Below are 569,575 nucleotides of genomic sequence, written 5' to 3'. Positions count from 1 at the left end.
ACCTGCTTCTGGTCTCCAACCGCTGGCTGTAGGACAGTAAAACGGTAAACTTTCTCAACATAGTACTTAGTCTACACCTGCTTCTGGTCTCCATCCGCTGGCTGTAGGACAGTAAAACGGTAAACTTTCTCAACATAGTACTTAGTCTACACCTGCTTCTGGTCTCCATCCGCTGGCTGTAGGACAGTAAAACGGTAAACTTTCTCAACATAGTACTTAGTCTACACTTGCTTCTGGTCTCCATCCGCTGGCTGTAGGACAGTATAATGGCCAACTTTCTCAACATAGTACTTAGTCTACATCTCCTTCTGGTCTACATCCCCTGGCTGTAGGACAGTAAAACAGTAAACTTTCTCAACATGGTACTTAGTCTACACCTGCTTCTGGTCTCCATCCGCTGGCTGTAGGACAGTATAATGGTAACCTTTTACAACATGGTACTCAGGCTCGTTTTACTGAATAGGCACGTGCCTAGGGCGCTAGGCAATTGGCATATTTGGGGGGCGCAAAAAATGAAAAAACACATTGCCGTGGTTGTATCTGCACGCATAATCATCAAACGGACTTTTTATAGAATGTCGAGCTGATAAGTGAATTTGATCTATTTCTCGCGAAACAGGACAGTAAAACGGTAAACTTTCTCAACAAAGTACTTAGTCTACACCTCCTTCTGGTCTCCATCCGCTGGCTGTAGGACAGTAAAACGGTAAACTTTCTCAACATAGTACTTAGTCTACACCTGCTTCTGGTCTCCATTCGCTGGCTGTAGGACAGTAAAACGGTAAACTTTCTCAACATAGTACTTAGTCTACACCTGCTTCTGGTCTCCATCCACTGGCAGTAGGACAGTAAAACGGTAAACTTTCTCAACATAGTACTTAGTCTACACCTACTTCTGGTCTCCATCCGCTGGCAGTAGGACAGTAAAACGGTAAACTTTCTCAACATAGTACTTAGTCTACACCTGCTTCTGGTCTCCATCCACTGGCAGTAGGACAGTAAAACGGTAAACTTTCTCAACATAGTACTTAGTCTACTCCTGCTTCTGGTCTCCATCCACTGGCAGTAGGACAGTATAACGGTACAGAGTCACTCCCTTGGTATATCAATCCTTAAGTCCAATGTTCACCTGAAAATGCTAATGCTTGAGTTAACCAGCAGTCAACTGACTGTGTTAATTCACAATTCTCAAAATGATTATTACCATTTTAATTTATTTTAATTTTGAAAGGTATTGAAAAAAACTTTATAACACGTAATTTCTCAATTAAAATTTTAGTGTATTTACAACTATTATATTTTCCATGACAATCTATTAAAGCAAAACAACACAGTTTCTAATTCCAAATTTGTCACTAATTTCTCGCACATAAAACACATCTAATTGAATAACATGTATAACTTCTAAAATGTAAATAAATATATACATTTTGAACATAAAATATATTTTGGGGACCTATATACACAATCTAAAACTTTAAACACATACAAATTGCACATTTTGTAGCATATGATCTATTACTAAAACTGAACTAAAGCTATTTGAGATTGTATATTTAGAAGATTTTTGCACACAGTGGTTTGTTCATTTTATAAACTATGTTCTCTTCATCTTCTAAATGTTTAAGCTTTAAGGAAAAGATAATAAAATGTATTAATCTGGTAAATAACTACAGTAATAACATTGGTTTTGTTGAATTACGTGATTTATTCTTATGAACAATAAACCTTATTTAATATCCAAATATTTATAGTATTAGAGCGAATAAGTCATATTATATGTAGTTGAATAGAACTGTCTATCTCATAAATCAGTTTCATATATATGTCCTAAGTAATATGAATTTTCATAACTAACAATTAATAAAGAGTAAAAACCCTTCTCCATAGTTCTGTTTAATTATTAAAAACATTTTTATCACATGTACAAGATATTTTATTGAAGGGCAGTCTGTAATCTTTCCTTTTTTGTACTTAGTATCATAACTTATTAAAAGATTTTTTATCAATTTTCCTTCATGTACACACAAGTTAAAACATAGGTTAACAATGTCATGTAACTACACATCTGCAATATTTAATTCAAATAAACCTGTGCAAAGCACTAAAATATATCAAAATTAAAATGTTTATGCAAAAAGTAATAATGTACTGTAGTTTATGGCAAAGAAAAATTTATAAGCACTTTGCAAATATAATGACAAGATTTTTGAGCAATATAATAATGTTGTATAAGACAATTTTCTGTTCTGTTACTCACAACCACATGTATTATAATTACATTTATTTATCTCATACATGGATTCAAAATCACTAAGGTCACAAAGACGCTCATTATTACACAAAAACAATAATTTAATTTATAAGCATGTAAGAGACTACAAAAAATATGAAAGTTGTGTACAACCAAATAATCTCACATATTGGCTCTTATACTTTTCACTGACATCAACAATGTCAATGTAAATATAACTAATGCTATTATGTGCTATGTAATTTTTAAAATGTTGACATTTTAGCAGAATACTGAAACATATGTTATTCTCGAATATTGTGACATATTTGCATGAATGACAATACTAGACCTATAGAGATTCTCACAACTTATGCAATATTCACTTCAAAAACTTAAAAGCTATACAATAATGTACTCACTTTGAAAACACTAAATTAACACATAATAAGTTATATTGTTACATAACTTCAAAGACTGTTTAACTACTTCAGTTATTATTTCTGATGCAGTAAGTATTGATTAATAAGAATATAAAGAAGAACACTACGAATGCTGTACCATTTTTAATAATTTAAAAATTATATATTATTTTGAAATACATCACAACAGCAAATATATTTAAAAAAATTCTAAAATACCTTTAAACATGATAAATTAAATACCACTATTTTAAATTATGACTGTTTCAAGACTAAAAAAACACTAATTTGAAAATCATAAGTTTATCACAAAAATTTACTGAATTTGGTTTATGTAGAAAAAACCACTGCACTAAAGAAAGTTTGGCTATAATAAAAGTAAAGTAAAGAATTGAACTAAGCCTTCTATATGCTTAACCACCAACGGACAGGTAAGTGGGCTGCTTGCTAGGACAGTTAGCAACAGGTACACTCAACGTTGTCTGATTCGGCCATCTTGTGATAACCACTGTACTCGTTATACTGCACCATTGGCAACAGTAAACTACCCCCTCAGATTTGAAAAAACTATTTTTGTAGTAAAACACAAAAATAATTGTTTAGTAAGCAAACTGTACTGTGCTTCCCAAAAAATCTTGGGTTAAATTATAATAATTTCAAGTTGGACAATTTTAAACATACATCTATCTACATATACTGGGTATCCCAGATTAATCGTGTTTTATGTTTTACAGCTGACTGTAGTAACTAAGAGGGATAATACTAAATGAGTTCTTACTACACTAATCCATAGTATTTTAATACTTATATTTTCACTTAAGTCAATTACAGGGTGTTGAATAAAACCCCCTCATAAGGTAATAACATAAGTAAGATAATTGAGAATTTGAAATTTAAACATAAGTAAAGTTGTAGATCCATATCAAAGTATTAAATGAGTTTCCAACTATCTGGGCGTAACATTTAAAAACGTTGTTTATATCACAATAGAAAATAATTTATTGTTTAACAAGTCAATTTATTAAGCTGAACAAAATATTTTTACTTACATCTTAATTCATTACTTTGAACTGAAAGTGAAAGAAGCTGACAAAGAAAAGACCATTTTAAATTGATCATACATAATTAATTATTCAGGCATTTATTTACAATTAGAATTTTCAATAATTTGATATAAAAGTTTGTGTTTTTGGAACACTTTTAATTTAGTAGAAGCGACCATTTAAAAAAAAATAGTTTAGGGTAGATTTAGTGGAGAATCTCTTTACATCAAAGCTCTCGATAAGTTTACAGCTAAAGACAGTGGAGTGGTAAGGGGCACTTGGTACAACTGTTCATGTTTAGTTGTTGTAATTATACATTTGTCCATTATGAGTAAAAAAAATATTGTTCCTGAAACATTACTAGTTTAACAAACTTTTTTTTGAATACATGCTTCAAACTGAAATTTATACTTTTGACGATTTTCGTCCGAATTCACCAGAAAATAATTAAGATGTGAAATATCATACCACCTAGTATTAGCTATATGTTACTTGTGTTGTAGTTAGTATTTTTTTAAATTGTTATTTAGTATTTAGTGTTATTATTTCTTGACGAGCCTTATAACATTGTAATGTTCTATTGGGCTAATAAATCATTTCATTTCATTAGAGGTTTGCTGAACAATAGTGGATTTGTCGAGTGTCGATAGTAATGTTCATTCAGCCCACAGTGTGATGAGCCACTGGGCTTGTAGTTAATCGAAACTCTTAAGACCCAACAATAGGGCCACGCCATATAACTTTGATTGTTACCGTTCAAATATTTACTACCTAAATATGAACACCAATACCTATATTCCGATGGCAGTCCGACTGTTCAATTTTTCCATGCCTCAATTTATAGCATTGAATAAGTTATAAGTTGTGTGATTGATACAATTAAATATATCACCTAATTTACAGAATAGATCAATAAAAAAAATGCTGACTCTATGCAGATGCTTTCTCAGGTGCCCATGTCATGACCCTAAAACTGAGAAGACAGATGATTTAAAAGGGCTAAATGAGTGATGATTGCCCACTTAATCCCTCTGAAGCTACTGATCAGCACATCAAGTTCCATTGTAATTGATTGGTATAACCTGCAGATCTAACCCTACATGGCTGAGTGGCTGATTCTCGTCATAAATGTAGTTCAGAAAGTGAGTACTTACCAATACATTTAGAACTCCCTGCCTTGATCGTCCTTAAAACTACCATGTGGCAAGGTAGCTTTTTGCTATTATTTCTCTAACCTTGCAAAATCCTGCACACTATCAATGACAGCGTACAATTTCTCCCAGGCTATTCTCTAAGCCGTACAAACTTTGCAGTTGTACAGTGCAAGTCCCTCATAGCAGTTGCCCAAGCATCCAAGCTTGTCTCTTCAAAAGCAATAAAGACCAGACTCGCATTCTTAATGAGGCCACTTCAAAGCTCCATTAGACTCTCCACTTTGTATCTCTTCCTATCAATGACAGGACCTAACAACCGCAGAGATCAAGTTGTCGTTAGATTATATCTAACTGGACAGTTGTATTGTGCATCCTATTTCTATCATTATTAGACTCTAGTTGTGCCCTGAGGGTTTCATTATATGACACCCTCCTATAGAAGACTCTTTCGAGTCCCAGTTCTCAGACTTTCAAGCAAAAGGTGAGTATGATCACCTGCCAATTATGTATCCGATTGACCACACCTTTTGTTGTCAACCTCGGAGATCTCCCTCCTATTAACTCTTCTTATTTTCTATTGGAAAATATAGGAGCATTAATAACATTCTTACTTAAATTCCAGTTTAAAGTTTCTTGGAATTTATATCCAGTCAGATCTTAAGTGGCATTCTCACGTAGACCTCATGGCATATCAAGTGTCTAGAGATATATTTTTAGTTAGATCTTTAAATGGTATTGTCTTGATGATGTATTCCATATGTACTATGTTTACATTCATAGTTATTTAATGTAAGGAATAACTTTGTGGGGTAGTACACAAGTTGTTCAAAATTGCACAAAATTATTCATATTGCAAAAAGGGCTTTTAGAATAATTGCAAGTGTGCCCATTGTAGACCCTTTTTTTAAACACTGCCATCTCTATGTATGTTTTAAATATTTTGTTACACATTAAATATAATTTATATAGTTGTATGCATATAAGTGACTTTCATAACTATTGCACAGAAATTACACTATTCTGTTTGGCAATGACCTTCAGGATACTCGTAGAATCCTTCTCTGCTAGAGGACCGTTGACCCTGAGGGAGACCCTGATGGATCTTATGAAGTCTCTGTAAATGTCAATAGACTCAGAGTCCATTAACTCGCCCTCTAAATTAACACCACCAATTGCCATGTCTTCATCAGTGGTGATTGACCGAGATGAGCAAGCAGACACATCCAAAACCAGATTGCTGAACACAACTGCCTGCTGTTGTAATTCCAGATCTAGATCTCTTCGGTTGTTTTTTAGAATCTATAAAAACCCACGAGTTCTGGAGAAAAAACAAGTCTACCTGGCGAGAGCCCCGGATGACCAGGTAAGACTACGTGTATTTACGCTTGGGGTGCTCCTAATTCCCAAGGGCTCCGTTCTCTACGCCTCCTGCACCACGCATCCCTTAGGCACAGGTCACTTCACACCGTGGGATTGCAGGGTCCCAGTATGTGTGTGGTGCAACTCCAGACAGACCAGCCAAGACCAGTCATGCCCGAACTGGCACCACTACTGCGAGCTACCGAAGACCAACCACCTTCACAGAGTGCATCTTCGGGCACTAGATCCTGGAGTTCAGTGATGGCAGCACACCTCAGGCAGGCCGCTTATAAAGCGGGATCAAACCAGCTATGAGTTCAGATCTCCCCGTTGGTCTTGAGTGACACTAAAGACTGTGTCACCCCTACGGAGGTACTTTTCCAGTCCTATGGGGTCATCCACACTAGGTCAGCCCATCCCCTAGGCCCCAAAGTTTGAATTGCTCTGTGACCATGTGACGGCAATGATGGGTATCATATCACTTTGAACACTCGATGAATCCACTACAGTAGTAAAATAGTAAGAGCTGTTATTAAACAACTATCCAAATAATAAATAAAAATTGTTTTTTGTATTGAAATACCACATAATAGCCCACAGGTGAAAAACAAATACATATTTCTATTAACTAAAGATGTCATTAAAAAAAAAAAAAAACTGTTGGTGATAGAAAATTAAGAAAGGTACTTTTGATCAATAAACTTAAAAAAAAATTTTTTCTGATTGATCTATGTGAAGTTTAACACATTGACTTCCAACGGCACACTCTATTACGTTTGGCTGTGCGAAATAGTTGACTTGTGACTATGTCTGGGAATGAACTTTAAGTTGGATAAAATTAAACATATCATGCCAACTAAAGATATGATATTTATTTACAAATAATAAAGCTTCAATGTAATTAAAAATATATTATACGAGTAAAGTTTAATAAAACCAGATTTTGTACACGAGTGGCCCAAATATCAAAGTATTACTCTTATTCTAAAACTAAGCCACAACCTCCAGTTTGACTTTGGAGACTGGAATAAAATCACCACAATACTGTTTGAGGTGCAATAGCAAATGTCCTTTTTTGAAATACGATTTGTTACATTTGACACAGGAATACGGACGCTCCAGATTGTGCTCTTTGATATGATACGTCAGTTGAGATTTGAATATGAATGGCTTGTGACATATCTGACAGGTGAAGGGCCTATAACTGACGTGTTCATTGATTTTGTGTCGTGTCAGACGCCGCTTACTGTCGAAACTCTCCTGACAAATCGTACAGGAGTAAATATTGAGCTCGTGGACTCTGCTGTGTCTTTCCAACGACTGCTTGCACTTGAAACGTCGTGAACAGTTCAGACACCGATACGGCCTCTCTCCCGAGTGTGACTGGACGTGTTTGGCCAGATTGTATTTGCGGGCGAACCTCTTGCGACAGATGTCACATTGGAACGGTAGAGAGTCCATGTGTGTGACCATGTGCTGCACCAAACAGGCCTTCCGAGTGAAAGCCTTACTGCAACTGTGGCACTTGAATGGGCGTTCCCCCGTGTGTATGCGAGCGTGATCTCTCAGCTGGCAATGGTAGTGAAATGTATTCTTGCAATCCTGAAAGAAAAATGACATAAGTATCTAAATCTGTTTACAGGAATAGATTCGATAATTGATAAAGCTGTTAAATGATAAATAGCCATCCCATTTTACAACTCCCAACATTCTGGTTTTATAACTTCTGCATACAACACACTAGTACGCAACAACAACCAATATACAGATTAAGTGTACATGAGGGTCACACTAAAAGTTTTGATACACATGAATGGTTGCATTTTTGTGCTAGACTTACCAAACATTACGCGTGTAATCCCCTCCAGTGTCAATGCACTTTTGAAGTTGGAATTTCCACTTATTGAAAGTACCCAGTTACAATATTAATGAATCTCATCATCAATTACAGCTTCCGAAGAAAAGCAACGATTGTACATATGTTTCTTCAGATAGAAGAATAATCAGATGTTGCACATAGCAAGATTGGGTGTATAGGGGGGGGGGGAGGTGATCCATCTTATTTGTGCTATTTATGGTTAAAACTCAACAATTTTTGCAGCAATGTTAAAGTCCTAAAGAACTTCTGGCAAGCATGGAAACAATACCATTACCTTGCAAATATACCGCATTTTTCACATCTCAGACTTTACCTTTCGACTGTATTTTTAGATATTCATAATCATTGTTCAATGCAAAATTTGCTGTGACATCCCTTTGTCACTCCATCATTGTGTAGAACGGCTTGTCTACAAGCACCCATACACGATTCTCTCCTCTAATTGGAAAGTCATAAAATGACATGTACGTCTCACCACCAGTGACAATTTTTTAAATAATCCGATGACCATCATTACTAAGCAGTTAGATGGTCAGTTGGCTGATTCTCACATGCTCAGCTTTATTTACGTACATCTTCAAATCGTAAAGTACTCATAGAGAAACAATTTTTCTGACTCGTGCAAGATTATTAACACTACTAAAAATCCAATTCCTTGGGAACCTTTAATCATTAAATAAGTGCAGTGTCTGTGTGTTCTTGGATCATAGCAACAACTGATCAATGTTATCTTCAGTGACAGCGAAGTGTGAACCTCCCAAACGTTCATTGTCTTGAAGTGAATTATGGCTCCCTCAAAATTCCAAATACCACCTAAAACACTAGCACAGGATAATTCTTCAGATCCAAAGGCAATTTCGAAATTTTCAATTCCCAAAAAAATGGTATCCCAAAAACTACATGACTTTACAAGATAGATCTTTTTAAATAGACAACACAAGTATACTAAGCTAAGTAAGTAAGTAGAGTTGCTGCCTGGTACTGACTGGTGTGCGACAATTAGACAAGATTATTGCAGTATGCAATGTCTACCATTATCTCAACACTTTCAGAGTGACTCTCGTATTGCTGCAGATTTAAAAACAATCACTCCCCACATACTATGTAATGAGGCACCTTGAGCTGTCTAGTGTACTCATTTTTTTACACTCTCTACAATGTATGAAAATATCACAGTATAAACTTTATTTTGATAAGTAAAACTACAAGTATAAGCATTTTCATACACTTTAAATATTAAAACTTACCTCACATGAGAAAGGTTTTGTTGTTAGAGGATTATGTGTGCGTTGATGAGCGTTGTAATGAGAAGACCTTTGAAACACTTTAGGACATAAAGCACATTTGTACACTTTCAAAATCAGATCACTAGGCTTTTCATATTTTTTATGTCTTGGCTTTTTTGGAGCTAATTTTATTTTCTTCTCTGAATTCCTAGAACTTGGTTTCTGTTTACCGCTTTTCTTTGTTTTCGTTATTTTTATTTTGAGTTGTTTCTCCATTTCTGTTTCTGACGATGGCACTGATGATAAATCTTGTTCTGATACAATAGTGCAGATTTCTTTGTCTTCAGCTTTATCAGAATCCTATGAAGAAAAACAGATAGAATTTATAATTAATAAAAAGTTATATCACTACTTTATCATTAACACTTTAATTGTTTGTATAACAGCATATAACATGGACTCATCACTGAACAAGTCTTAATTTATACAAAAATTAGGCAAAAACTATAAAGATGTCCAATTAAGGGAACATCATTAAATTTTTAAGTCAAGTCAATGGCGAAACAGATATGGTTCCCATGCTTGCATTTCTACATACTGTTAAACATAAAATAAAACCCATTTTAGTTGTCTTTTGACAGAAGTAGGCTTCTCAGACCTGTGTAAGTATATAATTTTCTTCATCAGGAAACAAGGTAAAATCAACTAGGGAACAAAAAATACTAAGACCGGAGTAAATTACAATGGCTAAAAAAATATACTTTATGACAGATGTCCTTGATCATCATAACAATGCAAACACAACATTGGTGTCAGAAATTTAATTTACTCAAACCAAAAGTGCTAATACACGTGCAAATCCTACAAAATTGTGTGTGAAGCCGCAGGATAACTACTGATATTATATAGGCTATAAGAAAGAAAGTAAAAGAATGCCTAAGTTTTACCTGGATTTCAGACTTGATGGTAACATTTAACACTTCATGAACTGTAGGAGTTTGAGATTCAATTTCTAATTTAATTTCTTCTCGATTCTGAAAAATATAGATGTAAAATTAATATCTGAACAAAATGTATAACAGCTTACACAGACTAGATATGTTTTACAGACACTAGCTCTGGGGAAAGCTATGCCATGTTATTGTATAGGATGCTATGTTGATATGCATAACCATGTCATGTTCTAGGTATTTTTATTCATTACTGATTTTTGCAATCTATTTCACCAACATACATCCTGTACAATCACAGTAGTGGATGTTGTGATATTGAGTTGTCAAGATTACATAAATTAATAACAGATGTATTTATAGTTAATACATTTATAAATACACGGATATACTATAATACATGGTACTTTTCTGACAAAATTTACTGCCAAGAAAACTCAGATTGTTATTATTTAGGTAGGAAAAATACCATGACACTAAATAGGTAATGTTAAATTACAATATGTAGGCTATATGAAATAGCACACCAGATACAGGGAAGTATGTGGATAGCATAATAAAATAATATCAACTGTTCAGGGGTCCAACTCAGTTATTCAAACAACAAACTAATCAAAATCAGGTTTACATCAATAACTGGATATTCTTGGGTAATAAAGTCACCTTAAAATACAATCTAAGCTTGACAATTTGAATGTTAAAGTATAGGCTTATTAATTTGAATTATAAAGCTTTTGAGAGTAAACTAGATATGGAATTTTAATAATGACGAATATAATTTATTTATAACAAAAGCAATACTGATTTTGCAGTTTATTTTTTGAGGAAACTACATTTCTACAAATATGTTGATTACTGTACTAGAACTGTTCCCCATTAAAAATTGATTAACTCTTTGTGGATATATTAGATAAAACTGTGTTTGTAATATAGAAACAAAATGTATATATAAAATCTCCCGAAACACAAATTCAATTATTACTTTTAAGAGAAATTTATCTCATGCATTGACAACAGTATAGGCTTACGTAAAAGCCAGCCTGCCTTTTTATATAAAACAGTCAAAAAAATTATTTGTTGTAAATTTACTATCACAAACTAAGTTTTATGACAAAATTTATAAAAATGTGCTTTAATAAAATATTTTGTTAGTCCGAACATTTGACACTTTCCAAATTTTGCCTGTTCATAAAGGGCTAATACATGATACAGGTAACGTTTATACTACCAGAAACTTATCCTATTTTAGAAACATAAAGTTATTTGTAAAAATAGCAAAGGTGAAGTCATTGGGAGGGGGAAAAGTCCATCTCTCTATGAGCCATGCTTCCTCAGACTATTTGCAGGAGAAATTTATCGAACTTGCCCATTTGTCATTCCTTACCAAAATAATGTTTCATCACTTGTCACCATGTCGGATATCGGAGGTGCTGAATATCTCTGCTGGGGGGGGGGGGGTTATTGTATTACTGTAATATACAATTTATTTAATTTTGATTTAATGGATTGCACACTGAATCATAAGAAGAATTAAAACATCAGTACGTATAAAGAAAGTGTATTAAAACATGTTAGAATTTTTTTAAATAATGAAATAATTATTTATGAACTTTAGTAGTATTTATTTTACTCACTGATATATCTTCTCCATTATCAGCTGAATTAGATGGTAGATTAGAGTTGATGAGTGTAGTAGAATCACTGAAACATAATATGGTATATTATGATAATATTGATGCTAATTTGGTTAGCAAAGGCAAATACGAAGGAAACAATGTTTTATAACTTTAAATGAATATTTTAAGAGAAATACAACTTTTTCATAAAAATTACATAAAACATTTCCTAATTACTAATATTGGCTAAGCGTGTAGAAAACGTCTGCCATCAGTTCCTGATAAACAATTATATAACATTTTAACTTATCCCTAGAGGTGGCAATGTAAATTCTCTGTTGAGGCAGGGTGTGTTACGCCAACAGTTTATATCCTGTATTGTTACAGAGCATATCACCGAAACCAATGCTCTACACTTAAAATATTACATACCATTTTTTCATAAAAGAACACAGACAAATATTTAATACAGATTTATTTTGTTATAAGTTTATGACACACCATGAGCAATCATCATCATCATCATCATCGTTAGATGTTTCCGTTCTCACGGGTCGTCGTACACAGCCTCCTCCACTTTAGTCTATCGTTCCATGTCTCCTCTTCATCCACCTGTATTTTCTGTAGTCCCCTTCTCTCTATGTCTTTCCACACTTGGTCCTCCCATCTTCCTCCCGGTCTTCCTCTTGGTCTTCTTCCTCCTTCCTCCTTCTCCAGTGCTATTCTAGGCATTCTATTCTATTCTACCATGAGCAATAACAAATTTTAAAAACAAAATTTTATGTTTAAAAACAAAATTTTATGCTCGCATTCCGTTTTGTACTTGACTTACAAAGGCATAAAGAAACAATTCTGATATATATATATATATATATATATATATATATATATATATATATATATAGTTTATGATTTTAAAAATACACAATTACACTTTTATGTATATTTACAAAAATATTCAAAGGCACTTATTTTCAATTTGCAGGAGAATATAAAAAAACCGATTACATACATGGTGAGAATTTCATTTTCATACATACGAGGGGGTATCCAAAAGAAACCTGAAAAGCATTGCCGCGGGTGGAGCTTGTGTATAGCACAACTCATAGCCAGTTCAGTGCCGCCTGTATTGTCAGTCTGGCTTCTTCCATTCATCTGCAGTGATTGTTGTTGATGTGTTAGAGCTGTTTTGTTCTTGTTTAGTTTTTTCTAATGGCAAGTTTAAGTGAGCAACGTGCAGCTATGAATTTTGTTTTCTACTCAGTAAAAATGCTGTTGTAACTCTTTTAATGTTGAAAACAGCTTACCAAGATGACGCTATGGGAAAAACAAGAACACAAGTGGTTTGCTTGATTTAAAAATGGCGACATGTCAATTGATGACAACCCTCGTTCTCGACGCACATCAACTGCCCGAAATTCACAAAAATATTGAAAACATTTCCACAGATTGTGCTTACAGAACATCGATAGACAATTAATCAACCATCAGAGATTAGTGTGTTATCTTGGAGCTTGGTTCGGTGAATTTTAACAACAGATTAGGGAGTGAAAAGGGTTGCTGCCAAGTTTGTTCCTCGGGTTCTGACTGACAATAAAAAAGAACACACGCTCCACCCACGGCAATGCTATTCCGGTTTCTTTTGGGTGCCCCATCGTATCAATCTATCAGGCTTCTTGATACCATAATTACTTACTTGAAATCTATTGAAGGACATGTTTGAGAGGTAGCATGTGATGTTTCTTCAGTTTCTTCTTTCACAGCTTCTTTTACATCTTTTGTATTAAATTCAAACATATTAAATTGAATTATTAGCCTGAAATCATAAAAAATGTCACTAGACTACTAAGTGTTTATAAGATAAAATTTAACGGTATTCATAACATTTACGCCAAAAGTTAATATGGTAAAAATTACACATTTAAGTATATATTGAAGGTTTTAGATTTCAAAACGTATACAGTTTTAACACAAATGAAGTGGACAGAATTAAGAGTAATTTATATTTACCCACATTAGTTTATATTACTGAAAAAACCATATGATATAAAATGTTGATTTTATATAGAACTATACAATTTCTCAATAGATCCAGCTGTTCTATACTACACTAAAACACCTCCATGTCTGGTTTATGGAGTTTATACACAAATTTTAGATTATAATTTGTGCTGTGATTTAATTTTTCTTTAGTTACGCAGTAAACTAATTTAATTTTTTTCAAATATATGACAGTACGAATCACATAAGCTTTCTTAAAAAATATAATTTTTCATTGTATGAGTTTTTTATATTACAGTATGTTAAAATATCGAGAAACATTACAAACAAAGCTATTAGATCCAGAAAATGGGTGGTTTTTAATCACTTACTTTTTGTATCTTTGATACATTGTGTGAGTGACTGTTACCTATATTATCCCACATACTACAAGTTTTGGATTTAACAAATGACAGTAAGGGTGTTAACTTACCCAAGTAAGTTTTAAATATTGTGAAAGTAACAGGACTTTTTCAGACAACTGTCAGTTAATTGATACAAAATATCAGCAACACTACAAGAAGTTTAAAATACCGAGTGTGTACAAACTGTTTTTCCCTAGATCCAGACAAAAACCTCCTCAAAAACAGACCTGAATTGAAATTTGGCTCTTTAACTCTTCCACATTCATAACATAGTTCCAGTGGTTAATTTCAGTGGGAACGTAAGGAGAACGGCGTTCCCTTACCTCCCATGAGTGCCGGAACGCAAGGGGAACGCTTTTAAAACTACGAGTACAAGTTTAGTTTAAAAAATTGTAGGTAGGATCAATATTATGCTATGCTTTATTTGCGAGTGACTCGTAAGCAAATAGTAAGCGCCCGTACAAGCAGTTGTGAGCTGTGCTGTGATGAGTCTTGAGGAATCAGGCAGGAGGAAGGTGACGGGTGAGTCATCCTAGTTCGCGCATGCGCGGCTGCGCCTCTCAATAACAAAGCAATACCCACCCCACCCCCTTCCTTTCCCCCTCCATTCCTTCACCGCGCCACCGCCCCAGTGATCACAAGTGTGTTGACTAGTTGACTTGACCTTGGTGTGTTTGCGCGTTTAAGTTACAAGTTGCATCGATCCCATCACGCTTAAGTTCGTTTTTGAGGTGCAGGTCGTTGATTGTTGTTCGTGTTTATGCTTATTAGTGCTGGTGCAGCTAAATATTTTTCCTAATTGACTATGACTACCAGAAAAAATTGTTGATTTCTTTAAACCTAACCCTAAGAAACAAAAAGGTTATGCGAATAATGAGAACTGCAGTTCGGAAGCATTGACTACAACTTCAATTGTTGATCAAGATAAAAAAGAAGACGCAATCGGGATCAATGAGGATAATTGCGATTACCATTCCCTTCGACTTCCTCGTCGGTCAAAATAGTATCTAGGTTGGTGGGTTTGGGATCTGATGCAGACGAAGCTAAGGTTAGTTAATGAAAATAATGATTTTGTTAATAGGGGTGAACAGCCAGTTTGTTGGTCTGAAGAATAAATTGTTGAATTTTAAAGCTAAAAATCCATGGTTAATTGTGAACAGAGAAACTAGGTTGCAACGTTTGCCGTAGTGTGAGTACTCTAGGTGCAGAGAAAACGAAGGGCCTAAAGATTAGCGAAGAGTGGGTTTTAAAAACTGTTACCGCTTATGGAAACAATAAAAAAGACCAGCAATCCTCTCTTAAGAAAAAGATATTTTTACACCATGGGTCTCGAGCTCATTCTTTAGCTGAAAAAATACTCATTGAAGCTAAGAAAGATACAATGAAAAAAAGCTGTTGCTTCTATGCATAAAGAGCAGCAGATTGTAACTGAGCGCATTTTCCGCACAGCTTATAAGCAAGCTAAAACTAAATAGGCCATTTTTTGAGTTTGAAACTGAAAATTGGTCTTCAAATAATGAATGGCTTAGATATGGGGCGAATCCTACATTCAAATGTTGCTTGCTCCAATATAATTCATCATATTTCTGATGAAATGAAATCAGACTTGATAAATGGGCCGAATCAAGTCAGTCTCTAAATTTTCCCTGCTTTTGGATGAAGGCCACTTCAGTTTCAAACAAAAATGCTTTTGGTGGTTTATATCAGAACTGTTCTAAAGGGAATGCAAACCCCTATGACAGTGTTCTTAAACACTTTTTGAGCTAAATAGCACAACATCAGCTGGTATATTACAAGAACTTTTAAATCAGTTACAAGCATTAGGTCTAAGCTTTGAATTCATGAAAGACCATATGATTGCTCTAACTTGTGATGGTGCTTCAGTGCTACTAGGCAAGAAATCTGGCCTTGCTATACAGCTTACTGAAACGTTCCCCAACTTGTTCATTTGGCATTGTTTGAACCATCGTTTAGAGCTTGCTGTGCACGATTCCATAGAAGAAGTAGCTGAATCAATCATTTTAAGATATTCATGGATAAAATTAGAAACATGTTTAGTTGTTCACCGAAAAACAGCAGGGAGTTGGCAGAAGTTGCTAAAGGACTAGAGGAGCAAATGTTGAAAATCGGCCGTGTTTTTAGATACTCGTTGGGTAGCCTCCAGCTTAATGGCGGTGAAAGCAGTTTTGGACAGATTTTAAAGCTTTTGTACAATCATTTCATAAAATGATTGATTGAGTGATTGATTTTGTTTTTTTTTTCTATTTCATTGAAGCATCTGAAGACAAACAAAGGGACTTGAAGCAACGTTCAACTTACAAAAGGGCTTTGTAGTACATTATCTTCTACAACTTTTGTAAACAACCTGGCATTGATGTTCGATGCTCTAGAAGAGTTATCGGATTTGTCCTTACAGCTTCAAAAATCAAGCCTCAACCTTATCCAAGCCCACAATGATGTAACACTGTTAATCAAAAGTGTTTGAAATACCGAGTTGAAAACATGGGTAGACGTTCAGTGGAAGCTAAAATTGCTATTGACGATTTGATTGTTTCAAGATGTTAAACTTTGTGTAAGATCCAAGATACCCAGTATTCCAGAAAAACAGTTCTATCGGAGGCCTCGCTAACACTTGACTTCAAGGTTGCTATCATCATCTTCAAATGCGGCTGAACACTACACCAAAAATCATGAATGACATCAAAGTGATCCACCCCAAGTATTGGCCAAAAGACTTATCCATCACCTACGGAGAATGTGAGATCCAGCAAATCTGCGATAGATTTAAGATTAGCAGCTCTCAGGATATAATTAGAGACTTCAGACACTTCAAGCAGGGACTGAAACCTATGTTAAGTGGAAGAGAAAACCTACTATTCTAGAGCAACCGCCGTCGTTTAAGAAACTGATTTCCATCATAAATAGTATTGCAGTGTCTAGTGCTGAATGTGAACGTGGGTTTTCTGCAATGAATCTAATTATGTCTCCTCTTAGATCTTCACTCTACATTAGCACTGTTTGCGATTTATTGTGGATCAGGCTCTTAGGACCTCCTGTGGCTAGATACAATCCCGAGCGACACGTTCAAAAACCTGGGCTGGCGAAGGGACACCATTCTGCACTTTGACACCAAGTCAAAACAACGAGGGCAGAAAACTTACCATGAAGAAGACAGCATTGCATTGTGGGAACTTTTTTCCTAAATCTGTTTTTTAAATATCTTTTAGAATTTCAGAACATTAAGTTTTCATTAAAATAACTAGCCTATGCCTAACTTATAGTTGTGTTCTGAACTCAAGTTTCTGAGTTCTTTTTTGTACTTACAGTTAGTTTTGTGTATTGTTGTTTTGTTTTGTTTCTTTTGTAGTTTTCACTTTAAAATATTAACAAACAAACTAAAACTAAGTTTACCAACAGTCTTGGCATTGCCTTACAATATTATACTACAAATCCGTACATATTTGTTATAAAAACTAATAAGCAAATAAAATAATCAACCTTAACTTTTTAAAACTACACTAAATTTAAAAAAATGAAACCGTGTTTACTCCACTCTGTGTGTCATTTATTTTGTGTGTAATTAAACGCTTCCTTTTCCTTTCCAAGAAGTTGGTTTATTTTGAATGTATTAATATTGTTTTGTACCCATAAGGTATGCAATTTTTTTGTAAAATATGCAAAACTTGTAAAAAAGCTGTTATATTAACAAACATCCATTTACATATTAAATGTATTATTATTACTACTGTAATGTGTATAAATAAAAACTGTGAATAAGGCTCAATTTGTTTTTATTTTACCATTCATTAAAAAATTAATATTGGCGAGCTTCATTGATTCAAACAAAATGGTCAATGAAATCAAACCAAATATTTCTGGGAAATTTAAAGTAGGCAACAAGGTGTTAATGGAGTAGAGTAGAGTAGAGAGTAAACTCAATAATTTAAATTCATGTTTTTTTTATTTTCTTACATCCTAATCAAGCACCTTAAAGAAAATAAACAGCATTAAAATATCACTTGGTATTTTATAAAAATGAATGTATTATTATGTCTGGGTGGCCTAAAAACAAAGGTTTACAGTTATAATTTTCAAAAGTGTTCCTGGGTGAGGGCCCCCCTCCTTCCTGGGGTGTATTCTATACCCACCGGTCTGAGCTTCCCGCTTTAAGAGTTCCCACACCTAAAATTTTAGAAATTAAGCACTGGTTTTATGTGAATGTTGAGCTCAGCTCTGATTCACCTTCCGCTTAGTGTAGCATCTGAAATGTGACACTGTCACAGACTTTACTCCTGGAATCTGGAGACAAAAGTCTTCATCGGCTAATAACCGACCTAGTCAGTCGGTGACAAAGACGTTCACAATGAGTTCTTGCCAACATAATCAGCTCTAAATTGTTTTTGTGTTGCATAGTTTTGACATCAGACACACCTAGGCTACCAGAGAGCTCCGTCTGGATTATCCAGCTGCCATCCAGAGTCATCTAATCTACCCTTCCCACCGTAGCTGTATATCTATAGTTTTAAGCTAGACGTAGTACAGTTGAGAAAGATGAACACTTGATTGTTTTGTACAAGGTCACATGTGTTGTAGCGTTTTACTTCCTATTTAAACACGTAACATGCTATTCAGATATGCAAATATAAAATGCTTTTGTATGGGCATTCTTGTACTCAGCTTTCACAACAGACAACAAAACTACACAAGTCATTGTTCCCACTGTAAGTGATGTACCCCAGGCATGTGGACAGAGAAGTGGTGTAACTAGAGAAGGGATGAGGGGAACAGAAAACCTCCCAACAAATGTTGTATAACAGTCACTCAATTTTTTAAAATACAGTAGTCAAATGTTTACATTTTAATTAATCTTATCTAATTTAGTCAAATTTAGATTTTTTCATACCCCTGTATGACTACTTTTTATAACCGACGTGACTAGCCGACTACATTGAAACACTGACTAGACTAGTCGACAAGTTTATCTTGTCTTCACATAAAAAAGAAGTCTACTGTTGTCTATTGTGCTCTTACAGTTGGACACTATTTGGAACTAGCTTCAGCTGATAAATAAAAAAAACCCTCTCCTTTATTGTGAGAAATTTTAAAATGTAATCTCAGATATTTATTATTTGCAAAAATGTTTGCCAGCAATGTCAGTCCCTTCTGATAGACCTTTTTAATTGCCTGGGAAGCAGCAAATGATAGGAGTATACTTGTCCCAAAAAATGTTATAAAATATTATTTTTCTAATCTATATAATTATAACAAAGTTGTGTTAGTTATACCATTTATAATTCAAGAACGGCTGGACTGATTTTGATGATTTTTGTGTTTTTGGATTTGTTATTGTTGGGAAAAGGATAATAAGTATTAAAACATTGTAAAAGTTCACAGGGCTCGGCCCCACTGGCCTCTAAAGTTGTAAAAATTCCCATGAGAAATGCACTGCAGCAAACACATGTTATTAAGAGCCTGAAAAAATTTAATCAACTGTTCTTTGTAAACATTATAATGAGAAAACAAGAATATGTTACTTAATTTAAGTACTGTTTTAAATTTCCTACATTTGCAGCTTAAAAGCACAAGACTTTTAGAACCTCTTCTGTAATCACTGTTGAGCACAGAGTTTATCCAGATAATAACATTTGAGGTTTTAGTAAAAATACACTTTAACTGTAACTTTTCCAAATAATAAATGTGCAGTGCTTGGTCACAACTGTAATACAGGTATCAAAGACTAAATTAAAATCTTTCTTTGTCTACAAATAAAAAGACTGTTATAAAACCCAACTTTTTCAGATGTAAGTTTCTCATAATTGCTTACGTACAACATGCTTGATCTGAGCAATGAATCAAACTCAACCACGGTATTGGAAATACAATTCATTAGATCCAGAAGACACATGCAAAGCATAAAATAAAAACCATTTGTAATTTCGGTTAACATAAGAAGTTCTGCATGAAAACTTACTTATATTCCTACTTACATTTCAATATTACATAGAGCCCCACCATTTATTACATTGTAATTACGTTAACTGAAAGCTAAGGACGTCAACTTTATGTTTCCTCTACACCGGCCTATAATTCAATTGTTGAAGCTATTCAATAAATAATCATAGAACATTGGAGAGAAATTCTAACTATTTCACAGGTAACTAATTTTATACTTTCCTAAAACTGCTCTTTAAATTTAAATCTTAAATGGATGATAAGGTTGGAATATTTCAGTGATTATCATTTATCTCAGGAGGGCAAAGATGACCTTCAAAAGAAATATGCCTACTACGTCCCAGTTTTTCAGTAGGGAATTGCGTGTAACTGCTAATATGAAATAAAAATAATATAATTCAAACTAAAGATGTAGTAGCCTACAGTAAAGTGAGTACAGAGGAATTTCGTAATTTAACATTATTGACAAATACCAGTACCATGTTATGAAACTTGAGCATTTTCTTTAAATGATTTAATTTATACTTTTTTATACGGTTTATAATCTTTGGTAGGTAAAAAAATAACGACTAAATTTATACTGAATTAAACTAGTTGATTAGTTTACGTTATACTGTTGTGGTATCTAAAGGTTTTCATTACAAGCAGATGAACAAATTTATATTTTTACTTTAATGTATAAATAATTAGTTGTCAGTCGACAACATTTAGTAGTTGTCAATGTTACAAATGTAAGCTCTAGCAAGAGCTACACTACACTAAAAACACAAAATAACTTATATTACTAACAACTAGTGGTTCAACTAAGACTAGTCAAATCAACCAACTAGTTGACTTTTTTGGCCACTAATTGAATTAACAGGTTATCGACTAGTCGGTTAGCCCAACACAAGGCTACAGGGGAAATGATTTAGATTACAATTATCTGTAGAAGTTTGGTGTAGCCTAGACTACTTCTCATTTAGATCTAAACTTCAATTCACTTTGGCAAACCGAACATGTTACTAATACATGGATTGTGATTCCTTTGGAATTTCAGGTATGATAGGTGAAGTGTTCAAATCATTCAAGTCGAATTAACAGACTTAAAATACAAATGAGGTCCAGAGCATTAGGTGCTCAGTTTTGGTCAAGTTGTTATGAATACGTTAAAAAACTGTGACATATATAATTCCAAGATGCCAAAGAACAACACATAAGTTATACTATACACAGAAACAACATGTATAACAATGGTGAAATGATGATACAGTTCTACTCAATGTTGATTGGAAATAAAGTATGGAACAGAAGGAGATCTTTGATATTGAGTAGTATATTCAAATATCAAATCAATTTCATGACTTTTGAACATACTGTTTGTAAAAAGAAGTTAAAAAAAATGAAAACTTCTTCTTATATATGTTAAAACTGTCTGTGCAATTACATATAATTTTTAAAATTTGTGCTTAGTGACTTAAAAAATACTTCCTCTAGTAATGAGGAAACAAATGAAATTCAGTTCTCGCAATGGAGAAAGTAGCTACATATTTAGTTTTCTTGTATGCCAATTACTATTCAGATATTTAATACTCTACTCTGGAAACTTCAAAATATTGTTTGATCTGAAAATAACTTAAATTTATCCTGATAGCTTTATTACTAACAAACAGACTGTTTTTTCAGATGTAACAAAAATTATGAGGGAACTGAACAGTGTCATACAAGTTCACTTATTTATAATACTATTGTTTCGGGCAGTTTGTCTCCTTAATATAAAAACCGGTTGTTTTATAGTTACTACGTCACATACATTTTATATTAGCTATTAGCTTTACAACAAGGGCATTTGTTTCTAAATATTTAGAGTTTAGTTTTCCTCCATAGAATTTTTAATTGTTGAGTAATTCTTTATATTATGAGTTCAACAGGTATATTTAACAGTTTAAAAAGACAAAACTAAATTACAATCCATTCTATGTTCTGAAACAAAACCTATCACAGACACTTCTGCATCATGTTAGTAGTGCAAGTGTTTATAGGATTATTCATACAAGAGTAATTATAATATTAATCTAATTCATCCTCAACCTATTTTTCAATTGAGTGAAATGTAAAGAAACCTGGCACAAATGACGTTCTCATTTCTCATTACATCTATATATCATACATCACACAGAATATATATGCCTAGTACCTTAGTTCTGGACTAGCTATAGAGCAAAACATCAAGAAAATGTAAATGCAGATCCGGCGTTGTCCCACCCCAGATGTGTACTGATGGTGCATTAGCACTTTCACTTGTGTCAGTAAAAAATAATGCAAACAAGAGATGACACTATTTAGGCTATTCTTAAAATAAACACATAGTCAAAACCATTTTATAAAATTGTTATAGAGTTATAGAAATTATTTTTTATAGGACTTTCCATCAAATACTAGTTATTTACCTCTGGATTAATAACCTAGTGGATAGACATTAATGAGAGGCCTACATTCATTGTTCGGCTGTTTTTATCAAATGAAGGATTTGATATTACAACTGATTTAACTTAACATATAGTTTCAACTTATTAATTATAACAATAACAATAAACAACAGTAGCTAAAGTGGCAATGAATATGAGGAGTGGAAAACCGATATACTGTCTAGCAAACCCCTTTTGTGATTCTTTGCCCTGCAGGGAAGTATCTTTCCTCCATTTCACAAAAGCGGTTGCTCACTGCTATCCAGGCAGCTATAAATAATATGGTGTATCTCTAATATGTACGTCTAAGCAAAAGTTGGTTTTGTTATTTTGTAATGTTGTTAAATCTGTTTTATTAAAAACTGTAATGTATTATTTTTTTAATGTATTACAATTCTTTTTGCTTACAATTATTATATAATATATTTGATAAAAACAATTGACTAGTTTAGGCCACTTTTTAATCGACAAAATGTTGTCGATCAAACGTTCCCTCACATAATCACTTCTTATAATATACTCCGGCAACGTATTGATTTGATTCATACATCATTGGATTCAGGAAGAAAAATACTAATGAAAACTAAAGTTTTATTCCTCTTTGTTATTATGTAGCAAGTTGTTTATTTTAAACATAAAGAAAACTTTGTCTGTTTGTTGTGAATGCCATCTTGCCGACATTGTTTACCTTTACTACTGTGCCGAGCCATGTATATTATAAGTTTTAGTATTTTATTTGTGTTTTATTAATTGTGTAGTGTGTTATTGGATATTGTAATAGTGCAAATCCTTAGCAAATAATCCTATGCAAATATCTTAGAATAAAGAAATATCTTTTTACTGATATATGTTTGATTGGCTAAAATTCATTTCACGTGGTTAGTTATTGTTCTTTACTCACTACACATTATTTCCGGCACTCTTCTACATCTGAAGTAACAATTTAGTTTTGGTAAATAGATAGTTTTCACAACCAAATATATATTTACCATCGTTTTTTTGCCATAAAACTATAAATTATGGTAAATACCATATATGTATTGCTTCTAATTTATATTTAAAAAAAATTTATTTAACTAAACCTTACGTGAAGCTCGAAAACAGCCCTACACTACAGGATGAAGTGATCGCCAGTTGTTAAAGTTAGTCTCCTCAGCCTAGTTCCTTTGGTACCTTTAATTTCCAAAGAGATTATCAATATAATTTTATTTATAAAAATTCCTTATCAAATAAATATAATATTATATACATTATTTTTGTCACAAATTTGTTGTTATATGTTTCCTCGATGTAAATGTCCCTTATTTTCAACCTTGAAAAATAAAAAAAAAAGGTACTTTGGGATTATACCGACCACACCAGTATGAAGAACACAAAAATAGAAATTTATAGAAACAAACATGATAGAACGAAAAAACAACTCTTCAATTACAAAATTACAAACTTACAAGCATTTCCAGGTATTGTGATCGGTATTGTTGTCGCTGTTATCTTATCTTTCTCGAGAATCCTGATTACGGCAGGCCCGCGCGGCATCACGTGATTTGCACGGTACATCATTGCCTTTCCATTACAATTCAATTTATATTTCTGATTAGCCCCTCTAGAATTTGATATTTTACTGATAGGTACTATCTCGAGGGATGTTTTTCTTTCGTCGACATCAGCGCGAGGCAGCACCGAAGGTGCTGCCGAAGCCCGCGCTGATGGCCGGAGGCACTCGCATTTTGGGTGGCGGAATGTGATCAAGAATAAAAACAAGTTTTGAGTGTTTTTTTAATAAAAAGTTTAGTTTGGTAAATGTTTGTTTTTGTTGAATTTTTGTGTTTGGAGAAATGTAGAGGTAAAACACGGAAGTACAACAAAGCGATGCACCAGCTGAACGGGCGGCGAGACTCTGCAATCACGTTATCTACTAGACGCTCGACTTTGACCTCTGTCTGAGGATGGGGAGGTGTTTGCGATAAGACAATTCCTGTTTTATATTGACGAAATATTGTTCTACGCTAATCTAGTAATCAGTAGAAACGAAATGTGAAATAACGATTCATGTCTGGGTGTGGTCGGTATAATCCCAAAGTACCAAAAAAAACAACTGAAATTTATACAAATCTACATTTAAGATATTACTAATTTAAATATTTTATGAAAATTCAATGTTTTTTAATATAATTTTTGTATCCCATGCCAGCTGATATTCCTAGAATTGAGAATTTATGAACGAATTACCAAATGTAGGTCTATTATTTATTTATTTTAATATTCAACTGATAGGCCTATACCGCCGGCCTTCAAACTCAGAAAATTAAATTACTTGATAAAATAAAAATTACGAACGCTGAGATATTCTAGACAAATGAGATGGAAGGTGTTAGCACTGCAACAAAACATTAGACAAATGATTTACTTACGCGTTCTTATTGTTATGTGTATGTATATCTTGTTTATTATTGTACACTAATGACAGTTTGTTAACCTTGACGCTTTGACACTTCTTTGTTGTCCTTTTTTATAGCGCAGTCTGCAGTGTTCAAATCATGCAACGTTGTCAGATTGAACACAAAGAGTACGAAAAACTGCAGAGGTAGTGTAATACTAACAAAAATTCGTTTGTCTGTCTAAATCCAGCTTGCTCCAAAAACTCCCTGCTTTTGTTATGAAGGTGATAGGAAATAATACCGCAGCTGGTAAAGATTCATTGTCAATTTAGACATACAAAAATTCATAGAGTATACACGTATAGATGTCCTCTCTAAAATACCCAAAATACGTATGTATTGGGTTGCTCGAATGAAAGTTAAAGGCATGGCGGAAGCAACGGCTTGGAAAAAGTATTTTCTAAGTAATAAACACTTCAGAACTAGCAGCTTGATGGATTGTTAGGAGAAGGTTTAATGAAGCTCTTCAACATCTAGGAAAGACAAGTTTGACTACCTTGATTAACGTAACTAATTTTGTAGACCATTTGTTGTCTGAAAGGAAGGAAGGACTGAAATGAGATAATAATGATTAAGAAGGCTCAACATGGAACCAAGACGAAATGTATTCAGATTCCGAGTAAATCAAAATGAAAAAAGTGTTGCTGTGCACATGAGAAGCATCACAAATGGAAAGAACAACACATTCCGGTTGTCTGGATACAGCTCACCAAAAACTTCTATACAGTGTACTGTTTGTAAAATTGATTTAACTAAAGAAATAAACTTTTTTAAATAGGCTACTCAATAACATATAAGGCATATTTCAACAACCCTCCTAATAAATCTGTAACTGAACCATTTTATCATGTAGAAATAAATGATGGGCCTAACACCTAACATAACGCATAAGCCTCGTTTACACAGTAGGTTGCAGCTATAAGATATTATTTTCAAATTTTTTGGTTTGTAACCAAGGGGTTGCCCTTTAAATGTTTGATACTTTTTTTATTTCAATGGCTAGTGCTATTCAAGATGTGGAGAGTTGAGGACGTAATTGTAGCTGCAAGTGCTTGTTATCTTTTTAGGTACCGGTACCCAAATAGCACCAAGAAGATACTGAGTAAATCAGTCAATACGAGCAGGAACCAATTATAGCGATAGTGCACTTTTACTATCTGAACAGGGTAAACATACAACGTCTGAACATATTAGTCCAAAATGAACAGAACCGAGGACATGTGGCAGTTAAATAACTTTTTGAGAATGGCAAGAAGTGGCTTTAAACATTTTATACTTCAAATAGAACCGAAAATTGCTAAGGCCGAACACAAATTGTCAATTAGCAAACAAAAATAAAAATAAATGTTAGAATTTTGCCGACTACACGAAATTTGGTTTCTTAAATCGTTACATAATTCAGTATTTACGAAAAATCAAAACATTTGTTTTTTAGAAGTTTCAGTACTAGAACGAAAAGGTTTTATACCAAAATTAAATATTTGTCCTTAGAACACAACCAAACTGGTGATTTTTGCCACACGCCTATCCATGTAAACAATGATACAATTCTTAAGCACGAGAGAAACTTTTTAAAAAGTACTGTACTGGGGCCTTAATTTTAGTACCGTAAAAACAATAACAAACTTTATGCTCGTTTAAAACCTTATGTTTAATCATTTAATCCTAGGAGATGTCTCATTTCCAGATTTAGTACGCAACCAAACGCTAATTTTAGTTTCGTTGAGGTTTTTTTATTGATTATTGGTTATTAACAAAGTTTAACTTGACAAGATAAAATCACCTTACTTTATAACATAGTCATATCTCATAAAGTTACGATAAGAAACAAGGGAGTAAAACTGCGTTAGATTTAACATAATCATATGCAAATGTTTTATTTATTGTAGCTTCAAACAAAAACAAAATTACTACTAACATGAGTACCAATTAGTAGGTGTAGACAGGCATCCTGTGGATAAAGAATCTGCCTCGTGTGTTTTATATATTAATTTATTAGTATATTTAATTTTGTTTGGTGTTCTTTTAAAATTAATTTAGTTTTTCTTGTGTTGACTGCACTAATTAGGTAAATGGTTGTATGATTATATCGAATTCGTTCTAAAGCAACAATACTAAAGTGAGATAAACACTTACTTCAAGAAGGCAAAAATCAAACAAAGTTCCCACTTGGCGAAGATATTACTTGTTCAATCAAAATCAAATTTTAAATTGAAAGGAGAGTGCTTGTATTCTGAGTTCGAGTTTTACTAAGTTACACCGAAAATCAAAATCTTCTCTTCCAAAATAATAAAAACCTTCACATTATCCACATACTGTTAAACATATGATTTAGCCCTGTATTCACAAGCATATGTTTTTGAATGTTTTGATTAATAATTTTGTTGATATAAATTATTTGTGTATTGTATTATATAGTATGTTTTTGATTGTATATTGATGTATTCATATGTGAAAAAAGGAATATTATACACAAATTGAACAATAACATATTAAAATAACATTGCATGTTATTAAAAGTGTGATGATTACAAAAAAACTACGTTTCTAGTTAAAATAAACTGTTTATGTGTACAAACGGCATATCATAAAGATGTGTGCTCTCCTGTACTTTTACACGATGGAAACCACCATCAAACAGTTGTAGTAGCCTACACCGAATAATGCACTTCTGCCACAAGAATGTTTTATTGAAATGAAATTATAGACCACTATAATAGTACCACTCGTAGTTACCGTCAATTCAACTGATAACCGTAGCTATGACGACTCATCTGAACAATACTCCTCACAATAAATTTAATCAAAAATAATTTTTGTAATGCAGTCTAAAAGCTTAGTAATCATATAAAAATGTTTACATATCAGTCCTGACCAGCTTCATAATCGGCTTGCCTGTTACCACATTAGAGCTCAATACCGAGCTTTGAATAATCGGATCGAGCTTTAAAGTGTTTGTACTTCCTTTCACTTGCGATCACAAAACGTAAAACATTCCTGAACGTATAAGCTTTCTAATAAGCCGCGTGCCGGGCTGAGGGAGGATGATAAGGGTGCAACTATTCCACTCGACTCACCAGCTCTGTCTCCTCTTGACCTCTTCCAAATTAACGGCTAATCTTCCAACATCATCAAATAAAATGTGGAGTGTTATTCACAACTTTCTCGCTGACAGGTAGCCTAAAGAGAAAACAACCCTCACATACTATTTCTTAGTAGTCACATTTGGCAAGAATTTAAACATGCGACAGTATCAGATTATTGTCAGTATCGTATCATTGTGTTGGCAATGTCTGATTCTCCATTTATTTCTCTAAAATCTATATTATTATATAAAATTCCTGTTTCAAAAATTTTACCGTGCTACGCCCCACTGTTGGATCTAAAGTCGTTGTTTAATATTAACAAGAATTCAGTACAGTAAGCTTAGTATTTGATATTCAGTACAAGACTCCTTGCTCTCTTTGAAATAGTTCAGGGGAAAATCAATGCTGGTGAGCTTATTCTGTTACCATTGGACCCATCGTCCGATTTAACGGCCGTTCCTCATTGGTGGACAAATCGCGTCTACCTGTTTGTCTGCCTCACTCACAAAGTCTGCACTTTGTTTTCTCTCGGTAAAGTAATGCCGTCTTGAGTTTCGTTGCCCTCTTTCTGGTACTCGTTAGTGTGTGTATCGTAGCTCCCGTCGTAGGTGACCTGGTCCACCCCTCGTGATGGTTCCTATATAAACTTGATCCTACCCCGATGCCAGTGACGATTCTCAGTGTAAATAATTCACAGTAATTCTCTGTGACGTTCTTCCGTGGATCCCACGGCAGCCCTGGAAGTCCTGGACGAGCTGGAAGTCCTTCCCGCGAACGAAGCGATCGGTAAGAACCAAGATCAACATAAGTGAGTTGGTATCTATCCTCAAATGGACTATTATAAAGTGCACTCTTAATTGTTAGTGTTTCCAATCTTAATTTTATTTGTAGCTCTCCCTCCACATTTTGGCACCCGAATCGGATTCTCTTTGTTTCTCTTTCTACACTTAGCATTTGGTCCTATCGGAGCCGGATTTTGGTGTAAATCCCGATTGATGTACAATAATTAATACAGTCTACTAAATGTGTTTGTTATTATTGTTCAGTAACTGTGCAGTATGTTGTAACTCGGTAACTTGTAATTTGCTCCCTGTTCTTGTCAGGTTGCCTTTATAATTTTGTGTAAAGTGCGTTATTAGCGTAAAGGATTAGCGTTTAAATAACAAAGTGTTGTTTTGGCAGTACTATTTTCACTCTGGTAATCTCGGCTGCCTCCCTGTCTGTACTCGATCCGTTTAGCGGCCAAATGGTGTTCAAGGGTCATCTTTCTGAGTCAAATTCGAGTCGGTCAGTATATTCCATTGAAAGCCCGAACGGTTGTTTATGTTTGTTTCGAGTCACCGCATTTGCTCACTTGATCCAGTTTGGGTGTCTTATTGTAGAATAATCGTTATGAAATAACTCTTGGTTAATTTATTGCATTACATATTGTTCGTAAAACTGTTTGTAAAATGTAACAGTTTATTTCCTATTTGGTGCTTCAGTTTGATTATATTTATTTATCTATATTGTTCCCAGTAGATATGTTTAACGACATGAGCTAATTTATAGCTAATTTTCAATTCGTATCGTAAGTTAATTTTAAATTACTCTCTGTTGGTAAATTAAAATAGTTTGTTTTAATAGATTGCAATATTTGTCCTCTTAAACATATGTTTCATTCTTTAAAAGATGTAAAATAGATTATTCCATTTTCTCTGTACTTATCACAAGTGCAGTAAATTAAATTTTTACGTGTTTATCTTTAAATTAAACAAATTACAAGTAGAACATTATATATCTCAACTGCACATCTGTTTTAAAATCCTAATATTCAATACAAAACAATTTTTAATCTGTGCTGTGAAAAATAGGTCACAATAAATCGGTCAATAATTAATTACAGTCTAATTAACATCTCCGTTTACAACATGTATTCTTATTGTTATTAAAACTGAGGCTAATTAAACTCGCTGTTTTAGTGCATAACTAACTAAACTGAACGTTACTGCTTTTATGCCTACTTAATTAGGCACATATTCCTCGTTTGTAAACTTCTTGAAATTGTTCGCTTTTCATTACTTTTTAAATAACTAGATCCATTGTTTGTAGGCAAGTTTATTGCGTACTACCGGTCTCACACTGTACATATGGTTTTACTCAGATTTATTTTCTCTGTTGTATTATGTTGTTGATAAGATAGTTCAGTATGCCTCGTGAACTGAAGCTCGAAAGTCGATTGACTATCAGAGCGCGACTTACAAAAATCAGTGAACTCGTCTCGAAAATTGAAGCATCACTCCTCCTCTTACTCAAGTCCAACTTCACACAATCAGTACTTACAATCCTGAAATCTCTAAGAGGCGTAATGACTTTGACTAAGAGGCCGTGTATACGCGTATTTAGGAATCAGATGAATCCACGGACTGTACTGTGTTACTTCAGGATGTAAACAGAATAATTGACTTGTATGTCCGGATCTCTAGTGTTATTGAAATGCTAATCGAGCTTATAACAATATAAATACATCTGAATCTTTGTTTAAAGTTTATTACTTAGGAATACTCCAATCCTCGAAAGTGTTGATTTCATAACATCAATGATGGAACGTACACGTTTTAGTACTTTAGCCAGCACAGCCTGACTATAACAAATGGCTTGATACACAATATAACATAGTAGAAACATATCCAGTACAAACAGCCAGATTGATAATACAATAATTATTCAATTTAATCCACTATAACATCATAATAGCTTAGTTGTCAGGTCATATAATTTTCGTTACAATCATCACACGTGTGTTTTACTTTTATTTGTTCGGTAAAATTATTTTCAAATCATGTTTACTTTTTTGAGGAACAAATAAAATTTTCCGATACATTTAACAATAATATGGTTAGTCTAGTTTGATAGAGTTAGGCAAGAAACTCGCTCTGAGGGAGTTGCGTCAACAGGGATCAAACATCATTTTTGTATAACATGAACATAACGGAGATATGTTCAGCATATGAAAAGAATATACTTATGTGGGCCCACTTACGATGCTTGCTTGCTACACGAGACACACAGGGTTACGTGGTTATCACCACATGTATATTCTAATACATTAATTGTGGCAAAATACCTTCAGTTTTACTACGATTGTAGATACCTCGGTAGACGCCCTTGGTGGGTACCTCAAACCTCGTGACAGTCACCAGGAAAGTTATCATACCCAGAGACGGCAAGAGTTTCAGACATGTCAAAAGTCTTATTTTACCAGAGAAGTTAGGGCTAAGTAGCCCTTTCTAACACTTAGCCTGGGCTTAAAGGTGATTTTCGAACCATCTAATGAGCGGACAGGCGTGCTGCTTACAAGAAGGGAATCGCTCAGCAGTCACCCACTCAAGCAGCCACGCTCGACGTTGCTTGACTTGGTTATCTTGCGTCAACAGCTGTAGACTGTACCATTGACAAATAATACTGACATGACATACCGAATGATTGTTAAGATAAGTGCCAAACTTTTAAACGAATCCCGTGTCGTCGTATCAGAGTTGAAAATTATCGAAGTATCCACCAAGAAGATACTTGAGTTATACAGCAAGTCCACATCAACTCCGGAATGTCCCTAAGTATTGCAGGGTTCTGAAGTTATTGAGAACACGCCCCGTCCCCCGACCACCATTATGGTTTGATTTACCTAGAGAAGAACAACGTGACCTTGTGTAGGAACGTCATTAATTACTTTTATATGAATGTCAAACTCTATATAAAAAGTATCTGAGATGATTAAAGCAATTGGGACATACCTCAGCATCCTGTTGCAAAAACAAAGCTTGTAGCCCTACATAAGCATAATCAGGAGTCATTGACTGGATAACAAACAAAGAGTACAATTGAATATACGTCTAGAATCTGTGGCGAAGAAATACAAATTCTATTTATAGTTTCCTGTCTACACCTTTTTAGTAAGTCGCTCCTCACCTTTTTCTCCACTATTACTAACTTACTTGCTCCCATGGCCTTTGATGCCCACAGTATTATATGACATCATCAACATACCGCCTCCATAACTACTAATCTACAGCATCCTCTTGTACTTCTGCCAGTTTTATCAGATCTCTCTGGACTTGGGCCTTGGGTCTTGCACAATATTACCCTCCTGTGGATTTCCTTTCCAGATTTTCTTTACTATTTTCCTTTCTCTCATCTAATCACGTGCCCTTCCCGCCTTATCCATCTACAACTAGCTTTATTTTCTAACCTCTACATTATATGGAGATTTGGATAGTTCTCTAATTTCAAAGTTATGTTGTATCCCCTATACATCACATTCTCTGGTATATTAAAATACATTTCTGAAAAGTTTAATTTTGAAAGTTAGTTGTTTATTTTTCGATTCAATTTCATAAATATTTATATTATAGGTGCTTTTACTATCTGTGGCACGTTAAAAGGTATCTTTACCAAATTTGATAGTTTTTTTTAATGTATAAAAGTAGTTTTAAAAACCTATGGTGGTGGTATGAAGTAGTAAAAATAATGTATATTCATGAAAATTATTTCATAAAATCCATCGCTTACATTAATTATTCCTAATAGAAATACCAGTAATATTACCAGTAATAGTAGGATAGTTTGTGTTCTGTGAAAATTAAAGTTGAGGAAGTGACACAGCAGGTAAAGGTTGTGATGTCTGATGTCTGATACGTGAGGAGAGGCGATGGTTCCAACGCCCGTAACAATTACACCTGTCCCCCGTGCCATGAGTGCATCAGTTACCCTAGTGATAACATCAATCCCTTACATTCATTATTCCTGATAGACATACCAGTACTATTACTAGTAGTAGTAGGATAGTTTGTGTTCTGTGAAAATTAAAGTTGAGGAAGTGACACAGCAGGTAAAGGTTGTGATGTCTGATGTCTGATACGTGAGGAGAGGCGATGGTTCCTACGCCCGTAACAATTACACCTGTCCCCCGTGCCATGAGTGCATCAGTTACCCTAGTGATAACATCAATCCCTTACATTCATTATTCCTGATAGACATACCAGTACTATTACCAGTAGTAGTAAGATAGTTTGTGTTCTGTGAAAATTAAAGTTGAGGAAGTGACACAGCAGGTAAAGGTTGTGATGTCTGATACTTGAGGAGAGGCGATGGTTCCAACGCCCGTAACAATTACACCTGTCCCCCGTGCCATGAGTGCATCAGTTACCCTAGTGATAACATCAATCCCTTACATTCATTATTCCTGATAGACATACCAGTACTATTACCAGTAGTAGTAAGATAGTTTGTGTTCTGTGAAAATTAAAGTTGAGGAAGTGACACAGCAGGTAAAGGTTGTGAAGTCTGATGTCTGATACGTGAGGAGAGGCGATGGTTCCTACGCCCGTAACAATTACACCTGTCCCCCGTGCCATGAGTGCATCAGTTACCCTAGTGATAACATCAATCCCTTATATTCATTATTCCTGATAGACATACCAGTACTATTACCAGTAGTAGTAAGATAGTTTGTGTTCTGTGAAAATTAAAGTTGAGGAAGTGACACAGCAGGTAAAGGTTGTGATGTCTGATGTCTGATACGTGAGGAGAGGCGATGGTTCCAACGCCCGTAACAATTACACCTGTCCCCCGTGCCATGAGTGCATCAGTTACCCTAGTGATAACATCAATCCCTTACATTCATTATTCCTGATAGACATACCAGTACTATTACCAGTAGTAGTAAGATAGTTTGTGTTCTGTGAAAATTAAAGTTGAGGAAGTGACACAGCAGGTAAAGGTTGTGATGTCTGATGTCTGATACGTGAGGAGAGGCGATGGTTCCTACGCCCGTAACAATTACACCTGTCCCCCGTGCCATGAGTGCATCAGTTACCCTAGTGATAACATCAATCCCTTACATTCATTATTCCTGATAGACATACCAGTACTATTACCAGTAGTAGTAAGATAGTTTGTGTTCTGTGAAAATTAAAGTTGAGGAAGTGACACAGCAGGTAAAGGTTGTGATGTCTGATACTTGAGGAGAGGCGATGGTTCCAACGCCCGTAACAATTACACCTGTCCCCCGTGCCATGAGTGCATCAGTTACCCTAGTGATAACATCAATCCCTTACATTCATTATTCCTGATAGACATACCAGTACTATTACCAGTAGTAGTAAGATAGTTTGTGTTCTGTGACGATTAAAGTTGAGGAAGTGACACAGCAGGTAAAGGTTGTGATGTCTGATGTCTGATACGTGAGGAGAGGCGATGGTTCCTACGCCCGTAACAATTACACCTGTCCCCCGTGTCCTGAGTGCATCAGTTACCCTAGTGATAAAATCAATCCATTATCACCGAGGGGCAGGGGTGGTGGCGGGGGCCCGCGAGCATGCGCCACCCCCGTCATCATATTGACCTCAGCCTCACTCTACCTCCGGATCCAGCGGCCGAGGTAAGACCCCACTCTCTCTACAGTTCTATTGTATCTGTATTTATGTTTAGAATAACTCATTGCTCATGTACTACATTCATCTATTCCAGCTAAGAGCTTCAGAGAAGAGAGAGGTGTACACCATTAATTGAACGATTGTCCTGACAATTTTATAATTAATGCAGTTACATCATGTTGTTACTAAGCCGTCGTGCCAGGATATCCCGGTTCAGATCTCTTATACAAGTGTTATACGATATCAAGTGGTTTACTCTATAATATGTTTATCTTTATAAAACGTTTAATCTTTATGTTTCAATCATAATAAATTAAAAGCTAATATCGTGTACGGTTTTTGCCTGGAGTAGATTATTCACAGTGAAATAAATTCTACTTTTCTACAGGCCAAACAATTTAATCAAAATAAAAATTCTAAATCGTACTCACAATGGCGTTTGATTGTTTGTATTGTTAATTAAAGGCTCCTATTGAAATAGGCCAATCTGTATTTTTAACTTATCTTAATCATACCCGTGTAAAAATGAATGTTCAAAAGACGTATAATTTTCATTTGGTATAAGTAAAATTAAAAAAAAGTTCATCCAGAAAACTCGGTGTTGTGCAAACAAGCAAATGAGTTTAACAATGGCGTGTTAGCTGGATACTGCATATCTACTTGCATTGGAATTCCTCGCTTTATTGATGAACAATAAATTTAAGTGTTTGATTTGCTTTAGTCCACAGTATAGATATGTTATTGCGAAATAATAAATGAAATTCAAATACATTAGCTATACCTTAAAGTCTTTTTACACAATTATTCTGTATGATAAGCATTGTTTCAACAAATTGTCAGATTTAGATTTGGTACCTATACGTGACGTGCGGATTCCAAGAAGAAGGCATTGATTAGTGCTTTTACGTAAAATGCTGTTTTAAAATAGTTATAGAGCAGAACTTGCCGCCGGCCGCCTTGTTAATGCCCGGCATCTGTTGACACAGCCAGGGGCGCTGTGTTTACACTTGTCACTTGACTATGTAGTTAATTCTGGAGTGTTCTTCGAGAGCTGTACACGTGTGGGTTAAGCTACGCTGTCTTCTGTATTGTATGGAGCTTAAATACAAAGTACATACATTATTTCTTATTATACTAATAATAACAAGGATGAACATAACGCACAAGTTATGGTTCAAGCTATAATTACGTCAAAAGAATTATTGGAAGAGTCAGAATCCATTTTACAGAAAAAATATTTATAAGACGTTCCAGTTGTTAGTTTTGTTTATTATTTTACTACTTTTGGGACCGGGGAACGAAGAAATGACAAATTAATAATATCCGCCCCCAACACTGCATTTTGAAGGAAGCGAGATGATAGGTATAAGTAGATGTCAGTTACTATAATATCTGAAACACCGAGTTCTAACAAAGGGAAAATGGAAAGTTACAAGGGAATGATTATGGGCAATACTCAACACGGCAGGCATGGATCATGTGCTATACCGACTCTGCTTCTTATTTTGTTTGATATGACTCTTTTGCTCAGGACAGTAAGTAGCACACGAAGAGGGGCAATGTAACATTAAAATGGGAGTTTTTAGACCTCCTTAATAACAATAATGTGCACTATGCCACTTATATTTGATACCATGCCTTACCGAGAGTATTAATACATAAAATTTCAAAGGAATAATAAATAAATACTATCCTTTTTATCATATTTAGATTAGAGCAGTACACAAAGGTATAGGACCCAAGGAAATAGAACACGAGAAGTCGGTAATACCTACTGTGCCACTTACAGTGAGCTTGTAACCAGGAAAACGAAGCTTTGGTGGGGTGAAAGTTCTCGGATTGAGAGGAAACGATAAGGAGATAATATCTACCATCGACTTAGGTCTGGAACATTGGAACAGAACATTTCCAAGAACACGAGATGCAAGATATTGGATTGATAAGTGGTAAATAACCGAAGCGCGTCTGATACCTGGAACCTTTACAAGTTGCGTTATAAGATTCGAAGAAATGTTACCTCGTTTGATCTGTACCCGCCGTCTAACATCCTTTTCCAAAACCATGAGATGCATTTATCAAGGAATGATAAGCGGGTAATATCCACCGAGCACGGTTTATATCGTGCCGAGAGTTTGGAACACCGATCTTTAAACGGGAACGATAATTGGGTAATAATAGAGTTAAATCTAACACATCGCATGACTGTTGAGTTTAGCTCCAGTTCACCTTCCTCTTAAACTTGATTCCTGGAATCCGGAGTCATGTTAGTTTGAAGAGTTCCAAATAAAGTCGGAGAAGAATAAACTAAACATGAACTCTTTCCATAGTTTCGACATCAGAGACACATAGACTAAAAAGTATAGTGTAATCTAGTTCATGAGATATTCTCATTGTCTTATCTGATTACTGTTAAGGTAAACTGTAGCTAAACTCAACATTCACATTGAATCGACCCTCCCCACCACAGCTACTTTATATGAAACATCGTGCTTTAAAAGATACAAGATGTAAGTGTATAATCATCTATACGTACTAGCAAGGAATTCAGGATTTTGTATTTCTGTATTTTCTTAGATCCACAGGACACAAAGTCGTTCCTGTTTGCTCTCGCCTGCCCGTCTCCCTTCATCTACAATACAATCCATAAGACAATACATCCATAAGACAATACATCCATAAATACAAATTCACCTCACATTTGGGGTCTAGATGTCGTCCTATGCGCCTTTGCAGATTCCTGAAGACAGCTAATTAATTTACCTAATAAAAAAAACTGTCCTACTCTTGAAATTATGTTAAAAGACTAAAAAAAATCAGACCTGAGCACTAAACCACTGATCTAAAATTAAATCGTTGAGATTACTAAAAAAGTGCTTCAAAGCTCATTATCTCGTTTACTGGCTCTGACATACCCATTATGAAAGGCCGTGTTAAGCTAAACAATTTTACATGTGAAAAGTTTATCACTTAGTATTTATAATCCTGGCGATGCCTTCCAATTTTATCTAACAGGGAGGGAAATAATGTGAATGAAGTTCGATTTCTTTCTTGGGAAAATTCTCTGTCGACTTCACGAAAAACTAGGGCACGAGTAGAATGCAAATTGCCTCCCACCCCGGGATTCCCGCACTACTCTACCCTGCCTCGAAGTCTATGGCATAGTTTTATACTGTAAAATTCAAAGCAGTTTGGTTCAAGGATTACGTACATCTGAATGAAACGAGGGATAGAAATAAGTCGCATTTGACAACGTAAAACTTTTAACTTTTTCAATCTGTCATCGGATGTTAGGGTGATATATGATTAACAAATGCTAATAGATATTAAACGATTAGCAAATTTAATCTTATTAATTTTAAAGCTCATCTCAAATATCCGTTGATGTCACAGGTCTTTAAATTAGTGAACGAATTAGGCATGGTCACTAAAAAAAATCATTGACTTAGAAAATGCTGGGTCAGTTTTCTTGTAAGTCACGCAATATGATTGGTCACTGAAAAAGTGAACGATTATTTTACCTATATATGAAAGGGTATGATGGAAATATAAGCCTTTAATGGTTGGCATGTGAATAACTCTTAACTCTTTATCATCTTGAAATCTTATGAGATGAGTGTTATGAGCAGATGTTCCTACAAACGTGGACTGTATTTAGTTGTAATCAATTAAACATTATGGTCATCAATAAACTCACTTACAGTGTGATAGTGTTGACAAACATTCGATATTATCGAAAGCTTCTCAAAGCTTGGTGCAGCTTCTACCTTGAGGCTTTACATGAGATCGGAGGCCTCGCTCTCGCCCGACAACGGTCAAATCCTATCCCGGAGAGTGACTCTCTATGGATCAATATTCACGATTATATATTTTGATATTGAGGTAATAAAGGAAGAGTTTCAAACCAAATTCCAACCCTCGAAATTAATTCCACAGGTATTGTGTATAAAGACGGAACACACAACAGAAATCTGCGTACGTCATCAACTGATGGGATAGACTGAGTTAAATACTCAGCCAATTAAACTTTGTAATTACAAATTTTATATTTATGAATACGTTTTAAGGGCACAACAGTTTTAAGATAAATCAATTTATTTCAGCATTTCTGTGTCAACTTCTGTACACAAATGTAGAGTTGCATCTGAAAACTCATACAAAGAAATAAAACAGCATTATTCGATGACTATCATCTGGCAGAAGGCATTCCATACGTTTTCAGCTAACTATCCTAAAAATAAGCCACAAACCGTATAAGTATAAATGATTGTTTACTATATAAATCAGAGATTGCACATTATTAATTGTACTGTTATCCAGATCAAAGCTATATTCCAAATTTTACTCTGGGCCTGCGCAATGATAGTAAATTTTTTGCCATAATACAATATATAGATAACATATTTGCACGTAACAGACAAGAAAGTGAGTTAATAGAAACCGGTGAAACAATAAATAAAATAATAATAATTTTGTTTATTGCGTATAAACACAGACATGCTATTGCACCTGTCACAATGAATGGCATACTAAAACTTTGCATTCATTCACTTCATTTAAATCTCAGACAAACATAAAGTTTTTACATTTAAACCAATTCTCATTCATTCAGAAGTTTTCTCGCACTTTCCCAATGTCAGTCAGCCAATCATGTGATCTCCCAAACGTGAGTCATAAACCTGTCTATACTGTAGAATGCTTTTGAAATGAACGGGGTTTTTAGATGAGTTTTAAATGCCATGCGAATGGCAGCATTTTTGATTGGATTAGACAATTGGTTGACAAATTGAACTCCTGCTTGAGAAGGCAAACGTTCATAAGCTACCGTTCTGTGTTTCCCAGTTCGGTAGCTATTCCTGCAACCTAGTTTAATAAGAGTGTATGTCGCTATCTGTTATAGGATTGCATTTTGTTTTGAAACAAAGAGACGTCTCTAAAATATAGAGGCAAGACTGTCAACAGTTCCAGATTTTGGAATTCTGGTCTGAACAACTCTCTAAGTTGCAGTTTTGAAATTATTCTTATGGCTTTTTTGAAGAAGGAATATTCTAGAAAAATGTATGCTTGCACAACCTCCCCACACAGTTAGATATATGTGAATAGATTAGTCCATAATACGTTATCAGCACCCGACTTGGGCAGCATTTTGATAATTTTCTCACTATATAAATGCCTGACGTCAGTTTTGCACAAACGCTGCATACGTGGCAATTGTATTGTTGAGCTCAGTAAATGTCTCCATTTAAATTTTTGTATTTAATTTTGCGCTGTAATAGAGAGTCGTATCATCTGCATACTGGACGATTTACACGTTATTCAAGGATGAGCCAGTGTTGTTGACGTACAATAGAAAGAGTACTGGGCTGAGGATGGATCCCTGAGGAACTCCAAGTCCCAACCCCCTCTTCCTCGACTGCACGTCTGAATTTGGACATATATTTTTGATTACTAAAATATGACTTGAGCCACTCAAGTGGCACTCCTCGTATCGTGATATTCCAGTATGTGAGTTAAGGTGCTATGCAGCATTGTCAACACAGTCGAATACTTTTGACAAGTCAAGAAAAACACTAAGCGTAAGTTATCTTTTTGACTTTCAATCCCTTCCACTATCATGTCAACTAGATGCACAACTGCATACATTGTCGACTTTCCACTTCGGAATCCAAAGAGATCCATACTCCGCCCATTTCCCCACATCAGCCAACATAAAAACGGTAAAAAAACAAACAATGTACAGTTTCGCCTGTTATGAGAATGACACTGCAGGTTAATCTAAATTGTTTTGTGAAAGGTAACAAATCCAACGATGTCATTTATCACATGTGTTGATTAATGACTGAAAATCTCACGTGATTGACCATTACAATAAACTTTGTTGTTTATTCTGTTATTCTCTTTGCCGACATGTTTATCCACAAAAGCCATTAAATGAGAGTCACTCAATGACAAAGACAAATCAAGAGTCCCAATGAACCGATATTTACCAATTTGTTTATTCTGTGTTTTCTCTTTGCCGACATGGTAATCCATAAAAAGTCATTAAATCAGAGTCACAAACAAAAATCAAGAGTCCCAACGAACCGATGTTTACAATTTTCAATAACAAAGTACAGTTGGCATTAGAGGCATAGTTTTATACTAAATTTCAAATATTCTAGATCAACTTGTTAGACACTTACCGTGCGTACAGACAGACGGAAATCAGATAACTAATTAGATTAATCAGATCGTTAATTAGAAACAGGCGGCAAAGTTGCAACCAACATTGTTGTAAATAACTTTTATATTATAAAACATTTCTTTTTTGATCTACAATGTTTAATATCTGAGAAAAAGCGATTTCTGTTAGAGATTTTGAACGGCCTATATATAGAAACATTAAGAGATATAAATAATTATGAAAAAACAAAAAGTATTTACCGTTGCTTAATATGTTTAACAGTCCACTATGTTAGGAAAGAGAGTAGATAACAAGTGTGCAAATGTGAACGCCATTATCTTGAAACCTTGTATGGCAATGTACACAAGGGTACATCCTTAAAATAAAAATGTTATGTTTACATTTTTTCTATCGTTAAACTATAAGAAAATGGCAGCATAAAAATAAAATTTAAAACGTTCCTTCATCAAATTACAAAATCTTTTCCAATAAATAAGTTTTTTTAGGAAAATAAAAATCAGTATTATTTTAGTACTCTTTCAAGGTTCCACTAAATTTTATTCCATCTTTCATGAAGCCGTGATGTAAAAAACTGTTAGTACAAATTGTTTCAACAATCTTTGCACAAACATCGGCACAAAAAGTCGGAAGACAGTTTGGCAATCGGCCTTATTATCACAGTCTTCCAGATAATATGAAAATCAATCCTATTGACAACTCAACCGGAATATGAAAGAAGCAGATATCGATGGAAGTGCTTTTAAATGATCCCAGTATTACCGAGTGAGTGAATTTAAAGTTCTTGATGAAAGGCTTGGACAGCGGTGAAGCGAAAAATATCAGCGCTCGATTCAGATTTCTCAGGATCAATTGCTTTTCATAAAAAAAAAGATATATGAAAGCTTTTCAAACTTTGAACACAGCGCAGTAGATTAAGTTATAAAAATTCTTATCAACGACTTGAATTGAGAGAGAATCCTCCCGAATGTAATAACACATTTGAAGAACACGGATTGTTTAGATCGAGTCGTTTTCAGCTTTCCTAGACTACTATTATATCGATCGGTATAATTTAATCTGTCTCAACAGGCCAGAATACCGGCATAGTTATATATAACGCCAAGCCAGTTAAAACGTCCATGAACAGAAGGTTTCGCAAATTTATGTAATAATCGTTCAACTCAAAATCCCAGCTGCTTGATCGAAGAAGGAGAAGGGAGAGTCACCTCAGTAACTAGACGAGAGCATGAGCAGTGTATTGTATACATAAGTTATGAGTGTATTCCACGTCAAACTTTATCTAATATCAAGTACTTACCTTGATACTCTCATTTAAATTTTCTTTTAGAATACCTAAACCGTTACATAAGTTTTCATTCTAATTGGTTTTGGTGTTTTAAATCCAAGAAAGAATTACCAGGTTTGAACCCTAATTTACAAATTATGTTTTATTTTTACGAACTTGTATTCTATTCACTTGCGATTGCAGGTGTAAAGTTATAAAGAAGTATTTTATGTAGATCCTGTTCTAAAAATCGGCCTATTGCAATTGGTCACACATAGGCACTCGCGTAAAATTCATAACTTCACTGAACAGATTCCAAAAGCCCAAAACCATCCTCTAGTTCTAAATTTTTATATACTCGTTTTTATAAACTACTTCATATTCTCACAAAGATTTATGTTTGTATGCTTTAATGAGAAGGAATTTCTAAATTTTTGAAAGTGTTATCTTACCTACCATTAAATTTATCATGCCATTTGTATAAGACAAATGGCTGTAACCTTTTAAAATAATAATGCATCTTCTGTTTGTATTTCGATGTTACAGCCACACGGAAAATACATCCTGCTTTTGTCCAAAGTGGAAGAGATATTTTAAATGGGATGTACTTGCCACTCTTGGCGACGTTCCAATAAAATATAAGGTATACGTGTGGAAAATTAATTTGGCCAGAACTCCGCCATGTTGGTTTCAATGGTGCTACAATTTGTTCTTTCAAGGACGAAGAAAGGTGAGAGCACCTGAGTTGTTGGAAATGTCCTTAACATGACCTGTCGGAATAACGATGACTTTAAACCTTCACGAAATATGCTTCTGGTAATTGAATGATCGGAGATGCTCCAATTATTCTATTAATATGTTCTAGGTTGAAGTTTAACATTTACCATACACAGCAGGGTTTTGTTTTCATTAAAGTCAGTGGCAACGTACTACGGAGGGTTAGATCTAGGATTTACATAGTTAAATAGCATATGGTCATATTAAACTAGGATAAAATAGGATTTTCCTGTACAACTTTGACCATCAGACCTGGTCAACATGTGTATTCCTTGCAACCCAGAATAAGACGAGAAACAGCAAGTCATAATGATTATAAACTTAAGTGGACATTAATCCGATCGGTGATGAAGTAAAGCACGTTTCATTACTTGCCATAATTAATGTACGGATAGTGTGTGTCGATAGTGTGCGGAACCAGCAGTGATGCAATTAGCAGATTACGGGGCGCCCTTGAACATATTGATTGCGTGAGTGGGAAGTGTAGAGTACCGAGTACCGTACTTGACACTGGCCAGGTGATATGCTACGCCAACACTCGGAGATAGCCGTTATGTATTACCTGCGATACCGTCCATCACACCAATCATCGTTATGGATAGGCTGAAACTTGGCCCTAATTAGTTTTATCGCCATTTAATTTTCGCAATACAACGTGTGAGGATCTAAAATTAAACTTTCGTCACATAATGGCGATTGATTATACGTTAAATGCCAACACGATACGGTATAATAGTGTATATTGTCGATTTGAGAGGTTTATATATTAGCAAAGACTTTTATATTGCATATTAATATATTTTCAGATATCGATGTTCAGTTGTTGTCTGTGTCTTTCCATATATCGGCATTATCGATCACCAGAATTCATATTTAAAAATTAATAGTTTTATTAAATCTTTTACTACACAATACAAAAACATTATAATTATAAGTTACAATAAATTACAGTTGGTTTACCAGACTATACGGTAATTTCTTTGCAGCCGAACGAAATAACTTAAAGTTTCGATTAAAAATGTACATCCACTACATAGAATTAGTTTTAATAAATTTTAGTTATTTAATAATAATATTAAGGCACATAAAAAGAATGATTTTAATCATTAATAGACCCTCCAACCCATTATTGAATATTATTTACGAGTTGTGTAAACTTTTAAACCTTTTCTTAGAAGCAAAATATATGCAAGACAACTTTATTTTTAACAGATATTTCATTGAAATGTTCATAATTTATCAGAAACTTTCCGTTTTTATCAAATAATAAAACATCATAATCGATTTAACTTTAATTATTGTAAAAATAGAAATAAATTGCGAACCAGATTTAGTTTGACTAGAATTAATGAAGTTTCATTATAACAGATAAAATAACTCATTTAAACAACATTACTAATTAAATCATGCTTTCTGCTTTGCATCAGAGAAGCCATTTATACTGTAGTTAAATGCATTAACTCATATTAAATACTAATTACAATACTGGAGATAAAATTAATACTTCAAAAGAATTTATTAAAAATAAATTTATATGTAAAAACGAGTTTAATATTCATATTTATTATGTAGTCCACTTCAAAAATTAATAATTAGTAGAACATAAATATTGTTATTTATTAACTAACAAATTCAGGAAAGAATTAATTTCATATATTATGAAATCAACCAATACCTACAAAGTTAATATTTCATTTCAAAATGGCTACTTTTGTGTAACAGCTGACTCCTGTGACACAACTTATTCCTTTTACACAACCTACTTTTTAGACATTCCCTACCCGTGTGACACAGTCTACCCTTGTGACACAACCTACTCATGTCACACAGCCTTCTCCTGTAATACAGTCTACTCAAGTTACTGTCTACCCGTGTGACGCAGTCTACTCCTGCAATACAGTCTACTCATGTGACACAATCTACTCATGTGACATAGCCTTCTCCTGTAACACAGTCTACTCATGTCACTTAGTCTACCCGTGTGACGCAGTCTACTCCTGCGAACACAGTCTACTCATGTGACACAATCTACTCATGTGACACAATCTACTCATGTCACACAGCCTTCTCCTGTAATACAGTCTACTCATGTTACTCAGTCTACCCGTGTGACGCAGTCTACTCCTGCAACACAGTCTACTCATGTGACACAACCTACTCATGTGACATACAGTAGCCTTCTCCTGTAACACAGTCTACTCAAGTTACTGTCTACCCGTGTGACACAGTCTACTCCTGCGACACAGTCTACTCATGTGACACAATCTACTCATGTCACACAGCCTTCTCCTGTAATACAGTCTACTCAAGTTACTGTCTACTGTCTACCCGTGTGACGCAGTCCACTCCAGCAACACAGTCTACTCATGTGACACAATCTACTCATGTCACACAGCCTTCTCCTGTAATACAGTCTACTCATGTTACCGTCTACCCGTGTGACGCAGTCTACTCCTACGATACAGTTTACTCATGTGACACAATCTACTCATGTGACATAGCCTTCACCTGTAACACAGTCTACTCATGTTACTGTCTACCCGTGTGACACAGTCTACTCCTGCGACACAGTCTAGTAATATGACACAATCTACTCATGTGACACAACCTACTCATGTGACATAGCCTTCTCCTGTAACACAGTCTACTCATGTCACTCAGTCTACCCGTGTGACACAAGTCTACTCCTTCTACACAGTCTACTCATGTGACACAACCTACTCATGTGACATAGCCTTCTTCTGTAACACAGTTTACTCATGTTACTCAGTCTACCCGTGTGACACGATCTACTCCTATGACACAGCCTATTCCAGCGACATAACTTAACTCTGTTACAAAGCCCACTCCCGTTGATAAGCCTACTTCTGTAACACAATCTACACAATCAACTTCTATGACACAGCCTGCTCCTGTCACGCAGCCTACTCCTATAACACAGTTTACTCATGTGACATAATCTACTCCTGTGACACAGCTTAATCCTGTTACAAAGCTCATTCCCGTTGATCAGCCTACTCCTGTAACACAATCTACTTCTATGTCACAATCTACTCATGTGACATAGCCTTCTTCTGTAACACAGTTTACTCATGTTACTCAGTCTACCCGTGTTACACAGTCTACTCCTGCGATACAGTCTAGTCATATGACACAATCTACTCATGTGACATAGCCTTCTTCTGTAACATAGTCTATTCATGTTACTCAGTCTACCCGTGTGACACAGTCTACTCCTGCGATACAGTCTACTCATGTACCACAATCTACTCATGTGACACAGCCTTCTCCTGTAACACAGTCTACTCATGGCACTCAGTCTACCCGTGTGACACAGTCTACTCCTGCGACACAGTCTACTCATGTGACACAACCTACTCATGTGACATAGCCTTCTCCTGTAACACAGTCTACTCCTACGATACAGTCTACTCATGTGACACAGCCTTCTTCTGTAACACAGTGTACTCATGTTACTGTCTACCTGTGTGACACAGTCTAGTCATATGACACAATCTACTCATGTGACACAACCTACTCATGTGACATAGCCTTCTCCTGTAACACAGTTTACTCCTACGATACAGTCTACTCATGTGACACAGCCTTCTTCTGTAACACAGTGTACTCATGTTACTGTCTACCTGTGTGACACAGTCTACTCCTGCAACGCAGTCTACTCATGTGACACAACCTACTCATGTGACATAGCCTTCTTCTGTAACACAGTTTACTCATGTTACTCAGTCTACCCGTGTTACACGATCTACTCCTATGACACAGCCTATTCCAGCGACATAACTTAACTCTGTTACAAAGCCCACTCCCGTTGATAAGCCTACTCCTGTAACACAATCTACACAATCCACTTCTATGACACAGCCTGCTCCTGTCACGCAGTCTACTCCTATAACACAGTTTACTCATGTGACATAATCTACTCCTGTGACACAGCTTAATCCTGTTACAAAGCTCATTCCCGTTGATCAGCCTACTCCTGTAACACAATCTACTATTTCTCTATCTTCTACACACATCTAACACTCATGTGACATAGCCTTCTTCCTGTAACACAGTTTACTCATGTTACTCAGTCTACCCGTGTTACACAGTCTACTCCTGAGATACAGTCTAGTCATATGACACAATCTACTCATGTGACACAAACTACTCATGTGACATAGCCTTCTCCTGTAACACAGTCTACTCATGGCACTCAGTCTACCCGTGTGACACAGTCTACTCCTGCGACTTAGTCTACACATGTGACACAACCTACTCATGTGACATAGCCTTCTCCTGCAACACACAGTCTACTCCTACGATACAGTCTACTCATGTGACACAATCTACTCATGTGACACAGCCTTCTTCTGTAACATAGTCTACTCATGTTACCGTCGTCTACCCGTGTTACACAGTCTACTCCTGCGATACAGTCTAGTCATATGACACAATCTACTCATGTGACATAGCCTTCTTCTGTAACACAATCTACACAATCCACTTCTATGACACAGCCTGCTCCTGTCACGCAGCCTACTCCTATAACACAGTTTACTCATGTGACATAATCTACTCCTGCGACACAGCTTAATTCTGTTACAAAGCTCATTCCCGTTGATCAGCCTACTCCTGTAACACAATCTACTTCTATGTCACAGTCTACTCATGTTACACAGCGTATTCTTTTGACAACATCCTGTAGAAGTAATTACAGGGATTGGTCATATTATTTTCATTCCACTTTGGTTTGATGTACCTTTTATGTTTTATGGCTAAGTACTTAGTGAACACCTTTATTAGATGAATGTTTTAAATTTGTAATATTATAATAGTATCTGTTTATCCTGTGTTTAGATGCACTAATACATGTTACATACAATACATTGTATTGATTCTTCCAATATCCAAAAACCAACAAACAAAAACCATAGTATTGTCACCACAGCAGTCTTTAAACATGCAACACTTGTTGTAAGGGGGGAGGGGGGATCATAGTACGGCTTGCGTGAGCGTAACACTGTCATAACTTATAAGATATTGTCTCGATCCTCATACACTTGCTAACGTAAATAAAATATCCAGGTTCTCTATTTTCGGCAGTCACACATAACACTATATATACTATATACATATCGGTTAGTAGATATATACACGAAAAAAATCAACAGGAAATTTACATGGATCTGATGGACTTATGTTTTCTGTTTATATGCTATTACTAAGGAAGACTTTATTTAATGACAAGTCATCTACACAAGGGCGAACTGAAAGATTAGGTAGATAAAGTTCTTGGGGCCCATCTACTCCGGAACTTACTTTACTTTAGAGGTTTTTACTTTACTGGCAACGGTGACATAAACAAAGTGTTGGGTATAAAATAAACGTAAAACTCCGAGAAGAATCGTTACCGTTAAAAATATGGCAATACTAAATACAGTTTTTTTAAGCTTTTGACTCATTTCTTTATAGGTGTTAGAAGAAAAAGAGTGGTGATGCATCAGAACCTTACATTCACTCACAGTAGCCTATACGTCTTTACTGGGGATAGAAGTAAAACTCAAAACTTTATATCTAAAACGTGTTTGTTTTAATTGATTTTCAATTGTATATGACTTTATATTGGCATTATTATTTATTGCCATTATTTGTTATTTACTTGTGGTCCACTTATGTATAAAGATAATTTTATTAATATAACATAAATTTAATTTTATTAACTAATGATATAGCGACAAATTAACTTCATATTACATTTCACATAAATACTCAGTTGCAATTTCAAAGTAACAGCCCACTTCTGTGATACAGCCTACTTTTGTTGAGTAATTGCACGTACTCTGACACTAACCAATGCTTATAAAGTTACAATTTCAATATTAGACAGCCACACCTGTGACACAACCTACTTTTGTTGAGTAATTTCACATACTCTGGCACTAACCAATGCTTATAAAGTTACAATTTCAATATTAGACAGCCACACCTGTGACACAACCTACTTTTGTTGAGTAATTTCACATACTCTGGCACTAACCAATGCTTATAAAGTTACAATTTCAATATTAGACAGCCACACCTGTGACACAACCTACTTTTGTTGAGTAATTTCACATACTCTGGCACTAACCAATGCTTATAAAGTTACAATTTCAATGTAAGACACCCACTCCTGTGACACAGCCTACTTTTGTTGAGTAATTTCACGTACTCTGACACTAACCAATGCTTATAAAGTTACAATTTCAATGTAAGACACCCACTCCTGTGACACAGCCTACTTTTGTTGAGTAATTTCACGTACTCTGACACTAACCAATGCTTATAAAGTTACAATTTCAATGTAAGACACCCACTCCTGTGACACAGCCTACTTTTGTTGAGTAATTTCACGTACTCTGACACTAACCAATGCTTATAAAGTTACAATTTCAATGTAAGACACCCACTCCTGTGATACAGCCTACTTTTGTTGAGTAATTTCACGTACTCTGACACTAACCAATGCTTATAAAGTTACAATTTCAATGTAAGACACCCACTCCTGTGACACAGCCTACTTTTGTTGAGTAATTTCACGTACTCTGACACTAACCAATGCTTATAAAGTTACAATTTCAATGTAAGACACCCACTCCTGTGACACAGCCTACTTTTGTTGAGTAATTTCACGTACTCTGACACTAACCAATGCTTATAAAGTTACAATTTCAATGTAAGACACCCACTCCTGTGATACAGCCTACTTTTGTTGAGTAATTTCACGTACTCTGACACTAACCAATGCTTATAAAGTTACAATTTCAATGTAAGACACCCACTCCTGTGACACAACCTACTTTTTGTTGAGTAATTTCACGTACTCTGACACTAACCAATGCTTATAAAGTTACAATTTTATTGTAAGACAGCAACTCCTGTGACACAACCTACTTTTGTTGAGTAATTTCACGTACTCTGACACTAACCAATGCTTATAAAGTTACAATTTTATTGTAAGACAGCAACTCCTGTGATACAGCCTAATTCTGTGTCATAATTTATTCCGTTTACTCCCACTTAATCCTATCCTATGATAAAACCTACTCTTTTAATACAGCCTACCCCTGTATCACAGTCCACCTCTGAGGTGCCTACTCCTGAGACTCGTCTTAATACTATGACAACCTACTCCTGTAACACCATCCAACCCCAGTATCACAGTCCACCTCTGAGATGCCTACTCATGAGACTCGGCTTAACACTATGACACAACCTACTCCTGTAACACCATCCAACCTCTGTAACACTGTCCACCTCTGAGATGCCTACTCCTGAGACTCGGCTTAATACTATGACACAACCTACTCCTGTAACACCATCCAACCTCTGTATCACAGTCCACCTCTGAGATGCCTACTCCTGAGACTCGGCTTAATACTATGACACAACCTACTCCTGTAACACCATCCAACCTCTGTAACACTGTCCACCTCTGAGATGCCTACTCCTGAGACTCGGCTTAATACTATGACACATCCTACTCCTGTAACACCATCCAATCTATGTAACACTGTCCACCTCTGAGATGCCTACTCCTGAGACTCGGCTTAATACTATGACACAACCTACTCCTGTAACACCATCCAACCTCTGTATCACAGTCCACCTCTGAGATGCCTACTCCTGAGACTCGGCTTAATACTATGACACAACCTACTCCTGTAACACCATCCAACCTCTGTATCACAGTCCACCTCTGAGATGCCTACTCCTGAGACTCGGCTTAATACTATGACACATCCTACTCCTGTAACACCATCCAACCTCTGTAACACTGTCCACCTCTGAGATGCCTACTCCTGAGACTCGGCTTAATACTATGACACAACCTACTCCTGTAACACCATCCAACCTCTGTATCACAGTCCACCTCTCAGATGCCTACACCTGAGACTCGGCTTAATACCATGACACATCCTACTCCTGTAACACCATCCAACGTCTGTAACACTGACCACCTCTGAGATGCCTACTCCTGAGACTCGGCTTAATACTATGACACATCCTACTCCTGTAACACCATCCAATCTCTGTAACACTGTCCACCTCTGAGATGCCTACTCCTGAGACTCGGCTTAACACTATGACACAACCTACTCCTGTAACACCATCCAACCTCTGTATCACAGTCCACCTCTGAGATGCCTAATCCTGAGACTCGGCTTAATACTATGACACATCCTACTCCTGTAACACCATCCAACCTCTGTATCACAGTCCACCTCTGAGATGCCTACTCCTGAGACTCGGCTTAACACTATGACACAACCTACTCCTGTAACACCATCCAACCTCTGTAACACTGTCCACCTCTGAGATGCCTACTCCTGAGACTCGGCTTAACACTATGACACATCCTACTCCTGTAACACCATCCAACCTCTGTATCACAGTCCACCTCTGAGATGCCTACTCCTGAGACTCGGCTTAACACTATGACACAACCTACTCATGTAACACCATCCAACCTCTGTAACACTGTCCACCTCTGAGATGCCTACTCCTGAGACTCGGCTTAATACTATGACACAACCTACTCCTGTAACACCATCCAACCTCTGTAACACTGTCCACCTCTGCGATGCCTACTCCTGAGACTCGGCTTAACACTATGACACAACCTACTCCTGTAACACCATCCAACCTCTGTATCACAGTCCACCTCTGAGATGCCTACTCCTGAGACTCGGCTTAATACTATGACACAACCTACTCCTGTAACACCATCCAACCTCTGTATCACAGTCCACCTCTGAGATGCCTACTCCTGAGACTCGGCTTAATACTATGACACAACCTACTCCTGTAACACCATCCAACCTCTGTATCACAGTCCACCTCTGAGATGCCTACTCCTGAGACTCGGCTTAATACTATGACACAACCTACTCCTGTAACACCATCCAACCTCTGTAACACTGTCCACCTCTGAGATGCCTACTCCTGAGACTCGGCTTAATACTATGACACAACCTACTCCTGTAACACCATCCAACCTCTGTATCACAGTCCACCTCTGAGATGCCTACTCCTGAGACTCGGCTTAATACTATGACACAACCTACTCCTGTAACACCATCCAACCTCTGTATCACAGTCCACCTCTGAGATGCCTACTCCTGAGACTCGGCTTAATACTATGACACAACCTACTCCTGTAACACCATCCAACCTCTGTATCACAGTCCACCTCTGAGATGCCTACTCCTGAGACTCGGCTTAATACTATGACACAACCTACTCCTGTAACACCATCCAACCTCTGTATCACAGTCCACCTCTGAGATGCCTACTCCTGAGACTCGGCTTAATACTATGACACAACCTACTCCTGTAACACCATCCAACCTCTGTATCACAGTCCACCTCTGAGATGCCTACTCCTGAGACTCGGCTTAATACTATGACACAACCTACTCCTGTAACACCATCCAACCTCTGTAACACTGTCCACCTCTGAGATGCCTACTCCTGAGACTCGGCTTAATACTATGACACAACCTACTCCTGTAACACCATCCAACCTCTGTATCACAGTCCACCTCTGAGATGCCTACTCCTGAGACTCGGCTTAATACTATGACACAACCTACTCCTGTAACACCATCCAACCTCTGTATCACAGTCCACCTCTGAGATGCCTACTCCTGAGACTCGGCTTAATACTATGACACAACCTACTCCTGTAACACCATCCAACCTCTGTATCACAGTCCACCTCTGAGATGCCTACTCCTGAGACTCGGCTTAATACTATGACACAACCTACTCCTGTAACACCATCCAACCTCTGTATCACAGTCCACCTCTGAGATGCCTAATCCTGAGACTCGGCTTAATACTATGACACATCCTACTCCTGTAACACCATCCAACCTCTGTATCACAGTCCACCTCTGAGATGCCTACTCCTGAGACTCGGCTTAACACTATGACACAACCTACTCCTGTAACACCATCCAACCTCTGTAACACTGTCCACCTCTGAGATGCCTACTCCTGAGACTCGGCTTAATACTATGACACATCCTACTCCTGTAACACCATCCAACCTCTGTATCACAGTCCACCTCTGAGATGCCTACTCCTGAGACTCGGCTTAACACTATGACACAACCTACTCATGTAACACCATCCAACCTCTGTAACACTGTCCACCTCTGAGATGCCTACTCCTGAGACTCGGCTTAATACTATGACACAACCTACTCCTGTAACACCATCCAACCTCTGTAACACTGTCCACCTCTGCGATGCCTACTCCTGAGACTCGGCTTAACACTATGACACAACCTACTCCTGTAACACCATCCAACCTCTGTATCACAGTCCACCTCTGAGATGCCTACTCCTGAGACTCGGCTTAATACTATGACACAACCTACTCCTGTAACACCATCCAACCTCTGTATCACAGTCCACCTCTGAGATGCCTACTCCTGAGACTCGGCTTAATACTATGACACAACCTACTCCTGTAACACCATCCAACCTCTGTATCACAGTCCACCTCTGAGATGCCTACTCCTGAGACTCGGCTTAATACTATGACACAACCTACTCCTGTAACACCATACAACCTCTGTAACACTGTCCACCTCTGAGATGCCTACTCCTGAGACTCGGCTTAATACTATGACACAACCTACTCCTGTAACACCATCCAACCTCTGTATCACAGTCCACCTCTGAGATGCCTACTCCTGAGACTCGGCTTAATACTATGACACAACCTACTCCTGTAACACCATCCAACCTCTGTATCACAGTCCACCTCTGAGATGCCTACTCCTGAGACTCGGCTTAATACTATGACACAACCTACTCCTGTAACACCATCCAACCTCTGTATCACAGTCCACCTCTGAGATGCCTACTCCTGAGACTCGGCTTAATACTATGACACAACCTACTCCTGTAACACCATCCAACCTCTGTATCACAGTCCACCCCTCAGATGCCTACTCCTGAGACTCGGCTTAATACCATGACACATCCTACTCCTGTAACACCATCCAACGTCTGTAACACTGACCAACCTACTCCTGTAACACAACCTATCCGTGTAACACTGTCTCCCTTTGAATGTCTACTCCTGAGACTAGGATTTATAACTATGACACAACCCAATCCTGTAGAAGAGGGGCTAGTTGTACTAGCAGAAGCAACTGTCAACTTTATGGATGTTTATTGTCATGATCGAAGCCATTTTATAATAAAGTAACGCCCGATTGAATTGTCAGGTAGATAGACGTCTGCAACCTGCAAGCTTACTGGTGAAATCTCAATGCTAACAGAATGCGTCTAGATGTTACAATTTATGATAAACCTTTTGATATTAGTGAACAACAACAAATGCAAGAAGTCCTAAATCCAGCCTTGAAGAATATCAGAACTCATAACAAACGATTTAGTATACTTTTAATCAATTCAATTCTCAATTCATAGTTGGTTATTTGACATAAATACCTTTTACAGGAACAACCCACGTCTGCTACTAAAATTAGATACATAGAAATTGTTTGATAAGAGTTCACATCATTTGAAAACAAAAATAAAATTTGAACTGACTCAGATATGCAGCTGTGGACCCCTGCCCTTACAACATGTTACCTTTCGCATATTCACCTCACAGCCTTATTATTAATACGTCTTTATTCCAGCCATCTCTTTGTTTCATATTTATTATTTTAGGCCTCGCGAAACAATTACGATTGTAATATACTAATTAAATTTTTCAATGCAAAAACTCCCATACATATATGCATGCATATTCATACACATACATAAACTTGCTCCTTTTTTAATAGAGTACAGTAAAGTAAAGGGCCTAGGTTGATACAATAGATAAGGGCTTTAGGGGAAAACTCCTATCTGTTACTGGCCTCAATACCGTTCCCGTTGCCTCCCACATCCGTAAGCCAGTTACTCAGTAGCTTCTTATACAAGTACATTCCAATGTTTATGTTATGAAAATCAGTTAATGGCTTCGGAAATTTTCTAATAAGAATTTGCATAATATAATTAGACTTAGTTAATTTTAAAATTTTTGTTAATCTATCTATTAGAATATTTACAGAAACCGAACTCCGAGTTCCGTATCTATGGTTAGTTTGTCTAAAAATTGTGTTATTGTTGTTATACATATACAAAGGATATGAATAATACTTGGGATCTGATGATTTAAAGACAAAGAAATGCTTTAGACCCATTGAAATAAAAATAAGACTGTGGTAACAAATGCACATATTGTGCATGTTCCAGCAAGATGGCTGGCTTGACATGCGCTCTCCTGGTGGTGCTCAGTGCAGTCTGTGTCCTTGCCATCCCCTCAAGTCTTCTCACAGAGGTCAAACAAGCGGAGATGTCTCACGCCAGGCTGCCCAACAAGGGTAGGATGATGTAGTGACATATGTAGCTCAAAATAAAATATTGTTTCTTATCAAAAAAAGTACAGTGCTATAGACTATTCCTGCAAAGAATGTAGTATGAAGAATATAGTTTTCTTTGTAGAAGTGCGAAAGCCAAGAAATGAATTTGGCGTACCGCAGGGTTCAAGTCTAGAGAGAAATCTTTCTCTTTATTCTTATTATGATTGATTAGTAAAAAAATACTACATTTTACTGCCTGGATGATATTACAGTAATGGTAAACAATAACTAACCTGTTGAAAATAGATAAGTAAACTACGTTGCCAACACAAATTCATTCTCTGACAGGAACGACTGATTTTTAATACAATATTTGGTCTGGGTGATAAATGAGTAATTTTATAGTTTTGTGACAGTTCTCAAATTAAAGTTATCATAGTAATACATGAATCAAATATTGTAAGGCAGTGTTATAATATACTTAACAAATGTTATGATAATTTTCACATAGAACATTTCAAAGAAGATACAGTACTCGGACATTTTATATATATGTTTCAGTGAAACGAGCTCAGGAAGTGATCATGTTTGGAAACCAGCAGAACCGAGGTGGGGATGGGCGCAATATGTACGCCCTACCCCGGACTGAGAAGAGAGGTAATAATAACGCATTGGCAATGAAATTATATAAACTTAAAAATATTAAAGTGAAATAAATCTGCAAAGCGAATAATGAACAATAGTAGCAATTTTTGTGTTCTGGTACAAGTTTTTAATTAATAGCAGGAAAATAATACAGTTACTTGTAACTTTACTCTTTGTAACATCTCGCTTTAATACTCGACTGAGTTGATACGCTCTTAATTTAGAATCTAAAAGTAAGCAATTTGTAACGAACAAGCGTTATACAGATGAAACCTTTTAACAGTATCACAATAAGTTTTCTATTTTGAATATTCTGAGATTGCTATCGCCTTCAAAATTAAATTGCCTTTCATCGGAAAATTCAGGTGCCGTTGAATGATTATGAAACGTTTATTTACCTAATTATAATTATTTCATACATTTTTCGACTTATAATACAGTATATAATTATGATTAAATAATTAGTTACTTCTATGTAAAATCATGACAGTTTTCAATTTGTTTTGGACGTATGGTTTTGTATAGAATAATCCATCAGCAAATTTTAGAGGTGGTAAAGAGTTTAAATTCGATAAATTGGAAATTCTATTTGACTATAGATGGTTCGGATTCCATATAAAACCAAAGATTTATTGGTTCTCTCGAAATTTGGCAATTAAACTAAGATAATAAAACAACAAATACATGATAACGCCCAACAATTTGGTAAAACCACAAAATCTTACTGAAACTCGTCTGACTTTTTTTCAAGACATTGTAATCAAATACCGATGAAAATTAAATGATTTATAAAACCATCATAGATTTTACAAAGTTTAATTAATGTAAAGTAAAACTACCATTAAAAGGTATAACATCTCTACAGGAATACAGCTAGATGACGAGAGTCTACCATCAGAGTCAGCCACGGACCAGCCTCAAGCTATTTATCCTTCAGAGGACGATGAGGCGGTGGAAGAACCTAAGGTGCTGGCTCGGTACGATAAGAACTACCGTGGCGAGCCGGAGTACGCACAGAGACTACAGAACTCGGTCCTCAAGCCTGAGTACTACACTGATCCAGGTAAGTTGTCAGGAAACGTAGAATACAAAGGTGCTGACCCTGTACGATAAGAACTACCGTGGAGAGCCGGAGTACGCACAGAGACTACAGAACTCGGTCCTCAAGCCTGAGTACTACACTGATCCAGGTAAGTTGTCAGGAAACGTAGAATACAAAGGTGCTGACCCTGTACGATAAGAACTACCGTGGCGAGAGTACGCACAGAGACTGAACTCGGAAGCCTGAGTACTACAGGCATACGAGTACGATCTACCGTGGCGAGAGTACGCTACAGAACTCGGTCCTCAAGCCTGAGTACTACACTGATCCAGGTACTAGAATACAAAGGTGCTGATGTACGATAAGAACTACCGTGGAGAGTACGCACAGAGACTACAGTCGGGAGTACTACACTGATCCAGGTAAGTAACATAGAATACAAAGGTGCTGACCCTGTACGATAAGAACTACCGTGGAAAGCCGGAGTACGCACAGAGACTACAGAACTCGGTCCTCAAGCCTGAGTACTACACTGATCCAGGTAAGTGGTCAGGGTACATAGAATACAAAGGTGCTGACCCTGTACGATAAGAACTACTGTGACAAGCCGGAGTACGACTAGAGACTACAGAACTCGGTCCTCAAGTCTGAGTACTACTCTGATCCAGGTAAGTGGTCAGGAAAACGTAGAATACAAAGGTGCTGACCCTGTACGATAAGAACTACCGTGGAGAGCCGGAGTACGCACAGAGACTACAGAACTCGGTCCTCAAGCCTGAGTACTACACTGATCCAGGTAAGTGGTCAGGGAACATTGAATATAAAGGTGCTGACCCTGTACGATAAGAACTACCGTGGAGAGCCGGAGTACGAGTAGAGACTACAGAGTACGGCATTACTGCCGATGGAACGGAACTCTTTTCTCAGCGAACTCTGAACACCAACACACGTACATATGCTTAATAACCAGAAGAACGAGTAAAGCTATAAAGTCCACAAGCAGTGTGAGATTTAGATTTACGTTGACAAGTTGGGAGTACAAGAGGAGACGTTTGATAAAATCTTGTACAAAACACGTTTAAAACTCTCCATCAAAAGAATGGTAAACAAAAGAGAAGTGCTCCCAAACTTTTAACACAACAGAATGAATTTGGTTGATTGTCGGTTAATATTGACTTTTATATCTATAAAATATTCTCTTAAACAGTGGTAAAGCTCTACTATTGTCCATCTCCTTAAGCCGGAAAAAATATTGTGGTCAATATCAACATTGCATTGTGTTCTGAGCATAACGGCTCCGCTTAGGCAACCTGATGGAGATTAAGTGTACTCAGTGGACGATTGAGAGCTTTCCTCTTACTTTGAGTACCATCCAAGCCGGCGCAGCGTGGAGACTAACCTCAACTATTAAACGGATGGAGTTGGCCGAAACTTGAGTGTACCTGAAACATTTCCTCTTTGTTATGGGCATGCCATGCCTCATAATTACTACAATAGCACATTTGCAGTATTGTTATAAGAATATGTATTCATGTATATGTTACCCGTGGAGTTAGTTATCTTTGTATTCAATCATATGTACATGTAAAAACTTATTTGGTTGTTCATATTATTTAACAATGACAGTAATGGGAAGGTAGGAGTACGTCCCACCACAGGCTTCGCTGACTAGAATTTTGTCTTTTTACTGTATTAATAAAGATGTTAAATCTCGTACTATTGAGGTCAGTTTGTTTACAAATTTACTTATTGTAATAGTTTCCATTACCATAATGGTTACCCAAAAGACCAATGTTAAAATATTCGCTAACGTTCTTCCAAATTCCGGGGTCAAATGCATCATCATAAAACTCAATGTTGCCTATATAGAAATGAAGCCATGTAAAATTTAAAATCTTCACGCCAGTTTTTTCGAGAGATATCGTGTGGATAGACAGAAAGAAATGTAATCTTTCCAGTACTTTGAGTAATAGCCTTTGATAACGCTCAGCCATCCATCAATCTTATTAACCGTGTTTATACTTTAAGAAGGTAACAATAACATTTTAAATTTGCTCTTTATTTTAAGGAAGTCTGTCAATAACTGATGTCATTTATAAAAAAAATACTCGTTGCCGATACTGTAATTATATTTCACAAATATAATACAAAGCTGTCTGGGCAGAAAAGTAATGTTTACACACTTTATATATATATATATATATATATATATACACACACACACACATATATACATAAGGAAGTTTAAAATAGAACAAGTTCACGTGACTTACGGAGAATTCACGTTTTCCTCATTTATTTATAGACTTTAATATTCAGAGTAAGTCGACAACTGATACGATAATGCGACATTGTACACGGGAAGCAAGTATTTAACTGGTGTGAAGCAGTGGGCAGCAGAAAATCGCAATCGCACTCCGGCGAAGGTCGAACTGCCAGTAAAGTGTCATGTCCAGAGCCGTTCTTTTATTCAGCACCTTCGCCGTTACATAATGTATTGCTCTTGACGCTTCAGCTATGGTTGGTCCTTCCGGCTGTGATAAAGTTTGAGTATTTGAAAAATCTACACAAATTCCATTAGACATAAACATTTAATTTTAATGGGCCCCTTTTTTTAAGTTACGTGAAATTTTGAAACTACAACCCCGATTATCGCGGATATGGCAGATAGTATTAATGAGACTTGTTTCGTTTCGTGTTCAACTAATTTTCATTTGATCCCTAACAAGACATAAGTTTTGGCTGAGCGTTAGCGAATCTTACTATTGGTAAAATATCCCGAGAAAGATCCGCTGTAGGCTTTAAATTTTGCATGAAACTTCATTCCTACCTGGACAAGAACCAATCCATGATGGTGAGTTTCCATGCATTAGATTTAGCTGATCGCCATTGAAGAGTGTCACACATAAGGCGAGCAAAATATCCCTCTTGTCTGCGGGGGATGTGGAGATTTATTTTCTGTATATTTTTCTGTCAGTGGGTTTGTCGGCGGCAGCGAAGCGCAGTATAACACGAGATGTCGTGTGACATACTCATACCTTGTAATATATCAAATATACATTGTGTATCATCTGCTTGTTCAAAAACAATAGTCGAGTAAAAAATATTTCCGCCGCTATCTCGGGACATGTGTACGTAATTCAAATTATTTTACCTTAAAAGAGAGAAATATATAATGTTTGTTAGTACGAGTCCATTCAGTTTCGAACTATGTAAAATTCTTAACTGGGTACAAGTTGTAACAAATTTAAACAATGAATTTAAACAATGCACCCTTTCCACCTCATACTTGGCATACATACAAACTTAAATTTAATTAGTCCTCTAAAAAAAGAGATATAGCCTAAAACTGATAGTATCTCCTATAATTTAACTAATTATTTATGTTTAACTATTACTATTGTCTATCTAATAACCCTAGATCACTAATCGAATGTTAAAGAAATTAAATACGATAGTTTTTCTGCACTGGTAGATAGTTTTAATAAAGTAAAATAAATGTCATAATTCATAATACATTAATAATACAAGCAATAAATTATACATTACTATGCTGACTTAAAAGTTACTTAAATATATATAAGGGACGTAACAAGCAGTTATACACAGAAAATGATACACCTTTTCACGGTTATAGGACCTGAAAGGTCTTGGGGTTTTGTCTTGTAGGACGGTGACTGATTACGAAATGTGTTTAAAAAAACATATAGTTGGCTGCAATGGATTTTATTCAAAAATTCACAGTGAAATCACATTTGAACAGCATACTAACTTTTCTTGACATTTTTTGATCATATAGTGTCCAAAACAATAAAATTATAAACTTGTAATAAACCAAAAGTTAAACAGTTATAATACAAGTTTTTAACCCAAAAAAGTAAGGTGTTATTATATATACACTAGTATTATGATACAGTAAATCGTAATTGTTACGTTTAAAAATATGTGAGTTTTTTTATATAAACAATTTAACATTATATAATTTATTAAAATATCTTTTATAACTATTATTATTACCATTACTAATGAATAATTATTGTTCATTCATTCAATGTTGTGTTTCTATAGCTACGCTGACAGATCTGAGATATTACGACCTGGACGAGCGACGCAAGAGAGAGACCTTCAGGACTCCATCGAAGCGTAGCAGGTAATCTGGAGTGGATTGAATGTCTAGAGTAATACAAATATGTATTGTTGTTGCCAAAAATACACTGACGGATCTAAGATATTACATCCAGAATGAGCGATGTAAGAGAGTAACCCTCAGGACTCCGTCTTATAGATGTAGCAGGTAATCTGGGGTAGATTGAATGTCTAGTGCAATACAAATATGTATTGTTGCTGCCAAAAATACACTGACGGATCTAAAATATTACATCCAGAATGAGCGATGTAAGAGAGAAACCCTCAGGACCCCGTTTTATAGAGGCGTAGCAGGTAATCTGGGGTAGATTGAATGTCTAGTGCAATACAAATATGTATTGTTGCTGCCAAAAATACACTGACGGATCTAAGATATTACATCCAGAATGAGCGATATAAGAGAAAACCCTCAGAGAGACTCCCTCAGCTCCGTCTTAGCGTATTGCAGATACGCATACGGATCTAAGATATTACATCCAGAATGAGCGATGTAAGTCAGGACTATAGACGTAGCAGGTAATGGGGTAGATAGAATGTCTAGAGTAATACAAATATGTATTGTTGTTGCCAAAGATACGCATACGGATCTAAGATATTACATCCAGAATGAGCGATGTAAGAGAGAAACCCTCAGGACTCCGTCTGATAGACGTAGCAGGTAATCTGGGGTAGATTGAATGTCTAATGCAATACAAATATGTATTGTTGTTGCCAAAGATACGCATACGGATCTAAGATATTACATCCAGAATGAGCGATGTAAGAGAGTAACCCTCAGGACTCCGTCTTATAGATGTAGCAGGTAATCTGGGGTAGATTGAATGTCTAGTGCAATACAAATATGTATTGTTGTTGCAAAAGATACGCATACGGATCTTAGATATTACATCCAGAATGAGCGATGTAAGAGAGAAACCCTCAGGACTCCGTCTTATAGATGTAGCAGGTAATCTGGGGTAGATTGAATGTCTAGTGCAATACAAATATGTATTGTTGTTGCAAAAGATACGCATACGGATCTTAGATATTACATCCAGAATGAGCGATGTAAGAGAGTAACCCTCAGGACTCCGTCTGATAGACGTAGCAGGTAATCTGGGGTAGATTGAATGTCTTGTGCAATACAAATATGTATTGTTGCTGCCAAAAATACACTGACGGATCTAAGATATTACATCCAGAATGAGCGATGTAAGAGAGAAACCCTCAGGACCCCGTTTTATAGACGTAGCAGGTAATCTGGGGTAGATTGAATGTCTAGTGCAATACAAATATGTATTGTTGCTGCCAAAAATACACTGACGGATCTAAGATATTACATCCAGAATGAGCGATGTAAGAGAGAAACCCTCAGGACTCCGTCTTATAGATGTAGCAGGTAATCTGGGGTAGATTGAATGTCTAGTGCAATACAAATATGTATTGTTGTTGCCAAAGATACGCATACGGATCTTAGATATTACATCCAGAATGAGCGAGGTAAGAGAGAAACCCTCAGGACTCCGTCTTATAGATGTAGCAGGTAATCTGGGGTAGATTGAATGTCTAGTGCAATACAAATATGTATTGTTGTTGCAAAAGATACGCATACGGATCTTAGATATTACATCCAGAATGAGCGATGTAAGAGAGTAACCCTCAGGACTCCGTCTGATAGACGTAGCAAGTAATCTGGGGTAGATTGAATGTCTTGTGCAATACAAATATGTATTGTTGTTGCAAAAGATACGCATACGGATCTTAGATATTACATCCAGAATGAGCGAGGTAAGAGAGAAACCCTCAGGACTCCGTCTTATAGATGTAGCAGGTAATCTGGGGTAGATTGAATGTCTAGTGCAATACAAATATGTATTGTTGTTGCAAAAGATACGCATACGGATCTTAGATATTACATCCAGAATGAGCGATGTAAGAGAGAAACCCTCAGGACTCCGTCTGATAGACGTAGCAGGTAATCTGGGGTAGATTGAATGTCTTGTGCAATACAAATATGTATTGTTGTTGCCAAAGATACGCATACGGATCTTAGATATTACATCCAGAATGAGCGATGTAAGAGAGAAACCCTCAGGACTCCGTCTTATAGACGTAGCAGGTAATCTGGGGTAGATTGAATGTCTTGTGCAATACAAATATGTATTGTTGTTGCAAAAGATACGCATACGGATCTTAGATATTACATCCAGAATGAGCGATGTAAGAGAGAAACCCTCAGGACTCCGTCTTATAGATGTAGCAGGTAATCTGGGGTAGATTGAATGTCTAGTGCAATACAAATATGTATTGTTGTTGCAAAAGATACGCATACGGATCTTAGATATTACATCCAGAATGAGCGATGTAAGAGAGTAACCCTCAGGACTCCGTCTGATAGACGTAGCAGGTAATCTGGGGTAGATTGAATGTCTAATGCAATACAAATATGTATTGTTGTTGCAAAAGATACGCATACGGATCTAAGATATTACATCCAGAATGAGCGATGTAAGAGAGAAACCCTCAGGACTCCGTCTGATAGACGTAGCAGGTAATCTGGGGTAGATTGAATGTCTAGTGCAATACAAATATGTATTGTTGTTGCAAAGATACGCATACGGATCTTAGATATTACATCCAGAATGAGCGATGTAAGAGAGTAACCCTCAGGACTCCGTCTGATAGATGTAGCAGGTAATCTGGGGTAGATTCAATGTCTAATGCAATACAAATATGTATTGTTGTTGCAAAAGATACGCATACGGATCTTAGATATTACATCCAGAATGAGCGATGTAAGAGAGTAACCCTCAGGACTCCGTCTGATAGACGTAGCAGGTAATCCGGGGTAGATTGAATGTCTTGTGCAATACAAATATGTATTGTTGTTGCCAAAGATACGCATACGGATCTTAGATATTACATCCAGAATGAGCGATGTAAGAGAGAAACCCTCAGGACTCCGTCTGATAGACGTAGCAGGTAATCCGGGGTAGATTGAATGTCTTGTGCAATACAAATATGTATTGTTGTTGCCAAAGATACGCATACGGATCTTAGATATTACATCCAGAATGAGCGTTGTAAGAGAGTAACCCTCAGGACTCCGTCTGATAGACGTAGCAGGTAATCTGGGGTAGATTGAATGTCTTGTGCAATACAAATATGTATTGTTGTTGCAAAAGATACGCATACGGATCTTAGATATTACATCCAGAATGAGCGATGTAAGAGAGTAAACCCTCAGGACTCCGTCTGATAGATGTAGCAGGTAATCTGGGGTAGATTCAATGTCTAATGCAATACAAATATGTATTGTTGTTGCAAAAGATACGCATACGGATCTAAGATATTACATCCAGAATGAGCGATGTAAGAGAGAAACCCTCAGGACTCCGTCTGATAGACGTAGCAGGTAATCCGGGGTAGATTGAATGTCTTGTGCAATACAAATATGTATTGTTGTTGCAAAAGATACGCATACGGATATTACATATTACATCCAGAATGAGCGATGTAAGAGAGAAACCCTCAGGACTCCGTCTGATAGATGTAGCAGGTAATCTGGGGTAGATTCAATGTCTAATGCAATACAAATATGTATTGTTGTTGCAAAAGATACGCATACGGATCTAAGATATTACATCCAGAATGAGCGATGTAAGAGAGAAACCCTCAGGACTCCGTCTGATAGACGTAGCAGGTAATCCGGGGTAGATTGAATGTCTTGTGCAATGTAAATATGTATTGTTGTTGCCAAAGATACGCATACGAATCTAAGATATTACATCCAGAATGAGCGATGTAAGAGAGAAACCCTCAGGACTCCGTCTTAGAGGCGTATCAGGTAATCCGGGGTAGATCGGATATCTTGTGCAATGTAAATATGTATTGCCACTTACACAGTCATCTTGTGCATTCTCTATCTCTACGTTCCTTCCACGTAATGTTTATTCTGGCTAGTTTTCTGAAGCTTAAAGCCAAATATCAAGATATTTCTCTTCAATAGAAAGGGTATACTGAATTTAAGAGGCTGTGGTAAAACTACCTCGTTTTACCCTATGTTAAGGCAAATGATGTTTTTGACATTATTATGTTACATTTATAACTCTTGAAGGTAAATTTGTTAGATATAGAAAATAGTGGGAAATATATTTTGTCACACTACGTGAAATTACGGCCATTTGAAGTTGAAAACTAAGCATTTCGTAATCAGGCCCAAATGGAAATTGTTGGAGATGAAAATGTGAAATATTTACAGCATGTACATGGTTATATAGTTTAGAGAGTGCAATTTTTTAAGTTAAAAAATAAAATAGTCGAAATAAAAATGTTGTAACATTAATTCGAATTAAAAAGTATAATTTCTTTAAGTAAAAAATTATTTGCGCCGCATTAATCTTCACTCTTACAACGTTGTATTTGAACTTGATATTGTGGGAGATGTATTATTTTACTGATATAGTTCATCCGAATACAAATTTTTTTTAAATTTTTATTTTAAAGTGTAAGTTTACTTTTCAATTGAAAAAGTTCGTAACTGTACGAAATGTATTTATAAATATCCAAAATGTAACTAGTACAAATATCCGAAAAAACAAAAGAGAGTTTAGGATGCATACTAATGATGCGTTTAAATTGGACATCTCCCGTCTACCCCCCTCCCCCGCACAAACAGGGAAGAAGTAAATGTATTTGAAATTTAATATTAGGCCTAATGTTTCTTTATGGTGCTAAAATCAAGAAGGTCGCCAGTACAGCCGATACTAAAAATACAGACTCTTGGCAACGTGCAAACATTTTTAATAGACAAAAACGTTTAAATAATTTTTATTTTGATTCTGTGTCATCGAAAACCTGTGAGAATTTTTCGCATGATAATTATTTATTCTTCCCCTTTTTTCCGGGAGCCTGAAGGATTCTACTACAATTATCAATTAAATTTGGGATTTTTCTAGGACTTAAAACATCGATTACAAATTGTGTTTTCTTAATACCGAAAGATCTTGTAACGCCGGGAGATCTTGTAATACCGGCAGATCTTGCAATATTGGAAGATCTTGTAATGCCTAGAGATCTTGTAATGCGGGAGACCTTTTAATATTGGGAGATCTTGTAATACCGGCAGATCTTGCAATATGAAAGATCTTGTAATGCCTAGAGATCTTGTAATGCGAGAGACATTTTAATATTGGGAGATCTTGTAATGCCGTGAGATCTTGTAATACCTTTAGAGCTTGTATTGCGGGAGATTTTTTTAATACCGGGATATCTTGTAATGCGTGGAGATCTTGTAATGCGGGTGATCTTTTAATACCGGGAGATCTTGTAGTGCCGGGAGATCTTATAATATTGAGAGATCTTGTAATGCCGGGTGATATTGTAATATTGAGAGATCTTGTAACGCCTGAAGATCTTGTAATGCGGAAGATCTTTAACACGAAGAGATCTTGTAATGCGTGGAGATCTCGTAATGCGGGAGATCTTTTAATACCGGGAGATCTTGTAATGCCGGGTGATATTGTAATACGAGGAGATCTTGCAATGCTGGGAGATTTTGTAATGCCGGGAGATCTTGTAATACCGTTAGATCTTGTAATTAAGGTTAGTGATTGAATATTAACAGTCTTATTCACAACAGTGTATGGAAGTGCTCAAATGGATTATTTCAGAAAGATGCTATTGTTTCTTCTAGGACTTATTATAATGCATTTAGGCACGAGTTTGGTTTAAATATCAATTTCTACGCAACATAACGCATAATTCGATAGTTCGTGTTCCACCCATGTGTGTAAGATATTGAAGCACATACTAGTGTTGTAGTACACGTACAAACTTAGTAGAAGCACACATAATGTAGCTTTGACGTTTGTTGTAGTGTTTGTATTAACTGTTCAAGAATATGATTGTTGATAGTTAATCGTCGGTCTTGTCATAAAACTCTTTTTTTATTATTACCTCACCATGTAATTAAGTTAATGCTGGAAGTTCACGTCTTCCAATTAGACGCTTGGTTAAAGTTCTCGTGTTTTCTAAACCTTGTTGGTTCGATATCTCTATACAATGTTGTTTTGAATAATTTTTACAGCATTCCTACGTCTTATTGTGTTAGAAACATCAGGTGAATAACTACATTAAGAGAATGTGCGTCAAGAAAGGAATATTTCATAACAGCTGGAAGACTCACAGTGAAATAATTAGGTTATACATTGATTTCAGAGCGGTGGATGGAGGGTGGGACTCTATTATCGGTTGCAGGATCAATCCGGTTATGTGCGGTTTTGATATGGTCGCGTTCGCTGTTCCAAATCTAGCTCTCTAATAACCCTGTTTCTCTACCTTGCTACCTGCTGGATTAATGTATAAAACTAGAGTGTTAGAAACGAGCTATAATTTACTCGTATAGCATCAAAGTATATTCATAGCCAGGACAAGTCTAATGCGGAAGTACTTTAAATATTAACGTACTTTATGATATAAAGATGTACATTGGTTGGGCCGAACCTTTCATTCTACTATTTTCCAACAAATTAACTGTTATTTGTTTGTAGAGGGGTATATAAGTATACAAAACCAATGGTATATAATGGAATTTAATTTCAAATGTGCAGTTATAATGATAGAATATACCCACTTTAGCTTGGTTTCTTTCTACAACCTGAATATCTGATAGTTAATGTTATTTATATGTTTGGCTACACAAATTTTGAAACTGAAATCAAATACATGACCAATTAGTAAACACTGGAAAAAATAAATATTAATTCTGTATTTAAAACTATTTATTATTAAATTGGTGATGCTTAAATTGACAATTTGATCTTATCGTGTACGGCATGTATACGGGTTGAACGAGAATATTGATGTGCTTAATTCTTGTTAATGAAATTTACAATTACACTACGTTCTTAATGATTTGGCGTTGCCCGGATATTGAAAAATGGACCCAGGTTACGGGGCTTGCATATAAGGATAATGGAATAATTCCGACACCAATCCATGATTTTTTAGTATCTTAGGAATAAATTCACTGGTTAGTAACTGTGGGATACAATATAGTTGATTTATTCTTCACAATTACATTTCAGAATTCCATGTCCGATCTGATGAGAGAACCAGCATAACTACGCCAGCGTCAATATCAATATTACTTACATCCTGGTTACATATCTAAACTATTTGTCTACTTTTCACTTGAGTATTGATAAGTAAGTAGTAATACAAAGAAATTGAAAACAAAATGTTCGTTTATTTTCAGATATAATGTAATAAATATATGTTTTATACTATTCGATTTCAGTTGAAAATCCTCCCTCTTGCATACTTAAACAAGAATTAATCTGCTTACATCCAATAACTGAAGATAGTCATTTAAGTATATTACAAATAATAAAGTTTAATAATAATTAGTAGGTAATGTAGTTGTTCTGATGTCAAAGTAATATTTATTATATTTAGATATATCTATAGCAAGTTTCAAAGTATATATTCTCCGTACAATGTATAGGACCATAGTTCATATAACGTTTTAGCTCAACATCCGTCTTCTATATTTTATTATTTTTTACAAGTAGAAAGTAGCTCCGCAAATCAACATTCGCCTCAACACCAACATCGCGTTATAACGACTTATTGTTGACTGCAACCTATCGACGACACACAGAGACAAATCCAGTCTAGTGCGGTTTGCCAATCAACATTCGCCTCAACACCAACATCGCGTTATAACGACTTATCGTTAACTGCAACCTATCGACAACACAGAGACAAATCCAGTCTAGTGCGGTTTGCCAATCAACATTCGCCTCAACACCAACATCGCGTTATAACGACTTATCGTTAACTGCAACCTATCGACAACACAGAGACAAATCCAGTCTAGTGCGGTTTGCCAATCAACATTCGCCTCAACACCAACATCGCGTTATAACGACTTATCGTTGACTGCAACCTATCGACAACACAGAGACAAATCCAGTCTAGTGCGGTTTGCCAATCAACATGAGCACTTGAGTTCAAAATACCTAGTGCAAAGGATATGGTCGTAAAACAGATTTTTAAACCAAGTTGTTTTTACACTATATGTTTGTCCGCACAGACGATTGTTTACGGAAATAATTCATTGATAATAGAATTAAGAGTTTGGAAGCAGGGTTTTATTACTCTTCAAGATGCCTTAATAAGTTTTTGGACGTGTTCATATTTTATTTAATTTAATTTTAATTCATATCCTGATCTTCCCTGAAGCCAGAAAAGTTAAGATTTTGTATCACTCCGCAAGTAATTACAAAATTTCAAGTAAGAAAATAATCAGATCGAAATAAATATGTAAAGAAAAATTCTATCTTTTACACTATTTACATTATTTATAGCTTCAGACAGTGTTAATTTGTGCAATGATTAGGCTAATTATTTAAGAAAACTATATTTTTTATTAAATTTAATAAACATAAATAACAATTTTTAATCAAACTTTCTTTAAAAAATTAATAATCTTTTACAAAGAAAAACATGTTCTCTCAAACTATCTTTCATTATGGACTTAAAGAATATACTGTACACATTCACATGCCTATGTTAAACCGTTCCTCTCTGGGCTTCACTATGAGATGGAAAAGTTCTGCTTCAAATGCAAAATTTTATGTGAAATGACAAAATGTGTGATAAGACGTTTTAAGTCATAGCTGTACGGGTTTACAAATTCTTTTCGTCTGTCAAAAACAGACTCAACTCTGTACAGAGTATTCTGATTAGAGAAGCTTTTGCTAATCCCAGAACTCTGGAGACGGTTCCGTCTTGTTGGATGAGAAACTTTTTAACAAAGGCGTGGTACTTCGCACCATCGCACAGAACTGATGTCTTTCCATTTATTTGGTTCAGCCTATTCTAACAAGGAACCTATTTTCTAAGAAAACGATTTGATCTTAAACACAACGATTATCGGTAATTACACTAATGGGGTGAGACTGAATTTATCGGGATATCGTAATATGTATAGATATATCTTTATGTATAAACACACTTCAGTTCGCGTTTTAGTGTTATTTTACGATTTTGGGACTGTAGATTTTACTTTCTATTCAATTTCATTAATAAGATCTTGTAAGATATCATTTACTGTAGACATCTGACAGGAGAAGAAGATTTTGGGAGCATTTAGTAACAAAAACGATTCTGTACTGGTGCAGTTATTGAACTCGGTTATTGGTATGGGATGTCCTTTGAGAAATTTTTAAAGCTATTTAAAGATAGAAATATACATGAACGTTTAAACTAATAATGATAAATAAAAAAACATTTAAAGATCAATTCGTCGAAACAACGTGTACGGCATAAAAAATTGTACACCAGGTGCACAAAATGGCAACATATTAATCCCATATATTAAATGCAACAACCAGCTGATTATTAAACACCGTTAATAACTCGATTACCGCAGTCTATTTTGAGTGATAGGTGGTGCTCAGTAAAACTTTTCCTATTCAGTTATTATTATTTATTGGGAGCAGGATAAATTTGATTCCAAAATGTTCATCTAACAGTAATCTATTTTTATTGACTTTTTACATAATATCCCATTTTTTTAGTTATTACAGGATGAAAATTTAGTTAGGCCACCATTTTGAAACCTGTTATGATATTTTCTGAAACCATATAACAAAACAGGTCTGTGTATTAGACTAAACATTTTGCAAAGTTTGATCTTTGTACTTTAATTCAAATAAAAAAATAACTTTTTCTAAAGAAAAAACAATACAAACAGACAGATAGACATACGATAATCTAAGCAAGATAGAATTATACTTTATAAGACATTTATAACTTAATTTTACCTTAAAAATCAAATGGTGAAGTGTGATAGAGTAATTAACGGACACCCCGTAAATTTGTAAATTTGAGTACTGTATTTATTTATTGTATAGGAATAGTATGAATTTAATTTTTTTGAGTATCGTATGTTTATATTTAAACTCGTGATGTCATAGTGGATCACAATGATAGGGTCGGGCCAAACCCGCACGATATATGTGTTAACACTCCGTGTGGGATGTACATTGGTTATTTAACGACACACATGTATGTGGTGCAGTAGTGACCCCAACACTCAGCCATGTTGCTGTGCAGCCAAGAGGACGACAGGGTAACGGTTCGGTGAGTCATCATTTTGACACTGATGGCTAAATTCTTGCGTCGTCATTGACAGCGTTTTGAGCCGCAAATGTGTTATTGAAAATGACGACATTAGTTAAAACCAGTCAAAGATTATTGGTCAATAAAATGTTAAATGGGCAACGCGCAATGTAAGTTATTTTGTAACGAAGCTTGTATTTAAAATGAGAGACGCAAAACTATTTTCTGCTATCGCAGTGGGGAGAAATTCCGTCCCGAAAATGTCGTCTCCAATGTATTTTATAATTCATTACTTTGCTAGTTTGAACAGTGGCGTATATGGAAACTTATTTAGGGGGTGGGCTGACATACTGGTTGGTTTAGGAGGTACCTTCCAAAAATATGGGCTTGGAAACTTGTTGTGCTTTAAAATCTTTAAAAATGTGTTTTAGTCTAAAATAAACTACGAATTACAATTTTAATGGTTGTCAAAGTTTCCCGATTCAAATTCTCGTGGGCGGGGGGGGGGAGGACTCTGAGGCTTCCCCCTTATACACGCTCATAAGTATGACTTCGCCGCCTTCAGCAGTTGACTCTATAAGTGCACGAGCTATAACTCTGGCTTGTAAGTGGTACTTAAGTGAGTGCTACCATAATCTGAGACCAGCCTGAACTAATGTTAGTAAAGTGTGTAATAAAAGAAAAGTGTACTTCAGTCTAAGGGTGCGTGACTAAATACAAATTTTTAATTAAATTTTCATTGTTCAGTACAATAATTGTATTTAAACATTAGTGCTAGTGTCGTTTACTATATTTAATAATGTTCAATTTAAGAGAACAAATTTCATATGATGGTGAATCAGGTTTCATATAGTCTACAGCGCCCACAATCTTCGATTCTAAGAAATAAGTTGTGAGGGTAAATTGGAAAAATTTTTATATTTTTGTGGATTAACAATTATAGTAAACCGTTTAAACCCCAGATTTTAAATTAAGAGAACCATATAAGAGTGTAAATGCTGTGAATACTGTTATGCCCTTACGGCGACATTGAGAAGCTACAAGTTAATACACCAACAGGAAGTACTGCCGTGTCTAAAAAAGGAACACTTTACCACCAAAAGTTATAGCGCTTGTAAATATGTGTTGTCAAGATAATCTTGTTTGGTTAATTACTAACTGTATCATGGCTCTATGCTGTTGGAAATAAATAAATAAGGATTAAAGAGGTTCCGTATTAGCTTACTCCTTTTTCCTCTTCGAACACAAGATTTCCATTTAGCTTTGTTCTTGCTCATAGCCATATAGAGATAATGTAAAGAGCACAACAAAGGACTTTAACTAGTTGACTGCGGCTGACGGTGCTGAGGCTGGCGTCTGTGCGGTCACTCGTATACATACTGTACACCAGCATTGAAGGTGTCAGCAATCGTTAGAAGTTATCGTTAGAACGCGAACTTCCCAGCCCCGGCATCTTTTAGCCTCTACCAGGGGTGCAAAAGTACTAAGGAATGTGTTATGGGGCGGTCATTTTACGGGAATATCAAGCATCTAAGAAATCTGCGGCGCTCATTGGTGGAAGGTACTGTAGTATGGTATGTAAGTATAAAGTGTACGACCATGGTGCTGTGAAACACTCACCTCTTAAAGTTATAATCTTACATTTTTAATGAACTCTGAAATAGTCGCTAGTATAACACAGACGTAATCATCAGTAAATTATAACAATGACGGTATTGGATAATTATAAAAGTCCAAGTTTCGCAGTTCACAACAGACTGATGTTTGCCAAGACAAAATGGCGGCTGAAGTAAAAGGATTACAATCATATGTCTGTATAAAATACTTTACAGTATCGCAGTGTTATAGCTGATCACTAGCAGTATACAAAAATTGAAAATCCGGTAGCCTACTCTTTAAGATAAAGAAAGACATTGTTTGTGAAATAAAATCAATTGCACTAAACACGACATAATTCACGTTAAATTAAATCAAATTAGTGGCAATACACGTTTATATTCAGCACATAACAACAGTAATACTTTATTTGTTCCAACTGGGCTTTACGCAGTGGTTTTTATTATTTGGTTGCGAAAGTGTTATAACACTAATTATTGGGATGATCGATAAAATAGGATTTGATAATACTCGTACTAGTCAGTGATTCTGAGACGATCCAGTCAGATTGATGACTAAGTGGAGTGGAGTCCAGGAGATATTTCTAGACCTGTAGTACTTGTGGAGTGGTGGACTGTGCAGTGTACAGTGTACAGTGTGCAGTAGAACACCTCATTATTTAGTGCTCACCACCGCCGCGCCGCGCCGTGTAGTCTAATGAGGCACTGTCCACCTTCTCACTGTCAACCAGTACTCGACACAAAACTGTATCACATACTGCTTGAAACAATAATGAAATGCAAGATTAACTGGATATCGGAAGTCCAAAATCTTTTTATCATCATGCAAATTACTTTTAATAACTGACTGTACAAATACAATTTTTTTAATTGGCACTATATTTCGAAAAAAGCATTCTTCAGGTGCATAAATTGTATAAATATAAAAGAACATAATACAAACAAAATTAAATAAACAGTGAATGAATAATAATAAATACAGATGACATGATCAAAATATTTCTTCCATATGTTGATTTCAAATTTAGACGTTTTTGCGTAAATCTGATGTTGAGTCCATGTGAAATTTTGCTCTTTAAAACCAATTGGCGTGCTTGTTCTAGTGTTCTGAGGTAAATTGGGTTTGAATTTTGATGCACTTGCCGATATATATACACACACGAGTATATATATATATATATATATATATATATATATATATATATATATATATATATATATATATATATATATCGAGTATTGTACACAGTTATCAATGTTATATTTTGCGTTATTTTCCGAGTTCATTAGTTTTCATTAACTGTTTGTTATACTTCCAATGAACAGCAGATACTGTGAACGTTCATTGTGACATTGCAGTATTATTGGCTACCATTTGCTGTAACGTTTAATATCCGTTATGGCCGAGCTGTGTTACGCAAATAGAACCGGTAAAGCAACTGAATGTGATGCCCACGCCGAACAGGGTTTATTGATTATCAGACCGAACTTAGCAACAGTCGCAGATAATGATTGTGAACCAATTTCACAGTTGTTACCTTCCTTAATGGCACCGAGTATCAATAATCGCAGAACTTGTTTCGCTATTGCTGGACGCCTTGACAGATTCCATTCGTGAACAACTCGATTCTTGCCTTTTCCTCGTGGAGAACTAGAAGAAAATCCAAGGTTTCTTTTAAAGATTAGTCAATATGTCTACATTTCTTTTGCCTTACTAATTTAAATGTATGCTCCTGAACTAGAAAGTTTCATTTCAGGATATTGAGGGTTTAATACGAATGTTGAGTTTAGTTCCTTTTCACTTTCCGCTCAGTACAGCGTCTCCGTCTGATGAGGTCCAAAAAAGTAAGCAAGGAAGGAGCTCAAAACGAAGTATATCTTTTCGACATCAGATGCACCTAGACTACAAAATCTAGATTAAGTGGTGTTCTCATTGTTTCATCAGGTGCCCAGTTGAATACACTACTATGGTTTAGACACGATGCCAACGCACGGCGGAGCAACTGAGTTTTCTACACATGCTATAGCGGAAAGGGTTGCGTTCAGCTCCATCTCACGTTCCCCTTAGAGCAGCAGTGTCTGAAAAATCAGAAAAAAGATTGAGGATTTGTGTAATCTTTTACCAAATACTTAGAAATATCGAAAATAAGATGTGGTGTCTCATGCAGTTTATACTGAATACGTTGTGAACATATGAATGCCATGTTTTATTGAACATATCTTCTTTGAATATGTGACGAATGTCTGCCTTAGAGGTTGGCTAAGTTCTTAGTTTTAGATACAAATGACGTCCCATCTGTTGTAGCCGCGGCCTGACCTCCGGGCGGGCAAAGAGAGATCTCGACCTGGACCCTGAGGAATTGCTGGCCCTGCTCACGTACTGGGAGAACGAGCGTCGAAATAAACTCCAACAGAGCAGGTAAGCTGGCTTTTTTGTATTCGGCAGTTTAAAAAATCAGGTTTATATTCTGACGAGACATTACGGTTTTAATATTATATTTGAAGAGTTGGAGATAAGGTTCTCGCATGATCTAAGAATTCGGATTTTGGTTCTTAGTAAGAGACAGCACATTCTAATACAGTATTACCGTAGAACATTTCACTAATAATGCCACCTTTGTACTGTTAGTACCGATCCTCACCCCTTAATGTTTTAGCAGGTCCTCACTCAGATCTAAGTTCCTTGGACAGAATAAAGATTATTAAAAATAAACGGTTCCTCAAACATATTGATGGTCTAAAGGGTAAACCTGCTTGCCGGTTGTTTATTGGTGTACATCCAACCAAGCGTCTTTTGTCCTTGCAAATTACTTTTTACTTCACCTGACTGTTCTGAACTTTTCTTTTACCATCTTTAAATTACCATTGAACTATTTAATTACTTACTACCTAATTGATGGGTAAACATAGTACACACGTTCATATAAATAAAACAGTGTCAGTTTTGAATACTTGGACTCGCTTTTAAACTTATTTTATTCACACAAAAATACATTTCTGGGCATTAAGCGAAAATCACTTCAGAATGAATATAAAAGGCAGTCCCATCTTTATAGCCATTTTGAAGGTGGTTGGCTAGGAGTTATTTTAGGTACCGGTGGTAAGTTTAATGCATAATAATTTATTATTCATCTCGATTTTGCAGAAACATGTACAATCAATACAGCATGATGGACCCTGACGACAATTCAGAGGGAGAAAATGATTTAGTTGAAGAAGACGAACCTAGGCCTGGTAAGTGATGTTAATTTCCTGAAATATTCAAAGAAAACGTTTATTCATGTATACAATAATTATTTTTTAATTTAAAGAGAACTTCTTTATCATGTGCATGGGATTTATAAAGGCTTTTTGTGAAAAGTAACGTTACAAAACAATACATATGTATAAGGTAACTTGACGTTTACAAGACGGAATAGCAAAACAGTATATTTACCTCCACTTAACCCTCAACATCAAGAATCTGATGTAGAAATGTATTCGAATCAGAGTAGCGAGTTAGTAGTTCTTTTCAGAGATTTAATTGGAACATGAATACGCCACATGTCTCTCCTAGAGTGATCCTTCCTTAACTTGGTTTCAATCGGAAGTAGACCAAGTCTTAGAGAACTAGATAGACTGTCGGTTATTATGCTTACGCGACCGCCGCGCCGTCATAACTGTCATTGAAATTTTCTGGTACGTACCATAGCAAATAATTACGAAGCTAAAATTTTTGAGATACTTCGGCCTCACTTAGGAGAACTATCTACAGTCAGCAAGTGTTAAATCAAAACTGGCAGGTCCAGCAATGCATAATCGCGTGTGACAGGAGCAGTGCTTTATCGTGTTTGGAGAAGCTTGACCAATCAGCGATATTATAGTGGGCTGCCAGGTTTTCGATAATCTGGTGCCATCTTCTTTGTTGACGGTCTTTTACTTAATTGTTTTTTTATCTATTATTAACCTAGGATAGTGATGTCGAAGATTTTGGTCATATTCTATTGGGTATATGTTGGCTATATATCCACTATAAAAACTATTCCTAGTTTTTAACTATGAAATATACTGCTATTATAGACTTTTCGTACACTGATTTTTGCGTGACTAATGTGTTCACGAACTCTTGAACATATTAAAGGTGTTGCTTCTCTAATGTAGACTGAGCCACAACTAAATGGAATTTCATAGAGTCCAGTCGAATCGTATCTTGGCTTCAAACAGTTCTTTCTTACCTACAGTCGCATTAAAATGTTATCTATTTTTATGAGCTATTCATTATTCCTGGGATGTAAGTAAGTTTTGGATATCCTTAATTTTGATTTACAACTAGTCGTGGCACTTTCCTAATTATGTTTAGAGGCTTTATTAATCTTTGACGTGTTGTACATATTCTTCTGAAATTTTTGGAAAAAAACAAGTATTCATTTGAGCATATTGGCGGGAAAAGATCACATTACACTGTGCGCTCTTTTTACGACAATCGCTTTAAATGATCCGTCATGATGGTTTTCTTCACAATCATCAAATTTAAAGTTCATATCTTCATCTTACTCTTTGGTTTTTGTACTGTATGCCATGCCTAAATAACCAATTGTCTATAGTATATTTACCATATTTAACTACTGAATGAGAACATTTAGTCAAGACGCAGTTCTCGTGACATGAGGTGGATGGATGTTACAGATGGTTGGATGGACGGCCCTGTGTCCCTTCCTTCCCGCCATTTCAGTGCTGGGGGCGAGCCCTGGGGCCGCCAGAGGTTCTCTGACGACCGCCGCAAACGGTTTATGGTGTCCAAAAGACGTTCCCAGGTGGGTATTACTAATCAAGTAACCGTAGTCAAGTAACCCCGTGAATTGTTAAATGTTCAATAGAATATTAATTCATTGTTCACTTATTAGATGATGCAAGTCCTTAGAGTTTTATAAAAGTAAAAAGCTGTAATTAATTTTGGAAAGTACCAAAAATAGCCAATAAAACCACTATAGAATTGTGTGATTTGGAATTTAATGAAATATAAATATTTTATACCTTTGTACCTTTATATCTTTGTAAGCATTATTAAATATTATTATATTTAATACAAGATTCTATGTATTTAAAGGTCTCACTTTCCGTCAGGAGCCGAGAACCAATATGCAATGTATAAGCACATAATCTGGCTGTTTCTGAAGTTGATCGATCATCCATCAGCCACGATTATTTTGAAGGGATTAGAATAGGAGAGCATAGCAAGGTTTAAAATATCAAACTAAAACGTTTTTCTCGGTTCATATATTTTTAGCTTCACATGCCTAAAGCCAACTAGATTTGTGTAAACCAAATTAAATCCGCATCAAACAACAATGTCTCGTTCCCTGACGACGATATTGCTGTTATTAACGCGTCTGAAAGTTAAGCGCTGTTTATGATCGATTGCTTTCTTAGGAGAAGTTGTTTTATCGATTTCATGAGAAACTATGTTATGTGCTTAAAATGTGAATTGTGTCTCTGCTCCAAGACTAAAAAGTATTGTAAAAGATGTGCTCTATTGCAATCCATACAATGATTAATAGTTCGGTAAGGAAATATAAATTATTGTTCATTCAGAAGACAATCCTAATGTTTCAGGATGGGGAAATGTATTCACTTGCTCAGCTCCTGAATGGACCCCAGAGGGACTTGGCTACACCTGTGTTTCGTCGTTATGTCCTTTGAGCACTGGTATGTTTTCAAATTCTTCAATGGTCATATTTTTTACTTAAAGTATAATAACTAGGGATACATTTATTCTTCCCGTAAAATGCCAACCATTCTATAAATCTATGATGTGTACATAGCTCTAGGATGTGAATGATGTGTACATAGCTCTACGATGTGAAGATGTGTACATAGCTCTAGGATGTGAATGATGTGTACATAGCTCTAGGATGTGAATGATGTGTACATAACTTTAGGATGTGAATGGTGTGTACATAACTCTAGGATGTGAATTATGCGTACATAACTCTAGGATGTAAATGATGTGTACATAACTCTAGGATGAGAATGATGTGTACATAGCTCTAAGATGTGAAGATGTGTACATAGCTCTAGGATGTGAATGATGTGTACATAGCTCTAAGATGTGAAGATGTGTACATAGCTCTAGGATGTGAATGATGCGTACATAACTCTAGGATGTGTATGATGCGTACATAACTCTAGGATGCGAATGATGCGTACATAACTCTAGGATGTGAATGATGTGTACATAGCTCTAAGATGTGAAGATGTGTACATAGCTCTAGGATGTGAATGATGCGTACATAACTCTAGGATGTGTATGATGCGTACATAACTCTAGGATGCGAATGATGCGTACATAGCTCTAGGATGTGAATGATGCGTACATAACTCTAGGATGTGAATGATGTGTGTACATAGCTCTAAGATGTGAAGATGTGTACATAGCTCTAGGATGTGAATGATGCGTACATAACTCTAGGATGTTAATGATGTGTACATAGCTCTAAGATGTGATGTGTAAATAACTCTAGGATGTGAATGATGCGTACATAACTCTAGGATGTGAATGATGTGTACATAACTCTAGGATGTGAATGATGCTTACATAGCTCTAGGATGTGAATGATGTGTACATAACTCTAGGATGTGAATGATGTGTACACAGCTCTAAGATGTGAAGATGTGAAACATAGCTCTAGGATGTGAATGATGCGTACATAGCTCTAGGATGCGAATGATGCGTACATAACTCTAGGATGTGAATGATGCGTACATAACTCTAGGATGTGAATGATGCGTACATAACTCTAAGATGTGAAGATGTGTACATAGCTCTAAGGATGTGAAGATGTGTACATAGCTCTAGGATGTGAATGATGCGTACGTAACTCTAGGATGTGAAATATGCTTACATAACTCTAGGATGTGAATGATGTGTACATAACTCTAGGATGAGAATGATGTGTACATAGCTCTAGGATGTGAAGATGTGTACATAGCTCTAGGATGTGAATGATTTGTACAAACTCTAGGATGTAAAATGATGTGTACATAGTTCTAAGGATGTGAGGATGTGTACATAGCTCTAGGATGTGAATGATGTGTACATAACTCTAGGATGTGAATGATGTGTACATAACTCTAGGATGTGAATGATGTGTACATAGCTCTAGGATGTGAATGATGTGTACATAGCTCTAGGATGTGAATGATGTGTACATAACTCTAGGATGTGAATGATGTGTACATAGCTCTAGGATGTGAATGATGCGTACGTAACTCTAGGAAATATGCTTACATAGCTCTAGGATGTGAATGATGTGTACACAGCTCTAAGATGTGAAGATGTGTACATAGCTCTAATGTGAAGATGTGATGTGTACATAGCTCTAGGATGTGAATGATTTGTACAAACTCTAGGATGTAAATGATGTGTACATAGTTCTAAGATGTGAGGATGTGTACATAGCTCTAGGATGTGAATGATGCGTACATAGCTCTAGGATGTGAATGATGTGTACATAACTCTAGGATGTGAATGATGTGTATGTGTACATAGCTCTAAGATGTGATATGTGTACATAGCTCTAGGATGTGAATGATGCGTACATAACTCTAGGATGTGAATGATGTGTACATAGCTCTAAGATGTGAAGATGTGTACATAGCTCTAGGATGTGAATGATACGTACATAATTCTAGGATGTGAATGATGTGTACACAGCTCTAAGATGTGAAGATGTGTACATAGCTCTAGGATGTGAATGATGTGTACATAACTCTAGGATGTGAATGATGTGTACATAGCTCTAGGATGTGAATGATGTGTACATAGCTCTAGGATGTGAATGATGCGTACATAGCTCTAGGATGTGAATGATGCGTACATAGCTCTAGGATGTGAATGATGTGTACATAACTCTAGGATGTGAATGATGCGTACATAACTCTAGGATGTGAATGATGCGTACATAACTCTAGGATGTGAATGATGCGTACATAACTCTAGGATGTGAAGATGTGTACATAGCTGTAAGATGTGAAGATATGTACATAGCTCTAAGATGTGAATGATGTGCGTACATAACTCTAGGATGTGAAGATGTGTACATAGCTCTAGGATGTGAATGATGCGTACGTAACTGTAGGATGTGAATGATGCGTACGTAACTCTAGGATGTTAATAATGTGTACATAGCTCTAAGATGTGAAGATGTGTGTACATAGCTCTAGGATGTGAATGATTTGTACATAGCTCTAGGATGTGAATGATGCGTACATAACTCTAGGATGTGAATGATGTGTACATAACTCTAGGATGTGAATTATGCGTACATAACTCTAGGATGAGAATGATGTGTACATAGCTCTAAGATGTGAAGATGTGTACATAGCTCTAGGATGTGAATGATGTGTACATAGCTCTAAGATGTGAAGATGTGTACATAGCTCTAGGATGTGAATGATGCGTACATAACTCTAGGATGTGAATGATGCGTACATAACTCTAGGATGCGAATGATGTGTGTACATAGCTCTAGGATGTGAATGATGCGTACATAACTCTAGGATGTGAATGATGTGTACATAGCTCTAAGATGTGAAGATGTGTACATAGCTCTAGGATGTGAATGGTGCGTACATAACTCTAGGATGTTAATGATGTGTACATAGCTCTAAGATGTGATGTGTACATAGCTCTAAGATGTGATGTGTACATAGCTCTAGGATGTGAATGATGTGTACATAGTTCTAAGATGTGAGGATGTGTACATAGCTGTAGGATGTGAATGATGCGTACATAACTCTAAAATGTGTGAATGATGTGTACATAACTCTAGGATGTGAATGATGCGTACACAGCTCTAAGATGTGAAGATGTGTACATAGCTCTAGGATGTGAATGATGCGTACATAGCTCTTGGATGCGAATGATGCGTACATAACTCTAGGATGTGAATGATGCGTACATAACTCTAGGATGTGAATGATGCGTACATAACTCTAGGATGTGAATGATGTGTACATAGCTCTAGGATGTGAATGATGTGTACATAACTCTAGGATGTGAATGATGTGTACATAGCTCTAAGATGTGAAGATGCGTACATAGCTGTAGGATGTGAATGATGCGTACATAACTCTAGGATGTGAATGATGTGTACATAGCTCTAAGATGTGAAGATGTGTACATAGCTCTAGGATGTGAATGATGCGTACATAACTCTAGGATATGAATTTTTCGTACGTTCACTCAAAGCCCTATCGACTCTGTTCCTAATGTGCATTAATTATTAGTTTTCCATCAATTTTATCACATAAGAAATCTTTATAACAAAATACAAAGTACTCATACATTTTATGTAGCCTACAGGGTGTGCCAAAATCCATACTTCTTGTGTTCAATTAAAATAGTTTTATTCAAATGTAACCATATGTAATATTATACGTAATTTTAAACGTCTTTGAGCCAAACGCTGTGGCGTAAACTACACTTTGTTATCTTTTATAATTTTAGAATGGTGTTCGAAAAACTGAGAAATTGAATTCACATATTACAAAATAAATAAAGTTGTGGATACGTATTGCAATTTTTAACTGAATAAATTTTAAATTTGTTTAAAAAATACACATTGTCAGGATTATCATATCTTAAGATGTTTAAATTTATGATGCAAATGTGTATACGTCATAGTATAGATCTTTTTGTTCGTCTGTACAAACCAGATAAAGTTTGTATTATTTGAATTTTGCCTAGTTCCGATAGTATTCACATTAGGATAAAAATTTGTTTTTATCATAACTGTAACGTGTTTTTAAATTTTATAATTATATGTTAAATTTTAATAATTAAACCAAAATAGTTCAAAATCAATGTAAAGGTTATCAAAATAAATATTATACTTTTATACGTGTAATAATTGTATTATCGCAATAACAGATAGTTGTTTGATTTTACCATTATGAATTAAAATATTTACCCTAATTCGTGATCATAGGCCTACATCTGTTTTATGAATAGTAATCATCTGCTCATTAGACATCAGGTTTTCATACAACTGCAGCAATGAAAATTTATTGAAAGACTGTTAATTATTCTAATAACACTTTCCTAATAATCGCCAAGAATGGTGTTTAACATTCTCAAGCATTTCGAACATTTTAAATAATGAAAATCTGTTTCCATTATTATCTCATGGCGAACGCCAATAATCACAATAATTTAACCTATCCATTCATACCACATTTAGTACCATGTTGTTGGTAAATCACATTTCTGCCAAGGTATCAATAAAAATAAAATTGTAATGAATCCTTTGTTCTCTGTTTCAGATGTAAATGTGTACAGCTTGAAGGTGATTCACCATTTATGTCAATCCTAATAACTCGTTGTTCGATGCTCTAAATGTTGTAAACGTAACACACAACAATGGACTTTCATTATATCTCTTATATATTTTATCAGATTTAATATATCAATAAACTGTGATCCCTAATTTTGGAACTGAGTCGATTTATTGAGCCTGTCTGCCAACTTACTGTATCTCTCAGAACATATTGGTATAAAACATAATTATTTCATAGAGTAGCTTACTAATGGTTTCTGAGATTCCTCCTAGCTTTTATAAGTGCTATAGAAAGTGTACAGAAAAGGTCTTTCCTGAGAAGTGTACATAAAAGATCAACTTGAATAATTAAAACACCACGACATCGTGGGTTATCCTAGCTCACCAAAAGCTAATCTTGCATAATATCGAAAATTTAATAAAAAGCGAAGAAATGTTTTCACAACTCGCCGTTTTGGTAATGTTTAATTTCATCCATCCATCCTACAGTAGAATTAATTTCTATTTACAGAACTAAAATATAAACACTCCCATGAACACGAAAGAGATCTTATCTTACTATCGTCAGTATAAAACCAAACGTCAAATTTCAAGACAATATTAATTATTATGTCATTAATAAAAAAACGACAAAACAGGTACAACTTCAAACATTGAAGAACTCCTGAATTGATAATAGAACTTTCAGAATACATTTCACAAAATCGTGATTAAGGTAAATTACCAAAAGATGAGAGCAGCAAATTATATTAAGAGAACATCCATAAGATCGCTTAAAATAGGTGGTAAGAAGCTTATAAATCGCTTTCTGGGAGTCAAAACACATGTTATCAATATGATTTGAACGGACAACTGCATGGTCAGCAAGTAAAAACTATCTAGGTAGTGGCAGGCGAACGATTTCTTTATGAAGCCATTATACTGTAAATACCGCATACACCTACAGCAGAATAAAAGACAGTTAACTGAATTAGCGTGAATACCGCAGATTTCCAAATGTATGGAAACTGTGTCTTACCTGAGCATCATGAGAATCATATTTCTTTTTAGATAATATTAAAATGTCGAATGGAGGAATATAGTCCATTCTTCAGGCTCAGGGAGAGGTTTATATTTTTTATGGCAAAGTGGACAGCTTCGTCCGGCTCCGTTGACGATCCAGTCTGTCGACGGAAGGAATATAACAGTTTGCCAACGGAAGGAATATATCAGTCTGCCAACGGAAGGAATATCACAGTCTGTCAACGGAAGGAATATATCAGTCTGCCAACGGAAGGAATATCACAGTCTGCCAATGAATGTAATACCGCAGTATGCCAACGGAAGGAATATAACAGTCTGCCAATGAAAGGAATATCACTGTCTTCAAACGGAATGAATATCACAGTCTGCCAACAGAAGGAATATCACAGTCTGCCAACAGAAGGTATATCACAGTCTACCAATGAAAGGAATATCACGGTCTGCCAACGGAAGGAATATCACATTCTACCAACGGAAGGAATATCACAGTCTGCCAACGGAAGGAATATCATAGTTTGCCGATTAAAGGATCATATAACTTACATGATGAAACTTTAGCATATAAAGTTAAATTGAAATGTTAACACCTTATATCCTTTTAAAAGTAAAACAAGTTATGGTTGATTAGCAATACACATTACGCAATAAAGGTGGGAAGTGTTTTGTGTGAATGTGATTGTTGAGCTTAGGAAGAAGCTAAACTCAATATTCGCATTGATTGTAATAGTTATAGCCTATGATCCAATTAAATTTAAAAAATACAAAAGTGAAAAAATTTAACCTCGCGGCTCTGAGCATCAAAGTCAGTGTCACTGGATATTTTGTACGTATTCAAGTATATTCAAGTACTTAAATAAACTAGTAATATTTGGTATAAAACAAATAGAATACTTTCGGAAAGATTCAAAGATCCCTTTTCTTACGTTGCAATTCTACGTTTTCTCACCTCAGATAAATAAGCTGATTGAAGGTCTTCGATTCGTAGTTTCGCCAAATGGTTTTTAATATTTTACATTACAACTCTGAAGGGCAAATGCCACCTTCAAAGTTGAATTTTCCGCAACAATAACATGTAGATCAATTTATTTTAATTGCATTCTAATACAGCAGTTTGTTCTCTGACACAGAGACAAACATTTTTATTATTTAATGTCTTGTGATAAAATATCCGTTCCATAACTTTTTGTATTCAAACAGTGAATATTTATTTTAATTGCAATATTGTATATATTTCAAACTTAGGATTGGGATTTTTACGATATAACTGATAAATGCTAATATTAAACGTAGCAGAAGGACGGGGATCGGTCAGGGACCAATTAAGATTACAATACAACGTGAAGGTATCTATAGTTAGATATACTGCAAGTCGTTACTTATGTCTAATGAACAATGTGTGCCACAATGACGCAATTCTGTGACGCAATGAATTCCAATTGTGAATATGTGTATAATGGATTGTGAAGACTGAGTGCCGCCACATTAAAAAGTTAGATTGATATTTTTATAAAAAATGAGCGTATACAATATTTACTGATTGAAGGAGACCTGTAAACAATAACAATGCCTTTGAAAAGGAATGTATCAGCGAAATTCCTAGGTTGAATACGAGGGGCGGCACCTAGGAGTAAAATGTGTGGTCGAGTTCACCACAAACTTTAAACAGCTCCAGATGTTAATGATCAATCCGGCGGCTCATATTTACTTTTATAATATAGAAGAGGCAACAAAGATCAGTTGTAGGCGATGTTTTTGTCGCTGTATTTCAAGCTGTTATCCTGACGATAATCAAAAAGTTGTTATTTAAACAAAGATTTGAGATGCAGAAAAATAGCACCTCACTGTTCAGGATTGGGTCCAATAGCACAATGGATTCCTAATTATGAGGATCAGAGTTAGTTTCGAGGGATTCCTCATATTGAAAGTAAAGGAACAGCACAAAAAATATTATAAATGAATTTTAGTTTACATCGCACATCCTTCATAATGAAAAATTTTTTTCTGTGTACACTGTGGACATGTTCAATTGAAGAGAGTTTAGGATTGATTACAAGTAAACTTAAAGTTGAAGTATCCACGAGTCGAATCTCCATAAATATCGAAGAGATGATCTTAGCCGTAAGGTAGTTTTACCAAGATTATTGCAAAGATCTGCCGAAGGTTATGGGGCGTGACTTAGAATCCCCGATACTATATCAGTTCTGCACTGTTATAAACAAAGCAGGAGTATGCCACACCAATCTCGCAACAGGCTCCGCTGTAGTTTAATGCAACAATTTAAAGTCTATGGCTTGAATTTCATTATTAACGGACATATAGTTATGCGAGAAAAAATGTTACATCCCCAGCAAATAAAAGAGAAATTGTGTTAGCATACTGAGTGATAGGCTTCAATGACGCTCAGCCGAATTCCATGGTTTGACATCCGCCATCATAGAACTCATTCTTGAATATGTAAAATTGGAATTTCGTGCAAAATTACAGTTCTACAGATGAAATTTTTCTCGAGATATCTTGTGATACATTTACATTACTGTTCATTAAATTGGATATCATGTGAGTCTTTAAACAATAAAAGTCTACTCACCAAGTCACAAAGAAGTTATGTAAGTGTTAGGATATTTAGGTTATGTGGCAATATGTCACTTGTTAAAATCATTCTGGATTTTCTGCATTTGTTTAGAAATGTATTTGTTCTTAAAAGTCTCCTTGTCATTACGGGCTACCCATAAAACTAATGTAAAAATATTCGACAACGCTCAGCCAAATCCCTTGGAGTGACATGCACCACCATTGGAACTCAGTGTTACTCATATATACAAGAAGGTTCATACACAATTTCAAGTCCATAGGCCAGTTCGCTACCGAGATATCGTACGAACAGATAGACAGAAATGAACTTTTTCAAGGCCTAGAATGATAGGCTTTGCTAACGCTCAGCCAAATCCCTTGGAGTGACATGCACCACCATGGAACTCAGTGTTACTCATATATACAAGAAGGTTCATACACAATTTCAAGTCCATAGGGCAGTTCGCTACCGAGATATCGTACGAACAGATAGACAGAAATGAACTTTTTCAAGGCCTAGAATGATAGGCTTCGCTAACGCTCAGCCAATTAAAATGTCACTTATAGAACCAGAAACACGTTAAATTTCTTTACAGAGGACGTAAAACGAGCTCATGATCCAAAATATAAGAATCTTATGGCTTTGTTTCTACTGAACCAAACAGATCCTGATGCGAGATTGTTAGTGTATACAGTACAACATTACGCACATAATCACTGAACAATCACAAATCTAAACTCCTTTATTCATAAAATACTGCAATATTGATTTAAAAATGTGTGAACATGAATATTCATTTACAGAAATTGCCATTTTCGTAAAGTTGTTTTTATAACAGTTACTGTCTGATAAAATGTATATATATATATATATATATATATATATATATTAAAACATGTACTTTCCTTAAAACAAATGTTAAATACGAGCAACGTGCTAATACATTATATACTTGGTACGTGCAACAGATTAGGTCAATAATAAATATATGATTATAATTCATTAAACAAGACATGTAAATAAACATAGCAACTCAACATATAACAAACAAGTACATAGGATATGATATATACGACAGTCCTCAATTAATTAAAAGCTTTGCATTACTAACGTCTCAAGTAAAATATAATTCCCTTAAAACGTCGCAACTGTGGGGCCGAAGAATATTTTACGATCTTTTACAAGTGTAAAAAAATCTAATTTACTAACACACAATAACGAGAGAGATATTGAAAATATCAACGATGGTTGACACAAAATTGTAACATGACTAAAAGTTTCAACAAAAAATACGGAACTACTTAATTTTCTCTTAGTGCTCCTACAATTGAAAACAATCAACTTGGCCATGTGATATTACAAGAAACTACTTTTCAAACCTCACCGTATGATTTTCGTAACTTATTGGGCTGGCTTCTTGTTACAATGTCCCAAATTATGAAAAGATGATCTTAGCCGTAAGGTAGTTTTACCAAGATTATTGCAAAGATCTGCCGAAGGTTATGGGGCGTGACTTAGAATCCCCGATACTATATCAGTTCTGCACTGTTATAAACAAAGCAGGAGTACGACACACCAGAAAAACTCTAAACAAAATTGATCTATTCTTTCGCAAAGTTAAAGTGATTTAGGTTTAAATGCTTCTGGCTGGGGTCTACCATATACCACGGACGGCCTCTGTTAGCTCCTCATCTGTGCACTTCCTCGCATAAAAGGCCATCTCACACTGGTTCCGCGGACGTGGTGGACGTGCCAGTCCACACTATAAGGATGTATCATCTCCCCGCCTGGCTAGTTGCACAAGTTAAAATATTAGTCCTTGATAACGAGATGATTGTTTCTGAGGTGCCGTGGTGTAGTACGAAGAAGCAGTACTGTTGTAGAGTGTTACACACAGATCAAAATAGGTTCACCCAATAAAAAGGACAGTTGGTGAGTATTACCATTTGATCTGTGATCTGGAATTGGACGACAACAGATTCAAGAGCTCTCAGCCAAAAGACCTTCCGCCTTCTGACAGGCTCCACCTCTATCGATATAATCCTTCACCTAAACCTCTTCATATTTAGCTAAAATTGTAAGTTAATATGTAGTCGAGCTCCCCGTCCAAGAGATGTGGAACGTTAATTAGAAGATTACACTCTTCGTAATGAGCTGGATAATTTTATAATCAAACTCTCTACATGGTCTTTATTTAAAATTCACCGGGCCCAATATCTAATAATAGAGGAAACAAGCATGTGTTAATCTGCAAAAGAATCATTTGTTGATAAATTGTTTAGAGATTTGTTAATGTATACTAATTTGAAATACACACCTTTTGCGAAAAAGGTAGTTCTATTCCCGGACAATTTTACCGGTTGTACCTCATGCAGAGCATACTGTCACAGTCCTTAACTATCTCAAAATTAATAATTATCTGTTATAATTGATAACACAACTAAATTTGAAATGGCGCGTGGTGGAAATAAAATATTATCAGTCTGCCTTTTGAAAATTAGTAATGGATTCTTGGTTGTATCGCCAATTCGTTATTTGTTATTGAAACCTAATCCTTTCTTTATAGGCTCATATATACACTTGAAATACTTCAGAGAAAGGTATTAGAGGGAGGATAGTAAAATATGAGGCTATTTTGCACCAAAAGTCTTGATTTTAATTAATCAATTTGTATTATTTGGACTAGGGGAAGTGTATGTAAATATTAATACGTTGGTTTTATATAATATGGCGCAAATCTAGAGCAACAGAGTTCTTAAATAGGATACAGATAAGTGGTTTATTAAAACCCAAAATCCTCATGTAAATTTGCATCAGTAAGTAGTTGTTTGATGAGAAATTTAAATACTGCCGATGGGACAAGGTGAAAGTAAGAAGAATTCATTTCATAGTCCCTAAGCCCAATAAATATTGAATTTTAATTTAATTAAGCCCAAATATATCTCTTGCCTAGATTGAGTATATCTTTCGAGATCTATTTTGACACGGTTATATGTATGTGTTGAGCCTCTTTTACTTTTGTATCTAAAACATTAAAGTATTTGAGTTTTTACTATAACAAATGTTTATAAAAGTTATATTTTTAAGATTTTCTGTTTCTTTATGTTATAACTTTGATTTCCTTTATACCTTAAAACTAGCTTTTAATCAACTTTAGTCTCTTAAATTATTATTATTGTTAGTTATCAAAGTGTTAATCGGCAGTTTTATAATGACTGTTGCTTTAGTTGGTTGAAATTAAACTGGCGTAGGAAATTTATATGCCTTAAGGAAAACGTGATCATTAATGGTTCATGCATTTCTAAATTTGGTAAAACAATTTTATCACTTCAAGTGGTTGACTTCAAGGACCGGGATCAGTGGTATTTTTGTACTTGAACTGTTATGTGTCAATATTGTATAACCGGAACTACCGGAGTTGTATCTTGAAGCTGTCAGTGGTGTCACAGTTTAGAGGACATCGGTCAAGCCATATATCAGGCTCGCCACACAGCTGGTGGACAGTCGGAGAAGATGGCATTTGTGGCGTTGTGGTTCATTATTACCAATACTCTAGGATCAGGTAAGTCTGTCCCGTAGCTCTATAACAAGTTTCCCAGTACTCTGCCTTTTAAACTCTTTCGTCACAATGAATAAACAATAACATTTTTGGATTACTAAATCGCATTTAGTTTTTCTGTACTAAATATAAAACTAAATGATTTTAGGAAATGCTTATTTAAATAATTAGAATCCTTTAAAATATTTACATATTAAGCCAATAGCGAAGCTCAGTGTACGAGAGAGGCGACGATTCAATGATGGTGACACGTTACTTGTCCCTTTGACTGCCCAGAGAATACACCTTACATCTATCTATAAGTGGATTATAGCAGACATGTTGTCCCGCAAAGCTAATTATGTTCTTTAAAGCACATATAGTGCTACTATACTAAATCTTTTTATTCAGAGTTTTAATCCATTGTAATATAATAACAATTACCTCATTTTTATTACAAACTGTTTTTCACTATTGTTGCGATGGCCGTCTTGCGCCGTTTCGCCTCTCCGATGGATTTGAACACCTCTAATAAACCAAATTTAACCTAAGTATCGTTAGTAATTAATTTTGTTCCATTTTAATTATTTTCACTATAGCAAATAACATACCTTATTTTTATATGATCTTTTATATCAAATAATTAGACTATTGGGTATTGTGGCATAATTAATGTTGTCTGTGGCCTACAAATTACACAGATTATTTTAGATTTCATACTTAATAATTGTTTTGAAAATATATGTAAAATAATTTATTGTTATTAAGGATAACTATTATGATACCGCTGTGCACAGCAACTAGAAACTGACTCGTCACCACGCACAAGCCTCTATGGCCCATGTGGGACTAATTTCATTTATATTATGTGTACTGTGCTTGTTTGCAAATTTTGAAATAAAATTGATTTTGATTTTGATTTGATTTGATTTTTATTAAGCTAATTAAATTTATAATGTTGAATATTTTTTATTATTTTCAAAATTAAGAGTATGTATAGCTGACAAAGCAATTGAGAATATCAAATTAAATTTAAACTGTAAAAATGTGTCGGTTTCATTTAATTGTGGGACTTTTCTATGAATAGAGTAAACAATACAAATTAATTGGATACTCAACGGTAAAATAGGTTCCAAAATATTACTATCGCACTATCTTACGTTGCGGAACCTCTCTAGTTCACCGGAATTCAGAAAAATGCCCAGATGCTATATATTTATAGATTTACATAATTATATATATATATATATATATATATATATATATATATATATATATATATATATATATATATATGGTTATTTCATTTTCATTTACATAATCTAACATCAGGTAAATTTTCCCCACCAACATCCACACATGTCTGTAATCTTTTCTGTAAATTTGCGTTTACTCTTCGTGCAATGGACATTGATATTGCGGCAACATCATTTATATGCAGTTCTTTAAATCGGCAATTGTGTGAGGTTTAGTAACAAAAAATATGCTCTTAAATTAGCTCCACAACCAAAAATCGCAAGCAGCGAGATCCGGAGACCAGGCAGGCGACATCGCCAAAACTTGAAATAAGATGTCATTGATACATCATTCTGCCGTGTGCTACGTAGTCGCTCGATCTTCCTGTTACCGCACACTGGGACCGCGTTCACTTTTACTTGGCAAAACCCTCAATAGCCAAAATAATGGTGTAAAGCTTAGTATTTAGGTTTTTTGTCGCAAGAATAATTTCTTCAAATACAAATAACCCTAACGGGGGTTAGTAGATAAAAAAGTAAGTAAAATTAATTGTAACTAGATTTTATGCCTCAATTTTCATATATATATATATATATATCTTCTTTCTCCCCCCCTCTCCCTCTCGTAGTACATAAAAGTACAGGTCTTTATTAGTAGATTACATTGCCGCAAATCCGACCTCAAAGGGTTAACTCTTTAAAAAAATACGCTGGTTTAAAATTTGAAATATTTACAATGGAGGCCCTGTTTCAGATGGTTTAATATTCTTGCCTTGGCTCAAGTTGTGAAAGCTAAACTCAGTAAATGAATACTGGACTTAAGAAATAGTTTTTAATGTAGTTAGTGACTCTTCACATCCAATAGAGGATGGTCTACAAAGAGTTCGGCAAAATCATTTAACGAAAGCATAGACGTATGATCTTTAACGCAAGATGTATGTTTTAAAGTGTAATGCAAGATGTAAGATGTCCCTCCCAACCTATAAATAAGGACTTTTTACTACAATAACTAATAACAGGTTTTTCCTCTAATCATTCATATCTTATAAACAACTCTTTTATGATGATTTTATTAAATTTGATACAATTTAATTTATGTGAACAGTATTTAAAAGATTACGACAAACGTAGACCGTGTTGTAATTTAAAAAAAATTTCACTACAGTGATTTGTACAAGAATATGGCAATGTGGATATACTATCAGGCCAGCAATAGTTCAGCAAGAACTGAGTAGAGAACGTAAACAACTTATATTTACGTTAATTATTTTGTAACAGCTGATACTTTGAAATTAAAAGTATATAATCTCAACAAATAAGAAACGAAATACCTTGACTAGCACTCTGGGATACAACTATACTCTGTCCAAAGAAGGATTGCTTCTCGCCGCCGATCTAAGATCTCCTGCACGTTCACTCCTAATGGCCGAACTTCCTTCTGACTCGCAGACCGTGCTCCGGTGTGTGTAGTCAAATTTTGTTGATTTAGTAACTCTTATTTATTTAAGGGGATAACATTGTGATTAACCCCATACTTGCACATGTTAACTTTACCATTAGCACTCAGGTTAAAAAAACTACTTGTGTTTAGATTGTTGTCCTGGTGAAGAAAATATATAGAAATGTAGGTTTCTGAAACTAACTTCGATCAAAAGTGTCTACTTTCATCCCTCGAAATCTATTTCCAGTCTACGATGCCATATTTTAGTTTTCTCTGCTGCCGTGTTCAAGAAAATATATACAATCACAGACTTGCGAAGATTATTTTTGGTCAAAAATCATCTAATTCCGGGCTTTTAATCTGCTTTCTGTATAAAAGGAAGAGTGAATACCCCTTACTAAGGTCAGCAAAATTTCAAACTTTTCTTTAAAATAGGTACTGCATGATAGACGACTTGTTGTTTTTGGACTGTAGTTCGGGAAACAATGGCTCGTTGAGGCATGTTAGTAACTATTCCCCTGTTTTTCCTTAATCAACAGTTAAAATTTCATACACAATCTCAAAGAACCATAAGTTTTTGAGTACCTCATGTAAAAAAATGCACAGTTTTGTTCATTTGGTTGAGTTTTATAAAAGGGTTTAAATAGTATTTTCAATGCATTACACGATTTACATCAGTCACTAATGCCATCTGCATCACACTGTCTACCAAGCACTGTATTTTTAATACATTCTACAATTTAAATTATAGCAAATGTTCTGCCTCTGTCGATTGTGGAATGCTTTACCTGTGAACAAGCGCGCTCGTTTTGGGGCGGAGTTAAATGCCTTGATGCTGGGGGCTCAGAATGTATAGCGATTGGCAGCTTTGGTGTGCGGTACTTACAGAAATTGCATGCAAGTTGAATGAATGCAAGTGTGTGTTTTGCGATATTATTGTAAATTTGTATAAAGTTACATTAATTATTGATGATTGTTTTTATTTTAAGATTAATTTAATATGTAATGTAAATAAATAGACTACATTTTAGTGAATGTATATATGACAGTATATATACATATATAATATAAAGTTAAGATGTTTAATTTTTATGAGGTTAATGTGGTAGAGAGGACTTTATAGTCCTAACTTCGCCTCTAATAAAGTCATTTTTCATTTCATTTAAATTCATCACTCTGGTGAATGTTAGCACTGTATTTTTAATATGTTCTACAATTTAAATGATAGCAAATGTTCTACCTCTGGTGAATGTTAGCTGACAGTTTCAACAGCTGGTTAATTAAAGTTAAATGTTGCTATGTTCGTAAATATTGCTATTATTTTTTCCAAATTCTAAAATATTCGGGGAAACTTTTCACATGTTTCTTATCATATCAAATGTATCTGGCTGAAACGAAATTAAAAAAGAATTGGTCCATTTCTTGAGATTAGCACTCAGCAACACGTTTAGAGATTAATTTATATAATATATAAGATATAGGTCTAATAGAATATTTAAGAATTTTCATCAAACCCCCATTGATTAGTAGCAAGTAAAATGAAAGTTTTCCTTGTCATGTAAAACTTAGATCTTAGTTTTTTTTAGATATATGTCATGATAGATTTAATCTTATAAGCTAAACTTTCACAGCAATACTAAAGCCATACAAATTAAATCTTGGTTATTAAATTTATCCATAACAATTTACATTATGGTTCTTAAATGTTTCAGTGGCCATTGTATGTTATTACTGTGATGTATGTGGATGAACATGACAAGCAATCAAATTTAAAAAAAACTCTTATTGTATATGTGGGATAGTTCCTCTACCACCTGAATACAAATTGTTTTAACTGTCTTGATCACATATTGTTTTGTATTTTTGTTTCAGATGGCTTTTTAATACCTCAACTTCAACATGTACCCTTGGCTGGACAACCATTTCTACAGCCCCTGTTTAGTAAAATACCAACACCTTTTAACTCCCTTTCAGGAAATAATATCCATGAGGAACTCATCAAAGACGTTTTAGAAGCACATCCTTTTCTAGGTAGTTTAGTTTCTCCTCTACTATCAAGGGTATCAAGACGAAAAGCTGGAGATGATGACTCTCATAGTTCTGGCGTTGACGACTCTTGCAGTTCTTGTGTAACAGATTCAATGGATGAAAGTTCTGGAAATGATGACTCTCATAGTTCTGGTGTTGATGACTCTCATAGTTCTGGCGTTGACGACTCTTGCAGTTCTTGTGTAACAGATTCAATGGATGGAAGTTCTGGAAATGATGACTCTCATAGTTCTGGTGTTGATGACTCTCATAGTTCTGGCGTTGACGACTCTTGCAGTTCTTGTGTAACAGATTCAATGGATGGAAGTTCTGGAAATGAACATCGCAATACTAACAAGGGCTCGATAAGTAATGTTCTAAAGCCTGTCACTGATCTTCTACACGGAATCTTGGGAAAGGGAGAAATGGGTTCAGCACATGATGAAACGCCAGCACCTCATTATGAAATGGAAAGCAATAGTGGTGAAATGGAAAGTGGAATGGACAGTGGGATGGAAACTGAAACTGATGAAAGTGGGATGGAAAGTGATGAGATGGAAACTGATGACAGTGCAGACTCCGCTGAAGACACCGGATCATCCTCATGTTCTACTTGTTCTGAATCAGATGAAATTTCATCTTCATCTTCATCTTCTTCTTCATCTGAAGAAATTGCAGATAGTGATAGTGGTGGAACTGCGAGTCTCATAGACATAGATGCAAGTATACTAAATTCTCATAAATCTTCAAATAACAAAAATAACCATTTAAGTAAACACACTGATCTTAAAAAAAGCAGAAAAAAGAGACAATACAAAGCGGAAAGCATAAGCAGTTCTAAAGTAAACAACTTTCATGATACAATGAACCTCTATGAGAAAATATATAAAAAAGGAGAATCAAATCGTGTTAAAGATGGAAAAGAACAAGACATGAATCACAAGGAATTGAAAAATATGGAAATTTTCATTTTCAAAAACAAAAACAGAGGGATGCCTATAGCTTTTAAACAGAACTATTTTAGACCATATTTAAATCGAATTCCTGAGGCAGTTGCTGGGTCTAACTTATATGGCTCTTATGCTTTTGCTCAAAGTGGTTTTCATCCATTTGGAGGCAATGAAGGTTCTGTTGAAGATGAAGGAGATGAAGGAATAGGGGAAGAAATTGAAGAAGAAGAAGAGGAGGAGGAGGAGGAAGAAGAATAGAAGAATAATAATGAAAACGTGAAGCAATCATATTAGTAGCAGAAATACAGGAATTCTCGGAATAGTAGCCTAATACTTTTCAATGCAGTGACCTCATCATGGTAAAAATACTAGTTAATTTGTAAAATGTATTACATCTTTTATAAAAAAATAAATTTGTACTACCTTAGGTGAGATTTACTTTGAACTTTCAATCGTAACATCTATATTTGAGTATTTGATTCATTGATATCCACTTATTAGGACTTTCTAATACCCAAAACAGATTTCTAATATTAAAACAATATCATTAATGTAATAATATAGGTCAAGTTTGTAAACACTTTACTAATGCTTTTTCAAATTCGTTTTAATTATTTCAATTTATTTCTCAGACTAAAAGATTAAAAGACTGTGTCTATAAAATGAAATGTAATAGAAAAACAAACAAAAACATTGCCATACAAATAAATTTTATGTTTTATACTTTGTCATGGTGAAACAAATAATTAAATTAATAATAACGATACTCTACCAATACAATACTATTACAATACCGCCTACATTATCAACAAATATTAGTGATGTAGCGATTTTCTAAACCTAAACTAACTTCCTTGTATCAGGGCTGGAGACTATTTCTCTGCTCAGCTCTAATGTAAACTGGAACTGACAAGGTTAGACAGTAAGAAGTGTCCACTGAGAACCTGTGTATGTATTTAAGAGTAGAGTCTCACTGGCGGATATAAGTGGTGGGTGCATGGGAGTTTGATATGCCCTTGTCATTTTGAAAACTTAATGTTTGGTTTTTTTAAACTGTCATTGCACCTTATTAGTCATAATTCATTATTGTCTTAAGAAAATTATATTCTCTTCAGGTCAGTAAAAATTTGCAAATGCGTTTGGATCTTTTTGTCTCAAAACCATTTAATTTAACCGATTTAAACGCCACTGGCATAGAAAGAACTCCGTTAAAAAATGGGGGTTACAATTTCTTTAATAGAATACAACCATCAATCTCTACAGAGTAGAAAACTGATCACAGATTAAATCTTTTATGGAGTCATCATTAAAAAAACTTTAAAATTTCTCAAAGCATGCATCATGTCCATTGAATATCTTAGCAAAACTTTACTAACTTTCAGACCTGAATATAAAAATATTATTTAATCCGATATTATTTGATCTAACTAATTTAAATACCACTGCCCAATCTGTGTTTAGAACAAGAGAGTTTTTCACTGAATGAATCTTTTCTAAAAAAAAAATTTTTTTTTTTAAAAAAAAAATGTTGTTTTAGAAAAACTTTTTTTTTAAAAAAAAAAAAAAACCTTTTTCGGGGAAAAACCCAGAAATTTGGGTTTAATATTTTTATTTTTTTTTTGGGGGAAAAAGTTCAAAAAAAAAAAATTTAAAAAATTTATTTTAAAAATTGGGTTTTAAATTTGGGGGTTTTCCAAAAAAATTTTCCATTTATATTAAAACCCATAAATTTTTAAATAAAATTTTTCAGGGGTTTTTAAAAATTATCTGGGGGGTTTTGGTTTTTTTTTAAATTTTTAAAGGGCATTATTTTTATTTACTTTTTTCCCAAAAACTTTGTTTTAAAAAAAAGGGGGCAAAAAGAAAAAATTTAGGTGCCCCCAAATTTTTTGGGAAAAATTTGGAAAATTTCCCAAAATAACCAAGGAAAAAAAAATTTTTAAAAGAAACCCAAATTCAAAATTAAATTTTTAAAAAAATTAAAAAAAAAAATTTAAAAATGGGGCCCAGGGGGTTTTAGGTTTTTTTGTTTCTTGGGGGAAAGCTTAAAAAGGCCTTTTTCCTAAAAAAAACCCAAAGGTTTTTTTCCCCGGGTTTATTAATTTATATGTAAAAAAAAACTTTTTTAATCAAAGGAATAAACCCCCTTAAAATTTAAAAAATTTTCCCGGGGAAAAACTTTAAACAACTTTAAAAATTTCCCCTTTTTCAAAACGGGGAAAATTTTGGGGCCCAGGGGGTTTTTTGGGGAAATTTAAAGGGTTTTTGGGAAAAACATTTATTTTTACGGGGCTTCAGGGGGCTATTTTTTTTTTTTTTCCCCTTAAATTTCAAAAAAAACCTTTTCCCCCCCACAGGGGGGGAAAAAACTTTTTTCAAGGTTTTCCCAAAAAAACATTTTCCTTTCTGTTTTTTGTCAAAAGATTCGGGGAACGAAAAAGGGGGTTTTTTTTACTTTGTAGAAAATTTTTTATTTGTTCTTTTTGCGGGGTTTTTAATCCTTGAATTTGTTTTGTCTTGCCCCAAAAATTGGGGGCCCAATTTTCCCCAAAAGGCTTTTTTCCCTAAAAAAAGTGATCTGACGGGGTTTTCGGGCCCCCCCCATTTCAAAAGGGTTTGGGCCCAAAAAACCCAGGAGGGGTTCAACTTCGGACTGGGTTAATTCTTTTCAGTTAAAAAACCTTTTGGCCGGGGACACGAAAAAAAAAAAAACCCCCATTTTGGTTCTCTTAAAAAAAAAAGGGGCAACCTTAAAATTTTTAGGGGCCCAAAGAACCCTGAACTTTCACTTCCCCAAAAAAAATTTCCCGGGGTTTTTGTTTTTTGCAAGGAAAAATTTTAAAAAAATTTTTAGTTCTGGGTTTTTTAATTTTGGGGGGGGGGTTTGGATTTTTTTGGGGGGAAGTTGGGGGGGGTTTTTCTTTTCATTTAAAAGGGTAAAATTTTTTTGGTATTTCCTGGGGGGAACAAAAAAGGGGTTTTTAGGGCCCCCCCCCCCTTGCCGGGGTTTTGGGGAACGGGGGAAGGGGGGCGGGGTTCAAAAGGGGCAAACTTTTTTCCCCCTTTTTTTTCCCAAAGGGGGGCTTTGGTTTGGGAAGTTTATTTTTGGCCCAAAAAATTTTTTTTTCCCTAAAGGGGATCTGGGTAAAAAAGGGGGCCGGGGGCCCCAAAAACCCCCCCAATTTTTTACCCATCCGGGGGGGGAAATATTTCCGGGGTCCCCTTAAAAGGGGGGATTTCAGGGGGGAAAATTTTTGGGGGAAAAGGGGGGCCCTTATTTTTTTTAAGTTTCCCCTTGGGCCCTTAAAAAAGGGGAAAAAAAAAAAATGGGTGGGAAAAAAATTAAAAAATGTTATTTTAAAAAAACCTTATTTGGGATTTAATTTTTTTTTTTAAAACCCCCTTTTTTGGGAATTTCTTTTTAATTTTTTTGCGTTTATTTGGGACTTTAAATCGGGTTTTTTCAAAAAATTGTTGGGGCCCGGAAGGGTTTTTGGGGCCCATTTATTTTTTTGATAAACCCCCGGTTGTACCCCTTTTTTTTCCCCCAACTTTTTAAATTTTTAAAAACCCCTTTAAAAAATTTTAAATTTTGGGTGGGTTGGAAAAAGAGGGGGGAAAAATAAAAAAAGGGCCCCCAAAACCAGCTTTTCAAACCCAGGATTTTTTGGCCACTCAAAAGGGTTTTTAAAAAAAACATTTTTTTTTTGGGGGGGGAAAAGAGGCCCAATTTAGGCCCCTCCCCCACTTATTTTCCAAAAAATGGGTTTTCTTTTCCCCCTTTTCCCTTACTTTTTTTGGGTTTTGGGGGCCCCCTTTTAAAGGGGAAAACTTTTAAAATTTTCCAAACGGGGAAAAAGGAAAAATCAAATTTTGGGGGGGGGGAATTTTTCCCTTTTTCTATGATTTGGTTTGGGGGCCAAAGAAAAAATTTAGGGCCCCTTGGGTTTTTTTTTCCCAAAATTTTAAAATAGGGAAAAAAAACCCAGCTTTTTAGCCTTTATATTTTTTCCCATTTGATTTTTTTCAGTTTTTTCCGGCATTTGGTCTCCCTTTTCCTTTTCCGTTTTTCCCCTTTGGGGGCCCCTACCTTTTTTTCAGATGTTTTTTTTTTGGGGGGGGGGGCCATTGCCCGGGTAAAAAAACCCCCCTAATATCAGGCCCGAAATATATCCTAAAATTTATTTTTTGGTTTTTTGGGAGGGGTTTTGGGGGGGAACCCCCCCTTTAAAGAAATTAAGGGAAAGAAAAAAAAAACCTTTTTTTAAAAATTTGGGGCCTTTTAGTCCCGGGGCCCCCCTTTTTCCAAAATTTTAAAATTTTTTAAAAAATTTCTTTAGTTTTCAAAATTTTTTTAAATTAGGGGTTTTGCGGGAAAGGGAGGAAAAAAAGGGTTTAAAACCAAATTATTTCCCGGGAAACCCCTTATTTTAAAAAGGAGGGTTTTTTTTTGGGGGCCTTTTTTTGGGGCAAAAAAGGTATTTGTTTTTTTTCTTTTTCTTTTTGGGGGGCCCCTTTTGGGGCCCCGGGGCCCGGGCCCCGGAAGTTTAAAAAATGCGTTTCTTTTTTTGGCACTCTCTTGGGGGGTTTTTTGGGGGGCTTTTTCCCCCAAATTTTTCCGGGGTTTTTTTACAAAAAAACCCCCGGGAAGAGTTTTCGGGGAAAAAGGGTTTTTCCCAGGGTTTCCCAAAAACCCACCCCTTCCGGAAATTGCCAAAAGGGGAAAAATTTTAGGGGGGGGGGGGGGACCTTGGGGGGGGTTTTTGCTTTTTTTTTTGGGGGAAAAACCCAATTTAAAAAATTTTGTAACTTTTTCCCTCGGGCATTTTTTTACGTCGGGCCTCCCCCCAACATTTCCTGCCCCCTTGTTTTTTCCTAAAAAAGGGGGGAAAAACCCAAATCCGGGTTTAGGGGGGGGTTTTAGGGAAAAAAATTCCAAAAATTGACGGGGGAAAGGTTTTTTCTTGGGGTTTTCCTTTTTTCCCCTTTTCAAATTTTTCAAAGGGGGGTTTTTTCTGTTCCCAATTTCCTTAAAGGGGCCCGTTGGGGGCCACTTTTTCCCCCTCATTTTTTTTTCCCCAAAATTTTGGTTTCGGTTTTTTTGAAAAAAAAAACCCCACCCCCCTTGGGGGGGGGGGGATTTGGCCTTTACTTTTCCCTTAAGTTATTTTTCAAAAAAAAAATTTTTAACCAAAGGGTTTGGGTTTCCCGGGGGGGGGCCGGGAAAAAGGTTTTAAAAGGGGGGCCTTAAAATTTTTACCCACAAAATGTTAAAAAACCCAAAAAAATTTTATTTTGCGTTTTCCAAATTTAAATTTAGGGTTGGGGGGGGAATTTAAATTTAAAAAATTTTAATTTTTTTCTTTCCACCCAATTTTTCATAAACCCTTTTTGGGTTTTTCCCTTTTATTTGGTTTTTTTTAAAAAAATTTACCGTTTTTTGGGTTGGGCCCAAGGCCTGCAGAGAAAAAAGGGCCCTGCGGGAAAGGGTTTTAAATGAAAGGATATTTTTTGGGGTTTTTTTTTAAAGGCCCTCTTTTTTTAATTTTAAAATTTTTTGGGCTCTTTTTTCGAAAGGGGGCCTTTTTTAAACCTTTCCGGGCCTAAAAAGGGGGGAACGGGGTTTGGGCCCCGGGTTTGGGGGGCCAAAAGGGGCAAAAAAGCTTAAAGGGCAAAGCTTCTTGGGGGGTTTCGGGGGCCCCAAAAAAATAAAAAAAACACGGGCCTCATTTTTCCCTTTTTAGTTTTGGGGGGGAAAACCCCCCCGTTGTTTAAACCGGGTTTTTAGGGGGGCCCTTTTTCGGGGGGGGGGGGGGCCCAGGCCCCACCTTTTGGGGGGGGACCTTTCCCTATTTAAACAATGGGGGGATTAAAAAAAGGGTTTTTTTCCCCGGGTTCCTTTTAAAAACCTTTTTTGGAAAATTCTTTTTAAAAGGGGGGGGGGCCCACCATCTCTAAAAAATTGTCCATTTTTAAAAAAAATGGCAGGGTAAAGGGGGAAATGCTTTTTTTAAAGGGAAATTGGGTGTTTGCGGGCCAAATTTCCCCTTTTGCTTTTTGCGGGTCTGGGGGGCCCAACCCTTTTTCCTTTACCCCTTTTGTAGGGGGCCCAAGGGGTAGGGTAAAAGGGTGGGGGGGGTTTTAACCCCCAACTTTTTTTCCCATGGGGCAGGGGGTTTGGTGGGGGGGGGGGCCCTTTTTCAGGGCCCCCCCGGGTTTGTCCCCGGGGGGGGGGGACCCCCCCCAAACGCTTTTTACCCTTTTTCCCCCAAGGGGTTTTTTTTTGCGGGATGGGGTCCCCCCTTTTGGGGGGGGGACCCCTTTGGGGCCATTTTTTAACCAAATGGGGGGGGACTTTTAACATTTTTAAACCCGGTTTTTAATTTGGGCCCCCTTGGGGTTGGTAAAAACCCCAATTGGGGGGAAACCTTTGGTGGGGGGTTCCTTAAGCCCCCAGGGTTTGGGGGTTCCCCTTCCCCACACTTTCTAAACCTTTTCATAAAGGGGCCAGTCGGGAAAATTTCAAGGTTTTATGTATTTTAAAAAAAAAAGGGGTTCCAGGGGGGGTTTTTTTTTTTCATCTTTTTGGGGGGAAAACCCCTTTAAGATACTTAAAAATTTCCCTGTTTTTCCGGGAAAATCTCCCCCCCCCACGGGGGGGGGGGAATTGGCTGTTTTTTAAATTTCTGGGTTTTCCCTTTTCCTACTTGTAAAGGGGTTTTCGGGGGGGGGAGGGGGTCTTTGGGAAGGATTAAATTTGGCAATTTCCCTCCCCCCAATCACACCATCTTTTTCCCCCAAAGGGGGGGCCCGGGGGCTTTTAAAACCAAAATGGATATTGGGAAAAACCCAATCTCGGGGCATGGCCCTTGGGGGCCTTTTTACCTTTTCCCTGTTTAAATTTCAGAGTCCAGGGGGAAAGGGGGCACCCACCACAAAATAAAACAGGTTTGGGGTTTTTAGTACCCCAAAAATTGTGGAAACATTCCTTCTTACTTTTTTTAAACCCTTTCTTTTGGGTTGGGAAATTAAGGGGCCCCAAACAGGGGTTTGGGGTTTTTTTTTGGGTTTTTTCCCCCTGCTTAAAAAAAAGCGGGGGTTTCTTTTACCCTTTGGGGGAAAAAAAAACGGGTTTTTTTAAAGTACCCCTGAAAGGGAAAAGCTTAAAGGGGGGGAAAATTTTCCCAAAAAGTGGTTTTTTGGGGTTTTTTTTAAAAAAAGTTCCCTTTTTCTATACCCCCGGGGGAAATTACCCCCCAAAAAGCTATTTATTTTTTTTAAAAATGGGCTTCTTGTTTTTTTTTTGCTAAATCTAAATTTAAGGGGAGGGGTTTCCCAAAAATTTATTTTTTTAAAGGGGCCCCAAGCTTTTTTAATTGGGGGGGGTTTTTAAGGGGGAAAAGTTTTTGATGGGGGGGGAACTTTTTTTTCCCCTTTGGGGGGCCTCCCAAAAAAACCTTTTTCTCCGGGGGTTTTGATGGGGAAAAGGGTTTGTTGGGGGCTTTTTGGGGGTCTAAAAACCCTTTTTTGAAAAAAACCCTTTCCATAGGGGGGGGTTTTAACCGGGATTTGGGGGAAAAAAAAATTTCCCCCTTTTAGGGGGGTTTTCCCCCCCTTTGGAAGGGAAAAGGGGGGCTTTGACTCCGGGCCCAATGGGGGTTGTTCAAAAAAAACCCAGTTTTTTAAAGGACGAGTTAAACCCCCAAAAAGTGGGCATTTTCTGCCCCAGTTTTAAAAGGGCGGGGAAAAAAATTTTCCATCAGTATTTGGGGGCGGTTTTGAAGGGGCAAAAAAAAGGGCTCTGGGGGGGCCCCATTTTATCCCGGGGAAGAAAAAGGTTGGGAATGCGGGTCTTTTTTTTCACTTTTTATAGTGGTTCCTTTAGGGAAAAAAGGCCCCCCCTAGGTTTTCCCCCGGGGCTTTTTCCACTAAGGGGGGGTTTTTTTTTCCCCCGGGGTTAAAAAAAAGGGATCCGGGGAAAGGGTTTTTGGTTGTTCAAAAAAGTAAAAAAAACAAAAAAGGGGAACCCCTTCGGACCCTTTTGGTGTGGGGGGGGCCCCCCAACCTTAAAAATTTGTTTTTAACCCCACCACTTTTTATGGGGGCTTCGGGGGCTGGGAAAACCTTTTTTTTGGGAAAAGTTTTTTTTAAAATTTGGGTTACTTGGGTTTTAAAAATTCCCTCTGCAAAATTTTGGGAATTTTTTCCCCCCAGGGGTTTTTTTTCCTTTAAAAACTCTTTTCCCCCTACACCCTTTTTTAAAAAAGCAGCGGGGAAAAAACCCTTTTTTTCCTTTTTTTCCCTTGCATTTTGGGGGCAAAAATTTTTAATTAAATTTTGCTATGGGGAATTTTTTTTTCCCTTTGGGAGTTCTTTTTCTTTTTCGGGGGCGGGGTTTTTAATGGTACGATTTTTTTAAATTGACTTTTTTTCAGGGGTTTTTAAAAGGCCATATAAAAATTGGGGAAACCCCCCCTTCCCCTTAAACCCTTTTTTTTCCCCCTTTTATTTTGGGGGGGGGACGGGCTTTTTTTTAAAACTCCTTTATAAAAAAAAGTTTTACAAAAAAAACCTGTTTTTTTTTTTTTTGGGATTTTTTTTTAAAGGTTCATTTTTTTTTTTTTTTGGGCCCCTCATGTTAAAAAAGGGGGATTTTGGGGCTATAAATCTAAAACCCAGAGGGTTTTTCCTTTCTGGGGCCCCCCCAATCCATTTTAAAAAAAACCCTTTTTAAAGGGGCCGTTTTGGGTTGTTTTAGGGCCGGGATTTTATTCTGAAATATTCTTCTTTTCCCCTTTTAAAAAACCTTTTTTCTTTTTTAAAAAAAATTGGGGGTTTAGGGGGGGCCTTTGTTTTCCTTTATAAAAAAACAAATTTTTTAAAGGGTTTTCTTACTATGAACTCCAAGGGGCCCACTAAACCCCCCGTTTTTTTGTTTTGGTTGTTTGGTTTTTCCCCAAAACCCGGTTGTGGGGGGGGGCTTTTTTGGGGCCATCCCCTTTTTAAAAGGGAAAAAAATTCAGGGGGGGCCTTTCCTCGTAAGGGGTTCCCGGGAAACTCCCCCTTTCCCGGGTTTCATTCCCCTTTAGTCAGGGGGGTTGGTTTTCGGGGGAAGCCCGTTTTTGGGGGGAAAAATCTTTTATTTTTATTTAGGGTTGTTACCATTACCTTTTTCCGGGCAAGTGAAAACCTTTGTCACGGCCCCCTGTTTTCTAAAAAAAACCCATTTGTCCCCATTTTTAGGGGTTTTTTGTTTTTTGTTATTTAAAAAAAAACACCCACACAAAACCACACACCACCACCCCAAAAAAAAATATAGGCCTGGGTTTTTTCCTTAAAATCCCAAAAAACCCTTTTCCCCAACCCCACAGGGGAGGGGTTTTTCCAAAATGGTTTTTTGGTTTTGGGGGAAACCCGGGGCTTTTATTTTTTTGGTCGGGCCAAGTTTCTTCGGGGGCCAAAACCCTTTTTTTGGCCGAAAGTTTGCTTTTTGCTGTGGGGGAATTTTTTTAACCCTTGGGGGGGGGGGCCCCCAATTTTTCAAATCGACCCGTTTTCCCCTCCCTACCGGGGGGTTTGGTTTGGTTTTGTTTTTCCTTTGGTTTGGCCTCCCCCGGGGAAATTTGGGGTTTTCCATGGGGCCCGGGGAAGGCTTTTCGGGTTTTTTTTGGGGGAACCCCTTGGGTAAAAACTTTTAAAGGGGAAACCCGGGGAATTTTTTCCCTTTGGGTTTTGGTTTTAGTTTTTCCCTCCCCCAAAACGGGCCCAAATTGGGGTCCTTTTTTTCAAGGGTTTTTTTTGGGGTCTTGGGGGGGTTGGGGGGGGGGGGGGGAAAAAGGCTTTTGCTTGCTTTTTACCCCCCTTAAATTTTCCCCGGGGGAAAAAAAATTTTTGTTTTCCCTTTTTTAAAAAGTTTTGGGGGGACCAAAGTTTTTTTGGGGCCGGGGGGCCCCCCAATTTTTCGCTAAAAACCCTTTTAAAAAAGGGGTTTTTGGGCCCTGGAAAAAAAACTGTTTTTAAAACCCCCAATTTCCTTTTGGTTTTTGGGTTTTTGGGGGGAAAAAACCCCCGGGCCAAAAAAAATTTATCGCTTTTTTTTCCCTTAAAACATGCAGGGGGGGGGAAACTTTTCCCTTAACTTTTTTTTCCCTTTTTAAAGGGCGTTTTTGGGGCCCAAAGGCATTTTTTTTTCGGGGGTTTTTTGGGGTTTTCCTTTTCATGGGCCAAAGGCCCCTTTCCCCTTGGGGGGTTGGGGTTTCGGATTTGGGGGGAAACAAAAATGGGCCCGGGCTTTTTCCACGGGGGGGGTTTCTTTTTCGGGCTTTTAAGGGTTTTTTGGGTAGGGGTTTCCTTTTTTTAAAGGGGAAAATCTCCATTAGGGGCCCCCTTTCCCCCTTTTTTTTTTTTTCCCCCCCCCCTTTTTTGTTTTTTTTCAGGTGTCAGCAAATTGATCGGGGGCCCTTTCCACCCGGGCCTTAGTTTGGGGGGGGGTCGGGGTTTTTTCTTGGGGCGGGGGTTGGGGAAGGGGGTTTTTCCCCTTTTCCCTTTTGGGGGGGGGGGGGGGGAAAAAAACCCCAAAATTTCCCAAAATTCCCTTTTCTAAAAAAAAAATAGGGGCTTCGTTTGGGGGGGGTTTTTAACCCTTGCTGGGGTTTTTTCCCTTTCCCCCCCTTTTTTTCGGGTTTTTTTTCCCTTTCCGGGGGAAATTTTTGGGGCTCACCTCAAAGCAAAAAAAGGGCCCTTTTTTAAAATTTTCCCTCCCGGTTTTTTCCCGTTTTTTAAACCCCTTTCAAAAAGGGAACCCGGGCTTTTTTTTTTAGGGTTTCCGGGGGGGCAGGGGGAAACCCTTTGGGTTTTTAACGGGGCCCAAAAAGGGGGGGAAGCCGGGTTTTTTTCCTTCCCCGGGGAAAAAACATTTGGGGAAAACCGGGTTCTTTAGTTGTTTAAAATTTTGGTTTTGTTTTTTTTTTTTTGGGTTTTTTTCCCCTTTACTTTTTTAAAAGGGGCCTTTGGGGGTTTTTGGTTTATTTTTTTTTGGGTTGGGGTTTTAAAATTTTTCCATTTCTTTTTTCCCCAACGGGGGAAAAACCGGGGTTTGGTTTTTTTTGCAATTCCCCGCCCTTCCCAGTAAACCCGGGAAATTGGGGGGGAAAATAAAAAAGGGAAATTTTTAAGGGGGAACGGGGGGTTGGTCCCCGGGTTTTCCCCAGGGGGGAAAATCCCCTTTTTTGGGAATTTTTAACTTAATTTTTTCCCCCCTTTTTCCCCCCCCGGGGGGGGACGGGCACGGTTCGCCTTTAAACCCCCCTTAATTTTGGGGGTTTTGTGGGTTTTTTGGTGGGGGGGGGGGGGGGGGAAAAATTTCCCAGGAAAGGGGGAAGGGGGAATGGAAATGGGGTTTTTTTACTTTTGATTTTGGGGGAAAAAAAAACCAAAAGGGGGGGAAAAAGGGTTTTTTTTTTTTTTTACCCAAAAGCCCCTTTAAAAAATAGGAAAAAAGGGAAAAAAGGGGGGCTTCCCTTTTCCTCTTCCCTCGGGCCTTTCCCCCCGGGGTTTTACACCCAAAACGGGGGGACGAGGGGGGGGGTTTACATCACCCCGTTCCCATTTAGGGGGAAAATTTGGGTGTTTGCCGTTTGGGGGGAATTTTGGCCAGGCCCCCCCAAGGGGGGAAAACCCCATTTTTATCAGGTTTGTTTTCGTAAAAAGGGGGAATTTTTTTGGACAGGGATTCAGCCCATTTAAGGGTTGTTTTAACTTTGAAAGGCCCCCCAATTTAAATTTTTATTTACTGCTGTTTAAAAAAAAAACCCTTTTTCCTTAAAAAATTTTTCATGTTTTTTGGCAAAAATTAAAAAACGTTTCCCCCAAATAAATCATTTTAACCAGTGTTTCTAAATTGACCTTTTCCGGGAAAAATTTACAGGGGGAATTTAATTTGGGCGGGTTTAATTTCCCAAAAAATTTTATTGGGGGTTAAAGGGGTTAAATTTAAAAAAATTTCCCAAACCCTTTTTGGGGTTTAAATTTGAAAACAAACATTTTCCAGGAAATATTTTTAATTTTTAATTTAAAAAAAAACCTTTTTAATTTTAAAAATTTTAAAAAACTAGGACCCACGGAACCCTTTTATAAAATTTTTGTGGCGGTGGTGGTTATTTAACCTGATTCCCAGTTTTTAAAAATTTAAAAAAAACCAAGGGGGGCTTTTTGGTTTTTTTTTAAAAAAAAAAAAAAGGGAAAAAAAAAAAAAAAATTTAAAAGGGGGAAAAAAAATTTAAAAAAGTTGGGGTTTGAGGGGCTTTTGGGTTCCAAATAAATTTTTTTTGGGGGGTTTGGTTTTTAGCTTTTTAAAAAAAAACCCCCCCAAAATTTTTAAATTTTTTTAAAAACCATTAAATTGGGGTTTTAAAAAAAACTTCCCCTTTTAAAACCCCTTCTTGCCCTTTTTGAAAAAAAAATTTTTAAAAATTTAAAAAGGTTTTTAAAAAAAATTTTTTGGGTTTGTTGATTTTTTTTTTAATTGGGCCCTTTGAATTTGGGTGTTTCTTTTTTTAAAACTTTTAAAAAACTTTTTTTTGCAGGGGGCTTCTGGTCATTTTTCCACCGAAATTTGGGGGAACTTGGGAAAAAAATTTTTTTTAGGTTTTTTTCTTCCCTTTCTTTTAAAAAAATTAATTTTTAGTTTTTGGGAAAAATTTTGGGTTCCCAACGGGGTTGGGCTTTTTATTGGGGGGTTTTAAAAAAAAGGGGGGTTATTTTGGTTTTTAAAAGGGGGGGAATTTAAAAAAACCCCCTACTTTCTTTTTAAAAAAAAAAGGGAATTTTTTTTAAAAAAATTTTAAAAACAAAACCCAAGGGGTTTTAAAAATTTTTGTTGTGATAAGGGGGGGGGGTTTGGAAGGAATTTTTGGCCCCCCCATTGTTTTTTAAATTTTTTCCCCTTTTTGTTTAAAATAAATTTGGGAAAAAGGGAAAAAAACAAAACTTTTTAAATTTGGGTTTTAAATTTTTTAAAAAAAACTTTTTTGGGGTTGCATTTTTTTTGTTATTTGTAAACAAAAAAAAGGGGGAACTCCCCAAAATTGAAAGCCCCCAAAAAATTTAACTTTTGGGGCCCAACCGGGGGAAATTTTTAAAGGTTGGTTTTAAGAATTTTTTTAAAAGGGGCTTAAAAATTTAACTTTTTTCCCCAAATTTTTCGGGGTTAAATTTTGGGGGAAAGATCGGGGGAAAGGGTTGTTTTTGGTTTTTTTTGGTTCATTAAAAAATACCTTTTTTTTTTTCCCGGGGTTTTGGGGTTTTTGGGGGTTTTCCCATTAAAATTTAATTTAAATAAAATTTTTGGGCCCCCCATTAGGGAACCCACTTTAAAAAAGGGAAACCTTTTAAATTTTTTTGTTTCTATAAAAAAAAATGAAAAAACCCAAAATTTTTTAAAATTGGGGTTAAAAAAAAATTGGGTTTTAAAAAAAATGTATTAGGGGCCCCAAACTTTTCGGGGGCTTTTTAAAGGGAAAAACCCCATTTTTAAATTCTAAGGATGCTTTTAAAAAGGGGAAAAAATTTTTTTAGAAAAATTAAAAAACGGGGAAAAAAAAGTTGATTTTTTTTCCCTTTTTAGTTTTTTTAAAAAAAATTTTTTCAAAAAAAATTTAAAATTGCCCCCCAAAAAAAATTTATCTTTTTTTTGGGAAATTTATTTTTATTAAAAAGGGGTTTAAATTAGGTTTTTTGGTATTTTTTCCAAAAAAATTTTTTTTTTGAAAGGGTTAAATCAAAAAAAATTAGTTTAAAAAATTTTTTTCTAATTTCTACTGAAATAATTTTTCCCCAAATTAAATTTACGGGGGGGCTTGTTTTAAGGTTTTTAAAATTTCAAAATTTTTTTCCCCAGGGCTTTATTTGTAAAAAAAACCTTTTTGGCAGTTTAAAGTGAAAAAACCACAAAAAAAAATATTCCCTTTTTCCAATTGGGGGTAAAACTTTAAATTTAAAAGGGCCGGGTTTTTACTAAAAAAAAAGGGCTTTTTTTAAAAAAACCCCCAAATTTTTGCATTTTTTTTTTTTTTTTACTTTTTCCTTTTTAAAAAATTTTTAAATTCCTCTAGGGGCCCAAAATTTCCCCCACTATAAAAATTCTTTTAAAAAAATAAAAAAAAACCCTTTGGGGTTTTTTTGGGGAATTTTTTTAAATTATTGGGTTTCCCCTTTTTGGGGGTTTATTTTTTTTTTTTCCCCCCCAGGTTTTAAAAAGGGTTTGGTTATTTTTTTTGCCCAGTTTTTTCCCCTTTCTTTTTTTTTTTTTTACTTCCCTCCCAAAAATTTTTCCTCAATTTTCCCTTTTCTTTTTAAAAAAATTTTTTTTTCGCTTTTTATTAAATAAAAAATTAAACATTTTTTCCTTAAACAGTGATTTTTTTTATTTAAGCTTTAAATTTCCTTTTTAACTTGGGGGTTTAGGGCGGGGGAAAAATTTTTAACCCGTTTTAACTTTCTTTAAAAGAAAAAAAAGGGATCCCCCGAAAAGGTCAAAATTTAAAATTTGGGTTTGGGTTTTACAATTAAAAAAAAAGGGTTTTTGGGTTAAAAAATTTTTAAAAAATTTTTGGGTGAATTTTAAAAGCCTGGGGTTTTGGCCCAAGGGAATCATTGGTTCCCCAACCCTTTTTAAAAACAAAAAAAAATAACCTATATTTTTTTTTGGGGCCGGGGGGGGTTTTTCCTCTGTTTTTCTCTTTTTTTATGGCGGGGGGTCTTTTTTTAACAAAAAAAAAAAAAAAATCCTCGGGGTTTAGTGGAGGTTTGGGGAAACTTTTTAAAAAGGGTTTTTTTTAAATTTTATGTGTTTATTCTTTTTAAAAATTTACTAATATCTTTTTAAAAAACGTCTTTGGTTTTTTTTTAAAAAAAACCCAAATTTTTTTACTTCGTTTTTTGGTTTTAAAAATTTTTCCCCCCATTTTAAATTTGGGTTTGGGGGATGGGGGTTTTGGGAAGGGTTTAGTTTTAAAAATTTTAAATTAAAAAAAAAGTGGGGGGAAAATTGTTCTTTGGGGCCAAAAAAACTTTTTTTTTAAAAAAATTTAAAATTTGTTTATTTTTTTTTAAAAAATTTGGGGCCTTTTTTTTTTCCCTTTTGAAATTTTTTTTTTTAAATTTTTAAATGTAAAAAAAAAACCCATTTGGGGAAAAAAAAATGTAAATTTTTACAAAAAAAGGGATTTTTTTAATAAAAAAATTTTTTTTTTGTTTAAATTTTGTTTTTTTTTTAAACTTTTTTAAACCCTTTTTTCCCGGGGTCTTTTTACCCTTCTTTTAAATTTGTAAATTTTTTTCAAAAAGGTTTTTTAACGGGAAATTAAAAAATTCTTTTTCCTGGGGGGTTATTTTTTAAAAAATTTTCATTTGGGGGTTGGTTTTTATTTTTTTGGACTTAAGCCCCTTTTTTTTTCTTTTCTTAAAAAACCTTGTAAAATTTTTAAATTTAAATATTTGGTTTAAAAGGGGGTTCCCCCCTTTTCCAAATTCCCAAAAAAAAGTTTTAAAAGGCCTTTCCCTTTTCCCAAATTTTGGCAAAAAAACCCCAAAATCCCCTTTTTTTAAAAACCCAAAAAAACCAAACCAATTTTCAGTTTTAAAAAAATCCCAAAAACCCCAAAAAAAAAAAAAAGGGGAAATTTTTCATCCTTTAAAAAACTTTTCCCATAAAAAAAAATTTTTCCCAAACCAATGGGGGGGGCTGAAAAAACCCAAATCTTGGAAAAATTTTTTTGAAAAAAACCCAAAAAGGTTTTTTTTTTAAAAAAACCCCCAAAACTTTTAAACTAAAACTATGGGAATTCTTTTTCACATATTTGAAAAAACCCCAATCGGTTTTTGCATTTTCCCTTTTTTCCTAAAATTCGGGGGGGACGTTTTTCGGGAAAAATGAGGGGGGGGGGGGGGCCCCCTTTTTAAATTTCATTTTTTTCCAAATAGGGTTTAACCAAAAAACAAATTATGTTATCAAAAAAAAAAGGGGAAGGTTGGCTCCCAAAAATAATAAAACGGGGGGCCAAATCTTCTTTAAAAAATGGGGAAAAAAAAATGATTTTGGGGAAAAAACCCAAAAAAATTTTAAGGGCCCCCTTTTAAACCAACTTGTTTTTTCGGGATTTAATTTGCGGGAAAAAGAACAAAAAAAATTTTTAATGGGGTGAAGGCTTTTTTAAAATTTGGCCAAAAAAGAAAAAAAAACTATTTGGGGGCCTTTAAAAAGGGGGCCTCATTTTTTCCCAAAGGGGGAAACGGGGAAATTTTTCTTTGGTTTTTTTTACTTTCCTCTGGTGAAAAAATTTTTCAAGTTTGTTTTGGGGGGGGGACTTTTCCAAAACAAAAGCTTTCCGGGGGGGAACAAAATTTAATAAAAAAAACAAAAAAGGGCACCCAAATTTTTGTTTGGGGGACTAAAAAATTTTGGGGCGGGTTTTAAAAATTGTAAAAAAAAAACCTTTAAATTTTCGGGGGATGCTTGAAAATTTAAAAAAATTTGGAAAAAACACAAAAAAAAGGGGGAAATTTGTCCTCTTCCAAAAAACCCTTGCTTTTGAAACCCGGAAACCCCCCCGGAAAACCCCTTTTTCTTTTTTAAAAAAAACTTTTTTTCGGGACTTTAAAAGGCAGAGTTTGAATTTTCGAAAAAATCTTTTTAAAAAAACTTTTTTCCCTCGGGGGCTATTTAAATTTTTTTACTTTTTTTAAAGGGACCCCTTTTACATTTTTTTACTAATTTTTGGGGGGGACAAGGGGGGGGGTGGGTTTTTCTTTTTTGGGGGGGCAGCTAAAAAAATTTCTTTTGGGATTATATTTTTTCCCCAAACCCAAGAAATTTTAAAAAAAAAATTGGAAAGTGCCCCAATGTCTAAAGGGCCCTTGAAAAAAGGGAAAAAGGTTTTAACCGGTTTTTAATTTTTTGTGTGGTTGATTTTTTTTTTTGGTTTTCCCCCTTTTGGGGAAAAAAAAATTTTTTTGGGATTTGCTTCAAAATTTTAATTTTTCTTTAAAAATTTTTTCCTTTCTTTTAAATCCCCCTTTGGGCCAAAGTTTTTTAAATCTTCTCGCCCCAACCAAAACAGGTGTTTTAAATTGGGGATTTTTGGGTTTTGGGAGTTTTTTTTCCCTTTTTTCCCCCCACTTTTATCAAGGGGGGAAAAACTCCCTACTTCGGGCCCCCCTTTTAGCCCTTTTTAAAAAGGGGGGGGGGGATTACAGTTTTTTTCCTTATTTCCCCTTTTTTTTTTTGTTTTAAAACAGGTTTTTTTGGAAATTTAAAACCAAACTTGCTTTAGGGGCCCCTTTTTTTTTTTAAAAAATTTTTTTTTCCCCCAAACTGAAATTTTTTTCCTTTATGGTTTTTTAAAAAATTTTTTCCTTTTCCCCCAAAAAAATTTTTCCCGGGCCCGGGGGGGACTAAAACCCCCAAAGGGGGCCCCCCCTTTTTAAATAGGGGCCCTGAAAAGGGGTTTTAAAAAAAAACCTTTTAAAATTTAATTTTTTTTGAAAAAACCTTTTTTTTTTTTAATTTTTGTTTTCCCAATAAAAAAATTTTTGGGGGAAACAAGATTTTTTAAAAAAAATCCGTTTTTAAAAAATTTTCCCCACAAAAAAGGTTCATTTAAAAAAACATTAATTTTTTGAGTTTTAAAAACCCCATTTTCCATTTTTCCTTTTTTTTTTGCTTTTTTTCTGGAAATTGGGGGACATTTTCTTGGGGAATTATCTGGGGGGGGGGAAAAGCTTTTTTCAGTTTAAAAGGGGACCCCCTTGCAAAAAAAAAGGAAGTTTAAAAAAAAAATGGATTTAAAAAAACCCCAAAAAATTTCCCAAATTTGGATTCAAAACCCTTTTAAAAATTAGCTACTTTATCTTTTTCCCCAAAAAAACAAAAATCCCAGGGAAAAAAAATTTTATTTTTGGGTTTTCCCATTTTTGGGGCCCAAAACCAAAATAATTTTTTTAAAAAACCCTTGGCAAAGAAAAGCAGTTTTCAAAAAATTCCCCCGGGGTAAAATTAAAATGGGGGGATTTTTTCCAAAACCCCCGGGGGAAAAGGTTTTTGAAAAATTTTAAAACCTCAAAAAAAAAAGAAAATTTTAAAAATAAAAAAAGGGTTAAAAAAAAATTTAAAATAAAAATTTAAAAAAAAATTGGAAAAAAAAAAGGGGGGACTTTATACCCGGGGAAAAGGGGGCCCAACTGGGTTTTTTGGGGTTTGCCCAAAATTTCAAAAAACCTGAGGGGGGGGAAAAAAGGGGGGGACAAATTTCCTTTAAATTAAAAAAATTTTTTAAGGGGAAAGAAATTTGGGGGGAAAATCAAAAAAAACCCCCCCAAAAAAAAATTTAATTAAAGAAATTTTTTAAAATTAGAGTTTTTTTAAAAATTAAGCTTTCCAAAAATTTAAAATTTTGGGACAGTAATTTTTATGGAGGGAATTTTTTTAAATTAAATTTTTATTCTTTAAAAAGGGTTTTTTTGGGAAAAAGGTTTTTTTTTTTTTGGTTTTCATTCTCTCCCCTAAAGCCCCTAAAAGGGGCATTGCCATTTTTTTTGGGGGTTTAAATTGCTTAAAAGGGGAAAAAACTTATCCAAAAAAAAAGGGTTTTACCCCCCCGGGTTTACGGGGGGGGACTTTAAAAAAACTTTATTTTTTAAAAGGGGATAAAATTTCCCCCTTTAAATTAGGTGGGAAATTTCCTCTTTCATTTTCTGGGGGCTCTACCCTTTTTTTGGGAAATTTTTTTTGGGCCTTTTGCCCCAAATTTTGGTTTCCCTTTTCCCAAGGGTTTTTCCGGTGGAGGAGGAGGGGGAAGGAAGGAAAAAGGGGGGAAAAGAGGGGGGGAAAAAAAGGGAAAAAAAGGGGGGAAAAAAGGGGGAAAAAAAAAAAAAGGGGACATCAAAAAACCCCCTATTTTGCGGGAAAAAAGGGGGGGGGGCCCGGGGGAATTTTTTAAAACTTTTGGGGGAAAAAAAAGGGAAAGGGGAAAAAAACCAGGGGGGGGGAATTTTTTTGGGGGGTTTTTAAAGGGGCAGGGGGGAAAATTGGGGGGACAGGGGAAATTCTGGGAAAAAACCTTTTTTTTAAAAAAAATTTTTTTTTGGGAAATTTGGGGTTTAAAATTTTTTTTACTTAAAAAATAAAAAAAAAAAAACCCCAAAAAATTTGTTAAAGGATCAAAAAAAAAATTTACGGGAAAAAAAATTTTTTGTTTTAAATTTTGGGGGGCCCTTTTTCTTTTTCTTGAAACAAAATTTATCAAAGCTTTTCCCAAAATTTTTTCTTTTCCTGGGGGCCCTTTTAAAAAAATTTGTTGTCCTTTTGGGCGGGGGGTTTTTGTTTTGCTTTTTTTGGGGGAAAATTTAGTGAAAAAATTTTATAATAATTTTGGGGGAAAAAAAAATTTTTACGGGTTTTCCTAAAAATTTTTAAAAAGCAGGAAATTGGGAAAAAATTTTATTTAAATTTTTCCCCTTTTAAAAATTTTATTTTTTAAATGAAACGAAAAAAAACAATTTTTTTTTTAAATTTTTCAAAAAACGGGGGAAAAGGGAAAAAAAAAAAACCCCCATTTATTTTCCAGTTGAAAATTTAATTTTAAAAAATAAAGGGTTTTGGGAACAAAAAATTAATTTCCCCAAAAAACTTTTTTTAGGTTCTAATTGTAAAAAGGGGAAAATAACGGGGGAACGGGGGGAATTTTTCCCCCACTTTTGGGAAACCTTGTTTTAAAGGTAAAAGGGGTTACTTTTCAGGGGGTTTTTAATTCTTTTTTTTGGGGGGAATTTGGAAAAACCCAAATTTTTTTGGTTTCTTTTTTAAAAAATTTTAAAAACCCCCCTTTATTATGCAGGGTTTTGGGGAAATTCATTTTTGTCGTTTTTAAGGGTTTTGGGGCTTTTTTTTAAGGGGGGGGTTTTTACATGGGGAAAAGAAAAAAAATTTAGTTTAGGGATTTTTCCCTTGGGGTTAAAAAAAAAAAGGGGAACTTTTTTTAACAAACCAGGTTGAATTTTTTAAAATTTGTAGGGTTTTCAGTTCGGGAAAAAAAATTTTTTTTTTTTTTCATTTGGGTTTCTTTTTTGGGGAAATTTACGGGGGTTTTTATGTGTTTCTTTTACCCCCAATTTACATGTTAAAAACCTTTTTTATGAAAAATGTTGGGTTTTTAAAATTTTTTTCTTGGGGGATATTTAAAATTTTTAAAACCCCAAAGGGGGCCCCGGGGGAAAAAGGGAAAATTTTTTTGGGCATTTAAATTTTCCCCTTTTGGGCGGGGGAAAAAAATTTTCTTTAATAAAAAAAAAAATTAATTCAAGCGAAAGGTGAAAAAAAAGGGGTTTTTTAGGGCTTTATTTTGGGGAAAAAAAAAGGGGGTTTTTTGGTTTAATTTTTAAAAAAAAAAAAAAAGAAAAATTTTTCTATTTAAAAAGGGGAAAAAATTTTTGGGTATGGGTTTTAAAACTAAAAAAACAAAAATTTAAATTTTTAAAGTTTTTTCTTATTTAAAAAATTTTATTTTTATTTTTGTTTGGATATTTTTTTTTTTATTATGTTTTTTTTATTTTTTTAAAAAGGTTTTTTTCAAAAAGGGGGCACCTTTTTTTTTGGTTTTAACCCCACGCTTTTTACTTTATGAAAAAAAAGTTTTTTTTTAATTTATGGTTCCCAATTCGGGTTCCCTTAATTTCCCTTGTTAATGGTGTTTTAAATTTGGGTTTTGGGTTGGTTGTGGGGTGGTTTTTTTGTTGGTGGTTTTTTTTTTTTTGGGAATTTAAAAAAAAAATTTGTTACTCCCGGGAAATTTAAAAAAAAAATTTAAAAAATTTCAAAACTAAAAAAAAAAAAAAAAAAAATTTTTGGGGTTATTTTGTTTTTTTTTTGGGGTGGGGGTTTGGATAAAGAAAAAAATTTTTTCTTTTTCCTAGGGAATTTATTTAAACCCCAAAATTTTTAAATTTTTTAAAAAGGGAAAAAAAATTTTTTTTTTGGGGAAAAAAAAAACCCTTTTGGGGTTTAAATTTTTTAAAGGGGGGAGTTTTGGAAAATTTTTTCATACTTTTTTCTAAATTTTTAAATTACGGGTTTTTGATTGGGGTTTAAATTTTTTCCCAAAGAAAAAAAATTTTAATTTTAAAATTTCCCCGGGCAAAATCGGGAATGAAAAATTTTTTCCCTTAGAAAAAATTTAAAAAACCCAATTTTTTTCGGGGGGAAACTTAGGTGGGGGGGGGTTTGATTGGGGAAAAGGGCTTAAATTTGGGAGGGGGGAGGCCCAAAAGGAAAAAGGAAGTTAAAATTTTTTTCCCTGGGGAAGGAAAATTTTTGGGAAATAACTTTTATAAAGTATTTTTCTAAAAGTTTGGAATGTTCAGATTTTTTGCTTTTAAAGGCTATTTTTATCATTTATGGAACTTTTTAGGGTGATAGGTTCAGTTATTTTGTATAATTTAGGCAAAATTTAACCTGTAAACTGAAGATTTAAAAATTCCTTTTTAAGATATTGTTGGACATATAGGATTTGGAATTATGTTTTTAATTTCTTTATGATGTATTAAATTGTGCCTTAAATGATCTTACTTAAAACTGAGCCATTTCTATGGTGATTCCATTTGTTAGATATCAATTCCATATTTCTTTTAAAAATTTATTTAGTAGTGGTAGTTAGGTCTGCAAATGTTGATGGATTTTTAGCAAGATTCAAACTGGATCACAGTTAGCACCAATAACAATTCCAGCACAATCTTCCTGTGGTTGAGGAAAAACTTGTTTTTGGTCCAAAAAAATTTAGGGATTAAACGAAAATTTTGGATCAATTATTCATTCATTTTTTTTAAAAGAGAAGGGGAAAATTTTTGTAACGTAAATGTAAACAATTCCATTAAACAAGGTTTTATTAGCAAAAAAACTTTGATTTTACTATTTCATAAAGCAATCTTCGGGTTAGCTTCATTAAAAAACAAAAGATTTTACCTTCTAAATTTATTTTATTGAAGCTATACAAAATCTTTTCTTACAGTGAAGGTGGACCATTGTTGCTTGTAGTGAACCGATTTCCTCACACTATGTTACTTGGTGTACCATGTTGTTCATAACCCAAGTTCACAGAGTGGAAAAAGGAAATATTTTAAATAATTATTTTATAATAGTATAACATAGAATGTAGACCAAACTCTTTCGGTTTGGACCTGAAATATTCGGCAGGAAATTTATTTAGTTCCGTTGGTAAACAATTTAGCACTTCAATGGAGGTCACAAACTTTTTGAAATAAAGGAAAGGGACTTTTCACCAATTTTTTCATTCTGTTTATTATATCTTGTTTGGTTTTGACAAAGCAAATAAAATTTTTTAAATTTTTTATTATGACCAAAATAGGGACTAGATTACATACTTAGCAGTGGAAAATTTAAAAAAAAGATTATGTATAAGTTTTATCAGTTTAGTTTAAAAATTCAATAATAAAGTCTACAAAAAAATATAGGTACTTTGCAAAGGGGCATGTGATTTTTAGAATTAATGTTGAAAAAGCTATTTTATAAATTAAAATTAATTACAAGGTACAGAAATCTATAATTGAGAAAACATATTTGATAATTTTACAACTTTATTTTGAAGTGTTTCTGCTTTTAAATGTGAAAAGTTTTGTGCTTTTTGTTTTTTACTGAACTTTTGAGGTGTCTAAAATTCCCCTATTTGTATAAGGTTTAAACGTAAGTTTATAAACCTTACACTTGTTTTAATTATTCAATAAGATATTTCTATGTTACATAGTCGAAGGGGAAAAACCTAGTAAAATTTATCTCATAAGACTTTGTATACATAATAAGCCACTGAAAATCCAAGAGGTCCTCCACATGACCTGAAAACAATTGCAATTAAAACTGACATTAAAAATAACAATAAGATTGCTTATGCTTCAGTTTCTTATGCAATTTAAAATTCATTAAAAAAACCAAAAAAAAACTGTTTTCAAGAAAAATATTTAGATTTTGTAAAGTCATGGACACAAATTCCTAAATTTTTTTGGAACTCCACACACTTATTAAAAAATTAAAAAAAACCATTGGTGAATATAAACCAGTGCTATGACTAATTTGATAAATTAATTTTTTATTATATAATGGTTTAATTTACAACACTTCCTTTAAGAGGACAATATATTGGCGTATTAATTTGCTTAATAAATCTAAAAGGTTTAAGGGATAAGGCTCAAAAATCTTGACGCAGTTTTTATTATTACCTGTATTTAGACAGACAGTTAAACTTTATACATTGTGAAAAACCTTTCATTTGGCACATTCTAATTCAAACAACCATTTTTAGAAAACTAGTTGAGCTCCAAAAAGCACTTTAGAGGAAGAGGGCCAGAAGAGCAAAAGGTCAGGAAGTGTGGAATAAAAGTTGTAATAAAAAAAAAAGCAAAAATCTTACGATGAAAAGTTATTTTACAAAGATGGCGGAGTCTTTACAATTACCAGCTTTAATTTTACCCAGGGTTACATTGAGAGAAGGTTTAATATAAACATCTTCTGGAAAGAATTTAAAGTTAAAATTAAGTTCTTTTGGTAGTTATTATTTTATTTATTTCTTAATGGGTATGATTCTCGCCAGATTAAAACTTATTAATTTGTACACTAATTATAGCTTTGGTGGTCACGATGTTACATGTTCATTGTAAGGTTGAATACCTTTGCTTTTCTTTCCCTCTGGTCAACGTTTGGGGGGGACCATTTCTAAATTCAATTTTTTAATTGTTTCATACCATAAAAAAAAACTTATTTTTACATGGCAAAAAAATAAACAGTAAAGGAATGTTTTTGGTTTCTAATTCAAGAAAATATTTTTATATTTATGACAGGAGTTCACTGAAAAAGTGGAAATATAACATTTTTAAACTTCAGTGTTTCTGTTGTGTTGTGTATTAAAAGCGGACGATACTCAACTGAGGAAAGTCAGCATATCGATGAGTTCACTTATCGGCGACTGGGGGGAGGGAATTTGAGACTCCTTGAAGTAAATGGACAACACGAGGACAGACGCACCCTGCAAGTCAAAATCGCTTCTGTAAGATTTATATCTGAATTTTTGGTATATTAGATGATACTCAATTTTTTATTTCTGTTTCTGGGTGGACTGTGTGAACCTGACTAGTTTAAAACAGGTGTATTATATTTAAAGTAATCAATGGAAAAGTGTGATATTATTCCATATTGTAACGATGCTATAGTGTGAGGGCTCATTTTTTTTTTAGTTGTTTTATGCTAGATGAGAACTTTAAGCTGGAGGGTCAAAATATCTCATTGAAATCTGTCAAAAAAAGCCTTTTTAAATCAGATCAGCACTGCGAGGGGACGGGTATTGTTTTTTTAAAAAGGACAGTTCCAGAAGTAAAGCATTCCCATTCCTTTATTCTGAAAGGCTCTCCCCCACCAAATGTTTTCCACAGTAAACTTCTTTGTTTATCTTGGTCCCTGACTGAAATTTTAAATTTTTCCACAAAGCAAAAAGCCCATTTCTGGTTCCCAAAACATGGTAGCTTTGGTCTTTTTGTTGTTGTGAAGGTTATTTTAAAAGTTTGTGGATTTATTAGGTGGAATTTTAAAATGGATCCATTGTTGGGATTGTTGTTTAGTTTCTGGGGTGTTATTACAAAAATTCTATGTTTTGGCCCCCTGTTTAAAAATTATATCTTCTTCGTCAGAATTTCATTATTAGTTAAAAACAGCAGTTGCTGCTGCCATCTATCAACTTTTATGGTCATCAGATTTAAAATTTTGAAACTCAATTAGAGTACGGAGTTTCTTGTAGCCTAGGTTTTACATTAAAGATAGTGTAGAGAAGTGATCTTGAAATTTCAGGTAACAGGGGCAGCTCGGTGAACCTCAGAATTCCCTTTTAACTGTTTCATTTTTAAATTTTTTCAACGAGGTCTTCCTTTTAGAAGAGACTTGTTTTGTAACGTTTTCAAATAATACTCCTGGACACTTCAGCGAATTAAAAACAGTTCAACCACTTGATAGGAGAATCAATCGTATTAGAGGGTGTTTACATATTGTTAAAATGTGAAATGGTTAATGGCGGGGGGGCACTCAACATTGCATGAGGGTGTTAGGATAAGGGTATGCAGTCTTTCTTACTGTTTTATTGGTGTAAAACACTGATTGACTGGCTCTTTCACAGCATTATTGATATTTAAAAAATATGCCCAATATATAAAAAACCGTTTTTTTCACCCATCAAAATAATTTAATCTATTTTTTGTTTTGTCAAAAATTTTACGGAAACACAATGATTATGTGACGGGGGGCTACTGTTTAAAAAAAGTTTAAAACTCACCCAACACATCTGGATCTGTTTCATTTTCCCTGTAAGCTCCAAAAAGTGCCTTGTAGTCGATTGTCGCCTGAGAGGTCTCTGCATCGTATGAATGGATTTTAAAAGGGGAAGGCAAAGCAGTTTTTCAGGTGCCTTCTAGATTTAGTTCCTTCCATTGGGTTTTTCGTATTTGCTGGGATATTCAGATTATCTAAAACATACATACAGGAGACATAATCTTGCTTTTTTATGAGGATTTCAAAAACTGGGTACATTTAATTTTTTTTTAAACCATATTAAACAGCAGTATTGAAAATTTACAGAAGCTTTCTTCAAATTTATTTAAAAATTTAAGTACTACAGAGAGCATTTGATATTTAAAGTTTTAAAATCCTACAGTGCATGTTCTTTGGAAAATTTTTTTTATTAAAAAAGATTTGAAGTGATTTATATTTTTACGGGTTCCTTTACTAACTAATAAAAAATAGAAATATTCAAAGAAATTTTTTAAAATAAGAAAAACTAACAAAATCTTGATTAATAAAAAAAATTAGGGTTAGGAATTAATGACTGAGCTTGTGACAGAGTTAATGCTTTTGTTTTTTCCAAGTGCTTTGACAGTACAGTTATACAATCCAGCGTCCTCACAGCAATGGGTTGTTAGGGAAAACCCTGGGACCCCGACCTAGCAACAATACTGTGTTATTAATGGCATTCTTAAACATAAGGCACTAGCTTTTTGGAGACAGCTTACCAAATTTTTAGGTCAGACATTGGCATATGGCGACATGTCTGTTGCCCCAAACCCTAAAACTTCTAAGCACTACTTAAGCATCCTTAAAAAACCATACTTTTTTTTTCACAATACTGCTGAACTACTCTACTTTAAAAAGGAATATCTTTAGCTTAACAACACCCTATATGCAATAAGTGGCCCCTTTGTTGAATTACCAAGTTTAAACGTCTCTAAGTGTTGTAATCGTAGCCAAGTGTCGAGTAGTTCCCGGCTTCGACGTAGGACGCGGTTTTGCTGGTACTTTGATTATATCCGTAGTTGGGAAAAACCACCAAGTCTTAAGTTGGAGCCCGCATTGGGCAGCACTAGAACTTATTAGACTCCACTGTCCAACAAATTCTCGACGAACATGAGCCATTGACCCCTAGGCACGGGGGGAGTAGTAAATCATATTCATTGTGCAGGGAAACTCTAGAATCCTAAGAAGGATGGACGGATCACAGTTTGGGCCATGGCTTAGACAACCCGGAAAAGGCAAACCCGTATAACTAAATTATACGTGACCAAACTTCGGTATAGCCATGCAGATATAAAAATTTTTTACCTTTTAATTTTGAACAAATTCATTAAATATTTCTGTTTACTGACAACTTTCAGTAATTTCTTTTTAAAAAATCACACATAAATTTACTTTTAAATATGATGAGAATGTATACACTCCCAATATTAGCTACCCGTATTTTCTAGCGCAACTACCCATCCATTTTTTATGGGTTTCTCCAAAGATTCAGTTATATTATATGTTTCAATGAACTCTGAACACCCTTTCAGCCAGAAGACGAGCATAATTATCTGACAAAGGTGGATGGCTGAGTCCTCAGCTCCCAACTCAATTCATCTTCATCTCATCCAAAAAGGCGTGGTTTCACATTGACGCAAAACCAAATATCTTGGGAAACTATGCGATGAATTTTATTTTAAGCTTCAAGTCAAAAGACCCACAGGGAAACAGAAACGGTTTCACATAATACGTTTGGGTTTTTTAGTCAGTTTCAATTAACATACAAGTTTACTCAGGTGCTGTAATTACAACGCTATTGTTAGGATGTGCATATACCTCAACATTAGTTGAGGACAATTACGTGATAGGCACTGACGTATCAAATTATAGCAGAAAATTACATATCTTCTCCACCTTAAATCTTAGCATGTACGGATACTAGATGATTATAATTCTATTTTCCATCTTACTTTCTTAATCACTATACTATCATACATTGCTCCACATACGTCTTTCCACACAAACATTATTTTGTATTGGTAAGGTCAATTTCCCAGGTTACTGCTATGACTCTTTCTATTGCACAAAACCTAACATTTAAGTTTTTTCTGGATGCGCTTACTCTCTCGCTATAGCTCAGGACGTAAGTCGTTGTGCACGCCAGAATTTTGTTTACTCTAAGGGGCCGTCACTGCCCACAATTTTCAGTAATACTTTAGGGCTACCAACTTCTTCTGATCGTGCTTCCCTATGTCTTTGTCCAGCTATTCACTATATCATATTGATCGTTTTGATGCTGTTTGGGTTTGGATGGATTGGTCTAGAGAAGGCCCAGAGGGCAAGATCATAACTGCCCTCTCCTTACGACCAGGGGTTATATTTAGATAATTTGGTGATCTCACTTAGTTATTCTTGGTAGGTCTAGTGAGTTACAGTCATTGGGAAATATCAATTTTTACCGGAGCCATTCACTGTGCTTATTATACAAATCGTATAGAAGCTTTTTCATTGACATCAGTTCGGCCGCTCCTATAAAATTACCTACATTCCTTATTTCTTTAAATCAATATATAGCTTGTGACGCCAAATTTTTTAACAGCAGCTAAAATGTAACAAGGTGAATCAGATTGTTAAATATACACCAACGTCCTTGACCACTGTTCATTTCCCCCATTCACTACTTACTTCTCCTCACTCTAAATCAGCAAGAAATACACCAGTAATATGCTCCTCTCGGCATATTTTGTGCTGCTTCCTCTTTAATAATAAACTACTTTAAGTTCTTGCCGTAGCTCCGAATTGAGTTTGTGGTTTAATAAGAGGTTTGGGAGGCAAAATCAGCTTACCTATCCTGCCGGACCGACGATTTGGGCAGGGTTGTCGAACTCAGATGACGCATACGCACTCAACACACCTCTCTATTTCTGGTTGTATTACGCGGCAAAAACCAGTGCTTCGGTTAGATTCACGCGGGAGGCAGATATTTTTTCTAGAGGAGCATTTCGCTTTAAGGTGAGGTTTTCAAGTGGACTTTTTTAGTCTATGGTTCCTTTCATTAGCGTGGCGAGCAGTCCCTTTAACGTACATTCGAGGCACCAGTCCAGTTGGTACAGGGCAGCCTACCAATCCCCGCCATGTGTGTTATACGGTATTTCTGGTTGTAAGTACAGGTGTGGGACCATTAACAGTCATTAACAGTGTTGAATTAGACAGCGTGGACATGTAAAGAACACGTGTTCCCCGTCTTCGCTCAAACGCGGGTCAGGACGGTGAATCATACGCAAATAGTACATCTGAGAAATAATGCACTAAGAAGGTGAGATGACGTTATCCATGTCATGACGGCTCTATTGTGTGAGGATATTAGTGTGTGAAGAAGTCCATATTTAAATACTCACACCAACAGGGACTATTTCCCTGTATAATAAGATGATATATCATGGATACATATAAGAAATTTACTAATGTAAATATATATTTAGTACACACATGAATAACATTTAGTAATTGTTCGTAAAACTTGTATTTGTATGGATTTAAAGAACTACACGAACTTATAATTATCATAGTCCATATTAGTAATTAGAGCTGAGATAGCCAGATGTAATAACTAGATACACGGCGTTTCCCCGCCCCCATACAACCCCCGAGAAACACGTATTCTGACCTAGCCTAGTAACTCTACTCTGCCTTTGGAGCATATTGATCCCGACCATAGAGGTTACTTCCACACAGCGGACACCTTTGCCACCAAGTTTACCGCTTCCGAGGTTCTCACTCTCAAATTTAACCTCAGCTGGGCGATAATGACATACTTTTAAGCAGGAATGACATAGGTTAAAATGTTCTAAAAACACTTAGTGGCGGTTGCCTTAGCCACCACTATGCAGTGATTCATTGTGACTTTGTCCCCACTCAAGTGGCACGCTTGTTTGGAGTATGATAGGCCTTGACAGTACATTATAGATGCCTTTCGAGGAGGCACCAAGGACAACACAGCCTTTGTGTGGGGTGTGTAGTTTAGTATAGGACCACTAGGTTCGTATCATTGTTGGACTTTCACAGAGAGTACGATCTGCTGTCCAGGGCGAACTCGGTAAGTAACTTCTCCCCAAATCTGAGGCACCTCAGTGCGGTAATTGTAGTTTTAATCTGAAATACACAAATTTTACTTGAATATCTCTGTACGTTTTTAGAGGGGTTTTAATATCCTCCTAAGCTTCTGAACACCTTATGATTATAAGCATGCTCCAAAACATAGAAATACCTGTAATTTGGTGCTCATGTGCCTCTGAAATATATAAGCACAGGTAAAAAGAGGAAGGGCGATCATGTGAATTTCACTCTCCTCGGCATATTGAGGATCTATATGGCAATTATTATGCAACATTGCCAGCCGTCCTCGAGCATCTTGCAGCTGTCGTTGCAAGTAAGAGATGTCGAAGTAGCAAAGAATGTATGAAACGCATGCCACCATCAGACGGTTTATTTGTCAATGCAATCTCAAATATTTACTTGAGAAGTAGTTATCCTAATTCAACGTTTTCTTCAGAGAAGCTGTATCTATTAAACGTTGGTTCGTAGCAATTATGAACGTGCTAAAATTAAATTTTTTCGATACACGTCTCGTACAGCACACGAAACGTAACCGTTCACTCCAATTGCAATTATACCCGCACACAGACTGCATCTATTAGGCGTCCACGATAACAACGCAACAAACAGATCTAAAAAGAAAGGCCATTAAAACATTTACTTTAAAATATGACTTTGTTTTTAAAGAACCCCAAACTTAACATTCTTTAAGTATTTGGGCACAGTCAAACACCCCTCCAAAACACTCCAACAAATTATTAGACTCCTTCCGAGGCGCTTACGTGTCTATGGAATTTGTCAACCCTTTTCTTCCCTTGTGTATTGGGTTTGCTCAAGACAAGACCGTAGGGACAATGGGCGTATAAAAATTTTAAAAAACCGTCAACACTGGCGGCTTCCTTGCCATTACTATTAAAAAATTTAATGAAGTGAAAAACGTTGCTACATCTCCTATAGCGGTAATATATCTTTCAATAGACAACCACTTATCTTAAACCACCAACACCAATAATTACCTGCATGCAGGACATGATTTTTTGTGCATACTTTAAGTGAAAATAGAGGTGTATAGAATAGTGAACAAGAGGCTCTATGTCCTGAAGTTCTGAGGCTTAGTATATCGGGTCGGGCATATGTCTTTTATGTGAAGTAAGGACAATCTTTATTTATTTACTTATCCCATTGAACGATCTGATCATTAAATGTAGGAGTTCAACAACACACCAATCGTTTTCCAGGAACACGGGCCCCTGTTAAAAGGGACCGTCCCCATGGAAACTCAAATCCGCTACACACCCCATGCATTGTCCTTGACGTATTAACGGATCTGTATATGTATCGATCTTGCTAATCAACACTGAAAAGATTATCTCAATTATTAGGTCTATGTCCACCTCCTCAAGGATTGATAAAGTTTCTCACTGCAGTGGATTAAAAACAGCGACAAACATTAGTTAGGGTTCATGAGTAGTTCGGGAAACATTTTATGATGAAGTGCTTATGTGCACTAAAATGCAGTGGCCTCTTGCAATCATCCACATCTGCTCTAACCCTCAATTGTTTCTCCTCGAAGAAGCCAACACGATTTTAAAACCGTTAACAGGAAAAATGTTGATATTGGGATGATGCTGATTACTTCAATTGGCTGAGAGAGATCATATCAAGAACCCTGAAAACATTTAAAAAATTTGTATCTCCGACTGTACAGGGTCTCCGTTTGATGGGCCCTTTATTTTACGTGATGGAAAACCTTCATGCCCAAGGTATATAGGACCAGAAACAGCCCAGGTTTTAAACCTTAAAAACCAACGTAGTAACAACACCACACTGTAATGACGTTTGGGTTACTAGGGATGGAGACGTTCCAACTCTAAAACCCTGTATATTGGGCGTATTTAAACCGACTCTTTTATCCAACTAGTGGGGATGGGGCCAGATAGAAGGCCAGCGATCTCGAGTGACCACAGCAAAGACAGAGGTCTATCCCATTTTGACTTTTTTTGTGGGTTCCATTCAAAACGTCTATAAAACAAACAACTCTGTGACAATGACCATTACGGGACCAACCAGTGCCAACCTTATACAAAAAATCCGCATCGTGAATCCACCTAGCTTGTAGACTGAGGTTGAAATTAGAACCTCCATGCTTTTTCAAACTTGCATCCATTTCACATGAGCCGTTCACTTTAATTGGTCTTGTATTCATTTTTTTCAACTTTCAGTAACTGAGAGATTTGGATTATTTCATTAAATCCCGCCCAAGAAATTCCGATCACCGACTTTATTGGGCCTCTTGCCTTTTTGCCCGTATGACTCCCAAGCACATGCGATCACGATGGAGGTACTAGCCAGAGTAGATTTTGTCCCAGCATCCAAAGCCCTCTTGGATTACTCCGCGGTGCGAGGGATGTCTCCCCGCCTCCTAGAGACCAGAATGGTAACTCTGGGGATGGGAAATGCTTATAGGGTTTGTACTTGCACATCTTTAGATGTTATCGGTGATGCTCTATATATTTTAGAAATATACATATTCTATATACCGGTATATTTAAAATTTTATTTTAAAAGAGTAATAGTATGGAATTATCTGATTTTTATCAGAAGAGGATTCACCATTTCATCTCCTCAACTTGAAGCTCATCCTCCAGTCAAAAACACACAACCTTTACGATATCTTCTATTGTTTGTGCCAACTTATCCTCTAATGGTGTTAAAAAATATTGATACATTAAAAACTTTACTAACTTATCAACTAGAAGTAGCTACTCTAATATGATTTATTTAATAGGCTTAGTTATTTTATCACCATTGGGAGATGGGAAAGTGTTTGTTATGTTATAACCACCTCGATACTACAATTATTCCTTTATAGAACGTTGCCCCACGTGTTGGACCCTTGCTTCAACCAAATGTGGAAATCAGTTGCCTCGTCTGAGGCTCACAATATGGCCAACTACTTCAGCCCAGACTGATTGCTTTAAATCTAGAAGATTTGGACAGTTTTTCATTATGGCTTTTAGATTTGGCCTAAGGGATTAAAACAATTCATTAAAAAAAACAAAATTAAAAATAAACCTTACACACTTGAAGTCTAAAAAAAATGTAATGGATCAAAGCTGAAATTAGAAAATAAAAATTATAAAACAGGCATTGCTGTCAGAGTAGAAAGAAGAAGTTATATAAATCCAAAAATAGAACTGTTTAACTAGAACAAAAAAACCATTACTATCTGTTGTAAAAATACACCATAAGTTCAATTCAATTTGTGTTTTAATTCTGTATACAATTAAATAAAATGCTTGTAGTGTTAGTTTAAAGTTTCAGAATTGCATAATTGTGGCATCTAATTAAACCTAAAACAAAATGAAAAAAAACAACATTTTCATAAAAATGACATCTGGCTGCCTGCAATTTCAAGTGTTACAATAAAGAAGGAAACTTACATGTCCTGTCTGTGGGTGTCAAAGTTGTGTAAGAATATTGAATGAGAAACACTGTCCTTCCTCAGTGATCACAGGCCACAAAACAGTTCCGAGCAATTTTGCACTGCTCCTAAATTTCCAACGGCAGAGGAAACATACACTTGATATGGTAGGAGCTACTGTAACATTGTTAAGGAGATTACCACAGTGAAGAAATTAATTAATTGTTTTAATTATAATATTATAACAATTACATATACTTACATCACTTATAATGTTAACTCCTTCGTCATCAATGAATTTATTTGGAGATGCAGCGTTTACATGGTTATCGCAGACAAGTGAAACGGCATCCAACTTTTTTTGTTCCCTGAAACATGAATGTTACTTTTAAGAATGCTGTTCTGTATGGAAATTGTTCTAAAATGATTTTTGGTGTAGTTTAAAACATATTATTTGTATAAAATAGAGGGTACAAAGGGTATAGTATAAACAGTGTTCAATTTCTATACCTAGAGTTGATAGAACTGTAACATTTCTAGGGGTTTTGGGGGTTATAGAATATCTCCCAAAAAAAAGAGGAGCCAATAGTCATCCATAGCTTGAAACTCAAGAAAACATGAGGTCTCGAAGCAGTGTTTTAGTGTATTTTGAGTTGCAGGGGAAAGGTATCTACACAAACTAAAAACTCCATATTTCTTCAGTTAGAGATACTGGAATATCAAAAATTATGCATTATTGTCATATATGGAGTTTAACAAAACAGAAGAACACTTCATAGATAAACCTGAAGTCTTGTTTATACCGTACACCCAGCAACTCTCGAATCATAGATCAAGAGTAGTTTTGGAGCAGGAAGCAGAGACTGTTCATATGTCTTGCTAGTAGTAAACAATTATTTGTTTCCTCTAATTCTTGAAATGGGTCTATTTTCAAGCTTAATTCATAACAAAATATGTTTTTGAAATAAGGTCAATATTTTACTTTAAACGGTCACCATTTTTTTATGAATTAAGCTTTTGAAAAGTGGTTTGTGACATTCTAATAATAAATCATTTAAAAAGTTATATGCATACCGAACTAGGCTTACATTTAAGATTTCTATGACACTTTCCACGGGCTACGCCCCCAATATAGGCCTGTCATGGTTCTTGCATAAAAAAGTAATTTTAGATACCTGAATTATCATTGTGAAAAAGTTTTGTAAAATTTTATCTGCTATGGTTAAAAAATGCTTCCAGACATTTTACATACCCCGTGTAAATTATATCAATTAACCCAGTGGAGATAAGCTGATATGTCACCTGATCACAGTCATACATGTAGACACTGCTACTAGTCCTGTACACGTTAATATCTTATTGCAATTTGTAAATTTAGTACAGCTTCAGATCATTATTGTAAAGTTAATTTTTAGAGTGTCAGTCCATTAGAGAGTAAAAAACTATTATCGGATTGCAAGAAGCTTGGGATGGGGTGGAATGGAGCATTAAGATGATATGCAGTTGTGGTCTAAGTAAAGGAACAGACTGTGGTAATATTATTCTTGCACATCAAAAGCTATCTAATGTTTCATGAGTGATGTCACTAACCTTGGGATCTGTGATGTTCTTGTATATGGCTTCAGTAATGTTGAACAGTTTATTCTGTGACTTGGCCTCACTACAGATGGTGACTGCTGGGAAAGGAATTTGCCAAACAGGAGTTGAAGAAGTCTCAGCGAAGGATACAATTACTGGGGAGTCCTGCCACTTCTCCAGACTTTGTGAATCACGTAGGCACTGCCAGCCATCATCAGCAAGAATACTATCAGCCACCAAGTCCTGTAATCAAGTAATCAAGAATATTGTTATTGACTTCAGACGTTAAGTACAAGTAAGTACTAAGTACAAGGTATTTGGAAAATAGGTATCTCAAACACCTGTGGCTATTGTATTCATAATTTCAAAAAAATATAATGGGGGTGGGGGGGGGGGGGGGTGGGGGGGGGGGGGGGTGGGGGGGGGGGGGGGTGGGGGGGGGGGGGGGTGGGGGGGGGGGGGGGTGGGGGGGGGGGGGGTATCAGTACATACTGACCCGTCTCCGGCGAACCAGTCGGGGGATCAAGATAAGACTTTTGTACCTTTCCTTATCATAGTAGGAACTATTGTCGCAACAAATCTTATCTCATTATTGGCAGCAGAAGCCGCGATACACGACGAGGTCGGATACTTTTTTGATTGGACCTCGTATATTCAACCATGAATTTAAATCAAATCAGAGGACTTTAAATTATCTGTGGTCTGTTTTTCAGTTACGCATTATGTTATTTACATGCACACTTTGTTTATAAAAGGGCAAAAGTAAATTAGGTGAGCCAATTTTTTGAAATTTGGCACATGCCAAAAGACAAGGTAAAAAATTAAGTAGCAAATTCTAATTAATTTAAAAATAAATAACTCAAAATAGACACTAGATAGGTTATTGATACTAGGTAGCATGAAAGCCTTCCATGAATAAACAAGGTTTACCGGGTTATTAATTATATGTAAGAACATTATATCTAGAATAACACCTTAAATTAAAAATTCACTGGCTACTTAACACTATAAAATCATTTCTAACAGCAATCTGACAGAGATTCTGGTAATGTAAGGGTTGATAACATTTAGTACAGCTTCATGGCTATTGTTTTTTTCCTTGAATTCAAATACCTTGCCCCACATGACACTATCAAGATGTTCCTAACAGTCATCTGTTATCTGTCATAGATTCAGGCACGATAAGGGTTTATACATGTAGTAAATTTATTTGTCTATTGCTGTTTAACTCCTTGAATTTGTATGTCTTGCGCCAATTGACAATATCAAGGCGTTCCTAACAGTGATCTGACAGATTCTGGCACTCTAAGGGTTGACCAAAACCCAGGAGGGTTCACTTCGGACTGGTTAATTCTTTTCAGTTGAACCTGCACTGGACACAGCAAAAACCCATGTGTCTCTTAAATATAGGCAACCTTATATATGTCCAGAAGCTGCACATCACTAACCGCAAATGCCGAGTTTCTGTGTTGCAAGAGTAATTCAATAGATCTAGTCTACTGCGGGAGTTGACTGTTGGAGTTGGTGGGGTTCGTTCACTAAGAGTCAAAGATTTTTTGATATCCTAGACATAAGGATATGCCACCCCCTGCCTGCTTTGACTGGAGAGGCTGGTTCAGAGCTACCTTTCCCTTCTTCCGAGGGGCATGGCTTGAGATTAGTGCCCTAAATTCTTCCTCATGGATCTCGACAAGAGGCGGCCCCAACCCCCAATCTTACCCATCCAGAATATCCTGTCACTTCAGACTCAGCGCAATATAGGACAAGGCTATTTTCTAAGCTTCTTGTCCTAAGAGAACAAAAAATGGGTGGAAAAAATGTAAAATGTAGTAAACCTATTTGAGTATTGTTATTTAACTCCTTGAATTCGTAAGTTTTGCGATACTTGACATTATCAGTATCTAAAAGTGACTTGACAGAGGTTCAGGCACTATAATAGTTGATAACATGTAGTACACCTATTTGACTATTGATGTTTAACTCCTTGAATTTGAATGTCGTGCAAGATGACATTATCAAAATGGTCCTAACAGCGATCTAACAGAGATTCTGGCACTCTAAGGGTTAAGAACATTTTTTTCTTGGGAAAGAGGCAATAGCCTCTCCACTTAGTCCTAAATAGATCTTTGCCCCTCCCTTACTTTGTGTTTGGGCCCTAAGAAACTGTAACTTCAACAGAAGCCAATCAAATGTGAGGACTCCTGTTCTATGATTTGCTTGGGGCCGAGAAAATATGCCCCTAGGATTTTTGTCCTAATTTTACATATGGCAGAACAGCTTAGCCATATATGTTCCACTGATTCTTCAGCTTTTCCGCAGTGTCTGCATTCATCAGTATGCCTTAGACCTACCTTCATCAGATGTTTCTTAAGGGGGCCATGCCCTGTGAACATCCCTAATATCAGTCGTATATATCCTCATTACTTTGTTCTAGGAGGGTAGACCACCCTTTAGCATAAGGAGAAATAAACATTTTAGAATGCCTTAGTCCCGAGGCCCTTCTCCAGTTAAATTATATAATCGTAGTTTCCAAATTTTTTTACTAGAGCTTAGCTGAAGGAGAAAGCTACTATACTCTGACCCTACTATAAGGATGTTTGTGCCTATTTTGGCATAAGGTATCTGTTTTTTTTTCGTTTCTCTTAATGCCCTTGTGGCCCGGCACCGACCGAGTTTAAATGCGTTTCTCTTGCCAGTTCTGCTGTACATACTTACATTCGCATACTACATTACAATCAAAGTAGCAGGCATCAAGAGCCTTTAGACTGACTATTTGAAAGGATTAAGTACATGTTCAAATGCCAAAGTTAGACATGAGCTCATTGCCCCTTTGACGGTTATGCAAGCTAGCACTTAAATACTAGTGGCAGCTGGTTTTTGTTCTAATTTCGGCCACCACACTAAAGCAACGTATGTGACTGTTGGTTTTATTATGGCTTTGTACGTCCAATAAATCAATTTGGGTTTAAGTACCCATTTACATCCAAAGTCTTTTACAGGCCCCAAGGGCCTAATCCCTCTGGATAATACGTCTCGATATGTGAATTCCATGTTATCCTTTTATTCAAAACTACTCCTAGGTACATTGGTATTTTTCGAGTATCTTCCAGAACAGGTTGTGCAAGCTGGAATTTTTTAGGGTGAATTCAAATGCCTTGCCCTACAAGACACTTTCATCAGTGATCTAACAGAGATTCAGGCACTAAAATAGGTTGTAAGCCAAATAGGTTGAAAACATGTAGCACACCTATTTGGCTATTGTTTTTAGCTCCTTGAATTTGAGTGTCGTGCACGACATGACACTATCAAGATTTTTTAATAGACGGCCAGGTTTCCTGGGCCTGTAGTTGCCTCTCAGCAATCCGGCTTATTGTGCACTCTCTTCCGGGTTTAAGCTGTGCCAAATCCCAGGCCTTTTTACAAAACCACGAGAGCTTCTGAAAAATGCTTACATGTTCCAACCCCTCTTCCGTATGCCTAAGAAAATCTAGAGACCTTGAGCGTTTGCTCTTTAATGCCGAACATTGAAATATGACGTGCTCGGCTGTTACGTCAGCCTCACCACATTTCCTGCACTGTGTTTCCTGAACCGGAATACCTATCCTGTTGAGGTGGCTTAGGAACATCCAATGACTTGAGTCATCTTACGGATCTCCGTTCTACTCATTCTAAGGGTATCTGTTGCAATGTTCCTTGATGGTCCGTTGAGCACGTTCCCCTCAGTTTTTCTCCAATGTTGTCGGTGTTTGTTAACCACCCACTTGGAGACTGGCCTACGTGCTAAGTTATATCAAACTCTACACGTTGGTCCAGGACCAGTAAGAGTACAGTTGGCTTATAAGTTAGCACAACTGTCTGAACCTTCATTACTTGCGATTCCTAGTTAATATGTTAGAATAACTATATTAGTTTTCGTCAGCAATTTCATGACCTTATGGCATTCCCATACTGTCTTTGAAATACCGTCATGGTTGGCCAAGGCCTGCAGAGCAGCCCTGCTGTCAGAGTTAATGTAGATAGTTTTGTTTTTTTAGCCTCTTTCCATATTAATTCTTGCGCATTCGCAAGGGCTGTAACTTCAGCCTGAAAGACAGTTGCCAGTTTGCCTAGGCTAAAGCTTAAGCTAGCTCTAGGTCTGGCTCAACAGATCCCTGCCTCAGTACCCTTCAGATTTGACCCGCCCGTGTACCAGGTTAGAGCCTTCTTCGAGTAGACAGGCTCACCGTTTGACCATTCCTCTATTTCAACAATGTTGACTAGAAATGGTTTTTCCCAGTCCGTAACCTTTGACATTCTATTAGACACCATCTCTAGAATGTCCAGTTTGAGAATGGCAGAGATATTGGATGCTTGCTAGCATGGTGATGCTGCCAGTTCCCATTGCATTGCGGTCTGTAGGCAGCCATCCTAGCCCATCGTATGACAAGTATGTCAAGAGGTGGGAGGTTTAGCACTACTTCCATGGCAGCGGTTGGTGTGACTCTCATGGCTCCCGTTGTCCCCAGACACACCAAACGCTGTACCTTTCCCAAGTTTTTTTTGCGGTAGTCACCTATTGGACCTTTGGCCATCATACCAATGAGCCATACACCATAATCGGTATAATGACCCTGGTGTATATCCAATGTGACATGTCGGGTCTAAGCCCCCAGGTGCGTCCTACCACACGTCTCACCATCATCAATGCAGTCTGAGATCAGCTGATTATGTATTCAAGATAAATGTTCCAGGTGAGTTTGTCATCTAATTTGACTCCTAGATACTTGAACTCCCTGCTTACCTGTATCTGGCCCCCACATAGGACTGGCTGTGTAATTTTCAGTTTCCTCCTACTTGTAAATGGTATCATGACGGTCTTCGAAGGATTCATTGCAAGTCCTCCTCCATCACACCATCGTTCCACAATGGCAGGGCTCTAAACCTAATGAGTATGACAACATCATCTGCACGGCCTTGAGCATACATACCCTGATCATTCAGAGTCCAGAGTAAGTCATCCACAACTATCACAGGTTTGGTGTTAGTACACCAACTTGTGGACATCCTTCTACGTTTTGACCTCTCTTGTGACTCCGCACAGAGGTGCCTGTGCTCTTCTGCTGCAAAGCATGTTCTCTATCCATCTGACAACAGTTTTCTCAGTATCCCTGTATGTAAGCTTAGACACTACAGAGTGAGTACTCGTTTTATCAAAAGCTCCTTCTATATCCAGAAATACTGCTAAAGCTATTTCATTTTGTAAAATAGCTTCTTCGTTCTTGCTAACCACTCAATGTAGGGATGTTTCACAAGATTTATCTTACTGAGCAGCATGTTAATTGGGATGTAAGGGACAGTTGATGAGGACTGTGTCTCTTATATGCCTACCCAGAACCTTCTCCGTGGTCTTGATGAGGAAGGATGTTAGGCGTATTGGTCTATAAGCCTTTGCAACCTCATAGGAGGGTTTACCTGACTTCGGGATAAAAATAACCCTAGAGGTCCTCCATGATGAGCGTATGACTCCTGTCACTAGGCTAGTTCTAAACAGTCGTAGGACGAGTTAACACCAAGTCCGCACTTTTCTGCAGTATAGCAGGAAAACTTCCATCAGTACTTGGCGATTTGAATGGCTTAAAAGACTCTAGGGCCCATTTTATCCCTGAGTAGTTGATGACAGTCTCTTTTCACAGTTATAGTCGTCCTTAGACAAGCCCTCCCTAGGTTCTCGCCGGCATTCACTAACGACTGTTTCACTGGTCTGGAAAGATCCTGGGAAGTTTGTGTTCAGTAAAAACTGAAGGATATCCTCAGGATCCTTGGTGTGAGTCCCACCTTCAATATGTATAGTACCCACCACATTTATGGGGCTTCGAGCTAGGACATTTTGAAGTTTTGTACAGTAAGGTACCTTGTCAATACTCTGACAGAATGAATTCTCTCCACGATTTTCTCTTAACTCTTCTCACCCTACACTCTGTTAGAGCAGCAGAATACCTATTCCAATTCCCTGCACGTTTGCATAATTATATTATTTGCTATGCGAAGGTTTTTCCTTGAGTTCTTTTCTGTTACGGGGCAGGCTTTATGGTACGATTCTATTTATGACGTTTTTCAGAGAGTTAGCCATATCAATCGACCCCTTACCCTTAATATCCATTTTCCCTTACTAGACTGCTTCTTAACTCCGTATCAAAAGCTACAAAACCTGTTTTTCTTTGGATTTTTGTAGGTCTCATTTATTTTATTAGACCTCATGTTAAAAGAGATATTGCTATGATCTGAAGCAGATGCTTCATCTAGCACACTCCAGTTTAAAACTTTAGACGCAGTATAGTTGCTAGGCAGAGTTATATCTAAGATCTCTTCTCTTACCCCTGTAACTCTTCTTTCTACAAAAGTCGGTTTACGGCCTTGATTCATATAATAACTAAGTTAGATTCTACTATGAACTCCAAGAGGCACTCACCCCGATTTTTGATGTTGCTGCTTCCCCAAGCAGTGTGGTGGGCATTCGCATCGCAACAGACAATCAGGTGCCTCCTCGTAAGGGTTCCGAACTCCACAATCCGCCTCATCCCCGCAGTCGGCGGTGGTTCTGGAGAATCGTATGGGAGGAATCGTATTGTGATTCTGATGTTACCATTACCTGTCAGCAAGTGAACCTTTGTCACGGCTCTGTCTCTGAAACACAGTTGTGCCATTTTTAGTGATTTGATTTTGTTACTACACACACACACACACACACACACACACACACACACACAAATATATGCCTAGTGTTCTTACTACCAAAATCATCCCCATCACACGACGATCCATGGTTCTTGGATTAGGACCACGCATATGTCGTCAGTCAAGATCTTCTGGCAGAGCATTGCCGTAGCTGCTCTGCTGTGGTGAATGTTTATCTTGACCATTCTCTATCGATCGTTGCCTCCCTACAGCTTGTAGGTGATCCTGTTGCTGCCCAGAAATTGGCTCATCGCCAGAGCCTTCAGTTTCTTCAGGGAGCCTTCGTCAACATGAAGCACCAGGAATTTGCCGTTGGTGCTAGTTTTCCCTCCAACAACAGTCCATTGGTCCGTTTCAAGGTCATTCTGGTCTTGAGGGCTTGGGACAGCTCTTGCTTGCTGTCCACCTTGATGTCCCTGGGGATAAAGTTTGATACCTTAAAAGTCTTGACCAAGCTTTTGGCTGGGCACATTTTCAGCTGAATTCCTTCAAAAGGTCTTAGCTCCTGAACCTGTTTCTTAATCCACTCCTTGGTTTCTGTATTGACACAGCCGATAACTATTGCTCCACCTTCAACATGACAGCTGGACATCCTAACGTTTTTACCCTTGAAGGCATGTTTGCCCAGCACTTTTTTCAGGTTGTTGGCTTCCTTCATCGACAGCTTTACTTCCGGGTGTTCGAGTCGGACAATAGCCAGCTTCTCCACGGAGATCTTTTCGGCATATGTTTTGGATGTCTTCTTAATGACATCTCCATTATGTCCCTTCCTTCTTTTATCCCCTCCCTTTTGTCTGTTCTTCAGGTGTCAGCTATGATCGCGGCCTCTTCACACCTGCATAGCTTGGGGTCTGTTGTTCTTAGGCTGGTTCGGAAGGGGGTTTTCCCTTGCTCTGGGACTACGACAACATCCAAGTTCCCTTCTGAGGAACTGGCTTCGTTGTGTGGATTTACCAGTGCTCGGCTTTTCCCTTCCCACCTTTTCAGCCTTTCTTTCCAGGGGATTATCGGCTCACCTCTAGCGAAAGCCTCTTCAATCCTCCGCTTTCGTAGTTCGCCTTTCGAGAGCCGCTTCTTTTTAGGCTCTTGCGGCAGAACTTCGCTTACTGACAAGAGAAGCCTGTCTTCTTCCATTGGGAACATTTCAGACAGTCTTAGTTGCTCAATTGGTAGTTCTTCTGGTTGAGTTTCACTTACTTCTTAAGCTTCGGTTTTGTTTATGTTTTTTGTTGGTACATTTTCCATTCTGTTCCCACTAGAACCGGGTGTTTGCAGTCCGTCTTCCCAGTGACCCGAATAGGAATATAAGGGTAATTATGACTGGGTGTCCCCTGGTTCCCAGATGGCTCCGTTGAAGATACTTAATATACCCCCTGTACCCCGAGACTGCACGGTTCGCATAACACCTTAGTCTGGGGTTGTGGGTAGAGTGGGGGAGACATCAGGAAAGGGAGGAATAGGTTATTACTCTTGATTTCAGGACAAAACCAAGAGGGGGAAAAGGTTTTTTTTACCCTAGTCACTAGAATAGTGAAAAGGGAAGGTGGCTTCCTCCTCTTGCTCTGCTTCTCCCTTAGAAGTTACAGCACAAGACGAGGAGGGTACATCACCCACGATCCCATATGGGAAAGTGGCTGATGCCGATGAGGATGCCAGTCCCCCACGGGTAACACTATCAGGATGCTCGTAACAGCGATCTGACAGAGATTCAGACACTAAGGGTTGATAACATGTAGCACACCTATTTTACTACTGCTGTTTAACTTCTTGAATTCATGTCTTGCACTACTTAACGCTACAAAATCATTTCTAACAGTGATCTGATAGACATTCCAGCAAATTACATTTGACTATTGCTGTTTAACTTCATAAATTATTGTGTCAAGTTACTTAACATTACCAACTGTTTGAATAATGTAACAACATTTCCAGCACTATATGAGTTAATAAAAACCAATAATTTAATATCAAACTAGGAGCACGGATCATTATAGATTCTGTGGCGGTGGTGGTTACTACCTGATTGCAGTATTTAATTAAACAATGGCATTTGCATTTTTTAAATATGATAAAGAAAAATACAAATTAAAGAAAAAATACAAAGTTGTGTGTGGGTTGAGGCTGTAGTCAAATAAATATTTTAGGGATTGGTTAGCTATGAAACCTCAATCTTATGAATCAACAGTATTAGGGTTTAAACTCCTAATCCTCTGTCCTTTGAAACATTGTTCAATTTAAAGATTTAGTAATTATTGATGATGATTTTGTTAATTCGGCTTTATACTTAGTGATCTTTAGTACTCTTAACAGTTTGCATGGCTCTGGTCAGTATCCACCGCAGTCGACACTAGAGAATTTATATTAGTATTTTCTTACCTCATAAAATTATTCATTAGTTATTGTGAACTTTGTTCACTGGTTGCAGTTATTGAGGTTTAGAAATAGATAGTTGCATAAACTGACTGAAACCCTACTCTTCTTATAACAACATGAATAATTTCAATTAATTAACCACAACAGTGCTTATATTATTGTTGCGATAAGGTGGAGGTGAAGGAAGTTTGCACCATGTATTATTACCTGTTGATAATAACTGAAATGATAAACAACTGTATACTTAGTTTTATAATGAAACTGTAGTGCATTGTTATTGTTATTGTACAACCAAGGAACTGCCACATTGCAGCACAAGTATCTTGGGGCCACCAGGGAAGTTAAAGCTGTTTAGAGATTGTTCAAGCTTAATAATCGGTTTCACCATTATCTGGTCATTTGGAGATCATGGAATGTGTATTGTTCTGGTTCATAATAACCAGTACTCTAGGTTCAGGTTAGTCTTTGTCCCATTAGAATAATTAATACAATTTGCACATTAGGAATCACATTAAAGCACATTAATTATTGTTTCTATAATAAATGTAATCAACAGATTATAAATTGTGTAATAAATTGTTTAAAATGTATTATGCTCAACAGTGCAGGCATTTAAGAAACACTTGATCTAATGATGCTTACTAAGAAGAATCTATTTAGAAATTGAAACAGGAAAAGTTGATCTTTTCCTTAGTTTTTTATAAAAAACCATCAAAAATGTATATGCTTCAAAGAATATCTTCTTTGAATTATATATATAAAAGTTCAATAGGTATTGTACTTTTCAGAGACTTTTTTTGTAATGTTATCAAGTAAAATAGTATCCACTTGTTCTAAGTCCTACTGAAATAAGCATACCAATAAATACGAGGCATGATAAGTGTATTCTACATTTACATGCTATATTTGTAAGCACCTTTGCAGATAAGTGCAAACACAAACATATTCCTTCTCCATGGTGTGAACATAATTAGCCAGTACTATAAAAATCGCATATCAAACCCATTGCATTTTTATATTTTACTTTCCATTAAATTTTATCCCTCTACGCACAATCCACTAAATTCTTATAAGAACAATCTCTTGAATATGAATTATTAAATTATTAGGTTCCTTTTTGGTTATTTTTTATTTCTCAGGATTTAATGATGTATCTTTTGTCAGTTTGTTCCTTCATTTTTATTGTTTACTTGCTCCCATAGATCTACTCATTTCCCTTCTTTTAACATATATTTTGCTTATTAAATAATTACATATTCCTTCACAGTGATTTTATATTTCAGCTTGATCTCTTTATACAGTGAGATAGGGCTGAATTTTAAATACACAGTGTACATCGTAAAAGAGAAAGGATCACAGTAGTCTAAATTAATATGCTTAGGTATACACATTAAATAAATAAATTTCTTTATTGCCGTAATAACAATTTTTACAACATTGCATGGCATGCGTCAAGTCGTGTAGGTATTTAAATAAAATAATATTGTAATGTTTTACAAAGTTATATGTAAAACTAAACAAATAAAAGAAAGCACTTAAAATTTTAATCCTCAAACAACAATAAAACAAAACTTAAATAGAGAGAACATTATGATTTATCGTGTAGGCCTAAAGCCTGGCACACCCCCACTCAACAGTTGTACCAACTAACCTCCCCGGTCCACAAAACTCGCCGACGGAGTAAAAGGCCCCTTGCACCAATAGGTTCCTTAGCTTCCTCTTAAACAGTGGTTACCCATTTTCAGCCTGTAGCTCAAGAGACAATTTGTTGATAAGTTTGGCCCCGACCTCAGATGGCAGGGCTTCGAAAGCCCGGAGCCTGTGCTGCGCTGGTCTTAATGCATCCCTCCCTCTAGTGTTGTAGCACGTCTCTGCCCTGCGTTACTTCACATTTGTAACGACAGTACAAGACAGTCTCATACATGTAGAGGGATGGGAGCGTTAACAAATCGAGACTTTTGAAGTGCTCCCTGCAGGATTCTCTCATTCCTATTTTCGAGATGATTCGGATTGCTTTCTTCTGCAGGACAAAGCACCTTTGGAAGTGAGTGTTTGCACATCCTTCCCACAACTTTATTCCATAAGACATGTGTGGGTACACATTAAAAGAATGGTTTTGTTAAATCTTAAAATGTAGGTGAATCTAAAGCCTAGGTTTGCCACGATCATTGTTACCACCTTGTGAACACAAACCTATATTTGTAAGCCTGAGGTTCCTCTGTAGTTCTCTGTTTCTGGCGAGTCTTCTACAACATAATATCTCGTGTTAGATGGAGTTTAGAACTGTATAATGTTTATTAATATGTGTTATTCTTGTTATAAATTACTAATATCTTTCTAACGTCTATGGTTTTGTAATAATCCAATGTTGTACTTCTTGTTTGATTTAATTTACCCCACTCTAATTGGTTGGAGTGTGTTTTGAATGTTTAGATTAACATTTTAATCTAAAAAGTGGGAGATATAGGTCTGATCATTGAGCAAAAACTTTTTGTAAATCAATTGTTATTTTCATAAAATTAGGCTGTTACCATCTATATTAATTTAATTAATGTCAAAAGTCACTTGAAATATGTATATATACAAAAAGATTTATATATATATATATATATATATATATATATATATATATAAATCTTTTTGATTATTTTTTTTTATACATTTACCCGTTTCCCTGTCCTTTTATCTCTCTTTTAATTTGTAAATGATTTCATATGTTTTCACAGAATTAATAATCTTATCCTGTGGGATATTGTTAAATTTTCAGTAGTTGTGTATGTTATATTCTTGACTTAGTCCTTATTTCATTCTTAAACTTGTGAATATAACTAAATATTAGCTAAAATGTCTCCCTTCAATTGCAAAAAGTGTAAGCCTCCATTCCCAATGCAGAACAAATCCCCTATTGATAACCAAACCACCAAGTCAGTTGTAACATCCTCTCCAACAAACAAAAAACGAATCTCATCCATCAACTTGTCATAAAGAAAAGCTACCACCAATGACTGCAAGAATACAATCTGACAATGAAGACCCGAAAGATTTTTTAATAAACACATTCACTACTACACTAGAATCATTCACCAGTATTTGAATAAGTCAATCAGTCTGCATTACATTCCTGATCATGATGTCTCTGGAATGAGAGACCCTTTTAACTCATATTCAGAGGAAAGAAACTGTTTTTAAGCAACACTTGACATAGAAAAATGATAACCTAATAATATGTTATCAAAACATAAGAGGTCTGTCTACAAAAATAAACTGGCTCAATCACCTGTTAAGTTAAATATGCCCCAACCTTTTAGTTTTAATAGAACAAAATGATATTGAAAACCCAAAACTTAAGACTTCACACTTGTATCTGAGTACTGCTGAAAAGAACATAAACTATGGGGAGTAGCTATTTATTGCAAGGACAACGAAATAAACAACACGGAAGCAACTAACCACTGTGTAGAAAAACTATTTGAGGCTTTAATGGCTCACTTTACAAAGGGAAGCATCTCTTTGGTGTTTACTCTCCTCTGGTGTAAATATTCAAGCTAGCTTGGACATCCTATCGAGCATCCTGGACAATTATCAAACATGTCATCAACTCTGATAGGAGACATCAAAATTGGCAGATTAAAGCGTATAAACCATGACTGTCTGATGCTTGAAAATGAAATGGCAACACAAAACATGAGAATGCTCCTCTCTCACGAACTCGCATTGCACCTGACACCGGTACATCATTCATATAAACATATTTCTGACTTTAGCAGAGCTGCATTTCCGTAAATATTGAACTCTTTTCTCATGCTACTAATATACTCTGATAATGATCCATACATTAGTACTAATCTTGACAAGTGACGGTTCTAGATGATGGCAGCTATTAAATCTGTTGATTATATATTCCCACAGAATTTACAAAAAATGCAGTGTCCAATGTCTGAAGCTTGCAAAGATAGCTACCGGCTTTAATTTGTGTGGTTGATTTTCTGTTTCGCCATTGAAAATAATTTTGAGTGCTTCTATTACTTCTTTCCAATCTTCATTCATCCAATCACCTTGCAAGTGTCATCTCTCGCTGACCAACATGTGTTTGATAGACTTTAGGTTTAAGTTGTTTTCCTGTATCCACGTATCAATGGAAACTACACTACTTCTGCCGCCCTATACATTAAAGACTACAGTAGTCTTACTTCCTTATATTTTGTATAGAACAGTGCAGTACACCAAACTTGACATATGTGCCCTTATTTTTCAAATATTCTCAACTGAATTGTTTCCATATGGTTATTAAAACCTTTACCTTACCCAAAATGTTGCCGCCCTGGACTACAGCCCCAATGGCCCCCCCTAAATATGCCACTGATAAGGTTGTAAAACATTAAATTACATTATTGATACATATAATTAATTTTATTCCATATAAAAATTTGGACTAGATGTTTAAAAATCGCTTTAAAAGTTCACAAAGTTCATTTCAAAACATTAATTGAATTTTGAGTTTAACTCCAGTTCATCTTCCTTTTATTGCAGTGTCTGGTATCTGACACTGTCTTAGACTTATCTGAGACAGCATCAGATACAAGACACTGCAATAAAAGGAAGATGAACTGGAGTTAAACTCAAAATTCAATTGGATCAACCCTTCCTACAATAGCTACTTTATCTGTTCAAAACATAAACATGAACAAATTATATTTGGTTTCAGATGGCACCATAATATTTCAACCTCTGGCTAAGCAGCAGTTTCTAAATCCCCTGGTCAATAATGGAGATTCTCCAACTCGTGAAGGTTTTGAAATAAACCTCAACAAGCAAATCAATGGAAGTAAAGAATTAAATGAAAGTAAAAATAATGAAGAAAAAGACATATACCCAGAAGACACTGGTTTTAGGCTTAGCCCAAATTCATACCTGATTGGAGAAAAGGGACAACTCCATAAATTAAAAAATTATGGAAGTAATGGTGAATCAAGAACCTCACAAAATAATTCAGTACTTCTAAAATTAGAGTTGTCAAATTCAGCATCAAAAGTAAATATGGACAGTACTTTTATGGAGGAATATTTAATAAATTATTCTTTAATAAGGTTTTGGAGACTTTTTTGGACATATCTCTACTCAGATCAAAATGCATTGCCAGTGTTTGTGGGTAAAATGCTTACAAGAACATTATCCAAAAGAAGTTTACCACCCAGTACGACTCTGAAACGTCACTTTTTAAGACAATCCCCTTACATTAGTAGGATTCCTCAGTCAGTTGCTGGCTCTAGCTTATATGGATCTTTTGCCTATGCTCAAATTGGTTCATTCCCATTTGAAAATCAAGAGGAGGAGGAAGAAGGAGAGGAAGAAGAAGAGGAGGAAGAAGAGGAGGAAGAAGAAGAAGAATAAGAAAATAAAGACATCTTAACTCTAGTTGCAGAAGAAGACATGGAGTTATTAACTCTGTGGATAAAGGAGAGAAAACAGTGGGAATTTTCGGACTTAAGCAGAGCATTTGACAGTGTATCTCGTAAACTTCTTTTAAACAAAATTTCTTTGAATTGGATAAATTCTTACTTAACTAATAGAAAACAATTTGTTGAGATCAAAACTACTGAAAAATTGTATTATTTGCAGCCATTCTTCTCTTGCACAGATTTATCACAGCATTCCAAAGTTCATTTCCTGTGGTCCATAAAAAATGTTGTGCCTCTACGCAGATGATGCTAGTTTAAGGATTAGTGAAAAATCATTAAATAATTTAGAAAATAATACAGTCCTAAATCTAGCAGGTATGAACAATTATTTAAGTACCATAATTTATTATTAAATGCACGTAAAACCAATTTTATCATGTTCTCAACAGGGAAAAGTAAACAATCCATTGATCCAGTTGTAAATATTAATAATCAAGTTTTGACAAAAATAACTTCCACAACATTTTTAGGTCTAATTGTAGATGAAAACTTGACATGGAATCTCCACATCGACCTTGTAGTTAGTAAGGTTACTTCAGGAGTATATGCTATTTACCGAATGTCAACCAAATTTTGTTCTACTAATACATTTAACGCACTCTATTATGCACTGGTCGTATCATCTGTTGCTTTAGGTATTGTTATTTATGGTGATACATCAAAGCAGAACTTAGATAGGATTTTTCTTGTTCAAAAAAGACTTATACAAACCATGTTGAATCTAAATTTGTATGTTTCAGTTCGCCAACAGTTTTTTTCACTTGGTCATTATGACTACAGGCTTTATGTGTTTCATACCACACTACATGTTAAACAATTATGTAATGATAGTTTAATTCCTAGGATAGGTGACATATATACTTATTTTACCAGACAGAAACGAAATTGGCATTGATTCCCATTGGCTAGAACTCTTTAATAAAAAAATATCAAGTGCAGGTGCAAAAATTGTATTGAGGCTTCCTATGGAATTAAGAGGCGTTGATAACTTTAAAAAAAGCTAAAATTCTATTTAACAGAGAAAATATTGTATAGGTTAACTAAACTATAATTAATTCAGTTCTCTTATTATATACTCTATATATTTGATTGATATTGTTTATATATGTTTATTTTAGTTTTTAAGGTTGAGTTTATTCTAATGGCACCTTTCAATGTATACCACTGCATACTTTATGAATAAAGTTATTTTCATTTAAGTTCAATTCAGTACTAATACTTGTTAATGGTGTATACTTGTTGTGGTGGTGTGGTGGTTTTTGTTGGTGGTGTAATTGGAAAAAATATTGTACTGCTGAAGTTTATCAAAAATAAATCTCAAACTAAAAATATATAAAAAATTTTGGTTATTTTGCTTTTTTGAGTGGGTTGGATAAAGAGGAAAGTTCATTCCTATGGATTTATTTCAACAAAGTTAATTTCAAAAGAAAAATTTCATTTTTATCAGGAAAAAAAAGTTTTTATTGCTCCCTTTGTAAGAAGGGGAGTACTTTAGGGACAAACCCTTTGGATTATGTTAGAGAGATTGAAATTTCATACATTTCTCATTTAATACTGTATTGATTGAGCTACTTTACCAGAAAATAGTAGTAAAATTCAGCAATATCAGATGCACAAGGTTACTTAGAACAAATAACATTACATTTATCAGACTTAGTGTAGTGTGGTTGATAGTAGAAGCATAATTGAGTGAGGCAAAGAAAGAAGTACATTCTTTTCCTAGAAGGATAATTGAATAACTTTTATAAAGTATTTATCAAAGTTTGGAATGTCAGATATTGCTGTAAAGCTATTTGTATCACTATGGAACTTTTTAGGGTGATAGGTTCAGTGTATTTTGTATAAGTAGGCAAATTAACCTGTAAACTGAAGATTTAAAATTCCTTTTTAAGATATTGTTGGACATATAGGATATAGGAATTATGTTTTAATCTTTTATGATGTATACAATGTGCCTTAAAGTGATCTTACTTAAAACTGAGCCATTTCTATGGTGATTCCATCTTGTTAGATATCAATTCCATACTCTGTAAACTAGTAGTAGTGGTAGTTAGGTCTGCAAATGTTGATGATTTTTAGCAAGATTCAAACTGGATCACAGTTAGCACCAATAACAATTCCAGCACAATCTTCCTGTGTCTGAGGTAACTTGTTTTTGGTCAAAATATGATCATACAGAAAATTTTGGATCAATTATTCATTCATTATTTTAAAGAGAAGGGGAAAATATGTAACGTAAATGTAACTAATTCCATTAAAACAAGTTTATTAGCAATACATGATTTACTATTATCATAAGCAATCTTCTGTTAGCTTCATAAAAACAAAAGATTTTACCTTCTAAATTTATCTATTGAAGCTATACAAATCTTTTCTACAGTGAAGGTGACCATTGTTGCATTGTAGTAGAACCGACTCCTCTATACCATGTTACTCTGCTGATACCATGTTAGTTCATACCCATTTCACAGAGTGGAAAAGGAATAAACATATTTATAAATATAATTCATATAAATAGATATAACATAGAATGTAGACCAAAACGTTTTGGGTTGGACCTGAAATATTCGGCAGTATTTAGTAGTTCCGTTGGTGACAATATTCAGCACATCAATGAGGTCACACTTGTGTAAAAGGAAGACTCTACACCAATTTTGTCAATACTGTATATAATATCTTGTTAGTATGACAAAGCAAACATTTTTTAAATATTTAGTATGACCAAAAATATGACTAAGAATACATACATAGTAGTGAAAATTTAAAAAAAGATTATGATAATAAGTTTTATCAGTTTAGTTTTAAAATTCAATAATACGTCTACAAAAAATAGGTACATGCAAAGGTGCATGTGATTGTAGAATTAATGTTGAAAAAGCTACTTATAGAATACAATAATTTACAAGGTACAGAAATCTATAATTGAGAACATATTTGATAATACAACGCTATATGTTGAAGTGTTTCATGCTTTAAATGTGAAAAGATGTGTGCTTTTTGTTTATACTGAACTTTTGTAGGATGCTAAATCTGCCTATTTGTATAAGATTACCGTAGTTTATAAACCTACACTTGTTTTACATATTCAAAAGATATTTCTATTGTACCATAGTCGAAGAGTAACATAGTAAATTATCTCAATAAGACTTTGTATACTAAAGCCACTGAACAATCCAAGAAGTCCTCCACACTGACCTGAAACAAATTGCAATTAACTGACATTAATATATAACAATATAGATTGCTATAAGCTCAGATCTTATGCAATTAACATTAATTGAAACCATCAACTGTTTTCAGAATCATATTTAGATTTTGTAAAGTCATAGACACAAAAGTCCTAAATTTGTGAAGAACTCCAACACACATATTAAAATATAATACCCATGGTGAATATAAAAAGCATGCTATGACTAATGATAAATTAATCTCTATTATATAATTGGTCCTAATTACAACACTATCCTTTAAGAGGGACAATATTAGTGCAGTATTAAATTTGCTTAATCAATCTAAAAGGCTAAGATAAAGGATCAAAATTCTTTATGCAGTTCTATTAGACCTGTATTAGACAAGACAGTAAAAATATCACATTGTGCAAACCCTACATTTGGCACATTCTAATTCAAACAACCAGTTTTAGCAACTAGTTGAGCTCTAAAGCAATTTAGAGGAAGATGACAGAAGAGCAAAAGATCAGAGAGTGTGGAATAAAGTCGTAATAAATATAAAAGCAAAGGTCTTCAGATAGAAGATATTTTACAAAGATGGAGGAAGTCTTCTACAATTACCAGCTTTAATTTTATCATGTTACATTGAGTGAGAGAAGGTTAATATAAAATCTTCTGGAGAATTTAATGTTCAATTAGTTCTTGTGGAAGTTATATTTATATATTTCTAAATGGGTATGATTCTCGCCAGAATAAACTTATTACATTTGTACACTATTTATAGCTATGGTGGCAACGCAGTGTAACATGTTCATTGTAGTTGACATACCTAGCTTTTCTTTTCTCTGTCAACTGTTTATTTATTTATTTATTTATTTAAACGGAAACCCATTACATGCAACTACATAACAATAAGCAATCAAAGTTTGAAGAAAAAAAAAAATTATATAATAGCTATTACACGGATGGCAGCAGGCAATAACATTAATCAAAGAAGAGTCCATCGTGCACAAGAGATATCCAAGTAAAAATAAGAGAGACAACGTATACAACCCATGACAGTACGATAAGTAATATAAATAACAATAATCATAATAGATAATAAAAATATATGTAAATACACACATATATGTATAATACAAATCTAAGAACCAATAACATAAATATATCTTAATCATTACAAAGAAATAGTGGAAAATTCCACAATAATCAATAGCATTAATCATGCATAGCAGCCGTGCACAATACACATCCACGTCCAACCGAATCCAGCTTATTAAAAAATCTGTATCAATTCAAGAAGAATATCAATATGAGAACAATAACAATACTATAACAATAACAATGTGATACAATAACAATAACCATGCAATAACAATAAACCAAAATAATACAAGAAATATAGTAAAAACCATAACAACTACGTAAATTTACCTATAAGCATTAACAAGAAAATAAACTATGCAACATACAACAACAGACCATTACACTACCTAGCCATAACATTGAATAACAACTCCGCAACAATCACAGCCACACCAAAATACCATAAGTGGTCCCCCGAGTGCACCACCACTCGCAGTACAAGCGCTGATCACAGTGAGACATCACAGGACCACTGACAACATATGATACTGTGGCCCTTTAAAGGCACCACCAATTAAATATTTTCGCAAACAGCACCACTGCTAATGATCATTTCTAAATTCAATTTTTTAATTGTTACATACCATAAAAACATATTTTACATGACATAAAAACAGTAAAGAATGTTTTGTTTCTAATTCAAGAAAATATTTTATATTTATGACAGGAGTTCACTGAAAAAGTGGTAATATAACATATTTTAAAGCTTCAGTGTTTCTGTGGTGTTGTGTATTCAAGCGGACGATACTCAACTGAGAAAGTCAGCATATCCGATGAGTTCACTTCGGCGACTGGTGATGAACTGAGACTCCTTGAAGTAAATGGACACACGAGACAGACGCACCCTGCAAGTCAAAATCAGCATCTGTAAGATTTATATCTGAATTATGGTATATTAGCTGATACTCAATTTTTATTTCTGTTTCTGGTGGACTGTGTGAACCTGACTAGTTCAACAGGTGTATTATATTTAAAGTAATCAATGGAAAGTGTGATATTATTCCATATTGTATCGATGCTATAGTGTGAGGGCTCATGTTTTTTAGTTGTTTTATGCTAGATGAGAACTTTAAGCTGGATGGTCAAAATATCTCATTGAAATCTGTCAAGAAGCCGTTTCATCAGATCAGCACTGCGAGGACGGGTATTGTCTTTAATAAGGACAGTTCCAGAAGTGAGCATTCCCATTCCTTTATTCTGAAAGGCTCTCCCCCACCAACATGTTTCACAGTAAACTTCTTTGTTTATCTTGGTCCCTGACTGTAATAATTCCACAAGCAGAGCCCCTTTCTGGTCCCAAAACATGGTAGCTTTGGTCTTTTTGTTGTTGAAGGTTATTTTAAAAGTTTGTGGATTTATTACGTGAATTTAAATGGATCCATTGTTGGGATTGTTGTTTAGTTTCTGGGGTGTTATACAAAATCTATGTTTTGCCCCCTGTAACAATTATATCTTCTTCGTCAGATTCATAATAGTTAAGAAACAGTAATGCTGCTGCCATCTATCAACTTTATGGTCATCAGATAAAATCTTTGAAACTCATAGAGTACGGAGATTCTTGTAGCCTAGGTGCTACATTATGATAGTGTAGAGAAGTGATCTTGAAATTTCAGGTAACAGACAGCTCGGTGAACCTCAGATTCCCTTTAACTGTTTCATCAATTTGTTCAACGAGGTCTTCCTTTAGAAGAGACTTGTTTTGTAACGTTTTCACTATATACTCCTGACACTTCAGCGAATAACAGTTCACACTTGATAGGAGAATCAATCGTATTAGAGGTGTTTACATATTGTAAAGTGAAATGGTAATGGCGGACACTCAACATTGCATGAGATGTTAGGATAAGGGTATGCAGTCTTCTACTGTGTATTGGTGTAAAACACTGATTGACTGGCTCTTTCACAGCATTATCTGATATTGAAATATGCCAATATATAAACCGTTCTTCACCCATCAAAATATTTAATCTATTTTAGTTTTGTCAAACTTTTACGGAACACAATGATATGTGACGACTACTGTTTAAAATGTTTAAACTCACCCAAACACATCTGGATCTGTTTCATTTTCCCTGTAAGCTCCAAAAAGTGCCTTGTAGTCGAATGTCGCCTGAGAGGTCTCTGCATCGTACTGAATGGATGTACAGGAAGGCAAGCAGTTGCAGGTGCCTTCTAGATTTAGTTCATCCATTGCTTGCCGTATTTGCTGGATATTCAGATTATCTAAAACATACATACAGGAGACATAATCTTGCTTTTTTATGAGATTTCAAGCACTGGGTACATTAATTATTATTATTACAACATATTAAACAGCAGTATTGAAAATTACAGAAGCTTTCTTCAAATTTATAAAATTGAAGCTACATACTACAGAGCATTTGATATTAAAGTTTAAAATCATACAGTGCATGTTCTTTGAATTTTATATAAAAAGATTTGAAGTGATTTATATTTTTACGATTCCTGACTAACTAATAAAAAATAGAAATATTCAAAGAAATTTTTTAAAATAAGAAACTAACAAATCTTGATTAATAAAAAAATTAGGTTAGAATTAATGACTGAGCTTGTGACAGAGTTAATGCTATGTTTTACCAAGTGCTTTGACAGTACAGTTTTTCAATCCAGCTCCACAGATTGGGGTGTTTGGAAACCCTGGGAACAGAAATAGAACAATACTGTGTTATTAATGGCATTATATACATAAGGAAATCCGCTTTTTGGTGACAGCTTACCAATTTTTAGGTCAGTATTGAATGAGAATGTCTGTTGGCAAAAAATAAAATTATAAGCAATAATTAAGAATAATTAACCATACTTTTCTTTTTCATAACCTCCTGCTAATAATCTACTTTAAAAGGTCATATCTTTATAAAACCTCATTGCAATAAGTGGCTTTGATTGATTTAAAAGTTTAAAAGTATCTAAAGTGTTGTAATCAGTAGCCAAGTTTAGCCAGTAGTTCAAGGCTTCATAGCTATGGAGAGGTTTGCTGGTACTTTGATTATATCCAGTAGCTTGGAAACCAAAAAGTCTAAGTATGGAGCGATTTGGAGACATAGAACTCTTTGAATCCACTGTCCTAAAAACTCAAGAACAATGAGCCATTGAAACTAAAGGAAAGGGGAGCTGTATATAATATTTTTGTGCAGAATCTAGATAATCACAAGGATGGAAGGATCAACTGTTGGCATGGCCTGAAATACAGGAAGGAATACCGTATTTATAAATATAGTGCCAAAATGGTAATAGCACATGAAAGATCATACCATTTTTACCATTATATTTTGAACAAATTTTAAATATTTAATCGCTTTTATGACTACATTCATAATTATATTTTTAAAATCAAACATTATTTTATTTATATGATGAGAATGTATAACAATATTTGATAACAGTATTTCATAGCAAACTACCCATCATTTTTTTGTTTAAACCCAAGATTATTTTACTTTTTTGTTTACAATGAAATATGCTACACCATTCAGCCCAGTAGTCCAGTGCATATCTCATATGACAAAAGGGCAGATGGATTGAGTACCTTAGCTCCAACCTCAATTCATCTTCATCTCATCCAAAAGGAGTAGGTTTCAAAATGACACAACACAATTTGGAATACCTGCGATGAATTTTTTTAGCTTAAAACACAAAGACCCACAGGTAAGACCAAAGGTTTACATAATACGTGGCTATTAGTACAGTTTAATTTCATACAAGTTTACTCAGGTGATGTAATTATCCACGCTATTGTTAGGTGTGATAAATAAACTTTAGCCTTGTGACTATTAAGTGATAGGAAATGAAGTTAAATTATATATTATTTAAACTATCTTACTCCAATTATCTTAAATGTAGGATACTAGTTATATTATTATATTACTACTTACCTTTAGTTTCACTTAAATATAAATGATACCACATACAGTCATTTACACAAACATTATTCTATGCCTTATGAGCTCAGGTACATTCCAGGTTACTGTATGACTATTTCTATTGCAACAAACTAAATTAAGTTTTTTCTGGAGAGCTTTCTCTCTCGCTAAGCTCATGGAAAGTATGTCGTTTTCACCAGCAACCCTCTCTTGTTACTCTAAGGGCAGTACTGCAAATACAGTTATTCTTTAGGGTACAACTTCTTCAGTGTTAGTGCTCACAATGTATTGTCAGATATCACATATATCACTAGTGATATTTTGATGATGTTTGGTGATATTGGTACTAGAGAGACCAGAGGGCAAGATAATATCGCCCATCACTACGACCCTGGGGTTATATTTTGACTAATTTGGTGATATCACTAGCTTATTCTAGTGGTCTCTGTGAGTACGTATTGAAATATAACGTTTTAAGGAAATTAATGTGCTTTTAAAATCGTATAAGCTTTTTCCTGACATCAGTTAGGTGCCATAACCATTTAAACATTAATATTTCTTTACATCAATTTATTGTGAAATATTTAAAGCAGCTTAAATGATAACAAAGTGAATCAGATTGTAAACACACAAAAAACGTAATTGACACTGTTCATTTCACTTTATATACATAATTTCAATAAAGATTGAATTAAAAAAAGTAATTGCTCCTCTAAGGCTTTTTGTGATTAATCTTTATTAAAATTAAATTAAGTTATTGCCGTTGATACGAATTGTGTGTGTGTGTTTTTACAGAGGTTGGAGAAAAATACTGTTACCTATCCTGCAGGACCAGTCGTTTGGCCTGGGTATGTCGAACTCAGATGTCAATACCGACTAAAAACCTCCTCTTTCTCTGGCCTCTGTATTACCGCGGAAACCGCCGCTAGGCATTACTTCACGAGGAGAAGATATAGAGCAGCAGCTCTTTCTTCAGGTGGTTCAAGTGACTTCTTCCGTGTCTTTGGCTCTCTTTCTTTCGATGGACCGCAGCTCCTTAAGAACTTCCGTGGCAAAAGTACTGATCGAGTCACAGGCAGCCTTCAATCCCAGCATTGCTTCTACTAGGCTTTCTGGTTGTAATGTTTGGTTGAGGACCATTTCTAAGTCATTACGCTGTGAACTGAAGCGTGGAAATGTAAAGAACACGTGTTCCACGTCTTCGCTAACGCCGGGTCAGGACGGACACTCTGTGAATAATGAAATAATGAAGGTGAGCCCTGAAGTATCCATGTCCTGACAGCATTTGTGTGAGATATTAGTGTGTGAGTGTACCATATTTAATTAATAAAAAACACATGGTCATATTCAACTGTATAATCAGTGAATATACGTCATGGTAAATATAAGAATATACATGTAAATATATATTTAGTACAAAATTATAAAATTAGTATCCTGTTAGTAAAATTGTATTTGTTGGATTTAAGAATCAAAAGTCAATTTTATTATCATTGTACATATTACGTATTACGTATCTGCTATAGCCAGATGTAATAAATAGATACAACGGAGTATCGAAAAATCAAACAAAACGAGACAAAAGTATTTACTGAACTGATTGTAAATTTACTGCCCTTTGACCTATTGATCCTGAAATAGAGGTCTTCAAGAGACACCTTTGCACCAAGTTTAAAGTCTCCAGGACTTCTCAATCAAATTATCACTCAGATGGGCAGATAATGACATAATTTTAAGAAGGAACTGACAAGGCCTTAATAATGTTATAACACTTACGTGGCATGTTGAACTTTGCACACTTGCAGTGATTCATTGTGAAATTTGTCAAACACTCAAGCTGGCAGTTGTTCTGAGTGTAGACCTTGAAGTATTTTAGATGCCTTTCGTAAGGAAAGAAACACTGCCTCTTGTTGGGGTTGTAGTTCTGTAAGGACTCACTGGTCGTCATCATGTTGGCTTTCACAGAGAGTACGATCTCGCTGTCCAGTGGAACTCGGAAGTAACTCTCCCCAATCTGAGGCACCTCAGCTGGGTTGTGTAGTTTTATCTGAAATAAACACATTTACTTGAATCATGTACGTTTTTAAGGTTTATTTCCTCTATGCTTCTGAACTTATGCATCATTGCATGCTCCAATACATAAATCTTCCTATTTGCGTGCACTGTGCCTCTGTATTATAAAAGAAGGTAAAAGAGAACGGCAGATATTGTGACATTTCACTCTCAGAGAACTCATGAGGATATTTATGGCATTATATGCAACATTGAAAGCCTCTCGAGCATCTTGCAGATGTAGTTGCAAGTTGCAAGATGTAGCAAGTTGCAAGATGTATGAAAAGAGGCAAATTAAGAATGAGCTTTATTTGTAATGCATATAAATATTCAATTGTGAAACGTTCTTCATAATTCTAGTTCTTAATTCAGAGAAGCATGATATTATTAAAGTTGGTTAGTAGCAATTTGCAACGTGTAAAATTAATTTTTCAGATAAAGAATAGTACAAAGAAACGCTAAAAGTTCAAAAATGAATTTACACGAAAATAATGAAATTTAGGAGTAAAAATAACAGAACAAAAAGATTAAAAGAAAGGCCATTAAAAAATTGATTTAAAATACTACTATGTTTAAAGAACAAATTTACACATTCTTTAAGTTTTGGAAAGTAAAAACAAAAACACCAAATTATTAGATACTTAAGAGGCAGCTTAAGTGATGGAATTTGTAAAACATTTTACTTCCTTGTGTTTTGGTCTTGATAAAAGAAGAACAGTGGAAACTGGAGCTTTATATCTCAACCAAGTACAAAATGGCAGCTCATTGAAATTAATTAAACATTCAATGAAGCAAAACGTGAACATCCACATTCAGAAGGTATATACTTCAATAGACAACCACTTTTCTTACAAACACAAACCTTTAATTACCTGCTGCAGGACATGTTTTTGTGATACTTTACGTTGAAATAGAGTGTTTAAGTGAACAAGAGCATATTATGATCCTGATGATTATGAGGCTATGGGGACCGGATGAGATCTTATGATGAAGTAAGGAATTTATTTATTTATTTACTTATCCCAATTGAAACTCTGTATCTAAATTAGGAGTTCAAAAAATCCAATGTTTCCAGGAAACAGGCAATGTTAAAGACCGTCCCAAACCTGGACAACTAAAATCAGCTACAAACCAAGCATTGTCACTTGACGTTTTAGTCTGTTATGTCAGATCCTCATGCATCAACAAGAAATGTTTCTCAACTATTAGGTATATGTCAAACATCAGTTTGTAAAGTTTTACATGCCAGTGGTTAAAAAGCGTACAAAATTTGTTTAGTTCATGAGCTAAGTGAGGACAATTTTGATCGTCATGTAGAATTTTGTGAAAAAATGATGTGGAATATTGATAATAACACAACTAGACTAAACATCATTGCTTTCTCAGAAGAAGCAACATACTCGTTAAACGTTAACAGACACAATGCTTGTTATTGGGATGATGATAACTCTCATTGGATGAGAGAGAACTTATCTAGTACCCTGAAAAATTAAAAATTTGACTCAGCACTGTAAGGGATCAGTTTGTTGGGCCTTTTTTTATTGATGGAAACCTTAATGCCCAGGTATATCAGGAAATGTTACAGAATCAGGTTTATCCATTAAACCAAGTAGCTACCAACAACTGTAATGAAGTTTGGTTCCAGCAGGATGGAGCACCTCCACACTATAACCTGTATATACGCGAGTATTTAAGCAATATTTTTCCAAATCGCTGGATAGGCAGAGAAGGAAGTATCGAGTGACCACACCAAGACAGCCAGGTCTATCTCCATTTGACTTCTTATTGTGGGTTCACATTAAAAACGTCTATAAAACAAAACCTCAGTGCATCAATGACCTTAGGGACAAAAGTGCAAATTAAAAAAATTCCCGAGTGAATCCACCTAGCTCTGTCCAATGAAGGTTGAATAGGATCCATCCATGATTTTAACTTGATTCATTTCAATGAGCAGTCACTTAATTGGTCTTATCATTTAAAAATTTAGTAATGACGAGTCTTGGATTATTTATTAAATACAAACCATAATTAAGAAAAGAATTACCTTGAAGCCTTGCACAGGTCCTCTGCAGTAGTAATCAAGATCCCATGAGTAAGATCGGAGTACTATGAAAAGTCCTGATTTTGCTCCAGCTCCCAAAGCCCTCTTAGGATATACATCCAGAGGTGCGCTGGGATCGTATCCCCCTCCTAGAGTCCAGAACTGGCTAACTACTGTGGCTTGGGAACTGCTTTTAGTTTGTACTCTGAAAATATTTTGATGTTATAGTGATAGCTATATATATTTTAGAAATATACATTTCTATTACCGGTATATTTATATTTTATTTTAAAAGTTTATAGTATGGATTTATATGATTTTTATCAGTTGAGGATTCAAAATTTAATCTCCTCATATTGAAGCTCATCCTACAGTAAAAACACACAAATTTCAGATATCTTATATAGTTTGTGAAAAATATACCTAATGTGTTAAAAAATATTATCATTAAAAAATTACAATTAACACCTAAAGTAGCTACCTCTAATATGATTTTTTTAATAGGCTTAGTTATTATAACATCTGGGAGATGAAAGTGTTTGTTATGTTTAAAAACCTCAGTACTAATTTTTCATTTTTGAAAGTTGCACCAAGTGTTGGACCTTTTCAAACACATGTGGATTTCAGATGCAGTGTCTGAGGCTAAAATATGGAAATATTCAGCCCAGACTGTTTGCTTTAAATCTAGAAGATTTGGACAGTTTTTCATTATGGCTTTTAGATTTGGCCTAAGTATTAAAACAATTCATTAAAAAAAACAAATTACAATAAACCTTACACACTTGAAGTCTAAAAATGTAATGGATCAAAAGCTGAAATTAGAAAATAAAATTATAAAACAGGCATTGCTGTCAAGAGTAGAAAGAAGAAAGTTATATAAATCCAAAAATAGAACTGTACTAGAACAAAAAACCATACTATCTGTTGTAAAAGATACACCATAAGTTCAATTCAATTTGTGTTTTAATTCTGTATACAATTAAATAAAATGCTTGTAGTGTTAGTTTAAAGTTTCAGAATTGCATAATTGTGGCATCTAATTAAACCTAAAACAAAATGAAAAAAAACAACATTATTCATAAAAATGACATCTGGCTGCCTGCAATTTCAAGTGTTACAATAAAGAAGGAACTTACATGTCCTGTCTGTGGGTGTCAAAGTTGTGTAGAATATTGAATGAGAAACACTGTCCTTCCTCAGTGATCACAGGCACAAACAGTTCCGAGCAATTTTGCACTGCTCCTAATTTCCAACGGCAGAGGAACAATACACTTGATATGGTAGGAGCTACCTGTAACACATTGTTAAGGAGATTACCACAGTGAAGAAATTAATTAATTGTTTTAATTATAATATATAACAATTACATATACTTACATCACTTATAATGTTAACTCCTTCGTCATCAATGAATTTATTTGGAGATGCAGCGTTTACATGGTTATCGCAGACAAGTGAAACGGCATCCAACTTTTTTTGTTCCCTGAAACATGAAATGTTACTTTAAGAATGCTGTTCTGTATGGAAATTGTTCTAAAATGATTTTTGGTGTAGTTTAACATATTATTTGTATAAAATAGAGGGTACAAGGGTATAGTAATAAACAGTGTTCAATTTCTATACCTAGAGTTGATAGAACTGTAACATTCTAGGGGTTTTGGGGGTATAGAATATCTCCCAAAAAAAAGAGGAGCCAATAGTCATCCATAGCTTGAAACATCAAGAAAACATGAGGTCTCGAAGCAGTGTTTTAGTGTATTTCTGAGTTGCAGGGGAAAGGTATCTACACAAACTAAAACTCCATATTTCTTCAGTTAGAGATACTGGAATATCAAAAATTATGCATTATTGTCATATATGGAGTTAACAAAACAGAAGAACACTTCATAGATAAACCTGAAGTCTTGTTTATACCGTACACCCAGCAACTCTCGAATCATAGATCAAGAGTAGTTTTGGAGCAGGAAGCAGAGACTGTTCATATGTCTTGCTAGTAGTAAACAATTATTTGTTTCCTCTAATTCTGAAATGGGTCTATTTTCAAGCTTAATTCATAACAAAATATGTTTTTGAAATAAGGTCAATATTTTACTTTAAACGGTCACCATTTTATTATGAATTAAGCTTTTGAAAAGTGGTTTGTGACATTCTAATAATAAATCATTTAAAAGTTATATGCATACCGAACTAGGCTTACATTTAAGATTTCTATGACACTTTCCACGGGCTACGCCCCCAATATAGGCCTGTCATGGTTCTTGCATAAAAAGTAATTTAGATACCTGAATATCATTGTGAAAAAGTTGTAAATTTTATCTGCTATGGTTAAAAAAATGCTTCCAGACATTTTACATACCCCGTGTAAATTATATCAATTAACCCAGTGGAGATAAGCTGATATGTCACCTGATCACAGTCATACATGTAGACACTGCTACTAGTCCTGTACACGTTAATATCTTATTGCAATTTGTAAATTAGTACAGCTTCAGATCATTATTGTAAAGTAATTTTTAGAGTGTCAGTCCATTAGAGAGTAAAACTATTATCGGATTGCAAGAAGCTTGGGATGGGGTGGAATGGAGCATTAAGATGATATGCAGTTGTGGTCTAAGTAAAGGAACAGACCTGTGGTAATATTATTCTTGCACATCAAAAGCTATCTAATGTTTCATGAGTGATGTCACTAACCTTGGATCTGTGATGTTCTTGTATATGGCTTCAGTAATGTTGAACAGTTTATTCTGTGACTTGGCCTCACTACAGATGGTGACTGCTGGGAAAGGAATTTGCCAAACAGGAGTTGAAGTCTCAGCGAAGGATACAATTACTGGGGAGTCCTGCCACTTCCTCCAGACTTTGTGAATCACGTAGGCACTGCCAGCCATCATCAGCAAGAATACTATCAGCCACCAAGTCCTGTAATCATAGATAATCAAGAATATTGTTATTGACTTCAGACGTTAAGTACAAGTAAGTACTAAGTACAAGGTATTTGGAAATAGGTATCTCAAACACCTGTGGCTATTAGTATTCATAATTTCAAACAAAAAAGTCCCATAAATATAAGTTGAATAATGTGTCGTTTAGTCACTAGCCGACATTTTGTATTAAAAAAACAATTATTATCCCTAGAGCTAGTTAAGATACAGTTACTAAACTTTGTACATATGTTGTGATAAATAAGAGGAACACTTTAAAAAGTAAACCATTAGTTTTCCCACCACCAGTCTTCTGCTTCAATGGTAGCCAAGAAGAATACAATAGGCCAAAATCTAGTTTTTTAGATTTGGGAAAATACCGAGTAAAAATAATGTAGTCCCCTCTAAGAATATTAAGATTAGTTCATTTCCTAAGGAATGTGAAAATGTAAAAATACTTTACCTCAATATTCAAGGTCTCAGTAATAAGGTAACTATTTTGGATAGTTTCCTATCTGATTTAAATAATGCTTATATTGTTTGTCTGACTGAGCATTGGCTATGTTATAACGATATACTGTTTTCTTTTCCAACAGGGTACCATTGTGCTGGAGCTTTCAATAGGTCCAACCATATTAGAGGGGGTTCAGTGGTGTTTGTCCATAACTCTTTGCAGACTAGAGTTTGTGACATAAGTAGATATTGCTCGGAATTACACTTTGAGAGTTCTGCAACTTTTATCGATGAACTGAATATGATAGTAGTAGCTGTCTATCATTCACCAGCTGGTGACTCCAATATCTTTTTGGATGCATTAGATAACTTACTACTTTTTCTTTCTAACTGGAGGGATTACTCTGTGGTGGTCGGTGGTGATTTAAATTACAAATTTGACTTAACCACTATAAATGGACCTGCCTTTGCACTACAAAATCTTCTAAGACAGCACAACTTCTTTTATCTGAACCGTAATGCTACAAGGGGCAAAAATTGCCTGGATAACGTTGTTATAAATAACAAAAATATTTCGAGTCATGTCTCCTGCAAAATTATGGATTTTCCCTATTCTGATCATAATGGTATCCTAGTAGACATAAATAAATTCCTAAAATATAACAGTGGTCCTCATAACAGTGTCAATAATTTTAAAACTATTTTGCCTAAAAAATCATTAGATAGTATTGTAATAACACTAGCCTCATATGACTGGGATAAATTCATGACCCAGCATAAACAATGTGATGAAGTTACATTTTTCAATAATTTTTTTTCAACCATTATAAATGTATTATTTTATTTTAAAAAACTAAAAAAATCAAATGGAAAAAATTATAATATATCAGGAAATGAGTGGTATACCTGAGATTTGTCTGAAATGAAAAGTAATCTTATATACCTTCATAAAGTTGCAAAACATGATACCCAGTTATGGCAAAGTTTTTTAAATCTAAAAAAAAACTACAGACAAGCTATTAGCAAAGCAACGCCATAATGAACATTTTATAAATACAAGCAAAAATAAATTCAAGGCAGCCTGGAAAATTATTAATAGCAACAACTGTTTTTCCAATGCCAGTGATGATAAGCCTGGCATTAGTCCTGACGTTTTCAATCACTATTTCATAGACTCTGTTCTCAATATTAAAGCCAACTTAGACAATGCAACAATTTCTGCAAGTGATTTGTTAATAAAAAGTAATATCAATAAACCCTCTCAATCTTTTCAGTGGGCTAAAATAACATCAGATCATATTCTAAATTCAGTTCAAAATATGAAAAACTCTGACAGCTGTGACGTTTATTGTATGCCTAATAATATGATAAAGCAAATAACCCCTCACATTTTATCTCCGTTGACACATTGCTTTAACCTTTGATTAAAAGATAGTTATTTCCCGAGGAGCTGAAAATTTAAAGAGTTTGTCCGGTTTATAAAAAGGGACTCAAAAATAAATCAGAGAGCTACCGTCCGATATCCATTATTCCGATTCTTGGCAAACTGTTGGAGGCTCTAGTGCATAAGCAAATTAGCAATTATCTCGAAACTAACAATCTTCTTAGCTCCGTGCAATTTGGATTTAGGAAAAATTGTTCCACTTTTCAAGCTCTAGATAAATTGTTGCGGGATGTGTCTCTGGCTTTGGAGGATAAGGCCTTTGGTCAAGCCACTATGTGTGACTTGAGCAGGGCTTTTGATTGTGTAAACCATAATGATCTTATAAGGAAGTTGGCATATTACGGTTTTGGTCAAATGCCGATTTTATTTTTTGAGTCTTACCTTAATAACAGAAAACAAAAAGTTTGCATTGAGGAAAGCTGGTCTCATGAAGTAATCGTGAAGTACGGAGTCCCGCAAGGATCCATACTTGGACCTTTGCTGTTTTTAATTTGTATAAATGGTCTGCCTACTTCAATATTACAGCTTCAACCATCCTTTATGCAGACGACACTACATTTTTAAATATTAGCAAAGATTTAAGTGAACTTAGTTTAATTTCAAAAAATTCTATTTCAGATGCTTCAAATTGGTTCACAAGCAATGGTTTCTTATTGAATAAATCAAAAACGCACAATATTATTTTCAGTACGAGGACAGTTGACAGTCGTAACTTAAACATTAGTCTCTCAGACAATGTAAAATTCCTAGGAGTATACATTGATAGAAACATGAACTGGGACTCTCATATTACGTATATTTCTTCTAAATTGTCAAGAGTAGTTTACCTCCTTAGGCGACTAACCTTTTCTGTTAGCACCGACTATGTCAAAACCGCCTACTTTGCATTTTTTCAATCAATACTTAGATATGGGCTGGTTGCATGGGGCAATGGTAGTAAGATCAATGACATACTGATCCTCCAAAAAAAGGCCATAAGAATTATATCCAAATCATCTAGCTTAGAACACTGTAAACCACTATTTAGATTACTAAGCATTCAAACTGTCATAAACCTGTATCTATTTAATTTAATTCAATATATTTTCCAAAATCCAAATTTAATAAAGCCCATTGGTGATACCCATTCGCACAATACAAGATGCAAGAATTTATCAAAAATAAAATTCAATAGATTAAGTAAAACTTTAAAGAGTCATCAGGTACTTTCCCTGAAGGTATATAACCATCTGTCACATTTAATCCCAAAGTTTGACAAAACACTTTTCTTAAAGAAATATTATTTATGGCTTTTGGAGAACCCATTCTACTCTGTAGAGGAATTTTTCTCCAATAAGTCTTTTGTTTTAATAAGATTATGTTATGTTTTCAATACAGATCCATCGATGTAACTACAGTGGTACCATTGTTATTTACTGTATAGTTCTTTGCATTGCCAAATAATGTAAATTATTATTAAATTACATTAAGTGCATTAATGCTGATATTGTTGATGTAACTGTGTTGAAACTATTAACTATTAACTATCTATGTTGGACTTGGCTACCAGAATGTGTTGTATTTATGACTTTGTCAATGATCATGAGATTTATACGACAATAAAGTGATTTTGATTTTTTTTATTTGATTTGATTTGAATATTAACAGAAATATTTTAACTCAAATAACAAAAAGAACCGGTACTGATATAACAAATTTACAAGATACCAACTATTTTTCAATTTGTATCAAGATTTAAGCAGTACTTTTTCAACAAAATCCATCCACACATAAGCGAGTATGACAACTTACCTCGAAGGTAAGCTTGCACAATCTGGCAGCAAGAAACATGGCAAAACAGCTGGCTTAAGGTTTATTGCTCCTGTGTTGTTTATAACAAATACAAAAAGGCTGCTAGCAGTTAAACAACATTATCGACCTATGTTTATGGATATTTTTGTTTGAAATGATGAGTACCACTATCAGCCACAGAAGTTTGTGACACCAGGATCAGAATCTTTAATATCGTTAAACACAGTGTATACAGTTTAATAGACAGAGTCAATTTTTACTAAAATTGAACATAGTCAAAGTATTATGGTAGCCTAGATTAGACATACTTACAAGTCATACTAGATTGTCTAAATTATTCTCTTCAAACTCCTTATTTGAGTAGAATGCTTTATGTTTTAAAAACTTTTCTATAGTTGCCTTATACGTATATGGATTTATGTCCTTTTCTGAACACCCTGTATATTCATAAATAAACCCCACACTTTACACACAAACCTTAAAAATCCTAACGATGTAGTTAAATGTCCCCAGTAACAGAACCTGGCACATGCTTACTATTCTATGCACTGCCACTTTAGCAACATTGCTTTTTGGTCCATGCAAATAAAATGTTGCACTAAGCAATTTCATATAGTGGAGTTACAAAATTCAAATGATTATTGTTAATAAATGAAAACACTAAATTTATATGTTTTTGGTAATATTATGAGAAGTAGGCAGAACCAGCCAGTTAAAACCCATCCCCTTTTGAACAGACCTGTCTGTACAGTATTACTATTATGTTGAAGTTCATCATCTGATTGTAGAAAATGTCAATGTGCTTACCAGTTCCTGAGAGTTTATAAATTGTTTCAATATCTTTGACTATTTTAGTCATATTTACAATGGTTTATACATTAAAAATGTATTATTAGTGTAATAGTTTGTTGTAAGATAAGTTAATACCCTTGCCAAAAATGGAGCAGAGTCCTTTATGAGGGGGCCAGAGCCGGGTTGCGAGATAGCTTTCTCCTACAGCAACTTTAATTGGAGTAGGAACTCATGATTAAGACAATCAAAAATGTTTATCTCTCCTTATACTAAAGGGTGGGCAATCTCCTAGATCAGAGTTATAAGAAAATAACTAGGAGAAAATGGCTAAGATCATTCTTATATCCTCCTAGGTTGAGGAGGATTTAAGAATGATAATAGGGATGCTGACAGGACATGGCCCCCTTAGAAAACACCTCATGAAGATGGGCCTCAGCCAGACTGATGAATGAGGTCTCTACGGAGAAGAGGAGGAATTAGCGGAGCATAGGTATTTGGCTAAACTATTCTGCCATATCTAAAATTCGGAAAAGATTCCAGGGGGCATATCTCCTCAGTTTGAAGGACATCAGAGAACAGGAGCCCTGAAATCTGGTCGGCTTCTGTAAAACTCTCAGATTATGAGCATACAAATACAAGTAAGGGAGGCGCAAAGGTCCGTTTAGGACTAAGTGCGGGGACAATCGTCTCTATCCCTCATGAAAAAAGATAATTTAAAGTCAGATTATAATAATGTTTCTTAGGGTAACAAGTTCATTCAAAATTTAATAATAGGTTGTTTTGTTATAAAATTGTGTTTTATTTGCCTCCTCACTGTGACCAACGTACCCTGGCAGACTTTTGTGGACATCAATTAGCCTGCTCAGAATAAGTAAGAAACATAAATTTTACTTCATTCCCAGATTAGCTCAACTTAACAGGTGTAATCAGCCAGAACAAACCATACAGATTGGGAGGTGGAGAATTAACACCTTTATGCGAATTTTGAAAGATCTGAAAACTGAAACGGCATCAATTCCAGCTTGAGAATTTTGAACTAGTTTGTGTATGTAGTACAAATATGTAAGCTATCACATGGACCACCATTGCCATTTCTCTGAGATCCGCATGTTGCTATCGCACATGTGAACACACACAAGTGAATGTTCTCAGCACAGTGATAGCAATGATTCTGGTTTAAATTTCATCAATTAAAATTAATTACTGACATTCTACGTGAATATTTTTTTAAATCATATGAGGAAGTCTTCTAGTCATTGCCATCTTTAGTATTAAATAATAAATTTATTTCACTGTAAAAAATTCCTGAACAAAAATAGTATAATTCTATGTCTAAGTTAAAAAGTCTCTCAGTTATATTATATAGATGTGTGAATAGCTTCCAAAAGTTTTACTTCAGAGCTAGCTATAGTGATACAACCTTCAGTTTTTTGCCATGAGAACAATCTTAAACCTCAGGCATTTTTTATGTCTCTATACAGGGAGTTTCAAAGAGAATATATGTATTTTGAATGTATATATTTATTTAACTTTAAGACATACGAATGTGAAACTTTAAACACATATTTACAAACCCGTCAAGTTCAGATTACAAATGTTCAATATGTCCTCCATCAGCGACATGAACAATATCACATTGATACTCAAATTCCTCCTATACTCGGACAAGCATGTTCTTCGTCTGATTTTATGGCAGTACATATCCAGTTCTTAAACTCTTCCAGGTTCTACTAGTGGTACATAAATGTTGTCTTTAACAAAACCCCACTGGAAGAATCCTTCCCTGATGACCAACGGTTTAGTAGAGTTTAGTTTTATAATGATTTTACTTTTAATTGAAAGCCAGTTTTAGAAAGCAGAAAGACACTGGGTTGTTTTTGTCCGGCAATGGCCTACTTAATATTCTTTCTCAGATGTTTTAAGTGTCAGGGAATGCAAACGGGGCTTGGCATCCAGATGTGGGTAGACTTAAAAAAAGGATTTAGTGAAGATTCCCAGGTAGTTCGAGACTTGCAAGAAAACACCTCAAACAGTCTTGACATTGAGGGGACACGAGGCAGTAAAAATAACCTAACAAAACCATCATCTGGGATATTGCCATTAATTTGACACTGTGGGAAACCAATTCTGCCCCGGGAGGTCACATGTGGTAAACCAAAATTGTTACAGAAGACCCCACCTAGGAGCTAGGCCTCTCATAGTAAGAGCCCTCTAGCCAGTCCGAGACACAGAACCCTCAGGATGCGACACAGTAGGAGAGTCTCTGTCTTAGTACCGCTACTTTTTTGCATTTGATCATGTCTCTGTTGGGCGTATTTATGATGGTGTTGGGTAAGTCACGCTATCACTCAGCTCTAATGTATATCTAGTAGTCTCTACTGATATTTGGAATTTGTAAGAGTAACTTTTATTCAATAATTAATTTTCACATATAAAAAAAACAGAAAACACAGCTTTTTAGTTTTGTTTGCTTTAATAAAATAATGATTTCTCAAGTACACAAGTTTGCCCATTATTTGCCATCCTGATTTTGGTAAACCCCAACCATACTTAACATTTGTGATGTGTGATTGTGATCCTCGTACTTGTATTTGTGCTTGGGACTTGCATCTGTGCAGTGGATGCCTAGACTGGACTCCAAGCAGCTTTTGGGTATGTTTGAACCCTTTTCTTTCCCTTCTTTACTTCTTTCTGTTCATTATTTTTTATGTATTAATACCTTCCCTACCTGACGAAGAGGATAGATCCCAATCCTCGAAACATTGTGTTATACCTTTTATAACCTATAATGATGGCAAATGTCCAAAATCCTGTTATCCTTTCAAACCTTCCATTGTCAATAACAAACCTTAAACAAAGGACATATTTAACAGTTTAATTCAGATAGTCACGCACTTGGTGACTCCTGTGAGGAAATGCTCTGTCTTGTTGAAAGATGAAGTTGTCTTCATGCAGCCTCAAAAACAACTAGTTTTGTAACATACCGAGATAGTGCTAACTGTTAACCATGTTTCCATCAAAGAAGAATGGGCTGTGAACAGATAATCATAACACACAAAACACATTGATTATGGACGAATCACATACAAGTTCAATGGCTGCATGTGGGTTCTGTAGGCCCCAAATTCGAACATTGTGATTGTTTACCTGACCACTAATATGGAAAGTCGCTTCATCACTGAACACGATGCATTGTGTGACAGTGTTATCATTGTCAATAGCATCGAGAATCTCGTTACAAAATGCCACACGTTTGCGTTTGTCATCATGATGCAGAGTTTGTAACAGTTATAACTTGTACGGCTTCACAACCAACCAACGTCTCAAAATACGCCAAATTGTTGTTGTTGACAGTTGTAACTCCTGACTGGCAAGACAAGTTGATTTCGAAAGACTACATTCGAAAGCAATTTGAATTCCCAGGATTCTTCCTTTTACACAAACACCTTATCAATATTACACACTGTCAATAGCATCTGCTAATGTTCCAACCATTCTGAGGATCGATTGGTACCTCAATATCAAATGTCTTTTTACTGTAATCACGGAATTGCACTTCACAAACTTGACAGAACAAAATGATTTCTGTTGCGGAATAGCCATTATCTGAGCCGAGGTATAGCAATTTTTCTTAAAGGAGAGGTGGATCCCCTTTAAACCTTATTTTGTCCATTCTCATGGGCCTCTGGCATGTGCAAGGATCTTATCAAACAGAATAAGGAAAGAATCGGTGCAGAACAAGGTCAATGGTACTGATAAAAGTGCAACAGTCACAGACATGACTTGAACCTGCACTATCTCTAACTCAAACCCAAAGTCCAACGTCTTAGTCAACACTTGGCCATCAGCACCCCCAAATTGATAATTTAGAAAAAATAACACTTTTTAATACATATATTCTTTTTTGAAACACCCTGTATTTGGTAATAGAATTATAGGATGTGTATCATTTAAAAAATATAATTAATACACATCCAAATGCTTTCTATTAGTTTTTCTCATAAAGTGTTTAATGATTTAATACTAATATAGTTAAATAAAAAAGTTTAGAGCAGAAATCATGTGGATGGTTATTAATCGTATCTTGACAATGACAAATCCCGATAATTCTATGACTACAAACAAGGCTGACTAACAACAAGTTAATATTGTTCATATACAACTGAATTCAAAATGGCCACCAGTACAACCAGCACTTAAATAATTAATAAAAGCAGCGTGAAAGTAAAGCCAGATTCAGCTCCTTTTAGAGCAGTTATTTGGGTAAAATGTTTCTAGAACTAGAAGGTCACTGCAAAACTCATCTAAACATGGCCGTACTTACCTTTCTGAAATGTGTCTGCCAGGCTCCCCAATATATTTCAACCCATGAATGGTTGTGTTATTGCAATATTCTTGAACATGTTTCTTGAGAAAGGTTTTTGTTGTCGAATTCCTTCGTATATTATTCCTAAAACAAATAACAGTACTAAAAATGTATATTTTAATAGGATAGTAAAATAAATAAAATTACATAGATTCAATACAGTTAAGAGGAAATGTTATTTAACTGTTAGTTTGCATCTGAGGCTGCGTTTTTAATTGAGACTAAAGTTTAAAACTGCAATATAAATAAAAATTTATCTCATATTCATAAATATCTTATTACAGAACTAGAGTCTAAATGGTAATGAGTTGTAAGAAATATGGGTATATTAAATATTAATTGTTTATAATCTATATCCCATAGATTTCCTGTAAGAAACTCCATATAGAATAAAAATTATAAAACATTACCACTAACAGATAATCATATTTTTTACAATTTATTATGATTGAGATACTAAAACATAAGTTATTGTAGTGAAAAATTTATGGATTTGAGATGAGTTCATACTTAAAAAGCAGTTTTATATTAAAAGTGGGGCCTCAGATGTATGACCAGAAGCTAACCAGTGTTCCCTTGTAAGCAATAGTTCAAAGGAAATTTACAGTTAATTATGGATCATTTGTTAGTTTAATTAAGACTATGAGTTGTTAGTTTAAGGACATATGATTATTTTATTCTGATATAAGTACGTCTTATTTATAATAAACATTCGTGCTCTGTTTCTTTCTAATGTTTACATTCAGTCAATGTGGTTTGAAGGTTTGTAATGATATTGCTATTGATTCGTGGGATCACATTCTAACGTATATTGTGATATATATATATGGTGGAAACCATTAGTATTCGATTAGGCTGTCCTTGATTTTATTCAAGCTGGAAGCTGTATTCAACTATAAGTATTTTGATTATGTTACAATAATTGAACAACTACATTCAATATACAAGATTGACTCTTGATATAAGATGATTGGAAGTTTTTCATAGAGGAGTTGTGTTAGATCATTCATCCCAATATTCACATTTTGCCAAATATTTTATTTAGTCAATACAACAGTGTTAGGTAACACTTTTAACACCAAACTTAAGGGCAAGAAAATTACAAATTTTTCCGCAACTGCATTCCATTGTCATGGAAAAAGAATGTAATTTGAGGTGGATAGATTAATTGTGATGGAATCAAAATTACTTTTTTCTATCCATTCTATTTTTATTTTCTATTCCCTTTTCATTATCAACTTTGAGGTATTTCTTTGAGTCTATTGCACATCTTAGTTTAGTTATCATATTAGTCCTAAATGAAGTCATGTTTGAATCAAAACAAAAACGTTTTATCACTCTTATCAAATTACCTTCCTGTAGTCTTATCATTATCTCTAGAAGGAATCTTGCTGTCTTGCCAGGCACTGTCTGCAACATAACAAAATATCAGTTGAATGCTGGTCTAGGCTTCTGGGATATTTGCCATGAATTTGAAAATATTGATTGGAAATATTTAAATGTGCCAATAAGTTTTTAATATGAATCAATGTCACACATTAAGAGCTATAGGTTTGTAGTAGTTATAGTAGAAATCACTCATTTATTGAATTTATAATGTACAAATTTTGACACAAGTACACTATTTTTGGATTCTATTTCTACACATTTTACTTTTTTCTATTTCAGTTGGTACCAGTAGATGATATCACATGAACATTTTAAAATTTAAAGTAATATCCCATTAATATTTAACATTTTTTTATACAGTAAAATATATTTGCAACTACAGTAATCATTCTAGTAGATTTTTATTTTGCAGTAAGCGTACAATGTACTTAAAAGATTAAATAAACATGGTCGCTGAAACTGAATAGTTAAGCTGACAACCTAAATTATATTTCAGAAAATAATAGAAAGAAAATTACTAACTGTAAATTAAGTGTGAGGGATGAAATTAACATTAATTCACCATCATAGCATTGTGACTAAGGGAAATTTTGACATTCTGTGACGTTTTGCCCAAGACTATAGTGTGTTCCAAAGTGCTTCAACTTCAAAAATAAAAAGCCATTCCTATGTCAAAAATAATTTCCATACTAAAACGGTTTTTTATTTTGTAAGCATTTTGTTATTACTGGCACTCCCTCCTTAATTCCAAATAAAACCAGACAATTTTATTTTTACGGTTATAGATATCTTATACTACTATACTAAAACATTTTTTATTCATCCTTGAAAACTAATAGACAGTAAGTACCAATTGTAGCTTGAATATTAACCACAAACATCGTAGTAAATATTTAAACAGATAAAGTCTACATTTGATTACCTATGGTAAGTGCTAAATTACACTTGAATATAAATTTGAAGAAAATAATCTATATAAGTAGAAACAATTACATACAGAAAAAATTGTCATTCAAGCAATTATTTTCAGCTTATATTATTTTAAGAATTTAAAAAATATTAGTACACTTTTTGTTTGAAGTTTATTAGTACATTACTTGTAGACTATAGCGCAAAATTTGTTTGCATAAACAGGCCTCAAAATGGTGTGGAGTTTTAAAGAAAAAATGAACAATTTACCTTTTCTTAAATCCTCTCCATTTGATGACTTCACCCGAATAAATAAATTGCCGTTGTTTCTACCATTCATTTTAAGGATAATATAAAAAGAACTACAGCGAGTGAACTAGTGAACACTCCAGTACGACCTGCCTCAACCACACCACCTGCACCTGTGAGACAGACTGCAGCTTTAACATAATCAATATCTAGTCATTGTATATATTGTGAGTATAGTGTGAAATTCCTTTGAAGTATTAGTCAAACGGGTTGCGTGTAAGCCTTCAATGTTAAAACACCTCATTTTTTAACATTTCTTTGTATACTTCGAAGTTTATACTTGGAACTCATAGAATATTGACACCATATATGACATTAATTTTACCAAACCAAAGATCCTATAAATAATATTAACAACTTTAAATAGGTATTGAGAATGAAATATTCTTCCGATGGTTAATTTATTACATGTGTTATATTTATGAATTGTTTTAATCCGAAAATTTATAAACTACTTTTAAAATAAAGTTAGTAATTTATTATTACTAAGCGCTGTAATGCCAACAACACACACTCAAGTATTACCTCATAAGTTTAATTTAATTATTGATACAGTATATTCTTTTAATACGTTCACTGCTGGTTTACTGATTGACACTGAACCGATATCTCAGCCTCTGTGCCATAAGCCGTCTGCTACAGTCAACTTTATAACATTACTTATTCAAAAAAGTTCTCTAACCACTCTAATGAAATTTTTCTCTCAAGATGATAGTTGTGGATTTTGGAACATTTTAAAGGGTTTTAATAAAGCAAACAAAACCACTTGAACATTTTGTGTATTTGAAGGAAAGGGAGATTCTTGAGAGTTTTGAAGCTGCAAACATGTTAACACTTACTCAGAGAATATGTCCTCTAACAATGGGATCAATTGAACAGAAATTTCCATCAGCAATTAAAGGTACTTACAAGATCAAAGACTGTGACATTAATACCTACACTAATCCAAATACAGCTTCAATTTCACAAATGCACAATAAATTTCATTTCACCTCAAACCTGATCTAGATACTGAACTTAATCTTTTTCATGAACAAGACGTTATTGAACCTCTAATAGGCTTTGATTTGGGAGGTTTTCTATTATTCTGACAAATAATCCTGATTATTCAGATTATGTGTAAATATTAGAATAGTTAACACAAGCCTACTTCATAGATTTTACCAGTTGCTCACTGTTGGTGACAACTACAACAAATATATCCATAACAAATATTCAATATTGGAACTAGAGGAAGAATTTGTCCAACTGAATCTCAATATGAAGTCTCACTCTCCTATGTCATTTCATATTTACAATGTTTTTGGTACTAACATTAGTTTTTTGGAATTGCTTCTGCTTCTTAGATATTTCTGGACATTGTTAGGCAACTTATTTCTCTGTAGGAAAATGTTACTAATGACAGTAATGTTAACTTTTATTGACAAAACTAAGAATGAACATGATAATAGCATTTGCATGGGTAATTTTCATTCTCACTGATGCTGACAACATTCAATTTTTGTGGATCTATCCAAGACAACTCTACTACAATTGTATTGCTGAATACAAATTTACAATTGAGGTCTGAAGTCTTCTATGGGTTATAGCTTATTGTCATGTTTTATTTTGAATATTTATCATCAGTTTCAGCACCTTAATGTAAAACAATAAATAAAACTTGGTGGATTGGAAACTTTTACTGGCAAAACACATTGGAAAACAATATTTAAACAAAAAACCACCCTCTGAACTGATTGTTGATGATGCAATGGATACATTAGCAGCTATTAAAATTGTGTCTACAAGATTTGCCCAAGGGCAAACTAGATGGCCACCTACGGTGTGAGCTTCGAGGGATGGCAATAAGAAAAATATGACAAGAATGTGTATAAATTAATGTATTTTAACCGAGCAAAAGAAGTTAGGTATAACGGGCTTGTGTTACTTTGAAACTCGTCTTTAAACAGATCAAATATCTCTTGAAGTGTAAGTGTTTCAGTGTTGTGCAGGGGGTGGCTCCATTGACATTGTGGTTGGATCTAGCCTTGAAGGATTTACATTGTTGTGTTGTTGATACTCGTCTAAACCTTTAACCATGTCAGTGGATCACCCACTCACAGGCTAGTTTTCATGTTTATTTGTTGATTGTTTATAACTTGTATTCTATATTAATTTTCATGTAAGAAACTCTAAATAGAATATAAATCATAAACCATTAGCATTAACAGATAATTATATTTTTAATAGTTCATTATTACCTAGACACTAAAATCTGTTTCAATAGTGAAATGTTGGAAGGATTTGTGATGAATTCTTATTTATAACATAGTTTTAAACTTTATTCCCATGTTAAAAGCGGAGCCTCAGATAGATGGCCGACAGCTAACTAGTTCTTTAAGGGGGCAATGTACCCAAAACATATTTTTTTTAATTTCTGCCACTAATTAATCTTTTTGTTCATTAAAGTGTCTCTCTAGGACAGGGTTTAAAGAAAATATATTATTAACCCCCTCCCACCCCTCTTCAGGGGAAAGGGAGGGGGCTTTTCAAGAAAATTAGAATTCTTGTTTTACACCATAGCTGCTTTTGTATTGCACCTATTCCAAATTTTTTGATATTGTTTTAAAGCTAATAAATAGCCTTACAAAGTGTAGTATTGAATTTTGTGTAGTTATCAAAATAGGTAAGTGACATTCTATTTTAATTTTTTCAAAAAATTATAATTTTCTATAAATGGACAAAAATTATATTAGGAGTATGATTTTAAAATATACTTGATCCCATACTACACTTTGTGCACTATGTATTGAAGATCATATGTACAAAATATGAGGTCTCTAGGTCAATAAATAAAGAAGTTATGTTGTAAAACGTGTTGAAAAACACGGAAAAAACAAACTTACGGGAAAAGGCAAAAAACTTCATATGTTTACTATACCATGAAAAGTAAGACTATTTACATAATCATTGTTTTTGTGTTTAGTGTAAATATATTTTACACTCAAAAGAGTCCAGCCCCATAGGTAACACCTTTCTTTTTTTAATATCTTTTCTTCCTTTTTCATCTTTTTCAATTTAACTTCCTGACGGTATTTTTTATACTTCAAGCTCAGTCTTTTCTTTGACTGCAACACTCTTCTTAGTATTGATTTTTAGTTGATTGCTTCATGACTAAATCAAATCTAATAGTCTAAATCACTAAATTGTTCAACAAAACACAAAAAAAGGTTATTCACAAAGTGAGGTTAGATTAAAGTAACTGGAACTAACAGCTGATCACTGACAACAGCTGATCTACTGAGCGATTACCACACATAAAAAAGCTGGGATCTTAGTTCTGAAACTATGACATTCTAATATACTGAATACAGCAATAAAAACATTAGTAATGAATAGTTATATTATATATTATGAATATATATATATATATATATATATATATATATATATATATATATATATATATATATATATATATATATATATGATATGAAGCTTGTCACTTATAATGGCCGCCTGGAGGAGACAAAATCAGCTCTACACGCTAATAGATTTCATTTAAAAAAAACACACTTTTGGCAATGATAATGCAAAACCAATAATTGATTATTGTTTCCAAACATTTTAGAAGCTAAAAAAATAAAATAAAAATTTTTTTTAGAAAAATTCAATTTTTTGGGTACGTTGCCCCCTTAAAGATTTAAGTAAACCAATGAAATCTCTTTCACAAAACAAAATTTTGAAAAATGAATTCTATGTACATTTTAGAAAATAATTTTCTTTCTTCTGAATTACTAGAGAGTAGTTTTTTGTTTTATTTATAAAGTGTATATTTGGTATGTGGAGGGGGAGTGATCAAGTTGGCAGTGGGGAGTGTCAAAAGTATATGATCCCCATTTTCAAATACTTAGTATGCCAAAATAGCTTGTGTCGGCCTTGGGCACAATTGCCTCCAAGATTTTCTCAAGTGGAACGGAGATACTTAGAGTCACTTCAGTAGTGGAAAAACTATAATTTTATCTTTTTGATGTTTACTTTAAAATTATTTCTGATAAAAAATCCCTTGTACATGTTTTATTAACATTCAAATCTACATTTTTAGGCCAGAACACTCTAAGTTTTAACTCCAGGGTTACAGTTATTGTACAATTGACAGACTTTAAAATGCTATTATTTGTCTGGTGTATTACACAGACGGGCCCGCACTCAGGCCGGTTCTTTGGGACAATTTTACTGAGGTCCTGGCCCCACCATGTCTATTTGAGAGGACCTTGTCAACAGATGGCATGGTGGCGGGTCATGATGGGCCCAGCCGAATATATTTTCCGGAGCCCGTTAAAGCTGAGTACGGCCCTGTACACAGACACATGTTTTAGCCAAAACTTATGTAAATCTTGTAGTTAATGAAGCAATACCTTCTGCATTCTAACACCAAAACATTTCTCATCTCACACAACAAGATACTTCTCTTCACTTTTAATACGAGGGGGTACCCAAAAGTAACCGGAATTGTATTGCTGGCAGCCGGCAGCGTGTAGTACACATTCCTGCCGCTAGGCATGTGTCGCGCAACCCATTGCGAGCTCAGTGACCCCAGTTCCGTTGTCCTAGTGCATTCTGTTCGTTCGTAGTGACTGTTTTCGCTAACCCTGTTTTGTTCTTGTTTCGTTTTTTGTCATGGCAAGTTTAAGTGAACAACGTGCAGCTGTGAAATTATGTTTTTTACTTGGTAAAAATGCAGCAGAAACTATTTTAATGTTGAATACAGCTTACAAAGATGATGCTATGGGGAAAACTCAGGTCTATGAGTGGTTCGCTCGATTTAAAAATGGCGACATGTCGATTGAAGACAAACCTCGTTCTGGACGTCCATCAACCTCTCGAACGGACGAAAATGTTGAGAAAATTCGTGAAATTGTGCTTACCGACCGTCGATAGACAATTGAGGAACTATCAGAGAGTAGTGGGTTAACTTGGAGCTCGGTTCAGCGAATTTTAACAGGAGATTTAGGACTGAAAATGGTTGCTGCCAAATTTGTTCCTCGACTTCTGACTGACCATAAAAAGGCACATCGAGTTGAAACTTGCCGCCTTCTGAAAGAACATCTCGAAAATGATCCCGATTTTCTGGAAAAAGTAATTACTGGTGATGAGTCATGGTGCTATGGTTATGACCCAGAAACGAAGCAACAGTCAAGCCAATGGAAGTCGCCATCTTCACCTCGTCCAAAAAAATGTCGGCAAGTCAAATCAAACATCAAAACCATGTTGACTTGCTTTTTTGATGCTAAAGGCATTGTTCATTCTGAGTTTGTTCCTCCAGGTCAGACTGTCAACCAAACATTTTATTTGGAGATTTTAAGAAGATTGCGCAACAGTGTTTGCCAGAAAAGACCCGATTTGTGGCAGACTGGAGACTGGTTCTTCCACCACGACAACGCACCGGCACACACAGCCATCTCAGTTAGGCAGTTTTTAGCCAAAAACGGCATGGTTCCGCTGCCCCACGCACCTTACTCGCCTGACCTCGCTCCATGCGACTTTTTTTTATTTCCACACATGAAAAGAGGCTTGAAAGGTCAACGATTTGACAGCGTTGAAGAGGTTAAGAAAAAAACGAAGCTCGAGCTTGCAGCCATTTCTAAAGATGACTACAAAAAATGTTTTGATCAATGGAAATACCGTTGGGACAAGTGTATTAGTTGTATTGGAGATTATTTTGAAGGAGATAAGGTCGTATTGTAAAAAATTTGATAATATATAATTTTTATAAAATAATTCCGGTTTTTTTTGGGTACCCCCTCGTACATATTGTTTATACATTAATATAAAACTTCAAGGTATAGGCTGCAGTGGCTGTATTTAAATATTATTTATCACATTTCATTGATTTAAGAAGAGGGTATTCTTTTAAGAGGAGACTTTAATGACATATATAATAGGTACCTATAAGAGGTCATTGTAAATGTTCTAAACAAAAATCTTTAAATCTTCAGGAGGGGCAATATTGCACAAAACATGGGTTAGTTTAGCAGTACTAATACATAAAGAACTGACCTCAAGTTGGTTATATATATATATATATATATATATATATATATCTATATATACAGAATAAAATAATATATGTATATGTATATATATATATATATATATATATATATATATATATATATATAATATATATATATATATCTATATATACAGAATAAATATATATATATGTATATATATATATATATATATATATATATATATATATACATTAAATTGTATAAATGGCAATTGCCTTATTTAATTTCAATAAACATTGAATTGCAAAAAGTACTAGACATAGATATTTATTTGTACAAAACGTTCTTTACATGTTTTTTTACAATAGTGAACTGGTACATTGTCATAATATACAATACATACTAAAGCCTTATAGTAATTTTATTATGTTACAATAAAATTTAGTCAGAAAAATAACAAACACTTGATTTTTATTTAGAATTAACTAAGGAGGTTTAGCTGTAGTTCATCTATTTCATATATAGCTTTGTCAATAAGAACAGTCTTTAATTCATTTTTAAATTTTCCTATGGTCATTGACTTAAATGTTAAGGGTAGGTTATTGTACAATATCAACCCCGAATACAAAGGGCTTTTTTCATAGAATGTCGAGCGATGGAGGGGTATTCTAAAATTAGCTTTATTTCGAGTGTTATAATTATGTTGAAATCTTAGATCTTCTATTAGTTGGTCTTTGCTTAAATGGATATAAACCAACAACTCATATATGTACAAACTGGTTAAAGTTAATATTTTTTTATTTCTAAACAATAATTTGCAAGGTGCTCGAAAATGAGAATTTGTCATTATTCGGATAATTCTTTTTTGTAATCTGAAAACTGCTTTAATGCCAGGAGCTAGACCCCATAACACAATCCCATAACTAAGAATTGATTCCACATAACCATGGTAAACAGATTTTAGAACTTCAAATGAAACATTTTCTCTTAAGTGTAAAAATATAAAAGAAATGGATCTTAGTTTTGACAGAAGGTCATTTAGATGAGCTTTCCATTTAAAATTACTATCAATTTTAATTCCCAAGAATTTATGTGAGTCAACTAAATTTGGGAAGTTAAAATTGCCATTTTTATTATTTCTAATACCAAATTTTATTACTTGGGTTTTATCTATATTAAGTTTTAAACCATTGGAATGAAACCAAGAATCCAAATCATCCATCACTTCTGAAAGAGTGATTATTAGTTCTTCACTAGTAGAGCTTTTGATAATAGCTGTTGTGTCATCAGCAAATAATATTAAATCTTTGGTAATAGATCTAGGAAGATCGTTTATAAAAATTAAAAAGAAAAGAGGACCCAAGATAGAACCTTGTGGCACTCCCACACTATTACTTTTCCAATTTGAATACACTTTATTGTAGTTCTCTTGAATAACTGTTCTTTGTTTCCTTTTTGTTAGGTAAGACTTTAGAAGGGACAAACAATTTCCACCAATGCCATAGTCATGTAGCTTTAACAGTAAGACCGAATGATCTACACAATCAAACGCCTTAGACAGATCACAGAAAATACCGGCTGTATTCCGTGACCCGTCCAGACCATGTAATATGCTGTTTGTAAATTCTGTCAAAGCTGATTGAGTATTCATGTTTTTTCTGAACCCGAATTGTTTATCGTAAAAGAGTTTGTTTTTTCAAAGTAATCAACTAATCTAGAGTGAATAATCTTTTCAAAAATCTTTGAGAAATTGCTTAGAACTGAAATAGGTTGATAATTATTTAAATCTAACTTCGAGCCCTTTTTAAAAACTGGAGTAACTTGGGAATACTTTAATCTATCAGGAAAAATCCCTTCATTTAAACATTTGTTGATTATTTGTGTCAATGGTTCTGAAATGATATCAACAGAGATTTTAATTAGTCTTATTGGTATCCCATCCCACCCTACAGAAATTTTATTTTTAAGACCTAAAATACATCTCTTGATCTCATCAACTGTACAATGTTCAAGATTGTGCAATGCAACCCTCTCTTCAGTACAAAAATTTCTTAATGAATTATGAATTCCTTTTACAGTAGCCTTTGGAACACTAATTTTTTGTACAATGTTAGAAAAATAATCATTAAAAAGTTCAACAATTTGAGCTGGATTACTTATTTCCGTGTTATTTGAATCTATTAAAGTAATTTTATCTTCTCTGTTTTTATTATCTTTACCGAGTACTTTATTCACAACATGCCAGGCAGCCTTGCATTTATTTTCTGAGTTCTGTATAAACGAGGAGTTTGCCCTTTTCTTTGCCTCAATAACTACTTTTTTGAAAATCTTTTTGTAGGATTTAACATAACTTAGAAATTGTATACTTCTACTGAATTTTGATTTCCAGTGAAGTTCACGTTTTCTTTTTGCTGATATTTTTATTCCTTGTGTAATCCAATGTAAAACTACTTTTTTTCTTTTCTGTTTAACTTTAACAGTTTTTGGAACAAAAGCAGACTCAAAATGTCTTAAAAAACAAGTTAGAAAGTTATTGTAGCTTTCCTCGGCATTTATACTTGGGCTTACTGTTAAATCGTCACAATTTTTTAGTGATTCCATAAAAATATTAATTTGTTTACTAGAGAATATCCTTTTCCTTACCAGTATTTCTTTAAAGCCTTGCTTTTCTATTGTATTTTGTGGGATATTTAAAAAAATCGCATTATGGTCAGAAAGACCTAGGTCAATATTCATTTTGGCTATAACATCATATCCTTTTCTAGTTAATATGTTATCTATACAAGTTGAAGTATTTACTGACACTCTAGTTGGATCACCAAACATACACTGAAACCATTACATTCAATTATTTCTAAGAATTTGCTTGTTATATCATTTTCTACTATTATATTTACATTAAAGTCACCTAGTATTAAGATCGATTTATTCTTTAATACTTTTTCAATTATTAAGAACATTTTCTCAAGTTTGGCAAAAAATATTCTTCTGGCATAGTGGTAGTCTGGTATAGTGTAGATAGAAACAATGACTACGCTATGATCAAGAAGCTCAATGCATGAACATTCAAAAATAAAATCTTCATATAAATCAATAAAAAGTTTAATTGGTATAGGATAGTGTTTTTCTATTAAAAGACAAGAACCTCCTCTTTGATTATTTTGTCTTACATAATAATCACCTAAAATATAATTATTTAATGAATTTAATATATTTATACACTCATTGTCAAGCCAATGTTCGTTCAGTGAGATTATCTTTATTTTTGATTCTGATAAAAATATATTTAGTTCTGAAATTTTGTCTTGGCTTATACCTCGGATGTTGTAGTGCATTATTAAATTATAGTTTCTAGCATGCATATTATTACTAGCTTTGGAGCATACTAAGTTAGCCTTATGAAGTTGATTTTGCATGTCTTCTTTGGGAAAATTTCTGCTAATTACATTTGGAATTAAAGGCTGGTCTAAGTTTGCCGAGACTGTGTCATTGTCAAGAAGTTCTAGTTTAAATCTACACTATTATCAGTTACATTTGTTGTACTTGCTCCGCATTTGCTATGCTCATTTATCCAGTGATTATAAAAACTATAATTAGTTGCTAAAGAACATTCAAAATTAAGATTAGCTATGGCGTTGGAAAAAGTTTATATCCAAATGGAGTAAATAAACTCTCGCCAAAGATGGAATTGTAAGAGTTTATAAAATTGATGAAAACATTTGATTCAAATTAATTAGTTGCCATCACATCAGAGTTGATTGCTAATAAAAGATTTTCATGAGGGATTATAGATCTATCATTAATCAGTTGGTTCTGAATCTGATAACAGTTGGTTCTAATTGTGCAATAGGGATTACCTTTGATTTGAGGTTCGGGCCTAAGCGTAAGTTTATTGCTAACATTCAAACAAAAGTATGGTGAGCTGAGAAAGAAGAAAGAAGAGGAAGATATGATTGATACAAAAAAGAAGATCTAAAGAAATACCTGAGAGGTCAGAAAATGAAACGAGTGAAATAAGTCATTATACGTAATTAGACTAAATTAAGAAAATCTTAATTTTCATAAGAACATCTCTTTGCCTCTGTGTAAAGCTTAGGGAATTTGGACTCTGAAGTAGAGAAGAGGAAAAGGACAGGATCTGGGAAGAAAAACTCACTGGAAGAACGGAAAGAGCAGAGGAGATAGTTGAAATTGAAGAGGGAAATGATACAGACTTCTGTCTCAAAATGGGTCAAAATGATGTTGTGCCCAGTGAAAACCTAAAAGATCTCTCACAACTATTCATCGTCATGGTGAGAACAGAGGTATGAGGAGAGGAAAGAACTTTTTGAGCTTGTGCGAAGGTGGAAATATCACAAGAATATAAGGCACAGAAGGATGTGTCATAAACTGAAGCAACAAGGGTGAGGGTGGAAACAGCAAGAGTGGCCGAGGTGACAGGAGTGAGAGATGTGGCGCTCCCTGCATCTAAGCTAGCAGTGTCAACATATTCATTGAAAGAATTTTTTGACTGTAGAACTGTTAGTTTCTAGACATAACTTATTTAGTTTTAATGATTAGATTTTAAATGTTAATGTCATGGTTTTTTATTTATACAAACTATATTAAAAAATTTATCAATGTTATATAATTCTGTTGTTGTAATTTCTGAGGCTGTGTTTTACTTGTTGTTGTTATTTGTTGTTTGTTTATTTGTTACATACCTGTTTTAATTTGTTATTTATTTATTTATATTTTAAAATAATTTAAATTGTGGCGTGACTGTTTTGGCAACTTCATATTTTGGGTACTGAATTTTCCTTGTCTGGACTTATGCTAATTTTTATATTTTATACATGACTTGTGTCGATGCTCGTGTAAGCTCTATGACAATAAACGAATTCTTATTCTTATTCTTATTCTTAGTGATTAGACTGAAGAAATGAGAATACAGAAGTTAAGACAAATTTAAAGCAGTGAGTAAAACCATTGCAATTGTTTATTGAAGCTAAAGAGAATAAATAGCATGAACATTGGGTGTTAATAGGAATAGAGGATAAAGAGGGAGCAGAGAAACTGAACTGAGAAATTATCCTGGTAGGGAAGAATCTCATAATAACAGTTTGTGATGTAAGCTCAAAATTAACTGATGAAGTCAAGAAAGAGATGTTTAAGAGGAATGTAAAGTGGATCAGAGAGGGTAGTCCTTGAATCCCATTACCTTATTTATTGAACATTTTTAATGCAAATGTAAATTTAACCGTAGCAATTAAATATTTTTAAATTTCGAACTAAAACTGTATGCGGATTCAGGCCCTGTCAACTAAGTGGCCATCCCTCACTCATTGAACGTAGACTTTGTCTCACATGTTTTGCTCAGTGTCACATGTCAAGTGTTCCAGTTGGAGGAAGTGACAGTGTTTTTCTTTTGTGTTATAATTGTAATTAATTGTTTTTGGTGGTCAAAATAATTTGCTGAATGGCTTTATATAATTTTCTGAATTCTTAATATAATTATTTTCAAATTACATTTGAACAAGGAAATGGATAAGTGGCCAAATCCTGCTTCAATAAATAATATACGTTTGAAGTATGTGTGCCAAGTACTTTTTCAAAGGAAACTTGAATAGCAACAAAAAATGTTAGTGGACACACTCATATAACAGTAACAAAGAGAAACATATGAACAGTGTATATCTTCGGTTACAAAACAAAGAAAATATTTAGATGAGTATTTAAATTATAGATTTCATTTTTCCAGAAATGAGGTCACAGTTTTAATTTTATACTAGACCTCAATGCATAGTCTATGGTGAGCTGCTAGCAAACAGTACTATGAAGTCTTCTATTCATACACACCATTTACAAACTAAACATTGTAACTATGAGTACGAGGAGAAAGATCACAAGTATTTTGAACCTCTGTTGAAACAAAACAACACAGAGCTTCTGTTGGTTCTTCTAACAAAGACAATGGGAATAATGTTTTTGAAGTTTCATATAAAATAAACTATCACATTGCTAAACTGTAAAAAGTTAAACAGTAGTGGTACATTTAAAAGTTACTTGTATTAAGTAGCATACTTACTTACAAGTATGTTACTTGTATTATTAGGATGCATTTACTTTTATGCTTGGTGAAAAGCATGTCAAGAAAGTAAACACTATCATCCTCTTTAATTCAAAATCAAGTCACAGAATCAAAGATACAGATAATGATGTTGAGGAAAAAGTCATTACAAGAATATAGAACAACAAACTTTGCTATTCAAGTATAAAGTACAGATATACTGTGTTGTATGACAATGAACCTGAAAAAATCTGTTTATCCACTCACATAAAAAGAGATCATTTATTTTATGCAATTACTGGACATTTCATTACAATGACATATTTTAGGGAGAAAACTGTTATGAAATTTCTACTGACAGGGCAATATCAATGTCAGGTTGTTTTATTAATCTTCAAGATCGTGTTATAGAGGTTGCCTCCTTGTAACTTGTACTCACTGTTGTGTCTGTAGACAAAGCCTTGCTTATAAGGAAGGACCTTTCCACTCAGAATAGACCGTGTTAAATATCAACTGCATTAAGAAGTAGGCATTAACACACAGTGCCGTAGATACCTTGGGTGGCACCTGGTGCAGAAGTTGGTGGTGTCACCCCATCGAAATTAAAAAGCAATAAATTTTATATGATTAAAGGTCATGGATAATTTATTATTTATAATATTGAAGAAATAGCAAAACAAGAATAACTAAGACAGAAAAGGAATTGTTATACTATTTCTTCTTTCTAGCTTTGACAGCTCCTTACTCAGCAATAACTTCATCGAAATTTATATTTTATATTGCCTCGTGTTCGATGGCTAATATACCAAGATTGCTAAGCCGCGATTGGGTCAGTGTTGCCCGCAAATAGTTTTTTATTAATTTTAATTTACTGAAACTCCTCTCATGTGAAGCTATGGACACGCAAATCACCATGAACAATTTCAATGTAATCATAAGATTTGGTAGAGATTTTGTAAAATCCCATCCTACAATAAACTTTAAAAATCTAGAGACACTCAATCAGTAACAGTAACATTAGCGGCTTTAAAGTGTCTTTGCAGTCTTGGTATCTCCAAAAGTAATTCGGTTTCTGATACCTCATCATAATCAGTAAATGTAGATGTAACTAATTTCAGTTCTTCAGTATTCGCCAAAAGCAATGCATTAGTTTGTACGATCTCGAACAATGAAGCTACATCTTGAAGAGACTTTGATCTTGTTTGGAGTTCATTTCTGAATCGGTCAAGAAATTCCAACATATCTTTTTGAAGTTCTTCTTTCAGTTAGTCCTGCATCGCTGGCCATCTCACCAACCATCCTTTTTTTACGCCAAAGTCGTTTTTCTGTTGGAATATCGTAGTCTTCTGATTTTTTTGTCGCAATGTCTATTGCCTCTTCCCCAATGTGATCCCGTTTTTCTTCAATATAAAAACGAAATGCCTCTATTTTTGTAGCAGTTTTGTCAACAGTGAAGCTTTTACTTTGCAATGCTATCTGTACAGCATTTATTTCCGAAAGAACATCATACCAGAAGAAAAGATTACATAAAAAAGTGTAATTGCACACAGCAGGCATGAGGTTTTTTTTTCTTTTTATTCTCTGTCACAATAGAATAATACATGTTTAACAATTCACGCCAACCAAACACAACACACTTCACAAAACAAATGAGAAATGATGTAACTGAAACGTCAAAGATCGCGAGTATAGGATAGGGAATCCCCCACGACAGCGTCAGGCTCTTTTGCGGGAATCCCCGAATTATACATAGAGCTGAGCTAGTGATAGTGGAGGAATCCCCAAAACAGAAAGTTTTGTACTAGCGATTTATTTTTTGTTTGATTGTACATTGTTCTTAAAGTTGAGAGACCGGGTGGGTGTCACCCCAAAAAAGGTGACACCCGGTGCGGCTCACCCCCCTGCCCCCCTTTGCTACGCCACTGTTAACACACAGTTTTCTATGCCTACTTTTAGTTCCAAGTTTTTTTAGTAATAACCATAGTCCATGATCCTCAATACAGCACAACAGTAGAACGTCCCCTGCAGAACCCATATTGAGAGTCTGAGAGCTTAGGTGCCTCTTCTATTAGCCTGCTCAATAATAAGTGCTCAAAGAGCTTTCCTAGGACATTAAGCAAGCACAATGGTCTATACGTTGTGGTATCCTGTCCTACTCTTCTGGGTTTTTCCAGGAGCACAAGACGAGACCTGTTCCATAAACTAGGGAATTCTCCTTTATATAGATAAAGTTATCATCTCAGTGCACTTTTCAACATGATTCTCTCCAAATCTCTTGACTATCTCAGGAGGAATTTGATCAGGCCCAGCAGCTTTTCCTTCTTTGATGCGTTTGCTGATACATAGAACTCCTGCAGCTGTGAAGCTTTGAAACTCTCCTAATTCTATTACTTCTGGCCAATCGTCATGTGTGGCTGCTGGGAAGAGCTCTGCCAATTTCAAGCTGTTTTGCAAATGGGAATTGAGCTCCACCAACCAAGTTCCACTTTTTCATTACTAATTCGTATCCCTGACCCCATATGTCATTGTCTAAATCCTCTAACACATTCTTCCATTCAGTTTTCTTCTGTTCTGATATGCCTTTTTTAGGTTTTTACGGTTGGTCACATATTCTTCACGTGCTCTTGCTCATTCCTCATTTGTGGCATTCCCTCTCCTATTGGTGCGGGTCAGAAATCTTTTTTTTAACAGATATACTCACATCAAGTCTGCAATGGCATCCGTCCACCAGTATACTGCTTTTCTTCCATTACTTGCACTTTTCTTCCTGAAAGTTGAACTTCAATGCACTTCTTAGAGCATTATTTGTTGTAACTTTAAATATCCTTATATTATTTATTTAAGTAGGTTAGTGATGTGGCAATACTGCTCAATATAAATAACTTTGTCAATGCTTTTGTAAGCCTGAACGACAATAAAACATATTCTTATTCTTATTGGTACATGTGTTAGCATCCAAATTATCAGATGTCAGCAATAGGTCATTCAGTTCTGTCTCGAATTGGTGCAGCTGCTCTTTCTTGATTTTCCATCCTGTTGCTTCCCTTTTGTGTTTTAATGATTGTTCATCTTCCTTAGCTTTTTTTATGTTAAATGTAATGTATTGGTGGTCACTTTGGGTTCTTCTTCAGCCAGAACGCTCCAATTCCCTATTCTTGACATAGCCCTAACGTTACTCAATGTCAAGTCAATGAACAAAGGGCTCCATGAACAAAAGATGGTTCTGAACTACAATTGTGAACAAACAGTGAATCACCAGATATCCACTCCATGACAATTTTACCTCTTTCGTTTGTTGCTTTAGATCCCCGTAATGGAGGTTTTGCATTGAAATCCCCCATTGTTGAGTTAGGTGATATGTAGCATCCATAGAACACCATGTCATTTACCTCCATCCAGACAAATCCAGCTCCCTTTCCATTCCTGCCAGTTATTCCAACTAAATACTCAGTTACACAATGATTTACATCAACCAGCCAAGGTGTACTGGTTGTCATTCATACATTTAGTTCTGGAACTACAACTGCTGCACCAAGTTTTATCACAGTGTGATGCATCAGGTCCTGTGCTGCAGCACATCTGTTAATATTACACATTATCACCTTCATTAATGCCGGTATCATAGCTCACATCCACTTCCTGTAATCGTAGATCCTCTGCCTCTCCAAACAAGACTCGTTTCCTATTGAAGTTATCCGGCTTTAATGTACACTGCTTTGCCACATGCTCTTCCAACTTACATTTGTAGCACGCTTTGCTAAGGTCTGGTTCTTGGCAAGTATTAGTCCAGTGTCCTACCTCCCAGCATCTGTTACATCTTATGTCTACTTTCCTGATAGAAACTCAACAGTAAATACAGCCTATTCTGATTCTTCTTTCCTTCTCTGCTTGACGAGCCATTTTATCAGGCATTTTTACTGTTGCATTTCGTTTGGTTCCATAAGCAGGTGTCATTGATGTCACCCTTACTTCTGATGACTCTCCTGGAGTCTCTATAATGGCTTCAAGAACTTCCAACTCAGTGGTATCACTATCAATATCCTTAAGATGAACTGTAGAAATATTGATTCTACATTTCACCATAGCTCCTGTCTTATCGGCAATGGAAAATTTAAGAGCATCCTCCTTTGCTAAATCACTTCCTTTAAGGTCTATTTCCAATTTGTTTGCTTGGAATTCATGCATTCAAGTGATCTGTGCTCTCATATTTTCCAAATCCCCTCCTTTTCTGACTTCTCGAAGAATTTATGCGTAGGACATATTGTCTTTTCCTACTACTAAGGTACAGTTTCCTCTTCTTGGCATGTAATTTTTACACTGTCCTATTTCTACTTTACTATTATGTTTTCTTGTGTATTTTATTTCATCCCTGTTTTGTCTTTCTTTGCCTCTTTCTTCTCTAGAGGTATTTTTCTCATTTTTAGGGATATGGTTTCGTGATTTGGGCACATGTTATTCTGCCTCAATTTTTGTCTTGAAAAAGGCTATTTGTAACATTTTTCTTACCTCTAACAGGTCTAGTGATTTTCGAGCTACTATTGCCAACTTCTTACATCCCATTCTTTGTGCTTCACTGGACAGTTTGGTGACTACCTTAATCAAATCAAATCTAATCATTCTCTAATCACATAAACATTGAGTACAGTGTTGAGTCAAGATAACAAGTTTAAATAAGGTTTTAAGTCAATGTAGTGAATAAGTCCAATAGTGTTCTACTGGCTCCTCCAGTCCAGGAACTCCTTGACTGTGTAAATGGATCAGCCAAGGAGCCATGTTGTTAATGCAGTCTTTAAGTTTTTCTCAGGTAATTGCTGTAGGGCATGTGGCAGCCGGTTGAAGAAGACAGCACCACAGTAGGAAGGCCATAGAGGGTCAGCCGATGAGTGTGTAGTGTGAATAAATTCCCATGCCATGTGTTATATGTGTGATGGTCTGCCAGCCTGGCTCCGTCTGATTGTACATCATGCAGAATTACTTCACGGATGTACATTGAGATTATTGTCAATAGCTTAAGTTCTTTAAATGATTCTCTGCACGTGTCTTTGGGTTTTAGTCATGCTAATGCTCTTATGGCTTTCTTTTGGATAACCAACACTCGCTGAAAGTTTGTTGCACTTGTGCTACCCCATACCGCTAGTCCATATGTAAGATTTGTCTGGAACAACGAGTAGTACGCTGTCAGAGCTGCTTCTTTGTTGCTTATCTGTATAATTCTTCTTACAGCATAGAGGCCAGAGCTAAGTTTTTGGCATAGCTAGTTTACATGTGATGTCCAGGACATGTTGTTGTCGAGGACAATGCCTAAATATCTAGTAGAACTTAATGTTTCAATTTCTGGTAGACCTTGGTGATTATTTTGAAGTGCGGTGTATATGAGCTGGTTTGATTTATTTTCATTCAGAACTACGTAATTTTTATGGCAGTATTGTTTTGCCATATTGTATGCAGTGTTAGAGCTTATTTCAAGTTCTTTTATTTATTTGCTAGCAGTGATTAGAGGAGTATCATCAGCAAACATTATTACTTCATAGAATTCTTTTATATATGTTGGGAAGTAATTGGTTAATAGTATGTAGAACATTGGTCCGAGTACGGATCCTTGGGGTACTCCTCTGTTAATAGACAGAGCTCCAGATTTCACTTTGGTAATTTTGTCATTTACTTTACAGGTTACTTCTACCACTTGTTTCCTTCCACTAAGGTATTAAACCAATTTGCTCTTTCCCAGCAATACCCAGTAATGTAAGTTTTCTTAAAATTAGTTTGTGCTCAATACAATCATATCCTTTCCTGAAATCTAGCTGAATGCTGGATGCTATGTAGCCCTGTTCAAGTTTATAAATTAACTAGTTGGACCACTGCTGTTGTTGTTGACCTCTTCTTTATAAAACCATGCTGTCTGGGAGTAAATAGATTGTGTTCTTCTATGTGTTCTATAAGCCTGTTTAGTACTAAACACCTATAAATTATGAAAAGTTTGATGTTAGTGATATTGGGTGATAGTTTGCTGCTTCGTGGTTTTGACACTCTTAAACTTATCGTAGACTTTAGCTACTTTCAGGCTTCTGGGGAAGACTCCTCCGCTTAGAGATTATTTTCAGCTCGTGCAATAAAATCAGAATATTGCTTCTTCTTGAGCGATTTGAGTTTGAGATCATAGTTTTTCTTCTTGGTTGCAGCTTCCTTTTTGTCTATTTCATTTCCTGTGAGGATTTCTTTGTTAAGTGCCTCTATGTAAGCTTTTTTAGAGTCATACATTCAGAGTCCCAAATATTTTTTGAACTACTCCAATTTGTTTTGATTTGTTTAAATGGACACGCTGTCTCATATGCAAATCTTACAGCAGCATTGAATGCTTCAAAACCAGTTTCTGTTTTTGCTTCTATGACCCGTGCCCAGTCTTGGGCTGCTAATGTGTTCCTTAGTTGCTCCATTGTGCTTTGGTTAACCAGCCTCTGTTTGACCCTTATTTTAAGGCATTTAAAGTCAACCCTCACAGAGCACAGCTGCACAGTGTGGTCAGATAGTCCAGTCATGAACACACTTTGTGAAAGTTGGACTTCACAGAGGTTGGTACAAATTATGTCAATGGACGTCTGACTGTTATGAGTGACACGTGTGGCGGGTAGTTTGAACCTTTTTAAGTTGTATCCAGACAGTACCTCTTTCAGACATGAGTGTTATTGTTGTTACTTGTTAAATTGTCCACATTTATGTCTCCCATACATTATGATAGTTGGGCTGCTTACACTGGGTATTTTGTCTAGTTCTTCTGACAAAACCTCTAACGTGTTTTCTGATCTGCTTTGGGATGTTCTGTAGATACCCATAAGGTACAGATGATACTTTTCAATACTTATTTTTATAAGGATGGTTTCACTCAGCAGTTCAGTTGTTGGGTCTGAAACAGATATCACGGTGATCAGATTGTACAACTTATAGTTGGCATATATGGCCACTCCACCTTTCTTATGTTGTGTTCTTGCAAAGCCTCCAATAAGTTGATATTCTGGTATTTTTAAGATGTTCAGTACTTAATCCATGTTCTGATAGTATTATTATGTCTGGATTTATATTATGTAGGAGGGAAAGAGGCATAAAAAAGGTTTGGTAGTTGTTGGTGTCAGCGAGCTACTTGATGAGTGCTGATCAGCCTGCAGCATACTTATGTTGGTGTCGACTTTTTCAGCTTGCCTGTTTATGCTGCTTGAGTACCAGTAGTTGATATTTATATTTTTGTAGAATTCAATGTGATTGTTAAAAAAATCCTGTAGGCCTTCAGTTTTCTTATGTATTTTTGAAGTGATTGGTGGTTTATTTTTGACTAATGTTGGAGTCAGGTTGGGAGTTTTTCGTTGTTTAGCAGCTTTTTCTACTTGTAAGGAAACGCTAAACAAGTTACTCCTGGTGTTTTTAAGTTTTTGGTTACAGAGATCTCTCTAGTTCTTGGTGGTAAGTAGGTTGAGTTTGTCAGCGGTTTGTCAAAATTTCTTTCTGTGTTTGGTTATAAGTTTGCCCTGTTCCAGTTGTCCGCGATTGAGTTGTATTTGGGACCATCTTTGTGGTACCCAGAGAGTATATTTTGTAGTTCTTCTTGAAGAGAGATCTTAGGGTTTATCAAAGCTAGGGTCTGTCAGCTTATCAAATCAGCTGTGCTCTAGAGTTTACATTTGCACTGTAGATTCTTTTCTGTTCATTCTATCTGTGTTTTGTTGTTACGCAACTTTCTAGGAATTGTACTTGTCCTGTTTCTACTTCTTCTTTGATTATGTCTTCCAGTTGTGGGTACCTTTCATTTGCCCTTCCAATGAGAGCTGTTTTTACTCCATCTTTTGTTATAATTGCAATATCCACGTCTATTTTTCCCCTAAATGGGGTTCCAACTACTTCCTTTACTCTCCTAAATGTCTTTTCAAGCCATGTCATATCTAAAAATATCTCTATGTTTGGTTTTCGAGGATTTCATCGTCTACAATTCCCCATATATATTTTGCTTCGTTATCCTCCTCATCAGACTCATTTTTGCATGTTTCACATATCCTTGCTCCATCCTGCCTATTTATAACTGATGTCTGGGTATGCTGATCCTGTTTGTTGCCTTGCCAGGTCTCTGTGTTTGTCTGCTTTTTTTACCTTTTTAACTCTTCGTGTTCAATTAAGATGGTCAAGAGTCCTTCCTTCTACAGTATCAAGTTTGTCAGTGAGAAACTTAAGATTTTTGGCAGATTCTTTGATTTCCATTTTTGTGTTGCTGCTATCTTTCACCAAGGAAAAGAGTACAGAAGCTTCCAGTTGGACCTTATCAAGCACATGCCTAATATTTGTAATCTCATCTGGAGGCAGTTCATTGAGACTATCTTGTTTCCTTTTAATTTCTTGGGTAAATATTCATTCTGATTACATAAGCTTGGTAATGATCCTCTTCTTCCTGGATACCTATGTGTCAAGGTGGAGTGTTTGAAAAAATTTTCTTCCACACCTTCTCCAGACTCATTTTTGCTGCCAGTAGCATTGATGGAAAGATAGGCCTGGTCGCCTACCACCTCCTTCCCTAACCCCCAGTGCAGAAATTGCCCCCCCCCCAGAATCCTTGGGGCAGCCTGAAGCCGAAGCTCCAGAGAGGGATTCCACACTTTGGTGGGTACCCTCCTGCAGTTGTTGTGTTTTATCCTGCTCCATATTCGGTTTTGTGAAAACCAATAAAATCCTGAGTATGTGGGAGTGCCCACCGCTGCCGATGTCTTGAAAACGGTGACTCACCAACTGCCGCCAAGCACTGGACCCTGTAAGAGAGTACTGAGTGGGCCCCAAGTACTTTCACCCACCCAGGGATGTTTATTGACTTCCCAGTCTAGATCCATGGTGTTTCGCAGCAGTGTAAGTGTAGCTCTTCACCACCGACTGGGAATGGAGGAGGAAGACACTCCCTTAGACAGTTTATCCTCATGCCCAGGAGCAAATGATAAACCTGGATCATATAAGGCTTACCAATCTCTGCAGATGTGTTTATTTTAACAGCTTCTTGAAAACCTAATGCAATATCACTATTATCACTTACTTACAGATCCTAGAGCTGAGAACTCATCATACTTATCATAAAAAATAATAAACAAAAAATACTTTTTGAGTATGCTTTAATCAATTTAATAGATCTATGATCCTTCCAATTACTTGAACAGCATAGTTTTTGAAAATGGGATAGGAGAGAGACCTCCATTAAGGGTAAATACATTGAAATGTTGCAAAAAGTTCAGTGGAATGATTGCGAAGTGTAGACTGGTAATAGAACTGACAAGTCTACTCCAGAAGTTTTCAGATGTGGCAATGACTATCCAAATTAGTTTCTGGCTAAAGTCTTTGCTTCAGTACAGTACGGTATAGTTAACTTGACTGATTGAGACATAGCCTGCTTTCCCTCCTTATGGACAGGCCCCGATTTACAAACAGGCAAAGTAGTTTTTGATGGGCAATGTGTTGGGTGCCGAAGTGGCTCATTACAGTTGGTGGCTTTGGCCACAATGCCAGTCTAGATTGTCATAACTGCTCTATTTGTCTTTGGGTCATGTGAGGATTTGTTGTTTTTACATCCACTCATCAACCTAATTAATTTCGCCTACCCATCTCGTCTTGTGTAATTTTTGTCTGTTTATGAGAATGTTACCATTATAAAAAGTTAATAGTTGCTGAATACACAAAACACACTGCTAAAATGCAAATTGACGAATTTTACCTACTTAATAAAGTGCCTGAAATAGAAACATTCTTTACTCATTCCATCCCTACCTTTAAATACCAAGACAACTCCACAAGACCTTCGACTTTGTCATTGACCTTATCTAACTTTGTACAAGAAGACTTTCTTGTTCTCTTAGGATTTAGAACGCTTAGAAGCTGAGAGATTACTCCTAAGGAAGAGGACAATTATTCCTAAAAGACTCTGCGCTGGAGAGACAGGATATTCTGGATGGTAAGGTTGGGGTTAGGGTCTCCTCCTGTCAAGATCGATGAGGAAAGTTTTTGCAGATTAATCTTAATCAACTCTTCTTGGAAGAAGGTAGGCCAGCTCTGTACCAACCTGTCCAATCAACGAGGACAGGACTGGCACACATCTAGACTAACATCTGTCCCTAACACTCAGGGAACCCATCTACAACAGTCCTTCCCACAGTATACTAGACTTATCGAACTACCCTTGCACCTTAATATCTTGACATTTGCCACTCCTGGACATCCATATTTTAATGCCCAGATTTTAATGACACATCGGTTTTTGCTGTACCCATTGTAGGTTTAACTGGAATGTATAAACAGCCAGAAGTGATCCCTGCAGGAGACACTAGGAGACTTACTGGGCCTGGATATACAGACTGATTAGCTCTGCATTAACATTAAATAGAATGATGAGCCGGAAGTTCTCCAGCAGCTGTTTTGAATTAATTTACAATTACATGCTGAGATAAAATTAACTAATTCATTTTCTATAGATGTCCTGCTACTTGGAATGTTAAGTTAAACCAAATAGTTCAAAGTGTTATTAAAAATCATCCAAAACATGATGGTGGATTTTTATAAAACCTCTGTGAACTTACAATGATGGTAAAAGTACATTGTCTCAAAATAGGTTTAAATTTGCTCTTCCTAATGGAGATGTTTTATTAAGAGATTGGTTATTACACTCTCAGTCAACTGGGAAAGTATTTTGTATTTAATGCTGTTTATTTCAACCAGTTAATGCAAAAACCCAGAACGGTTTTAATGACTGGATGCACAGCTACGAAGTACTCAAACAATGTGAATATTCTCATGAGTGTAGGCATAATATTCTTATGTCCATCATCAGACAAAAATAATTAATGCAGTTCTTTGTTTGAAGGTTATTTTTGACGATGGAAGGATTGTGAAGGAAACAGGATTTTTCCGGACATTTGCCATCGTTCAGTGAAACAATAAATCAGGATAAATGTCCGGAAAAATCCTGTTTCCTTCACAATTAATGCAGGCTGATCAAATCATGTTTACACAGCATGAAGGAGTGGTCAACTACTGGCAAAGTGTTCTCTCAAGAATAGTTCCTGTTGTACAATCTTTATCAGTTAGGGGTTTACTTTTCCAAGGAGACAATGAGGATTTTGGATCAAATTCGAATGGTTTCTGTCTTGGATGCCTCGAGTTAATTATAATATTAGTGAATATGACCCTTTCCTTGCTTTGCATATTGGGGGATATGGTATGAAAGGTTAAGGGCATACTTTGTACCTGTCTTCTCAAATAGGTAATGGATTTATTGAGTTATGGGGAACTGTGCTTAAAACTGTAGTTAATGAAATAAAAGAAGCTAAATGCTTCTCTCTCATATTAAATTCAACACCTGATTGTTCTTATACTGACTAGTTGGAAATTGTTTTACAATACATACCTCTAACAGAGTTAAAGGCTGTATAATAACTCATTAAGCTTCTGCCTGAAGTATAACATACATCTGATGGGCTGTCTTCAGAGTTTTTGTTTCAATATCAAGAATTGCAGGGGCCAAAGTCATGACAATGCTTCTAATATGTCAGAACCTCACTCAGGTCTTCAGATACAAATAAAGATACTTTTAGTTTAAAACAGAGTAAACACGGGTTAAAAAAGCAACTCTTCTGAATGAAAAGTTAAGTTCATTGAGTCATCCTGTATACAGCAAAATATTTAACTTTGAAAACTAACTTTTCTGATATTGTACAAGATTTTTTCTAGAAAAAATCAAGGAAAAACTGTTGTGTAGAGTAATGTTAATGTAAATACAAATGTAAAGAATCTTTGAAAAAAGTTGTTAGGGTTAATACTGGATACTAGTAACAAAATATTTGTAATGTTTGTGATACAAACATTGGTTTGGTACATTAAATATGTCTTGCTGTACTTGCAGCTAAGAGGTAAAACACCCTTTTTCTATGTTTAAAAATAATGTTTATTCTTTAATCCTATATGTCTCAAATCTAACTTTATATTACCTATTTGTTCAGAATTGTGATTGCTCCATACAAAATTGTATTTTTAATTATGATAGAAATAAATAATTTATTTGTATCTTAGTTTCTGAAACTATTTACATATACACAAGCTAACAAACTGAAACAAATATTTACCAAACACAAATACAAATAGTACTAATCTATAGGAGAGTTAACTTTAATTGCATAATGTGCTGTTTTAAAACAGATAATCTAGATTTTTGCAATCTTAATTTGTAAACAATTCTTATGTCTGAGGGAAACAAAGAGAAGGTGGTAGGGGAGGGATGGGTGGACTAAATATTGTGTGTCCAGAGCGCCAGCTACCTGAAATTATGAGATACCGACAGGAGGCAGCCTCTACCCTTATCCTTAGTCCTAAAAGGAACTTTGCTTTGCGCTTGCTTCTGGAGTGACAGAATGTTCATGGCTACGGTTGGGGATGGGGTTCCTCCAGTCAAGATCACATGAGGAGGGATAGAGGGCTATAACTCAGTCATGTTATCTTGGAAGAAAGACCAGCTCTATTCCAACATCTCCACTCAGAGCAGGCAGTGAATAGCTAACAACTGTCTTTAACACTTGGGGAGCTCCACCACTCCAACAGTCATCCTCTGCACTAGACTAGACCTAGACCTATCGATCCACCCTTCTACTCCAATATCTCCACTCAAAGCAGACATGGAATAGTTAACATATAGTCGATTAGTGCTCGTGGACATTAATATTGTTGCTCATATATGAGTAACAGATCAGTTTTTCCTGTACCAAGTGTACGTTCAACTGGGAAGTTTAAACCATCTATAAGTGACACTTCCTGGGACATGTGAGACCAGATGGTTGGTGTTTGGTGAGATAGTGGTAGAGGAATGAAACCAATGGTCATGAGCTCTAGACAGTTTCAGTCTGCTTTCTGCCTGCTACAAAACATGTCATTGGTGCTGTTTTTTTTTTTTTTTTAGGATAGGCCATTCTCTGTTTTAAGCCTTATGTTGTCCATTCTCATGGGCCACTGACTGTTAAGGATAAGGATTTTACCAAACAGAATAAGGGGGAGAGTTAATACAGTACAAGGTTAAAATTTTGCGGTTACAGACAAGATATGAACCTGTCCTGTGCTATCATTAGCCAGATCCAAAGTCAGATATCTTAGACTTGCTTGGCCTTCAGCAGTCCCCGAGATCTGTTTGCTATGTTGTGCTTGTAACATTGTGCCTGTAATTTGGATTGAAGATTTCCCAACAGTTTACAATCACAACTCCAGGAGTGCAAAAGTTTTTAGTAGTTAGAGAGTAGCTGGAACACTCAATATTTGCAGCACAACATCTGTGTGGTATAAAATCATAAAAACTACATCGATGACCATATTTCTTTGATATCTGATAACACCTTACACTTGACTAACCGTATCCACCTATATAGTATCTATATCCACACATACTCATATTGTGATTGTCCTTGCGCATTTGAACATGGAAGAAACTGTCCGGGTTGTATCACTCAGGAACTTCATTACATTTATTGATCAATCTATTCAGTAGATGATGTGTTAATGAAATCTTGCAGAAAATTCAATTCAATCAAGTGAAGTGCTTTGTTTCTTGTACCCGTAAGTAAAGATTTAGACCCGTAAGAAGACCACAATATAGATTTAGATTATTAATTTATTTCTTAGGCTATTTCACAAATCTACATATACGATGAGTGCCTTCATTAGAAGGCTCCTGTAAAGGTATTGTCACTTCAATATTAACGTTAATTTGTCTTCCCTTAATATAGTTTTGTGCTTGGTACAGTGAAGTTAAGATTGCTTAATTTCTCTGTAAGCATTGATTCAGCGATGGTTGTGACTGGCAAAGACACTCTGGCTCCCTCAATCTCCTGGTCTAATGCTTAGCAGTTGCACAGATTAAAAAGTCATCATCCCCAATATCTCAAATCCAATCCAAATCCAATGATCTAAAAGGTAAGTTGGTTTTGGCCCTGAATTCTGTTACTTGTGTAGTTGAAGAACACCCATTTTTTAAGTACACAGTGTTTAAAGAAGAAGTGATGGCCAGAGCATTTCATAGATTTACAAATGGTTTTGAAGTTGGAGAAAGTCTTTAAGTAACTGCCCCATCTGTATAGGTGGACTGTGCTTACTTTGGTATCCTGGCTCAGGATTCTGATCACTTCATGCATGTTGGAATCAACAAAACTAATCATGGCAGGAGGAAGGTTAAATATACCAGAGGTACTAGTTCTTAAATGATTCAAAATAGCCTCTGAATTCATACAGTCATATGATGTTGTGTGCAGCAGGAAACTCATGGCGTACGTAAGGGGGAGGATACATAGCATGAATCGCATGCCAACTGATTTTACTAACTTAAAAAAAATAACTATTTATTATTGTAGCTAATATTGCACATGAGTTCGACAGAACTCATGGTGTGTGTATTATGTTATGTATATCTAGAAAATAAACATTTTAAAACTTATACTTAAACTTGAATGGGGGAATTTTGAAAGAGATACATTAAAACTTAACCCAGAACTTCTTTAAGATAGGGCCTGTTTTATAAGGTCTTAAAACTTGACAATTTTCCTAGAAAAGATTCCTGAGCCCCTGGTTTTGGAAGATATGTATATCTAGTAAACCACTCATTACCACAACCCTCTCTAAAATAATTTTCTATATGGCACTGTAAAGGGGCCTATGTATTTATCTCATGCTGGTTAGACTGTGGCAAGGAGCCAGAGTGTTGAACACAGTTGTAGCACAACACAATCCCTATATTTGAACCAAATGAACTGCTCTCCAGGAAGTAGAATCTTTTTGTAGAGTGGTCTGCAAGAGTTGGCTAACATTGAAATATACTTCCAGGAGGGTTCACTTCTGGCTGGTTTATATCTACACTGTGTAAAGCAAAAACCAGTGTGTCTGGGCAACCTTATGGATTATCAGGCGTGGCACATCACCAACCACAAATGTCGATTACATTGGGGTGCAAGGATAAATCGATATGTCTAGTCCACTGTGGGAGATGGCTTTTGGAGTTGGTGGATCCCTAAGTGTTAAGGCCTGCTGCTAGCCTAGTCAAAAAGGCGTTCCACCTCCTGCCTGCTTTAATGAAGCACAGAGATGCATGGTTTCCACTTCTTCCGAGGAGACATTACTGAGATTAATGCCTAAAATCCTTCCTCATGGATTCCTCAAGGTGGCCTCTACCTCCAACCTCACCCATGCAGAATATCCTGTGATTCCAGAAGCAGCACAAAGCTATTTTTAGGACTAAGAGCAATAGCTCAGCTTCTTTTCTTTAAAGAACAAAAAATAAATTGAAATAAAACTCTAAATCAAGAGTATAATATTGATACCAGTAACTGTTTGCTCTTGTCATACTTCACCACTTTGCACCTGATACTGTAACCTGATAGTCAGCTTCTTACAGTTCTTCAAGGCAGCTAACTACATGGCCCTCGGTAGTTAGATTAGATTAAGACAACCATCACAGCTCCAGTGACAGTGCAAGGTTAGGTAGCTTGTCCCCACAGCTGAGTGTTGGATGGGAGTCCGGTGATTTAACCACAATCACATTTCATCGACTTTGAATAGATGTTGTACTCTATTATATAACTGCCTGCTCGGCAAATACATGTTGTTTGCGTTTAAGGATTGGATTCCACATTACTATTTCAGCTGGAATCCATTTCTCAAAGATTACCACCTCACATTTGAGGTTAAGGAAAGTAGTTATGCTAGTTAGGTCAAGTTATTCATCACAACATGTACAACATACCTTCATGCAAGTTATCCATTTTGTTATTCCCTCAATTTTGATCCATATTTTTCAGACACATGTATCTCTATATAATCATGTATCCAGAAACCGAAAGACAATTTGCATTATATAAGCACACAACCTTGTTTTTGTTGCCATCGATAGAAAAATTATCTTAAGAAACAAATCTCTCATGAACCAATGCTGTTTTTAACAAGGGTCAAAAAGGGAGGGTCAAAGGGTTAAAAATATGAATGAAAATTTTGTTGCACATTGCATTTTGTCAGCTTGACACACTTAAAGCCAACTATCAGACACATATCTTATAGACTTTCAAAATGTAACCATTTTAATGCCCTCCAATTTTGACCTTCACGATTGATTTCCTTCATAGGAAAAATTCCTCTATCAATTATAATGATATTCACTTTTTCATCATTCATCAATTCCTCTATCACTCCAATACTGCCTTCAAAACGATCTGGTCATAAATCAATCCAAAACCACCCAGATAAATTTTAGCAGAAGACAAGAGCAGATTCCAAAAATACCTAATATTTTAGTTGAAAAAAAGGCAAAACTGCTTGGCCTAACAATTAATGCTGACCTCTCCTGGACAGATCACATACGCGATCTGAACAAAAAACTTTCATCTGGCACTTATGTGGTAAAGCGAATGAAGTGGATAGGAGGTTTGGAGACGGCAAAGACAGCATACTATGCTGTAGTGGAGTCCCACCTCAGATATGGCTTAATTTCATGGGGAGGAACATCTGAAACCAATCTCAACAAAATCCTGATACTCCAAAAAAAAGCTGTAAGGGCACTCTATAGCCTCAGCCCTAGGGAAAGCTGCAGAGAAGCTTTCAAATCCCTGCAGCTTCTTACTGTCATAGCACTGTACATCCATGCAGTCGTCATCTACACCAGCCAGATGGACCTTCCTAGAAATGAAAATGCTCACTCATACCACACCAGACGAGCAACGGACTACATTCTCCCTGTACACCACACATCGCAATTCAGCAAAAAACCTTCTTACAAACCTTCTGGACGCAAAATCATTAATGCACTACCACCAAATCTCAAGAACATGAAAGGGAACGAACTGAAAAGACATTTTCGAGACTGGCTGATGGAACGACCTGTATATTCATTGAAGGAGTTCTTCGATCTTCTATAAATACCACATCAATATTTGTAAAGCAAGAAATATTAATCTAAGTTTTTGTTATTATCTACTATTGACGCAATTGTATTTCTTAAAGAAACAACAAATAAAGAATATTGTCTATTGTCTATTGTCTATAATATTCAAAACAGATGTGGGTGAGCTTTTCTCCTCCTCCATCTGTGAAATACAAAATGTTGGCTTCTGCTTCCCATACTCAAATGCTGGAGATAAACTTGATGTTTAGTGAAGTGACTGTGCTCATTGCAGCACATCTGCAGCATCTGCAGTTTGTCAGGATAGCAGAGTCCTACACAAAGGAATCGGGCAAGATATTTGGTTTTAGAGATTTCCTTCAGCAAGAAAGCAAGAAACAAAAGAGAACATTTGACTGTATCAAAGAATAGACCTTCATCTATAAAAGTATTGTCTGGCAGAAGCATTAAGCACTAATAACAACTCCGTAGTGAGTGCTACTATGTTAAAACTTTTGATTGGAGTTCCATTTGAACCATAAAGTTATGTCCTCATTTTGATGAATGAAATTCAACAATGTGTACTTTTTATTGACAGAATTTGCATTACGTAACATATTTCTTTTTTAAATATATTTTTATAGTAAAATTACAATTCAGATAAACATTTTACTCTTAGATAATACTAGTCAACATTTTATCTTATAAAATTCCACAAGAATTTCCTAGTCTTTTTGGCTGGTAGCCTATTTGACACAAAAGCATTTCTACCAAATAAAAAATATTAAAATTCAAATTTATTTAAACCAGCGGATTCCATTAATAAAAAAGAAAAAAATTGAGGCAAAATTAAAACTTCCATGTATTCAATAGTTGCTGTGAGTTCGAAGTAAGTGACAATAATTGCATTCTGAAATACCCATTTTGATGTATTAAACACAGCTTCCATGATTTTTTGGGATGCTTAAGATATTTACTATTAGAGGTTCACTCAGTATAGAGCCGTAATAAAGGTGTTGATATATCTTTGCAACTCTAATTTACAAAGGATCAGTCATGGAAATATATATGCTAGAATATGCTATGAATAAAATATGGTAATTTGGATTGTAGTTTTCAACTATTTTATCAAGCATGTAGTGATTGATCAATTTAAATTTGAGTTTAAATCTTTTAATTATTAGGAACAATAATAAATATGTTTGTTGTAATCCTAAAAGTATTCCCAATTGTAGGAGGTCAGATATAGATTTATACCTTAAAAACAGAACCTTTGTGGTCATGAAATTATTTGTGGAATCAAACCTCTCACGTAGGCTACCTACAGTATTTAGAAATTCAACATTGAGTTAAAGTAGACAAGAGGGTCTTAACAAATAAAAACCAGAAACAAGATTAATATTTTTAGGATTTATTTCTTCAATACATCAATAATATTACTACACAACATAGTTTTGGGTTGTCCATTTTTTTTTTGTATTTTTGCTTTTTTTAAAAGGCTGAAGATAATAAATTATAGAAAACAATAAATTTATAATATAGTTTGTAATATATCACAAGCCAAAACATGTTTTTGATCTCCATAAATGTAATTACTTTTGCTATCAAACAACAATTTTGGCTACTTTTGATTGTATATGAACTACAATTCATTGTACTTTATAATGAATATCAACAATTTTGTTACACAAAGTCGAACAGTACAATTTTGTAAATCGCACAAAGTGCATACAAATTTTTGTATGTAGAGTGATATAAACAAAATAAAAAGGCATAAGTGGATTGAACGGACTCACACCCATGCATGTCTAACATACACACTTCACACAACTAGTCTGCCATATTGTATTTATATCAAATCATAAATAGGAACTGGACAGTAACTAACAACTTAAATTCGAGGATAATGATTTCCAAAATTTATAAAAACGTGGTCAACACAACGGAAACCGATAAAACTAATGGTGGTATATTTGGTTCGGTGGACAAAATGCAAACAAAATAAATAACAACTCGAACGTTGTAGGTGAGCGTATACATTGCAATATAAAGGAACACAACAGGTTTATAATAGGGGTAAATATAACAATAAAGTTCGATTAACAAAAAATTGGATACCTGTTAACATCATAACAAGAATGTATACAAATATGGCAAAACAAAGAATAGAACAAACATGAACAGATACATCTAAGAGAGTACTGTACTTATCGTATCTGCTGAAATACATATTGTGTCTAAGTAATATTGATACTATTGAAACATCCTGTAAACTATTGTAAATTAAAAGTTAGCTAAATAATCATTACTGTCATACAGCGATGTAAAGTAACGATAGCAACCTGATGCTCAGTGGAACGTTCTGTATCTGCTCTAAATAGTTTTATTACTGACAATTTTATTTCCTGTGCGGTCTCAAAAATTTATCTTTGATCTCAATAATCGCTATTGAGTAGTTCGGTGGAAACATCAGGATACTATTGAAACTGGGGGTGGTGCCTCGACTCTCAACGTGCCAGCTCTCCTTGCAAGTACGGTGCAGCTACAGGGCTCTGACCAAAGCTTAGAAACGTGTAACATCGTATTTGTGTCAACTTATTTGTAGTGAAATCTAGAATAGTGAGCTCGATGAGTCGTTAAAGACAAAATATCATGGAGTATCGTGTTTTTTTCAGTGATAAATGATTTTTATATTTTATGTCCAGAAAGTACTTGGTCAGTTTGATAACGATGTAAAGTTTGTGTGTTTTAAAATTATCGAATTCCACCAATTAAGTAAAGGCATACTCAACGGTTACAAAAAATTTACTCCAGATTAGTGCAAAGTGTATGTTACTGACTTTGTGTAGCTGATGTTAAAGTAACAAGATAAACTGAATAAGATATGAAATCGAAATAGAAAGTAGAAACCACTGACTCTGACTATATAGATTAATTATATTGTCAGCAAAATAAAAACTGTATATAATTGTGTTGTTTTTTTATAGTGTTTATTTTTAGGAGCAAAATAAAGGAGAGGAAAAATAGGAAAACAATGATGGTTAATAGTATATAGAAATTGTGTATTATTGGAAATTTTGGTTAGAATAATTTTGGTAAATAATTAGAAAAGGAAAATGTAAATCACAAGAAGAAAAAAGTCAACAAATAAAGGAAGACATTCATGATGAAAACATCAAACAAAACAAGATTAATCTATGTAGGTAACTGTGGCATTTGCTAAATGATAACAATAACTAGTGCTTTGAGAAAGCGCACCAACAATAGATCAACAAGAGGGTTAACAGAATAACATCAACAAGAATGAGGTATGGAGCGTGGAGCGTGGAGCATGAGAGCCGACGTACCACCTATACTATCTATTGAGACACATGAGCGTGATGTACTTGTAACATTACTGTATCTTATGTAGCCTGAGGGCTTTAAAACTAGGCAAACTGGATGCAGAAAAATAACAGTAGAGAGAAAGATTGCAAAAGGAGACATTACATCGCTTAAACTCCTTAACTTTAAATTGACAATCAGCAATTAAAGCCAGACTTTTAAGGTTCTGTAAGTGGAGGATTTAAACGAAATAGCACAGTCATCTCTTGTATCTTGACATTTCAAATGAATGGAAAGGAACAGAAATGCATTAACATTTTAACTGCGGATCTAGTAGAGGGTCGGATGTGTGAGCGAAATACAAATTAAATGTCAAATGACAAGAGACGACTGCTCGAACAACAAAAGCGAAAGATAAGCAAGGTAGAGGATAGGAACATATAATATAAGCTGCAACAACTAATTAGTATGATATTACTGTAATATGACACCAGAAAAAATAACTTTATATATTATACTGTAGATTGAACAATTAAAACATGACATATTGTTACATAAACTTCCATTAATGTAAATTACTTTAAATTTTTCTGTGTCCAAAAATCAAAAACCAATTTTGTATTGGAAATGATTTCCAATGTTTGGACTTTTAACATATTTTGCAAATTTCTACCAGCATTTTTAACAAGATGTTTCTCTTAAAACCAATATTCGGTGTTCTGGTACTGAAATTTACTTCAGAGAATTTGCAAAATATTGTAGCAGGCAGCGCAAATTTTGCTTGAAATGCACTGCCGGCTACACATACTAATGTTCAGAGTACAGAACACTAATACTTAGAAAAATTCAGCTGTTATTACACAATAGTATTGGACTATTTATGTATGTGGCTATGTATACCGCCGTGTTACCGGACGGTATTTGGGCTATTGCATCGGTCTATTGTTCAGTGATCCTACTTCACATGGCTTACATAATAGTGGCAACTATATATGTATCCGGGCTATTACAACTCTTCGGAAAAGTGCATTGTGGTGCATATCAGCATCGGCTGGTACACATTCGGGCTATTGTAAAACATAGACTTTGGTTGCGTATGGTACACGACGATCTGGTCATCGTGTATTGGGCTATTGAACATACTAATCATAATAGTACATACTGTAAATAATAAAAAAAGCTGTACACAATAGTGTTGTACTATTATTTTGTGTTCTACATAATAGTTTCATACTATTTATGTAATCGGTCGAACGTCACTCATCTGTACATAATAGTGTCAGACTATTTATGTATATGTATTGGGCTATTGCTTATTTCAGTTGTGTGTGTGGGTACACGGCACACTGTACCGTGCACTTGGTTACTATTGCATCGTGTCATTGTGAAAAAGTGGGAGAAACGCACAACCGGTGTCTGACCGGCTGTGTCCGGGCTATTGCAGTCATAAATGTGTGTGTGTGGTACGCGAGAGGCCGAGACCCCCCGCGTATTGGGCTACTATTTCAATATGTGGAAATTTTGCGAGTTTGTGAGTGATGTACATAATAGTTTAAGACTACCAGTACTGACGTGTGTCTTGTGGAAAAGGAACTGAACGGCCTGTGGAAAGAAAAAGAACGCACCCGAACGAACGGTAGGAAGCGAAGCCAAGTAGTGCAAAGAGAAACGAAGGAAACGGAAAAGAAGAAGACGGAATGTCGGAGCACTGTTTTTAAGTTTACGAGGGAATCGATCAACTCAAAAGGATATTTTGAACGTTTCAAGATACAGTAAACTGAGGGGATAAGTGTTGTTGTTGTGTGTCGAGTTAGTTGATGATTGCCGCGGAGGTACGCACACCGGAACTGTCGGAAAATAACGACTGGAGTCCTGGATGCAACTCAAGCTTTGGGCAACCAACGGTATAATTAAAACTGATAATGACAGTTCCACTGCGGGTACCGGAGCGGCAACCTTTGGTGGAGTGGCCGGAGGTGTATCGGCAAAGGGGGGATCTCGTGATCCGGGGGGGTGTCGCCAGCCGCCAGCCGTCCCCCCCGGAGTTCAGCAGGACCCCCCACCGAGCCCAACACTCGGCCACCCTTCTATGGAGATGTTTGCACATCTTTACTGATACCAGAAGACTGAGCCAGGTTGTGTGGTTTAGGATCTGCTCTGTGCGAATCCCAATACTGCTTATATTGCCTAATATGTACATCTGTAAGGCCCTAACTGTAGTATTACATAAATGGTGGGAAATAATGATTGGCTATTGTAATGGAATCTTAATGTTAAAACTTTATACATAAAACCGGTTCTATTGAATATACAGTACACTCATAATTAACTTTAAAAAATTAGTGCTACACTGGTGATTCAGTTAGAAAACAATTGACAGTAAGAAAATCAGCTACAATACTATCGAAGACACTAATATTGTTTAATATAAATTGAAAAATCTCAGAATAGGAATGTTTATTATTTATTAAACTAAAAAAACAACAATGTTGAAAAAATCGCTTCAAGAAGATTTTCAGTACAATTAATAAAACATGTTTATGATTATGAATTATATATCCTTGTACTAAAAGCGTAAATGATTTAGAAAAAAATACCAACACTTTTATTCCTACATAAACGGTTGTAAAATGTAATAATATAAAAACAGAAGACCACTTATTCATATATAAGATATACAGATACAGACTGAATGCACCAGTATAGCCATATTCTCAACTGTACAGCAGAAGTATGTGAAAAAATAAAGAGCAGTGTAACCTTTCGATCTGGTACGGATAGTTAAATATCATCTAAGTATTGTCGGTCCGTATCCGTATCAAGGGTTGCCCGCACCAGAGTTTACAAATGAAATGCTTGGCTATGGATACATGTACATTGAGCTATACATTCTCACTCATTCTCAGACTCACACAACTAAAAAAGTGTATATACAGAAAATATTGCAGTGATACAGCAGGTGCTTGTGTTCAAAATTGATTTGAAGCATTTCTAATGATGCCTTATATCCAAAATAACAATATTTTAAAATTAATGTAAAGGAAACAAATTATATATAATACAATATACAAAAGAGCTTTAAAATGTTACCAGAAATACTTTTATTCTGATTATAAAATCTTCTGCTAAAGCAATTTGGATTCCAAAATCGTGCCGCACATAATTTTGAAAAACGTTTTGCCATCTAACTAAATATTTGAACCCTTTTTACAATAGAACAATAATTCCAATTCTCTTACTAATTTGTTTGGTTCAAATATTACAATTTAATCATTTACAGCAAGAAATTTTGTCCAGTAAATGGCTCATTTTAAAGCTCTGACGTGAATCTGTCCATCATGTTAGTAAAACACAATAAACTAAAAACAAAATAATCACAGCCAACATAAAAATTACTAACTACGTAAACATTAACAAAACTTTCAAAAATTGAACTAATTAACATAAATCAACACATTTAATATATAAAATTTGGAAACAAAAAATTTACACTAAATTACAGACGCAAGTGTAAAACACAACTGACTAAAATTGATTTTGTTCTAGTTCACCGCATATTATTCTGTACATTCACTGAGGATAAAATAATTCTATATTTTGATTAATTATATCCCCAAGATGGTCGATACATTTGCTAAATGCCCAAGAGATATTGATAAGTTTAAATGCAGCACTAGTCAAAAGAATATATCCATACCTTTTAAAAATACCAATACTTTGGTGTTTTACGTTCAACCAAAAATTATCAACTGTGTCAGCCAAAATAACATTTCTATTATTTTATAAACAATAACAATATACAATATACTGCACTATCAATAATGATTGCAAACCCCATAAAAAACAAACTAAATAAAAATAACTCATAAACTATATCAGTCACATGTGTTTCATGTTTAAATATAATCATATAAAACAAGATAATTATCACTATTCATACATTTATTTTTCATTTACATACATACTTACACACAGGAACCGAGCAAACATTCTCTAGTCGTTGGTACTAAATTTCATTGTTTAAAAAATACACTAAATAAATAATTATAACCGTCATCTTTATCAGTAATAAGATCATCATGTGAATAAAATTTCATATAGGTGTTTTCAAGATACATATTTTATAGTCTCATGTACAGATTTATAAATCAACAATAATATCAACACCAACACAATTAGTTGGTCTTTCTATGAATGTCACTGGTATAAACATTTATTGGCCACACAGAGCGCTACCAGCCGGTGTAAAAAGTGATCAAAAATAGTTTTCCTCTCTTGGTAACCTGATATGTTTCTTTAACAACCAAAATATTGTCATCTGAGAGAGAGAGGAGGTGAGGAATCCGACTGGCAATAAATTCTTTTACTACAAAGCCTAAATATTAATGCCCAAAAAGGAAAGATTTGAATTTATTTGCTCCATCGTGGACAAAAAAAATGTCTAAAACCAACAACAGTCAGTGTTAAAGCTCGACCAACAACCCTAACAATAAATAAATAATATTTCTTTAGAAGACCATGTACCACGACCATAACGGTTACAAAGATATCAGGCAGCATCGACAATAATATAAAAACGCCACGACAATTGGAGCGAGTGAGTGGCTGCAACTACAACAGTCTGTTCGGGCAGTACGCTGTACAATAACTTACTATCGATACATAATTATCTATTAGACAAACTGTACAGAGTCAGTACCGCTCCTCCGTAGTGTACTCCACCACGAGATTATCACATGCACAAGTCCATAAACTGTTTCGATGAGTGGACACGAGGTGTGAAGTACAAACGAAATGATCTGTAGCACTGACTGGACGATGTCGCGGCAATGTCTCACCGACACGCGGGTCACTGTCCGCACAACCCGCGGTGATGCTGCGGCGAACTCGCCCTACTAATTCATAATAATATCGAATGCAATGACTTAGTTAAATCGAGTCCAGGAAGCTCTGAAGAGGATCGTAGCTGTTGCTTCCGTTTCAGAAGTAGCTGAACCCTCATGGGTTGATGTGGTGCTGCTGCGAAGATAGGGAGAACCCCAGCGCGCGAGGGTCCCCGTGGAGACGCAGGGCCTGCTCCAGCCTCTGCTCCTGGAGCCTGAGGGCTTCTGTGAGGTCCGGAGACACCTGTCCCTGGTGGTGCTGGTAGCCGGCTTGCATGGGATGTTGTCCCCGGAGTGCGGGATTCTCTCCACCCTGAGACGTGGAGGCCACCACCGCCTGAGTCACTGCCAACCGCAGAGCTGCTTCCGCCTGAGACCTGCAACATTACCTCGTCTCACTGCCACATCTACAGTGGTCTACAGCTCAGTCAATGGACTGGTTTCAAAACTGTTAAAATGTATTAAGGTCATAATCCAAAGTCAGAGTGCATAATACATTTATTTAGAGTATAATTTCCTTCTTTGTGGTTTTAGTTCTGAAACAACAATCAGGAAAAATGGGAGAGCAAATCATTGTTTTGTACAAAAATAGGATTTAATAATCATTGAGTGTTTTTTTATAAATTATGTAAAAATATGGGTTTTTACAAACCTCAGAATTGCTTCTTGCATACGAAGCGTTGGAGAGGACGAAGACTGCGGTTGCTGCAGACTGGACTGGTGACTTCCTTGGTGATGATTTATGGAAGCGTCCACCACCATCGAAGACATGGATGCCCGCACAGCAGCCGCAGCGTTCATCAGTTGCACAGCAGAAGTCATACTTTCCGCACTGCTTGCATTCACAGGTCCATTGCTGTAGTCAACAGACATACTGCTCTCATTCTTATGAGTTACTTAATAATATCTATTCAGTCTTAGATCTAAACATTTTATGAATTTCTTGAAGACTTTTAATTCATAGCAATCACTTAGACAAATTTATCAAAATTACTTGGAGTGAACATCAATCTACAACCTAATAACTGACCTTTTAAATAATCATAATTTATTAGAACTGATACAAAGCAGTGGTGTATAACTGAAAGTTAAATTACAAACTACCAAATAGATTTTAATTGTCACCATTTAAGAGAATATAGACTTTTTTATTAGTTAACGACAATTGCTTCTTCTCTGACTTTACTGGAGCGATTCCGAACAGCACAAATAAGAAACCATCTGCCCAAATTGATTTAAAAGGAATAGATAAGACAAAAGTAGTGAAGATGCCTGGTACCTGTGCATGAAGAGATAAGACAAAAGTAGTGAAGATGCCTGGTACCTGTGCATGAAGAGATAAGACAAAAGTAGTGAAGATGCCTGGTACCTGTGCATGAAGAGATAAGACAAAAGTAGTGAAGATGCCTGGTACCTGTGCATGAAGAGATAAGACAAAAGTAGTGAAGATGCCTGGTACCTGTGCATGAAGAGATAAGACAAAAGTAGTGAAGATGCCTGGTACCTGTGCATGAAGAGATAAGACAAAAGTAGTGAAGATGCCTGGTACCTGTGCATGAAGAGATAAGACAAAAGTAGTGAAGATGCCTGGTACCTGTGCATGAAGAGATAAGACAAAAGTAGTGAAGATGCCTGGTACCTGTGCATGAAGAGATAAGACAAAAGTAGTGAAGATGCCTGGTACCTGTGCATGAAGAGATAAGACAAAAGTAGTGAAGATGCCTGGTACCTGTGCATGAAGAGATAAGACAAAAGTAGTGAAGATGCCTGGTACCTGTGCATACTCTGCTGTTGGCTCTGTTGGTTGGAGGTGGACATTCGCATGGCTGCTGCCAGATTAGCAGCCGCAGCTTGTACTACTGCTGCTGCATTGTTCTGCTGCTCGTTGCTGCCTTGGTTCTGCTGCTGCTGTTGTTGCTGCTGAGCTATCAGCGCAGATGCTGCCCTCTGCAATTCCTCAGGGTTATACTGCTGGCCTGTCTGGTTCATGTAGTGGTGGCCATTGCTGCCTGCTGAATAACAGGAACGTTTGTAACGGATTCTGGATGATTTACCAGCTCTGAAGTCTTAAAATTACAAATGGTCTACAGTTTTTAAGAACTAACCGAAAGTATCAGTAATTAACTTGCACTTCACACCCCTATTCAGGTATGAAACTTTTTGATATGAATTATCCATTTGGTTAGCACTGATTTTCTCATTTAAAATTGAATAATAGTATCTTTGTTTCATCTAACCTTCAAGGTATGGAGTCTAATTACTATCTATAGGTTTGTAAGACCACAACTACTCCAATGAATTACTCTAGTTTACTGTCATCTCTGTACTTAAGTCAATGTTCGAATTAATTATTTTTTATTTACAAATTTTTGACAGAACTTTTAGTCAGTTTATAGGGTATATCTATAACACGCATATAAGTAGATCTTATAACAAGTTTTGTATTATAGGCTTCAACACACTCTTGCCCTGATAAGTTCTTTCTAAATTAGAGTTTTATAGACAATTTTTGACAGAACTTTTAGTCAGTTTGTAGGGTATATCTATAACACGCATATAAGTAGATCTTATAACAAGTTTTGTATTATAGGCTTCAACACACTCTTGCCCTGATAAGTTCTTTCTAAATTAGAGTTTTATAGACAATTTTTGACAGAACTTTTAGTCAGTTTGTAGGGTATATCTATAACACGCATATAAGTAGATCTTATAACAAGTTTTGTATTATAGGCTTCAACACACTCTTGCCCTGATAAGTTCTTTCTAAATTAGAGTTTTATAGACAATTTTTGACAGAACTTTTAGTCAGTTTATAGGGTATATCTATAACACGCATACAAGTAGATCTTATAACAAGTTTTGTATTATAGGCTTCAACACACTCTTGCCCTGATAAATTCTTTCTAAATTAGAGTTTTATAGACGATTTTTTTCACTAAAACAAGAAGCTGAGGACCTCTCATGTCTCTATTGGATTCTCGTCTGACATTTAATTTGAATGTTGACTAAATCCGTTTTCATCTGCTCAGTTGAAATTGTACATCCGTAATAGATAGCAATAATTACCTGATCTGCCAGCCATGAGTTCAGCGAGCTTGGCGGAGGCAGTGGTGTTGTTATTGTTGTTGTTGTGCAACAACAGTGAGGATGCACCAGCCTCAGAGCCGGCACTGGACAACCTGCCCTCTCCCCCGCCGTTGCTGGAACTGTCGGAGTTGGCGGATGGACTGGCACACATCGAGCTCTGACCGCCTCCGACGTTCAGGTTGAGGCCCATGCCGCCGCCTGCAGCCGCCGCTGCCGCCAGCAGACTCTCGCGCTCGCGCCTCTCTGCTGCTGCTCGACTCAGCACGTACTGGGCCGCGAACTGGTGCTTGGGGTCCATCCTCATGTGCTCCATGTGGGACAGCAGTCCTATCGAAGTGACATCGTCGTTAGTTTTATTGCTAAACTGTTCGAATTGGATATTGACAATATTGAGATTTAGTGAAAGGTCAACAATTACAAATTACGACAAGTTCCAACGGTTTTTCTACCATTTTAGTCTCTGAGTATCTTTAGAAAAACTACTCTTACAATAACTGCGGTAGTTTAGGAGCCCAAAGCCAATTGAATTTTGTAAACACACAACCTAGTTTTTATAGTAATTGTTTGAAGTAATACCCTTAAGAAAGATATCGATCTACTCTAGTTAATTTAGGCGGGGTTCGAAATGGGAGGGTATCAAAAGTGTTAAGAATTAAAAAAAGAACATTTTCGCAGATTATTTTTTTATCTAGACACGCTTAAAATCATAAAATAATGGTTAAATCATCGTTGAACTGCGACATAAAGAGACGACCCTTAACAAACAAATCATGTTTTATTAGTTTGGCTGAGACTGTTTTATTAGTTTGGGTGAGACTGTTTTATTAGTTTGGCTGAGACTGTTTTATTAGTTTGGCTGAGACTGTTTTAATAGTTTGGGTGAGACTGTTTTATTTGTTTGGCTGAGACTGTTTTATTAGTTTGGCTGGGACTGTTTTACTTTCTTTTGAGGATCTGACGGTTGGTTTTTAAGAGTATCAAGCTGAAAAATTGTGATCTGAGAAAAAAATCATTGCTCGATATTTTTAAACCCTTTTGACATTCACCAAAACTATTGTAGTTGAGGATTTCTTTCTTGGGGAAAATTAGACGATAAACTATGTTGTGTGCTTTTACATTGCCAATTGGCTCTTGGATTACAGCTTACTTTATATATTCGTTTATATACAAGACTTATGGGAACATTTTCAATCCCTATCACTTCAGTAAAACTTGATATTAATTTCATTTTATGTTCATAGACTTTTGAACAATTGCTCTGATTACGAGATAATACATACACATCGTCTTACGACACCAAAGCTGTATAAACGGTGCACTCACCAGCCTCGTGTGTGAACACCGCCTGGCAGACAGAGCAAGGCCACATGCGCAGAGAGGTGGCGTACTGAGCGGTCTCGGGGTGGCAGGCCAGATGCTTGCGCAGGCTGCCCTCGTTGACGTAGTGCTTGCCGCAGACCGGACAGGGATGGTTGGCCGTCCGCCTCTTCGCTATGTACGGCACGGGCACGTCAGCAAGAACAAACACGAGGTCAGGCAAGCATTCCACCAAGCACCCACCCACTCCCAGCCCAGCACAAGCACTAAGTTACGTCTAACGTGCAGCAAGTATAGAATCCTTTGGTAACGACTTACACTCCTGGGCTTACTACAACCCCAATAATGCTGTTACGTCAACTGAACTACAAAAGTGTTTATATTACATCTCCACCTTTCAATCAATTTGAGAACCGTTTAATAAATATACCTCTTTTACAGAACATAGGGCTAACGGTAAAACAAGAAGTAACTCAGAGAATTAGTCCTCTGGTGAATTTATTTAGTCACGAAGGAAAGCTGGAGAATGTTCTTAATAGTCCAATGCAAAGCCAAATAAATTATTTTTATTTTTTTTGCATTCGGCAATAAAATATATATAATATATCCTAAAAATTGAAATCATTCTATGCAGATTTCCTTCAAGTTTGAATTCACACTGATGTCATTGGTAAGAAAATTACAATCTGTGAATACATAATTGTATTGCTTCCGTAATTCTATTATTAATCTTAAGTTTCACTGCAAATGAGTTGGCACAAAGCAATCGACAATTTTGTAAAAGAAAGCGCGAGTCAGGCCCAAGAATGTCTTAATAACAAAGAAACATCCGGCTCGGAAGCGTCCGTATTCGGCATTTCGAGAAATTAAGGCCCTCGGAATGACCCGTGATGAAGGAGCATTCTGGAAATGAAAACTAAAGTGAATGAGCTGGCGCAAGGTTTTGTAATATTTGAATTCCTCGAGTAAGCGCTTCAAAAGAAGTAACAAGAAACAATAAGTGGTATTGTTTGTCTGTGAGACGCATCCCTCCAACAATCGCGCTCTTCCTACGATTAAAAACTGGCCCTAAATCATTCTCCTTTGTGGATCTGAGTGGCCACACTCTACTCCCGCCCTCCCCGCCCTTCCCTCACCACTCCACAACCTCAAGCTTAGCGAGTCTGGGAGCAACTCAATCTAACCGGTAGTCATTAAACATTCATTACACAATAAATTAATTTTCATTGTACGATAACTCTTAATTTTTAACGACGCGGCTCCGAGATTTTTACGTCATGAACGATTCGATAGTAAATTAATATGAGGTCACCGATCAGGATGCTGTGTCTCTTATCGCAACTGATAAGCAACTCATCTTTCTTTGACCGTGTTCATAAGTTATTTGTACACCGCGACACTAAAATATATATGTCGTCTAATAAAACTCAGTCGTAATATTTTTATTATAAAAGTCTGGCTTCCCAACTGAGTTTGCCGATTTAATCTTATTAGTGCCCAAAAGCTAATTTCTTGAGCAGATTTCAAATGGTATGGAATTTAAAAAACCAGATTTTATTTATTTATTTTATTACAAAGGTGCCCAAATAATTAATGCACTGAGCCTGTCAACGCTCACCATTTATTTCACAACTATAGTAGTTCGTGTTGAATTTTGAATGATTCATTTCCCGTAACAGGAAACAATAACCCACTAGCTTTATTTATAGTGGGGCATGGTGCATAATAGAGCGAGATTTTAAAAGCGGGTCTAGAGCCGCCGTGTGGGGAATATAGGAAGCTCTGAGCGTAGTTCCAATAATTAATGAGCTGACAACCATAGCGCGACCATTGTTAGTTCACTATACCCACACATTTTAATGGATTAGCACTATTTTATCGGGCGCGAGCGGCAGTCGAGAGCTACCGCAGCAGTATCTGCGGCCGCGACCGCGCCGTACCGCATCCACTGCTGCGGTCTGCTCAGATATTGTTAGTGGGCTGGCAGGGAACAGTTCTTTTATTCGATCGCTGGTTGTGTCATGCATTATTGATTTCCGCTCTGTTTCGGACAGTTTGTGCCATTATACTGTACAAAGACATTTTTTTACTTGATAATGGATGAGAAACCCTTAGTCTAATAGTGTTAAACACACGTGAGAAGACCGTTTATATGTTGTTAATATGTATTACTGTACTAATAACACTTTCCAGGCGTTTTCTACGTGTTCGGTTTTAGGGAAGAACATTTCTTTACAGTTTTATCGATACAGGTGATTAGTTTTCCAAACTCAATACTTGCTCTTCCGATGTTCTGCGTACATACGTACAGCTTATCAACGGAACTAGGGAACAGAAACTAACCCTGAGGGAAGGTTAACCACGAGGTTTAGCCGAGGGGATAATTATGTCGATTGTAACTAAGAACATTCCTCCCGTGAAAAAAATTCTCCCTACTTCCAATTTCAACAAATAAATTGTAAATTAAGTCTATAATCTGAATTAATTTATATTGTAAATAACACAGTTGACATAAACCTGAATAACTCAATAGTGTTGTTAAAGTGCATTTGGGTCTCTTATGTTAACCCACACCAAACATTGCAAAGTCTTGCACACTAAACTACTACACTATAGAAATACAATTTACCTAGTTTTACAAAAAGGGGGGTCGGGTGACGTTGCTACCTTATCTTATCCACTAATGCCCGAAGTTACTGCCTACCACTGATGGCGACGAAAGAAAACCCATTTCTCAAGATAGTGGCTACAGAACATAAGTCAGAGGGAGACCAATAAAATATTAAAATATAAAGGTTTGAGTGTTTTGGTGTGGGCCAACGAAATAGATCCTTACTTGGTATCCCTCGACAGTAAAGTAAACTCTACTACCTTACTTGAGAGGGTAAATATCTACTTTAAATAGCACGCGAGGAAAATGTGTCAATATGCAAAGAGCTGATGGCTGATACTTCATTATACAAATACGATTCGAACATTTAAAAACAATCTAGAGCTTAAAAGTTACATATTTTGAGTCTTCTAAAAGGTGAGGTTTCAACGACGATGATAACGAAGAGTTGATACTTACTGGCAACCCCAGAAGCGTTGGGGTCCTTGTGGGTGTGTTTCATGTGCTCCATGAGAGCCTCGCCGCCCAGGAACAGCTTGTGGCAGATGGGGCACGAGGTCGCGTTGGGTCCGCCTATGAGCGCCGCATGCTGCTGTAGCACGTCCACTCGCAGCTCTGCCTCCTGTAACACGACATCAGGTTGTACAATACAATACCACTCGGAGTCTTACTTGCTGCTCACAAAACACTAGAAAGGGTTTGAAAACTTCTAAAGATTGAATTTGTCTAAATGTTACATTCGTTTGCTACTGTACTTGTGTGCCTAAGTAGACATAGACATAGACATAGATATTTATTTGTACAAAACGTTCTTTACATGTTTTTTTTACAATAGTGAACTGGTACATTGTCATAATATACAATACATACTAAAGCCTTATAGTAATTTTATTATGTTACAATAAAATTTAGTCAGAAAAATAACAAACACTTGATTTTTATTTAGAATTAACTAAGGAGGTTTAGCTGTAGTTCATCTATTTCATATATAGCTTTGTCAATAAGAACAGTCTTTAATTCATTTTTAAATTTTCCTATGGTCATTGACTTAAATGTTAAGGGTAGGTTATTGTACAATATCAACCCCGAATACAAAGGGCTTTTTTCATAGAATGTTGAGCGATGGAGGGGTATTCTAAAATTAGCGTTATTTCGAGTGTTATAATTATGTTGAAATCTTAGATCTTCTATTAGTTGGTCTTTGCTTAAATGGATATAAACCAACAACTCATATATGTACAAACTGGTTAAAGTTAATATTTTTTTATTTCTAAACAATGATTTGCAAGGTGCTCGAAAATGAGAATTTGTCATTATTCGGATAATTCTTTTTTGTAATCTGAAAACTGCTTTAATGCCAGGAGCTAGACCCCATAACACAATCCCATAACTAAGAATTGATTCCACATAACCATGGTAAACAGATTTTAGAACGTCAAATGTAACATTTTCTCTTAAGTGCAAAAATATATAAGAAATGGATCTTAGTTTTGACAAAAGGTAGGACTGTTATAACAACTTGTATAGATCATCTTAGAATTTGTCCATCACTACAATGTTACCACACCAAGTATTGATATGGGTCTAGTGTTTCCCATCACTAGTGTTACCACATCAAGTATTGGCATGGGTCTAGTGTTTCCCATCACTAGTGTTACCACATCAAGTATTGGTATGGATCTAGTGTTGCTCATCACTACAGTGTTACCACAACAAGTATTGGCATGGGTCTAGTGTTGACCATCACTACAGTGTTGCCACATCAAGTATTGGCATGGGTCTAGTGTTTCCCATCACTAGTGTTACCACATCAAGTATTGGTATGGGTCTAGTGTTGCTCATCACTACAGTGTTACCACAACAAATATTGGCATGGGTCTAGTGTTGCTCATCACTACAGTGTTGCCACATCAAGTATTGGTATGGGTCTAGTGTTTCCCATCATTACAGTGTTGCCACACCAAGTATTGGTATGGATCTAGTGTTGCCCATCACTACAGTGTTACCACACCAAGTATTGACATGGGTCTAGTGTTGCCCATCACTACAGTGTTACCACACAAAGTATTGATATGGGTCTAGTGTTGCCCATCACTACAGTGTTACCACACCAAGTATTGATATGGGTCTAGTGTTGCCCATCACTACAGTGTTACCACACCAAGTATTGATATGGGTCTAGTGTTGCCCATCACTACAGTGTTATCACATCAAGTATTGATATGGGTCTAGTGTTGCCCATCACTACAGTGTTACCACACCAAGTATTGATATGGGTCTAGTGTTGCCCATCACTACAGTGTTACCACACCAAGTATTGATATGGGTCTAGTGTTGCCCATCACTACAGTGTTACCACACCAAGTATTGATATGGGTCTAGTGTTGCCCATCACTACAGTGTTATCACATCAAGTATTGATATGGGTCTAGTTTTGTTGGAATAGTTGCAGTTCTACACAATCATCAAGACAAAGTAATAAGGGCTGCCATATACTTCTGACGAACTGAGGATTTTAAAATTTTATATAAAGAGACAAAACTATCAACTATCCATTTAAAATGTTTAGTAATTATAGTTTAACTTTTTGGTATAAAATATATTTCCCAAGGGTTCCCTTTCTATAACGATAGAAGTGACAAGATTCTTGTCGTATAGGGCCTAGAACGTTATGATGTGGCAATCAATATCCTGCACTTCGGAATAATTATAGTTAGGTTACACTAAAAAGTACAAAATAATAAAGATGTAAAAATCATTACTCTAAGTAATTACACGGGTTAGAATGGGATGGTGTGGAGTGGTTAATACTTTTTCAGCCGTTACAACTTGTAGTGCAGGTGTTAATTTCTTCTTTTTCATAAGACACGACAGGTAAAGTTGTGGGGATGGCTTTCGTTACGCTGTGTTAAATCGTATTTATGTTTTACAGAAAGTGCTATTTTGTTGTGTGCAATATTCAATAGCAGTAAAGTACGGGGCCGTGTGTGAATCTGTGGGGGAGACGTGTTGGGATGATAACCTAAGGTCGAAGTTTGGTCCCAGTCGCTCGGCATTACTCATGTACTTTACCAACGTCACAAGTCCGTTATATACTATATAACTGTGTTGGGACGGCAAGAAAGTAAAAAATATCAAATAAGATGTTTCCCATCCCTAGTTTTACTTCGCGGTTGGATGCTTGCAATGGAAATATTAAGTCACCTTATTGTTGTTTCGAGATTAAAAACTAAATCTCATTGGGAATATATCTCAAAATGGCACTTTAAAGGCGTAATAACATTAGAAATTAACCTATAAAACAAAAGTTTGTAAAGAACACTCTCAAGTCATGCTGAAGAAGTACTAAGGAATTATAACTACTTCTAATTAAAACTTTACAGTAAGAGCACACAGAAAACAAAACCCATTGTACTGTTGTGTAGTATAACACGTATTTGTAAGATGTTTGTATCACAAGACAGTTAGTTATCTGACACGTAAGGCTCTATTAAAGAAAAACTAAATGAACCCCCAAGTTTAAAGGTCTTCAATACTAAGTAACTGTAATCAACTTTTGTCACTCACGGCTGATACCGACAAGAGAGCGATTGTTATCTTTATTGACGGATCTGAACGCCAGTCCAAGACCATGCTGATAATGTTAAACAACAATAGGATGCACTTGCACTACGCACGCTCCAACACTACAGAGAGAACAATAGAGAAAGAGAGATTATAGTGTTAGTCATAAAAGATGAGCCCTAACCTCCTTCTTAGAGTCCGAAGCAGCGTTACTGGCGGCGGTGTCAGGCTTACTGGACTGCGGGGGCGAGGGGAGTCGCATCGGTAAGAAGTATGGCAGGTAGTAGGGCTCAACTTTTAGGACCGGACACTACAGAAGACAAAGGGTTAGTGTGAGTGTGCCTCCAATCTTTTACCGATCCTAAGAGCCCCCTCCTGAGTTGAAACATGTTATTAAATATTCAAACAAATATTAATTATTAACTAATTTTTTCACATCATTTGAACAACCCAGCAAATAAGGGAGTTTGAAATATTATATTATATTACTTTTAAAGTTTTGAGCAAATACAGAACATTGATAAACTGTAGCAAAGCTTTATTATTTGTATATTAAAAATTTATACCGAATTCACAAATAAAATTAATAAATATTAAATTGGTTAAATTAATAAAGAAATTAAAACATTAGTTAAATTAAATGAAAAATAATTCAATTATATTAATTGTTTGAATTTATTTACGACTAAGTTTAGTACCAACTTAAAACTTAAATAAAACTATTATATATAAATAATACTAATTTTAAAATACATATTTTTTCATACTTTCCATGAAAATGTGCAATGGAAATCATAAAGAAATACATTTGCAATTAGTTACAATTGTTTTACAATAGTTCTGAGGTCCACATGTTGTAAGCTTTATACCATCTGAAATGTACATAAAAACAGCGAAATGTAGCTATATTTTCATCTAATGGACGACTAATCCCCGACGACTAAATGTTCAGGTGTACAGTACAAATTGTCATTTTCTGTAAGTGACACGAAATTATTAAAGGTTGCTAGAATATAGTGAAATTCTGAGGAGTCTCCGTGACTTGGAAACTATAATTTATTTACACCACTAAACTCAAAAAGATTACAAAAATTGTGTTTGATGTAATTACCGAACATGGTTGTGATTTTTTGTTAATAATGAAACTGCCGGAAGTATGTATCACTTATTTTTGTTAATGATGAAACTGCCGGAAGTATGTATCACTTATTTTTGTTAATGATTGCCGGAAGTATGTAATGATGAAACTGCCGGAAGTATGTATCACTTATTTTTGTTAATGATGAAACTGCCGGAAGTATGTATCACTTATTTTTGTTAATGATGAAACTGCCGGAAGTATGTATCACTTATTTTTGTTAATGATGAAACTGCCGGAAGTATGTATCACTTATTTTTGTTAATGATGAAACTGCCGGAAGTATGTATCACTTATTTTTGTTAATGATGAAACTGCCGGAAGTATGTATCACTTATTTTTGTTAATGATGAAACTGCCGGAAGTATGTATCACTTATTTTTGTTAATGATGAAACTGCCGGAAGTATGTATCACTTATTTTTGTTAATGATGAAACTGCCGGAAGTATGTATCACTTATTTTTGTTAATGATGAAACTGCCGGAAGTATGTATCACTTATTTTTGTTAATGATGAAACTGCCGGAAGTATGTATCACTTATTTTTGTTAATGATGAAACTGCCGGAAGTATGTATCACTTATTTTTGTTAATGATGAAACTGCCGGAAGTATGTATCACTTATTTTTGTTAATAATGAAACTGCCGGAAGTATGTATCACTTATTTAGCGTACAACGTAGCAGAGTGGGGCGATGTCGGGTGTACATCAAAAGCGAGGTCTACGTCGTAGTCTCGATCAAAAGGCTTTGGGGAGGTTCTACTGACGGGTGGCACATAGGCAAGCCCTCTCACACACAAGCTCGGTACACAGCGCGCACAAGTCTACCACCTAAAATATCAACTGGTTTTGATTAAATACTACATAGATATCTAGTAACGTCTCCTGTGAGTGCGTATTGTAAAGATTAGTTGATGAACGCATACACACACATCTGAATGAGATTATCACAAATGCGAAAGACTACCAGTTTAGATTGTTTTGATGTTCAAATATGTGAAACTATCAGTTAACCGTTTCTAAGAATGTAAGGGCTTATTTTAAAATTCCTAATCGTATAATGATTATGGTTTTGTGTTACTATTTTTCTTGTATACAACGTACATTAAGAATGGTGGTGATAGCACGAAACTTTCACACATAAAGCAATCCTCTGCAATAATGCAATTTAAAAAAGTAATTTTGACATTTGACACATACAGAATAGTAAACTAAAGGTACCTTACGAGAATTGTAAAATCAAAGAACACGTATAATATTATTTTTACCCAAAAGACACGTACACCCTAACCAATATTATAATATACACAAAATACGACTACCAGTAGGGCCTCCACTCATAGACATATTTAGGGTAAAAACCCCTCCGGCTAACCTCTTTGGATGTATAACTCATACTAAAATTGGATAATTTTTGTTCAAAACGTTAGTTTTATTTTTGTTTATTTTTCTGGTTTAGTCAAAAATCTAGTATAGAAATGACAACCTAAAAATTTTACCTTCTATCGATGTTTGTGTTTGTGTGTAGCCTACTTTACAATTCCAAAAGTGGGATAAGTAAGCGAGCACAACAAGTCTGGTGCTGGCGAACTGAGCAGGAGTCTCCCCTGAACTTTGTCATCATCTCACAGTCAAACAATGACTTTATTTACAGGTAAAACAACTTATTTTCTACTCTAACCGTAAAATATTTAATATAGCCGCGGTGATAAGCAAATTACGATCGCGGGTATTGACAGGTCGGCGGTCTAATTACAAACCTAAGTCAATATTATTATAACACAATTAATATTAATCTCTTAGTCGCAAACTACGCAATAATGTTCATCGTATGACTTAATTAAATTTTACATACATCCCGATACGGTAATGAATACGATTATATGCCGACGTTGAAATAGAAACCGGGTTTTGCAATTACGTCCCGGCGCGAGCTTAATGTTGTGAATTACAGATTAGTAAATATGGGAAATTAAATTAGATTTAGAATCGATAGAGTAGTGCGGAATCGGACACATCGGAATGTGGTGGCGCTGCTTGTCACATGGTGTTGAGTTTTACATCACCTTACAACATCGCACATCATTCATGATTATTAACTTCATATTTGGTGAAAATTCGACTGTTTGGTTAAAAAATATACATGGTAAGATTTGTTATATGGTGCTTTGCCGATAAATACTGTATTTAGGCAATGGATTTAATATAGCGCAATAGGTATTTTAAGTCTTAGAGCCTAAAGATAATTCTCAAAAGGTACAAAAAGGTGAACTGTAACCTTCGTGAGGATTTAAAGGCGTTTACAGTAGGAAAGTAGGCAGTTATGTAATCATGCCAGAGTAAAAACTACTGGAAATGAAAATGTATTTCTTTAGGTACAGTATGTACATGAGGAATCACATTTTGTTAATAGCTTGTGACTTAAAAACATTATTATGCTAACAAAACATAATTCAAGAAAATTATATGTTTTTTTATATAATAATTTATGCAAGTAATTATTTTAGAAAATAGTTTTATATAAATTAAGCAAAGTATTCTGTACAGCCATATTTTATACAAAATATACATCCTTATCTTAAGTTGTGAGATACGGAACAATCTCCACGGCGTGAGCTACGGAACAATCTCCACAGCGTGAGCTACGGAACAAGCTCCACGCCGTGAGCTACGGAACAAGCTCCACGGAGTGAGCTACGGAACAAGCTCTACGGCGTGAGCTACGGAACAAGCTCCACGGAGTGAGCTACGGAACAATCTCCACGGAGTGAGCTACGGAACAATCTCCACGGCGTGAGCTACGGAACAATCTCCACAGCGTGAGCTACGGAACAAGCTCCACGGCGTGAGCTACGGAACAAGCTCCACGGCGTGAGCTACGGAACAAGCTCCACGGAGTGAGCTACGGAACAAGCTCCACGGAGTGAGCTACGGAACAATCTCCACGGCGTGAGCTACGGAACAATCTCCACGGCGTGAGCTACGGAACAAGCTCCACAGCGTGAGCTACGGAACAAGCTCCACGGTGTGAGCTGTAAATAGAGGCGAACGTCGAGTCGACACTCGGACGCCCCTCGCCCCGGATAATTATCACCCTCTCATAAAACTAAGCATAAAAATAAGACGTAAAATAAGAAGAAAGAATACAGAATGAGCGGAACACAATTTATTACTTAGGCGGGAAACATTCCTCGGCGGTTATTACACCAAAACAAGTCGACGACTTAATGTATAACTCTGTCATTAAAACAATATAATGCGGTTAATGTTTTATTTTATGTCATTATTTTCAAAAGAATTCTCAAATCAAATGACACACTTGGTTTATTATCGTATAACCCAAACAGGGGAGTATCCTGACTTGTGAAGGAGGAAGTGATGTAATCTACACTTATATTGTAAGTTGTTATTATTGGCTAAGACAACTATGAGCTCGTAGCTGTTATAAATAAAATACTCATACATCCCACAGCTTATATTCTTTACTATTCGATATAGTTAAATTTCAGAATGAAGATTCATTACTTGTCTCTCCCTATGTGCGCCCCGTCACTAACTTATAAATTCAAGAGTTTTTGGTTTAATGTGTCTCAAACATCGCTGTAGAGATTGAGCTGAGTATTTGAGACAATTATAGCAAGAACTGCTGTAGGAATAGCTTATTTATTCCCGCTACACTATAAATGTTTTCTTTTGTTGTCTTACATTTCTTAGATTTCATAATGTCGCTTTTTAAGTACTGCAATGGCAACTCTAAATCTGTCCACAAAGGCATTATGGCGATTCAAACATATAAATCCAAACTCGGAAATAAATTGTTTTTAACATTACGAAGTTTATTTATTAGCCGTACTAGAATTACACTTCGTACTTCCCTACGAAACTGTCACTTGTTTGGTGTTAAAATTGCATAATGATTACTTAAATAAGTAAAAGGTTAACGAAGCTGCGCTTTATTCTAAATTGACAGATTCCTCTCCAACAGTTTTTAATATTTTAATGAATCTCAACATTTAGTTCAGTTTTTTATTCTTGAAGAAGGCCTAGTAATAAAATATACAAAAATTAAGAACAGCTGTGGACACTGTCAAACATTTGCCCTAGGCTATATTGCCTAGGCTGACACTACTCATATTTATAATATAATCCCATATTTGAAGGAACAAGGCCTTATAAACTACAAGTAATGAATAAGTTCACGCATAGTAAGTTTCAAATTATGTAATGATTTCTAGAACAAGATCAGTGCTTACAGGTTGTATTAAAACGATCAGTGTACAACATATTAATTACCTAAGTATAATATGATCCGATTAAAGGGGGGTAAATATTATAAATAGTTTGAGAATATAACGAGTAATTGCGTATCGAATTAGTAGGGTTCGATAATTAATTATTTTGATAGTAGAGTCCCTCCCCTTTATTAATTTACGTAGCGAAACTACGATAGTATAAATTTTTCCCTGTTTAAATTGAAATAATTATGAATTGAAATTAGAATAGAATAGGGTAATAACTTGGAGTGTAAACAGGCTACAATAAATAGAGAGAGGGTAGGTAAACAAATGCTATAACCGCGTTGGACTATTTGCGGACAAAAACACCGCTTTTGGCAACCGCGGTATTTTCCATTTGAATTAACGTCATTTGAATAGTAATGGAAAATAAACAGATCGTATAAACAATAGTTGTAGCGAGTCGCAGTGAAAACTAGCAGTGTGGCCTGTTATTGTGATTGTATCGTGCACTGCGTAAATATTGAGGTGGAGAGTACGTGAAAACACAGAGAGCCGAGCGAGCATGTGTGGCTCTCAGTGAGAGCCGGTGCTGCTCAGGGCAGGAGAGTCGACCGTCGCGGGATTAATACAAGAATCCTTGCGGTAGGACAAGGTTGAACAAGAAAGCGATCGAAAAAAGAGGCAAACGACCCCAGGCAGCGGAGGAATGAAAAAATGAACAAGATGAAAACAATGCAAAAAGAATCCGGTTTGTTGGAGTGGGAGGCAGCGAGTTAGCATACGGTTACAGCCCAGCGCCACGTGGCGGCGGACTGAGGAACTACTCTCGCATCCACCATCCACTACTGTCAGAGAAGCAAATCTGTGCTGCCTTACTGAATCTTACAGTTATTTAAGAATGATAAGTGATGAATCATGTTTTCTCGTATATGTTTTATGTAGAAATGAGCATTCATTCCCACTACATTTTTCTCCCCTACTAAGCTGACCGTACTGTACTAAAGACCATCTAAAATGCTCTGCAAATGATTCTGCTATTTTGGGCTCATACATAGATATTCATACCTTCGATAATTTCTTGATAAATGTTAAGCCAACATCACAAAATTCTGCAAGACTCGACTCATGAACACCTTGAATTGTTCAATAAGCCCACGTCGCGTCGACAGACTGCATGTAACGAAAGTTCAAACCTTTTGTGTACAGTTCAATAGATTCAGTATAACACTATTAAACACTATAAAAGTGCGCGTACATGAAAGGAACGATTCAGTGAAGTGTGAATGGTTACGTTATTATTTGAAAGCCCACCATTTTGGGCCCGACTGCCAATCGACGAGAGGCCGACTCACCCCTCACGGGTTTTTCAGCGTTCGCAATATCAGTGCATAAAAAGTGGCCGTGGGTAGGGAAGATTTTTCAGCCCCTCCCAGTGCGGTGGTGGCACGCTAGGGGGGAGGGGGGAGGAACTATGCACTGTTAGTCTATGCTGTTGTCGACACATATAATCAATAATAGGAGCATAGCTAGCCAATACGGTGTCGGCTCTGCTCGGCGCGTTACTCTAGCCCTCGCTATCCGGCCGGTTTAATCTATTTTCAAAAAGCCGCTCCGTGTCGGCTTTGTAGTCACGGTTGTAATTATTGCCGGCTAATGGTTCAAATACCGAAATATCGACGGCGAGATTCCGCCCGGTCGATCAGCACTCCGGTAAAACACGTTAACCGTCGATATGTGCCGAGTCGGGCAGACTGTGACAGCGTCTCATGCCCATAAATAACAGAATGCGTCTGGAGATGACGTCCTGGGAGTCGTGGTGCACGAGGGTCGCACCGAGCGGTCGACCGGGAAACCGACAAGAGTCTTCTTCTGGGACACGATATCGTTAGCGATACGAGGGACAATCGGATAAGTGAAACTAACGAGGACGATATGATTAACCGATACTGTACCAACCAACAATCGAATCGCATAACAAGTCGTATTACTTGAATGCAAGTGTAAAAAATATTCGTTGAATTATCACACTTATAGATAGAAGAGACATTGATAAACATCGTACTGGAATGAGAAGGTTGATTAGAACAAGCCAGTCAAGCTGTCGCGCCCTGGTGAAAGATGCTGCTGTGATGTAGTTAGATATAAGCGGTACCGAAACATTTAAGATAGGAAATCTAAAACATTGGTGTTTGTATTCGTTATGGTGTTTTAAAACGCCTCGGAAGTAATTAAGGGCGAGACACCATCAAAGGCGGAGTGGACGGGCGCGGGATAATAACAGTGCGCGAAATTATGAATTAAAAAGGTGTTACGTTTCCATTAAGTGCGAGTTTTTATCGCAAGTAGATATTACACCTCTCCCCCCTCCCCTCGCCCTCCGCGCGATTCATCTTGTCCCTCTCAAGAGAAAATATAATAAAGAAATGCAAAATTTTCCATTTCACAGGTGTATCTAGAGTTTTATTTCATTAGCAAGAGCGCCGGCTCGCCTTCGGATTACGGCTCCAAGACTTTCTCGACAGAGTTTTTGTAAATCCGGCAAAGCTCGACAAAATAAATGGAAAATTAAACAGTTTAAGCGTACAAAAGTAACGAGTTCTCTTGTTACACTGGACCACATGCAGCAGCGAGTGTAATTAAACCGATTGAAATTATTTATTGTGACAACAACGCATACTTTATGAAGATAAATTAATTATTCGTATTTTTATCATATGATTGTAATTAGTTTTAATGTAGCCAACGACCGTTATATTGTTCTATGGTGAAAACGCAGTTATAATACATTCCTATTCAACGTGATGATTAACTTCCGAATAAAATACAATTGCAAAAAAGGTCATAGGGAACAGGTGCTCAGTTTGGTATATTTATAGTAAAGGTAAAATTGTCATAGGTTGTTATTTGTAAAGCGCGTTACCTGAGTTTAATGTAAGGTTCCTTAAAATAAAATGAGATAAAATCAGTACATACACTGCAAATACACTACGGCAGACACATAAATAATAGTTATCTAAATAAACAGTCTTAAAGTTGTCTATTTTCTGAGAATAAAATGATCATTTCATATTTTTAATCATTTTGACACATTTCGACCTCCACCTAAACTAGTGTGGCTGACTCTCCATTTCTTTCTTAGGGGAAATTTCTCTGCTGATTTCAAGAAAACCCAGATTGTGTGTATAAGCACAATGGAAATTGGCTCTAGGTTCCGAGATTTATGGTACACGAAAGGATCAAAGCCAAAGTATTGGATTGATAAGTTTAGTTGAAAGTGACGCAGACACTACTAGAATATTTTCTGTAAAGTTTTCACTGCAGGTCTGAACGGTGCTACGGGACGGGTGTATCGAGGGTACAAACGCAGATCAGGAGGGGAAGAGGCATGATTGTTGATGGAACTGTACTTATGATGCTCTATATTCATTTCGATTTTTCATCCCCAACCCTTTCCTCCCCTCAGTGAGTCACACGGGCCAAGTCACAAGACGGCTCGGACATCGAGGGGTCCAGCCTGATCACCCACTTTCCATCCCCGGCCGCACGGTATCCTACCCCGCATGTCTTTGGGAATACACTAGTTCCAGTTTACCGGATTAAAAATAAATGTCAAGCAATATCTGAAACATTTTATTTACGAAATAAATTAAATAAAAAAGTTTGCTGTGCCTTAAAGATATCACCACGGTAAAAATATAAAGTTTTATATCAATTAAATTCTGTAACAATTTCTTGACGCAATATTACATACATTGAAATTGTATGAATTTAATATAATAATACTGTTATTTCAAACAATTTTTACAATGAAAATTACACACTTCTATTTAACGTAATGATTAAAAAAGTTAATTTAATGTTTGTATCATTAATTTTAGAAGAATTTAGTTTAAGCATACGTAAATCAGCCTGTTTTTTTACTCATACATCACATAAGGAAATTATAGATTTTTAATTAAATATAATTTAAGGAAAGGGAATGTTTTTAATAATTTATTGTAGGAAATTAATCTTTTACTACTAAAAACATGTTACCCCCTCCAGTCATCTGTCTGGTACGTACTAAAATAGTTCATATCCTTATCTTCAACAATCTCTCTTTGGGGCTGATAATATGATGCTACTAAATATGTTACAAATGCCTACCATTCCTCAAAGATTGATAATTTGATAAATGAACTATTTTTCGGTGTTTCCTGTTGTCAGAAGAAATATCTAGGGCTGTGACCAAAATTTTATAAAAAAAAATAAAAAAAGCCTTTTGAAAAACGGAAAATTCAGGTTGCTGCTTTTGTAGCAAGACGCTGAAGCAAGATACGAGTATATGAGCAAGACGAAGGAGTAACGGTGTGTTGTGGGGAGTACGTAGTTGCTGTATGCTGCCCGAGAAGGTATTGCATGCCGGTGATCGGCAGATCGTGCGTGATCGTGGCCCAGGAGACAGACGGTCTCATGATCACAGGCTGTTCGTCATACATCCCAACCTCATTTACTTTTATTAATTTAGAACCATATTAATCCAATATAAGACAAACCCATTAAACTCTGAACACTTTTTGTTCTGAACATTAGAAAATTAGGGATTTGACTGTTTTTGTCCTTTTACCCAGTATGAGAACACGTAGTTCCCACGCCATCAGCGTAAGTGTATTGTGCAGCAGTATTACCCAAGCAGGGCCCTTCTCATAACCTATAGCCTTTCACGTTCTTAAATGATCCTTATCTGACGGATTGCATAGCCTACACCTAGGGTCTTCAGTGGAGAGTCCCAAAGTGTGGCTAAAATCTTTCCCGAAATGCTAAAACAAATTTTCAGTAAGTTATACACCATAAATATTAGTATCAATATTCATATAGGAAGATGGCTCAAATGATCGTTTGTGTTTTGTGCTGGTGAGTCCCAACAGGCTAAACGTAGAGTTAAAATAAAAATACTTATTATACAAGGAAAAGTAATAGATGAAAAATCTTGTTTAATACAGTAGGCTTTACAATATAGAACGTAAGGTAAGTTTTAAACACTCTCGACATTAACGAAAGCAAATATAATTTGCACAAATGTACCACCCATCAATATGACGTGTATACCTAATGTACTTTTGTAAAATTTGTTTTCGTGAATTGAAATTAGAAGAGCCAATTAAGGAGGGCGGAGCTCTAATTCTAGGCGCACGAAATTGGAGGTGTGAAATTGAATTGTTAGAGACGAGAAACAGGCCGGCCAGTCGACAAGCAGTCGGGGATAAAAAAGTGGCCGGAGACTGGTGGTGGGCGGACAACTCGAGATTAGGGCAGATTAGTGGAGCCCTTTCATTAGCGCCCTCTTTCGCGACAATTTAAAAATTAGCCGCGGAAACCTTAGTTAAAAACTTGCTTTAAGTGGGGAAACTCGTGTTAACACATTTTTAAATTACCGCGGCAATTTGTAGCTCGCTCGTCCCGAAAGTGCTGTTACGGTCTGTCCCCGAGATTCAATTACTAAACAAAGTTTTACTTTTAATTATCCGGAGTGAAGTAAAAGTGCCAATCGCCGGATTGGATTTGGATTAGAATAAAACTAAATTAGACTGTTGTCTCATATTTGTGGATTTTCAGTTTCTGCATAGTAACCACATAAATAAAAAAGAATATTTTTATATTATATTAATACTGAAAATTGAGTTACCAAATTATAAAGTTAATTATTTAATAAAAAAGAATCGTTTCTATAGAAACCCTTGAAGAATACTTATCACCACGATTAATTTATTACGCTACCCAAAATATACGGATGGAGGTTATTATAAAATACTACGCATTATGCAGTCATTGCTTACAGCAGTAATAGATCCATGAGGTCCTAAATAATAGAAGATTATGATCTAACAACATTGAACTTTTATACTAATATAATAAAAAGTGAAATTTGAAAGATAGTTTGGTGTTCAGATACAGACGGGTTCGGTTGCCTGGTTTCCTGTAGTCGTACTCGTCCCATAGTGTCGGTAAGAAGAATTACTCCTGAGGCAGGAGAGAGTTGTGGTGTACCGACCTGAGCGAGCGAACGGGTTAGAGTTAGACAGTAACGATGTCCAGCAGGTGAACAACCAAGAGGTGGCGAACATAAACAAAGGCTCAGGTGCACGGGTCAGGATTTGACCGGCCCGGGGCGCCGGAAACCCAGGTATCGAGGGATGTCAACGGCCGTTATCGGAGATCTGAGTAATGAATCGTCTACCAGGTGCCACTTCGGAAAGAAAGGGTTTGTTCTGTAATTACGATCGGAGGCGATGTAATTTATGCGTCCCTCGCCGCGACCGTCGAGCATATGCTGCTTGCTGATCTGGCGGTCCCGGCACGTACTCGCGCCAGCAGCAGACGCAGCGGTGTGGGTGTGGCTGACTGCTGCTGCTGCTGAGCGGGCACTTATGGCCAGCAGATGGGCTGGAATATCAATTACTAGTCTGGTATGTGTAGCAGGCACCAAAGTTTCTTAAGAAAATCTCATGTAATTTTGTCTCCTGTCTATGAATGTCCGGATCGTGAGGTCACAGGTTCAAACCTCTAGGAAGTGATCAGCAAACTTTGAGATTACTTTCATGTCTCGACTGAAGTATCGTATATAAACAATAACAGTATATATAAGTTATGGTTCAGTAAGTTTCTATACTTAGAAGGTAATGTTCGATAATAGAAATAAGTTGATGTTTGAAGTGATCACTTACTATCCATGCAACTGATTTATAAATGAGAATACTGCATTTTTATGGAAACGTTTTATGGAAACGCGACTTCACCAAGTTTATATATTTTTTTTAACTATTGCAGGTTTTTTTATCAAACAACTTCCATAAAATGATGACAAGATAGATCGTGTGAAAGAACAATTGTACGGTGTAGCGATTTGTCGTGAAGGTTCTCAAAGAAAGATAGATGCGAATGGAACTCCGATAAAAAGCCGTTTCGTTCCAGTGGTTACATAAGTTGGCCAACCAATCAGCTTTAAAGTTGTGAAAGTCGGATAGTCAACAAATGTTGTACCATCAAACTTTCCCAATTATTCGGCCGGCGACGACTCTAAAAATACAATTTAACGTCGGGGGAGCGAGGCGGGCGACCGATAATGTGTTTAACGTTGACGGCGGACACAGCCGCGGCGGGGAACGCGAACATGCACTCGGCCGCAGAAAGGGGATGAAAAATGATGTCGAGACGTCGCATGAAACGTTCATGTTATTGACTTATTTTTGTTTCCATCGGAGTTGTAAAGAATAAATAAATGGGAGAAGGATGGGCCGCGGACACGCAGCATTGTGAACGTTGCACGGGGTCTACGGTACTCGTTAATCCTCGAGCGGTCAATTACATTTCAAAAATATGGCCAGGCGTAGTTCTCTCCCGATCTATCCGATTGCTTCCTACGCCCTCACCGCACACCGCGCCAACTCGTCTGCTTGTCCTGCAGGCTTTGTTCCTTCGTACTCGACTCTTCACGGTGCAGATGGTACAACGGTTCCTTCATTTCATCGAAACCGGCTCCACTTCAGGCCACTGACAACCGGGTTCAAGCGAGCAGCTAGAAACGGATTGAGGCCCGCTTTGTACGACGTGTCGTAGGGATCGCTGAATTAGGGATTTCCATTAACGGGAATTTTCATTGATATTAACGCTTCAAGATATTAACAGTTATAACGAATCAAATTTTTATTTTAGTCAAACCTTATCAACATTCATCTTGTTTGGACTAACGTTCGAGGTTATGTTTGACTTCCTACACAGGGATTCGTCTACCTCAATCACGGCTACATATTACTAATTTAGTAAACGGACAAAAATGCTCTGTTAGGGCAATATCTATACAATATTCTACTTCAACAGTCTTACATATTCTCAATTTGATTGTGGAATATTAATTCAACTGGTTTATTTTATTATTGGAAGTAAAATAATGTAATTATACTAATGGTCTAAGAATATTCAATGTAACGTTCTTTTGGTGCACAGTTTTAGATGATGTTATAATAAGTATAACATAGGTTAAGAAAAATAAAGATTACAGCAATATAATCTACGAGTTCAGTTCGGTTATAAGTTAAAATAATATTAGACTAGAAACAAAAACGGCGAGTGCGGAAAGTGAAGGCGAAAGTCATATGGTAAAGTCGGGAGTATCAAGTAAGATTTTGAGCGAGGTGTTGAATAATGGAGGGCGATGGTGGGCCTGAAGATAAGGTACATAAATAAATAGCCAAGGCACGCAATTGGCCACCATTTGTAAAACCCGTGCGCACTTAGGCGCGACCGCCACCACGCCATTCCTTCCCCCGGAATAATGGAACAGTTTATTTAAGCGGACAGCTTTTTTCTTCCGGAGCGGAGGAAACGTTAATGCGGACCATTAGAGTGTATCGGCCATTTATTATCTGCTGCTGTAGGAGTAATGCGAGTTCGGATGTTTTGCATCGAGACCTAGAAATTTGTCCTCATAGAAAAGTCATGTCTCAATACATATAAACTAAGTAGATATATTTTCCCTCTCCAAAAAGGAAAAGTAGTCAAAAAAAATAGTATAGAAGAATATAAATGTCAATAGTTCATAGAATGTCAAAGTACAAGGTTTGTTAATCCTTTGTGTACAGCTTTTACACATTTATTGTAACTAAGGAGATTTAAAAATTGCAATACTGAGTTATACAATAACTGATATTTTAAATAATGACTGCTGTTTGGAAACATTAACAAATAAGTTCACATTGGACATAACGTTCTTTTATTTAATATTTTAGTGATTGAGTATGCATAAATCACAGCGAATAAACATGAAATATTCTATTTTATGTCATGGTTCGGTGATACGTTACTCGCTATTACACTTTACATTGATTGGTCAGTGTCTTTTCTTTCCGTTAGTACCATTTACTTACTTTTCAATACGACTTATTAATGTCTCTCCCATTGCAATAATTGGAACATTTTATGACGACGAATGGTTTCTTGGAAGTGGGAAATGTTAAGTTCAACGGTTAATTTATTCTTGAATGGACGTAAGTTCTGCATTGAAAATGTATTTTTTTCTTAGAGGTTATGTTATAAGAGTGAGTTTGTCTCTGAACTCTGAAACTACAAAGACAGCCTCTTGTAGGAAGATCTACTAGCGCGTTGGCCGTGACACGCGGTCCGTTCGAGTCCTGTAATTATTTAGCGGTTTATCCGGGCGGTAATTTGACAGCACCAGAAGGGAAAACAAGCCGCACATAAAAAAATGAAAGAAGGGTTGAGGAAATATATGGGCCTGACAGGATCAGAGGGGGAGACGTCCCGCAAATGCATCTTTCCGAGGGATTGCACTGGCCGTGAAGGGCTGTTGCGAACTTCTCACTCTAGCGTGGAACTGCACTAACGCCACTAACTTGTTAATGGGGCCAGATAGCGTTTATATGTGGATAGGTGGCTCAATAGGCTTGGGTTACACAGAAGTCATTCAGTAAAGTGAATTTACAGAAGTTCAGTTAGAAGAATAACGTCTTAGCAGGGTCTCAATCTAGTGTTTTATATTTTATGAAATAATTTAGTATAAATGTTCCGTTGCCAGAAATAATCAAAAGAATTTTAATTCAATATACGTTTACCTGAACTTTCTCTACTTTACTTGAACTAAATCATATGTCTCACCGAGTTAATTAAATGAATATTAATAATACAAGTAAGCAATTAAATAAAAACGAATTTTAAGGCAATATTAAAGAGTTGAGTGTAATAAAATCACTACAACGCAAAACTTTAAGTCAATTAGAAACACTATTCAAATTCAAATGTTGTCTACTTATTATGTTCATTAATAGAATATATTTAATAATTTGTAGAAAAAAGGAGTAACAAAAGTAACAAGTGCTACACGAATTATGTTACTACATAAATGTAATGTAGTTTAAAAGCTTTATCTTGACACTAATTAAATTCTGGTTTATCATTAAAATTATATATTATGCCTGAACAACTATGCGCATTAACAACAAATTATTTAGTTGTTTTGTGATTATTTCCCGTGAAATTAAAGTTTGTACATTAAATTAACATATCTTGAATTATTTAAGAGGTATATATTAATTCCTTTCTTGTATGTTTTGGGTTGAAATCATCTACTACTTAGTGTAGTAGTAGTACAAACCCGTGCAAAATTTAATCGATAGGACGTTAATTATAGGGCGAGCAATTTACTCAAGTGTTCAATATTGAAGGTATAACTTTCTCGATGTATAATAAAATGATGAGGAAATATAAAATTACTTAAAAACTTATTTTTAAACATGACCAATTAAGAAAAAATAACACAAATGAAGGGACGCTTATTTAGCGTGACTTTTCCCTTTACGTTAACATCTCGGTTAGCCTTGATTAAATGATAATGAAACATAATTATAGACTAATAGTTCAGTAGCCGCGAGCTAACTTGCGTTGTTCAAACACATCACCCGTTTTTCCAAAATATGGATAGGAAAATTTCCTCTAGGAAAAAAATTAATCGCCAGCGTTATTTTTGGTGTAGTTCGAAATATAAGAGTATCATAAGGGTTAAAAATATGGGATGATAATTTTTTCTTAGATAAAATATACACTTAAAACTGTATAAGTGTATATACAGTTTAACACTGTATAAACACAATACAGTGGCTTGTGTTTATACAGTGTTAAACTATACTAGTTGATCTGATGTTAGGATCACATCAGACAAATCAGTGATACTCGTAGTTTTAACAGTCATCAGACAACTAGATAAGTGTACTGCAAGTCATCATTTTCAACACTGATTTTACATTTATTAACGTGTTTGACATTTAATGTTTAGTCGTTTATGTCGTTTTGTATTATTAACCCTTTTAATAACCTCCCACACGAAGTTCAAACTGGTAGCGCAGCAGACGAAAGACTTCTTTCACAGGAAAAACTCCTCCATCGATTTCAAGAAAATACAAGGATGTGTGTGTGAACAACGCATCGTTGGCCTGCGGTCCTGTGCTATAAGGAACTTACCTTGGTGGTGTGAGTGCGCAAGCTGGACTCGGTAGCGAACCCCTTGCCGCAGATGGTGCAGTGGAAAGGGCGGTTCTTGGCCCGCTCGACCTGGGCGTCGTGGTTCCTCAGATGCTGCTGAAGGTTGGACAACTGGATGAAGGCGCGCCCGCACTCGGCCAGGTGACAGCGGTACGGCCTCTCTCCTGGAACATGGCAATTGCGGCCACCGTTAGTTCGATCTGCCGAGAGATAGGTATTTGAAGAATAACTATGGAATGGAAATGCTGAACTAACAAAAAATAGGATGCAGTACATGTGAGAGGTAATTGCCGAAGAATTCTATCACCAGTTTTTTTTTTTTTTTTTTTTTTTTTTTTGTAATTTATATGGTAGTGGAAACCGTACGTTGAAAGACCTGCACTAAACTACAGGCAGTCTGACGTCACCACTGCAGATCACATGGTTGAATAGATCTCACTCGGATCGCACTCTTTCACCCCCAAATTATTTGTATATGTTCTTCATACTTTGGGAAATCTTGGGTGCACCACGACTTTTGCGAAATCGCTATTGCCTTCCAACCATGCAGGTCCAAAATGGTAAAGTTGAAAAGCTTTCACTTTTTCATAACAAAAAGAAAATGTAAAACACGTTTTACGTGAAAAAGACTTGTTTGAAAATTATGAGCATTCTAGATCTCCCGATCATTTAATAACTAATTGAAAAAGTTTGTTTTGGAAACAGAAGAGAACCTTAATTTTAATTATCTTGACCAACAAAATGACAATATGGAAGTGCTGATACTTCTGTATCGCATTATAACAGCAACTGTACACGTTTCTCAAGGTTTGCGATGTTTAATGAAAGACTCACATAGTTCGGGATAAAATATAACGTCGTATTATTAATAAATAATTGAATTAATCAGATGTATAATTCAGGAACTGGTCGAAATTGTCTGAAGCAGTTTGTTATAGAATAACATTAAATTAAATTACAGACTTTATACTAAAAGTTGTTCTTAAATATTTTAAATTACACGTAAAGTAATCGGTTTATTTTAATGGATTCTATTTTCAATAATGTTTTGGGTTATCTAATATACGTTTGGAACACAAATATGAGAAAAGATCAGAAAGCTATTCCGTATATAACATTTTACTTTCAGATACAGTTACCTATGCAAATATTTTTGAACGACCGCTATATTAATTATTTCATCTCATTTTTAATTTATATTACGTTTTTCATGCAATTTTTGCCTTCGAGACTTTACAAAAATATTCTATAAGCCTTAAAAACCCTTCATCTTAAGTAAGTCGAAGAATTGATCGTGCGAGTATTACCATAATTTGAACAACTTAAGTGATGTGATATTTTCGTATCAGAGGTATGCAATTTTAAGCTATCTAAGAGTTCTTCGGAAAAATAAATGCCAGAAACAATGTTTAAAATCAATTCAAAGCTTATTAAAAATCAAACACTCAAACAGAAATACAATTAATATTTAATGCAACACAATGAATTTGTAATTTTCGATTCTTTCAACTGATTGTAAAATGAAAACAAAAAAGAAATAATATCATTTCCATCAGACCAAAGGGAATAAAGAGGCCTGGTGAAATATTGACACAACCAATGAAACATCACGAGACACTGTATGAAAAAGAACCACTGTAATATGATGAAGTTGATTAATATTTGCCACATTTCCACCCCTCGACGGGCGGGAGACAGCTTAGGTATCGAGAGTTCCTCTAAGTCAGCACTACGCACAAGCTGTGCCATCATGTATGAGGTCACATGGCAGTTTTATAGGCTTGTACGAGTATTTCAGGCTGACCTTGTTGACATGTGGAAAGAGTTTCCGATTCAATTATTATTTTTCATTTCATAGATGCAACCGTTTAAAACACTTAATTGCCGGCAAAATCAAGAAAACAAACAGTTCTTCTTTCATTCCATAACGAATTGTAGACATGTAAAGTGGGGGAAATGGTCTATCTGGCAATAGTCCTTAGAAAAATGACCGGAAATAAGAATATGAATGGTTATAGTATGCAAATGAAATATAACTGGGGGAATGACTTCGTATATTAAATGTCATATTTCATTTTAACACTATGATCTCCTTAAATCATAATTATTTTCAGACCATGACATTCCTTTAAGTCATTATTTGTGTACAAAACGCATAAAGTTTGTGTAAGCAGATTTTACTTGTTTTTGGTGACAAAATCGTGCAGAAGCTACTTTAACTTGATTGTCATTAAACGTTGGACCGTTTGATACGATTTTTGGCGTGGAAGTTCCGTGTGAATAAGAGAACCCATTTATACCCGTACAATGTCTGATTTTCTATTTATAGAGCAACAGTTGTTGCGTAACAAAAATTTGTCTAAATCGCAGGAGTTTTATGTTTCAATACGAAATACTTCGTACATTAAATCATGTTAAAATTTTACTGAGCGCAAGAGTGTGAGTAATGGTGGAACTGAGAACATCGAGTTGACCAAATCTGCGGAATGAGTTTGAACCGTTCTGTCGGTCGAAATATTTGAAATAATTAAAAACAGTGTTTAGTGTGAATAGTTTCCGCAGAACTGGTCACGTGATGTGGAGTGGCAATTTCACAGTCGGTGAGCTTTGATCGCGCGAATGCGACTCATTGTCGTCAACGAAATGACCAATTGTTCGGCCACGGCTATTTTCACGTGACACCGCGCTTCAGTTATGGCGCGTACGAAATATGATAATGAAAACACAACACGATAAACTCGGATATGCGTGTACCCGTGATAGTGCACGTGTCACTTCCCAGGACCACAGTTTACACCGGCGCTAGATTTTCCAAAACGGTACCCGAAACTAAAAGCGAGTGGCGGCCATTATAAATAATTGTGCCGCGCTAGTTGGCCTCTAGTAGTGCGCGGAAACACACTGGTATCGCACTGCTATTGATTATAGGGTGGCCACATCAAATAGGGATGAGGGCTAGGCCTATTTACATGCAACACCCTATTCTGGCATCTGCTACCTAGATTACAAGTCGTGCTACCGACGTATCCAATAACATATTGCATCATGCAGCCATATCTACTGTGCTAAATATCAAACTGCGAATATATCATTAAACTCGATTATTTAATTTTAGCAGAATATATTCCTTAAATAGTTTCGGATAATGTTCAATGAAAGAGATCAATTGAATAAAAGTTGAAAATAACAGAAATGTATTCAAAGCTTTTCCGACAGTTAAGAAACGGTGTTAAATCAAAGATAATTTCGAGTCTTTTTTACACTAAATATTTGTTAATACCTTAAAAGATACACAAAAAACTTCAAGTATTATTCCAGTAGAGCCAACCCAGACACACGAGAGTCTCTAGTTGACACAGTTGGTTACCGACCAAAAACATATGAAAAGTCTTAATACAATGTGCAATTCCTTGCAGAATTTGTCGAATATTTAATCATATACAACACAACTTGAAAACATTACGTAAAAGGCAAATTAATGGATATTACGCTTTGTATTCTAATGTTATTTGTTATTGTTCTTAGTGATTTCGAAGTGAATCGCGTATTTGCATTAATTGCATAAGGCGTTTTAGATTCGAAAACAGTGTGTTGTATAGCTGTTCGTCGAAAAATGTTAAAGGTTTTAGTTCTTAACTTGATCGTTTGTCTATTTAAAAACACATTTGTGTAAACAGGAGAAAATTTAAGGGCATGTTTTATGATTCCAAGACGACGCCCATAGTGGTTTTAGAAAAGCCTCTATAACTAATTAAGCACAAATAAAAAAAATTGTCATTGTTTATTTCAATCTTGCGATTAAATAAATAAATATTTTATAATTGATAAATACAAACAACCAACTTGTGGGTTGCAACGATCATTCTTTACCGTATGAAACTAGTCAGCATTTAACATCTGCAAAATTACAGATTAAAGAAATCCAATCATTTACAGAGTACACGTAAAAATCCAATCAAACAACACCAATTTGTATTTAAACCGGCCCTTTTGTTCGGTATTAATTCGGAACGTGATGTTTTTCCAAATAGAATCTGTATTTGATTTAGTAGAGCGCGGTCTGTGGAGAGGACAGGAGGCAATTTGAGAGCACAATGGCAGTTTTTAATTCCACAACAATGCTCAGTTTCACAGGAATTAAAGAGAGACGGAAGGGTTGATTATACGTTACGGGCTCGCCGGACTGTAGTCGTCTCACTTCCGATTGTGTTGGAGTGTGTGACTTACATCCCCGAAATGGCCCGACACCACCTGCCTTTGTGCCGTCAAAAACGTGTGGACCTGCTACGTTCGCGGTACACAACACATCGATAAATGTTACTTTCATTCACTCACTTGTAGAGGTGGAACTGGTTCAATTTTGCAATGCAATTGGTTAAAAAAGCGTGTGTGTGAAATTCTGATAAAATCTTACACATCATCGTTTCTTAAAGCTAGGAAGACATGATAGTGCAATAATCTACGCTACTTAGTTCGTAATTCTTATCAATAATTTATATCGCATGCAAGGAAGATGTTACAAGTCTATCTCTCTTTGTTTGAGATAGTTATAATTACTAGTAAGGTGCCACTTGATGTGTCACGTAACAGGCTTCAGTTCCAAGCAAAAGTTCAAGTATGTAGCTCAAGTTACATGTAATATGTCACTTGATCAAATATTATTTGATTTCACTCAGGTTGGTTACACATGTATTTATTGTACGATTTTCTCATTGCCATTACGGTTTACACATAGGAACAAAGAAAAGTGTTCGCTAACGCCCAGCCAAATCCCATGGAGTGACATGCATATTCATCAAACTCGAAATTGCATAATGAGAATGGAGCTTCATGCAAAGTTTCAAGACTATTGGTGGTCAGTTCATTTTCGAGGCGTCGTGTTGAAAGACGGGCGCGAATTCTTTTCAGACCTTTAAGTAATGATCTTCGCTAACGCTCAGACAATAATACACACACACACCGATCACTTTTAGTGAATTTTTATATAAAAACATTTTAACTACAAAAATCCTATATTGTATTGTACTTCTTTAAAAGAATTCAATACGTGTTATACTCAAATTATACTTTAGTAAATAAACGGAAACCTGAAAATAGGAAGTTTTAATTTTATAACAACTAATCAAAGATGAAACTAACTATTGACAAGCTAAGTGCGGAAGATAATAGTACGTACGTCTCAGATGTACCACGGACCTGGAGTAAAACAGCAGTTAAACCGCCAGTTCTGTAGCGCAACTGGCCTCCATATAAAAACAACACTTTAATAACCATACAAAGTAAGGCTTGCTCTTGAAATTAGCATAACGCGTTTTAAAACAAAGGAATATTAATTCGTACTCGAACAAAATATCCTTTCTCCGCAAGGGGTAAAAAATAGACACGTTGGAACAAAGGCGCTTCCTCGAGCTACCTTTGTCTTAGCTCGCATTTGCATATGAATAATCATATTATTTAATTTTCACATATCCAGCTTCCTTCTTTTCGGTTTTTTTTTTACTCGAACCTACCCCTTCTTCCCTCGCTAACGGCTGAGGGGTGTCTCGCAGGAAGAGGCGACGAAGGAACAATATGAAAATTAAGTTTTTGCTAAACCACATCTTACAAGTATCACAATAAGTTAATTTTTAATTTATTCCCAGACCATTTGTACCGTTTGGGTGTTGTTGAGGATTACACTGAGTTGAAACTCTTAACAATTGTTTAATGCTTTAAATTATATACGTACAAATGTGCTTTTCAAATCTGGGGTTACAAAATTGATATACTATTAGTGGAAAAATTATGCCATTACCCTAGCAATCTTTTGATCTCTTCATAGGATGGGGTTAAGATGGAAAATCTTGGACATGGAAAAGTTAAAAAGATGAATGTTATTGAACATGAAATTTAGACTTTGGGAAAATAGGAGTCACAAATCTCTGTAAGGTGTATCGGAATGAACCGTTGGAACACTGAAGACCCAATGGATCATTCAATGCCGGTAGTGATTAGGAAATACAACCTCTTCCCACAATCACACCCTCCTTTGAGCATCATTTTAAATACTGCCGGAGAGAAGATTCCGGAAACAGTATTGGAGGCAGACCGGACCGGGATGACCGGCGAATTCGTCACGTCACATCAAGCCGCGCCCGAACTTCCAGGTGCAGGCCGGGGATCGCTTCCCGAGCACCAGAATCTGATTATGCACAAGATGACCCTTTCTGGGGGGATCGCCTTTGTCCCACATTTTAAATTAAGACTTTTTCTGTCACTGTTAACATTGACGCAAGGGTTGTCGCGCTAAAACAAAAGCTTATTGTTTCTTGTCCGTTTGATCCTGTCGCATAGCTGGGGTTGCATTGTAACACTCCTGACGTGGACGTGGGAACTCTTGGTGACCGCTGCCTTGCGGCGCTTATCTGCAGTAAAGGTGTAAGTCTTGCGTTTGGCTACATCCCAATTTCATAGTACTGTGATACAAGGATAGAACACTACGTTTCGAGGGTTGGCATTCATTCTCTTCTTCAGGTGATAAACGAAATGATATGTAGGGTTACGTAGGCACTAATCAATGTATGGCGACGAAGACGCTATAATCCAGAATTATAAACGTAGACTAGTTATATCTTTCTAAAATAATTATGAAAGTACCCTAAATCCTGTTTTCCTTTGAAATCAACGATCGGTAAAAAGAAAATTTGATACAACGAATTATCTTAACTGATATGATAGCCCAATGTCAACCAAGGAAATCCTAAAATTTCACATGGTGTCCGAACCATATAGATACCGATCTCATTGACACCCTCTATAACTTGAAAATATATTACTTCGACAACAATCACCCAAATTTATAAAATGTAACTACTACTTAAAATGTATTAGTCGATTCGGACGCAAAATAGTAAAATATTTAGCCTTCTGTTTTAACATTAATATTGTTGTTGATTATGAAATGTTGCACATTTTTTTCTAAATTTTTAAAATATAGTTCACAAAGAAAAATTTGTTAATAATATTCATTTAAAATTTTACAATTTACATATTAACATTACTTCACTAAATAAATTGTAAATACTATATATATAGGGTGAATTACATATTATTGTTATATGTTTAAATTTAAAATTTGTATAAAAAAGGTTAGAAAAACCTTGTATGTATCTGTGTTATATAGAACACAGATACATAAAATATATGTAAATCGATAGTTTAGGTCTCGAGAACAAAACCTGGATCGAGGCTGAAAAGCTTCGATTTACGAGGTTCTAAATTTAATTTTCTTTTTAAGACTTTGAAAAGTTGAAGACTTCTAAAAGGAATTCTTAAATGTTGATTATTAGTTAAAAAGTATCCACAAAACAAAGCGGGGCGCTCACAACCTTTAAAACAATTCTTTCGGAAATACTTATTAAAAAATTCTTTCCCCTAACTTGTGTCCGTGTTTTTCTTCCCGGCAGAAAGAATTACAGCTTCTCGCGGCTCCAAGTAAGTCGATTGCCGGTCTGAGATATTCTTTTCTGAGTGTTAAATTTGTTCTAAGGCAACAAATCATCTGTCATTATCATTGTCCTATTGTTTCACTGACAGAACATAAGTTTACATTAAAACGTGTAAGTCAATTTAAAAATAAACTTTTACATAGGTAGTAAATTCAATTGAGTAATATACAATGTATTGGTAGAAATTAACACTTAACACGAACTTATGAAGTTTCAATTTTGATTTTCTCCTGTCAATTATATAATAGAACTACATTTGATCGAATTAATAATGACAAATGTTATCGGGAGAACATAACAGCTCATTATTGTAATTGTACGTTAAGGTGTCGTGGAAGTGATAGAGGAAATGCGTCTATAGTGGAGGAGTGCCCCGAGAAGCAGTAGCTAGTTAACAGTCTCACGTCTGGCGGCCTAAATGGTGATTGCTACGGACGGAAAAATATTCACCACTAACTACCTCGCATTTTTAACGGCCTTAACACCCCATTTATAAAAGGAGCCCATCTTCGCAAGATTTTTGCTGCCACCCCAAAGCCATCAATGGACCCCACCAGTCAATTTCGGCCCTTCGTCCCCGATAAACGTGACGAGGTTGCTTGCCACCGCCTTGTCGATCTGTCTCAATCAGCGGCGATGGAGTTTTTACACTTTCGCCATTTAGAGCAAATGCAATTCGTTGAAAGTTACTGAACCAGATTCCCATAGTTTCGTGTTTATTTTTAACTTCCTGGGAAGTTTGAAATGCAGTTAAAATAAAGACAGTATATGTATAACAAATTTTACTTAAATGTTGTCATTTTCAGCTAGTTCTCAAATGGAGACTGTTGGCATAATTTTAAAATCTTAATGAATAATCCAGACAATTTAAAAAAATAAAAGTTGCGCTCAAGGCGAACATCTCAGATATCTTTCGTGCCAATATTGATTGGCATAGTGGAAAGGTAATTCCAGTTGACCTTTGCATAGATAGATAAGGCTTCAAAGTTTAATATCACAGTAATAAAGAATAATTAGTGCAATGGAAATACAAAGTTTGTTGTTCCCATGCTCATGATTATTACCTTAAAACTTTTTTGTGTTCTGGTATCGGTTATACCAAAAACATTGGTTAATCTGTCTTAGGAGCAAGAAACGCTGGAGCGAATAACTCATGTTAGTTGTTTTTGTGCTCATGGTGAAAACATCAAAAAATCTTTTTTCCAGTTCCAGTATCGGCAGTTCCCAAAACATTGTTCGCATACGTTATTGAGGAACAATAGATCGGTTAAATTTGTTGAAGCTCATGACCATAACCTCAAATCATTTCTGGGTTCTGGTATCGGAAGTTCCAAAAACATTAGTAACATACATTGTTAAATATCGTAGTAAGAAATAACATTGACCGGACTAACCAAGTCAGATGTTTCCTGTCAGTTTCAGTAAAGGCAGCTCTAAAAACACCATAAGCCTCATCTTCCCTAGTTAACCGGTCCGTAAATCTGTTACTGGCTGCAAATGTTCGGCATAAACAAAAGCCTAACTGAGACGAATCAAAAAGGTCTGCCATAAAATATTCAATGCGCAGCTACGCGCCTGCCGCCAGCTCTTCTCGATAAGGAGCATATGAAGCCGACATTAGCCTGCGGAGATGGCGGTGTCTGGATATGGTAAGGCTGTAACAAGTTCCGGGTGTGACGTCTGCTATCCGAGCCGAACTGGATACTATCCAGGATCACAGCTTAAGGTTTGAGTCGTGGACACATGCTCTCCTGAGGCTCAATTATCTATAATTCTGGAAAACTTCATATTGCCATGTATTCCGTAGACGTCACTAACCTGGAGATAATATATTAACTTGTGTAGTAAGACACAATAAATCAAGAATACCATTAATAAATTATGTAAAATAATAAATTTAAAACACTAATCAGCATCCTTACTGAATATGACTTTGTATTCCTTTTTAGACTAAAAGAAACACAGATTTTAATCTTCAACAGGTTACATTAGGGTCTAATTATTATATTGTCCAAATATATACTTGAAATGCCTTGAAGTAGAGCGGTCAAAGTGTATTTCAAACATTTTTCAGGTAAGTTATCCTGCAGGAGTGACTAAACCGTTTGCACTTCCATAGTCCTTGGCCTGTCGAGGCCGAGTTAGGACTTACATAGGAATGACATATTGTTAAGGAAATGTTCAAAGACAATTTTATCTCTTCACGCTATGTAGGTCACCTGTGCAAGACTATAACAGGGGGGATTTCAAAGCAAGAGTCGTCCCAGATTGCTTATTAGCGTCCCAATTTATCTACTGGGAGACCCGGGTTCAATCTCACGTGGAGTAGGGTATTTTTGCAACTACCAAATAATCATAATGGTTAGCCTGAAGGAATTCGAGGTTATAACGTCATATACCATCCTCTTCAACACCTAACCTCAACTTCCACTAGATCCCAAGAAACCTGATACGTGGAAATATCGTGGTATTTTTAAATCTTTGATTTAAGTATAACTCGTTTAATAATAAAAATCTCGAATAATGCAATAATAATAGTTTGGAAAAGAAGAATAGTGGATTAATTCATTTATGATTCTATAATTTGGACCACGAAACGATAACAGGATATAAGAGGGTTTGTAACATATAACATTTTGCCACTGTTATATGTTACAAAAGGTATAACACAACGTTTCGAGGATCGGAATATGTATTCTTCTTCAGGTTGCGGGAGGGGGCAGGTATTAATACATACAGAAGTAAAGAACAGAAAGAAGAATTTGTTTGTATTAATACACCCTATCTGATGTTATTATGCTATAACTATAATTAATTATACTATTTAAAAAAAGTCAGAAATCCTGTTATCCTTTCAACCCTAGATCGTCAATAAATAAACTTTAAATAAAGAATTTGGACCATATTAGATGTACATAAAGTTCCTTAATTTCAGTAGTAACGTGTGGGAGACACTCTAGCCAAGGTCCTTCACAGCTACCCCAGCTTACGCTTACTGACTCGTGCCGTAATGTGTTTATCAGCGCCTAATACCGATGCTTCGGCACAGTCCCTCCATCTTATTGAAACAGCATTCGCTCTTCCTTTGTCCTGTTTCCGTTTCTTCAGTTTTACACTTGTTTTTACAGGTTATAACTCTTTCAGTGGTTATTGTCTCGGTTTTTCTTGCCGTGAATCATCTTAACTGCCCGCTTTACTGTGGGTTTAATTGACCGATATTTTTATCAGCTTGAGTTTATGTTTTGTGAAGATAATTTGCGGAACCTTTGTGCCAGTCTTGCATCTTTCCGTTTTAATGGGATATTGTCGTCATCTTGACGTTGATGTTTATGATGGTAGTAAATATTGTGCTTTCGGAATTTTTATTCAGGAATAACAATTTGTCCAACGGTAAATAGTGGTTTTCTTCTCAAGTAAGAATTATCATTTTGCTCATTAATTCTGTTTGTTGGAACGGTAGTTAAAATTGTGTAAAATATTTTAAAAAGTTTTAAATGTATAGCCCTTTAGGATAACTTCCCTGATGACAGAAAACATACATTTTTAATCCTTCCAAGAGGAACAGCAGACATCTAGAGTAGGATATTTATAATCAGGCCCAAATGAAAACGGCTGAACATATAATGTGTACAGTACATACATGTATACAAATAAGTTCAAAACTACTGAAGTGAGTGGCACGTTCCTTATTCATTTATGAATTAAACTATATTTTAACCTTAATTATAATTTTTAAGTGACATATTATTAGTAATGTTTGCTTCAGAAATCTACATTTCACGGAAAAACCATATTATTGTCTTCAGTCATATTTTGTGTGCATTTGATATCGTTTACCTTTAAGAGTTTTGATTCGGGCCTGACTCTAAGATATCCTAAACATTTTGTTTAAATAAATACCTTTCCTCCCAAGAATGATCAACACATATTTTAATATATTTTCTGTCCAGAATTTTGCTCTAATTTATTAAGTGTATTTAATAAGCTAAGCAAAACCTCAAATAGTATTTCAGGCAAACAAATTAAATTTTCTCTTAAGTCACAGAACATTCTCTTTCTTCTCTTCTTTTAATTTTCGCTCACATTGACTATTTTCACCATTTTTCTCTTGTTCAACTTAAATGGTGCGCTTTGATAAGTTCAACTTTGTATATTTGATGAGCTGGTGAGTGACGCTAAGAGATCAAAGGGAGGACGTAAAGAGCACACCCTTTTGGGCGGAATGACGTGATCATAGTTTTCCATAAAACTGTCCTGGTAATTACTTAGCGAGCAGGACGCCGGTAATCCGCTGTCGCTACGGTCGAGCCATGATTACTAGATCAATTATTATAATCCACGGTCGAGCGTAGGTTTTTCTCCGTCCCTGCAACACCGATGACGGGGTGGGCGGGGGCGGGGGGGATGATGGATGCAGGCCCCAGCTGTGTGTGTCCGGCAGTGGCCATTTAGGCTTAGTTTGTATTATTTAATGATAGTTCCAAAAACGTGGTGGCCGGCACTATTGACCAGGAGAGGGGGTGGTGGGAGGGAGGGCCACTGCAATGGCCGACACTAGATCCTAGGCTCACGGTAATTGTACAACTATGTTGAGCAGAGGCCGCGCCGCGCCGCGCTCCGCCGACACTTCAATTAATATACATCGATTATTTACATATAATTGCGAGCCGTTATACACACGTCTGTGCGAGTCAGGCCTTCGGCGATTGAAAATGAATTAGTTTGGTCAAAGTGGCGCCTTTTTTGTGCAGGCCACCTCGAGGTAATGCGGATACATTATGTACCGCGACCGGTGACTCTACACGAGTTGTGGAGTATTGATTTTGTAGCTGCGACTATTTGACTTTGTACTCCGACTGCTGCAAAGTGACGTTTTCGGAAGAGGTAAGATCGGAGTAACGCGTCCAAGGCGTGCGAAACGTCCACAATCGCATCACTTTGTGTCCGTTTGTTAATGACCGTCATTGAAATGTATGCTCTTCTGTTTTGTCAACAATTAAAAACGTTATACTTATTTTGTCTCTACTCATTGATTAAATTACTTCAATTCCTTTTTATTTGTGAAACGTAATAGCTTCAGAGGAAGCTATACACGGCAGAAGAAGACACCAAGACTGGTTTAAGAAGCTTTAGTTATAATGTTGATGTTTACGTTAGATACAGTAGTTCATAACTGGAATATAACAGTCCATCTGTTAAAAAATTGTATTATGGAAATAGTAATGATTAAAGAACTTTTTTGTGAGAGTCCACACATAAACGTTTTGAAGAAATCGATTTCTCAACCAAGATGGGACGTACTTTATTTATTTAATTAATGAGGAGAAATAAACAAAATAAAAGTGGAAATATTTTGGAAATAGACTAGTGTAAGTATATAAAACATGAAGCATTGACAAATATCTATAAAGTTAAATTTTGTTTAAAAAATGAAATGTTTAAGTCATGACCAGACGTAACATCGTATTGGCGAAGTAAAGGAAAAATTGTTTTGGAAATATTTATATTACAGTACTTATTTTTGTCATAATTATTTAAGAGTTGTTGAGAAAATAGAAGGGTTATAGGGGGTACTTTAAAATTATATAAAATGGTTTTGGATTAAAGAAAGGGCACGAATAATTGGAATACTGGAAGTTTTTTGTTTATTTTACATTTGTGTTTGAGATTAAAACATTTTTGATGTATCACGATGAAAATTGAAAACGTAGTTTCTGGGTGTGCCATTTTACGAATATGACGAAATTTGGAACAGTTTTCTTGAATGTCTGCTCGGCGAAGTATCGGATGAGATTGCAACTGCAGGCTCGGAGCAGAGCGGGGCTGGGGAGCCAACGCCAAGCCCGCCCCGTATTCAATTGAAGCTGCACACATGCACATGTGGGGGGAGGGTTAAAGTGCATCCAGTATTGCAATTTCCCCCCCCCCCCCGCTGCATAATTATATGAACCACCTCCCTCGGAGCGTCGGCCAATGAGAGCGCAGAGTGCACTATCCATGTTTCCTGATTATGTTACGCAGCACACAACATAATATATCGACGGCTCAATTGTTGCTGGCAATTTATGTTGCTACCCTTCACCGAAAATGTTAATCCCTTTCTATCGATCGCCGGCCCTAGCGCGTGACTATTTCCGGAGTTTGCAGGACCCAACGGGCCTCCCGTGAAATTAAACTTTAACTACGAACACTTTTTAAGCAAACCGAAAATAATTTAAAACCAATCGTATTTTTGTACAACGTTAAAGGTAAAAACTACAAACGTAAGAAAAAATAAGGGTATCAAAATACAGTTAGTGATAGAAACATAACAATCTTTACTTTGCCAGATATAAAAGAAGTTATAATAAACGAATAATTAAATAGACGTACGTTACGTTGTGAATGTTGAATTCAACACCATTTCACCCTCAGACATCTAAAACTAGTCACAGCCTTGACTCCTGGAGTCTGGAGTGCACGTCCGCCTGAAGAGGTCAGTAAGACGGAATCAGTTGAGTACCTTTGCACTACTACTTGTACTCCTACACTAAGCGGAATGTGAAATGGAGTTAAAACTCAACATTCGTCAATTTAATTAGTTTATAGCTTTTTTATATCCGCCAAAGTAAAAAAAGTTGTTTCTATCACTGACCCTTACCCTCTATAGCGATGTTGTGTGGATTTTGTTGCTTATAACAAGATGGCTCTGGCGTCTGAACTTACTCAACATTTTGTTACTGTATTAGTTTGTTGCCATTGTCTATTTCACGAGCTTAATGAGTAAGTGGTAAGTAAAAAGTACACGGAGTCGTGGGCTCTAATCTCTATGAACGTTAATTCATAAAAGCACGATCCACAATTGAAATTTTGATCGTTTGTACTGTTGCCTATAATTTTGTTCTGAAATAGTGATTCTGTTTCAAATAATTTCGTTGTGTAGTGTAAACTGCACAATAAAATAAAACTGAACACGCTAATTTATCTGTTTCACAACGGAATGTAACAAAATCTACATTACATAATAGTGAAGAGCCTACAGCAGCCCAATGGCCGAGCAAACAAACGTCACTAGTAAAGACGAAGGAGCCCTCTCCCCTCAAAAGTAGAAAGGATGTGGGGGCAACCTCTTGACCAGAACAAAAGGCTACAAGACATTGTGAAAGACTTAGCGAGTTTTAATCACTCGTAGAGTGCGCAGATAAGACTATCACCACTCGAAGAGTGCAGATAACTGTTTCAGTTTGTACGAATTTCAGTGAAACAGCTGTTGTTGAAATATCCGAACAGCACAAATGACAACGGAGGTCCCTATCTTTGTGTACAAACGATGCACTCTTAGGGAATGCATTTGCAATAAAAGAACATGTTATCGGCAAAACAAATGTTGTTATCAAAGAAAGTTGAATATCTTTTTATTTACTGACATACATATGGAAGTGTGTAGGTTTCTTCACATTGTCTAATTACATTCAAAAGTGTTTCTCCATTTACAATTAGCAAGACAATGTGAGGAAATATAAAATCTTTTAATGCAACATTTCATAATACATTTTTACCTTTTTACGATTTAAATCAATCAGTTTGTTCCCAAAATTGAAGATATTATCCTTTGGACTCGCTTAGACATTTAGAAGCTATAAAGAGACATCAAGAAAATCGGTTTTCTCTGTCGATATTTCTTTAGATCAGACTTACTTGGAGTGGCGTTCACAACACGACAAAATCCAATTGATTAAGACCGCAAGGTATTTAGGCGGAAGGGCCTAAAACGCCGTAACAGGTGTTGAAAGCCTCGTGGTGAGTCGACTAATAAAGTCTTAAGAGCCGAGGCCCGGCCGGTTCCTGACTTAAATCAAATTTCACTACTTCCCGTGCGGTGCGTGCCGCGTGCCGAGCTGTGGCGTGTCGGTCCACACACCCCTAAACAAGCCGACGAGCTGTTGATGCCCCAATTAACACTTATCGTTTTTTCACTCAACGCTCATGTTTTGGGCCGCCAATTAATTGCTTGTTTGCCTGCCTTTTAAAAGCGGGAGTGGAGAGTTTATCGCTGCGATCGGACCGGTGCTGTTATCGTGCCGCGCCCGTGTTGAAAGTTACATGGATTATACAGGGACAAATAACTAAAGTGACTTTAACAATCGTACTCTAACAAGAGAATGTTTAGGCATTTACTAAAAAAAATTACTTTATTACAATTTGCGCTGAATATAAAATAAAAAAGGTACAGATAGTCCGGGGATACGATTTCATGTTCTGTCCGTTTTCCGTTCATTATTACGAGTTCCAGGGTTAAGGAACTCCGCATTGACTTCATTGAGTTCATATAAACATATTATGTGTCAGAATTTAAGGCGAGGTATCATAATATCATATTATTTCATTTACAACCTAAACATTTCAACTGGTCATTGTATTTTATATGGATTTTTCTACTTTTGCTTAATTTTTTAAATGTAATAAAGTACAAAGTACATCGGTATCGGTATATTTTGCTAAGAAAATTCTCAAGTATTTATACTGAAGAGAATTTGAATAATGTAATCGAATGTAAAGTTTTGATATTCAATAATTTTATAATTATCCGTCCTTGTAATTTAAAAATTAGCTTCTAACCATAAAGAGTTCTGGTTTCGATCCCCAATTCTAGCATGGTATTTTGCACGCCAACAAATAGCCATCTTGCGACCTTTACCGGAAGTAATATGATAAACGGTTCCAGGACTAAAGCATCCAAAAAGATCAACAATGTTGATTACCCCACTATGAGTACAATTACTTCTGTAAAATAATTTTCAGTTGTAAAGGAAAGTCTTTTAAACAGTGGCATGTCCACAAAAACACATTGGTTAGAAATTAAAAGAAACTTTCTAGTTTGATACATGCTATTTTAAGAATAATGTCTTGGGCGTAAATTATTAGATGTTATAGAATTGTTAAATCCAGTTCCAACAAGGATATTCCGAGGAATACAATTATTGTAAAGCAACAGGGGAATCAAAACACATTTTACCTATTTAAGAGAAAATTTTTTTATCTATCTGGACATGTAGATAGATATAAATTGGTCATGTAGTCGCGGACAAAGTTCACACATTGTTTAGTGACAAATAATTTGTAAGTAACGGCTAAAGAACTGGACGAGCGAGGTCGGCCTCAAGACACTGACAGTACTGGCTGGTGTCTGAAGCTCAGTGCCGGTGCAGGTACCGCACAAGTCTCCCTCAATCCCTCTCTTGAGAATGAGAATAAACCAGATTATTTAATCAGGTGTGACGTGACTAATGTTAGCCTTGCACAACGACTAATCGCAACTTTAGCGGACCAGGGGTAAGATCGCCGTGCGATAGTCACCGAACACTGACAGTACTGGCTGGTGTCTGAAGCACAGTGCCGTGCAGGTACCGCACGAGTCTCCCTCAATCCCTCTCTTGAGAATGAGAATAAACCAGATTATTTAATCAGGTGTGACGTGACTAATGTTAGCCTTGCACAACGTCTAAACGCAACATTTAGCGGACCAGGGTAAGATCGCCGTGCGATAGTAACCGAACAATGACAGTACTGGCTGGTGTCTGAAGCACAGTGCCGTGCAGGTACCGCACGAGTCTCCCTCAATCCCTCTCTTGAGAATGAGAATAAACCAGATTATTTAATCAGGTGTGACGTGACTAATGTTAGCCTTGCACAACGTCTAAACGCAACATTTAGCGGACCAGGGTAAGATCGCCGTGCGATAGTAACCGAACAATGACAGTACTGGCTGGTGTCTGAAGCACAGTGCCGTGCAGGTACCGCACGAGTCTCCCTCAATCCCTCTCTTGAGAATGAGAATAAACCAGATTATTTAATCAGGTGTGACGTGACTAATGTTAGCCTTGCACAACGTCTAAACGCAACATTTAGCGGACCAGGGTAAGATCGCCGTGCGATAGTAACCGAACAATGACAGTACTGGCTGGTGTCTGAAGCACAGTGCCGTGCAGGTACCGCACGAGTCTCCCTCAATCCCTCTCTTGAGAATGAGAATAAACCAGATTATTTAATCAGGTGTGACGTGACTAATGTTAGCCTTGCACAACGTCTAATCGCAACATTTAGCGGACCAGGGGTAAGATCGCCGTGCGATAGTAACCGAACACTGACAGTACTGGCTGGTGTCTGAAGCACAGTGTGGGTGCAGGTACCGCACGAGTCTCCCTCAATCCCTCTCTTGAGAATGAGAATAAACCAGATTATTTAATCAGGTGTGACGTGACTAATGTTAGCCTTGCACAACGACTAATCGCAACTTTAGCGGACCAGGGTAAGATCGCCGTGCGATAGTCACTGCACACTGACTACGTCGCAGTCTCGTCTCCACGTCCAATAAACTACCCCAATATGACGGTGACAAACGCCGGACTCACCCCAGGCTGTAAACACCGCAAAACATTGGAGCAGGGCGGAGCGTACTCACCACAATAAAGAAGTTTGACAGGTATTATCGAATAAAAACCGAACTCGCGAGACAGTACGGGAGTGCGTGTACGACCCCACACCACCCTGTCAGCATGCTATCAGGGCAGGCAACATCGAGGCTTCCCCTTGAAATATCCAATTCTTCTTCCGTAAAAAGGGGGAAGAATATTCGTCCAGTAAATCTCTCCTAATGACATCCTTTTTTCGAACGCCAAAAATGGGCCTGGAATTATAGCGAGGGGAGAGCAGAGCTCTCTACCAATCAGAGGCGTGTTTTTAAGAATTCCTCCCTCCATTCTGAATGATTCCTAATTGTTGTGTGTTCGATCCGAACGGAAAAGTTACTGCGTTGTTGAGTTGTGAAAAAATACCGGTTGAATGGTCAAGGTTTTGGATAAAAAAGCACATTCTTTATTGAAAGTTAACTTTTTACGCATCCAGGGTGAAAGTGTAGTTTTTTAATAACATAGCTTAATATAGAAATAAACAAATTAAAGTTTTAGGAATACCATAATTTTTAATAGCCATTAAGAAACAAGCTGTTACTTTAATATCCAGTTATAAAAGGAATGATTGAATTATAATTGTTGGCTTATGAAACATGTTTATTCTTACTATATGCAAAATTAGCGTAACGCTCAGACCTACTTGTAGATTGATAGTATACATGTGTAGTGGGGTAATATAGACATCTGGGGATGAAAGTGTAAATATATTATAATCGATGTGCACTTGATCCACATTAAGATATAAATTACACGTTACGGCTGAAGTAGGACATTTACGTGTCTTCGGTGAGCAGCCAAAAAGAGGAGGAAGACTTGGTCCGATAATGAGACTGGGCGGAAGAACATTATTAGCGCCGGTCAACTAGGCGAGACCTCGGGCCTGGAGGAGACAACTTTTGAATTAAAGGGTTAGCCCGGCCCATGATTACTTTGAGGGAAAAATCCTGTCCAGACTTTTTCCTTCCTTTCCAATCGGTTAAACCCGTTATTAGAGGAAATCCCATTGTCAGGCAATAATAAAGTGAAAAGAGTCGAAATTGGTTTAAGACAATTTCGTTGAATAAAAAGTTAAAAAGTCGGCGATATGAAAGGAAGTGCGCCTTCCCCTCTGAAAGGGTTGGGAGCAACCCCTCACCCCCCCGCACTCGAAAACGGTACTGTTAGATTCGAAAATAAAATATATGACACAATAACAAAGTCTGACAGTTAACTGGCACATTTTATTTAGTCAATTACTTTTCAAAATATATATGTTAACAAATAAGCACCTAGGGTCCTCATTCAGTAGACCAGTTCATTATTATTGAGATTTAGAAGTAACAGTTCACAATAAAACAGAATTTTTATTACAAAATTGCAATAGAATAACCATATAATATCCACATTATTGTATACCATGTACTTGAGCTTAATACTGGCCATTGGAATCAATAAATAACTTTGTGAAAAATTAGAAAATCATTTGAACAAATAAGAACTAAAATATAAAGAATGTAAAACAGTTGGTTTTAAGTGAACGTTTAAATAAAATAAAAAACTAAATACATATTTTTAATTACAACACAATAATTGAACAAAGATGGTTAACTACAATATTTATTATTTTAAGATAACGTTAGAACTGTTTGCCTTAAAAGTTTTGTTTATTTTAATATTAATTTAAATATTAGTAGAGAGAGAATATTTTATCTGAATTGAAAATAGCTCTAATTTAGATAGAATCCATAATTAATTCACTGACAAACAAAGAAAATGGTTTAATAAATTCTAACGCTTATGATAGTATTTTATGAAGCATTTTGGTATTCATACAGACTTTATTGTATATAGGCAAAGGTATATACGCAAAGAAATAATTTCAAAAAATGTCAAGAAACAAAAAATATGTTTAGTAAAGATTATTCGATATAGTTAATTTCCGAATGTGAACTTGTCAAATCGAACAGTAGATACAATTTAGAACAATTCCGGTTAAATCAATGTAAAAGCACGCGAGAAAATGTTTGAGCGATTGACCGAATGCCAATTATACGGCCATCTAGTTTGAAGCAAATTCATTATTGGGTTTTAGCGGCTATACTTTATTTCATTAGGACTTGCGACATGAAATTTCCTCTTAGGCGGTGTAAAAAGGGTGGAAGAGAGAAATGGCTAAAAAAGCATTCTGCCTCGATTAATAACTTTCTTCCACTTGCACAGGGTTTTTAATAAAATCTTATTGCGATCTTGAATTATTGTTTTAAAGGTGAGGATTCTCCTTAATGCGTGTCTTTCATTCCATTATTGTAATAATTCAGAACCCAAAAATACCCATTATTTCTTGCTCAAGGATATTCATTTTATTTAAAGTTTAAACTTAATTTAACTGTTTATTTAGTAATATTATAGAAATTAAAGTCAATTTTTACTGTAAAAGCACAAACCTATTTTTCTATAAATTTATTGTTCTTACGGAAGAGATCGATCGGCAGCCACGCTAGTTTGGTGGGGCTCGAAATGAGAGGGTATCGCAAGGGTTAAAAGTATGGAATGACATTTCACTTAGATTACAATTTTTGATGAGCATTCACTACTTTAAGGAACTGTACATAGTTAGTTGATGCTGATTTAACATTTTATTTACGAGTCTAAAGATTGGTTTAAAGTTTGTAACACTAAAAAATTGACCTGAGAAAAAACTATTATTTAATATTTTAACTCTATGTACCATCCCTTTCGATCTCCACCATCACTAAGTGTGTAAAATTGGTGTTTTTCTTATAGGAAATTTATCTTTCGATTTCAATAAAAACCGGGTCGTGCGTTTACATAATGCAAACTTGATCTCGACTCCTGGACTATGACACTAAAGGGCAAAAATACTGGATTCTATTCATAAATTTTATCTTCTTAGGGTAAGTGTTTTTATTTCGAAATGTAATTTAAAACTTTTAAAAACTCGATTTCTACAAGAAACCTGTATTGCTTCTACATTGCTGTATTTACATTAAAACAGATATTTAATGCTGCGAAATGGTTTCGAATGCGCTAAAGAATTTTTAAAATTAAAAGCTTCTGAATGCAATACCGATGTAAAAGTTCCGAACTCTCTTTCATCGCCTCGACTAAAGCCAGCGTGAGTGTGGAAGCGCCGCTATCAGAAGCCTTGTGCCTCAGACAGGACTATCAGCACTGCTATAATCATCAGCACTGCTCACAGACGACCGACTGACGGCCATTCACCAGGCATTCAAAGCTGATCCCATCATCGCGAGTCCGGCAAAAATCCACTAAAACACTTTTTCATCTTTAAAGACGTATCCATTTGGAAAATGAGTGTTTGAGAGATTTTCTGGTCAGTACTTATTCCTTACGGTGCGTTAACTTTCACCATCATCCGATCTCCTCGTTAGACTTTAGCCTATAAACAGATTAACTTTTTATACGGACGAATTTCAAGCAGTTTTGATTCGTTAATGCCGTGTAGGCTTGGAAAATATTCCACTGCGCACTTCTGTTAATACTCGATGTTAGTTGTGAATATTGTGGATTATCGAGATGAAATACGTATCAACGGACTGAGTATTTTTGACATTGACAGTGCGGTGAAAAATTCTAGTAAATAATGTTTGTGCTGTTCTATGAAAACAAACTATTTTTCAGAACACGGGTTGACATTTGACAGTAGAAACTACATAGAGATGGACGCTCGCCGGCCTTTTGACAGCATCGGAATAGAATGATAAACTGTAAAAGTGGATCGAGAAACATGTAAAATAGCCGGTATCGATGTCATAGTGTGTGTTTACTCTGTTCGACGACGCACTACTGTTTGCGGTTTCTATAGTTTATTTTAAAATTATTTAGCGCATCGGACAAATATAGACGCGACTTCAGATTACAGAGTCGATAGTTCACAACCGCTAACGTTTGCAGCATAACGACATACTCTCAAGGTCATGGCCTCGGTCACATAAAGTGCATTTTTCAACCCAGATAAGCGATAAGGCAATAACTAGGTCAACTGCAGCTGGCCTGATAACGGTCCGTATCTGGGATCAAAAAAGCGAAGACGGCACACCACTCTACTTTCAGAGTGTCGTTGAGAAAAAAATCACGTGGGTAACAGTGTGATATTGGAGTCGAGTGCATTAGTGTTATCTCTTGTGTAGAGAGAGAAGCGTTTATTTCAACCACCAAAACAATGAAGTATGAGCCGAACTCGCAAATTCATACAATAGAATGGGAGTGAGATCAATAAAAACAATTTCGAGCGACAGATGATAATTATAAAAACAGCATTTACTCATATCTTTGTTTACTTTATACCTGAGAGTGTAAAAGACTGGTATTTCTTACCCCTTTATATTAGTGATTGTAGCGCTATGGAAGATGTCTCATACTAAACATATACATTAATACAGCTGATGGGCATCCAAACGATTTTTAATTTTTTGTTTGTAAAGTGTATACTTAATTGATATTTAAATGTAGAAATGCAAAAAAGGTTGACTTTTTTTATAATTTATAATAATATCGAAAATACCAAAAAGTTTTTGGACGCGTATTAATTATTTATGATGAGGTTTAACAATGTTTCTAGGGAGTACAACCAAGATTATCACCAGGTCCGCCTGCTCTTAGTAATTATTTTGTTCCTTAATTAATGAAATATATTGACAAAATAGGGTTTTATCAATTTGTTTTCATAATGGTATAAATTACGGTAATAAATATTCTCACTCGTTTCAAAAGTTTATAATACTGATATTAAAAATAATGGTTTTTAAATAAAAGGTTTACAATACAGATAGTACACAAAACCGACTTAAACAGCTACCCGGAGTTGGCACGCGAACGAGGCAGGGGTGTCCCCTCGTTTATTTTAACCATAGAAAACAATGCAATATTACCTAATGTCATTTTCTGGCTGTCAATATATTATAAGCATTGATGCCGAGACTAGCGAAATTAATTATGTACGATAAGGTATCTTCTGTTACACCACTGTATCGATTACATTATTAATTGGCGTACTGGTTTAGCTGCTTCTTATACACGTACACTTAAAATCTGCATTTTGATGTTATATTACGATTATAGGTACAATCGTGTATGGTTTATTTCTGAATTTATAGAAGAAAACTGCACTCTATAAGAGGAGTTAAGGATTGTTTTAAGGGTTATTCATGCAGAGTTTTACAGGGCGATTAAGTATAGAACTTTAAATGAAACAAACTAGACACTACGAACTTTTATCCAACAGCCTACGCCACAGGCCTGACGAAGTTACGCGTAGAAACAAAAACCTCGAGTTAGGCTCGGAAGGTTGCTTTGATATTTATTTACTGTGGACCCTGTAAAAGCATCGAACTGGAAATTGCTGCATTGTCGAACAAACTAATATCACAGGCTGAAAAAATCGTAGCGAGTTTCGAGCAAGAGGCGGAAAATAATACGGAGAAAATAAGGGAAAATGAGAACTCGATGTCCGATATGTTCGGAATGAATAATGAGTAGTTGGACTGCTGGTGGGCAGCGGCATGAAATAGTTTATTGATACAGCCGTAGTTTCCATGTTTACAGAGGGGGATCTATGTTTGAGTTCATAAATAATAAACGCCATTTCCGGGCCGCTGCACATTGGTGTGCTATCAGAAAAATCGATCGCACCACTATGCTTTGCTAGTTCAGAGGGCTTTACTAGGAGGATAACACTAGTAATTACTGGCCGGTTAATTAAAATGTGGCTTTGCTATTGTTGTAGTCGACCCTCTGCTTTGATAGTTTCAAATTACCAATGTAAAAGTCATCAAATAATATTTTTTACGTGGAAAGAGAAGCCGGTTATTTATCTATATCGATTTCTTGTCACAGAAACCACTACGATTTCGTGTTTCTAAAAGTTTCATATGGCAATTTTATTATGTCGATAACAGCATGCACTTCAGATGTACTTTACTATTCACAATTTCTTCTTACAGATAATGATATTATTAAAAAAGATCCTGGTGGAAAAAATAGTGTGTATGTAATAATTGGTGTGCCAGTTTTGGTTTAAATTTTACTGTGTCATGCCAAGTATCTTCCTTGCAGCCTCAGCCGTAAGTTTAGGACTTAAAACCTGAAGAGAACACCCTGTTATCAACACGTTTGATTAAGTTGATGTAACACGTCGTAACCATGATAAATTTCCGTAAACCAGTTATAATTTCAAATCATTAATCGTCAACTTTAAAGAAAGGACAAAAAAGTAAGTTTATAGAATAGCAAGTATCAATAGAGTTTATTGTGTTTCTTGAAATCGGTTACAAACGAAGTGCCAGATCGGAGTTTCCAAGCTTAGGAGTTTTCAACCTTCAAATGATTGGTAGCGATGGGTGGCTGAGGTTTAACTCAGAATCTGTCAACTTTTTGTAAGACCCAGATATTTGAAGCTGTATTGGGCAAAGTTGTGTCGGGCAGTGAGTTGGTGTATCTTCATCTGTGATTAAAAAATTTTGGGCATACATTTGGTTTAGAGGATAATCAGCTACTGTAAGTGGGTTCAGCAATGAGAATTTGGTGGTTTCAATCCGCAGGGTCCGTTAGATTCTGTGAACCCTGAGCCACCAGGTCTTGTGCCGGTAGGATCGTCTACCACAAGTATATGTATGTATAACGTAGAGCAGTTCTACTATGGTGCAGGACTCACCGGTATGGAGGCGTGTATGCTGCTGCACGTGGCTGAGTTGCTTGAAGCGTCTCTCGCAGTACGAGCACTTGTAGGGCTTCTCGCCCGTGTGGACTCGGATGTGCTGAACCAGCTGGTGATTGCTGCTGAAGGACTTGAGGCACTGCTGACACTGGTGCGGCTTGTTCACCTCAGGAGCTCGCCCCTGGAACTCGCGAGCGTGGAGTTGCATCGCAGACTTGTGCATGAAGATCTGCGCCAGGAGCGTGTCATCGGGCATCTTGTTCAGGATCTGCAACGACATACTGGTCAACTTGGGGCAACAACATACTGGTCAACTTGGGGCAACAAGATACTATAGACTTGGGGCACCAGCATATTGTTCAACTTGGGCCAACAACATATTGGTCAACTTGGGGTAACATCAGTGTCTGGTGGTGACCTTCAAAATGACAACTGTTAAATGGAACTAGATCCAAGAAAAAAATCTTGAAATAAAATTAGACAAAAACCACTGTAATATATCTTTTAAGAGGCATTTGCAATGCAACTCGTCATAGGCATTAAAGTACGTAAATTACCCTGGAGAAAGTGGCAACTAGTAACGTAGAAGCATTTCATCTAGTTTAATCGCCAAAGATAGATCAAAGACATCAACATATAATTAAAGATATGTTTATAGCAGTGCAATGATAAAAATTACTTAGGCTGGATATAAATTGTGTAGAAGAGTGTAGTATATCTGTTTTGTAGCATTTTATACTGCTATGTCATACTAAATGTGATATTAAAAGGCAAATGTCGACTTAAAACTTTATGTACACGTCAATTTACTAAAGTTACGTGACGGTACCAGCGATAGCATTGCCCAGTAAATCAAATATATACTAAACTCTTACTGAAGTATTTAGATGTACAGAAAAGTTCATTATTTTTGCTAAAACCAAAAAATATTCACAGTTATGTTATTGGAGCTGTAAGTAAAATATATACTAAACTCTTACTGAAGTATTTAGATGTACAGAAAAGTTTATTATTTTTGCTAAAACCAAAAAATATTCACAGTTATGTTATTGGAGCTGTAAGTAAAATATATACTAAACTCTTACTGAAGTATTTAGATGTACAGAAAAGTTCATTATTTTTGCTAAAACCAAAAAATATTCACAGTTATGTTATTGGAGCTGTAAGTAAAATATATACTAAACTCTTACTGAAGTATTTAGATGTACAGAAAGTTCATTATTTTTGCTAAAACCAAAAAATATTCACAGTTATGTTATTGGAGCTGTAAGTAAAATATATACTAAACTCTTACTGAAGTATTTAAATGTACAGAAAAGTTCATTATTTTTGCTAAAACCAAAAAATATTCACAGTTATGTTATTGGAGCTGTAAGTAAAAATTTAAATTTCTTAAATACATGAGTAATGATGTGCAAGAAGAGTGATGAGTTGTCAATAATTTACCGACTAAAAAATCATTATTTATTTTTCATCGTATTTACTATATTATTTATAGAAATAATTTACACTAGTTCAATTTTACGGCCATTTATCACTCAGCAAACATCTATCTATACAAAAACAGACGATAAAACTGAAGTAGCAGGTTACAACAAAAATGCCAAAAACCGACAAACACATGCGTATACATTAACAAGTAACTCGCATAAGCATCGTGCTACACATGAAACAATATATAAAATAAAATAAATGATTTGGTTTTGATTCCCAATTAAAAACTTATAATAGCGTCATTTAAAAACATAGGGCAAGTGGGACATGAAAAGTGTTTGTTATATCTGTATGTTAGTAAATAATTAAAAACCCAAACCCAAAAATCACTGGAATGAGACATCCATTAGGAACGGAAATTAAAAATAGTCAAGGAACGAGGAATTAAGCCGGATTGAAGAAGCCCATAATCTGGAGTCGTCTTGAAATTATTTCAAAAAGGTAATTGCATAAGCCGGGCGAGAGAATGAGGAAATCAAGAGGTGGGAGACTCGGCAATAATCAAGGCGTTAAACAAACTCCGTACCTCGGGGTGGCTACTTCGAAAAATGCGACAAAACCCAATAACTCCCCTAACTCACGGCTGAGCAGGTCCGGAGAATAAATTACAACAAATGTGCCAATGTTTAATTTATTGCGAGTTAAAAAGTGCTTTTATTCTCATTGAATTCTAAGCTCTGAGTGTTAATGCATATTTAATCAAGGTTTTTCATAAAGAAGAAATAATCAGTAATAATTATTCTCTTAGGAAGATGAGTAAGAATCGGAATTTTAAGTCAGCATTTGATAAGATGGAAACTTACATTGGAATGGTTGTTTGGAAGATAAATGGCTCAGTCCGAAGAGGTAGGTAGAGTTTGTGACACCAAGAATAATAATATTCTTATGGGATTAACACATGAAAATAACTTTCAGTTTGTTCTGCAATTCATTCACCAGTTCTTGCTGATCGGAGAGTTCGTAAAGTATGTGGTTGAAATAAGAGTTTTTGAGATAAAAAAAACATTGTTTTAAAATTTTTACTTTCAAGATGCCCTCTCTATTGGTACGAAATTGCGTACCGACCTGGCCTAGGAAATTTGCCGAGATATCTATAAGCCAAGGGGGTGGTTTTAGGCTCTGGGGGTCGTGTTCGACGAGGTTATGTGGGTATGTTCCTTAGGTGCTTCCACGTAAAGAATATCAATAAGCTGATTTTGTATATAAAATGTACTTGAAGGCAACTTGATTATGCTCTAAAAAAGGTTAGGAGGAAGGAATAATTCCTATTATTAATTAACAATTATTGTTAAACCACAAAATAATTCCTTTCATTTTTTCAATATGTGTAGCATCTAAGATAAACCCTACACGCCAAAACTTCCTAGATTAAACTTCTCCTGAAGGACTAAACAAGACAGGTTATGCTGAGATTGGAGATGTAGCACAACACAGCTGTCGGTAGACTGCTGCTTGTACCGCGATCTGACCTTCTCTCGACCCCTGACACACGTTTCCACTTACACTGATACTAACAGGAAAGCCGATAGTAAAACATAAATATTTAAGACAATTTAGCAGTACATCAGTATGATTTCGCAACTTTTATTTATTAATGGATGTTTCAATACATTTATAAATTAAATTTTGTATTTTATTCAGAATATATGAGACGATTTAACGATTTATTTTCCGTTACAAAAATTATTAATTCAATTTCTCATTTGAACAGTCAAACTAGAGTGCAAGTTTAGAGTAAATCAAGTCAAGGCCATACAACATTTAAGTGGCACATAATATGCTACAATATAAGGTTGTAACTAACAAAAATGTTATATAATGTGTACTGTTTTGTCGATTTAAATTTATAACGATCTTCATTCATTAAATGGCTTAATCTACCTACATCTATAAGCCGCCCTTAAGCCATTGCTTTAAGATCTAATTTAATGCTAAAATTATATGTTCCAGTTTCAGGTTTATGATATGATTGTCGGATTTCACAAAATCGATACAGCAAATCACTGAAAAGGGTTAAAACTCATAAAGTATTACTCCCAAAAGCAGAAAAAGTGTAACAAACTACAAACTAGTGTTTGTTATAGAAGTACAAATTACAAAAAAAATTTCAATACACGCAAATCCTACAGTATATGAGCTTTATCACTGACTGTATGACTGTAATAAAAGATTGTTTTTATTTATATATTAAAATAAGTCTAAAAATGGCGGAAGTTACCACACTAGATTCGATACCAGGCATTAACAACCCCTTTTCGCCTCTTAATGTTTTTAATGTAAAATGTGATAAGAATATCAGTATATTAATATTGTTTTAATAGCAAAGTACAAATAAATTTGGAAACAAATCTGAAAAATTAGTAATGTTACTATTAAAAAGTTTGTCACTTGTAGCAATTAATAAGCAAGACACTTTATCTATCACACACCAAAGTGTAAATGAAATATTTCTAGTCATCCCAAATTAGAGATTATCTCAACCCAACATTCTACTCATCCTATTGTTGATCCAATACCAACGCCATGATTGAGGTTCGCCCGTGGCCATAATTAAAATTGACAAAATTAGTCCCAGTTGCGTGACTTTTAATTAATACCTTTTCTTTAATTGAAAGACTGGGAGTGGCCAGCTGCTAGCCTAGCGCTCACAGCCGTCATCAATAATACTTGTGATGATCTCTGTTCATGATGACGTGTTTGGGTGTAAGAATATTCATCTTGATAATTCACAGGGTTACTCTCAAGTTGAAAGTGATTTTTTCTAATCAAAAATAATAAAACTCAACCACAACAGATATGCAGAAAACGAGTGTATTGATTTCGGAGGATTCGGCTTTGAATTTCTTCCTATACATAGCAACTCTAGACTTTTCAATTAAAATAATGCCGAGTATCGATGTGAATTTATTCTATATTTATGCCGTATTTTGACTATTCTCATGGACCACTGGCCTGTGCGAGGATCTTATCAATGAGAATAAGGTAGAAGGTCGGCACAGTCCAACGTTAACATTACTGGTAAAAGTGCAAATTTACTGACAGGATTTGAACTAATTCACATCTAAAGACCGAAGCATTAGTGTGGCCATAGGATCTCTCATTCACAAGGCCGATCTTGAAATGGTTAAGATAACTCAAAATATAATAAATATATAGAGGTAAAACATCTGTGCAAGTCTAAAAGATGATAGGCCTATTTCTCTGTGGTGCAATGTTTAATGAGATGTGGCTCTATAACCTACAGGCCATGGCCTAGGGAATTACGCAAATTGTACATTAAGTGAAATAAAGTGCATTTCAATAACATTTCGTGCATAAGTTTACTTAATGCAAATTTTCGTGTCGACCTTTATACAGCATCGGCTAGCGACCATATTAAACAAAGTATTTTGTGAATGTGGAGAGCCACGCTTATTCGTATTGCGTAAGAAAAAATCTAACTTTTCGTGAAATATTTAGAGGAATCTATCCCAAGAAAGAAAGTAGAACTCATATTTTTCAGTAAAAATGAATTAAAATAAAAACAATCATATGCTGATTGAATAAGACCTGCCTGATTGAAAATGACTCCAAATTAATAATGTTTAGGGTTATTTATCTTGTTTCCAAAAATTTACATATTTTCATGTTTGACGATTAATTTTAAGTTGTGAAACTAAAAAAGCCCATGTGAACATATTTCTCACTTATTATTTTTTAACCATTTGGTTACATTTCAATTTCCCAATCTTAATGAAAACCATTAGTAAATGTTTTTATCGAATACGTGAAAAGTTAGTATATGTTTTTAGAAAAAGAACATTATTTCTCAATTGCGGTACGTTTTTTGGAAACGTACACGTGAATTGAACACTTGTTAAAAACTTTTACTCTAATATACGAGGCCTTGCGGTAATTAATATATTCATATCTATAAATAATTTGTGATGTCATATTCATTGCACTGGCATTGTTGTCCTCAAGTTATATATTTGGATTATATCATGAGTCGATAGATTTGGATTTATGGTAAGATAAAAGATTCACGAGTCTTGGCTGCCTCTATTTACGCAGTATATGCTCACGATTAATCATTATTGTATACAGTGACAGAGTAACTATTCAGAAAGATAAATACTTTTACAATTATTAATGGTAAGTCTGATAGCTTTTCTGCTAGCTACAAATAATAAAGCCATATTAAGTGGGCAAGCTTCCTGAATTGACTTGGTGCAATGATAAATCTCCAGTGATGGTATCTGACCAGACAATGATTATATTACAAAACAACCGCCAGTGGAAAAACAAATCGTTCGACACGGAAGGTCAAAGTTGGTTTTTATTCTGCTCGAAGAATTATCATGAATAAGTTGTTGATAACGAATACACAATAAAATAAACTAGGAAAAACACCGTCGTCGCGAAACAAGCGCGAGTTAAAGCTTCTCATTGAAAGGAAACTTCTGTTATGTGAATTTATTAATTTAGCTAATTAACAATTACGCGATTCTTTCACGGAACAAAGTTGCAGAATGTAGAGGTGTCGCGAAACTATCGCCGCGTTCCAATTAAAACGAATTTGAATTTAAACAAATTATTTAAAGTATTTATAGGCGGAAACGAGGAAACCCGAGACAGTGGCGGGTACACGACAGACCCCCTCTCCTCGTCACGATCCCGGGTACCAACTTAGCAAACCATTATTTCCCGTGTGGAAAATTCAATTGTCATTTTTCAAAGTGGATAGACGCTGAGGGGGGGGGAGTTGCGCACGATTTTTGTGTCGCCGGTGACATTTCTTATCTTACGGATTTACGTGCAACTTCGTGGCTAATTATTTTCACAGTTCGCGCGTAGCCTAATGAAGGCTTGCACGACGCTAGGCTCGCCACCGTTATAACCCACCAATCATCGCCATCCACTTAGCAACAACCTGGCGAAATACACGTGAAGTCACCTCTCCACGTCTACTATTTAGTCTTAATCTGTCCGTCATCATGAGCCACTGGCCTGTGTGGGGAACTTACAGTGCAAAGGAGTATTACTGTAAAGATACATACATTTCTATATTATAGGTTCTGTGCAGATTCATATACACCTTAACAGATTTTCAAAACACGCAAAATAATTCAGATAAGTGGTAAAATATGCCAACATACAGAATTATATATATTTGGAAATGTTTTGTGCAAATAGGGTTGATAATGTATGGAAATGAAAAAACAATAGGTATCCAGGTAATTACGAAACAATCCATATTTACGTGAATGGCGAGTTTACCTTGTTTATTATAACGGTACCGAATGAGTAAAAAACATTTCACGATTAATTAATAAATACTTAATTCATCTATTTGGATTGTATTTTTATTGTTTTATTGATTTATTAATTCCAAACAGAAATCAAGGATCGGATTGGGAACAGTCGTCTATTCCAAGTGTATAACATAACTAGAGTAACTATGGAGTTAAGTAGCGACGTTTTTCTGAGAGCAGAACAATCTTATTTGCGGGCGTAATGGCGACTACTTACATTTATTTATCCTGTTCTACGACACCGTCGTTATACAGAGTGGTGTACTTTTATTCCGACGATCCAACCGTATTTGTCCCTGTCGTATTTTCTGGCGGTGCAGGATTTACTGATGTCCTCAAAACAAAGAGGAACTGTTCTTATCTGATGCTCGTAAATGTACTGACTGCTGCATCAGAAGTCGCACAAGCGATGCGAGTTCACCCCGTCTCGTATAACCTACGTAGCCTAGCCGTGACTCGTCTTCTCCGCAACTCGTATCGTGCCGAGGAAGGCAATTAGCCTCCTTATGGCTTCATCCCATCGGACGTCTCGTATAGCCTACGTAGCCTAGCCGTGACTCGTCTCTCCCGACACGATCCGCAACCCGTATCGTGCCGAGGAAGGCAATTAGCCTCCTTATGGCTTCATCCCATCGGACGTCTCGTATAGCCTACGTAGCCTAGCCGTGACTCGTCTCTCCCGACACGATTCCGCAACCCGTATCGTGCCGATGAAGGCAATTAGCCTCCTTATGGCTTCATCCCATCGGACGTCTCGTATAGCCTACGTAGCCTAGCCGTGACTCGTCTCTCCCGACATGATCCGCAACCCGTATCGTGCCGATGAAGGCAATTAGCCTCCTTATGGCTTCATCCCATCGGACGTCTCGTATAGCCTACGTAGCCTAGCCGTGACTCGTCTTCTCCGCAACTCGTATCGTGCCGATGAAGGCAATTAGCCTCATTATGGCTTCAACCCCTCGGACGTCTCGTATAGCCTACGTAGCCTAGCCGTGACTCGTCTTCTCCGCAACTCGTATCGTGCCGATGAAGGCAATTAGCCTCCTTGTGGCTTCATCCCATCGGACGTCTCGTATAGCCTACGTAGCCTAGCCGTGACTCGTCTTCTCCGCAACTCGTAACGTGCCGATGAAGGCAATTAGCCTCCTTGTGGCTTCATCCCATCGGACGTCTCGTATAGCCTATGTAGCCTAGCCGTGACTCGTCTCTCCCGACACGATTCCGCAACCCGTATCGTGCCGATGAAGGCAATTAGCCTCCTTATGGCTTCATCCCATCGGACGTCTCGTATAGCCTATGTAGCCTAGCCGTGACTCGTCTCTCCCGACACGATTCCGCAACCCGTATCGTGCCGATGAAGGCAATTAGCCTCCTTATGGCTTCATCCCATCGGACGTCTCGCGGAGGTAATAACACGTGGGAATTATTGACAAGAAGAGATTCGATCCGAGGAACGGTTACGACATCCGGCCATTACGTATGTGATCGGGAGCGAGTAACATGTGTGCGGCGCGGGCGCCACCTGCTTTCTCGATAACCGATAAAAAATCAACCCTTTCTCGGTGCAATAACCGAACGAACACCCCCGACCCGACCTGCCGCCTAATGGAGCCCCGGTTAGGCAAATTCCGTTAACAAATAGGGCGCCTTTCAACACCACCTTTAGCCTTTGTGCTCGACTTCAAATTGGGGCCGATGGGGTTTTATTTGGAGAAAATTATGAGGCAAACAGTACATAAAATAGAACCAAGAAACTTTTCTTCTGAAACGAATGATCTCCATTAAAGTCTGTTACGAAGCATATTTATCACTATCTAGAGAAAGGAGACTATCCTTGTTGATACGAAGGTTCGTGGGTATTAGTGGTGTCACAGATCAAATGCTTAGACTAAAGTTACATAGAAAGCGTGTAATATGAAAATACACAAAGCCTACATCGATCAGTTAACAACGACAAATCGACAGGACTACATCGCTCTATTAAACAACGTAAATGTATTTTTTCCGACGACAAATATAAGCGTTGGATCTTCAAACAGTTCTAAAGTGTATAATGCATTCGTAGGTTTAAGTGGTTTCTACACCGAAAGGAAATACGATCATCAGCATTTGTTACGGCCGAGTGTAAAAAATCAGCTGATTGGAAAGAGAGGTTTTATTGCTGTGAGGCTCAACCTCAATGCAAATCTCGACTTCTTTGTGCACGAGAGGCCGCAGCAGGCCGCCTGGTGGGGGTGGGGATGGAAGAATACAGATAGCATACGCTGCGGGAGTAGGGATAAATAACACCTATTCGACAGTTCGACTTCATGTGTAAGATATAGCGCTGAGCGACACCACCGACAGATAGGAGTGCTGTATCCGAGCCTAACTAGTATCCAGAAGGCTGTGATTGTCTAGGTAATGACGAGAACGGAACATTCAATTATCCCAAGTCCTGAACGAGGAGTTTGAGGTTATACAAGGCTGTGGCGTGAGTTGAGGTATGTTGGGCGCTGAGCGACACCACCGACAGATAGGAGTGCTGTATCCGAGCCTAACTAGTATCCAGAAGGCTGTGATTGTCTAGGTAATGACGAGAACGGAACATTCAATTATCCCAAGTCCTGAACGAGGAGTTTGAGGTTATACAAGGCTGTAGCGTGAGTTGAGGTATGTTGGGCGCTGAGCGACACCACCGACAGATAGGAGTGCTGTATCCGAGCCTAACTAGTATCCAGAAGGCTGTGATTGTCTAGGTAATGACGAGAACGGAACATTCAATTATCCCAAGTCCTGAACGAGGAGTTTGAGGTTATACAAGGCTGTGGCGTGAGTTGAGGTATGTTGGGCGCTGAGCGACACCACCGACAGATAGGAGTGCTGTATCCGAGCCTAACTAGTATCCAGAAGGCTGTGATTGTCTAGGTAATGACGAGAACGGAACATTCAATTATCCCAAGTCCTGAACGAGGAGTTTGAGGTTATAGAAGGTTGTGGCGTGAGTTGAGGTATGTTGGGCGCTGAGCGACACCACCGACAGATAGGAGTGCTGTATCCGAGCCTAAGTAGTATCCAGAAGGCTGTGATTGTCTAGGTAATGACGAGAACGGAACATTCAATTATCCCAAGTCCTGAACGAGGAGTTTGAGGTTATAGAAGGTTGTGGCGTGAGTTGAGGTATGTTGGGCGCTGAGCGACACCACCGACAGATAGGAGTGCTGTATCCGAGCCTAAGTAGTATCCAGAAGGCTGTGATTGTCTAGGTTATGACGAGAAAGGATCATTCAATTATCCCAAGTCCTGAACGAGGAGTTTGAGGTTATAGAAGGTTGTGGCGTGAGTTGAGGTATGTTGGGCGCTGAGCGACACCACCGACAGATAGGAGTGCTGTATCCGAGCCTAAGTAGTATCCAGAAGGCTGTGATTGTCTAGGTAATGACGAGAACGGAACATTCAATTATCCCAAGTCCTGAACGAGGAGTTTGAGGTTATACAAGGCTGTGACGTGAGTTGAGGTATGCGGGGCGCTGTGCAGACCACAGACACAGACACGGGCCTTCCTTGTCAACATTCTTGGGGGCTCTGACCCCCTGGCTGCAATGTACAGTACACGTCATCATCACGAGTAAATATGGAATTATTGAAACCCCAAGATTACGTTTGGCTCTCCATTCTATTCCTATGTCAAGTCCTATTTTTATTCAACATCAATTTTTCAACAATTGCTATTATATCTGTGATACCTTATCATTTTATGCCTGAATATTTTATATTTGTATAAAACACTGCACTATTTATAGTACTCACTATCATTTCGTCAATCAATTGTGTTTTCAATTAATTTTCAATTAGTTAATTTCAATTAATTAGTTAATGTTTTCACTGTGTATGTTATTCTCACTGGAGTAATTAGACAACATAGTTTATGAACGATTAGTTCGGCTTTGTGCCATGTCTTAGATTCTGCACCATTCCACCACTCTTACCTGATATGTACGACACGTTAACATTCCACTACGTATTGTAGTGTTAAGGATTTCAGTAAACTAAGTTAAGACAGAATTGCAGTTTTAAAGAGATGTTTAAATTGGGTGCTTTGAAATTCTCAACAAACTGGACCTTTTCGGTCTTCATTCTTTATGGTGTTTCCTAATTTAAGCCTTTTTGTTATTTTAATTCACTTAGATTTATGATGATAAATATATCATGAGTAGCTTGACTGTTTACCAAGAATTCAACATTACGCTGTTCCAACTGATACGAGGGCAGCCTCATGACATAACCGTAGTAAAAGGTATTATGGAAAAACAGTGTTTCATATCGACCCCCAGTCAATATTTTTAAATCTTACATAACCTTTTAGAAAATTCTTAATTAGTTTCTACAGGCACTATATGACTCAAATTGTCACTGCATATTTACACAAAAAATTGAATATATCATCGTATATTATGTCTTTATATATTTCTTAAAACCAAGACAAAATTATTTATAACAAATATATTACGTTTACTATATGAGATAAATCTTGAGATGATAATTAAGTACTGACAGTGTTATAACAACTGCAAAATGTATCACTTTGTAACAAACCGTAGGGCATTATCTACAACAGTACAGTTTGAAAAGATTAATTTCTCCAGAGTGTAAACAAAAATTCTGTTTTCTTACTGTGGAGTTGAATATTGTTTGACATAAGGCCACGATCACCAGTGAACTGTTTTGTTTTTATAAGGAAAGTGTAAACATGTTCCATGTTTAAATTAATCACCGCACAACGAGGACTTCTGACCTTGTCCAACCTAACCTGCTTTACGCATGGGAGCAGCTCTGCTTCACGGGAGTCAAGAAATCATCTTTACGGGGAAATGTCTACTGATTATCTCCTAACAAATAAAACCTATTTGCAATTTTTCAAAATTAAATCAAAGTGCATCTGCAGCCTGCATCCTACGTGAGCGGGAGGCGAGATGCAAAGTCAACTTCTGTTATCAGTAGCGTCTGGCAGTGATAAGATAAGAGCAAGTGTTATATATAGCGGAGTCGATGACCTCGAGTCTAATCTACCTCAACCCAACGCGGATTGTCCCAACTCATGCGAGTTGCACGTTCCGGGCCACATCCGCGATCCGAGCGAGTTTTCATCTGCAGAAAGCGGTTTTATAGTTTCATGTAATAGGCTGTGTATCGTGTTGTGAAACTACGATAATATAATACCATAGTAGCTACAGTGAGAATTTGGCCACAATTGGGTAAGCTTATTATAACCTTTACTTAATATGTCTAAGATGATTATCAACGAGTACAACGTAAAACCTCTAAATATTTGGTAGTTTAATTACCTTTTAACTATTATATACAGATTGCTCTGAAATCTCTTAAATGGACGACAATTTTGTACGTGTTACATGCATGACGTAGTACTTAGATTGTTTTTCAAATTATTATTGAAATGTGTTTGTATTATATTAATTCCATTTAAACAACTGACCAAGAATGACGGAGTTTTGGTATTTTGGCTGACACAAAAACGTAATGATCGGTAAATGTAAAATAGTCTACGTAAACAAATTAAGTAATTTTAGAATATGTGGATTACTCTCGCTAACTATATGTGGATTTTCACTTGTGACTTTGCTACAATACTAAATGCTCATATAGACGTAAAGACTTACCAGATTGCATAGATAAAGCACTTGGAGATTCAGAAAGGCACGTGCGGTTTAACCATCACTAACAAACCACCGACACAACATGTCTCGATAAATAAATCAGTTAGACGTAAACAAACGTTAAAAAGCCGTGACGGTGGAAAAACAGAGCAGTAAAACCTTCAATACGGGAAACCGGGTCACATATTTCACCGCCTCCATCGAGAAACGACGTTGCCGAAACGAGCGACCGACGAAAAGAAAAAGAAAACGAGACGATCGACCCCGCGAATGTTTCTTAACCTCTAACGATCGAAAAGTGAAGGCTAGGCCAGAAGCGGAGAGATGCATCGCCTCTGGAGTAAAAAATAGAAGCGGGCAAAAAATAAAACAAGAGAGTGCATAACGGAGGAGGCTGCCGGGAGGGGGAGCAGGTGAGGGGCGGGGGGAAGGAGGGGTAGCCGGGTGCATTCAGTGCATCTATGCGCCGACCGAGCGAGAGTTGATAAACTCATCATCTGCGTCTCCACTGTGCACAACACAACACTGACAACACCGAGCCGACATCGACATCGACATCGGCCCCGGCGTCTTACGGCGGCACCGCGCCGCTCGAGTTAGGTTAGGTCAAGACTGCTGCAAGTCATCGTCGTCTATAAGGTCCACTACGGGACGGGAAAGTACGGGATAATAAGCCGTAATGGTTTCTGGCCCGGGGCTCCGCTCTCTTGCATATGCACACATGCAGTACGGTCGAGTCGGGCATTCGCTTCGCCCACACCCACCGGCCGGCCGGCCCTCAGGCAATTATACCTCCTGTGGTCAGTCTACGACCGCGATATATTACCGACCTTCTCGTTCTGCCGTCTGCAGGCCACAGCTACGGCACTCCAATAAACAATGGCGAGCACAGAGTCCAAATGTAGGAACATTATAACTTAGTCATCAAGTGTGCTTCTCTTGATGTGACACCTGTAAATGCAAACATGATTTCTAAATACCTAATCAGAAAGTCTATCATTTTATTTTCGAAATATTTTCTATACATAACTCTGAACTGTGTAATAATGCCATTTTTTATATTTTATAAAAATCCTGTATGAGAAGTAAATGATTTATTAAATCAACAATCAGAAAATTGTATTTAGCTTGAGTAGCGAAATACTGAAAACATATTTTGAATCGTCAATTGCATTTCAAATTTGAAATAATATTTGATTGCAATAGTGCTATTATCACATAAGTATTATTAGACTTACATGGCCTTCAAACGAAAAGAAAAATCTCGTAAAATGTATTAAAATGTTTTCAAAACTAATGTTGCGTAGGGTGGTGAAATAAAATTTATACAAATCTTTTCATATACATATAAATTAAATATGTATTAGTAAATAATGAGTGTTTACCTATATATTTACGACACGCCGTAAGAACACATATCGGGTGACTGAGAGGAGTCCGGTATACTCGTATAGTATTACAGCAAGACAAGATGGCGTAGTGTTTGACACTACCGCGACCTACCGCAAACACGACAAAAACAGACGCTATCGTGCGTTGCTCTTGGTGTCGAGATAAGACCAAGACTGATCTAGGCCAATACCCTCCCAATTGTGGCGTTGTCGTTGTCGGAGCTTCTGTCTGTCGCTCTCCACTTTCTGCGTCTCGGTGATCTCTGGTAAAGTTGAACATACTCTACTCTCGCTTACTATGGAGTTAGTAGTAGGTTTACGTATCAGTAATGTACGAATTCAGTATTCATCAGAAAGTTGTTTACATATAAGTGAACCTCTTCAAGGTTAAATAACTGACAATAGCCTCACTATATCTTAACGACAGTTGGGTATCATGACAGGATTACTGTGCAACCCGTGTTGTAACTGACAGTTAGCTTGTGTAACATTTTATGTTGTGTTTGTATAGGTTGAGGTTGAAAGGATGCACACTAACGGCACCAATAAAAACTTGTTTGTCTATCATCAAATACAAATATTACTCCTCCAAAATAGTTTGTTGAGTTCTTTTCCTCATTGTGCCATTTTTATCAGCATTAAATATTACTCTCTCCTTAACTTCCACGGAAAATAAAAATGACGCCTCAAAACACGGTTTTAGGCAATAATTTGGTTAAGGATACTAATCCGTATTGCTATTTTTTTTCTCGAGAATTTCACATTACTGCACAGTTTTAGCTTCTTTCGTTTGGTAGAAATATAGACTTTAATTGCGCCTTTGAAAATATTTGGAAATATCGAGCTTCGTGCCAGTTTTATTCTTTTTTTAAACCAATTCCATTAAAAATACTAATATAAATCCAATGATGCAGGAAATGTAGGGATTCAATGGTTACATTGAAACTATTTTGGCTCACGACACTCTACTCTACTTAAGTTATTAAAATTATAAAAGAATATAATAATAAATTATATTATACTACATTATTTAAGAATATTAAATTATAAGAGAAATTTAAATTATATGAATTTTTACACTCTTACTAAACTTCTGTTGACGCATCAAATACTTAATTCCAGGATCCTCTATGTAAACTACACATTACTGGTTTCTAACATTTGGTATTTGTTTGCAGGTGAAATACTTTAATGTCTATTTTTTGAAAGTATAAGTTGTAACAAGATTTCTTAAACGATTACACACCGACATCCGATCGCGTAACATTCTCAGTACGGTAAGTGACTCGACTTTAATCTTCTAAACAAGAAGTTACCCGAGTTCAACGAGCAACAAGAATCAAAATAGACTAAAATAGAACACAGAACAGCAGAAAGCGGTTCCCAGCTCGGCCCGACCGACGTCACCTTGCGCCTGACGCCTGCCTGACTCACGGTCGAGTCAGTCGTCGTTTAACTGTCCAGAGTAAGAGCAAACTCGAATAGATGTATGTTGACATTTTTATTGTACACTGTGTCCACTCTGCCTGCCCTTTTGTTAAATATACTGGTGCTATGAAACACTGTTTTCTTAATATCAAAACTTGTATTTTAGCTTATTTTTAATACTATGGCAGATGCAAAGATTGAAACTTTACTAAATTTCTTCACAATTTCCGGTAAATTTGTTTGATATTATACGTAGTGCGATAAACCATGCTTTATGGGCAATGTACAACAGTGAAACATTCCTGACCGACATAAATACTTATTAAATAACATTATACCATACCAGAACTTCCACTTCGTTGAAACCGATAAAAATGAATTGCACCCTAGTATATACCGACTCGTGCGCCCCTCACTATGCATATCTAAAAACAACATTTTTAATTTACGTGTTGATGAGAAATTTTACTTTTTTAATTAACCCGAATAAAGATTACTACACTGGTCGTTCACCTTTGCCACGACTTATGTACTGACTGAAAATTAGTTTCTTAACTCCACTGACTGAATTATTAATGACTAATTACACAGTATGAAGTAACAACAAATCTAATAATGCATATAAACTAAATAAAAATAAAATATAAGTAAAATGGTGATTTTTGTAGCCCCGTAACTTGCTAGGATCTATTTTTTACTCAATCAGTGTTGTTAAATAATATTCTAGTAAATAAGTAATAAAATGTATTAATAATTATTTTTCAGCAGACGGAGTTGAGGAGAAGATGGTTTCATAATACCATCAGATTTAATTGCAATGTAAGAGCTTGAACACAATGGAGGTAGGTAAATTTAGTATGTTTAATAGCTTTGCCTGCAATCCCACAGACGGTTTAAGGAACTCCCAGTGAGATATGTTCATTGAAAATGTAAGAGCTTGAATACAAGGGAGGTAAATTTAGTATGTTTTAATAGCTTTGCCTGCAATCCCACAGACGGTTTAAGGAACTCCCAGTCAGATATGTTCATTGAAAATGTAAGAGCTTGAATACAAGGGAGGTAAATTTAGTATGTTTTAATAGCTTTGCCTGCAATCCCACAGACGGTTTAAGGAACTCCCAGTCAGATATGTTCATTGAAAATGTAAGAGCTTGAATACAAGGGAGGTAAATTTAGTATGTTTTAATAGCTTTGCCTGCAATCCCACAGACGGTTTAAGGAACTCCCAGTCAGATATGTTCATTGAAAATGTAAGAGCTTGAATACAAGGGAGGTAAATTTAGTATGTTTTAATAGCTTTGCCTGCAATCCCACAGTCGGTTTAAGAAACTCCCAGTCAGATATGTTCATTGAAAATGTGAAGAAAATTAAAAATGCGAATGGAATTCTCCAATTCTAAACATAACTCCATCCTTCTAATTGAAATTTATGTTAAAGTTTAGAGCCCAACGTTTAAAATATAATTTTTTTAAAATAAATAACTTGTTATATTTTCGTATGATGAAGAAATAAATTACGTAAATGATGGATATTCTTAAAAACGTTCGTTGCAGAATAAGGGGAAAGAGTTTACGTTGTCGAAGTAAAATCCGAAGCACAGTTTATCGCTCGAGCAGGGAGTAGCTGTAAACAAACTTATAAGCCGAGAGAAACGTTCACAAATAAGGTTTCGAGGACTACATATCCGATCTGTTTACGATTTCCCCGGAATGAACTGTCAGACAAAAGTCACGGCAATAATTATTATGCTCGTTTATTTCGTTCCCATTTTATTACGGTTTTAGTTGAAGTTTAGCTATCTGTTATTCCGAATTTATGTCGGAGGCGAGGTGGATGGGGTGGTGCACGCAGGGTCGCGTTTATCCCGGACATCAGCATACCTGCCACCGACCGTGGCCACTTAATGGAAAGAACACAATAGAACTAACTTACAATTGTATCACGACCGCCACGATTACATCGGTAATTTGGTTCCATAACGCCTTCGCCGCCCATTTTGTAACGGAAACAATCATCTGCACACTTTGAAAACTATTGTAGATCCAGATTACAGGGCTCCACTCGAGATTGGCCAAAAATGTAAACATTCCGGCCCCACTGCAGTTACTACCATTACACCACAGTGTAATGGTAGTAATTACACCACAGTGTAATGGTAGTAATTACACCACAGTGTAATGGTAGTAATTACACCACAGTGTAATGGTAGTGTTTCCACTTCCAGTTATAACAGTTGTTCTGACCTTGTATTGTAACTCGAAACACAAATACTACGTCACATATTGAGCTGAGAATTCACCTGAAACTCAGGCAATATTCAACTGTCCCACGAACGCCTGCGTCGCCGGTGGTATAGGCCCACACGTTATACCGGTGCTGTTTTAATGTAACATAATTTGCGAAGGAGTAAATATTAACCGGTTACTATAGATTCATACGGTTACAAAGAGAAAGCATCGAAATTCTGAAACATTAAAGATTTCTATGTGCTTCCAACTTTGTTGTCTGAGAAAATCCGAGAAAGCCTACTTTTGAGATCTGAATAATATTTTCCCACAATGATTAGACGTAAAGTAATTCTTGATATTATGCACTAAAATAAAAAAAAATAAAAACTGTAGGGAATCTACCGAAGTAGAAATATCGTTTTGCTGTGTATAAAACATTTAAGGCCACTAATCGTTTTAATAAGAGGTTTAACGATACTAGTACGCGTTTCTTTAAATACAAAGCATCGTTAGGTAGCGTATTTTTAGACTTTGTACCCATTCTCAAATTGCACCAGTAGCATCAAGCTGCTCTGCTAAGTACTGAGATATCTAGTATCAGTTGTAATGTAGTCTTATCACATCATAGGAGTTACAGTAGCCTATGTATTGTATTCTAGCTGTGCACAAGGTTAGACAAATGGTCTATAGCAAAAAGATGAGAAGTTGTAATAAATCACTAGCAGAAATATGTTGGCAGTTGCATGTAGAGAAGATGTACAAAGTGGTGTTGGGTGAGCCTGTGCTCTGCTAAGTACTGAGATATCTAGTATCAGGGGTTATCTCGAGCACACCAAGCTTCCGGGTGCCGCGACGTGACTCGCTGAGATCCACATGAATCACTTCGCTGTGTGTGCTGAGAGCTGAGAGCTGTGAAATGATCTTTTGAAAAACAATCGTTCGTCACATATCGTTACGGCTTTGTAACAAAGGTTTCAAGTGCAGATATATTTAACGATATAAGTGACTCTTGACTTTTAATTTATCTGTCTTCAACATTTGACTTTCTGGCTATATCTTCTGTTTAACAACTCCTCAAAGTTCACACCGTATAAAGTCCCAAGTGTCCTTTTTCGACAGTTACGGTAATTATAATTAATTAGCAGTATCCGGAATATTTCCATCTGTAAAATTATTGTAGCTCTAGTAGAATCAGTGCTATTCCTCCCAGAAATATTGTGGGAAAACTGCTTTAAGTAGCAATAACATTTTAACAATAACATGTGTTAAACATTTTTATTTTAAAATCGCAATGTCCTTTAACATCCCCTTACATCCCATCGTCCTGCTCCTGCAAGGATGTCTCATCAACGGTCGCCGTGGGAAACAAACAAGGACCGTCCCTAATAATAATGTATTCATCAAATGCATATCATCCCTAGAGCAAAAAACAAAACGGTATCCTCTTGGGAGACTCTCAATTGTTTAAACGCCTCATCCGTTTTTTGTCTCAGGTGGCGGCCGAGCCACACAATTACCGAAGGGGCGCACCTCACCTTCGGCTCCCTTCATATCCCGTTTCAATGTAAAAAAGTGTGAAAATTCATTTCCGGAACATTTAGGCAGCCGGCGATTGCGCAATACTGCATTACCGTTCATTAACAAATCAATCAGAAATCAATGATAAATCAGACCAAGGATCGGGTTTATGTATTGATAATTTAAAAAAGGTTCTCAATTCTTGCTAAACGAATAGCATAATAGTAGGCTATGATCACAGATACTAGATGGAAGAATATATTATACTAACCAATAATAGTGAATTAACAATATAATACTAAATAGGAAAATGTCTACCAGGATGCTAAAATAGGAACAATTAAATTTAGAAATGTCTAATGAATCAATAGATAAGTAAGTCAGTCGGTGTAAGTAGATAGTTTTTGACTGATTAAGTACTATAAATTCATTTCTTTTGGGATCTACATGTACTCAATCTCTCGAAGACCGCATATATATGTTTATACATATATAGACCGGGGGTTGTTTGGCTTATTTTTGATGAAATTATGGAGACATGTTCCTTAAATTCTACCACGAGGACATTAGGCTGATTTTATAAACTAAATATACCTAAACTTATATATCTTTGCGTGCAATTATAGAAGTCTATGTGAAGTAGGTACCTATATCACAAACCTAAGATAAGAATCATTAAATACCGATCAAAAACATAATGTCAGATAAGAGGTGATTTTCTAACCTTAAGGGAAGGAATCGTTTAGTTGCCGATCACAAGCATGATGTCAGATAAGAGGTGATGCTCTAACCTTAAGAGAAGGAATCGTTTAGTTGCCGATCACAAGCATGATGTCAGATAAGAGATGATATTCTAACCTTAAGAGAGGGAATCGTTTAGTTGCCGATCACAAGCATGATGTCAGATAAGAGGTGATGCTCTAACCTTAAGAGAAGGAATCGTTTAGTTGCCGATCACAAGCATGATGTCAGATAAGAGATGATATTCTAACCTTAAGAGAGGGAATCGTTTAGTTGCCGATCACAAGCATGATGTCAGATAAGAGGTGATGTTCTAACCTTAAGAGAAGGAATCGTTTAGTTGCCGATCACAAGCATGATGTCAGATAAGAGGTGATTTTCTAACCTTAAGAGAAGGAATCGTTTAGTTGCCGATCACAAGCATGATGTCAGATAAGAGATGGCGTTCTAACCTTAAGAGAGGTAATCGTTTAGTTGCCGATCACAAGCATGATGTCAGATAAGAGATGGTGTTCTAACCTTAAGAGAAGGAATCGTTTAGTTGCCGATCACAAGCATGATGTCAGATAAGATATGGTGCTCTAACCTTAAGAGAGGGAATCGTTTAGTTGCCGATCACAAGCATGATGTCAGATAAGAGGTGATGTTCTAACCTTAAGAGAAGGAATCGTTTAGTTGCCGATCACAAGCATGATGTCAGATAAGATATGGTGCTCTAACCTTAAGAGAAGGAATCGTTTAGTTGCCGATCACAAGCATGATGTCAGATAAGTGATGATGTTACCACAAACTCAATATTGAGGCGGATTGACGGTACGTGTACTCGGCTAGTGGGAGGCAGGAAGCATTGGCCGCAGATGCAATATGCTAATACTGCAGGTGGACCGGTCTCCCCTAACTGATCCCATGTCTTCGCTTTTTGCGCAACGAGCCATTCGTCATGGGAACATCGGGCAGTAAATCCCTCCTTAATTGCGATAGCTCTTGTAACGTACCGGGTCCTTGTGTCTGAAATACAGTACGATCCTTAATTCAGTTCTTTCTTAAATACACCCCGGAGTTTCATTTCTTGTGAAATTTGAATGGGTCAACATACGTAACAAAACTTATCTTTAACTTTTTTATGTGGTTTTATATATGAATCACAAAAGTGCACACGAACTTTGTATAAAAAACATGCACACAAACAACATCAAACACAAAACTCAAAACCAAACAAGTGGAGTTGTAGCAATGTTGTATAACGTTATATGCTTAATGTTTACTAATCCAATTTTACTTTTTTATTTGCCTAAGCACATTACTGAATGATCGCTTAGAAAGGCCAATGTTTCAATTGTATAATGTTGATAAGACGTGAGTTTTTAGTATAAAATTTTAAAATATCAGTTAGTTTTTCGTAATAATCTTAAAAATAGTGAATTGAAGTAAAGCTCATTTCATAATAAATTTTAAACACGTGTTAACGGATCAATATTGAACTAATGACATACGGGGTTAACACAAAGTACATGCACACGCGTCGTAAAATATTTATTGCAATTTCCATAAAACCATACAATAAATGCACACTTGTGTTACATTATTTGGATACACACAAAACTTAGCAAATGAAATATAACGATGTAAAATAAAAATGTAAAACATGAATGAAAAGCCAAAGACATGCGAATAATAATGGGATGGAAGGATACTCTACGCCACTGAGAAGGTTCCAAGATTGACTCACTCGTTGGAGGGTGGACCAACATTCTTCTAAGGTGCGGTCAGAGATCACGCTGTTGGGCCGGTTCTGTCCAGGCAGCGTGTGTAAACATACATAGTTAATACACACAATGTCATACTCCACTTTCTCTATGGATACACCATATTGTCCTACAGTCTCATGCTAATACTGTATCAGCCTGCATACTCCACACATCTTACACGGTAGTCACATACTCCTTACAGCCTGCATACTCCACTTTCTCTATGGATACACCATATTGTCCTACAGTCTCATGCTAATATCAGCCTGCATACTCCACACATACTCCTTACAGCCTACATACTCCATACTCCGCACAATAGACAGATCGACTAGCGTGACGGACTGGCATTGCCAGGACATTGTAGACAGTCACGGTCCAGTTCCAATACTTTCTTCTTTGTTTCTTCAACAATAAGCTATGATTTACCGCAAACAAGATTTTACTCTCAATAAATATCAGTAACTCCTCGTTCTCTCTAAATGTAGTTTAAATAGCACAAATAATATGTATTTATACTTTTACATCTCGGTATTAACGCTTTGAAAACGTAGATTGCCTTAAACACAAATTTTAAAATCAAATTTATTTATAGTCTTTAAAAGCCCTGACACGACCATAGTCCATAGTCTTTACATGCAATAAGACCGTTGTAAATGCAACGAGAAAAGTTCTTATATAGTAATTAAGCTCTATTGTTTGTTATAGATAAACATAAAAAATACCAATAAATAAATTACGAAAGAAACAGTTATAGATGCAAGTTAAAATTTGTTTAAAGTTTAAAGTTTTTATTTATAAACTTTTATTATTTTTAAATATAGTCAGGTGGGCTATGAATTTCCCTCATTATTGGTTCCATTGAGCATTTGCTACGTAGCTGATACAGTTTTATTACTCATTTTAAAAAAAATGCACCAAATTTGAATACATGCTATATGAGTAAAACTATCTCATTTTTATGGCATTTTAAATCAACTTAAAACCTTTATTGCACAATACATTAACATTGTAGTAATAATGTTGATAAACATTTAAATATATAGGGGATTTTAACCCATTATATTTCTTTTGATGTAACAATTTTAATTATTTATTCTTATAATGAAAGATAATTCTATTTAATTTTTAGATTTATTGGATTTACATTTAAACCATGTAAGGGGTCCAGGTATATATACTACGTTGCTGGATCAGATAGATGTCTTAGTACCAAACTGAGACCCACATTTTTCTGCAGTTAGGACGATTGTGTAATGTTGTAGACAGGAATATGATCGTGGGTTGTGTGGGAAAGAGCAGCGGCCGCGGGGGCCGGGGACGGACGCCTAGCTGGGACTGACGCCGCTACGCCGCCAGGGGGAGGCGCAAGGGGCGGGGCGCACGCGCTACCCTCAGACCACATACTTAACATATCCAGAAACAAAACGGATAATATTACTTATAATCATTTCTAATATTCACGCATGGTGGACCATCAACTTATATTATAGCTCTTATGTATATTCACTGTGTGCATTTGTGTCCAAAAATTGTTACCAAGGTTTGGGTTATTTTTTCATAAATGAAAAACGCATTTAAAGAAATGAATTATGTGTCAATGGCAGTATCTTTTTTCAATGGGGCAGTGTAGCGGGTACGATGGAAGTCACCCTTGTTAATTGTCAGAGAGGGTTTCGTAGTCCTAACTTCGTATAGTGAAATAAGACATTCTTTACATCTTTACCTGCTTTACTTCGGAAATGTTGAAAGTCGATGGAAATCAGTATAACAACTGCCTGATGGAAATAATTAAAATATAGGAATACTTTCATGTAGTAACAGTATTCCGGTCATGTTTATAGTCCTACGTTTATGAATAAATGCCCTTTACCGAGCTGGAATGAGAAACTTGGGTATGCATGGAGCAAATATCCATTAATTATTGATATTTGATATGAAGACTTAATTAAAAACAAATGGGTTTATGAACCCAAATTTGTTTTTATACAGGAAGTAATAGAGGAAAACGAAGGCAGACCAGAATGTTCGTGTGAGTTAAGCTGTGACAATGGCAGCCAGTGTAAGGGCGATACTCTGAAACCAATCACCATTGTCGGAAACACTTACATCGTAGCAGGTAAATGAGAGCTGGACAGGCTGTGCTGGAGGGGGGGGGGTGTGAAGAGATCAAGTACGATCATACTTTGATGTGCTGACAGTTTTATGATCAACGTTTTGGAAAATTGGGATCAGAATTGTCAAACAATCACCAGTCATGATACGGATGTAAGTGTAGCTTTATGAGTGTTTCCAAAGACCGATATTTATGTAGGCATAGAAAACACGCCTAGCAATTAAATATTGTGACCATCCTATGAAAGGCAAGTCCTACATTCCAGAGCATTGGAAAACTGAGGACAAACTGGTTATTCGAAGGGTGTTTGTTACAAAGCTTTCCTCACATGACAACAGTTTTAAATTAGTAGATTCGAGAAGCATGTTTTCCAGTAAAAGTGAGAATAGTTTTGTTACTCACAGGTCGCCTGTTTCAATATTATGTTCCGGGCCAATTAATTTACATTTGGGGTCAGAAGACCAAAGTCATGTGATCGGAACACAGAAGGGAGAGAGAGAGGGCAGAGTAAAGTGTTGATCACTGTATTGATCGCAGATTGGATGCCTAGACCTCAACACCCCTCTCTATGATGGCGAACTAAATGACCAAACATCACATGTGCAACCCCTACCTCCACCCTGCTTCCTCTCTGTACCGTGTAGGGTCAAACTTGCCGACACCAACTCTGTCGATCACTGATCGAACTTTCGGTGTTACTATGCCGACGTATCAAATACTACAATTGCAAAAACTTTCCTTTTTTACTCCTTTGCTAAGGTAGTACAGAAAGAGTAGTGGTAACGCAATACAAAGTGCCAAAATTTGGAATATTCCATTTTGCTTTAAGGTATTAATATTATTGATCAATAAGACGACTGATTTTGTGCAAAAACTGTTCGGAAACTTTCTTAATCCCCAGAAGTAAAGTAAAACGATCTAACAATAATTGTAATATGTTTTGCATTTACAAAACTTTCATTTTTGTTACCTTGACAAGGTCTACTTTATTCTATAAAAGATCAATAGACTACCGTGACTACCCATATAAAGCGAGAAAAATTCGTTATTTCCTTTCGTTATTAAATCTTGTATAAATAAATTGTGTGCTACCGAATAAATTCAAACTTTATAAGTAATTTAAAAGTAAATTCTGTTTGCAATATTATTCGAGAAATCAAACTCAAGAGCTACAGTTTGTGCGGGAGATCATTGGGAGTTAATAAACACGGTGTAGGGGAATAAAAATTAAGTCAATTAAAAGTTGGGTCGTGGGAACAGATTGAGGGTAAACGTGTATGAGCTGGTCGGCTTTAAAACCTCTCTGGCGAGGTGAAAAAACGGCGTTAAACGGCGCCAAGAGTGATGTGTCAACGGTGAGGGGGAGGGGGGCGGCTCGCTCACCGAGCTAATTTCTCGGCACGCTTCAGCATTTTTAACGAACACCATTCACAACATCGGCCGACAAAAAACAGCAAATATTTGCAGACCCTCGTGTCTTAATTGTGTCGCTCACCGAGTTTATTCTTCGGACATCTCTGACTTCCGCCGTCAGAGTGATTTTACTTTTTACTGCTTTTTTACCTGTTTTAAATATTAAGTCTATCTCCATTAAGAAGTAACGAAAAGTTAAGTTAAGAAAACCTAAAAAAGAAACAGGTAATTACAAACATTTTGCTTCACCTAATTTACAAACAGATAGCCTACTCGATCATTTTGAATAAGATAAGAAAATATGATTATATACTTAATGGCAGTAGGAATGTCATGTCGGTGGTGAGGCTAAGTAGTGGGGGGGGGAGGGAGTTTACAAAGGAGATTATAACCTCTTGAGGTCCCATACGGGTCCAAAATTATAAAATAAGACAATTTTTGGGAGAAATTTTTCCATACACAATAATTTAGAAACTCCTAGAGCCTTTCCTATTTAAAAAGCTGTAGCTACTGGCCATGCTTTTATGTTCTGGAAATGGTGTGCATCCACTAACTCCTTAAACAGGTCCATATTAATAAATTCTGTACATTTTGCTCACCTTTCTAAATAAATATGACCCTGTTTAGAAGAGGTAAGATTTCTCTCAAAATGTTGTTCGCATGAGTAGCAAAATTTTACACTCAAATTGTAATAAGCAGTGCCGTTATCAAGTTAACGACGCATGATAATTGTTTGATAAACCTTCTTTTCCATAGTTGTATAAAATAAGATTAAGCTTTAATGTCGCCCTTTTCAATTGACACGTTAATTGTAGAATTGTGTGGTGTTGGATTACTGTAAATATGATACCGACGATTTGTCTAGTTATGTACTTATGAGGTTGGTTTGGCAGAATATACCAGACGAAACCAGAGAATTCCTGGAATCACAATGAGTGTGACAAGACTGCAGTCGGTCGTAGCGAAATCTGAGAATTTCATATGCCACCATGATGGTGGACAGAGGGTTGTAGCAAAATTGATGAAATACGGGTGCCACCATGAGGGTGCTGCAAGGGCTGCAGAACTGGTGGCGGGTATAGAGACATATATCTATCAAAGCCGGTGAAATTCGCGTACCATGAGGTTGGTGGGACACCCAGATGTGCAGGCAGAACCGGTGATCATGAGGCAGCCTCATGATTATCAATGAGTCAGTCTCGTGAGGCAAAGTCGATATAATAAAGTCGATATAATGCGGTTGTAGCATTGGGTTTGTAAGGACAAGTTTGCAAGCAAAACCAGTGTATTTCCAACGTCACGAGGGTTTAAGATAAAATGTTGGATTCTCAATTCTACAACGAAGATGAACACAAGGATTTACTGTTGAAATCAGTGAATGTTTTATTTGTATTAGATTTGTGAATGAGATGCAGTAAAAACATGTTTTCTGGGTTATAAATAAAATGACCGAAATAAAATATTCTAAAAGAGTCTTAATTGGTTTGATTAATTTTATATTAAAATCCAATCCAGGTTGGGTGACACCAGAAGTCACGTATCTTAATATTACATTTCATTTAATGATGAATCTATTAAAACAATAAAACAATATAAAACAATATATATATATATATATATATATATATATATATATATATTTAGAATTCAAGTATTATCATATAAAAATGTCTGCAATAAATAAATTAAAAAGGTGGCAAATTTATTTAAATCCTGATGTTAAACTGAAATGCTTAAAAATAAGAGGTAACATAAACTTATACGAACAGAAATATTACAATAATATACATGAAATTACAATTTCTAGTTAAAATTGAAATGAACTTTGGCAAGAGTAAATTTATCATCTTATTTTCTAACCAAAAATATTATTTTTATATTACTTTTGTGTTGAAAAATGTTTTAGCCTTGGTTTTAAGCTTTTCTTGTACTTGAATATTATAAACAAGGGTTTAGGTGTTATTTTAGTAACAAAACAATATTATCCAGAAAACATAAAAGCTACACAATGACAATTTAGGACATTTAATTTTTTGCCATTTGTGTTTATTGTAGTAATAGCTGATTTTTGCTAACACTCCTCATGTTGTCAAAATATAGAATTTTTAAAACTACAAAGTCTTGCTCTCAGTTCGCATGCATTATCACAAAAACTATAGATAGAAGCAGCTTATCAGAAAAGGCAAGGTTATCACAGTGTACTAAAACCAGTGTTTGCAATGATCCTTCTCTTAATAGTCTCAAGCTAGTATTTCACATGTACCGGGTATTTCGCCTTGCCAGCTTGGATGATGCGACAAGTTCTATATAGGGGCTCAACTGGAAATTTTGCCTTGCCAGCTTGGATGATGCGACAATTTCTATATAGGGGCTCAACTGGAAATTTCGCCTTGCCAGCTTGGATGATGCGACAATTTCTATATAGGGGCTCAACTGGAAATTTCGCCTTGCCAGCTTGGATAATGCGACAATTTCTATATAGCGGGCTCAACTGGAAATTTCGCCTTGCCAGCTTGGATAATGCGACAATTTCTACATAGCGGCTCAACTGGAAATTTCGCCTTGCCAGCTTGGATGTTGCAACAATTTCTATATACCGGCTCAACTGGAAATTTCGCCTTGCCAGCTTGGATGATCGTAATGACTGTGTAGTGGCTCAACTGAAAATTATGCCTTGCCAGCTTGGATGATGCGCCAGTATTCTATATTCTATTCATCTGCTTTACCAACAAATCTCTGTCTTGCAGGTTTGGATGATAGTGCTATGCATTTTCACCGATTTTACCGGATCGAAATCTGCAATCCGTTTTTTTAATCTATTTTAAGTAAGATAGATTTTGGTCTTGTCAAAAAATATCAAGGTTTCCTTTTATGTCAATCATTGCCCCATAGCAATGGTCACATTCAAAGGAAACTTAATAAAACTCATAGTAGTCATTGTTTGTATATTGATAAACATATATAAACAATTTTGTATAGTTAATGTATTTTTTATATATTAGTCGTATAGACAACCATATTATATAATTTTAATTTACTCTTGGCATTTACAAACATAGTACAAACAGTAAATTAATACGGAGCTATTCGAACACGACAAAAGGAATGAAATGTTTGTAAAATAACTGATCTCATATTACAAAAGGAATAAAATTTAGTAAATTTGTCAATATAGCACAGTTAGAATTGAAATAAAACAGAAAAAGAATACATTTTAATAATGAAGATAAACCAGTCTGGAGCAAAAACATATTTTTGAAGGATCAAGACTTATACCCTTCCTAAATTTAGGAAAAAGTCAGAATGGCCATTTCTTGCAATTGAAGAGAAAGACAAATATATGGTTAACACGAAAACATATTAAAATTATATCTGTTGTCATGCAGTGTAAGTTATAGCATGATGAGTGCGCGCTAGGAGAGGGATGGTGCGCGCACACAGGGGAGTCTGCGCACAGCAGAGCCCTTCCCTCCCTCATAGACCAACACAAAAATATATCTCGCCAACACAACTATTTTATTAAAAATTATTATTGGCACGTGTGGTTACTGTCAGTTCAGAAAAACGTTTATTTTATTTCTTGAAGCTTTTAATAATAGAACCAGGACAGGGTTGAAACAATTGCTTACTGGTTGAATGAAGTAGGCACTGTGAAACATTCATGTTTAAAGTTTATAAAAGTTTATAAAAATATTATAAAATTTAAATTTAAAATTATTTCTCCATTACAGTTTATAATAGTAAGGCATCATTGGATAAATTGCGTTACATTTTTTTGACCAGCGATGGTCTGAACCGGCAATACATTTGTGTTCCTATATTTTACATATGACCAGGTAAAAAATATATGAAAACTTTAAATTGTTTCCTATACAAAAATAATTGTAGGTTTGGTGAATAACGAAGTATTTTATTGTGAATATTGCACAACATCACATATTAATCTTACCTTTAATTTGTTATGGAATATTTACGGCCAACTCATTCATTATTGAATGTGAGTATTAAACACTAAAATAAAGTAATACAGTTGAACTTTATACTTTAGGACAGGGGCAATTTGAATAGTTTTGAAACTTCTAAATTCATCAAATTTTAATGCGCATTATAGCTCTTAAACTTTAAATTATTTATATTTTCGTATACATTATTTTAGTTTAACTTGACAAGGTTCTTGTAAAAGACTTAGAATATTAGCTGGTAATTTAATAAACAAAATAAAAATGTATGCACTGGTACAAATTAATGAAAACTCAAATATTTTATCTAGGATACTTTACTTGTATAAATAAATAGTATAAAAAATTATAAACAGGTTAAGACCATGTCATTTTTGTCAGATTATACATGTCAGGATCAAATTATTATTCATAAAAACGTTGTACTGTATATCTATAAATAACACTGATTAAACTTCCACATAAGACCCTTGTATAGTTTAAAAATAAGTTGTATACGTTAAGAAGCAAGTTCGTACTCATATCTACATTATAATGGAATTATATGACATTTCTTCAAGTATGGATGCTATATTTGTATGGATATATGCTAAACTCAACGATGGAAAATTTAAGCTCCGATCTAATGCGAAAGTAAAACGCTAGAGAACTTTAACATCAGACATTAGAGATTTTCTTTAAGGTTTATGATACAAAATAAACTTGCATTTTGTTGAATTATAGGAATTTAAAAAAAATTATGGTGTCTTAAAATGTACAGTTTTGCTTATCAAAATAAAATAAAAATACATAAAACTTCGTAAAAACTATTCAAGTATGTTTAAATTTAGTTATTTTTGAAAACGATAATAAAAATATTCTAATTTGATATTAAAAAATGTTTAGGATATCATCAGTTATTATGCATAAGTATAAATTATTTATTGTTAGGGTTTGTATTCCACGTGTAAGAAATCCGCATGTATGTTGTGTAGCTGCGAATGTAAGTTTCTTATTTTTTACGTCAAAAACTTTTAAATACTATCTTATTTTGTGCAATTCACTGTTGCCCAGTTTTGCAAAAATGTTTCTAAATAATATACAATTCTTTAAATTGAATCAACATAACAACCAAACACAAATTGAGATATTATCAATTTTGCAAATAAAAAATTTGTATTTGGAGTCTGATATTAATAAACAGAATGAGTTCATCTGATGAAACAATATTCAACTTTATAGGTTTTAGATTAAAGTATTTTAAATTAGTTGTAGCTGCAGACTCTGGGAGACTTTTAGTAAGGCGGTAAAATAATAAGTAACTGTGTAAGTTGCACTCTTAAATCTTCTGTCCATACATTATTTAAATTTAAAATGTTTGGAAAAAGGAAACACTAATATAACAAAATATAAGTCCATATATAATTAAAGTCAATATTGGTTTAATAACCATTCAGACTTTCTTGCAGCTCGAAGTTCTCTGAAATGAATTACACTTCGTATTTTTTAAACTAATATGCTTCATACACGGGGACACAATTAATCCACACACAAGATAATAATAAAATACAATATTTATGTATTGAAATTATAATTGTAATATTATCACGCCACTAAAATGATGTAAACTTCACTTGTACTGTAAAAAACACATATTTCACTAACTATGTAGCAAACATATTAAATATAATATAGCGCGTTGTACAATCAATAAAAACAAATGTCAATTTCACGTTTTATAATAAGCTCATTTATATTATTACATAAGCGAAATAATATTAATTTCACAAGATTACATTATTAAATAGTTGTAAATTGAAATAATATTAGAGCCGGTTTATAATTTGTTTGTTATGCTGAAGGGTTGCGCGCGGGACGAAGCGGGCCCGGCATCCCTCGATAGCGGGACGGCAGCCCTCGGCCGCGGCATAAATTAATTCTTAGGCTCGCTTCTGTGTTAGTATGCCGGCCCTTGTCAGTTATAACTGAACAATATTATTTTAGTACATATTTATATATACGCAATAATTTTGTTATTTGTAAAACAGTTTGTGTTTTAGTAGTTTCTTTCCTTTCTTAACTTTTTAACATTCCGCACGCGAATTCAGGAGTAAATTGCAGATGAACGAGTTATTTGCAAAAATCAAACCAACATAAATATGCAAATTATTAATTAATGTATGGCTATTCAATTACAATTATTAAGCAAAATATTACATACATTTTAGGATATCAGGACTTAAAATAAATTCCTCATAAAATATGTTAGTACCAGGAGAATGAATAAAAATATATGTAAAGTAATTTAATCGTAGTAATCTAAACACAACAGTGCAATCATTTGAAAAATTGAATAAAAAACCGATGCCACATTTCTTAATTATTTACTGACAATTTAATCTTAATTTAACATCTACAAAAGAAAATTGACAAATATCAAACGTATTACAATAATATATTTAAAAAGATAAAATAAATTTTATTATAACTTATTATATTGCTAAAAATGTAAAAACGTAATTTGTTATATATAATTTATTAACGACAAATAGTTTAGTAACGCAAACTGGAGGAATGCGCATCGGAGCGCAGCGTAAAGTTTTTACCTCGTAACACCTTATTTACAGAAAACTGAGGGGAATTAAAGAAATAAATTTTGGTTTTATATTATTTTTAAAATGTTAAATTTCTAATCGTAAATATATATATATAATAGCAAGTGGATACATGTATTGGTAAGTGTATTTTAAAACGGAATAACCGAAAAATAACTCGCTTGAAGTACTTAATAAATATAATAAACAATTTATTACTTCAAAACAGGCAATGCCCAAAGTAAAATATCACTTAAATTCAAGGTATAAACGATGTATGTGTTTACGAGCGAAAACACAATTTTTATGAATTTCTGACCATAAAATTTGTTTATGTTATGAATGGCAAGTAGGTATTTTTTTATAGATAGTTAAAAATGATCGATAAGCTATTTTATGATTTATATGACAAGCCTCAATAATGTATCGATAATTCTCAGTACGTATTACGTTAACTGCAAATGTTGGTTCAAACGGTTAATATTATGTAACCCACAAATTTGTGAGGATGATTTCTTCATATGATATACCGTACTGTTGTTATATTTATGTAGTATTATGTTTAGAGTTAAAGGTTTTTCATTTATGATTAATTTTGTCCGGTTAAAAATGTCTCTAGAAGTGGAAGGATCGCCTTAAATTAATATCAGAAAATGATTTGTTACCTGAAATTCGTTGACTAATTTATCGTTCATCATCTTGTTGTCGCCCACCAGCGCGAGGGCGTTGGACGGTCCACCTACGGGCGAGTGCAGGCCGTCAGAGGGCGGCTCCGGCGTGCCAGGCCCGGCGGGGGCAGTCGAGCTGTTGTTGGGCGTGCTGTGGCCCTCGTTGGGAGACTGGAGTTGTGGTTGTTGCGGTTGTTGGGGCTGCTGTTGAGCCTGTTGTTGCTGCTGCGACTGTTGCTGTTGCTGGTGGTGCATCTGCTGCTGATGCTGTTGGTGTTGTTGCATCTGCTGTTGTGCGTGCTGCAACAGCGATTGCGGTTGCATGGGTGGCGGCGTGGATATCGAATTGTTGTTGTTACTGCTCGTGTTGTTGTTGTTGTTGTTGTTACTGTTGAGGCTGTCCGTGGGCGAGATGGGCGGCGGACCTCTCGCCTGGTGCCAGAAGTCGGCCGCAGGATTCATCTTGAAGACTGGCCTCTGGATGAGCACCGGCTGTTGGATGTCGGCCGACATGGGGCTGTCCTCTCCGGGGCCTTCGCCGGGGGAGGCTCTGAGGTCGAGCGGTGTGGATATCGTGGTGGATATCGTCCTGGTCTCTGGCGGGCAAAATGCAGGGGGCTAACCCTCTAGATTTGTACTTTTTTCTGTGACCGAAACACAGTCTTTATAGGAACATTAAAGTCGGTAGAACAGCGGAAAGAAGTTGAGGAACACTTAGTGAAGGGATTGTCCTCTCTGTACGCACTAACACAGTCCTACCACGTGATCAGAGTCTCTGCCGGCCGCCCAGGGAACTATAGCACTCACCGTCCTCTCTTTCGGTCGATCAGCACCAAGTTTTCTTTTCTGAAAACAAATTGAATACGAATTAGATTTTCAGTTAAATCTGTATTTAAATATATACCATTTTATACTACTGTACTATATAATCAAAAACAAAACTATCCATTATGTCGAGGTATTGTAACTAGCCATAGTGACATAATACATCAAAATAAAATAATTTATTATAAATCGATTAATAATTTGAAAATAAATTTTAAAGTTTTGTGTATAAGCGGAAGAAATTTAAAAATAATTTTAAGAAATTTATGTTCCAATTTATGCTTGGTAGTAAAATGTTCTAAGTCCCGATCTTGAAGATGCCTGAGCGTCTTAGGGAAGTACCTTGAGACACGCCCGGCGGGAGACAGCGCACGACTGAGCGCCGCTAGTATCAGGCGGACTTATAAGAGGAGACGTTTGAAGAAAGTGCGCGGGAAAAAAATTCGCCACATGATAAAAATTGGGGGTGTAAAGAAGCCGAAGACGTGAGGCGTGAGGCGCGGGGAAGGAGCAGCGCGCCTAGTCGCGTCGCGGCGGTGACTGAGCTGAGCGTCGTGGCGGCGTCTTGCCTTCCACCCGAGGGGAAGGAAACTTGTGAAAGAGACGGGGAGACGATCAGCCCTTCTCCGTCCGTTCTTTCTCTCTCGCTCTCTCTTAGAAAAACCCCTCTCGTTCTCTCTTATCCCCTCCACCCACACCGTGCTCACGATATTTTCCTTACAATTTTCTGCGCCGGCGTCTCTCCCCTCCACGACGCACCGTAAGATTTTCCCCCTCTATTTCTCCGTCTTTCCACCCCTCTACCCGGCCCCTGCAACGGAGAAAAGTCGTGTATTATATGGAAGGGAGAATCTAAGGGTTAAAAACCGTAATGAAAAAGAGGCTCGACCCTTCCCCCTCGCTGCAATTTTTATTCCTCCCCGCCCCCGCGTGACCGGCGGCCGGTGCATATCTTGTGGACACCACTCCACTTCACTCCACTTGCGCATTTCTTATTTATTTCTTAAGTGCTTCCTCAAGGTTTTCACTTGACAGCTCATAGTTTCGTGTTCACAAGGAAAATATATAAGTGTAAATATTTCAGATACAATAAGAAACGTTTTCAGTAATATGATAATTTATTGTTCTGTCAGAAATTTTAGATATTTTTTCAAATTTAGGAATTAAGTTGTACTAATGCACCTGATGGCAAAGCAAAGTAAATAACACTCACTTTTAAAAACGAAATTCCTCAAATATCAAAATTGTAGCTAAAATATGTCCCGTACCTAACTTATATTTGTATACAGCACACAAATTACACATTGCTAGAAAAATATGCATTAAACTGTGGGAATTTAAAATTTTAATATAAAGCATTGCACTAACTAACTAAAGAGTGATGTTCATATCATTTAGAGAAAGGAAACATTATCTACTGTAAAGATCTACTGTTGTTCCTACTATACTACGATTGATCATCAACCGAATAGATAAAAACAATTTTCGTGTTAAAACTATATATATTACAACAATGTAGAATTTACCGAGCTGAAAATGAACGCATAAAACAAAGAAATAAAGTAAAACAAATATTGTGTTTTGTAAAATATATTTTTTACACTTCAAAAACGTACAACCTACGTATAAATTTATCTACATTATATTTTATGCGGATGTAAGGTTCTTACAGAGATCGGTGAATTATATTTTGGAGAGGAATAGAAAGACAAAATAATCCATATTGCAGAGTTTTCTGTAATTATCTCTCCCCCACATTCTATAAATTTTATTTTATTTTGAAACAGATTTAATCTTCATGCGCGTCTGCTCCGCGCACTTCTTGCCTGACCACTCCTGATACCTAGCGGAGAAGACTCCAACTACAACGAGGGATGGAATGAAAGGGTGAACTTTTCTGTTATCAGCGCGCCCTAGCGTCAGACGCGAGAACTGCTCGTTCCCAGACATACGGGACCCTTCATCTCTATAGGTATCTCTCTCAAAGGTAAGCTTTTAAGTATTAACTGCTATTACACTTTTTGTCGTTAACAGTACTTAATTTCGGATCATATTTTTAAAATGTCATTTAAATTCAGTAAAGTTATTTTGAATTAGATATGATAATAATTTTAAATTCATTAAATCTTAATTTATAGGATGTTAAATAGTACTATTTGACATCTAATATTGATAGACATATTATTGTAATTTAAGAAATTAATTTTAAATATTTAAAATAATACCTAAATAAAGCAATCAGTCATACTGCACTAATATTTAAAAAAAATATAATTCGATTCATAGTTTATGGAAATTTGTTGTAAATTTTACTAAAAACTAATAACCATAATTGAAATATACAAAACTGTCAATAAAATCATAGTTTTAATTAAAATTATTCTAGAAAAATAAAGTGGTAATTTAATAAAAATGCATATTTTAAATCCAGCGGTGCTATAAATATGCATATGTAATATTAAAAACAATAATGTACTCGTTTGTCATTCCGTTATCGGGTTTTAAAAATCGGTACATAAACGTTAGAGCTATACTATTAAATTGTCATGAATACTTCATAGAAAGTGAGCGAAGTTTAATATCAATGTTTTTTTAAATGCGATTGAACCACATGAGTTTATGAGCGAGTCGGTCGGTGAACTGTAGCGTGGAAAAGAAATATTCTAAAATGTTTACTATTTAATATACGTCGATGTGATACTTAAATAAGTACAGCCGATTTGTCACTTTGGATTATCACAAATGCAAAAATGCACCGAGTTAGTACTTAAATGAAATGGATATAAGTTAAATAAATTGATGGATTTAAATAACTAAATGATGTCAAAGCGAAAAACAATGTCTTTAGCAATATTTTCTGATAGTTTTAAATTACTGAAATGTTATTCTTTCGTAGTAAATTAAAGTTTATTATTTTTACTAATTAAATGATAAACATTTATAACTTATTTAATGACGGTGTAAGTTACATAACATAAAAACTGAACATTTTTAAAGGAGACTGCAAGTTGTATAAAAGTAAATATCCACAAGTATATCCAAATATTGTGCACAAATTATATATTTATTAACCTAAAACAGATCTGTATTTGACAAAATTCTAAAAATCATTGTAGTCTTATGCCTATTACTAGATTATTCATATTTACAATGAACGGTTAGTTAGAGAACGATTTTACATTGGTTCCAACACATCACGGTTCTTATTGTGTTGTACTGTTCTAGGTTTTCAATGGAAGGTACTTTTTGAAAAAATCACGTGACGTAGAATCAAATTGCAACACTGTAAGTGGTACACAAGTGGTTAAATTATAAATTACTCTTTTTACGAGGAAATCATTATTTTGTCCAGATACTTACGGCACAACGAGAAACAAAATTAGTTTTATCGGAGCGACAGTCACCTTTACCCTGCTGAAAAAAATAACACCAATGAACGCATTAAGGTATGAATTAGCGGGAGAAGTCGTGAAGGTGGAGACTGCTGCTCAAAATACTGGGAAAACGCATTAGATATCCAATTGACTCACGCCAAATGAACACTGGTGAAGTTATCAAGAAATATAGTGATAATTGTCTAGAACAGAACAAGAGAAGGCAATAAAATAAAAATCTTTGTATTTGTAACGTTGCCTTCAATAAAAATAGATAAATATGTAAATCATATAAAAAACCAAGATCAAGTACTGTAAAAAGTCAAATAAAAAAGTTGAACATTATATTGAATATTCAAATGATACAAGCTTTAAATTATTTCAAACGGCGGAGACTAATATATTTTTAAACCCAGCTCCAAACGATAATAAAAACTAGATGTATTCAAAATGTAAGTAACTAAAAATCATAAATATTACCTTGTTCATGAGAATAATTCCGGATAAACTGAACTTTAGTAGGATGAGATAAAACGTTAAAAATAAGGGGAACCTTAAAAATTTGAACTGGCTCAAAGGATTAGACTCACGCATTGTGGGAAAAGTGTTTTTATATTCGTAATTATCTTCTTCTGATGGCATAAAAAATGACAAAGGAGTATCCTGCATAGTGCAGTAAACCGGTATGGATCGTGAACACGGAAGTCCTTCCACTACCACGGACATCGTCCTGTGGATGTTTTAGGACATCTTTGGTGGTTCCTACTACACACGATATCTACTGGGTGCGGGTGAAGCCGCGGGTAACGGCTAGTGAGTAACAAAAGGAGAAGAGTGGAGACGGAACGCACTAGACTCCCGCTAATACATTCCGTTTAGCCGGACGCCAGAGCTACGTGTAGATGCTATCTCCTCAATAAATAAACACAAAGCAAATGCACACTTTATCAGTTGCATACTCGACTGAAATATTGCACCTCGAGTCGATGTAACAAGGCCGACGTGGGTTCAGCGGCTGTACCCTTGTACCCCCGTTCTGTACCCGCTACCCGCTACCCGTACCCGCCTCACCTGGCGTTCCCGCACACGTTTGTGTACATGTTTATGATTTCACTAAGTATAAGAGAAGCAGGTCTACTTTCGCTAACAATACTCCATACAAATTGTACTATGGTACATTATCAGATTTATACAATTGTTTACGCGACAAAGCACATATTTACGTAGACCAGGAGACGTTAGAAATGAAGATTTAAACTATTCTTAATCATAACGTGTCTTATAAAACAATACAAAACTGAAAATCTCAGATATAACTGAAACTTTGTCTTATAGAATTAATGAGTGATTTATTGTTTGAGGAATCTCAATAAAACAAAACAGAAATTTCAATACAGGTTAATAATACTTATAGCATTCCAAAATCATTAAAAATATGTGTTTGCTTCTAATACTAATGCCTATGTTTTTCCAAAACAATAAAATGATCTAATAATTCATTCAATTTCTTGATTTTTGTATGGTGATTTGGGTAAGTATCTAAAACTATGTATTATTTTATACATAATTAGCATCAACCGAAAGATCTTAAACTGCAGATATGATTTTGTGGATTTAACATTGATCCGACTATAGGGTTCTAAGCGGTCCAAGGTTATATACGAGAATGTTTTTATTTAGTTTAAAACAGCTGATTACTAAAACTCACATGTGTTGCTTAGGCAGATATTCTCAATCTATTAACCAGTTAGTTGGTTATAAAATACTAATTTTTAATTTATCTTAAAAATTATTTTATAATTATTAAGTACATTTTATTCAATGGAAACTAATATATCTAAGTTAATATGAATTCAAGTAAAATATTTACTAAAATGCCTGTGTAATTAAAGAAAAATAATGTTTTATATAATTATACATCTTTCATTCCAATAAAAATGTAAAACGATAAATTGTATGTGTGTCGTGCGTCCCTTCCGGGGTCATGTTTTGTTTTGATAAAGAAGCATTTCGCTAAAAGTAATAAGCTTATTCAGCTAAAACTTAGCGATCTGCGCAAAGTCTACAATTATATTCTGCACTAAATCTCCTTGTGTTGAACATCTAATGATTATCATTGAATATATATTTCTTCCGTTTGGATTTCATTTTGTCTTGGACCCTTGTACATTTCAACGTCTCTGCAGTCGCGGCCGGAATGTAGATAGATTTCCTATGAAGTTTTCTTAATTATGCAGTATTACTTTGATAGACGCCCCCAATTATAGAAGCTTAGTTTCTCAATTTTGTTCGAAAATAAATATTTTAATGTTATTGAAATTTAGTTATTTATAGCTAATGTATGTTTAAAAATAGCGCGAACCGCATATGAGTAAACATTCCCACTCAAAAGTTACTCGTATGCTAAATTCGAATTTGGGTAAAAATATAGTTTAAAGAACATGTTCTTAAAACGGAAAGTATGATTTTGGTATGAAGATTAAGGATAACTTAAGCATATACTTATATGTTGCAAATTAAACTTACATTTTCGATTAAATAAATATTTATTATTACAAAACATATTTTTCCCAAAATGAATAAAGGTGTTTGAAAGATGTTTTTAAGTTCATGGTTAAATGATGACAGTAATTCTAGCATATTATGCACTATTTTCCATTAAACAATTTTTTACAAATTCATAAAAGACTAAATTGCATTTTGAAAGGAATGGAAGAGTGATGTTACTGACGATGAATTATTTTACTGTTCTAAACAGAACGCACTTTTGTAGCTTTAAATGAGGTTATGAGGTATAATTTATTCCAATAAACTTTAAGCACCAAGCACAAAAAGGACGCTAAATGATATTTATCGGAGTATATCACGTGTAATCTAAGAATTATGTGCTTTCGCAATATTTGAATATGAAGTAAATAAAAAATAATGGAAAGTGAAGCAATTCTATGGTCCTAATATTGTACACAATAACTCTCAAACGTATCCTCAATTAATTAGTAATCTCTCACTGTTTTCTTCAATCCTCTTTCCTGTTGAATAACATAGCCTTCAGGAGGAAGCAATAAGGAAGCTCGTACTTTGTTCAAACTATGCATACTTTGTAAAAAGTTTCATGACTATTTAATTGCTGATCGTATTGACATGTTATATAATGGTAAAGTCTAAGTAATACTAAGTGTTTATTATTAATAACAATAATTGATGTGTTGCAGACAAATCAACATAGCCTTCAGGAGGAAGCAATAAGGAAGCTCGTACTTTGTTCAAACTATGCATACTTTGTAAAAAGTTTCATGACTATTTAATTGCTGATCGTATTGACATGTTATATAATGGTAAAGTCTAAGTAATACTAAGTGTTTATTATTAATAACAATAATTGATGTGTTGCAGACAAATCAAGTGATGCCGTTTTCCCACACTCAGGGATTTCACACTTTACGTGCAGAACTACATACTTACTACTACTACTACTACATGGCGACAGTTGTTCACACTTTTATACGTTTCATGGCTAAGTATAAATGGAACTTTGTACCAGAGTTCTCCAATCAAAATTATGTTCTCTGTTTTTGAAATTTGGCGAGGTATCTTAATTCTCTGTTTTACTCAAAGGTACTCCAAAGTTATTAGGATTTTCTAATAAACATAATAATAAATTAATCACTTTATTCATCTATGGCAGATTAATTAATGGCACAGCATTGTTTTAAATGTAGTTACCTCAGTACCGTAATAAAATCAATTTGCAGTGTATGCATATATTTTCGAACACAGTTATTCTTTGTTTGAAATTTATTTTTCACGATGGAAGGATTATGAAGGAAACTGGATTTTCCGGACATCTATCATTGTTCAGTGATAACATAGCTATGATTGGAAGGGTCGATTCAATGTGAATATTGAGTTTTGGTTCAAGTTCACCTTCCTCATTAAGGCCTGATATCTGAGAGCAGATTTGACTCCTGGAGTCACGTTCGCCTCAAGTATAGGATACGTTTTGTTAGTACTGCCACATTGTACTATGTCGGCTCGTCTGCTATAAATGCTTGTTTTAGTGATATCTTTTGAATCTTAGTGGGTGAGTCTTTTGTAACTAGAGAGGGAGCCATCAGGTATCCCTTTCTAAGCACTAGGATTACGAGGATTGCTACTACGAATTGTGGATGAATTTAGTTCAGTTGTTTCTGAGATTTTCGTTATTTCTGATGATTCTGACATTTTAGTTGTTTCTGGGTGTTTTTTTGTTTCAATAAACAATTTAAAGACAAATAAGGCAAAACTAGAATGGCAATGAGTGTGTATACCTGTTTAATAATCAACTAGGAGACAACATGAGTTTTAGCAAATAATTCAATGATCTGTTGTTTCTGAGATTATTGTTGTTTTAATGAACGCTTTAAAAGACAAGTGGGCAAAACTGGAGAGTCAAAAAGTTTGCATCTTCCTAATAATCAACTATGAGGCAACATGAGTTGTAACAAGTAATTGAATGTTATTCTGAGATTATTGTTGTTTCAATTGACACTTCAGGACTAGTTGGAGAAACTGGGGAATCAAAGAGTTTGTACAATCTTAATAGTCAACTAGGAGGCAACATGAGTAGTTGTAGCAAATAATTGAATGTTATTCTGAGATTATTGTTGTTTTGATTGACACTTTAAGGGGAAATGGGGAGAAACTGTGGAGTCAAAGAGTTTGTGCAATCTTAATAGTCAACTAGGAGGCAACATGAGTTGTAGCAAATAATTGAATGTTATTCTGAGATTATTGTTGTTTCAATTGACACTTCAAGGACTAGTTGGAGAAACTGGGGAATCAAAGAGTTTGTACAATCTTAATAGTCAACTAGGAGGCAACATGAGTAGTTGTAGCAAATAATTGAATGTTATTCTGAGATTATTGTTGTTTCGATTGACACTTTAAGGGGAAATGGGGGAAACTGTGGAGTCAAAGAGTTTGTGCAATCTTAATAGTCAACTAGGAGGCAACATGAGTTGTAGCAAGTAATTGAATGTTATTCTGAGATTATTGTTGTTTCGATTGACACTTTAAGGGGAAATGGGGGAAACTGTGGAGTCAAAGAGTTTGTACAATCTTAATAGTCAACTAGGAGGCAACATGAGTAGTTGTAGCAAATAATTGAATGTTATTCTGAGATTATTGTTGTTTCGATTGACACTTTAAGGGGAAATGGGGGAAACTGTGGAGTCAAAGAGTTTGTGCAATCTTAATAGTCAACTAGGAGGCAACATGAGTTGTAACAAGTAATTGAATGTTATTCTGAGATTATTGTTGTTTCAATTGACACTTCAGGACTAGTTGGGGAAACTGGGGAATCAAAGAGTTTGTACAATCTTAATAGTCAACTAGGAGGCAACATGAGTAGTTGTAGCAAATAATTGAATGTTATTCTGAGATTATTGTTGTTTCGATTGACACTTTAAGGGGAAATGGGGGAAACTGTGGAGTCAAAGAGTTTGTGCAATCTTAATAGTCAACTAGGAGGCAACATGAGTAGTTGTAGCAAATAATTGAATGTTATTCTGAGATTATTGTTGTTTCGATTGACACTTTAAGGGGAAATGGGGGAAACTGTGGAGTCAAAGAGTTTGTGCAATCTTAATAGTCAACTAGGAGGCAACATGAGTTGTAGCAAATAACTGAATGTTGTTATGTTTCTGTAATAATGTTCATTTCTTAGAGTTTTGTTGTTTCGCTGGACGGGGCACAGCTCCCACATAGTCGAAGAGGTTCTATATTCTTAGTAATCAACTATGGGGTAACATAATTGTCTATTGAAAGTTTCATGCCATCTATTTTACTAGTTACGTGGATTTCCATAGCTCTATTACTGAATAAAATGCAGGTTTGTTTCTGACGCCTTCTGACAACCATGTATAGTAATTACTTTTAGAGAGTATCTCCCAAATATAAACATTAAATAAACTTTACATTAACAGAAAGATGTATTTTTTAAATAGCAAAATTTATATTTATACTGCATTTAAATAAGATAGTAATTTAAAATTTTTAAGAGTAACATTTTCGCTTTATCAACAATAGATCAAATTTTGTCGATTTTAATTAATTACGGGATTTTGAAATTCCCTTCCATTATTTTGTCCATATTTTAAAACAGGTGAGATAAATTCAGTTTTAGCAGGCCTTCAGTATAGTATTATAAATATTACAAGAAGTTTGGCCTGGGGGTTAAATAGGGGGATAGGTATTATTGATTTAATAGCTATAAAGATTAGCTCTGATCAAAGTTATCCATAACCTCAACTTTAAAACGATTAAGATAGTACTGTAATGTAACAAGAATATATATGTTAATGTTTAGAAAAGTCACTGACACAGTTTTAATTTAATTTAATCTTCAAGATAAACAAAACATATATTGTTCATTACATAATGTTAGTTTTTGCATTCTGATTTGGCTTAAAATTTGTTTTTGTGGATATTTAATGTTTTTACTTATATTTGGCTTTAGACTAGTTTCTTACAACGACTGTCTACACATGATAGAACTGTTTATACATCTAAGGACAGAGGTTTTAATGGTATGTCTTCTGTTACAGTAAATAATAGTAGAGAGTACGTACTGTAGTGAGTATGTAGTGGAGTATACGAGTATAATTCACAGTTGTCAATCTGACTTAACCTACATCTAGAATTGAGGATTTTAGTTTTTATTGTTAAATCAAAATTTAATTATAGCTTATAAAAATGTCTTACTTAAAACCTTGTTAGACTGAATATACCTAGCAGTTTTAACGGTAGATAATAAAATACATTCACTCAGAGATAAAAAAAATATCCCCTTCATTACAGTTTTAGTTGCGAGTAACAAAGGTTGCTTTGTGCTAAAACATTGAATTATCTGATACCAATGTTTAGTATATTTTACCTCTTATAGCCTATATCAGTATTATTTTATGATAGGTCTACCGTAAGGTAATACAGTTATAGCTATTGATGCATGTTTTTGGTACTTTTAAAGGTTACCAAAAACCTTTAAAAGTTTTATACATAAAACTACAAATTTGATTATGAATTTTTAAACTCATACTTTAATCATATATTAAAAATCACATCAGTAAATAACTGCACTAATAATTAATCAATTTGATATTATAAAATACTATATTTTACTTATATTTGTGTTAAGCAATAAAATATTTATTTTTAGATTGTTTGTTTATATTTTTTAAATATCGTTACACATTAAGTACTCATCATCAATATTTAGAGACACAGTAACAGATTTCTTAAAAACTAAATAGTTGCTTTCACGAAATAAAAGTATAATTGCAATTATTATATTAAATTCGTATCTATTGTAGGCTATAAACGTTACAAATTTATCGCTTTTGCATTATTGTTAAATAATTTATAACTGAAGGTTATATTTTCAAGAATCTACTTAGGTTTTTATTTTTGCAGTGAATAATCCACTGAAGAACAGCTGTCTAAGTTAAGAACTAAAATAACAAGAGAAATGAAACAGACTAATCACTTACATTCATGTTTTAGCTTTCGAAGCACAATTTGTCCTGACACAGCTCAACACTATCGGGGAGACATTTTAAAAGTGAAAGAGTGAAAACAAAAATGATTTCAGTTGCACTCTTGACTTTAGATGCACTCTAGTTCACACATTCGGTTAAGATGGCCGCCGATATCAACACAGACTCGGATATCACAGATGATTTCGATAGCGGGCAATCTCGAATTGTAACCTTATCTTTCTTGTTTGGACTTTTAGAATTTTTACGAGCACTTCGCCGTAGGAGTGGAGAAATTTATTAGACAAATCACCGAAATGAATGTATCCGACCGGCGAGGAACTGCAACCTCTGTGCGCTCTGCAGTTTGCTCTATGCAGCTGTGACGTACGGAGCAGTCTGTCTCCCCTCACTGCTATCAGTTATCAGTCATCTGATAACGGCCGTCATCACTAGCGATATTTTACTTCTGTAATGCCACACAAATCATCGAGGTGCCCTGTCGCCTCGCCACTACAGACTGCCGGTCCCTATCTTATCTCACTCGCCCTTGGTCTCCGCTATTTCTCTAGGAAGGGATAATAAAAATGTGGACGATTAAAAATGGCGGCGGCCGCGATGCTATTGGTGGGACTACGTTACGCTAGGTAGCCCAAGTGTGACTAGGCGTACCTCGACGCTCTGACAGTACGGCCTTGTTGTTACGCCACCTACGGTACACGTACCTGGGGATTTATTGATACAAAAATTGTAACTATATCAGATGCAATAACCAAGCTAATTAAGAAAACTTATACAGTATCTAGATCGAAATCCTCAATTAAAATTTGTTGTTATCGTTTTTAATTACAATTTTAATATTTTGATAATCGTAACCAAGGTTTAGGAATAACAAAATTAAATACCCGAATCTATGGATTGTCACTGAAATGGTCAATTGTAAAGTCACTTCAACCTGTTGATATAGAGCTAGGATTTTATGGTAACTCGCTGAATAATCAGAATAAACGTAATGGTTGCTTAGTAATAGTGAGAGGCTATAAGTACATAAGGCAGTATAAGAAATATATTACCACACCGAAGTAGTTATGGGATAGAATTCTAATCCCTTAGTAGTGAAAAGCAAAATTAGACTCAGTCGTTTCTAAATTCTTCGATGGAGATTATAAATATTTATTTAATAAAAAAATTCGATTCTCAAGTGCAAGTTTTGGTTTAAAATTTTAGCAGTAGTATGAAATCAATAATAACAATGACCAAAGATGCAATACAAAACGTAATCTTTAAATTGAATCCTTAAAATAAACTTTAATTCTAACTGTGCAATACGAACGGCAATGCATATCTGTTACACGTGGCTTTAAATAAGTAAAAATTTATATATTCTCCGGGGGGTGCAAAAGTTCCGACACAATTTTAAAATTAATTAATTCAGCACTTAAAGTCTATGTACGTAAAGAAATAAAAAAAACATTGATGTAGCCTATAGGATAAACACGGTGATGGGTGTAGTTAAAAATGTTCACCCTTGTCAGACAGAGTAGTCCCTAAATTCCTTAAATGATTAAAGGGCGCTTAAAGGGCCGAGGTCTTTGACGGTGTACAGTCGGGTCTGGTAGAATAGAGTACGGAGCAAGGTGAAGCGTGTCTAAGGACCCATGGTCAACACCCATCGATAGCGCTATCGACTACCCTCCCCCCCCCTACCCACAACCATGGGATCGATCTTAATGTATCCTGTCTGGGATAACCTCACCTACGCAATATCCTCACTATCTATTCGATACCATCTCTCGTTCGCTGCGATCGTTTTCACTACTCGATGTAATAAATGTCTCCCAAAATGACTACACGGTCTGTGATGCCGAGCTAAAGTTCGGTTATGTAAATGCTCAGTTGTTAGTGTATCCTTGGCCGTAGCTCTTCAATTTTATTGTGTTTCTGGTCCATTTATAGCGGTTTCATGCCTGTTATACGGCACTTTTAGCTTTCCTCACTGCAGCTAAAACACCACATCGGATAGGACAAGTCTAGTATGTAGGAAAAATAAAAGTTTATATTGACCATATGATATTTATGAAGTCTATTTAGCACAATTTACATAGTTCTTTAGCCTCCCTAACATTTTGTTTTTGAGTGCTAAGCAAAAGTAAAACATTCTGTCATCATAATATATATATAGGTAAAATCTTTATAGGATCTTTAAACTAAGCACTTTCATTGATATATCCACTTATATGAAAACATTTTATTACTGCTTAGTCTTACATATAATCAAGTTGAGCGCCACTTTCAAATCTGGTATATTAAATGAACCAGGAATTCGATTATTCTGATCTGACGACATTTACTATGTTACCCTCGAATGAGTAACATAACTTGATACCAACATACCTGCTCTGATGCATAACAAGAGCAGGATTGAAGTTCAATATTCTAGAGAACAACCTTTGTTTACCAAGAAATCATAGCTGCTATTGTTCAGCCCTAGAGTGAGTAACACAGCTTGATACCAACATACCTGCTCTGATGCATAACAAGAGCAGGATTGAAGTTCAATATTCTAGAGAACAACCTTTGTTTACCAAGAAATCATAGCTGCTATTGTTCAGCTCTGAGTGAGTAAACACAGCTTGATACCAACATACCTGCTCTGATGCATAACAAGAGCAGGATTGAAGTTCACTATTCCAGAGAACAACCTTTCTTTACCAAGAAATCATAGCTACTATTGTTCAGCCCTTGAGTGAGTAAACACAGCTTGATACCAACATACCTGCTCTGATGCATAACAAGAGCAGGATTGAAGTTCACTATTCCAGAGAACAACCTTTCTTTACCAAGAAATCATAGCTACTATTGTTCAGCCCTTGAGTGAGTAAACACAGCTTGATACCAACATACCTGCTCTGATGCATAACAAGAGCAGGATTGAAGTTCAATATTCTAGAGAGCAACCTTTGTGCACCAAGAAATCATAGCTATTACTGTTCAGCCCTAGAGTGAGTAAACACAGCTTGATACCAACATACCTGCTCTGATGCATAACAAGAGCAGGATTGAAGTTCAATATTCTAGAGAACAACCTTTGTTTACCAAGAAATCATAGCTGCTATTGTTCAGCCCTAGAGTGAGTAACACAGCTTGATACCAACATACCTGCTCTGATGCATAACAAGAGCAGGATTGAAGTTCAATATTCTAGAGAACAACCTTTCTTTACCAAGAAATCATAGCTACTATTGTTCAGCCCTTGAGTGAGTAAACACAGCTTGATACCAACATACCTGCTCTGATGCATAACAAGAGCAGGATTGAAGTTCAATATTCTAGAGAACAACCTTTGTGCACCAAGAAATCATAGCTATTACTGTTCAGCCCTAGAGTGAGTAAACACAGCTTGATACCAACATACCTGCTCTGATGCATAACAAGAGCAGGATTGAAGTTCAATATTCTAGAGAACAACCTTTGTTTACCAAGAAATCATAGCTGCTATTGTTCAGCTCTAGAGTGAGTAAACACAGCTTGATACCAACATACCTGCTCTGATGCATAACAAGAGCAGGATTGAAGTTCAATATTCTAGAGAACAACCTTTGTGCACCAAGAAATCATAGCTATTACTGTTCAGCCCTAGAGTGAGTAAACACAGCTTGATACCAACATACCTGCTCTGATGCATAACAAGAGCAGGATTGAAGTTCAATATTCTAGAGAGCAACCTTTGTGCACCAAGAAATCATAGCTATTACTGTTCAGCCCTAGAGTGAGTAAACACAGCTTGATACCAACATACCTGCTCTGATGCATAACAAGAGCAGGATTGAAGTTCAATATTCTAGAGAGCAACCTTTGTGCACCAAGAAATCATAGCTATTATTGTTCAGCCCTAGAGTGAGTAAACACAGCTTGATACCAACATACCTGCTCTGATGCATAACAAGAGCAGGATTGAAGTTCAATATTCTAGAGAGCAACCTTTGTGCACCAAGAAATCATAGCTATTACTGTTCAGTCATAGAGTGAGTAAACACAGCTTGATACCAACATACCTGCTCTGATGCATAACAAGAGCAGGATTGAAGTTCAATATTCTAGAGAGCAACCTTTGTGCACCAAGAAATCATAGCTGCTATTGTTCAGCCCTAGAGTGAGTAAACACAGCTTGATACCAACATACCTGCTCTGATGCATAACAAGAGCAGGATTGAAGTTCAATATTCTAGAGAGCAACCTTTGTGCACCAAGAAATCATAGCTGCTATTGTTCAGCTCTAGAGTGAGTAAACACAGCTTGATACCAACATACCTGCTCTGATGCATAACAAGAGCAGGATTGAAGTTCAATATTCTAGAGAGCAACCTTTGTTTACCAAGAAATCATAGCTGCTATTGTTCAGCTCTAGAGTGAGTAACACAGCTTGATACCAACATACCTGCTCTGATGCATAACAAGAGCAGGATTGAAGTTCAATATTCTAGAGAGCAACCTTTGTGCACCAAGAAATCATAGCTATTATTGTTCAGCTCTAGAGTGAGTAAACACAGCTTGATACCAACATACCTGCTCTGATGCATAACAAGAGCAGGATTGAAGTTCAATATTCTAGAGAGCAACCTTTGTGCACCAAGAAATCATAGCTATTACTGTTCAGCCCTAGAGTGAGTAAACACAGCTTGATACCAACATACCTGCTCTGATGCATAACAAGAGCAGGATTGAAGTTCAATATTCTAGAGAGCAACCTTTGTGCACCAAGAAATCATAGCTATTACTGTTCAGCCCTAGAGTGAGTAAACACAGCTTGATACCAACATACCTGCTCTGATGCATAACAAGAGCAGGATTGAAGTTCAATATTCTAGAGAGCAACCTTTGTGCACCAAGAAATCATAGCTGCTATTGTTCAGCTCTAGAGTGAGTAAACACAGCTTGATACCAACATACCTGCTCTGATGCATAACAAGAGCAGGATTGAAGTTCAATATTCTAGAGAGCAACCTTTGTGCACCAAGAAATCATAGCTGCTATTGTTCAGCTCTAGAGTGAGTAACACAGCTTGATACCAACATACCTGCTCTGATGCATAACAAGAGCAGGATTGAAGTTCAATATTCTAGAGAGCAACCTTTGTGCACCAAGAAATCATAGCTGCTATTGTTCAGCTCTTGAGTGAGTAGCACAGCTTAGTATCTACATCTGTGCCCTGATACATAACAAGAGCAGGATTGTAAGTGGGCATTCAAAAATGAATACTTCACACGTGCAGAAGGGCTCCTCAGGTCTCCCAGAGGTCACCACCGCCAACTGTCCAACCCTCGAGTGGTCTGCAACACCCTTCCAGCATACATGAATGAGGTGCAGAGGTCACGGCGGGCTCTACTCAGTAGAGAAGGCCCAGGTCAGAGGTCACTGGGCACGTGAAGCAGGCAGGACGGCGCGTGGCCAGACCTCTGTGCCGGCCGGCACTATTATTACATTGGGGAGCCTAGTCCAGGTGAATAGCGCCACAAAGTCCTCCCTCACCCTCTACTACGATTACGCTCTTTGTAAGATTATTTGATTATACTTCTTTATCGCGTACGGTCATCTAATAACCCTCATCCTAGGGACGCAGTTATTGGCATAACACAATAGTGAGCAGGCTGAATACCAATAGGATGTTGCGATGGTGAGCAGGTGTCGTAATCATAAATATCCTACTTTTTACTATTTGTAATAATTACAATTAATACGGTTTTTGAAGGTTATCAACATTGTGTGAATTTGTCATTTAACCAAATGAAAGATGCAACATCAACTCATTTGTATTTTGCGACTATTTTTATCGAAATTATGAATGGTTCATAGCGATTAACATTATTAAATTACCAGCATTTTTCGAAAGGGATTATGGCGAAGGGTTGTTTTTAGATACGAGGATATTCCTGAGATGTAAATCTAGGTTTTAATTTTTATATCGAATACGTGGCCTAAATGAGATCAATGGGTAACTGCGAGAGTTTGGATACTTAGAACAAATATTGGATTCAGCCTTACCATTGAGGAATTTGTTTAAAATTCGATTGCGTATCCGTTAATTGTGTGTTAAATAATTGGTTCGGAAGTGTTCTTGATTTACCATTGGAGTTCATGAGGGAGCCATTAAAGTACTAAGAAGATACAGATGTGAACAATAATTTACATGCACTTATAATATTTTTACAAAGACATCGTGATCTCGTCTCGATTAAAGAATACCTACATCGGTTAGTTCTTCGTCCATCACCTTTTTCAAAAACAAAAATAAATATATTCATATTTATAGAATACAAAATTTGAGATAAAGTTGATTTATATATTATGCTTTTAGTTGTTAGATTTTTACTCGTCATTTGTGTTAGTTGTTATTGTTTGCTTGTAAGTTATAGTAATGTAAAACTACTTCAATATGAGTAAGTGCCAATATTGTATCAGGCAATGATGCCTTTCAAGAACCCTAACTCTCCATCTCGTCGAAAAAGGATGAATGTCTGAATTGGAATGTGGATTTATCAACAAAACTGATCATGATAAACATATACATACATGCATATACATATTTTAATTTCGTTAATCTTAAATAATTTCTGCTGTTAGGTGTGTAGGAACCACAGACGAGATCATTTGGTTTTGTCATAAGCACCATGAAGCATCATGAATGTTCATAATACTTAGTTACTGTAAATATAACTAACGCTGCATAGTGGACATTCTAAGATGATAATTTATCATTTTAGGACTAATATAATTTAACTTAAGCGCTGCTCTTTTTTTCTGCTGTGTGCAGCATTATATACATACATTATATATTATACATATAGTATAATAGATTTTAAACTGAGGACTTATACTGGAACGTCTACCAGAGATAGTGGTTGTAATGGTTGTTGCAACCCTCAGGTTAAAGATAAGCTGAGTGATCTCGGTAGAGGTGGTTTGAAAACAAATTCTTTTAAGAGAATTTATTGCATTTATCTGTTTTCTAAAAATTGCTTTATGTGTTTTCGTTTTGATCATAATAATCGAAAACTCAACGCAAATTGTGCAGATTAATGTATTTTGTTTCTAGTTTGAAGAGTCAAGCTGCAGTTGGTGCTCCTGGTGGATATCCTTACCGAGTTCTGCACAAGAGACGAGAGAGGTCCAGTTCCAGCATGTGCGAGCTGGAGAGCTGGAACCGTAACCAGCTGTTTGTCATGCAAGGGCGTTACACAGTCGTGGACCGGGCTCCGCCCCAAGGAGTGGCACAAATTCAATGTATCACGTACTCTTGTTCCTACATTACCTCTGCAGATCAATGTGTTACGATTCATCAGTTCAATATTCTGATTCACTTCGTTTACGTCATTCTAAGAAATTGGCTCAATCGAATTGGAAAATTGGATACTTTAAGGTTTTTACCGCAGTTTTACCGGAATGAATATTACACCAGTGTATTCTACTGTAATGGTGTAAACTATGTCATAATCTTGCAAGAGGAAATTATGAAACGTTTAGTTCTCAGTTATCATCTTGATTTTTCTGTATTTGCCATCGGGAGTTATATACTGTTTAATCTTCCTAGAGAGCGGAATCATTTAGGATATTTCTGTTTTATAAAGTTTCTTTTTGAACATACCGTAGGAACTTAAGTCACAAAACAGTGAGAACTGATTTGATTTTAATGTGAGATAAACAGTAAAAAATACAATTCAATTTTGCTATTGTGGAAATATTTGACATCATTTTTAAACATTAGCGTGCAGACGAGTCCTGATCTCTTCATCATGTGCATAATTGCTTGTCACAACACTTTGGTTTGATTTGTTTATTGTATTTTTTATAGATAAATTGTCCATCTGTGGAAGAGATCAGATTGCATACGGGTAAACGTATTTTTACAGATTTCTTAGAGTTACTGAATGATGGGAAATGTCCGGAAAATACTCCCTTTAATTTTCATTGCCTTCCGGTACATACTGCGTATCCATATTTATAACACAATTAAAATTAGAAGATAAATCGGCGCGGCATAGGTGAGTCGTCTGGCAGAGGCGAAAATTAATCTTGGCTCTAAGAACTAAGATGTATTTTATAAGTCGATCATCTTCTTTTATGTTCCAAATTGCGTAGATAGCCACATATAAATACAGTCAGGTCCGAACAAGTGTAAGTAAAAATACCCAAATCCAAAAGCTTAAGAGAGATGAGACATTTGATAAAGAATGAGTTATTTTTTGGACATGTTTTTTTCGATGATCTCAAACAATGAAACTGGAATAATGCCATAATAGGGTCATCAAGTTGCACGATACTGGAGCAGTAACAAAAGGAAAATATGTTTCTTAAATTACAATTCAAGTGATTAATTGATTTATATTTATTTTGTTCAATTTGTGTTTAGTTGTGTATTCAGCACCGTATTGTATTAGATTTATATGTTATAGTTTTTGTTTCGAAACATTGTTTAGGTTTATTTCTATATGTGATGTTTTATTAATTTATTTAGTAGTACAAGTGTTTTATAACATTATTACATTAAAATATATAATTTTCGGGATTTAAAAATGTAACAAAGGAAAGAAATTTACTTTTGCATATTTACTTTTTACATTACACGACGTAACGTTGACAGTTACAAATGCCCACATAACATATAGGACTGTATTGGAAGACTGTTTGTAGGGGTGTGATCCCAGGTGGGACTCTCACAATGCTGTATGTCACCTTAACTTGCGGAAAATTATTGAATACTGTTGTGTGGTCTGGTTTCCTCACTTTAATAAACATTCGTTTTTGGATAGGATACAAAGGAAACTTTGAGAATGAGGATTGGTTTCCTTATCTTGAAGTGCCATTTGAAGACTAGCTATACATCTTGGTCTCATATCCTTATACAATAGAAGACAAGTTCAGGCCGCCACATTTCTGTTTAAGCTTCTGTACAATATTCTATTGACTCTCATCATCTCCTCAGTCGGATCGATTTCCGCATCCCTTGAAGACTAGCTATACATCTTGGTCTCATATCCTTATACAATAGAAGACAAGTTCAGGCCGCCACATTTCTGTTTATCTTCTGTACAATATTCTTTGACTCTCATCATCTCTCCTCAGTCGGATCGATTTCCGCATCCCTTGAAGACTAGCTATACATCTTGGTCTCATATCCTTATACAATAGAAGACAAGTTCAGGCCGCCACATTTCTGTTTAAGCTTCTGTACAATATTCTATTGACTCTCATCATCTCCTCAGTCGGATCGATTTCCGCATCCCTTGAAGACTAGCTATACATCTTGGTCTCATATCCTTATACAATAGAAGACAAGTTCAGGCCGCCACATTTCTGTTTAAGCTTCTGTACAATATTCTATTGACTCTCATCATCTCCTCAGTCGGATCGATTTCCGCATCCCTTGAAGACTAGCTATACATCTTGGTCTCATATCCCTTATACAATAGAAGACAAGTTCAGGCCGCCACATTTCTGTTTAAGCTTCTGTACAATATTCTATTGACTCTCATCATCTCCTCAGTCGGATCGATTTCCGCATCCCTTGAAGACTAGCTATACATCTTGGTCTCATATCCTTATACAATAGAAGACAAGTTCAGGCCGCCACATTTCTGTTTAAGCTTCTGTACAATATTCTATTGACTCTCATCATCTCCTCAGTCGGATCGATTTCCGCATCCCTTGAAGACTAGCTATACATCTTGGTCTCATATCCTTATACAATAGAAGACAAGTTCAGGCCGCCACATTTCTGTTTAAGCTTCTGTACAATATTCTATTGACTCTCATCATCTCCTCAGTCGGATCGATTTCCGCATCCCTTGAAGACTAGCTATACATCTTGGTCTCATATCCTTATACAATAGAAGACAAGTTCAGGCCGCCACATTTCTGTTTAAGCTTCTGTACAATATTCTATTGACTCTCATCATCTCTCCTCAGTCGGATCGATTTCCGCATCCCTTGAAGACTAGCTATACATCTTGGTCTCATATCCTTATACAATAGAAGACAAGTTCAGGCCGCCACATTTCTGTTTAAGCTTCTGTACAATATTCTATTGACTCTCATCATCTCCTCAGTCGGATCGATTTCCGCATCCCTACTGGAACTCGCTCTAGAAACATCTTTGGTAACAAGCAACACGATAGAAACTGTGAGTAGGCTACTTTGTTCCTTTGCCTCGACTCTGAACTTCCCCTAAATTGGACTTTTTTTGAAGAAACGTGTTTCATAACTTTCAACAGGAGGGTTCCCCGTTTTTGAATCGAACGTGAATGAACACTATTCCCCGGTTATGATTGGATTTTTCGTTGTTAAAATTGTTCTAATGGTTACCACTAGAGCTTATTGGGTTTCAAATTATTCTTGTTTATTCCTTGTTATAGATTGTTGCCACAAAGAAATAACCGTTGACAATAGTAAAGAGTTGCATATATACAAAGTAACATTACGTGTGACGAGTGGGTGGTTGAAGTGATGGTGAGGGGTGAGGGGGGGAGGGAGAGGTGCGTGCGTGTGCAGATGCCATGTGCCGTCTAATGACATTCCCCGAGGAGAGAGGCAGGTGCCAGAACTGCAAGGTACGGGTTCGAGGAAGCGCCACACATGCCGTGCCGTGCCGTGCTAGCAAAAATTGCATTGTTCAATTGCAGGAAACAATAAATAGCATACATTCGACACTGCACCGGAGGAAATGGGAGAGACCGCTTGTTTGCACATTTTTTATTCCCCCCCCCCCCCCTAAAAAACAATTGCAGATGTCAGACGGTGATAAGTTCTTACGAAAATGAAACGAGATCTCCGAGAAAGGTTTCTCCGAACATCAGCACTGCTAGGCCGACATAAATCTTATGTAAAATCACTCGTCTCTGTTTGAGGTTATAATATATATATGGAAGGGGACTAGTTTGTGGTATTAGGAACTATACACATAGGCCTACACTATCGGTGGGCTAATTTGCCCATTAAAACAGTTGGCCATTAGGAATTGGAGAAGTTTCAAATTAAAGTAGATAACGGTGTAATTAAATTTAAATTGCTATACTGTTCAGTTAGGCAGATACCAGCTACATAGAACGTAGGTACCTATACTGCAAAAAGTTTTGCTACATATTTGAGTAAATAGAGATCATGTTTCTTTTGTAGTAATACTTTAGATCATGAACAACAGCATTGTAATTGTTATACTATAAGGTTAATGAGATGTTTCAACAATAACAATATTTATCCACTGTGCTTTTAATCCTAAATAAAAACCCTAATATTATGTAGAAAAGAATTTGAATGACGAGAAGGTTTTACATGCCAGCTATACTAGTATACTAAGTTCCGGGAATTTTGTTAGGACTCGATATTTATAGTTTCGGATTTGACATAATCAAAAATTATTTTTGGAAATCTTTAATAATTCTTATACATAAAGTTACTGAAGTAATGTAATGAAATGAAGTTCTAAATATTATGAATTGACATAACGATTCAAGTGCGTATGAATGTACAATTGAACTGATATTCTGTATTTTAGTCCAGTATGTTTGGATTAAAAACTTTCCCCGTAGAAATATATTAAATAGTCCTTCCGTTTCAGTCAGAAGAAGTTATTGGATTTGGTCACAACCGAAATAATTAATAATTTATTTCTTATAGTATCTCCATGTAAACAATATCTGGCAAACCACTTCAGTAAGCAATTGTTCATATCACAATATTTAGAAGCGTTGTTATAAACATTCCAGAACATTTTTTTTATTTCCTATCTAGGTCTATGAATAATGGAATAATGGAGTTGTGATTTTGTAAAGTTTTAACAGCCTCAATGTCAGAACAGAGTCAAGTGTTTCTTAAATGTTACATGAGAACAATGATTGCAATATTCCCATTTTGTGCACATAAGAAATGTACGAGTATTGCCAACTAATGGATTTCAGCGACTTCAACATAGAAAGTTACGTGACTACAGACTACTCCTTCATTTATATAAACAAATATATAATTCGCATGTGCAAGTTATGTATGTGTTTCCTTTACTTGAACCTGAAGGTAAAACTCGTTATATTTATCAACCAACATCAATCAAGGCAAGTATAATTTATCACGAGTAAAACAAGACTCATAAACAATCTTTCACCAGAGCAAAAATAGTTTGAACAAAAGTTGTTGAATTTAAAAATAAGTATTTCGATACTTTACTGTGGTTTTAAGCGGCTTGAAAATATAGTGTTTCACATTGAAATTTACAAGATTGGGGATTGCAGAGGAAAAGGATCAGGACTCCAACTGGTCTTGGCGTTGAGGAATACTTAGGATTTACTGTAATTTATGTAAACCAAATGTATACAAAAATAAAGTCTCATAAAACAACTGAATGTTTAACATGTTTTAGCCCTTTTAGTGATAACTATATTTCACTTGTAAATACAATGTTTCTTTTTCACGGTAGTATTCCTTTTCATTTGGCAGGTTTGAATATAAAGATTATACACAGGAAAACGTTAAGAGACTTTCCTAATGGTGTAGTATATTAACCTATTGTCACTATTTTTGCACAAAGTCCACTGAGAATTAGCCCACCAATATACACTCGTACAGTCCCAGTAGTCTTATTTATGTATAATACTACGATGTAACCACACGTGTGTACCATGTACTTATACAAACCGTGAAGATCAGTTTATTAGCGAGCTATTTGTTTGAATATTGTGGATAAAAGCTACAAGTTGATATTTCTCACATTCACTAAGACAGGACAGGATCGAGGAATAATGTATTTAGCGTGTAACTTTAATAGTATTAAATGTATATAAATGTGGTATATTCGTTCTTCTTTTGTTCAACCCCCGATAGTGTTGCCTTTGCCGATTGATTATTTATTCGCACGAGCTCATATCGTAGATTCTGGTCAAATGTACTAAAACACCATTAACATTTAAATTCCATTACGAAGGTGATCTGGCTTTAGAGGTTAGTTCGGGCGATGTTGGGTATAGTTGCGATGTCGGGTCGAGAAATGCGCACATGCGCAGTCGACGCTGACCGTTGTTGCCAGGAGAGTGGTACACGGCTCCTGAAAATTTGATACCTAGGTCGGGGTAGTCGGACCTCTGAACACAACCTTACCCGTCCAGTCGGAACATTTCCAACACGTACGGGTTTACTTAGGTAACTCGTGTGCCATCGATTTCGAACACGTTTTTTGCGCTTTGAAACGTCATTTCGAACGTCAAACTCTATTCTGCAAATCTATTTCCAATCAACGAGCGGAGAGTTCGGGATATTTTCAATCAGGTATAAATTGAGGTTTCAATTCACTTTGTAGCCGAGCGGTACATATTAAAACTCGCACTGTAGCCTGGCAACGTCACGGTGATTAAACCATGGTGTAAACCCTGCAATACAAAATGGCCGGCGAACGCTAATCCCCAGTTTAATATATCGCTAACTATAACGTGTTCCCCGCAATTATTTACCGGCTCAACTATCAAAAATAGCGTTCGGAAAAGTGTGCAGTTCGCCAATGACGCATAGAGGACGCCTCGTCCACCAATCGGAGGTGATTTCAATTTCCCTCCCCCTGCCCTGTCACGCGTTCGAGCCTGTACACAGCATGGGCGGGAACGCAAATACAGCCCCACCCACCCCCACACTCACACGTCCGCGCGACCCCACGCTACAACGCGGATTAATCATTTCGTTTTCGTTTCGGAAAAACGCTCCCCTCCCCGCTAGCGAATAGTTCCACTATTGATTGATAGGGCTAGGCTTTGCACGTTATTGGGTAGGCTAAAACTATGACGGCTGAAATATGTGCTGCTGCCCTGCTCCACCCTGTGCTGCCGCCACCCGGGATCAGTCGCTGCCCGGCCGAAGAGTTTTAGTAAATACAAATTACTAGCTTCCGCGCTCGGTTCTAATCATCGAACCTACTGTGTCATAATTAATTAATGCTGCCCTCCTTTGACGACGGGTCAATTATTAGAGTGAAAAGGTAGTTTGTTGTAGTTCGGCTTGATTATATTTGGAAAGGAGATTATGTTTGAGGTTCGCAACGGTATTAATCAAACTATTACACGATTGGCAACAAATAGTTTACAGGCCTTTGCAGGCGATATCGCAATATATGCGGGAATGTGATTATTACAAAACTTATCGATAACACCATCAGCGACAGTGCTGGTTTGGAGTACGACTCGTGTTGTTTGGACATGTCCAATGATGAGCAAAGGGCAAAAAACAGGAGTTGAACAAATAATTATTCGGATCGTAAACCGACTCTGGATATCAAAGTATCGGTTAGAAGCTGACGACTGGATACAACCTGATGCTGGTATCCAAACCGGATTCATCAAAGTCGGCATTTTTCGGAAGTAGCCTACTATGTTGAGGTAGTAATGTTATTTTTCATAAACAACAAACTTGTAGTCCCAGATAAGGAACGTCATGTTTCCCAGTTTGTCTAAGAGAAAGTGGTCCAATGCTGCTACATTTAGAGGAAAGAAACGATAAAAGTCATTATTGAGATGTGACTTTAGAGATAATATACCTCGATATCACTTAGAGCCATGGGACAGTCCAGTATATGGATTTACGAGATTCACATTCCTGTACTCTGTATGTTAGTTAGCCGAGTGTACTGAAAGAGGCAGAGATAATATACTTCCATATCACTTAGAGCCATGGAACAGTCCAGTATATGGATTTACGAGATTCACATTCCTGTACTCTGTATGTTAGTTAGCCGAGTGTACTGAAAGAGGCAGAGATAATATACTTCCATATCACTTAGAGCCATGGAACAGTCCAGTATATGGATTTACGAGATTCACATTCCTGTACTCTGTATGTTAGTTAGCCGAGTGTACTGAAAGAGGCAGAGATAATATATACTCCATATCAAGAGAGCCATGGAAACAGTCCAGTATATGGATTTACGAGCATTCCTATTTCCTGTACTCTGTATGTTAGTTAGCCGAGTGTACTGAAAGAGGCAGAGATAATATACTTCCATATCACTTAGAGCCATGGAACAGTCCAGTATTGGATTTACGAGATTCACATTCCTGTACTCTGTATGTTAGTTAGCCGAGTGTACTGAAAGAGCAGAGATAATATACTTCCATATCACTTAGAGAGCATGGAACAGTCCAGTATATGGATTTACGAGATTCACATTCCTGTACTCTGTATGTTAGTTAGCCGAGTGTACTGAAAGAGGCAGAGATAATATACTTCCATAATCACTTAGAGCCATGGAACAGTCCAGTATATGGATTTACGAGATTCACATTCCTGTACTCTGTATGTTAGTTAGCCGAGTGTACTGAAAGAGGCAGAGATAATATACCTCCATATCACTTAGAGCCATGGAACAGTCCAGTATATGGATTTACGAGATTCACATTCCTGTACCCTGTATGTTAGTTAGCCGAGTGTATTGAAAGAGGCAGAGATAATATACTTCCATATCACTTAGAGCCATGGGGAACAGTCCAGTATATGGATTTACGAGATTCACATTCCTGTACTCTGTATGTTAGTTAGCGAGTGTACTGAAAGAGACAGAGATAATATACTTCCATATCACTTAGAGCCATGGAACAGTCCAGTATATGGATTTACGAGAGTCACATTCCTGTACTCTGTATGTTAGTTAGCCGAGTGTACTGAAAGAGGCAGAGATAATATACTTCCATATCACTCTAGAGCCATGGGAACAGTCCAGTATATGGATTTTACGAGATTCACATTCCTGTACTCTGTATGTTAGTTAGCCGAGTGTATTGAAAGAGGCAGAGATAATATACTTCCATATCACTTAGAGCATGGGACAGTCCAGTATATGGATTTACGAGATTCTCATTCCTGTACTCTGTATGTTAGTTAGCCGAGTGTATTGAAAGAGGCAGAGGATAATATACTTCCATATCACTTAGAGCCATGGAACAGTCCAGTATATGGATTTACGAGATTCACATTCCTGTACTCTGTATGTTAGTTAGCCGAGTGTATTGAAAGAGGCAGAGATAATATACTTCCATATCACTTAGAGCCATGGAACAGTCCAGTATATGGATTTACGAGATTCACATTCCTGAACTCTGTATGTTAGTTAGCCGAGTGTACTGAAAGAGGCAGAGATAATATACTTCCATATCACTTAGAGCCATGGAACAGTCCAGTATATGGATTTACGAGATTCACATTCCTGTACTCTGTATGTTAGTTAGCCGAGTGTACTGAAAGAGGCAGAGATAATATACTTCCATATCTCTTAGAGCCATGGAACAGTCCAGTATATGGATTTACGAGATTCATATTCCTGTACTCCGCATACCAGTTAGCCACTCGGTTACCTAAAGAGGTATAAGTATTGTGGACAGCAGAGTTCTTCCTTACTATCCTTTATCGCCTAAAGATCTATTCATCTACTTGATGATAATGTTTAAAATACAATGTTGAGTGATTATAGATACTCAAAAAGGCTGTTTTGTAAACCATATAGGAATGAACAATTAAAACCCAATAAATTATTTCAATTTTATCAACCGACAGGGAAATATTATGTAGTTCAATCATGGAAAGTACACTCTGAACAGATCAAGTTCAGGAAATGGTTAACATGAAAAAGTTTGTTTTGTAAATGTGAATAAAAAACAAGCAGTTGACATCAGACAATGCGTCAACTAGATGAAATACGATTAGAGTGATCCCAATGAGTGCTTAGGCCTTCAAGATAAGTATACTCGATAATATTACTACTGAAATAACGAGGTTACAGGTCTGGCAGAGTAAACCAAGATTCAAGTTGGAGGTAGAAATAGATTTCACTTTCCATAACTAAATAAAAGGCCTACCTGGAAATATTCAACATCCCCGTGAATATGAACGATTATATTCCAGACAGAGATAGGATCTTCCATTCTAATACATTGGGATGGAGTGGTGTATGGAGTGACTATTATTTACTATTAAGGATTCTTGGGTATCTCATTTTCCTATTCAAGAGGCTTCAGTCACACCTATTAAAGACAACTACTCTCTAGAGAATACAGTGGTTTAGGATCAACGGAGGGAATTTCACTTAAGTTGGTTACCTCTTCTTAAAAGGTGTGTTCAGGATCATTTGACCATCCAGGTAATGAACCCGAGATATGCGTCTTTTTTGGAGGTCAACGAGTAGAATACCGAATAGGAATTGATAATTCCTTCTAGGGGTCATAGCTGACTTTAGGTAACTCAGAGGACATTTCACAATCAAATAAAGATAGTAAATTCCCTTTATAGATGCTAAATATCTGTTTTGAGAGTTACGAATCCTTAAACGAATCCTATAAAACGACTCCAATATAGAAAAAGTTCAAAGATGGGAGTTTTCAGCACAAGTATGAACTTCGGAACCAAATATAATTATTTCGATTTCTACGTGAAGCATTTTGATAATGACTCTTCTAAGTTCAAAATTCGATTCTTCTTCTAATTACTCGTGAAGGAGTAAGGAGAGAGGGTATGCAGCTATAATACACCATATAGTGCTTGGTATGATGGATGATAAAGAAAAAGAAACTAAACCAACTCCAAAGGGAATTCATTAAGTTAATGAACACGAAAAGTAGACTGTGAATTTCGAAGTCCCTGTTTTGTATTCAGAAACAGCATGAAATGAATTCGGACATTTCGAGGTCAATGATGTAAATATTAAGAGTCAATACCTCAACTTAAGTCTATCCTTGACCAAATATAAATGACGCAGTGTAGCGGGTACTGCTTTATCGCAAGAAACCGAATCAAGTAAAGTCGAGTGTGGCTGTTGCTTAGCTGGGTGACCGCGGAGCGATCTGTCCTAGCAAGTCACTTCTTACGCTATTTGTCCCAAGGTTAAGTGTTAGTGTACAAGGTAAAATAATACGTCCTTTAACTTTTTACTTTAAATGTCTAAGTAACAAAGTACAAACACACATAAAGTCTTTGAAGAAAACTAATCATGTGATATAAAAAACTGAAAAACGTATTTGAGTAGTTATATAAGATAATACTGCCAGGGACCTCAGGATAAAAGTAAAGTGTAACGTAGTTTGGAAAACCTGGACTGTAAAATATCTCGAACAAGTTTATTGAGCAGCAATATTTGTGTGCATTAAGATATCGAGTAATGGCTTGAATAGATCTGTTCACGAAACGTGGTTGCTAACACTGTTCAACTTGAATACAGTGAATAACATTATTTCTTAAAGTCTCAATGGATATAGTCTTGTCCAATATTACAAAACTGTTATAAGTATGCGTTGTACATTATAAGTACATTTTGCCCTCATTACGGTTTTGTTGGGACCAGTTCGAAAAAAGTATTAAACAATCACAAGTCTTCGAACCTTATAGATGCAACATCCAGCAATTTTCATTTTTGACCAAAGTCATGCCAATTTAGAGGTTTTGTTCAAAACACGCATCTCATAAATCACTTTCAAACAATTCTTCAAAATTGTAAAGAATACGTATTATTCTTTATAATACAGAGCTAAGTCCACAGTGATTAAATTTAAAAAAATACTCAACTTATTCACGCACACAAATTCTTTGAAATGACCTATTGAAAATAAAAAAAGTCTTTGGGTCAACAAAAATCAACATAGTCTAACATTTGATAGCTAGTCAATGTTTTGGCTAAGCGTTAGGAAATTATATAATTCTGGGGGTTGGCAAAATGTTCTTCTGTCTGTCTGTCAGATCGCAGGATATCTCGAGACCGATATGATTTATGGAATTTAAATGTTTCTTAAACCTTCATTTCTATCATAGAACAATGAAATACGCTATCTAACTTCTATATAGGCAAGATCGAGTTAGATAATGATGCATGTATATACGCGGTATTAGTCTGAGAGTTAGGGAAACGTATAACGTAGGAGGGTACCACGAGAATGATAGTCCATGTCTTTCCATCAGTTGTTTCTCATCTAAGCACAGAGTCGCCGAGGGTAAGTCCATGACCTCTGAATACCAAGCGGAGGATCCAGGGATACAGAGTCTTCTTGGTATGATTCTAGGGACACTTTTAGTACTTTTCGCTTAATGCAGTCTGGATTCGGTACAGGTTCAGGAAATGAGAAGATCCATGTCCCACCAGAGTGCTGTCGAGGAAATGCCCACGGGATCCAAACTCTGTGAAGTCTGGACTACCTTATACAATATTATGTCCAGTGGGTATTGTTTCACAAATATTGTTACTAACAAACCCCTTAGCAATTTTATAAAATCAAACATTTGGCTGGACATTGAGAATAAAAATAAAGCGTGTAAATCTTTGCAGAATAATTTTACAATTATTTCATTGTTGGTAATATATGAATTTAATTATGAATTTGTGAGTGCTACATTTCACTGTACATACGGAATTTACTTCATTAAGCTTGATTTCGTCGTATGTAATTTTGGAAGAAACTAAAATTAGCTTATAATAAGTTTTTAAGGGAAGAAATTCGTGTACGGTTTCTACTAAATACTTTGAGGAGGATAATAATCATGAGAGTCCATAATCATGAGGGAGTCCATAAAAGCACCATGCCTATGAGTTTCACAGGTTCATACTATTCTAATTCCTCCTCAAATACGATATCCTTTCAATTGTTTTTATACTGAACCTAGTAATATGTAGGAACACTCAAATGGTACCATCCAGTCTATTAATGACAACTTTTTGGTGAACACAAAACACATTATAAAATGCTCAGCCTTTTAAGGTTGTAGACTTGACGATACGTTTAATGTCCATACATTGTGGGTAAAAAGCAACGCCTTTTTGTTGGTTTTGTTGGTTATAAAAAATTACAAAATGATCTCGTAGTTTACATGTTATTATAGGATGGTTCGCCTGATGATACCGTAGGGACAGAAATGACATCATGCAGTTTAGGCGTGCCTTGCAAGTCACACTTTTAAAGGGATATAAAGAAAGATTTTATTGCGCAACCAAACGAACGATAAAACGACCCTATAACAGTGTTTTTCTTTAGTGCTGAACACGAAAAAATTTGAAGTTCCACTGTGTTGCTACTGAGACATAAATAACCGGCTCACGGCGAGCTGGGGAATGTAGTAGTAGCGACCATAAAACTTAATTGTAGCAAAACTGTGTAGTAATGACCAAACAATAAGCTGTTGTGTCTCTTCCGCGGTGCACAGCCTTTTAAGCGGACTATTCATTACAGTATACGTAAAAACGTCATTCTTAACAGCTCGGTAATTTCGGGTTATAACCACAGTAAAGTAAGTTATTTTATGTCCCGTCAATATAAAATTATTGTGATATAGGAAAACTGTATTGAATGCAAGTAATTGTTAGAGGATTTCCACAGCCTTCATGTCTTAACGACTGCTATGAAATAAAGTAAAATAAGTAAGTCCAGCTTTAATATTGCCAACATTTCAGGTCAGATCACTGTTTCAGTATTTGATGAAGAATGGGACTGAATGTTTAAAGATCGCCATGAAAAGTTCGAAAGTTTGAAGTACGAATTCACAGTAAAACATGCATACAACATTTTGATTTAGAAAATGAGTGTTCGTGTTATTTTATTTCCAAATTATTTAACTGATTCTGTGTAGGTAGCAATAAATAAAACTAAAAGAGTTAAGTTACAATATTTCCAGATAAAACTAAAGCTTTTTTATTTTTAGTTTTTAACGTGTAACCACTTTTCCTTGGGTGTAGTTTTTATTTGTTGAAAGAATTTCATCTGCAATAAAACAGAATTTCCAATATTGAAAGCATATGTTTTTTAACGCGTGAATTTATAAAAGAAATTTTGAACTTAATTCGTATTTATGTTGTTAGGATGGAACTAGAACATTGTCGGGTAAAAGCTGTACTAAATGTTAACGTACACATAAAAACTGCAAGAGAAAATGCAAATGATTCAATTTGAAATAGAATATTATTTTATTTTGTATTTAATGTATGTATACACGTTTATTCCATGTAATTTTGTAGCGCAGCATTGTAAGATCCACGAAATATATCTTTCTGAATATATAAGTTTCTGAAAAATTTAAAACCCGTCAGGCACACAAATTCGTCTTATCCAATTTGAATATTTCATGTAGATGCTAGCTCAAGTATAAAATGTGGTTGTTTTTAAAGATGTCTTAGTTTGAAGAAACCCCTATATTTACTCTCAAAGACTGTTATATCCAATAGTATATAGACATCCGTATAAAAAGTAAATCAAAACTAATATATCAAATTTAATTTCTCAAGACTTTACTTTTAAGAAAAAATATCCAGGGTGTATTTTTGTTAAGTGCACGGTGCAGCACAGTGGATATACACCTTGCGGTTTGTTCATCCCATCTCAACTACATATTTGTACGTGTCATCTGTCTTTGAGATGTACGAGATAGACACTCACAATGAACTACAGTACTTCAGACGTAAGCACATGTTGATGTGAGGAGCGGGAAGGCGCGAGACACCGGAACTGACCGGAAGTGGTGAACACACAGGTGTTGGCAAGTGTTCCGGTCACACTTCTACCGGACCCGCTGAGTGACGACATGTCCAGTGTCCAGCGGTGCAGGTACCGGCAGAACGCTACCCGCAGCGAACTATGATCCGTTGTACTACTAAAGGAAGATAATCGGGGACATGTGTAACCACTGGACCAACAACACAATACAGGACTTGGACTGGCGATATTTAATAATATATTCATATCTAATATGTTCATGACTCATGAAGTATAATACATAGGCCAATGTTGCATAAAAGAGAAAGTGAGCCTCTGTTGTATACAATTTTAAGAAATGTTCTAAGAGTAAATTGTTTTAAGCAGATAGGTATTCAAACAGGCATTTTTTCCCTGTGGTCAGAGGATATTTATAGACAACTTATAGAATCTGGGACTTTTAAAGGCCGACAAATGCTATAGTGTAGAGTCCAAAGAGCTCGCCCGAAACCACATGTCAAAGATCCTTGAGCTCTCTTTACTTGGCTTAAAGTGCGCTGAGAAAGTATTATGGGTTATTATCTGTTTCATACAATGATTGTTGTGAAGAAATATTTTAGCACAGAAGATTCGTGTCTTTGGTTTCGAAGATGCTAACAATTTCAAAAATATATGAGGCGTCTACCATCCAACTGAACCTACTCCTTAGTCCAACCCCCATAGAAACTAAAGTTTGTTTTTGATTGCCAGAACCTATCTCTTATGTAAATCTTAGTTTCCATACGGTCCTCCATGATCCAAGAAAATTTTACATACACTTCCAAAACAGATTTTGGAAATCATACTCTAGATACCCTAGATCAACCATATTATAGATAACTTTCTAGAAAGGCAAAGAAATAGTTTACAACATGATGTTTTTTGGGGACGTTTAGATTCTATACATCCATTAGATTCTCTGTAACCACACAATGGGTGTGTTCTTAGACCTGTCCAAAGCATTTGACTGCGTTGACCACGGTACACTGCTTGAGAAACTTGAGTCTCACGGTATTCGAGGCGTGCCTCTTAAATGGGTTAGCTCGATTTTATAACTCACAGATCCCGAGTTGTACAGATATATAGTAAGACGTCCAAACAAACAGAACACGGACAGTTACGGAGTCCCTCAAGGATCCATCCTCAGTCCTGTGCTTTTCCTGCTTTACGTCAACGATATAAAATCATCGCTTCTGCATGAAAAGTTAGTGCAGTTTGCCGATGATACGACTCTCTTTTTCAATGCAATATCAAGTGAAGTGTTGGAACAACAGGCTTTTGTTCATATCAGCAAATGTGTCCAATACTTCCACAGCTTTAATTTCACAACAGACTCTTCAAAAACCAACGTTTTGAATTTTGCCTTACGCACTGCGGGCAACCAGTATGGGCCTGCCGTTTTGTTAAATGACTCCACACTGGAAGAAATCAGCTCTTAAAAATTCCTAGGAATGCACCTTGATCGAGAGCTGACTTTATTACGGCTTGATTTACCCCCATCTGAATACGGAGTGGTTCTTTGGGAAGCTTGCAAACACAAAGCAATTAGAATAATCGCCAAAATCATATTTAGAGAGTCGTGCAGAGAAGCTTTAAAAATACAGTTGTTGACTCTGCCAAGTCTCTACATATTGGAAACAACTTTGTTTTGTATGAGTAAATGTGCCTTAACCAGAAGCCGAGACATACACATGTATGAGACACGTGGGAGAGCTAACTACCGAACTGGGAGACACAGAACTGTGGTTTATGAACGCCTGCCCTCGCAAGCGGGTGTTCAATTCCTCGAAAGACTGCCCATTTCAGTTAAAGATGCTCAAACACCTAAGGCGTTAAAGTCCCGCCTCAAACGCTTCTTGGTGCTCAAGCATTCTATAATGCAGGTGAGTGTTTGGCATTCGACTGGGAGACCGCCCAATTAGAAGACTGACTCCGCTGTACTAAGTGGGTTGCATTGACGATGAATGAAATAGACGTAGTTTTAATTTGTATATATGTATGTGTATTGTATAAATGTCAGAAATTAAATAACCCCACGACGTTTGCCATACAATGTAAATATCGTCACTGCAATAAAACAGATTTGCTTTGAGTTGATCTATGGTTTCAAAGTCTACTTGTCATACTTCTCATCTAGCTTTAACTCTTCTATTAGCTTTTAACTCAACGACCATCCTGGCGTTTAATCATTTAGACCATTAACTAGTACTGAGATATGCTTTGGTCCCATAAATAATTACGAGGATTAATACGGAGGAAATAATGTATGTTGAACTGATGGATTTTATATTTAATCTTTAGATTTTTACGATTTCTGTGATGTTCTCTATGTTTATACGACCTCAATTCTTGTACTTTGTATCTCCATCTCTACAATGTTGAGCGTAGATCCGTAAACAAGTTTTCTGTGTGGGTACTCTACTATCTGTGCTAACCTCGTATCACTATTTGCAAAAAGCCTTTATCAGTGAATATGTGAAGGTTTGAATGTTTACAACGATCCTTGCCAGTGTGAAAATAAACTAGTAATAAAAGTACTATTATTTACAGCAGGATGTCGTAAGTAAGGAGGCCTAGTGTCGACCCACAGTCCAGCCTTGGTGTAGGATGGGATAGGAGTGTAGCCCACACGTGTACACGGTGTACAGTATGTCATAACATATTCCACCATTGAACATGTGGATGCAGCAAGTTTGCTGTAAAATTCTATAGTTGATGTAGGTTACTAAATTATGATACAGAACATATTATTTTAATCTGATAAGTCCGTAAATAAGTTGGAAGAAACTCCCAAGAATAATGTGGATAATAATTGTTTCCATACAATAATTAAATACAAATGATTTAGACTGCAATTGTATTGGGAATTAATTTGGTTCTCAGCGCAATCTTTCTACTACGTCCAATGGAACTAAAATAATCGAACACTACTTCTCTCGATGCTACACTACTTGTTTTTGGTTAAATTCATCTCAATTTTGTCATTAAGGTCTTGTCTTATACATAAAACATTTTAGCTCAAGATTCTGTACACTTTCACTTCCTGTAACACAAATTATGTTAATGATTGCGTAAAGCGTTTCAGTAAAAACAATCAAATAACAATGTTTTTTCACTCCTTTGAGTATATAAATTTACTGCAATAATTAATGTCTTAATTCTTTGAAAAAAAAAAAAAAAAAACAGTTCTTTTATATCACCAAGTCTTTCCGAATTATTAATGGTTAGAAAGAACCATTTTTACGTCACAAAAGTGGCAAAGTGCAAAAAAAGCTTATATGACATTGTATGGTTCGCAAATTAGGGAAGACTGATTTTCTTACCATATCCCACCACAAAACTCAAGTTATAGTCTCTAAACAGGATTGGAAATACACAAATAATTGTCTTTTATTTATTGTGTTTCTTGTTAATCTTTGCCTGATTATTCATGGTAACTTTATAAAGTATTTTGACGTCAAAGATTTCATACTACTGGATGAAGCAGCCGACTACCTGAGCTTGGGGTGGCGCACAAGAGAATTGAGTCGTAGGGTTAAAGTGTTTTTGGAAGGTTGAAATCCCTTGATGTTGTTTGTTTCAATTCTCTGATGACTGTCGCTGCCCAAAGAAGAGTGTGGTATACTCCACGAATCAGTCTCCACTAGACGCCTCTTTCCTCCACGCTAGGCAGTCTCATATAAGGCACCATATCTGTCGTGACATTATTCGCATTCCACTCTGAGAAGGAATTGCTTGAACTCGAAATACTCGAAGAATTAAGTGTGTTAAGGAGAAGTTAGACTAACTGATACTTAGAGCCGGCTGAACTTTTTAATGGCTAATGGCGCTGTGTAGCGGCTGTTGAGCGTGTCTGCTGCTTGGATGGGTGACCGCTAATCGACCCTGTCCTTGTTAGTAGCCCGTCTGGCCGGTCATTGGTGGTGGTCCAAAAGTCATCTTTAAGTCGTTCAGCTCCAGGATGTGTTATAGAGGGCTTCGTAGTCCTAAAAGTCCTAAGATTTTCAATACACGATGATTTCGAATATAATTCTTCATTTGCATGGTTGGACTCAGTTTCTCTCTCGAGATCCTGAACCAAAAATATGTGCAAAGTTCTCACAGACCTCTTGATTTAACATCTTCCGCATGCGCTTCCGTGAGACCTTAAATCCTCGAGTCGCTAGATCTTTGTTTATATACGTACTGGATTCACCTTATTGAAGCCAATATTCTGCAGACACGGTATCTTCATGGATATACTCTCTACGTAGTGAATATTCACTAATTTACTGCACGTTCGAATAAACTCCTTCCCAGAACACGCATAACGAGAGCACTGCAACTCCAGTTCCACGTACTGGATTCACCGTATTGAAGCCAATATTCTGCAGACACGGTATCTTCATGGATATACTCTCTACGTAGTGAATATTCACTAAGTTCGTTCGAATAAACTCCTTCCCAGAACACGCATAACGAGAGCACTGCAACTCCAGTTCAACGTACTGGATTCATCGTATTGAAGCCAATATTCTGCAGACACGGTATCTTCATGGATATACTCTCTACGTAGTGAATATTCACTAAGTTACTGCACGTTCGAATAAACTCCTTCCCAGAACACGCATAACGAGAGCACTGCAACTCCAGTTCAACGTACTGGATTCACCGTATTGAAGCCAATATTCTGCAGACACGGTATCTTCATGGATATACTCTCTACGTAGTGAATATTCACTAAGTTACTGCACGTTCGAATAAACTGCTTCCCAGAACACGCATAACGAGAGCACTGCAACTCCAGTTCCACGTACTGGATTCACCGTATTGAAGCCAATATTCTGCAGACACGGTATCTTCATGGATATACTCTCTACGTAGTGAATATTCACTAAGTTACTGCACGTTCGAATAAACTGCTTCCCAGAACACGCATAACGAGAGCACTGCAACTCCAGTTCCACGTACTGGATTCACCGTATTGAAGCCAATATTCTGCAGACACGGTATCTTCATGGATATACTCTCTACGTAGTGAATATTCACTAAGTTACTGCACGTTCGAATAAACTGCTTCCCAGAACACGCATAACGAGAGCACTGCAACTCCAGTTCCACGTACTGGATTCACCGTATTGAAGCCAATATTCTGCAGACACGGTATCTTCATGGATATAAAAAAAAAGTAAAGAATGTCTTATTTTACCAGGCGAAGTTAGGGCTAAGAAGCCCTCTCTAACACTTAACCTGGGGACCAACGGCTTAAAGGTGACTTCCGAACCACCACCAATGGCCGGGCAGGCGGGCCGCTTGCAAGGACAGGATCGCTCAGCGGTCAACTATCCAAGCAGCGGCCACGCTCGACGTTGCTTGATCTGGTTATCTTGCGATAACCGCCGTACCCGCTACACTGCGCCATTGGCAAGCAAATATTTTGATATACTCTCTACGTAGTGAATATTCACTAAGTTACTGCACGTTCGAATAAACCGCTTCCCAGAACACGCATAACGAGAGCACTGCAACTCCAGTTCCACGTAATGGATCTCCAATGCCGAGCCAATACCAAAATGCCTCAGACTGCCACTACATCCAGCATCAAACATCACGATGCTACATCTGATATGTCGACCACGGCTTTATTTGGTGTAGATTAGAAGGATGATAAAGTGGCACAGTTGCACTTGTTCGATGCTGATGACGGACATTGTACACCGACGGACTGACACGCAGGTCGTAAGTCGTCAGTTTGCATGCAGCAAAGGAGGTCAGATATCAAGATAAACCAGTCAGTGAGGTTAGGTATATTGAGATAACAGTAAAATATTGTGCCACCTGTCACTGCTTCGTCAATACAATGTTGAGTGAGGTGTGGCATTAGATCACGGCTTCTTTGAAGAATGATGACTGAAGTTCTTTTTGATGACTGCGATAGAAATTTCGATATTTAGAGTATAGTCACCATTAAAACTGAGTAATCCAGGTAATCAGGTACTCTGTCACCAATTTTACCATCGAATTTCTTCTCCTACATTTATATCCTTTTCCATACACTTTCCCTTAGTGGAATGGTAATAAAGAATCGTCCAGATTGCATTGTACTAGAAAACTTTACTACAAGTGAAACGAATTTCTGTATTCTTTTAAAATATTGACAGAATGAACTTTCAGTTTTTGGATTTCAGCGTGAGATTTCTGCTCCGATATTCGCCATTTTCCCGATCTATAATGAGTGGGATTTATTTTAAATTAATTTCCAAATTCTGAAGGATTGGTTACAACACCAGTTGAGGTTGTTTGTAACATGTGTTATTCTATCACCTATAGCAGAACGATAGATGGGTATAATTCTGAAAATTTCAAGAATATGATTTATTTATGAGTTTAAATATTTGATGAAACGAAAAAGATGCCTCCTTAAAAGTTGGGAGAGGGGATGGTCTGACTTCAGATGACTTCTGACTGTGGACCTGAAGTAGATATAGCGCGGTTCAAACCTTGTCTGTGGGCGAAGCACTTTATCTCTAGCTTGTACTGTTCAGACCCCCCTGCCTTATTCTGTTTGATAAGACAGGCCAGTGGCTCATGAGGACTGGCAGAAATGACTGAAAAGGAAACCGTTCTCCTCTAAAAAAGTATATTTCCTATCAGTGTGTGGAAAGCTGCTGTATTTAACTGTATTATTCATATTGTGCTGCTAATATTCAAGAACACAAAAAGGCCAGTTTTGTGCGATTATTCCAACTGAGTTTTCTTGGAAAGTTTAGGGTTTCCAGTAAATAATTTTATTTGATAGTACAGCTTACTACTATATACTATATGTATTACTAGTATAAGAAAAGAGAGAAAAGAGATAGTTTTAAGTTTCCAAGGAAATATAAAAGGTGAGAGTATTAACTTTTCAAGTGACTTTAAAACAAATGTGTTAATGTGGTACAAACATGGAGAAGGATTGCATCAAACATACTTTTTTATTTAAGGTTTTGTAATTGGCAATGAGTAATTTGAGATGATAACAGGATTTTAAAAATTTACATCAGTTATATGTTACAAAAAATTAAAATAAGTTTCGATGATTAGAATCTATGTTCTGTGTCAGGTGTCAACAACCCATTCAAACATTATGTCAAGCATACAACAACAATTAAAAAATAATCAAAACAACTTTGAACTTCTGAAGAAGATCTGGCTCCTTTTTTATATAAAGAGGATGGATAGTGTCATTTTCTGTAAAATACAACAATTTAAAATGTTTAAACTTCTGTTATACTTTCTTTTCTATAAGTTTTGCAGTTTTGTTCAAAAAACCTTAGTTCCCTAACTTTAAATATCAGTAGACGTGCTTACAAAGAATAATAATAATCTTACAACGGTCGTAGGCCCTAATACTTTCATACACGTCAGACTACGTCACAGTGGTATAATTTAGCGGATGGAGTTTGAAGCTACGGAGGACTGAAATAGATCCCTTGTACACCTGACATCCGCATTGCCCACTCGAGTGACAAATAGTCTACTAGAGGGGTCCGGATTATGGCTGGACATCGCATACAAGTCATGGTCTACATCAATAGAAAACTGTAAAATCTATTAATGGGAATGCAAAAATCGATTACAGAACCCGATTAGAGTAAGTGTGGTACTCACTCTCCTTATGTTATGTTCGGTAGGCTACAATACATTTGTTAGTTTGTTACAATGTTACTGCTGATAAATTAATGTTAAAAGATATACAATTTATTGGACAAGGCCTTTTCTAAATTGGAATTTAGAATATTTAACGCATTGCGAAGTCTTCCACAAAACATTCAATGTCATACAATTTAGGCAATATTAATATTCTGGTCGCATACACAACACAATACATTAGCATAATAATATCGATATTAGATAAATAAGGAAAATACGCTTCAGTGGAGGTTCAATTCTAAAATATAAAAATGCCTACAGAATGTACGAATATTGCAGGCCTCTGTGAGGGTTGGTACACGGGCATGGGTGGTGCGCAGGCGCATGCGCACAAGGGTGTGTCGCCGCCATACTGAATAATGGGTTTACCCTATCCTACCAACTATGGCGAGGCCACTATTATTTCAAACTATTGGAAAACATTTTTATTCCTTCCCCCACCTCCTGCAACATTCTGATTGAAAACCCAGAATCCATATATTTTTAAAATATCTATAATTGTAGTTAACTGTGATAGTTAAACAGGAAGCAAATTTAATGTAAATAGTGATACTCATCAAGTTGAAAGAGTTTTCGTTTCTATCGATTAAAGATTATAATAGTGATTAAATTCGTCAAATAAACTTAATACGTTTCTTTGTGTAGGTAAAGTGAATAGGAGAAACCGAAACTGTTAAAGAATTATCAAAAAAGTCAAATAATATATTCAAGGATTAAAAATTACGCTTTAATAGACACAATGGCTGAAATAACTGAAATGATCAGCAACACATCTATTGGAAACAAGATATTCACAGAATATTCCATAATTTAAACACAAATTTGTATTTGATTTATATTATGATGATTGGTCATTATGGTACTTTAAGAATATGCTATTACTACAAAAAACGATTTAATAAATAACAAAATTGCACTAAATGCTCCGAAAGCAATGGGGCTTATACAATTTTGTATTTAACAAGTTAGTAAATATTAATAAATATTAAAAATTAATAACTAATTATGAACGAAAGTCGAGGTAGTATATATATATTTAGAAGCATGGTGCTGAACATTTTCAGTTACTGAAATTTTTTCAGTTAAATGTGCATATTAATTGCCGACATTGTTCTCTTTTATAATTTTATGTTGGCTCCTTAATCAATATCTGAGCAAAAATTTATAAAAATGTCCGAGTGAAAATTGGGTTCCAATAACTTTGAATATTATTGTAGACGAAATTAAAACATTTATATTAATCATACAAGTTAAAATTTCTTAGTTGTTATTGGTGTATAATGTTACAATTTTGTTTTAATGGCTAGTTTATTTCAGAAAAAAATATTAGATACAGTGATAATTCCAACTGCAAAAGAATTAAAAGACTGCAAAAGACGTATTGCAGTTTTACTGTAATAGTGGAAACTTAGATAATACAATGGACATAATTAAATTATAACTTACTTATGTGCCTAAATACTTAATTCTGTAGCTTATGGTTGTATCGATATCGACACATTGAATATTTCCCCACAACATTCTATACTTATACCTCAAGACTATTTTATACTTTTTTACAAATATTTAGAAAATACAAAATTAAATCTCACTGTAAATATATGTTTGAATACATCTCATGCCGAAATGTACCTTTTTAAGTTTGAGGCTACTGTTTGGTACTGAAAGTTGAATTTGTGTTATACACTAAGGATAAGTTTAATATCAAACATTACACATATATGAATATAAAGAAATAAAGTAACACAAACTTATTACATTAGCGTAAGTTAATCTTTACATTAATCCTCGTCAGTTTCTGGAGCAAGCAACTAGTAACCTCTTGCAAAATGTATACAGGGAAAACGGTTTTAACAATTTCTCCAGAAACTGCATTTCCTGCAAAAAATAACAAATTTAGGTTGCGTTGCCAAGGAAAACGATTTTTAATGTCCAAACTTGTCAAGATTTTTAAAACGAAGTATTTATTGTTTGTACGACTTTTAATCCTTTGGCTCCACACAATAGTGTTATATACTCAGTAAATATTAATTAAAATTTAGGTGCTGGGGTTTACTGAGAAACTATTCGTTTTAGTAGGCCTATCATTACCCACGTCATAAAACGAAATAAAAACTTTCAAGAGCGGAAGCACTTTATCAAATAGAGAACATAAACATTAGAAACAACAAATTCACGATGCGTGCATTGGCCGACAGCAGAATTGCACGCAAAGATACGACCTGCTAAAAACAACATGAGCAACACTTGGTAACGGCAACGCGAACACGCATGTCACTTACTCACTGCGTGTTGCCTTCCTTCATAAGGGGAGAATTGTCCGTTCAGTTATTAACGGCTCATTGTCACGAAATAGTAATAACACCTTTGGTTGTAACGTTAAGTTGACAAAACCATTTTGTAAGTCGAACTATCGAAGAATTGATTTATGTACAAAGACCTTTATAACCAACACGTCGCCTGTATTGGTAATGGGTTGTTATATTTTCCTTTAGACGCATTTAGTGTAATCAGTTAAAATATCATTGGCCTAGAAAGAAGCCTAAGTGAATATACAAGAATACAAAGAAGGAATAGAGAAAATAAGTGTAACTATCTGAACAAACTAAAAAAATTCAGTTGCAACTATCTTGAATGGATGGTAGTAATGTTGCTCTCCATTAAAGGGAAAATAACTAAAATAAATTAACAAAAAGCTGGTAAATTCAATTGAGTGACCGTTAAACTATACACAACGATAGATAAAGTGTTAACACAATACTGGCAATAAGTATTTTTTAAATCGCAAGTAACACAAAATTTATTATTTCTTTTGAAATTTTACTTTAGATCAACACACTATTGCGGATGGCTTGGTAAAGACATCAATGGAAATGATGCATGTATGCCTGGGGTCGAACCCATATCTCTCATATCACTGAATACAATTACAATTATAGGGATATTTCCATCTGACTTTATAGTTATCAAAAGTCATAGCTCTGTTTTTCCCCATAAATCAAATTATCGAAAATTTGTTTAGTTAATGAGATTTCCAAGGTAAAATCTGAATAAATTATAAAGTAAATGGCTTCTAGATTATGTTTTGCTATTGTGGCCAGCCATTTACTGCCATAACACAGACACAACACATATTATATTACTGAGACGTACCGTGTGGATTAGCTGCAGGCCGAGAGCGTGCGAAGCTGGTAGCCGGTTGTGATCAGAAGGAGCAGCGGGCACTTGCTAGAGTATTGTTCATTGTTCGAGTACGATAACTTAGAAAAATATCACAACCATTGTATATCACAAGTCGCCTATAACTAATCTTAACCGTAAATGTTATTGTTCGATCGTCGAAATACACAGTATCCACAATAACACAATTTTGTTTGTAAAGTAGGCCTTAAAATTAACAACACTAAACTTTGGACGTTTGGAAAATACTTTTAAAATTTTTAAACTCTTTCTAAATATCTGAGGCACATGGAGTTATTCTCATAAAACATATACTTTTGACAACTTTAGAACACCGAGTAACTTCTTTTTGTGTACTTTGATTTTGAATTTAGGGGGAACTTTTTGTTGCTTGTTTGATGATTGTGGAAGGATGCCGTGTGGAATTCTTACTGAACAGTTGGATTAAGGGCCCGAATATTTGTAGGAAGGGATGGTATGTAAGGGAAGGGTTTGGAGCCTGTAGGGTGGTTTCTTAGTGGTTTACTGCATTTGGGTTGTTGTTGTCTTTGGGGGGTAAAGTGTTACCCCTTGTTCACCGTGTGTATCGCTTCACTGTCTTTACATCTGTCCCGGCCCGGTCATACTGCCAGTATCACCGCCGCATCAGCTCTTCACACTACACTTCACTGTCTAAGTCCTGGACACCGGCGAACGTCTATGTTTCTGGCGCATCATTCACTGTTACTGCTGCGATGTCCGGCTCGAGGGCCTCACCATGGTCAGCGTTGACGACACCTGTGGATGTGGCATGGACCGTCAGTCGCTGTGGATGTTCACCCCACCCCACAGTCCCTCCCACCCACCCACCCCCTGGCCGCGGTATGGTGCGGTACGGTGCGGTACGGTGCTTGGTGGCGAACTCCGCCTTCCTCTACCGCAGTTTAGAAGAAAATTATTAAATATCGAGTGTCTCTGCACTAATGTGTCTTTAATGGAATATGGGTGTTTATATTACTGACAAAGTCATTTTAACTAGTTCTAAAATTTTGCTATTATTTATAATTATTTCAAGAAATTAAAAAAAAACTCATTTTAACACCTACTGTATAATGGAAATCAAAATTGGAATCTGTAAATTTCTCCAGTAATAGACGTTACTTGACATCGTTCGTCGTGGGTTCAGAGCATAATTATTATAGCTCATTAAATCGCCTTTTGGCAAACTATACAAGCTTAAACGAGTTCAAATAACATTAAGAACAGGGTGGGCCCTTACATTTGTATCTTTAGATATTTTAGATGCACTTAAAAAGTTCTATAGAGGGACATTAGAAGAATCTAATTCATACTGACAATAATAATCTCAAATTTAATACTTCCTTCTAAACTGCGAGAAGTGTAATAATACTAAATTCTAGGTATTAAAGATTATTTAATTTAATTTTAGAAAATATATATGCTAATAACTATTAGTAACACTTAGTATAGTAATAACTAAGTTACAACTGCCTGCCAACAAACAATATTAAACAATACTAACACACCACATTATTTAATATGCTTAAAATAAAATTTGTAGTAAAAAATTTATGTGTTTATACGTGTGTATAAATATTATAAATTACACTTCTGAAAAAAGTAAAATATGATAAATGTCGTGGTTTAGAACGAGATAACTAATGATGACGGTCGGGTGTGTTGTCGGTGAAAGAGTAATTTTTCCTCGTTTGGAAACAGTTTCAATCGTTCCCCTATCACGTGATCAGTGATGACTAGTTAAGTGGCGAGGTTCGCGGCGCGATAACAAAAATGACCGGAGCCTATCTGTCCCCTGTCGCGGAGTTAACGCTTTTATTTCGCTTCCCCGGAGCCTATAATTGGCCCTAATTAAACGCACTAATTAAAAAGAGGGAAAAGTAAAAAGAAAGTGGACACTAATTTAATGGCCGCCCTACTTTTATCTCGACTAAATATTGGATCTGGTGGTGGATTTAGATACTGATACCGCTTTACGAACCTCGGCGCCTTCAAACAGTTTGTGACATTATTGAAGCCACCCGTATAAGTGGATTGAACAGCTTTCGATTGAAATTACGGTAAAATTACGTTTAGGGATTAAAACCAGAAAAATATTACTTTGACACAGGAGAAATCATTCTGTAAATAATTTTTTTTTTTTTAATTATACTGTTGGTATAGCCAAGAGACGATATGATTGTAGTTTCAATAAGATTTATGATTATATTTATATTTAAAAAAATGTTTGTTTCTCTCATGTGTCCACTTAAAGTTTTGAAAGCCTACGTTTTATTTGTTTTCTGGATGTGGAGAATTTAAAATTGTAGAGTAACGATTTAAAAATCTAAATGATTAATTCTTAGAGTTATTATTTAATTTGTTTTGAGGCAGAACTCTTTTTCTTTTAAATTTTATAAAATTTTAAAAATCCAAAAAAGCTCGTGTGGATTTATAATCAACGAAGCAGCGATTTATTAACTGAGCAGCGAGAATACTAATTAGAATATTATGAATAGAAAATATCAGTTATATTCGTACGATGACCAGATATATTACGGGCGAGTGATGAAAATTAATGAAGGGTTTCGATGCCAAATGCTTTTTTTCAGTTAATAACTGCGGAGGGGACATGGCTTGTGGCCGGTGACCGCTTACCGACTCACCCCGCGTTGGGCTCCCCGCTTATTTTATTCTGTGACCGACGTATTTACAATAAACCAGAAAAAATTACTTCTCTCACCGACTCATATTTGTTTTACAGATTTGTTTTGATTGACACAATGATGCTGCGGAAACCTCGTTTGGAACGTTATTTGTTTGGAGCTCTCTGACCCTATGTGGACTTTACACGTTTCTAATTAACAATTGTGTACTATAAGCAGAATTTCAGTCTGTGAAAATGACAAAGTTTTTCTTGGATGGATTAAGATAAGAGGTAACAACTTATATATCGTTAAGCTATGAATGATATATTTTACTATGTGTAACGATTGAAACAATCTGGTTTTGTTAGTGATGTAAATCTATGAAAATTATGATCATATTAAATAGAGAACCTGCATGTTGCTCCAGTATCTAGATTGTTTAAATATTGCTCATACAACAAATTCTAATAAATATATAAATAATATTATTGAATACATTATAACTTTATTAATGGTGTGTACTAAAGATAATGGTATACTTTCTAAGATTGATTACTATCTTAACTTATTTTAAATGGGTCTTTATAAAACGTTCATTGTGCTTAAATAAATTGTAACACAATAGTAACATTATTAATACTTTGTAGAAATTAGACACCTGTACTTAAAGTTAGGTTTTGCAGTAGTCGGAAGAGTTTTGATAAATAAGATTAAATAAAATCATATTTATAGTAGAAAATAGCAGAGAGAGATTATTTACATGTTTGTATTACCTTGTGATCAGCTAAAATGACAACATGATTCCCGTTTATGTTTTATATTGTTCATCATAATAAGGTACATTGAAAATATTTGATAATGTAAAGATTTAAATTTAAAAAGTATTGTTATTTTTAATGTTAACGTTTCATTAAGATATGTTTAAATATACCAAGAAATGACCAAATAATACCTGAAATAATTAGTCTTTATTCATAAAAGTTTAGTTTCATGAAGAAGTTATTCAGTATGCGAATTAACTATTTTTAAATGAGGAGCAATATTAAAAAAATAATGCTATGGATAAAAAATGTTTTGGAAATAATTCAAGAAATCCTGTATATCAAATAAAATAATACAGACTATAACAATTACAACATTATAAGAATTTTTCAACTGGTAAAATTATATAAAACTATATTATGAACAAATGTTTAGGATTAATAAATGTATTTATATTAATGTATAAATTAATTTAAGTTGCAGTAGTGAATATTGAATAACCGAAACAAAAATGTGAACTCGATATTTTAAAATTAATAAATATGTTATGTTTTTAATTAACAATATTATGTGATAAACATATTTGATGCCTACATTGTAAAATCAGAAATTGCATAAGTATAGTTAAACACTCAATAAGTCTTTTTACCGTCAAAATAGAGTTTTTAGAATTTATTGTGTATAAGAATTATTTTTGAGAATATTAAAAGTAATTTTGAAAGTTTTACATTTCGTACAAGTGAATTTAATGTGTATATATTAAAATTTAAAGTATTTATTAAATATGTGTTCTTAGGTTTATTAATATTAATATTAATATGTGCCAAAAACAAAACTTATTACTGAGGAGTATTGTTTTTATTTTTTATTTTTTATTATTGTTATGAAAATAAAATAAATAACACAATTAAAAAAAGAGAAAATAATTAGAACGAAAGAAAAACATTTAATGCTAAAGATAAAAAAATTAAAATTTATTTTTAGAAACTGCAAATTAAATTAGTTAAAAATAATTGCATTATAAAACATTTTGAATGATTAAATTTTAAAATAATTTTTTTTTTATAATTAAATTTAATAAAATATAAATTAGATAAATAAATTACAAGTATAAAAATCATTTTTGAATGAAAAAGAAAATTAATTCTTTTGATAAAATTTCTAACAGTACAAAATAGCGTACTTTTTTTAGAAAATGTATTTAGATTTTTTTTTATTGAGACCCATTAATTATATATAATTCTTATATAGCTATTGTAAATATAATTGATCCATTTTACTTAAAACTAATTTAAGTAACTAATTTACTAACTAAATATAAACTAAGCTAAGGCAAGTAAGCACTTTTTCTCTCATAGGCGCTATACATCAGAACATAATTGTTATTGTTAACTTAACCTACTAATAATATGTTTTTAAATTAAATTATTACTATTTGTAGGTTTATTTGATGATTTTGTTGAATCAGTCGATTTAAAATGTGCTGTTTAAAATTCATAAATGGATTTGTGAAGATATTGAACAAGCTACCAAATATATTTTTTTGAATATATGTAAAAACACGTCTAATGTCAATACAATTGTTGATTTTATATTTATAAATATTAATGTACGATATAAAAACAGCAGTTTATTTAATGATATAATTTTTATTTTAAGCACAGTATTTTTATTGATTTTAATTTGAATTATTAATTGAGTAAATTTGTTTACAAAAATATCTATAAATGGTTTTTTTAAAAACATTTAGCAGTAATTCCGTTTTGGAAATACAGATCTAAATATTTATATTTCTATATCAAAGAAAAAGTTTGGAACACTTATGAAGATTGCTATTAAGTGTGCTACTGAGTTGCATTCAATTAATTAATTAGTAAGAATTGTTATAAACTATTCAAGAATGTACATTTTTACGATTAGGTTTAGATTAATAAGTAAGTAACAAAGTTCGGTCTAACACTGTTTGAAGGTTACGTAACTTAGCAGGTAGAGTATCCAAGAGTGCACATGTGCCGGCAGGATCACTAGAGAGAGAGAGAGCGCCAACGAGAGTGAAAAAGTGAATACTTGATGTGACGGAAGGAGCCGGTTCACCACCACCCCTTCTTATCCGCACCGCAGCACCCCTTCCGGCCGTCCCACACTCGGCGAACACTTCTTAACCGGCCGAGAATAACTATTTACAAGAGTCGGTGAGCGTAGTTGCACGGTGCACTTGTCGTATGCAGCTCACTGCACTATGGTGCATGGAGTGGCGACTGGGCTATGGCGTCCCTCCCCTCACGTCCCCCTCACCTCTCCTCGCCACCCCTTCACCCCTCGGCTAGGCCTAGCTCTGCAAAACCATTGCAAAATTCGTCCCCACCCTTGCAAATATCATCCGTCACACTCTTGCGCACATTCGAACGTGCATTCTCCCTGTTTTCGTTGCACACGACGACACAGAAAGCAAAATGTTGACCGCGGAGGGAGGGAAAAGGGAACAATTTTTATGTCAAAAGAGCGTAGGCAGGCAGGCGAGGGCGAGTGTCGTAGTTTGAGGATAAGATTGGCTGGCGTGTGCGAGGATGAGTGCGAGAACAACTTGTTGCTCGCTCGACGGTCTTAAGGTTCAACTTTCAAAGTGGGTGGCAGGGCGCCCCCGCGCTCACGCTCTCCCGCCACGCCGCCCTTCTCCTGGCGGGAAATATTGTCACGTCCGTTCTTAGGCACCACATATCTTCTTTATGTGCATTCTTTCCCTGCTTTAATGTCTCTTTGAGTTTTTGCTAACAAAATTTCATCAACGCTGTGTTGCTCAGAAGTAAAAAAAATACTTAAATAGTTAAAATTGGATCTTAACGAAAATATCCGAAACAATTGTAATTTTTATTTTTATTACCAAATAAAAAATATTACCAAATTAAAAATACAAACTATTGTTGTAACGATTAAAATTATACGCAACGTGGAAACTGAACAAAAACAACAAAACTATCGCCATTTCTGACTTTATTTGTCAACTGGAAACGGACAGGACTAGTTGAATAATGTGATATTTTAGTATTGATTTCATATTTGCTCGCATTCGGTTGGTTTTGGCAGTGCCGAATGGTGCACTATGGGTAGTGGGAGATGGAAGAAATAAATAGATAAATGGAATAGGGGTCGTTAAATAGTAAATACTAAATAGGTAGGATAGGGGTGAAATGGAAAAGCGGTGGGGATACGGGCTAGCGGGGGGAAGGGGAGGGGAACTGCAATACATGTAACTAACAGCGCCACACCAGCAAATTTGACCCTCCCACAGAATGTAACAAACGTAAATTAAAAATTGTAATACCAATAAAGCTAATAAAAAATAAAAATTAGAAAAAAATAAAAAATAACAACATTTTTTCCTAATATGGATATTATCGTCATTTTGACATAGAATGTTTAAGTTAGATTAACATATAATGCATTTTTCGTTGAATACACGGAATTATAATTCATGTAATAATCGTATCTCTTGTCACATAATATTAAATAATTACTAAGAAACATATTGATTTGTAAAGAATATAGTAAGTGATTAGTTCACTTTGAATTATATTACTTCTACATATTTAAAAAATGGCGATGTAGTAAATAAGTTTGTTTCAAGCTTTGGTAGGGTATTTAATATACGAAACAAATGTGCCTTACGTATTATTTTTAGTCTAAATATAATATGTATTATAAATAATATTTCATAGATTTCATTGAATGTTTCCATTCTAACAATTACACTATATAAGGTGAACGCCATACTGTGTGTTGCGTGATAAACTTCACTAAGGTTGTATGTAAAGTTTCAAGTCTAAGCTACTGTTTTACTATATTCAGAACTACTGTTCAGCTACTGCAAACCTTTGTTCAGAAATAGTGAAAAACTAAATTTACCTCAAACGTGAAACATAGAAACTCTCAGTTGGGGTTTTCGTTAGTGCTTGGTAAGTACACAAAAAACTCAAGATACGCTACTGCAAACCTTTGTTCAGAAATAGTGAAAAACTAAATTTACCTCAAACGTGAAACATAGAAACTCTCAGTTGGGGTTTTCGTTAGTGCTTGGTAAGTACACAAAACTCAAGATACGCTACTGCAAACCTTTGTTCAGAAATAGTGAAAAACTAAATTTACCTCAAACGTGAAACATAGAAACTCTCAGTTGGGGTTTTCGTTAGTGCTTGGTAAGTACACAAAACTCAAGATACGCAATTTTATAAAATAAAAAGTTTTATGAGCAAAAGATATACTTTACTTTTAACGTAGTAGTAAGTTTATGTAGTAAGCAATTTAATGAAGCACTTAGAACAATATATAACTAATCTAGAAGAAAAGGTTAGCATAAACTGAAATAGTCGGAGTTGTATTTCAGAGAGTTAGGTCTTATCAATCCGAACTATGTAAGGTAATACATTTGTTTCAGTTCATTTAACTAATTGCACTTTTGTATAAAAATTAATAAAAACCTTACAATCCATAATTCTTACGATTGTCAAACGAGACTTGTTAGTAATTTTTTTTTATTTTTGCAAAGAAGGAAATAGGCCTATAATTGGTGTCATAACATACTACTACGAAGATAGTTTAAATTTATATTAATCAACGTCAATAACAATATTATTATGTAACTATAGGATGTTGTTTCTTGTTACGAAATCGGATATAGTTTGTGGATACAGTGTATAAACAAATTAATACAATTTATTTCAAATGTGTTGATTATTGCAGTAGTTGTATACGATAGGTATTGCACTGTTAATATTTGATGAAATAATATTTTTATAATAATAAACAACTGCATAATTTGTAGGATTCTCAAACGCAGGTATTTACCGTACTGTTATATCTAGGGACTTCGTAGTCATCCGTTTTATTTCTCTCTTGGGTGTTTTGATTCTGGGATTCCTAAGAGCCCCAACTACAAAAGTTGCGTATTTTAGTCTCTTAGTTTGTTTTATTAATGTAGCAAGCAGTCTCCAAACTAATAGAGTGCCTGATACCAGCACAATCGATGCCTAAGTTATAAATAGATTGGTACCTAGTGCTTTCTGTGTCTGCCGGGACGGCGCACTGAGTGAATCTTCTAATCCTCAAAGTCCGTAATAGAAAACTCTACTCTTCACCTGCCTTCGAAACTCAATTCCAAATTCAAATTTTGCCATAGAGAATTATATTTAGGATTATATACTTCGATAAATTATTATACAAAAAAATTTAGTTTTTTAATTTCGGAGCCTTCTGTAGGCCTACTTTAGGTTTGTTCATGGTTTAGATCGCGTGCAGACTGTGGATCACTTTGCTCATATCTGTACAACCCTACTTTATTTCTTTCATTTGATGTTTATAGTTTGCTTTTTGGCTTTGGCAATAATAACACGAAAATTGTATGTTTTATTCTAGTTGGTATTAAATCCTTCAAACTTAATTAAGGGAATTAATATAAATATATTGATTATGACAAGCCAAACACATAGTTTAATTTACAATGGCATTTTTTAATTTGACAAAATACAAAATCCCTTGTCGCCATACTACCTGTGGACCATGTACTCGAAATGTAATCAAATTGAACACATTTTCATTTGATATAAAACAGGTCTTGACGATTAGCTTAACTATTTAATATTATATTAACCGAAGTTGAATCCTCTGGTTCACTGCATATGTGCGGAGGTAACTTAATTGTTAACTTTACGGTTTCGATCTCAGGATCTTAATTACATTATCGGTTTGTTACTGCTGACTAGTGTTAAGATAAATAGACCTACTCGCCTGATTTCGAGTCCTTTCATACAGCTGAGTTTCTTGGCTGAGCATTATTGAAGTTTATCACATAAGGATGTGCCTTAGCAGATATTGTTATATTGGTCTCTTATGGGAAACCGTTATAGAAAGGAGACAATATTACAATAAATAAATTCGTAAAGAAACCGAATTGTATTAGATTCTAACGAGCTATCGTTTATTTACAGAGTAAAATTTAAAAAAAAGATTGGAAAATCAATGTTAACAGTCGGTGACAAGATGTAATTGTAGCGCACTCTTGTGTTCCATTACACTCCCCAGCTCAACGGCATTGGTATTATTGGAACACTACAATAAATCTTAACTTAATGCACAAAGTTTGATGTGAATTTATCATTTGGGAAGGTATCTTGAGAAATATATTATGTAGACATATTAAGCATAAAGAGTCATTCCTACTTAGGCAAAAATTAGTTCTAAGATGGTATATTTCCAGCCATACAACTTGGCTGAGTGTCATTGAAGACTACCATTCATTTGGCTGACACAGATTGTCATTTCTCTTCCGGTAGGATGTAATCATTTATCTTCTGTACAACTGTTTGACTGTCTGACCACAAAACATTTCGAGAATGAAATGAGCTACAGATTTGAAATGTTGTAAGCAACCTCAGCGAAGCCTGTTAGGTGATACGTGGAGTGGCGAAATCCTACTGTACATTGTATTACCGTTCTTATAGATTTATTTTTTTAGTGGTTTACTATGACTTTTTCCTTCTTGTAATTCCAATGTTAATTGTGTAGAAATGGTTTAATGATGGTGCCAATGTGGAAGTATATGGTTAAATTATAGGCCATTTTCTATTTTTGTTTTGTTTCATTAAATACATTATTATAATATAAAATATTTAACATTTATACATTAGAATATGAATTGAGAATTATCAATTAAATTATCACAACATTGAGGAGGATCGATCTAAATTATATGTAAAGGCAGTGAACAGTCTTCAAGAGGGCACTAAAAATATTCCTGAATAAACCATTATTTAGGCGTATATGTGTGTTCGACCAGAATCAGAAGTGCCATTTATAATACAATTCTCTATTTTTCGTGTTTTACGTTTTCAGGAAAAAACATTATAAGTATTTATAAAAAAATTTAAACTAAAGATGATTATCAATATTTTGTTTAATATTATTAGTTTTTAAAACTTTTTATTGATTAATTTTGGTTTTATTGGATTTTGAATTTGTTAAATGATTTTTTAAATAAAAGTATTAATAGTATGTTTTCTTGGACTCCATTTCATGAGCCGAACCAAGATTATATTTAGATTAAAGGTTTATATTGCAGCGATTCTTGTTCATTCTGATGTACAATGGAGTCGCCGTAATCATATGTCATTTTACCAATAATTGGATAATGTTTTTGATGTGCTAATACTTAAATGTTGGTAATTGATTATTAAGTTACAAAGTGGCTAAAATAAGGTTCAGAGTAAAAAGGTTTGTTTAAAGTTTGGGCCAGTTCATCAGGGGTAATGTAGGTCCTACAGATACGAGTATGTTTCAAATTATGAAGTTTTTTTTAGAAATTGACGGATTACTAAATACATTTATCACTACAGGAGAAGCTGGTATAATATTATGTGCTGGTTTATGATACCGTTAATTTTGTATTGTCCTGCAAATACGAGTAGTAATACATTTGCTTGATTGTTGTAATTTCTTGCAATACATTGTTTTGTGTTTGCATTTCATGAACTACAACCTTTAGAGGACATACTCTATTCTTAAAAGCACTTTTAAATATATACCTTCGAAATAAATATTATCTGCCAGCGCCTTTTAATTTCAAACCTTGCAAGAGAAATTGTATACAAAACATTGTATATATTGTATTAACATTGTAACACAGTATATCTACAATTCTAAGATAATCATCAGAATCTTGTATGCGCGTATATTGATTTATAAATAAGGTATCTTGAGATGTCAGTTTGAGATAGTTTAATAAAATTATTATATAAACTATATTATATTACAGATAGATAATATGTAGTAATTTTAGCTTAACTTACATATTAAGGCAAAAATACCTTGAAACAAATATAATTATGATATGGTACATCATATTAACTATTCGAAAACCCGTTTAGATAAATCAGTATGAGAAAAACTTAATTTGAGGCCTAACAAAATTGTTTCCATGTAAACTTAACCATTTTTATACATTTATTTTTGATAGTTTAAGATGTTTTTTAACTTTTAATTTTCAGTTAGTTCAATCTTTTATAAACTAATCTATAATAAAGACAGCGGATGTTTATAGTTTTTATTTGCTGGGAAAGTCCTGGAGTAAACATGAACGTAAGGATCAAGATATACGAGTCCAGTTGTAAATACGTAGAGATGTGCAAATTGATGGACAAAAATGAAAGGATAACAGAAGTATTTTTGAACAGCCTTGGCAAAAATATACCTATATTAAATTGCTAAAAATAATAAAAATGAAAAATGAAAATGACAGGCATTTTTAAAGGGATTTCATTTCTGCATTAAACTTATAATTTAATACTTATAACCATCCTCTTCCCGGGACCTCTTGTACTCTTTTCTTTCCATGTATAAAGTGAAAAAGATGATGGCTGATAATATAAATTATATAAATTTATATATAATAAGTTTATATATATATATATATATATATATATATATATATATTATATACGTTTTATTTCCAAAATATGTACATCACTTTCTTAATTTATTTTGAAGATTTAGAACTTCTTATTAGAATAAGTTGATTGGTTAGTATTGAAATGTTCTAATGCATTACGTAAGATTTGCTGTTGGTGAATCTGCAATGACAGTAGTCCATGCCATGTGTAATTCCGACTCGAAGTACATGTCTATGCATTCATATTTTATAGTCCACTGCCACTCAATTTGTATATTTTTATAAATATAATTGAAACGTTAATTTGTACCAAAATATGTTTTTATTTAGTTTACCCTTTGGCTACTTTAATTACGGCGACATAAATAGAAATAATTACTGATATATTTTAAACAATGTGAATCTGGAACTAGTGTTGCCGAAATCATTTCTATACGATCTTTAAGGCACTCATATGTTCCCACCAAGTGTCGCTCCGTTACCAAAACTGGTTGTGGTTTCCCTCGTGTTAGATCAAATATTAGTACAAAATCTAAATGTTATTTCAAACCATTAGTTTATTACTGCATGGAGACAGATATCAATAAACGAGATAGTAAACAATTACCTGCCAGAGAAGCTTCGCTCACAGTCCTCATGTGAACACGTGAGATAATGTTCCATACACACACAGAAACAAATGGCATACTACATCCGACTATATTCTGGATCTTAACCGTGAGTTGAACCAAGGTATCTTAGATTCTGTTGCTGGAAGTGTGGAGTGTGATCCGCATCACACTTCCTACGTCGGATTACAAATAATGTTAAAAATAACCTAACATAACCTCAGAATCAATCAAAAATATCCGATTTTGAAACTTTCAGTCCGTAAAAACAATAAAAAATATACAAAAAAATTATACAAAATATAAATGTATATATATTATATTTTTTATTATATATTAAAATATTTAATAATATTAATAGTTTGGTTAGATTATTTATTTTAATTTTAGTGTTATTTATTTTAAAGATAATTTCGCTGAACACATATCAAATACTTTTTAACAGTAGTGATCCCAAGAGTGTTTATTGGCATAAGTAAAAATTGCTGAAGATAAAAATGTGTTTTTACTAACGTGTATGTAGGCTAAATGAATCATTCATTGGAAGTTAACATATTTTAATAAATTTAATTTAACAAAATTATATGTATTTTAATGATGTGGTATTTGTGGGCATCATATGATACATTAGATGCTACAATTAGACATTATAACACTTTTAATCTCACAAACTCATAAAAGAAACAAGTCACTTGTACGAAAGGTCACTTATAGCTTGTTGATTATTCAAACCGCTTTTATTTTCGAGGAGATCTTGAAAAGGTAGCGGTTTCTAACTGTCCAACGTCCACTGTCCTGTTGCCGGCGTGGTTTACTTAAGGAAAGTTTCAGACTTGTAAAAATTCGCTTTAACACGCTACTTGTAAAAAGCCTCGTCTAAATCTCCCTATGCCATATCATTTAGTGGTCCAAGTCCATTCGCCGATTGGGAACACTGAATCTAAAGGTAACGGTTCGGAAAATATAACAATTTCCTGTTAATTTTCGATAAGTTAATAATAGTTACATATATGTAATAATAGTTACATGATGGTTTGGATAAATTTTGAGTAGTATCTAGTAAGGCACTTGAACAAGTAATCAAGTCCTACCCACAAGATCAGTGAGTTCCTTAGCCTAAATAAATTATATGGCAGTACTGACACAAAAAGTATTTTGTCCAAAACTATTAGCTTATAAGGATTTATTTAAAATAATACATTTCACACACACACACACATATAAATTTAATGAATTAAATTAATAAGCAATAGAAAATGAATAATTTGAAAAAACTTTTGTAAATTGAGGTAGTGGTAGAGATTCATAACAAAAGACCTCTTAGGACTTTAATCGATTTGACATTGGCTCAAGATCATATTCCTATATTTTCTTACAATGGAAAAAGTCGTGTTCTTGATCATGCTTTTGATACCTTCGGCCTCTTTTTCAGCTCATACGGCACTATGATCTTGCCAGCTTTTGTTCCCTCGTCATACAATAATATAGATTTTCAACCTGAAGTTAAGGTTCAGTACTATTCTAGTATGAAATGTCCTACTTTTAGTTTATAGTAGCTCATAAAAACGGTATAAGCATAAACAACTAATTTACACGATAGGTTCATGCGGTTGGAGTGTGGTGAATTTACTATGATCCTGTTATAATATCCAGTGCATCAGAATAACAAAGAACCTGTCAGAACGTTGGTTCCTGAATAGTTAGTCCTTGGGCCAAGATGAACCTACGTAACATGTTTCAGATCTCCAGGACCTTTCCGTCGAGAGCTCGCTGAGAAGACTCGACAGTACCCTTAATAATTATAACATTTCTCTCTTATTTTGAAATAAGACTTTGATGCAATGCGTTATTGTCCATCGAATTAAGATGTGGAGTCACCAGGATACAGAATAATAGCTTGGATACGGTGACCTAAATTTCCACCCTTGACCAAAAATACAGCAGCACCAGTAACAATGCTTACATCATTTTGTGTTTAGAACCATAAAATGGAACGCTGCATTGAGTATTTATACAGTTTTCCATGGCCAAATTTAGTAGTCCAGTTACAACTTTTAGTGCTTACAGCTAAGAAGTTGTAACACTATATAGTGTAGTTTTGAATTTAATAAAAACTACTGCCTGCCCAGAGATGTTAAAACATGGTCCGACTGCAAATCAAATTTTTAAAATTAGTTATGAATCTTAAGTATTCATAAACACACAAGGAATCTTAAGTATTCAGAAATTTACAAAAGTTGATACTGGGTTTGTATTTACATCAAAATCCTGAAAATCAGATAATGTGAGTTGTAAAATATTCTACTGATAGACACAATAGTTAGCCTTGATGATTTCTTCCTTGAGTGGATAAGAGGAGCAGAAAATGAAATAAAAAACGTAAACTGCAGCGTACATGTACTCGTATGCTAATGGATCGTTGGACTGAGCGGACCAGAGTTGGCAAGCCTCGGATCGTGACCAGACAGAGGAGAGGAGAGGAGTGGACTGACAAGTTAAACGCGGAGCTCCAGGTGGTCTATGGGCTGCGGAAATGGGCGTGGCGGCCAGGGCAGGCTAGCGACTAGTGCAATTGCGAAATACGAGGTGAGCATACAGGGTGCCAGCCTTGCAGCCCACGCTAAGGCCGTATGGTGCATCTCAGAACATGCTACACCTAACTGCTGGCAGCCGCTACTTTACTGCCCTGAGTGACAGGATGCCAGCCTTGCAGCCCACGCTAAGGCCGTATGGTGAATCTCAGAGCATGCTACACGTAACTGCTGGCAGTCGCTACTTTACTGTCCTTGACTGACAGGGTGCTTGGTGCATCTCAGAACATGCTACATCTAACTGCTGGCAGCCGTTACTTTACTGCCCTGAGTGATAGGGTGCCAGCCTTGCAGCCCACGCTAAGGCCGTATGGTGAATCTCAGAACACGCTACACCTAACTGCTGGCAGCCGCTAATTTACTGTCCTTGGCTGACAGGGTGCTGGTGCATTTTAGAGCATGCTACACCTAACTGTTGGCAACCACTACCATTCTATTCTATTGTTACCCAATAAGTCTATAACAGGCTTTTTTGCCATTCTTGCCTGAGTGACGACATGTTCCACATAGTCAGGTGATCTGCTAGCCGAATTCCTATCCATCAGCATCACACCAGTAGTTGTCAAGTATCTCCATAACATCTTGGCTCAGTGCCTTCGTGTGTAGTAGTGCTAGCATTGCTTTAACGGTAGCTGTATTGAGGACGTTATATTATTGCCTGAGTGACGAGATGTTCCACATAGTCAGGTGATCTGCTAGCCGAATTCCTATCCATCAGCATCACACCAGTAGTTGTCAAGTATCTCCATAACATCTTGGCTCAGTGCCTTCGTGTGTAGTAGTGCTAGCATTGCTTTAACGGTAGCTGTATTGAGGACGTTATATTCTTGCCTGAGTGACGAGATGTTCCACATAGTCAGGTGATCTGCTAGCCGAATTCCTATCCATCAGCATCACACCAGTAGTTGTCAAGTATCTCCATAACATCTTGGTTCAGTGCCTTCGTGTGTAGTAGTGCTAGCATTGCTTTAATGGTAGCTGTATTGAGGACGTCATATTCTTGCCTGAGTGACTTCATGTTCCACATAGTCAGGTGATCTGCTAGCCGAATTCCTATCCATCAGCATCACACCAGTATTTGTAAAGTATCCCCATAACATCTTGGCTCAGTCCCTATGTGTGTAGTAGTGCTAGCATTGCTTTAACGGTAGCTGTATTGAGGACGTCATATTCTTGCCTGAGTGACAAGATGCCTCACATAGTCAGGTGATCTGCTAGCCGAATTCCTATCCATCAGCATCACACCAGTATTTGTAAAGTATCCCCATAACATCTTGGCTCAGTGCCTATGTGTGTAGTAGTGCTAGCATTGCTTTAACGGTAGCTGTATTGAGGACGTCATATTCTTGCCTGAGTGACGAGATGCCTCACATAGTCAGGTGATCTGCTAGCCGAATTCCTATCCATCAGCATCACACCAGTAGTTGTCAAAGTATCTCCATAACATCTTGGCTCAGTGCCTATGTGTGTAGTAGTGCTAGCATTGCTTTAACGGTAGCTGTATTGAGGACGTCATATTCTTGCCTGAGTGACGAGATGCCTCACATAGTCAGGTGATCTGCTAGCCGAATTCCTATCCATCAGCATCACACCAGTATTTGTAAAGTATCTCCATAACATCTTGGCTCAGTGCCTATGTGTGTAGTAGTGCTAGCATTGCTTTAACGGTAGCTGTATTGAGGACGTCATATTCTTGCCTGAGTGACGAGATGCCTCACATAGTCAGGTGATCTGCTAGCCGAATTCCTATCCATCAGCATCACACCAGTATTTGTAAAGTATCTCCATAACATCTTGGCTCAGTGCCTATGTGTGTAGTAGTGCTAGCATTGCTTTAACGGTAGCTGTATTGAGGACGTCATATTCTTGCCTGAGTGACGAGATGCCTCACATAGTCAGGTGATCTGCTAGCCGAATTCCTATCCATCAGCATCACACCAGTATTTGTAAAGTATCCCCATAACATCTTGGCTCAGTGCCTATGTGTGTAGTAGTGCTAGCATTGCTTTAACGGTAGCTGTATTGAGGACGTCATATTCTTGCCTGAGTGACAAGATGCCTCACATAGTCAGGTGATCTGCTAGCCGAATTCCTATCCATCAGCATCACACCAGTATTTGTAAAGTATCCCCATAACATCTTGGCTCAGTGCCTATGTGTGTAGTAGTGCTAGCATTGCTTTAACGGTAGCTGTATTGAGGACGTCATATTCTTGCCTGAGTGACGAGATGCCTCACATAGTCAGGTGATCTGCTAGCCGAATTCCTATCCATCAGCATCACACCAGTATTTGTAAAGTATCCCCATAACATCTTGGCTCAGTGCCTATGTGTGTAGTAGTGCTAGCATTGCTTTAACGGTAGCTGTATTGAGGACGTCATATTCTTGCCTGAGTGACAAGATGCCTCACATAGTCAGGTGATCTGTTAGCCGAATTCCTATTCATCAGCATCACACCAGTAGTTGTCAAGTATCTCCCATAACATCTTGGCTCAGTGCCTATGTGTGTAGTAGTGCTAGCATTGCTTTAACGGTAGCTGTATTGAAGACATTATATTCTTGTTTGAAGCGCGAATTTACATCAGCTTTACGATGTTTCCTTAGATGTCGCCAACAGCTGAACCAATTTGGAATTGCTAGTACTTTGGCGAGGTTCTTAGAGTCAAATGCGTCTCGAGAACACAGGAAGATCGTCCCTGAGCGGACTCCAATGGTGTTTGGGCTGATAGGTAAGAGATCGTGGATTTCTCATTAATAGTTGTTTAAGTCGATGAATGGTTTTAAAACTCTGGTGACATAAATTCTTAATTTCGATTAAATATAGCACAGTTTGAAATTAACTGTTACATTGATTTATCCATGTTAGTACATAAAGAGTGTCAAGCATTTAAAATAAAATAACAAAATAAAAGTATGTGTGTGTGTGTGTGTGTGTGTGTGTGTGTGTGTGTGTGTTCGTATATTCAGCTAAACATATACACAAATAAGCGCTCTACTTACAAAGTATATTGATTTAGAAATGGAGTTTTCCACTATCCCTATTATTGGAACAAAGTGACTAATTCTATTCGGATATTTGAGCTCCAGCAACGTGCCTCACAATCCATTAGCAACTGTTTGTAGGAACTTGAGGGACTTCATTTACTTGTCTTTTATGATTATGTGCAATTCACTGAATGCACTATTCTCAAATTTTACTTCAGCTTTACCATATGTGCTAATATCTCTTCAGTAATATGCAAAACTTGCAGCACAAAGTCAGTCTTTTGCAAGACTTTAGAAGTAATGAAAAAATTACACCATGATTTCACAAATGACACGACTATTTAGTTGGGGCCTAAACTGGGCTAAACCAATCTGGGCCCGGGAACGATTTTTCTATTTTTCTCTAAATGATCGAAACTTTAGCCTCTCGCACATATTCAGTGTATAGTTAAATTGAACTAATTAATTAAGAGTCAGAAAATAAATTGAGTTTAGTCCATGAATGTTGTTACTATTAACTGCTTTAGAAGACATTAGACTTGATGAATAATTAAAATAATGGTCGTAAACCCCAGATCAAATGTTTCATAGAATCGTATTAATTGTTTAAATTAATAATGACATTGGGTACATATAGATATTTTAATAATCTCACTGATTCAAAATAGTTTCACCTTTATCTTTGGGTAGGGCCAAGGCTGCGACACTCTAACCACGTGATCACGTAGCTCTCGGGTGTGGGTCTTACAAATCTGCAAGTAATTTTGAACAGTTTTTACTCGTATATAGAACTTGAGTGATGTTAAAACAATGGTTTCAACCAGACAAAATATTAAAAAAAATTGTATTAAATAACAAAATAACACCCTTAAGTCGTAAAGGAATAACAAATTATTCTCTGAAGCTATAAAATATGCTACATTTGTGAAAACTTTAGTATTTATCTTCGTCCTTTCTTATTAAAACAATGGTTTCAACCAGACAAAATATTAAAAAATTGTATTAAATAACAAAATAACACCCTTAAGTCGTAAAGGAATAACAAATTATTCTCTGAAGCTATAAAATATGCTACGTTTGTGAAAACTTTAGTATTTATCTTCGTCCTTTCTTATTTACCGTGGTTACAAAATGAATTAAACTGCCTACTTTACATACTTGTTACTTAAAATGGAAAAGATGATCTTTGTTCAAGAAAGACTGAATTTAATAGAATATAATATTTTACAAACACAAAATTGATCGCACCACCCGATAGTATTATAAATAATGTCTTTATTTTCTGAAGGCCGTTGAAGTGCCGCTACATTGTCGGGGCTAAGTACTCACACTCAGTATCCTGCCGCCCTTATATCCAAGGATGGGACATGTGTCTGTACCGCCTAGTTATGCGAGGAACATGCGATATTGAGCTGCTGGACAAGACTGGCGGAAGTGCAGTTCTGTATACCGTTGAAGTGCTGCTACATTGTCGGGGCTAAGTACTCACACTCAGTATCCTGCCGCCCTTATATCCAAGGATGGGACATGTGTCTGTACCGCCTAGTTATGCGAGGAACATGCGATATTGAGCTGCTGGACAAGACTGGCGGAAGTGCAGTTCTGTATACCGTTGAAGTGCTGCTACATTGTCGGGGCTAAGTACTCACACTCAGTATCCTGCCGCCCTTATATCCAAGGATGGGACATGTGTCTGTACCGCCTAGTTATGCGAGGAACATGCGATATTGAGCTGCTGGACAAGACTGGCGGAAGTGCAGTTCTGTATACCGTTGAAGTGCTGCTACATTGTCGGGGCTAAGTACTCACACTCAGTATCCTGCCGCCCTTATATCCAAGGATGGGACATGTGTCTGTACCGCCTAGTTATGCGAGGAACATGCGATATTGAGCTGCTGGACAAGACTGGCGGAAGTGCAGTTCTGTATACCGTTGAAGTGCTGCTACATTGTCGGGGCTAAGTACTCACACTCAGTATCCTGCCGCCCTTATATCCAAGGATGGGACATGTGTCTGTACCGCCTAGTTATGCGAGGAACATGCGATATTGAGCTGCTGGACAAGACTGGCGGAAGTGCAGTTCTGTATACCGTTGAAGTGCTGCTACATTGTCGGGGCTAAGTACTCACACTCAGTATCCTGCCGCCCTTATATCCAAGGATGGGACATGTGTCTGTACCGCCTAGTTATGCGAGGAACATGCGATATTGAGCTGCTGGACAAGACTGGCGGAAGTGCAGTTCTGTATACCGTTGAAGTGCTGCTACATTGTCGGGGCTAAGTACTCACACTCAGTATCCTGCCGCCCTTATATCCAAGGATGGGACATGTGTCTGTACCGCCTAGTTATGCGAGGAACATGCGATATTGAGCTGCTGGACAAGACTGGCGGAAGTGCAGTTCTGTATACCGTTGAAGTGCTGCTACATTGTCGGGGCTAAGTACTCACACTCAGTATCCTGCCGCCCTTATATCCAAGGATGGGACATGTGTCTGTACCGCCTAGTTATGCGAGGAACATGCGATATTGAGCTGCTGGACAAGACTGGCGGAAGTGCAGTTCTGTATACCGTTGAAGTGCTGCTACATTGTCGGGGCTAAGTACTCACACTCAGTATCCTGCCGCCCTTATATCCAAGGATGGGACATGTGTCTGTACCGCCTAGTTATGCGAGGAACATGCGATATTGAGCTGCTGGACAAGACTGGCGGAAGTGCAGTTCTGTATACCGTTGAAGTGCTGCTACATTGTCGGGGCTAAGTACTCACACTCAGTATCCTGCCGCCCTTATATCCAAGGATGGGACATGTGTCTGTACCGCCTAGTTATGCGAGGAACATGCGATATTGAGCTGCTGGACAAGACTGGCGGAAGTGCAGTTCTGTATGCAGGTAGACAGCGGCACCTGGTGGCCGGACGGGCAAGGTCACGACCCGCTATCGTCGTGGACTGAATAAAACATTACACGATTTGATTTCATAACTTATTACTATGTTACATTCATGACGGCTGCACGTACATTTTCCTAATTATTTATCGGTTTCTGATGTGTTTCCGATTTAATTAACATTGGTAATTTATGTTGAAACATCTCATGCACAAATTCTCATGGTTCATAGATTTTAACCACGTATGCTGTTCTCGTCCCGATAAAAACACAAAACTCCTAACTTTCTATCCATGATCGCTGAGTAGGTTCATGAAATATTTAGAAACTTTGGTGAATATCAAAAAATCTAACCTATACAATCGTTTTAGTAATAATAAAAATTGCGATCTAATACAATTTAATTTTACTGTAATAAACAGGTCATTGATAATGTTAACATTGATAAGCATTTAAAACAAAAAATTGATAAGAGAATTGCAGTTTTGCAATGTAAGGCTGGCCTGCTCGTGTCACGGAGTGCAGGGCTCGCCTTGTAATCCTGTGGGCTCTAAGGCGGTGGATAAACTGTAGATGAAATTCAAATCGTATAACACGTAGGCAGCAGAAAAGAATTTGGGATACATTTTTTAATTGTCATAATAGACAAAGTTCCGTATAGAAGAATTTAAAATACTCTAAAAACTATAGCTCAAGATTAAGTTTCTAAGACTTTTTAACAGTAGACTAGATAGTTATGAGCACACTAATAAAAGTTGATATAGATTAGAATCAAAATATGGAAAACCAGAACAATTAGTTCTACTCATTTATATATAATCGGGTTTAAGGTAATCATTTATTATATACTCTTATTTTCTAATCACACGAATATCACATTTTTGAAGTTTCATTATTGTGAAAGATTTAAAAGAAAAAGTTTCAAACTGAAAATTAATATTTAGATATAAATTATATGCGTTGAGATGCTGAGAAATTTGCCATAACACTAAAATGCGATGCTTTGCAGGTCAACAATTCTTGTTGTTAAGGCTGTTGAATAAATGAACCAAGGTTACCCAATATTATTTTATCTGGATAAAAGTTTAGAAATGTTATCTTGTGCAACCAGTACATTTTATGTCAATAATAGCACAGCATATGTTAATAATATTATTGGTTGAACCTTAGAGAAGGTTGTCGTTTGAGGAGTAGGAAAATTTTGATTACTGTCTGTCTGTCTAATCTCCACAATATCTCGAGAAGGAACTGACCTACAGACTTGAACTTTTGCACGAAGCTTTATTTCTATATAGGCAACACCAAGTTCGATGATGGTGAATATTACTCAATGGGGGACATTGGCTAATTGAGGGATTTAGAGTTCAGAGTTAGTGAACATGTTTACGTTGTTAATAAGGGCAGCAAGAAAACCTCAGAGTTAATAAATACAGCCTGAGTACAGTCATATGACATATAACGTGTACCACAGTGTACATGTAAGATATATACACACTTGCAATAATGTAGGATGCACACTCAGTGAAGCCTGTTACAACACACAGAGTTGTGAACTCCTACCTTGCACCAGTTCCATATTTATACAGACTGAGTACAGTCATATAACGTGTACCACAGTGTACATGTAAGATATATAACACTTGCAATAATGTAGGATGCACACTCAGTGAAGCCTGTTACACCACACGGAGTTGTGAACTCCTACCTTGCATCAGTTCCATATGTATACAGACTGAGTACAGTCATATGACATATAACGTGTACCACAGTGTACATGTAAGATATATACACACTTGCAATAATGTAGGATGCACACTCAGTGAAGCCTGTTACACCACACGGAGTTGTGAACTCCTACCTTGCACCAGTTCCATATGTATACAGACTGAGTACAGTCATATGACATATAACGTGTACCACAGTGTACATGTAAGATATATGCACACTTGCAATAATGTAGGATGCACACTCAGTGAAGCCTGTTACACCACACGGAGTTGTGAACTCCTACCTTGCATCAGTTCCATATGTATACAGACTGAGTACAGTCATATGACATATAACGTGTACCACAGTGTACATGTAAGATATATACACACTTGCAATAATGTAGGATGCACACTCAGTGAAGCCTGTTACACCACACGGAGTTGTGAACTCCTACCAGTTCCATATGTATACAGACTGAGTACAGTCATATGACATATAACTTGTCCCACAGTGTACATGTAAGATATATACACACTTGCAATAATGTAGGATGCATACTCAGTGAAGCCTGTTACACCACACGGAGTTGTGAACTCCTTCCTTGCACCAGTTCCATATGTATACAGACTGAGTACAGTCATATGACATATAACGTGTACCACAGTAGTACATGTAAGATATATACACACTTGCAATAATGTAGGATGCACACTCAGTGAAGCCTGTTACACCACACGGAGTTGTGAACTCCTACCTTGCACCAGTTCCATATTTATACAGACTGAGTACAGTCATATGACATATAACGTGTACCACAGTAGTACATGTAAGATATATACACACTTGCAATAATGTAGGATGCACACTCAGTGAAGCCTGTTACACCACACGGAGTTGTGAACTCCTTCCTTGCACCAGTTTCCATATGTGTACAGACTGAGTACAGTCATATGACATATAACGTGTACCACAGTGTACATGTAAGATATATACACACTTGCAATAATGTAGGATGCACACTCAGTGAAGCCTGTTACACCACACGGAGTTGTGAACTCCTACCTTGCATCAGTTCCATATGTATACAGACTGAGTACAGTCATATGACATATAACGTGTACCACAGTGTACATGTAAGATATATACACACTTGCAATAATGTAGGATGCACACTCAGTGAAGCCTGTTACACCACACGGAGTTGTGAACTCCTACCTTGCACCAGTTCCATATGTATACAGACTGAGTACAGTCATATGACATATAACGTGTACCACAGTGTACATGTAAGATATATACACACTTGCAATAATGTAGGATGCACACTCAGTGAAGCCTGTTACACCACACGGAGTTGTGAACTCCTACCTTGCATCAGTTCCATATGTATACAGACTGAGTACAGTCATATGACATATAACGTGTACCACAGTGTACATGTAAGATATATACACACTTGCAATAATGTAGGATGCACACTCAGTGAAGCCTGTTACACCACACGGAGTTGTGAACTCCTACCTTGCATCAGTTCCATATTTATACAGACTGAGTACAGTCATATGACATATAACGTGTACCACAGTGTACATGTAAGATATATGCACACTTGCAATAATGTAGGATGCACACTCAGTGAAGCCTGTTACACCACACGGAGTTGTGAACTCCTACCTTGCATCAGTTCCATATTTATACAGACTGAGTACAGTCATATAACGTGTACCAAAGTATACATGTAAGATATATACACACTTGCAATAATGTAGGATGCACACTCAGTGAAAGCCTGTTACACCACACGGAGTTGTGAACTCCTACCTTGCACCAGTTCCATATGTATACAGACTGAGTACAGTCATATGACATATAACGTGTACCACAGTGTACATGTAAGATATATACACACTTGCAATAATGTAGGATGCACACTCAGTGAAGCCTGTTACACCACACGGAGTTGTGAACTCCTACCTTGCACCAGTTCCATATGTATACAGACTGAGTACAGTCATATGACATATAACGTGTACCACAGTGTACATGTAAGATATATACACACTTGCAATAATGTAGGATGCACACTCAGTGAAGCCTGTTACACCACACGGAGTTGTGAACTCCTACCTTGCATCAGTTCCATATGTATACAGACTGAGTACAGTCATATGACATATAACGTGTACCACAGTGTACATGTAAGATATATACACACTTGCAATAATGTAGGATGCACACTCAGTGAAGCCTGTTACACCACACGGAGTTGTGAACTCCTACCTTGCATCAGTTCCATATGTATACAGACTGAGTACAGTCATATGACATATAACGTGTACCACAGTGTACATGTAAGATATATACACACTTGCAATAATGTAGGATGCACACTCAGTGAAGCCTGTTACACCACACGGAGTTGTGAACTCCTTCCTTGCACCAGTTCCATATGTATACAGACTGAGTACAGTCATATGACATATAACGTGTACCACAGTGTACATGTAAGATATATACACACTTGCAATAATGTAGGATGCACACTCAGTGAAGCCTGTTACACCACACGGAGTTGTGAACTCCTACCTTGCACCAGTTCCATATGTATACAGACTGAGTACAGTCATATGACATATAACGTGTACCACAGTGTACATGTAAGATATATACACACTTGCAATAATGTAGGATGCACACTCAGTGAAGCCTGTTACACCACACGGAGTTGTGAACTCCTACCTTGCACCAGTTCCATATGTATACAGACTGAGTACAGTCATATGACATATAACGTGTACCACAGTAGTACATGTAAGATATATACACACTTGCAATAATGTAGGATGCACACTCAGTGAAGCCTGTTACACCACACGGAGTTGTGAACTCCTTCCTTGCACCAGTTCCATATGTATACAGACTGAGTACAGTCATATGACATATAACGTGTACCACAGTGTACATGTAAGATATATACACACTTGCAATAATGTAGGATGCACACTCAGTGAAGCCTGTTACACCACACGGAGTTGTGAACTCCTACCTTGCACCAGTTCCATATGTATACAGACTGAGTACAGTCATATGACATATAACGTGTACCACAGTGTACATGTAAGATATATACACACTTGCAATAATGTAGGATGCACACTCAGTGAAGCCTGTTACACCACACGGAGTTGTGAACTCCTACCTTGCATCAGTTCCATATGTATACAGACTGAGTACAGTCATATGACATATAACGTGTACCACAGTGTACATGTAAGATATATACACACTTGCAATAATGTAGGATGCACACTCAGTGAAGCCTGTTACACCACACGGAGTTGTGAACTCCTACCTTGCATCAGTTCCATATGTATACAGACTGAGTACAGTCATATGACATATAACGTGTACCACAGTGTACATGTAAGATATATGCACACTTGCAATAATGTAGGATGCACAATCAGTGAAGCCTGTTACACCACACGGAGTTGTGAACTCCTACCTTGCATCAGTTCCATATTTATACAGACTGAGTACAGGCATATGACATATAACGTGTACCACAGTAGTACATGTAAGATATATGCACACTTGCAATAATGTAGGATGCACACTCAGTGAAGCCTGTTACACCACACGGAGTTGTGAACTCCTACCTTGCATCAGTTCCATATTTATACAGACTGAGTACAGTCATATAACGTGTACCAAAGTATACATGTAAGATATATACACACTTGCAATAATGTAGGATGCACACTCAGTGAAGCCTGTCACACCACACGGAGTTGTGAACTCCTACCTTGCACCAGTTCCATATGTATACAGACTGAGTACAGTCATATGACATATAACGTGTACCACAGTGTACATGTAAGATATATACACACTTGCAATAATGTAGGATGCACACTCAGTGAAGCCTGTTACACCACACGGAGTTGTGAACTCCTACCTTGCATCAGTTCCATATGTATACAGACTGAGTACAGTCATATGACATATAACGTGTACCACAGTGTACATGTAAGATATATACACACTTGCAATAATGTAGGATGCACACTCAGTGAAGCCTGTTACACCACACGGAGTTGTGAACTCCTACCTTGCATCAGTTCCATATGTATACAGACTGAGTACAGTCATATGACATATAACGTGTACCACAGTGTACATGTAAGATATATACACACTTGCAATAATGTAGGATGCACACTCAGTGAAGCCTGTTACACCACACGGAGTTGTGAACTCCTACCTTGCATCAGTTCCATATGTATACAGACTGAGTATAGTCATATGACATATAACGTGTACCGCAGTGTGCATGTAAGATATATACACACTAGCAATAATGTAGGATGCACACACTCAGTGAAGCCTGTTACACCACACGGAGTTGTGAACTCCTTCCTTGCACAGTTCCATATGTATACAGACTGAGTACAGTCATATGACATATAACGTGTACCAAAGTGTGCATGTAAGATATATACACACTTGCAATAATGTAGGATGCACACTCAGTGAAGCCTGTTACACCACACGGAGTTGTGAACTCCTACCTTGCACCAGTTCCATATGTATACAGACTGAGTACAGTCATATGACATATAACGTGTACCAAAGTGTGCATGTAAGATATATACACACTTGCAATAATGTAGGATGCACACTCAGTGAAGCCTGTTACACCACACGGAGTTGTGAACTCCTTCCTTGCATCAGTTCCATATGTATATTACCACAAACAAATCAATGATATTAATGAAAAAATGAGTTTGAAATAAGAAATGCGTAGATGGTTTTACAAATTTAATATATAAAATATAATACGTTGAACTAATTTGCTAAGCATTTTAGGTCAAAAACATACTTTACAGAGTAAGTTTCAAACACTATTTTATTTTTAGGTGGGGATTAGAAGTTATTATGATGGCCACAGTCACATTTCTAAAACGCCTACCAATCGGTTTGAACAGTTGATAAAAAAAACTGTAACATGCTAAAAGTAGTAATAATTCCACATTTTAAAATTGATGTTATACTTCCAGATTGTATTCCAAGTAGCGATTTGAAATTTGAGAACATTGCAGCTGCAACGCTAACACCTCTGGTGTTGTGGTACTGGAGTCTGGAGTCCAACTCTACTGGAATTATTTATTTCCAATATCTTATTAGATGTGTTGTTTATACGATGTATATGTCTTTTTGAACATGATTCCTTCTATTTCTGTGAAGAAGCCATTTAAATCTATTGTTAATAGAGAAAAATATAGTCGTAATGGAATATAACAAAAAATATGGTCCGCATTAATTTATTTTAAAAGTAAGAATTGACCAGTACTTTCTTAAAATATAATGGGTTATAGTTTTGAAAATACGCTAGAATTTCTATAAAAGGAATTGCTGTGCATGAGTGACTTCCTTTTTGAAGTAGAATGAAGATATATTGTAGAGTGCAAAAAGGTTGAATCTTATCTTAGGAGGAGAAAAGGAGAAGGGGATCGGTTTCTTAAACAAAAATACTAACGTATTATATGTTGTTTAAAGGAGTCTATTGGAGGCTCCATACGTCTTATCTCGATATTTCGGTGTATAATACGTACAAGGCAGTACGTAAATTCCACTCAAAGTTCAATTTAAAATTAGGTTATATGTTAAAAAAAATATTTATGCGTATATAGTAACCATACCTGCTGTCTGCTTTGACCTTATTCTTGTTTGCTATTTGAAAAACAGTAACTCAAAAACTCTGCATCCAATATTAATTTCAAAACATTACAGAGCTGTTCTTTAAAAAATAGTGCCATACTTATAATTTTGCTTTGCCCTGTGTGAACTTTTGCATAGCTATGTAATGTTCAGCAATTTAAATGTGAATGATTGTTTCAGTAGAAGACACAATTATTACTGTTTTCATTTATACTTCAATTAGGAATTTTACCAATTTACTGATCTTTAGACAGTTTTTTGATTAGCCCCAGTAACATGGGTTTATTGGAGATACATTTTTGAGTATGAAGTCCTCACTTTCACTAACCACAGAAGAGAGTGTTATTTTTATTAACGTATGATGTTAGCATAATTTGGTTAGGATATGTTATTTATTGATTGGTAACTCTAAAAATAAATTTATTTCGTAAATTTAATTTAAAAAATTTACATAGTAAAAAAAATATAATACTTATAAATATTCTTTCAAATTCATACCTTTTTCCAGGCATTTGTTTGTGGGTCTGACTACGAGTTATACCGAATTAATAATAAAAGATGTATAATTTCTTCTGGACTGAAAAATATTTAAAAAATTTAATTATCATTAGGAAAGATAATGGTACGCTATAAACGGACAACAGGGAACTTACTGCACCGCTATAATCTCCACATAACAGTTATTCAGTGCACTAAAGGGTAACACGACCTATGACTAAAAATTGTTTGATAAAATTATCCGACCTAATACCGACATTATTACCTAAAGTAGTGAATGGTACTGCATAAGTTCTGAAATACTCAGGGGACCTACCCCGAACGTATACGTGTGTGCTAATACTATCGTGTGTTAATCGTACACGATAACTTGTTACAGAATCTATCAGTTTAGACTGCAGAGTTCTAAAAGTATACGGTACATAAATCGTAATTTTAAGGTAATCAAGAAGATAGGGAAAATAATTTAACCAGCTTTACCATGTACAAATGCTACAGATGTTCATGTTGCCGCTCGTAGGGAACGTAAAAACTTCATAATCCTTACGATTACAGATAACTTTTAAATTCCGGATCGTTTTCTCAATTCTATCACAAATTATCGAACCAATACATCTTTTCCTCTCATAACACAAGAAATCTTAGTAGTACTACATAAAGTCGAATTAATAAATAGATTCTGTATCCATCTCAAATGTGAGCCAAGACGTGAGTAAACTGAACGTTATGTTTTAGAAGGTTAAACATGCGTGGTCCATCATGCAGCGGCACTGGTTGCTGGCACAGAATATAAGGTAACGTAGGTACAGAACGTCGTGTTTTGGAAGACTTAACATGCGTGGTTATATCCATCATGCAGCGGCACTGGTTGCTGGCACAGAATATAAGGTAACGTAGGTACAGAACGTCGTGTTTTGGAAGACTTAACATGCGTGGTTATATCCATCATGCAGCGGCACTGGTTGCTGGCACAGAATATAAGGTAACGTAGGTACAGAACGTCGTGTTTTGGAAGACTTAACATGCGTGGTTATATCCATCATGCAGCGGCACTGGTTGCTGGCACAGAATATAAGGTAACGTAGGTACAGAACGTCGTGTTTTGGAAGACTTAACATGCGTGGTTATATCCATCATGCAGCGGCACTGGTTGCTGGCACAGAATATAAGGTAACGTAGGTACAGAACGTCGTGTTTTGGAAGACTTAACATGCGTGGTTATATCCATCATGCAGCGGCACTGGTTGCTGGCACAGAATATAAGGTAACGTAGGTACAGAACGTCGTGTTTTGGAAGACTTAACATGCGTGGTTATATCCATCATGCAGCGGCACTGGTTGCTGGCACAGAATATAAGGTAACGTAGGTACAGAACGTCGTGTTTTGGAAGACTTAACATGCGTGGTTATATCCATCATGCAGCGGCACTGGTTGCTGGCACAGAATATAAGGTAACGTAGGTACAGAACGTCGTGTTTTGGAAGACTTAACATGCGTGGTTATATCCATCATGCAGCGGCACTGGTTGCTGGCACAGAATATAAGGTAACGTAGGTACAGAACGTCGTGTTTTGGAAGACTTAACATGCGTGGTTATATCCATCATGCAGCGGCACTGGTTGCTGGCACAGAATATAAGGTAACGTAGGTACAGAACGTCGTGTTTTGGAAGACTTAACATGCGTGGTTTTATCCATCATGCAGCGGCACTGGTTGCTGGCACAGAATATAAGGTAACGTAGGTACAGAACGTCGTGTTTTGGAAGACTTAACATGCGTGGTTATATCCATCATGCAGCGGCACTGGTTGCTGGCACAGAATATAAGGTAACGTAGGTACAGAACGTCGTGTTTTGGAAGACTTAACATGCGTGGCTTTATCCATCATGCAGCGGCACTGGTTGCTGGCACAGAATATAAGGTAACGTAGGTACAGAACGTCGTGTTTTGGAAGACTTAACATGCGTGGTTATATCCATCATGCAGCGGCACTGGTTGCTGGCACAGAATATAAGGTAACGTAGGTACAGAACGTCGTGTTTTGGAAGACTTAACATGCGTGGTTATATCCATCATGCAGCGGCACTGGTTGCTGGCACAGAATATAAGGTAACGTAGGTACAGAACGTCGTGTTTTGGAAGACTTAACATGCGTGGTTATATCCATCATGCAGCGGCACTGGTTGCTGGCACAGAATATAAGGTAACGTAGGTACAGAACGTCGTGTTTTGGAAGACTTAACATGCGTGGTTATATCCATCATGCAGCGGCACTGGTTGCTGGCACAGAATACTAAGGTAACGTAGGTACAGAACGTCGTGTTTTGGAAGACTTAACATGCGTGGTTTTATCCATCACGCAGCGGTACTGGTTGCTGGCACAGATAATAAGGTAACGAAGGTACAGAACGTTGTACTGTACTAATATTTATGACGTCGGCCATGAATACCAATGAATGTGTAAGTTCTAAGAACAGGTTGCTCTACATCGGACACAATTACTCACTACACCTATCAGTCACACTATAATAAAGACAGGAGCCGCGGGATATAACAGGAAATTGATCGACGTCAGTAAAAGGGTGATAGGTAGTGTGGGGTGGGAGGGAGGGTCTCGTACGAGAACGTAAAGCGAGCGTGAAGAACCAAGAGTCTTTCTTCACTTCTAAAGAGAGCATAAGTAATGCAGTGGCGTCCTCAGGAAATGCTCAATAATGTCGATACTTGTGTCAAAAACGCAAAGACTTATGGTGGGGTAGTCCCCCCTCCCTCCCCCCGACCCAGTCCTATATGATATATAGATGCATGCTCCAGTGAATCCCCTCCCCCCTCTAACCCCCTGCCCGCGTGATGCATTTGCAGTTGCGTGTTTTTTAAAACGTCTAACCCACTGCACCGGCTTATGATTGCAATTTCCCTCACCCTCCCCTCCCCTTGCCCCGCACCACCCCGCACCATCATAGAGAATTCTATATAGCGTACAGTCAACTATGAAAGTAGCGAACAACTGTGTGTGCGCGTGCGGGCGTGGGAGGGGGTACGCGCGACGCTCGTGTGTGCGATGCACCGCACTGCATCTGTGTGCAATTTTAACAGTGATCGATGGCGGTACGTCAATATTAAAAACGGCCCAACGGCGGCTTATTGAAACTCGACAGCTGCCTGGCGTTGTAATAAATTCACAAAAAACTATTATGAAAACATCGGAAACCGTCGATTCATCGCGGCGCCGGTCCTAACAACGGACGCCTTTCATTTTTAACCCGTGGCTTTGCGAGGAACTTAGTTTTTACTATACGGTAGTAACAGAATTAAGTCATTACTAAATAATAAATTCCCAAGTAACAAAAGTATATTTTACCAAACATAAATTTAAATATTAGCCATTACACAATAAGACACCGATAATGTTTCCTTGACAGAAATAAGGCATACAGGAAAAAGTAATATATCCTTCAAATATACGAATGGCAACATAAAAAATGCAATAGTTATATTTTTTCAAAATGCTTGATGAGCTATTACATTATCTCAGAATAATACATAAATATTCCTTAGTAAATTTACCAACTACCCGTGTACTAAACTAAAAAAACCTCTGTACTTTAAACAATTCTTTGTCCAAACATATTTCTTCTTATCTACAAATTTACTTAAATTTTACTTTGGCAATTTTAACTATGATAAGCTTTTTTAATTTTTTTAATTGTTCTATCTAAATAGTAGCAGTCAAGTACAAGTAGTAGTAGTAGTAGTACAAGTGTTCCTTACTTAGCGCAGGAACTGAGTGTTTGCAGTTTAAAATATAATATAGATATTAGAAAACATTTTTGTATAGTATATGGTTTGGTTTTTATTACTCATATAAGTATATACGTTTATCGTTGTAAAAGGTACTTTATATGATGAGAGTATACATTATTTTTAAAACCAAAAATCATTATAAACAAAGTATAAAACAATTTATTCTATTTTAATTCTTTTTAACTTTAAAAACGAACACCAGTTTTCTAGACACAACTGTATGTTCTTTATGTTGTTATGTATGCACTGATTTAGTGCACTTCTTCATTGATCTTTAAACTTAAAATCCGTCTTTTTGAAAACGGAAATTTGGTAATCTCTCTCTTATAAACATAATACTGGAATAAAGCTAGTTGAGAATATGCATATTTGAGGGGATCAAGGTGAAGTTTATGTATCAAAAATTCAAAAAACTTCATAGATACAGCTGCATTATAGCCAAAAGAACTTATAGTCGAAAGAAAATATATTTTTACAGTCACACTATTATAGTAGTACAAATTGCTCATAAAATAAGCACGAGACAAACTAATATATTTTAGCACAAGCTCAATAGTTTACAATGAATATATTGATTAATGTTCTAACATTATAAATAAAGAAAACGTTATTTTTACAGTCACACTATTATAGTAGTACAAATTGCTCATAAAATAAGCACGAGACAAACTAATATATTTTAGCACAAGCTCAATAGTTTACAATGAATATATTGATTAATGTTCTAACATTATAAATAAAGAAAACGTTATTTTTACAGTCACACTATTATAGTAGTACAAATTGCTCATAAAATAAGCACGAGACAAACTAATATATTTTAGCACAAGCTCAATAGTTTACAATGAATATATTGATTAATGTTCTAACATTATAAATAAAGAAAACGTTATTTTTACAGTCACACTATTATAGTAGTACAAATTGCTCATAAAATAAGCACGAGACAAACTAATATATTTTAGCACAAGCTCAATAGTTTACAATGAATATATCGATTAATGTTCTAACATTATAAATAAAGAAAACGTTATTTTTACAGTCACACTATTATAGTAGTACAAATTGCTCATAAAATAAGCACGAGACAAACTAATATATTTTAGCACAAGCTCAATAGTTTACAATGAATATATTGATTAACCCTCCAACTGGCAGTCATTTTTTCCTGTAGTGGCGGCATGTTTTCGAGCCTCGTGCAAGGGTTTTTTTTAAAGAATTTATTAAAAATATAAATTAAAAGTAATATATATAGAAGTATATATTTTTGTGTTCAGAATTAAACATATAATAATATTAGTATTTAAATTTGGCCTTAAAAAAATTTTTACTAAAATTTTTTTTCCATGAAATTCAAAATTTACATTTTTTTTTTTTTTTTATTTGGGGGGACCATACCTAGCAAACCAAGTTATAGTAAGAAAACTATAAAAGTGAGAGTACCATTGTGTGTCAAATTTATTCTAGTTTCAGAAAACACATAAGCATTATACAAATTTATGAAACTATAATAACACTATATAACAAAAAGCAGCGATGCGCATAAATTGTGAAAATAGGGTGTATATGTAAGAGTTTGCTAATAAAAGTTTTACTAATACAGTTTTACTTCAATACATGTTATATTGCATATTTTATTACTCAGAATGAAGTAAACTATACAGCAGTAGTAAAATAAATTCCATAACTTTTTTTTGAAGAGTCGAAAAAAGTTTCATTTTGTCATTACTCAAAACTTTTGCGAAAAATTTTCGAGAAATTTATTTATTCTAAAATAAAATTTATTTGCACTACTGCAATATTTAACAATTCACCACACACTAAACACAACACTAAAACACAAATAAACCTACTAAAACTTACTAATAAACACGACTCGTCACATCAACAACTCAGACGGCATCGACAACATGGCGGTCACATCTTTTACGTTCCAAACTACGAACTTGGTACGTTGCAACTACAATACAAAAAGGAATAAAACTATAGTATTCCTTATGTTTTTTTTCCCCGAATCCAATGGTGCATGAATCGAATCGATACGTTGCCGGAATATACTGTTATGAGTGATTATGCAAGGGAATGTTTGTTTATCAAAATTTTGACGAACAACAATCCGCTAAGGGTAATGTTTATCAAAATTTTGATAAACAACAGTTGGAGGGTTAATGTTCTAACATTATAAATAAAGAAAACGTTATTTTTACAGTCACACTATTATAGTAGTACAAATTGCTCATAAAATAAGCACGAGACAAACTAATATATTTTAGCACAAGCTCAATAGTTTACAATGAATATATTGATTAATGTTCTAACATTATAAATAAAGAAAACGTTATTTTTACAGTCACACTATTATAGTAGTACAAATTGCTCATAAAATAAGCACGAGACAAACTAATATATTTTAGCACAAGCTCAATAGTTTACAATGAATATATTGATTAATGTTCTAACATTATAAATAAAGAAAACGTTATTTTTACAGTCACACTATTATAGTAGTACAAATTGCTCATAAAATAAGCACGAGACAAACTAATATATTTTAGCACAAGCTCAATAGTTTACAATGAATATATTGATTAATGTTCTAACATTATAAATAAAGAAAACGTTATTTTTACAGTCACACTATTATAGTAGTACAAATTGCTCATAAAATAAGCACGAGACAAACTAATATATTTTAGCACAAGCTCAATAGTTTACAATGAATATATTGATTAATGTTCTAACATTATAAATAAAGAAAACGTTATTTTTACAGTCACACTATTATAGTAGTACAAATTGCTCATAAAATAAGCACGAGACAAACTAATATATTTTAGCACAAGCTCAATAGTTTACAATGAATATATTGATTAATGTTCTAACATTATAAATAAAGAAAACGTTATTTTAAAACAACCAATGAAAATAAAATATTGTGAATAAAACATTTCCGTGGTCGTGTTGCCTAAATTCATTTTCCTTTACCCAATTATTTTTTGCTTAATCGGTTTATAATGCATTAAAATACCCGGCAATTTGAAGGTAAATACTGCTGCATTAAACACGTTTTTCTTGATGCTCGACAATAACATGAATGGGTCGAATCACTTTGTGACATTACAAGCGAGTTATGAAGCTAATCAGGTATTCCACAGGGAAATATTACAAAGAGAGGGTTTACTCATAATATAGCGGATAGAGAGAGACAGAGAGAAAGAGAGGAGTGAACGCATATTATTGCGTGGACTCTACCGAGCTCGCATTAAATAGTTCACAGCAGATCGCAAAATATTTAAAACCAAATAGTAAATTCGGAATATACGAATGCAGGCGTTCGTTAGCACCGAGTGTATAATTTATCGGATCAATCCGACGGGCACAGGGGACGAAAAATGGCAGCGCCGAATAGTTGAATAATGGATAAAATAATAGTGGAACCCTAGTGAAATGGCGAAAGGAAATATAGATCGGCAATAGTTGGTGTGCGGGCGCGCATGCGCGTGGATGCCCGGGACAACATGGCTACACCGTGAGCGGCCGGTCGCTGCTGACTCATGGTGTAAGCTGTAGTTTATTGCACACCCTGATAATCCCCCGGTAATACGGGGTGGCGGAGGCAGCGGTACAGGTCACCTCGCGACTGCACCGCGATACCCCGTCACGACTTTACAAAAATGTTTGATATTCAACTATATTTTTACAAAAGTTTACTTTAATTTTTAAATGAGTAGCATACCATGAATATTGTAGGCCTAGAATTGAATCCTAAATATGGATAGAGTTTCAATCAAATTTTATTTAATGCAAATATTGAGTTAAGTTTATCTTAGTGCAGGTTCTGAAATCTGACGCTGCTACAGAGTGACTCTTGGAGTCTGGAGACCACATCTCACTGAATACATAAAGTGTTGGTGACGCAGGCGTTCAAAACATAATGTAGATGAAGAGGTCTTCTCATTGTCTCATCAGATGCACAACTGAGTGCAGTACGATGTGATAGACACCATCTCCAAGCACGGTGGAGCAAACTAATTTTCTACACATAACGTAACTATGGTGGAAAAAGTTGACGTCAAGTCAAGCTTCGTTTCACCGTCCGCTTACTGTAGTGTCTGATATCTGAAACACACATGGTATCCTTGGAATCTGGAGTTTGTACGTTAGATCAAAGGCAGTTCCAAGGTTAAATACGTCTTTATGTTTTTGAGGCGGAGTTAAAGCTGTTAGCCCTCTCTACCACTCACCTCAAGATAATATTAAAACATATAACATAAAAATATTATTATATACACGGTAGGAGTAAGCCACACTACCATTCTGTCATTCTCTAGATGTTCTATAGACATATATTAATCATATAGAAATTACATCCTCCTGGTAGTCGAATGAAAATGGACCCTACTAAATGATAGGCTTTAATGACGCTCAGCCAAATTCCATAGGTGGACATGAACAATTATAGATCTCATTCTTGTCTCTGTAGAAATGAAGTTTCATGCAACATTTAAAGCCAGCAGATAATCTTTATCGAGATTTCCCACATGATACATTAAAATATTTGTCATACAGTTAGGTTTCAATGCAGTGTTTACATTCACAACACAAATTCCGATGAGTGGGGAGCATACAACGCAAGAGTGCTCCAAAACCAGATCTTGTAACCGACTTGTAAATAAACTTTCCAATCCATCAATCACGTGTGGTAATGTGTTACTTGCTAAAATCTCACATGACTGTGGTGAGCTTCTTTAGAAATTTATTTTTTCTGCAATTTTTCTCATTTTCATTATGATCGCTCCTAATACCATTATAAAAATGTTCGCTAACGCTCTACCAAATACCATGGAGTGACACACACGATCATCATACTCGGTATTGCTAATATATAAATCTTTTTTTTTAATATCGTGTGGACAGACTGACATATAGACAGAATTGAGATCTGCAGTCCCGCGAGTGATAGGCTTCGCTAACGCTCAGTTATTTACTTAAGTAAAGTTCTTGAATTACGTTAATTTATTGCACAATGGGCAAATACAGTTTTTCTGTTCAATAATATAAGAACATTTAACGCATAAAGTACAAAGTTTTTAATAATTATAATTCCTTAAATACATCAAAATGCATACTAATTAAATTACAATACAAATGCAATAGAAATATATTTAGAAAATACAGCAATACCAATTTAACAATGATGACAGAGGCCTCACTTAGTGCCTCTTGAAGATAGAAGGAAGCCTCTCAGCCAAGTAACATTTTAATTTGAACTCTATATTTACAATTATTTAAGGTTCGCAGGAAGGCTATTAAACAGTGTACTTGTATGTACAAGGAGTACAAGTAGTCTCTCTGTGTTAAAGCGATACTCAAGAGTGAGTGGTGTGAGATACACCAAACTAAGATCCAAACTGGGTCAGGGAAGGAACGCAGCCGAAATGGCGCGAAACTCGTTAACAGTTGCCCTCACAAAGACCGCCTGACCCCAAACCGGGTCGGCGCGATGTATGCACAAGATGCATTTCTTATGTAAACAGAAGAACCGAAATAGAGCCCTCCACTCCCTTCCACCGCGAGTGCAACGGCTACAGAACTGGGTCCCGGTCCGCCTGGCGTGGCGCGACACTCGGAGTTACTGACCCTTTTTACACCTCTTTATGTCGTTGTAAATAACGATAGAAATAGAACGAGCTTCTCATTCCGAGTACGTCCACTTTATATCTAACGAGTGAGCGATGGATGGATTAGAGCGTGCGGTTGTTGATCGTCGGTCCGGCATCGGACTGCCGACGTTATTTACGATTGTGTTCATTTGCGCACCGAAATATCCTCGATTTTCAAGAATTGAATACCTTTACAGGCTTTCAAAATAATATAAGTGTCAATTCTAAATCTAAATGAATTGAATCATTGATATCTTTGAATTTTGACAATATTAATAGTGAACTTAAAGCAGGGCACATGGTGCCAAAATTACGAGAGAAATAAAATATATGTCCCATTTCAGAATATTAAATTTTGACACATAATCCAGCTATGTAAATTTTGGAATGCTTGTGAATGATTTATGAATGTTTTACGCAGTATCTTGCACTTAGTATAATTGTTCAGTAAAATATTGTATAATTTACATGAATATAAAATTCAGGTAATAACTTAGTTCAGGTTTGATTTTGAAATAAAAGATAAAGATCACAAATTTTTGAATTTGTTTGATTGAAATTACATTTGAGAATCAGCAATAAGAATATAAACAAATTGTACTGATATTGCTTACTTGTGCTCAAGTTTACAAATGATTTGTGCTACGCCATGCTTGTTTAGAAACCATTCTTACTAAATATTAAGTGTAAACCAAGCATCCATACATACTTGGTAACGATGGATTGTTTTACTTACCGCCTTACTCATTGTACCATGGTAAATCCTACTCTACTCCTACTGACTCTAATTATATATTATAAATCTATTAGTTATTTAAAATAATATTGCGACAAAGGGCATGATATTGCGACAAAGGGCATGATATTGGGAAAAAGGGCGATATTTTCCATATAAATATTTGAAAGCCGTTGTTAATCATTTTGTGGGTTTTCGTATAGTGAATAATTTACACGCAAAGATTTACTATTATACAGATATGTTATTATTGCATGATTTATTTAATACATCTACAAGTATTTGTTGTCTGTCAATTGCAGTTATATGTCGTGAAATATGTAAAGTTCCTTATAAAGGCAAAGAGACATTTTTCATATTAAAAGTTATTTTAATTATAAATTGGTTATTTTTAGAGTGATTATGATAGGAGTATAAACTTGCAATCTAGAGAACACAGACTATGAACCTAGTGATCGTAAATGATTTATAAGTTTTTAGTTGGTATTCATATAGACCACGGTATATGTATATATTTGTTTCTTTTGTACAATCATAAGGCGTTATATTTCAGTTTGCAAATTTTACTAACTATATTCGTGTTTGCCAACTCACTAATTATGAGTATACATCGCATTTAGACGCAATTATCCAAAATAAAAGTATTTAAGTTCTGTGCATGCCTAAAGCAAAATTGCAAACTTAAATATATAAATTAATTTCTTCATTTAATGCTAGACTAATTAATAAAGTAATAAATGTGTAATATTAATTACAGAATTACTGATTTGGTTTCTCTAAACCCAATGCACAACAACAGTAACGAATGATTCAGTTGTAAATATTCTTGTAGTACTTTTGTTCATAAACATATATGATAAGTTTACCACCAAAACGTCGTGTGAAAGCTGCGATTATATTAAGAGTTAAAATTAAAATGTTTCTTTTAGATCAAATCGCATTAACTAAAATTTGTATTCGAAATATTTTTACTACTATCAAGTAAAAGTAAGGAAATGAATACATTAATATTAATTAAATTAATAGAGTGTTAACTTATACATGTGATATATAGCCTCCCTAATAGAAATTGAAAATTAAAAAACGTTTAGGATATCCACAATAACCTGACAGGTACATTATATTACAGGAATATGACCATAATTTGTACACGACTGTAGATCGGATTTTGAAAACTAGACGTGTGCAGAAAGAGGAAATGAACGACCCGTGTCCTCGGATTGAACAAAGAAGCATAAAGAATGGCTCGGGAAGGTTAGTGTACAGCTTAGAGTTGCGCGCAGAGAAGAGTTTATCTCGGTTATTTATCATTCCCGACTTCGTTAACGTAATTCTCTGGATAGCAATATGCAAATCGTAGATGGGAAAAATCCAAGTGTATTGTTCCTTCGCCAAGCGGTGGAATGAAAAACGGTCGCACAAAAAGCGGCGGCAAATTTACTTACACAAAGCTGGAGATGTCAGTTACAGGAGGTGGGTAATCTTACACCCTCTTGTTCCGGTGTGTGGGCTGTTGTGGTACCGTGCAGTTAGTGTTCTGTGTTTTAAAGTGATACAGTTAAACCGATTGTATTCTGAATGATTTTGTATCGCTCTTATTAATGTTAATTAATCAGCTGATTTGTATTCAACTCAGTTGACAAAAGAAAAGTAAATTTAAATATCAATAAAACGAAATTCTAAATAGAAAAATAATGATATGTATAACTATCATCTTTACGGGGTTTTTGTTCGCAGCCTTGAAATATTTCTTACATATTAAAATTGTAAAAATATTTCGGTCTCGCTGCGTCGAACCATCCTCAGTCGACAGATATCACACTGAAGGTGTGAATCAAGCATTGAAACGCCTCCCCCCCCCTGAGGGGGTTATTGTTCCAACCCTTGGACATGAACAAGCTCTAACACTGCACCTCCATATTGCTAAGGAGGTATAAGTCCAGTCCTTGGACGTAACCAGTGTCTGGCGTTACAGTTCCCGGGGGTATAGTTCCAACCCTTGGACATGAACAAGCTCTAACACTGCACCTCCATATTGCTAAGGAGGTATAAGTGCAGTCCTTGGACGTAACCAGTGTCTGGCGTTACAGTTCCCGGGGGTATAGTTCCAAACCTTGGACATGAACAAGCTCTAACACTGCACCTCCATATTGCTAAGGAGGTATAAGTGCAGTCCTTGGACGTAACCAGTGTCTGGCGTTACAGCTCCCGGGGGTATAGTTCCAAACCTTGGACATGAACAAGCTCTAACACTGCACCTCCATATTGCTAAGGAGGTATAAGTGCAGTCCTTGGACGTAACCAGTGTCTGGCGTTACAGTTCCCGGGGGTATAGTTCCAAACCTTGGACATGAACAAGCTCTAACACTGCACCTCCATATTGCTAAGGAGGTATAAGTGCAGTCCTTGGACGTAACCAGTGTCTGGCGTTACAGTTCCCGGGGGTATAGTTCCAAACCTTGGACATGAACAAGCTCTAACACTGCACCTCCATATTGCTAAGGAGGTATAAGTGCAGTCCTTGGACGTAACCAGTGTCTGGCGTTACAGTTCCCGGGAGTATAGTTCCAAACCTTGGACATGAACAAGCTCTAACACTGCACCTCCATATTGCCAAGGAGGTATACGTCCAGTCCTTGGACGTAACCAGAATCTGGCGTTACAGTTCCAGGGGGTATAGTTCCAAACTTTGGAGATGATAAAGCTCTGGCATTTAACCTCTGGCGTTTATAGTTCCAACCCTTGGAGATGATAAAGCTCTGGTACTGCAACCCCCGGGGGGTATAGTCCCAACCCCTGGAAATGATCAAGCTCTGGCATTTAACTTCCGGGGTTTACAGTTCTAACCCTTGGAGATGACTAAGCTCTGGCACTGCAACCCCTGGGGGGTTATAACCAACCCTTTAAGATGACCAAGCTCTAGCACTATAACCCACGGTGAGAATAGTTTCAACCCTTGGATATGAGCAAGGTCTGGTCCTACACCCCCACATTCCTAAGGGAGTGTTAGTCCAGTCCTTGGACGTGACCACAGAGTCTGGTGTTAGGAGTTAAGTCACACCGTCCTGGGGCTGCTTTTCTGGGTTGGGGGGGGGGGGCAATGTTGGTTACTCTACCGTAATACTTAGAGGTCTGTACCGTAACACATGGTAGTCTACAGCCAAGTCAGACTAAAAATATAATTTTAATAGGTTGTCATTATAAGACAAATAATAAAACTGTTACCAATGATAGGTTTGGTCTTAATAATGAAACAAATAGTAATAAAACAATAAAACAGTGATTATCCTCTCATTAGTTGTGACCGGTATAATATGGATTTACAAAGTAAATACTAACTATTTATATTACCAAACAGCAATTGATGGTTAAAGTATTAGGTTTTGGTAGGCAATGCCAGGGGACAACAATATCGCAACAGAATCCCCTTAAAACTATTTATTGATAAGATTCAGTTTTTAAAATCCGGCTATGATGGAGTGATCTTTAGTTTATCGCGTAAGAACGATTTAGACTTAAACGAACTTTCCACCCTTATTTTTAGTTTAGAGTAATGGAATATGTTTCATTTTAAATCGTATACGTATCCAAATGCTTTTTATTTGTCATTTAAAGTAAATAGATTTTGAATATTTAATGACGAAATACAATAAAGTAAGATAATTTGTTCATAAAAACACATCAAAATATGATCGTCTAAAAACTTTAAATTATTTTGATGCATATTAATGATATTTGAAAAATTTAAGAAATGTTCCATTATTCTACGACCACAGTTAAGGTCCTAAAGTGTTTGAAGTTTAACATTGTTGTTATGGGGCAGCCAGCACCACTGGCTTTCAATACAATAGAAACGTATTCAAGCACATTTCGTGCAAAACATCATGCCGTGTTATGAGGGTAAGAGGTACGATCCAGCGAACAGTGATAAAAGAATAGGAAACGACCGAGTGACATTTCTTACACCGACTGACTATTATGTTAACCGTACTAAACTATTTACTGAATTAACGCGCTTTAACAGGACCTAAAAAACCCGTATGTGCGTTCGTATTGAGAATAATGGAAAGAACTGCAGACGAACAGCTGACACGAACACCAAGACAGACTCTGTGACGTCACGTACTACAAGGTACCCGGCACCCCAGCTGTAGTGTGATAGAGCGTGTAGTGTGACGTGTTACTTCTCCGGGGTATTACACGATATGATTTATACTCGAGATAAATATGATTGATACCCGCCATTGTTACCAGAAAGTAGGAGGCGAAGACAGCCACAGCCATAACTGCACACAACTAGGCACATCGTGATGAGGAGAAAGTTAGGCTAATACAATCGTAAAGGCATAAATCTTTACAGTTTTCTCTTGTGCTAATTGAAAGGCTAGTGAAAGCTACTCTGCGTTAAGCTGTTAATGCATCTAACTGCGATCAAAAATAAAGCTAGCATGTGCATAAAACACATAGCATTACGTAATCATACTCAATGCGTCGTGAGCATGGTGGTTTCATCGCAACTATAGCAAAAATTATACTAAGGACGAAACGTTATGTTTTTATGTTCCCAGTTCTTGTATTTAATTGATCCGTTATATTTTTAGTTCTTCAAATTAGATTCAGACAAACCAGACTGTTGTAACATTCATTGATCATGTAATGTATAAACCAGAACGATGCTATATCATTGCAGACACTGATACTCGCGGCTTAGTTTGTATTGCTTCACATAATGATTCATGGTGTAGCGTTATTGGTTGAAGTTAGACAATCGTTGTTGATCAAATAGAGAAGATTAAATAGATTATATTACATATTGCGCAGATATTATGGCCCATAGCTACAGGTAGAAGCATCGTAAATACTACATGCCCTGCGAGAACCATCGTAAGAAATTCAATTCAGCGCAAATGTTTCCATTCCCTCATCAGAGCTGCGAGTTTGTAACCTTAAAAGGGCCATCCTCGGAACATTTGACCGCAAGAAACAGACCTTCGCGTCAATCTTTTATTTGAAATTTGTCAGCTGTTGTTCTCAATGGCATTTGTATTCTTGGATATTCCTCAATGAACCATTGTGAAGTTTTTTTTACGGTAAAATATGTATTAGTATCTTTGAGATTTCACAACGATAGGATAATAGTATCTAACTACTTTCATCTCATTATATACGACCAGTTGTTGTGTCATGACCAACCGAAATAGCCTATTACTTTCAGAAAATGTATAGCAGCTGAGATTCTTCAAAATTACAGAGGGCATTGGTAATCTTGTGGGGAACTTTCGTCACAAAAATTTACCCCGCTAATCCAAAAAGCCTCTAGCCTCCAATATGCAGCAGGAGCATCTCCAAAAAAAATGAGCAAAATAACTTATACGGTAAAATATGTTAACCATAACCACCACTAATTTATTCCCATCATCGTTCTATTCTGATAAAGAAAATCAGAAAGTTTGTGGCATTCAATAGACTGTCATGTATAATGCAAATTAAAAAAATTGTACGTGGAAGTTTACATTTTTTTCAGTGAAGTAATATAATCCTATTACGAATCTAACTGACACGGAAATAATGGTATCATTACAGACATTTAACGTTTTTATGTGTTACAAAAATTATAAAACACAACGTTTAAGATTGAAATCTATCATCTTCCTCCTTTGCAACATCCTTGCAACAGTCTAAGTTTGTCAGCAAAACTTATATTGTTGTGTGAATGTAGAAACTCTGTTGACAAATTTAATCTGAACCAAGTTTTATGCACATATTTTAGTTTTTATGAAGAGAGTTTATTTCAAATTATATTTCCGTAACATAATGAGGGAAATAGACTCTGTTACTGTCTCAAATTGTCTCATTGCAACTAACAAACTATAAGAAATAATTGGCATTGTGTTTATTTAGAGCAGAACTTACAAATTTGGCAAATATCATCATTCCAAAAACTTAGAAAATGTTAAAATTAAAAATATATTAGAGCTCATTAGTTCATTCACGGCCTTTATGCATGAATGTGAATGTTTATTATAGGTCATTATATGCCAGGCCTAGTCGAAACTGTACAATATGCAATCACCCATTCTCGTTTGTATATTTTGAACACCTAAATTCGTTAATTAATTCAGTAAAGAGCTGTTCTGCTGTGAAGCACGTCGAAGCCTAGGAGAAATTGGTTAAAAATGAAGTAGGCTGGCCACTTGCTCAGATAATTAAAAACTAAGGCAGTGTCAACAGAGAGGAAGGGTTGATAGGATGGTAAGTGAGAGGGTGAGAATCCTTAGTTAGCGAGGCTTCCGCTAGAGTGTGTTCTGTGTCATCTCTTGCCCCACACCCGTCACTTGCCACCCCTCGACCTGACAACTTATCTGTTATACTTCCGTAATCGGCGATAGATAACGTCAAGTGAGCCTTGTAATTATTAAGTTGTTTATGTATCTTTATTTATATTAAACCATTTATCATTCTTTTCTGTCAAGTTTAAATTTACACTTGGAAGACAAGTAATATAAATTGTTGTATATTTGTTAGTCACTGAACTGGGGTTGACGGTCTAGTACAGGACATTATCATTAACTATAGCTTACTGTATCAATAGTATCTGAGATGCACTATACACGATGTAATATAAATTGTGTATATTTCTTAGTCACTGAACTGGGGTTGACGGTCTAGTACAGGACATTATCATTAACTATAGCTTACTGTATCAATAGTATCTGAGATGCACTATACACGATGTAATATAAATTGTGTATATTTGTTAGTCACTGAACTGGGGTTGACGGTCTAGTACAGGACATTATCATTAGCTATATCTTACTGTATCAATAGTATCTGAGATGCACTATACACGATGTAATATAAATTGTGTATATTTCTTAGTCACTGAACTGGGGTTGACGGTCTAGTACAAGACATTATCATTAACTATATCTTACTGTATCAATAGTATCTGAGATCTACTATACTCGGTGTAATATAAATTGTGTATATTTGTTAGTCACTGAACTGGGGTTGACGGTCTAGTACAAGACATTATCATTAACTATATCTTACTGTATCAATAGTATCTGAGATGTACTATACCCGGTGTAATATAAATTGTGTATATTTGTTAGTCACTGAACTGGGGTTGACGGTCTAGTACAATACATATCATTAACTATATCTTACTGTATCAATAGTATCTGAGATGTACTATACCCGGTGTAATATAAATTGTGTATATTTGTTAGTCACTGAACTGGGGTTGACGGTCTAGTACAATACATATCATTAACTATATCTTACTGTATCAATAGTATCTGAGATGTACTATACCCGGTGTAATATAAATTGTGTATATTTGTTAGTCACTGAACTGGGGTTGACGGTCTAGTACAATACATATCATTAACTATATCTTACTGTATCAATAGTATCTGAGATGTACTATACCCGGTGTAATATAAATTGTGTATATTTGTTAGTCACTGAACTGGGGTTGACGGTCTAGTACAATACATATCATTAAATATATCTTACTGTATCAATAGAATCTGACACATGTATCTGAGATGTACTATACCCGGTGTAATATAAATTGTGTATATTTGTTAGTCACTGAACTGGGGTTGACGGTCTAGTACAAGACATTATCATTAGCTATATCTTACTGTATCAATAGAATCTGACATATGTATCTGAGATGTACTATACCCGGTATCGACTGACACCCAAAGAGATAACGTGCTATACCATAATATTCGTAACTGGTGTAGTGTCCAGTATCACGTGGGGTTTAAATGTTTACCATACTATAATACTTGTATCTAGTATACCATGCTGTACTATACCACTACATCCTGGGGTATAAACGGTTACTAACTTGATCGTGTTATAATAGTCGCATCTCGTATACTGAAATATACTATAACTGTATCAGCTTTGGTTTAAAAAGTTTTCAATTTGACCATACTATAATACTAGAGTCTGGTATACCACGATGTACTATACCACTACGTCCTGGGCTCAAACGGGTACTAACTGATCGTGATATAATATTCGCATCTCGTATACTGAAATATACTATAACTGTATCAGCTTTGGTTTAAAAAGTTTTCAATTTGACCATACTATAATACTAGAGTCTGGTATACCACGATGTACTATACCACTACGTCCTGGGCTCAAACGGGTACTAACTCGATCGTGATATAATATTCGCATCTCGTATACTGAAATATACTATAACTGTATCAGCTTTGGTTTAAAAAGTTTTCAATTTGACCATACTATAATACTAGAGTCTGGTATACCACGATGTACTATACCACTACGTCCTGGGCTCAAACGGGTACTAACTGATCGTGATATAATATTCGCATCTCGTATACTGAAATATACTATAACTGTATCAGCTTTGGTTTAAAAAGTTTTCAATTTGACCATACTATAATACTAGAGTCTGGTATACCACGATGTACTATACCACTACGTCCTGGGCTCAAACGGGCTCAAACGGGTACTAACTTGATCGTGTTTATAATAGTCGCGTCTCGTATACTGAAATATACTATAACTGTATCAGCTTTGGTTTAAAAAAGTTTTCAATTTGACCATACTATAATACTAGAGTCTGGTATACCACGATGTACTATACCACTACGTCCTGGGCTCAAACGGGTACTAACTGATCGTGATATAATAGTCGCATCTCGTATACTGAAATATACTATAACTGTATCAGCTTTGGTTTAAAAAGTTTTTCAATTTGACCATACTATAATACTAGAGTCTGGTATACCACGATGTACTATACCACTACGTCCTGGGCTCAAACGGGTACTAACTGATCGTGATATAATAGTCGCATCTCGTATACTGAAATATACTATAACTGTATCAGCTTTGGTTTAAAAAGTTTTCAATTTGACCATACTATAATACTAGAGTCTGGTATACCACGATGTACTATACCACTACGTCCTGGGCTCAAACGGGTACTAACTTGATCGTGTTATAATAGTCGCGTCTCGTATACTGAAATATACTATAACTGTATCAGCTTTGGTTTAAAAAGTTTTCAATTTGACCATACTATAATACTAGAGTCTGGTATACCACGATGTACTATACCACTACGTCCTGGGCTCAAACGGGTACTAACTTGATCGTGATATAATAGTCGCATCTCGTATACTGAAATATACTATAACTGTATCAGCTTTGGTTTAAAAAGTTTTCAATTTGACCATACTATAATACTAGAGTCTGGTATACCCACGATGTACTATACCACTACGTCCTGGGCTCAAACGGGTACTAACTGATCGTGATATAATATTCGCATCTCGTATACTGAAATATACTATAACTGTATCAGCTTTGGTTTAAAAAGTTTTCAATTTGACCAATACTATAATACTAGAGTCTGGTATACCACGATGTACTATACCACTACGTCCTGGGCTCAAACGGGTACTAACTGATCGTGATATAATAGTCGCATCTCCTATACTGAAATATACTATAACTGTATCAGCTTTGGGTTTAAAAAGTTTTCAATTTGACCATACTATAATACTAGAGTCTGGTATACCACGATGTACTATACCACTACGTCCTGGGCTCAAACGTTTATTAACTCGATCGTGTTATAATATTCGCATCTCGTATACTGAAATATACTATAACTGTATCAGCTTTGGTTTAAAAAGTTTTCAATTTGACCATACTATAATACTAGAGTTTGGTATACCACGATGTACTATACCACTACGTCCTGGGCTCAAACGGGTACTAACTTGATCGTGTTATAATAGTCGCGTCTCGTATACTGAAATATACTATAACTGTATCAGCTTTGGTTTAAAAAGTTTTCAATTTGGACCATACTATAATACTAGAGTCTGGTATACCACGATGTACTATACCACTACGTCCTGGGCTCAAACGGGTACTAACTTGATCGTGTATAATAGTCGCGTCTCGTATACTGAAATATACTATAACTGTATCAGCTTTGGTTTAAAAAGTTTTCAATTTGACCATACTATAATACTAGAGTCTGGTATAACCACGATGTACTATACCACTACGTCCTGTGCTCAAACGGGGTACTAACTGATCGTGATATAATAGTCGCATCTCGTATTACTGAAATATACTATAACTGTATCAGCTTTGGTTTAAAAAGTTTTCAATTTGACCATACTATAATACTAGAGTCTGGTATACCACGATGTACTATACCACTACGTCCTGGGCTCAAACGGGTACTAAACTTGATCGTGTTATAATAGTCGCGTCTCGTATACTGAAATATACTATAACTGTATCAGCTTTGGTTTAAAAAGTTTTCAATTTGACCATACTATAATACTAGAGTCTGGTATACCACGATGTACTATACCACTACGTCCTGGGCTCAAACGGGTACTAACTTGATCGTGTTATAATAGTCGCGTCTCGTATACTGAAATATACTATAACTGTATCAGCTTTGGTTTTTAAAAAGTTTTCAATTTGACCATACTATAATACTAGAGTCTGGTATACCACGATGTACTATACCACTACGTCCTGGGCTCAAACGGGTACTAACTTTGATCGTGTTATAATAGTCGCGTCTCGTATACTGAAATATACTATAACTGTATCAGCTTTTGGTTTAAAAAAGTTTTCAATTTGACCATACTATAATACTAGAGTCTGGTATACCACGATGTACTATACCACTACGTCCTGTGCTCAAACGGGTACTAACTGATCGTGATATAATAGTCGCATCTCGTATACTGAAATATACTATAACTGTATCAGCTTTGGTTTAAAAAGTTTTCAATTTGACCATACTATAATACTAGAGTCTGGTATACCACGATGTACTATACCACTACGGTCCTGGGCTCAAACGGGTACTAACTTGATCGTGTTATAAATAGTCGCGTCTCGTATACTGAAATATACTATAACTGTATCAGCTTTGGTTTAAAAAGTTTTCAATTTGACCATACTATAATACTAGAGTCTGGTATACCACGATGTACTATACCACTACGTCCTGGGCTCAAACGGGTACTAACTTGATCGTGTTATAATAGTCGCGTCTCGTATACTGAAATATACTATAACTGTATCAGCTTTGGTTTGAAAAGTTTTCAATTTGACCATACATATAATACTAGAGTCTGGTATACCTCGATGTACTATACCACTACGTCCTGGGCTCAAACGGTTACTAACTTGATCGTGATATAATAATATTCGCATCTCGTATACTGAAATATACTATAACTGTATCAGCTTTGGTTTAAAAAGTTTTCAATTTGACCATACTATAATACTAGAGTCTGGTATACCACGATGTACTAATACCACTACGTCCTGGGCTCAAACGGGTACTAACTGATCGTGATATAATATTCGCATCTCGTATACTGAAATATACTATAAAAACTGTATCAGCTTTGGTTTAAAAAAGTTTTTCAATTTGACCATACTATAATACTAGAGTCTGGTATACCACGATGTACTATACCACTACGTCCTGGGCTCAACGTTTATTAACTCGATCGTGTTATAATATTCGCATCTCGTATACTGAAATTATACTATAACTGTATCAGCTTTGGTTTAAAAAGTTTTCAATTTGACCATACTATAATACTAGAGTCTGGTATACCACGATGTACTATACCACTACGTCCTGGGCTCAAACGTTTATTAACTCGATCGTGTTATAATATTCGCATCTCGTATACTGAAATATACTATAACTGTATCAGCTTTGGTTTAAAAAGTTTTCAATTTTGACCATACTATAATACTAGTGTCTGGCATACCACGATGTACTATACCACTACGTCCTGGGCTCAAACGGGTACTAACTGATCGTGATATAATATTCGCATCTCGTATACTGAAATATACTATAACTGTATCAGCTTTGGTTTAAAAAGTTACCAGCTTGATCATACTGTAATACTTGTATTTAGTTTGCCGAAATACACTGTAACTATATCAGCTTTGGTTTTAAATGTTATCAAATTTACTATATTTTAATGTTATTGAAACTGTTTGTCCCCCTTACCAGTTTTACTGCAGTTAAAGGAAAAGCAAAGGGATGGCACACTCTTGTCCTTATATCAGAAGCCTCTAACAAGCGACGGGAGTAGATACAATTTGGTTAAAGTAGTCTTTTTAAGCTTACATAAGCACATATATTCTTGATCGGAGTAATGATCAATACCTATAGCACCAGAAACATTGCAGACGCAAATAAGCACTTTTAAATCTAAGTTAAAATAGCTGAAAACAGGCTGTTTTTAATCGAGGTTGGTTTTTTTTGGTATGCATTTTCTTGATAGGGGCCCAAGTCAAACTCAGCGATGGCACCTGAAATACCTTAGACACAAAATTAATCCAAACAGACGGAATTTGACACTTTTTGACCAAATTAGGTTTTTAGACTAATATGTATATATTTATTCATACAACAAAACTTAAAATAGAACCAGTGATAATGTTATTTAAGTTATGAACCTCTCAATCATGGATACTGAAATAATATGTAATTGTAGGCCTCTATCATATTACATTATAATTGCTTTCACGAAGAAAGCTATGTGAATGTTGAAAATTGTGTGTGAAACCGCAGGAAACTGCTAATAATTTTTAAATTTAGAAAAACATTTATTCTATGAGATTTACTTGCGCCATCAATCTTTCATAGCGGTAAATAATATTTTCTGGATAAATAAAACACTTATGAGATAAAAATACTATCATACCATATAGAATAATAAACCGATGAATTGGAGAATTGCAGGATTCGGCAAAGTTAATAGAAAAGGAAAGAGATATCGCATAGACAGACAGATAGCCTTAAACTCTTAAACCCCAGAATGTATACAGTTTGTCAATGTACCAAGTTTTGAGCTTGAAGAACCTTTCTACGAAGAGTTATCGCACAGACATACAGACAGCCTTAAACTCTTAAACCCCAGAATGTATCGTTGTCCAATGTACCAAGTTTTGAGCTTGAAGAACCTTTCTATGAGGAGTTATCGCACAGACATACAGACAGCCTTAAACTCTTAAACCCCAGAATGTATACAGTTTGTCAATGTACCAAGTTTTGAGCTTGAAGAACCTTTCTACGAAGAGTTATCGCACAGACATACAGACAGCCTTAAACTCTTAAACCCCAGAATGTATACAGTTTGTCAATGTACCAAGTTTTGAGCTTGAAGAACCTTTCTATGAAGAGTTATCGCACAGACATACAGACAGCCTTAAACTCTTAAACCCCAGAATGTATACAGTTATGGTTATGTACCAAGTATTAAGCTTCAAGGACTTTTCTATAAAGAGTTATCGCACAGACAGTCTTAAATGCTTAAACCCCAAAATTAATACAGTTTTTCTTATGTACCAAGTTTTAAGCTACAAGGACCTTTCTCTCAGGAGTCATTGCACACACTGGCAGATAGAGAATAATTCTAAGAAGGATCTGTGAAGTCGTTATTAGTTAATACAATTCTTTTATTTCTAAGCTGTTTCATATTTCAGTAAAAATATTATAACTTCCAAATAAAAATTAAATTTTGAAAACAAATCGTGCTTGTTTTATATTTCCTTAAAACTGGAAGTGTAAAACGTTGGTTACTTCTACACCAATAAGAATCTCTGTGGTGTCCCCGCGCCTCTGCGGTCTGGGGTGAAATGAGCTGGAGAGAGAAATTGATCTCGCCAAGACAAATATATTTCTGTTCAATTAGTGGCAAGTATCGGGGGCTGCTGCACAAATTACTGAGTATTATTTTTAATTGAGAGGGAAAGCGCCCCTCGGCTCGCCTTGCCATTTTTCTTGTTTATTTATCCCGACGCAATTACTTGGCGAGGTTCGAGGAATGATATTAACCCTCCCCCGGATTTTTCCAGTTTTTGGCTCGGAAAGAGGAACCACTGCCAGTGCCCATTGTGAAGAAGAACTTCCCGCCTTCTAATTGCTTTGTCGCCAAACGATCGCTTAATTGATCCACACTTTATTTTAATCTTTAAGGTGAGAAGGATATAAAGCTTACAAATTTTCCTGAAAGTAGGATGGAGAATCTTATACAGTGAATTCATATTATTTTATATTTAACACTAGTCATAAAATAGTAATATATATGTAATATATATGACTGCATACTATTTGCATGTAGATATTGCGGATATTTTTCACTATGAAACCAAACAAAGCGATTTCTGGACATTTGCCATACATCGTTTAGTGAAACAATAAATCAATAACACTGAGTTTCGAAATTTGCAATCTGATCTCTTCCTCAGGTATTCACACATTAACGTAACACATAACTAACTACACTCTAGGTTAAAAAATGAACACGAAGCTGTCACACAACATGATGGTTGTGTTTCCTGACTTATGACTGTCACAACGCTCAAATATGGTTTGTTTATTTTCACATAGATTGTAGTTATGTGTTAGGATAGCTATTCACCTGAGGAAGAGATCAGGTTACAGCTCTCAAAACGCATTGCTCCTGATTTGTTTTATTACTGAACGATGGCAAATACAATCCTGTTTCTCTTACAACCCTTTCATCGTGAAACACAAGAATAAGCAAAGAGATTTTAAATATCTCTTACCACTGCTATCGAACACAAGTACTTAACCACAACATGGAGTGAAAGTGACTGTACATGTTGAATCAAAAGAAACAAGGTAGGAAATCTTACATTTCGCTAATTACCTCAGCGTTGCAGTCTCCAAGACATTTTTCCTCCCCCGTGGGTCGGTGGGGGGGGGGGGGTGATACAAAGCAGAAAGAAAGGGTGGACCCGTACTGCCATTTGTCCTTAATTCCCTGAGTTATGTCTTCTGACAAGACGAATTGCCACTCCGCACGTGTGCTCTCTGCAAATTAATGCAGCTCTCCATCTCTTCTGCAATAATGCCTCGGTATTTTTGCCGCTGCCAGTCGGAGTACAGTATTTATAATGTGGCCGAGCTCCTCCTTCGTCAGGACACGGTATCCAACTGACACTTCCAGATCCAGCCTCGTAAGAGATTTACACTGGTTCAATACTGCGATATAGCATAAATTAATATAAAAATTAATACTTTATTCGAATAATTGCAGCTTAAACGTAACATAATGTAAAGATATTGGCTAAGCGTTTGCGAAGCCTATCATTCGAGGGGTTGGAAAACTTGTATTTATGTTTGTCCCACGATATTTCGAGAACAAACTGACCTTAAGACCTAGCATTGAATGCAGCATCATGTCTATATAGTCACCAATGGTTTTGCCTAAGTGTTAGTGATGGCAACAAGAAAATTGCAAAATAAATAAAATTTCAAACACTGAGTAAAATCAGATGATACGCTAGGATGTTTCGTAGTAACACATGTGGCCTACGCTAGGATGTTTCGTAGTAACACATGAGGCCTACGCTAGGATGTTTCGTAGTAACACATGAGGCCTACGATGATAGGATGGTTCGTAGTAACACATGAGGCCTACGATGATAGGATGGTTCGTAGTAACACATGAGGCCTACGCTAGGATGTTTCGTAATAACACATGAGGCCTACGCTAGGATGTTTCGTAGTAACACATGAGGCCTACGCTAGGATGTTTCGTAGTAACACATGAGGCCTACGATGATAGGATGGTTTCGTAGTAACACATGAGGCCTACGCTAGGATGTTTCGTAGTAACACATGAGGCCTACGCTAGGATGTTTCGTAGTAACACATGAGGCCTACGCTAGGATGTTTCGTAGTAACACATGAGGCCTACGCTAGGATGTTTCGTAGTAACACATGTGGCCTACGCTAGGATGTTTCGTAGTAACACATGAGGCCTACGCTAGGATGTTTCGTAGTAACACATGAGGCCTACGCTAGGATGTTTCGTAGTAACACATGAGGCCTACGCTAGGATGTTTCGTAGTAACACATGAGGCCTACGCTAGGATGTTTCGTAGTAACACATGTGGCCTACGCTAGGATGTTTCGTAGTAACACATGAGGCCTACGCTAGGATGTTTCGTAGTAACACATGAGGCCTACGCTAGGATGTTTCGTAGTAACACATGAGGCCTACGCTAGGATGTTTCGTAGTAACACATGTGGCCTACGCTAGGATGTTTCGTAGTAACACATGTGGCCTACGCTAGGATGTTTCGTAGTAACACATGAGGCCTACGCTAGGATGTTTCGTAGTAACACATGTGGCCTACGCTAGGATGTTTCGTAGTAACACATGAGGCCTACGCTAGGATGTTTCGTAATAACACATGAGGCCTACGCTAGGATGTTTCGTAGTAACACATGAGGCCTACGCTAGGATGTTTCGTAGTAACACATGAGGCCTACGCTAGGATGTTTCGTAGTAACACATGAGGCCTACGCTAGGATGTTTCGTAGTAACACATGAGGCCTACGCTAGGATGTTTCGTAGTAACACATGTGGCCTACGCTAGGATGTTTCGTAGTAACACATGAGGCCTACGCTAGGATGTTTCGTAGTAACACATGAGGCCTACGCTAGGATGTTTCGTAGTAACACATGAGGCCTACGCTAGGATGTTTCGTAGTAACACATGAGGCCTACGCTAGGATGTTTCGTAGTAACACATGTGGCCTACGCTAGGATGTTTCGTAGTAACACATGTGGCCTACGCTAGGATGTTTCGTAGTAACACATGAGGCCTACGCTAGGATGTTTCGTAGTAACACATGTGGCCTACGCTAGGATGTTTCGTTGTAACACATGTGGCCTACGCTAGGATGTTTCGTAGTAACACATGAGGCCTACGCTAGGATGTTTCGTAGTAACACATGTGGCCTACGCTAGGATGTTTCGTAGTAACACATGTGGCCTACGCTAGGATGTTTCGTAGTAACACATGTGGCCTACGCTAGGATGTTTCGTTGTAACACATGTGGCCTACGCTAGGATGTTTCGTAGTAACCCATGTGGCCTACGCTAGGATGTTTCGTAGTAACACATGTGGCCTACGCTAGGATGTTTCGTAGTAACACATGTGGCCTACGCTAGGATGTTTCGTAGTAACACATGTGGCCTACGCTAGGATGTTTCGTAGTAACACATGAGGCCTACGCTAGGATGTTTCGTAGTAACACATGAGGCCTACGCTAGGATGTTTCGTAGTAACACATGAGGCCTACGCTAGGATGTTTCGTAGTAACACATGAGGCCTACGCTAGGATGTTTCGTAGTAACACATGAGGCCTACGCTAGGATGTTTCGTAGTAACACATGTGGCCTACGCTAGGATGTTTCGTAGTAACACATGAGGCCTACGCTAGGATGTTTCGTAGTAACACATGAGGCCTACGCTAGGATGTTTCGTAGTAACACATGAGGCCTACGCTAGGATGTTTCGTAGTAACACATGAGGCCTACGCTAGGATGTTTCGTAGTAACACATGAGGCCTACGCTAGGATGTTTCGTAGTAACACATGAGGCCTACGCTAGGATGTTTCGTAGTAACACATGAGGCCTACGCTAGGATGTTTCGTAGTAACACATGAGGCCTACGCTAGGATGTTTCGTAGTAACACATGAGGCCTACGCTAGGATGTTTCGTAGTAACACATGAGGCCTACGATGATAGGATGTTTCGTAGTAACACATGAGGCCTACGTGTAATTCATAGAAACGTTATCATAATTGAAACATATTTACAATTAGTCTCGTCATGTTGAGTTTGTAAATATAACAGGGACGTGACTTTTCTATTCATTAGTAAGTAGTAGACATTCAGATATATTTCCATCTAAGGAACAACTATCGAATAATTATTTATCTTTAATTGACGACAAAAGACGGACCGTTTATTTGGTTACCTATAACAACATCAATGCACATATCCATGCCATTTGCTTAAATAATTCCTGATGTGTCAATAATTTATTTAAGAATTGTGGCGTGGAAACTTGATGAAAGAGACCATAGCCTTCTTTAATGTTCAGTTCTGAGATAACATTATAAGAGATATTCCACTGTAATTGGTTAAGCAGGTCCTAGGATTTGAATGACTCCTAACATTAGGGAGGAGCCCTAAAATTGGAGCCCTCAAAGTATAAAACTTGTCGTTTTGACTGTATCTGAGTAATAATCATTGCTAGATATAAGTATGGTATCTCGCCAACAAGCATTGGAGCCCTCAAAGTATAAAACTTGTCATTTTGACTGTATCTGAGTATTGATCATTGCTAGATGTAAGTATGGTATCTCGCCAACAAGCATTGGAGCCCTCAAAGTATAAAAACTTGTAATTTTGACTGCATCTGAGTAATGATCATTGCTAGATATAAGTATGGTATCTCGCCAACAAGTGGTAAATGTTTATGAGTGCTTTTGTATACCTAGTTGTTTCGAGTTTTCACATTCAAAGATTTATGTAACTTACAAGTTAAATATTATTTTTCAGTACAAATTCCACTCATATTTCGTTAGTTACAGATTAATAAACTATTTAAATAAAAAAAAATAAGTTTAAAGGTTCTGAAATTTGGTATGTAACTATGTATAGAAATAGAAAATACTTGGTCGAAGAGAAACGACTCCATAATAATGAGTTAATGAACTCGTCCACGATGAGTGAGCTAAGATGGGAATCTTCTACCAGTTGTAATAACATGAGTTAAAATAGTTAGGTAAAATTAAAAAAAATACAGAATGTTTTCAAAAAAATCTGAACAAAATTATAGTGTATAGGATCAATCCATTTGTTCCTCCTGGCAATTGACGAAATAAGGTACTAAAAGGGCTAGTAATATTCGATTAGAAACATAATTTTCATATACGTTTATTGCTAGTCGATCATATGATTATTAAATAATCAGGCTACTTTTATTATTTTTAACTTATAGCTATTATAAAAATAAATCTAAATTACATATTATCTGATGGGTGCGTAAAGAAAGGTATATTTTTTATTTCCAAGTTTTATATTGAAATCAGTTACATATGCCTATATATAGCCTATATATATATATATATATATATATATATATATATATATATATATATATATATATATAATAATAATAAAATTAAAACGTAATTCCGTGTTGGTTTCGTTAAAGCGTTGTTTTCCTACTTCAATATATTCATATGCAATGTTTTACTTTTCTTTATCTGAACATAAAATCAGTTATGGTTTCATAGTTGACTTAGATAATGTAAATTGCAATGTGTGTTGTCTGTACAGATAATAATTAAAAAAAGAAACTCAATGCATGACGTACAACACTACTGACCTACAGAGAAAGGGTTGCTGTTATGTGCGCTTAATGTTCGCAACAAGTGTTAACATACTGCGGAGAGCCGGCCAGTTGTTAACAAAAAGGGCAAAAAAGGAGGAATTCTAAGAGGAAGCTAATTAAACCTTATTGTTACAAAGGTTATTGTTGTGACGTAGGGTTAAGCAAGTTTTAAAAGCCAACACTTTACGGAACACAAATAATTTCACAACAAAAAAAGCAGAAGCAACTTTCCGAGTTGAAAACCGCGAAGGGAACATTGTTTTTTAACAGTTGGTGGTGTGGGGGGGCGTGTGGAGGGGGGATAGCCACAAGACGAATCACCCCACTTGATAAAAATACCCCTTAGTGAGTTTACCTCATGTAGTAATAAAAGTTGGCTTTTACCAGGTGCCGGCATAAATAACAAAAAACCAACTCTGTGGAAACTGCGCGGGCCAACTTCTTGTAGCGGAATTGTATTTTTCCTCGGTTAAAGCGTTCTCCCGGGAAAGTTTCATTTGTAAAGTTAACAAAAGATCTCTGCGACCCGAGATGAGTAAGTGCCGGTCCCCGAGTAAGGTTATATTCGTCAAGGCCACTTACCCCGTCGTCCCGCACAGTTCGAGTAATGTATTGATTACATCTCAATACATTACATCTTCATTATGTGTCACTGTCGGGAAGACGCATGGGGCGAGTCCGAGGCCAATTATGCGAGTGACATAGTCGCAGTCGTACGCGCAATTTGCATTACTCTCGGCCAGCTCAATTACACGATCTTCTTGCCAGCTCGTCTTGACCTGCACGCACTCCTCGTACTCGAGCAGTTCTCGTGCTGGTGCTCTCTGGCAGTTTTACATTGCAATACTCTCGGCCAGCTCAATTACACGATCTTCTTGCCAGCTCGTCTTGACCTGCACGCACTCCTCGTACTCGAGCAGTTCTCGTGCTGGTGCTCTCTGGCAGTTTTACATTGCAATACTCTCGGCCAGCTCAATTACACGATCTTCTTGCCAGCTCGTCTTGACCTGCACGCACTCCTCGTACTCGAGCAGTTCTCGTGCTGGTGCTCTCTGGCAGTTTTACATTGCAATACTCTCGGCCAGCTCAATTACACGATCTTCTTGCCAGCTCGTCTTGACCTGCACGTACTCCTCGTGCTGGTGCTCTCTAGCAGTTTTACATTGCATTACTCTCGGCCAGCTCAATTACACGATCTTCTTGCCAGCTCGTCTTGACCTGCACGCACTCCTCGTACTCGAGCAGTTCTCGTGCTGGTGCTCTCTGGCAGTTTTACATTGCAATACTCTCGGCCAGCTCAATTACACGATCTTCTTGCCAGCTCGTCTTGACCTGCACGTACTCCTCGTACTCGAGCAGTTTTCGTGCTGGTGCTCTCTGGCAGTTTTACATTGCAATACTCTCGGCCAGCTCAATTACACGATCTTCTTGCCAGCTCGTCTTGACCTGCACGCACTCCTCGTACTCGAGCAGTTTTCGTGCTGGTGCTCTCTGGCAGTTTTACATTGCAATACTCTCGGCCAGCTCAATTACACGATCTTCTTGCCAGCTCGTCTTGACCTGCACGCACTCCTCGTACTCGAGCAGTTTTCGTGCTGGTGCTCTCTGGCAGTTTTACATTGCAATACTCTCGGCCAGCTCAATTACACCATCTTCTTGCCAGCTCGTCTTGACCTGCACGCACTCCTACTCTCGTGCTGGTGCTCTCTAGCAGTTTTACATTGCAATACTCTCGGCCAGCTCAATTACACCATCTTCTTGCCAGCTCGTCTTGACCTGCACGCACTCCTCGTTCTCGAGCAGTTCTCTTGCTGGTGCTCTCTAGCAGTTTTACATTGCATTACTCTCGGCCAGCTCAATTACACGATCTTCTTGCCAGCTCGTCTTGACCTGCACGCACTCCTCGTACTCGAGCAGTTCTCGTGCTGGTGCTCTCTGGCAGTTTTACATTGCAATACTCTCGGCCAGCTCAATTACACGATCTTCTTGCCAGCTCGTCTTGACCTGCACGCACTCCTCGTTCTCGAGCAGTTCTCTTGCTGGTGCTCTCTGGCAGTTTTACATTGCATTACTTGGCTTTAAATATACGTTACAATTGTTTAAGTATCAGTCAATCATCTTAGACAAACTTTCATTACAGTTTTGCCTTTTAATCCAGTACAGCAGGAAAATTACAGGTTCCTAAGTTTCCAAATCTAGAAACATTTTAATCTCGCTATAGGCAGTACAAGTAAATGCCTTATTTTACCAAGCGAAATTAGAACTAAGAAACCCTCTCAAACATAACATCGCGACCAAAGGCTTAGAGACTTTCGAACCACCGGGCAGGCGGTCTGCTTGTAAGGACAAGATCGCTCAGCGGTCACTCATCTAAGCAGCAACCACGCTCGACGTCGCTTAATTTGGTTATCTTGCCACAACCTCTTACCCGCTACTGCGTCATTGGCAAGAGTGATGGTGGTTATGAAAGCATTGTGACAGCCTCGACCTGAGACAAAAATCGGTTTCACTGATCGTCTTTATCTTCCGGCTGATAATTTTTAGTAACAATCGGTAAATCGGTTACTACTTGTACCACGATCATTTGTATACCAATACCATTTTATATTTTAACTCATGTATTACAGGTGTGCAGTAATTGATCAATATTTCAACACTTTACATTGACTAAACAAGAGACCTCACGACGCCGAAGTTAGGAGCTATGTTCGACCTCCACTCAGTACAGAGCGGCAGTGATAATATTATTAACCATGTATTACAGGTGTGCAGTAATTGATCAATATTTCACTTTACCATTGACTAAACAAGAGACCTCACGACGCCGAAATTTGGAGCTATGTTCGACCTCACTCATACAGGATAATTATTACTCATGTATTACAGGTGTGCAGTAATTGATCCATAAACACTTTACATGACTAAACAAGAGACCTCACGACGCCGAAGTTAGGAGCTATGTTTCGACCTCACTCAATGAGCGGCAGTGATATTACTCTCATGTATTACAGGTGTGCAGTAATGATCAATATTTCAACACAGTTTGACTAAACAAGAGACCTCACGACGCCGAAGTTAGGAGCTATGTTCGACCTTCACTCAGTACAGAGCGGCAGTGATAATATTATTACTCATGTATTACAGGTGTGCAGTAATTGATCAATATTTCAACTCTTTTCATTGACTAAACAAGAGACCTCACGACGCGAAGTTAGGAGCTATGTTCGACCTCACAATACAGATCGGCATAAATATTATTACTCATGTATTACAGGTGTGCAGTAATTGCAATATTTCAACACTTTACATTGACTAAACAAGAGACCTATGTTCGACCTCACTCAGTACAGAGCGGCAGTGATAATTTTATTACTCATGTATTACAGGTGTGCAGTAATTGATCAATATCAACACCTTTTACATTGACTAAACAAGATACCTCACTTAGGAGCTATGTTCGACCTCACTCAGTACAGAGCGGCAGTGATAATTATTACTCATGTTATTACAGGTGTGCAGTAATTGATCAATATTTCAACACTTTACATTGACTAAACAAGAGACCTCACGACGCCGAAGTTAGGAGCTATGTTCGACCTCACTCAGTACAGTGATAATATTATTACTCATGTATTTACAGGTGTGCAGTAATTGACATAACCAAGTACCTCAAGAAGTTTAGGAGCTATTCTCGACCTCACTCAGTACAGAGCGCAGTGATAATATTATTACTCATGTATTACAGGTGTGCAGTAATTGATCAATATTTCAACACTTTACATTGACTAAACAAGAGACCTCACGACGCCGAAGGTTAGGAGCTATGTTCGACCCTCACTCAGTACAGAGCGGCAGTGATAATATTATTACTCATGTATTACAGGTGTGCAGTAATTGATCAATATTTTCAACAACTTTACATTGACTAAACAAGAGACCTCACGACGCCGAAGTTAGGAGCTATGTTCGACCTCACTCAGTACAGAGCGGCAGTGATAATATTATTACTCATGTATTACAGGTGTGCAGTAATTGATCTCATATTTCAACACTTTACATTGACTAAACAAGAGACCTCACGACGCCGAAGTTAGGAGCTATGTTTCTACCTCACTCAGTACAGAGCGGCAGTGATAATATTATTACTCATGTATTACAGGTGTGCAGTAATTGATCAATATTTCAACACTTTACATTGACTAAACAAGAGACCTCACGACGCCGAAGTTAGGAGCTATGTTCGACCTCACTCAGTACAGAGCGGCAGTGATAATATTATTACTCATGTATTACAGGTGTGCAGTAATTGATCAATATTTCAACACTTTACATTGACTAAACAAGAGACCTCACGACGCCGAAGTTAGGAGCTATGTTTCTACCTCACTCAGTACAGAGCGGCAGTGATAATATTATTATTACTCATGTATTACAGGTGTGCAGTAATTGATCAATATTTCAACACTTTACATTGACTAAACAAGAGACCTCACGACGCCGAAGTTAGGAGCTATGTTCGACCTCACTCAGTACAGAGCGGCAGTGATAATATTATTACTCATGTATTACAGGTGTGCAGTAATTGATCAATATTTCAAACACTTTACATTGACTAAACAAGAGACCTCACGACGCCGAAGTTAGGAGCTATGTTCGACCTCACCTCAGTACAGAGCGGCAAGTGATAATATTATTACTCATTGTATTACAGGTGTGCAGTAATTGATCAATATTTCAACACTTTACATTGACTAAACAAGAGACCTCACGACGCCGAAGTTAGGAGCTATGTTCGACCTCACTCAGTACAGAGCGGCAGTGATAATATTATTACTCATGTATTACAGGTGTGCAGTAATTGATCAATATTTCAACACTTTACATTGACTAAACAAGAGACCTCACGACGCCGAAGTTAGGAGCTATGTTCGACCTCACTCAGTACAGAGCGGCAGTGATAATATTATTACTCATGCGCCACAATAGTTTGATCATTTTAAATTAAAACATTTTCTTTAAGGCGCATTCTCTCACTTTGATGCCGCTGTATGTTTTGCTTCACCAAGAGATGGTAGAGCTAATTTCATTAAATCCTTAATCCTATCCAATCTTTTAATAAAAAATTATTTTATAACTTAGGTGTAACACATGCTTTAATGGTAAATACTTGTTACTATAGTTGAGTATCTGACACTGGAACTGTTTTAAACGAATACGGCATAATTTCTCTAAAATTGTCACAATAGTTAGGTTTAACTTTTCCATTTACTACTTTCCTTCAGTACGATACTTTCCGGTTGAAGAGGGTTTTAACTTCCTCGAGGTCCCCCTTCCAGTGGATGGCTTTGTTTAGCATGTTCACGAGAGTACCTTGTTCCTAGATTTACGATGAGCCCTATGTTACCAGTATCACAGTGATATCGAGAAATTACTGGATTTACCGACAGTTATGTTGCACGAACCTTAAGACGCTATGAAATATGATATATTGGCTCTACTGATAGTTGTGTAACATAAACCTTACGAATTTACTAAATATGGATTCGATTTCTAATATACATAGCTATTGACCTTAAGACGCTATGAAATATGATATATTGGCTCTACTGATAGTTGTGTAACATAAACCTTACGAATTTACTAAATATGGATTCGATTTCTAATATACATAGCTATTGACCTTAAGACGCTATGAAATATGATATATTGGCTCTACTGATAGTTGTGTAACATAAACCTTACGAATTTACTAAATATGGATTCGATTTCTAATATACATAGCTATTGACCTTAAGACGCTATGAAATATGATATATTGGCTCTACTGATAGTTGTGTAACATAAACCTTACGAATTTACTAAATATGGATTCGATTTCTAATATACATAGCTATTGACCTTAAGACGCTATGAAATATGATATATTGGCTCTACTGATAGTTGTGTAACATAAACCTTACGAATTTACTAAATATGGATTCGATTTCTAATATACATAGCTATTGACCTTAAGACGCTATGAAATATGATATATTGGCTCTACTGATAGTTGTGTAACATAAACCTTACGAATTTACTAAATATGGATTCGATTTCTAATATACATAGCTATTGACCTTAAGACGCTATGAAATGTGATATATTGGCTCTACTGATAGTTGTGTAACATAAACCTTACGAATTTACTAAATATGGATTCGATTTCTAATATACATAGCTATTGACCTTAAGACGCTATGAAATATGATATATTGGCTCTACTGATAGTTGTGTAACATAAACCTTACGAATTTACTAAATATGGATTCGATTTCTAATATACATAGCTATTGACCTTAAACCTCCAGACTGTACTAGACATAGATTGGCCATTCTAATAGCTATGTCACACAAACCTCAATAAACTATTAAATATCGATTGGCTTTTCCTATAACTATGTAAGAACAAGCATAAAACTGCATTAAATATACAATAATTTTCAGATATCTATGTGACACACTTGAATGAAGCTATATCACCAGGTTGAATGAAGCTATGTCACCAGGTTGAATGAAGCTATGTCACCAGGTTGAATGAAGCTATGTCACCAGGTTGAATGAAGCTATGTCACCAGGTTGAATGAAGCTATGTCACCAGGTTGAATGAAGCTATGTCACCAGGTTGAATGAAGCTATGTCACCAGGTTGAATGAAGCTATGTCACCAGGTTGAATGAAGCTATGTCACCAGGTTGAATGAAGCTATGTCACCAGGTTGAATGAAGCTATGTCACCAGGTTGAATGAAGCTATGTCATACCAGGTTGAATGAAGCTATGTCATCAGGTTGAATGAAGCTATGTCCATGAATAAGCTATGAATGAAGCTATGTCACCAGGTTGAATGAAGCTATGTCATCAGAAGCTATGAATTGAATGAAGCTATGTCATCAGGTTGAATGAAGCTATTCACCAGGTTGAATGAAGCTATGTCACCAGGTTGAATGAAGCTATGTCACCAGGTTGAATGAAGCTATGTCACCAGGTTGAATGAAGCTATGTCACCAGGTTGAATGAAACTATGTCACCAGGTTGAATGAAACTGTGTCACCACTGAATGAAGATAGTACTGATAGAATTCACAAGCAACTCAATTTAGACATATTCAAATAATGGTTCCGAACCAATAGGCTTTATAATGTTGTTTTTAATTTTTCCGTGGTGTATAGCGGGGTTAGAAGGGTAAAAACATCAATTACATGTCGAACATTGATTTTATAAAATAATAGAAAATTGAAATAAAAAGCGTATATTGATAGAACATCTTTTTAATAGTGTAGCCCACATTGGACGTAAAATTTAACATTTACAAACACGTTGATATCTGGGAGTTGAGTTAGATGGTTTGACGAAACTGTGTCCTCATAAACTTTAGATATATAATTGTATAATTTCTGGACAACGTGACAATATGGTATAAACAAGCATATATATTACAAAACTACAGATTAACAATAAAATATATTAATTAAAGCCACAACATTAAGGAATAGAGAAATATTCGTTACTAATCTCCAAAGCGTTTTTCTTTGAATTTAAACTTTATTTGAACTAAAATTTTGGGCAGTTATAAAGATTGTGTTCAATATTAAAACCGTACTACTTTTATCAAGAAATCAACTTAGCGAATGAAAAAATCGAGAATATAAATTTGATTTCACAACTGTTCATGACCAAGCAAAAAATAGTTTGTATAAGTAACAATTAACCGTTGAACATACGAGTTAATTGACAACTCGTACATGATCAGGTTATCCTTGGAAAGAACATTAATAGATATAACTGAATGTAACACTCTAATTGATTAGATATCTAATTAATTAACACGCGATATGATGCGTATTAAACAACCGTTAAACTCTCCTTTAACATATATCAATACTTACTTACGCCTGCAGCTTAGAACTGCAATATTTATGCCGACTGGTATAGACAGATCTAAATAAAACATAAACTACTCATAATTAATTGAAATAGTATGGGAGGATGATTATCTAATCTTGATCAACACAGCGAACAAAATAATTTCAAACATTTACTTCCTCGGTTACAAACGCCAAAGGAAGTTCATAATAACAGAAGCGCAATAAAATGAAGACGACGGAGGAGTTTTTCTAAGCAAAGCGTTGGTTTTGGTGTGACATTTATGTGATAAAGTAGCAATTATAAAGTGAATAATATTTTCTCTCTACTTCGCTAACAAAGACAGTTCTTCCTCCATTTTATTATTCGCTTTCTAAAAGTTTTCTTTTGCGCTCTGAGCACATTGTGACTCGGCGTGGGCCACTTCGCCATTCATTTCAGGACCTCATGAATCATGTCCTTTATTATAGAAACAAACACCTCTGTTTTCGCAAACCCCGCAGCGAAATCATTACATGATATTTTCTAGTTTTATAAGCATACAGTATATAAAACTATATATCCTATTGTACTATATAGTAAGTACAATTTACCTACATTAGGACTAAAACAAAGCAATATCGAGGTGTTTTGGGGTGTTTACTCACCCCTTAAAAGTGTATTAATATAAGATACTACGGATATCACTCCCAATATTTATAGCTCCACCAGAAATATTTTTTTCAAACGATGAATAAACAGATGATTAATTAGTTTTTAACTAAGAAGATGTCTTTTGCAAACAATGTAGAACGTGCTTAATATTATCCAATAAAATAAATAATATTCATGCTACGACCAGTAATACCATATGTGATATTCTCACTAGTGGAGAAATGGGTTAGTTAGTTTCATTGTTATTCGTGATGAACAGATGATTAATTAGTTTTTAACTAAGAAGATGTCTTTTGCAAACAATGTAGAACGTGCTTAATATTATCCAATAAAATAAATAATATTCATGACACGACCAGTAATACCATATGTGATATTCTCACTAGTGGAGAAATGGGTTAGTTAGTTTCATTGTTATTCGTGATGAACAGATGATTAATTAGTTTTTAACTAAGAAGATGTCTTTTGCAAACAATGTAGAACGTGCTTAATATTATCCAATAAAATAAATAATATTCATGACACGACCAGTAATACCATATGTGATATTCTCACTAGTGGAGAAATGGGTTAGTTAGTTTCATTGTTATTCGTGATGAACAGATGATTAATTAGTTTTTAACTAAGAAGATGTCTTTTGCAAACAATGTAGAACGTGCTTAATATTATCCAATAAAATAAATAATATTCATGACACGACCAGTAATACCATATGTGATATTCTCACTAGTGGAGAAATGGGTTAGTTAGTTTCATTGTTATTCGTGATGAACAGATGATTAATTAGTTTTTAACTAAGAAGATGTCTTTTGCAAACAATGTAGAACGTGCTTAATATTATCCAATAAAATAAATAATATTCATGACACGACCAGTAATACCATATGTGATATTCTCACTAGTGGAGAAATGGGTTAGTTAGTTTCATTGTTATTCGTGATGAACAGATGATTAATTAGTTTTTAACTAAGAAGATGTCTTTTGCAAACAATGTAGAACGTGCTTAATATTATCCAATAAAATAAATAAAATTCATGCTACGACCAGTAATACCATATGTGATATTCTCACTAGTGGAGAAATGGGTTAGTTAGTTTCATTGTTATTCGTGATGAACAGATGATTTAAAATTGCGTTGTTTGTTCTTGAGATTGTTTGTTAGTCGACAAGGTAAGTAGAGGAAAATATATTATCTAGTTAGTTGTTATGTTTGTTCCTAGCACGTAATCATGCACAAAATAAAACGAAAAGTACTCATAATATTTTTGTATTATTTTTCATAATGTTTAAAAAATCGTGGAAAAATTGTCTCTTTTCAGTAATTGTGTGATGATTCGTACCAGGAAACCTTCCGTTTTCAGAGGGGATTAGCCTCTCCTGAAAAACCACTTCACTAAATTATTTTTTTACACTTGATATATAAAGTTAAAGTTATAATATACGTTGAATCTGCAATATAGCGGTGCCAACTGACACGACATGCACAAAGCTGAGTCTAATAATAGCTTCTATCTATGCGATACTACATTGTTAAAATTAATTGGAAGGTTATTTGCCAAATTTGTAACTGTAGACGTTTTGTGCAGCAGTAACCACAGCAGCAACTATCACACTGACATTGAATGTTGTGACGTAAGGGGTCCAGCCTCTCCCAAGAAAGTGAATAGACATCGGTCTGAGCTAAGTTTAGAAAAGTTATAGCTAATAATCAATGTATAATATAATAAACAAATAATTTGTAATTAATATATATATATATATGTACATATAATATTATATATATATATATATATATATATATATATATATTATATATAGACTAATCTCTTTTAAATTTTTGAAAATTATGATGAGAACAGCCACTGTGAGAAATAACTTTCAAATCAATTGAGGATTTGTAAATTAATATAAATTATTATATTGTGCAGACCTATAGTGGTAATATACTAAGAAATGTTATAATTCCTTTGAATATTCCTCACTAAATTGGTAGATTGAGGCCTTGAAAGGTCTAAACACCGCCATAACCGACTCAAAGGAAGGTAACGATTTGCGGAGAAATGAGAGAGTGAGCGCGCGCGCCGCAGCAGCGTGGCGTGTGTCGGACCGCGACCGCTCGCCTTTTTTAGGGGAGAACGGTAGAAAGGGTGGCCCAGGAACGTTCATCCTGTTATTCACGACCGGCAGTAATGATCTGTTTAACCCCTGGCCGGCAGATGGACAGGACACGTGGTGCCAGAACGCGTCCAGGAATAAAGGATTGCCGGGTGTCCGGAGACGCGGGCCGAGTCGCGGGCAAAAAACGGGTCGCGGGTATTGTCGGCCAGTAGTCGCGGGTATTGTTGGCCAGTAGTCGCGGATGACCCGCGGACAATGACGGGTCTCGCGGGGTCACATTGTACGTGACCTAGGTCAGATTACTGGCCAGGTGGTGTGGCATGCTGCTAGGGGCGGCTGTGCACAACTACGGCGATAGGGTCACTTCACTATTTGTTTTCTGATTTGGTTCCGAGCGAATAAGATAAACGGTTCATCCATTTAATCGTTAATTAATGAATTAATTAAAATTAGGATTAATTAGCATCAATCTATATAGAAAAATCAAAATTTTAGGTCAATTAAAAGTTATGTAGGTTTTCGAAATTTTTATAGTTCCTGGAAGAATATTGTGAAATAAAATTTTTGACAAGTTGCCTGCATCAGGGCATCAGATGCCCTACTGCGCTTGCTGTCTTATTAGAATCTTCATCATCACTCAGTGAAATGATCATCAAATTATCGGCTAGGAAACAGGATTCAGAGGTCAAAATTATGTATAAATAAAACTGCTGCTCTTTGTAAACGAAATTTTGTTCGCGACCATTTCTATGACACGAACAGAAATGCAATCAATAGATCTCTTTGTGGTATTCAAAATGTCAATTTTGAATTGTCAATTGTCAATTTTTACTACTTTCCTGTAAAAAAATAATACTTACAGAAAATGTTTTTACCGATGCGTCTCTGTGTCTTACTTAGATTCAATTTTTATTAAAACTATTTAATATATTGGCAATTTAATTACTTACAAAGAAATATAAAATATAATTTGTAGGCAAAATTTTCTTTAAAATTGGTTTAAATTAATCGATACAACGGGGTATCGATTGAACCGACAGAATGACTGATAGACGGACAGACTTCTTGAATTTTTAACCCCAAAACCATTTTAGTTCTTCCTTAGATCAAGAGGAACCTACGTATTAAGCTGCAAGTGTCTAGATAATGTCTTCTAAAAGTTAACGCAAGACAGACAGACAGGCAGACGAACAACGACAAAAATTGTCGGGTCCTAACTGTAACTTATTGTTACAGACAAAAATACTAGTTTTTATAAATAGTTTGAACATTTGAATTGTATAATAAGGTAAATAAGTAATTGTAAAAGTCCTGTAAAGGAACAAACCATTTTATCTTTCTTGTAGTCCAAACACGTTTTTTGGTAGGGATCGCTGAACTATAATGGTGGATTGAAAGAGCGAAAAACTAGCTTTGTCAGAAATCAAGTTAAAAAGCTATCATTAGCGACAATAGAATTTATTATAAATGATTGAAACAAAGCTCTAATTATAAGAATTGATTTACCGAGCAGAGGAAAAATGAAACAGCTGTAATAACGAAAAACTTTTCAAAGTTGAAACAGAAAAGTTTGGTTTTATTAAATTGCATGATTTTAATCAAAGGGAAGACCCCACTTCTGGAGCCAGTTGCTCGCTGAAAAAGAATAATAAGAAGTTAATTAAATGTTTATAAGTCTGATTTCATCAATCAGATGTTTGTTCCCAAGCGATATTCTTAATTGCATTCATCTGGACTGCGCCTTTAATACATCTGTTACTTTAATTGTATCGCTTCTTCCCCGTATTTTATTATTTCTAAGTTTGTTATGAACTGATTGCATATTATTTCATTTACAATATTCCAATTTCAAATTAAATGCTTGAAATTACCTATAAAACTTGGTTTTATTTACTTGAATAAAAAATAAAAATTGTACACAAGACTCGATCACACGAAAAGAGTTTTAATTTTAATAAATTTTAGATTTGTAAGATAATATGGAAACTTTAAAAAAATTGCTTTTACATTAAAAAAGGACTCTTTACTAAAAAGTTAATTTAATTACCGTACTTTCAAGCAGTCTGATTGGTTTGAAGGATAATTGAAAAAGCGGGGAGTTTTGTTTGTATAAATGCATTCACTCTGGTAGAAAACAGGCTGTCAAAACATGTCCGATTTTTGCACGACGAGCATTTCTTTGTTTGCGGGGAAGGGAAGGGTTATGAGGGGTGCCAGACGAGACACTTCCATTAAGCTGTTGGAAAAAACAAGACGAGCACTTTAAAAAGATATGGAAAGACAGCTGGGGCGAGAAAAACGTCTCCTTTAGGCCACCATCTTCATTCGTTTTTCTCTGGGCAAGTTTATTGTGTTGAAAAAGCAGTACTGCATCAGCATAGTAATGGTGGTATTTTGAACCAGTGTTGAAATAGAAAATTCTTGCACTGAAATCTTAACTCAGAAATCGTATGCCATAGTATAGACCGACCATGTTTTAACAGTGGTAAAATAATAAGTTGTCATTAATAATTTAAGCAATCGAATAAAAGAAAATGTAGATAAATTGAAAAACAGTTCTTACTTCTCTTTGACAACAAACAAACAAAATAGATGTGTTTATTACGATATTTTATTGCATTGCATAACATTCGCATCAAACATTTTCTACACATGTGCAGTAATAGAATGTTAAAATATAATAAACTATAGCATTCTAAACAGATCTTGTTTGTTCACAAGTATTTTTGTATTCCGTGTCATTGTTTTTCAACAGAAATCCTTTAGCAGAGTTGTTGATGTTTATTTTTATTGTGGTGAATGTAAAGACCTTATTTACATCATGTTTGCACTAATGAACAATTAAACAATACTTGAACAACTCGTACTCTACTCCTCAAAAATAATTAAACAACTCCTTTTCCTTAGTCCTAGCTTATTAGAAGAACAGTAGGTAATGCCTAGAACTCTTTATATCAATATATATGTCATAAAAGTATTTATAATTTTACTCCAGCATATGGTAAAAGTTTATATCGCATCACGAACAGAAACATCTACTGGTCGAAATGGATTATGTAACAACAAAAAATATCAGGTTGAAATGTTTTATAGTAGGAATGTAAAATTATTTACTGGTTATCCAATTCTGTTTCAAAGGCTAGGTTGCATCCTCACATTATTTTTAACACAAGGCCAGATTGGCATTTGTACAACTTTGGTTCTCAGTTTTATTTATCACGCGTTATATAAATAAGGTCAGAGCATAATTTGAAACAAAATTTGTATTTCCTGAATACTTATCTATCATTCCTTTATTTATTACAAATTCTCGTCCTCGTGTGCGCTATTGGTGCATTTATAGAAGTCTCTTTCCCGTGTGATCTTCACCCCAACCATGCAAACAATTTAACTGCTTAGTTTGTTGTTGTGAACATTAGTAATAGATTCTAAAGTGAGAAACCAATGTGTAGCTTGCTAGTGTACTGTACGTTTTCTATAACGTGTACGTATGTTGAATGTCTGTATGTACGAGTGTATCCGTAGCAAAAAATAATTCCGTTCAATGTAAAAATAAATTTTAAACATAACTTTCTATCTGGATGTAGTACCTTGCGGTGCTCTGTTTAAATGCAGGTAAAATATTGAAAAATATGACTATTAAATGTATATAGCATTATACAATGTATTTTACATTATATGATGAATACTACTGTGTATTATGATGTAATAGCTGTTATGCTATTTTGGTTGATTAAACAACCACTAACTAGGTCGGTATTAAAAATGATGCGGCCTAAAAAAATTAATCAATTTTAAAATTGGATAAGATAAAAAACAATATTTATATCACACAAAATGTGTAATCTACAAGGATACTCGTATTTGTACCTGAAGCTAGATTAATTCGATGGATAGGCCTTGGATACAAGTTAATTTTACAGCGCTGTCGTCAGCTTAATAGAGAATTCGTAAGATATCAAAATATCAATACTTTATAAATGGAAGTTATTTTTAAATATAAGAAAATGAATGTTTGTTATTACATAATGCTACTCTACTGCCGTTAGTTATAAATATTATTTGAAAATCGTAACCGTTTCCGTACCTTTTTTCAAAATGTAACCGTTGGATATAAACGGTCATCACTGTAATGTAACTGTTGACACTAGATTAAAAAGTTGTACTCTAGTCCTCAAGGGATATATTTAATTGCTTTTTTAAACTTCTGTAAAGAGACAAACCAAAAAGTGATCTTACTACTAAGTAGTAGCCTAAGTGACTGCAGAAACAGAATTACTCTAATTTGTGTTTGTAGGAGAGCGCTTGACACGGTTTGTTGGAAGAGAAGTGCGACCCAAATAATGGGGTAATTAAGTCAAAGATGGCCACGGTGGCTAAAGGGGAGAAAAGAATAGGATAAAAAGATGGCTGCTGTGGGGGTGTGGGGGGAGGAGGGAGGGTGGCAGTGCCAGCGGCAATGGTAGTGTTTTACGTACAGACTGCACTACTTGTAGTATGGCGTGACCGAGTAGTGCAGAGGTGTACAGCGACGCACACTACATTTATTTTATAAGATTCTGCCATGGAATAGCAGTCTACAGTTACAGTTGCAAATGTTGAAGAAACAAGATTCCTAGCCAAACTTCACTTCGTATACTATCTCTAAATGATATCCTCGTATGCAAAAAAACTTTTTAAATTTTGAATTAAAAACATATACTTCAGAGTAATAACTTGAAAGTAATAAAGTTGAATACAGAGCTGCTTTCAAAACCGTGTAAGTAAATGGCATATTTAAAGATCGTTTACATAATGTATACAAATTTTTATTAATCTAACTTACAATTTCATACCTAGAAATACGTAATATCTTTCGGTTACAACGATAAAAACATGTTTACAACAATGCATTTCATCCAAATAAAAATTAAATATTTCGTAGCATTTGAATGCCAGTTACTAAATAGATTCAATTTCGTATTGAAAATTTAACACACTCAGGACTCAGTAAATTCTGGCATTTTGCTTGAACGTCTAAAAACGTAATGTTTTCGACAAGCAGATTTTCTTAAATATGTAAAAACCTATTTATTTGTAGTTTATAAATATTCAGGTATTTTGCTACTATCGATTCGAATTGCTAATTCGATTTAATATATTAATATTTAGAATGCTGTATTGCAAATTAGTTGGGCGTTTCATTTAATGTAATAGGCCTACTCGTACTATTTTAAAATTATAGTCTGTTTTATTAACGGCAGATTAAGAATAATGACTTTTATGTAAATATTTGTTTTAATTGTTATATTTTTGAGTATAATCATCATTTTCAATACATTAACAAAAATGTTAGTGTTAGCAGTGAAAATATTGTTATACTATTTAAAATATTATTATCTATTTCTAAACGATACTAGTTGTTGCTAATCGCATGTAGTAATAATTGTTTAATAAATTGAACAAATATGTAATTAAATTTTACTAAAGTCTTAAGTTCGATTAATTAATTGCAATTATGGGAAGTTGTCAAACTTGATCAACTATTCAAGCAGATTATCAAACTATACCTTGAGCAAATGGTTTTAGGAATATGATATAGTTTAGTCATTTAAACTGATTTAGAGAAATCTTGATGAAGTGCAATCCAAATTGTTCAACTGTGTGTAGTGACAAGATGGTATACGCTCCACCATGTCTTCTCTCAAGTCTAGAGCTCATTCCATTTACGAGACAGACAGACACAAATGAAAATTTTAAGCCCTTAGAGTGATAGGCTTCGCTAACCCTCAGCCAATGAGGCTTGGATTTAACAGTTTTCATAAAGGCAGACAAATGGCTTTTATGTGGACAATAAACTGATACGATGTAGCTCAATTGGTTTACAAATTTGTTTATTCTATGATTTTCTCGTTGCCATGGTACCGGACACACATCATCATCTAACTCTAAGTTCTTATTTAGAAATATACATTTTAAATGTAAAGATGTTTTCATTTTCGAGATATCGTTCGGAAGACGGAAAAACTAAAATACAATATTCCAGCTCTTCGAGTGACAAACTTCGTTAACTCTCAGCCAATGAAGTTTTGCTTGGATTGTAAAAGTTTTGATAACAACAGACGAAATACTTATGTGCAATAGTGCATAAACACGTTACACGATTTAAATTATACGCCGAGTATTTCAAGTTTCAATTAATAGTAAATATTATGTGACGCATTTGTTTAATTTATTACACTATCGTGAGGGGTATAATATAATAAAATATAACACCACCAATTCTAACTCTAAACATTATAAAAGCACCAAACTGAGCGCTTGTTAAGTTAAAAGAGATTACGTTGTTGTCTCAATTAATTACAACTCAAGTCAATTAAAAAAGGTGTTATGAAAGTATTGTGACTCGGGTAAAAAGTTGCCACCAACGAGAGAATTATAACAAAGCTGGTCTTAATAAAAAGCAAAAAGCTTTTGTGGCCTGGCGGGAGGAGTTTTTATGCCTCATTTAAAAAGATAAGACTCGGTTAGTTAAGGTGTAAAGAGAATAGGCTGAAGATAAACCGAAGGGGAGCACTTTTAATATCCAAATGTTGGTCTTGCGCATTTTCCCCTTTATACTATCTCACTCTCTCTGTCTCTGTCTCTCTCTATCTCTCTGGTTAGTATTACATTACCGATCCTTATGTTTCATCATCAGTACTTTTCACGAACTATTTGCTGCTTGAATGGAATCAATTTTCAGTTTCCGGTTAAAACTGTAAACTGTCTTGCACTCACAAAACACTGGAACACATTAAAAAATCGCTCACTATTTAGAAATCAAGACTTTAACAGTTAAAACTATTAAACTGGGAAATTAATTTTACTATCCCTCAAGTAAGGTATGATAGTATAGATAAATCTGCGACAGTCATTGCAACTGTATCCTGTCCCTCCTTCGTCGACAGACATTAATGACCCGACAGGTCCTAATTAAAATCATCGTTGTCTATTTGTACGTCTGTGCGGTAACTCGTCAAAGAAAGGTTTTAGAGACTTGAAATTTGGTCTAAGGAAGAACTCTTAATTATTTTTAGTTCAATAGGTTATAGAGTAACAAAGTTGCAAAACCTCCGTAAAGAAATGTTGAGTTGCCCTCACGTTTTGTCAGGACGTTTGGTACTAACTTGTATCGGTCTATGTGCACCTTGTTACAGTAAGCTCCAACAGGAGTTACTATCGTCATATTATTACCAAACATTATACATGATTAGCACAATTATTTATTATGTTCACTGTCGTTCAGAACTGAAATTATAATTAATATAACTATGGCATTTACTTGATATTAAAGATTCTAAAATTATCTCTTGTGTTGAAATTCAGTATATACATTTCCGTTGAACACCATAATTAAATTTCCGGTTGTATGTAACCTAAAACATTCATGTTGTTTATCGCAAGGACTTCAATGATTAGTCTTATGACAAAACAAGTTGAGCCATTCAACATCATTCAAAACCACATATAACAATTCAAGAAGAGGCGGATTCAGCAAGATAAGGTATAATAGATTTAAGTCTTAAAAAGCTATGGTAGATTAATTAAAATATTACTATCCAGGCGCCGATAGTATAAAACTCAAGAAGAGTAATCGTGAAAAGGTTGTAAGATTTAGCACAATTTTTAATCACTTAATGTTATCTACATCTCACATACGTATATTAGAGCAAGGGTGTAACTTACTTGTATGTCTATCCTCATACTCTAGAAAACGAGATCCTATTTTCATTATATAAGCGTACAACCTGGCAGTTCTGTTCATCGACACAGGGATCTCCTAGGTAGACATCACTCGCCAGCCGCACTTAGTTTTGGAGGAGGTCGACACGGAAGAGTATAGAAGGGAGCTTAAAAATATCAATCGATAATGTTTTTCTGATATCGTGTTTTCTTTGGCCTGATACACTTCAAACCTATCGTTAGTCAGATAAATAGTTGTATCATAAATGTCAACGCTTTCTACGAAATAGTCGGTGTGAAGACATTTAGCTGACGGTGTTAAAAATTTATATAAACGTTTACTTATGCATATCGTGTTTGGTTTTCAAGTGTAGCAAATTAATAAAAATTTCATCTGAGAAAAAATTGATCGTTTCATATTTTTAACCGGAAACCCCAGATTGTGTGTTTATACAATGAAAAACGGTTTTCGGCTTCTTGATTATTATTCTTCATGGATGATGATGTATATTTTATATAAGTATTATTTAATCATACCACTTGAACATTTTTGGATGAAATATATTTAGTTCTTCAAAGCAGTACGGCTCTAAGAAGGATTCGTAGCACACTTGTTACTCGTGTAAATTAAGTGAATTATATTATCCTGCTATAATACACGGTTTGGTGGTTTTGAGCCCAGTGATGTATGGCACCAAATACTGCACTCCACTAATCACAGTCAGCCTATTCTTAGATACCGTCTGAGGCTCTCCTGAGTGCCAAGTCTTCAATACAGATACAATCGTCTTGTCACCACGTTATCGTATATGGACTCTTACATCACAGCGGACTGAGCGTTACCCGGTGAAAAGTAAACGAGAAAAACCACTTAGTTCCTTTTTATACTGAAGCGTCAGTTGTGTTTAGTTTTTATTTTAGATTTTGTTAGTTTTTTATTTTATCACATTTAAAACATAGCCTTCAAAATGTTAAGTGATTATTTATAGTTTCGTATTTTGATTTTTCTCCTTTTCCCCAAGAAGTTTGCTTTCTTTTGGGCAGTCGCAATATGTCAAAGTAGATATTTAATTACAAGTATGTTATAAATATAATACTTCTTAGACAAATTAACAGATAGCCTTAAGTAAAAACTTTCTGACCAACCTGCTACTTAGATCAAAGGGATTATTTAAAAATATTAATTCGTTAATGTTCAAATTTAATATTCCCAGATCTGAATTTCTGATTGGAAAATACAAAACAAATTAAATATTGAAATAGGAAAATCCGTTTCTTCCACTATTTAGACTGTTGAACAACATTATATATTTACCAACATACGAACTTCACTATGAAAAAAGATGTGAAATTACTTCGTATTAATAGAATATTGAGGTGTATATACGAGTGCTGGACAAAATGTCATCGATCCATATAGTATATTTCAAAATATGAACAGTGGCAATTATGTATTGATAAGAATTTTAATTAAACCATACAACTTGCAAACAATAAATATAGTACACAATGCTTTCAGAAACTAACTTAGTCTAGTTTATTTTGCGTTAAAACTGTATACACACATATATATATATATATATATATATATGTGTGTGTGTGTATACAGTTATATATATATATATATATATATATATATATATATATATATATATATATATATATATATATATCGAATAAGAAGTGTAAGTTCCATATGAAAAATTTCCATTGAAAAATGTTATATTGCATTTATAAATGGTTTCCAGTTATGTTACATTCAGCTGTGGAATTCTTAAAAGAAGATATAAATTTGTTTACGTAAAATTATTATTACATGAAAGATCATACAATAATAGTTGTATAATCACAAACATACATAACAATGACCTCAATTAAACACTCAGACGTTCAGTAATAAAATACCTTTAGCCATAATATTTCGAACAAAATGTAAACAAGAAATTGGGAAGCTTTGCTGATAACATTTTATCGTACAATAAAGTGAGAATACGATTACATTAAAAAATAAAATTGAAGAAATATTCTCGGAATGTGGGAGTCCGGCGGTGGACTTTCCCGATGCTATCATGATTAAAATGTAAAAAGGCACTAGATGAATACAATAGCACAGACAGATGTTATACGTCCAGCAGTAGTCATACTCGCTGTGTAGCTGAGAGTTCACCAGAGCCAAGTTGAAGTGCAAAGCGGTGGTTAAAAAACCTAGTGGGGATAAAAGAAAAACAAATGGGATTCGTAAAAATAGCATCGATGTGGCACAAGTTGAGATAGGTCGGGTCAGTGCTCTTTAGACACTTTGCCAAAATTCGCGGCTAAAAACGTAATATCAGCTCGGAACTGGCCTACCCCACGATCGTTCACCCGACAGAGGTCGCGACGAGCGGGCGTGTTTACTTGTAGCAGTCTCGCGGCCGTGCCGTCACGACCATTGCCGTGACGAGCGTGACACGCACCTGCCGTCTCTGCGACTGACGAGCTTGCTGAGAAACGTCTAATATCTTAGTCTTCTGTCAGTTACTAGCCCACGTCATTGTTGCCGTGCCGTGACGAGCTTGCTGAGAAACGTCTAATATCTTAGTCTTCTGTCAGTTACTAGCCCACGTCATTGTTGCCGTGCCGTGACGAGCTTGCTGAGAAACGTCTAATATCTTAGTCTTCTGTCAGTTACTAGCCCACGTCATTGTTGCCGTGCCGTGACGAGCTTGCTGAGAAACGTCTAATATCTTAGTCTTCTGTCAGTTACTAGCCCACGTCATTGTTGCCGTTCCGTGACGAGCTTGCTGAGAAACGTCTAATATCTTAGTCTTCTGTCAGTTACTAGCCCACGTCATTGTTGCCGTGCCGTGACGAGCTTGCTGAGAAACGTCTAATATCTTAGTCTTCTGTCAGTTACTAGCCCACGTCATTGTTGCCGTGCCGTGACGAGCTTGCTGAGAAACGTCTAATATCTTAGTCTTCTGTCAGTTACTAGCCCACGTCATTGTTGCCGTGCCGTGACGAGCTTGCTGAGAAACGTCTAATATCTTAGTCTTCTGTCAGTTACTAGCCCACGTCATTGTTGCCGTGCCGTGACGAGCTTGCTGAGAAACGTCTAATATCTTAGTCTTCTGTCAGTTACTAGCCCACGTCATTGTTGCCGGTGCCGTGACGAAGCTTGCTGAGAAACGTCTAATATCTTAGTCTTCTGTCAGTTACTAGCCCACGTCATTGTTGCCGGTGCAATGACAAGCTTGCTGAGAAACGTCTAATATCTTAGTCTCCTGTACCTAACACACATGATTGTATCATTGTTGCCGGTGCCGTGACAAGCTTGCTGAGAAACTTCTAATATCTTAGTCTCCTCTACCTAACACACATGATTGTATCATTGTTGCCGGTGCAATGACAAGCTTGCTGAGAAACTTCTAATATCTTAGTCTCCTCTACCTAACACACATGATTGTATCATTGTTGTCGTTGCTGCAAGCTGACAAGCTTGCTGAGAAACTTCTAATATCTTAGTCTCCTCTACCTAACACACATGATTGTATCATTGTTGCCGGTGCAAGGACAAGCTTGCTGAGAAACTTCTAATATCTTAGTCTCCTCTACCTAACACACATGATTGTATCATTGTTGCCGGTGCAATGACAAGCTTGCTGAGAAACTTCTAATATCTTAGTCTCCTCTACCTAACACACATGATTGTATCATTGTTGCCGGTGCAATGACAAGCTTGCTGAGAAACTTCTAATATCTTAGTCTCCTCTACCTAACACACATGATTGTATCATTGTTGCCGGTGCAATGACAAGCTTGCTGAGAAACTTCTAATATCTTAGTCTCCTCTACCTAACACACATGATTGTATCATTGTTGCCGGTGCAATGACAAGCTTGCTGAGAAACTTCTAATATCTTAGTCTCCTCTACCTAACACACATGATTGTATCATTGTTGCCGGTGCAATGACAAGCTTGCTGAGAAACTTCTAATATCTTAGTCTCCTGTACCTAACACACATGATTGTATCATTGTTGCCGGTGCAATGACAAGCTTGCTGAGAAACTTCTAATATCTTAGTCTCCTGTACCTAACACACATGATTGTATCATTGTTGCCGGTGCAATGACAAGCTTGCTGAGAAACTTCTAATATCTTAGTCTCCTGTACCTAACACACATGATTGTATCATTGTTGCCGTGCGGCAAGAAATTATTAAGATATTTTATCCTCCACACTATTTAAGAGTTGAATCTAGGTTAATAATATTGATTGAAAATGTAACTCTATGTGAGTATATTATTAAATTAAATATGCTTGGTTAAATTAGTTGTAAATTAGTTACTTGTTTCTTGTGTCAAAATTAGTGTAAAGCTTTTTGGGCTAAATTTAGGAAATAGTTGAGTAGGATTCCTGTAAAGCTAAAGCAAATTTACATATTTTCCATTCGTAATTCCAGTAGAAATTTTTTGTAAAATAATAAAACACACGCAGTTTTCAAATACATAGTAACTAATTTCTTTATACATTTTCCTTTTATAATATTCCCTGTGATAGAAAAAATTGCGTATTGTTTTTGAAATTGACATGCCAATAATTTGACTACGTGATAATTACGAGAAACATAACTGTATCATTCAAGTATGTTATAAAGAATATATCGGCCGGAAATAATACTGTCCATTTTATGGAGCATTTTATAATTAATATTTACTATACTCTTTCATAAATACATAATCCTTTCCCGCTACTTAGATACAGGCTATTACAGGTTTCAATATAACTAATTGTGTTAACAAAGCTAACGAAGTATATAGTTTATAAATGTGTCCAATACGAACGAATATATTTTTTATTTTGTGCTGTACAAATATAACTCAAGTTGAAGAATTTAGCAATTTGTGTAAGAAAAGAATATTTTTAATACATTATTAAATAATTACTAACTTCATTTAAAGTGAATTATTTATAATTTATATTACAAGGTAAAAGTTATCCTGTGTTTAAAAACAGACCTAAGTGCTTCTTCATATTAAAGTATCAGTTTGTTGTAGTCTACTTACCAAACTAGGAGAAGATACCGATTGAAAAGGCGAAACATTGCACAGTGGTTGGGAACGAAAGATAATTACAAAAAGTTTAAACGTTGAATATAATTGCACCAAGTTTCTAAATTCCGATGAATCTAATTCACAAATCGCGGAAATATCGCTGGAGTGAAAGACAGAACTAGCGGACACGCTTCCGAGGTAGCGGCGAGGCATCAACTAAAAATACTTAATTACTAACAATCCCCACCCCTTAAAAACAAAGCCGGAGTATTTTTACAAAGTGTCATTCAATTATCATAAGAGCTTAGACAATGGACGGCGGCTGGGTGGGGCAGCGGCCGGGAGAGGGGGATAAAATGTCCCAGAAAAATGTGAGAAACAATCAACACCGGTGGGGAGGGGGGACGGACAACGGACAGCTAGGTGTTACCCGCGCCGCGGGGCGAGACCCGGCGTCCGTCAGTCTGGAGGTACGAGGGCTAGCTGCTGGCCTGTCCGTCAGTTCGCGCTACCCATGTTATCTCCAACATGGCTGTCATGAAGTAGATTACCTTTGTATTAATGAATTATTTCGGGCGACAACTAACTCAGATACACCCCCAATATCTTGTAGAATAGTGCAATAAACTTGAAGTGATGATAATTATTAATTCTATTGTAAACGGCGCGGCGGGATATTTTTGTTAGTCCAAACGACCTTTAGTTTATGAAGGCACGCTTATCAGCTCACTGCCGGGCAGAGGTTAAATGTTTCACTGCAGAAACTTAGAATTTTAATCCTCGATGGTAATGAGTACTACAAAGTACTATTATCTGTCAAGCAATAAGAGACTCTATATCGAATATACGTTATAAGCCATTAGTATTATCAGATAATCGTACTTTGAACAATTCATTAGAACCGAGACAATAAACCCCAAGTGTCTATAGTGAATTCCTAGTTATAACGCAATTTTGACCTTTAGCGCAACGTTAAAAGTGGAGCCTCAGGGTCGTGCGCCCTTATCATGGATTTTGTAGGCTTTAATGTTTAATTTCTAAAGGCTGATAAGACACACCTGTGCCTCTCACTTATGACCCGACTGTGGTCACCAAAGAAATAAATAGGACCGTTTAACAACATATTTTCGAAGATAAACATAAAAATTTAGTTGTCACAACATATATTGCGATTCACTAACGACGGCTCCTCCGAGGTCTTGGCAGCGGTGTTCACTTTGACAAGTTGCCAATTAAACGTGCAGTGAACAGACCAAGTGATTACGGAGTCACTAAAGTCACAATTGTATTTTACATCGAAAGGCATTTTGTCTTTTATACTTTTCTCAATGTATTTGTGCTCCTACACGCGTGAGTCGTTCTTGCTCAGGTGGGAATTAAACGTACGAGCTGGATACATTCTGGGCATATCTATGGAATGTACGCTCTTAAGATCAGCATCAAACTGGCATGTGACAGAACAACCTCAGCTGGTCAAAGCACGAGTGTGCTTTAGTATTAGATCAACTTTGTCTCGTTACGTTATCTTACAAGTCCGGTATAATACTTTATTTTCAAACTGATACCCGGAAGTTACTAAATTGTGTTTACTGTGCAATAAATGTCTAAGGTAGCAGCTAATCTTCCAGTCCATAGTGGGCAACTCAATATATTATCGACTATAAATGTGGTTACCGGTAAAATGTATACGGGCGTTGTATTTCATCCTTTTCCGATTAAGGTACGACATTATTAGCCATCGCTATAAAAATAAAATTTGAAATTCACAATGTATAGTACGTTCCAAATAAAAAAAATTATAACATACGATTATCATTTTCCTTCTTTAATTAGATATTAAATTATTGAGGAATATGGCTAAGGGTTCTAGAAGTTAGATTGTGCCAGAGGCGTGTACGTTCAATGACCAGGGTCTTCTAAGAGAAAAGTTGTTCAGTTCCAGGAGATTTAAAAAGTCCAAGTCTTTTACAATACATGGGTGAAAAGTATCTGTGGGGCCGGTGAGTCAAACATACTGTACAGCCAGTATCTACAGAACATCCAGTAAATACTATACAGCCAGTAACTACAGTACATCCAGTAAATACTATACAGCCAGTATCTACAGTACATCCAGTAAATACTATACAGCCAGTATCTACAGTACATCCAGTAAATACTATACAGCCAGTATCTACAGTACATCCAGTAAATACTATACAGCCAGTATCTACAGTACATCCAGTAAATACTATACAGCCAGTATCTACAGTACATCCAGTAAATACTATACAGCCAGTATCTACAGTACATCCAGTAAATACTATACAGCCAGTATCTACAGCACATCCAGTACATACTATACAGTCAGTATCTACAGTACATCCAGTAAATACTATACAGCCAGTATCTACAGTACATCCAGTAAATACTATACAGCCAGTATCTACAGCACATCCAGTAAATACTATACAGCCAGTATCTACAGTACATCCAGTAAATACTATACAGCCAGTATCTACAGTACATCCAGTAAATACTATACAGCCAGTATCTACAGCACATCCAGTAAATACTATACAGCCAGTATCTACAGTACATCCAGTAAATACTATACAGCCAGTATCTACAGTACATTCCAGTAAATACTATACAGCCAGTATCTACAGCACATCCAGTAAATACTATACAGCCAGTATCTACAGCACATCCAGTAAATACTATACAGCCAGTATCTACAGCACATCCAGTAAATACTATACAGCCAGTATTTACAGCACATCCAGTAAATACTATACAGCCAGTATCTACAGCACATCCAGTAAATACTATACAGCCAGTATCTACAGCACATCCAGTAAATACTATACAGCCAGTATCTACAGTACATCCAGTAAATACTATACAGCCAGTATCTACAGTACATCCAGTAAATACTATACAGCCAGTATCTACAGTACATCCAGTAAATACTATACAGCCAGTATCTACAGTACATCCAGTAAATACTATACAGCCAGTATCTACAGTACATCCAGTAAATACTATACAGCCAGTATCTACAGCACATCCAGTAAATACTATACAGCCAGTATCTACAGCACATCCAGTAAATACTATACAGCCAGTATCTACAGTACATCCAGTAAAAACTATACAGCCAGTATCTACAGTACATCCAGTAAATACTATACAGCCAGTATCTACAGTACATCCAGTAAAAACTATACAGCCAGTATCTACAGCACATCCAGTAAAAACTATACAGCCAGTATCTACAGTACATCCAGTAAATACTATACAGCCAGTATCTACAGCACATCCAGTAAATACTATACAGCCAGTATCTACAGCACATCCAGTAAATACTATACAGCCAGTATCTACAGCACATCCAGTAAATACTGTCCAGGTAGTAAATTCGATTCTATGACTTCTAAGCGACGTGTTTACTTCCTTTCTAGTGTATATTTTTTATCAAGCTCTACTTAGAGGTTGTTTTGACACTTTGTACATAAATAATTGAGTAATGAGCTCAAATCTGTTACTCAAATCAAGATTAGTTCTTAGAACTCATTTCTTCGATATGTTCCGTGCAGCAAAGGAATTTGTCGTTGGATTGTAGATATTTTGTATAATTACTGCCTGAGCGTGAGCGAAGCTATAATTCGAAGGGATGGAAAACTGCCACTTCAGTGTGTTCGATTATATGAGGAACACTGAGTTGAATGATGGAGCATGTCACTGATTGCGATTTGGCTGAACGTCAGCGAACATTTGACATAAGTTTTATTGATTAATAGGGAAATTAGAAAATATTAGAATAAAAAACTTAAAAAGCGATGTAAAGACAATCCTATAATATTTTAACATATGGCATATCAATAAATGTAGCTTAATTACCTCAACACATAAATAATCTTGTTAGGAAACTGCTACGAAATTCAACTTAATGAATACAAATACGAATGTGTTATGTGGCAAGATATCTTGAGAAAGATTTCATCCGCAGATTTCACTTGCAATTTTCCAGCAAACTTTATTTCTACATGAGATTAAGCAAGAATGAGTTATATGATGGAGCATGTCCAGCCGTGGAATTTGGCTGAGCTTTGTTGCAGCCTAGCACTAAATTTCCCTTTTGGTTGAACAAAGTTCTTTTCCGTACTTGAGAGAAGAGACTTGAACGTTGTCATCGAACGTCAGCGAAGCCTCTTACGCGACACCTGTGTGGTGTACTCTCGCCTTACCTCTAACTAAAGTTCTGCAGAGCCGTGGTTCTGCAGAGTGGTATGTTCCGTCATAGCCTCTCGCCTTATCTCTAACTAAAGTTCTGCAGACTGTACTCTCGCCTTATCTCTAACTAAAGTTCTGCAGAGTGGTATGTTCCGTCATAGCAAGAACCGACACCTGGTGTGGTGTACTCTCGCCTTATCTCGTTCTGCAGAGTGGTATGTTCCGTCATAGCAAGAACTGACACCTGGTGTGGTGTACTCTCGCCTTATCTCTGTTCTGCAGAGTGGTATGTTCACTCTCGCCTTACCTCTAACTAAAGTTCTGCAGAGTGGTATGTTCCGTCATAGCAAGAACCGACACCTGGTGGTGTACTCTCGCCTTATCTCTAACTAAAGTTCTGCAGAGTGGTATGTTCCGTCATAGCAAGAACCGACACCTGGTGTGGTGTACTCTCGCCTTATTTCTAACTAAAGTTCTGCAGAGTGGTATGTTCCGTCATAGCAAGAACCGACACCTGGTGTGGTGTACTCCCGCCTTATCTCTAACTAAAGTTCTGCAGAGTGGTATGTTCCGTCATAGCAAGAACCGACACCTGGTGTGGTGTACTCTCGCCTTATCTCTAACTAAAGTTCTGCAGAGTGGTATGTTCCGTCATAGCAAGAACCGACACCTGGTGTGGTGTACTCTCGCCTTATCTCTAACTAAAGTTCTGCAGAGTGGTATGTTCCGTCATAGCAAGAACCGACACCTGGTGTGGTGTACTCTCGCCTTATCTCTAACTAAAGTTCTGCAGAGTGGTATGTTCCGTCATAGCAAGAACCGACACCTGGTGTGGTGTACTCTCGACCTTATCTCTAACTAAAGTTCTGCAGAGTGGTATGTTCCGTCATAGCAAGAACCGACACCTGGTGTGGTGTACTCTCGCCTTATCTCTAACTAAAGTTCTGCAGAGTGGTATGTTCCGTCATAGCAAGAACCGACACCTGGTGTGGTGTACTCTCGCCTTATCTCTAACTAAAGTTCTGCAGAGTGGTATGTTCCGTCATAGCAAGAACCGACACCTGGTGTGGTGTACTCTCGCCTTATCTCTAACTAAAGTTCTGCAGAGTGGTATGTTCCGTCATAGCAAGAACCGACACCTGGTGTGGTGTACTCTCGCCTTATCTCTAACTTAAGTTCTGCAGAGTGGTATGTTCCGTCATAGCAAGAACCGACACCTGGTGTGGTGTACTCTCGCCTTATCTCTAACTAAAGTTCTGCAGAGTGGTATGTTCCGTCATAGCAAGAACCGACACCTGGTGTGGTGTACTCTCGCCTTATCTCTAACTAAAGTTCTGCAGAGTGGTATGTTCCGTCATAGCAAGAACTGACACCTGGTGTGGTGTACTCTCGCCTTATCTCTAACTAAAGTTCTGCAGAGTGGTATGTTCCGTCATAGCAAGAACCGACCAACCAGAGCAAGTGATGCGGAAAGGAGGAATAAGAAAGGCCGCGAGGGAAAAACTAGGGGTAAATCGACCTTACTTCCTGAGAGACAAAAACTAAATTGTTTCTGCCATATTGCATTAGACCCTAAATGAAATTTCTACCAACAACCAACACAATTGTTATTTGTTTTTACCGGATGTGTTCGAAAAACTAACCTGCTTTCAATGGAAATTTAGGCGTACCAAAACTAGTGGATAAAAATGAAATTACACTCATAACGAAAAATAAACATGTGCATAAGACCATATAAAAGGCGAAAATGTCTCTAAGCCCAAATGAATGATTTGATTCTTGCTTTACCAAATAATTGCGAGAAACGTCACACTCGAAATATACATGTAACTAGAACACTTCTTGGAAAGAAAGTATACCAACATTTCAAAAACGTACTTTGATAAATTAATTAATTAATAAAAAAGTGTTAAGTACTTTGTTAAATTAATTGGTAAGAATTTAGTTACGTTCTGTGAATTTATTTATATACTATAATTAACTATTATAAATCTATTTATATTCATTAAACTACTGAAAGTATGATTGTTATAAAATTGTATATAATATATGTGTTTCCTGCGTTTGTAAGATCAGCCATACGTTAATATGTGTACATTCATATGTGCATGAATATTTTATTAACTACGTTTGAATGTCGGTGGTACCATTTGACGAATTGGATTTTAAGTCGGCAACAAAAACATTTGAAATACCTTAAATTTATTATTTTACTAATATGATAAATAAGGAAGTCTAAGCATAAAATATGTCGCAAAAAAAGCCTAATTTATAGTCAAAAGTGAACTCCGAATAAATACATAATGAAGAAACGTTTAGCACCGAATATTGTGTTTTGTAATTATATCACAATATTTCGGATACTTTATCATTTTATAGTAGCTTGAATGCAATTATAGAGATGGTTATTTATGAATATTTTGAACTCTGGATTGAAATATATTAAGGTATATTAAGTCGTCTTCGAATGTTATTGAATCTTTTTGCTGATCAAACTGCTTCACGAATGGTTCATTAAACAGACGCAAAAACTTTGCTTTCTCTGCTAGTTAATTCCGAAAGTAGCTACGATACTTCATCGACACAAAAAATGGCGGTAATTACACCTCTGTGTAGAACTTACCATTTGAGAATTAGTGTCATTAGCCGTTCATAACGGCTGTGCCATAAGATGGCATCACACCTTCAGTCACACCATTTCTTACATGTTGTGGTTTGTTGCGGTTGGTCAGGTCAAGTCTGAACTTCTCTAAGCTTCTAGAGAGGATAAGTTTTCGGGCACTTACTCGACCCAGAACACGTTCTAATTTTGCCAGATTGGCTGCCTCCACAGCCCATACCGTACGCAATATTCTAGTTTTACTATGAAGAGAATACAACAGCATCGAAACGCTTACCATATCATCTGGTTATCTTGCTTTCAATCTTTCAAGACAAAATGCTCTGGATATTTTAATTCTGTTACAGTCCGGCGTATTCTTATTGTGATTTATGTGTGCGATAAAAACGTACCTTAACACAAACAGTACATAGAAATCTGCCTAATGCGATCACCTGCGTGCCGGGACATTCAGGACATTTCTATCTCCCCCAGTCATGACCAATAATCCAAAACAAACAAGATCCAAACATTGATATATGTCTGGGCTTATGCGATATAACGAGAGCTTGCGAACACGATAACTACCTTAAACAATAATTGTTTAAGGTAGTTATCGTGTTATTATTATTATTCAGATTATTCAGATTAAACCTGGTACTGAGACAGCTCGTATTTGTGCGTAGCTAGGATGAGTTAGTTATCTGACTTCAAACAAAGAAAAGTGTCAAGATGTTGGCCATTCGCATTGCTGATAACAATAATAAACAAGCAATAATGCATTTTATTAATTTGAGCTGTGGCAATGTCTAAGTTAGGTTATAGAGACCTTAAAAAGTAAATAAAGTAATAAGTGACCATTTGAATCCAAGGTTACAAAATGTAGTTATTAGCATGGAAGCAAAACTCTGAAACTGTTATGACTTAACGATTACAAATTCACACTAGCATCAATATTGAATATGAGAGTCTACATTAATTAGAATTAAATTGATTTACCAAAGCTCTCGGAACAAACGAGTAAACTTTTTCCAGTGCTTCCAGCACAGAGTGTGGTTTCACTACTGTCCATGTGACCTAAAATAAGGTAAAATTGTTCTAAACGTTTCTTTTATCTAATGCGTATAATGACAATAAGGTAATCTTAAACATCAATAATAAAGGACAGTAAACTCGATCTTACAAAACGAACAATAAAGACAACAAAGACATTGGCTGCTAAGTAGCGCTAATCCAATAGCAGGAGACTAGCCAAGTCTGTCAAGTCAATTTCACGGCCAGTCTGGATTTGTCTGAAATACATCGTCGGCACCATAGGATCATCAGAAAGTAACGAGACTAAGTATAAATTTGCATTCTGTAGTTAAAAATATAAATGTAGATTTGTCTCCTGGGTGGAAAAAATAAACTCAGCAATATAAGTAATTTGTAATAACACATTCTTTTTAATTTCGGCAATCTATCTGTGTACATCACGGAGCATATTGAAGAAAGTAAAAACTGAACAAAATTTCTATTATTAAGGAGTTTTATCTAAGGCACCTTGAAATTTTCTTAATTTCCCTCACACAATTAATAATGATGTTTTATTAAATTTAAAATAATTAAATTAATGGTGAAAATTATTTACAGATATTTGCTGCTAAAGATCGTGGAAACCAGAAACCGGTTTTATAATCTCTCAAGTAACACTGATGCGTTCTTGACATGTCCAAACACGTTTACCTAACCCAAAAGACCTCCAAAACCCTTAAACTCATTGATAAGCGTGTAATGGGATGTAATATACGAGTTACTGGAAGATGATTCTGAATGAAATTTCAGCCTCATTCTAAATGTGAATTGTACACTAAAACTAAAGTAAGTTTCGATCTTGTCTTCATGAAGCCTAGGCCAAGTCTGTCTGCAATGCCTAATAAATTAAACAGAAAACCACAACTCTATTGGAACAAATTATTGAGAGCATTGTTTTCGATTAACTGAAATTCCAAAAACAAATACGCTTATGAATTTGTGTGCATACGACAGAATTATATTGAACACCAAACTCTAAAATATTCAAAATCTTATATATATATATAATTATAAAAAATAATTGAATTGTAAAAAGTGAGGGCTCTGTGGTGTAATGGTAGCACATTCACCCGGCAAGTGAGAGATCCGGGTTCGAGTCCCGGCGGAGCAAGTACTTTTTGCGATTCAACGTTTATTGAAATTAAATAAGGGTATTGCCATTCATACAAATTAAATGTAAATAAAACTCATTTGACAGGTATTTGGTCTTCCGATCATATGTTAGTTTGGTTATTTAAAAGCATATGTGACAGATACTGCCAAATACAAAATAATTGAATCGTAAAAAATAAGGGCTCTGTGGTGTAATGGTAGCACATTCACCCGGAAAGTGACAGATCCGGGTTCGATTCCCGGCGGAGCAAGTGCTTTTTGCGATTCAATGTTTATTGAAATTATATATATATATATATATATATATATATATATATATATAAAATATATAAAATGATTCAGAGTAAGACTAATAGCGCGTTGCAAGATACTGCAGACATGCAAAACACCGTTTTATGACTAACGGCCAAAATAATTGTAGAGAGGAAACACAGTTTTACTCGAAGTTTTTATTAATTATTTATCACTGTACGATAGTAAATTTCAGGGGGAAAATTCTGTTTCCTTCACAATTCTTCAGTCGTAAATAACAAAATGTAAACAAATAATTGTTAAGCCAAGCTAATAGAGGAAATACTAGCAGCGTTCAAAAATCACAATACATGTACTTATGATTTCCCTGCTCATGCGAAAACTTTTGATGACAAATGTAAAAGATCTACAAATGAGAGTATGGAATATAGTTCATATAGCCCCTGAAGACATTGGTATAGTAACTTTTATAGTTATTCTTCTATGATAAATTTATTAGAATTTTGTCTTAGTTAGTTGTATTCCTTCACATTTTAATTTATATTTATACTATCGCTTATAAATGTATGGTTAGGTGAAAGATAGGACTTAATAGTCGTAACCTCGCCAATTGAATACGTTTTTCCTTGTGTTCAATAAAGACATTTTTCATTTCATTATGCATAAGATTAGTATTATTTATGATTTTAAGTGGATTAAAAGTCCAAAATAAGAATTAATCGTGCACAAAGTTTGCTTTTCAAAAATAATCAGAAGATATAAATGCTATTATAATTACACCTTGAAAGAACTCTTTCTTGCACACAAGTAAAGAAAACATACAGATTTACGAATTCTATAATTAATTAATATCTCTACATAATTCATATTGTGTTTGTAACTTTGTGAGTTTATCTTTAAATAATAACGTTTCTACCATATTTAGTAGTCTTAATATGATATTTCGCTCAGCTCTTCCAGAGCTATTTCAGGCAAGTTTGTAGGCATTACGGGGCTTTTTTGTGACTTTTATAAAAGATTTATATCATATCATGTTCTTGGCAAAAAATCTTGAGTCGTATAATGATATTGAAATAAACAACTGTTACAATTACCAATTGAACGCAGAACTAAAACACCAGTGGGAAAATATTATTAGTTGGAGTTTAGGGTAAGGGGCGATAATCAGATCACACAGCTTACAAAATCTTAAAATACTGAGGACATTTTAATTACATAATTAACCTTAAGCAAATTTGGATTGGTAATTGCTTTGAATGAATTGTCAGAGGCAATATGGAAATATACACATCATACAAGAATATTTTATATTCAAATATAGTCCTGTAATAACATAATAACATCCAAGGCATTTTGAGATAAGTTATTTTTTACCTATCTTTCGATATCGCAGATGTTTTATGATATCGAAGGATATAGACTATGCATGTGTGACTGATTGTGTATGGTGTTTTGTTTGTTGCATGACAAATGATTTAATTTTAAACCTTATCTAAAGAATATTTTGAGCTTTTTATAATTTATAAAATCAGTTAAGTATATTGTTTGTATTATTATGTAGGTTATTTGTATGAAAGACAAATTTCCCCTTTCCAAAGTTTGTGCGTGAAAAAAAAAAATAATTTACGCATTTCTCTTTTCCACGTTGTGGTTTGTTTCAAATAACTACATATAGGTAAGGTATGAGTACAGTCTTTGAAATATTAGTTTTAACGACATTACATAAACCAGTCTCTTAGTAAATTGTTCCAGTTAACAGGTGGCTAATAACCTAATGTGAACATAATCATAATACCAGCGGAGAATTAGTAGTCGTCAACAGTTATAAAAACAACTTTGCACTATTAATATTCACACCTACACTCTGTACTTGGTATTGCTAATTTGAATATGAGCTTCAGTGCAATTGTTTGCTAAGTTAGTGCGCTGTTAAGTCAATTCTAATTTCAAGAAGTATCAAAGTAACGAGCATAAAAGGTCGAGCCAGAAAGAAATGGATCTGGCAGGCGGCTGCTTCCTGTACTACCACGTCTATAAATAGCAAATATACTCTGCATCGAGCTTAAAAAATGTGCACCGACGTTGTTCACCACCTAGCTCGACTTGCAGTTACCGAGAAAGAAATGAATCTGGCAGGCGGCTGCTTCCTGTACTACCACGTCTATAAATAGCAAATATACTCTGCATCGAGCTTAAAAAATGTGCACCGACGTTGTTCACCATCTAGCTCGACTTGCAGTTACCGAGAAAGAAATGAATCTGGCAGGCGGCTGCTTCCTGTACTACCACGTCTATAAATAGCAAATATACTCTGCATCGAGCTTAAAAAATGTGCACCGACGTTGTTCACCACCTAGCTCGACTTGCAGTTACCGAGAAAGAAATGAATCTGGCAGGCGGCTGCTTCCTGTACTACCACGTCTATAAATAGCAAATATACTCTGCATCGAGCTTAAAAAATGTGCACCGACGTTGTTCACCATCTAGCTCGACTTGCAGTTACCGAGAAAGAAATGAATCTGGCAGGCGGCTGCTTCCTGTACTACCACGTCTATAAATAGCAAATATACTCTGCATCGAGCTTAAAAAATGTGCACCGACGTTGTTCACCATCTAGCTCGACTTGCAGTTACCGAGAAAGAAATGAATCTGGCAGAGGCTGCTTCCTGTACTACCACGTCTATAAATAGCAAATATACTCTGCATCGAGCTTAAAAAATGTGCACCGACGTTGTTCACCATCTAGCTCGACTTGCAGTTACCGAGAAAGAAATGAATCTGGCAGAGGCTGCTTCCTGTACTACCACGTCTATAAATAGCAAATATACTCTGCATCGAGCTTAAAAAATGTGCACCGACGTTGTTCACCATCTAGCTCGACTTGCAGTTACTGAGAAAGAAATGAATCTGGCAGAGGACTGCTTCCTGTACTACCACGTCTATAAATAGCAAATATACTCTGCATCGAGCTTAAAAAATGTGCACCGACGTTGTTCACCACCTAGCTCGACTTGCAGTTACCGAGAAAGAAATGAATCTGGCAGGCGACTGCTTCCTGTACTACCACGTCTATAAATAGCAAATATACTCTGCATCGAGCTTAAAAAATGTGCACCGACGTTGTTCACCATCTAGCTCGACTTGCAGTTACCGAGAAAGAAATGAATCTGGCAGAGGCTGCTTCCTGTACTACCACGTCTATAAATAGCAAATATACTCTGCATCGAGCTTAAAAAAGTGCACCGACGTTGTTCTCCACCTAGCTCGACTTGCAGTTACTGAGAAAGAAATGAATCTGGCAGAGGCTGCTTCCTGTACTACCACGTCTATAAATAGCAAATATACTCTGCATCAAGCTAAAAAAATGTGCACCGACGTTGTTCACCACCTAGCTCGACTTGCAGTTACCGGGAATGGCTTCCTCCACAGAAGGTTTCCTCTAATTCGTATGATTTAGCACAAAATACATACATTGTCCTAAACAAAATGATGAAATAAAGATATTAAAAGAAAGCCTGTTCACTAAGGAAACATTTAACTAAATAAACTGACAATTTTCTCAAGTGAAAATGTTCTGCAATATACACCATGGAGCGTGTTTAAATATTATTAATCCTTTATTAAGTACCCGAAAGATATCTCAAAAAGTTGTCGTGTGATTTGACGTTTTGCATGAAACTTTATTTGTCCATCAACAAGAATGAGCTCGATGACAAGCTTGAGTGGTTTTTTTTTTAAAATAGGAATACAGCTATATTTTTGGTTGGCTGACAGTAAGCAATACCTACGACTCAGGAAGTTGGGTCTACCTTTTTAGGGATATTTCACCACAGGCTACACCGAGTTTGATGATGGGGTATATCAATCAATCACGAGTACATCTAATAACCGAATGAGCTCTAGGTTTTAAATTTTTCAGAAAACTATATTCCACAACAGGTCACACCGAGCTGGATGATGGTTTATATCAATCACGAGTACATCTCATAAACGAATGAGCTCTAGGTTTTAGAAAAACTATATTCCACAACAGGTCACAGCGAGCTGGATGATGGTTTATATCAATCACGAGTACATCTCATAAACGAATGAGCTCTAAGTTTTAAAATTTTCAGAAAACTATATTCCACAACAGGTCACACCGAGCTGGATGATGGTTTATATCAATCACGAGTACATCTCATAAACGAATGATCTCTAGGTTTTAGAAAACTATATTCCACAACAGGTCACACCGAGCTGGATGATGGTTTATATCAATCACGAGTACATCTCATAAACGAATGAGCTCTAAGTTTTAAAATTTTCAGAAAACTATATTCTACAACAGGTAACACCGAGCTGGATGATGGTTTATATCAATCACGAGTACATCTCATAACCGAATGAATTCTAGGTTTTAAATTTTTCAGAAAACTATATTCCACAAGAGGCAGCACCGAGCTTGATGATGGTTTATATCAATCACGAGTACATCTCATAAACGAATGAGCTCTAGGTTTGAAAATTTTCAGAAAACTATATTCCACAAGAGGCAGCACCGAGCTTGATGATGGTTTATATCAATCACGAGTACATCTAATACACGAATGAGCTCTAAGTTTTAAATTTTTAGAAAGCTATATTCCACAAGAGGCAGCACCGAGCTTGATGATGGTTTATATCAATCACGAGTACATCTCATAAACGAATGAGCTCTAGGTTTTAAAATTTTCAGAAAACTATATTCCACAACAGGTAACACCGAGCTGGATGGTGATTTATATCAATCACGTGTACATCTCATAAACGAATGAGCTCTAGGTTTTAAGTTTTTCAGAAAACTATATTCCACTACAGGCAACACCGAGCTGGATGATTGTGTATATCAATCAGAAACATGTATCAGGAACGATTAAGCTCTAGATTTAAAATGTTGCATGCATTTCAGTGAAGCCTTTGATGTGGTCTGGATGATATCCCTAACTTGTAAATGATAATTAAGTTATAGAAAAATGTAAATTCAAATATCTTCACTAAATTCCTGAAAGAGATCTCAACACACATCTGGTTATTTGATACTCCAGAAGCTTGTTTCTCGGAATGGTTCTCCAACCCATGACTCGGAAGGAGCTGGGGATTGACCACTCTAGAGGAGGTAATTGCAACAGCCATGATTATTATGTGAGAGATCCTCTAATACCCCCAAGGAATGAAGGAAACCAAACTGTGACGTAACAACTACTTCAATATTTCTATTAAGCCGAAGTTGAATTGCAACATTTTGTTATGAGATAGCTTCTTTCTACTCCCCCTCCTTACGCCGTATAATAATAATAGTCACCATTGAAAATGTCCGATTTGAGAAATACAAGGTTGTGGTTTTTTGAACATGCACGTAAACACATCTACCATTGCAATTTGCAACAGATTTCCCCCAAATTTGGCTGAACTTTATCCTTCTTCAATTAATTAAATTGGAAAAATTGGTTAATCCGCAAAATTCAACTAAATGTTTTAGGATTTTGCTATGTTTTTATATTTCTATTACTTACATACAAGCTAATGTTTTACAGGCCTTAATATTATTTCTATAGTATATCTTGACAATATCCCAAGAAAATCAAAACTACATTTTGGAGTAGCAAGGGGCATTGTGTGATACTGTACGTAACGAGGAACTTAGACACAACACAGAAACAATTGATCGATACGGAAGTAACACATTTAATTGCATTTAAAAATAGCTACTTATGTTTAGAAACAGTTACCGCTATAAAAATAAACTAAAATTCAATGAGGTTTATATTGGTCTATATTGTGAATTTGTTAAAAAAACTCGGAGATGGAGGATAATTTATTGATTTTAGGGAAGTCAATCACATGGGATGTTTTCTTCACAACAATTCGTTTAGTATTATCAAATATTAAATGTACGAGGTTATGTAACGTATAAAAGTTAAGCTTTTCATCTGCAATAAAACAGTATAAATAGCATATTGAGTTTATAAAATTTATTCAAATCATGATATTCGACTTTTACTCTATCGATTGTCAAAAGTTCTTGTTCCTTTAATAAACTGTTTCAATGATTAAACACGAAATGGCTAAATGCTATCTGTAAAATGTTATTTACACATTTTTTTATTAAAACATTTGTAAACAAAACGAAATGCTCGTTTGAAATTTAGAAGGAATACTATACGTATACTATACGAAGGAATACGTTCTCATTCTAAAATGTTTGATTTTATAAAGTACAATTTTATTTACATGATTCTTTAGAGTAGATTAAGTAATATTTGATTTGACTTCCAGATTTTTCAAAGACGTATCATGAGTTATAAAATAACTTACAGCGGCTGATAAGTTTATTGTAGCAAAAACACACATATTTGTGGAGGTGGTTAACTCAATATCCCAATTATACAGTGGTAGCCGGTGGAGACGTAAACAATAAATTTAATATAAATAACTGTACAGCAAAAACAGTGAAACAATTTCTTAATGTACTAAGACAAAACAATTTTTATTGCCTAAATTCCAGATGCAACACGGGGTAAGAATTGCCTGGATAATATTTTTATTAACTGTGCTAGACATCAGTTAGAGTTTTGTAAATTTTTTGATTTTTCCATACTCGGATCATGTTGGTTTGTTACTTTGTATTAATTGTATAGATTTAAGTTTTAATAATTTTAACTTGTATGCAAACAGATTATCTTAAGTTTTTATTACCTAACTCTGCTGTGTTAGATTTAATAGAACAGCCTTGTCTCATTTGACTGGAATAGTCTTTATCTCAAGTTTACATATAAAGATGCAAAACCAGATTTTTGAAATGATATTAGAAGTAAATTTTGAGGTTCTCACAATTTTTTATAGTCCTAAAACGAGCTGGAACCAGTTCTCTTCCAGACAAGTAAATAACAAGTGGTATACCACTGACCTTGCAAAAATGAAGGAAAAGTTATTGTTTTTAGGTAAACTGAGAACACATAACTCTGTAGCACAGTTGACAGTGTTTGAAGAAAGCAATATAAATATGCAATTAGTGAAGCCAAGCTTAAGTACAATGCAAATACAATTGAAAAAAGCAATAATAAATGCAAGGCCGCATGGAAAATAATAAATAATAATAGTAATAGCTCCAGACATCACAAAATTAAATTACCACCAGATACTTTTAATGATTATTTATCAATTTGTGTTAAGGAAGTTAAACAAAGCATAAGTAAACCAAGCAAAGTGTTAATGAATTAGTAAATAAGGTTAATATTGATCATAGACATTTTGAATGGAAATTAATTTCAGCGGATGATGTTATAACATGCAACAAAAAGGCTTAACAATACAGATAGTAAAGATATATACAACATCTCTAATAATTTATTAAAAAATATAATACACACTATTGCTGAACCTCTGTCGTTTAGTTTCAACCAGTGTTTAATGGAAGGTGTCTTTCCAAACAAATTAAAAAAAATCAAAAATATGTCCGATTTTTAAAAAAAGGGGAGCGGGATGAACCCGAGAGTTATCGTCCAGTATCATTAATCCCTATATTAGCCAAGCTGTTTGAACTGATAGTATATGATCAGGTTAGCTTCTTCTTTGAAAATAATAACTACCTACAATTTTCTCAGTTTGGATTTAGAAAGGGAAGATCGACAATTGATGCTGTGGACAGGCTAGGTAAGAGAAATTCTTTTGACATTTGAAAATAAAGCCTTTGCTCAGGTTACTTTTTGTGACTTGAGTAAGGCTTTTGATTGTGTAAATCATGATGACCTTTTATTGAAGTTGAAATATTATGGTATTTCTGGTACACCTCTAAAATTTTTTTGAATTTTATCTTAAGAACCGTTTGCAGTCAGTTTCAGTTAATGGTGAAACATCCAAGGATGTTTTTGTTGAATGGGGAGTACCTCAAGGATCTGTGTTGGGACCACTCTTATTTTTAATTAGCATTAAATGATTTGCCAAACTCATTAAACACAAAATCATTTTTATATGCTGATGTTATACTACATGCCTAAATACTGCCAATAATGTGGAATGAACTTAATTTAACTATCTCAAGCCACTATAACAGATGCTGCTTCTTGGTTCAGAACAAATGGATTTTTGCTCAATGAAAATAAAACTCAAAAGATGTTATTTACGTTAAGAACTATGGACAAGCAATAATATTGACAAGGATAGGGTTTCCAGGACTAAATTTTTAGGAATCTACATTGATAATAAGTTAAGTTGGCAGGCTCATATAGATTATATATCCTCAAAATTATCAAGAGTTATATATCTTTTAAAAACAATTAACAAGTTGTGTACCAAGTCACTATCTGAAAACAGCTTATTATGCTTATTTTCAATCAGTTTTTCGATATGGTTTAATTTTATTTGGCAAACTGTTCTAGGATCGATGAAATTTTAATTCTTCAAAAAAAAAAGCAATTAGAGTAATAAAAAAATGAGATACAAAAGCTCACTGTAGACCTTTGTTCACTAAATTACAAGTGCAAACAATCATAAACTTATATATATATATTTGATTTGATTACTTTCATTTTGAAGAATCATGACTTGTTAAAATTTACAAATGAAATTCATGACCACAATACTCGTAACAAGAATAAGGCAGTAATTGAGTATCACAGACTAAGCAAATCTTTATCTAGTCATATTGTATTGTCTATTAAAGTGTACAATAACGTTAGTCACCTTATAAAATGAAAATTCAGTGAAGATATTTAAACACAAATTTTATAAGTGGTTACTCAACAATCCCTTTTATTCTTTAAATGAATTTTTTTACTGTCTGTGATCAATTTTTTAAACTAAGAATTTATTTTTATACTGTGCAACTGTACTTAATTATTTATTAACGTTTTATAATAAGTGTTTTGTCTAATTTTATTAATAAATAAATTTATGTTTTGTTTATGTATGTATAACTTATATTGATTCTATTGTTATTTTGATCTCTAGTTTTCATAGAGATTAAGTTGTTAAGATTTTATTAAGTAATACATTTTTAACTGTTTTTTATTTATTGACTTATTTGTTGTAACTTTAAATATCCTTATATTATTTATTTAAGTAGGTTAGTGACGTGGCAATACTGCTCAATATAAATAACTTTGTCAATGCTTTTGTAAGCCTGAACGACAATAAAACATATTCTTATTCTTATATTTATAAAAAATAAAGTTTTTTGTTGTAAACTTATAATCTGTTATTGCTTTTATCTATTTTTTCACTCTTTTATCACAATTATAATTTACTGAAAGTCTACATTATATTATCTAGTTAATCATTTAGAAACTTGTGAGTAACGAAATTTTGGATGTTTAAGCAATTAGAAGTATGTAGTATTCATCTTTATGAGTTATAGTTTACAATTTTCCACAAATAATAATATGGGATAAAATATACCCAAGTACCAAATACAAGCACCAAATAAATTTTGAAAGTAATCATAACAACAGTGGTGCCATTACTTAGTTCATACTGGTGCCTATTTTATTGCTCTTATTAAAATTATTTGGTACCCGAGTAAAAGTTTTGAAACCATCCAATAAATCTAAAATATACTTTGCATCTACATCTTGCATCTATAATCCAACAATGCAACCACCGTTCACAGGAGCTACAGAATAACATTCGATTGTGCCACGCGAGAGTATGGTACTCTGCGTCATCGTACACCTAATACCTGAGTATTTCTTAATATGAAAATACAAATACGTTGGTTCTTACAGACCTCCATCCACTACACGTTTTTTGTAGTGGTATCTAATTACTATGTTTTCCAGCTAAATACTCAAAGAGAGAATTTTGTCGATGGACCTCTTGCAACAAATCCTTTAATATATTAATTCATACCTGTCTTCCTTATTTTACTGTAACAGGTCAGGAGTACCCAACACCACGTATTACGTAATGGGCTGCGCCGAGATTGCGTGGATAATTTCAAATCTACAGTCCATTTCATTTTTGAGATGACCCGCGACAGACAGACAGGCAGACAATCACACCCCCCGGCAGCAAACAAGGAACTGTGTCAGCTTCTGAATCTGTCTATGACGCTTAGCGTTGTACATGCACCGTCATAGAACTCATTTTTGTCTAGAGATAAAGTACTCTTTGGGATAGATTGCCTCAAGATAGTTTCACATTTCTGTTTCTTAAGTTAAGTTTAATAACAGAATGTTTAGATAATAAAAGTTTCGGTGAGCTAGAGATAATTCTACAACGCAAGAATACGCTGAAATCACGTATTGTCACTGACTTTTAACGCTGACTTCCACTCTATTAGGTAGATTTCATAGTCAGTACATTGCAAATACCCTCATGACGGAATTCGTGAAAGGTTTTTTGAATTGTTTCCGATCATGACCCCCAGAATCTAAAACTACCATAATCCGAAAATGTATATATGTATGCATTGGCATATGCGATAAAATGCGATCTTCTGAACACGATAACTGCAGTAATTTTTAAAATATTCGGACGTTACTTGGTACAAAGGCAGTACTTGCTCGTAGCTTAGAGATATCGTTAATCAGTCTTAACTAACGAGTCGTTTCAAGATGGCTGCAATTTGAAATCTAACAAAACTTGTAACTCCACTAATACAAAACATCGACCCAAATTGATAAGTTTCAATCTAAAGAAATAAAACGGTTCAAGATGATAGTTATTCGGTTTTGGGAAAAAATTCATATTTATGGTATTTCAGAATATCAACACTTTTTAAAATTGTCTAGTAATAAGCTATATTTTTTAATAACTATGGAGTTTTAAAAATTATGGCCGTTTAACTTACAGAAATATACAACTACAACTGTTGAAAGTGAATATGCTTACAAATATAATTTCTGATTAATTGTGAAAACCAATACAACGTGTTACAAAAAAAAAAAAAATATATATATATAAAAATATACTTATAAGAATTTTTGTCTTGTAACTTATTTAATGTTATAAAGTTTCTAATTATTTGAAAGTGTTACGAATACATTAAAATGCCATTAATAAGATTTATTGGCCCATCAGTATTGTGCCAATTAAGCATCTTTACATGCACCTTCTGTTTAAAATTTCGAGATAAGCAGGAATAGTTACTTTTTTACTCTATGAATAAAAGTCACGTACTAAAATCTCATATGAGTGTACTAAGTTTATTTACTTATTTATTTATTCTTCTATTATTCGTTACCATCATTGTTACCCAAAAGGCCAAGTATTCGTTAAAGATCACCCAAACCCTCTGGAGTGACATGCATCATCGTCAAACCCAGTGCTGCTTAAATAGGGATAATCATCATGCAACATTTAAAGCCCAAAAGTCAGTTCGTTTCTGATATATGAGGACAGACAGAAATTACAACTTTCCAGCCCTTTTAATTGTAACGGGCTGAAATAACGCTCTGGCAATAAACGTTATCATTCATAGATTGATAGTAACAGTTGTGTGAAGAAGATAGAGTTGAAAATAACAGGTAAGGTTTATCTGATAAGATTTTCCTTGAAATTTGGTATCAACTGGACGGCGCGGCGAATGAAAGCATTCCCCGTATCTTTGAAGACCTTTAAGAAAGAGTTTAATTTAGAATACGTAACCAAAAACTACTTTTAACGAGTAATGAAGTTAAACTTCATAGGGTTGAGGAATGAGGTTGAGGTCGTGTTACCTCAGAATGTGAGTTTATATTTAGCTCATAAGTGAGTGGCGAAACTGTGATAGGGAATTAACGGGGTTGCAGAACGGTTATTTCAGTTCAATTCGTTAGATTAAAAGTTGTAATTCAGTGCAGAAGACGTTAATTGGCGTACAACGATAATTTAAATTTCATTGAGACTGTTGCATGAAATGAAGTGTTGTAAAATCTAAACGAACGCAGCTGGCTGTAAAATGAAACTTACATACATATGGAGATTGGTAATGAGGAGACTGTGTTTATGGCAGTTGCATAACTGAAGGGGGTGGAGGGGGGGTAATAGGTGTAGGGCTATAGGTGTCTGTAATAGGCAGTATCATATAAGCTGACAGTCGCGGCGACCGGAGTGGCCAACAGGCATACCGGCAAGGTTGGACTAGTCAGTCGAGTGTACTCGCGGTAACTCTGCCGAAGTTCTAATTTACAAAATAAACAGGGTTTTCTATCACAGATGGTGGAGATGCCGTTATGTAAAGTTTTAAAAGCAGTTTTACTGGAAAATAAATGGTTTGAAATAAGTGTTGGAATTTTTTATGTTGGGGTGGATCGAAATTTTGAAAAAGTGTTTAAAATTTTTAATTTCATATCGTACAAAAAAGATTATATGATAATTATGTTTCTATAATTTGTAAAAATATATTGCAACCAAACAAATATTCCGTATCAAAGAAACTATGTTCGAGATAGTAAAAACGTCATTTAACAATTCAACATGTATTCTTGAGAAAAACAGCCAAATTTGCATCGTTACGATTTGATATCGTCCATGAGATATAGACAATCTTTAGCCAGTTATAACTAAAATTTAATTGAAAACTGTTTTACTATTAAAAATATAAACAGTGTAAGAAACTTTCTACGAAAACGATAAAAAATAAAACTGCCCACTAACTGCATCAAGCTGCAGATCCAAAATGTCCGAATTGTACATATAAATATCTTCCTACATTTTTTAAAAGTTTAGTTCATATTTTATCAGCTGTTGATATATTATATTTATTTATTATCCTCGTTTTTCTTATTTAAATCCATAATCTGTGCAGTAATACTTTCAATGACATTTTTTATTAAGAGAATTAAATTGACTTTTTATTTATAAAACAAATTTACAAAAATTTACGAAACTCCAAAACAGAACATATAAAGTAGGATCAAGTCTGACTGTATTAAGAAAATGGGGCATAGTTATGGGGTTGTTTATCCATAATATAATGTTATCCACGCTGACAAACAAGGGTCTTTACATGCAGTAGATTTGTGTCTTACATGCAAGATTTTCTGAGGTAATTGATGATCACTGGAAAATATCCTCATGTATGAAACCATTCTGAATTAATCAGAGAATAAGCCTGAATAACTTTTGGTCTGAATCTCCCTTTTGAACAGCCAAAGAGTGAAATAGTTTCTAGCGTACAAATATGACACAATATTCCGATGCAAAATCACGTATAATTTGGTTGAGTAGTTACTTGGGATTCTGAAATATTATTTACTGTAGAAACGTTAAGGATTAGAAAGAGTTCTGTTTAAAAAATCTATCTCTATCCCTAAAAAGTGTATGAAGAAGCATGAATACATGAGCAAAATATCATCAAACAATTTACTTGGTCCATGCTATTGGAGAGCAAAATTCGCAGTGAATACTTTCAGTTTCCATAAATAAATATCTCACGTTGTACAATTAATGAAATTTCTGTAAGTGGTATATTTTGAGATAAGTGAAGCAAGAAGTGAGAGAAAAAAGTTATTTCTTAACAAGCCTTTATAAGACAACATAAATATCTACGTAACCCTTCGTAGCTTACATATGAGAATGTTATGACATTTCAGTAGCTTGCAGAATGTTAACATCGTTTTTAAATTCGTCCCTCCGTGAGGTAGTGGGTGAAAAAATTTGTAATATAATTTTTAAGTTTTATAATTACAAGATCTAATCAAAAATATTTTAAATTTCATGCACTACTTACTAATCCTAATAATACTGTATGAAATGAATGTGAAAGATGGGATGGATGTAAGAATCTTTATCCTTCAATCATGCAAAAACTAATAAAACGATTCAGTTTATTCAGTTGGAAGTTTAGGTTACAAAATGCGATATATATAGTTTATATGTGTATGCCGGAGATAAAGGGCACTAAGTCCATGTTATATAGGATATGCAATATTATTATAAGGCGCTATGTCACATTTTAGTTAGAGGCAAAGGGCACCAAGTGGACTTGAAGCTGTTTGCCTCTGTGTGCTTTGCTATTGCTATTGCACTGTCTGGACTTAGTGCCATTTACTCCAGCTGTTTCTTTGTTGTGACCAAAAACATATTTTGAGGTTAGGAAGTTTGTGTTGACTGAAAGATCTATTTGAATGAAAGTTTAAAGTGTTTGTATTGATAAACTTCAAAATGTATCAGAGACGAGGTTCCCGTGGTTCCAAGTTTCTGGAATTAGCTTTAAAAGAACACGGAATCATTGAAACATATAAGAATTATGTTTATTACATTGAAATTAGAAACTAACCTAAAAGTTGTATGAATCGTACAATATGTGTTTTTATGTTTGAAATTGAAGTAAATTTTAATTGAAAATTTTACCAATTCTTTAGTAACTGAGAATAAGTGTTATTATAATTAAATACTTACAATAAGTAATATTGTTCATGCTAAGAACTTCTTTCAGGCCCAAGCACCAGTAAACAAGAGGGAAATATCAGTGAAAACGGCAATGACTCAAAGAGGATTGAAGATCTCTCTACATTTTCTGATAGTGATGAGGTAGACGATAGCGATGCTGACATTGATTATTTACCTTGTGAAGAATCTAGTGACTCGGAAAATCAACCTGTTGAGCTACATTTCTCAACAAGGTCTAAGGTAAAAAAAGCTTTTTATATTACGTAATAATTCAGAATAACAGGAATCACGTGGTCGATCCATATTAGAGAAAGATTTGTATTTATCAGATGATGAAACTACTAATCAAGCCACATATTTAATATTGAAGATATAACCAAAACAGATCACAATGTAGGAAAATCAATGAAGAGAAAGTTGAAAAATAAATCAACTCTTAAACAGACCGGTAAAAACGTATAAAAATTCCAAAGACTGGCTGTGCAAGGTACGAAAAGAAAACACTTTCTGGACAGGAGTATGTTAGCAAGAAAAATAAAATTGTGCCAGCAAAAGTCATGAAACCACCTTCTTCATGCAAAACAATGTTATAGTAAAATATATGAAATAGAAAGACAAGAAATTTTCAAAAGATACTGGAGTGTTGACAAAAGTAACGATGTTAAAGACATTACATAAGATCTTGTACAGATAGTCATGAAATAGCTCACAGTAGAAAACGACGCGAAAATTCTGGTAAATCTAGGACTACTACCCTTTCGTACAGTGATTAATATGTAGAATATATGATTAGATTAGATTAATATATGAGAATGTATACAATATGTCGAGTACAGATGCATGTAGAGTTTAAATTTTGCTTGAAACTTTCTACATAGAGAAGAATGACTTCTATGATGATGCATGACCAAACAAGGTCCTCATTGAAGCTTATCACTCTATAGTCGGACACAATTTTTCTGTTGTCTACCGTAGGGGATGGGGAAGAGCGGAGGAGCGTACATTTTTCTTTCCCACATGATTGCTTCTCCGCAGGGAATCTCGAGAATAATGTAGGCAAAGATTTAAAATTTGTAAGCGACCTTAGAGAAACCTATTACGCGAAAAATGTTACTGAAGCTTGTATTATGAACTCTAAGTTTTAACAGGTTTATTTATTTAACATATAAAATGTTTTCTAAGTGTTAACATATGTATATGTAATGAACAGATTTTAAATTTTAATTCGTATTAGTGTATTCTTTACAAAACTGTAATTTAATTCACAACAGAAACAAAACCATTCACATGAACCGAAATCGAGTAGAAAAGCTGTCAATGATGACGCATTATTATAATACTAGATACTATGAGCCAGCAACGAAAGCTCCATAGAGAGGATAGCAGAGAATGAGAGATGTATGATAATACATACATACAATACATACAAACACGCACATACATTAATATATACATTCACATTCACTACCGGGAGCACCATTTAGTGTGAGTTCAATAAGTAAGAAAGTAATACATCGGTACTTAGACAGGACAATACAAATTTGTATGAACCCAGATCAAGTATTGCTGATGTTTACAACTGTTATAAATAGATCAGGTTTAAAATAAAACCGCTGATGATCTGAGTCGCTTTGACGGCGAGTATTACTTTTACCTTTTTTACCCTTTAGTATCATAGCGTAAAACAGCTGATCATTTATTAAGCTGATGATTAAATACTGTGTTTAGATTATTATTGGTTTAAAGAGAGACCGATCGCTGTTTAAGCCTTTTGCTGCCCATCCTCGTGGCCTAAAAGCCTGTCCATAAATATTGATAAATGTGCTTAAAATGGCAAGGTTTATTAACACCCCAAAAGGCCCTTTTAAAAATGTTATAAGGCCCTTTTAAAATGTTGTTTGTGCGTCAGTGCAAAAAATCTTGTAGTCAACTTTTCTGCCTTTTGATTCTTTGGCATTTTTTACGTTCTGTTGGGCCCTTCTTTAAATCGTTTTATTGTTACTTACATCTCGCAAACATTAAAGTTTTGAAAATAATACCACGTTTTATTTCGATAAAAATCAAAAATAGCTCAAAACTGCTAAAATAAATACCATAGAATTTAAAATATACATTTATTTGTTCTTGTATTTGTTCTGTTCATAGTTGCTATTTTAATTTTGGATTCAAACTCTATCTCACTTTAAAGTTTTTATAGAAACTAGAATCTCAACGAATACAAAACCAAATAACATGCCTCTTTTGCAGCAGTTTATGGTATCTTTATGGGATTACCTAGACGGTCTTCATCTCTAATTTAAGGGCTTACCTTAATGATCATGAATGTTATAACATATTGTAACTATAGAAAATACTGCATAAATATCATATACCTGAGTCCTTCAAGGGACCTTATAGGAGCTCAATTAAAACCACTCAGAGATCCGCCTCTGAGACCATTGGCGCATACCTTTACTGTCACGTCAGAAAGCACCCCATCAATTTTGGATAAGCAGCAATTTAAGTTGTTTGATAGGATCTCACCAAGAAAGTAGTTTTCTCTCCAACTTTAGTTCTCTGTCACATTGGATTAAAAAGTGTAAGTAACACTGAAACACTGAAACAATGTTCGATCTACCTAAATCCACGTTTGCAAGTTAAAAATACTCCACAAATAGAAGCGGACAGTTTCCATATTTGGAGGTTGAACTCGAAAGTAAGCAAGAATATTGTTTTACTAAACAATAATAATCTTTTATAGTTACGCAGAAGCAATTAGAAGAAGCAGCTCGGCGTTTGAAAATAATTAAATGACAAGTATAAAGTAATAAGAAATGCATGAATAGTTTATCACAGTTTAAACAGAGTTTTTACAAGTTACATGCAGACGAACTCTTGCCAAAATTTAAAATAGTAAACAGTAAACCGTTGAGGGATGCTTCAGGAGTGAATCAATCTGCAGGGTCTCCAAGGAGTTTGTTTTCTCCATTTCAAGGAAAGAGTTATCAGCATATAACTCAATTTCCAGTACACGTTGTCAGAAAAATTCGAAGTTCTGAACGGATTTTAGCTGTTAAATTTGTTATTAAATAATTTTTATTGTAAACAAACAAACAAAATTGGCATAAGGCATAGTTAAGTTTTGTTTCTTTTTTGTAAGTAACAAAGGTATACAACAATTTTTTTATATATGAGAGATATATTAAAAGTGGCTTACATATAGTAATCCTGCATTATATTTGTTTCAAATAAATATAGTTTTGACGTATTATCACAAATTAATTTTTGAACCTTCTAGTATTTACAAACTAATGATTTAAAACATGATACCGTTTAGGAGCTTTCCTGGTACTCATAACCAATCCTGGTGCTCTGATTTTAAGATCTAGAATTTAGGAGTGGAGTTCCAATTAATTAATTTGACAACATATAAATAGATTATTATAGCTTCAACATGTATGTTATTTATATATAATTAATTCAATTACAAACATGTTTTAACAAAACGTGAATGAACTTAGACCTGTATTTCAAATAGCCGAAACGCAGATTATACAACTTTGAGAAGCGCTATGAAACTCTTTCAAGGAGCTTTATCACCTTATGCGTGTAACACCTTTATCAAAATAATCTTAAACAATCATTTTTCGAAGCCCAGAGTTCTCTAATATTGAAATCGGTAGTTTTAAGTGAAGAAATCTTTATTGAAGAAGTAAATTCTGTACAATTCCTAATAAAAGACCTCGGCAGATGACAATCTTGGAAGTTTAAGTTTAATTATTAAAAAAAAATATTAACACTTATTTTTGTAATCAGCATATAGCCATATAACATTGTTATCAGGACGTTTAATGAATGCATATTTTCGAAAAATATTTCTTCTGTTATAAGATTATTATATATAACGTCAAGATGTAAACACAGTGATTTATTCTCAAATGAATTTATTCATTGACACTTTCGAATTTATATGTGTGGTTTTTGTTGCCTGAAATACCAGACGATACGAATCTGAGACATACGAGTACATGGCCAAACAAGAGGTGGAAGTCCGAGCAAGGAAACTAGTAGGCTCCTGAAGATAGAAGCTAAGTTGTTCACAGGTAATATCTAAAAGAACAAGTTACAATCCAACTTTTACTATACTTTTAAAGACTGTTGAAAAATACATCCTAGTCGTAGTAGGCTTATCCGATTTATGATATATATTTCCCTGATCGGAAAACAAGGAAACTCAACTATGTAACAATAAAACAGAAATCGAAGTAAATTACAATGGCCAACTAATTACAATTACAATATACACTTTTTGACGAACTTTCTTGATCGTGGCAACTTGGCAAATTAAACATTGGTGTCGGAAATACAGTATAATTCACTCGAACCAAAAGTGGTCATACACTTGCACAGTTTACGAAATTGCGTAGGGAGCTGCAAGTAACTGCTAGTAATGGTATAAAACGCTGGAGTAGATGCAGTTTTTAATTAACAATATAAGTGATTTCCTTATTATATGAAATTTACAACAACTTGTTGGGAAATATCAACTTTTATGAAAAGATAACAATCTTTTCTCAGAATGATAGCCTGGAACAGGTTTAATGAATGTACCGAGAATGTATGTTCAGATAAATGTTCCTAGTACCGAGCCATGAGGTTTAATTGTTTATTGCTAAACTATAACTGGCTCTTTTAACAAGGTGCGTTTCCAATGAATACAAACCATAAAAGTAATTCACCAATAAAGTAAGAGTTAAAATGAAATAAAAGTTTATGCGATGTTTTGGGCACTACTATTAATAAAAATTAACACAATAAGCAATAAAACAATTTTTATAATAATATAGCTTACTTTCATGAAGTATCCAATTTCATTAAGCCTAAAATATAGTTTTTAATTTCAAAAAATATCAATAATCTTTTGTTAAAAACAGTAGACATTGTTTCTTTTAACTAAAAGCTTGTTAATTAATGGCATGCAATACTACATATTATATCTTGGAAACGGTGTAGTAAGATTTTGTTTGAAATAAAAAAAGGAATGATAAGATCCTTTTTAGATAGTATTCCTGTCTTCAGAACAATTTGTTCATAAATTAAAACAGATTTAAATGCCTGTAAAGTATTTGGAAGAAAATTTTATTAATCTCAAAGTAAAAAGAGAATTAGGTTTATATATTGTGTGTATAAATGATAAAATATAAAAAGCCGTATTTTAACTAAAAGATTTGTTTTAAATAAAATGTGGCATAAGTAAATACATTTGTTTATCACATATATCAGATCACTTGTAATTCATATGCATTCTGCAAAAACATAAATTTTGTTCATCCATGTCCTGATTTCAAGATAGCCAAAACTACTTACTTTCTGTGATGACATTGAAAAAGAAAATGTAGCTATAACGTTTTATAAACATGAATCAAACAGAAAACTGACTGGACCATCTCAGGGGAGAATCATCCGCACCTTTTGTCGACGTTCTACTAAAACTTTATTTAGTTTATGGTTGCTTAACTAAAGGAGTTAATTTGAAAAAAGGAATTTGATTAACGTGATGATCATAAAATAATTATAATTGTAAAAGTAATTTGATAAAATACTTAGAAAAGAGGAATAACAAACAAAAGGGCGGTAAAAGATGTATTTGAAAATAAAATAAATATATAAAAGACGGTGTGGTTTTATGTAATAAGTATTTGTTGAATTTTCATAGTTGTCAAATAAAAATTCATAGAAATCAGTTAATATTAAACTATATTTCTAAATTAACTATACTAGGCCAATAGGGAAATACGTTTTTGTATGAAAAAGTCTATAAGCTACAAGTAGAGTTTACAGTTTGAGGCCATTTTGAATGCAGCGCATGCGCGGTTATCAAAGAACCGAATGTCGTCCTTAAGTTCTTTAGCACTTTGCAAGTGTCGTGTGTTGTTTATTGTAAGACAAATATGCACGTAGAACATAGTTTTCTTTAAATGTCTGTACAATATACAGTAATATTGTTGTAATTATAAACGTTGCAAGTGGTCGGGGAGTACCCTATTAGCTCAGACCTCTAGAGCAGGTATTGTTGTTGCCTTGTCGATTCAAAAAATTAAATACAAAAGAAATTCATATCGCATACACTGAGAAATGTCGAGTTTCAGTTATTTTGTGTTCCCAACGATAAATCACTGAACCCACCTGACAGCTCAGTAGTCCACATGTTGTTGGGTCCAGAAGTTCTAAAATCGTGTCTCACTGACCACGTGGTTCCTCCAAAAGGTGCTTTCTAGCGGTGAACTCGCTACGGCCGAAAAAATTATTGAACACATTGTATAAATGTTTATAGCGGCATAGAAAAATATAAATAGCGGGTAAACGTGGGCATGCGCGGGGTGGTGAATCTATTTTAAAATATCGTCAGATTCCGAGGTCGCAGAATGTCTGTGCACTCACACGACTATCGGCTACCGAGACCTCGCACTTTTTTAACCGTACAGCGGTGCAAAAACTCATTTTTGACTGATTTAGCACGGAAACAATTTCGACTCGGTCAGTGAACGGAAACAGGACCGGTGCATTTTGAATGTGACCGAGTGCGCGCGTTCGAGTCTGCCCGTACGGTGATGCACGTAATGCAAGTCGCTGCACCAAACTGCATCTCGGTCTCGATGCGGCGTGCAAGGCGAGAGAGAAAGAGAGAGAGAGAGAGGGGGGGGGGCGAGCGCCACGCTAGAGAGACGGAGAGAGCGGCCCAGCTCCTCTCCAGCGTCATACAAAGAATATTATTATAATATAGGGGCAAGTCTCGCAACGGGTCCAGCCAGCATCAATTAGAGCCAACACCTATAGTTCGGCGGTGACAGGCAAACAGTTCGTGATTGGGCGCGTGAGAACACCGACTTTAATATTTGGTACTTTTCACACGTGGATTACTGTGTTACACCCAGAGTTACAGTTACGTCTTATTGTCTTTTACTTGTTCTAAGAATAGTTATTGAGGAGAATAATTGCAAATGGTGAAGATATTACTTACTATCTAGTAATTATAAAAATATTCATTATTAAATAAATGGTTTTCTTATTTTAATCACAAGTGATGAGGCTATCAATAGGGCATCCCCTATGCAGTTTAGGTATCCTCAATATTGTTAGTCAGTGCTATTTTGCGTTAAAATGAATTCTAGTATTGTTCATGGTACGAAAACTTTTTAAAAATGTAGGTTAGGTAACAGTTGTTAAATTATATTATTTCTTGGATTCTGTATAAACATTTCGAACGCGTTTAATAGTTTTTACAAACTGCTGTAACTGTAGGTTGTAGACGAGATTATTTAAAACAAAACATGTTTAGGAAATACATATATTGAGAAAACATACATATATTAAGAAAACATACATATATTAAGAAATTACAATGTATCATTATTTTATGATGAAACATAATAAAGACGTGTATATATGTTACAGGGAAAACATTATAAAGTTTCGATAGCCTCGCATAATCCAACAGTGAGAGTACTACAATTTTGTAAGTGGAATCTAACCACGGCTTACCTTATTGTAAAATTTAAATAGCTACCTTTGAAGTGAATCGCCATTATAATAATACAGACTGTTTTATGTTACGTAAAAAATTGGTATAAACATCAGACAGTATTGCCTTGAGTAAGATCATCTAAGACGAGCTAGCCCATCTTAAGATGTTTTACAACGTCTATCTGAGAGGAAAACTAAGAAGCGTAATTTGCATTTTATCATTTGGTCTTTGTCAGAACAAAATTATTATCTCGTGATCATGACAATAGTCCTACTTATTGTTTCAAACATACAGTAAAACAATCATGATTAGGTTCGCTTGACTCAATGATTACATAGTATTATACTATGTAATCATTGGCTTGACTAAACTAGTTCCCAAGCAGTCTTCTTAAGCCATAATCATTTGGAGATATTTTGCAATTATAAGACATCCATGCTTTCTATTTTTTATGCACCTCAAAGTTTTCGAACAACAAAACACCAGCTATTAAATGGATATCCTCAACATCCCGAGGTCATTGGGAAAAATGTCCACCCCCATAACCAATCCCAACTCTCGCATTATGCACGGAAATTCAGTAACTCCAACAAGGATATCATTGAGCACTTTCCCTTTATTGCGATGTATTCCAAAGCATCGTTGAGGTCAATAATAGTCACTGGAAGTAATTTATATGTACGAATCCAATTCAATCTCCATGTCAGGGCAGGCCCTGTCTCCATGTACCGTTGGAGGCTTGAAGCTCGTACGCTCCAAATGATGACCATCTCTTCATCGAGCACAGATTGCATAGACTAGGTCATTGACCACTTTCACCTTCACCACTTTGGCTCAAAAGATACGGCCTTCAATAATAGAGAATATTTAGGAAATATTACATTGAGATAATTTGTAACATTGGATCAAGTGCTAGGGGCAATTGTGGAAGATATGTTTCTAATATTCGTAGTGTATTTGGAACAACATACCATTTTGAATAGCCTAACACACAATCTATTTATCCTTAGAGACAATCAGTTCTCCCAGATGAAACTTGCACTAAAAGACCATTAAGGGAAACTATACAGTAAAGGGGGATAACTATAGATTTTACGTCCAGAATTTAAGAGATGACGAAGTTCATCAATCACCAGCATAATCCCAAGATCACAACTTTGAGGACAAGGCAGTACGACAGTAAGAAACGCAATTAAGATTGAAATGGTAAAGGAATTAAAAACGGAAAATAACTGAAAAAAGGTGGCGTCTCCTGTGTGATTTTAGAGCAACCCTCCTTTATAAAAGTAAATAGGAATGGTTTGCATACCAGGAGTAAAAATCCAGTTAAGTACCAAAGACATGGCCATTCACATATACTAGTAGAGCGATTTTTAGACAACACGCTGCCAAATCATGAGTACTCGACTTGAGACTCTATGCACTGTGCAGCAGACGATAGCTCGTACTCAGCTCACCGCAGTCGCGCCAGATCCTAAGACAAGGAATGGTATAGACAGTCGTCTCTGAGACTATGCACTGTGCAGCAGACGATAGCAGGTACTCAGCTCACCACAGTCGCGCCAGATCCTAAGACAAGGAAAGGTATAGACAGTTATCTCTGAGACTCTATGCACTGTGCAGCAGACGATAGCAGGTACTCAGCTCACCACAGTCGCGCCAGATCCTAAGACAAGGAATGGTATAGACAGTTATCTCTGAGACTCTATGCACTGTGCAGCAGACGATAGCAGGTACTCAGCTCACCACAGTCGCGCCAGATCCTAAGACAAGGAAAGGTATAGACAGTTATCTCTGAGACTCTATGCACTGTGCAGCAGACGATAGCAGGTACTCAGCTCACCGCAGTCGCGCCAGATCCTAAGACAAGGAAAGGTATAGACAGTTGTCTCTGAGACTCTATGCACTGTGCAGCAGACGATAGCAGGTACTCAGCTCACCACAGTCGCGCCAGATCCTAAGACAAGGAATGATATAGACAGTTATCTCTGAGACTCTATGCACTGTGCAGCAGACGATAGCAGGTACTCAGCTCACCACAGTCGCGCCAGATCCTAAGACAAGGAAAGGTATAGACAGTTATCTCTGAGACTCTATGCACTGTGCAGCAGACGATAGCAGGTACTCAGCTCACCACAGTCGCGCCAGATCCTAAGACAAGGAAAGGTATAGACAGTTGTCTCTGAGACCTATGCACTGTGCAGCAGACGATAGCAGGTACTCAGCTCACCACAGTCGCGCCAGATCCTAAGACAAGGAAAGGTATAGACAGTTATCTCTGAGACTCTATGCACTGTGCAGCAGACGATAGCAGGTACTCAGCTCACCGCAGTCGCGCCAGATCCTAAGACAAGGAAAGGTATAGACAGTTATCTCTGAGACTCTATGCACTGTGCAGCAGACGATAGCTCGTACTCAGCTCACCGCAGTCGCGCCAGATCCTAAGACAAGGAAAGGTATAGACAGTTATCTCTGAGACTCTATGCACTGTGCAGCAGACGATAGCAGGTACTCAGCTCACCACAGTCGCGCCAGATCCTAAGACAAGGAAAGGTATAGACAGTTATCTCTGAGACTCTATGCACTGTGCAGCAGACGATAGCAGGTACTCAGCTCACCACAGTCGCGCCAGATCCTAAGACAAGGAAAGGTATAGACAGTTATCTCTGAGACTCTATGCACTGTGCAGCAGACGATAGCTCGTACTCAGCTCACCTCAGTCGCGCCAGATCCTAAGACAAGGAAAGGTATAGACAGTTGTCTCTGAGACTATGCACTATGCAGCAGACGATAGCAGGTACTCAGCTCACCTCAGTCGCGCCAGATCCTAAGACAAGGAAAGGTATAGACAGTTATCTCTGAGACTCTATGCACTGTGCAGCAGACGATAGCTCGTACTCAGCTCACCTCAGTCGCGCCAGATCCTAAGACAAGGAAAGGTATAGACTGTCGTCTCTGAGACTATGCACTGTGCAGCAGACGATAGCTCGTACTCAGCTCACCTCAGTCGTCGCGCCAGATCCTAAGACAGGGAATGGTATAGACAGTTGTCTCTAAGAATATGCACTATGCAGCAGACAACAGCAGGTACTCAGCTCACCTCAGTCGCGCCATATCCTAAGACAAGGAAAGGTATAGACAGTTGTCTCTAAGACTCTATGCACTGTGCAGCTGACGATAGCTCGTACTCAGCTCACCGGAGCCGCGCCATATCCTAAGACAAGTAAAGGTAGACAGTTATCTATGAGGCTGTATGCACTGTGCAGCAGACGACAGCTGGCAGTCAGCTCACCGCAGTCGCGCCAGATCCTAAGACAAGTAAAGGTATAGACAGTTATCTCTGAGACTCTATGCACTGTGCAGCAGACGATAGCAGGTACTCAGCTCACCTCAGTCGCGCCAGATCCTAAGACAAGGAAAGGTATAGACAGTTGTCTCTGAGACTCTATGCACTGTGCAGCAGACGATAGCAGGTACTCAGCTCACCGCAGCCGCGCCAGATCCTAAGACAAGGAAAGGTATAGACAGTTATCTCTGAGACTCTATGCACTGTGCACCAGACGACAGCTGGCACTCAGCTCACCGCAGTCGCGCGTGGCTGTGCGGCTGAGTCGTGGTCTGCCACCGTCGTGAGCTCCAGCCGCCCGCGCAAAACTACTACCTCATTACAATCTAATATCTTCCAGTTTGTTCATTTGCTATTTATCACAGCTCACTCAGGGTTGTTGCTTCACCTCCTTGACAAATCACGTTGTAGACAGCAGTGACAGGTATACTGATAACTTGTGGTGAATACTTGAGAGACTACCTTAAAAGTAGGTGTTTACAATATATTTTATGCTGAATGAAATGTCATGTGGAGAATGTCGAGTGGTTGCAGAGGAATAATAGTTTTAATTTTGAATAAATCAGCGAAATACTACTGTAGACGTTATCGATTTCTATAGTATCGTGGTAGAATTGGTTCACACTTATATCGCCGTCTTTACGACAAATCACTTCGAGTATCTTGAATTAAGGAACCAACAAGGCTTTCTTAACATTTTGGCTTCCGTCTGTCGATCCGTGCGATAACTCAAAATAGATTCTTAAGACGTGGAAATTAGTTGAAAGGTTCCTTTTGGTCCAAGGAGCAGGTAGAATGTCATGGAGCTCCTCAGAGAATCTGCAGGAGGTATCAGATATTATGTTATCCGATTTCTTTGCCTCTGCCTTTTTACAGCCTGTGACTTCATGACCACTTTTAAATGTTTGTAATTTCTCTTCTTTGGCGAGGATCTCTTTATCTGTATCAGAAGTCTTGGAAGCACTTACACAAATAGATGTTAAGAAGGGTGCTGTCTCGACAACATTTTAACATATTTCTTCGACACAGCAGTGACATCCTGGCCCAACTTCTGACGACTCTATCCAACTTATCTACATGGAATATTGCCTGAGATCCTCAAAATGGACCATATTGTCCCTATACTAAAACGTGGTGACCCGTTGAAGGTTGAGAAGTACTGTCCCATAACTATCCTCTCATTAGTGGGCGATATATTTGAAATGCTTGTACTGCCTCGACTTTAGGATTCTTTCTGGTCTCTAGTTTGCCAAAACAACATGGGTTTAGCCGCTCCAGATCAAAATCAACAAATGTTCTGTCATTTGAAGATCGAGTATTATCAGCCTTTAGTGCAAGGAAAACAGCTGGATGTCGCCTTTGTTGACTTTGCCAAGGCTTTCGACGAAGTAGACCACTCCATTCCTATATGTAAACTGGAGGCTTATAGAATTCAAGGCCCCCTATTTTCTTAGCTCGGTGACTACCTGCAAGGCCGACGCCTGAGAGTGAAATTGCCAGGTTCACTTTCCAATGAGTTCAATCAATTCTTGGTCATTCCTCCGTACATTTCCAGGACAAAAAACAATATTAATACATGCATATATAATAAAATAAACATTTTAAATAAAAAATCATAATTTAAGATCATAAAAATTAAGTAATAAAGTATGCGAAAAAATAAAATAATAATAATTTGTGTAATACTTACGAATAAATTTCAATATTATCTAAACTAAAAAGCCAAACTCTGAATTTAAAAAGAAATTCTGTTTTTTTTACTCCAGTTCCTTATACCATAAGGCACATAGTTAAATAGTCTAGGTGCCAAAAATGAAAAAGTTTTGGTAAAATAAGTTTTTTTTTTGCAGATTTTGGAACAAATACATTATCAGCATTTTACAATTTTAATATATATTCCCCATCTCGCTCGAAATTCCCTCTTCTATCATAAGATATATTTAGCACTATATTTATTATACCACTATATTAGTATACCAAAAATAACTCAATGGGAGTATTTTTAATTGATTAAATAAAGGAAGATTATTAATGGATCTCTAATATTGCGTTTCGATACAATTCTTATAAAGTATTTTTTAATTGTAATTAAAGGTTTTAAACTTAAATCATAAGTATCCCCCCACAACGTACAATGCCATACTGCAATCAACTACTTACAAGTGAAAAGTACAGACTTTTCAATAACTCATTATTGGAAGTTTTTCTTAGAAAGTAATAAGGTCTTATTACAGTGATCAATTTAGAATTTAAATTTGCTACATGTTTTTTCCATATAAATTCTTTATCGGGAGTTATTCCTAGATATTTAACGTGCGCTTGGTCTAAACCTTCACAGCAATCTAAACTGCATCTATGTTGTTAACACTACATATTTACATACATAACATTACATTACATACATAATAACATTTTTATATTATTTTATTTTCAAAATTTGGATAACCTCGTAAACAAAATTGCATGTAACTTGTTTTACCACGACTCAGGGCCATATTATTTTCAGTAAACCACAATACAGAGCTTATAAATTCTTATTCTTAGCGCACTCAATAAGATCGCTTGTTTTATGTGTAACATAGTGCTGTATCATCAGTAAATAATGTAACCCGTCCCCTAAAATTTTCATTACAAAGATCATTAATATATTAGGAATAATAATGCTCCCAATACAGAACCTTGAGGTACAACATATTTTACACATAAACTGCACTACTGGCTAATTAAGTAGATTACATAAACTTAACTATTTAACTATTCCAAATCCACAAATGACACCATTAATTTTTACACACTGTTTTCTCCCCGTTAGGTAACTTCGAAAACATTTAAGCACAATTCCTCTTATACCACAATCATGCAATTTGTTCAGTAGAGTGTTGTGATTGACAGTATTAAAAGCTTTACTAATATCCTTAAAATAAACCTCTAACACTTTTGCCCTTATTAATCCTTTAAGAAACTTTATCCATAAAATCTTCTAGAGCCAGTTCCGTATTTAATCCCCTTCGAAAACCATATAGATTTTCACTGAAAAACCCCTATTTAATCAAGGTAACAGATTAATTTATTCTTCATTATTTTTTTCAATCGCTTAAGAGAATGATGATAACAAGGCCTGTAAATTAAGGGGCTGGGGTACAAATTCTGTGATATCATTGATTTCTACAACGAAAGTGCCAGTAACATTGTAAGAAGAGTACTGACTGTCTCCCGTAATGCTCCTCCAGAAGCATTTATATGACTAATACATTTACGGTATACACTTATTTTATTGTTATAGATTATTATCCATTGTTATGTTTTTAACTTGTCGATTATCAATGTTATTTGTTGTTTATTGTTTATATATTTCATGATTTTGCCGTTGGAATAAAATAAAATAAACGAGATAGCAATGAGAAAATTATATAAAAATAAGTAAAAACACTGAGTACAGGTAATGTTAACATGTTATATAATACCACATGTAATGAGTTTACTTGGTCGGTTTGTCGCTAAGACTTTCATTACGTTGAGTCGCACTCTTCAATAGTCCGTTGTATCGGTTTGTTGCTTTATAAATACATACTAATCTAAGCTTCATCTCTTCGGTTACCGGTCTTATACATTTTCCAGTCAAAGCAATTTATTTATAATTTATGGTCTTTGGAGGCTTTTCATGGAATTTGACCCCACTTAGACGCGGTAGTTAGGAAATTCCCATTTTCTGAGGCCAATCGTATGCGGCTCTCATGCGATAAAAATGTCATAAACGTAAAACGCATGGATCAATACCCGTACAGTATTAAAACAAAACTAATACAAATACAAGGATATATTCTATCCATTTATATCGGTAATATTATATCACGTGTTTATGTTGCTCACATGAAATAAACAACCAGAATTTTCTAATCGGGCAAGTGAATTTCATATAGGGTCTTCAAATTATACAATAAAATGAAAACAACTAAAATAATTATTTTTTATATCCATTATTTAACAATAGAGCTAATATTCGTAAAATATTTCAATATGAATTATTTTTCTTAAGTAGAATTGGCTATACTTTCTTAAGTAGAATTGGCTATACTTTCTTAAGTAGAATTGGCTATACTTTCTTAAGTAGAATTGGCTATACTTTATTAAGTAGAATTGGCTATACTTTCTTAAATAGAATTGGCTATACTTTCTTAAGTAGAATTGGCTATACTTTATTAAGTAGAATTGGCTATACTTTCTTAAATAGAATTGGCTATACTTTCTTAAGTAGAATTGGCTATACTTTCTTAAATAGAATTGGCTATACTTTCTTAAGTAGAATTGGCTATACTATAATTGTATTATGCGAGTTTTACTGTCTTATAGGTTGTTATCAGAAATGAGTAATGTGAAAAAGATATGGGAGCCCAAAAGCGTCTACGATTATTAAATTATCTAGGCGTTAGTAGCAATAATTTCAATCTCACTGTCTTTTACAGTACTACTAATTGAGAAACAAAAGTAGCAAATTTGTAAAGCAAAATCCATGTGCCAGTGATCTCCATGCCGAACATAAAAGCTGTGGGAACAATGGCATACAAGAGGTGATATACCGATGAGCATTTCTCTGCCAAACTGCAAGTAGGTCAACCGTACAAGCCAAGCAGTAAATCGTTTTAAAAGCGTAAACCCGACATATTTTTGTGTTGCGTCGCAAAACCTCGTCTTTGTCACAGGACATACACATTTATAACGTCAGGTCTGCTCTGAGTCACACCGACTTAGTGGGCATAGAAGAGCTGTGCAGTGGCCTTGCACCAGCCGGTATTTTTGGATCGGAGTCGATGATGATGTGTAACTTATAATGGACTGTGAGGATATTTCCGCCCTGAGATTACGCTCACTACACAGACCGGATTATGTCAGTTTGCAGCAATAATAAAGGACAGCCCGTGTACACTTTCCCTAAGGTCATACAATGTTAGAATGTTCAGACACTCTCGCAGTCCCGTACAATACATGGACGAATGGATTCGGGTCGCCCCGCACATAATAAATACTTTAGCCAGACGGAGTAAAATGAATACCTAGCTTCACGAACAAGTTTAAAACAGTTTTCCAAATAGATGTGAATTTGTCAGGTAGGATTTATAGTCTGTAGACCAAAATCGTCAGTGTTTTTAAATTTCAACATTCATTACGAACAAATATATATTACCCTGTCTTTGACTTACTCGGTTGGTATTAAATGTAATTAATACATCAAATCATTAAGGGGAGGAGGTTTTAAAATTTTTCAGTCTAATTTAACTGTATTAATTTAATCGAAAGTTTTTCTTTGAGAAATACTTTTGCAGTTTCCAGAAAAAGAGAAAAAAATACTAGTTTTGAAAATGCTCACCATAATTCTAGCTGACATTGTTTCTACCACTTTTGAATTTATTTTAAACAGCCCTTATCGGAGAGAAAGGGAGATTTGAAATATTATGAAATCATTCTCATGAGATTTATATGTATTCAATACCTAAAAACCCTGATTGGGATTCCCGATTTCTGTCCGTCAAATGATTTTCCTTGGTGATATTGGTATTATGGGTAACCAAGACAGTACTGAATAAAGAACAAAAACAAATCAGTGAACAGATTATACTATGAAGGTTCATAATATTGCACTTTCACAATGATTTCCTTGGTGATATTGGTATTATGGGTAACCAAGACAGTACTGAATAAAGAAGAAAAACAAATCAGTGAACAGATTATACTATGAAGGTTCATAATATTGCACTTTCACAATGATTTCCTTGGTGATATTGGTATTATGGGTAACCAAGACAGTACTGAATAAAGAACAAAAACAAATCAGTGAACAGATTATACTATGAAGGTTCATAATATTGCACTTTCACAATGATTTCCTTGGTGATATTGGTATTATGGGTAACCAAGACAGTACTGAATAAAGAAGAAAAACAAATCAGTGAACAGATTATACTATGAAGGTTCATAATATTGCACTTTCACAATGATTTCCTTGGTGATATTGGTATTATGGGTAACCAAGACAGTACTGAATAAAGAAGAAAAACAAATCAGTGAACAGATTATACTATGAAGGTTCATAATATTGCACTTTCACAATGATTTCCTTGGTGATATTGGTATTATGGGTAACCAAGACAGTACTGAATAAAGAAGAAAAACAAATCAGTGAACAGATTATACTATGAAGGTTCATAATATTGCACTTTCACAATGATTTCCTTGGTGATATTGGTATTATGGGTAACCAAGACAGTACTGAATAAAGAAGAAAAACAAATCAGTGAACAGATTATACTATGAAGGTTCATAATATTGCACTTTCACAATGATTTCCTTGGTGATATTGGTATTATGGGTAACCAAGACAGTACTGAATAAAGAACAAAAACAAATCAGTGAACAGATTATACTATGAAGGTTCATAATATTGCACTTTCACAATGATTTCCTTGGTGATATTGGTATTATGGGTAACCAAGACAGTACTGAATAAAGAAGAAAAACAAATCAGTGAACAGATTATACTATGAAGGTTCATAATATTGCACTTTCACAATGATTTCCTTGGTGATATTGGTATTATGGGTAACCAAGACAGTACTGAATAAAGAAGAAAAACAAATCAGTGAACAGATTATACTATGAAGGTTCATAATATTGCACTTTCACAATGATTTCCTTGGTGATATTGGTATTATGGGTAACCAAGACAGTACTGAATAAAGAAGAAAAACAAATCAGTGAACAGATTATACTATGAAGGTTCATAATATTGCACTTTCACAATGATTTCCTTGGTGATATTGGTATTATGGGTAACCAAGACAGTACTGAATAAAGAACAAAAACAAATCAGTGAACAGATTATACTATGAAGGTTCATAATATTGCACTTTCACAATGATTTCCTTGGTGATATTGGTATTATGGGTAACCAAGACAGTACTGAATAAAGAAGAAAAACAAATCAGTGAACAGATTATACTATGAAGGTTCATAATATTGCACTTTCACAATGATTTTGTTTATTGGATTGGCTGGTTTTTATAGAAAACTTGAAAATTTTAAATTAACCGGCACATTTTTACTTCATAGCAAGCTAAACGGCAAAGGGTTTTTACTGTGATTTGTTGACTGGGATTATTGAGCTGGATGGAATATGTACAAATATTGTATTGATTTAAGATTACTGTGTGAAAACCAAAAGTCATCTAATTTGGAGCATAGCTGTGAAGTGTATAATATGAAGGTGCATAACAGTTCTACACACACTTACTTTGCGGATATATACACACTATATGCGGATATTTACATATATGCCTGTGGAAGTGTTCTTACAAAGAGTGAATAGCTTCTGTGATCTGAAAATCATTATGTGGCTGCCAGTAGGTATTGCAGTTTTTATTATTTTCACGTTTTGCAGACGTAAGTAAACTCGATTTGTAACTCACACACAGAATCGAGACTCCTACTGGACAGATGTTCACCACGTTATAGACCAACGTACAGTTGGTGTCTCCCGTCATATTCAAAACCCAAAATGTTACAATAAATTTGTAACACTTCCTTATAACACCTCAATTTAATTGTTGACTCCAATGATTAGCCTTCTACTGTGGATAAAACTGAAACAGATTTATTATTAACGCCCATTACCGTGATTATACTTGTGCATTATTTTTATTAATTAATAGCATTATATATATATATATATATATATATATATATATATATATATAATAACACTAAATATTATATCAATACAATGAGTGAATTTCAATTCAACATAATTTTCTTCGCCACTTATGCCAAATTTCATCTCTATGTTGTTTGGTTGGTACTTTAAGTCTTTCACAATGTATGTTTACATTAAAGTACAATTTATATATTCGTTGTGTCACGTGACTGGGTAATCGCCTTTCTGCTGATGCTATCAACGTTTCAGTGGTATTTTACCCTATTATTTAGCGTACTTTTAGTTAAACTTTTAAAATAGTTTATTATATTTTAGAAATTCAAGTTCAATTTGTTTGAAAATATAAAAAATCTTATACTACAATATTAAGACTAATTTGGTAACTAGTATGAAATAATTATCCCCATAAAAGTTGTTAAGTTAGTAAAATAATTGTTCTACAGCGAGTTAAAATACCAGACATGCACAGTCCAACATCTGCTGGTATTAGATCTTATTGATTATCAATTAATAAATTAAATTACAGTTATTAATAATGTTCAATAACGCTCAGCCAAATCTCATGGAGTGAAATGCATAATCATGGAACAGCATTATAAAGATTTCTAAATTATGGGTCAGTTCGTTCTCAAGTTATCATGAGGACAAAAATGGAATTTGTTCAGCCTCTCAACTGATATGCTTCGATAAAGCTCAGACAATAATCTGGCCGTATTCTTGACGATCACCGTTCTTCGTGGTTTTATAAATAATAAACACAGAGCAATCTATTATCAAAATATGAATGTAGGACGTATTATAAGAAGTGAATATAAAATATCAGAGTAAATTTACGTCTTGAAATGATTACTTTATAAAAAGGAATAAGAAATAAACAATCTTCATATAAATAAATATGAATCACAAAATGTGTTGCTAGGCGCTAATCTCAAGAACGCTAACTTAATATTAGTTTAAGTCCTAGGAATGTTTATATGAAGGGAAAAATCACAAAAGCGGTAAAAACGGTTGTATTTATGTTCTATAGTCAAATTGTAATGGACACTAAACAGCTGAATGTCGACAAACTGGATGTGACATCTATTTACATTATAATGTTTAAAATACTTGTATAGTGCTAGATTATTAGTGTAGTTCAGGTAGCAAATTATAAGCTATTGTCTACACTTTACTAGTTTTGTAAGAGTACATAATAAACTCAAGACAGCTGCACGTTAAGTATTTAGTAAAATTGTCGTGGGATTACAAACAGTTTAAACCAATTTTGAATTACTTAAAAGGTATTAAACTTATTTTTTTACATACCGTTACTTTCTTTATAATATTAGAGTGACCTCCAATCATGAGGTTATTAGTTTTATCATTAATCAATGAACTATGATCAATAATTATTAACATTTCAGAGCAATAATTTAAACCAACCGGTTTTTATTGGTAGATTGTATATTAATTCATTGATCTATAAATATGATAAAATTGAACTCATAATGTTTATGCAATTTAAAAATAATATGATAAGCAAGTACAGCAGCAGAAGCTAGTCTGAGAAATTATAACATTGTAAGGCTGTAACTTTTTTCATTAAAGCATTAAAATAACTTGCAAATTAAAAACTTAATAGAAGAAGTATATTAAAGTTATTAAATTAAGTTTTCAGATAAAAATGTTAGTAACTTCTGATTATGACCTGTTAATAAAAAGTGTGAACTCATTATTAAAAGTCGTGTTTAAGTAAACTTGATTACCTAACAAATTAGATAGTTTAAAATGTACAGTAATATTATTTTTCAGATTCAATAAATCAATTGAGACGTTACATGAACCAAGTATCCGGGCTGGAATATTTCTATCCACACGACTGTTCCACATGGCATGTAGCACGCGTGATCACAGGGTGTCACCACGACAATTGAGACGTTACATGAACCAAGTTATCCGGGCTGGAATATTTCTAATTCACACGACCGTTCCACATGACATGTAGCACGCGTGATCACAGGGTGTGCACTACGACGATTGAGACGTTACATTGAACCAAGTATCCGGGCTGGAATATTTCCATCCCCCACACGACCGTTCCACATGGCATGTTATGCACGCGTGATCACAGGGTGTCACCCGCGACATTGAGACGTTACATGAACCAAGTATCCGGGCTGGAATATTTCTATCCACACAACCTGTTCCACATGGCATGTAGCACTGCGTGATTCACAGGGTGTCACCACGGACAATTGAGACGTTACATGAACCAATGTATCCGGGCTGGAATATTTCTATCCACACGACCGTTCCACATGGCTATGTAGCACGCGTGGATCACAGGGTGTCACCACGGACAATTTGAGACGTTACATGAACCAAGTATCCGGGCTGGAATATTTCTATCCACATCGACTGTTCCACATGGCATGTAGCACGCGTGATCACAGGGTGTCACCAAAACCCCACCGGCGACAATTGAGACGATACATGAACTCAAGTATCCGGGCTGGTAATATTTCTATCCACACGACCGTGTCCACATGGAATGTAAGCACGCGTGATTACAGGGTGTCATCCACCCACGACAATTGAGACGTTACATGAACCAAGTATCCGGGCTGGAATATTTCTATCCACACGACTGTTTTCCCACATGGCATGTAGCAATGCCCCGCGTGATCGCAGGGTGTCACCACCATTAGTTGTTTTTTTATTTTTTATTTTATTATGATGATTTTTTAGACGTTACATGAACCAAGTATCACGGGCTGGAATATTTCTATCCACACGACTGTTCTACATGGCATGTAGCAGCGTGATCACAGGGTGTCACCACGACAATTGAGACGTTACATGAACCAAGTATCCGGGCCTGGAAATAATTTCTATCCACACGGACCGTTCCACATGGCATGATAGCACGCTGTGATCACAGGGGTGTCACCGCGGACCAATTGAAGACGTTACATGAACCAAGTATCCGGGCTGGAATATTTCTATCGACACGACCGTTTTCCACATGGCATGTAGCACGCGTGATCACAGGGTGTACACCACTGACAATATTGAGACGTTACATGAACCAAGTTAATCCGGGCTGGAATATTTCTATCCACACGACCGTTTTCCACATGGCATGTAGCACGCGTGAATCACAGGGTGTCACCCGCGACAATTGAGACGTTACATTGAACCAAGTATCACGGGCTGGAAATATTTCTATCGACACGTACCGTTCCACATGGCATTGTAGCACGCGTGATCACAGGGTGTCACCGCGGCAAAATTGAGACGTTACATGAACCAAGTATCCGGGCTGGAATATTTCTATCCACACGACTGTTCCACATGGCATGTAGCACGCGTGATCACAGGGATGTCACCGCGACAATTGAGACGTTACATGAACCAAGTATCCGGGCTGGAATATTTCTATCCACACAAACTGTTCCACATGGCATGTAGCACGCGTGATCACAGGGTGTCACCGCGACAATTGAGACGTTTACATGAACCAAGTATCCGGGCTGGAATATTTCTATCCACACGACTGTTCCACGTGGCATGTAGCACGCGTGATCACAGGTGTCACCGCGACCAATTGAGACGTTACATGAACCACAAGTATCCGAGCTGGAATATTTCTATCCACACGACTGTTCCACATGGCATGTAGCACGCGTGATCACAGGGTGTCACCGCGACAATTGATCATAACACAAACCTTACATTCTTTCCCTAAGTTTTATACTAACATTACATAGAACGTGGGGTGAACGAGGTTAGTTTATACCCAACAATATATACTAAAGCTAGGTAAGTAGTAAGACGGAAACACAGTTGCCAGATTGGCCAGTTTAGTTAATGGACTAAGGTACAATAAAACATGAAATAGAGGCAGAACTGTGTTACTATCAATTATGAATTAATTGGAAGTTGGTATTTAAATTTTAACAATTTTCCTCTTATATGAGATTTTCTAGCCCCTGAATAGAAAACTTTCCCCACTGTGCGTAAGTCTAAAACTGATTATTTCCATTTTCAAAATATAAAATGTAACAAGTTCTCGATGGCTTACTGCTACAATGTTAGTTTTTATATTGCACGCAGAACGTCGAATACGCTTTAACAAATCCGTTTCAATCTATCAAACACAGTTTAATATTTTAACAAACTTGACTCCCTCTAATCTGTAAAACATAACCTGAAGATAGTTAAGAAAACTTGAAAACTTATTCAAGTATCTGGTAATTGTTTATAATATTCACCCTAGTATTAAAGGTTAATGACTGCTAGTGCATTGTGCTATTGCTAGTTCATAAATGTTTGGTTTCAAAGCAAGTTATTTTACAAAGAGACTTTCAGATCGGGGACGTAGTTTATTTAGTGTTTATGTAAACACTTATAGGAAACGGTCAATTGTTTTTTGTCTAAATGGTTTCAGTCCGTTTTCATTTAATCCTCGAAATGGAAATCTGGTCAACATCTTTCGCCAGCCTTATTTTGTTAACAAAGCATTTCCAGACACATGTTCGTGTTAACTTTTTGTCTTGTTTTTAGGTATATTTTAATACAACCCACATAAATAAAAGAAATCCGTATAAAGCTCAAAGCCCGGTATGTTTATTTTCCAGAAAACAAATTTAATGTATTAAACACTTATTTAAGGAAAAAATATATTACATGCTAATTTATTAATTTAATTCTTATATTAATAACATAAATTAATTGCAAAAATTAAAATGATATGGTATGACTAATTATTCTGTAATTTTACTATTTTAACGTTTAAATTATTGCAAATACACTAGCAATATATACTACCCCAAATTCACCAATTTTAATGTACAAAATAGAAAAAAATATTAAGTAGAAATATGGAAAAGTATCGGATTCTGAATAAATGGGTTTGAAGCAGAGTAATGCAATAAGAGGAAGAGAAGAAATTAATAAATGTATGGAACTGAAGAAAGTTATTGTGTACTTGTATTGACACGCCTTATCTGAGTAATCTACTTCTTTTATTATTTTATTTGTTTAATCTGACGCATACATATTTTTAATAAAACTGATCTTGGTTTCAAAAGCTTACTCGTAAGGTAAATAATAATGAGTTTGTTTTAAGTACTGTCATAGTTATGAATAGGTTGTATAACATTTCTGTATACTCTTTTAGGGTTTCAGTTGGTTCTATTTACATAAAATTTCATGAACAATTTGTACAAACTTAGGGGTGCTTTCCGAAAACAATTGTAACTTACTTCCTTCTCAATTTAGAGTGTTTCCTGGTATATTTTAAATTTAACCACTCAGTATTAACAAAAACTATATATATATATATATATATATATATATATATATATATATATATGTATATATATATATATATATTACATTATGTTTAACTTTGTTATGTAACTAACTTTATTTAAATCACCAGACATTTTTTATTTTTGCGTGAATATACTGTCATTATTTTTTACAATCAGTATATTACCATATTGAGTAATAAGAAATTGTAGCCTAGTTATTTTTCAAATTCCAAATCACAAAAAAACATAATTGGTTTTTTAATAATTACCTTTATGTGGACATTTTGGAATATTGGCTGTTTAATGCTGATGTTTAACAATGAACAAATAAATGTCGTACTGCAGTTTCGAAGTAATCTCGTAGTTTTTCATATCCATGCTGCAGCCTTTTCAATCCAAAACAATAAAACTTGATACTTATTGATTTTTAACATGTCTCATGCTTCAAGTTTAGGATATAATCAACATGAATAATTTGGATGCAAATGAAACAAATAGTTCGAGAGCAATAGTGTAAATTAGTAGACCATTAATATTCATACTACAGTACTTAACCCTATTTCATATTGTATTAAACTTACCGGCGGTTATATAACTAAACGTATCGGGAGTCAAACTAATTAAGTAGAAATTCCGCCAAAACTGTGGCAAAGAAAAGAATTAATGTATAACCTTTAAGTACTCCACATTCTTTTAGTCACAAAGTCTATTAAAAATTTTAATGAATTCCCTATCTTATTGAGTACTTTTGGAAGTGACTGTTAGCATCTCATTTTATAATTTTCAGTGGTCAATATGAATAATAGAGATCATGAGAAATAACATGCTAATTGCCAACTAAAACCCTTGGAATATTCATACTCACTTAAGGATAATGCAAATAAAGATAAATGTAATGATTGGATGAGTTGTAACCATCTTTTAAATAATCAAGGATCGTTAATAAGTAGTCCAATGACACTACAATATTACGCAAAATTGGAACCACCAGTATTTTTGTAATTAGTCTGATGAAATATTCAATTCGAAATTCCATTCCATGATCACCCAAAAGAATCCTGTGCTTATCTATCACCTTCCAAGATATGAATGCGGTCGAGAGTGTCTAGACAAAACTTCCTCAACAACAAATCGTACTTAAATCCAACCTATGAAAATTACAATGCCATTCCGCCACTCCCTTTAAATTCTAAGTATTAAATTATAACAGTTCTTCATATGTCTGCTGTATCTAAAGAAGCTTCTGAATTTAAAGTAACCTGGTACATTTTACTAACAAAATGTTTGTATTGAAAAAATCTTCATCCATAATAAAGTAAAAGTAGAGTAACATAATGTTTTATTTTACCAGGCGAAGTTAGGGCTAAGACGTCCTCTCTAACACTTCACCTGGGGGCCAACGGCTTAAAGGTGACTTCCGAACCAGCACCAATGGCCGGACAGGCGGGCTGTTTGCAAGGATCACTCAGTGGTCACCCATCCCAGCAGCAGCCACGCTCGACGTTCCGTGATTTGGTTATCTCGCGATAATCACCGCACTCACTCACTACACTGCGCCATCGGAAATAACACCTTACGACGGCAATATGAAATTTCTGACTGCATTTTTATGTATTTTGGCAATCTTACTTCGTAATATCCATCAAGGTTGATCTTGATTATACAGTAAGTTAATTTGTTAGCAAAGATGCATCCTAGTCAATGATTACTAAGGATCCGACATGGCCTTATTTAAATCGTGTCATTGTCCATCCTTCTATCCTTCAGTCCGTCTGTGCGATAGACTTCAAATAAAATCAATCAATCAAATCGTTTATTTGTCATTGACAATAAAATTGCATAACAAACGTCAGAATTAACATAACAAAGTTAATATACTAAACTAACTTAATTATACTACATTCCTGTTAGATAAGAAAGCATTAATAGAATAGTATTCTTTGTTTAAAAGAAACCTTTTCACATTTTTCCGGAACACAGGCATACTCTGTTCAGATCTTAGGTATACCGGCAAGTGATTAAATAGTTTAATTATTGCTGAGCCCAAAATTTGTTTTTCAAAAAATGTTGTCCGATGCTGAGGATTTGGCAAGCGGTAGAGATCCCGCAGAGAGTAACCGGGTTGTGTGTAGGAACTAAAGAGTTAAGCGTTTCGTTTCATAAAAGACGTGGTTTCTAAAATGAACATACTGGGAAATGTCAGAAGGTTGTTGCACAAAATAGACCTTCGCACGATTGTGATGTTTTGAGGCCAAGAATTACCCTCACTTCCTAGACCTAGGAATCTAGGAACCCAAGATAGAGAGGTCCTGGAGTAGACGCTGAAGTAAGAGGAAGGTGAACTGGAGCTACACACATTGAGCAATATGTTTGTGAAAACAACAGTCTATACCAGGTATACAAAATAAAATATTTTTACGCACGATAAAGTTTGAAACAAGTTTTTATGATTCGTTGATTAATTATGCAACATTCGGACTACATTTTAAAAGAACAAGTGCCTGGAAATTGTTAATAGGCTTAGAAATATAGTAATTATAGGAATATTTTGAGAACAAATTGAGTTACAAGTTTGAAATTTTGCATGGAACTTCATTTTAGAATAGGCAACATCCAAATCAGCGTATTGCCATCAATAGTTACTTTGGGCGTTAGTGAAGTCTTTATCATTCAATGGCATATCTTAAAAACAAATACATCTGTACACTTGGAGATTTTGCATTAGACTTCCTTTCTACTTGGGCAAGGTTGAGTTCAGTGATGGTGTACGAGTACGTGCTTTGGCTGAGCGTTACCAAAGCCCATCACTCAGAGGACTGGCAACATTTCTCTTCTGTCTATCTGTGTACCAACAGGTTACCTTGTAATCGAATTGAGCTATAGACTTGAAATCTGGTATGGAACGTCGTTTCCACATTGGTAAGATTGATTTAGATGATGGTGAATATACCCTATATACCCTATATTGGGTATCTCTCATTTCATCCTTAGCAAAACCTGTACGATAGTGATGTGATCTGCCGTACGCCTTGTATATTGAGAATATATCTGCCTTGAGTATGCTCAACGGAACAATAAAACAAACATATTACGTATTAAGACATTTAATAAAGATTAATGATTCTTTTAAAGCTCACCTAAATAATATAATTAAGCAGTAAGGACATTTAATAATGCATATTGAAGAAATTAAAAAGTGTTACTCTTAGTTTTTTTAATTGGTAGAACATTTTAAAACTATTTTATATATATTAATATACCATAATTTTAATTTGTATTTGAATTACTTAAAAATTTCTCTCCTAAAATGAAAAAAAGTCAATCTAAAAAGTTTAAGATATTTTTCTTGACATCGATAATTTATATTACCTGCAACTCACTAACACACTAAACATACAATTTACTTTTGGAAATAAAATTAACTAAAAATATTTAATTGGCTACTCTTCCCGTCTCATCTTTAACGAAAACATTGTTTAATGTAAAGTCATATATTGTCCAGATTTCATTACCTGCTTCTGATTTGTATTCTCTTTTATTTATTTAGGAGACTCATAGGTTGGTATTGTTGGTACTTTTGGTGATAGTCCTAATTTTTCTTGGCTTACAATTCATCTATCGTAAATATATGGTAATGAGTATAGTGTATTATTGGTAAAGTCACTTTCGCATCATCAGTCATTTTGTTATCACGTAATGTTGTTGTTACGTAGTCATTGATATACAATTTATAATTTTGTATAGATATTACGTTATGTAAGATTGATTGGTGTTACATTTACAAGTCTTATTACTGCGGGAGAAAATGTGATTACATGTAGAAGTTATTCATTTACATAACAATACTTATCCTGGCAGGGATCCGATCTTAAAGTCCTCAGCAGTAAAAAGATCTACACAGTTTCTTTAGGGACTGGAAGCAATTTTATAAAACTTTTAATTGCTGTCATTTTGTGTTCTACTAACAAAGCCTTTAAATATGACGACAAACTCGACGAGTACTTACGCTTAAGATTTTCAAGGTTTCCTGTGAGGGACGCCCCTATATTAATGTGATAAAATCAGGAAGTCACATGAAAATGTGGACTTTTTGGTATCATATTAATATCTTTCAACCGCTTGTAGGCCTATTTCAGACTTAATTGCCACCCTGTATATGTTATAAATAAAAATTCGTAAATGGTTAACAAATTATTAGCGTACATTCAAAAATATTGAAATTAATCTTTTTCACTAATTATATTAATACAAGCAGAAAATTTATTATATTTGCAGTTTACCAATTTTATAACTGCAATCTGAAATAAATTATTCCCATAAATCTGTTCGGTCCGGAATATTCACTCTCCCCATGAACTAATTTTCAAATTAATTATTGGTACAAATTAAATGCGCTGAGCTGGTACATATAACATACATGCATCAAAATGTATACTGAAGCTGTCATCTTACAGGTAACTAATCCGTACTAAAATAAACCCATTACGTAATGCTCAATATTTAGCAATTACAGTTCGCAATGACGTCATAATGAGCTTAGAGTAATTAGTCCGCACTAATTACGGCTAATGCTGCTTATCCTAAATAAAAATCAGACTTCGTTTCGTACTGAATGCTTAAAAAATCACGGCATTAGTGTATTGAATTCCTTCGATTGGTAAGCACCATTTGTTTTTTATTCATTTTTAATATAGATTTATTTACATTCATGGCTAAGTAAAATATTACCTGTAGAGTTAAAAGACAGATTAATAATAATTTAGGATCATCCCTAACTGTGTACCCATTCTTAACCAGTCGTGTCCATCGTTAGATAAGTTACGCGATGTAAGGAACTAAAATGGATAGCACGACTCTCGAGGTACTTTTATGTCAAAGTTGTGGTTTTATTGCGTGTATATTTATGTATATATGTATAAGTGTATATAAGAAGTATTATTTATATTATACTTCTTATGAACCCATTCTTCTTATTCTAAAGGCCATGCCATAAAGCCTGGAAGACCTTTTGTGTACTCCCTCTACACCCCGAAAGGGTACTGTGAAGCCTACTAGATAAAATATCAGCAGTCCCACAAAACGCTTGAAACAACTAATCGAGTCGTCCTGCAGAAATTCATTACTCTTGTCCAGAATGCCAAAGATAAAACTACGCCCTCTATTACTACACAGCAGTCAAAACCCTGGTGTTGTGAATTTTACTCCTGCTCATTACCTAATCTACAGAGGGATCGTTATGCCTAAACATTCAATCTCTATGAAGATGATTTCTCAGATGCCTATATCCCGTATTCAGACCCTCAAACAGAAAAGATAGCGATCCAATTAAGAAGAGTTCAGACGCTATAGTGTGGCAGGTGACCATAGAACCAGCCTGCTCATACTTATACCAGGTTGCAATCTCCACACGCTCATGTGAACAGAGGAATCCACTTCGAGACGGCCGTAGAGAGTTAACAGCCAAGGTATCAGCTCTTCATGGCATAACAAGCAATGACATATTCTGTCGAGGGAATAAACCAACTGAACTTTTTCAGCTAGTAAGTACTGAATTTAGATGTTAGTTATTCATAGTAGTGAAATTCAATAAAGTACTTAACACGGTATTGGATTTTATACGATGATTTTTAAAACCCAAGCTGACGAAAGGAACTCTGACCACTTTAATATGGCTCCACCAAAGCCACAAATGTGTATGGAAAAGAAAGTATGAATTGAAAATCACTTGAGCTAGTTCTGTAGTCATAAGAATGTTTCTATTCCTAGTTCTTGAGAATTTGAATAATTTTTGTATACCTAGAGGTTCCGGATATTTTAACGCAATAGAACATAGATGCTCACATATTGGACTAAACTTATGTTAAAAATCTAGTACATTACAAAATTAACTGGATTTACTTTGGTCTTTAATTTACCGTGTACCTTATTTTAAATAATTGTTACACAACTTTGAAATTGTATCCGACAGAAGATTCTCACGGAAGAAATTATATTTGTAGAGCAATAAATTGCCAGAGAGCAGTCAGTACAATCTCCTCACCGATTCCCACTACCGACTCAATGCAGTAACCATTTGTCATCCGGAGTTGAAGACATGGTTTGGAAGACATCTCCCATGGTCAGAGGTTGTAGTTATTACCCTAATTTCTATGCAGCTTGATAACTTAGCTTGTTGACTTATAAAATAATATACTTTCATGGGAATTAATATACCAAAATACAAAGTAATATCCAACGTAAGCAATCATTAAACATAAATACATACTATTACAAAACTTATACCAATATTGGTAGCAGTTTTGATTATTTTGGTGACAGAGAAGCACAAGTTTAGTCATAAGTTAGTATCTGATGCACATTAAATGTATCTGAAATCTTACTTTGAAATTGGACTATTGTACCGTATATGCACTATTGAACGTCAAAATTGTTAATATTTCAGGCGACCATACATTATATTGAGAACATATTTATACTTTCCTGTCTGTATTTAGGCAGGTGAATAATTTCAAACTATTACAAATATGTATTACCAGACGTGGAAACAAGAAAGTTGAAAGTATATAGCCTACAAAGGATTATAGGTTTGTTTGTCAGTGGTGGAAGTCTCTGCCCGTCTATCTGAGAATATTGAGTAGGGATTGTCAGCGCTGCTCTTGGTGTATCCCTCCGGCTTAAGAGTCTAAGGCTGTCGTAGAGTTTTAAGCTGATCAAAGAGTGTCATGGTGCTGTAGTAGTCTCATAATACTCTAAGACTAGTGATGCTCTAATAGTCACGATCTGATCAAAGGATCTCATACTGCTCTAAGAGATTCACGGTTCTCTCATAGTCACCATAGGTTAAGCCAGCTCGAAAATTTTCCAGCTGCCGAAGAGTCTCATGGTGCTATAATAGTCTCGTAATAGTAGTCTCTAAGACTATTGATGCTCTTATAGTCACGAGCTGATCGAAGATCTCATGATGCTGTAGTAGTCTCGTAATAGTAGTCTCTAAGACTATTGATGCTCTAATAGTCACAAGCTGATCGAAGAGTCTCATGATGCTGTAGTAGTCTCGTAATAGTAGTCTCTAAGACTATTGATGCTCTTATAGTCACGATCTGATCGAAGATCTCATGATGCTGTAGTAGTCTCGTAATAGTAGTCTCTAAGACTATTGATGCTCTTATAGTCACGATCTGATCGAAGATCTCATGATGCTGTAGTAGTCTCGTAATAGTAGTCTCTAAGACTATTGATGCTCTTATAGTCACGAGCTGATCGAAGATCTCATGATGCTGTAGTAGTCTCGTAATAGTAGTCTCTAAGACTATTGATGCTCTAATAGTCACGAGCTGATCGAAGATCTCATGATGCTGTAGTAGTCTCGTAATAGTAGTCTCTAAGACTATTGATGCTCTAATAGTCACGAGCTGATCGAAGATCTCATGATGCTGTAGTAGTCTCGTAATAGTAGTCTCTAAGACTATTGATGCTCTAATAGTCACGAGCTGATCGAAGATCTCATGATGCTGTAGTAGTCTCGTAATAGTAGTCTCTAAGACTATTGATGCTCTTATAGTCACGAGCTGATCGAAGAGTCTCATGATGCTGTAGTAGTCTCGTAATAGTAGTCTCTAAGACTATTGATGCTCTAATAGTCACGAGCTGATCGAAGAGTCTCATGATGCTGTAGTAGTCTCGTAATAGTAGTCTCTAAGACTATTGATGCTCTAATAGTCACGAGCTGATCGAAGATCTCATGATGCTGTAGTAGTCTCGTAATAGTAGTCTCTAAGACTATTGATGCTCTAATAGTCACGAGCTGATCGAAGATCTCATGATGCTGTAGTAGTCTCGTAATAGTAGTCTCTAAGACTATTGATGCTCTTATAGTCACGAGCTGATCGAAGATCTCATGATGCTGTAGTAGTCTCGTAATAGTAGTCTCTAAGACTATTGATGCTCTAATAGTCACGAGCTGATCGAAGATCTCATGATGCTGTAGTAGTCTCGTAATAGTAGTCTCTAAGACTATTGATGCTCTTATAGTCACGAGCTGATCGAAGATCTCATGATGCTGTAGTAGTCTCGTAATAGTAGTCTCTAAGACTATTGATGCTCTAATAGTCACGAGCTGATCGAAGATCTCATGATGCTGTAGTAGTCTCGTAATAGTAGTCTCTAAGACTATTGATGCTCTTATAGTCACGAGCTGATCGAAGATCTCATGATGCTGTAGTAGTCTCGTAATAGTAGTCTCTAAGACTATTGATGCTCTTATAGTCACGAGCTGATCGAAGATCTCATGATGCTGTAGTAGTCTCGTAATAGTAATCTCTAAGACTATTGATGCTCTTATAGTCACGAGCTGATCGAAGATCTCATGATGCTGTAGTAGTCTCGTAATAGTAGTCTCTAAGACTATTGATGCTCTTATAGTCACGAGCTGATCGAAGATCTCATGATGCTGTAGTAGTCTCTAAGACTATTGATGCTCTTATAGTCACGAGCTGATCGAAGATCTCATGATGCTGTAGTAGTCTCATAATAGTAGTCTCTAAGACTATTGATGCTCTTAATAGTCACGAGCTGATCGAAGATCTCATGATGCTGTAGTAGTCTCGTAATAGTAGTCTCTAAGACTATTGATGCTCTTATAGTCACGAGCTGATCGAAGATCTCATGATGCTGTAGTAGTCTCATAATAGTAGTCTCTAAGACTATTGATGCTCTTATAGTCACGAGCTGATCGAAGATCTCATGATGCTGTAGTAGTCTCGTAATAGTAGTCTCTAAGACTATTGATGCTCTTATAGTCACGAGCTGATCGAAGATCTCATGATGCTGTAGTAGTCTCGTAATAGTAGTCTCTAAGACTATTGATGCTCTTATAGTCACGAGCTGATCGAAGATCTCATGATGCTGTAGTAGTCTCGTAATAGTAGTCTCTAAGACTATTGATGCTCTAATAGTCACAAGCTGATCGAAGAGTCTCATTATGGACTAACAGTCTCCTGCTTGCTAAGTAAGAGCTTATTCTGCTCTAAGAGTCTCACGCTGCTTTAAGAGTCTCGTGCCATTCGAGGCATGACGAGTATCGACGAATCGATAACATAGTTACAGTTAAAAACAGTTAACAAGCAATGAAAGGATCTGAATTATAAATTTTATGTTTCGAGCTTTGAAATAAATTTTACGGTATATCTAGCTATGACATAGAAGATTCACGCTTGTCTATTTCAGTTTTATATTTAGTATTAGTTTTATAATTTATAGTTTGGTTGGTGTTGATAATATTGTCTACATTAGCAGTAACATTCATCACTAATCACTAATATCGTCTTAAGATACACGGAAGGCAATTCTGCAATGGATGTATTTTATTGAATAAAACTTAACTGTTTACTTACTTTAAAATTTTAATGCATGGTTGGTAAGTCTCAAGGATTGCACAAAAAATCTAATCCCATATTACTTTTAATTTGTCCTCCTTTTTAATCTTCAATCTGTTTATCCTCGTGAACCACTGGGATATGTACAAACAGAATAAGGGTGAGAGTCGATACAGAAGGTCGACGGTAGTGACCAAAGTGCGGTGGTGCTAGCTTAGACCATAGTCAAACTGCTTAGACTACTCGGCCCATCGGCCCTCAACAAAACTCAAAATATATTTGTTAACGGAACATGTGTGTGTGTGTGTTTAGCAATCAAAGGTGACAATAATATGTGTTTTAAGACCTCTGTAAGTATAACAAAGATGTATAAAACATATTTATATAAACTTATTTATACCATTATACGAGTTTGTAAAATGCATAAAAGTCATTGTAAAATTCATCCTTGGAATAAAACAGTACAATAATAGTGTATTAAGTAAACATTGTATTCAAATATATGGTATACATTTTTCATGGATTTAAAGCAGTAACGCCTCAGTAAAACACACACACACACACACACACACACACACACACACACACACACACGCACACACACGCACACACACACACACACACACACACACACACATAACTTTTTGAAATGAACAATAACGGTCTAATAAGGGATATCTAGGCTCATCATGCGTTTAATTATTTTACATAAATCAATTGTACTGATAAAAATAAATGATTTATGAAATGCTAATATAAACTTCTTATTTTATTTCACAGATCTAGGATCTATTTTATAACAATTGTAATTAATTGCTATAAAAATAAGACATTTTTAACCAAGCAATAGCAAAATTGGTACATATTTTTAATTTTTACCTTACGGTACATAGCATTTAAGTTTACTGAAGTAAGGCGTATTTCGATTATAAATATATTAAAGATACATTATTGATTTGGAAAAATATAAAAATAAATTCTATAAGATATATAGAATTACTGATTCTAATATATAGATACTTACTTATAATGAATGGTTATGTGAGAACCACTGAGTAAGCAGGTATGGTTTACAGCGTCCCACTTCAGATTCTGAAATTCCAACATCGCTACTTTTATAGCAACTCGCCTTAAACAGTAACAAAACCGGGGAATCATGTGTTGCCATAACGCATCACCGCAATCATTGCCCGTTTCATTTTATGTGTCATTTTGCCGCTCATTTCGGCTATCAAGGGAACATTTACGACCGCAGAAGTACACAGATGGCGATGATACCGGCAATACCTCAAGCCGTCCGACTTACGCCGTTTTGTGCCGGTCTGTACCTCTTATGTTGGACGTAGAATATTTAATACGTTCTTTAGGCTAGACGGAAAAAGTAATGCGAGAGTAAAAGCGAGCGAGACGCTGTTGAGGGGTAGGAGGGGCATGAGGGGAAGGAGGGGCAGGAGGGAAAAGTGGGAGGGCGACATGAGCGGCTAGACAAGATTGAATGCACACCGAGATGAATAAAGAAATGTGCAATTGCATTTTAACAACAAGATGCAGTATGCAAATAACCAGTCTAGCGGGTACAGTCAAGTCCAAGAGTGAGAGAGTCAGGTGGTCAGGCCGCTGCGCCTCTGGGCTGGTCCTGGCTGATCCTGCGACAGAGTGGACATCGTCAACGTATGTCAGTATGTTGCTACTCCCCTCATATGTCATATGTGAACGAAATAGTAACAATTATAGTAGTATTTCCTTGGTGTACATGTGTAATTAGTATTTAGGTTTCTTTTAAATAACCTTTCTTGAAATTGGGCTTCAAAGCTGTATTGCTAAACATGCTGTTATCGAAATATCTGATACTGACAATGGAAGAAATAGTTTTATGAATTCTATTAATTAAGAAACAACTTTATTTAATATTGCAATATTATTTATTATTAATTTTTTCAATATAATAAAATTTGAATTTGCGTACAATTACGTTGACACTTTTTGTCATAACGGTACTTATATTTATAATAGAATTGCTATCGTTTACGAAAACGACCGGTACTCGATATATTTCACAAATAATTGTGAAACGACAAAACAGGGATATCATTTATCTAAATATCCCAAATATGTAACATGTTATGACATCAAAATAAATCCAAGTGTGGATGAGTCTTATATTATAACATAATACTAACTCGTAATCACAATGCGCTTGCATATAATCCTGTTTTATAAATCATTATTAAAAATCTGGTATTATAAATAGAAAAATTAAAAAACCTTACTCCTAAACATAATCTGCAGTAACATACGACTTTTGGCTGATTTATACCTGCCAGTTAAACCGATCTTACTTAGATTCGGGCAACCCTATGGATGTTCAGGAACTTTACATTACTAACCACAAATTTCGACATATTGGATGCAAGAGTAAAGCTCTAGTCTACTGTGGAGGTTGACTCTTAGAGTTGGTGAGTCCCTAAGTGTCGAAGGCAGTTGCTAGCCTAGAAATAAGGGCTGCCACTCTTTGCCTGCTTTGACTGAAGAGGGTGGTACACAGTTACCCTCCTCTTCTTCCAAGGAGACATGAATGAGATTTAATTCCTAAAATCCTTATGGATCTCGACAGGACATCTCTTGATGACCTATCCCCAACTTGACCTATCCAGAATATCCTATCGCTCCGGAACCAGCGCAAAGGTCCTTTTAGGATTTAATGCAATTTCTCAGTTTCTTCTCCAAAGAAAACAACATTCGACTTCGGCAAGCTCGATTTTAATCAGATATATGACTCAGCAACAAATTTGCAACGATTTACTCTCGATGTGAAGTAGGTTGGAGTGCGCAGTAGACAGGGTAGGAGGCACGCGCCTGGACAATGCGCATGCGCAGTCAGTAACCAGTCCAGTAAGTGTTCTGGGAACCAAGTAGCCAAGTCAGGCCTCCTAATGTTATTCTTAAGGGCTGCGTACACATAGTAAAGAAAACCTCTAACCACTAGAAATATTCAAGTACACGTCTTATTCTAAGAAGGCTTGATTGTGGATCGCACATGATGTGTTGGGAATACTCTCGTGGGAATGTTTTTTTACATTACAAATTAACTAAGTAATTGATTAAACGTATTTATTACATTGTTTTAATTAAACATTATCCTTTTAGGTGGTTAAATGCATATACAGTATAAACAATTTAAACGGTTCTTTCCAACTTAGAGTACCTACTAAAAATGGCAACTGTATACAAGACTTCAAACTATGCTAAAGATTTTACATTGCCATATTTGCCAAATTGGCATTTATATTACCATTATTTAGAATTTATTTGAAAAATTATACCATTCAAACTTTAGTAACTAAAGATTTGTTTTGATCGGTGCAGTTTTTTTACGTATCATGTGCTGTAAACAGAAATCAGAATAATATAATATAATAATATATACAGGGTGACAATTAAGTCTGGAACCCCCTTTTTAATTTTTGAACTACAATAGAAAGAAATACCAAAGTTCAAACGTGCTTACTGGTGATAGTAACGCACACATCTGCCCAATTACCGACCAGATATTCCCTTTGGGGGACGGTCCACAAGGAGTCAGACAAAATTCTTAAATAGCAGCATAGGTCAAGTTTGGTATCAAATTAAAGGTCTCACTTAGCAGAGTACAATGCCGCAAACCGGACTTCAAAAGGTGGATTCATTCAGTAGTTATAGCTATTTGAATTTTATAACAATTTAACAATGTAAATTATTAAGTATTACAAGTAAACACCAATTTTTAAGTACCTGTGATCAAAGTAAGTGTTCAAAATGTTCCCCTCCCATCGTCTGGCAATGTCCTAGGCGGTTTTTAAAACCATCCACTGCATTTTGAAGGTAGTCACGAGGAATATCTTGAGCTTCTTGGACTATGAGATTTCTTAGGTGCGCCAAATCTCGAGGCTTAGTACGATAAACTTTATCTTTGAGGTATCCCCAAAGAAAAAAATCCAGCGGAGATAAAGCAGGGGAACGAGCAGGCCACTCTACTGCACCACGTCTTCCAATCCATCTGTGATGGAATATTGTATCCAAGTATTCTCTAACAAGGAGAGCAAAGTGTGGTGGCACGCCATCTTGTTGGAAATAAATTCTTTGAAATTGTCGACCAAGAGCAGCTTGTAGTGCAGGAATTATCTCATTTTGGAGCATTGCTAGATACGAGTCACCATTTAAAATTACCTTTGATAAATAATGGGCCCATAATTTGATTTCCTATAATACCTGCCCAAACGTTAAGTTTCTGTGGATGCTGTGTATGACTCAATCTGCCACTTTCACATTCTAACAGTAATTGTGTTATTGGTAATAATTATTGATTCCTGGCTTTGATTACTACATTGTTAGATGATGGGAGGGGAACATTTTGAACACTTACTTTGATCACAGGTACTTAAAATTTGGTGTTTACTTGTAATACTTAATAATTTACATTGTTAAATTGTTATAAAATTCAAATAGCTATAACTACTGAATGAATCCACCTTTTGAAGTCCGGTTTGCGGCATTGTACTCTGCTAAGTGAGACCTTTAATTTGATACCAAACTTGACCTATGCTGCTATTTAAGAATTTTGTCTGACTCCTTGTGGACCGTCCCCCAAAGGGAATATCTGGTCGGTAATTGGGCAGATGTGTGCGTTACTATCACCAGTAAGCACGTTTGAACTTTGGTATTTCTTTCTATTGTGGTTCAAAAATTAAAAAGGGGGTTCCAGACTTAATTGTCACCCTGTACATATGTGGTTTTGTGTTAAAAATTTTGAAAAAACTTAAAATAACTAAAATATCCCAAATAATGTTGAGTTATAACCTTTTTTTTAGTATAAAATCTTAGAATTCGTCGCTACCTATTCCCCGGAATTCTTTGATGATACTTCTGAACACTGCGAAATGCAATTACTGGCATAATTAATATATAAGGAAGTCTGTTTTTCGTTAGCATCATGTTTTATTTTTATATGACGTCTAATTTCCTCAATTACTGTCAATAAGATCTTGATTTTAATTGAACAACCGGTAGTTAAAGTTGAATAACGTAAGTTTGTCCATTAGAAAGGTAAATCTGTAAACAGTGATAAATGCTACCACCATATCTCTCCATTACACGAGGAACAGCATACGTTGGTTTATTAGCCTGTAATTGCCCGGCATGTAATAAAGTCCCGGTTCTTCTGTAGAAACCTCAGTATTATTTGGTGAGCGATTTCGAAGCCTAGCTCTTGGGGATGGTCTGTCTGTGGTGTGTCCGCAGGATATCTCGAAAACAAACTGTCCTATAAACTTGAATTTCAGGGTTTTATTTCAGGCAACACTGAGTTTGATGATGGTGCTTGCTTCTCAATTGGATTTGGCTGAGCGTTAGGAGACATTTTTACAATGTGCTTACAGGTAATCATGATCGCGCACGTCCAACTACGAAATTTGGCTGAGCGTCATCACTCCATAGACACGATTTTAATTTTTTGCATTTTTCTGCGAGGAAGATGTAAATTGTATGTCTGTCTATCTGTAAATCTAGAGAATATCAAATATCAGGACATCTCGAGAGTGAAAAGAGCTATAAATTTGAAATTTTGCATGCAAACTTAGGACACTTCTAATTACTTTCTCGCGAAATCTGTGTTTATTGCGGTTAGTATCAAGTATTGATGAGACAAAAATACTTGTCACTTTTTATAGTTCAGTTTGGAGGAGATGTCCTGTTGAACTCCTGAGAATAATTGCCTAAAACGACTGTGGATAGTTTCGAGAAATGAAGTAGAGGAGTTGTCTACAGTTGCATCATGTACACAACTTTTCACAGCAGATCCCGAACTGCTGTTTCAAGGTTTGTAATCGTTGCGTCGGAAGTTCATGACGGCATCCAAGATAGTGCTCAGATCCTATTGCAGTTATTTATTTATTTCAGAAGTAGAATATCTTCATAAACAAAGATTTGCTCTCTTGGCATCAAACATACATTGTTATAGTAGAAACGTTCTCTTAATGGAGTGGAATATTTCAGTTCACCTCATGCAGACGTAGACAACTATATAGTGTATGTCGGATATACAGTTAAACGAGTAGGATCGGTTTTATCAAAGAGATGATTAGATCGGGCCTTTAGCATTTTAATGATACTAAAATCGCCAAAAAGTATTCGTATATGACTTTGATTTGAGTGATGCCTTGCTTTATTACATGTATTCAATTGAAATAACTATTTTTCTGTAGGAATTTTCTAACGGTTCATATTAAAAACACGATGGGTGAATATTATTTGCAGTATTATTTTCCAAGACGCATACATTCAGCTCCTGCATGGCTTAGCACCTTCGGGTTTGATTCTACGTCTCACAGAGATTCAACAGTACACTAAATTCTATAGATATTGCATTAATTCTGTCCTAATGTTAAAATCTTAGTCAAAATTATTTATACTTGCTTATCTGTCTAAGTTAGCACATTAACAATTAATTTAACACGACAAGTACTTAAACGGTATATCTTAACAACATTAGAAGCGAGTTCGAGAGTAATAAAAAAGAGTAAGGAAAGAGTACTGTAATATTTTGTGTTTTTAGAGTGTACTTTGAAATAACAATAAGTGAAATACTGTAAGCGTTCACGATTTGGCTTCGAAAGGCATAATCGAAAAATCTAACGCATCGGGGTATTCCCAAACATTCCTGAGTTCAATGACAGCATTGGAATTAGGTACAATATAGGGTACATCACTGTTATCCAGAGCACAAATTGTATCGTTGGTTTCATGGCGAGACAATGAGTGGGATTTGCGAAATACATATGCCAATAACAGTAATATTGTCGAATTCCGATAACCTAAATATTAGCCTTTTGTTTACAGACAAATAACGATCCAAAACTATTGCAATAATAATGAAAAATCAGGCAAAACAGTGTTTATGATTGTGTGAACAAAATTGGAAAGTAGTGTCCAAACGGCCGGCACGTCCCACGCCTTCATCGGTGCTGCCGCAATCTACACTGATGGTGGAGAACGAAAAGCATCTCCCTAGATAAGTCCTATTATTATGCCAATGCCGCAGCATAGATAGTAAAGCAGTTATCGCAATACAAACGACCAAGCAACATCGAGCGTGCTGCCGCTTGGATGGGTGACCGCTGAGCGATCCAGTCCTTGCAAGCAGCCCGCCTGCCCGCCGTTGATTGTGGCTCGGAAATCACATTTCAGTCGTTGGTCCCCGAGTTATGTATTAGAAAGAGCTTGTTAGTCCAAACCTGGCCTGACAAAATTAGACATTATTTGACTCTGAATATCATGTAAAACATAAAATTCTGGAGGGAGATCACAGTGTTGCCTGAGACCTACAACATATTACAACAAAATTGCTCTAGACCTACTGTATTCTATGGAATAAGTTGGATTCCCATGCCCAGCTGACGTTCTAACTACGTTATCGTTGTACCGATAAGTGATTAGATAGTTTCACTGATAACACTACAAAACTAATTTGTAATAGTCACGATATATACGACACAGTTTTGCGTTACACAGCCATACAGAGTGAAGATAGGGGGCACATAATGGAATATTACTCGTAATAGTAAATTCGATATAAAGTATCTCAACCATTTTACTTTCCCTTGCTCCAACAGTTTGGAAACAGTTGTCTACTTTATTTCCCCATGCGACATCACACGATATGAAGGTGTCCACAGCTACTACACCGGGGAGGCGGTGGCAGCTGCAGACGCACATGCAGACTAAACAACGGCCGCGGTTTAATAGCATCTTTCTTCGCGAGTAGGTGTTTTTATAGTCGACAATACTCTGGAATGCCTGCACAGTGTTCCAATGTCGCGGGGATTCAGACTAGATGAAGAAAGGTCAACTGGTCGAGCAGACCTTTGATACTTTTAGAGCATTGACGAATATTTAGAGTACATAGAGCATCGCATCTTTTCATTGTGACTATTTGAACTAAATTATTTAACACTGATATGAATCTCAACTTTATGAATAAAAAGTGAATGTTTTATCTAGCATGATATCTTATCTGTAGTCATGTAAATTTGCATGAAACTTCATTTCTACATATACAAGAATGAGTTCTCTGGTATTACATGTCCAACCATAGACTTCGGCTGAACGTCGTTGAAGTCTAGCACTCAGTAGGCTAACACAACTCCTTTTGTTTGCCGGGATGTGTAAATATTTCTTTGCCATATAATTGTCTGCCGTTCTGTCCGTCAGTAATGAAATAAGTTATAGGTTTGAGACTTGTCATTGCACCTCAGCGAAGCCTGTTACAGGGCACGTGGTTAGCGTACTCACACCTTGTTTTTAAATGTATTAGAAAATAATTTACTGTCAACAGCATTAAAATTTTGATTTCATTTTAGTCATGGAGCCAACATTTCCGGAGCAAACTATTTTTTAATCATAAACCGCTCTAAAAATTCTAATCCTTTCGATTTCAGTCTACTAAAAATAATACTGAACTTTCCCTAGCACAACTACTGGCTAGTGTTGGGGAAATAACTATACATCTAAATCCGTTGGGATTTAGCGATCAGCAGCAGACACTAAAATAAATTTATAGACAGCATTAATTTTGCCTAACTTAAGTAATGCACAGGTCACAGCATTCCTAGCTCTATTTCGTGCCGTCATTAAAGTCATAAAACTTTAATTTGAGCTCAGAAGCTTATAGAGCTAATGATCAGACAGTAGAAGACCTAATATAGAGCTTATTACATATTTCACTTACCAATTAATAAGTCACACGTCATGTCTTCCTTAAAACTTAGTTTGGAATAACTGTTATTTACCAACACCTTACTATTACCAAATAATTACAAACAATTATAATATTATAATATTGGCTGTGTACAAACTTAGAGGTCTATTTTTAAGAACATTGAAATAATAACTTTTATAAAGTACAGAGAACATGTTTATTTAAACCTTGTTTTAAGCAATTGGATGAAAATATAATTGATAAAATTAGAAGTTACTAACATAGTTCAACTATATTATAAAATACTTTACATGTTGATTTTATTTCAATAAAATTAGAAATGCATTTTATCTATAATTTATTATTTAAAAGGTTAAAAAAAGATCAAGTATTTGCTTTTCTAGGAATATTTTATTCGTTTCTTTCACTATTGTTCAGCCATCAGTCAAGAAGCTAGAAACATTTATTTCTCTCTCTATGTCTGTCTGTCTGTCTGCACGTCTGACGTTTTAAGAAAGAACTGACCTAGACTTGAAATGTTGCATGAAAATTCACTTCTGTATAAACCTCATTTTCATGGCATGTAACTGAGCGTTAGCAAACAATTTTACATAAGGCTTAAGAGTAACAATGATGGTAACAAAATGTTGACAAACTGAGTACAATCATATGACATGTGACACCTGTAGCTACAGGTGATACATGACATTTTGCATGCAATCCTGTTACGCAACGTGTTGTTGTTGTCGTACCTTTTTAGTTTTACGTGACTTCGTATTGCATTTCATATGCAATTATTAAAATGGCCGTTGCTTTGAAACTTGTACAGGTATAACTTATCTCGAGCCAAATCTTAGGAATTAATAAAACAAATTCGTTGTTAGATTAACAAATTAGCTTAAACTATTTGTAAATTGAGAATTTGGAAATACAAACATACATGAAAATATACATAATTTGTATGATAAAACGGAATATACCATACTTTGAATATACCTGCCGGGGATTACTCCCTCAGACAATTTTTGGTATATTCGATTTTATAATAGCCTACCGGTTGTAAACTGGTTCGTAAATCTTATGTGGATTTAAATCTTATTGGATATTAAATGTTAAATATATATAATACACGTTTATATTGCATTTAGCCAATGCGTACAAACGCTTGTTGACAATCTGACGAGGTCTCCTTGTGATGTGTTCAATATTACGGATGGACGATAGAGTTCATAGAAGTTGCAGAACTTTCAGATGTCGGATTTGTTGAACCGTGTGATGTCGAGTACTAATATAATAATAATAACTGACTCTATAGACACTTTACAAACGAACCTAGGACGATACATTTTATAATTTATTATTATGGTATTAATAAATTATTAATGCAATCTTAATGAACCAATGATAATTAAACTTAGTTTTCAAAAATATTTATTTCAATGTATTATACAGTGATTGTAACTGTAACTACAGTACAAAATTAAACTTGAGCTGCATGGAGGCTTAATTTGATAAGTTAACTGTTTTATTGTTCAAACCAACCTCATTGTGTAAACTATTTGGTCATGTGTTAAGTATCGTAGGTCAAAACGAAGTAAATAATAAATACTCCAGCACATGTAATCCGCGTACTAATATATAATTTTATTTTTGTTCCTAGTTTGAAAAATATTGTTATCATACATGCATTACCTATTAATTAATTTTACGAAAACACAATTTCGATATTACTCAATGGACATAGAACTGTTGCGGTAAATTTTTAACTATAACACATCTAATGGACCGATAGTTGCTTGTCTGTGTAAAAATTCAGTAGTTTTAAATCACGTGACAATTTGCTAAGGGTCCAAAATGCCTACATTAAAGGCCCTCACCCCGCTATTTGTAGTAAATATAACACGTAGAGTTTGAGCAACCCCATCCGGAGTATTGAAGAGATCAGTGGTCTACCCCCTCCCCCCTCCTCCTCTCACCACCCCATGACAGCCTGTGATGATATGCGTTCAAACGCCATCGTTGTGCTGTCGAATTCTATAGCAACCCTGTGTCTAGTAGCATACTTTAGTCTACTGTAACAGTGAAACTGCCAGCCCTGCAATAATATCTATCATAAACCACAGTACATTTATAGAGAACCAACAGAGGCAGGATAGAGCCAACAAGAATGTGGCGTTACCGAATAATTATTTTACATAAAGTTTATACATAACTCGAATGACTTTTCTAACGCTCCAGGTGTGTATCCATATAGAACAGTCCATTTAGTGAAAATATTTGGATATTGGGTCTCATATTCATGCGTGGAACACAGAGACAAATACACTCTGGGACTGTTAAATATAAAAATACATTAAGGGTAGCGAGTGATAAACAAATAAAAGAAAAATGTAAGATTTCAAAAGTTACATTTTCCCTATGACAATCGATTTACAATAGTATCTATATTCTGTATGACTTGTTTGTCTGCAAAGTCTGTACAACAATACTGCATAGTGCATACGTCGCTACGATAGCTTTCTTTTCTTGGGGATCCTTAAAACGATGTACAATTTAACCTTGATTATGATTCACCTCACACCCCTCTACTTTCAATATTTTTATTATAGAATGAGTTTATTGGTTTTGATTTCCCTATTATTTTTTGGGTTCTGACAAAATGGCACGTTTTACTTTAAATTCTATAGCGGTGTTTAAAGATGCAGTTTCATAGATACATCGTAGGCCTAACTCTTACTTTAGATTATTTGAACCAGTAAATGTATTTTTCAAACAATTTCTATTATTAACGAAACATCACAATTTTATTCGCGTAAATTTGAGTATAATACGATAAGTACAATACGTATTATATGTACGGGGAAAGTGTTGTGTAAGTAAGTGGTATGATGTGACTATGATTTAATAAATAATCATCCATCTTACTAACACGCACTATTAACTGAATAACTTCAGTAATCTAACATGACATAAATCATTAGAAAAATAAGATAAGCCCAAAAGATAGTACAGTAGATTGAATTTATTGAATTAGCACTGAAAAGTCGAGGAAGACGCTTAATTGTCTTCCTCTTTAAAACAATGTAAAAAATATAAAATTATAGAATTGGAAAAAATGTGAAGTGTTTGAAAGGTTTACAGCGAAAACATACTCGAATAATATGATCCTGACAAACAATTAATAACATTTCACTGAATAGAAAACTTGAAAGATATAATAGTTAAGTACTTTAATTTTAAATTTACATGATTATTAATTTTAAGTTTTATATTTTAATATGGTGAACATGAGTGGATCGTATGTGGACTGATTGCCATATTTGAAACAAAACTAACGAACGATATGAACAGAATATGAAGGTAACACCTAATATGCCATTCTCTATTTATTACTGACAATTAATAATATATATGAGTAAAAGAAACGCACATATATATTATAGATACAGTACAAAGAAACAAATTAAAATATGTTTACCCAGATAAAAAATTATGACGTTAGCATTTTTTTCAAAGGAATATTGTAAATAACAAAAATGAAAATTAACATACTTATATTCTTTTCATTTTAATTATCTGATTCGTTTGTTTTCAAATTTGTTAAAATTTCTATTGAACTTATATGTATTCAGTGTCTCGGCTGCGGTCTGTGTTTGATTGAGGAATAAGCGGCGGCTTTTAGCTAATTGATTGTTCTTGTAGTTTCCGACAGATCCGCCAGAGTGCTGAGTCACATTTGTAGTTCCTGATCTAACTGCTAGAGCGCAGCACGCGCTGGGACAGTTTTGTTATACGAGAGTTTATTGTGGCAAGTATGAGTGTTCAACTTGAGGATTTTACTCAAAATTGAAAGATTTAAGTAACTTCAAGCTTATTTAAGTAAGCTATGTTGTAAAATATTGGATAGCTCAACTGTAACCAGTAGTACTCATGCGGTGTAAGACGTCTAGAAAAGTATTCCATCCATACTATTTAAAATTGATTATATTGTGATATTGGTTATATATAAATCAGCTGAATGCACGGTTGATAGTTCTACAAACGCAATAGAAAAATACCAGAATTAATTAATCATTGTATTGTAACATAATGCATCATAATTACGAGGTAATAATTTTCGTCCTACTTTTAGAAAATTCTTTTAATATAGTTTCTTAAAAATGGATTTTTCTGTTGGGATCAAAGTGGCCTGGTTTGTTCAAGGCCGAAGTTTTTTCACACTAAAATAATAAGGCGCCAAGTTTTCTTTATTAAAGTTTAACAATGGATACATATTATGTACCAAATTACTGCATAATATACGATTTTATCCCTGAACTACAGTGAAGTAACAATTTCTTATCATAATTGGCGTATTTTACTGTCTCTCTTGGGCATGTGAACAAACAGTATAAGATATTTGTTCTTTTCACTTATTGAAGGTCTATTTCAGTTGCTCAGTTATGTACTACCACGTGAACAACAAATAGTTGCCATCAACTAAATTTTGCTTTTTGACATTATTAGAACGTGATTCACATTTGATCAATTCAATTTCTATCTACGGCATTCAAGTTTATTTATGTACAATTTAAAGATTACAAATTCAAGTAATAACGATGCTGAGTGACCTGGAGATATCCTGTTCCTTTAAGTCTTTTGTGGTCTCTGATCCGTCTTTGATGATTAAAGTAAGCTTTTGACCCAATTCATAAAAAAATAGGTGCAGCTCAGTGGGGAAATGAACTATTTTTTCAACTTTCATCGCTAAAAATACAAGATATAATTAAATTGTTATGTTTAGTACACATTCATTTCAATACCACTAGGTACACGTATTTTTTTTTTTTTTTTTACTTCAGCCTTCAAAGTTAAACAACTAAATTGTCAATGAATTCTAGTTAGAAATGTTTCTGCTGGTTATTATAAAGGCATGTAATTGTATATCTATAAACATCTCTCATTGTTTCTTTATTAAATTAATAAATAACTACATATTTTGGAAAAATACTTAAATTCAAGTAAGAGGAAGTGAGATAACAGGAAAAACACATGAGCTTAATTAGCTAAACTTTAGCGAACCCTATCATTTGAGGAGTAGAAATTAAATTTCTGTTTGCTTGTCTACAGATGTTTAAAAAATGATCTGGACTATAGATTTTAAGTTTTTCTTGAAGATTTATATATTTACAGGAAACACAGAATTCGACGATTGCGAAATTTTTACATTTGTCTTATGGGCAACCAGAATTAAAACGACAAAGTAGTAGAATATATAAGTTTGTAAATCATCTGAGAGATTTTTAATCATGTGATATATGATCACATGTAGTGCATTTACACCAAATTGTAATAGAGTGGCGATAAATGCTGAAAGTCAGTGATAAAATTTGATTTCCGAATATTTTATTTTTTTAATAATATTTATTTTTAAATCATATAATTTGAATATGATTGCAACACGTGGAAAGATATCTAGGGGAAGATTTCGTCTCAAAGCTTTAAATTTGGAATGAAACTTCATTTATGCATGGATAAAACAGAGTTCCGATAGTCAAATTATAGAATTTGGCTGATCGTCATTGAAGCTTCTAACCCAACATCCTAACTCAATCTTCTCTTCTCTCATTGAAATTAATGTCAAAAGTACCGCAGGACATTTTGAGAATGGAATGAGTTAAAAACGATATTTCTTTGCGTGTGCCTTCATGAAGAGAGGTCTGACGTTGAGAGGTAAGTCTCTTCCTCCAGTCCTGTCGTATGGTCAGACAGCAGCCCTGTTCCCTGCAGTTACAAGTTGACTAGTAACAGAGCTGGTGCTCGCGAGACGATTCGGCTAACACAGTTCGCTCCAAGTATAATTTATTATGTGCTTGTTTGTGTTAGAGCTGTACGTGTACACTACCAAACCAGGTGTTACATCTGTAGCCGTCTATCCCAGTCTTCAAATGAAAGCCTGCTTTGGTTTTGGAAGAGTTGAATGTTAGGAAGTAATTTCTGTCATGGTGACATCTCCAAAAAGAAAGTGGAAATGAAAGTGGAAGTGGAAAAGGTTAAGTGGAAGAGAGAACTTTTGAGTCCTAAAATTCGCCACTATAAATAAGTACATATTCATTTAATTTAATTTCACCTCCTATTTGGACCGCAGAGGCAAATTTTTATTCACTTATAACTTATAATAATAAACTTTTATAAATTTTGTTTAAACAAATTCTAGAAACACAGATGTAATATTGCGCTTAGAGGTTCTCTTAAATTTCTTAAGAGTAAAAAAGAATGTTTTAAAATTGTTTTTACAAAAAATTTAATTATAATTTAATTTGATAAACTAAACTAGGGTTTTGTGGGTGGTTTATTTTATTCTTCATGTTTAAAATAATCTGTAAATATACACGTTATTTTCTTCTGCTCCATTTAACAATGATTAATTGTGTGTAAAGTGAACAAAAATTTCAGAAATATTTTTAGTTTTTAAAATTCTTGATAAGAAACTTAAAGGCAAACGTCAATGTAAAACTTCAAAATTAGATGACACAGCTGGCTCAATTATGAAGAGAAAATAATTGGCCTCTCTTTTGTGAAGAACAAGTTGTAGTAAATTCGCATTTAAATTCTTTAAATCTTTCAATTCCTCAATTCACTCTTAAGAAAGAAATTCATGATGTGACAAAAGTAAGCACTGAATTGACAGTTAACTATTGAAATAATACATTGCTCACATGGTTCAGTCTCCCCTTTAAATATCCAATAATATTTGACAGCGCCGTAATATATGACAAACTGTAGAGATAATACGAATGTGTAAATTATTTGTAGACGTTGGAACATACAGAACCAACACCATAAAGGACACAACCAATATTCGTAACTTAAGATAGTATATTCGATTTAATGGTTGGAATATGTTTTATCTTTTGAAGTCATGGTCCTATAAGATAACTTCTCAAAGAAAAACAAGTGGAAGAAATGTGTTTGCTAAGTTCGCAAGGAAATATCGTGCTTTAAACATAAGAATTACAGGCATTGCACATAGGAATTGCATGCATTGTACATAGGAAATTTTGACAATTTTGTTACCAAGCGCATATAAATTTAATATTTTGTGTTAATAAAATACGCAAACCCCTTCAGTGAATCATGTGCGTTATGTAAAAATTTCATATCCTTATCTTAAAATTTAATATTAATAATATACCTTTGATTTTTTTTATTGCTAAGTAACATTTAGCAATAGTTGCAAGACATGCCTCATCAGAGTACGTTAAAGAAATACATGATTACTTCGGTCTTGATTAAAAGATACCCCTAAGTTTGCTTCAATGCGATTAACAAACACATTTTTTATTCCAAAATTGTGTTAAAAAATAACCAAACATATTTAATCAAAATACCGTTGGTACCACCCACGAAAAATGATAATTGCGGGTATCCAGAAGTCGAACTGACCGAGGTATAAATCTGATACACTTTATAATTAATGTAACCTGCGAGCGGATGCCCTAGCCTGAGGAAGAGTGGGATAGGTCGCCGACAGAACCCAGAGAGGAGGTCTCAGATTTACAGCTCATAAAACGATGGACAGCCCACTTCAGGTTCACCTCACCGCATAAGTGTATATTGCGATACTGCCAGGGTATAGTAATATTACATGTAACCATCCATCACGTATAAAGTTGCAGCGCCGCCCCGCTCTCCTTGCAGTCTATAGTCTATTCCTGATCTGTACTGCATTTAAACTGTAATATCCGCATATTTGGATCGCTATTAAAAAGGAAAATTTGTCTTATTCACCAGGCGAAGTTAGGGTTAAGAGTCTCTCTCCTACATTTAACATGGGAATCAATTCCTTAATTGTGACTTCCGAACCACTAAAAATGGCCGGGCAGGAGGACTGCTTGCAAGGACAGGATTGCTCAGCGGTCACCCATCCAAGCAGCAGCCACGCTGAATGCTGCTTGTTTCGGTTATCTCCCTATAAGCGCTGTATCCGCTACACTACGCAAATAGTCATTAGATTACGACAATAATAAGCATGAAATGAAGTAAATAATGGTAACCCTTACAGTGCTATAAGCTGCTCACTCAGCGGCTTGTATTTGCCAGCATGACTGACCTCAGAAGTTTATGACTCATATTCTTCAAGGATCTTTCTGATAACTTCCAGCCAGCTTTCAGTGGCGCAATCGGTTTAGATCGGTTTAATTTACATTATACAGTCACAGGACTTCCCTAAAAGTGGAAAAAGTAGCAAGTTTTTTTTATTTCACGAGGAATTAATTATGGACACCAATGTAACCAAATCAGGCAATTTTGCAAACCAGGTTAAAATGATGAAAAGGCTGAAGATAATTCTATAAATATTTCGCAGTGAGGAGGTGATTGTAGGAGATGCAATAAATTTTAGTTCTTTATGACAAACTGTTTTAGTAAAATAATAAAAGTTACGTATTACATCAAGTATTAGACCTACTCAAGGAAATTGCAGTTTTTATATAAATAAAAACATGTAATTAATCATAAAAAATCTTTCATACATGAGCTGACTGTAACGGGTCTACATTTTCGATCTATCAACGGGTCTGCAAACACGTATTCTAGATGTTTACAAAATGATCGTCATTGAAAATCCTTAATTTAGCTGCGAGATGTTTTAAATCTAACCATTTAGTCAGAATGCAATGTAATAAGTATTAGGTTATATGTTATTATCATCAAATCAGCCCCGTCACCATACAATTTTTACATTCTAATCATGGCTCAATAGATTACACAAAAATGAAATACAAAATTGAAAATGTGGATAATAATTTATAAATCATTAAATATACTACCCAAAATAATAAGCAACAGTCGTGCATAATTGATGTATTTTTGAAGAACCACAACAAGCAAGAAAATAATAATAGATACTGAGTACTTAATCAGACTTTATTGGTAAACATTGCCACAGAAGTACCAAATAATTACTTAAAAAAGAATATAAATTAGAACTCAAAACTTCTAACAAACTCGGTCTGTAGTAAAAAATTAACGTAATTAAAAATTTAACTGTAGTGGAATGTAAAAATTAAAATAAAATGAATGACACATGAATAACCACTAAATTGGACAAACCGATCGAACCTTAAACAATTTAATTAATGAAGATATAAAAACATTGAAAACTTCATAAAATTCAAAATATCCCTTCTATTTAAATAATAGCAAGGTACACATAAAAATATGAAAGTAATCTTAAAATTATATTATATATTGTATACAAAATAATTGGATCGTAAAAAGTAAGAGCTCTGTGGTGTAGTGGTGGCGCACTCACCCGGTAAGGGAGAGACCCGGGTTCGAGTCCCGGCGGAGCAAGTACGTTTTGTGATTCAATGTAGGCCTATATTTACTCGTATATGTACACATTACGAATAAAAAAAATAGAAAGTGTTATACTTAGGTGATTCTTAAATTGTATTAGTCACTTTTAGAGGTTATACTTTTAGACTACAAGTATTAGGTATTTTCTCGATGTTTTAATATTTTCTTAATATTTCCACTACAACTGGCACGTGAAAATCCTGTATTTAAAATTTGTAATGTGTTAAAGAGTTTTGCTTTCTCCAAATACACTCACAAGTCTTACTTAAAAAGATTTCGTAGGATTCCATATTAACCATTTTTCGTAATTCAAGGATATATATATATATATATATATATATATATATATATATATATATATATATATATATATATATATATATATTGAACTCAAAGCACAAATTAAGTTAATGAAACATGTATAAACTTAATCTACAGATATTTTGTAACCGTACACAAAGCTCTTCTTAAACACGTTTTTTCGTATTAATTACATTTTTTAACTAATATACCTAATACACTTAATATTATTATACAGGGTGGAAAAAAAGTATGGAAACGCTTTCACTAATTTTGTATGGCTTCCACTTATACAAATTAAATTTTGTACATCACCACTTGTATTAAGAACCTAGTTTTTGAGACCAGTGGGGACATTTTATCTTTTCAGGGGGACGGCCCGTGAGGAGTCGGACGAAAAATCTTAAATGTAAGCATAGGCCGAGTTTTGGTATCAAATTAAAGGTCTAGTAAAGAGAAACTCATTACCGCAAACCGCACTTAAAAAGGTTGACCCCTATCCAGAGTACGGGCCGTTTGAATTTTCATAAGTAACGTTTGATTAATTATTATTTCTCCGCAATTTTCACAGTTCTCAAGTAAACTGTTCTGACTGAAAATGACACTTTATGGAACACAATTATCCAAAAGAATTAAATTAAAAATTATCTATGTATTACAAAAAAATAACCATACCTTTTTAAATGAGGTGCTCAAACTGCTCTCCGAACACTTGTTGGCAATGATCTAGTCTATTATAAAAACCTACTGCAGTCACATTTTGAAGCATCTCGGGTGTAATTCTTCTTGCTTCTTCTAATAAACGATTTTGTCAGCTCCTCAATGTTGGCTGGTTTAGTTTTTTATACACATTATCTTTTAAGAAACCCCACAAAAGAAATCTAGTGGATTAAGATCCGGTGACCTAGCCGGCCACTCAACGGTACCCCTGCGACCAATCCAACGGTTAGGAAACACTTAATCTAACAGATTGCGCACCCGCAAATAGTAATGGGGCGGTGCTGCTCCATCTTGCTGAAACCATACTGCATTAAAAATTTGCCCCAAGAAGAGCACGCACTGCTGGCAAAATGTTATTTGTCAACATATTGAAATAAATTTCGCCTGTTAGATTTCCATCTATCACAAACGGTCCTACAATGTTATTGTTTATTATTCCAGCCCACATATTCACTTTCTGAGGCCTTTGTGTGTGGCCTTCTATCATCCAGTGTGGATTATGGTCGGCCCAGTAACGGCAATTATGCCTATTTTAACTTGTCCATTAACCAAAGAATGTAGCTTCATCTGAAAAACAATATCGAACTTAAAAATTTTTGAATTTCGTCACACTTTTCTCATCATTATTTTGCAAAATTCAGTCCTTCGATCAAAATCATCCTCCTGCAAGTTCTTGGGTTAGGGTTACTTTAAAAGGGTGATACTTGTTTTTGTGTAAAACATTCAACACTGAGGTATGGCTCATATCAAGATCTGCAGCCACTCTGGCCGAGGTGCTGGGATTTTCAAACAAATGTTTGGAGTACATCCAAAGATTTTTGTTCATTTGTTGCCGATTTAGGCCTGCCACTTCTTTCGCGATCTTTGACTGTTCTAGTTTCTTCAAATCTTTTTACTGTCTTAAACACTGTTGACTTACTAATTGGGAGTCTATCAAGAAAAGTGTCATTAAACAAATGCGCTGTTTCTTCATAGGGACGAACTAGATATCCATACCCACGCATCATAAGCAGCGTGATTCTCCTCAAACTCACTAAGTGACATTGCATTTAAAACTAGTAGAATAAAATGTAAACACTTAAGTAAAAAAATGTATAACTATCGCAGTACCTTCTAGTGAAGACTTTCAACTTTATCTTACATGGACGAAATTATAACGTAGACTAAAAACCAAGCTGATATTAAAAATACAAAACTGTGGAGTTTTGCTGTGACAGTACTGTTTGTATTGCCTAAACCAGTTTTATGTTTTGCCTGAGATAAAAGGGCTGGAGGGACTGGACCTTGACCTCATGTTGATAAGGAGTTATGGTGGTATTATTGAATACTCTCAGTTTCTTGAAGACAAGACAGGAAAAACCCCTATTTACTGTTATCCAACAAATGTAGAGGTAAAAAAAAATAATTTTTTGTTGGAAAATTGTTTTTCAAATTTTACATAACCGACATAAAACATACTACTGAATGTAAATTAGTTACTTCACAAGACAAAATTACTAATTACTAAATTTCTTTGTCATGAAATTCATACGGCCCATACTCTGGATAGGGTCAACCTTTTTTTAAGTGCGGTTTGCGGTAATGAGTTTCTCTTTACTAGACCTTTAATTTGATACCAAACTCGGCCTATGCTTACATTTAAGATTTTCGTCCGACTCCTCACGGGCCGTCCCCCTGAAAAGATAAAATGTCCCCACTGGTCTCTCAAAAACTAGGTTCTTAATACAAGTGGTGATGTACAAAATTTAATTTGTATAAGTGAAGCCATACAAAATTAGTGCAAGCGTTTTCCATACTTTTTTTCCACCCTGTATATAAAAATATAACGTGTTAATAACCTAAAGATATTGCACCATTATACAGAAATGTTACTTAGACATTCTTAGGTTCCCGGGTTAACATATAGGCCTATTCTTAATTAGAAAATCCCTCCGGGTTACGCCCCAGTGGTCTCAAAGTTTGCGGAGCCTCTAAAGTTACATTATAGATAACAAATATTGTTAATTGAAAGAGCCTATTAAAAGTAATCAGCTGTTTGTGTAAAAATGTTTATGTATACAGTATTTTTAATTAATTTAACCACTATTTTCAATTTTTTTACATCTATAGTGTGAAAGCATAGAATAACCTTAATAGTAACAACACTTATTATTTAACCTTTACTGCATTAGCTGTTGAGCACAGAATAAGAAAATATCAAAATAAGGAAATAAAAAGTTTTTGTTAATACTAGTACTTAGTCAGTCTGTAACACAGATATCAGAGGCAAAATTACTATATAACTTTTACTATAAATTTAACGGCTTTTATAAACCGATCTTGGTTGACTTTTGACTACAAAGTCCATAAATATACACTTTTTTAATATATTATCATGATCTTAGCAAAAAGACAAATTCATAATTGGTGTCGAAAATATAATTAATTCGAGTAAGTAAAGCTGTACCGCGTACACGTGCAACGCTTACGCAATAGCATGGGAAGGCGTGGGTAATATGGTAGAGTGATACTTTGAAAATAATTATTTTCAGTTTCATGTAAACGTTATTTCGTATCCTGTACAGTACAGTTGCAGTTGTAGATATATAATGTAAACAACTATCACATAGTGCACCATTACGTGCCTCGTTGACGTTTATAGCACTGACCAAAGCTCGTGCCGTTATTCACATCAACCTTATGCGTTATGATGATCATAACGGGACAGTTGCGTAAGCTAACCACTCTATACTTCTCTGACAGATACTTCGTTGTCATATGAAGATTCTCTCACATCATCAACTGAGAAACTTCAGAGAATATCGTGACCAAAAAATTTGTTTTATGATTTAACAATTTCCATATTGGAAGCTTCGGAGAAAACTGGCGAAAATGTCAAAAAATTTGTTTTCTACATATTTCGGAAAATGTTGTCCCCCACGAACGTTGGCACTGCAGTGTAAAAGAACTCAAGCAAATAAAATATGAAGACAGAAGATTGGAGGATAACTCTGTAGTGAATTAAATTCAGGAGACAAGGAGGGTTTGTTTCATTGAAGAAAACCGAAAAAAAAAATACTTGTAAATGTCAAGAATTTGGTTCGACTGGGAATCATGCCGCTTTGGGCAACGACTAGAGATCACATGATGATTGATATTTATTGGGTATCAGTGACTCTAAGAACTCTAATGGAAACAACAATTTTGAAATTGGTTTCAGATCTACTTCACCATCAACATGGTGAGATGGAAAGAAGATAAACTCACAGCGGTTCTGAAGACTGTCAAAGTTTCGTCTGGACCTTAAAATTTGAATGTCAAACCAATAATCTGGTATCAGGTTTGAAAACTTTTCAATTTTAGAAGTAAGGATTCAGAAACTAAAAAGTCTCAAAGAAACCGTAAGAAGTATATGTTTCTCTATTATATTCTGTAGTTCTCAATAAAGATTCCCTTACATTTTGCTAGATAAAGCTATTTATTGACGAAACTACTATAATGTATTTTTGAGCGAATAATATTACTAGAGATTCAGTCGTTTTTGGTTATGTTATCTTTTGGGGTATATTTACGGGTCTGAGTTATAAATCAACGAAAATATCCACATAGACTACATATGGTATTGTGAGATGTTGGCGTGTCTTAACCGAATCTATTAGATAGAAGTTTAGAACCTTGTTTTAGCATATTGCACTGTTGGAGTCTGAAGTTTAGGATGTCGGTACCCAATAAATAGGAAGGATTGTTATTTGAAATGGCATCAAGTATGATACCTTTCGTTACTAACTTTGAAAACATATTCATTTTCAGGCGTCCTACACTACAGTAAAGTTGTCCACTCGGATATTACCACCAACAACGGCCGGGCAGGCGGTCACCTATCACCGCTCGACGTTGATTGATTAGGTTATCGCCGTACAAGAGAGATGCCTATCTTACGTGAAGTGGTATCTATTCCTAGACAACTGTTGAGGGACTTGGATATTACCACCAACAACGGTCGGGCAGGCGGTCACCTATCACCGCTCGACGTTGATTGATTAGGTTATCGCCGTACAAGAGAGATGCCTATCTTACGTGAAGTGGTATCTATTCCTAAACAACTGTTGAGGGACTTGGATATTACCACCAACAACGGCCGGGCAGGCGGTCACCTATCACCGCTCGACGTTGATTGATTAGGTTATCGCCGTACAAGAGAGATGCCTATCTTACGTGAAGTGGTATCTATTCCTAAACAACTGTTGAGGGACTTGGATATTACCACCAACAACGGCCGGGCAGGCGGTCACCTATCACCGCTCGACGTTGATTGATTAGGTTATCGCCGTACAAGAGAGATGCCTATCTTACGTGAAGTGGTATCTATTCCTAGACAACTGTTGAGGGACTTGGATATTACCACCAACAACGGCCGGGCAGGCGGTCACCTATCACCGCTCGACGTTGATTGATTAGGTTATCGCCGTACAAGAGAGATGCCTATCTTACGTGAAGTGGTATCTATTCCTAGACAACTGTTGAGGGACTTGGATATTACCACCAACAACGGCCGGGCAGGCGGTCACCTATCACCGCTCGACGTTGATTGATTAGGTTATCGCCGTACAAGAGAGATGCCTATCTTACGTGAAGTGGTATCTATTCCTAAACAACTGTTGAGGAACTTGGATATTACCACCAACAACGGCCGGGCAGGCGGTCACCTATCACCGCTCGACGTTGATTGATTAGGTTATCGCCGTACAAGAGAGATGCCTATCTTACGTGAAGTGGTATCTATTCCTAAACAACTGTTGAGGGACTTGGATATTACCACCAACAACGGCCGGGCAGGCGGTCACCTATCACCGCTCGACGTTGATTGATTAGGTTATCGCCGTACAAGAGAGATGCCTATCTTACGTGAAGTGGTATATATTCCTAAACAACTGTTGAGGGACTTGGATATTACCACCAACAACGGCCGGGCAGGCGGTCACCTATCACCGCTCGACGTTGATTGATTAGGTTATCGCCGTACAAGAGAGATGCCTATCTTACGTGAAGTGGTATCTATTCCTAGACAACTGTTGAGGGACTTGGATAGTCGGAGTGATACCGAACTACAACTATGAGTACTCATTCGCTTGGTAGAGGGCCTAGGAACTTTGAATAGACATATTTTTTATTTAAAGTTAAAATATTATGACACAATATTTGGCAGCGAGTAATGGCACTTAGTTTATTATAGTCGTATGAATTAAGATATATTGAGTATAATATTGAGTAAGCTATATATCTCTGTGCCAGCCGCATTCAGTTGTGTTAGACATATTTGACAGCACAAACATCACCCATAGCGTTATTAGTCCATGTTGCCAGCCCTCATGACCACGTATTTTGGGATTCCTTTTAATAGAGGACATAAGGCATTACATCCAGTTTCAAATTAAGAGGATCTATGAGGTCAAAATCAATTCAAACATATGCTTTCTGACTTGGATTTCATGCATTACGCTTCCAAATTTGTTCATATCATAACATCCATAGCATCCATCACCGAACACGACAGTTTTAATAATTATTACTTTAGTATTATTTTCAATAAAATAATGAAAAGTAATACACCAGGACAGTGTTTAGTTTAAGACATAAAGAATATCAATCACCTCGAAATTTACTTTTTAATATACAGTTTATCCAAAACTTTAATCAACGGAGCGCCGATTACTGGCCGTAATCAATTTAAGGAATAATACGGGCGAAGAAAGTGGAAGAAAAATAATGGCGTAAAATAACGGCAATTGGAGTCGACGGAGGGGTGTGCGGTGTAATGTAGGGAGGGGGAGCGAAGGAACGGAGGTGCTAAGGAACGCGAAGAGGTGTCAGGAGTAAACAACAGCACCGGTGCTGAATATCAGTGACACTGCAGGTCAGAGGTTCGACTACACGGTGTACCACGGACGGTACACCGTGGTCTACGGGGGTGTGTATGTAACACACACACGGAACGGGCACCGGACAGTTTTTATTTGGAAAATATATCCTGAAATTTTGTGTGAAATATCCTCGGCAGGAGAGGTGTCGGGGAGGGCTCGGGCGGCGCGACGATCGATAGACGAGACGCTCTCCTTGGCGAGGCGATTGGCTGAGACCTGCCCCGTCTTACTCCCACCACCCTCGCCCAACCGCCCCTGGCCAAATAGATTTTCTTTATCGGCGAAATGGATTTTTGACAGGGAATCAGGTTAACTCGGCAGGGCCGACAGGGACGGACCGGAAGCGAGCTGCATGTGGCTGAACTGTGTGTCCCATCGCGATAGTTCCTTTGATACTACAAGTACAGGTTACATATACAGACCTATTTCTCACTGAACGGTAGAAATGTATGTGATATACTGTACCTCTTTAGAAATGTTCTGAACTTGCGCTGCGACTTTCATCCGTTTGTACGGTCTATATTACATACTGTAATTGAGGAGTAGAATTTCAGCAGGGAGGAGGAATTAAACAGCTATTAAACAGCTATTCTGAATTAATAAAAATAGATACAGATAAAACAATTGTATTGTTATAGCTACAATTTTTATGACCTCGAGGATGAAGTCTGATAAGAAGACATAACAAAAATTAATTCAGTTTGAATTGCTTATGTTGTGATAAAAGATCTTGTGCTATATATGTATAATAATAACATAAATAATAATAATAGTTGTATCATCGTTAGACAGCTAAAATTTACAAGTCTTCATACGGTTATTTAACACTTATTTACATTTCTGGCATTTGATTTGAAGTGTGTGAAACTTAAAAGATATGGTCTGAGAAATATTTATCATGATATATGTTTAACCCTCACATTGGAATACATCAAAACTAGCGCGACTGACAATCTATTTCTTTTCAGGAAAGACGGTTCTGACTATGTGCTTGTACAATGCCTTGGCTCCTGAACTACGTAGTCTCAACTACACGGACTCTCGAGACACTGAGTAGATGTTACACAAGTCCAATGTGTATACTATCTCATTAGGAACTTATGAGCAGCATTTTCAGAAAAGTCAGCGTGGGGAACTATAAAAAAATCTCGTATCTTTTCCACCGTAGATTTTATAAAGGTCGGAATATCGTGGGCAACTCCTTTTTTGTCATTACAAAAATTATTTTGTCTCCAAAACACTCTTAATTGGTCCAAGTTTTGCTCAAAACCGTGTCTCATAAATCTAAATACAATAAATAATAAGATTTACAAACACTTCTTTAGTTCATCAGAAGTCTGTTCAAAAAAGTACAACTAATTAATGATCATGAACAATATTGTACATTAGTTGCAAAAATGTTTATAATACCAATAAATAATAATTTCAATATGTTTTTATTTACTTTCATGATGGTTTAAATTCGGTAGAAGCCTTTTAAAGATAATTATTAGGCCTATATTTGTATTTCCTTACTATTACAGAATGTGTCGAAGAGAAATTCATAAAAACGACTTCATTTTAACTTTGTAGCACTAATGTATCTTTCTATCACTCGTATAACTCGAGTACGTTACTTTCTTATCACAAGTACTCCAAGTATCGTTAATGTAAATGTAACATAGATTTATATTAAAACTGTCATTTGTGCTTTTACCAGTTCTTTCCTTGAAAAATCTCCAGAAATCTAATTGGTTTTGCGGTAGCAGTAGTTGCACTGTCTTTGCTTACTAAAAAAGGTAATTGAAACAAATTTGTTTTCAAAATGCCCGTGTTGTTTGTGTGTAAGAGGAGAAAGTGGGAATAAAGATGCAATGGGTGTATTAACTGCGAGGACGGACAGTGTCAGGTAAAATGGAGCCATGTTCAACGTTCGTATTGGAGTATTTTATTCCAACATTTAAATTTATGTTGGAATAAAATGTAATATAATCTAACGATAGATGTTATTTTCTGCATTGTATCCTTAATGGAATTCATAAGGTTTAATACAAAAGAGTTTTTTAATACTTCCATAATATAATTTAATATTAAAAGTGCTTTAGCCGGTTCAGGCATCATCAGTTAGTGCAAACAGAAAACATGTTTATAAAGTAGGAAAACTAATGATAGAGCAGTTAAAATCAAATTTAAAACTAATTGTAAAGACCAAAAACTAAATAAATTATAAAAATATTATATAGTAAAATATGGTTTACAGTTCATAGTTTTTGCATTCATAGTAGTTTTTATAAATTATATTCCTGATTTCCTGTTGTTAATTTTTTCGTTTCAATTTTGTTAAAGTAACTTCTTACATTGTATAATGCGTTAAAACACAGTACGCATCATTAAAATTTAAAATTTATTTTACGAACTTTTTCCGATTTTTCTTTTACGTAAGGGATAGTTACAATAGTGAGATGATTAGGATTGTCTATTTTGTTAATTAGCTTGTAAACTTTTGTTTGCAACCTTAGCTCGTTCAATAATTGACCAAGAATAGTTAATTTTTATTAAAAGTTTTTTTAGTATCCTTTTCTTTTAAAATTTTATTTTTGTAACAGATAAATATTAATTAGGTTATTATAAATATCTATTATATACGAGCATTTTAAATATTTCGTAAACAATAGATTTTTTCTGAAGAATAAATAAAATGAAACTTTTACTCAATATAATTGACTACGGCAGACGCCTTACGGAGAAGAGGCTGGTGTATGTGCGGCCTCACTCAGTATACACCACCAGTGAAGGTGTTAAATTAAGACTTCATAGATTTTTGGACAGTGTAATTCCTTCTCTTTTGTTATCCTTTATTATTGACGCTATCTAAATTAATAATCCCTCTAGATTGTATAAAAATTCTGAAGTGTAAACACGCACAAACAATGGAAGTCTTCAAATATGCAATCACATGAGATTAATGATATTTGACAAAGTTATGGCTAGTGAAAGCCATGGCGTCTGGCAAAACTACTTAGGATCCGAGGGCTGCCTTAATCTGGAATTTCTAGGATTAAGAACCGGTGTCTAGGATTTTAACGGTTTTCGGTTACTTGAGAATATATTATCATATATTCCTACGAATCCTAAACGTCACTGATTACAGTGTATCCACCACATATAAGGTAATGTATCCACCACATATAAGGTAATGTATCCACCACATATAAGGTAATGTATCCCAGAACTTAAGAGTGACTCGTATCAAGGATATGCTTCCCACGTATCCTTTAGCCTCCTTAAATCCAGTCACTTGAAACTTTTGACTCAGAAAGGCTGCTTAATTTTAAAATATATATTTGAAATAATGCACAATCTCAAAATCGTACTGGTCAATAGGATTGTCGGACAATCAGCCACCAAGGTTTTGAAACACGCCGTCTAGATGAATAAAGTAAAGTAAAAATAAGGCAGTAAAATATTGTCGGGGTATTCTTGAGCCTAATTGAATTAGAACCCATTTAGAACTACGAGAACAATTGAAATTTGTAGATATTACTAAAAACACAGCGTAGTAAGTAAATTTGTTGATATACCTTCACGTTTTCAAAAAACGTTTACACTAAAAACCTAAACATTAAATACAATAGTTATTAGTTAATGCATTCTATTTTATAAATAAACCACGAGCCAATAAAAGTACACATGAAAGAAACCAAAGTCACTCTGACTACTTACACCACCAATTACATTTGTAATCTTACAGTCTTAGTTAAGGAATATCAAAATGTTTCTAGAAAACTTACCACAAAAACTCACCTTGTACTCAGAGATCGCTCCTTCCAGCTAGGTGTCTTGAACATCCAAACTAGGTGAACGTAATCCAAACAACTCGAGGCATATTGTAAAGTTGCAGTTGCACTTAAAATGTGTGTCTTCATTCTAAGGAATCTAAGAAAACGTTAAATTTTCTGTACAGTAAGACATTAGAATCAAATTAACATAACACCCACATTAGTCTGAAAATATTGCTCAAAGTATATACCTATAGGATATTTTAACTTCAGTGAAAGATTGGAAAATTTTAATAGTTTGATATTTAATTTACGGAGGAATTTTAAGATGTCCTGCTAATCGGGCAATTTCTCAAATGTATTGTATGAACAACCCTGTACTTATTTCTTTAATTACAACATTTCCTTACAAATGTATGTCCTAAGTCCAGTAGACTTGTCGGCAAAACCCATAATTTCCATAACCCTTACGTTAAGTACATTACAATAATATACATATCATGCATTTACATTATGTTAAGAAATAAATCTCAACTTTGTGTGGCTAGGTGGGAGACTTCATAACTTATAAGATATTATAGTAGTGAAATTTTCATAACTATAATGTCTATGGTATTGTGACAAAATAATGTTGTGAGGAAGGGATGATTAGAAAGTGGACTACACAGTACAACAAGCAAGAGAGAGGAGACATGGACTGTGAATTATGAATTATGGAGCAGGAAACCACTTGAAGGTTAAAAATGGTGAAGCAGTCAGCATAGACCCTAGATGGTCTGGATGGACATGTATGTTGATCACCGAGTACAATAATACAATATATTCACTTTGATGAGCAATGCCACACATGTGACACTTGTTTGAAGTTGCACCCTTCCCGATATTTGTATTAGTAAGCATCACTAGCTCTTAGTGCTACTAACAACCATGGAGTGCTAACTCCCTATTTGTTGTTTATTTTGTGTGTTTGTTTGTGTTCCTGTGTATAAAATAATCCAGTTAATTTTAAAGGTCTCTCATCGCTTGCAGAACCTATTTTTTATTTTATTTTTAACTACACCTAAAGTAGATGCGCGCAGAACACCTTACTTCTGCTGGTAAAATTACCTCTTATGGTTTATGTTATGGGTTTTAATGTTTTAACTATAATACATAAAAATATATTATTGTTTTAAAATGTAATTTTTAGCAGAAACAATTTACATACGTACAATAATACCATTATAGGTCGTTTATTTATAAAATATACAGCTAAGATTGAGTGGCGTCTTTAATATCAACACAATCAATAAAAATGCGAATAAATCAAGTTTTTGATAATATTTTACCAATGTACATGAAAAATGTATAATGAAAACTTCTGAGATTGGCGAGTTTAAGTTGATTAGCGCTAGTTCTCGATAAATTAAAAAATTAAATTATGTTCGATATCTGTTGAACGTTAGAATTGAAGCTATAGGGTTTACTATGGCGTACATTTGTAATGACAACGTGAAATGTCTAGGAATATAAAGTCCAATCGCATGTTTGGCTTGTCCCTGTCATGTCTGAGCACTATGGTAATTATCTACCTTCCACTATGTTTATGGTTATAAAGCGGTCTTTCACCGTTGGAAGGAAATAAACAAATAGGATTTATAATTTTATAAAATTTCATATATCGTGATATTTTGATAAAAGAAGTATTGATACTTCAGGATGACTTTGATAAAACAATGATACAATGATTTAATCATCGAACTTGATTAAAATAGTAAAATGAAAAGTTCTAAACTATAAACATAGTGTTAATCTAGCACCAAACTTCAAGTCTGAGATTTGACAAACGAGAGGTTTTGTGTAGGTTTGATTCTTATTTAGGTTATTGCTGCATATTTAAATATGAAAAGTGAGAAGTGGCTGATATTTTTACACCACAACAAACCACGTCATGTTGAACAAATGGCGGTAGAGTTTACACGAACTGTAGCGGTTTTACAGAGAAGCGCTAGAATGTAGAGTGTACTCGACCGCGGAAAAAAACAAGAAAGTGCAGCGAGTGGGTCCATAACATGACATGACATGACGAGAGGTTCAAGAGCTGTATCAGCACAGGCGTGTCGCTGAGTGCACTGTGTTTATTTGGCTAAGTGGTAGTGACATTGGTGCTACCGCAGCCGTGAGTGTGTGTGTGCGCGCGTGTGTGAACCACCTACGGATTTACTGTCACCACACAATTTAGTTTTAGTAAATACCCAAATGCACTTGTTTTCACCGCTTTCATTTACAGTGTTCTCCCCACTCCGCGCCATAGGAAATCATCACTGGTCTCAAATCACTTTACATACTACTTTGGCGATTGGGTAAGTGTAAGTTATTCTTTAGTAGATATCTATGTTTCTCACTAGAAAAAGCGAAATTATGGTGGCCTTTAAAATAACACATTAAATAATGTAAATGCTATTAAAATATTAATTTACTAGTCTCGTGGGAATTTAATTACGGCGAACAACACAAATGCGTAAACTTATTACTTTCCAACTATATTGATTACATCCCTGTTAATTTTAATATTACACGTAAAAACACATAACATTGAGATGTAAAATAATATGGCATAAAATAGATCAATAAATAAACTATTAAGTAAGCATTACCTAAGCCTCCTATCCTTTTGACGTTAATGCCCCACCTGTAACAAAGGACATCGTTAGATAACACAGAAAACAACCATCGGTAATAAAACGTTTCGTATTATCTGTATACAGTTACGGTTGGAGACGTAAACTTTGTAGTTGATACACACTAATAACTGTTACACTTTTTAAATTGTGCATATACAATTTAAAGGGAAAAGATACAGGACTAATCAGTATATATGTATAGCCTAGTTGTTAATAGAAAATGCCTATTAAATAGAAATATAGGAAGCATAGAATATATGTATGTAAAAGCATTGTGTTTCATTCCAGCTTCTACAGACTTGTTATTGCAACCTTCTATAGACTTGTTATTGCAACCTTCTATAGACTTGTTATTGCAACCTTCTATAGACTTGTTATTGCAGCCTTCTAGGAGAGCTACTCGTATTCGGTCTATTCAAATAACTGAATTCAACAACCGAATTGAATTAACCGAATTCGAGACGCCTCTTTTCGGAATATTCGTTAACGTAGTGGGTACAGTGGTGACTTTTCAACTCAGATGTATATAACTGCTTAAAGTGAGAATCGACGTCTTTGGATATCGAGAACGAATGGTCTTATTACACAAGTTAGTGGTACACTCGGCCATGTTTTACAATTCTGTGCTAACAGACCAAATGTAATAGGAATAGTGTTTAAATGTATATTTCATGATAGCATTTACTTTACCAATGGTCGCTATTTATTAAAGGACAGTGTTTTAGCTCCCATAATGACACGAAAGATCCCTTATTTATTTTCCAATAAAAATAGTAAATTTCTAAATGTACAGTTGTGGTATATATTGACACAAACAAATGTAATTTCGGGCAAAAGTAAACATTTGAGTTTCACTTAAAATAGATGAATAGTTGACAAATGGCGTTGTGAGTGCATCAATGATAATTGTAGTCCTTTGTGTCTATTGAACCCGGTTCTGCTGACCATCGAACTGACCAATGAACCGGCTCCAAAAACCTCCACTGCGTGCCTGCATTAAATTGACAAACAATGGACGAAATCAATTCAGTGGGAGAAGTTAATTAAAACATTTCATGGTAATTTCGACCGGACAAAAACTAAATGAATAGCATGCTTGTGTGTCGCGAGAGAGTCGGTTTGCGGGGGGGGGGGGCGGAGTGATGCAGTTGCACTGTTCAATTAATGGTCCATTGTGACACTCTGACTAAGATAAATATTGGGCTGCGGCAATGCTTAAATGCGAATGGATCATTGGTGTAACATGCACATGCAATGCTGACACAATAAATGTAGAAGTAACACGCACACAGCACATCGCACCTCACCTGGTGGTTACACATATCGTTCGTGTTGAGTTCTGCCACGGTTACTTCACTCGAGATTAATAACAAACTGGTCACCATTATACACAGGTCATTGGTGTAACATGCACATGCAATGCTGACACAATAAATGTAGAAGTAACACGCACACAGCACATCGCACCTCACCTGGTGGTTACACATATCGTTCGTGTTGAGTTCTGCCACGGTTACTTCACTCGAGATTAATAACAAACTGGTCACCATTATAACACAGGTCATTGGTGTAACATGCACATGCAATGCTGACACAATAAATGTAGAAGTAACACGCACATCGCACATCGCACCTCACCTGGTGGTTACACATATCGTTCGTGTTGAGTTCTGCCACGGTTACTTCACTCGAGATTAATAACAAACTGGTCACCATTATACACAGGTCATTGGTGTAACATGCACATGCAATGCTGACACAATAAATGTAGAAGTAACACGCACACAGCACATCGCACCTCACCTGGTGGTTACACATATCGTTCGTGTTGAGTTCTGCCACGGTTACTTCACTCGAGATTAATAACAAACTGGTCACCATTATACACAGGTCATTGGTGTAACATGCACATGCAATGCTGACACAATAAATGTAGAAGTAACACGCACACAGCACATCGCACCTCACCTGGTGGTTACACATATCGTTCGTGTTGAGTTCTGCCACGGTTACTTCACTCGAGATTAATAACAAACTGGTCACCATTATACACAGGTCATTGGTGTAACATGCACATGCAATGCTGACACAATAAATGTAGAAGTAACACGCACACAGCACATCGCACCTCACCTGGTGGTTACACATATCGTTCGTGTTGAGTTCTGCCACGGTTACTTCACTCGAGATTAATAACAAACTGGTCACCATTATAACACAGGTCATTGGTGTAACATGCACATGCAATGCTGACACAATAAATGTAGAAGTAACAATTCACTCGAGATTAATAACACACCATCACCACATGCACATGCACACCTCACATATCGTTCGTGTTGAGTTCTGCCACGGTTACGTGGTCACCATTATAACACAGGTCATTGGTGTAACATGCACATGCAATGCTGACACAATAAATGTCTCGCACCTCACCTGGTGGTTACACATATCGTTCGTGTTGAGTTCTGCCACGGTTACTTCACTCGAGATTAATAACAAACTGGTCACCATTATAACACAGGTCATTGGTGTAACATGCACATGCAATGCTGACACAATAAATGTAGAAGTAACACACACATCGCACCTCACCTGGTGGTTACACATATCGTTCGTGTTGAGTTCTGCCACGGTTACTTCACTCGAGATTAATAACAAACTGGTCACCATTATAACACAGGTCATTGGTGTAACATGCACATGCAATGCTGACACAATAAATGTAGAAGTAACACGCACACAGCACATCGCACCTCACCTGGTGGTTACACATATCGTTCGTGTTGAGTTCTGCCACGGTTACTTCACTCGAGATTAATAACAAACTGGTCACCATTATACACAGGTCATTGGTGTAACATGCACATGCAATGCTGACACAATAAATGTAGAAGTAACACGCACACAGCACATCGCACCTCACCTGGTGGTTACACATATCGTTCGTGTTGAGTTCTGCCACGGTTACTTCACTCGAGATTAATAACAAACTGGTCACCATTATACACAGGTCATTGGTGTAACATGCACATGCAATGCTGACACAATAAATGTAGAAGTAACACGCACACAGCACATCGCACCTCACCTGGTGGTTACACATATCGTTCGTGTTGAGTTCTGCCACGGTTACTTCACTCGAGATTAATAACAAACTGGTCACCATTATACACAGGTCACATGCACATGCAATGCTGACACAATAAATGTTCGCACCTCACCTGATGGTTACACAGTTCGTGTTGATTCTGCCACGGTTACTTCACTCGAGATTAATAACAAACTGGTCACCATATACACAGGTCATTGGTGTAACATGCACATGCAATGCTGACACAATAAATGTAGAAGTAACACGCACATCGCACATCGCACCTCACCTGGTGGTTACACATATCGTTCGTGTTGAGTTCTGCCACGGTTACTTCACTCGAGATTAATAACAAACTGGTCACCATTATACACAGGTCATTGGTGTAACATGCACATGCAATGCTGACACAATAAATGTAGAAGTAACACGCACACAGCACATCGCACCTCACCTGGTGGTTACACATATCGTTCGTGTTGAGTTCTGCCACGGTTACTTCACTCGAGATTAATAACAAACTGGTCACCATTATAACACAGGTCATTGGTGTAACATGCACATGCAATGCTGACACAATAAATGTAGAAGTAACACACACATCGCACCTCACCTGGTGGTTACACATATCGTTCGTGTTGAGTTCTGCCACGGTTACTTCACTCGAGATTAATAACAAACTGGTCACCATTATAACACAGGTCATTGGTGTAACATGCACATGCAATGCTGACACAATAAATGTAGAAGTAACACGCACACAGCACATCGCACCTCACCTGGTGGTTACACATATCGTTCGTGTTGAGTTCTGCCACGGTTACTTCACTCGAGATTAATAACAAACTGGTCACCATTATAACACAGGTCATTGGTGTAACATGCACATGCAATGCTGACACAATAAATGTAGAAGTAACACACACATCGCACCTCACCTGGTGGTTACACATATCGTTCGTGTTGAGTTCTGCCACGGTTACTTCACTCGAGATTAATAACAAACTGGTCACCATTATACACAGGTCATTGGTGTAACATGCACATGCAATGCTGACACAATAAATGTAGAAGTAACACGCACACAGCACATCGCACCTCACCTGGTGGTTACACATATCGTTCGTGTTGAGTTCTGCCACGGTTACTTCACTCGAGATTAATAACAAACTGGTCACCATTATACACAGGTCATTGGTGTAACATGCACATGCAATGCTGACACAATAAATGTAGAAGTAACACGCACACAGCACATCGCACCTCACCTGGTGGTTACACATATCGTTCGTGTTGAGTTCTGCCACGGTTACTTCACTCGAGATTAATAACAAACTGGTCACCATTATACACAGGTCATTGGTGTAACATGCACATGCAATGCTGACACAATAAATGTAGAAGTAACACGCACACAGCACATCGCACCTCACCTGGTGGTTACACATATCGTTCGTGTTGAGTTCTGCCACGGTTACTTCACTCGAGATTAATAACAAACTGGTCACCATTATAACACAGGTCATTGGTGTAACATGCACATGCAATGCTGACACAATAAATGTAGAAGTAACACAGCACATCGCACCTCACCTGGTGGTTACACATATCGTTCGTGTTGAGTTCTGCCACGGTTACTTCACTCGAGATTAATAACAAACTGGTCACCATTATACACAGGTCATTGGTGTAACATGCACATGCAATGCTGACACAATAAATGTAGAAGTAACACGCACATCGCACATCGCACCTCACCTGGTGGTTACACATATCGTTCGTGTTGAGTTCTGCCACGGTTACTTCACTCGAGATTAATAACAAACTGGTCACCATTATACACAGGTCATTGGTGTAACATGCACATGCAATGCTGACACAATAAATGTAGAAGTAACAGTAACGGTTACTTCACTCGAGATTAATAACAAACTGTAAAACAGCAATGCACACAATAACACACACATCGCACCTCACCTGGTGGTTACACATATCGTTCGTGTTGCACGGTTACTTCACTCGAGGGGTCATTGGTGTAACATGCACATGCAATGCTGTTCGCACCTGTTCGTGTTGAGTTCTGCCACGGTTACTTCACTCGAGATTAATAACAAACTGGTCACCATTATACACAGGTCATTGGTGTAACATGCACATGCAATGCTGACACAATAAATGTAGAAGTAACACGCACACAGCACATCGCACCTCACCTGGTGGTTACACATATCGTTCTTGTTGAGTTCTGCCACGGTTACTTCACTCGAGATTAATAACAAACTGGTCACCATTATACACAGGTCATTGGTGTAACATGCACATGCAATGCTGACACAATAAATGTAGAAGTAACACGGACACAGCACATCGCACCTCACCTGGTGGTTACACATATCGTTCGTGTTGAGTTCTGCCACGGTTACTTCACTCGAGATTAATAACAAACTGGTCACCATTATACACAGGTCATTGGTGTAACATGCACATGCAATGCTGACACAATAAATGTAGAAGTAACACACACATCGCACCTCACCTGGTGGTTACGCATATCGTTCGTGTTGAGTTCTGCCACGGTTACTTCACTCGAGATTAATAACAAACTGGTCACCATTATACACAGGTCATTGGTGTAACATGCACATGCAATGCTGACACAATAAATGTAGAAGTAACACACACACACATCGCACCTCACCTGGTGGTTACGCATATCGTTCGTATTGAGTTCATGCACTTTCAGGTGCACGAACAAGACACGTTGGTAAGACAATGTAAATGTTGAGTTGTTTAAGAGGGAGATGGACTAAACTCAATGTTAACATGAAATCACCCTTCCATCATAGCTACATTATATGCGGAATACCCGGTTGCTCCACCAACCTTAGAGATCGAATTTAAAAACATCGTAGTGGACACAATTGTGTACTTTATCAGATAATGATAATAACTCTTCAACTGGATTACACTATATTTGAAGGTCCCGGTGTGTCTGATGTCAAAACGATGTAACAGATTTTATTTTATTTTGAGCGAACATAACTCCAGATTGTAGGAGTGAAGTCTGAGAGCGTCAGATTCCAGGCACTACACAAAGAGGAAGGTGACTTGAGTTAAACATTTACATTGGTTTTTTTATAGATATTATGTAATTTTCCAGCCCTATGATATATATATATATATATATATATATATATATATATATATATATATATATATATACAAACACAATTTTAATCACTCAACTAGGAATTAAAATAATTAAAAGTTTAAATTTTAGGCAATTTTGTAACCAATCCAAAATAAGAACTGACGAAGATGAAACGTATTATTTTTTATATTTAAAAACCCATGAGCGCAATAAATAACCCATTCACGGATCAAACCATGAATTGTAGATTCAGACAGGACTTATTATTATTATATTATTAGTGACTTAAAGAAATTAAATAAAGAAACGTTTTATTGAGATATAGTTTAAGAAACTGACCTGATTATTACTAAACTTTCTCTTAAGCAAACTTTTGTTTTATAGATAAATGAAATGTCATATCCTCCAGTTTTTCATGTACGTACTGACAAAATGCATTATTATATTCTCAATAGTTTTTCATGACGTCTGATCTAATATCACTTAATTCCGCTTCAGATGTCTACCATTCGTGTCTGCCATCAAACGTTTTTTTTTCATGTTTCTGTCTCCGAAAAGGTTCCCTTAAGGTAATGCGATTTTTTTACCACTACAACTAAACCATCGAATTGTGCTTTCCAGCAATGCACATTCAGATTATTTACAAGGCAATAGTTAATGTCCCATGTTAAGGACAATAATATGTATTTTATACTTCATACAATTCATGAAATTTGGGCCCATTGTGTTGAAACTCGTTCTAAAAGACAATCATAAACAATTGCAAGCTTAATACCCTACACCGATACAAAAAGGAACTACACAGAAATTTACTCAATGTTAATTATTCCTTCCTAAAAGTTTTTTGTATATTCCTCACACTTCAAGACAAAACAAAAAATACTAATAGTATTTTACTAAGAATGAATAAATAATAGTTTGTATTTTAAATTACTTGTCTAAGGTGTAAAGTGCTGGTAAGAGATGGGTAAGAAAGTTTTATCACATTTAAAAAAACCCATGTGTAACATTCTTTCCTATTTTCAACAAAATTTTTCACTATTTGTCTGAATAAAAATATATTATTTATAAAAATCCTTGAAACGGTTGTTGCACTTGTAATTCATTAATTTATAATCTCCTGTTGAGCTGTAAAATAAAATAGTTTATACTGTAGAAGACCCTGTATTTACAACTTTAACATTGTAAAAGGAAGAATATAACATTTTTGATGACTTTCACCATACTTTTAGACTTGAAAATGTGAATAAACAATATCATTTGTATATGTTAGTAAGTGAATCTAACAACTAAGTCAATGGTTATCATTTTGATGTGATCAGCACGGTGTTGGTAAGAGGGGAGGTAGGAGGGTTGGAGAGGTGAGTGGGGTGGTGGACTATGTGCGCGATCGCCATTCATTACTGAATAAATTGCCTTTCCATGTTGCCAAATAAATGAGAACACAACAAACTAGCGAGCCATAGATCAATACATGGGCCTGCACAAAAGTGCATTCTTTCCAGTACACAGCGCCACGCCGTTGTTTTGCAAATAGTTTGACGCTTTATAGGAGTGTATGTGTATTATTGTATTGTAAACACAACAAACTAGCGAGCCATAGATCAATACGTGGGCCTGCACAAAAGTTGCATTCTTTCCAGTACACAGCGCCACGCCGTTGTTTTGCAAATATTTTGACGCTTATAGAGTGTATGTGTATTATTGTATTGTTAAACACAAAAAACTAGCGAGCCATAGATCAATACGTGGGCCTGCACAAAAGTGCATTCTTTCCAGTACACAGCGCCACGCCGTTGTTTTGCAATTAGTTTGACGCTAGAGGGAGTGTATGTGTATTATTGTATTGTAAACACAACAAACTAGCGAGCCATAGATCAATACGTGGGCCTGCACAAAAGTGCATTCTTTCCAGTACACAGCGCCACGCCGTTGTTTTGCAAATTAGTTTGACGCTTTTAGGGAGTGTATGTGTATTATTGTATTGTAAACACAACAAACTAGCGAGCCATAGATCAATACGTGGGCCTGCACAAAAGTGCATTCTTTCCAGTACACAGCGCCACGCCGTTGTTTTGCAATTAGTTTGACGGGAGTTTTGTGGGAGTGTATGTGTATTATTGTATTGTAAACACAACGAAAGCTATTTTCTAACAAATCTGATTTTCACTATGTTAGACGTCCTGAAACTTTCTTTTGACCTGTTTTTAGAAATTCGTACTCCCCTTCGTTCTATATTTTCATCCTTTGACCTTCTATTCCTTTGGACAATACAATTGACGGTCAATACGTTATACATATGCCATACAATGCAAGGCAAGGCAATAGAGTCCTACCTCTTTCAGAGGAAAGTTAACATTTCAAAAACAGATATTACCTTAAAATCTGCGAAAATAATTGACAAATTTTAGTGAAATTCTATGGATTCGGGGAACCTCGTCAACACGCAGAAAAAATTCTCGCAATCGCGTTTCAATTGGATTATTATCAGGTGTACAAAATTGTTTCAAATATTGGTAGTATTTTGAAGTATTGTGAATTAACAAAACAAATTTGGAAAGTATGTGAGATATTGAACCACCACCTGAGACAGGAGATCCTCAAATTCTGTCCATTGTCTGGCATTTTACTAGCACATACTTCAACAAACTCCAATTAACAAAAGTATTATATCATGGAAGTACAGGGAGAGCAGACATATTATTTTTTTAAGAAATTTTAATCCGTTAATGAACTTAAAATCCTTTAGCAAATTTTTCTGTTGTTAATTCATTTTAGAACTTCTGTATAATCATCACTGTTAGCAACGTTCTTTTAACACTATTTTATAATCGTGGATCTTTTTACGGCATTTAATTTGTTCAACTTACTATATGTTTGTTATATATTTGTTACCATATAAAATAAAATAAATAAAAATAGGAGATACACGTGAAATAAACATAGTGTTTATTGTTTGAATTGTTAATGGTTTTGTGTGTTTTTATCATTGATAAACTATTGTAATTAATTCATTATTACACATGAATATTCAGCACCTAACCATACATTTAAGTCATTCACTAAATGTCAAATATAGAACGTATATACTTTATGTTGCAGTAATAAACAATGAATATATCTGTTGCTGCCGCAGATTGTAATCTTATGTTATATCATACAGAGTACGAGTTCCCTTTAAAAGTTTTTTTTTTCTGTGAAGTAAAACATATTAATCCATTTAAACCAACTTCGAAAAGACTGTAGAGTCTTAAAATGTTTATAAAAACTCAGAACTGGATGTAAATTTAATAATATGGAAAAATATATACAATGATAATATACGATGATAAAACATTTTTTTAAATAAAAATGTAAATAAAATTTTAAAATTTTTATTAATCTAATGGGTAACTATGATGGTAACAAAGTGAATGTACTGTTAGTATAAACTGAGTACACCAGTATTTATGAGCCAGTTATCCATTCCTTCCACCTCAAGTTTTTATTTATAATGTACAAATATCAGAATGTTTATATTTTTAACTATTCTATCACAATTACTTCTACATATTTATTACAATCTGGATAGGATTATGCCTTTGTTCCAATGTAGAAGCAATTAATTTCCTCCACTCTGAATCAAAATTCGCTACTTTTTAGTACAGCTGAGATCTGGGAAAGTCACCGTTTAGGAAAGTCAGGTGATTTCCCCTCTCCCAAACATCACCTTTTCCTATGTAAACATTTCTTTCCCTAAATAACTAATCTTTTCCTGTATAAACAATTGAGTCTGATTCATTTATTTGTTTAGACAGTCCTACTTTAATAATGTTGATTTTATTACCAAATGATTTATTAATAGAGTTACCTTTCCTGAAGAATAATTACCAGACTATGAAATGTCAGATAAACTTTTAAAGTCGTCTTGTGTTTTTTGAATCGTGGTAAAAGTATCGTGCTATATTCGTCTAAAAAGTTCTGTTGTGCTGCCGATATCATTTTACACGCTAGGATTCACCTCTATTACTTTATACAATACGAATTAAAACATGCTTAATAATTCCCTTAATTTATTAATTATTTATGCATTAAGAATTCAAGGTCATAATACTGTAGGATCGATCCACTAATGTTGAGATGATAGTTATTTGAATGTTTTCAAGTCAAGGTTTTATATAGACACGAATACAATATAATATAGCCCCAACCGACCGTCATCAAAACTGCAGTTCCGGTTATGAATTCTAGAACCCCATAGTGAGTTAAAAGTGCAGGCGGTACCGGTTATGTTGTACTGCGGACAACAGGAAGGATGTAAAAGTGGTTTTCCGCCAACCAGCTTCCAGTTGTCTGTCCAAACAGAACATTACTATTGCGGTGATCAGTTCACACTTATCCACACGTTATCTGTAAAACACGGTATCCACACGTTATCTGTAAAACACGTTATCCACACGTTATCTGTAAAACACGTTATCCACACGTTATCTGTAAAACACGTTATCCACAAAACACGATATCCACACGTTATCTGTAAAATGTTTCGCTCTCAGCAGCAGTTTCTACACAACACGGCCATGCAAACTACAGAGAACTCATTAATACAACTTGTCTATACAGTGTCGATGTTTCATTGACAACAACTACATCTGTACTTGTCATAACTTTCGCAGTGTGGATATACTTTGTAATGTTATATAAATAATATGTTGATTATATGATTATTTTACGTACTATCTTTTAGCAATGCACGAGTTTTCCAGACCACGTGGTGAATAACACGCTGAGGTTGTTTGCAAAAATTTTAACTCTATTGCTCGTTCCATTAGGCTAATATTTAAAATATAGTTGGGTTACATGTTTTTATACGGCACATGTTAAAATGTGATACGATTGTACATAGTTTGTTTGATATTAATTCTGGGGAGCTAGAGAGGGTACTAAAACGCGATAGTGCGCTGAAATCGAAAATTTTCACAAATTTTAACATTGACCACTCTATAGTTTCTTCCTCTTACTCTATAAATGAAAGGCAAATGTTAAAATGTGATACGATTGTACATAGTTTGTTTGATATTAATTCTGGGGAGCTAGAGAGGGTACTAAAACGCGATAGTGCGCTGAAATCGAAAATTTTCACAAATTTTAACATTGACCACTCTATAGTTTCTTCCTCTTACTCTATAAATGAAAGGCAAATGTTAAAATGTGATACGATTGTACATAGTTTGTTTGATATTAATTCTGGGGAGCTAGAGAGGGTACTAAAACGCGATAGTGCGCTGAAATCGAAAATTTTCACAAATTTTAACATTGACCACTCTATAGTTTCTTCCTCTTACTCTATAAATGAAAGGCAAATGTTAAAATGTGATACGATTGTACATAGTTTGTTTGATATTAATTCTGGGGAGCTAGAGAGGGTACTAAAACGCGATAGTGCGCTGAAATCGAAAATTTTCACAAATTTTAACATTGACCACTCTATAGTTTCTTCCTCTTACTCTATAAATGAAAGGCAAATGTTAAAATGTGATACGATTGTACATAGTTTGTTTGATATTAATTCTGGGGAGCTAGAGAGGGTACTAAAACGCGATAGTGCGCTGAAATCGAAAATTTTCACAAATTTTAACATTGACCACTCTATAGTTTCTTCCTCTTACTCTATAAATGAAAGGCAAATGTTAAAATGTGATACGATTGTACATAGTTTGTTTGATATTAATTCTGGGGAGCTAGAGAGGGTACTAAAACGCGATAGTGCGCTGAAATCGAACATTTTCACAAATTTTAACATTGACCACTCTATAGTTTCTTCCTCTTACTCTATAAATGAAAGGCAAATGTTAAAATGTGATACGATTGTACATAGTTTGTTTGATATTAATTCTGGGGAGCTAGAGAGGGTACTAAAACGCGATAGTGCGCTGAAATCGAAAATTTTCACAAATTTTAACATTGACCACTCTATAGTTTCTTCCTCTTACTCTATAAATGAAAGGCAAATGTTAAAATGTGATACGATTGTACATAGTTTGTTTGATATTAATTCTGGGGAGCTAGAGAGGGTACTAAAACGCGATAGTGCGCTGAAATCGAACATTTTCATCATTAACACTGAACACTCTACTGTTATCCTCCTCTTACTCTATAAATGAAAGACAAATGTTAAAAATCTCATATTATTATGATCGGTTTGCTTGCAATTTGATTTATTCTTCGACTTTCACGTTGCCTCATAGTTACTCAACGCTCAGTTAAACACTAATGAGAGACATGCACCACCATTGATTCGAAGTTGCTTTTAAATAAATAAAGCTTGATGCAAAGTTTCAAGGTTATGGATTTGTTTATTCTCGATATATCTTATGGACAGACAGAGATCCAACCTCACCTAACAGGCTTCGATAACGCTCAGTTAAACACTAACGAGAGACATGCACCACCATTGATTCGAAGTTGCTTTTAAATAAATAAAGCTTGATGCAAAGTTTCAAGGTTATGGATTTGTTTATTCTCGATATATCTTATGGACAGACAGAGATCCAACCTCACCTAACAGGCTTCGATAACGCTCAGTTAAACACTAACGAGAGACATGCACCACCATCGATTCGAAGTTGCTTTTAAATAAATAAAGCTTGATGCAAAGTTTCAAGGTTATGGATTAGTTTATTCTCGATATATCTTATGGACAGACAGAGATCCAACCTCACCTAACAGGCTTCGATAACGCTCAGCCAAACAAGATGTGTCAATTTAAAACCTTAAAAGGCGTATTTTTTATATATTAGCGATGAGGGGCTTATACAAAAAAATTGTATCTCCCGTCATAGAGTAAGTACGTCGGCCTAAGCCAGGAGATAATAAAGATATTTAACCTCCACAGTGCCATGTTTAGTGAACTTCACCTACTTTCATACGAGCAGGGGTTCAGTGGAGAATAAGACTAACAATAGAACTTATGTTTATAACAATTGAATCCTATTATCTCTTAAAATTGATCCTGTTATCTGTTTCAAGTTATTGATTTTGCATTGAACTTGGGCTCCTTTACTTGTAAATACTTTTTGAAAGTGATAAGTCAATCTAGAATGACGCCCAAGTAAGGTCTTATTTTATTTGAAGCTGTTTTTAGGTGTATTTATTATATTTGATATTTTATAGGAGTAAAATCCATAATTTTAGCCACTGTAATAATGCATGTCTTTGCGTAATGTTACCTAATATATCAGCTACATATAGCTCATACGTAGTAGCTTATGTCACCTTTCTGGAATACTGCATTCTAAGAATGGCCGTTTCATGTTGATCTCAAATTGGGAAACAGCGGCCAAAGGTCTAAAACTTTTGGATCTGAGTTATAGATAACGCAAGATAAAATCCAGTCTGTGACCGAAGTACTTGTTACCAGTTCCATCGACATTGTACTGAATCGAATGTCCCACTCTTTGATAACGATTCTCAAACATGCCAGTAGCCCATGGGGACGCAAGCAGAGTAAGAGAAGACCGTCCTCTGCTTAAAAATATACGTCAGTCAGGTTTTCATCTTGAAAATGTGACCACTTTGTAAAATATTATTGTACCAATACTCCTTTGTATAGCATGAAAGATTATATAAATAGCTAACTAAATTTAAATATTATTTAACTCTATTATTCTGTAAGGATGACCTCGTTTTGCCACCTCGACGTTTTTACAGCTCCCTTCGTTGATTATTGGCTTAACTCTCTAAAATTCTAAGACAGGTCCTAAAAATTATATAAACAAATTATTTTAATTACGACAACGATTTTGTACGATTCAGCAAAATTGTGGTATCAACTAACTTCCAAATTGGTCAAATGATCAATTAATAAAAAAAAAACAGATCACCTTCGCTGAACAGCCCACAGTCGATTAAAAACTGGAACTCTGTTAGTGCTCACCAAAATTGTGCAATTTGTGGAGTAAATCGGTGATGTGCAAAGGGCTGTCTGGTACGGGGAGGGTTTAATAATAAGATTATGCAGCGGCTGGTTCGATTGGACGTTCCACACCTGATTTGCGGTTTATGATATTTCACTGACCAACATAAAAACATAAATAATTTTTTTATATTGCAGTTGTTTTGTGAATATTTAAATAACGACAAACGGTTGTCACTTAGGTTCAAAATCTCTCTTCATTACATAAAACAGCATTGCTTAAATTGTGTGAAAACAAGGTGTCAGTCTTACAGTAATTTTTAGACTAAAGACAACATTAGAATGTCTATACGTAGAATGTATAGGTTTTAGTTTGTATGCTCAGAATGTCAAATTGTGTTTTTATTTAATTTTAACGTTAGTAAGTTAAGTTTTAACAAATAAAATTACTCAAGTGGCTGGAAAACTTAATGTTTTGTCTGTTTTTCTGACTTTATGTTTCTCACGATATCTCGAAAACGAACTGCTTTACGGTTAAAAATGTTGCATGACTCACCTTTACATAAGCAATATTGTCATCGATGGTGTTGAATGTCACTCCATGAAATTTGGCTGAGTGTCAGAGAACATTTTTACATTGCTCTTTTAGATAACCAAGGTGACAACAAGGAAATTACGGAATAAATATGTTTGAGCAAATTGAGTACAATCATATTAAATTTCAGCATTTTATATAGTAAAAATGTACATATAAATTTGAAATTTGTCATGCAGCCTAAGCGAAACCTTTTATGGTATGGAGAACTACATGTCCTTATTTAATAGTGTTTATTTTAATTTGGTAAATAAATAGTAAATTTTTTATATTAAAAACATATTCTTGTCACGCGAATTAAGAATGGACATAATGAACATGTTCAGTTTTGAGCATATATATCTGTAATATGAACTAACAAGAATAGCATACTTTTAGATACTTGACTGCACACAAAATATTACTTGAATTTTGATACCTATTCTAATTTATTCGGTTTTAATGTATGTTGGATTGCACGCTTTTTCTTATAAAGCGTATTTTATTATTTGTAGTTGAGAATAGATGATATAATTTTCAAGGTTTTACTATATTATATCAGGAAATATTGTAAATACTATGTTAAATCATATAACAATCAAGTGTGTATGCTTCATCTCCTTCAGAACTTTATAACATTTGGTATATACAGCAACTTTAAGCAATTGAACCTGCTATCAAGATAAATTGAAACTACTAGAAAACAAATGGATGGCTTTTGTAAATTGCATTTCTCTGTGAAGCAAAGCTAGTAGAAGTGTGTCAGGATTATCTGATGTATTATTTCGGATTATTATTAGTTCATCCATTAGACAATTCCTCATTTATATTTTTTGGGATTCAGCATGATTACAACTAATATATACATTCACGTTTTACATTACATACACATGTATTTATATTTCAATAAAAGAAATAAGCCTAAAAAATTAACCAGTATTGAGTTTTTTATAAACTGTAGGTGAGAGCGCGAGCTTCATGAATGTTCTCCATACCAGATCAATGTTTGATTAAAATGATCAATTAGGACTATGATAACTATCCGTTAATTAACCAATGATACGGCCAGCATCTATTCTGTACGTGGTAATGAATATACCAGCGGGCTAGCACAAGCCGATAAAGTGGATAATACAAATTGAACACGACCTATCAAATGAAAGCCCACATATTTATTTCGTTTGCTCTAATAAATACAAAACATAATGTCATGGGCCCATGGGATTATATTAAGGCATGTGAACGTTTGTAGTTTAAAAAACCCCGAGCCGTCTCCGTTATAATGTATACTCGTATGTGCCTCGTGTTATTAATTCCATCTTAAGTTTTTTTTAAATTTATTTATTCTTCTATTTTTTACAGTGCCATCATGGTTGCTTATTAGACTAATGCTAAATATTATCTAATGCTCAGCCAAATCGAATGGAGTGACATGCACCACCATCAAACTCAGTGTTCCTCATGTAGAGACGAGGTTTCATGCAAAATGTCAATTCTGTAGATAATTTAGTTTACGATATGTCGTGCGAACATGATTGATATTGTTCAAAATTACACTGGGTTTAACTAAAGCCCAACCGATAAAAACGCACTAAAATCAATTCAGACTATTTTTTGGGACGAAAAATATTGCAAAACGATGTATTTGTGAAACTTTTAATTTCGTTATAATATCTTTAGTCGGAAAAATGGAGTAAAACATCGTAATCAACTTCAGAGCTCCTTGAATCGCGCTTTTCCAGCGAAAGTACAAAGCTGTATTGGGACAAACTTACAACAAGATGAGATTTAACTTTTAGTTCAATAGGCTCTATATATTTTAGAAGTTTAACTGGCGTATTTTAGTGGGAAAAGATGAAAATCTGATTAGTGCTATGAACAAGGTTCCTTCGCTCAGTACATCTCACACTAAATCATCTGCCTGTAACATTCACCTAACATATGTAACAACTGTAACAATATCTGTAACAATACCGAATCATAAAACACCCAAATCAGTGGAAATAGTACTTTAATAAATATCAATATGATTACATCTAATGTGACTCGCAAAACTGTATAAACACAGGCTGGTGGCTGTTAAAATCGATAATTGATTAAAGTAGATTTAATTAACTGATCAAACTAGTTTGGTTAATTAGATGAAATTCACTTGAAAACAGCAACGTAGGTACTTATTGACTGCTCACTGTATATGTTTTACCTGTATATATAAAACTGGAATATTCCTAATACAGACCTGATTTGGCAGAGTTTCGTTGTCGGTTACACCTACTGGTAGAGTATTAACTATACGAGTGCATAGTCGTATACAGAACATAAACGTTACCTTCCAAGTTGTATCGTATAAAGTCTCTATGAAAAAGTACTTAGAAACTCCTAGGCTCCAACATGATCTCCCTCAGAGTACTATGATGATGTATGCTGCCGAGCATACACGTGATCAGAGTTGGTTACTGGAATAACCCAACAACACTGTTACTATATCGTGTCTTCTGAGAGGCTTAGAAACTCCTAGGCTCCAACATGATCTCCCTCAGAGTACTATGATGATGTATGCTGCCGAGCATACACGTGATCAGAGTTGGTTACTGGAATAACCCAACAACACTGTACTATATCGGTGTCTTCTGAGAGGCTTAGAAACTCCTAGGCTCCAACATGATCTCCCTCAGAGTACTATGATGATGTATGCTGCCGAGCATACACGTGATCAGAGTTGGTTACTGGAATAACCCAACAACACTGTAATATATCGTGTCTTCTGAGCGGCTTAGAAAACTCCTAGGCGCGCCAACATGATCTCCCTCAGAGTACCTATGATGATGTATGCTGCCGAGCATACAAGACGTGATCAGAGTTGGTTACTGGAATAACCCAACAACACTGTACTATATCGTGTCTTCTGAGCGGCTTAGAAACTCCTAGGCTCCAACATGATCTCCCTCAGAGTACTATGATGATGTATGCTGCCGAGCATACACGTGATCAGAGTTGGTTACTGGAATAACCCAACAACACTGTACTATATCGTGTCTTCTGAGAGGCTTAGAAACTCCTAGGCTCCAACATGATCTCCCTCAGAGTACTATGATGATGTATGCTGCCGAGCATACACGTGATCAGAGTGTTGGTTACTGGAATAACCCAACAACACTGTATTATATCGTGTCTTCTGAGAGGCTTAGAAACTCCTAGGCTCCAACATGATCTCCCTCAGAGAGTACTATGATGATGTATGCTGAGCCGAGCATACACGTGATCATAGTTGGTTACTGGAATAACCCAACAACACTGTACTATATCGTGTCTTCTGAGCGGCTTAGAAACTCCTAGGCTCCAACATGATCTCGCTCAGAGTACTATGATGATGTATGTTGCCGAGCATACACGTGATCAGAGTTGGTTACTGGAATAACCCAACAACACTGTACTATATCGTGTCTTCTGAGCGGCTTAGAAACTCCTAGGCTCCCAACATGATCTCGCTCAGAGTACTATGATGATGTATGTTGCCGAGCATACACGTGATCAGAGTTGGTTACTGGAATAGCCCAACAACACTGTACTATATCGTGTCGTCTGAGCGGCTTAGAAACTTCTAGGCTCCAACATGATCTCCCTCAGAGTACTATGATGATGTATGCTGCCGAGCATACACGTGATCAGAGTTGGTTTACTGGAATAACCCAACAACACTGTACTATATCGTGTCTTCTGAGGCGGCTTAGAAACTCCTAGGCTCCAAACATGATCTCCCTCAGAGTACTATGATGATGTATGCTGCCGAGCATACACGTGATCAGAGTTGGTTACTGGAATAACCCAACAACACTGTACTATATCGTGGTCTTCTGAGCGGCTTAGAAACTCCTAGGCTCCAACATGATCTCCCTCAGAGTACTATGATGATGTATGCTGCCGAGCATACACGTGATCAGAGTTTGGTTACTGGAATAACCCAACAACACTGTACTATAATCGTGTCTTCTGGAGAGGCTTAGAAACTCCCTTAGGCTCCAACATGATCTCCCTCAGAGTACTATGATGATGTATGCTGCCGAGCATACACGTGATCAGAGTTGGTTACTGGAATAACCCAACAACACTGTACTATATCGTGTCTTCTGAGAGGCTTTAGAAACTCCTTAGGCTCCAACATGATCTCCCTCAGAGTACTAATGATGATGTATGCTGCCGAGCATACACGTGACAGAGTTGGTTACTGGAATATCCAAAAACAACACTGTACTATATCTTGTCTTCTAAGAGGCTTAGAAACTCCTAGGCTCCAACATGATCTCCCTCAGAGTACTATGATGATGTATGCTGCCGAGCATACACGTGATCAGAGTTGGTTACTGGAATAACCCAACAACACTGTACTATATCGTGTCTTCTGAGAGGCTTAGAAACTCCTAGGCTCCAACATGATCTCCCTCAGAGTACTATGATGATGTATGCTTGCCGAGCATACACGTGATCAGAGTTGGTTACTGGAATAACCCAACAACACTGTACTATATCGTTGTCTTCTGAGCGGCTTAGAAACTCCTAGGCTCACCAACATGATCTCCCTCAGAGTACTATGATGATGTATGCTGCCGAGCATACACGTGATCAGAGTGGTTACTGGAATAACCCAACAACACTGTACTATATCGTGTCTTCTGAGCGGCTTAGAAACTTCTTGGCTCCAACATGATCTCCCTCAGAGTACTATAATGACAAACTTGAACAAGAAATGTATAGCCCTTCAACAAGGTGGCTGGTCATACTGTAACGCTGGCGAATCATTGGCGAGCATGCCCGGGGTCTGAGATGGTTAATATGACAGCCATAATAAAGACAATAGGTGATTAACAATTCGTTGTTTTTACGCTACAACCATTTTGTTGATTTTTATGCATGTTTTCTTTGCTGGATAATTTTTTCGTGATCTGGAGTTATCAGGAGTACTGTGACTTATGTCTTGATCGATGTGTTGCTGTCGGCTAAGCCTCAATATGATTTATGTTGTACGTTAAACTGCACAATCCCAGTCCTCACATTTGATGCTTCAAGACTGATATCGTTTCGTTTCTGAGTCTAACTGGTTGTCCCCCTCCATTCCACATTCCGCTCTGTGTCGTCTGCCATCAGCAGGGAGACACGGAGGAACAGTTCTGGGCCGCTGGAAATCCACGGCCTTCTAAATCTTAATTGTTGTTCAATATAAATACAGTATAAATGTTATGTTAAATATACATGCTAAATGTTATTTGTGTTTATTTTATATTATATCGCTAGTATTACTTATGTTTAGTCTATTATTATTTCTAAATGTATTTGTTGTTTGTACTACAATTATTACGTTCAATTTTCTTCTGTTAAATTGTAATTTACTACTTAAACTGTTCACATGCACTAACTATTACGTCTGTACTGATCACCAACCATAAAGTATCTGACAATAAGAATGATGTCTGCGCATGTTGTATGAAATTTTTAATCGATAAAGATATCCAATGTGTGAGTGTTCTCGCTGATTTCGCCCAGAATGTATTAAAATGAGTAATGCAGATTACACATCCTGCGCAAGAGATAACAACAAGAAATGGAGTTGTAGCAGAGCTGATTGTCGGATTTCATCCAAGAATCCTCTTGTAGAGCTATCATCAAATGTAGTATTACTTCTTACAAAAATGGCTTTGCTTACAACTATGGAAGAATTTAAACTTGAAATGAGTTCTATTAATACCAACATTGAAAAGCTGTCCAGTCAAATTGCTATTTTCTAACCATGACTTGGGCAAGTTGAGGCTAAGGTTACAACTTTGGAATCATTATGTATGATTAATGAGAAGCTGTCAAATGGTAGTGAAGCAAATCAAGAAATGATCATATCTGAGATAAATGAAAGGTCTCATCGAGCTAGGAATGTTATTCTGTATGGAATGTATGAAGAGTGTGGGAAAAATGTCATACAAAAATGTTGTTTGATGATTCTAAGATGAAATTAATCCTGTCAGTAACTGGGCTCTGTCATTATTCTCCTCGCCACTATTACTCGACATTCCACAGATACAACATTTGTACGCAACTTTCCTGGATACAATCTTGCGAGAGTATTTACAAGATTTCTTTCCTCAGATATTTTGAAGGTGGAATCACAGCTGTCAGTTTCAGACACTTATGAATTATTTGGAATGTTTTGAAAATCTATCAAAAGTTAATTCTTTCTAACACTCGTAAAAGAGAGTTAGATGTTCTAGGTTTCTATTTTGGTTCTCTACCGAACTAATTTGATATTTGATATCTACAGTTTTCTAGAATAAGAAGTCATTGTCGCCTACCGTATAAAGCCTACATTAATAGTTATATTGGTTATGTGCAAGAGAGTATAGTAGATAGTAACAAAATATTCTGGCGCTTTGTTGGGAACATTAATAGACATGAATCGATTCCAACTGTATTGACTCATGATGGTCGCTCCTCTTTCGATCAGGGGACATTATTTCTTTGCTAACTTCTTCTTATCTGTTCTTCTTCCAATTCTGATTCTGTTGGAGATTAGAAATACAATTGTCGTTTTATTGTTCGTTATCTTTTATTCACTGAGGAAGAAGTCTTTAGCAAATGAGACATCTCGATAGTTCAAAGAATAGTGGCCCAGATATGATACCTCCAACGGTTTTAAAGTTGTGTACAGTTTTATCGTGTGGTCCTATGACTTTTATTTTCAACGAATCTCTCAGAACAGGTATTTTTTCAGATGTAATGAAGACTGAGTATGTGGTTCCTATAACCAAGTCTGGACCAAAAATACGTTGTTAACTTCAGAACAGTGGTAGTACAAACAGCATTGGCAAAGTTATTTAAAAACTTGTCCTAATCAAGATCAACCTCATTTTTAGGAACTAACTGAGGCCTGCCCAACATGAGTTTACTTCTGGAAGATCTACGTCAGCAACCTTGTTATCTTTAAGAAGAAGCTATAAAAGGCTGTAGTAGTAAGAAATAACTTGACGTTATATATTTAGATTTTCCTAAGGCATTTGTTAGAGTCACAAGCTTGTATTGGCTAAACTTGAAGCCTATGGCATAGTTGGCCCTTTGTTCAACTGGTTTGCTACCTATTTATACAATCGGAAACTTGTGATCAAATTTATGAGATGTCTTTCTCAGGAGTTCTCGGCAGCATCTGGAGTTCCTCAGGGGTCTCACTTGGGTCCACTGCTCTTCATCATTTTCATTAAAGATACTAAAATGAGGCTAAGAATCGTTTATCTTCTGTTTGCAGACGACGTAAAGTCAGTTCAGGTGGTTGGCTCTCGGAGTTACTGTGTATCCCTTCGCGAGAATTTGATGACTATGGAGAAGTGGTGTGGCCTGAACAGCACGAAGCTCAACCTGTTGAATTATTTTGTAATAACTTTCCATCACATCAGGAACCCAATTAATTATCAGTACTATTTGGGGGATGAAACTGACACGTTTTTCAGTCGTTAAAGGTCTTGGAGTTGTTTCAGCCAGGATATGAATCCATTTGAGCATGTTGTCAGCATTTCATTGATGGCGTCAAGGTCTCTGGGGTTTTTAATTCGTACCTCCAGTACTATAACCAACTAATGTGCCCTGAAACTGCTATATTGTGCTCATGTTAGACCTATTCTGGAGTACTGTTGTGTAGTGTGCACCCCTCATCAAGTTACTCTTGCAAGACAGTTGGTTTGCATACAAAATCGATTCCTCCGTTTGATTATTTATAATTTGGGATTTACATATCGGTTCCTCTCAATGATATTAGACTCTATGAACTATGAATACTATGACTATGAATTTTACAGTGCTCTGAATAGGATCCAACACCTTAGAAATGTAGCTGCTCCTCATTTATACTTTTTTGCAGCAAATCTTAACGAATTTAAGGGCTATCTCATAAGCTGTATGTGTGATGAGGATCTGTCTTGTTAAGTGGTAGCATGTTTTACATATGCGCGCGCGCGCGCGCACACACACACACACACACACACACACACACACACACACACACACACACACACACACACACACACAGGGATTTACACACACATACTTAACATATCATGCAATCATGTATTATTTAATCGGGTTTTATTGTCTGTTATACTGTTTAACTTACTGCTTTCTTGTTAAACCTATTTTATATGTACACAAATATTTTTTATTTATTTATTATTGTTGTTATTGATTTAAAGTATTTATTATATAAAGAACTACATTTTAATTTCAAATTTCATACCTATATTTTACGTTACCCCTTGCTTGTTATTATAACTTATTACTGTGTTATTATAATTCTCATACATTTATTATGGTTATTTATTGATTTGCTCCTATAGTCTTCAATTTTAATTATATTTTTATTTCCATACGAATTATCTTGAAGGACTAAGACTTGGAATTGTATATAAAAAAATCAATTCCACCATAAAAACCACAGACACAACACCAATGTTTTCATTTCCTTGGTTGTACTTGTTACTAAAGATTTTTCAATTGATTACTACTAAACCTAAACTAAAATATGTTGGCACAAGACCATTGTTAGTTACACAATATGGAAGGATGTAGAATCAGACAGGATGGGATGTGCGAATAATTACAAACACGTTGGCCGTGTCACACAAGGACGTTAATGCTTATCACACCAATACAGTAATTGCATCAATATCACACCTTTGTGACAGTGTGACGCGAATTGCTACGTTACAAGACAGTATTGACTCCAACTATTACCCTTGTATTGGCGAGTTGCGGAAGACAACCATGTGAGGGATGGCTGCCTAGGGCGCGGCGGTTGTATATCACTAATTGCATCAATATCACACCTTTGTGACAGTGTGACGCGAATTGCTACGTTACAAGACAGTATTGACTCCAACTATTACCCTTGTATTGGCGAGTTGTGGAAGACAACCGTGTGAGGGATGGCTGCCTAGGGCGTGGCGGTTGTATATCACTAATTGCATCAATATCACACCTTTGTGACAGTGTGACGCGAATTGCTACGTTACAAGACAGTATTGACTCCAACTATTACCCTTGTATTGGCGAGTTGTGGAAGACAACCGTGTGAGGGATGGCTGCCTAGGGCGTGGCGGTTGTATATCACTAATTGCATCAATATCACACCTTTGTGACAGTGTGACGCGAATTGCTACGTTACAAGACAGTATTGACTCCAACTATTACCCTTGTATTGGCGAGTTGTGGAAGACAACCGTGTGAGGGATGGCTGCCTAGGGCGTGGCGGTTGTATATCACTAATTGCATCAATATCACACCTTTGTGACAGTGTGACGCGAATTGCTACGTTACAAGACAGTATTGACTCCAACTATTACCCTTGTATTGGCGAGTTGTGGAAGACAACCGTGTGAGGGATGGCTGCCTAGGGCGCGGCGGTTGTATATCACTAATTGCATCAATATCACACCTTTGTGACAGTGTGACGCGAATTGCTACGTTACAAGACAGTATTGACTCCAAATATTACCATTGTATTGGCGAGTTGCGGAAGACAACCGTGTGAGGGATGGCTGCCTAGGGCGCGGCGGTTGTATATCACTAATTGAATCAATATCTCTGTAACATATAGGTACTGTTGAAACAGAACGGTTTGGGAATGGCTGTTATAAATACATTTCCTACAAAATTGAAACCATTTTTGACACGTAATACACGTGTTAATATGTGAAATGTAAAAAGTCATATAATTACACTCAGTTTGTTTAAATAAATTATACTTGATGTTGCTTATATATAAATGAAGCTTCATGCAGATTTCTAATCCGTAGGTCAGTTTATTCTCGAGATATCGTGGGGACAGACAGACAGACAGACACATAGAAGTTAACTTTTTCCATCCTCTACAGTGACTGGCTGAAAAAATTTTGATCTATAAACGTAGCTGAAAGTACCCTTGGTGGAGGAAAGGGCTTCGAATAGTATTTTTCAAAGGGAATGCCCTTCCATATGAATTTCCCTGTGGGTAATGGTTAGTTGTAGCCGTTATCATAGTACAGGCTAAATCCAAGATCAAACCTGTCTTGCAGAACCTGTTTATATACAGTTTTACCCAGCAGCCGCCGTCCAGCGTAATCTAAATGAAGATGTGTTCTCATTGTCTCTTCAGGTGCCCAGTTGACACTGCCTGGATATAAACAAGTAAGTGAGTAAGTGGATACAAAGATAGAGTAAACCATTCTATGAAAAATGACACTTTTATGCACTAAGTAGTATGTAAACTGATGCCATCTCTAACCGGACCTTAAATCGTGTATATCTACTACCTCTCAGACACCACTCATATTGTACTAATGTTACTGTCATATAAAAGTGTGATAAAGGCCTCAAAAATAGTGAGCTGTAAAAATTTGCAGTTTAATACAAACGTTACTCGATATATAAGTCCACACTGTACAACAGATGTCTTTTAAAAAACTTATAAATCCTCTTCGCTTGCAAGACATTGTAACATTCATGACACATACAAGACAGTTTACATCGTACGAACTGAAACGAACTGGAAATGCACGTTTTGTAATGATGACGTAAACAATATTGTATTTGTGTAGTTACAGGCAAATCAAAGGTATTGTTGAGTAAATAACAAATGTTTATTTAAAGGCAATGATCAGTCTTCCTAAAACACAAGCAAACAACCAACTATGTGCGCAGTAGCCATTTTATTTGTACAGCGACGACTGCACACGCATGTTGATTAACAAACTCATGGCTAATTATGTTTCTAGTTACAAAATAACAAATTTAATTATTTTGTCAAAATTATACTGTTTACGCAAAAGCCGGTTAGTAATTAGATTCAACACGTAGAGATAGGTGGTGCGCTGTGGTCACAGCGGTTTCTCTAGTATTTTATGTCGTTGTTTTCTCACCGTATATCCTTTGACATTGCATTATTGTTACTGTTTCTGAAGAGAATTTGTTGATATGAAACAGTTAGTATAGCTGTTTCAGGGGATGTAAACATACAGTTTTCACTGCGAATATAAAGCCCCTACGGGCCCTAGTTAGAGTCTGTATTTAACAAATGTGAAAACTGGTACCATTTCATCTAATAGCGTTAAATACAAGAAGAAGGTATTGATTAAACATATTTCTTAATATTTTATTGATACGTGCACTGTCTATTTTCCTTTAGTTACTTTTTAATCTTTGGTTGCCGTAGTATTAAAAAGAGTCAAGAATATGCGTAAAAAAAATGTTTGTTCATGTTTGGTGTTAAAGTTACTGTGCAATTGACATAAAATATATTCTCTTAAACGTGTATCCAAAGTTTAAAACCCAATTAATTAGCCAGTTATAACGCTAATTGACGTTAGTGACAAGTGCGGGCAGCATGAAACAGCTTATAATAAATCGGGAGGCTTGTAGACCACAATATATATCAAAGTTTTGTGACATTAAAATATCTAATACGCAGCACCAATTGGAGTTAAGTTTAAACTATTGGAAGAGGGAAAACATAAACAAAGTGTTATTTCCACAAATGACAACTTATCATAGTAAATGTAAAACATATACAGTCATATATATATACACCATATATATACACGAATGGTGTTTTCATTATATAATGGTGATACATTATATATACACGAATGGTGTTTTTCCTCACATTTTTTGAATGAAAACACCATTCGTGTATATATAATGTATCACCATTATATAATGAAAACACCATTCGTGTATATATAATGGTGATACATTATATATACACGAATGGTGTTTTCCCCATTGAAAAAATGTGAGACCCAATAAACGTAGTACATGCAGAAAACCCCTTCAATATCTGCCATTAAAAAGGATTCACAGTCAGGGATACGTAACTGTTTGCCATTGAAGTTAATTTATGGTTATTTACAGTCCAGAGGATGGCCCACCGGGTTTTAGCATTGTGAAAGAAAATTAATACTTTATATTAGTTTCTCATTTTGCGGCTTTAACAAAGAGACAAAATGTATTGCCTTGTTTGCTAATAAATATTATTAACGGCTTTATAATTATGTCTAAAATGTTTAGGTGTAATATTGTATGGAAACGTGAAAATGTATTGTACAATTTAGATGGTATATTTAGTTAAATGTAAATATGAAAATTAATTTTAACGTATTTGTGTATGAAGTGTTTTTAATAAAGTGTTTAGGGGTAATAATTACATAAGGATTAATTGGTGTATAGAAATGAAACATATTTTTCAGAATAACCAATACAAATTGTAAACAACAAAAGAAGCTCTTGGGTACGTATCAGTCATACTTAAAAATGAGACATCTCCAATAATTCAATAATAACAGCGTAAACATGTTGATTGTTTACATGGCCCTTATTGATATACAATGTTTATTTTAGTTATAAGAAGCTCTTGGGTACGTATCAGTCATACTTAAAAATGAGACATGTCCAATAATTCAATAATAACAGCGTAAACATGTTGATTGTTTACATGGCCCTTATTGATATACAATGTTTATTTTAGTTATAAGAAGCTCTTGGGTACGTATCAGTCATACTTAAAAATGAGACATGTCCAATAATTCAATAATAACAGCGTAAACATGTTGATTGTTTACATGGCCCTTATTGATATACAATGTTTATTTTAGTTATAAGAAGCTCTTGGGTACGTATCAGTCATACTTAAAAATGAGACATGTCCAATAATTCAATAATAACAGCGTAAACATGTTGATTGTTTACATGGCCCTTATTGATATACAATGTTTATTTTAGTTATAAGAAGCTCTTGGGTACGTATCAGTCATACTTAAAAATGAGACATGTCCAATAATTCAATAATAACAGCGTAAACATGTTGATTGTTTACATGGCCCTTATTGATATACAATGTTTATTTTAGTTATAAGAAGCTCTTGGGTACGTATCAGTCATACTTAAAAATGAGACATGTCCAATAATTCAATAATAACAGCGTAAACATGTTGATTGTTTACATGGCCCTTATTGATATACAATGTTTATTTTAGTTATAAGAAGCTCTTGGGTACGTATCAGTCATACTTAAAAATGAGACATGTCCAATAATTCAATAATAACAGCGTAAACATGTTGATTGTTTACATGGCCCTTATTGATATACAATGTTTATTTTAGTTATAAGAAGCTCTTGGGTACGTATCAGTCATACTTAAAAATGAGACATGTCCAATAATTCAATAATAACAGCGTAAACATGTTGATTGTTTACATGGCCCTTATTGATATACAATGTTTATTTTAGTTATAAGAAGCTCTTGGGTACGTATCAGTCATACTTAAAAATGAGACATGTCCAATAATTCAATAATAACAGCGTAAACATGTTGATTGTTTACATGGCCCTTATTGATATACAATGTTTATTTTAGTTATAAGAAGCTCTTGGGTACGTATCAGTCATACTTAAAAATGAGACATGTCCAATAATTCAATAATAACAGCGTAAACATGTTGATTGTTTACATGGCCCTTATTGATATACAATGTTTATTTTAGTTATAAGAAGCTCTTGGGTACGTATCAGTCATACTTAAAAATGAGACATGTCCAATAATTCAATAATAACAGCGTAAACATGTTGATTGTTTACATGGCCCTTATTGATATACAATGTTTATTTTAGTTATAAGAAGCTCTTGGGTACGTATCAGTCATACTTAAAAATGAGACATGTCCAATAATTCAATAATAACAGCGTAAACATGTTGATTGTTTACATGGCCCTTATTGATATACAATGTTTATTTTAGTTATAAGAAGCTCTTGGGTACGTATCAGTCATACTTAAAAATGAGACATGTCCAATAATTCAATAATAACAGCGTAAACATGTTGATTGTTTACATGGCCCTTATTGATATACAATGTTTATTTTAGTTATAAGAAGCTCTTGGGTACGTATCAGTCATACTTAAAAATGAGACATGTCCAATAATTCAATAATAACAGCGTAAACATGTTGATTGTTTACATGGCCCTTATTGATATACAATGTTTATTTTAGTTATAAGAAGCTCTTGGGTACGTATCAGTCATACTTAAAAATGAGACATGTCCAATAATTCAATAATAACAGCGTAAACATGTTGATTGTTTACATGGCCCTTATTGATATACAATGTTTATTTTAGTTATAAGAAGCTCTTGGGTACGTATCAGTCATACTTAAAAATGAGACATGTCCAATAATTCAATAATAACAGCGTAAACATGTTGATTGTTTACATGGCCCTTATTGATATACAATGTTTATTTTAGTTATAAGAAGCTCTTGGGTACGTATCAGTCATACTTAAAAATGAGACATGTCCAATAATTCAATAATAACAGCGTAAACATGTTGATTGTTTACATGGCCCTTATTGATATACAATGTTTATTTTAGTTATAAGAAGCTCTTGGGTACGTATCAGTCATACTTAAAAATGAAACATCTCCAATAATTCAATAATAACAGCGTAAACATGTTGATTGTTTACATGGCCCTTATTGATATACAATGTTTATTTTAGTTATAAGAAGCTCTTGGGTACGTATCAGTCATACTTAAAAATGAGACATGTCCAATAATTCAATAATAACAGCGTAAACATGTTGATTGTTTACATGGCCCTTATTGATATACAATGTTTATTTTAGTTATAAGAAGCTCTTGGGTACGTATCAGTCATACTTAAAAATGAGACATGTCCAATAATTCAATAATAACAGCGTAAACATGTTGATTGTTTACATGGCCCTTATTGATATACAATGTTTATTTTAGTTATAAGAAGCTCTTGGGTACGTATCAGTCATACTTAAAAATGAGACATGTCCAATAATTCAATAATAACAGCGTAAACATGTTGATTGTTTACATGGCCCTTATTGATATACAATGTTTATTTTAGTTATAAGAAGCTCTTGGGTACGTATCAGTCATACTTAAAAATGAGACATGTCCAATAATTCAATAATAACAGCGTAAACATGTTGATTGTTTACATGGCCCTTATTGATATACAATGTTTATTTTAGTTATAAGAAGCTCTTGGGTACGTATCAGTCATACTTAAAAATGAGACATGTCCAATAATTCAATAATAACAGCGTAAACATGTTGATTGTTTACATGGCCCTTATTGATATACAATGTTTATTTTAGTTATAAGAAGCTCTTGGGTACGTATCAGTCATACTTAAAAATGAGACATGTCCAATAATTCAATAATAACAGCGTAAACATGTTGATTGTTTACATGGCCCTTATTGATATACAATGTTTATTTTAGTTATAAGAAGCTCTTGGGTACGTATCAGTCATACTTAAAAATGAGACATGTCCAATAATTCAATAATAACAGCGTAAACATGTTGATTGTTTACATGGCCCTTATTGATATACAATGTTTATTTTAGTTATAAGAAGCTCTTGGGTACGTATCAGTCATACTTAAAAATGAGACATCTCCAATAATTCAATAATAACAGCGTAAACATGTTGATTGTTTACATGGCCCTTATTGATATACAATGTTTATTTTAGTTATAAGAAGCTCTTGGGTACGTATCAGTCATACTTAAAAATGAGACATGTCCAATAATTCAATAATAACAGCGTAAACATGTTGATTGTTTACATGGCCCTTATTGATATACAATGTTTATTTTAGTTATAAGAAGCTCTTGGGTACGTATCAGTCATACTTAAAAATGAGACATGTCCAATAATTCAATAATAACAGCGTAAACATGTTGATTGTTTACATGGCCCTTATTGATATACAATGTTTATTTTAGTTATAAGAAGCTCTTGGGTACGTATCAGTCATACTTAAAAATGAGACATGTCCAATAATTCAATAATAACAGCGTAAACATGTTGATTGTTTACATGGCCCTTATTGATATACAATGTTTATTTTAGTTATAAGAAGCTCTTGGGTACGTATCAGTCATACTTAAAAATGAGACATCTCCAATAATTCAATAATAACAGCGGAAACATGTTGATTGTTTACATGGCCCTTATTGATATACAATGTTTATTTTAGTTATAACTGTGAAATATGTATCTAGGTTACAGTAATTCCATAAATAATATATAATCTATTCATTATAATTTCTTATAATATTATAAAGTAAACAAAATGATTTAGTATTTTTAAATAGTCAGAACTTAGTTTTAGTGTAGTAGAACGAATGATGTAGCAAAGCTTCGAATGATCTATAAAATTCCGAGCGCGTGGGTTGATTAGGCCGCCTCATAAAATGTTGGATATAATTAAAGTTGGGTGGAGATAAGGGAGTCGGAGTCAGGACGTTAAGGCAGAGACACAAGACGTATTGCCGGGAGAACGAATAAGAAGAGGGGTAATTTTGTTATTTCAGTCCCATTAATTTCAAGTACTCGCGTATCTTTGCTCTTCTCTGTTCTCCTATTAAAATATCTCCCTTTGTTATGTCATGGCCGGGCCGGATGAAGTAGGAGAGGCATTGTCGTATCTCGCGACATAAATGAAGAGCAGGAGCGGGGCAAGAGTTATTAGAATATTTGTATCAGCAACACGCGCAACTCGCGATACAGTTTTGCTGAATCCTCCTAACAACGCCAATCTTCCAACAATTATAAGTGCAATCAGCTAGAAGAAGGTAAAGACATCGTGTTCCCCTTGACAACGTTGAGATTATCCTTCTTCAACTGTTGGGAGACCAATTACAGATACGGTGCTGCATACACTCCTACTTCACATTATGCATATAGTATAGACCTTTGCTATTATTGGCTGAGCGTTAGCACTCATTGGGCTACAAAAGTGCCATTTGTACTATATGTCTGTATTTGTGCATAGTATAACAAGAATGAACTAACTTGTAGTATATATCTGTTAATTTGTATATAGACAAGATAGAGTTCAATGGAGGTGCACATCCTTGCACGGGATTTGGCTGAGCGTTAGCAAAGCCTTGTAAAGGGTGCTATTTATGAATAAATTGAGTTATTAACATCAATCGAATTTTGTAAGTAACTTAATTTCTAATACGTAACGACTTATTTGACGATGGGCATGTCCCTCTATGGATTTGACAGAGCCTTACAATCCTCCGTATATCTTAAAACAATTACATCTCCAGACGTTGGCACTGAACTTCATTTCTACATGCGACTCATTTGTGACGATGGTCATGTCCCTCTATGGATTTGACAGAGCCTTACAAATCCTCCGGATATCTTAAAACAATTACATCTCCAGACGTTTGCACTGAACTTCATTTCTACATGCGACTCATTTGTGACGATGGGCATGTCCCTCTATGGATTTGACAGAGCCTTACAATCCTCCGGATATCTTAAAACAATTACATCTCCCAGACGTTTGGCACTGAACTTAATTTCTACATGCGACTCATTTGTGACGATGGTCATGTCCCTCTATGGATTTGACAGAGCCTTACAATCCTCCGGATATCTTAAAACAATTACATCTCCAGACGTTTGCACTGAACTTCATTTCTACATGCGACTCATTTGTGACGATGGGCATGTCCCTCTATGGATTTGACAGAGCCTTACAATCCTCCGGATATCTTAAAACAATTACATCCCCAGACGTTGGCACTGAACTTCATTTCTACATGCGACTCATTTGTGACGATGGTCATGTCCCTCTATGGATTTGACAGAGCCTTACAATCCTCCGGATATCTTAAAACAATTACATCTCCAGACGTTGGCACTGAACTTCATTTCTACATGCGACTCATTTGTGACGATTGTCATGTCCCTCTATGGATTTGACAGAGCCTTACAATCCTCCGGATATCTTAAAACAATTACATCTCCAGACGTTGGCACTGAACTTCATTTCTACATGCGACTCATTTGTGACGATGGTCATGTCCCTCACTATATGGATTTGACAGTGCATTACAAATCCTCCGGATATCTTAAAACAATTACATCTCCAGACGTTTGCACTGAACTTCATTTCTACATGCGACTCATTTGTGACGATGGTCATGTCCCTCCCTCTATGGATTTGACAATGCATTACAAATCCTCCGGATATCTTAAAACAATTACATCTCCAGACGTTTGCACTGAACTTCATTTCTACATGCGACTCATTTTACGATGGTCATGTCCCTCCCTCTATGGATTTGACAGAGCCTTACAATCCTCAGGATATATTTATGAGCAAAGTAGATTTTTGAGATCTGTGTATATATATGTTTAATATATTATTGAAACAAGACACACTCAACCATGGTGTAGAATATGTAACTCATACAAATCAGAAATGCTCATGTGCATGGCCAAAAAATAAAAACCATTCGCGATTTTGTTTAACATCTCAGACTTTTAGCCATGAAAACTGTAATAATATGTACCTAAAATATGCCTACTTCCGTTTCAACACAGTATAGACTACTTATTACATCATAAGGTGAAAAACTTACAATGACCTAAGAATATAGGATTCCTCTACAATGGCGTACGAAATAGGATTCCTCAACAATGACCTAAGAATATAGGATTCCTCTACAATGGCGTACGAAATAGGATTCCTCAACAATTACCTAAGAATATAGGATTCCTCTACAATGGCGTACGAAATAGGATTCCTCAACAATGACCTAAGAATATAGGATTCCTCTACAATGGCGTACGAAATAGGATTCCTCAACAATTACCTAAGAATATAGGATTCCTCTACAATGGCGTACGAATATATGATTCCTCAACAATGGCCTCGAATATAGGATTCCTCTACAATGGCGTACGAATATATGATTCCTCTATAATGGCCTCGAATATAGAATTCCTCTACAATGGCCTAAAATAGTTCAGTTGCTACTGAAATCGTTGCAGCTATAAACCAATAATAATGGAATATTGGAGAGAAATACGAATTTTTGGTACTTATTAAATTCTTTGTTTAAAGTTTTTTTTTTTTTTTTTGACGATGAAAGGATCGTGAAGTAAACAGGACTTTTCCGGACATTTGCTATCGTTCAGTGAAACAAAAAATCACTATTATTACGTTTCGAGATGTGTAATCAGATATCTTCTTCAGGTGGTAGGTGTTAGTTTGTGTTAGTTTAGTGTTAACCTAATTACGTGTTAGGTTAGTTTTTAGCCGAAGAAGAGATCAGATTGTAGATCTCGAAACGTAGTGTTACTGATTTTTTTTCACTAAACGATGGTAAATGTCCGGAACATCCTGTTTCTTTTACTTATTAAAATTGTTTCACTCTCCGACTTCAAAGTCTGAAAACATTGAACTTTAAACTTGAACCAGGAATTGATATTTTTCAGTGACTAACACGTAATAATATTCTTATAAATATTTAGAATGTCAATTTAAAGGAATATGCCTACGAGTCTCTGTTTTTTAAATATGAAATTTTGTGTGAAGTGGTGGTTAACCGCTAGTGTATAAAAAAGACGTTACTTAAATCAACCCTGTGGTAGAAATGATTACATTTTAGCACTGAATCCTGTGTGATGTAGACCATGATAGTGGTTTTAGAGGAACGATAACATCTCGACATACATTGAGGTGGTAAGAGAATCGATATAACACTGAAATAATATCCATCCATACAAACATTCAAGCAGATAATTTTGTTGTTGGTTTGTCTAAACACAATATATCTGCTAACAATTTTACTCTAAATGAATATTCTATTTAAATATTGACTACCCTGCCAGATATCAAAGAAAGGTTTCCCAATAACATTTTCCAATGTAACGTTTAAAACCTTCTTTGTTTTACAATTCTGCTTCTTTCAATTAGGCCTAATTCTTGAAAACCAGGATAACTCTACATAAGATTTTTGTACTAAAACTTTAGTGGTATTCTTTATTTGAAGATTGATATTGATGATGAAAAGAGATAATAGGATTTCGGACATTTTCTTTCGTTATATATTACAAACTGTATGGTACCACTTTTCGTGGATTGGAGTCTATACACTTCATTCGGTGAAAAGATAGTCAGTAGACAAAAAATAAAGAAAAAAGAATAAAAAGGAAAAGTTTCGAATGTAGCCGAAAACTGCTTGGAGTCCAGGCAGGAGAAAATGAACCCAGGCGTTGTCATTGCACAGGATGCAAGCCGCCAAAACATGTGAGTGTTTTGCACTGCGATATAACAAAGTAACGGTAAGCGGTGATGGCGGAAATGTGTCTTAACAAATAAGTATACGCAACACATTTAATCACTACATAAAGTAAGTATAACTGACACAGAATTCCTTGTCGCTTTGCTCGAGCTCAGACGCGAGAGTATTGCACACGCGCAGGGATACTCGTAACTGTAGCTTTTACTTGATTCACGATTAACCATACGTATCAATAATAACACTTTGCTCTCATTTAAATGGCCAAATTACTACTACATTATTGGTTTTTTTGGGGTTCTAGACACTATTTGAATCATACAACTTAACCTTCAAATATTTATTTATTAATGTTGTTCATTAAATATTGTATATATAATATTTCTGTAGTTTTGTACAGTTACATAATTTAGAGCAATGTAAGCAGACAGCCGCAACTTGAGAAATGGAGAACAAATCATTTATACTGTTAGAAATGTATGTTGTATATAGTACATTTTACATTTTAAGCATATAATAATTTGATTGGTTTTGTTATTTTTCTTTCTCTGAAAAACCGTTTTGTACAGACCACTCCGAGAAAAGAAAATGGCTAAGTTGTGCTTACAGCCTCAATGAAACTAATTAATAATGTAATTAAAGCCAACAATAAATTCGGTATTCCCCCACAACAAGGGGTTGAAAGGGATGCTCTGAGTCAACGAGTGCCAGTTTTTCCTTCACTTTCATGACGATAATTAACGCACAAGAAGAATAAGTACAAGTAAAGAGAGGTGGGGGGAGGGGTGCAATTTAGCTCCTTTCTTATTCCACAGCCTTGCCGCTTGGCAGACGGGGCGGTCTTTCTTTGCATCAGACTTCTGCAGTGTTTTAATGGAAAATGTCAACGGAGTATTTCACCCTCACACCCCCTCCACCTCCCAATCTCGGGGCAGTAAGTTCTGGTAATACTAGAGCAGGTTCTCTGGGAGGTAACAGCAGCAAACTACCACTACAATTAACAACTATGTGTATAGGGTGTAAACCTTTAAATGTGTGCTATATTTGTAGTACACTTCTGCCAATTAATATGTTAAGCATTACATATATCTAAGAAGACAATATTAGAGGGTATTTTTTAAAGACATTAATTATGTAAACTTAGTGAGTAAAATCAATATATCAAGAAATAGATTTTATACTTTCACAATATTGCAAACATTTGTTAAATTTAAATTTACTTTATATAAATGTTTTGCTCGAACATTTCAATTTAGATAATATATTTATCTTAAATGTTTTATACTAAGCTTTTGAAAAAGTGGGATTCTTCTTCATTATTGAAATTTCCTTTTTAGTAGTGGCTTTTCTGCGGAAATATCGTATTATATATGAAAATTAAGGTTCTTTTATTACGTATTTTCAAACAAATGTACACTAAATTTTGCATTCTGGTGGCTTATTTGAGTAAGTAGCAATCCAAATTAAAGCGTTGATGTAATTGTCATATGTTTATGATGCCAAAATAACAGGTTAAATGTTAAATACGGAGGAAATAAAGCACAGTGAACCATAACTTTCTAGCCAATTACGAAGAACTATGTTTTATTAGTCTGCCATATATATCTTACTTTATATAAAATTCTACAGTATTTTTACTTATGTTACATTGAAAGCAAATACTTTCTACCAAATGCTTTTGCTTGATGCACATTATAGCAAAGGAAAATTAAATAAAACTCTCGTAACATGAACTATGCAGTTTCGATTAAGACTGTAGATGCGTTAACCGACCCTATGCCTACATTCTACTCTGAGGGGGAGGGGGCAAGATAAGCGTTATCTGTTTTCCACATTGTATCATCCAACACACACACATTCAATGGGGAGCTAATTGCAAAGCGCGACACGGAACGGATATTGATCATCTCATGTAAGTGAATTAATACTCACTTCTTCTACATACTTTAAATATATCTATTTCAGAAATCTTTTTCATACCAGTGCGTTGTGTACAATTGTTTTAAAAAGTTGTAAAACCTAATTTATTTTATTTGTTTCCTGATTATGAAGATATTAATATGGCTATTTTACGCCTACAGAAATGAAATTTCGTAGTAAAACTAAGATTCATTGCAAAAACGTAATATTGACCACGCGACAAGATGGTTGACTGGAAAGTATAACAGGATTTCGGGACATTGCTTTTGTTAAACTTTGCAAGAACACCACGTTTCGTAATATTGACCACGTGACAAGATGGTTGACTGGAAAGTATAACAGGATTTCGGGACATTGCTTTTGTTAAACTTTGCAAGAACACCACGTTTCGTAATATTGACCACGCGACAAGATGGTTGACTGGAAAGTATAACAGGATTTCGGGACATTGCTTTTTATTAAACTTTGCAAGAACACCCACGTTTCGTAATATTGACCACGCGACAAGATGGTTGACTGGAAAGTATAACAGGATTTCGGGACATTGCTTTTGTTACACTTTGCAAGAACATCACGTTTCGTAATATTGAACACGCGACAAGATGGCTGGCTGGAAAGTATAACAGGATTTCGGGACATTGCTTTTGTTAAACTTTGCAAGAACACCACGTTTTCGTAATATTGACCACGCGACAAGATGGTTGACTGGAAAGTATAACAGGATTTCGGGACATTGCTTTTGTTAAACTTTGCAAGAACACCACGTTTCGTAATATTGACCACGCGACAAGATGGTTGACTGGAAAGTATAACAGGATTTCGGGACATTGCTTTTGTTAAACTTTGCAAGAACACCACGTTTCGTAATATTGACCACGCGACAAGATGGTTGACTGGAAAGTATAACAGGATTTCGGGACATTACTTTTGTTAAACTTTGCAAGAACACCACGTTTCGTAATATTGACCACGCGACAAGATGGTTGACTGGAAAGTATAACAGGATTTCGGGACATTGCTTTTGTTAAACTTTGCAAGAACACCACGTTTCGTAATATTGACCACGCGACAAGATGGTTGACTGGAAAGTATAACAGGATTTCGGGACATTGCTTTTGTTAAACTTTGCAAGAACACCACGTTTCGTAATATTGACCACGCGACAAGATGGTTGACTGGAAAGTATAACAGGATTTCGGGACATTACTTTTGTTAAACTTTGCAAGAACACCACGTTTCGTAATATTGACCACGCGACAAGATGGTTGACTGGAAAGTATAACAGGATTTCGGGACATTGCTTTTGTTAAACTTTGCAAGAACACCACGTTTCGTAATATTGACCACGCGACAAGATGGTTGACTGGAAAGTATAACAGGATTTCGGGACATTGCTTTTGTTGAACTTTGCAAGAACACCACGTTTCGAGGATTGGAGTCTATCCTCTTCGTCAGTTGTCAAAAACTTAACACACAAGGAACTAAATCCAACATATGGCAAAGGACTCATGTATGAGCCAAAAAGAGGTATCATGTCCCCTTTAGGACACTCAGAATATCAACTCAGTTATCCAGTTCGTCTAGGTTAGGTAATTCAGGGCACATCAAAACCAAGATATTAAGGTATCAACCTATAGTCTAATACTGAAATGGTTTCCAAGCCCATGTGACTAACATTTACTATCAATCTGCATCAGTCCTGTCAAATGAATAGGTATATCCATGTTTCATTTATGTTTAAAACCTCCATATTCATTATTTATGCAGTTATTCCTTACAATAGATGTATAATATATATTAAAAACACAATGGCAACAGGGGTAAAAATTTAAATATTCTTAAAATATAATTTTACCTATAAAGACACCAATTCATGTTTTATTTGTTTGGATAAAAAGAAATCTATTTTCGGAGATTTACAAATAAGACAAATAATAAAATAACTATATTTACGAGTTGTTTATTATAGACGTTGCATGGTTTGAAACGAACGCAAGCGATGTCACTGCACAGAAATCAAGAGCACAAACAACACGTGACTCTCGCACTAGCGGAAGTGGGGTGACGTAGTTTGGGTTCACTTTCTCCAGTTTTTACTTTTGGCTGTTGGTGTTCAAGTCAGAAATGATATAATTTTTTAATTGGTAGTCTATTACCATTACTTCAGGTTATAGCATACTTATGTCCATGTTAACTGAGGAAGAGGGTAGACCTCAATCCTCGAAACGTTGTGTTGTACATTTTGTACACCGTAGATTGTCTATCTACCGCTTTAAGGTTGATGCTACAGTAGACTCGACCGACCAATCATGCATGTGTATTATGAACGGCATACATCACCCTGATCCTTGTACTAGGCATAGCTATGCCCGTACGTTACCGAGGCCGACTGTGGAAGAGGGTCATTAAAAGTGTGCAACTACGCTGGCAATTTTCTCTTCCATAAACGTCCCCGGTGTTATATAGCACATGTATCCGCCTAGATATATTGGTCGTTTGTCACAGCTTGTATTGAAAAGATGAGCCGTTTCGCCCGCTTCGCGTACCACATGTCGCTTATTTGCGTGTAAGACAATTGCGGCATGATTATTATAGACAAATCATTCTTATAATGCTGCTATTATGTTTCTTAAGAGCCGGCTGTAATAATTTTCACCCCATAGGATCAAACACTTTTGCGCCCTTAAAATTCATAGTAGAATTATTGTTCATGTCTCATTTTAAAGATAATTAATATTTACCCAAAACCTTTTTCGTTTCGTGAGTACTAATGAAATACATAAATTAGAGATTTTGTTTTGAAAATAATAATAATATTTTGGACGCATATTAATTACATCCGGCGTAAAGATTTACCATTAGGGCTAAATTCAAGATGGCCACTAATAAAACCGACTATTACAACACCGGGAAAAAATCATGTTAAAGTTCTAAAAATTTGATTTTAATTACATATATGTCCCAAAATTAAAAACGAGTAGGAAATTTTACATGTCAGTGTTTGTATAAACAATTGTTTCTACCTACGATGATTAAATTATTTGTCTTCATCTGTAATTAATTTATCTGTAATTTATGGAAACCCAACAAAGTATAACAGTTTTTATTTTTTAATACAAATTCAGAAACCAAAATCCAAGTTGAATTGCATACGCTCACACATTGGATTTTGCTCAAATCGATAAAGGAGATTTTACTTTAGAAAATTTGATTCTCTGTAGCACTAGTTTTGGTGGAGGTCAAAATGGAAAGGTATCAAAAGGGTTAAAATATGTAAATAATAATTGTTTTCTCAGGTAAAATGTTTTTTGCCTTGGCACACGTTTGCCAACCGTAAGAAACTTCAATGTTAAATCAGGAATAACTAATCATATACAGACTAGTTATTTGGCTGAAAGTGATAACTTACAGTTTCTTCATCTGGTTGTATCTCAGTGAAAGTAACTATTGCGTGTATGTTTGACGGTCTCGAACTCTCGACAATCAATGCTAAAAGACAGCCCTGACACCTAAATAATGAATCAGTGACACCTCACTTGGTACTCGTCCGGTACTACTATGTTACATATAGTTGCTGGGTAAATACCTCAAAATACAATACACTTTAGCAAAGGGATCCCTCAAAGAAACGGTCTACTAAGGATAATCTTAGATCTCGAGCGGTTTAAAGCGTTGGTCAGATCCAGAGGTAGAGGTAACGCTGTTGCAAGTTCTGTCTGTGACCGCAGTAGTTTTTCCAGTACTATCCACCGTGTGCTGTAACAATTGTCCTCCTTATTCAGTTTAGTAAGATCCTCTGGCACAGGCCAGTTCCCATAAACTTGTAACGCTGTTGCAAGTTCTGTCTGTGACCGCAGTAGTTTTTCCAGTACTATCCACCGTGTGCTGTAACAATTGTCCTCCTTATTCAGTTTAGTAAGATCCTCTGGCACAGGCCAGTTCCCATAAACTTGTAACGCTGTTGCAAGTTCTGTCTGTGACCGCAGTACTTTTCCAGTACTATCCACCGTGTGCTGTAACAATTGTCCTCCTTATTCAGTTTAGTAAGATCCTCTGGCACAGGCCAGTTCCCATAAACTTGTAACGCTGTTGCAAGTTCTGTCTGTGACCGCAGTAGTTTTTCCAGTACTATCCACCGTGTGCTGTAACAATTGTCCTCCTTATTCAGTTTAGTAAGATCCTCTGGCACAGGCCAGTTCCCATAAACTTGTAACGCTGTTGCAAGTTCTGTCTGTGACCGCAGTAGTTTTTCCAGTACTATCCACCGTGTGCTGTAACAATTGTCCTCCTTATTCAGTTTAGTAAGATCCTCTGGCACAGGCCAGTTCCCATAAACTTGTAACGCTGTTGCAAGTTCTGTCTGTGACCGCAGTACTTTTCCAGTACTATCCACCGTGTTTGCTGTAACAATTGTAGTATTTCTAAATCCTCTGGCACAGCCAGTTCCAGCAAACTTTGTAACGCTGTTGCAAGTTCTGTCTAATGACCGCAGTAGTTTTTTCCAGTACTATCCACCGTGTGCTGTAACAATTGTCCTCCTTATTCAGTTTAGTAAGACTAGTAGTTCCCACAAACTTGTAAACCGCGTTCAAGTTCTGTCTGTGACCGTCAGTAGCTCAACCGTCCCTTAGTAAGATCCCTCACATTTAGTAACGCTTATGTCTGTGACCGCAGTAGTTTTTCCAGTACTATCCACCGTGTGCTGTTACAATTGTCCTCCTTATTCAGTTTAGTAAGATCCTCTGGCACAGGCCAGTTCCCATAAAAAAACTTGTAAGACGCTGTTGCAAGTTCTGTCTGTGACCGCAGTAGTTTTTCCAGTACTATCCACCGTGTGCTGTAACAATTGTTCCTCCTTATAAAAATTCAGTTTAGTAAGATCCTCTGGCACAGGCCAGTGCCCAGTTCCCATAAACTTGTAACGCTGTTGCCAAGTTCTGTCTGTGATCCGCAGTAGTTTTTCCCAGTACTATCCACCGTGTGCTGTAAACAATTGTCCTCCTTATTCAGTTTAGTAAGATCTGCTGCTTCTGGCACAGGCCAGTTTCCCATAAACTTGTAACGCTGTTGCAAGTTCTGTCTGTGTACCGCAGTAGTTTTTCCAGTACTATCCACCGTGTGCCTGTAACAATTGTCCTCCTTATTCAGTTTAGTAAAGATCCTCTGGCACATGCCAGTTTCCCATAAAACTTGTAACGCTGTTGCAAGTTCTGTCTGTGACCGCAGTAGTTTTTCCAGTACTATCCACCGTGTGCTGTAACAATTGTCCTCCTTATTCAGTTTAGTAGTTTAGTAAGATCCCTCTGGCACAGGCCAGTTCCCATAAACTTTGTAACGCTGTTGCAAGTTCTGTCTGTGACCGCAGTACTTTTCCAGTACTATCCACCACCGTGTGCTGTAACAATTTGTCCTCCTTATTCAGTTTAGTAAGATCCTCTGGCACAGGCCAGTTTCCCATAAAACTTGTAACGCTGTTGCAAGTTCTGTCTGTGACCGCAGTAGTTTTTTTCCAGTACTATCCACCGTGGTGCTGTAACAATTGTCCTCCTTATTCCTGAGTTTAGTAAGATCCTCTGGCACAGGCCAGTTCCCATAAACTTGTAACGCTGTTGCAAGTTCTGTCTGTGACCGCAGTAGTTTTTCCAGTACTATCCACCGTGTGCTGTAACAATTGTCCTCCTTATTTCAGTTTAGTAAGATCCTCTGGCACAAGCCAGTTCCCATAAACTTGTAACGCAGATGCAAGTTCTGTCTGTGACCGCAAGTAGTTTTTTCCAGTACTATCCACCGTGTGCTGTAACAATTGTCCTCCAGTTTAGTAAGATCCTCCTGGCACATGCCCAGTTCCCATAAACTTGTAACGCTGATGCAAGTTTTTCTGTCTGTGACCGCAGTAGTTTTTCCAGTACTATCCACCGTGTGCTGTAACAATTGTCCTCCTTATTCAGTTTTAGTAAGATCCTCTGGCACAGGCCAGTTCCCAAAAACTTGTAACGCTGTTGCAAGTTCTGTCTGTGAACCGCAGTAGTTTTTCCAGTACTATCCACCGTGTGCTGTAACAATTGTCCTCCTTATTCAGTTTAGTTAAGATCCTCTGGCACATGCCAGTTCCCATAAACTTTGTAACGCTGTTGCAAGTTCTGTCTGTGACCGCAGTAGTTTTTCCAGTACTATCCACCGTGTGCTGTAACAATTGTCCTCCTTATTCAGTTTAGTAAGATCCTCTGGCACAGGCCAGTTCCCATAAGGACGTGTAGAATATGGCTTAAAAAGGAATCGGTCTTTCCTTTAACAGAACAATGAAATCTACATACATTCTACACATAGATTATGACTGTGGAAACATTATTGGAAAAACGAAAAGTTAACCAAATACATAGCCTTAACTTTCTTTGATTCTTATTGGATAAGAAAATTTGCATATGCAATGCGATCAGAAAACTATTTTAGCCACAGATGTTATTCCAACTGACTGCACCTTCTCATTACTTTAGGATTTAGTTTAGGATTTACAGTAAATTCGAGAGTGAAATAGTTGCCATTTACATTATAAATGAATACATAGTTGAAAACCACCTTAAAATGCCTTACTTGGTTTCTTTATGTACAGCGATCTATGAATTATAAGTTTCGAAAGAAGTATCAAGAAGGGGAGAGAAGAAACACATTTGCCCAATTGTAAGAAAACAAGTGGTGATAGGATCCAATAACGACAAGATCGATGATAGTTTCACTCAGTAGAATTCGTCAGCAAACCGGCTCCATGGATGCAGATCTCAGAAAGGAGGATAACGTGTCTCCCTTTTCCAAACTAATCCTCAGAGTAGGCCTCGACATATTTCCAGTTATGAAAGATTTGTCAGAACTCATGAAACAAGGTTTGGACGTCAAGGTCTTAACCGGCAAGTCATTCTACTAGAGGCTAACCAGCTGGCTACTTATACATAATTTTTACACCTTAGAAAAGCTTCTAAATTGCATTATCTCCTAAGTTAAACAATAATGTTTTTAATTATATTTATTATTTTTATTTATATTCTTTTATTTGTAAGACCACTAGCATGCACGTAATTATCGCCATTGTATATCTTCAAGTTATGTCAACAAAGAATTTGAATCATTAAGCAAAATTTCTAGAAATAGAACAGTATTTGGTAACAACGAATAACATATTAGATTTGATTCCTGTATCGGACATTGCGGTATTCAATGGTGTGGTTAGTCACACACTTGTAACCGCCTGCATTGCTTCCAAAAACTATTATTATTGAAACATACCTTTGAACAAACATAATAAATACCTTCAGTCCAAATCTTTTGCGAAAGGCGACACTGTCACAGTGTTACCAACTGATAAAGGGAACTTGACTCATGGTGTATTAAGAAATTATTACGGAAATATTAAATAAGCGCCCAAATGATGCCTTTGAACGTTAATTTTTGATCACTAAGCAAACACAAAAAGAGAATTTATTAGATCAATTAAGATAAGCTCTTTCGAACAGCTGTACTGTGACCTATATGTTTCAGTTCAATTTAAAATAATTAATTTTAGTTTTACGTTCATTGAAACTTCTGATCTCAATATGAGTGGTGCGGTTGGTGTGGTTTGATCACTTTCACCTAGTTTTTAGTGCATACGCGAAACATAATATTTTTGTTTCACTTAACAATGAAAATGTCCGGGAAAATCCTGTTGCTTTTGCTTTCATCTCTCTTAGGTCCATCTTTTTCTTATGAAATACATCTAAGTACTAAAATAATTGCAACTAAAATAGTGCCAAATAAGTGTCAATGTCTCTATAAAACGTGCAAACGGTTCTTTAACTTCTGTGAAAACTTTCTGTAGTTTTGTCCTCATTAGTGAGTAGAACATTAACTTTAATTATATTTTTACTTGGTTTTATTTAGTACATTGGATTCATTTTGATCGTGAGATTAACTAAAGTTGAATGTAACATATTAAGTGAAAAAGTCTTTTTTCATAGGCAATATATGTATAAAATCGAACCTTACATTGCAGTGTCTTGAGTAGCGTAGCTTGAGGCCGAGAAGATAAGAGCTCTAGGTAATCCCCACTCTGATCTAAGCTCTGTGAATGGCCAGCAGCGGTAGGTCGTTACAATAAGATGGAGGAATATTTCTTGTGCCATTGTGTCGCAGAGTGATATCCCTCACCACTTTATCTGACAAAGAGGATCTATTAGAGGAGATAGCGACTAGTGTCTTACACGTAGTAACGAGGAGCACACGTATTTGTATACAAGACAAATACAAGTAATTACAAAATGTAGTGAGAGCGGCGTCATTTGTCAAGAGGTCCATTTTTGCGCGTCGACGTCGAGGCGGGAGGTGCTTCGGAGGTGCGGGATTAGCAGAGATGGATTGTTACCATTTTATATAGACAGCTCGAGGCGGGGGCTTTTCTTCTTACATCATCAGCCCGTGAAGGAGGGGGGGAGGGGGAAACGAAGACTTGACAGTGAAATATGGCATAGATTTTCCGACCCCTTGCCTATGCACGTCGACCCGTTTTAAGACTCTCTTTTTGCCCCTTCCTCGCGTTCGTCTTTTGTTCCTCTCTCCTTGTCGTTTATCAGGAAAAGTGTTCCTACAGCGGTATCAACGTCGGCCTGATGGATACGTCCCCCGCTCAGACCCTGACGTCACAGACCCTTTGATAAGATAACGCCTTGTCAAGGAAACCCCGAGATAAGATGAATGATAATTCGAGTGAATTGAAAACGCCGACTGGCTCCGTGCCGCTCGGATTCCATCGCTCACCTCACGAACAACGGGATACGGAATTCATTATGCGCCATGAATAATGATCTTTTCGTGTCTGGAAAACAGCCTTTTGTTATTAACAACGTAGCTGGTAGAGATATGTCGGCTGAACCTGAACGTCTTCATGGAAACATTCATTTGCATGTTGAATGGAGAATGCTATAAAACTAAACCTTTTTCTTAATGGATATTTTTGTTTGCACTAAACCTTTTCGGCCTTGTATGGAGTATGAGAGGGACAAATTATTCTGTGTCACCACCACAAGTGTTCAGAAGCAATAAATACAGTGGCATAGTCCTTGTATTCATAACAAAACATATAGCGTTTTTCTTACCAAAACGTGTTAATGGCAAAGTTAAGTTGAAGTGCCTACAATTTTTATTTGTAATTTGATAGAAATTTTGGTTACAACTTAAAATTGGGTTACAATTCTGAAAAGCTAAAGAGTTTTTTCATTCAATTAGTATTTTACAATACTACACACAATCAATGCTATTATACATTTAATAGCTTATTAAATTTCAATTAAGAAACACAGACATAAAAATAATCTAAATAATAAAGTTTATAGTAAAGTGAGTGTTTATGTAACAAAACTTGTGTAAGATAGTTGAAAGCTAAGATTTATAAAAATCTAACATTGCGTAAATGTTCTCACCGTAAAAAAATGTCACAACCTTTTCTTAATTCTAAAATTTTGACTCATACCTAAAAAAGGTATGGTGATGGAGTTCTTTGTGAGTAACCAGATTCCTGATAGAAGCGTAAAAATATAATCATACGGTTAGGCCGCAAGAATGTAAACCAAGAAAGAGTGGATGTAGAAGTGGACGCACGCACAGACCGGAACACAGGACGGGGCGGTACTTCCGGCGTGTGGGTGTGGCATTAAGTAATTACAAAACGCACGATGGTCGTCAAAAATATAACACGTATGATAAATGAGTCGTTGCTGTCACAGCGAGCACACAGACTCCACCCTCCAGTGCCTCACGCTCTAGCGACATCGTCAAGTACATATCTCTACTAATTATCTTTACTTTTCAATCTTGTCTACATCATATTGGCATCTCGGAAATTGGTATCCAGGGTCAGCTTGAAGAGGAAAAGTAAAGTAAAAAAGACTTTTTTACCATGCTTAGGTAGGGCTAGGAAGCCGAACCACGAACAATGGCCGAGCTGGCGAGCAGGTTGCAAAGAAGGTTTTTTCAGCTGTCACCCATCCAACCAGCACCTACGATGGACGGTACTCGATTCTGTTATCTCGCGATAACCGCTGTGTGAGCCACAGTATACTGCTAGACAAACTGGAATCCCATGGCATTAGAGGAATTCCTCACATGTGGCTGAGAACATTTCTACATTTCTCAGTCACAGAACACAAAAAGTCAAATTTCAAACCGATTGTCAGATTAAAGTTCTGAGTTACGGAGTCCCTCAAGGATCTGTTGTCAGTTCAGTCCTTTTCTTGATATATGTCAATGACATCATACAGGTCGGTCATCACTACAGTACGGACGAGTTGTACAGTATACTGATGACGCGACCCTTTGTTTCAGCACAAAAACGAGGTCAAATTTGGAACTTCAAACCTTTACCGATTTCAAAGATGTTGTCCAAAATTTCAACAATATCAATATCATAACAAATTTAGAAAAGCTATTGTGAATTTTTCCTTCGCTCTTAAGATGTACCCAGTGACACCATTGTGGTGTTAAACACCTTATTGGAACAAGTCTATACAACAAAATTCCATGTAATACACCTGGATAAGCGTATGATATGGAATGAGCACATCAATTCTGTATGTGTCAAATAATCTTCAGGGTAATACATGAGGCCTTGAGGTCTTTAGCAAAATATTGTCCGACTCTGGTTCCGATGATGGCATATTCTGGCTTAATTTACCCACCTTTCTCTTACGGAATAGTGCTTCGGGGAGCATTTGCAAACACAGACTTTTTGAGAGTTTTCAGACTTTCCAGGAGTTTCCAGGAAAAAAAAACTGTCAGAATCGTTGCAAAATTTAAACCCAGAGATTCGTGTAAAAGTTTTTTAAAACTTTAAAACCTTTGACGGTGCCTCGTACTATATATTTGGGAAACAACAATGTTCTGTATGTGTAAATGTGTCTTAACGAGGAGCCACGACGTACTCAAGTATGATACTAGAGGCAGCGTGAAGAGACACAGAGCGGTGGTTTACGTACACTTAGTCTGACAGGCGGGTGTTCACTTTATTAACAAATTTCTATGCTCAATCAAGAATTCCTCAACAAGTCTAAAACGCTATTTAGTGTTACACGGAGTTTAGGATTTCAGCGAGTTTCTGGCATTTAACTTGGAGACCGCCTATTTGACTGACTTGCTTTGAAGCTGGTTCTGGGGTATATAAACAAATAAATAAAAATTGGCGAGCGATTGTGCATGTTTGTATGTTTGCATCGAGAAAATTGTGGTGAGCTTGTAAAAATTAATAATTAGTAACCCTGACTTCTTCAATTCAATAGATATTATTCTCAACTGCTATAAAGATATTTGAATTTGAATCCGACCGTTGTTATCGTTGTGATCGCTCGATTGGCCGATCCAAGGAGATGCACGACTAGGCAATCTCTCGTGGCATCCACGACGACAAGACGACGACGTAAGAGAGGCTGCCATGTATTTTTGAAAACTGTGATGTTTTAGGCACAATAATTACACTACAGGGTGACTGGCTCTTGGTGTGAAAAAATAAATCTGGTAATAATATAGACTTAGGGCAGTAAGAAACTATTATTTTAAAAAAATTATCTAAAAAATCTTGTTTGTAGAGATTTTATTTTCCTTTTTTCAGAAAATGTATGTAATTATGTAAAAAACAGCATTTTTCTCCAATTTTTACTTTTTAAATAAATTTTTTATTGGTTTTTCTGAAAGTTCATAAAATTTCAATTAAAAAAGACCATAATAAGCAATTCACATAGCTTTATGTGATACTTATTACCAATAAAAGTAAGAAAATTGAAATTTCTTTTAAAATAAAAAAATTAAACCAATATTCTGAGCAAATTTAAGTAAGATTCAATTGACAAATTTCATAAGAACTTGTCCATTTAATAAGCTTCTATTTAACATAAAAACGTATCTATTTCTGTTTCAAATAGCTGGAGAAAAGTGAAGTTGAATGTGGAAAAACATAGAGGTTTGTAACAAACAAACAACACTAATACAAGTTGGGATTAAAGTTATAAATACACTAATATTCACTAATATAATATTATTTTTGTTTTATATATAAAATACACTAATATTCACTTTCTTATTTCTTCATGTTTTTGTCCAAACATTTTGTATTTTTAACAGTATAAGGTTAAAAGTACGATGTTAATATTCTCCCAAAACTTATGCCTTAGATGTGCCACTTATGTGGAGGAACGGGTAAACAGTTTTATAGTCAGCCATTCCCTTGCACAAATGTGTATAATCCGTTCGTATGTGACCTCCGCAAAACTCAATTTCATTAGAAGAAACAAATATTCTGACGGTTTTATGACCTGGGCATTTATTCGGGATTCCCAAACTCCTATATTCGTATTGCCCCCTCTATCCTGTAGATGTGTTTAATGAATACAACCATGCAACACTTCTCGGGACAAAATGTGGGGTCCCTCAAGGAAGCTGTTAAGGGCCCATCCTGTTCGCTCTGTACAGGGCTGATTGGTCTGACACAAAAGTATGCTGATGATCTCCTACAAGCCTTTCTTAGTGAGCATTCCAATTTGGGATGTCAATGGGGATCAATAGCATACATAAATGACGATAAGTCTGTTTAGTTTTAACGTTGATGTTATATTTAGTTATAATATTAATTATAGGATTTTACTATTAATGACTGGAGTACTTATGTAAAACACTGTAAACTAAAGGCGCTCAGCAATAAAGACATTATTAGGGGATTAGTAATATTCGGTCAAAAACAAAACTCTGCGATGTGCCCACAAAACTTTAAAGATTTTCTATGTATTTATTAAACCTATAATATGTTCTTATATTATTCTACATTGTTATCAATTGCTAGGAATAACTTTTTACGGCGTTATCAGTGAAAGTATCCGACGTGGAGACTATCAAGGTCACACTAACACATCCTACTCTACTAATATACAGCTATTAGCGCTTGATTAGATGGGCCATATATAAAAAGTACTAATATAGACACTTGCGCGGTTTACAAGTTAACCTTGGTTGCAATGGTATTTCTTGACATATGACGTTGTAAAATGTTTCGTATACGTAAAGACTGATAAAAAATGTTTTGTCTCAGAAGTGTTACGATCTGAAGAGAAAATAAAGCCCAATATATTAGTTAAAATTATTCAGATTTAAAAGATGCATAACAATATAAAGTGCTGTTTTATCAGTCATTAAAAAAAATACAATAAAACGGATACATTTTCTATTTATTTCATACTTGCACGCAGTTACTGGTGCTGCAAGGTAGTGCTCAAGCGAATAATCGATCATAATACTGTAGGAAAACCCTGTATACTTGCACGTGTCAAGGACACTCAATACTGAAGGAAAAACCCCGTATACTTGCACGTAGTTAAAGATACGTCAAGGACAGTCAATACTGCAGGAAAACCCCGTATATTTGCACGTAGTTTAAGATACGTCAAGGACACTCAATACTGAAGGAAAACCCCGTATATTTGCACGTAGTTAAAGATACGTCAAGGACAGTCATACTGCAGGAAAACCCCGTATATTTGCACGTAGTTTAAGATACGTCAAGGACAGCCAATACTGCAGGAAAACCCCGTATATTTGCACGTAGTTTAAGATACGTCAAGGACAGTCAATACTGCAGGAAAACCCCGTATATTTGCACGTAGTTTAAGATACGTCAAGGACACTCAATACTGCAGGAAAACCCCGTATATTTGCACGTAGTTTAAGATACGTCAAGGACAGTCAATACTGCAGGAAAACCCCGTATATTTGCACGTATTTTAAGATACGTCAAGGACACTCAATACTGCAGGAAAACCCCGTATATTTGCACGTAGTTTAAGATACGTCAAGGACAGTCAATACTGCAGGAAAACCCCGTATATTTGCACGTAGTTAAAGATACGTCAAGGACAGTCAATACTGCAGGGAAAACCCCGTATATTTGCACGTAGTTTAAGATACGTCAAGGACACTCAATACTGCAGGAAAACCCCGTATACTTGCACGTAGTTAAAGATACGTCAAGGACACTCAATACTGCAGGAAAACACAAAACTGCGTATATTTGCACGTAGTTTACGTACGTAGTGCACGTAGAAGATACGTCAAGGACACTCAATACTGCAGGAAAACCCCGTATATTTGCACGTAGTTTAAGATACGTCAAGGACACTCAATACTGCAGGAAAACCCCGTATATTGCACGTAGTTAAAGATACGTCAAGGACACTCAATACTGCAGGAAAACCCCGTATATTTGCACGTAGTTTAAGATACGTCAAGGACACTCAATACTGCAGGAAAACCCCGTATACTTGCACGTAGTTAAAGATACGTCAAGGGACACTCAATACTGCAGGAAAACCCCGTATATTTGCACGTAGTTTAAGATACGTCAAGGACACTCAATACTGCAGGAAAACCCCGTATATTTGCACGTAGTTTAAGATACGTCAAGGACACTCAATACTGCAGGAAAACCCCGTATATTTGCACGTAGTTTAAGATACGTCAAGGACACTCAATACTGCAGGAAAACCCCGTATATTTGCACGTAGTTTAAGATACGTCAAGGACAGTCAATACTGCAGGAAAACCCCGTATATTTGCACGTAGTTTAAGATACGTCAAGGACACTCAATACTGCAGGAAAACCCCGTATATTTGCACGTAGTTTAAGATACGTCCAAGGACACTCAATACTGCAGGAAAACCCCGTATATTTGCACGTAGTTTAAGATACGTCAAGGACAGTCAATACTGCAGGAAAACCCCGTATATTTGCACGTAGTTTAAGATACGTCAAGGACACTCAATACTGCAGGAAAACCCCGTATATTTGCACGTAGTTTAAGATACGTCAAGGACACTCAATACTGCAGGAAAACCCCGTATATTTGCACGTAGTTTAAGATACGTCAAGGACACTCAATACTGCAGGAAAACCCCGTATATTTGCACGTAGTTTAAGATACGTCAAGGACACTCAATACTGCAGGAAAACCCCGTATATTTGCACGTAGTTTAAGATACGTCAAGGACACTCAATACTGCAGGAAAACCCCGTATATTTGCACGTAGTTTAAGATGCGTCAAGGACACTCAATACTGCAGGAAAACCCCGTATACTTGCACGTAGTTAACGATATTTCAAAAAAGTACTCCAGCGATTATATGACTCAAAATATTGGAAGAAATAAATCCTCATACCTGCATGTATTTATATACACTTCAAGGTAGTGTTCAAGCGATGATATTGTATGAAATGAAACTGAAGGTGAATGTCATAGTATTTATTCCTCAAATTTGACTCTAATAGAATTTCGTCCTATTAGGCTTATTGATTGGGGTTCATAATACACTTAATAATAAAATTTGGCAAATTAAAAAAAGGCATCTGCACTGACAGTTACACTTTTACAGAAATTATACAAATTATGTGTTGTTATTAATGAACTATACAAAGAAGTACATTTCTAAGAAACTATAGTTTATGTATTTCAAATATATTTCTACAGAAATTATACATATTACAAATTTTCATAAGGATATAAATAAACTAATACTTATGTAATGGAAACCAAACTAATAAAAACATTGAAAATAAATGTATATGTTTCCAAGATACATGTTTTTGTCTTTTTAAATTTTTTGTCAGACTCTATAATCTGGATAATAATATCTGAATGACAGGCGTGCCTCGCCTCTGTAGATGTAGAATGAGAGCTGAAAACCAAGAGGGCTGAAGAATCGCCTTGTAAGAACGAGAAGCGACCTCGAGAGAAATTGATGCCTGGGTTGGTGGGTTTATTAGTGTGTGTACATCTACCAACAACGCTAAGAATATACTAGCACTTTCTGAGTCTATGTGAAAATTACAAAGGATACAAATATCAACAAGTTGATCTCTAAAAGAACATTAAAGAGCTATTATAATACATGATACATATTGTGTCAAAGGAAATTGTGCGCAGCGCTTTTAATGAATTCTCAAATAAGTAGATTATAGACGTGGAAATTTGAGTTTACCTCAATTGTCCACCAACTTCAATTTGCAGCATACCACCAGGTTTTTCTTAAAATATATACAGAAATGTCCCTCAAGACAGAAATCAATCATCAGCAGCACTTGTTTTGGTGGAGGTCGAAATGGAATGGTATCAAAAGGGTTTAAAATAATGATATAATGATTTCTCTCAGATCATATTTTTTACTTAACACACATAAACCCAGCAGTCTGCTACGTAAATAAACGTCATATAAGCGTCAAAAAACCACTTACAGGCCCTTAAAATGGCGACTTTCACGCCTTCATCTAGATTTCTGAAAGTGATATAATTATTATTTTGCATCTGGTGGTCGGTTTTGTTTCGCAAGTAAAGTAGAACTATAATAAGATAAAATTCGTTAATAAGATAAGATAAGTTCGTTTCAATTTTTAACCCTTTCATTGCCATCCAAATTTGACCTCCACCAAAATTAGCACGGCTGACTCGAAGTGTCTTATAGTGTAAATTCCTCTAACGGTTCGATTCAATAAAATCCAGGATGTGTGCTCGTAGACTAGGAAGTATGTCCAAGGTTATAAGACCCATACCAACAGATTTGACACGGTGTACAATGTTAACTTTACTGTATTTAGTGAGTTTGAGTCCGTGAGCCACGGGATGCTGCAAGTGTCAGTTTTAACCGGACGGATATGAGCGGTAGGCGAGCAGTACTAGCACTAGTGGGGGCTTATAACACATTAACGGGTATATCGACTGACAGCTGCCCTACTCGCTACCCGCGTCCCGCCAACTATCCATCGATCCCGGCCACTTCTAAATAATTCCCTTTGTCCACTAAAAACTGTTCTATTTCATTACCACCTGCCCGGTTTTTCCACACCGGTAGAACTTATCGAATTACACTCGCCTGGATTCGGGCGGAACCGATAGATATACTATGCATTTATTCGGCCTCCAATAGGCACTGGCTACAGAGAATTTTAGTTATTTATTCATCTAGGAACACGGTCCGCAAGCCCTTTGCGCCGCGCCGACCAACGCGTACAAACACATCCCGTATTGTGTCCGATCACAAAGCGGATTCTTTTATTTAGTGCTAACCTATTCCATCCCGTATATACCGGATACATCGATGGGAATATTTATTACACAGCAACTGATATCGACGTGTTTAAATATTACTGATTTTTCCAGTTCCATTTGTAAACTTGGTTCTTTTTTCATACCATCTCACGAAGGAGAGGTACAGTATCAGTGGCGTTTGATGACAACGTCTTACTGACAACTTAGATAACAAATAGATGAGAGGATTTATGATTGGTTTAAGTTCTTGTACAAGCTACGGCGATATAGTATTTACGAGATACAGTGGAAATATAATAAATCAAATAAATAACGGAACAGTTCTTGGTACTCCATTTCAATTCTGTCCAATCCATTCGCCTAAATGAGTGAATTTTACCGTGCAAAAACGATATGTTTTGTTATGATTGAGATCCGACTTTTTAAACTTATAATCTGTTAGTCTTGTCAGAAAGTAGGATATTTTAGAATAAAAATTCGAGTTTAACAATAATCAATTAATTTATTGAACGTACAAAAAAGTTCAAAAAGATCACATGAGTGGAATGAATCTAATAGGTTGAGAATTCAACTGAAACACGACTAATTATAAATTGTATAATTAGCAATCATTAACACTGGATCTGTTTGTTAAACCATCAGATAACATAAAATAGTGTGGAAATAGGAAATTTTAATTTGCAATATCAATGTTTTTTGTAATTTCTAATAGTTATAATTGTCTTTTACTCTTAAAACATTGTCTATGCCCCAGCTCAAAATACGCATGACCTCATCTGGTTGACGAGAAGGGATTTTCAAAAGCTGAGGAAACTACTTGGAGCAATATTTATTTTAGTACAGGACAATATCTAACACGTTAGAAACAACTTACCAGAGAAATATATTACTATACAAGTACAGTAGCAGTTGGTACACCTGACAATAACAACGAGCTTGACCGGTGTAGTGGTATTATTATTACTATCTGCGTGCAGAGTTATTGTTGTTACTTTGGCCACTGCACAGCTTTAGAACATTCACATTTCTGAATAAACATCCAAAGACAATAACATATTAGTGTAATGGCCGAAATGCTTTTCTAAATAATATTTAGAAAGCTGTGTCCACTCTGTGTACATAATCGTATCCTACTATACATTGCCTGTATATTAGATGACTTAGCATGCCATAATTGGCACAATAAACACATTTAAATATCAACATATTCACCGGTTTTGTTAATTAGTTAAACATAATGAGAATTTGATTACACTATTCTCATTCCAATAATACTTAGCATATTTTTCAACACATATATTAGTTTGGTTATAGTGTTATAATGTATGCAGTAATTAAAATGTATTTACTTAATTCTATTAGATATATTATAAAACATGTACATTTGAGTTAATGAACTGTGGTGGCACAATAATAATTACAATTCAAAACGTAATTTTTAATGGTAATCCTGCAATAGAATTTAGATACAACCGAATTTGTTAATGTCATAAATGTAATAGGCAAAAATAATACTACGTTTCAAAGCACAATAAGCACTAGTATTATTTATCATAATTATATGAAACAATTTTTTTTAAATCTATGCCGCTATTTATTTTAATATATCAGTAATCTGAATAATGATGAACGCTAAATTGTTTTAATATTTAATGAACTATTTCGTCGTAAGATCCATAAAATGTTTCATCATTCATTGCTTACATCAGAATGATCAAGAGTAATGTTTTCAGTAACAACTAGTGTAGGAACTCGCTACGTGTTGGCAATACTGAAAATGTAGTTGCAGTGAGGTTTTTAATATATGTTTAATTATAATACTGAATTATTATATATAGTAATATGTAGAACTATTATCAGAAAGAGTCGATCAAGTTTTTGATGATTAAGTGAGAATTAATACTGCAAATTAATTAATGTTATTCAAATTGTACATTAGATATGTATTAGGAATATTCAGATTATATGAAAATAACATAGAATACCTAGGTGTAACGTACTACAGTGTTTTTCTACCGAATGTGAACGACCGGTCACGTTGGCAGTATTGACAGCCATGTTAGGGTCGCCATGCCACGACGTGGGGTAGTTGTAGTTTGCACTATAGGGGGTGAGGGTCCATCACCACCCACCCTCACAAAATGGCCCCCACCTCCATGGCAGATCGCAATCTCGGCATCACGAGAAGGCACGGGATCGTCACTCCTCGCTGACGCTCCTTTCTTAATGTCGCCGAATTACGCGTAATGCCGCTGCACCGGCTTTTTATCGCCCGGCGCCTGTTTTTAACGGCCAGACGGTTTCTTACCGCGGCCATTCCTATGGTAATCCTCGCACCCTCTTCCTCCCCCGAGAGAACGGATGTCGCTCGCGATTCTTGCGCCTAATTTCGCCCACTTCGTGAATATGCAAGGCCTAATCTCGCCCTTACACTCGCAGAATACGGCTGAAGCCGTAGTGTCACGAAATAATGTGAAACATAAACTGCTCAGTTGTCACAGGAATTTGATCATTTCGTGTTGTGAGTTACTCGCTTATCAAAGAGGTTAAACACACATAATAGCAAAATAGCTTTAAAGTTTAAATCAGTATATACAGTCTTGTTAAAGACTTGGAACTGAGAATCAATTTGCGTTATATAGAAACGGAGTCCAGTTTGTTTGTGAAATGTATAGGAGGATTTTTCATAAGAAAAGATCTTCCGTGAACCAAGTTAATTTTGACGGGAGTTGAAATATGTAGTATTGTATGAGTATTGTAAGGGTTATAAAATAACTATAATAATTATTAAATACAAACATCAATTTTATCAAATCATATTGTTTTTACCTTGATACATTTAAAACCAATCACGAGACGCGTAAATAATAGTTATATCATCATCAGCCAAAGATAAAAAGAGAGTAAGTCACCATGTTCAGCCAAGTATTTAGTTTTGGCTGTGGCTGAATTATCTTTCTTTTACTTCTTTGATTGATTTAAAGTGTAAAAAGCTAAAATTAATAAGATTTTAGAAAAAAATTTGTTGAAATTTATAACCCTCTCAATAACTACATAAATTTTTAACCCCCACCAAAAGAGACATTTCTTCCGTCGATATCACGATAGATTACGAGTATATTGTGTGCCTATACAATGCAAATCCACTCTCGGCTGCACAATAACACTAGTAGAATGTCGCTATTGATGATTTAGTGTGCGTTATAATTTTGCTTTAGCTTGACGATTTTGTTTATTTTAAAACACACTGTTAATTAACTAAAAAAAGGATTGGAAGAAAGCAAGGAAGACAAGCTAGAGTATATGAAATATACATTCATACCTAATTTCATGAAATTATTCTCCTCGATATTCTACAGATCATGGTAGTGAAATAGATCTCATAATCCTATGAAGGCACTCCATCTCCAGTGTTCATTATACTTACCTTCGTAAAATTAATATTGCTTAACAGAAATATTTTCCAATAATTACCAAAATTGATCTAATCACAATAAATCTTCATACTCACTTAAGTGGATGAATTATTAACTTAAACTTGGTTCAAATTAAGTGGTCTAGTTTTGAAATGGTCCCAAAACACTCTTTACCAATTTCATATATTGTCGTGAACAGAACGCGTAAGGGAACTTTGGTACGAATAAGTCAGTATTCTTGTTATTGCATTTCTTGTGTTTAACCAAATTAATGTAGCCAAAAGATTGGGGTTTATGCTCTCCCATGAGGTTTCTTAAAATAACAAAAGGGAGAAATAAAGTTAATTAAAGTTAAGAACGTCTTATTTAACCAAGCAAAGTTTACGCTAAGAAGCCCTCTCTGAAGCAACTTGGAGACCAACGGCTTAAAGGTGACTTTTGAACTGCCACCGACGGCCGAGCGGCCGGATGCTTGCAAAGACAGGAAAGGATTGCTCAGCGGTCACCCATCCAAGCAGCAGACGTTGCTTGACTCAGTAACCTCGCTATAAACATCGTAACCGCTACACTACGCCATTGAAAAGTGTGTTGGAATAAGGTGTATAAGAAAAGGATGGAATGACCCAGTCATTGATTTTTGCTGATATTGTTCTTTTTATATGGTAGAGTTATGGAGGATTTTTTTAAAACTTTATTTACACACATCGAAAAGCTTGATGATGAGGGATAATTTTAAGAAATAAAAAGTGATATTCTTGATGGTATGAAATATAAAATATTTGTGTGTGTAGTGTAATAGGTACAAATGGAATTGCATTAAACACTGACTACCGGTAATATTTGACAGGGGTGGGACACAGACTGTACTGTGTACAGTCAGCAGTTTTTGACGCCTTGTACCACGCCATGCCGCACCACGTACTCGTTTACGACCAACTACTGCACTAATGCCGTGATAATGCCACTATCAGTGCACACGGCCGCACAACCGTACCAGTTTTAGCCAAACTGATCATTAAATTGGTCGTATCCCCTGTATCATCTATCACCCGAGATTTACTTGCTACACAATGCCAAAGATCCCGGCCGACACGGACAACACATAAATCCAACTGCAGTCGGCCTCACTGCGCCCGGCGCAGCCGATCGGGCTTCATTTCACCGCGCGTTGTTGCCGTTTTTGCGGGCGTTCAATTTGCATTCGGGTCATTGTCACGAGCTACTGTTGTGTTTAGCTGTCAGTTCGTTAGACTAAAAATTAGTTTATAGCCGAGTGTTATATTTTTAGAAATCGAAGGCTTTTGCTGTTTTACATCACTAAACTGCTTTGACTATCACTGAATATCTGGATTTTCGATTTCTATTTCAGAAAATACATCTAAATTTATATTCTTGGCATTAAATTTTCTTTAATATTTCTTTTTTTATTGAACCTACTTTATACTTGTTTGTCAGTTTTGTGTGGTTGGTTGTAGTACAATTGAAAGCGGCTTTCATTAAAAAATGCTTGGTAAATTGTAAACAATGCGCTTCATTTGGATACATACCCTCGTGCAGTAAAAACGTTACGTCTTCCGTCATAAGCAAACAGAATTAGTTCCAGATACTAAAATGTCAGCCCGACCGATCTGCATTTGTCGGCCCAAAAAAGTAAAACCAATTTGACCTACACGAAACATTAAAGAGCGTATTTCTTAGAAAGAAAAACACAATAATGATTACTGTAGCGACAAAGAAAGCGAGACAAGAAGATACAATTACGGGGAGGAAATAAGTTCTGTCTACTCAGGATTAGACCGTGAAGCGCAGACCTCCGCCAGCAGCTTTCATGTCTACGGTGAGTTAGTGAGTTAGTGTGGAGTGCGTGGGTTGTAGGCCTAGTGGCGTGACGACCAGTTATGAAGAAGTGTAATTGAGTCGCGATAAGCGCCAAGGCCAGGTGCGTACCGGGACCGGGACCGGGATGTTAATTAAAGATTGGCCTAAAAACTGAGGAGATTGGTGGTGCTAGGCGTGCCGCTATACCGCGTTAATGTGCAGCACTACTGACAATGATAGTCGGCCTCACTGTATGTTTGTACACTTAGTATACTCGTACATTGTATACGATTATAATACACGTTGGTAAGTCGACTTTAATCAACAATTATCATATTATTTTTATCCCAATTCCTGGTTTTTGGTCTATTTTTCTTAAGCACAATCGGTTAACTGGACAACGAATTCCCTGAGGGAAGATCGTAACACAAAATTGATTGGTCGTGAACCAAGAACTTTCAGAGACCTGAATTTCCTCTGAATGTTGGGTTTAAAATTTGCTTAAGACCGGAAAACATTGCAATAATTAATTATTTTGTTAAAAAAATAAAACGTTGGTCATAATGAATTGCTGACTTCATTTTATTCTTGCTGAACAAATTACTTGACGATATTAAATACAATAAGTATTTCTCATAATCCATTGGAATTTCCAATCTATTGGCGTAGAGAAGACGGCGAGGTTGCAGAAATTTGTGACAGAATAATCAGTTACTTAAATATTTTCACTAAAACACAACAAATCAGGTGATATTAAGGTTGTAAGCGGATTAAGAGCACTCGTGTGTAAATAATCAGCTGTTTTAGACTAAATAAAAATGCTCTCACAAGATTCAAATAATTGTTCTTCTCCGTAAAGTAGTGAATACAGTCACGGCTCTCTAATTGAGAGATCACGGGTTCTAATCTCGGAGAGGTCCAATCATGATAAGAATAATAGCCGCAGTGACCCAAAAATAAGCCAGCATAGCCCAAGAGCTGAGGCTTAAAAAAGAAGAAAAAATAGACAAAGATAAAAATTGGAATTTGGTAACCTAAGGGGCTGAGCCCTATAATCAGAGTATTTCAACCCCACAAAGGAGTGTAAGAGCTTTCGAGTGATATATAATATGCATGTAAAATAATAATTTAGTATATCTAAATTCAGCGTAAAAAATTATTTTAAAATTTTTTATTTAAAGTCTGTTTTTTACAATGAAAAGACTGTGAAAAAACATGATTTTCCTGATATTTTCCATCACTTAGTCATATAAAAATCAGCATGAATACGTTTCGAGCTCTGCAGGTGTAAAAGTGACTTAAATAATTACAATCTAGGTTAAAATAACAATTCATACCAGATCGTTTTGACACGCAAAAGTCAGGAGTATCAGCTGGGATTTATTTTTTAAATATAGATAGTAATAATGTAAGTAATATAATCTCTAATAACTACGGTATGGACTGGACTACGATGGGAGGGGAGGGGGAGTGCTAATAGATGCGCGGTCTAAAACGTCCGAGAACATCTGAGTTAAAGGTAACACAGGTTCAAATCCTTGTACTGCATCAACTGCCCCCTTTATTCTTTTGTATAAGATCCTCGCACAGGCTACAGTCCACGAGGAGGGGTAGAATAAGTTTTACTTGAGAATACGCTTCTAGTTTTATTTAAAACAAAGAGAGAATTCTCTTGTTAGACCTTTTTGATAATGTTTTAACTTTACAATCTGTCCAGGCTACGATGCTGGATTGAGTTATTAGTGAACCTCTTGGTCCTAATGGTATCACATAATGCCAAATGCCGAATGAATGGTATGGTCTTGTAGCTTGTTCGCAGCATCGTTGAATCACTTCTGTTTGGAATTTGAACACGTAGGGAATTTCAGTAGTTCCATAGACGACTAGTGCAGGGGTCAGTTGACGCTGAATGGAGTGGCTCATAGCTCGTACCTCGGCGGCCGACCGGGTTTCTCACGTAGGCCGTCACGGGACGGCAGATCCCGGCGATCGCTTCTGATTAATGAGTGACTGGACGAGGGGGAGTGGTCATTGCTCAGGGCAGCCGATATTTGAATATCAATGGGGCTAATGTTTGAACACACGGTCAGTGGGGCACCGGACAGCCGCCCCGGGTCTCCTGGCAGCGGTGGCAACGGTCACTCCGCCGGCCGCTGCTGCTGCTGCCTTTTAGTGACAATTAGAAATTATTATTTAAAATTTAAAAAAAACTATTGAAAATTAAATAGGTTTCACTTAAATTTTAATGAAATATATATACATATAAATGAGTCAAATGTATTAGATGTTTTAATAGTTTCATTGCGGATCACTTAATTACATTGAATACGACGCGGTTTCCCTGTTGTTTCCAGACATTTTGTCTAAAGGTCTGTATAATTATAACGTTATTACCTTATAAAGTAACAAAACGTCTTTAACGAAGCAGTCTGCGTTATATAACATGATGATTGTACGATATACCTGCTTCACAATACAGGACATAGAGACTATTACAAAGGTTGACTAGTTGTGTCAACCTACGAGGATTAATGTAATAAAATAGAAATACGCGTCACTTGGTCCATATCAAATTTCGGTCTCGCGGTATCCTCTAGGCATATAGACAGACAGACAGACAGACAAAGATTTACACCCGGCAAACAAAAACGAAATTGTGCTTGCCTACTGTGTGATAGGCGTCAATGACTATTAGTCAAGTCATATGATTGGACATGTACCACCTCATAACTCATTGCTATCTTTGTAGAAATGTCGTTTCATACACAAATCTAAGTTAACAGATGAATCTTTGTTCAGATAACATGCGGACTGTTAGGTTACATGTGTTACTGTCACGTTTTAAAATTTCATATTATTGTACTCAGTTTTTTACAAATTTATTTATTCCGCGATTTTATCGTTGTCATCTGGGATAACCTAAGACCAATACAGAAATGTTTGAACATAAATCATCATAGAATTTGAAGTTTCCTATATAGAAATGATCCTTCATGCAAAATTTCAAGTCTTCAGGTCACAGTTTGAATCAGCAAGCTTGTGTCAGCAAGTTTGTATCATACAAAAATACAGAAATGAAAGTTTTCCAGTCCCTCAAGTGATAGGTATTTATAATGATGGTAGGCATATTTTAAGACTGCACAACTCTCTCGAACAGAAAATTGTCTTTACTCGATTCATTCATACTCTCCTAACAAACTCAACCACCATTGTAAGGAACGATTATAAAATATGAGTAAGTTTTATTTAACTTTCGATATGTGGTACTAAATTGATATTTCAGTTATAAACGTGTTGGAAAACTACAATTATATAAATTAAGTTATTTATTTGTGAATGAGAATATTCCAAACAAAATACTGTTGTTAATTATTTAAACAACAGACAAACTTTTTAACACTGAAATGCAAATACATTTAATAAATTATCTAATATAATATGTATGTATGGTCTATTTTGAGTATTTAGTTTTGTACTTTGGGACAATTGCGTTACAAATATTGTATTAGTAAATGAAACTAAAATTTTACAATTGCATTTTGGTGACAGAAGAATAACATTAAACTCATTACGTAAGTTTATTATTCCTAAGGTACGGTGATAGTATAAATGTTAATATATTTAAGCTAATTTATATGTATAAGGTTCTGTGTAGTGCTGCATACATCCATAAACAGTTAAACAGTGGATATATCTCACTTGCCCCGTATTGCACTTTATCATATAATCCAAATTATTTCATAATTGTGTGCTTTGTTACTTAGACCAGTAATCTGCTACGATGTTTGGAGTTTGCTGCTTGGAACCGGTTTGTTAATTGCCGAT

At 35.7% G+C, this 569,575-nt stretch overlaps 6 protein-coding genes and 1 long non-coding RNA gene across 14 annotated transcripts; 4 read left to right on the top strand and 3 right to left on the bottom strand.

Annotated features, from left to right (window-relative positions):
• Nucleotides 1–7,063: 7,063 nt before the first annotated feature.
• LOC124361733 (zinc finger protein 37-like) lies at nt 7,064–27,427 on the bottom strand. 2 transcript variants are annotated; one of them, XM_046815685.1, is made up of 6 exons: nt 27,261–27,427; nt 13,579–13,698; nt 11,901–11,967; nt 10,264–10,350; nt 9,338–9,676; nt 7,064–7,813 (listed from the first exon to the last, which is right to left on the bottom strand). In XM_046815685.1, the coding sequence occupies exons 2-6, from the start codon at nt 13,677–13,679 to the stop codon at nt 7,202–7,204; spliced, it is 1,206 nt and encodes a 401-aa protein (XP_046671641.1). In that variant the 5' UTR covers nt 13,680–13,698; nt 27,261–27,427; the 3' UTR covers nt 7,064–7,201. The 2 variants fall into 2 exon arrangements, with proteins under 2 accessions (XP_046671641.1, XP_046671642.1); XM_046815686.1 differs by lacking the exon at nt 27,261–27,427 and adding an exon at nt 25,098–25,206.
• Nucleotides 27,428–29,456: 2,029 nt separating this feature from the next.
• LOC124363342 (prohormone-2-like) lies at nt 29,457–83,294 on the top strand. The gene is made up of 11 exons (XM_046818591.1): nt 29,457–29,497; nt 34,440–34,628; nt 55,155–55,282; nt 55,823–55,918; nt 56,772–56,969; nt 61,017–61,098; nt 75,126–75,239; nt 75,966–76,054; nt 77,486–77,613; nt 78,413–78,505; nt 83,123–83,294. Exons 1-10 carry the CDS (start codon nt 29,457–29,459, stop codon nt 78,497–78,499), a joined length of 1,152 nt encoding a protein of 383 aa, XP_046674547.1. The 3' UTR covers nt 78,500–78,505; nt 83,123–83,294.
• A 6,866-nt stretch (nt 83,295–90,160) lies between these two features.
• Nucleotides 90,161–96,350, top strand: LOC124361732 (stress protein DDR48-like). The gene is made up of 2 exons (XM_046815684.1): nt 90,161–90,293; nt 94,818–96,350. Exons 1-2 carry the CDS (start codon nt 90,245–90,247, stop codon nt 96,179–96,181), a joined length of 1,413 nt encoding a protein of 470 aa, XP_046671640.1. The 5' UTR covers nt 90,161–90,244; the 3' UTR covers nt 96,182–96,350.
• Nucleotides 96,351–139,751: 43,401 nt separating this feature from the next.
• On the top strand, nt 139,752–146,143 carry LOC124361731. The gene is made up of 2 exons (XM_046815683.1): nt 139,752–139,936; nt 144,185–146,143. Exons 1-2 carry the CDS (start codon nt 139,888–139,890, stop codon nt 144,868–144,870), a joined length of 735 nt encoding a protein of 244 aa, XP_046671639.1. The 5' UTR covers nt 139,752–139,887; the 3' UTR covers nt 144,871–146,143.
• A 1,082-nt stretch (nt 146,144–147,225) lies between these two features.
• LOC124363341 (pickpocket protein 28-like) lies at nt 147,226–192,508 on the bottom strand. The gene is made up of 14 exons (XM_046818590.1): nt 192,408–192,508; nt 186,931–187,070; nt 185,896–186,076; nt 170,348–170,434; nt 168,954–169,079; nt 159,920–160,147; nt 158,606–158,711; nt 158,365–158,519; nt 157,232–157,433; nt 154,912–155,182; nt 151,853–151,912; nt 151,297–151,477; nt 150,008–150,099; nt 147,226–148,133 (listed from the first exon to the last, which is right to left on the bottom strand). Exons 1-14 carry the CDS (start codon nt 192,506–192,508, stop codon nt 148,024–148,026), a joined length of 2,040 nt encoding a protein of 679 aa, XP_046674546.1. The 3' UTR covers nt 147,226–148,023.
• A 9,438-nt stretch (nt 192,509–201,946) lies between these two features.
• On the bottom strand, nt 201,947–448,623 carry LOC124361729 (zinc finger protein 37-like). 7 transcript variants are annotated; one of them, XM_046815676.1, is made up of 12 exons: nt 448,156–448,623; nt 292,586–293,434; nt 281,841–281,903; nt 260,361–260,631; nt 235,729–235,913; nt 219,527–219,652; nt 216,238–216,400; nt 213,174–213,362; nt 211,830–212,177; nt 210,538–210,775; nt 209,416–209,637; nt 201,947–209,140 (listed from the first exon to the last, which is right to left on the bottom strand). In XM_046815676.1, exons 2-12 carry the CDS (start codon nt 293,099–293,101, stop codon nt 208,879–208,881), a joined length of 2,583 nt encoding a protein of 860 aa, XP_046671632.1. In that variant the 5' UTR covers nt 293,102–293,434; nt 448,156–448,623; the 3' UTR covers nt 201,947–208,878. The 7 variants fall into 7 exon arrangements, with proteins under 7 accessions (XP_046671632.1, XP_046671633.1, XP_046671631.1 ...); XM_046815677.1 differs by lacking the exon at nt 448,156–448,623 and adding an exon at nt 304,314–304,828 and having other exon boundaries at nt 210,538–210,772; XM_046815675.1 differs by lacking the exon at nt 448,156–448,623 and adding an exon at nt 304,314–304,827.
• LOC124361730 lies at nt 274,087–300,541 on the top strand. Its single transcript, XR_006922391.1, has 3 exons — nt 274,087–274,462; nt 295,201–295,400; nt 300,181–300,541. It is a non-coding gene; the product is annotated as an uncharacterized LOC124361730 (long non-coding RNA).
• Nucleotides 448,624–569,575: the final 120,952 nt, after the last annotated feature.

Source organism: Homalodisca vitripennis, chromosome 5 (assembly GCF_021130785.1).
Source record: "Homalodisca vitripennis isolate AUS2020 chromosome 5, UT_GWSS_2.1, whole genome shotgun sequence".
NCBI classification, from domain to species: domain Eukaryota; kingdom Metazoa; phylum Arthropoda; class Insecta; order Hemiptera; family Cicadellidae; genus Homalodisca; species Homalodisca vitripennis.
The sequence above is the reverse complement of the archived record's forward strand: the minus strand, read 5'-3'. Positions and strand labels throughout refer to the sequence as shown.

What these genes read in the sequence shown, in the direction of transcription:
- LOC124363342 (XM_046818591.1), top strand. Translation starts at nt 29,457, where the DNA reads ATGGTGTTCAAGGGTCATCTTTCTGAGTCAAATTCGAGTCG. An exon ending in ACCCCGGACTGAGAAGAGAG is followed by an intron (nt 55,919 to 56,771) that starts GTAATAATAACG and finishes ACATCTCTACAG; the next exon opens with GAATACAGCTAGATGACGAG. An exon ending in ACTCCATCGAAGCGTAGCAG is followed by an intron (nt 61,099 to 75,125) that starts GTAATCTGGAGT and finishes CATCTGTTGTAG; the next exon opens with CCGCGGCCTGACCTCCGGGC.
- LOC124361732 (XM_046815684.1), top strand. Translation starts at nt 90,245, where the DNA reads ATGGCATTTGTGGCGTTGTGGTTCATTATTACCAATACTCTAGGATCA. An exon ending in TACCAATACTCTAGGATCAG is followed by an intron (nt 90,294 to 94,817) that starts GTAAGTCTGTCC and finishes TTTTTGTTTCAG; the next exon opens with ATGGCTTTTTAATACCTCAA.
- LOC124363341 (XM_046818590.1), bottom strand. Translation starts at nt 192,508, where the DNA reads ATGGATCTAGACTGGGAAGTCAATAAACATCCCTGGGTGGGTGAAAGT. An exon ending in AATGATAAGACTACAGGAAG is followed by an intron (nt 169,080 to 170,347) that starts GTAATTTGATAA and finishes TATTTGTTTTAG; the next exon opens with GAATAATATACGAAGGAATT. An exon ending in GACCTGTGCAAGGCTTCAAG is followed by an intron (nt 155,183 to 157,231) that starts GTAATTCTTTTC and finishes TGTTTATTTCAG; the next exon opens with ATAAAACTACACAACCCAGC.
- LOC124361729 (XM_046815676.1), bottom strand. Translation starts at nt 293,101, where the DNA reads ATGTCGGCCGACATCCAACAGCCGGTGCTCATCCAGAGGCCAGTCTTC. An exon ending in CAACGCTTCTGGGGTTGCCA is followed by an intron (nt 213,363 to 216,237) that starts GTAAGTATCAAC and finishes TTGTTCTTGCTG; the next exon opens with ACGTGCCCGTGCCGTACATA. An exon ending in CAACAGCAGAGTATGCACAG is followed by an intron (nt 209,638 to 210,537) that starts GTACCAGGCATC and finishes GAATGAGAGCAG; the next exon opens with TATGTCTGTTGACTACAGCA.
- LOC124361733 (XM_046815685.1), bottom strand. Translation starts at nt 13,679, where the DNA reads ATGTTTGAATTTAATACAAAAGATGTAAAAGAAGCTGTGAAAGAAGAA. An exon ending in CCATCAAGTCTGAAATCCAG is followed by an intron (nt 9,677 to 10,263) that starts GTAAAACTTAGG and finishes TTTTCTTCATAG; the next exon opens with GATTCTGATAAAGCTGAAGA. An exon ending in CAAAACCTTTCTCATGTGAG is followed by an intron (nt 7,814 to 9,337) that starts GTAAGTTTTAAT and finishes TTTTTCTTTCAG; the next exon opens with GATTGCAAGAATACATTTCA.
- LOC124361731 (XM_046815683.1), top strand. Translation starts at nt 139,888, where the DNA reads ATGGAATGTGTATTGTTCTGGTTCATAATAACCAGTACTCTAGGTTCA. An exon ending in AACCAGTACTCTAGGTTCAG is followed by an intron (nt 139,937 to 144,184) that starts GTTAGTCTTTGT and finishes ATTTGGTTTCAG; the next exon opens with ATGGCACCATAATATTTCAA.